General features: G+C 36.1%; 4 protein-coding genes and 1 long non-coding RNA gene across 10 annotated transcripts; 4 read left to right on the forward strand and 1 right to left on the reverse strand.

Annotated features, from left to right (window-relative positions):
• The first annotated feature begins 74,601 nt into the window (after positions 1–74,601).
• LOC149799040 (glutamate receptor ionotropic, kainate 2-like) lies at positions 74,602–403,511 on the forward strand. Of its 4 annotated transcripts, XM_089958002.1 has the most exons (19): positions 74,602–74,714; positions 131,139–131,227; positions 167,513–167,586; positions 196,456–196,670; positions 254,208–254,461; positions 357,606–357,761; positions 364,159–364,410; positions 365,511–365,692; positions 366,887–366,940; positions 370,201–370,368; positions 372,342–372,494; positions 373,260–373,361; positions 376,994–377,107; positions 377,760–377,966; positions 379,124–379,466; positions 380,199–380,416; positions 382,888–383,113; positions 384,899–385,161; positions 394,723–403,511. In XM_089958002.1, exons 5-19 carry the CDS (start codon positions 254,341–254,343, stop codon positions 394,900–394,902), a joined length of 2,739 nt encoding a protein of 912 aa, XP_089814128.1. In that variant the 5' UTR covers positions 74,602–74,714; positions 131,139–131,227; positions 167,513–167,586; positions 196,456–196,670; positions 254,208–254,340; the 3' UTR covers positions 394,903–403,511. The 4 variants fall into 4 exon arrangements, with proteins under 4 accessions (XP_089814128.1, XP_089814127.1, XP_089814129.1 ...); XM_089958001.1 differs by lacking the exons at positions 74,602–74,714; positions 131,139–131,227 and adding an exon at positions 156,112–156,217; XM_089958003.1 differs by lacking the exons at positions 74,602–74,714; positions 131,139–131,227; positions 167,513–167,586 and adding an exon at positions 156,112–156,217.
• On the forward strand, positions 241,362–243,986 carry LOC149799041 (uncharacterized). Its single transcript, XM_089958121.1, has one exon. The coding sequence runs from the start codon at positions 241,362–241,364 to the stop codon at positions 243,984–243,986; it is 2,625 nt and encodes an 874-aa protein (XP_089814247.1).
• On the reverse strand, positions 375,343–458,900 carry LOC149799042 (uncharacterized). Its single transcript, XR_016421075.1, has 3 exons — positions 458,810–458,900; positions 378,586–378,836; positions 375,343–376,917 (listed from the first exon to the last, which is right to left on the reverse strand). It is a non-coding gene; the product is annotated as an uncharacterized LOC149799042 (long non-coding RNA).
• Positions 407,643–461,981, forward strand: LOC149799043 (sialate O-acetylesterase-like). Its single transcript, XM_089958006.1, has 10 exons — positions 407,643–407,760; positions 425,849–426,180; positions 426,775–426,913; positions 429,964–430,132; positions 434,143–434,231; positions 436,872–437,005; positions 454,183–454,337; positions 455,971–456,169; positions 460,201–460,337; positions 461,753–461,981. Exons 1-10 carry the CDS (start codon positions 407,709–407,711, stop codon positions 461,856–461,858), a joined length of 1,512 nt encoding a protein of 503 aa, XP_089814132.1. The 5' UTR covers positions 407,643–407,708; the 3' UTR covers positions 461,859–461,981.
• Positions 461,982–496,261: 34,280 nt separating this feature from the next.
• On the forward strand, positions 496,262–503,744 carry LOC149799044 (uncharacterized). Of its 3 annotated transcripts, none has more exons than XM_089957020.1 (2): positions 496,262–496,389; positions 501,900–503,744. In XM_089957020.1, exon 2 carries the CDS (start codon positions 501,926–501,928, stop codon positions 502,976–502,978), a length of 1,053 nt encoding a protein of 350 aa, XP_089813146.1. In that variant the 5' UTR covers positions 496,262–496,389; positions 501,900–501,925; the 3' UTR covers positions 502,979–503,744. The 3 variants fall into 3 exon arrangements, with proteins under 3 accessions (XP_089813146.1, XP_089813147.1, XP_089813148.1); XM_089957021.1 differs by lacking the exon at positions 496,262–496,389 and adding an exon at positions 496,400–496,541; XM_089957022.1 differs by lacking the exon at positions 496,262–496,389 and adding an exon at positions 500,417–500,516.
• Positions 503,745–535,065: the final 31,321 nt, after the last annotated feature.

Consider the following 535,065-nt stretch of genomic DNA (forward strand, 5'->3'; position numbering starts at 1 on the left):
ATTAGTAAGTCTATATCTGGTTTTTGATAGGACATCAAAGCAGATGGAGGGAGGGAGAAGAAAAGTAAATGCAAATGGAGCGAGAGGAAACGGTGATGCAGAGAGAAAATGAAAGTGGAGAATACAGATGCAGAGAGAGAGAGAGAGAGAGAGAGAGAGAGAGAGAGAGAGAGAGAAGATGTACAGTAAAACTTTTAACTTGAGTTGCAGCTTGTGCATATTGCATAATTTTAAACAAATATCTACTCAGGGCTCGAAATTAGGATTTTTGTTTAACTAACCCACGTGATGATAAAAATACCGATTTTATTGATCCTGTCTAACTTTAGCCGATACTGTCAAACGGAGGCCAATTTAGGGTCATATTCAACATTCATTCTTCATTAGCATTACATTACAGAACGACAACAAGTGTATTTCTCACGTCACAGCCTCTGCTTGGTCATGCTTCAGCTATATATGTTCATTTTCCAGTAATTATGCTTCAATTTTACTCGATTTTCTTAAATATATTTGCGATCTAGCTCTCTATTGTCATAATCTAATGTCTACCGTTTCTGTGGCGGCTGTGCACCCTGCAGATGAATGCAGACGTTTACACGTATCAGCTTATAGTACACTGGATGGATGCCAAGCAATAGTTCAACACTTTGTTCAGCACAACTCTTATGATTCGTTGCGCCGGTGAAAGCGACCTCTTCCGGCTTGAGTGACACGGGGCAATTTCCACGTGCGCGAAGTCTGTTTTCATAATAATTACAGTAATTCTTGAGTGAATGAGTAGTTTAACACCTGCCCATCTACTCTGCGAACGTTTATTGTACTTGTAAAGTGAATGATATTGGTAGGTATTCTATTAACACAAGAAACAAATCAATTAACCATTGCCTACTGGCGACCAACTCTTAACTATTATAATAAATTTTTTAATTTAACATAATGTGTTTTCAAATACAAATGGCTTTTGATATAAATAAGAGCTTAAACTTTCACATTTCGAAACTACCCATCGCAAAACTTTTATGTTATGATTGCGGGAAGTTGTGCGTTCGAATCCCGACAGAGTCATATTAAAAACTTATAAAAATGGTACTAACAGCTGCTTCGCTAGGCGCTCAGCATTAAGAGGTTAGTGTTGGGACTGGTCGGCCTAGTGTCAGGATAATGTGACTGAGTTGGACATGATGCTACATGTGTGCGGCATGATGCCCCAGCGCTAGTCATCACCATAAACTGCCACACTGCAAACATCGTAGCGATATGAAGGCATTTTTTTCTAAAGCTACGTTACAAATCCAAAACACACACACACACACACACACACACACACACACACACACACACACACTATGATATGATTTATGATTGTTCCAGAACAATACTTCGTTTGCTACAATCCCTAGAAAACAGGAGCAGACGGCATTTGCACTACCGTCACTAGATCACAGAAATGCAAGGCATCTACTACCGTCACTTGATCAAAATAATTCAGGTTATTTTCATTACCGTCACTAGATTGCATTAAACACGGGTATTTACTACCGTCACTAGATTACAGGAAAACAAGGCATTCTCACTACCGTCATTAGATTACAGGAACAGACGGCTTTTACTACCGTGAATAGATGACAGGAACACAAGGGTGTTTTCACTACCGTTACTAGATTACAGGAACATACGGGTATTTTCACTACCGTCACTAGATTACAGGAACATACGGGTATTTTCTCTACCGTTAATAGATTACAGGAACATACGGATATTTTCATTACCGTCACTAGATTGCATTAAACACGGGTATTTACTACCGTCACTTGATTACAGGAAAACAAGGCATTTTCACTACCATCATTAGATTACAGGAACAGACGGCTTTAACTATCGTCAATAGATTACAGGAACACAAGGGTGTTTTCACTACCGTCACTAGATTACATGAACATACGAGTATTTTCACTATCGTCAGTAGATTGCAGGAACATACGGGTATTTTCATTGCCGTCACTAGATTACAGGAACATACGGGTATTTTCACTATCGTCACTAGATTACAGTAACACATGGGTATTTTCACTACCGTCACTAGATTACTGGATCATACGGGTATTTTCACTACCGTCACTAGATTACAGGAACATATGGGTATTTTCACTACCGTCACTATATTACAGAAACACGGTATTTAGCTGCATCACCGGATAACAGTACACCAAAATATCGACCCAGTGAATACATTTTAACAAGTCGGTTTTAGACATTTATTCCACGAGGGTATTGCTTTTGTTCCATCAATTGTTGTCTACATGTTCAGTCATATATTTAAACGCTATACATACACTTCGCCTCTTTAAATCATTGGGTTACATTTAAAATATAAGATTGGTAAATTTTTATATCTTGTTCCGTTTAAATCGTCAATTTAACTTTCTTGCTTGGAATAATTTTCATCCAAAAGTGACACAATTAAAGGATGCACGTAAATATTGGCTAGTAATATATGTAAAAACGGGAGTGAAGTGTATAATATTAGCATTGCACATATCTGGTAGAAAATAGCTTTAATTATTTGCTATAATAAATTACTTGTGCTTCATCCAACCGAAGAAAGGAAGAAATAAGAAACATTTAGGTATTTTAGTCAAATGATAACCAATAGAATTCAGTTTAAAATTATCCTGACATTGCCAATAATGTGATAAAAATACAGTTGAAGCAAACAAACACCTTTTCAGGTACGGTTTTTGTTTGTTCTTCACAATAAAGTATCTTAGACAAATTTTTGTGTACATTAAACGACTCCTCAATTATCTGGGGCTTTCTTTCATGTCGTCCTCTGTAGCGTACATGATGCTATATTTCCCTTTATAGTATTAACAGTGCATTACTTGTAATTTATACTGTGCACATGATGTTATAATAATAATAATAATAATAATAATAATAATAATGACTTTGTATAGCGCCTAATCTTTAGAAGCTCTAAGCGCTTTACAACATTAGACACCACCTATAACATAAAAAACATATAATGATACGATTACAAAAACAAACACCATGAAATCAGAAAACATAAAAAACATGCTGAAATATTTAAGGTAGGAAACGTTATTAGGTCTTTAAGGTTGTTCTTGCAGTCGAAATAAGTGAGTTTTAAAATCACTCTTGAATGGGATCACTGTGTCTTTGTGTCTAAGTTCAATGGGCAATTCATTCCACGTTGCTAAACCCTGGTATGTAAAAGAACGTTGTCCATATGACTTCGTTTTCATAGTGGGAATGATGAGTATACGATTGTCAGAAGAGGAGCGTATCTTGCTGGTGTGTAAACATGGGTGAGGTCGGATAGGTATGTTGGACTAGAGTCCGTCAGTGAAACGTCGCACAGAGAACAAATTTTGTGTTTGATTCTGGATCGAATGGATAGCCAGTGTAGGGTACAGAGCAGAGCGGAGGTGTGCTCTGATCGTGGTACTCTAAGTATGATCCGAGCAGCTGTGTTTTGAACTTTTTGAAGTTTCTGGAGTAGATATTGAGATGAACCAGACATAATTGAGTTACAATAGTCCAGTCTTGAAAGTACTAATGAACACACGGGTGTTTTAGTGGCATCAACTGAAAGATATTTGCGAATGGAGTTGATACGTCTCAACTCAAGATATGCAGCCTATCGTCTGTTCATGACATGTTGGTGCAATGTGAGAGTACTGTCCAGAGTAACACCTAGGTAGTGACTGTGAATTTAATGTTGGTGTTGCTGATATTTAATGTTTGAGGTAAAGGATGTGAATGAGAAAGTCATTGTGTTGTGATCAGAATGGCCTCAGTTTTATCATCATTCATGTGTAGCTCGTTACATGTCATCCATGATTTCACATCAGAAATGCACCTCTCTACACATTGAATGGTAGCATCAATTTCAGTTATGTGGCTAGATTTGTATATTTGGGTGTCATCAGCGTACAATTGGCGAGACACTGGATAATAATCTATGACAATTGAGAGCGGCTGAGTGTACAGAATGAAGAGAACAGGTCCAAGAACAGACCCCTGTGCAACACCACAACATAAATTCACTGGGCTGGAGTGTAATCCATTTGCAGACACAATTTGTAGGACTTGAAACACATTAAGGCTGTATCATGAATGCCAAATACATGCTGGAGAAAGTGAAGTAATATATTATGGTCTATTGTGTCAAATGCTGCAGACAAATCAAGGAGGATAAGGACTGTAATCTTTCCGCTATCCAAAGCAGAGAGAATATCATTAACTACTTTTAGAAGAGTAGTTTCAGTACTTTGGCAAGGGCGATATGCAGATTGAACATTGCTAAAACGACTGTTTGAATTTAGGATAGAACAACCTTTTCTAAGATTTTTTATATGAATGGGAGATTAGAAATTGGGCTGTAGTTCTTTAAATCGTTATGGTCTAGTGTTGGTTTCTTCAGCAGAGGCTATACAATGGCAGTTGTGAAAAATGATGTGAATTCCCTGGATGAGAGAGAGGTATTAATAACGTCAGTTAGTGAAGGCAATACTGGATCTAAGCACTCAAGCAGCAGTGATGTTGGAATTGGATCAAGTTCACATAACTTTGGTGCACTCTTCATCAGGATTGTACGTACGAAATCGATAGAGACAGATTCAAATGCTGCTAATAGTTGCCGCTTTATTTCCCTTTATATTATTAACAGTGTATTACTTGCAATTTATACTATGTACACGATGTTATATTTCCCTTTAGAGTATTATCATCGTATTACTTTAATTTATACGGTGTACACGATGTTATATATCCCTTTGTAGTCGTAACAGTGTATTACGTGCTCTTTTTACGGTGCACAGGATGTTATATTTCCCTTTCCAGTATTATCAGTGTATTTCGCGTTATTTATAATGTGTACATGATGTTATATTTTCCTTTCTAGTATTAACAGTGTGTTACGTGTTATTTATGCTGTGTACATGATGTTATATTTCCCATTGTAGTATTAACACTGTATTACTTGTAATTTATACTTTGGGTGAACTTCTAATCATTGAACTTATTGTATTTGTGTACATGTATGGTCATAAGCCCGTTGCCCTAGTTATTCTTCTTGGACGATGAACCTTCACTACATAAATTGAATATTCTTTCGTTAATCCTAGACCTTTGAAATAATCAACAAGAAAGATTGTTTTTATTTAAAAAAATATTATAATGTGAGGGAGATCTTGAGGTAACTAAGCTCTGAGATGGAAAACAAAAGCAAACAATCTTGGATTTTATATGTACGTTAAATATATTATTAGGTTGAAAAAATATTTTAATACAAATTATATTCAGTAGTGACAAAATATAAATATCAGCCAGAATCTAGTATCCTATTCAGTGTCATAGTTGGTAGTCCGTCATAAAATTTCTTTCTACTCTGGGCAAAGTTTAGAAAGCAATTTATGCTTCTTTATTGGGGATAATTCATTTTAATAAGCAAATAAAGTAGTGATCGCGTGTGCCAAACGATATAGATCTATAGTGTGCCAAGGTGTGGTGGTCGTTATACACAAAGAATGAGACAAGAGCATGTGTCTGGATTCAGTTCAGTTACAGGTATGGTAAAATGGAAGATGGAAGTGATTCAGACCACGGAGGACTTGTGTTCGTTCTTGCTTTTAATGATGGCTTTAATTTATACTTCTCTGCTGACGTGATTGTGGTCACTATGCATCCCCAATGTTTGGTGTACCTTGAAGTCTCATACATTTTAAACTAATTATAATTAAATATAATCTAACTAATTATAATTAAATATAATTAATTGGTCACTTATGATCCGAAAATGTTGAGATTAGAAACAGAAACATTACTACAAGTTTGATTTGAACTATTAATAAATTACATTACAGTATCCACTGGATTCCAAAGTTAGCGTCACGCATTAGGCGATTAGGATAAAATTTACTTTAAAAATGAGAATGCAGTAACTGGTTGTGAACGTCAGTACATATTGATTTGTGTAAAATCATACCCTCGAGTCTCAGTGCCAGCCATTATTGATTTTTAGTTTTATTGTAATACATTTAAGAGTGGCTTGGAATATTTTGCTACTATTTGAAGATGGTGTCTTCAGTACAGTGACTGGCAAATCAAGCAATAACGCCATCTAGTGTCATAATATACAGTGGTATAACCGAGGATTATACCTCAGGTATTTAATTTTTATGTAATGACAATAACGACCACAACAATAAGACAATTTCTATATTTACATACAAAAAACAGCGGCATCTTCATCTACAACTAGCTCGAAAGAAGATTAAATGAGATATGAATTCTTGTTTACTCGATGCTTTTAAATAACTAATACACATCAACCGCAAAAAGTAGCGTCTGCCGATACTATCTTTACTTTTTCTCTAAAACGCAACCAACAATGGAGCTTGTGGCACTAGATAAACAAAAACTAGGTAAACAAGAGACCTCTCGCTAGAAACCGTTTTCTGCGTATAAAGGAATGCCTCCAGAAACATAGAATCAGTCTAGAATTCCCAAAGCGCCATCGAGCGGCAAACAGAAGTGATAAGCGAACTCCATTAGGATGGAACAATATTTTCGACGAAAATCCTGCCTAGGATCTTAATGAAGCATTGTCATGACCAACGGGGGATTACTCCATTATATTGTGTCAAAAGGCATTCCATTTGCTTGCTTTCCAAGACTGAACATCTTCGTCCGAAGATATATGCATGTGTGTAAGCGCTCTATTTATTTGATTGAAAACATTCTTTTAATGGAACTCTTTGATGATGCACAGAAAAGGTTCTGAAATTCAGATAGATAGATAGATGAATGTTTTATCATAACTTCCGCCTAGTTCTTCGAAGTATTGTCGCAGTCTATTTTCTATATGTAGCTACAGTCTATGGAGATAAAACTGTATCAAATGTCGAGTGTCTCAAGAATGGATGCTTTAGTAAAACAAACGCACGTGATTACGCAAGGTTTTATCAGCCAAGGATTAACGGGTGGAGTTTTTGGGGCTCAAGCCTCGCCTAGTTATATATTTGCTAAAACAAATTACTTGGATCATACTCTTGTCGATGGCCCTTCCATTGAAACCATTCGTGATTTGGGCCTGGATCTATGAATGTTTTCTCTATTAATAAATCATGACACTCTGCGCTTTAGTTGTGCTACCGATTTGATGTTGTGTCGTATACGTCAATTTAGTAAAATGTCATTTTTATCACTCGGCACTTGGAATAGGATTATAGCGTACCTCATTTCGAAGATAAAATGTAAATAGCTAGTGTCCCTGATCAACCTTATTCTTAACACATAATCAGACAATAAAGCCAGCTGAAGTCACTGGATGCTTTTTATAAAGGAACTATTGATCTATTCACAGAGATAGAATGATTTGCTTCTCAAACTTTCGGTTACAATCTGTCGGAAGAATATGGTTATGTGTGCTCATGTCCATACTTTACTGGAACGGTCTAGATTTATTTTCTTTTCAGTAATTTTAGATCTAGCAGTGTTTTGCAAGACAATTAGAGCAATATATTGACTATTATATCTAGTATGTGTTTCGCGTGACGATTAATACAAAATACAATCTATTGTATCTAGCAAGTACAAATGAGTACAAGTGCAATTAGTACAAAATACATTCTATTTTATCTAGCAAGTACAAATTAGTACAAGTACAATTAGTACAAAATACAATCTATTGAATCTATTGTATCTAGCAAGTACAACTTCGTACAAGCACAATTATTACAAAATATACTCTAGTGTATATATTATATCTAGCAAGTACACATTAACACAATTACAATTAGTAGAAAATACAATCTACTGTATCTATTGCATCTATTGTATCTAGCGAGTACAAATTAGTGCAAGTACAATTAGTACAAAATACAGTATATTGTATTTAGCAAGTACAAATTAGTACAAACACAATTAGTACAAAATACAGTCTATTGTATATATTGTATATATTAAATCTAGCAAGTACAAATTAGTACAAGTACAATTAGTAGAAAATACAGTCTATAGTATCTAACACGTGATTCGCTTGACACTTAGTACAAAATGCTGTCTATTGAATCAACAATAAGGAGCTCTTGTGATATCAGCTGTTTTTGCAGACAGAAAACATTTTTTTAAAGCAAAACTACAAAGCGACAAAAGAATTATAGCTAAGTAGCTATTAAGTCTATGCATCCAGTAGCTATTAAAATCTATGCACTTGGACTTCGTTTAAAATAATATATTGAAAGACGAAACCTGCCAATAAGGGCTGAGGATATTGATTGACAATGTCAAAACGGCCCTAGGCGACTAGTTGACAATGTCCTTGTGTAATAAAATATGCTTTTGGAATTTATGGCATATATGAACTAAAAGAATCGCACTTACCAATGGTTCCAAGATAGTTGAATCAGTTGGCTTTTCATGAATAAAATATATGTTCTTATCTTTGATTATAATTAATAAAACGATCACTTACGTTTCTTCAAGATTCCTAAAGTCAGTCCTTGAGTGCACTAGTAACAAACGTAAAACCCGAATCTATAGCCTATTAAGTCTGTGTTTAATGACGTGATATAAAATATCGGCAGTAAATTTCTTGGAAACTACAAGATCTTCTTCAGAAAGTTCTCACAGTTTTTCTAAACTGTTGTCTCTAATTTTATTATCTCATAACGAATTAGCATTGTCTCATTATTTAGCCTTGTCTCAGTATTTAGCCATGTCTCATTATTTAGCCATGTTTCATTATTTATCCACGTCTAAATATTTAGCTTTGTCTCAGTATTTAGCCTTGTCTCATTATTTAGCCATGTCTCATTATTTAGCATTATTTCATTATTTAGCCTTGTCTCATTATGAAGCCATATCACATTATTTAGCTTTGTCTCAGTATTTAACCCTGTCTCATTATTTAGCCTTGTCTCATTATTTAGCATCGTCTCATTATTTAGATTTGTCTCAGTATTTAGCCTTGTCTCAGTATTGGGTTTTGTCTCTGGATTTAGCCACGTCTCAGTATTTAGCCTTGTCTCAGTATTTAGCCAGGTTCTCATTATTTAGCTTTGCCTCGATATTTAGTCACATCTCAGTATTTTCCTCTTTAAAATAGTTTATTTTATATGTGGCTTTCAATTTTTAACTAAAATTCTGACATTAAGTCCCAGATGACATCCATTTCTGAAAAAAAGAATAAAGAAATATGCATCCTTTAGATTTTGGTCAAAACATTAGTTATTTGAGACAATCCAGTAATTAAGATTGAATATGGGTACTAGATAAGCTTGTACAAATAACGCTTTAAATTGTGTATTTTGCCATGTTACTGACTGTATTCAAAGGAAAACGAAGAGATATTATTTTCATTACAACATTTCTTGCGCGGATTGATACGGTGTACATTGTTGGGGTGGATGTACTATATAATAGCACAGAGCGGTTGCATCTGACAGATTTCAGAGCACATCATCTTTAAACAGATTATTTCAGTTATTATTAATTTATTTGCATGAAATTTTCTTCTTTTGTTTGTTCATTTCTGAATTCGAAAATGAAGTTTTGGCCTTGGAAAGCGTGCACTCTAGTTCGGCAACAGATGCTGCACCCAAGTGTAATTGTCACTTAATTTCGGTTTGCAATAAACATTCATCAATGTCCGACTTCTCCATCACCTTCCAACACGAGCATGACTGTTGAGAGTTGGAGTCTCTACTTAAACGATTTTATTGGTTTATTTAATCAAGTAGTTTCCTAAAAACGTGCCCGTTTGTCATAGAGTGTAAAAAACACTGCATGGGTGACACATACTATTGAAAAGCGACAACTCATGTAGGCAGGGCATTCAACATTATTTCTGCTAAAAGCCAATGTAGCAACAACTCATGTAGGCAGGGCATTTTATATTATGGCTGCCTCGAGTAAAGTCTGTAAAACGTCCACGAGCAACGATAACCATATACACTCGCTTATAAATGTGATCCAATTGGAAACTTTACGATCCATATCTTCCGTCGCATAATTCCACAGTGGATCTAGGTCTATGAGGTTTGTTAGCAATAACCGGTAGAACAAATAACACAGACCATGTGTTGTGTTGTGTTGTGTTGTATTATCAGTAGAATATACAGTTTTGAGCTAGTTTATATCAGTAGAATACGCAGTGCTGAGTTAGTTTACAACAGTAGAATACGCGGTGTTGAGCTAGATTTTATCAGTAGAATACGCACTGAGAGTTAGTCTATATCAGTAGAATACGCACTGAGAGTTAGTCTATATCAGTAGAATACGCACTGAGAGTTAGTTTATATCAGTAGAATACGCACTGAGAATTAGTCTATATCAGTATAATACGCAATGTTGAGCTTGTTTATATCAGTAGAATACGCACTGAGAGTTAGTCTATATCAGTATAATACGCAATGTTGAGCTAGTCTATATCAGTATAATACGCAGTGTTGAGCTAGATTTTATCAGTAGAATACGCAGTGTTGAGCTAGATTTTACCAGTATAATACGCACTGAGAGTTAGTCTATATCAGTAGAATACGCACTGAGAGCTAGTTTATATCAGTAGAATAAGAAGTGTTGAGCTAGTGATAGTAGAATACAGTGTTGAGCTAATCTATATCAGTAGAATACGCAGTGGGAGCTGGTCTATTTCAGTATAATACGCAATGTAGAGCTAGTGTATATCAGTAGAATACGCACTGAGAGTTAGTCTATCAGTAGAATAATAATAATAATAATGAGGACTTTGTATAGCGCCTAATCTTTAGAAACTCTAAGCGCTTTACAACATTAGACAACACCTATAAGATAAAAAAAACATAGAATGATATGATTACAAACACAAATACCATGAAATTAGAAAGTATAGAAAAAAACCATGCTGAGAATATTTAAGGTAGGAAACATTATAAGGTCTTTAAGTTTGTTCTTGCAGTCGAAATAAGTGAGTTTTGAGAGCACTCTTGAATGTGATCACTGTGTCTTTGTGTCTGAATTCAGTGGGCAAGTTTATATCAGGAGAATACGCACCGAGAGTTTAGTCTATAACAGCAGAATGCGCAGTGAGAGCTAGTTCATATCAGTATAATACGCTTTGAGAGCTAGTTCATATCAGTAAAATACGCTGTGAGAGCTAGTTTATATCAGTAGAATACGCTGTGAGAGCTAGTTCGTATCAGTAGAATACGCAGTGAGAGCTAGTTCATATCAGTAAAATACGCTGTGAGAGCTAGTTCATATCAGTAAAATACGCTGTGAGAGCTAGTTCATATCAGTAAAATACGCTGTGAGAGCTAGTTTATATCAGTAAAATACGCTGTGAGAGCTAGTTTATATAAGTAGAATACGCAGTGGAGAGCTAGTTTTGTTGGAATATGTACATTTCATCTTAAAATCTAAATATAATTTCTCACTATTATCGCTGCATTACTCTTATAGTCGCTAATATAAATGTTAAAAATCAAAGTAAATGCTGCTACCACCATCACCACAATCTGGTGCACTTGAATTCTTGAAAGAATTATATCCCGTTATAAATCGCGCTGTCTTTAATATAATAATGGGCCTTTACACATGTACAATTCCTATAATACTGGGACTGCACACATATACAATTAATACAATACTGGACCTGCATGCATACACAATTCATAAAATACTTGGACTGCACAGATATGCAAAATTCGTATAATACTTGGACTGCACACATATATATAATTTATATTATACTGGGACTGTACACATTATGCAATTCGTATAATACTGAGACTGCACACATACAATTCATATACTGGGGCTGCACACATATACAATTTATATAATACTGGGACTGTACACATATACAATTAATTTAATACTGGGAATGCACACATATGCAATTAATATAACTGTAGTCTCACGATTAATAAGACTTTTTACGTGCACCTATGACAGTTGTCTGATTTTGACGAGAGTGTCAGTCATGCATCATCTATTTCTGCTGAAGAAGAAAGAAAAGAAACGCTGTTTGTATATTTAAGCGTACCATATAATAATCACAGGCAGTAATTACCCTGATCTGCTACTACTACTGCTACTACTACTACTAATACTACTATTACTGCTACTACTACTACTAATAATAATAATAATAATAATCTTATATTAAAGAGAAGACTTCGACACAATTGTTCATTGTTTTCTTCAAGCTGATTTGTCTCAAGTTTTAAAACCCTCCATTTTAATCGTGTTGTGTTACCGAAACAGTTCGGCATTCCTGCTTTCATGGTCGTAGGGATTACACAAAAAGGAAAACCACTAATAATATATTCCGTAATATTACTGCAACGTAATCTGCTTGGTCACGATAATCCAGGTCAGACAAAAACAAAACGCTAAGGGTTTATTCAAGAAGCGAAAAATGTATGAGAACCCTAACCCTATTTATTTAAAGACAAGGGGAGAATTTTGTTAATATAGTAGGGATTTGTCAAATAAATTAAAGTACGAGTAAGAAATAAAGTGCACAAGTTTTGTAAAACTAACGAAAGTTACTTCAAAGCTTTTCTTATCATCACTCCTACTCCTACTACTACTACTAATACTACCATCACCAGTACAGCCATAATTTTCATGACATACAACCCAGTCCATGAGTTTCGGCGAATAGTGAGCAAATTGTCCATTAAGTTTACATGTTGAACCACAGGCCTTTGATATGCTATCACTGTAGTAATAAATTGTCAGAATATCGGGGAGGGTGAAAATTATATGTCTATATTAATGGCATGGTTGGTGACGAATTCACTAGGTGGGTGAGAGTGCAAGATAAAAATTAGCCCTTTTTTAAAATATTTTAAAAACCATACCTTGAATAAAAGAATGAGTTTTAGTCATCCATTCACCATGGTGGCATGTATTTTAGTTCCATAGTAATCCAGAAGGAATCATTATTAAAACGACACAGAAAAGTCTGTGTGACTCCATCTTGAAAGACAAGGTAGTGTATAATGTGGTAAAGTCGACAAGTATTTTAATCCCAAAACAGCTTTATTTTAAAAATATGAACAGTCCAATCCTCATTTATTTACAAATCTGTCATCTTCGTAAACTTCAAGATTTCCACTAAACGAAGTAATAAACTAGAATTACACTGGTCAACAGTGAAATCATTACTGACTTGAAAAGGCCCTAATCTGTAGTATTTTGGTGTGCCGAACACGAATATAACCGTGAAAAATTTGTATTGGCTCTCGTTTTGAAGATATTCATATACCTCATTTTCTATGTTTCACTGTGTAAATTTCTCCAGTAGGACTGCAGCAACATCCGGAATAATGATGTAACATTGCATAATACCATCATGCTCACATCATCCACAGTTGATTGCATCATTTTCTGATGCAATGCAATACTAATGCCATGCGGCTGCTGAAGTAAGTTGACGTCAGCAGTGTACTATACATGTGTAGGCCTATTATACTAATGCCAGGCGGCTGCTGAAGCTGACGTAAGCAGTGTACTATATAAAGCCCAATCAGATAGGTTCAGCATTTAAAATATTTTAGACGTTGTGCGAGACAGTTCAATCTACTGTTACATAAAACTTATTATTTTATCCATTTACGTACAATAAAGAACAGTAATGCCTCGAAAGTGTGTTAATACCGCGGACAATTTTTGCTATATTTGTGGGGAAGTGACATTTGCCAACCAGAAGAAAAGTATCAATTCTCAAGTGAAGAAGGCATATCATCTTTACTTCGGATGCAAGGTTGGTGACCAAGACAAGCCTTGGGCTCCGCATATATGCTGTGCTACATGTACAACACAGCTTTCACAGTGGTTGAATTGCAAAAGGTCATCAATGCCGTTTGCAGTCCCAATGGTGTGGAGAGAGCCAAGCAACCACCTAAATGACTGTTACTTCTGCTTGGTTCCTCCTCTTTCCGGCGGAATAACGAAGCGAAAGAAGTCGAGAATAGTCTACCCAAACATTCCGTCTGCATTGAGACCAGTTCCACATGGTGAGGGACTTCCTTTTCCAGAACCTCCAGCAGAATATTCTCTTGATTCATCTGACGAAGACAAAGGTGAGTCGACCTGTTCTTCTCCTGGTCCATCAGCATGCAGTGATCCAGATTTTCACTGTGGTGCATCATCAACCCCACACAGAATAACACAGGAAGAACTAAATGACCTGATTCGTGATTTGGACTTATCAAAGAACAAGGCAGAATTGCTAGGATCAAGACTCCAACAATGGAATCTTCTAGAAGAAGATGTCACAATTACTGCATATCGAAAGCGCCACCAGCAATTGGAGCCTTTCTTCAGAAAGGAAAGTAATCTGATATTCTGTTCCGATATTGAGGGCCTCATGAATGCTTTAAAAATCACTCATGACCCACAAGAATGGAGACTATTTGTGGACTCTTCGAAACTGAGTCTCAAGGCTGTGCTTTTGCACAATGGAAACATTCTTCCATCTATTCCAGTAGCGTATGCTGTCCACATGAAAGAGACATACGATAACTTAAGGCAGCTACTGAATTCCATTGAGTATAACAAGTACAGCTGGCACCTCTGTGGTGATTTGAAGGTAGTTGCCCTTTTAATGGGACTGCAGCAAGGATATACAAAATACATGTGTTTCTTATGCGAGTGGGATAGCCGAGCAAGGGAAATGCACTACATGAGGAAGGAATGGACTCACAGGCAGAATGTAGCCATTGGAGAGAAGAATATCCAACACCCAGCTCTGGTTGAGGCTCAGAAAATCTTGCTACCACCCCTTCACATCAAACTAGGTTTGATGAAGAACTTCGTGAAAGCCATTGACCGGACTTTGCCAGCATTCCGATACCTGCATGAAAAATTACCTCGACTCAGCGAAGCAAAGATTAAAGAGGGAGTTTTTGTGGGTCCTCAGATTCGAGAGCTTTTCAAAGATGACCGGTTCAACAACTTGCTGGAAGGTGACGCGAAACAAGCATGGAATGCTTTTCGCCTAGTTTCTACAAACTTCCTCTGAAATGTTAGGGCAGAAAACTATAAGGAACTAGTAGAAGACATGTTGATGAAGTATAAGAAACTTGGCTGCAATATGTCTCTAAAGATTCACTTCCTTCATTCCCATTTGGATTTCTTTCCTAGCAACTGTGGTATTGTTAGTGATGAACACGGCGAACGTTTTCATCAAGATATCGCAACAATGGAACAAAGATACCAGGGAAAATGGTCCACTACAATGCTGGCTGACTACTGCTGGACACTCCTCAGAGATGCTCCCGAACAGCTGTACAAGAGACAGGCGAAGAAATCTAAGATGTAGTCAATGACTTGATTTTTTATAGGTAGGTTATTACAGTTGACCTTTTACTATTGGAATGCATTTCGTTATGTAAACATTAATTTCTTGCAGATTACAAAAAAACTAGAGCCAATTTTGCAATTTGACTGTCATATTCGTGTTCAGCACATAAAAATTGATAAGAATTGACTAATTTTATTTCAGTAACATGACTTTTGTAAAAATTTGTTGTCCAGTGTTATCTTACTTATGACAACGTTTATAATAATACCTGAAAACAAATAAACCAGCATTCATTCTATTTTGCTAAGAGTCACACGGTTGCAGCGTATTAAGAATATTACAACTATCAAGGATTTCATTGGCATATTTGAACCAATCAAATTTACAGAAAATGTATTTTTTAGCCTGTTGACGTAAAAATAAATAAACCACAAACACTGTATGCAAAGCACATCAACCATGTGATAACTGTACATCTTACACACGACAGACTGGAACGTCTTTTTTGTATTCCTTCTCTTGGAGTCAAGTGAAGACCAGACAAATACAAAGCAAGGACTAGCTTTAGATTTGAATAATCATTTGTGCAGTCGAAGTATTAGATCATCGGTCAGCCATAAAATGGAATGATTAATAATTTGAAGACCATGTAAAGGATTTTTTCTTCAAATCAAAAGTTAATAAAGGTAAATCATAACTTTAGCTACTTCCTGACTAATTCCAAGTGTCATATTTCTGACATATATTAATCAGTCGTCTGCATTTCATCTAAACTATATTTGTCATTTCTGTTTGTACACGGTCTTTTGTTAATTATGTTTATCGAAAGACGCAGTCTGGCTTTCCTTGATGTTGTCTATTCTTTGAAAGACGTACAGACGTATAACTTGTATTTTCATTGATTTTCTCTTGAAATAGAGCAAAATGTATTAACGTTGATGGAACCGACACACACTATTGATCAACTGCAGCCATGAAGAATTTATGGAATCCATTCTATTATATACTTCAAGCTTAATATAGAGTCTTCGAGTAATAACGTGCACTTGTGCAGATATACCTTGGTTTTGATACTCTCATGTTGGCATAAGAACATGCTATTGTTTTTTTTGGTGTATCTTCGAATACGATAGCAGCAACCAAGTCAGATGGGAATTCACTTCATTAAACTGTCAGCTGGATAAGCGATGCCGGTAGTTTCCTAAGGGTCGTCATGACCTGACTGGGAATTTAACATTATAGCCGAAGGACAATAGGTACAATTAGATTTTAGTGGTTTCTTCTTGGCTGTGAATTATTGGATTTATATTTAACCTGACAGTGAAGTAGAAATACTTTCAAGATACATTAAGGTAAATAGAAAAAATCAGAGACTCACTCGTAGATTCTACTAATTAGCAATTCGCACTTGTTTACTTTATCAGCTTCAGCTTCAATTAGGAGAGCTGAGAAAACTTCAAGAGGAACACTTAAACCTTAATGTGATTATTATGCCAGCTTGGGAGTTTGCCGTTAATTAAAGGAAAACTTTAATGTCGGTACACAATTAAAAATTTTGCCTAATATGATACTTGAGACAAAATGTATCATGTGAGAGAAAACGAAGACTGTTTATTAATGATTTTATCATTACATCATCAGTTTTCAAGGTAGTGAAGTCTTATTTTCTCTTGGTTTGAAAATATTGTTTATGAAATAATTTGATTCAAGCAAGTATTTATAGAGAAAACTGGGCATACCCAGTACGCATGCCAGAAGCAATGGAGTGCAGCCTTTTGCCAGCTACTGTTACGATTTGCGATGTTGAACATACGTTCTAGACGGTCGCAATAACTAGCTTCATCTGCTTTAAATAATTTGAATGTATTGATATTTGTTGACATCGGTACCATCTGTACTACCAACACCAGCATCTATGTCTTGTGAGGCTGACTACGAGATTAATTTCACAGAATGATCTTTACTGGCCTTGTATAAGACGTTTTTCAATTCGATTTAAAATAAAGGATTAACATGCCAAACATACTGTAATGTAACCTATACAAAATAATAATGACCCGACACTTTATCAACAGTGGGAACAATTTTTTAAATCACCATCTTCTGGCGATAATTATGATTTCCTTCAAGAGAACATATCTAGGTTGTCTGGGAGACCAAATTCTTAGGAATGAACTAGCCTATCGATTTTAGCGTCACAAAATTTTATTTATGGCTGCATTTCAAACTTTGCTGGAATATTTATAACCCCAGGACACGATGGAACTTATTATATATATATATAGTTTTATTGATGAAGCACACAGTACGTAAACTGAGAAAGCATATAAGCATATGTAGGAAAATTACATGCATGATATTTTAGAACTATTGAAGCCTTACTTGAGTCACAATTTAAAGATATATTAAATAAGGCTTTTGTGTTTTTTTTCCTGTAGCAATGAACATGACTATTCAGTCTTCGACACCTTAAAGTCATTATATTATCTGACAGCGATTCGGGTGAACGTTTAGCATTTATACAATTGTTTTCTCTGTACACAGTTGGAGAATCTGTTTGATGATTTCTTGCCATGCTTGGCATTATATTACAAATACCACAAATGTTGTGCATGTAATGTTTTCCCCATTCCTTGCACTACTTTGTCAGCCATGTCCTAGAAGGTTTTCTGCATTCCATTGTATACCATCGAAAACTGTATTATGACGCTGTCGCGTTCGAGCATTGTGGGATACTTCATCTTATCACACACCCAGACCGTTTTTCCTTTGGCTAATCATCAGCTGCACTCGTTGCCTAACATCTATACACAATTTTATCAAGGGCATTTAATTTAAGAGCTTATTTGATGAAGCCATGATTGAATATTTTGAGATATTTAATGATTAAAGAATATGTTATCACTGTGAATTTTGAATACTCAAAGTTTCTTTTTTATCCACCTGGTAATTATTAATATTATTATATATATTTTGTTATCACCATTTAGAGTTCTGTTCCCGCCGACATTAAGATTCATTATCTGATTCCATGTTTCACGGCCAATAAAATCTTTGCTATGACAGTCTTACACAATTTACCACATAGTCTCTTTTCCATTAATGCAGTGTCCCTAACATAATAATGTTAGTATTGTTTGATCGACATGCCGTGTACTGTTACCTAGCAACTTAAACTGTCAACCTTTCTCAGATACATTAGTTATATGTTCAGATGCACCATTCTGGTACACAGAAATCAAAACATTTTTGAACACGTATTCTGGACTGCAAGAATCTGATTTTCTGATAATGGAGATTACACTTTAGTAGTGATCTCCTCAGCAGAGAATGCAGCTGACTCTGCCAACTCCTTTTAGGTTTTGTAATGCCCAAATAAGACTGATACAAGGCAACATTACTTTTCTGTACCTACATATTGTAGACTTGCATGCTGCATTGTTCTCTTCGTAAACGCACTTAATTGATTAAATAAATTCGCAAGAGCAAGTGGAACAATCTCAGATACAGTTGATGGCAGTTATGAGTTTGACTTCTTATCCATACTCTTATGGACAAAGAAGTGGTTAGTACGCTTGCAATTCACTTTACCTTCGAATATATATTGATGGACTATTTTTACATTTCGTGTGAAGGCTTTTGTTGGCTGCGGTAAGGTATAAAGTCTGTCATTATTATGATTCTATAGCGAAAACCACCCTGCTTTGTAAAATTCAACAAATAATGTATTTCTCTTCAATACAAAGTGAAAATTAAAGAAGAACTTACAGTATTGTGACTTAAATCCCAAATAGTTCTAAAAGTTATATAAAAATCCAAATATATGAAGTTCAAATTGAATTAGAGTCATTTTCCAATTAAAATGCAGTATTGAACGTGCTAATGTCCCCGTAGATTGCAATGTGGCGATGTCTTAACAGTCATTTGATGCACTGTAATAATAAAATCCAATGTCTTTGACTGATAACACTGAAATTCCAAATTAATGTTTTAGTCCAAGAAAACGATTGAGCACTTTGCAATTCCTTTGAATACTACTTTGAATAAATACATAAACCCAAATTAAAAAATGAACACAGCTATAACACTGATTTTGCTTCAGATTTGAAGGTAAGAATGAATATGTGTTCAAGTAAACAAGATTATATGAAAAGCTAAGACACACTAATAGAGCCAGGATGTAGTCGAGACTCCTCTAAAAAAATTGTCAAGAAGTTTAGAAATTTCCTAGTTCAAAAATAATATTTTACATTCAGATACAATTAAACATATTCTGAATATATAAGCTGTACTCATAGTGAATATGTATTATGTTATCTACAAAACAATTCACTGGTGTTATACACCATTATATATATATATATATATATATATATATATATATATATATATATATATATATATATATATATATATATATATATATATATATATATATATACACACACACACACAAACAATACCAATTTAATAAAAATAAAATCATGTATGTAAACATGTTTCATTTATGAAGCTTTGCTGCTGACTAATTATTGCGATATTCGAACAGGATTAAAAATATGATCACCATTAGCATGTAGTTATGAATTTGGTAGCCTTCCGAATGACAATGGGCAAAGTGGCATTAGTTTCTAACTTCATAGATAGGGGGTATCTTCCCCATAGGATCTTCAGAAAGGTTCTTCTGCCTATGCAATAACAGCATGTCGCAGCATTACATACTGAGAGTTCATTGGCAGCTTATAAGTCTGGTACCATGGTTGGATGTACTGTATAGTAGCACATATATCTGTCGCAGCCAGGTGTTGGATTTGGTAATTAAATTAACAACCAAGGATCTTAGGCTTTGCTGAAAATAGTGGGGCAACAGTAATAGAAATACATCTGAGTCATCTCATAATACATAGGTTCAAACAGGATGTTCCACAACAGTACCCACCATTTGCTGTACAATGATTTTATCAGTTTCTTCATGACATGTGGATATATCGTACTTATCGATAACCACATCTCTCTTTGTTTCAGCTGTAGTATTTTGTCTAATAATGAAGACAAGTTTGTGATTAGGTTTGAGTCTTTCATAAAATTCTTGAATCTGAATGAATTCATAAAAAATGATAGTGAGAATTTATTTCTTGTGTTTAGTAACTAGCATGACTAACCTTTGAGGTGGAAGCACCAGTTATGAGTTATACTGAAGAACTCGGTTGGCCCCTGTTATCTGATTTGTCACAAGTCCCAGCTAAAAGAAGCACCATCGCTATCGTGTTCTGAATAACTTTGAAGAAACACTACGGCTAACGTGGTTTGAATAACTTTGTCACAAGTCCCTGCTAAAAGAAGGAATATGGCTAATGTGTTTTCAGTACCTTTGCCACGAGTCCCTGGTAAAAGAAGCACTATGGCTAACGTGGTATGAATAACTTTGTCGCAAGTCCCTGCTAAAAGAAGGAATATGGCTAAAGTGTTTTGAGTACCCTTGCCACGAGTCCCTGGTAAAAGACGCACGATGGCTAACGTGTTTTAAATACCTTTACCACGAGTCCCTTGTAAGAGAAGCACTATGGCTAACGTGTTTTGAATACCTTTGCCTGGTAATGCTAATCCTCTGCCAAAAAAGGCCAGAATGGATGCCACTGCTCAATATGGAAACAACGGGCCAATAAACTCTGTTTCTTTAATTGTGCACGTAAGCTTTAGATGAAAACCGGTTTTTTATATTTTGCTTTCATGATACATTTTATTTGCGTTTTTGTTAACTCAATTTGTCGCTCCTATGTAATTGAGAGAGTTCAAGCCCAAGTGCATCTTGCAAAGGTGGTCTTTTATTTGCAGACTCTGTTAACTTATCTTTTGATGTTGTGATAAAGTAAACCCAAATTCAATGTGTGGCATTTCATGTCATTAGTTTAAATTAAGCACAAATAGTTTTTTGAATGATACCTCATTTCTTCTTAACGACAGATTCAGCTGCAATTTTCCGGGTTGCCCATGTTCTCGTAAATCTTGGGGTTGTAAAATCTTTCCCTAATACAGGCAATGTCCTTGGCACACTTGATTTTATAAATGGTATGACCTCCTTGATTTATTAGTCATTGGTTATTTGGTGGTTTTGTAGGCTTGTATACAAAACGGTGCTGCTTTCTTTTTACTCCAAGGAATTTAGAAAGTTGATGACTATTCATAAAATAATTAATCTCTTTCATTAGAACACTGTCTCAGTTTTATTGTTATTTCTATCAGTTCATTTCTGGTATAAGATCTGACAAAACTGTTTATCGGATGCTGTGTTAATTGTAAACATGTGGATTTAATAATGATCTTATATCGCTATAGTATAATATTCTTCAAGCTAACTACATCATCTATTCTTATTTATATATCACTGAACACAACACCGTATACCCAGTCTGTTACTGCAGGAAACAAGAAATTGTATTCTGATTTCCATGTTATTTCTACATGTGTTATTAATTAATTGCTAGTTATATTTGATATGTTCAATGAAATAATGGGTACAATATTAACAAATCAGATATATTTATTGAATTTCCTGTGTTACTATCCTGATATTTACTCATTGCTTCTTGTAGCATCACTGTTTACATTCAAATTTTATCATTAAAATAATTTTTATGGTTCATTCAGGATATTGAACCGAATTTATTTTCATGAATTGTACATTGAATCAGCCCCAACCAAAACATCATATTATTTTATGCTTCAGCATTAGTTCTACCAGCTGCTTGAAAACTAACAAATATATAGCTTGGGAGTTTCTCGGCTGCTTTTGTTGTGGCTCTATGTTAGCGAGATCTCGTTTGCTTTATATTGTGTCTGTACACACGTATTTGCTCAAATTATAATTATTTTTGCATATCCAGATATAAATCGTAAATCTTTATCAGCTTGATTTTTATGCTGAGATCAACGTTGGGAATATGTTGAAGTTGATATTTACCATTATCAGCAATACTAGCATTCTTCAAAATAGATAAATGCATTAAGCTTTGATCGAGCTAGTGAATGCTTACCCCCTCTTGTTATTGTGTTTTCTACAATAACCAAAAACTGTGGATGCTGGTACAAGTATGCTTATTTGTTTCTCACTTGTTGGTAGAGATTGTCATTTTGCTAGAACGGTATTATACATAGAGCTCCCTTTGCTCACATCGAGAGATAAACGAAGCTTGCTTCTGTGACTTTTGCACCGTCGGCAACTTTTGCCCTTAAAATTAAAATTTGCACCAGTCTTAAACTCGGATTACCACCGCTATCTTTGAAACAAACATATTATTTGCACTTGGAGAATCATAATCATCTGAAAATGATACTAAATTCATTATCACATTTGCCTGTTTTAAAGATAATGATATATTTCTTGTAGAAATTGGTCTTGTAAACGATGTTGTGCAGATATAAAAAATGACCAACCATTATTAACTCGTGTTACCTTATATTTTACATTAAACTTCGTATTATCAAGTTTGTTAATATTTTTAACGTATCTCATGTATGGGTTTATGTGGTAAAAGAAAAAACATCGATATCTATAGTTTCTATAATAGGCTGATTGCTACCCATCACTTGGTACATAACATTTAAGGTTCCACATACTGTATTTGATTACCTCGTTGTCATCAGAATCATGCATACGTAAGTATTTCATATACCTAGGATGCAATTTATGTTTTTCGAATAGGTTTCATCAAACTTCAAACTACTTTTGATTTTAATGCAATAAAAGAGATTCCAGTTGCTATAGGTGTTATAGGAATAATTTTACATTTGTATTTTTAAGACAACTATTTTATCATTGTCATTTTAAGGATGAAATAAAGCAACATGACCAAGCATATATATCAACCTGGATTGGCCTTCCTTGGAACTGCTTAATTTGAACTGAGGTAAACTTATTTCACTATGCATTATCTTCTGTCATTTTTTATTAATTATTTACCACATCTTCATTTCTTCTTTCACGCTTTACAATCTGTACCAAACATTATTTTCGTTCAGGGTGTGTTTTCCTTAGTATCAAAACTAACAGTTGTTTCAATTAAACGTTTTCTCTTTATAGTAATCAGTTTTCTGTATCAGAAGATACGTTTATATCATCAGACCCTATACAGTTTAAATTTATAGGTATCGTTGCGGGGCTTTTGTGCAACATATGTTTTATCTATGATGGCTGCAGATTGATATTCATTGATTGTTGCTATCTAGTTTTCGTTAATGCTATTAATGTAGCCGCATTTGATTGTAGTGTTAAATCGGTGTTATCCTTTGATAAATAAGTTGAAATAAGTTTATTTATACATCATATATCACTCCCCTATTAATGTGTTACAATTTAATTCATTAATTAAATTAATTATCCACATTTGATTGTAGTGTTAAATCGGTGTTATCCTTTGATAAATAAGTTGAAATAAGTTTATTTATTACATCATATATCACTCCCCTATTAATGTGTTACAATTTTTCATTAAAATTTAAGTGTTTGAATATATGACTTCGTACTTAAATCTTGGTCAGCTGTTAGATTAGTCAGATTTGTTATATTTTTCACCCATGTTTACCACAGAGAGAGAGAGAGAGAGAGAGAGAGAGAGAGAGAGAGTGTCTTGCAGCATGATCCAAACCCATTTAATCTCTCTAGTCACCATTTGCTTTCATTACCAACCCATCAGAAGATAGAATATTAATACTTTTCATCATCATAACTAGAAAACGCGCATTTCATTACCAAGATTAACTATACATTTTTGCCAGGTCCAATATCAGAGCATACCATGTATCTAACAGTGTTTTTGAAAATATAAATATCAAAGTTTCCAGTCAGAACAGCACCTGTTTTTAACAAATAAATATGGTCCAATTTTTCTGTAATTGTCAATCTACTCTGAAACCTGTTGTCGCTGAAACTGGTTTAAAAAATGTTGACATTATTATCCACTCACACTGCATCGTTTGTGATAACAGGTTGACCCAAGTTTACAGTCTTATTGTTCAAACATGATTTTGCAACATTTCCGTAGAACCAGGCTTTAATCGTCATCCACGGAGAATGCATTCGTCAAATTCATTTTTGATATTTGTAACTCCATGTATTGTTACATATTTATTGGTATCCAGTTCCACAGCAACAGTGCTGTGTGTTAGTGCTCCAAAGCGTGCATCATTGCCCATTCATAAAGTTTGCACTTTATATCATACTATACAGAAGATTGTTTTTGTCGTGAATGCTATTGAAATTGGTATAAAAAGCCAGATTAGGACAATACAATAACATTATATATGCAAAAAGAGTACAAATGCAAAATACTTTTAACTGAGTAAAGGATAATACTGCTATTATGTTGATAATTCAATTTAGATTAAATATAATATTGATAGATTGCGCTTAGGTATACCACCATTCGAATAAAAGATTCTATAGTTCGTTTTTAATGGCATTACATAAGGAATTTAACTTTTCAGCATAGGATTAAATCGTCATGGTTGGTATTTATCGAAGTGTAAATTTTACCTAATCACTCACAAAGTAAATGAAGTCCGAAGGAGTTTTCGGTTAACTTTGTAACACTTTACACTTTGATAAATAACCCTACCATGATTATATTTAATCCTCATAATTGCATTTCATCCTTTCTGTATTCATATCGGAGGATTCATTAAGATAGTATTCAATTTTAGGTTACTCGTAATTTTCATTCATTAGCCTCTTCACTGCGCAAGATTACATAGTCCCATCTTCGATAGCAAAGAGTCATCGACTTTTTATAAAGTATCTTAGGGTAAAGTGTCAGAGCGAGTCACGCCATTGATGTAAGGAACTTGGTCGGGTTGATTTTTTTTTTTATTTGGTTCTTTTTTAAATCAAGTTATTCATTTTTATAAACATTTTGTTTGTGTATGGAGCGTGTCGTTTTGGCATTCGCTGTTCTTGCCTTCGATGCATTTAGGTCATTCAAAAGAAAATTGTGTCCAATTTAGTGGCAGAACATGCTGTCGAGGCAAAATTGAATAATTTCTGCTGACTGGCGTGTAAATCATGCGATATGTTTTCTTTGGGGAAATAGGTGGGCGCTGGAATGCAGGAAGGTCTGTGCGATTACACTGTTTTAACTTCTAAAAGTGTGATTTTAATATATGGATTGTACATTTTGATCGGAATTCATAAGGATGAGTAGGTGGTGTGGCTTTTTGTTAAATGTTGGGGATATAAAATTTCATGATTCCTTAAAAAATGTTTCTAAATATGAAAATTTCAATAATTAAATATAGTTTAATCTCCTGAGTCTAGAAAATAGATTATACCCACGCGAAATTTCTAAGGGAAAAAAAATGTAATATCAATATGATAACAATATTGCAAGATCTATCAGAAATAAGAACAAATACCATGATGCCAAACATACATGTAAGAAACGTTTACACATTTTAGTAGCGATGAAATTTTACGTGATATCGATTGTGAAGGAAGTGATTCAAACGGACAACGTATAGAAACTTAAAAAGAGAAAATATTTTAATGTTTAAAGATTATAAAAAGGAAATGAAAGTATCATGTATAAATATATACAGATATTAAAACAATAAATGAAAAGTCAATAAAGTGGAAAATACTAAAATAATTGTAAAAATGGCAATATCTATAAAGTTAAAATTACTGAACAAATTAATGAGCATCCCCCATGTAGATTTGTATATGTTGATGTTTTATGTGATGTTACCATAATGATCGGAGTATTATACCTCGGATATGATTGATGTTACATGTGATGTTACCATTATGATTTGAGTGTTATACCTCGGATGTGATTGATGTTTTATGTGATGTTACCATCATGATTTGAGTATTATACCTCGGATATGATTGATGCTACATGTGATGTTACCATAATGATCGGAGTATTATACCTCGGATATGACTGATGCTACATGTGATGTTACCAAAATGATCGGAGTATTATACCTCGGATATGATTGATGCTACATGTGATGTTACCAAAATGATCTGAGTATTATACCTCGGATATGACTGATGTTACATGTGATGTTACCATAATGATCGGAGTATTATACCTCACATATGACTGATATTACATGTGATGTTACCATAATGACCGGAGTAATATACATCGAATATGATTGATGTTACATGTGATGTTACCAAAATGATTTGAGTATTATACCTCGGATATGATTGATGTTATATGTGATGTTACCATAATGATTTAAGTATTATACCTCGAATATGATTGATGTTATATGTGATATTACCATACTGATCGGAGTATTATACCTCGAATATGATTGATGTTATATGTGATATTACCATACTGATCGGAGTATTATACCTCGAATATGATTGATGTTATATGTGATATTACCATAATGATCGGAGTATTATACCTCGGATATGATTGATGTTTTATGTGATGTTACCATAATGATCGGAGTATTATATCTCGGATATGATCGATGTTACATGTGATGTTATCATAATGATTTGAGTAATATACCTCGAATATGACTGATGTTACATGTGATGTTACCATAATGATCGGAGTATTATACTTCGGATATGAGTGATGTTTTATGTGATGTTACCATAATGATTTGAGTATTATACCTCGGATATGATTGATGTTACAGGTGATGTTACCATTATGATTTGAGTAATATACCTCGAATATGATTGATGTTACATGTGATATTACCATAATGATCGGAGTATTATACCTCGGATATGATTGATGCTACATGTGATGTTACCAAAATGATCTGAGTATTATACCTCGGATATGATTGATGTTATATGTGATATTACCATAATGATCGGAGTAACATACCTCGAGTAATATACATCTTAAATAATGTTGTTAAAAAATTCCGTCGTAGTTTAAATGATGATACGGAAGATCAGGTTTGTTTTAGAATATCACACAAATATGAACAACTGGAGACAATGATAAAAAAATAACTTAAAAATACAAATATTTGCCATATTTATAATAACAAATTATGTGATGATGATGATAATGTTGGGGATCATAGTCATGTAACTAGTAAATATAAAAGTGTTACCCATATCACTTGTACTCTACAACATAAAATATCCACTTAAAAGACTAAAGGCAGTGCGGTATTCCATAATTTAAGGGGATATGTTGGACAATTAAAACAGCATGCATGCCTAAAAATATGGAAATAATATGGCATTTGGAATTGGACAGATTTATCATATTATCTGCATAAAGTGGGTTTTAAGATAACAAGTGAATTTACTTATAAATATAAACTGGAGTTTTTAAGTAAAAAGGGCGTTAAGACATAAGATTATATTGATAGTTTTGAAAAATGCAAATAAACTAAATTACCAGACAATGACTCGGCTTATACATTGCCAAGTAATTCAGACGTATGTATATGTACATACGGTTTGGGATATCTGTAAATAATAAATAACTTTGATGAATATCATGATTTATATCTAACAACGGATGTTCTTGTACCTGCTGATAGAATGGTACATTTTAGAAATATGGTTTAGGTCCAGTAAATTATTCCAGTAAGACAGAAGGTGATGGCTTCATTACTGTAAATAACTAAATAACAAAAGATAAATTAGCTATTAACAGATTGTGATGTATATTTAATTTGTACTGTGTGGCTGACTTTGGTCAGTAAATGATGGAAAATGCCTAGCTGACTAGTCTCATCGTTTTGGTTGGTTTATTTGGGAAGCAACATATTTCATAGGTAATTCTTGAGTACGAGTTTAGATTATATTCTAAGATCATTAATACTGGGATGTAAACATGATTATAGATTTTGATTTTAAGATATAACTTCATTTAAAAATTAGGAATGATCTAGTAGCAATTAATTTACGAATAAGGTGAGAAAATGACCTTCATCGTGGTTTTCTGTGTGTTTTATCTTTTAATAGAAATGTTCTTTGCTTCAGAATTACTCATTCCATAACACAATATCAGTCTTAGTGTAAAAATCAAATTGTTTTTCAATCAATAATTGAGAGAAAATGTTTATTTTTGTTAATGAAATGCTCATTCATTTAGGACTAAACCATTATTTGGAACTATTTTACTAGTACATCAGCACATTAATGATTGGGGTTCATTCGGAACACCTCTGAAATTAGTTCAAAAAAGTTTTGGACATGTGATATAACTTTTAGGGTTATTTGAGATTTGATTCACAGTACTGTAAGTTTCTTTAAATTTTCACTTTGTATTCTAAGGAAATATTTCTTTTTTTAATTTTACAAAACTTATTGGTTTTTGATCTGTTCTGTTATTTAGTTTAAAACCATAGAGTCTAAACAAAATAGTGATTTGAATTTCTGTTTTTAGAAAAAGTATTAATAGGTAGCATTTCAATGGTATTGAAAATATATGCTAAGCTCATAATCCAAGTCTAATATTTGGATTATGTATTTAGATCATAATCACTTTTGTGAATGGGCAATGATGCAAGCTTTTATCTATGTTTGGATGTATACGAAATTGTGTGGATAAGTTACCAAATTCTAATTCTAGATGATTCTAAACATGTTATATATTGGAATATTGTTATATATTAGAAGATAATTTAGAGTACCCTGACAATCTACACGATACACATAGTTGTTACAAATTAGTACTGAAAATGTAAAAGTTAAAGAAGAATAGTTATGTAACTATCAAGTTAATTTAGGTTAAATTGCAATATATATATATATATATATATATATATATATATATATATATATATATATATATATATATATATATATATATATATATATATATATACATAAGAATATTGTAAAATCTACACAGTCTTTGATCCAATACTTATGAAAATCTATCTAAAACGGATAAAACCATCATTCTTTATACCACCCAAACTCTAAAATCCTTATTCCTTCGCTTTTAAAACACCCATATATATGCGTTCATTGTAAAATTTTCAGAAAGACCCTTTGACCGCTTGAGTGAGTAAAATGAACTACTCATTGGACAATGAGTAAAACGAACTACTCATTGGACAGAGAGTTAAATGAACTACTCATTGGACACCATGTAATGTAACAATTCACTGGGCAGTGAGTAAAATGAACCTACATTGGACAGTGAGTAACGTGTATCTGTTTCTGAGCTGTCGACTGGTTACATATACTTTTTCTTCCTGCGGAAAAAGTGCTAAATCATATAGATAAATTTTCATGAGAGGTCCAGTTATGGCTGTTTTCGTCACTGTAATAGATTTCTCGATTAGCACTAAGTCCGGTATAAAGTTATTTTAGGGTTGCTCTCCCAACTACAAGTTTCTCGATTAGGATTGAGTCCGAAAAGCGGTCCATTTATGGTTGCTTTCACCATTGCGATTGAGTTCTTGAATAGATTTAAGAATAAAAAGACAGTAAAATTGGCCAGAGTCTCCAATTTTAAATGTGTTAGAATGTATTCAATACAATTTCTTTCCCATCAGTATACAATCTTGAGTTGTAACCGTTTCATATAGAACCAGCCATACCGAGAGTACAGAGACGTGGAGACGACAGTCTAGAAATATACTCTCCTACAAAAAAGCAAAACTTTAAATTGGATTTAAAAAAAAATGTTTAATTCTCTTTCTTTAGATCAATTAGCTCAGTGAAAATCAATCCATTAAATGCATTCTATCGGTAACTTTTTCCCATGAACTATATTCTGACCATTTACTGTGATAACATGGTTGCTTGTTAAATCAATTACCTATCGATGGATATACTTAAGTAACAGTATAGGATTAATACTTTATATTCAAATGAATGTTTTACTTAGTGAATAGTCCGACATTATGCTGCATGGAGGCCATCTAGGAATTGATTGAAAGGTCTAGTTCCACCAGTATCTTGCTTCAGTGTTACTTAGAAAATATTCTTTATTAACTAATTGGCAGATTTGTGAATGCTTTTTCTTTCGTAGTCGCACTTTAGAACCATTTCATACTGCTCATGTGACGCTTACAAATATAATAAATGTGTTCCGATATATTCTTCAATCCCGTACGTCAGTTTTCTATATGATGTTCTACTGTCTATTATCGGGTATAAGTCAAATCCAACTGCCAATTTAATCCACCCAGATATGCCAAATATAATATGCCGGTAGATCTGGGTCAAAGCAGTTTGTTAGAACAAACAACGTAGACCCTACCCTGATCAGCCGGCCCATTATTTTACAGCGCGTTTGACTAGTCATGCAAAGGTCTAACCAGCGCGTGTCGGATGCCTTGTAAAAGGTACTTTGCTCCAAGTATAGTTATTAAAGTGTAAAATTGTTAAAGTCATTAATGGGTTTTAACCAACCAGCCAGGGGCGACCACATACTTATTTTCCGGGGGGAGGGGCAGACATGTTGTGATAAACTTTTAAGTTTTACGGATGTAGTCTAACACATGTTAAGAGGTGGAAATCCAGACCCAATGTGTAGGTGCCCAAGTAACACTTCATATTATCAGACATTCTCCTGTAGGATCGAGAATAGCAGGTCGGTGTATTCTTGTAACTTACTGTGTTAGCTTTTCTTTGGATATATTGTATCATTTTGAAGACTCCGCAATTAAAGTTCACAAGCGATTCATTTCAAACTCGCCTGCAAGATACAAAACGTACCCATGAAACATAGTAGAGCTGGGGTACCGTGAAAAGTCTGTACCGCTGTATTTCTGAACGTACCGCGAAACGTGCATCAATATACCAGGGACCAACAGCTCCATTCTTTGTGGCAGGGCCTGACACTTTAATTTCTGTTTGTCAATAGTTTGAAAAATATTTTGCTCTGATTCAAAGAAAAATAAAACCATATTATATCCATGATATTATTAATTATCTTGAGATAAATAGAAAAGTAAATATTTCAGCTCAAAGGAAAATCACGGTCCTACCCCACAATCGTACTCCGAAAATTAAACGGCCTAAATCTTATTGTAGATGAATATGCTAAGTGAATGTTAACTGAAATCGACAAGCTTTAGCTGTAGTGGGATGACTAGCTCGACAAGCTTTAACTGTAGTGGGATGATTAGCTCGACAAGCTTTAAGTGTAGTGGGATGATTAGCTCGACGAGCTTTAACTGTAGTGGGATGAATAGCTCGACAAGCTTTAACTGTTGTGGGATGACTAGCTCGACAAGCTTTAACTGTAGTGGGATGATTAGCTTACACTATGGTTGATACTGTTAAAGACATTGTGCCGACATTTAAGAACCTATTGTTAAAATTCGAAAGTGTTGATACTGAAGCCAACAATTTACCAGCCACACTGTTGGCTTAATAGGTAGAAAACTAAAAACACAAAATATGCTTACTCAACAAGCGAGAAAATATTTAGTGGACTTGAGAAAATACGTAATATTCAGACATGAACAAGTGCGCTCATGAAAATCATATGATGATTCGCAGTCTTACAAAGGAATACATATGCTTAACAGAATCACATAAGCTAGTAAACAACCATAACATGACACGCGTTTCTTTCTGTTTTTTTTTTAAATTTAAAAAATCCGATACTTAGATTTGGCTAGAATTATGTTTTGCAACATTCTATTTGGCTATCGGGTTGTCAAACATTGTAATTAAAGAGCATAACTATGTAAACAACACTGCGTATGTGTTTTGTTTCGAGAGGGCAAAAAGAAAGAGTCTGATGCAGTGTAGGAATCTGTTCCTACGCCATATCGAACGAATTGTTTCCTCGACTCGGAACAAAATACTGTTGTGGTTTTATATTGATTGTATATCTCCTTTTTAGTCACACATTCGTTTCGATTTTTGTAATGTATACATTTAAAATTATAAATTAGGCATTTATGAAAGATACTGTACACTCTCTGAAAATCCCCATGTGACGTACGTAACCATGGCTAGGCTTCGATTTATACTTTACAGTTGTGTCATCGATCTGTCTGCATTGCTGAGATGGTGAATTACTCCTTAGCTTTTAATATTTCAAAAATGTTGTATGGGGCGTATGAATTGACTTAAACTGCAATCATAGGCGAGTGGATGTTTTATTACTTTTCTAATGGAAAGGTTATGGACCAAACTAGATCCTTTCTTTATACACTATCCTTACTGAATACACACAATATACCTCCAAGCAAATTTCAGGACGAATGTCACGGAATACAGTGCTTAAATACAATAATTTTAATACAGAACAGGTCCGGCCCAGCAGCAGAGAGGGCGAACCGGCTCTAATTGGTTCACCTGTATTTCGCCAAAATACGCCTTCCTACGAGATCACAAAAATCGTTAAAAAAATGCGATATCCAGCGTAAGACAACTCCGTCAATGACAAATTGGCTTACCTGTTATCGCCGATATGTTTTTTTTTTCTTTGTTGCATCGAAGGAAAAAATGCTATCGTCGGTGACAAGCTGAGAGCATCGCCTTCCCTGCTGCTTGAATTAAAAATGTATGTTATTAATAATGGCAAATATTGGAGAAGCATATACTACTAAATTAGCTCGAGAGCGACTAGAAGCAATCAAAAACTTTTCTTCCTGTGAGAGATTCTGTAAGACAAAGATTACATGCGCGGCAACAAGCACAAGTTGAATATGCTACAGGTACAGAACAATTATTTAAACCCGTTACAACAGCTACTGAAAAAGCTGCGGCGGTCACTGAAAGAGCTTTATTGGGAGATATTGAGGACGAAGAAAGAAAAAAGGTATTCTTCCAATATTAAAACAGACCGCTGTGCAATCTGACAAAATTGAGAGGAGAACTAAACAAACAAAAAAGATTTTACGAGGCCTTTCGGCTGGCGCAGCTGCAGCTCAACCCGTCGGCGAAGATATTCGTACTGAAGTCGCCGAATTGAAAGAAGGGGAGCTTGCGCCTAAACCCAAACCAGCAAAAGAAAATGTTGAACTGATTGCAAGATTTAACAAGGGTGTTATTGATTATCTTAAACAAATACCCGAAGTGGATTTACCCGCTGTAACAGTAGCAAATCTAAGTCGAGAAAACAGAATTTTAAAACCAGAGTATGCTACCGTAAAAGATATTAATTTTACAAAATGGATATATCGTGTGTATTATGACAAAAAACAAGCTAGAGATGATGATCCAATATTTGATAGTCTTGTAAAAGAAACGAGACGACTTGATAGACTCGCATCACAATAGCCTCCCCCCATTCATCCACTGAGCCTTCCTATCAACTTTCTCCGCAACAAACAGAAGAATAACTTTACGATGCGCCTCCTCCAGAAGATGATACTCTCAATAAACTTAGCCTCAGTTCTACTGGCAAGGGTCTTGGAAGTGGTTTTATTGGTTTTATCCTAACAACATCCTCGACGACGTATCACGGTTAGAAGTTCTCATAGGAGGAGCACGGGCTGGAAATAATTCTCCGGAAATAATTAATGAAGCAGCTGACATCTGTCGGCGATTGTTTCAAGGTGGAATCATGGATATTAACGTTTATCGAGAACTTATTGATGAAATTGTTGATGGTTATCATAGTGATTAGTTGTTTTAGATAAATCAATAACTTATAAGATGATTATACATAATGCTCACCGCGGACCTATCCCGGCCAGATTGATAAATTCTCGATTACCAGTATATAAAGCAACATACGGAGATAGACTCGGTGATGTTGTTCAGGGTTTGTTTAGAAGAATGGCTCCTAAAGCAATACCGATCTCAAAACAATTATCAATGCGAGCTATTGACGCTCTTCGTGATAAAGCTTCTGGAGCTGTTGGTAGCGCTGCTGGTAAAGCATTCTCGGCAATCAAGGGTAGATTAGCACAATTAATACGGCGAAAACCACCACCACCAGTAAAATTACCAAGCACCATAGAGATGCTTGCATATGTTAGAAAGATAATTAATCAAGTCGCAAACCAAAATCTAGCGTTGTTGATTAATCAAACACCTGAACAAATAAGTACGAGTCTAATACCAGGAAGTGGTCTTCGTTTTAGAAGATAACAAATTATAATAAAATATTTAAAAGTATATCTGACCCAGCGTTCAACATTGATGCACCAGTACTCAAGGATGAGTCTGTGCATGATTATCAATATTATTCTTATGAAGCAATATCGCCAAATCAAACCGGAAGAATTGAATTACGAGTTCAGGATACAAGTAGATATTTCTTACCCGCTAAAGCATTTATTGAAGTCACAGGTGAAATTTTAAAAACAGATAATACACCATACGGAGCTGAAGTTAGAGTTGGTTTTGTTAATAATGGCATCATGGCGCTATTCAAAAATGCCGCCTATATGATTGATGGAAAAGAAATTGAGACAATCCAAGATCATGTTGACATTGCTACAACGATTGTAGGTCTATCAAGATATTCAGATGATTACACTAGATCGGCTGGTCCGACGATGATGTTTGTTAAGGATAATTCTAACCATCCTGATTACAGAAACGTGACCTTAGGTAATGTAAGAAACGCGGCTGGAGATGGTCCAACGCCCGTAGTAGCATCGATGAATCTAGATTACAATTTAGGTTTTGCTACACGTAAATTAATGTTAAAAGGTGAACGTAGAAGATTTTCATGTGTAATTCCACTATCCCATATCTTTGGATTTTGCAGAAATGTTAGAAAAGTTATTTTTGGAGCCAAACATACAATTGTTCTTCATCGAAAAGGTGATGATAATGATGCTATCTGGCGACAAGGTGGTGACGCTGGTAAAGTAGTATTATCTAAGCTCGCGTTATGGATGCCGGTAATGTCACCATCAATTGCTGAAGAACAGCGTCTACTTTTTTTTATGGATCAAGGCGGCAAATCAATGTTATCATGGTTAACAATAACTACCGCTAGTAATCAAAATCCTGTCAACGGTTTATTCACTTGGCATATATCATCACAGCAAGGCGTTTCTGCACCGAGACATGTCTTTGTTGCTCTTCAACTGGCTGGACGATCAAACAATCAAGAAAGAAATCCAATGGTATTTAACAATCTTAACGTCTCTGAAGTATCTTTAAGAATAAACGGACATCAAGAACCATCCGAGGATATAACGTTGAATTTTGAGAATAATGAAGTAGCACGTGTATGTCATCGCTTGATGACATTCAAGGGACGTGATCAAAACATAGATACTGGTTTACAAATATCACAGTTGGATTTTACAACGTTGTACCCGATTTATTACTTTTCGCTGGAACATCTTGATTTAGTTAAGCAATCTGTCGTTGACGTACACTTCAGAGCTATGGTAAATTCAGCTGATAATTACAGAGCAATCGCAGTTATACTTTCCGATAAATCAATGTTGCTTGAAGGTGTTGGCCGGCGAATGAGAGTCATCGACGCACCAGTGGAAAACATGTAGTTTTCGAAAACATGTAGTATTAAACGTAGTGTTATCAAAAAATGTATTTATCGTACATAGGATTACCAGTCAAATATTTTGCAATTCATAATTCGAGGCAACTCGGTCATAAATATCCAGTGTTGCAGCACATAATCAGCGATTATAGAAGTATATATGTTCCCATAAACGTTAAAAAAAATGGTAAAGTTACAACGAGAGTGCAAAATCGTATCTTTGAGGCAATTTTTGATAAAATAATAGTCGGCGAATACGAAAACACAATCGCGGATTATTTTACTTTTGATTGCATAGATGCATATTATGTAGACCGTGTCCTCCTCTACAGTCATCAAATATTGCAATTTATGGATAAGATTGTCCTTGTAATCACGCGTTAACGCAATTAGATCAATTTTATATAAATAAATGTCATACAATCATGTTAACGTCACTCTGACTCATGGTCAGGCGAATAAATTACAATCAAAACACTCGAGTGCATGTGGGGGCAAATATAACTTCGAAACAAGATCAGATTACGGGTGGTCCAAACAAGCTATCGTTGACTAAAACTCAACTTAACCATTTCAATAAAGCGAAGCAAGCAAAGACTGGTGTTCAACTTGATTTCACTCCAACAGCGGTCAAAAACATGATTAAATCAAGTGGAATATTTCCTCTCCTTGCCGAAATTTCAGCGTTGATTGCCGCCGCCGCTCCCGCAGTCGCTAAAGCTGCTGCGTTAGGAGCTGTTGGAGCAGCTGCTGGAATGGCATTAAAGAAAGCAACTGGAAAAGGATACAAAAAAAGGAGCGGGTCTAAGACTTCCAGGAACTCCCCCCTCATGGTATCCCAAACACCGTTGACACCGATGTCAAATGTTGATTTGCTCGATGCCGCTAAACAATTAAATATAAAAAAATTTCAGAGGCGTTTTCATGCGAGATCAGTTACCGAGACAACCGAATAATCCAGAAACTGGAATTATTAATCTCGATAATAGCGATGGTCCAGGAACTCACTGGGTTGCTTACGCGATACATCCACGTGGAATTATCTATTTCGATTCGTATGGGCTAGCACCGCCAGTTGAATTTCTAAAATACGTGCAAAGCACTCCCATTCCAGTTTGGTACTCAACGCTACCAACACAAACACTAACCGATCCACCAATATGTGGTCGTGAAGTATTAAATGTGCTTGACACGATATCAGCGTCGACTAAACCGCCTCACAAAGTTGTGCACGAGTATACCGCGGGTCGATTTAAACAATCCATAAAGAATAATGGTTGATATTTACGGAAGATCTCTCAGCGCAAGGACAAGAAAAAAACGCGGCGACGTAGATTTATCAAAATATGCGACCGAAGATGAAATCGACAAGCTTTTAACGTTATCCGGGATATACCCAGATGAGGTTGTTATTTTTCAGGACCGACACGGAAAACTAAAAACCAGCGATATCGAATGGCATGAAATAATTCGTAGGGTTATTGGAGCTACTCCGGGTAACATCCCTGTGTTCACTGACAGCGGGAAAATCAAGGATTTGCTGATATAAATTGCGGCGTTAAGAGATGATACGCAGAAAGCTGCAGGGGAACGCGTAAAAAAGACCGACGATACAATGACAAGTGAACAGCATGAACGGGAACAAAATAGTGGTTTTAAGAGATCCAACATCCGACGATGATGCCGCGACGAAAAAGTATGTTGACGTCGTTGACGGTAAATTATCCACGTTGCGGGCCGAGTATGACGTTCACGTAAACGCGTTTGCAAATCTCCGTAGAAACTTTAGAAAACTTAATGAAAACGCGGAGGAATTCTTTGGTACTCCGCCCACCGCTGATATGAAACTTTCTGATATCAAAACTAATATTGACACAATCAAACAAACACAGCAAGATATCGTAAGTGGAATTCATGAGATCGTTAACAAAACCAGTTTGATTAAAATCCCACCTGGAGTAACTGCCGGGCATATTACCAACATAGTATACACGGTATCATCTGGATTTGCAACATGGTCTAAACAAAATAACACTATCAAATACACCGCAACAATCACTGGAGTGTATAGACTGTCTGTGTTCAGTGCTGCAAAATTTGAGATTTTCACAACATATCTTTGGAGGCATTCAACTGATAGTTTTCCGGGGTTGTGACAATCATATTAAACAAGGGAACCGAAAAAACATTTATACTGGAATCAGCCGATGAGACATTAACCGCAACATCTTACTGGTGGTGTTTGGAATTCGTAGCTGAAACACCTCAATTGGTTACTGCGTAAAATAATAAATGGCGTCGTTAACAGAGTTAATGATGACAGCATCAACAACAACATTAGATGCGCAACAATATAGATACAAGCAAGTGCGTGAATGGCAGTCAGAGTTAAAAAATTCCATCAACGAGTATACGCTGAAAGTAAAAAATACAAACGGCGTGTAATCGTGTTGGATGCTATAGTATACTCGGTATCCGCGTTAGTTGCATCCACCGTAGTAGTATTATCAGCGCTAACGCCAGTAACAACTGCAATCGCAGTAACAATATGCTTTTCATCATCAGCGGCAATTGCAGGTGTTTTTAATATAATCGCGAAAAAATATCCACGTGCACGAGCACAAAATTGCACGATTATATCATACAACTAAACACAGCAGCAATCGCATAGTCAAAATTATCGTCGCTGATATCATCAAGCCTCGACGATACAACAATATCAGATTCCGAATTTGCTCTAATGGTTAAGATATACGAAGACTGTACCCGCCATTTAAAAACAACAAAGATAAATAATGACAGAATTACTTCATCGAGTTCTGCTCGACATAGTCGACAATACAGCCCCGATGAAAACTTCGATGATAACAGTAAGCTCGACTAAACCAGAATTTAGTATTAATTTTCCAACTGCAATTCCCGTGAATGAGATCGCGTTAGCACAATTACGAGTATATCACAGTTGGCCCAATATCAGATCAAAATCATTTGGCGGATTACCAGCAAATAATTCGTTTGTGTTTGCAAATAAAAATAAACAAGATGGCACTCCCAACTGGAATGTCATTGGGATACCAACCGTGTCTTATCAAATCGAAGAAATCAATGAGGAATTACAACGTCGAATAAAAAATATCACAACAAAGTAATCCAAGATAACAATAACAACTCATGACCCAACGCTGTCTTCTGCAATCGAGATAAACTCTCCTGACTACGCCGTGGACATATATCAGAGTTCGATCAGAACAGTGTTAGGATGGCCACCGGTACCACCGATACCACCTGAACCAAAAAAGTCTGATTATGTCACAGACGCACAGTCATGTCACGAAGTTGAACCATTGTACAAACAAAAGTTACTTGAAATAAAAAATGCAACGTTGGGTAGTTATTTTTCCTTCGTCGATAAGAACATTATTCGGTGGCATTTTGATTATAAACGAATTCCTGGAGGAGAAACTGATTTTATTATTTTTTACATAGCTGAAATTATTGAATATTTTAAAATTATTAATCAAGAACATAAAACACAATTAAAACGACTACGGCAGCGCTTCCACGAACATCTTTTTGATATAACAAGTTCACGCAGCGAAATCATCACGCGAATAGAAATATTAAATCAGCTCGTATCCGACATGGAATATTTTAATCAGTGAGCAATTCAGGCAATAAATGATTTCCCTGAAGACATATATGCAGATAAACAATTTTTTTAAACTGCATACTCGCTAACAGAAGCCGACCTACCATATTTTAAATTTCCCGGGTATAACGGAGCCGAGTTAAGAAAATCCACCAATATCACGTACTCGCAGAATGGAGAAAAACACTGCTACCGGCAACTATTCTCCGGCACAACAATGACCCAACGGGGACAGGTCGACATGTATCCCTGGAAGTCGTAAATATATCCGAGTTGCTCGCAGTCAATCTCGTGTGTGATGTAATCGATGGCAGCTACAGCACAAACACAACAGTATCAAATCAAGCCCAGCAAAGATTTGTTCTTTATTCATTAACCCCGAAAAAACCACCTGGATTTCTGATTGTGCAAGAGCCGATCAAACCGGTTTATCTGCGGTGTCATAATCCGCTGTTATCAAGAATAAATTTCAAACTGACACACCATTCAGGTCACTTGCTGGATTTACGAGGTGAAACACTAAGTATAAATCTATCAGTGAAATCGTAAAGATTTCTCAATTCGGAAAGGTGTGATAAAGATCAGATTCTAACTAGTCAAAATCATGCGAAAGCAAAAAGCAAAAATCTGCAAGAAATTTATTTTTACTGACAGACCCTGATTTCTAATGAATCAAGCGAGCATTATATAATGTACCAGCACGACAAGCAAGTACTTGAAAACTACATCAAAAAAATATTTACACAGTTTCTAGTCGGCCCAGTTGACTTGGTTATTGATGTGTACGGTAACGAGGATTTTTTATTAACACAATCTCAGCTGGATAAACTACAGCGAAAACGTATTTCTATGGTCACGTGTGATAAAGATCAGATTCTAAATCACGCGCATTCCTGCATTAAATCTGATCGGCTTAAGGAATTATTATCTTTATCAGATTGATGGAGGTAAAAAAATTTTTTTTTTTACTTTCGATTTCATTTCCCAATCACCTAACTTTCGATTGTTTCACAATCTGACATAATTTTTTTTAGTTGCCTTACGCGAGTACTAATTATTCTTTTTGATTCGTATTCTTGAGATAATGCTGATCTAAATTTTTCAATTGCACGAGACAACGAAACAAATTTATTTATTTGTGCTTCTTCTACTGCAGCCAGTGATTTATATAACTCCGTCTGGATTTTCTTTATAAATCTGTACTGAGCAGGCAAAATATATCGCCCTTCGCATTTAGCTTCATGTAGTGTTTCAAAATCAGTAATAATTTTTTCAGGATTTAATTCATCAGATATATTAATTCCATTTTCTTCTGATTTTTTAATAGCAGCAATTACATCATTGATATTTTCGTAATTCATTATATGATTATATATTTAAAAGAAAAATGTTTATTCATAATTGACTTTTACATAATCGTTGCGGAGTTATCTGCATCCACATAGGAAAACGAAATACAGCTATTAAACTTGTATGAAAACGATGATTTGATTATATTTTCTGCAACACGTTGAACTGACATCGGGTGAATACCGAAGTACTTGCCAGTCGCGGCCATTGACTGAAATACTTTCTCTTCACGGATACTTATGTTGAGAGATCTGACAGCTCTCATTGTAACGCTCTTAAATTTACCGGTATCTCCTCGTGCAGAATTCTCGCCCGGCGTGATAGCTTCTAGGTTAGATAATTTATTATTAAATTTATTTTTATCTATATGATCGATCACAAGACCGTCTTTGATCTTCCCAAAGAAACACTCGAACACGAACCTGTGATTATAATAATTTTTCCCGCAGCGGCAAATCTAAGATAACCAGAATTATTAACTACACCAACTGGTTTTTTCAACCTGCAATTTCCAACTATTCCATCATGAGACGCTTCGTAATTCTTGATGATAGGATGTGGGGCAAATACTTGATTCATTTATATAATAATGTCATTTGTCTAATTTATAATTTGTCTGAAAACTTTGTTATATAATCGCGCTCACATTTCAGCGCATCATTATTATTTTTTTTTTATCATAATATCGCTTAAGTTCACGATATCTTTTTCCGGCGTTACTTGCGCATAACTGTGTTTTACCCCTGACTCCAATACCACATCGCAGACACCGTATTGGTCCTAAACTCCCTTTTCGAATGCTTTGTGAATGTTCCCCGCAGAAATCTTTTCTGCAGGATTTGTTACAAGCAGTTACAGATCCCACTTTAAACCACTTGTACTGATTGGTTTGAGGCATTATATATATATATATATATATATATATATATATATATATATATATATATATATATATATATATATATATATATATATATATATATATATATATATATATATATATATATATATATATATAATATTTCTTATTTAAATGTTTGTCTTAAATATAATATGGATGAGTTTGAAAGATTATCTGCAATCAAACCCTGTAAAGCTTCTAGATTCGATCTTCACAGACTAACCCCTGACTCGCGGAGGCGAGCCCTGACTGATCTAATTGATATTATTAGAGATACCAAAATAGAATTTCGTGATGATGGAGCATCTCACGTATGGTCTACATTCAAAATTGTACGCCTTGACAGAGTCAAGGACTTCGTCAACGTCGACGAAGTTATTGATGCCACAATGAGCGATGCACGAGCGAAAACGATCATCGATTACCTCTTTGATATTCATCAAAGTGATCAAAAATATCATTTCAGAATAAAGTTTATTGTGCAAGCAGATTCCGGTACGTGGATTATCCGTGACAAACGTGACCCTGTCCTTGCTAATGGAAAAACCGCTCTGTTAAGTAAAGATTCCAAACCAGGAATGTTAACTGGGATTGATAAACCATATTACGCTCGATTGTATCCTGTGACCGCGGTCATTTATGGAATCTATCAGCTAAATGATAGACCCAACATTAATGATCTTGCCCCGATGCGATTTTCATCCTTGACTGTGTCAAGGCTGAATTGTGTAGCCGAGCGAGGAATGGAACATTTTAAAAATGCGAAGCGTGGAAACGGTTTAACTGATTTGCGACGTGAAACAATAAACAAATGGGCTGAATCGGTTAAGGATACAGGAGCGTCAATAAACGACGTCGCTGAGTTATCAAGTAAATTAAAATTTCCGGACACTGCAGTTAGAGTTGCAACGGATTCATTTTATATCGATAAAAGATATTCAGAATTACTGGCTCGTTTCACAAACAATGATGAATCATGGAGTTCGTGGAGAATAAAAAAGGAAATGTTACATTGTTATTGTGTATCCGCAGATGTTGCGGTTAAAGATAGTTATTGCAAATCAGAATTATCAGAATTGTCGTTGGCGCCGTCTGTGTATGATCCAGTATCCAGACACAAAACCGTTTATTTGGACGGGGCGGGTAATTCTGGTAAGACAACTCGAGTGATCGAATTATTTCGACAGAATTCAGATATAATTGTACTAACACCAACACACAGACTTGCCAGGGAGATGAAACAACGAGGAGTCAATTCTTGTACTTATCACAGCTTTTTGAAATACAGCGGTGGTGTGTGGACTCCTGACCGAATGGGAGAGAAATATATTCCAAAGATCATCATTTGGGATGAAGTGTGCACAGTGTCGTTGGAAATATTAGAAACATTTCTTGATTGGTTGTTATTGAAAAATACTGCAGTAGTTATATGCGGCGATCATGGCCAGCCACCACCTTTTGTTGGACCATCTCCATACGATTGGTTGAAGAATTTTGTTGATTATTACGAAGAAGTGGCTGATGATCACAGATCTCTTGATGCAGAATTAAGGGAATTTAAAACATTAATCAGACTACAACCGAATAAAATTCAATGTGAAATAATGCGCGAGGTGATTTCAGAGACTTCAATAAGCGACTTTTGGAAAACGGGGAGACCAAACGACTTGATAGTGGCAAGTAGAAAGATAGTCAGAGACACTTCAACAGCAGTTATTTCAATTACATAAGAAAAATTTTCCAACACTGCCAGTGCCATTGTGTTATAGACCAGCTGATTCGCGGTTACAGAATATTGACGTTGATATACCAGGACAGTCAATGAGGAAGCAGAATCTCGTATTAAATGATATTGTTGTAGTTGATGTCAATGTTGTTGAAGATGCACTGCGCGCCGATAAATCCCCGTGGACGCTAGGACACGCAATGACGATACATTCATCACAAGGACTGACTATCTCTGATACAGTTGTTTGGATCGTTGATGATCGAATCGAGTGGTCAAACTTAGTTTGCTTGGCTGTGTCCAGAGTCAGAAGAATATCTCAACTGCGGAGAATTGTCTTGGACGAGTCAGTGATCAATAATGATGATATTGACAACGATATAATAAGAAAAAAATTAACTGGTTAAAAACAAAGTGATAAAAAAAATAATCGCGACTTTGACCTTGATGTTGAATTTATCATGACACTGAAGCAACAGCAGAATAATCATTGTGCAAGCTGTAATTGTATAATGTTGTAGCAGTATTTGAGCAATGATCCAAGACAATTCACCGTAGATAGAAAAGATAATCGTCTTGGTCATACACGAGAGAATGTGATGCTGACCTGTCTTGAATGTAATCGACGTCGGGGTGCTAGTTAAGTGATCTGGGCGGTAATTGTGTGTCTTCGGGAATTACTTGTAATTGTTCACGTGTAAACCCACGTTGAGGAACAGTTGAATCCAGTCTGTAGATTGCTGGTCTACCAGTAGATCTAGTTATACCAGATATCTTGTGTGTGGTAATACTCCAAATAGGATCAGTCGCTCTTTTTTTTTTTACCCTTTTCAAGTTCACCTGGTTCGTATAAACATCTCACAGTGACATCGCCCAGTATTGGTTGTGCTGAAAAATCACGTCGCTGTGGTATATGGTTTTTGGTAATTCCGTTAATGGGTTTCATGTTGGTTGTTCGAGTAATCTCGTTATTTAATGCAGCTATCACACCTGGTAATCTTGCAACCCATTCGCGTGATGTCTTGTCCTGAATGAATTCCTTCGCGTATTGATATCCAAATAACCGCTCAGCAACTGTTCGATTAAATCCCTCAGCAATTGCCTGATCACGGTGAATTTCAGTATGTTCTCGTCGTATTTTGACATTATGTTGCTTCATCAGCGATGATACTGCACCCTGAACTTCTTTGCCAGGATCAACTTGTAACAACTATGGTCATCGCAGACCACCTTGTGGTCCAGGTCCTCGTTGATAAATTCGTTCAAAAGCAGAAACAACCTCAGATGCTGTTTTAGTCGTTAACGGTTCTGCATCTTTGTATCTACTTGCAACATCAACTACAGTTAGCGCGTATTTATATGTAATATGACGTCTTCGGATTTTAATAGTATCATGTAGCAGAAATAATATATCAGCCTGACGAACTTCATTAGGAACACTAACATCAAAATGTGCAAAGTGAATTTGTTTAGGCGGTGGTTGGTAAATTTGCCATATTGCCTGTTTGGATAACCAATTTTTAGCAGTAACGCGCGTAACTTTTGCTGCTTCAGCGAGTTTACTAATTGCTGCGCTACCCCTCCAGTATCCTCTTGGGGAACAATAAATCGACTCCATTATAATTAATTACCAGCACCTAGCGCTAATTTACCTTTCATCGCGGATTTTATTAACCAACTAGCTAACCTCTCCTTGAAAGATTTATCAGTGATGGAATTTAACGCGTGAATTAATTTCACATCCGCGAGATGCCTATCTTGTAGATTTTTACTTTTATAAGCTACATCATGAGCATGACACGCCTTATCAATAGCATTTATCGGATACTCACCTGGTTTTGGTTGATCTTGGTCATCAAGTCTGATATCAAGTCGGGTTCCAGGACCGCAGTAACTATATCCTGGGAGGTGTTTTTCTCCTGGATATTTTGCCCACGGAGCTCCTGGAAGTTTTATTAACTTAGCGGCAATATCACCTCCGTGTCGCTTTTTTTTTACTTGGCGCTATCTTTGGCTTTGGTTTATCACCGGAAATAAATTTAAACTTCTTCGTACCACACTGCAAACACTTGCCCGTAAGCGCTTGTCTATTATTTTTTGTTGTAACAGTTGTTACATCACCTGTTGGGGTAAGCGCCGTACATTTCACACAATATAGATCCATATTATTTTTATATTACTTTAATGGAAATCACTGACTTTTCTGCTACAAAACGACCAGAACCAGTTAAGCATCACGCAGCGCTAGCAAATTCTGTTGGTATGATTATAATTGGACCATCTGGGAGTGGTAAAACACAGTTGTTACTTAATTTAATAATGAAGTGGATGAAGTGGGACAAGTTGTATTTGGTAGCACCTTCAGTTGATGATCAACGATGCTACGAAGTGTTAAAAGATTTTAATGAAAGTGCAAAATCGTTAAATGAAAACGGTGATGATGTTGTTGAATTTATCACTGACATTGATGAGGCGCCATCTGTAGAAGATATTGACGGGAGTATTAACAATTTAGTCGTGTACGATGATGTAATGCTGGATAGACAATCAAATGCTGCCAGGCTATTTTCCAGAGGCAGACACAAAAACACTGACGTGATTTATGTAACCCAAAGATACACCCAAATTCCTAAGGTGATCAGAGATAATTCTAATATCCTTGCCGTGTTCAACGGAGTTGATACACACACACTAAGAAATATTAACCAAACTTGGTGTAGCGGCGATATGGACATAATTAAATTAAAAAAATTATTTAGTCGTGCTCAATCAACTCCACACGGATTTATAACAATAAATTTACATGATCCTCAAACACGGTATCGAATCGGGTTAGATAAAATTTTTGGATAATAGCAGCAGAGGGGGCGACGCTCTCAACTTGTCACCGACACGATCGTGTATTTTCCTTCGGGGTATCGCAAAAAACAAACAAACATCGGCGATTACAGGTAAGCCAATTTGTCATCGACGGAGTTGTCTTGCGCTGGATATCGCATTTTTTTTAACGATTTTTGTGATCTCGTAAGAAGGCGTATTTTGGCGAAATACAGGTGAACCAATTAGAGCCGGTTCGCCCTCTCTGCTGCTGGCCCTAGGATGTGCAGGGCCCAAGACAGCAAGCGATTAGCGGGGCCCGAAGCAAAAAAATTGCATTGCGGAGCTGATTTCCTGAAAGCGCGTGGCCCACGGCGGTTGCATCGTTCGCCTTGCCTAGGGCCGGGCCTGGTCCGGAAAGATCATTATTTTACAGTACTTTGACACCCACTATTTTTATGTTTTCGTTACGAGAAATTAGTCATAAATCAAAATTAAAGGTAATACTTTAAGCATGTAGTTTAAACAAAACAAAGATTCAGTCTCTTTCTAACATGTTGGACTTGACTTCTAGCAGGACACATCTAAATAATATTGTTCTGTACTTGAACAGTAGCAATAATTTAAAACGAAAACAAACATACAATTCCCAACGTGTGTCCAAATAATGTAAAAATCTCTACAACAAAATTGTAACAAGATGTAATTCTTGTAAATTTGTGGCATATTCCAAACAGCCGCTGCTCTCATTGATACTTATAACTTTGTCTTAAAATGCTGGTCAGTTTTATATTCAGACATAAACAAATTTGATTCCTCAGTACTATTGATATACAAATTGGAAGTTCCTCAACTTAAACTTATTCCACTATCAATCAGCCAATCAATCAATCAATCAATCAATCAATCAATCAATCAATCAATCAATCAATCAGTCAGTCAGTCTGTCTGTCTGTCTGTCTGTATGTATGTATGTATGTATGTATGTATGTATGTATGTATGTATGTATGTATGTATGTATGTATGTATGTATGCAGATTCAACAATAAACAAATTCAGCAGACCAAAATTTTGAAACTCTGAATCTGAAATGACCTTTAGATGGTTAGTTTTAAATGATTTACAATCTCTTTGTTGTCGGTGCTGCAGCTGGGAACAAAGCCAGACGATTGCATGGTTCAAACGTTCTTTCTCCCTCCAATTTCATAAGCCTTTTTGCTGAAGGTCGTTGCGGTCAGAGTTCAGATCCCATCAGAATATCAAATGATGCCGCATTAGTTACTCTTCCTTAACTATCTCTATCTCAATAAGCTAATTTATGCAGACAAACAAGTAGGTCTCTCTCTCTCTCTCTCTCTCTCTCTCCGGGTGCCTTGCCTAGTGGTTAGAGCGTCCGCCTCGGATGCGGGAGGTCGTGGGTTCGATCCCCGGCCGAGTCTTACCAAAGTCTTATAAAAATGGTACTAACAGCTGCCTCATATGGCGCTCAGCATTAAGAGGTTAGTGTTAGGACTGGTCGGCCTGGTGTCAGGATGATGTGACTAGATGGGACATGATGCTACATGTCTGCGGCATGATTCAGCAGTGCTAGACATCACTATAAACTGCTACACTGCAGACATCGTAGCGATATGATAAAAATCCAAATCACACACATAGTTGATCTCTCTCTCTCTCTCTCTCTCTCATATTTGATGTCACTTTGCACACCAGCTTCATCTGAAAACTCATTGTCAAACATTCTTTCATAGATATCGTGGTCCACCTCAACTAACTCAAATTTCCCGGCCTAGATACAGTGAAACGCATGTCAACTGTTTGTCGCTACTTACAATACTCTCTCATTATCGCTAGCGACATAAGCGGCCATTTTTGCCCAATATGACTGCAATAAATCATTCCGGATACTTTATAAGTGGATTATTATTTAATATTTTATGTTGTAATAGTTGTTCCAGGCTATGTGTGCGACACGGAAATTTTAGGTAAGCGATACGGAATCACAGACTGAACATCTGTATGGCATGCCAGATCAGCCATGTATGATTAAATGGGTATCTAATACAATTATATTTGTAATATTCGCCATTAATTTTGACAGCTATAACCACTTTGTAAAAAGAACATTAATTTGTTTCACTATTTTGTCATGAATAATAAAAACACGATGTTAATAGCATCTAAGTCGGTGTGTGTGTGTGTGTGTGTGTGATTTGGATTTTTAACGTAGCTTCAACAATTTTTCAGTCACATCGCTACGACGTCTGCAATGTGGCAGTTTATAGTGATGTCTAGCACTGGGGCATCATGCCGCAGACATGTAGCATGAATTCCCACCAAGTCACATTATCCTGACACCAGACCGACCAGTCCTAACACTAACCTCTTAATGCTCAGCGCAAGCGAGGCAGCTGTTAGTACCATCTTTGTAAGTCTTTGGTATGACTCGGCCAGGGATCGAACCCACAACCTCCCGCATCCGAGGCGGACGCCCTAACCACTAGGCCACCGGAGCGGTCCATTTAAGTCGGGAAAAGATTTGTCGGGAATTTGAGTACATTCCCAACTGACGGACACTACCGACGTACCAGTACAATAAAAAGTTCTGTGGTATGTATTACCGTTAAAAAAATATCGCGGTAGACCGATATACCGCAGTTTTAACCGATACCGAAAGCAATACACTTATCATAAACGACAGGGAAGAAAGAGGGATGAATCTAGAGATAATGTTATGATGTGTGGAAAATATAAGAGTATCACTGAAAAAATCTGAATGTAAAGCACCGTGTACTACTGTCGTCCTAAAATAATGATAACTTTTATAATGACGGTGCAAATATAACAATGGATGTAAAACAAAATAGCGATTTGTTCAGCGACATCTATATACGCTATATATCTCTCTGACTTCCAGTCGTAATATTATCGTCCATTTCCGTTAAAGAAATTTCAGCTGTAATTCGTCTCTTTTGGAAACTATATTTTGAACTACTTTCGTTCACATGGTTCAGTATGGTGGTGGAAGGAGCCAAAGTCACACTAGGAACTTTGCGGCCTTTTCTTTCCTAGCATATGTGGTGTGCTACGTTTAAGGTATTCACCAAAGCCAAAGAAATTGATGCGTATTCCTACGACCACTTCCAAGGTTATTTCTTTTCTTGACGGAAATGGCCGAGTGATGTTTGATCGTGAATCGGCATGCCTTGAACCTGTTACATAAAATAATGGGAAATATTAATACACATTGACAAACATTGATACACATTTGCAGACATTGTTACATATTTATTAAACATCATTCCAATTTTAAAACTTCCTCCAAAGCTATCAGCAGGACAAACTATGTACAGGAAGAGTGTATACACCAGTGCGCCATCCAAGTAATATTATTTGAAGATGTTTTATATGTAATAGCAAATATAAGAAAATTTGAATCTGGATAAATGACAGCAAATTTATCATTTTCTACATATTTATGATTCAGTCATAACAACAGGAGTAAGCATAGGGTGGTTACCCAAGTATGTAATCAACTGGTTTAATTAGGGACCCATCATTTCATTTTCGTGAGAGGGTGAGGAGCTGGGATTTTCTTTCGAGAGGCGACATTTTTGTTATCCTTTTGGCTGAAGATTATTATTTTCTTTTCAACTAATGGATATTATACGTTGGGGGGGGGGGCATAAATAAGTGCCCCCGTTCCCCATCACAAACCCACAACAGAAAAAACGAGAAAAAAACACTACAAAAGTACATTATCGGCAAATACATGCATAGGAGGAGGAAAGGAGATTGGAAATAAATGTATCGCTTCGGCATGGTAATTACTCCAAACACAAACTTCTAAAGGTAACCAAATCCAGACAACTTTAAAAAAAAAAAATGCTCAATACAGTCACCACCAATTACATGTCGTTCAGTGAACTAGCGTTCGAGTAGAAATGTATCAAACCCAGCTGTTATAATAGCACAATGAAATGTGTAGAATTTTAGTAAAATCAACTGTTATACTTCTACAACGGGAAGGATCAGATGGAAAGTGTAAGTCAACTAATAATCGATATACCTTGGCTTCTATCGAATGCATCCGGACAGATTGAGTATTCAGAGGCGAGGTAATTACAGCGTGGGCAAGACAATGTTGGTTAGGCACGAATGTCTATATTAAACTAAGAGCCATCGTTTTCGGAAATATACTTTGTCGACGCCATGGTCTTAAAAATAAGTAAAAGAAAAGAGTGAGAAGCAACATCTTTTGTAACATTTAAGAAATAATTTATTTCCCAACAATACGAAGTGACAATTTAGAAAAGGAACTTACGGTATTGCAAATTAAAGCCCAAATAATCATAGATTTCCAAACACAAGTTCTAATGATCAAAGTTCAGAATAAACGTAAGTGGAAATCCAAATTAAATCCAATGTTGGAAGCGTTGTTGTGGCTGTGGTGTCCTGTGTAGTGATGATGCGTTAACAGTCGTTAGCTGGAACACACTTACACAATCCAAGAATATATTCTTATTTGAAATTTCACTATAAATTCAAGTCTCTATGTCTAAAAATGTTATTTTTGATGAGCATTTTGTATTTCCAGTCAATAAATAATTGAAATAATAATAAAATTCCATCCTAATTAAACTACTTGACAAAACAATAATAGCGTTGGTTCTGCTCAGATCTTAAAGCATGAATAAATAATTTCTAGATTAGATTATACACTCATTTACTTAACCTGGGGTCACAATTAATATTTTCTAATAAAAACTTTTACCTAATGGAAAATAACCATATAGAAGGTTTCTAATGTTTACAAAATTAGTTATAATTATAAACGTTCGATGTCCTTGATTCAGACAAAAATAATAATTTTATAGTTAAACCCTACTCATACAAAAACTATTTAGCCATGTAGTAGTTGTTTACAGAATTCAGACCAGGTACAAAATGAACTTGATTTTGGACAAGGTCAAGTCCAGTATGTTATATTATCAGTAGCATATAATGAAATAAATTTTTTAAAAACTAACTTAAGCAATACAAATTAAATATACATAACACCTCCATTCATAAAGAAAAAAAAAGATTTATTCAATAAAGCTTTCTTTTTACTATTAATCAAATGTACCAATGAAAAAAGATTAAATACAATTACTTGTTATGCATGACACAAAATATATATCAAACAATATACTATTTATATACAAGTGAAAGTACATATGCTATTAGGTTGCCTTTTTTCCTTCATGTGCCCGAAGTCAATATTGTATTCCTGCGACATCAAACTCGACCTTAATAATCTCTAATTTTTGTTTTTCATCTTGCAAATAAAAGTGAGGTGGTTTTGATGACTGAACACAATACTCGGAGAAGGAGGTGAACTAATATAGACTTCAAAGACTTGCAAATCCAATATCCAAGCCAAACATTCCTTTTTTTTGTGGAAAAATTTCTCTGGTGCATGTTTAATTTCTTACAAATAATAGCACACTGGATGATCTACACCTTTTTGTCGTCTTGAATCAATACTGCACCAAACACTAACATCGCTTACATCAACAGACATTATAAATGACTAACTGAAATTTAGAGTTGAAAGAACTGGTGCACTCTTGAGCTTATGAAAGACCTCTTTGGGCATCTTCTGAATGGGTTTCCTAACATTTAACAAGTATGACAAGATCTACAGTAATTAAAAAACAACTTTTAATTTTTGACCAATAAAAGTGATTATAGGTCTTGTGATAAGTGTTAGTGATCCCTAAATAACCAGCCAAAGGAGTTTCATGGCCTGAACTAAGAATTTTCTGTCTATACGACTTTAAAACAAGACTTTTCTAGTTCACCGGCCACTCGTCACCAGCTGGTACCTAAGATGGTCTCCATTTTCTCATAAGAACCCCATTTTTAACATAATAACAAACAGGTACTGATGTAGTTTCAATTTCGCTAGTAGTCCTCTGAAACAAACAGGAGATCTCGATATCTTTTTCCTGTTCAAAAACAAGCGACTGTTGTTTGTCACCTGTTTAGAATAAAGAGAATAAGTAGTTAAAGGAGGGTCGCTGTGATCAATACATTTTGATATATCCAAACGAGGAGCAAAGGGATCTAATCAAATGACTGACGATCATATGTATTAAGTAAAGGGATAATTCCTGATCAATATCATTCTCAAGCGTTTATTTTGCCACAGCTCTAGTAACTACACAAGATGTTTATAAATCAGGGATTTCTTTTTCAGTTTGATTGTCTTTCTGATTCAAACAATGCTGTTCATTTACAAGTGGATTAACCATGTCACTGTTCCGGCTATAACAGGTCCTGAGAATAAGACAAATTTACACAATGAAGAAGAATATTAACAGGGCCGAGCTTTATTCACTGAATAAGAACACTTTCATTAAAAGAAGATTTCTAAGAAAAAAGAAAAGTAGCTGATAATAAAAGACTCAGAAGATCCTGTGTCTTTTAAAAGTTTGATAAGGATAGGTGTGTCAGAATCATTAATAATGAAAGTGATAAAGAACTCTTCGACATGAGTGGTTCATAATTCTCCATAGTAAAACGAGACTGCGGTTTGTTTGACCCAACTAATGTATTGCTTTCAATACATGGTCATGACCTTGACCTCTTAAAAATAAGAGCGTTTGGAATAGCTCTGCCTTGCCTTGATTCTGTTCCTTATATTTCAATTTGTAACAATCATAAATAACGTTCCCTTTCTTCATCCAGTTAGTACATGTAGGAAGAGATAAGGATTTCTGATCAGTTTTATCAGAACCAAGATTCCTTAAAGTTGTACCTGACTGAGATTTGCAAATGCTCTTATTAGACTGGCAGAGCTTTCTACCAGAAGACTGGTGAGTGGAAAACTTACTGACAAAAGAAACTTTGTGAGTTAATGAATAATCATCAGATGTATGAGCTGCATTTGCTAAAGTTTCGACCTTTTGCTCATCAAGGTAGGTCTTAATGTCCCTAATATGAGTTGTCTTAGGCTATCCTAGTCTTGACCAACCTTCTTGGCTGACCACTACCAAATAAATAATTTCTCCTTTTCTCTTGCAAATTCGACATGGGTTAGTCCAGTTTCTTTTTTATAGTTCCTAAACATTTGTCGATATGATTGATGTACCAACTCATAACCTATCAAGATACATTACCAACTCATAACCTATCAAGATACATTCCTTAATCAGATCATAATCAGCACTTTGCTGTACTGACTGGTAAATATAGAGGTCACCTGCTTTTCCAAAAACTGCACTTTGTAATAATAGAGTCCAATGCTCTCTTTACCATTTCAAAATTTCAGCAATTGTTTTCAAAACGAGGAAAATATTTATATATAAAATATTACCTGTCACTTAGAAAATTCCGAAACAAAGTGAACTGAAATTTAGAAACCAATATTTTCTGAAATAGTTTAGAGAAATTTGTTTTCTTTACGCGAGCCTCCAATTTTGTAATGACATCTATTTTGTCTTAAAATAAGTAACAGCAAAGACTGAAATGAAACAAGCTTTGTAAAATTCAACAAATAGTTATTATAAAAGAATACGAAATGTAAAAGACGAACTTACGGTATGGCGCATTGAATCCGAATAATCCTAGAATTACTAACACAAGTCCTATTGAATAACGTTCTGAATAATCTTAAGTAGTATTCCAAATAATTTCCAAAGTTGAAGGCGTTGATATGCCTATAGTGGCCAGTGGTATCTAATATACTAATGTACTAATGTACCAATAGCCTAAATTGTATTGATGTACCAACAGTCATTTGCTGAATCACAGTAATATAGTCCAAGGTTTCCTTTGGGTGAATTCACTATAATTCCCCGTTAATGTTTCTTTCCAAGAATATGATAGAGCACTTTGTGTTTGCAGACAATCATAAATAATTTCACCCAAATCAAAATCTGAATATAACAATAGCAATAAACTCTGCCCAGCTGTTATTGCATGAATCAATAATTTTTCCAGTATATAAGATTATGTATAAAACAAAGACACAAAAGACTAACCCGGATGAGGGCCACAAGTTCATTTCTAGAAAAATCTTAGTTGTAATTAGAAGGTCCGTAACTAAAATTATAATGGTGAACACAATGTTCTTGACTCAGACCATGCTAAATAGAGTTATTTGTATTGACAATCCTCCTAATATGAAACCTACACTCATAAAGAAAATCTTTTCTATCTTTTAGTTGTTTAAAGAATTTTAAAAACAACAAATCATTGATTCTGGGCAGGTGGACAATGAACTTAATACTGGACAAGGCCAACTACAAAATACAATTTTATATAACCCATGGCATATAACACATAAAAAGTAACACCCAAAAAACGCACATTAAATATACATATTATATAAGTGTGAAATGTTTTGTTGCACTTATACTTTTGAAAGCAATATTGGTGAAAAATGTTAGTTCCTTACGCATAGGTGAAATTATGACTAGATTTTCACACTTAGTAAATAATGTGTGCGCCTCTTCTTCGAGAATATGCTCTACCTGCCTCCCTCCCCCTTCTCTCTCTCACAGACACACACACACTTTTTCTCTCTCCCTCCGTTTTATTTTAAGTATATGCACGATATGAGTCAGTCAGATAATTCTCGAGATATGGTGACAGGCAGACCTTCTTTAGCAATACGACATAGGAATCGAACACTTCATTTTCAAAGGGCATGCTTGCGTCTCACGTGTTATGACGACTTGATTATATATAACTGTTATGCATATTGAATTTGCATTGTTAGTTAGTGTTTTTATTCATCATATGGTACTGATAATTGTAATTGGGACTTGACCTTGTCCAATATCAAGTTCATTTTCTACCTGACCTGAATAATTGATTTTTATTTTGTAATTCCCACACATTGAATATTATAATTTTATTAAAATACCTTCTAATTATAACTAATGTTTTATCTTGTAAACATTTGGGACCTTCCAGAATGAAATTTTCCATTAGTTAATAGGTTTTATTTTATAAAATGCTGATTGTGACCTGAGGTCAGGTAGAGGACTATATAATCTTGTTTATCAAGAAATTATTAGCCTCTGCTGTAAGCTCTGAGCATGGTCAGTTGTACCATTGTTGCGTCCAATATTTCATTCGGGCCGGGATTTATTTATTCAAATTATTTAATTCAAGGTATTCTTCTCTAGAAATACAAAGTGCTCAAAATAACATTATTGGGAATAGAGACTTGTCTTTGTAGTGAAATTAAAATTAGGATATATTTTTGGACTGTATTATTGTGATTCAACAAAACACTATTAGCACATCATTACAACGCAGGTCATCACATAAACACTTCTAACGTTGCAATATTTAATTTGAAATATCACTAAAGTAGTGCATTCCAATGGTCCAAGAGAAAGAATTTACCATTAAAATAAGCAATAGTTTAACCTCACAATACACTGTTATGTATATTTGATTTAATTTATATTTGATTTAAATTAATTGTTTGTAAGTTTTACAATCTTTTACTTTTAATTTCATTACATGTCAAAGTAATGTAACTTTGTTTTCTAGAAATTTGATATTTTCCAGAAATTAGTTTGACCTGACTGTTTAATGGTAAACACTGAACTTTGTATCTTTTGATGACCTAGTTCCTGGCCTTGATTGAGAATCAAGTAAACAACTTCTTCTTTTAAATTAATTTTTAATGTGTGAATGATATTAGTGAAATAGAAGCTGTACTGGAATACGTGACCTTATACGTGTAGATAACTCCTAAACCATTCTAAAATGTGACCACGTGACCCTCATACGGGAATCTTTTTGAGTCTCAAGTTACTGTATAACCTTTGTTTATAGAGAAATTAGTCAGTCTGACCTCTAAACACTGGGACGTAAAGGTGTTCCTTTTGTTGTGATCACTTTGAAGTTACATTTTAATTTTTATTCAGATTATTTGGATTCAAAGAGATTAAGTCTTTTTCCTGGAAATATTTGAGTGCTCATACATAATTCTTGGACAGAGAAATTCCTTTAAATTTTATTCGGAAATTCAAACACCGGAATATTGTTTGTGAACCGACAAAGAAATATAGACACATACACAATATAAAAGGCTACAGTATACGTCATCGCCTTCCATTTTGGATGTTTCGTCGAGACTCGAACTTGAATTTCTCAGAATATTTCATTACTAGGACTTCTAAAATTTAATTCGTGGATCATTCTTGGATTATTTTTGGATTTGATTCTTAAAACCGTACGTTCTTTTTTTATGTTTAGAGTGTTTTTCCAGGGAAATAAATTATTTGTTATATTTTCAAAAGCTTGTTGTTTTCACTCTTTCTTTTGTTACTGTTTATTAGAGCCTTAACACGTAACATAAGAACACCCATAATATTGATGATGTAGTAAGAAGACTAAAAGAGATTACTTAATTATTCTTTTGTCCACTTGTACAGCTTCAGCTAGAGCATTGAATTGCCTTCATAATAGAATGGTATACAACTATAGTATTTTCTGGGGTCATGTTATATTCCCTAACATGATTAAATAGAGAAACATGTTACTTTAACAAAGCTCGGAGGGCTGGCATAATTCATTTTTGTCTAAGTAAATTAAATAGAAACTATTGTATACTTTGACATTTGATACATGTATTGAGACATTTATTTAGCGAGGCCATGGTTAAAAAAAATGTATTTTTACAACACTGGAAACCGTACGAAGACAAAAATACGCAAATGGTACAATACAGTTTAACTAGTGCTTTGCATGTAACAAATTGTGTTAATCAGATTCAATCAACTCAGTTGGAAGAGGAGGAAGAAGGGGCTGGAGGCTTTGGACTCGACTTCGTGCCAGACATGCTTTGACACACCATTGCAGGCATACATTTTGACTTTCAATACATCGTGTCTGCAAGGTGTTCATACAATCAGCAAGCGAAGCACGAAATATTAACAGGGAATATTAACGATTTGTCACTGAGCGTATTATGTCCCTTTATCGCCTCCCTTTCATCTCCGGTTTCATTTTACCTTGTGAAAATGCAACTTCTATTAATCTTTCTTCAGAAGTATGGTTTAAGAAAACAAACATAGCCTCGTTTGAGACAGAACTAGAACCATAGTCCCAACTGTGAGAACATCCGTTTGAGACAGAACAAGAACCCTTGCGCTGACTGTCAAAACATCCATCCTACCAATGATAAGTGCCCCTCTACCTTCCTGGGTACTCGGCAGCAACTCCGTTTTATCCCTGACTGGATTATCATAAGAATCAAAAACTCTGTTTCATGCCTGATTGGATTAGAATAAGAATTAAAAACTTTTTATCATGCCTGACTGGATTATCATAAGAATCAAAAACTTTATATTATGCCTGACTGAATTATCACAATAATCCAAAAGCTGTATCATTCCTGATTGGATTATCACAAGAATCCAAAAGTCTGTATCATGCCTCACTGGATTATCATAAATATGTATCCTGCATGCCTGATTGGATTATCATAAGAATCCAAAGTCTGTATCATAAAAATTCAAAGTCTGTATCATAAAAATCCAAAGTCTGTATCATAAAAATCCAAAGTCTGTATCATAAAAATCCAAAATTCGGTATTAAACCTGATTGGATTATCATAAAAATCCCAAATTCTGTATAATGCCTGGTTGGATTATCATAAGAAATACAAATTTGTACATCAAAAATCAGTTTTGATATATAACCGTAAATATGGTACACTTTTTCCTTGAAATGATACACTTACAAATTTATTTATTTATTTATTTACTAAATGATTTGCATTATCATTTATATTTCCTATTAAAATGCAAACATCGATATTTAAGTCGCATACCTCTGCACTTTTCAATTTTTAAGTACAAAATGACACATGGATACATACAATTCATTGTGATTATGATTACAGGAATTAATGGTACCTGTTCTTTCAAGTGTAAATCGTTGACATGTCCAAAACAAGGAACTAAATAACACAGTGCTATTTAGTTCTCTATCCAATGTAACCTTTAAAGTTATGCTTGATTTCGTTATCGCAAATTCGCAAGAATAGAAAACAACAAACACGGAAGAACAATTTATTTTAGTGGGTCATCTATTTTATCTATCAAGGAAATCGGATAATATTATTAATAAGCTTTAATTTGGCAGAAATATACTAAACATTTATGTAGTATTTCATCTTTGAAGGTCATATTCACACATCTTGTAATTTTAATAAAATAAATGAACGCCTGTACATCGAAAATGGTTGTTGATAAGTTGATCAAATTTCAATGTGCTCTGTTGGCAATATCAACGCTGAGAGAGAGAGAGAGAGAGAGAGAGAGAGAGATTGGTACCCTAGGATGTGTTGACGGTAATTAAGGAGTAAAGCTATCTGGTAATCAGTTATAGTTAAACTTTTATGAGGCTTACTCAAGTCCCTAGGGCCACTTACTTGGTTGATTTAAGTTCTACGCTGAGCTAAATTGATTAGTGATAAAACAAAGCTGCGTGATAATTAACTTTAATAAATGTCCTGATAAAAACAAAGGAAAACGAAAATCCCAGGACTTTCCCAGTATCTTGGTTATTAAAGAGCAAAACACTTAATCTATTGTGACACTTCAATGATAAATATCGCGCAATATCTCTTATTATTCTCTATACGTTTTCACTTTCAAAGCTTGTACTGATTTTATGGATTGTCACATACTTGTATAAAACACACACACATACATACATTCATACATACATGCATACATACATACATACATACATACATACATACATACATACATACATACATACATGTATGGTGTTGGTTGACCATTGAGGCTCGATGAAGTCAATCCTGCGCTGCTCTTCGCTGATGGGTCCTCATGTTGATGATGAGTCCGATACGAAATGCGCTTGTCCTGGAGCAGTGTGTACACTGGAGGCATGGGCTGGTTCTTGACGTTGAGACCTTCCTACGTTCCCTGACGTAGGCGACTTTCGTTCTCCGGACATCCTCAAAGGGTTTTGCACCCATAATTAACAGCTGCACGCCAGCCAGGTCTATCCTTGGCGCAGGACTTGAGGTTTGTTACAGATAACGAGCAGCATCTCAGACTGTCCTTGATGGAGTCTTTGAATCTTTTCTTCGGGCGACAAATTTTTGCGTCCACTAGATAGAGATCCATGGAAAATCTGACGAGGCATTCGAGAGTCCTCCATACGGATGACATGACCCGTCCACCGGAGTTGGGCTGTCATGACCATCGCTTCGATACTCTTTAAGCCTGCTCTATCCAGCACTTCTATGTTCGTCACTCTGCCTTGCCATCTGACACCCATAATCCAGCGCAGGGCTCTAGTATGAAAGCGCTTACGTTGCTTGATGTGTTTCTTGTATGTTGCCCAGGTTTCACATCCATATAGTAGGCCTGTTAGAACAACTGCTTGATATACCTTTATCTTGGTGGACAGTGTGATATTCCTGTCACTCAAAATGCGAGAGCGGAGACGTCCTAGTGATTGACTGGCGCTGCTGATGCGTGCCGTTATCTCTTTGTCTAGCAATCCATCGGAAGATATGATGCTTCCAAGGTACTTGAATTGATCGACAGCTTTCAGCTGGGTGTCATCGATAGATACAATCGGGGGGAGGAGGCGAGCTATGCTGCCTGGGACAGGTTAGTGAAGTACCTCTGTCTTGTTCAGACTCATAGTGAGTTTCGAGGCTCGAGGCTTCCGCACAGCGAGTAACGATGATCTGGAGATATGTTTCCATGTGCCATGAATGCAGAGTCATCCGCGAAGAGTGCTTAAAGAATAAGTTTCTCCATTGTTTTGGACTAGGCATTCAGTCGGCGAAGGTCGAAGAGAGAGCCATCCAGTCTGTCCTTTATGTACACTCCTTTCTGGAGTTCACGTGTATCATGGTTCAGGACACATGTGAAGAATAGGTTGAATAATACTGGGGCAAGAACGTAACCCTCCTTCACGTCGTTAGAAACGTTGAATGACTTAGAGACATCCCCGTTGTAGATTCCCGTCATGCCGTCGTGGAAAAGTTGGGTCATCTTTATGAACTTTCTTGGGCAACCGAGTCGTGCTAAGATGACCCATAGTGCATCTCTGTTAACCGTTTCGAAAGCCTTTGTGAAGTCAGTGAAGATACCGTAGAAGATCACGTTTTGTTTTCAATGCACTTTTCATGTATTTGCCCAACTGTGAATATCATGTCGATCGTGCTCCGATCTGGCCTGAAGCCACTTTGGGCCTCCGGCAGTATGGCTTCTGAGACATTACCGACCAGACGGTTGAGAAGGACGCGCACCATAGTCTTGCCTGCAATCGACATGAGTGATATGTCTCTATAGTTTCTGCAGTCAGCTTTGTTCTTTTTGTTTTTGTATAAGGTGACAATCATTGCGTCTTTGAACACCGGTCGCATGGACACCTCCTTCCAAATGATGATCAGGATTCTGTGCAGTACCTCAAGTACCTTAGGGACAGCTGCTTTGAAGTGTTCAACAGGAATTCCATTCTAGCCTGGTGCCTTGCCAGAGCTGATCATTTTGATGGCTCACTCGACTTCCTCCGTGGTAGTGAGCAAGTCCAGGTCCGAGATAGTTGGCTTCGGGAGAAATGCGTCTAACTCTGCATATTCTACGGTAGAGGGCATGTTCTGTAAGTTGGAGAAGTGTTCCTTTCACCTTTCGATGATACTCTCTTTGTCCTTGAGCAGAGTGGTCCCGTCAGAAGAGATTAGCGGGGTGCTGCAGGCTTTCGACGGTCCATAGACATCTTTCAGGGACCTAAAAAATTCTTTCGAGTTGTTAGTGTCTGCATAATGCTGGACTTCATCTGCTTTGCGGCCCCACCAGCTAGTTTGCATAATGCAGAGTTTCTGGGCTTTGCTCTGCAGGTGTTTGAAGCGATCACGTTTTGAGACTGAGCCAAACTCGTTCTGCCATTCTATATAGGCCTCTCGCTTTTGTTGAAGGAGGATGCTTATCACTTCGTTATTTTCGTCAAACCAGTCGTTGTGGACTTTTCTTTTGGGTTCTAGCATGACCTTCGCAAACTCACTCAGCATGTCCTTGTGTTGATTCCATTTTGAGGTTGGGTCACCAATCAGAGGTCCGTGTGCACTCACTAGGTTTTCAATGTGAGCTTGATATTTCCCCTTTACCTGCGGATGGTTCAGCCTTGTAGCGTTGAACTTGATTCGGGTAATTGGGGTGGTTAATTGGATTTGGCTGGCGTTATCTAGAGGATGACCTCCCTCGATATTATAGTCCGGTGGGAGTGGACAATACAATTTCAACAGAGAACTGAGCAAGACTAATGGGAAGAAATAATGCAATACGAGCCCCCTTATTCAAGAAAGATAACACTTTTAATCAAAACAAATTAAAAGCGGCAATTCCAATTCAGACTACAGTATGTCAACAAAATTAAATAGCAGTGTCAAATTTCTTTCATCATACTAACGAGTGGTGAAAGGAGCGCAATGTCCACGACTGATTGCATCACCTTCTCCCGTGACCGTGTATCAACGTCTTCCTGTTTCATCGAGCCTTCCTATTCTCTATGCTTTACCCCTTCTGGACTTCCTAGTCCTTTGTACTGATCTCGTCACTCCTTTTTTCCGGACTTTCGTCTTCGGACTGTCCCGTCTCTCCCCAGAAAAATGTTCATTAAAGGACAAAATAACCCCTCAGTCTCTATATGTACCACTTTCTACATGTACATAACATTCCCTCACTTACGTTGCTCAGAAGCATACTAGTTATCCACACACTGCGTAAATTCTGAACTAATCTGATAGAACATCACCCTTGCTTCACAGCGATAGGCCGTAAGTAACAAATCAGCAGTGTATCTAACGTTACCGTATCTCTTTACATATGCTTCCACATGCTCGATTACTATTGCATAAAATTCACAAAATTCTAGCTCACAGCAAACCCTAACTTATTATTTAAACATTACAAAATCAGATATAAATATGCGATTATCGGTAACTCAAGATAATCAGTATCGCCCTAACAGACAAATGAAATTATTTCATATAACCCTATCAAATCCTACACATATGAAAAGTTGGATAGCATGCAGTCGTCAATTCTATCAATGAACAGATAACTGTAAAATTAAAGAGATAAATTGCATAACAACTCTATCATCAACATATTTTAATGAAATTGAATAAACTGTACATAATATGAATCCTAGTCATATCAAACACATTTGCATAAAACAAACAATCAAACATAGAACATTACGTGGAAAATTAAAATTGCGCACCTTAATGCTGTTCTGTTTCATAAATTGAGTGTCCTAGCACTAAACCCTGTATTTTCTTACAACACCTAGTCCCCTTTTCTTGTTTAACGAGGAAAGCGCTATTCTTTTTAGGCTTCCTCGGAGACACTCACTAGATTTTTAGACTAAAGAATTTCGACTAAGGTTGTCACTTCAGATTTACATTACTTCTAAGTGTGCGTCTTCATTTACTCTGGCCAATCGTAAGCAGCGTTTCCCAAAATTTTCCCAAGATAATAATTTCTTTCGTCAGTTTTAGACAGCATAGAATCTGTGAAGTATGGGCGTATCAATTTCCCTTTGAAAATGATAATCTAACATGGGTTCCTATCAAGCGATGCTGGTTGGTAGCTCAAATGTTTACTTTCTCAGGACAGCGTAGCAATGACCAGGTCAATCGCACAGAGTCATAAATTCTAGCCTTTCAATCTTTAACATTGACATGGGGGAGAAAAGAGGAAAGGTCTAAGTGACCCTTCACAAAGACTTTTCTGGCTTAAATGTGATAAAATTTTAATACTCAATGTAGTCAACTTTGAGGTTCAATACAAATCAAATTCGACACTTTACACATTTCCTGATTGTCTTTTTGCGTGTTCATTTATTAAAAGGTATACCTAAGAGTAATTATAGGTTACTGCATTTGTATGGGAAAATATGAACGAGTTTTGGCAAGGAATACTGCACGAACATGTTCGTGCAGTATATCCTTCCGACAAAACGAGTTCATATTTTCCCATACAAATGCAGTAACCTTTTTATTATATGCTCATTTTTTTTATTCTACCTAAGGTTTAATTATATAAACAAAATACACTACAAGAAACAACGTAAATGAATGAATGACGTATTCCAAACTAAATACACAAAAAGCGCAGATTTGACATTACAAAATGACATCATTATTAATGCGCACATAGCTCCGCCCAGTTAAATTTGAACTTAGTCGCGCGGTCGACATAACTTTCGAAAGAAAATGGCGTTTCTAGTTAAAATTGAAATTTGCAGTCATATTGTGAATGAATGCGCATTGCAACGACTTTTCCATTTGATCTGGAGTGAATATATTTTGGTATTTTGTTTCGATTCGACGAAAGTTTGTGATTTTGGACTGGATTAATCTGTGCAAATTATTCATGAAATACATGGGATTGAAGTGGCGCGGGAGAAGCGTGTTTACGTCTGCAAATGTGTTTCTGTTTCTGTCATTGAATGTTTGAAATCATAATGTCGGAAAAATATGAAGTCTTTCAATTGCAATTATCAAAAAGGCGCTATGGAATTTAATGTGTATTTCATTTTGAGTGCAGTAAGGAGGATGCAATTGCACTTATCATCGAAATTACAGCACACTTTCGAAATGTGTAATCCAGATTGAAAACCACCTATGACATGGCTCATGTAATTCGGATTTGCAGAATTAAGAAAAAACATTTTGAGGAAATTCAGGATGTAAAACTGTAAGTATATTTTATTTTGCCATTCTTATCAGCAGATAAAGAAGACAGTATATGCCTTGCCACTTGTATGTTATTTGTAAGAACATAATCGTCCGTCTTTTATATCATGTAGCTAGCCTAAATCCGTAACATTGTATCAACGCGGAATGTGCCAAAACAGTTGGGTTTTTTTTTTGCAGTCCACGAAACATGTTTTAGTTTATTCAGAAACAAATTTAAATAACCACAACGTAAAGAGCCTCTTACGCGAGTGTATATGATTTCTTTACAAATCAAAAGTGCTGGTGTCTGCGTCATTGTTTGTTTACAATAGAAAGTAGTTCCTTCATTCACGTGAATGCTATATGTGTATTGTCGCGCGCGTTCAGTATCGGGGAATATTGAACGATTCGGAAAATGTAAAGTTAACGGGGAAACAAATGAGCATATAATAATATAAGATACTATATGCATCATCTTACTTAAATTATACTTAATACAAGATAATATCCTGTGCATCACCTTATTTAAATTATACTTAAAATAAGATAATATATTGTGCATCACCTTGCTTATATTATACTTAATATAAGATAATATTCTGTGCATCACCTTACTTAAATTATGCTTAATACAAGATAATATCCTGTGCATCACCTTACTTAAATTATACTTAATACAAGATAATATATTGTGCATCACCTTGCTTATATTATACTTAATATAAGATAACATACTGTGCATCACGTTACTTAAATTATACTTAATACAAGATAATATACTGTGCATCACCTTACTTAAATTATACCTAATATAAGATAATATACTGTGCATCACCTTACTTAAATTATACTTAATACAACATAATATACTGTGCATCACCTTACTTAAATTATACTTAATACAAGATAATATACTGTGCATCACCTTACTTAAATTATACTTAATACAAGATAATATACTATGCATCATGTTACTTAAATTATACTTAATACAAGATAATATCCTGGGCATCACGTTACTTAAATTATACTTAATACAAGATAATATATTATGTTTCACCTTACTTAAATTATACTTAATACAAGATAATATACTGTGCATCACCTTACTTAAATTATGCTAAATATAAGATAATATGCTGTGCATCACCTTACTTATATTATACGTAACACAAGATAATATACTGTGCATCACCTTACTTAAATTATACTTAATACAAGATAATATACTGTGCATCACCTTACTTGAATTACACCTAATACAAGATAATATAGGGTGCATCACGTTTCTTAAATTATACATGATAAAAGATAATATGCTGTGTATCACCTTACATATATTATACTTAATGCAAGATAATATCATGTGCATCACCTTGCTTAAATTATACTTATTACAAGATAATATGCTGTGCATCACCTTACTTAAATTATACTTAATACAAGATAATATACTGTGCATCACGTTAGTTAAATCTTACTTCTGTACATCACGTTACTTAAGTTATACTTAATATAAGATAATATACTGTGCATCACTTTACTTAAATTATACTTAATACAAGATAATATGCTGTGCATCACGTTACTTAAATTATACTTCTGTGCATCACGTTACTTAAATTATACTTAATACAAGATAATATACTGTGCAGCACCTTACTTAAACTATACTTAATGCAAGACAATAAATTGTGCATCACCTTACTTAAACTATACTTAGTATAAGATAATATACTGTGCATCGCCTTACTTAAATTATACTTAATACAAGATAATATACTGTGCATCACGTTACTTAAATTATACTTAATACAAGATAATATACTGTGCATCACGTTGCTTAAATTATACTTAATGCAAGATAATATACTGTGCATCACCTTACTTAAACTATACTTAAAACAAGATAATATGCTGTGCATCACCTTACTTAAATTATACTTAATGCAAGATAATATACTGTGCATCACCTTACTTAAACTATACTTAATACAAGATAATATTCTGTGCATCACCTTACTTAAACTATACTTAATACAAGATAATATTCTGTGCATCACGTTACTTAAATTATACTTAATACAAGATAATATACTGTGCATCACGTTGCTTAAATTATACTTAATGCAAGATAATATACTGTGCATCACCTTACTTAAACTATACTTAAAACAAGATAATATGCTGTGCATCACCTTACTTAAATTATACTTAATGCAAGATAATATACTGTGCATCACCTTACTTAAACTATACTTAATACAAGATAATATTCTGTGCATCACCTTACTTAAACTATACTTAATACAAGATAATATTCTGTGCATCACCTTACTTAAATTGTACTTAATACAAGATAATATAATATGCATCATCTTACTTAAACTTAACTTAATGAGATTTTAAAAAAAAGAATTTCGATTACGATTACTATAGCTGGCGAGACGTAGAAACCGCCTTGAAACGGTAGGAAACGCTAGGCAATGGCACTCAACAACTCATGTGCGGACTGTCTACAAGAGGGTTATAATTTGTAGATATTCCCATGGGTATATGCGTGGGTGTCAAAGGTCAAAATTGCAATAACGACGAAAGTGTTTGTTTTTATTCACCACGTTTTGTATATGCATTCGTAGGTCAAAGTCTGAGAGTGGGAAGGAGACATATAAGAAAATGCGTGGGGATTTCCATGGTAAGTCATAGAAGCAGCTCAAATTAATCTTTGCTATATTGTATCATTTAAATTATTTAAAACATAATAAAGATTTATTGATCTCTGTGTCAAACATTGTTAACAGCTTTTCAAAAACGGTAAAACATGTACATGTGTACGTAAAATGTAAGTATTGTTTCTCTTTGCAACAACGTACATCCTGAAATGTAACATTAGAAGATACTGTATTTAATTGCACAAATAATTATTCCCATTATAGCCATTTATGACAGTTGTAACACAAATATAACTGCTTTCTTAGACATTGGTGTTGACGTATAGAGCAATAGATCATGTTTCCGCGCAACTCTTAAACAGATGCTCAGAATAATCTGATTAGGTTAGATAAGCCCCGATTCGTTAGAGTCTTCTTTTTAAATATCAAGCAAAAATGCAGCCATTATTGAAATCGTTATTAGAGATGCTGCTCAAGACACTTTTTGAATAAAACTATAGAATAGCTTCTTGATTACCTTCTTCCTCAGTACGCCTCCAAGCAGTCCAGATTTATTGGGTTCCTTTTAAGAAGACAGATATATTCATACAATCAAGTTGAACGATTTGCTTTTCAAAATGACATTTGTAATCAAAGCCCTTGTTTCGAAGAAGAGAATAATCATGCACAATTTTGTAACATTTCTGTATAGCAGATTGGATCCCGCTGTTTCCTGCTGAATATGTCATCTATCAGATCGATTATTTTGAGTCAAGAACGGTAATTTGATACTTTTTAATGCATAAAAAGCCTTGTATTCTGGAACCAGTCACAGTCTATCTATCTTAATCTTAGTCATCAAGTCTCCCCAACCAACAAAGACAAACTGACTGCGAGTCCCTTTTGTTTAGGTTTACCTTCCTTATAAAAGACAAATTAATCCTGTAAATTTCAGCTTAAAAACAACGTTAGATACTCCGGTGAATATTCTTCTGGTATGTTATAATTTATTTGAACGAAAAACAACCCCCAACACCGACACAAACAAGACCGACACCGTTATTACTTAATAGTAACAGCGCTACATGATAGGGTCTAACAAATCCTGTGCCGATGGCCTTCAATCTACCACTTGTCAGGGGTAGCAATATATCACATAGCGTACCAACCGAAATACCATACAATCTTAGTTGACAAATAACGGACAAGTACATCTCAGAGCATATTTTGTCATTTACTATCAGGAAACTGAGCATTTGCATTGCACGATTGTTGAGACCCAGTATAATGCACATACCTAACCGCTAGAGATCGGTCAGAGTTTTCACCCCTTTTTAGACACTGGGCCAGTTACGTTGTAGTGACTTGAGAAATAATACCTGAATATAAAACGGTGTTCTAAATGCAGGGCCCGATTTAAGCATTTGGGGGCCCTGGGCACAGCCAACATAAGGGGCCCATTGCTATCCTTCCTTGTCCATAGATTGGTTACAGTACTATTATCAACATTGCGTGTGAAATCAGACGACAATATACGGGGCCCCTTGAGCCTCGAGAGCCTTGGACACGTTTCCCACTTTGCCGTATGGATAATCCGGCCCTGTCTAAAAGGGCATAGCCTATTCCATATCCAAATCACAGAACACTGGTTAATAGAACATGAAATTTACTCAACTCTAACAGCAAACGTTATTCAACCTCCAAAGTATCGAATAGCATTGGTCCATCGTTTGTTTTTTACTCCCTACAATTCGAATATGGAACTTATTACTGCAGAAGTTCCGAAGTATTAAATAACACTGTATATGGAACTTGTTACTGTAGAAGTAAGAACCAATCCTTCATTGCTTAATTTCATAGCCTACCCGAATCGAGAAACAAAATCACTCCATGTTATTATTATGTTGCTGATGTCGCATGTTATGTATGTCAAGCTAGTAGTTCAAAGTATGATTTATATATGAATCATGTACCTAACTAAAAAAATTGCTTCTGTGATGAAATTGAGACCGCAAAAAATTTTGTTCTAGGCTATTCACAACGGTCTCAAAATGATTCACGTTATGATGTCATTTATTTTGTTCATGACGTTATTTAGTTAGAAACCAAACTGATTGTAAAGAGGCAAACAATGATCTGATTTCAGTCTGTTGAAGCAATAAGGCGAAACCGGTTATGTAGTTTACGTCTTTCTGGTGCAAAGGTAACATTGTCTGAGCAAATGAAAATCATAAAAGTTGACATTCTCTTTCTCTTAACCTCTCCAGTATAAAGCTCTTAAAGCCATGTATAGCTCTTAAAGCCATGTATAGCTCATAAAACCATGTATGCTTTTAAAGGCATATACAACTCATAAAGCCATTTTTAGAACTTAATGCCATGTATAGCTCTTATAACCATGTATTCATGAAGCCATGTATAGCTCTTAAAGCCATGTAAAGCTCTTAAAGCCATGCATAGCTCTTAAAACCATGTTTAGGTCTTAAAGCCATGTTTTGCCCTTAAAGTAATGTTTTGCTCTTAAAGCAATGTAAAACTCTTAAAGTCATGTAAAACTCTTAAGAGCCATGCATAGCTCTTAATGCCAAGTATAGACCTTAAAGCAATGTAAAGCTCTAAAAGCCATGTAAAGCTCTTAAGGCCATGTGTAGTTGTTAAAGCCACGTGTAGCTCATAAAACCATGTATGCTCTTACAAACATATACAGCTCATAAAACCGTGTTTAGAACTTAAAGCCATGTATAGTTCTTATAGCCATGTATAGCTCTTAATGCCATGCATAGATCTTAAAGCCAAGTATAGCTCTTAAAGATGTACATAGCTCTGAAAGCCATGTAAAACTCTTATAGACATGTATAGCTATTAAAGATGTATAGAGCACTTAAAGATGTATATAGCTCTTATAGCCATGTTTCGCTCTTAAAGCCATGTAGTTTTTTAAAGCCATGTAAAGCTCTTAAAGCCATGTACAGCTCTTAAAGATGTATACAGCTCTTAAATCCTTGTACTACCCTTAAAGCCATGTATAGCTCTTAAAGCCATGCATAACTCTTAAAGCCATGAAAAGATATTAAAGCCATGTAAAGCTCTTAAAGACATATATAGCTCTTAAAGCCATGTAAAGCTCTTAAAGCCTTGTATAGCTCTTAAAGCCATGTATAGCCCTTAAAACCAGGTATAACCCATAAAGGCATGTATAGTTCTTAAAACCATAAATAGGTCTGAAAGCCATGTATAGCTCTTTAAGCAATAAATAGCTCTTAAAGCCATATATAGCTCTTAAATCCATGTTTAGTTCTTAAAGCTTTGTATAGCTCTAAAAGCCATGTATAGCTCTCAAAGATGTACATAGCTCTGAAAGCCATGTAAAACTCTTAAAGCCATGTAAAGATCTTAGGTTCATGCATAGTCTTTATAGCCGTATATAGCTCTTAAAGCCATGCTTAGATCTCATAGCAGCGACGTATAGCTCTTAAAGCGATGTATAGCTCCTAAAGCCATGAATAGCTCTTAAAGCCATATATAGCTCTTGAAGCCATGTATAGCTCTTAAAGCCATGTAAAGCTCTTAAAGCCATGCATAGCTCTTAAAACCATGTTTAGGTCTTAAAGCCATGTTTTGCCCTTAAAGCAATGTTTTGCTCTTAAAGCAATGTAAAACTCTTAAAGTCATGTAAAACTCTTAAAGCCATGTAAAGATCTTAAGTCCATGCATAGTCCTTATAGCTCGTAAGGCCATACTTAGGTCTTATAACGATGTATAGCTCTTAAAGCGATGTATAGCTCCAAAAGCCATGAATAGCTCTTAAAGCCATATATATAGCTCTTGAAGCCATGTATAGGTCTTAAAGCCGTAATAGCTCCTAAAACCATGCATAGCTCTTAAAGCCATTTATAGCTCTTATGGTCAGGTGTAGCTCCTAAAGGCTTGTATAGCTCTTAAAGCCTTGTATAGGTCTCAAAAGTCTTAAAGACATATGTACCTCTTAAAAACATACATAGCTCTTCAAACTATGTATAGCTTTTATTGCGATGTATAGCTCTTAAAGCCATGTATAGCTCTTATAGCCATGTATAGCTCTTAAAGACATATATAGCTCTATAGATGTATACAGCTCTTAAAGACATATATAGCTCTTAAAGCCATGTCTTGCTCTTGAAGCCGTATATAGCTGCTAAAGCGATGTATAGATTTTAAAGCCATGTAAAGCGCTTAAAGCCTTGAATAGCACTTAAAGCCATGTATAGCCCTTACAGCCATGTATTGCCCTTGAAGCCGTATATAGCTGTTAAAGCGATGTATAGCTTTTAAAGCCATGTATAGCACTTAAAGCCTTGAATAGCACTTAAATCCATGTATATATCTTAAAGCCCTGTATAGCTAGAAAAGAAATATATAGCTCTGAAGTCCATCTATGGCTCTTAAAGCCATGAATCGATCTTAAAGCCATATATAGCTCTTAAAACATGTAAGGCATTTAAATACATGAACATCTCTTAAAGCCATGTATAGCTCGTAAAGTCATGCATAGCTCTTAAATCCATGTAAAGCTCTTAAAGATGTATACAGCTCTTAAAGACATATCTAGCTCTTAAAGATATGTATAGCTCTTAAAGCCATGCATAACTCTTAAAGCTACGTATAGCTCTTAAAGTGATGTAAAGTTCTTAACGCCATGTATATTTATTAAAGCCATGTATAGCTCTTGAAGCCATGTATATTTCTTAAAGCCATGTATTGCTCTTGAAACCATATATAACTGTTAAAGCCATGCATAACTCTTAATGCCATGTATAGCGCTAAAGGACATATACAGCTCTTAACGAAATATACAGCTCTTAACGCCTTTTTATAGCTTTTAAAGCCATGCATAGCTCCTAAACCTTGTATAGCTATAAAGATATATACACCATGTATAGCTCTTTAAGCCACGTATTGCTCTTAAAGCCATGTATCGCTCTTAAAGTCATGTATAGCACTAAAAGTGTATACAGCTCTTAAAGACATATGTAGCACTTAAAGACATGTATAGCTAATAAGGTATATATAGCTCTTAAAGCCATGTATAGCTCTTAAATCCATGTATACCTTTTAAGGACATATATAGTTCTTAACGCTATGTATCGATCTTAAAGCCATATCAAGCTCTTAAAACTATGTATATATTTTAAGTCCATGTATAGCTTTTAAGGATGTATATAGGCCTCAAAGCCATGTGAATCTCGTAAAGCCATGTATATTTCTTAAAGCGATGTATAGCTCTTAAAACCATGCATAGCACTCAAAGCGATGTACAGCTCTTAATGCCAGGTAAAGCACGTAAAGCCATGCATAGCTCTTAAAACCATGTACATCTCTTAAAGCGATGTATAGCTCTTAAAGTCATGCATTGCTCTTAATGCCAGGTAAAGCACGTGAAGCCATGTATAGCTCTTAAAGCGATGTAAAGCTCTTAAAGCCATGCAAAGCTCTTAAAGCTATGTAAAGCTCTTAAAGCAAAGTAAATGGACAATATTACTAAGAGTTTGGTATTTCAGCAACTAGCAAATCTAGTAGGTATTAACCTGTGTATCTTTGAAGGAGCGATGGTTTTTAAAATTTGAAACAAATCATGGACACACTTAAATGGAAATCCTACATTGCCATGAGCAGTATCAAGCTGCATCTGAAATCATTCAGGGCGAAATCGTGCTAAATGAGGTGCCACGACTATGTTAGCCCCGTAAAGGAATAACAACCAGTATAGGTGAATCATGTAATGTATGCCCCGTAAAGGAATAACAACCAGTATAGGTGAATCATCCAATGTATGCCCCGTAAAGGAATAACAACCAGTATAGTTGAATCATGCAATGTATGCCCCGTAAAGGAATAACAACCAGTATAGGTGAATCATGCAATGCATGCCCCGTAAAGGAATAACATCCAGTATAGGTGAATCATGCAATGCATGCCCCGTAAAGGAATAACAACCAGTATAGGTGAATCATGCAATGCATGCCCCGTAAAGGAATAACAACCAGTATAGGTGAATCATGCAATGCATGCCCTGTAAAGGAATAACAACCAGTATAGGTGAATCATGCAATGCATGCCCCGTAAAGGAATAACAACCAGTATAGGTGAATCATGCAATGCATGCCCCCTAAAGGAATAACAACCAGTATAGGTGAATCATGCATTGCATGCCCCCTAAAGGAATAACAACCAGTATAGTTGAATCATGCAATGCATGCCCCGTAAAGGAATAACAACCAGTATAGGTGAATCATGCATTGCATGCCCCGTAAAGGAATAACAACCAGTATAGGTGAATCATGCAATGCATGCTCCGTAAAGGAATAACAACCAGTATAGGTGAATCATGCAATACATGCCCCGTAAAGGAATAACAACCAGTATAGGTGAATCATGCAATGCATGCCCCGTAAAGGAATAACAACCAGTATAGGTGAATCATGCATTGCAATACAATGCATTGGTTATGACATGTACATGTTGATGGAAGTTGTTTTTAATTTTCTTTTCTCAGAAGGTTAGAACCATAATGAACACGTCAGTCAGGTAGTTATAAAATATTTTATATATGACGTTTTCGTCTTTACAATTAAATGTTCAGATACCTGTGCCTTGGGAAAGTTGTGTGAAGTTGCGGATTTTTATAACATGCATTGCCCATTGGACAGGAAATACTTCTTAACCATTTTTACCTGAGACCAATCATAGAAATAATCACGTTGCTATTGTGTAAATTCAATCGAAAGACTTCAAGTTTCAGACGGAACCCTCAGACACGATTATGATTGTGATGACAGTTAAAATCGCTAGTTAACAATTTTATTTTATTGGTAGTAAAGAGGTTTCTTAAAAATGTGTACCATTTGTCGTTGGATGTAACAGATACAAGACACTGTCTGGGTGACACAGAATATGGAACAGCAACGGGTCATGTAAGTTCAGTAACTAAGTATTTGCATGAATCATATGGAAGACTAATTTTAAATTAGGTAATACTTGAAGCATGTTTTGTTTTGTTTGGGGTTCATTTTTATGTATTCTTGATTTCGCCTTTTCATTGCTGAAACAAATGTATACTGGAGTAGGTTTACACATTGCAATAAGACTTAATCATTCTGATGTGGTGAGAGGGAGAAGAAGTGTGTGTGTGTGTGAGAGAGAGAGAGAGAGAGAGAGAGAGAGAGAGAGATGAAAAAATGAAATAGGCTTAAATATGGAAATGCAGGTCTGAAAACATACATAAGGGCAGATGTACTTTCTATATGGAAAAAGAAATTAGTTCCAAAAGTGATATCGCTACCGTGGCTATTAAAGTGATATCGCCACTGTGGCTATTAAAGAGGCATCGTCATTGTGGCTTTTAAAGTGATATCGCCACTGTGGCTGTTAAAGTGATATCGCCATTGTGGCTATTAAAGTGATATCGCCACTGTGGCTATTAAAGAGGCATCGTCATTGTGGCTTTTAAAGTGATATCGCCACTGTGGCTATTAAAGTGATATCGCCATTGTGGCTATTAAAGTGATATCGCCACTGTGGCTATTAAAGAGGCATCGTCATTGTGGCTATTAAAGTGATATCGCCACTGTGGCTATTAAAGAGGCATCGCCACAGTGGCTACATCATCTTTCTCCCACTGATACATTTCAAAATCTCATTCTGAAATGTATAATAAATACAGATATACCTCAAGCTACTGACGTATAATACGTGAAAATACGTGGATACACGAGTCGGACGTGACGCATTAATTAAGATTGAATATTTGCTACATTTGCTAAACAATTAAAAAAATGTTCGATAGGTAACTTAAGAATTTTTAAAATCTAATGCAGTTATATCGCGTACTCATATTTCTTGTTCATAATTATAGGAAATCGTTATACATTCTGCTGGCTAAACTAATTAATTTGAATACATTGGTACGTCACGCGCAGGGCCTTCGCAGATGCCACATGTAATATGATACATCAGAAATTTTGTACCAAATCTCATAAGTGGTTTATTATTTTGTTTTAAAAAGACATTTGTCGAAACAGAAAATTTTTATAGAAAGGTTTATTCTCCTTTGAATATACATTATTCTGCTTGATGATGAGAAGAAATCAACATTATATTCACTGACGGCAACAACTGATTTCAGGTAAGAAATACTGATGACAACGTGTATGCACATTATCTTGTGAGTTAGGTTTAGGATTCTGACTTTCATTGCATTGCAGAAACAAAAGTATAAATACCGCACTTCTCTTTCTTTTTTTGGGGGGTGGGGGGTTTGGGGTTGGGGAGAGAAGTTTGGGTATTGTTCCTCTTCAGTTTATGTCTTGTAGCAGACGGGTTTCTTTGGCATGTAAATGTTTGATGATTGCTTGATCTCCAGCGAGGTTACCTATTATTATTAATGTTTTGCTGACCACTTTCTGACGTTCCCATGGAAAATCATTATGTTTGTCAATACCCTTTATCTCTAGATGTAATCCATCTTGAGTTTTAATTGAACTGAGACTGCTGGAATATTTTGTTGATAAGCACGCTTGTACCAATATATAGTCAACACTAGGCATGTTTTAATTAAACTTTTACCCACGGGTACGGTTGACACATATTGTTACAGATAAAACGGGCCGTATATTGAATGTTAAAGACCCTATGGTATATGCTCGCAGATAAATCGGGTCCAAGTGCTAGCAACATAGACCCAGATATACCGTCGTATAATCCGACAACATGTCAGGGTGTGTATAGTTGAAGTTAGATACGTCGTAATGAGTAATATTACCTTCTGATATATGTGCCTTTTTTTCTTTATAAAAGAGGAACGTTTCGCTAAAGTAAATGTTTGGCTTGTTAGCGTCATTTTGATGTACAAATAACCTTAGCGTATTTATATCTAGTTACTCTAGTCCAGTATCCTACCGCGGACAGACAGACAGATAGACAACGTCATGCATCATTATTAGCATCTCTACAGTAGTGTTTCTTCCTCCTCCTTCTATTTTTGTATCGTTTTATTTCTATGCTGCTTACTAAATTCAAGCAATCTTTTCTGTCGCATTTAAGTACAGTTCGTGGAACTTGTTGTTTCCAAAGAGCTTCTAGACTTCGGTTTAAGAAATTATAACGTACCGGCCGGAGACAAGAACAACATTTTAGTGGCAGTGCCGCTTGTACAGCCATTGGACATTGCAAGTTTACCACAGTTTTGAATGTCTTATGAGGTGCCAGACAAATTAATTATTTACTAATAATACAGGATAATGTGACTGGGTGGGACATCATGCTACATGTCTGCCCCAGTGCTAGACATCGCTATTAACTAGAACACTGCAAACATCGTAGCAATATGACTGAATTTATTTTAACGTAGCGTTAAAAATCCAAAACACACACTGAGTTAGCATACCTAAAGGAAGTGGTATGACCATAAACATGACAAACATACATGTAATGAGTAGTGTTCTACGTAAAGGAAGTGTTACGGCCATTTAAATGGCGGATATACATGTACTGATTACTGTTCTACGTAAAGCAAGTGTTACGGCCGTTTACTTGACAGACATAAATGTACTGAGTAGTGTTCTATGTAAAGGAAGTGTTATGATTATTTACTTGACAGACATACATATACTGAGTAGTGTTCTACGTAAAGGAAGTGTTATGACCATTTACATGACAGACATATATATACCGAGTAGTGTTCTATGTAAAGGAAGTGTTATGGCCATTGCATGACAGACATACATGTACTGAGTAGTGTTCTACGTAAAGGAAGTGTTATGGCCATCTACATGACAGACATACATGTACTGAGTAGTGTTCTACGTAAAGGAAGTGTCATGATTATTTACTTGACAGACATACATATACTGAGTAGTGTTCTACGTAAAGGAAGTGTTATGGCAATTTACATGGTAGACATACATGTACTGAGTAGTCTTCTACGTAGAGGAAGTGTTATGGCCATCTACATGACAGACATACATGTACTGAGTAGTGTTCTATGTAAAGGAAGTGTTATGGCCATTTACATGTTAGACATACATGTACTGAGTAGTGTTCTACGTAAAGGAAGTGTTATGGCCATTTACATGACAGACATACATGTACTGAGTAGTGTTCTATGTAAAGGAAGTGTTATGGCCATTTACATGTTAGACATACATGTACTGAGTAGTGTTCTACGTAAAGGACGCGTTATGGCCATTTACATGTTAGACATACATGTACTGAGTAGTGTTCTACGTAAAGGAAGTGTTATGGCCATTTACATGGTAGACATACATGTACTGAGTAGTGTTCTACGTAAAGGAAGTGTTATGGCCATCTACATGACAGACATACATGTACTGAGTAGTGTTCTACGTAAAGGAAGTGTTATGGCCATTTACATGTTAGACATACATGTACTGAGTAGTGTTCTACGTAAAGGAAGTGTTATGGCCATTTACATGTTAGACATACATGTACTGAGTAGTGTTCTACGTAAAGGAAGTGTTATGGCCATCTACATGACAGACATACATGTACTGAGTAGTGTTCTATGTAAAGGAAGTGTTATGGCCATTTACATGTTAGTCATACATGTACTGAGTAGTGTTCTACGTAAAGGAAGTGTTATGGCCATTTACATGGTAGACATACATGTACTGAGTAGTGTTCTACGTAAAGGAAGTGTTATGGCCATTTACATGGTAGACATACATGTACTGAGTAGTGTTCTACGTAAAGGAAGTGTTATGGCCATTTACATGTTAGACATACATGTACTGAGTAGTGTTCTACGTAAAGGAAGTGTTATGGCCATCTACATGACAGACATACATGTACTGAGTAGTGTTCTACGCAAAGGAAGTGTTAAGGCCATTTACTGTTCACCGTAAAGGAAGTGTTATGGCTATTTGCATGACAGACATGTATGTACTGAGTAGTGTTCTACGTAAAGGAAGTGTTATGGCCATTTACATGGTAGACATACATGTACTGAGTAGTGTTCTACGTGAAGGAAGTGTTATGGCCATTTACATGGTAGACATACATGTACTGAGTAGTGTTCTACGTAAAGGAAGTGTTATGGCCATCTACATGACAGACATACATGTACTGAGTAGTGTTCTATGTAAAGGAAGTGTTATGGCCATTTACATGTTAGACATACATGTACTGAGTAGTGTTCTACGCAAAGGAAGTGTTAAGGCCATTTACTGTTCACCGTAAAGGAAGTGTTATGGCTATTTGCATGACAGACATGTATGTACTGAGTAGTGTTCTACGTAAAGGAAGTGTTATGGCCATTTACATGGTAGACATACATGTACTGAGTAGTGTTCTACGTGAAGGAAGTGTTATGGCCAATTACATGGTAGACATACATGTACTGAGTAGTGTTCTACGTAAAGGAAGTGTTATGGCCATCTACATGACAGACATACATGTACTGAGTAGTGTTCTATGTAAAGGAAGTGTTATGGCCATTTACATGTTAGACATACATGTACTGAGTAGTGTTCTACGTAAAGGAAGTGTTATGGCCATTTACATGGTAGACATACATGTACTGAGTAGTGTTCTACGTAAAGGAAGTGTTATGGCCATCTACATGACAGACATACATGTACTGAGTAGTGTTCTACGCAAAGGAAGTGTTAAGGCCATTTACTGTTCACCGTAAAGGAAGTGTTATGGCTATTTACATGACAGACATGTATGTACTGAGTAGTGTTCAACGTAAAGAAAGTGTTATGGCCATTTACATGACAGACATATATGTACTGAGTAGTGTTCAACGTAAAGGAAGTGTTATGGCCATTTACATGACAGACATATATATATACTGAGTACTGTTCTACGTAAAGGAAGTGTTACGGCCATTTACTGTTCAACGTAAAGGATGTGTTACGGCCATTTACATGATAGACCTATGTATACCTAGTAGTGTTCTATGTATAGGAAGTGTTATTGCCATTTGCATGACATACATACCTGTACTGAGTAGTGTTCTATGTAAAGGAAGGGTTACGGCCATTTACTTGACAGATATACATGTACTGCGCAGTGTTTTGCGTAAAGGAAGTGTTACGGTCATTTACATGACATACATACATATACTGAACAGTGTTCTACGTAAAGGAAGTGTTACGGCCATTTACTTGACAGACATACATGTACTGAGTAGTGTTCTACGTAAAGGAAGTGTTACGGCCATATACACGGCAGACATTCATTTACTGAGTTAGCAAATGAAGTGTTGTGGTTGTTTGCGTGGTAGACAAGTAAGTGTGAATCTGAAATCAATACTAACAGTATAAATATATCACCAAACACAGAATTTGAAATCAATACGAAAAGTATAAATATATCACTAAACACAGAATTTGAAATCAATACTAACAGTATAAATATATCACCAAACACAGAAATTGAAATCAATACTAATAGTATAGATATATCATCAAACACAGAAATTGAAATCAGTACTAATAGTATAGATATATAACCAAACAGATCTTGAAATCAATACTAACAGCATAGATATATCATCAAACACAGAATTTGAAATCAATACTAACAGTATAAATATATCACCAAACACAGACATTGAAATCAATACTAACAGTATAAATATATCACCAAACACAGAATTTGAAATCAATACGAAAAGTATAAATATATCACTAAACACAGAATTTGAAAGCAATACTAACAGTATAAATATATCACCAAACACAGAATTTGAAATCAATACTAACAGTATAAATATATCACCAAACACAGAATTTGAAATCAATACTAACAGTATAAATATATCATCAAACACAGAATTTGACATAAATACTAACAGTATAAATATATCATCAAACACAGAATTTGAAATCAATACTAACAGTATAAATATATCATCAAACACAGAACTTGAAATCAATACTAACAGTATAAATATATCACCAAACACAGAATTTGAAATCAATACTAACAGTGTAAATATATCATCAAACACAGAACTTGAAATCAATACTAACAGTATAAATATATCATCAAACACAGAATTTGAAAGCAATACTAATAGTATAAATATATCACCAAACACAGAACTTGAAATCAATACTAACAGTATAAATATATCATCAAACACAGGCATTGAAATCAATACTAATAGTATAAATATATCGTCAAACACAGAATTTGAAATCAATACTAATAGTATAGATATATCATCAAACACAGAAATTGAAATCAGTACTAATAGTATAGATATATCATCAGACACAGAAATTGAAATCAGTACTAATAATATAGATGTATAACCAAACACAGATCTTGAAATTAATACTAACAGTACAGATATATCATCAGATACAGAACTTGAAATCAATACTAACAGTATAAATATATCATCAAACACAGGCATTGAAATCAATACTAATAGTATAAATATATCATCAAACACAGAATTTGAAAGCAATACTAATAGTATAAATATATCACCAAACACAGAACTTGAAATCAATACTAACAGTATAAATATATCACCAAACACAGACATTGAAATCAATACTAATAGTATAAATATATCATCAAACACAGAATTTGAAAGCAATACTAATAGTATAAATATATCATCAAACACATAATTTGAAATCAATACTAACATTATAGATATATCATCAAACACAGACATTGAAATCAATACTAACAGTATAAATATATCACTAAACACAGAATTTGAAAGCAATACTAATAGTATAAATATATCATCAAACACAGAATTTGAAATCAATACTAATAGTATAGATATATCATCAAACACAGAAATTGAAATCAGTATTAATAATATAGATATATAACCAAACACAGAACTTGAATTCAATACTAATAGTATAAATATATCATCAAACACAGGCATTGAAATCAATACTAATAGTATAAATATATCATCAAACACATAATTTGAAATCAATACTAAGAGTATAGATATATAACCGAACACAGATCTTGAAATCGATACTAACAGCATAGATATATCATCAAACACAGAAATTGAAATCAATAATAATAGTATAAATATATCACCAAACAGAACTTGAAATCAATACTAACAGTATAAATATATCACCAAACACAGAATTTGAAATCAATACTAATAGTATTCATTTATCACCAAACATAACTTGAAATCAATACTAATAGTATAAATATACCAATGACACACAGGAAAGCATTCATACTGTCAGATTCTATTTGTTGCTTAGGTAATAAGTTATACTGTTCAGAATGAGTGATGTCTGTGATCTGTACAAGCATAACTGTTCAGACAGAGGTGAGATATCTGTTATCTGTACATGTTAAAAACTATCCAGACAGAAGTGAGCTATCTGTTATCTGTACAAGTTAAAATGTTTAGTGGAGGTGAGATGTCTTTGTACAAGTTAAATTGTCCAGACAGAGGTGAGATGTCTGTGATTTGTAAAGGTGAGCGGTTTAGATCACTCGGCCACCCGGGTCTCTACTTAATATGGAATTATAATGTAAATATGTATGTATGTATGTATGTATGTATGTATGTATGTATGTATGTTTTTGAGACCAATGTGCTTTTTGTGATGAAAGAAATTACATTTGGCCTTGTAACGTAATATTATGCATAAGTTTCATCATAAATTCAAATAGCTTACATTTTGATAAGTGTCAATTGTAAACTAAAACACGAAATTAGTTAGGATACTATTCAGCACAGAAGTTTCATTCACGTTCTTCCTTGAAATATTAACGTGCTTTCACTACAACGATTCTGGTTATTTATTAAGGGTATATGACCTCCCTCCCCCCTCTCTCTCTCTCACACAAACACACGCACACACAAACACACACATACAAACACACATACAAACACACACAAACACACACATATGATGATATTGACATACATAAAATGCTATAGATATCACTGACAGTGAGAGATCAGCTGATTCTTGTAAACATGCAAAATGACTTTGAAAGACATCGGGAAATTTTCCTGTTCACTTCCGATGAATTAATTGAATACACTACTAAAATCTGTAAAATAGGTGTTTTCCAGAAACTACGGAAGGACTGGGCAAATCTAGACCCTGAAAATTTATATCATTACCTCAATGTTACCATTAAAATCAAAGTGCCCGTCGAAACTAATTTGAACAAATGAATGCGTTTTACATGGAGAAAGATAGGTAGGCACAGACGCCAGATATGATTCTTGTCATTGTGTTATGATGTATTGCTATGTGACTTATTAACTCTCTCCCTCTCTCTCTCTCTCTCTCTCTCTCCATAACAGGTACCGATCTATGAAAGAATGCCCCTAACTGCCTACTCTTTAATTCTGTCTACCAATGATAAACTGGTCTAAAGTGCCTGAAAGAGTAAATCATACCTCATATTTAAAACGCGAGTTGCTTCTAGATTGAGCTGCGTTGTCAAGACATTCGTCAATGATACTTTTACATTTGAGATAATAATAAAGTAGTTGATCAGATATTGTACTTAGTAGTCTTCACAGAGGTCATAATTTAACATAACAAACTTATCTAATTTAGATTTATTCTCTATCCCCTTTCTCTGTCTACGATCGGAAAGATTTTTGTCCGACGGCTAGAACCGTTTCTTCAAAGTTGAGTGGTTTTTATTTTGTTTTGTTTGTTCTTACATGGGAGTGGTATATACGTTAGGGCACAAAAATTAGTGTAAAAGTACTGTTATATATCCCCAGAAAACGTGCAATTTTCCACGAGGAAAACAACACAACATTACAATTCAAGCGTTACAGAAAAAGAGTACAGAAAAAAGCCAAAATGAAACAAAATATATAAGTAAATGAAGCGAAAATACATCAAGTATATACAATAAAACATGCAATACTTCAGCTCAGTTCTGTTATTTCTTGTAGTTTCAGATAAGTTAATTCACATGCCTGTTTAAATCTTCTTTGATATAAATTACTCCGACTAGACTACTTTAAATGGATTAAATAAGATGCTGTTGATTCTGGTTATTACCATTTCAAGACATTTCCAAAGTGTGATCCATGTGTAAACTATAGCCTACATGTAAAATACAAGTGTACAGCAGGTTTAATGATGATTATCGATGAGCCTTTTATATATGAGAAAAGTTCCTTAGCAACTATCCACTTAGGGAACTAAAGCACCTAGCGATGGAAGCATCACAAAGGGCACCGCTTACAACATTGCAAAATTTCATCGCAAAGGCCTTAAACAGTGGAAGCTAGGAGACGAAAGACATTACAGAGCCATAGATTCTCTAAACTATGACTTGGAATGCCGGAATTTCCACTCTTCCAAGGTCTTGTCCGTATAAAGGTTTAAGCGAAAAATTTGATTTGAATCCAACAAAACTAGAGAAAGTCATGCTGCGAAAACCAAAGTCAAGAGGAAGGAAAATCAGAGCGGTAACTCTTGTTTGAACAAAAATTAAATAAGAAAGTGTTCTTCACCAATTATATGCTGCATGTGCATGCAATGAAAATGGCCAAGAGGAGATAGCAGTCTCGCTGTGGAAATGATGTTGTGTTAGGCTGGAAATCAAACTCATTTAAGGTTTCATTAGTTGCATTTTATATTTGGTTACAATCTAACAATCCTTGATAAATTTGGTTACAGTCTAACAATCCTTGGTAAATTTGGTTACAATCAAACAATCCTTGATAAATTTGGTTACAATCTAACAATCCTTGGTAAATTTGGTTACAATCTAACAATCCTTGGTAAATCTGGTTACAGTCTAACAATCCTTGGTAAATTTGGTTACATTCTAACAATTCATGTTAAATTTGGTTACAATCAAACACTCCTTGGTAAATTTGGTTTCAATCTAGCAATCATTGGTAAATTTGGTTACAATCTAACAATCACTGGTAAATTTGGTTACAATCTAACAATCCTTGGTGAATTTGGTTATAATCAAACAATTCTTGGTAAATGTGTGTATTGATATAATGATTTAAGTTAAATAACTAAATGGTGTGATATATCAAATAATTGTCATTTCATTCTCCGCTGAGCAGGTACGTTACATTGAGCAGCACACACATTAAATCATTCTTTTAATTTTTTCTCTTTATTTTAACCTTTCAGTAGGGATTGCCAAAATCGCAAAAGGCAATACATTTTTTAGATGTTACTATTTTCAGTAATAATAATGATGATAATAATAATAATAATAATAATAATAATACATTTAACGTTTCGCGGCTTTGGAGTGTCTACCACCGTGTATCGCCTTGGATCTAGGAACACCACCACAGACAGCAAGTGAAACGGATGAATTAATCATATTAGATTGTTTATTTGCAAAGAGTTATCATAATTACACATTTAGTATTTCATTCAATATTTATTACTTTTAAATTACGACAGAAGGAATAATTACATAATGCGCTAATGTGCAAAGACAAAAGTTAAATGAGATAAATATTGGAACGAAACTTTCCATAATATAGGCCTTGAAAGTATTTTTCTGGAGCAAAAAGTGTCAAAAACGATGGAAATTCAGGTCCTATATTGATAATTGGTATGTGCTTTTCAAGATTGGTTGTATCCCTTGGTGTCCCTTAAAAATGACCTATATTGGCAAGTTTCAGAGGTTAATATAATGCTAACAATTGTTTTTTCCCATTCCAGCATGTGCACTTCAATTCATGGATTGAACAATATTAGTTTAATGGCAGCACCACCATTGGGATAGGCTGAACAGTAATATTATCTTAGAACAGTTTTAACTAAAAAAACATAAATTTTGTTTTATGCCTTCATTTTATAGGCCTGCATCAGTTTGGAAATGACTTACTGCTTCATACCATCGATTTTCGTTGGCATTTGTTCCATTTCACATGTTTATTGAGAGTTTGTTTTCATTTCACTAGCTAAACAGTATAAAATTTACATCTCTGGCTGAGTTCCTTTGAAAGAAACGGGCATTGGAGACACGCAAATACAAAACTTGGCTCTTGGCGTGTTATGTTATTTCGAAAGGAAATCCAGACGCCAAAATTGAAAGGTGAAAATAAAATACGCCTGAGGCAGTCGTGCCTGCAGTTTGAAGTTTATGGTTTTAAAGAAGATAGCATGATCACAATAAATTTGTCCTTTGCTTATATGCTTATCTGACTGAGAAATTATGTCCATCAGTTCTCTGATAGACAATGGACATCCAATGAAACATATTGAAGAGGCATATGCAAGCAAGAAACAATAAAACATGTCGTAGCTCTCCGCGGGGTTTGTTGTAAAGAAGCATATCTTAAATCAATAACACATGTTGCATGTATTTGTACTCATTTATTTGATGAAATCTTTGATGAAATATTTTAAATATTTACCTTGAAAGTCATATTCCTCCAAACAAAAACAATTATTACATGTTGTTGCACTTTGATTAAGAATTCATCATTCACCATAGTGTGTCATAATAATATACAGTAAAATTTCAAGCACTGCAAGAGCGAAGGTTCGGTTCGAATTTTCGGTTATTCGAGGTTTCAAAGTGGAAGGACGAGATAATGCTTCAAACCAGGACCGAAGGAGATATTCGAGTTAATGGCAAATACTCTGTGGTTTGATGCTTGGTATATGGAAATGTGATGAAAGATCGTAGCTCAGTCTGTTTATGCAGAACATTTACAAGATTTTCAATAGTTATAAAACTAATAACGAACCTCAAGAAATAAATAATAGGACTATAATTTAACCTCTGTCACAGCGCATGAATACACAAATAGTTCCTTTCTTTTATGAGCTAATAACGTCTAATTTTATGAGCCACATGATATGGTTTTAACGAATCTAAATGCTTGTTTAAAAGGCTTGGTTAAGAATGCTGCATTTATGAAAAATAATGAACATTAGGCATTTATATTATAATAAAGCCTTGTGTACTTCTACATTAGCGGATGAGAAATTAATTGTTCGTGCCATTCGGTGACCGGTGCAGTGTCATCTTGTGAGTGGAATATCATCTTTTACCAGACATGTGGCAGTACCATGAACACGTCCACTCCAAGTCTTAGCATATGTAAAGCTTATATATATATATATATATATATATATATATATATATATATATATATATATATATATATATATATATATATATATATATATATATATATATATAAGCTCAGTTACGTGTCTTTATTTAATGCGAAAAAGAATAAGACAAACAGTTACCTAATTGTCCACCGATTGAATAAGATGTATTTACTTCGGCTTGATCCTGTGTGGGATGATTTCCGGCATTCGGAGTCCCCCTACCTTGAAGGTAGAAAAGCGAACGGCATACCCTCACCTTACCACATGGTCTTTTTTTATAAAACAACAGCAACTTGTTAACATAAATTATATATTATTTGTCGAAACATTGAAACAGATATCAGTGAAGCAATCACACATGATTATAAGAGCCACTTGATGATTGTACCCATATATGCGGCTACGATGATTCTTTATGTTGGATCCGCTGGCCGGTTAATAGGCTATTCGTATATATTATAATATCACCGAAGAAAAAAAAGTCAAATATAATTTGCTGTACAGGAGTTTACATTTAACTGTGGTACTCAGGTAAATCTCCATTTAGTAAACTGTGCATATGCTTCTTGACTGGTTTTATCCTTTATTACACGATAAAGCTCGCTTTGATTTATTGGGTATTAATCAATCAGTTTTAATGGCAGAGAGGAATGTCTGTGAGCTATCGCGAATCTGATCTTTGGGGCTTTAACTCGTGTTTACTTTCTTCTCTTTCTACAAAACTCAGCTCGCTGTAGCTTACTTATTCATAAATAAATTATCGTCAGGATTTGAGTGTGTTTGCTAATCATAAAATGTAAGATTATTTTTTAGAAATCTAATATTTGATCTTTTGAAAATGAAGCTATCCAGACGATACAACTTTTGCGGAAAACCATGCCTTATTTTTATGACATCTGATAATGATTAGAAATTAGTATTACATTATGTTATTCAGTCGGACATGAACTTAATCATCATTCAATTTTTAAACTTTTCTGAGTATTTAGTAACAATTTATTTAAAATCCTTTTAATAGCAACTTCTTATATGAAAATTCAGTTTCATGTACTATCACGAAGTCTTCAAATCAGGTTGGAGATTAAAGTGACGTAATTCAGACAGCATCGTCCCATTATCGTTGCATTAAAGTCACATAAAACACTTCATTTATGTTCTCTATACAAAAAGAAGCATCCAATGTACCAATGAGAACACTGACGTAAGGAATGCTACTTAACCAGGTTATGTTCATAATAGGCGTCATCGTCTGACAAAAATTGGACTTGCATGAAGAAAAGGCATTCAATCCAGCAAAGGAACTCAACATATGACAACATTTCGTCTTGAGGAATAAATTCTATATTTTATCTTGTGACCTTGATATTCATTATCGAAACAAAATCATTTAATAAAATCGTATATCACATTGTATACAAACTCTAAGCAGCGTCACATAGTAGAATCACCGACATTGTGATTAAAGGATTTCTAATCTTGACGCAATTCCTGGCATCTACTGTATATACTAGTTTAAAAGTAGAGTCCAATTGCAAATTGCGAAGACAAAGATCAACTGTCGCATAACGTGCATGTAGATCTGGATCCATGTAGTTTGTTAGGAGATTTTAGTAGAAATGACGTCAATAATCCTTATCTGCCGAAGTTTCATCATGCAAAATGGACCCGAAGATCGTCAAGACATTGTACACCTACCTATTAATGTTGCCAGTCATTCCCTTATACAGGGACGTAGTGCGCAATAAATATGTGGGTTATAAAAGTACTTTATAAATATCAAGTAATAAATATCAAGTAAGACGATGACTGACACTTTTTTAAACTCGAAATACGTGACCGTGATCAAAATTGGTAGCGTCTGTGATAGAATTGTTATGCTGGTTTCAGGACAGGTTTGATTTACAAAAACACACATTGTATAATCGCAGAGAAAGTCATTTTCATTGAACTTACTATCGTGTAGAAAATAAAAGTCTTACATTGCTTGTACTTGAAATAGCAATGCAGCTGATTTTCTCCCCCAAGTCTTTATTATTTCGCTTATAGGAATGGCGCCATAGTTACTTTTCAGAAAGAACTTCAACTCCAAGACCACAGCTTTTTTGCATGTCTCAGAGGCGCATTTCCTTTCAAAACAATCCCGTCAGAGAAATAAATTCAGACCATTTAGCCACTGGAACAGAAAAGCAAATTCTCTGCAAATAATTAGAATGGAATAAATGCCCTAGTAAATTGGTTTGAAACAATAAATCATTTCAAAGTAATGCAAAGCTATAAAAGGAAACCATGATAAAAAATGTATGGTGCCGTAGTTAATACGTTCTTTTATAGAAACGTTGCTCATTTTACCTATTTGGTGGTACTTCCATTAGACTGATATAGTTCGATGCATGAATTGAAACGCACATACGGGGAAAATAAATTTTATCGTTGAATTAATCTCAGAAACTTGCCAATATATGACTATTTGTAATAGAACGTAAGGGATATGACTCAAATTTCTGTGTGAACGAGATTGAAAATATCAGTTCATTAGGAACTAAACCCGACAGCAAACTGTGCTAAACTACAGGGTATACTGTACTAAACCATCGAGCAAACTGTCGTAAACCACAAGGCATGCTATACTAAACCATTGGGCATGCTGTACTAAATCATAGGGTATGCTGTACTAAATCATAGGGCATGCTGTACTAAACCATAGGGCATGCTGTACAAAACCATAGGGCATGCTGTACTAAATCATAGGGTATGCTATACTAAACCATAGGGCATGCTGTACTAAATCATAGGGCATGCTGTACTAAACCATAGGGCATGCTGTACTAAACCATAGGGCATGCTGTACTAAATCATAGGGTATGCTATACTAAACCATAGGGCATGCTATATTAAATCATTGGGCATGCTGTACAAAACCATAGGGCATGCTGTACTAAACCAAAGGGCATACTGTTCTAAACCATAGGACATGCTGTACTAAACCATGGACCATAGTGTATTTCGGCATTACCCTGTAATGTGATGGTTCCTGTCGATGGGCGACATTTGTCGTCTTTCCTTTTGGTGAGACAGACGACATACCTAAATATCAACATGCTACATGTAGGACTGGTATTAATTGATAATGTCGCCAAATGTACGTATTATTTATCGAACGCTTTATGCAGAGATAAAGAAGCAATCACACATGGTTTTAAGATATACTTGTTGGATTAACCAATATATTTAGATTTTATTATTCCTTTTGTTTCATTCTCTGGTCGGTCAATCGGCTGTCATACCTCGTAGAAAGGCATTTAAGGAAATCAAGACAATTATCTTTTCCGACAGCAGTGCTCAGTGTAGAAAGTCATTTAGGGAAATCAAGACACTCTCTTTTCCAACAGCAGTGATCAGTGTAGAAAATCATTTAGAGAAATCAGAACAACTATCTTTTCCAACAGTAGTACTGAGTGTAGAAAGTCATTTAGGGCAATCAAGACTGCTATCTTTTCCGACTGCAGTGCTCAGTGTAGAAAGTCATTTAGGGAAATCAAGACAACTATCTTTTCCGACTGCAGTGCTCAGTGTAGAAAGTCATTTAGGGCAATCAAGACAACTATCTTTTCCGACTGCAGTGCTCACTGTAAAAAGTCATTTAGAGAAATGAAGACAACTATCTTTTCCATCAGCAGTGCTCAGTATAATTTTGGTGTTAATGTACACTTCTGTTATCTTGCCCGCTCAAATTTATTAGATGAGTTTTACTGAAGATGACTGATTTTTTTTTGAGGAAGCTGAAACATCTGGTGTTATAGATGTCAGTTTTCAATAAATGGCTCTTAATTATAGCGAAGATGTTTTTGAGCTATTGTGAATTAGATCTCATGAGTTTTAACTCCCGGATATTTCTTCAAAACGCATTTCACCATTAGCTTACTGATTCGAGTTCAAATTGAGGTTTGAGTGTATTTATTGCTTTTGAAGTTAAAGGTTATGGATATAAGTCTGCTTGCCATTTTTCACACTATAAAGCCGAGGTAACCATGCCACTTTTGTACAAAACATTGCCTTATTTATATGTCAGATGTGGTAACAATACCACTTCTGTAGAAAACATTGCCTTATTTCTATGATGTCAGATAATGATTTGCAATTATTATTATCTGTTATTGAGTTGGATATGAACATAATCATCCGCAGTTCCATGCAATCACGACACAATGTATTAGCAATCACATCAGTGATCAAAGGTTTCCACACAAATTGTAGTAGTCGTTTCAAAATTCATTTTCTGAGATTTTAGTGTCATTTTACTTCTGAAACTTTTTATGGAAATTTCTTGCTTGAGAATCCAATTTCGAAATATATCTATAAAGTATTCAGTTCAGTTTGGGGATTATTATAACGTAAACTTCTTTCAAGTTACGTTATCCAACTGTCGCATCACCGAGGAAAGCCATGATAACTTTTTGCGGCTAGAAAAAGTATAAAGCACTTACATCTTTCCTCCATATAAAGAAGTGACGCATATTCTATAGTAACATGTTCTCAAGAGTGATAGATAATGTACATTTTATTACCTCATAAACAAACTTCAGAGAATATCATTGACCATATACATATATGGTTATAAGGTGATAATCATGATAATTATGAGCTAAGGGCATATCACCTACTCCAGGGGATTAAACAAGGGCCTGTGTTCAATGCACAAGTGCGAAAAGTAAGAAAATGTTCGAACGAATTGCTCGCAAATTTAGGAAGACAAACATTTCCAAATAAATGTAAACATTATGTGCATCAAGATAAAATATAAAAAGTAACGATGTTGAAATACGTCAAATGTATTTAAAATAACAGATAAAAGTAACACATGTTAAATCCTTAAATAAAATTTAAAAAATTTGTATAAACTACATTACATTAAAATTGGGTTTTTGGATTTTTTCGGGTTGAACGTCCACATTTAATTTCTTCAAGCAGTTCGCGTAAAAATATAGGGTGGATCTCAAAACACTTGATAAGACTGTGATTCATTGCCAGTGTACACTGGCTTACAAATCATTCCGATCGAGGTTCTTCCTTCAGTAGGGATACAAGAGTCAGGAATGTGTATCCGATAAGAGATCGGCACGATACCACCTCGTCTCCCCGATTTGTTGTATGGGACGGATTCCATCAGTCAATAATGGGCTTGATGTCCTTAAGTTTATATCCATATATGTAGCCAAGTATGACGAACATGACGTTTAAGCCAGTTTAAGCCAGTTTATACAATCTTCACATTCGGATATGTGTTTCGGAAATCACCGAGACAAAGATCAAGTCCCCGGATGAAGCATATGAAGATAAGTTTTACAAGCTGGTCCGAACACAGTCGAGCAATAGTCAGTTTCGATCCTTGGCAGTTCTATTATATTATGGTGTCAGACATATTTATGAAAATTTTGAAAGTACGAAACTTTAGGGTTCTTTCCCTGGTACGATATCAGTGAGTTCTTCAGTGTCCGTTCTTGTGGATTCTTTAATCCACTTTTCGTTTAGTTTAGAGCATCCATTACCGCTGGAACCTGCGATCTGCTACTCTGATGATGAACCACACTGAATCAATTTCTCGGTAGGCTAGTTGGGAATCTTATATGCTTACAGACATTTGTAGAAGGCTGCTTCTAATGTTTATCTGCACTTGTTTGGTATTTGCCAGTTGTGTTAAGTGTAGTTGTGACCTCCATAAATTCGCTGGCTCAGTAAAGTCGATGATTATTCCTGTTTCATTTGTTGCATCTCATTCCCTATTGTCAACACATTTTCTATGTCTCTATAGGATAAAATATGTTCGTACAAGAGAATTTCTCTAAAGAGGAATACCCAATGTTATCCTCCTGAGACAGAGTGGTTTCCGCTTGAAACCATCCTTTTGGTGGCCATCTTTGTGGCAGTTAAAACATGATAACTAAGAACCACTCTTTGATATATCTAGGTAAAGTCACGCAGTTGAACGCCAGTATGGAAGTGTTTGTGGGAACCAAATTGCAGTTAGAGATAAATGATGATTCCTTTCCCTTGTGAGGCTCTCTGATTGCTGCAATTGCAGAGCATCACATTCCCATTACAGCCATTTCAATATCTTGATCCAACAACACCTTTTGACTCGTTGAGATGTTTGCGTGGAAATATCTCAGTTGGTACCGCCAAAAACCGCTTTGAGGGAAGTAGTTTATCAGTGTGAGCATTGCACCTCAGAGAAGTACCTTCACCCAATTGAACCTTGATATTGCTTTCAGAGGCTATGTTCTTGTAAAGTTTGAATAGATCTCTTTGTTGGTTGATTCTTGAACTCCATATAATTCGGTTAAATTAAATGTCTTCAACTCGGCCCTTTGATGTGATTAGTTGAATGATCAGACACATCCAGGTGATGACAGTCCTTAAAGTTTGACGTGACTATCCAATGGATCAGACAGGGCCCTTCTGACCACACATCCAGCTGATGTCAGCTCTTGGAATTTGACTTGATTGTTCAGGCAGTGCCCTTCTGACCACACATCCACCTGATGTCAGCTCTTGGAATTTGACTTGATTGTTCAGACAGTGCCCTTCTGACCACACATCCAGCTGATGTCAGCTATTGGAATTTGACTTGATTGTTCAGACAGGTCCCTTCTGACCACACATCCAGCTGATGTCAGCTCTTGGAATTTGACTTGATTGTTCAGACAGTGCCCTTCTGACCACACATCCACCTGATGTCAGCTCTTGGAATTTGACTTGATTGTTCAGGCAGTGCCCTTCTGACCACACATCCAGCTGATGTCAGCTATTGGAATTTGACTTGATTGTTCAGACAGGTCCCTTCTGACCACACATCCAGCTGATGTCAGCTCTTGGAATTTGACTTCATTGTTCAGACAGGGTCCTTCTGGCCACACATCCAGCTGATGTGAGGCCAAACTTTTGTGTTGCATCAATGTGGCAACCTTTGGCCACGCTTTTATTCAACTATCAGGATCCTCTCCACCATCAACGCAGGAAGCAACTCACGAAAACCAGGTTGCCTCCACTCGGTCGCCTTTTACAACAAGTAGTGAGAACGCATCTGGCCTATTCTGCAACCCCAGACCCGGACGGGGATGGACAGGAAGACATACTCCCCAGATACGCTTTGAAATGCACTCTGATAAAAGTCATTAAGTCTCACGGGCTCTTTTAAATAGTATAACTATCACTGAAAATACCATCATCCATTAGAGAAAAATATTTGTTTGAAAAAGTTTATTCTCCATGAAACATATTGTTCTTTATATAAGAAGCACAGAATAAAAATTCACATTTTCTTTAACTTAACTTTATCAGTTATAATTGTGCACATTAACTCTAATGACAAGACTTTAATTTAATTTTCAATATTATTCTTACTTCTATTAATTTTTATGGTAACATAAGCTGCATAAACTCTGGGTAAAACATTATTTTCAAGCTGTTCTATTCATATCGTATTACAACTACTTTTAAAATGTTATTCATGAGGTATCTACATGAAGTGAATGAGAAAATAAAAAAAAACACATAATAAACAATGCATATTTTTCTGTTAAATTTTAAAATATACTGACTTTCTACTATTTTATATGCAAATATTCATCAAAAGAACCATTCTCCTCTTTCCAAGAACACACATTTGAATGTATTCTTAAAACAGACCCAGACTGGTTCAACGGAATGCACTGTACGTAGAGTACATGTAAAATAAAGGTACAAAATACATTCACCATCAGAGTAAGACTTCTGCTAATGTAAGCTAAGTTCACGATGAGTCTCAACAGACAAAAGAGATTTGAATCCTAATGTTTGAAAGTCACCACTAGGCTTATACCATGCTGGCTTGAATAGATCTGTTAAACAGTGGTACTTATGTGATGTGGCACTTCAAAAAGAAAAATGTTTAAAAAATCATTACGAATAAGGACTATAAAGCAAAACATATCATTAGAATGCCCTGCTGAATGAATGCAGTGCATGCAGTGTACATCGAAGAAATGTTGTGTAAAGCAATTTAATTGAAATGGAACAATACATTTTTACATTTCAATTATTTAGAATAATAATAATAATAATAATAATGCATGTTCTAAACAATGTTTTGTTATTCATTTAGGTATTGAAGACACCCATTATTTTTTTTTGTGTTCAAACTGTTTGCATTCTGAATTAGTATACATTAAATGATTGAAAAATACAACACTGTGCAGTATTAATGACTGCAGATCTGTTTGTCTATGTGTGTCTCTCTCGCTCTTTCTCCCCCCCCCCTTCTCTGCTATATATACATATAATCACAAACACACACGCACAAACAGAATCACACATACACCAAATTATTTCTGGCAAAGCAATTGTGTCAAGAATTATGTCTGATATTAAAAACAGTTGAAATTATTTCTTTCTTTTTATAGTCAAGAAAGAGAGAGAGAGAGAGGAGGGGAGAGATAATTATTTAAGAGTTATTTATTCCATTCCATATTAAGCAATATATTAATGACATTAGAAAGCAGTTTCTATTTATGCAGATAACATGTATGACTTGTTACGACCTATGAGCTTAAACTACGTAACAAGAAAGAGCGACAACCAATAAGTTTCGTATAAATGAAAATAAGAATTTATTTCCCTAAGTACAAAGTGAAAGAATTAGAAATAACTTAGAACATGGTAGGAATTCCTATTTCCTAAAATGTTGTATCAATTCCAATAGATCCGTACACGCTCCCCAGGTATTCAGAATGATAACGAGACTGTACTTATGTGTCAACATTACAGAAGAGGACACTGTTTTAATCCAAACATCCTTATTATTCCTTTGATACTTTGGTAAATATCATACTGTCCTTTGAATAAATTCACAATAATCCATTTCAGATATTAATATTTAAATATCTTTGAATAAATGTTCCAAATTACATAATTCCAAATAACGGTTGCAAATGAATAAATATCTTCAATATACTTTCAAGACTGAGGTCATCTTTAAGAACTAGTCATTCCGCTCTCTGCTTCGCTTATATTGAAATATGTATCAAGCCAACAACGCAATATCCAATGCTTTTCTAGAATGGGATTCCAGGCTTTCAGTCAATCGTTATTTTCTTCTAAAAACTAACATCAGTAAAGAAAATCACCTGTCTCCCCTTTAACCAATTAGGAACAAGGATAGTCTGACCTTTCTATGAGTAGAAATGTCCTCGTTGGATGACGCGATGCTATTTTGACCTCCATTCGCGTCACTCATGGCCTACTTGGACCACGTTATGTTTACTTCATTCATCGACCCTGGAAGGTATGAATGAAATCGACGAACACATTATATGACTAACAAATCATTCATAGGATCTTAGAATTTTATAGTGTCATCAACTAAACAAAAATAATATACATAATATAGATATTCAAAAGAGACATTAACATGCAATTGAAGGCTATACAATTTAAAATTAATGGCATTACATTTTACGACACCTTCTTGAAACTCCACCTGAATTTCCAAGAACGATCGCTATATCTATCATAACCGAACGCATATCTAGTCTCCGTCACTGACGTACATAAAACTGTAATTGCACTTTAAACATCGATAGAAAATTATGTATGAAAAGCGTGATCATTAATAACCTAGCAATTAACAATACAGTTTTGGATAGTATACCTACGTTGACAAGCTAAGCGAACACGTATGCATGTTAAGAGTAAAAAAGTAGTCCCAGCCACCAGACTTTGTCATCCAATATCACCATGGGGTTATCATGTTCTACGGTAACAGCCGCAATTGTTTAAGTAAATTTATTTGATTTAATTTATATTTGATTTAATTTAATTTTTTTATTGTTAGTTTTAATTTTTTTATTCCATTACATGTTATAGTAATGTAATTTTGCTTACTGGAATTTGACATTTTCCAGAAATTAGTTTGACAAGACTGTTTTTTCGTAAACATCTAATAATATAAATTTGTATCTAAACGTTGACCTAGTTGCTGATCTTAATACATAATTAGTAAGAGTTGAAGTAAACGACTTTTTTTCTTCATTCTTTGTGTGGATTTATAGGGTGGAATCGAGGCTGTACTGAGTGTATGTGACTTTACACATGTGAATAGCCTCTATTTCGAAATTATAGTTTTACTGGAATTGCGCAATAGTCAGATATAATAGGGATGTATTGAGGAATAATTTTAGTTGGGGTTTTAAACACTTCGACGTCAAGGGGGTGTTTTTTTCTGATGTGACCAGCTGGAATTCAATTTTATTTTTTCTTCAAATTATTTGGATTCTAAGAGATTAATTCTTTTCCCTGGGAATATTTAATTGCTCATACAGAATTCTTGGACAAAGACGTTTATTAAAATTGTATTCGGAATTCAATCACCGGAATATTATTTTCTGTGGTACAACAAAGAACGTTGACAAATCAATACTATACTGAATACAGTATACGTCGTCGCCTTCTATTTTCGATTTTCGTCGGGGCTCAAACTCAGATTAATTAGAACATTTTATAGAGACTTCACATTTTTAATTCTTTGATTATTCTTGGATTAATTTTGGATTTGATTCTTAAAACCTTAAGTTCTTTTCCTCATTTTACCAAATTTCACAAAGGTCGTTGTCCTCACTTTTTTCTTGTTGCTGTTTATGTTTTTCACGTCTAAAAATGAAGCTTTAGATAAGCTTTATCTAAGATCCTTGTCTCTTCCTACGTGTACCTATTTCAAGAAGAAAGGACACGTTATTTCTGATTGCTACAAATTGACAAATAGGCATCAGAATCAAGACAGACCTATTCCAAATGCGCTTATTTCTAAGAAGTCAAGGTCACGGTCATGTATTGAGAGCAATACATTTGTTGGGTCTAATAAACCCCAGTCTGATTGTATTATGGAGAATTATGAACCATTCATATCGAAGGGTTCTATATCACTCTTGGGTGATTCGGCCAATCATATCCCTCTTAAAATTTTAAGGAACACAGGAGCTTTTCAAAGTCTTTTATTGTCATGTACTTTGCCTTTTTCTGAGAAGTATTCTTCTAATGAGAGTGTTCTTATTCAGGGGGTAGAGTGAGGCATTATTAAAGTTCCTCTCCATTGTGAAAATTTGTCATGAGAAATAGTCTCAGGACCCGCGAGAGGCGGAACAGTCTCTGTTTTACCCGTTGAAGGCAATCATTTATTACTAGGCAACGACCTAACTGGATAAATGGTTGTGGCTAATCCACTTGTAACTGACAAGCCATATTTGCATCAGAAAGTCGATCCATTTGAAAAAAAATTCCCTGATATATTCCCAGCTTGTGCAGTTACCAGAGCTATGCAAAGAAAGTTCGTGCGAATGATGTTGATAAGGAGATTATTCTTTTATCTGAAACATGTATTGATCAGGCTTTTGATGATGTCACTTTCACTCCTTGTTTGGATCAACTCAAAGGTATTGATCATAGTGATCCTCTTTTAGCTACTCATTCTTTTTTATTCTAATCAGGGTGGTAAACGACAATCACTTGTCGTTGAACAGGAAAAAGATCACGAGAGCTCCTGTTTGTTTCAAGGGCCATTAGTGAAACTGAAGCCACTGAAATTCCTGTCTGTTATTTCGTTAAAATAGAATTCTTATTAGAAAATGGAGACCTCCCGAGATATCTGCTGGTGACGAGTGGTCAGTGGAATATCAAACTGTTGTTCAAAAATTTTACAGACAGGAAATACGTAATCTGGCCCATGAAACTCCGTTGGCTGGTCATTTAGGGATTAATAAGACTTTTCACAAGATCTTGAATCACTTATATTGCCCAAAAATCAAAAGTGATGTTTGTAAATACTTTAGATCTTGTCATAGTTGTCAAATGGTAGGAAACCCCAATGAGAAGATACCGTAGGGTCATCTGCAACCTATTCCTGCATTTGACGAACTAGTTAGTAGAATTATGGTAGATTGTGTCGGTCCCTTACCTGAGACCAAGTCAGGTAACCAATACTTGTTGACCATAATGTACGCGTCAATAAGATCCCCAGAGGCAATTCCTTTCATGAATATTAATTCTAAAACAATAGTAAAAGCTTTGATAAAGTCTTTTATACTCAATTTGGCCTTCTCAAATATGTCCAATCTGATCAAGGGTCAAATTGTATGTCTGGAATATTCCAGCAAGTTATGTACGAATTAGGATTCCAACAATTAAAATCTTTTGCCTATCACCCTGAGAGCCAAGGGCTTTAGAAAGATTTCACGAAACTTTGAAAAATATGATTCGGTTATATTGTTTCGATACAGGTAAAGTTTTTGATGAAGGCGTTCGTTTACTTTTGTTATGGAATCAATACAAGATGCCTTAAGATTTCACTCCCTTTGAACTAGGTTTTCGACATACTGTGCGTGAACCGTTTAAGTTGTTAAAAGAGAAACTTCTGTCTAATGAAGATACTGAGATTAATCTGCTTGATTATGTTCCAATTTTAAGTGTAAGTTGTCAAAGGCTTGTGAGGTAGCAAGAACCAATCTACTCAGTCAAAAATGAAATTAAGGTATGATAAAAATGCAAGTGAAAGGATTTTTCAGCTGGTGATAGAATTCTGGCTCTCTTGCCCATACAACATAATCCTCTTCGGACCAAGTATTATGGTCCTTACACAGTTGGCAAGAAAGTAAATGATCTAAATTATATAAAAAATACTCCTGGGAGGCGAAAACAAGAACAAATTTGCCACATAAATATGTTAAAGGAGTTTGTTGAGAGAGATAGCCAGGTTAATCATGCAGTTAACTTAGTTGTACCTGTCCCACTTAGTGAGTCTCCAAGAGAAGGAATGCAATCAGACTCTACTGATTTTGGAGTAACAAATCATCGGAATTCAGAAATTATGAATAATCTGGACCAGAACGCGATGTAAAAAAAAACATATAAGGATTGAAAAATATATAGAAGGCAAGTCAGAAGTAATGTTACCAGACTTCGGAAAGAGTTGAATTCAATAAGTGATTAATCGCTAATTGAAGTGTCTGAAGAAAAAATATTCACTTTATATTCAGAATCTAATAAAGAAGCATTATGTAAAACGTCTTGTATACGTAACGTACGTTTGAAGCTAAAATATTTTAAAATATTATATTAAAGATATTTAGTTTTCGCTCGATTTCGAGGTCTGTGAACCAAATAGAAGAGTGTTTGTTGAGATGGAAATGAAGTTTTCGTTAAGACAACGTATAAGATTTTGTCTTTGAACAGTGTGTTCGTACAAATGAAAATATATTAATACACACTTTCTGCTTCTGCCCCTTAGAAGGATTTTATTTGCATGGTAATAAACTTTCAAAATTTTAGGAATTCGCTTTACGTTTTGATATTAGCTGGTAAGGTATTCCATATGCGCATACAAGAATTAAGGATAAATTTATTTTTCTTATTTCAAGTATATGCTTTTAAATCTAGTGTCCGTTTGTCGATTCAGTTACTTTATTTCTTAGCTGTTTCTCCCATTAAAGATAGAAGCAGTTTTATTAAACTGTTTGGACAATCATTATATACAGTTTTTCTGGAAAAAACAGAGCTTGTGGGAATTTCTCCTTTCTGAGAGAAAGGACCAGCTACATGCATCATGCTGCGTGCTTGGAAACTTTTGGTTAGACATATAACTATCGTATCAACCTCTATCTGTAATCTCTCTTGTGTAATGTAATAATAATGCTTATTCCAAAGAAATGGGGAACCTTTTCCCCATTAAGAGATCATATGAAGCAACTCCATCAAAGACACATAACTACTTGTGCTGTACCCTTTAGAAGGTCGTAACTTATCGTATAAGAGCCCAAACCATTACAAGGTCGTGACTTATCGTATCAAGCCACACCTTTTAGAAGGTCGTAACTTATCGTATCAGAGCCACACCCTTTAGAAGGTCGTGACTTAACGTATCAGAGCCCCGACCTTTAGAAGGTCGTGACTTATCGTATCATAGCCACACCCTTTAGAAGATCTTGACTTATCGTATCAGAGCCACATCCATTAGAAGGTCGTGACTTATCGTATCAGAGTCTCACCCTTTAGAAGGTCGTGACTTATTGTATCAGAGCCCCAACCTTTAGAAGGTCGTGACTTATCGTATTATAGCCACGCCCTTTAGAAGATCGTGACTTATCGTATCAGACCCACACCCTTTAGAAGGTCGTGACTTAACGTACCAGAGCCACACCCTTTAGAAGATCGTGACTTATCGTATCATAGCCACGCCCTTTAGAAGGTCGTGACTTATCGTGTTAGAGCAACACCCTTTATTTAGAGGAAGTGCTCTTATAATGTATATAATTTCCTGCTAACTTATTACAAACCGAATTGTAAATTCCGAAACAGCTACATTATTATAGTTGATTTTAGAAACACATGAGCAAAACGAATTTAAAAACTCTGCTTTCTCTAAATCGGAGAATGTGGTGTTTAATATACGTCATACTACGTGAATAGGTGAATGGTAGCGGTGGTATGTCACAGGATAATCTTTCATGAACTAAGTGTGTGGAGAGTCTCCAAAAATCGTTTGAATTGGTTCTGGGGATGTCCAAAAATTCGTAACCATGAAAAATTCCTTTTTAATTTTATTATTATTATTATGTTATGTATATTTGATTTAATTATGTCTGATTTAATATATATTTATTTCAATTTAATTGTTTGTCAGTTTTTAAAAAATATTATTTTTCTTTACATGATATTGTAATGTAAATTTATTCACTAGAGATGATACTTTATTTAGAAAATAGTTTGACCTTGGCTGTTAGTTTATAAACCCCAGGTGTTGATATAAATCCTGACCTTGTTTCAGAATTTGTAGCAACCTTTGTAAACAAGTTCTATTTTATTTGAAAATAATTGGTTGTTTCCAATGTCACAATGGCCCTTTGTCTTTAGGATATAAACAATTTGTTTTACTTTTTATTTCTTAGAGTAAAAATGATTGGTTTTCGTCAGAGTCACTCTGAGTAAACGTAAGCTGTAACAAGTACTTTGCTTCTATAAACTTCCAGAAGTTTTCGTTTTGGAAAGACCATATAAGCCATGTTTTGGAGAATTAATCCCAGTAGAACTGGGCTGTTAAACTGTTACTTGTATGTTGTGCTGTTTGGAGTTCTTTCAAATTACTTGGTTTGGAGTTATTTCAAATTACTTGGATTCAAAAGGGTTAATTCTGTTAGTTTTCTGGAAAATACGTGTGCTCATGTAATATTGTGGAACAAAAACAGTGTTTTATATAAAAATTTATTCAGCTATCAGAAGCCGGAGTGATAAATCTTGTTTCTACAAGGAACTGTAGACTTCAACACTACAGATTGCAGCATACGTCATCGTCTTCCATCTTCGATTCTTCGTCGGGATTCGAACGTGAAATCAGTAGAACATTTTGTTACTAGGACTACTAAAATTTTATTCTTGGATTATTCTTGGATTAATTTTGGATTTGATTTTATAAAACCGTAAGTTCATATTTTTCGTTTTCACATAATTTTTCCAGGGAAAAAAATTATTGTATTTTTCAAACCTTGTTGTTTACACTCTTTCTTATGTTACTGTTTATTCGAGCCTAAACAAGTGACATAATTATTACTATTATTATTATTATTATTATTATTATTATTATTATTATTATTATTATTGTATACCTTATTTTGAAACTTGTTACATACTATTATAATCTGCAGTCAACAGAAGACATGACATTTTGATTATTTAAATTTGTTGTTTAATTTAAAATTCCTGTTGAAAATTTGGTCACCTTTGGTGTCTTTTAATGATCCTTAACAATAACAATAGCGTAGAATTATCTTTGAAGATTTTGGTGTCCTCCTACTTAGTCATAGCTAATCGTTATTGTGAGTTTGCGTGATTTACAGCATGAAATGATATGTCCCTTTATTTGCTAATAAATTAAGGATTCTATGCTGATTAATATATCAGGTGATATATTTACATATCTTTTATACAACCACACGTGCAGTCACTCGCAGTCACTCTTGGTGACGAATTGGCAAAATAGCAAAACAATTGCAATATTTGTTGCTTGGTTTGTCCTTTTTGTTGAGATAATGTCTGCACAGGACTATATTTTAATGAAATCAACTGTTTTTGCATGTATTTAAAAATATAATGTTAAAAACATTTGAAACAGAATTTGAAACAAACAGAAACATGTTGGATTGTGGGTAATTGTTCGGGTGCTGTATGAAATGGGTTTGCAGTGTAGCTATTTTCAGGAAGATGTTTTAAAAATGAATTATTTATGTAAAGCTTGTATATCCAGAGATGATTTCAACGTAATTACTTCTAAACAAAGTCACTTGAACGCTGTAAAGGATGTACGTCCCAATACGATTCCCCGTAATTACTTTAATGGCAAGTTCACTTGAACGTTTTAAAGTTTTTATATTCAAAGACTATTTCTCCGTAATTACTTCTCATGCAAAGTCACTTGAACACTTCAAAGCATTTATATTCCATGACGATTTCTGTAATTACTTCTCATTCAAAGTCACTTGAACACTTCAAAGAATTTATATTCAAAGACGATTTCTGTAATTACTTCTTTGACAAAGTCACTTCCTCAATATTAACCCGATTTCCTTTTGATTTTATGCATCTCCAATTTTCAAAATTTTGAATACAAAATCAGTAAATCACTATGGAAAATACAAATATTACTTGAACGCAAATTAGAGCTCTCAATCTCTCTGCTTGTTTATCACATTGTACCACATCTCAACATAAACCTAATTTCACAAATTGTAACCATTTGAATTAAATTATATCAGAAACATTTTATTTTGTTGCTCTAGTTTCGACTGCAGGATTTATTTTATGACCCAAAGTTCGACAAGAAAGGAGTCAGAAAGCCCATGACCTTTATCCACTGCAACAGTTGTACGTTGCCAACTGATTCACTTCTTAGTTTTTACAATAGACTAAACGACTTTACTGGATTTATTTAACAGGGTTACTTTTCTAGGGATGTCGAATGTAAAGTGTTGGTCTCTAAAGTAGACTCATTGATTTTGTTTTCACAAGGGTCGTTCATTTGTATAATATAACTCTGTTCTAAGACATAACAAGGTATGATTTACATTTCATGTCTCTTTCTTCGATTTACATATCGGAATATCATGTTTTAAGGCTACATCCATCGATTTTTTGCAGAGATGATATAAAGAACATAGCTTAATTCAATAGATAAAGGTTATTTCGACGATTTTATTACCAGATATAGTTTACCAAGTTGACTTTGAACAAAAATGATTGCAGTGTTCATTGTTCTTTCTAATACAATACCATTTTATCCAGTTAATACCTTTTATATTCGTTCTTTAGCGATGTTTTTATTTGAAATCTTACAGACAAAAATTGACGGTGACGATGCTTGTTCAAGACAACTTCAGTCAATTTCACAAAATGATCCAATATTTTGTGTGAGTAAAGTTATATTAGTTTGGACATTTTGACAACATCTCACAAACCTAAGACAGCAACCTCGCACAAAGAATATACGAATTCCAAGGTCAAAACGGTCCATATTTTTGGATACCTATGTTAAAACAAAGCATAAGAATATTATCCACTTGACCACAGAAGACAATGGCAGTTCTAGCAGAAGTTTATTCACCCCAACCCCAAATTTATATCTGCAATTTTCATGTCCAAAGGTTACTTTTGACACCATTTGATGCTCACATTGCAAACACAAGCCCTTTTCCTAGATGGCTGTTCTGCAAAACAGTGTGTACTAAACAGGCTGATGCAATTCAAAATAGTTGTCATCCAAGCCGTTTTTGAGATATTCTAATTGCCCCAAACCCATGTGTTACTGCTATGGGAGGCTAGCTCTTCTTCCTAGCCGACTATTGGTATTTCACTATCAACATACTGCAGAGTAACTATGGAAGATGTACATGCCTGACATCAGTTTCAAGAACAACACAAGCCCGAAACACCTAGTTCACAAATATATCCATATCTTTAAACAGTAAACAATAATAGCTGAAAATGTCACGCCATAGCCTTAAGTTGAGAAATTTGCAATGGGGCCAATTTACGAAACGACCCTGCCACCTAACCGCTATTCATGTTCACAGGCCAATAGTTAAGGTCTTACAGAATGATTTGAGACTAGCGATCAGGTACAAATTACGCAATTCTTTATTCTGTGTGCAAGCGACAGAAAATTGAACTCCTGAATTAATATAGCAATAGATGATTTTAATTTGTTTTTAATCATTCCGTTTTGCGTTGTTCTTATTTGTATTTAGTTTTAGGAGATGGAAGAGTCTAATGTACATTATCAGGTTCGCAGTCATTAAACGGACACAAGTGCAGGTAAAAGTAAAAGCCGGTACATATATACTGTATACAACGTGCTAGATAGATAACCTTATATCAGGTACAGTGAAAATAAGGTGAACAAAACTACAGTGACAAAATGTCCTGAATTATACAAATGTAATGCAATTAAAATACATACTGTTTAATCCATTTGTTTAATTATATGCCAAATATTCCAAAAATAATGTAGCCTGAATAGAAGTGATTTTATAATATTTCTTTTTAAAAAAATGTATAATGAAGTAGCATTTACAGTGATGTATGCTTTGACTTCGTATAAAAGAATACGTAATAAGATTGTAAAATAATGTCTGACTTTTTATCATAATTTTAAAATTACTACATTCAGTCGAATTTTGAGGTCAATAAATAATTTTAACGATAAAATATGTTTTTTTTTTATATCAGTTTTTCAAGCTTATTTTTAGGATTTATTTTGTATTTCTGACATGATAAATGACATCCAAAATATGCAATTGACATATTTTCAGGGTGAAGACACTTCTATTCGTACTAAATTATGGTGGAACATTAAGAATATAATACGAAAGGATAAAAAAACCTGTAGTCTACTTATGTGACATAATCGTGAATTAGATAATTTTGTCACTGTGGAGTTGTATCCACTTTATTTTAGCTATAGCCGTTAACGCGTGAGATGTCTTATGCACAGTATAAATGTACTGACCTTTTTTGTTTACCTGAGAGAACATCTGCGTCACAATCTTGCAGCTGATCATGTATAAAATGGCTGCCCCGTCTACTACAAACAGCATGGCTTTAATATTGTACTCACCGTTTACAACATTTCTTCCTAATTACAACATTTTGCGAGGACTGAGGAAGGTATGGTTTGGAAATCCGTAAGGTATGAAGGTGTCATATAATTCTCAGCGAGACTGTAATTCTGCCATGCTTACGCTGATAAAATATTGTTGCTAGTTGCTTTACCTGATATTCATTAAACATGACATCTATAAATAATCTTCTTCAATCTTACAATAGCTTCGTGACCCTTACATAGCTCTTCGGTTTAATTTATTTTTATCTCTTCAAGTTAAGAATGAGAAAAAGTTATCAGAGGTGTTAAAATCCTGCATCGAGTCTCTCCGGCATTGCTCTACAACCTTCAACTTCTCGTCTTCATGTCATCTCCCTGGCATCGCTCTACATACTCTTGTCTTCATGTCATCTCTCTGGCATTGCTCTACAACCTCTCGTCTTCATGTCATTTCTCTGTCATTGCTCTACAACCTTCAACTTCTTGTCTTCATGTCATCTCTCTGGCATTGCTCTACAACCTTCAATTTCTCGTCTTCATGTCATCTCTCTGGCATTGCTCTACAACCTCTCGTCTTCATGTCATCTCTCTGTCATTGCTCTACAACCTTCAATTTCTCGTCTTCATGTCATCTCTCTGGCATTGCTCTACAACCTCTCGTCTTAGTGTCATTTCTCCGGCATTGCTCTACAACCTTCAACTTCTCGTCTTCATGTCATCTCTCTGGCATTGCTCTACAACCTCTCGTCTTCATGTCATCTCTCTGGCATTGCTCTACAACCTTCAATTTCTCGTCTTCATGTCATCTCTCTGGCATTGCTCTACAACCTCTCGTCTTCATGTCATCTCTCTGTCATTGCTCTACAACCTTCAATTTCTCGTCTTCATGTCATCTCTCTGGCATTGCTCTACAACCTCTCGTCTTAGTGTCATTTCTCCGGCATTGCTCTACAACCTTCAACTTCTCGTCTTCATGTCATCTCTCTGGCATTGCTCTACAACCTTCAACTTCTTGTCTTCATATAATTGGCATTGCTTTAAAACTTTCAACTTCTCTTGATATAACCTTCCATGGAATCTCTACTACCTACTCTGGCATTGCTCATCAACCTTCAAGCTGTTATTCATTCCCATTGTAGTACCTAAGATGGTAGTTAATTATTTCCTTCGAATTTTCCTGCGTAGGATAAGAATGTATGTAAGTGTGATTCGGATGGTTCTTGAATGGTCAATTCCACTCAAATTTCCAAGTGTTTTATTAAAACTCAACTATTTTAGACCATGCAAAACACTATATGCCGAGTTTGTGAGATGCTGTATTCTGGTTACTGACCAACATAGGTAAGACAGTATTGGTACCGCTGAATTTGTAATTAGTGGTACACTGGTTTTCATGAAAAATGTAGAAATGGAGGGAAATATAAAAGTATATGAAATGGTGTACTAATACCTTGAAAAGCACAAATTAGGGAAATCCATGGTTTTGACATAACTATGATAATCAAGTAGCCTCGATTTATTAATAGCTAATTAGGATAGGCATGAAAGTGAACGAAGTAAATATGTGTGTGTGTGTGTGTGTGTGTGTGTGATTTAGATTTTTAACGTAGCTTCAAAGAAATGTCGGTCATATCACTACGATGTCTGCAGTGCGACAATTTATAATGATGTCTAGCACTGGGGGCAGGACCAACAAGAGGAGGGGGAAACCGGTGGTATATTCCCGGGGTCCGGGCCCGTAAGGGGGCCCAGGCCGAACAACATTTTTTAATTTTATAAAAGAAAAAATTGTTTAAACAAGAATTAGGAGAGGCCCGGGTATTTTTTTTACCCCATGGACCGTGATCGCTCTCTACGGGCCTGACATGTCTCATGATGTCCCACCCAGTCAACCCAGTCACATTATTCTGACAAAAGGCCGACCAGTCCTAAAACTAACCACTTAATGCTGAACGCTTAGCGAGGCAGCTGCGAGTACCATTTTTATGTCTTTGCAATGACACTGCCGGAGTTCGAATCTGCAACCTCCCGCATTCGAGGCGAACGCTCTAACCACTGCCATGCTGTAAAGGTATTGCATTTTCCTTTCTAAATGTTGCAAGTAACAGCTATATCCAATATTCCTTTCATACAACTGTACCTAATACACGCATGGATTAGTCACATATTTGCATAGCTTTGAAATGCAAGCAAAACATGATTACATAAATTGCTGATGTAATGTGTTTCTTTACACTTGAGGTAATGCAACAACGTGAATAGAACACGTGGCATGTAGTTCATTTATTCCAATTTGATGCAAATATGGTAATTTTGTCAGCCACTGACACAATAACTTTAGTAAAGCTTAGTCTGAATTGCCAATAATTATGAACTCAGACATTTGTTGACCATTATATATGGAAATGAGATTGCTTTGTCAGTTGAAGTTGGCACTGAGAGCTATACTATGATATTCACTTAGGCTACTGGACAGGCCTCTGGTCAGGTTACTGGTCTGGCTACTGGTCAGACTACTGGTCTATCTACTGGTCGGGCGACTTCTATAGCTACTGATCTGGCTACTTGTCAGGCAATATGTCTGGCTACTGGCCCGCCTACATATCTGGCTATTGATCTATCTTCTGATCAGGCTACTTGTCAGGCTTCTTGTCTAGCTACTTGTCTGGTTACTTACAAGACTGCTTCTAAGGCTACTTGCCAGGCTACTTGTCATACTACTTGAGAAGCTACTGGTCTGGCTACTTGTCCGGCTACTTGTCTGGCTATTTGTCTTGCTTTTGGTCTGGCTACTGGTCAGGTTACTTTTCTGTCTACTGGTTTGACTACTTGTCTGGCTACTGGTCTAGCTACTGGACTGACTACTGGTCAGACTACATTTCTTGCTACTAGTCGGACTACTTGTCAGGCTACTTTTCAGGCTACTTGTCTGGCTACTGGTCTGGCCATTTGTCTTTCTGCTGATCAGGCTACTGGTCTGACTACTGGACTGGCTACATGTCAAACTACTTGTCCGGCTACTGGTCTGACTACTGGACTGGCTACATGTCAAACTACTTGTCCGGCTACTGGTCTGACTACTGGACTGGCTACATGTCAAACTACTTGTCCGGCTACTGGTCTGACTACTGGACTGGCTACATGTCAAACTATTTGTCCGGCTACTGGTCTGACTACTGGACTGGCTACATGTCAAACTACTTGTCCGGTTACTGGCCAGGCTAATCTTGAGAAATATAAGTATTAGGCTCTGATGGCATCATATTCTAATATTCATTCTGTTCGGACAATTGGAAGTCGTCATTCAAATGAGTTTATGACACTCCTTTTGATTCCAATCGTATAAGGCCATGTTAAGGCAAGTAATAATTATGTAGTTTCTCATTTTCGGATAGAGACTGTGCATCTCAAAACCTGTTATATTTCAGACATATGATTTATTTATTGAGTAACTGCGTGTATTGTTTCAATCTTTTGGGGGCTATCTACGTTACTAAGCAACAACATGGTCCTAAATGGTGACAATTAAAATATTTGTTTTACAAATTAAATATTTAAAGAGTATTGTTTTAAGTAATCTTTACAAATGACACAATTATTTTCTTGTTAAATCGGATATAACTATCAATTAATCTTCATTCATTGATGAGTATAGTGGTTGAGTAAATGTGCTTGAACCTCACATTCTAACCTGTGGAATGACATTGCCCTTCACTCAGACTGATGTGAGATAAACTGAACTCTAGAGCAATCCGTTCTACAGAAAAGTCAATCACAGTTGGTCGTTATACTTGACTGATGTTACATATAAAGTAAAAACAAAATATACTGAATACGCTGAGTTTCTAAGTATGATTACACTAATTGTGAGAAATGATTGCATCATATTGTATTCCCTTCTAAAATCATTACTCTTTTTCTCTGATTGTTCCTGAACAGCCACAAGCCAATGAAGAATGTTTCTTACAATGAATACAAATGAACACTAAAGCCTAAACAGAAAATAAAATGCGTATGAACTTCATCCTCGACGTTTTTTGCATAGGGTGCCAAAGGAAGCATGTGTGATTTGACTGGTTCCATAAAGGTCATATCATTTTAGGAAAATGCAGTATTTTTCGAAAATGCATCATAACCTAGGCTGACTATATATACATACATGTATCGCAAGGCGATAAGTGCCGTTTAGTCGAGGACCCGTGTTCGATTTTCCATAGAGCACGAATTAATAATTGTTTAAGCTGTATTATGTTATTTATTTGTATTAATACAATTCTGTTTATATTATCAGGCATTCTCTTGTAGAATCATGGGATAGCACTTTCCGATCGGTTTGGTTTATATCTGTAATTCTCAATAATTAATTCTATATGCGTTGATTTCTGTCTTATAAATCCGGAATGACTGTGTATTTAGATGAGAATTAATTACTTGGTCGATATGCAAGGACTTTGTAGGATCATTTTTGGTAATGTGTGCATCATCGACATGGTATAGATGTTCGTGCAAGAAAGACGATAGGTGCTATTTATCCGAATCTTCGTAGAAAACTAATTGAAAATTTATAACGTGTACGATAATGTTATTTATTCGTATTTATAAAATTATGTTAATATTATCACTCATTCTCTTGAAGAATCCAGGGATATCACTTTCCGTTATGTTTGTTGTCTAATTGTAATTTTCTACCTGTGTGTTTGTCTATCTATCTATCTATCTATCTATCTATATATATATATATATATATATATATATATATATATATATATATATATATATATATATATATATATATATATACATATATATCAGTCTGTCTGTCTATCTATCTATCTCTCTCTCTCTTTATCTATATATATCTATATATATATATATATATATATATATATATATATATATATATATATATATATATATATATATATATATATATATATAAATCTATCTATCTACCTACCTATCTATCTATCTATCTATCTATCCATCCATCCATCCATCCATCCATCCATGGGGATTGAAAAGAATGAAATACACTGAAGCGATTGTAACTTTTTATTTACTACTAAAGCGCAGAAACTATGTTCATGTTATGAACAATACACGACTATTCTTGATTACCTTTTATGCGTAAACCTGCTTAGCTATTAAATCAATGTACTTATCTCAGAACCAGCTTATACTGCCTGTTTCTTTTAATTGTCCCACTTTCATGTAATAATACAGCAATTATAATGCAAAGGGAACCATTTCGCCGCGGCTTTATGTCTTCTGTATGCCGTGTGCACGAAGGGCTACTTATTAGGCAAGTAGCTTATTTTAAAGCTTTATTTTATTTTATTGTACATTTGCTTCTTCCCTCACATATATTTTTTAAGATTTAAATTCCTCTATACCTTCCGAAGTAAAAATGAACATAAATATGGAAGAATAGGAACAAAACATGAATGGCAAATCTTGCCTACACTCAGGTACATGATACTTGTTATTCCTTATGTATTTCTTTTCGAAATACTTACAGTTCATACGCAGTAATTCATGCAGCTTTTGTGCTGTGAATAAAGCGTTATCCAATTGTATTTACCTCTGAAACTGTATTTATCTTTTATAAGTCCATGTTTCCTTGGAAGGGTTTATCATTCTAAAGATTGTATCAACTGTTTAACATTTACATTCTTACAACCCCATCTTTACTCGGCACATTACAGTCTTGATTGTGCTGATGTGTAAAGGCTTTGCATAATACTTGATAGTATTTCTTGTTTGCATCAGAGGTGAAATGAAGTCTGATGACTAGTCACAAAAAGATGGTTATATTTTAAAGAAAACAAGTTCTTTCGATTTCAATGAAACACCCACCTCATAGGGATTTGTGTCTATTCATTTACGTTATAAGCAAAGAAAACTGATTTCAAAATAAACCTCGATTTGAATCAAGACCTTTGTCATTTCTTATACTCGGAAAATGGGGATTGGCGCCTTCGCGAATAAAAAACCCAATTTCATATCAATACTTTTGGAATTATCAAGGAAGAGATCGGAAATTAAAAAAAATTAAAAACTACCTTATCAAATTTACCAGACAGAGACCTACACACTCAGTTGATCCAATTACTTTACAGTAGACATTGCGCATTGTTTATGGATTATCAAAGGGACAAGAACAGCAAGGTCTACAGTGATATAGAACAGCAAATTCTACAGTGATATAGAACAGCAAGGTCTACAGTGATATAGAACAGCAAGGTCTATAGTGATATAGAACAGCAAGGTCTACAGTGATATAGAACAGCAAGGTCTACAGTGATATAGAACAGCAAGGTCTACAGTGATATAGAACAGCAAGGTCTACAGTGATATAGTTAACTTTCTATCCTTTTCATTCTTCCTTCAATAAATAGATGAACAGGGGTGTGTTTTTGGATCTTGTGGCCAGAAATATGGTCAGGCCCAAATATGGTCAGGCCAAAGTCATTATTCAGATATCTTAGCGACCTTAGTCCAGCTGAATTTTGAACATAAAACTATTTCTGTTGATGTTGGCCAAGGTGAGTAACGCCTCAGAACAGAAACAAAATTCTGGTCCGAGTGCTGAAAGACATTCCCAGGATTTATTTTCTGCTGTCGCATGTTCTATTGTTTATAGATTTGTCTATTATGTACATTTACTATAGAACTGGAATGAAAATGGAAAGAAACTACTAAGTTTCCCAGCAGTCTGTTTGAGAAACAGCTAAAATAAATACATTATACTGAGTTTGACTTGTCTAATAGAAATGGTGTATGTACTCTACCCGTTAATTTAGGTCAAGATGGCGTTCTAAAGCTTACAGAATGCGCCCATTGGTTCAGTAGAAAAAAAAGTTATTGCACGAAGAATTCGACTATTAATAACATCGACACGTGACATCTCTCACAGTTTTGATTGGTCATGAGCTTTGATAACTAATAAGCACAGTTCTCTATCTGGGCTTTAAAAGTAAGGTGCGAGGACGCTCATCTGTTCTTGAGCACGAACTTTTAACATCCGAGCAACGTGGATTTTCAGTTTGAGGAACATTTTCCGATTGTTTTCAATACGATTTTTTAATGATGGTGCTTTTATATCCACACAATTTTTTACCTAGTGTTGCTGATCGAGACCAAGAAAGTTGATGAAATATCTTTTTTTGCTTTTTTAAGGTTTCGAAATATTAGTTTCTCGTGTTGACCAGAACTATGCAAAACGTTCCTCTTGAAATTACATATTGAAATCCGTTTATAAACAAAGCTTGGGACGAGTACGATTTTTCCACTGAAACCGAATAAAGTCTTGTAGTGCAACAGAGTGTTGAGGTTAAAAATAAAATCTCGTAATTCGACACAGAGTATTGAGGATAATGGATACTGAATTTTAACTCTACTTTTTGTTTTCATTCTAACACGATGATGCAGAGATTCATCGAGATAGCCTAAAAACAGAATTCCCACAAAACAGACATCAAGAGCATGTACGTGTATCCTTTTTTAATAAAAAAAAACAGTCACATATATTGTATTGAATGACAAAAAGAGTCTTAAATTTGTCAGTTTTAAATCTATGTAATTTCATTACTAATTTTGGCAGATGCATAAAACATTCAATCAAGGAAAATGCTAATTTTGGCAGATGCATAAAGTATTCAATCAACGGAAATACTAATTTTGGCAGATGCATGACGTATTCAGTCAACGGAAATACTAATTTTGGCAAATCATAATGCATTCAGTCAATGAAAATACTAATTTTGGCAGGTGAATAACGTACTCAATGAACGGAAATACTAAAAAAAATTGGCAGGTGCATGACGTATTCAATCAACGAAAATACTAATTTTGGCAGATGAATAGCGTATTCAGTCAAGGAAAATACTAGTTTCGGCAGATGCATAATGCATTCAATCAATGAAAATACTAATGTTGGCAGATGAATAACGTATTCAATCAACGGAAATACTAATTTTGGCAAATGCATAATGTATTAAATCAACGAAAATACTAATTTCGACCCATGCATGACGTATTCAATCAACGGAAATACTAATTTTGGCAGATGCATAACGTATTCAATTAACGAAAATACTAATTTTGGTAGATGGATAACGTATTCAATCAACGGAAATACTAATTTTGGCAGATGAATAACGTATTCAATCAACGGAAATACTAATTCTGGCAGATGCATGACGTATTCAGTCAACGAAAATGCTAATTTCGATAGATGAATGCGTATTCAATCAAGGAAAATGTTAATTTTGGCAGATGGATAACGTATTCAATCAACGGAAATACTAATTTTGGCGGATGCATAAAGAATTCAGTCAACGGAAATACTCATTTTGGCAGATGCATGACGTATTCAATAAACGAAAATACTAATTTTGGCAGATGGATAACGTATTCAATCAACGAAAATACTAACTTTGGCGGATGTATAACGTATTCATTCAACGAAAATATTAATTTTAGCGGAGGCATAAAGTACTGAATGAACGAAAATATCCCGTGGTCCTGATGATGGCTAACAGCAAGTAAACAATTTTAGTAAATCGGCATGGTTTTGTTTAATTTAAAAGAAACGTGTCATGCACATTTATTTATTGACGGATTTGCTAGTCAGTAATATTTACTTTCTAAAACGTTGTAAATATACTTATAGGTTACTGCATTTGTATGGGAAAATGTGAACGAGTTTTTCGGATGTAATACTGCACAACCTTGGAGTACAGTATTTACATCCGACAAAACGAGTTCATATTTTCCCATACAAATGCAGTAACCTTTTTATTATATGCTCATTTTCTTATTCTACGTAAGGCTTAGTTATATAATCTAAATACACTACAAGAAACAAAGTAAATGAATGTATGCCGTATTCCAAACTAAATACACAATTGCAGATTCATCATTACATAACAACAAAACTATTAATGCGCATATAACTCGGCCCAGATAAATTTGAACTTAGTCGTGTGCTAGACATAAGTTTCGAAAGAAAATGGCGTTTTGGTCTACTTAAAATTGAAATTTGGAGTCATTTTGTGAATGAATGCGCATTGCAACACGTTTTCCATTTGATGTGAAATGAATATATTTTGGTATTTTTGTCGATTCTACGAAATTTCGTGATTATGGACTGGATTTATATGTGACAATTCCACATGAAATGCATCGGATTGAAGAAGCGAGGGAGAAGCGTGTTGACATCTGCAAATGTGTTTCTGTTTCTGTCATTGAATGTTTGAAATCATAATGTGGGAAAAATATGAAGTCTTTCAATTGCAATTATCAAAAAGACGCTATGGAATTTAATGCTTATTTCATTTTGAGTGCAGTAAGGATGATGTAATTGCAGTTATATTCGAAATTACAGTACAATTTCGAAATGTATAATCAAGATTGAGAACCTATGACATGGCTCATGTAATTCAGATTTGCAGAACTAAGAAAGTACATTTTGAGGAAATTCAGGATGTAAAACTGTGAGTATCTTTTATTGCCATTCTTATTACCAGCTAAAGAGGAGAGTTTATGCCTTGTCACTTGTATGTTATTTGTAAGGACCCTTTCTGGCGTCTACTGTATAGCTAGCCTAAATCCGAAACATTGTATCAAAAAAGTTAACGCGAAATGTGCAGCTGGTATGTGGCAGTCCACGAAAGAATTGGTTTACCTCATTCAGAAACAAATTACATCAACCAAAACATAAAGCGCCTACTACGCGAGTGTGCATGATTTGTTTACAAATCAAAAGTGCTGGCGTCTGCGTCCATTGTTTGTTTACAAAAGAAAGTAGTTCCTTTATGGACGTGAATGAAATATGAAGGTGTGCAATATCGTAAAATACTGAACGATTCTGACAATGTAAAGTTAACGGAGAAAAAAATGAGCATATAATAAAGTAACTTATTGGATGTGTCTGAGAGAGGTAATTAAAGGTTTGCATGGTACTAAGATATCCTAAACATGAGTGAATATGATACCTTTCAAAATGTTTGGTCAGTTAATATAATTCCATATATATTTGTTAGTAATCGAAAATGGCATTTTCCTTCATTAGTGTTAGAGTTCAATTATGGGTGCTTGTTTACAACACTATGGTGAACTAAACACTTGTTGCCTAATAAAATGCAACACATCACGCTCGCTTAGATTTATTGAATAGGTTTAAGGATGATCCCCGAAGTAACCAGAAACACATCATCACGCTCGCTTAGATTTATTGGATGGGTTTAAGGATGATCCCTGAAGCAACCCGAAGCACATTATCAAGCCAGCTTAGATTTGTTAAATAGGTTTAAGGATGATCCCTGAAGTACTCCGAAGCTAGATAAATTGCATAGATTTAAAAATGAAACCTGGCACACTGCTTTCAGTTCGCTAGGACTGATTGGATAGGGTTGTTGGATAATCGCTCATTAGATTCTGGAATATGAAATCTTTTTATGTAATATAAGAAAGGATATTTTTTGCATAGCTATAGATCCAAGGAGTCCAAAGTCACTAAAACTGTCATTTCTTACGTTATTCTCAGTTCAATATCTATCTTTAGGTAAGGTCATTATAAAAAACAAAGTACTGTAAAAAAAGGTACCGCTTCACTAATCGCCTTCACAATAGTAGCAGAATGAGTAATAATAATAATAATAATAATAATAAAGAAATTGTCAAATTTGAAACACTTGAAGATCGCAAACTTCTCTTAACAATTAAACACAGTAGATTGTATATTGGAGGGTGATTTTCAGTGTGACACATTTATTGAAACTGTAAATTGCTAACGATTTTCCATGGTTTCGTACACATTTCGCTGAGATCATTATTCTCGTTCAAAGGAGTGTTATTGCGATTATTGAAACTGTATCAAAAGATCCCTTCTTCATTAATTAATGCGAGACCGAAGTAGCGACCAATTGATTTTACAATCAGTCCCTTCTAAAGTTTACAGGCTACAATTCACTTATGTAAAAGCTGACTTCATATCGATCACGTCAAAATAGAACTATAACGTGATTTCTTCGTAGATTTTTACAAATGTGGACCGCCCGAATAGAAGCGGATTGGTTCATTCAAAAACACAACAATGATTTGCCGCTGAAAATGTCAGTTCCAATCGAAGGGTTTGTTTGTCAGAGCAAATGCACTATCGTCAAAAGTTCTCATAGGACTTCACCACAGTTGCTTTCTGCAAAATTAACCACTAGTATATTGCAAGCGTATCCATAGGCACTGAAATTGAATTTCGATGAATTTTTTGCTTTAAAAAAATGCTTGTCTAAAATTGGCATGCGTTAAAATGTTAATAAATAAATTGTTCTGCATATCTATTTTTTAACTCATGGTACATGATTTTATCTCTAACGTTTGTAATTTCTGTTCATGGTTGTAAGTTGTAGTGATTATTTACAGCTGGATTTCGTACGTGCAAAGGTCCTCTTCTAAGATATTACAGAAGGTAAAATTGCATATTATCTATAAATAAATCCTTACGTATGAGATGACCGTTACTATTAATAATAAAGTTATTAATAAGCATCTTTATTAGACTCAGTCTTTTTTCCAATTGGACAGATCGGTCAGGTGGTATTTTAGACGATTTAAGTTAATTCCTATTGGATGGGTAAGGTCACATAGATAAGTATTTTAAAATATTAGATTGAGTAGTAAGATCTCTCACGTGGTTTATATTTCGACGTATAGTAGCAATAGACTCTTGAAGGAGTATATAAGGAGAGAACTGAACAATCAGATTTCATTCCTACTTTGGGGTCATTCATATATCTTGTGTTCCTGTTGTAACACCAAGTCTGCAGACGTGTTTTATGTTGTACTTAGATATTATTTGAGAGGAAAAACATTTGCTTGGAATGTTTATTGGACTATCATATTATTTTTTTTGGACTATTTTGAATTATTCAAAGGAGTTCTGGACAACTCCATTTTGACAATGGCACGATTCTTGGCAGATCAGTACATTTCCGGTTCTGAAATTTATATGAACTTTGAATTCTTTTAGACTTTTAAAAGAAATTTTTCAGGATTGTTTTTGATTCACTTCATGATAAGATAAGTTCATCTCATATTTTCTTTTATAACTCTTTAAATTAAATTATGTGTTAAGCTTTGTAGAACTTCTTATTTTTGCTTCTTTGTATAACTTAGTTTATGACCATAGAGCTGTAACAAATATATAGAATGGAATTAAATAAGGGATATGTAATACGTTAACTAAAATGATCACTTGGTAACAATGTGTGTCTAATATGCTCAACGTTGAAGAGTATTGTCTGGAACAATAAAAAGATGAGTAGGATTGTTACACATGCGACTAACCCCACCAAACCACCCACCCCTGTCCTATTTGAATTGAATGTTTAGGACTGCATCCGCATCTGAACAGAATCTGCGATATTTTCCTCCGTCAAGCTGTTAACATGTTTCCAAAATCCTATATATGAGGCTTTAATCGTCTATATGAGGCTTTAATCGTCTATACGGGACCTTAATCGTCTATACGAGGCTTTCATCGTCTATACGAGACTTTAATCGTCTATACGAGGCTTTAATCGTCTATACAAGACTTTACGAAAATTTATAAATTCTATTATCGGTTTCTGATGAAAATATATGCGAAACGTCTTTTAAAATTCTATTTCTCATAACTTTTCCAACCACCCATATTCTCGTTTAACAGTTCCTGTTTAATCATGGACAGTACAAAACGGTCGAAACATGGATATTTTCTATTCCTATATTATTACATTTCAATTTACTACGCAAGATTTTCTAAATTAGGAATTGTTCTCAATCAAGGAAAAGTACAAAAAAACAAGACTTATTTATTTCCCTAACATGCATCATATCCAGGAGGTAATTCAGCTATGGAAATCTCGTCTCTACCAAGAGAATGTTGAAACAGTTATCACAATCCGATTCTGAATCACTAGCAGACGATCCATATTTTACCAACAACAAAACAAACCAATTTTGCTGCCTACACCGGAAAAGGAACGTTCGATTGCAAATATCCTATTTATATAACACGTGACTGAAAGGCATCCTGACAATGTCAAGCTCTTTTCTCAGCTTATGTAAAAATCAACTAAGAACAAAGAGCAAACATCAAGCTGAGAACAGGCGATTTTATTAATTTAGAGAGAAAATACCAAGCTTCAATTCAATTTATGTTTATCTTAGTTTAAGCATACCTGAATGTCATAGAAGTAGTAACTTCGCAAAAAGAATGGAAACCAGGTTCATAGGAATTTACAATTTCATTTCCAGTATGCCAAACAGAATCACAAGAGTAGAAGACGTGATAGAATATAATGAATAACATGAATTGAAATTCAGATATAGAATACATACAAAAAGAAAGAGAAAAGATAAGGGATGATGATGGGAAATGAATGTAAAGTGTGGGTTTTACCCCCGTTTTTTTTCAAGTTTAATATATGTCAGAAACTTTATATTCAGGAAAATCAACATGTAGACTCCACAGTGGTGAGTGTACAAAATAAACGGACGTCTAATAAAACCAGAACCACTCAATCTATCTATCTTTAACCACTCGACATATCATTTGGACAGACGAAATGAGGACAATGTGCAAAACAATCAATGTATCCTTAAATTGCCAACGACGGAAGGAATTACTTTTTAAAATGGAATATTCACATCGATTCCCTTAAAAATAATACTAGAATGTTTCTTACACATTCCGGCTGCAAACGTTACACACCGCTCTACCCCCGTGGTCACATTATCCTGGCATCAGGCCGACCAGTCCTAACTAACTTCTAACTGCTAAGCGCCTAGCGAGGCAGCTGTTAGTACCATTTTTATAAGTCTTTGGTATGACTATGTCGGAGTTCGAATCCTATGGGGACGCTCTAACCACTAGGCCACCGGAGTGGTCATGTGGTCACTTACAATTATGTAGGAATGAATTTGAATGAGACGTCCAGTTTTAGTAAAATCTATTTTTGATGCATTTTTTCGCGGTAAAACATGATACTGCACAATCGATGGCGCATTGATATCAGATAATCACCTTTTTCATCGCTATATGGAAATGATCAAAGAACAGATTTAATTCAAACACACTTCTTGAATTTTATGTAATATTAGCTGTTGATTTCCAAACAACACGTTCGTACTTTATATTTCTTGTTGAAGTCATTTATTATTATTGTCACTGGGGCGGTACTATACAATATAAGAGTATGATCAGGTATACCATTTGCGTAGACAAGAGTAATCAACCACTTGACCTTACTGTCAGGTGAATGAAGTCGTTTAATGTTAAGTTAACTATTAAACATTGAAAGCAACCAGGATGAAATATTTTATTAGTCACATAAGGGAGTTCATTCAGAAATATGTCTTGTTGAATTGCTTTTAAGGTGTTGTCGTCTTATATGTACAAGCTAACTTCACTTAGACATAATCGTCATCTCGAATTTTAAGGACACTAATAGAGACGGCCAATCACGCCTCTATGTATCGTACCTTTATGGACGTCAAATGTGAATATATTTTATTTTCTCCTTTATTTCTTTATGTTTTAATCAGATAGGCTAGGTTTTATATATGCCATCTTCACTTAAATCACAACGTCTGTTTCAGCATTTGCAGTAACTGTCAATAAGGAACACACACACACACACGCGCGCTAAAAGTGGGGTACATTTGAAGTCTGTATGTGTAAATCAAACGGTAGTGTGTGTGTGTGTGTGTGTGTGTGTGTGTGTGTGTGTGTGATTTGGATTTTTATGTAGCTTTTTAAAAAATTCAGTCATATCGCTACGATGTCTGCAGTGTGACAGTTTATAGTGATGTTTAACACCGGCGCATCATGCCACACACATGTAGCATGTAGCATCTTACACCAGGCCGTCTAGTCTTAACACTAACATCTTAATGCTGAGCGCGCCTAGGGAGGCAACCGTTAGTACCATTTTTATTAGTCTTTGGTATGACTCGGCCGGGGGTTCGCATCTGCGACCTCCCGCACCTAACTACTACGCCCCAGGAGCGGTCGATAGAGTGCAAGTGCATGTGTCAAGATTGGGTACATTGTCTGTGTAAATCAAAATATAGGGTACAATTGTACGTCTTAAGATAGGGTACAATGTTTGTGTAAGTCAAAATATAGGGTACAATAGTGATTCTTAAGATAGGAATCAACTGTTTGTGTAAATAAAAATATTTGGTACAATTGTGCTTCTCAATATAGTGAACAATATTTGTGTAAATCAAAATATAGGGTACAATTGTACGCCTTAAGATAAGAAACAGTGTTTGTGTAAATCAAAAGATAGAGTACAACTGTTGTAAATAAAATGATATTTGTTACACTTCTACGTATCAAGATAAGGTACAACCGTTTGTGTAAATCAAACGATACGGTAAAAGTGTAATCTTCAAGACAATGTAGAAGTCTTTGTGTAAATCAAAAGATCGGATACAGTTGAACATCATAAGAGAAGAGTACAACTATTTGTGTAACATAATCGATAGGGTACGATTTAACGTCTTCTACGGTAAAACTTTTTGTGTAAATCGAAAGATAGCGTACAACAGTTTGTGTATATCAAAATATAGGGTTTAAATGTATGTATCAACAAAGGGCATGCTGTTTATTCATTTTAACAGTTCGGGGGTATTAGATGTGTCGCATTAACCTCTAAAACACCAATCTAGCCAATACTGCCAAACTCTCCATATCCATAATCACTACACACACACACACACACACACACACACACATATATATATATATATATATATATATATATATATATATATATATATATATATATATATATATATATATATATATATATATATATATATATATATATATATATATATATATATATATATATATATATATATATATATATATATATATATATAATAGACAGACGGATATTCCTTCCGGAAAGAAGATTTGAACTGGTAAACAATGTTACATGGGCTACACTAGCTAATAAAAAATTTAGGTCGGCTTTCCCTTTTTTAAATAGAAAACCCGCGACCTCCATTCACATTACGTGATGTTAACCTGGGTTCAACATTTAAATTTATGAATTAATGTATGCACTATTAGAATGACTTACCCTACAACACGAGCATATTAATATAGAAAATCAGTGTTTAAAATATTAACTAAATAACCCTTACAAACTATCTTAACACACATTCTATAGATGTACATCACAGGAGGAAAATGACAAAAGTGAATGCAAAGGTTCACAAGGCAACGAAATACACATTCTATATCAGTTAAATACATACGCGAAGAAAATATATCGACTTCTGTGAGATCATACTCAAAAATGAAAACAAAGAAACACACAAGCAAAATGCTAACCCTTATGATGTAAGACAATACCTCATTGTCAAAGTTATTTTAATAGCTAAACGACTGATGGCCATATATATTTTGCTTGCCTTCGCCTCTTTGTCGCTCAAAACCGTGAAACTGTTTTGTATCCAAGAAAAGCACCATTTATACCTGAAGTCTATGTACAATGCAAGGGAGAATTAAACTAATATGGGAGATGATTATATCTGACGCTGGTTGAAGCTTGAATATTTGTAATTACACTTGATTATAGCATGGCAATCACCACACAGAGCTATATCAATTAACTGAATCAAGAACGTAAACGTTGTCCTTTCGCTTCCTATTGCTAAACATTGGGCTCAGTAATTTTTGCTAATCACGCCACAGAAATGATCACTTTTAGAACTTTTCTATGTAGAGACCATGTCCATCCGTTGTAACCTAATGAATCATCTGGACTAATTGTGACTTTTACTTTTAATTTTCCTTTATTGCACAGTGTGCACGGAATGGTATTGGTAATTTAGAAAAGCATCAGTGTGTGTGATTAGGATTTTTAACGTAGCTTTAACAATTTTTCAGTTATATCGCTACAATGTATGCAGTGTGGCAGTTTATAGTGATGTCTAGCCCTGGAAAATCATGCCGCAGATATGTAGCATGATGTCCCACCCAGTCACATTATCCTGAAAGGCCGATCAGTCCTAACACTAACCTCTTAATGCTGAGCGCGCCTAGCGAGGAAGCAGTTAGTACCATTTTTGTGAGTCTTTAGTATGACTCGGCCGGCATTCGAACCCACGACTTCCCGCTTCCGTGGCGGACGCTTTAACCACTAGGCCGTCGGAGCGGTGAAAAGCATCAGGACAGGACGCGAATAACCCTGCATGAAAAAGAGGTTTTACTGTCTTTCCATATATGAACTCGATCTAAATTAAAGACGCGTCTATTCTTTTATGTATATAATGCATACTAATGCAAAGGTCTGTACTAAGAATAAACCAGCTGATTTTTTTTATGATGTCTCTGCTGATTTGCTGGTATATGGTAGATGGTCCCACAATTTTAACATAGTTGCTTTAGCAAGAAAAGTAGGTAATTACAAAAAAGTCCAAAAATACTTGTAGGTAATATCTCACAGAGAGAGAGAGAGAGAGAGAGAGAGAGAGAGGCACTAAGTTGCAGATGGTTGCATGGTCCAGCGATGCATAAGATATGAGAGAATTACAGTGGCTGCCTCTTCGTACGATTGACCAGTAGAAGCTTACATTTGGATATTAGGCACACCGATCTGAGCAGAAAATATCACAGATACATGTCTCGTAAACATTACATACAAATATTGAGGAATGTGCGTAACACAGAAACATATAAGTGACTCGAGTACTACGTAAAAACTGTGGTTGTTGTTGTTGTGGGGTTTAACGCCATTTTTCAGCACACGATAGGAAGAACCACCGACCCACGAGAAGCTACTGGCAAGCTTTCCCACATAACCACATTGGCCGAATCCTAGACTCGAACTCACGCAGACCGAGGTGAGATGGCAGTGATCCGTAACGGAGAGCTCTTTAGACCACTCGGCCACTCGGGGCCCCTCAACACTGGTAATGAAGCAATAAGGTCGTATGTAAATGCATTCGGTGCTCAAATTGAAAATAGGAAACATGTGATTCAAATGTCTATGACAAGATTACATGAGTTAAAAAGAAAGAAAGATCATAACGGGTATATTTACAGACAGAAATAAATTTAGTTCGCGAACCATATTTTACATCATAAATATCCAACAGAAACAAGTTTTGAATATTAAGAATTCATGGAAGAAATAAAAACATTAATTCCATTTGGATTGACTAATAAATTATGCTCTTTGTGTAAAATAATGCATTAGTCATTTTTAGGAATCGAGAATAGACGAGGAAATAGTGCAAATATTACAAACTATTATTCGCGTAAATAAAAGATGATCTCAATATTTCATTGGTGAGACACTTACTGCGTCAATAAATCGGTAAAAACATTTTTTTAGTATCTTATTATCTTGTGATATATGTTATTGATCCTCTTTTGTTTCACTTAAATAAAATGTCATCTTATCAGATTAATCGTGTTTATAAAACAAATGACGTTTGATGGCTACCACGCTAAATGCCAATAAGAAATTTTCTCTTTTTTATACAGCGAATCATTACATTTTCAAATGGGAATCTTTATCAAAACGTCTGTCATTTCAATCACTAAATCAAATTGTTATCTTGGCGCATTGATTTTAGTATTCGTAGATACAAATGTCCTCGCGGCATTGTTGGACGCGGTGGATTAATGTGGTCGTATCCATACATGAACATCGTACTTTGCGCAGCACGAATGGTATCGTGTGATATTACACTTACCCATCTTCGAGAGTGCACCCAACGCTACTAACTGCGTGCATCGTATATGTGCTAAATAGCAGCAATCCTCATGCGTTTGCCAATTGCACAGAAGAGAAACATTTTCCGAGTAGAGAAATAAGACTCGTTCTCTACCCTATTCACTCAAAGCGATAGTGGTGGGGATGGGGGCTGTTTTACAGGAAGTAGTGTGCGTTCTCATTTGTATATCAAGCACAATAGAGTTTAGAATCTCTATCTATATTAGAATTATGCATCTACCTTCTAACCATTTGTTATTTGCTTTATTACTTAAATATCTATATTTATCAAAGATAACATATAGCGAACAATTCACGAAAGAGCTTATTTCTGAACAGATCTTGATTCGATCTGTCCTACAAGGTATACTGATCGTTTTACGGCAGCTGATCCGGAAACGGATTGAACAAAGTCAACGTACCGGACATGTGACTTCCCCTAGCAAACTTTAATTTGGAACTAAAAATTGAATTTGTTTTTTTTATATTTTTTGTTGTTGTTTTTATGTAAAAAATAACAGTCATACATTTGTTTTTGGTGTCCACGTTCGCCGAATCTCTCTCTGAAAAATTGTTAAAGCTACGTTAAAAATTCCAAATCACACACAAACACACATAATCTAACTCAACAAGAGTCCATAGTCTTTATAGTGTAACTAAACAGTTTTTAATATCTAAATCAACAAGAATCCATATTCTTTATACTCTATCTCAAAAGAGTCTTTATACTCTAACTCAAAAGAGTCTTTATACTTGAAGTCAACAGACTCGTTATACTCTAACTCAAAAGAGTCTTTATACTCTAACTCAAAAGAGTCTTTATACTTTAACTCAAAAGAGTCTTTATACTCTAACTCAAAAGAGTCTTTATACTCTAACTAAAAAGAGTCTTTATACTCTAACTCAAAAGAGTCTTTATAATTTAAGTCAACAGACTCGTTATACTCTAACTCAAGTCTTTATACTTTTACTTCGACAATTATATTCCTACTCAACAGATTCTTTTTACTCTTTATACTGTAACTCAACAGTATTTAAACTCTAATTCACTCGAATAAAGCAAACTGCATAAACTCAGATCTGCTTTAGTATACAGCGACGTCAGATCAGAGTCTATGTTGTGTACAGTTGAAGATGGAGTATAAGCGAGTACAAACGGTAATCACAAAATATCGATAGTTTGATATTTTATCCCGCTATCGGTACAAGTCTAATCTCAGCATACAGTTTCTAAAGTTGATTTGTACGTGCTTATGGTCAGACTTAAAAGATCAGCAGGGTAACATTACTATGAAACCACACGAGAATAATATACTTTGCATGTGCATAGTGACGTGCACTGTAGAACCGAATAAACGTTTGTTTATTAAAGTCATGTTTATCCTGGATATGCAGAATTCCGTTTCGTGACAGACAGCAACTTCAGCAATCGGAGGCAAGTAACGCATTCAACTACTCTTGTATGGATTAGAGAGCCGATAAAATGTGCCATAGGATCTACCAGATCGATAAATTCTATGATTTACCAAAATATTTTTTTTTGTTTTGCATCTTGCTGTGCTGTGAGACTATCCTACCCCTGCTTTAACCGGAATTTAGTCACATATAGCTTCCTTAGACATGATCAGGATAAAGCATAGCCGGTTTCAATTTTCGTTTCTTCCTTGGTCATCTTAATTCAAAACAATCGACATTAATCACCGTTACATTTTCAGATTGGTTTGATTGTAGGAGGCTGTTACATTCAAAGAACATTATTGATTTTTAATAAAGAAAAAAAAAACCAGTTGCAATCAAGTTTGGTACGTTATGATTACGTGTTTATAGGAAGCAATTTCTCCTGTACCCTGGGGCATTTTTGTTGTTGTAATTTATACTGAATTCGTTTTCTCGTGGTTCCATGAAGGACTTTAAGGATAAAACTATATCTGAAATGGCGATAGCTACTAGTTTGAACTATAACACGGGAAGGGGTCTTCGATGGAGGAAAGTGTATGCCACCTAAATGGGGCCCAGACTCTGATATTTATCCTTACTGACTTGGTCTGGAGATTATAAAACTGTTGACGTGAGCTTGAGATTAAATTCACCATCAGCCAATCAGAAACAGCCTTTCAATTGTAATGCCGTTTGTGATTGGTCGACATACGATCTCAAGCTCGAGACTTGATTGTTTACCTGGTCTGATACTTTAGTAGTAGGTCTTTGTTCTTATGTCCACGGTGGACTGTTTGCTTAAGCATTTTGCAGACATGATAGCTACACTCGTTTCCCTAAAAGGTCATTTTCTTCTTTTTGCTTCGGGACCCTTTTGAGAACCTAACCATTCAAGCCCGGGCCTAGGGAAAGGCGAACGAGGCAGCCGCCTTGGGCCCCACGCTTTCAGGAAATCAACTCAGCAATGTAATTTGTTTTTTGCTTGGGGGCCCGCTCATCGCCTGCTGCCTTGGGCCTTGCATGCTGCCTTGGGCCCCGCACATCATATGACCCGGCTTGTAAACGTTTTTATTTGTCCATGTAAGTTTAAAAGCAAACCCTACTGAATCATTTGCAAGTTTCATTAATAAGGGAATAATTTCAAACCTTTGCCAAGTTAAATGTATTAAATTTTACAGCACCCGTTGTTTAGATTTCATTTGTAATCCAAACATGCAATGTATTTTATTAAAAAGTTCTGAGTATTAGCGAACTGTAGAACAAAGGTCTTTATTGGTGAACAGTAAGTCAATACTGTTCCTCAAAGTATTTCACATACACCTCAAAGTATTTCACATACACCTCAAAGTACTTCACATACACCTCAAAGTACTTCACATACACCTCAAAGTATTTCATATGCACCTCAAAGTACTTCACATACACCTCAAAGTACTTCACATACACCTCAAAGTATTTCACATACACCTCAAAGTATTTCACATACACCTCAAAGTACTTCACATACACCTCAAAGTACTTCACATACACCTCAAAGTACTTCACATACACCTCAAAGTATTTCACATACACCTCAAAGTACTTCACATACACCTCAAAGTATTTCACATACACCTCAAAGTACTTCACATACACCTCAAAGTACTTCACATACACCTCAAAGTATTTCACATACACCTCAAAGTACTTCACATACACCTCAAAGTATTTCACATACACCTCAAAGTACTTCACATACACCTCAAAGTACTTCACATACACCTCAAAGTACTTCACATACACCTCAAAGTACTTCACATACACCTCAAAGTATTTCACATACACCTCAAAGTACTTCACATACACCTCAAAGTATTTCACATACACCTCAAAGTACTTCACATACACCTCAAAGTACTTCACATACACCTCAAAGTATTTCATATGCACCTCAAAGTACTTCACATACACCTCAAAGTACTTCACATACACCTCAAAGTATTTCACATACACCTCAAAGTACTTCACATACACCTCAAAGTACTTCACATACACCTCAAAGTACTTCACATACACCTCAAAGTACTTCACATACACCTCAAAGTATTTCACATACACCTCAAAGTATTTCACATACACCTCAAAGTACTTCACATACACCTCAAAGTACTTCACATACACCTCAAAGTACTTCACATACACCTCAAAGTATTTCACATACACCTCAAAGTACTTCACATACACCTCAAAGTATTTCACATACACCTCAAAGTACTTCACATACACCTCAAAGTATTTCACATACACCTCAAAGTACTTCACATACACCTCAAAGTACTTCACATACACCTCAAAGTATTTCACATACACCTCAAAGTATTTCACATGCACCTCAAAGTACTTCACATACACCTCAAAGTATTTCACATACACCTCAAAGTATTTCACATGCACCTCAAAGTACTTCACATACACCTCAAAGTATTTCACATACACCTCAAAGTACTTCACATACACCTCAAAGTATTTCACATACACCTCAAAGTACTTCACATACACCTCAAAGTATTTCACATACACCTCAAAGTACTTCACATACACCTCAAAGTACTTCACATACACCTCAAAGTATTTCACATACACCTCAAAGTATTTCATATGCACCTCAAAGTACTTCACATACACCTCAAAGTATTTCATATGCACCTCAAAGTACTTCACATACACCTCAAAGTACTTCACATACACCTCAAAGTACTTCACATACACCTCAAAGTATTTCACATACACCTCAAAGTATTTCACATACACCTCAAAGTACTTCACATACACCTCAAAGTACTTCACATACACCTCAAAGTATTTCACATACACCTCAAAGTATTTCACATACACCTCAAAGTATTTCACATACACCTCAAAGTACTTCACATACACCTCAAAGTACTTCACATACACCTCAAAGTATTTCATATGCACCTCAAAGTACTTCACATACACCTCAAAGTATTTCACATACACCTCAAAGTATTTCACATACACCTCAAAGTACTTCACATACACCTCAAAGTACTTCACATACACCTCAAAGTACTTCACATACACCTCAAAGTATTTCACATACACCTCAAAGTATTTCATATGCACCTCAAAGTACTTCACATACACCTGAAAGTATTTCACATACACCTCAAAATACCTTCTTCATATAACTATTATTAAATATAAATTTGTATTCACTTTGTATTTGTCGTTCATACGCTGGAAAACTGTATGTCCAAACCGCACGGCTTGTTTCAAATCGGTTGGCCCTTAGCAAATCTTCATTCGGCCAAAAATCACTTGGAACTAAATCAGGGCTGTGTGGATGCTGTGCTCACTCTGGGCGTCTGTCATTACGGCGGATTCATGCGCCGCAATGTTATAATGGAGTAAGTGAGTAGCTCCGATACTTGTGCGTGTGCGAGAAAACACAAGTTTCATCAGCTATGACAGTCTCATTCCATGTCTCTGGTCACTTTTTGCATATTTGGCTAGAAGTTTTTTTTTGGCAATTTCAACAAGAGCTTTTTTATCTGCTCTCAACCCATCTTGCACACACGTTTTTGAGTTTCACTTGGTTCTTTAGTATATTAAAAACAGTTGACCAATTAATGCCCGTGATAATCGAAATATCATCAACTGTGTATCGAGCATCTTAATCATTTGATTTCTTCACAGACAATGGTCTTTCAGCACGTGGGTCATCTTCCATGGATTTGCTGCCATTTTTAAAACATGAAACCACCTGAAAATGTAGGATATGACAGATAATGGCATCCGTAAATTTTATCAAGTCGACCTGGATGGATATCAGAGAGTACATAAAGAGCTATCTTATTTTACTACATGTATTTTGCACAGTAGCATAATTTTTCTTTTTCGGCATCACTGTCAATTACCTATTTTATGTCACATGCATATATCTGCTTGTGTCAGACATGTTGCACGTGCATCTGCAGATTATTTTAAAGAACGTTATTTTGTCCAACGGTCAGCATTAAAATTTGACAGATCTAAAATATTGTAACGAAATATTCAGAACTTTTCAAATGCCTCTCGTGTAATCACTCGTAAAGTCAGCTTAGATATCGCCTCATGGTGTTTTCAAATCGGTTGGATGTAATAGTTTTCTTGTATTACTCGAACGGATGGTAGACGATTGACTTTAGTAACACAAAAGCTATACGGATTTATTATACTAACACCTAAGCAGAAAAAGCACAGAAATTGTAAATATATTAAGAACATTATTTTTTGTGCCTGAAATATAAATGAATATGAACAAGAAGGGTCGTTGAGCAATAGTTTTGATGTATATCAATGCAAGTCTTAATATCAGGAAGGAGACCATGTTATATGAACTCTCATATAAGATTTAAACCATGGTGTATAAACTCTCATATAAGATTCAGCCCATGGTGTATAAACTCTCATAAAAATTCAAAATCGAGTTTAAATGCATCCCTCAGAAAACGTTTATTTGCTTACCTAAAGGAAATTATATGATTCTGGCATCTGGCGGTTTCAAGCGCTGTCCTTTACCGCTGTTTCATCTCTGTCTACGTTTTGTTTTTTTAGTCTGGGGCCCGGTATATGTGGATATGTGAGAAAGCTTGCCAATGGTTTCGGTCGTCCGTACCAGGGTTTTCCCGATTTTATTCCTTCACCAGTTTTACTGGCCGCCATGAATAGCCTATTTTGTGCGGAAAATGGTGTTCAACCCTACAACAACAACAACATATAAATTATTAACTGTTGCATTATTAACTTTTCCTTTTACATCCATAACTAACGAAACGAAAACCACCTGGTTTAATTAGAATATTTTGGACTAATCTTAGCAATTGTTATTGCAAATTTTGTGGACGCATTCACCCATCACAAGCGCACTGAATATCTACTTTTATTTCACCCGTTCATCAGAAAGTTGGTACAGATGATTAAGTATGGGTTGTCTTGTTTTAGTTGTACATCATGATAGGAAGGCACCTAGTAGCCCACGGCAGATGCGTACAAATCAAAAGCATCATCCAAGTTGTTTAACAACAGTCACCAAGTCTTGTCCTTTCAATCGTTCTTTCAGTTAATCCAATCTGTTGGCTCTGTTTTCAAAAACTTTTTTTTTATTGTCTACATAACCTCTCCATGTTTCCATCTCTTTCAAATTATCATCCTCAACAGTCTTATATAATTTTAGTTTAAAAGTCTCTGCACAAACCAAGAATTAGCTGCCTAACTTGCAACCACAGAATCAATGTAAAAATTTATCTTGGTTGTTGTTCTTGTTGCTGACGATATATATTGCGAAATAATACTTTCAAGTGGTGTTTAAACATTTAACATCAACACTTTGTTTGTTGTCCTCGCTTGCAATCGTTCCTTTGACTTTTTGATGTGCATCCCAAACTTGTAAAATATGCCTTGGGTTAAAACAAGGATGTATTCACATAATAAAATCTCTTATATAATAAGTATATGCAATACTATTAACGTGTTTAATTGTCAGCACTGTTGTTACAACTGACATTATTATTGTTGTTATTAGTTAATTCCGCAGCAGCAACACAAATGGATCTACTACTACTGCTACCACCGTTACTGCTGCTGCTGGTGATGATGATAATGCGTTGCTATTGTTGTAGCTGATGCCGATATTACGCTTTCTGCTTCCACTTCTAATTTTATCAATGCTGTTGTGACGACGGCAAAAGCTTCTAAAGTAATTTATTCCAATGGATAAATAGATAAATACAAAATGTATTACAACATCAAATTTCCTTTCAGCGCACAGGCTTTGGCGGAAATGAAGAAAACTAGATTTGTATAGTCTGAAACAATTAACCCCACAAATTGTAGCAATACTTTTTTGTCAACCGGCTTAGGATCTTTATAAAGTGCTCATTGAGCAATAGGGGATCGATCTTCAAATCTGATAAGCACTTCAATCATACAGCAAAAGGAAATTCATCTTCAAATTTGAATTCCACTTGTATCGCATTCACCACATACTGAACTTCTCTATTGGATGAAAGGATGGAAAAACGTTTTTTTCTTCTCTTTCTTTCGAATTCCAGATTTTCATGACTGTTGATTCTGCACGGCAATCGGACATGATGATTGATAATATCATTGAACTGGCAAGTGAGTTTCAAGTCTGAAAGAGGTAAGTCAATCAAAATCCTGTGGGGTACGACATAGCAAAAGAGAGAGAGAGAGAGAGAGAGAGAGAGAGAGAGAGAGAGAGAGAGGGAGAGAGAGCTGTTCTTTTTGTGTTCTAATTATTATTTTCTTTTCTAATGTGTTCATATCAACACAATAGCGTTTCTTTGTTGCTCCAGATCAGTATAAAATAACACAAGATGTCAATTCCGTACCAGGGATCACGTGTTCTTTCGAATTTATTGTTGTGAAAGGAATGTTAATTACTTTTAGTTGCGTCGACCAATTGCAACTTAAAATGAAAGATATTTTTATGTGGCTAAAATGTGTACATGCACAAATCGATGTTACTTTGTAGCTTGGAAATCGGTAAAAAATAATTGAATGTATCTAATGAAATCACGATATTGTTGCAAATTAATGCTTAATTTAAATATTCAACATGTTGTGTCTATTAATGAATACCCACTTTCTATGACAGTCTTAACTATAACATCTAAAAAAAATAATAATAATAATACATTTGCAAATGGATGCCATACATTATATTCAAATAGTAACCGATCAATACATGGTAATTTCACCTTAAAGAATCAAGACGAAGGCTAAAATCCATAAATATCCAATCCTAATGTAACATGGGCGTGACCTAGGTAGGTATATGCGGTTTTGTGTGTTTCTAGAAGAACATAATAATTTGGAACTAATAATGATTAGTAAAAACCAGTAGAGGGAGACAGAGAGACAGAGACAGACAGACAGACAGAGAGACAGACAGAGATAGACAGACAGACGGGCAGACAAACAAAATCTTCTAATGAGCATTTTTCTAAATAATATGCTAGCATCCATGAATTATATATTTTATAACACTTCAAAATACACACGTATGCCATACAATGACTAAGGAAAATATTCTCAAATAAAGTAACCCGATGCAATCTTGATGCCAAAAGAGGTAGAAACCGTTAAAATACTATGTTTGAAAATATTAAAATACTAATGTTTAAACAATTAAAATGCTATGTTCTAAAAAATGGTTCTTTAGATAAACATATCATAAGAGACAAGGCGTGTAGCTCGAGAAACTGCAGTTGCAATTATGGGTTTGATTTTTTAATGGTACTCTACATTGAAACCTAATAATCAGTAAGCAGTAATCTAGGTGTAATAATACTCCAGTTCAATATCTTTAAGAGCTTGATATGTCAGAAGTGAAGTGACAGACAATGTCCACATTTTATGATTTTCGTCTGGTCAGGCATCGTTACGACTGCTCAAGTTCACACGTATTTTCAAGACTATGCAGTTTTAATAATACATTGTCATGCTAAAGTAAAAATAACAGCGCATATTTATCTAAGTTTGTATTAAATTTCACACGAATAATGTAAGTAACTTGCATTTAAGCAATCTCAAATCCACCCTTTTCCGTACAGATTGATCCATTTTGGTCAAGTTTCCTTTATGGAGAGCTAAACACGGGTGACATGAAAATGAAGGTTGCTGATTGCTTAACTGAACTTTTTAGGTCATTACCCCAATTAGATTTCGACCAATCAACTGTATTCTCTGCCTTATAAATAGATTACAACTGCATACTTAGCGTGGAAATTGATGTAATGGGCTGAAAAATTAATATTTGGAAGAGGGTACTGGGGGACCAAAGGAAATTGGCATTAGTCCACAGGTTCAGATGCAGGAGGCTGTATGGGGACAAGAGGAAATCCTGTGTTAAATGGGTCCATAGGTTTAACATCCTATAGATACCTGAAGGAAAAATGATAATTATATAGGTCATGGGTTTTACATGGGAATGTTATTATGAAGACATAAGTGGTTATGAGGAGCAAATTTCTTTTAAGGGAACAAACAGGAATGGTAATGTTAAAATGGTGAAGGAAAAAGGGTTGACAGTTAATAGGGACAAAGGAGAATGTAATGTTAAATTTGTTTCTACTGTTCAAACACACTACATCTATAATCCAAACACACACCCTACCATCCAAGGAAAAAGGTGTAAGAGTTTATAGACATGCTTTTACACAAACGTATAAACCCACTATTACACAAAGGATAGTAGTGAGTGTTTATAGACACTCTATTATACCCTTAGATACCAACACAAAAGGAAGGGTAGGCTGTAGTGTTTGAAGGCAATGCAAATAATAAATACTTTTACACAAACATAAAACACATACTGTCACACAAACAATGGTAGGCTATGCTGATATACACACGTCACACACAAGCTCATAATATCACACACAAGTGTACTGTAGTATTTATAGGCACATTCCTGTACTCTTACTTACTAACAGTTTTTATCACAAGAGAAGGAGTAAAGGGGTTTACATTTTAGTTTGCCAGCAACATGCACATAGACAAAACACGAAACATTTATAGACACAAATGGCAATGAAGACTGATATCTCTCTATTACAGATATCTGGGTGGATTTGTTAACCAAAGGTAGTTAACACACCCCACAGCTTCACTGGTCTTCTCTTTAAACTTCTTCAGTGTAACCGTAGAGCAAGACCCTCTTCAGACACCCATACTTCTCCACATTAACTTCTCTATTCCATATCGACGTTCCCGTTATCTTTGTGACGGTCCACGATGCCTTCACATGGACTAGCTAGGTTTAACAGAATGAAGTTTGAAGAAAAATATCACTGAACAATAACTGAAGTCAACATTGTCGGAATCAGCGTGACAAGTAACAATTAACTTTGGCGTATGGGTTTAACCTTCATTTTGATGGTAATGACTGTTTTTGTTTTTTTTAAAAAAAATTATAATCCGCTTTGATAACGGTCTTACTGGTAGAGAGTCAATATTAATTTGGAGTTAAATAGAGAAAGTCATGGTGGATAAGAAACTGTGTGCCAATTGTAAAATAAGTGTCATAAAATTATTTTTTCCTGAAATAGTTATCAATCAAGGCTTAATAGAGAGAACTATTCCAACTTCAATGGGCGTGTTAAAGTTTCTGCGGTTAGATCAAGTTAATCCTGATTTGCTAAGCTAACTGGGGGTCTGTTTCTCAGATAAAATTCAATGTTTTAAGTAATTTCCCTCGCGAAATTAGTCAGTCCAATTTTTTCTGCGGAAAGGGAAGTTTCTGGAAGTTGAAAGGCACGGAAAAGAGAGATTCTGCTTCATAGGAAAGTAAGCGCGTCTGGGAAAACAAGGTTTTATTTCAATCGCATACAAGTGTTCATTGATAGAAGTTTGTGATTATTTGTTGCATCTATTCTTTTGAAATTTATGCTTCAGATTCTCATAAGATTGGAAATTAATTATTTGCATTCATTTTCCTTGAATGTTATATGACTTATGTATTAAAAGAATGTCATAATATTGTCTTGATATGAATTTGTCCGAACTTACTCGCTTGTAAGTATGAATTTCATGGTGAGAATATGTGAATCTATCGGTAATAAATGAGATGAATCATGTATCCTACGAATTGATTTTACTATATCTGGAAATGTTACGCCGATGAATTCCGAGCTAGCAAGTAATGTAGTTAAGGCAAAACGTGAGTTCCATTAATTCATTTGTGTAATTTAGTGTTAATTTTTTAAATCGAGAAATCGGCCGACGTAGTCCAGTTAGAGATTTATAGTGCACGGAGGCGTAGTCCTATTTACTATAGATTTCAAGTTAGGTCATGGTTCCATTGAGGAATGCGGCTATCCACTTGGGAAAGACAGGAATAGTTTGGTAAATAATATCCTGTGTATCAGTTGCGAACTGACCCATATTAGCCTTAGTTCTGTTGAGTTGCGATAAGGAGATATCTTATGTAACAAGAGTACGTATTATTGTTCGATCCCAGAAGAAGAAAAGCCTGACAAATATCTAGGTTGCCTGTTTCTGTATTTTTTTTTAAATGAGAAAAATAGTTCCGATGATTTCAGAAAGAGAGATAAAGAAGAATTATAGAGGATTTTGCATCGACATAAAGATGCAAAAGAATTTATTCAACGACAGTAAGAAGCTGAAGGATAAACACGAGAAAAAGAAGAGAATACGGGTACTTTAAAGAATAAGGGACATAAGTAAAGGAGTGACAACAAACCCTGTGTGCGTGCTAAATGACATTTTGACGAATTTAAAACATTTGTGACAAATACATCAGACTTCTTTAAACTAAACCAAGAGTAAAAGACTTTCACGTGCCAAGATTTCTTAGCCCTCCTTCACTATATCCACTCTCACTGCCAGTAGCAGCAGCAGCAGCAGTTACTACCACTATCAAATCATCAACAGCAACAGGAGGGGGCGAGGGTCTTTGCCGTGGAAAGTGATTGAGACAATTGAAGCTAATGATGTTGAGGTCTATAAATTTGTCCAAACTAACACCCAAATGTCCTTTTCAGGACAAGAGATACTTCTCAATGATTGCAAAATCAAATAATATTTAAATATATTTTCCCATGATTTAATAGCGTGCGTGTATGAGTGTGTGCTTAAATTACTTATCCTTAGTTTTAAAAAATAGATACGTTTTCTTTGATATATTTTCTTTTGAAACGCAATGAAAATTTCATACCACATCACAATAATCTATTTATTCTTTGGCTGGCTGTCTATTGCTTATTTTTATTTTATTCACTAACATGGGTTTTTCCTCCTTACTGTTTCCTAGCTGTCTTGATCTCTTGTATTTCTTGACGGGTATGGGTTCTTCTTTTGTTACTTGAAGAACTCTCCTCCTCTAGCCTCTCCTTCTACTTGCTGTTTTTTTTAGGACACTCTGCAGACTAACCTCATTTCTTCTGACAGTGATACCAGTTATCATTTCCTTTATCTATCTTTTCTCATGTCGTTCCTATGCTTTGACGTTGTGGATATTCTGGGACCCAATCTCTCGGCATATATAGCAGGTATCTTGACTTTTCCCCCGAGATGAGTAGTCCTTAGTCGTATACTTTCGAATGACTCTGTAAATCTCTGAAGAGAAGGTCGATCTGTTTTGTCTCTTCCATCTCCACAGTTTAAAAGCTGAATGAACAATTAAGACTCTGAAGCTATCCTATGTATAGGCAGTAAGTGTATTAAACTTAGTCAAATTATATTTTCGAATCAAGATGAAGCGATCACATTACTTCAGTGAGAAATCAGAAGAGAAATAAACCAAGTGGCGTGGTCGACAAATTCCCGTGTCTCTTCATACGCTAGCTGGATTGTTTGCCCGAGGCCATGAGAGTGATTTAGATGAGAACATGAGTGCTATTGAGCCAAAACGTCTGGTCAGCCATAAGACCAAGAGAGTCCAGATCCACTAAAAATGAAAGTCGTTCAGGAGGCTCAAAAAGATTATTTTCACTGGGCGAATTTTAAAGATTTCAAGTCTGAAGTGAAACATGACAAAACAGCAGGTTCGCAGCATAATTGTTTGATTCCTTGTTTGCGACATTGAAATGACAATGCAAAGTTAAAGAAAACGATTGTTTGAGACGCTTCATACTATTTGGATCGAGTTTAGAACACCGGCAGAATTAACACCGTCGGAAGTCATCGACAAAATTCAGGATGTTTATTATTCCAATAACAAGTATAACATGACCAATGGCAGAGCCACTCTTCATGCGACTCACTTTTTACCTCTTACCGACAATAGACCATGCATTGTTTTATTGGTGGACAACATTCGCTATATCAAACATAGTATCGTCGACATCGCCAACTTGAAAGACCAAATGTGCTGAGCCTGCGCCATCTCTGAAGATCAAACAGGTCAAATCTGTCTTATAATAGAGTATGAAGACTGCCCGTTGTTGATCGACTTAATTGACAGATGTTTTCAATGAAAATGTCAGGTGTGAATAGATGATTTAGCATTACCTTTCTGAACAAAGAAAGAAAAAATAAAAGAAATGGATACATGTGAACCTCATTGCCTTATGTCTCGCAGTTCGTACACATCTGCTTGGAATCCTACCGCGTGTGCAAAGATGAACGTCCACATCACAAACCTAAGGACCTTCAAGCCTATGCCATGGACAAAAATGACATATTACCGACCAGGAACCCATTGGGTAGCCGTCTACTTTCCCAACGATCACAGTATGGACTATTTTTTCCTGTGGACTACGTTCTCTGGAAGACGACATCATTGACTTTATGAAAAGAGTTGCTGTATTCTGCTTATTTTCTTCATCAAAACATTCTTTGTGACTTCTTTTGATGGTTAGTACTCTAGGAATTATTATATAATAGAAAGATGGTTTATGAGTATTGTTCTTATCTCTTTTCTTTAACATAGAATCTTAGCGTGCATCGATGGCAAAATCCCATTGTTTAAGATCATTGGAAGTCACGTTTGACTTTAACTCACCAACGTTCCCGATCTTATAAATACGTTCATGTTGAAAGGTATTTTTTGCTTGTTTGTTTTTTTATTTCTTTTACAGAAATTTCTTATGGAGTTGTCCTGGATTTTTATTGAATAAAAAGGGTATGCATATGTCTTTCACATTTCTTGCAATATATTTTTGTCATGTTTTCCTTCACTTCCACGATCCGAATCAAAAGGATGTTTTCCATCACGTCCGTGCTGCTATCGGTGCTTTCATCAGTCTGACCACCCATCGTTGACTCGTCAACTTCTACATTGATTAGAAATACGGCCGAAAAACTCAGACGAACTCCAGTACACCCACAATGGTTCAAGACGACCGCAATGCATTAAAAAATGTCAAATCAACTGATCCTCTCAGCAATCGAAGAAGGTGGTAATAGAAGACAAGAAGAAATGGGAAAATGACAAGACCATTGTAAGTACTCTAAAACCATCCCAGTTGAGAAAGAATGACGGTCCTTCAGACTAGAACCTGGGACATGGAACTAAGGCAGCAGCAACAATAAAAGTGACAGCAGCAGAAATAGAGATAACAACTGTAGCATCCAAAGCATCACCGACTACGGAGGCAGACATGTATAGTCCCCGCTCTCTATTAATCCTTGGTACAGAGATATATTCACTGAAAGATGTGCTGCCTGCACGTTTAACATTGCCATTCCCGTTTGTCCCCATAAACACTTTTATCAATAATACCATGCCCATGTTAATCCTTCGGTGTATATATAATTATCATTTTTACCCCAAGTAATGGACACTTTTAACATAGAATCCTGCTTGTCCCGGATAACGCCTCCCTCATTGTAACGTATGGACCCATTTAACATGCGATTTCCCCTTGTCCCCATACCACCTCCCGAATGTTAATCGATGTCCTATTGCTGATTCCCGTTTGTTCCCCAATACTCTCATACAACTACTAACACTTAAAATATTCATTTCGAATGTAAGTTAGCAACATTTTTTTCTAGTGAAAAAATACTTATTTGCTTACAGAAATAAATGCTGGCATCTTTCCTTTGACAGGACAGTCTGTCAATAAAGCTTGAAATAAAGATGACCTGGGACAACTGTAACAATGCCAGGCCAGACTAAAACATATTTACATTATCTTAACGTCTCAGAGTTCTAACTCATAAAGACGTTGAAAATGGAACATTATGCATGTTAAAATGGCGCCAAAATTCCTGAAAGTGTTGCTGTAAATGCAAATACCATTAAGAAATCAAGGGCTTAGTGTGAACTGCAACATAATATGTTCATGATAGTTGCCCAATTTGGTATCAAGTGTACATTCGATACCTGTGTTGAAAAAGAAGTTAATTTCTTTGCAACATGCAATATACTAGATATAGGTAATTTATCTCGTGCCAGATAGTCCGCGATATTGAATGTCTGGGCTTGTTAAGAGTTGAAAATGCAAACTGCATTCAGACTTATTCTCATGGAGTAATTCTGCATCTACTTGGCCAAGAGGCGATTACGTAGAGAAGTTTTAATCGGCCCAGCCAGTTTTTGGTACCGGTCAGGACGAGTGAATGAGTGATTTTCCTGAACCCTGCATGCGACGATGCCTAAATTAGATATACACTTGCTTACAGGTTTTCATATATAATGATCTGCAATTTTTTCGTTACGTACAGAAAGTCATAAAGTCTATTGATGCTGCACAGAAAGTCATAAAGTCTGTTGGTACTGAGCAGCAAGTCATAAAGTCTATTGGTACTGCGCAGCAAATCATAAAGTCTATGGGTACTGAGCAGCAAGTCATAAAGTCTATTGGTACTGAGCAGCAAGTCATAAAGTCTATTGGTACTGAGCAGCAAGTCATAAAGTATATTGGTACTGAGCAGCAAGTTATAAAGTCTATTGGTACTGCGCAGCAAGTCATAAAGTCTGTTGCTACTGCGCAGCAAGCCATCAAGTCGTTTGTTACTGTACAGCACTTTATCAAGTCTTTCGTTACCGCACATCAAGTCTTAAATTCTTTTGTTACCGTACTGCAAGGCTTCAAGTCTTTAGTCATTAAGTCTTTCATTACCATATATCAAGTCATCACGTCTATCGTTACCGTACAAGTCTTCAGGATTAAAAATGTTAAACCCTGGTCTAAAGCCCCTGGTGTCCTAATGGTCAAAGCGCTTACCTTTACCGATCACTGTCATCTGACCTCTGCCCGCGTGGATTCGAGTCTAGAGCTCAACCAGTGAGGTTATGTAGCTTCCCATGGATCCATCGGTGGTTCTTACCGGTTTTTTCCAGGGTTATTCCTCCACCTGTTATGCTGGCCGCCATGTTATGCCTAATTTGCGCTGAAAAATAACATTAACAACAACAACAACAACTTAAAGATTTCAAGAACAGTATCACTCAAACCATATAGCAATTAGGACATTCAAAGAAGAAGTGAAGAAAAAAGTTCAGCCGGACGAAGCAAAAGAAAATCTAATACATGATAACAAAAGACTGTCGTAATCTAAGAGGTTTCTGAGTCACGCAGATGACAGTAGAATACTGAATATTGTATATCGCTAGGTAAGAATAGTTTTATTATATTTTCCTATATATTCCTGGAAGGAATTATTGAAACTATCAACATACATTCAATCTGAGCACAATTTCTGATAAATATGTGAACTTATTAAAGAATAGGTCACATAAATGCAATGTATATTATAATGAATGAGTCCCTGAACGAATAATTTATGAACCTTTCCAAAATGTGTTCTAAATCTATCCACGTTCATTTCCAGAAGAAAACTTTTTTAAAAATCTATCAATAAAATACAAAATTTAAACTCTTTACACGAACTGGAAAGAAAGAAAAAAGTTCAAAATTTGAATGAAGAATTTTTTTCTTGATTTTATAGATATTTTATAGGTGAAATATATTTCCTATATTTTAGTCCATTTTGTGGGAATATTTTTCCTATATGTTGACCGATGATGTATATGATACAGATAACTATACCGGGCCCATGCTAAGAGTCATTGTATTTGCCTTAGGTAATTACTAATACCATGCCCATATTAAAGCCATGAAATTTGCCATAAGTAATTACTAAGAACAGGCCGATGTTAAATGTCATATTTGCCATAAGTAATTGAATAAGTATATGCTAATTCAGGTTGAATGACACGTCGGAAAAAGTTGATATTAGCAATTTCTGGTCTGACAAGAACCAACTTTCGTTAAATTGACAATATCACATGTGGTCTAAGTTGTCTTAACGCTGATGTGCATTTGGTAGAGTGTTCGAATCGTATTGCAAGGGCCAAGGGTTCGATACACTCAGGTTAGCCCGAGTTGTCTGCCTCTGTGTATCCTCAAGAAAGACATTTAGCTCCCATTTCGTCGGCATAATATATCCTATCAAGTGCTAAAATGTCCTTAAATCCCAAACAAAATCATAAGATTAGCCCGATACCTGAGAGTATTGACTGTAATTGACTTTGCCAGCTCTGTCAAAATGTAACAGATGTCAACTGAACTAACTCAGCGTTTTGACTCATAAAAGCGTTATAAAGTGAAATGTCTCTAAACCGGACACTACTGGGATAAATATAATTGTGTCGTTTCACAGAGGTGGCCAGTATACAGAGATATGATAAGTGTTATATTAGTCCTAACAAGCTTGTTGGGAAGCAAAAATATCACTTCTGTACATTGACCAAGCAGCTGTCATTGTAGTCCCCAAGAAAATCTTTGATATTTTTCTTTGATTTTCCTAGTGATTTGCCAAGCAGTGAAGAATCCTTCATGCATTATCTTGAAAGCAGTATTCAACTGTAAACAGAAAAATGAAATGTTTATTGAGTTTGCGTACGGTGTCAATGAAAACAAGTGATCCTGTTGCTTCTGGAAAGGTTGCATGCACTAAAATTTCCAGTGGAGTCATGCAAATGCAGTTATTTGTTAACGTTACCATAACCCTTGCTGACTTATTTATATGTTTGTGTCCAACAGGGTGCCTAACATAATAAATGAGTTATTTTTCGTGCATGTAATAATGTAATATATGTCATACAAAATATAGAAAAACGAAGGAAATATGTAACGAAATTGATTAGTGTAGTAATATGTTATACTATTGAAAGTCATTTACATGTATTGAGAAGAGTTATACAATATGCCAGATAATGACGTCACATTTAACTTCGGGCACAGTCGTGTGTTTTAAAACTCAGTCAATAACCAAAGTACACGCAGTTTCTACAGATGTACCGCAGTCAACGAATTCATATTAAAGTTTTGACACATCTGGCACAGGTTTCCATGTAATTAATTTGAGGCGCCCTGAATAAGACAAGTAGATATTGTCATAATTTTTACATTTATGAAAATTAATTTCGTATGCTATTTGTTTTTGTTTTAAGTTTCGCTTAAAAGAGTGATGTGTTTCTTTTGTGCGATTGGTATATATGTGCAAGAATTGTTTATGTCTTTTTACGAACTAAATGCATCTCAATGGATATTTGTGAAAATTTTGTTATTGAAATATATAATAAAGAGAGACATACAATTATTTCATATTGTTTTTTAAAATATTCTTTGGTGTTATCGTCATAAAAACACAACAATCGGAAAGATAGCATCACATAATTATTGATAAAGTTAATCAATTATTTCTTGAAGAACTCCTTTTAATTCTAGTACAAACGATGTGTGTTTAGCAACTGATTTCGTGACAGCAGAGTAAGGCGGTTGAGTGAGTTTTGGAGAACACAATAAACTAATATTGTAAACCTGAGAGCAATAATCAAGTGCGCCGAAAAAGATTTGCTGGATTGTTAAGTTATAAATCCATTCCTAAAGATTCTTTTTATCAGACTTCCTATTCGGTCAATAGGCTATCATATCTATTAGGAAGTCTATTCACGGAACCGGAGTCCAACAACAATTTCATCAACCAGTTTGAAAAATGATTGGGTCGTGCAATTGAGGATACGTCACTTCAAAATGTTAGTTTGTTCCTTGATTAGCTTCATTCGTCAATACGCTATTTAGGCCGCTACATTTACTAGATGAGTTTCATTGAAGCAAATTAGTCTGTTCGACTGAGAGGAGCGATTTCTTTCTCAAAATGTCACTTGCTATCATAAGGTTGGTATGTTATATGACTGTAAATTACTGTCAGGCTATTGGGACTGTTCGCTTGGGATTGGCTATTTTCCACTGTCTTCATCTCAATATAGAAGTTAGCGAGGACTCATTACTTTGCGTCGCCTAAAAAACCCAGCATTCTAGTAATTCCACTGACTTTGTTACTTCGTGTTATTCTGAAAGATCATGTCGGAATGACTAATCCAGTTTTCTTTTTTTAACACGGCCATTGCACTAGCTACTGGCAATAGAGTTGAATAATTTGAGATAGCAGAAAAAAATACACTCAACTGAGCCAGACTCTGAGTCAAGGGTTCTTTCATTTCAAGAGGAGTACGTCATAAAACAAATCTAGAACTTAGATCCATCTTGGCACGTCAGCTGAACATATGCGACATAATCTATATTCAATTCTTTCCTCGATTTTATATAATGTTTTCCCCAATAATTGTTTGGATTGCCTTTTGAAGCCTGGAGAAATTTCTTTCCACTCCAGGAATGGTAAAACCATATTTTTTTCTAATATATAGCAATAGTTTCACAGATTTCCTCTTGGCATCGGAAATTACCATTATCAAGACATATTCTGCAGTTGCACGCGACATCAATTTATGTGATTAAGTAGGAAAATTGGGTTTACGAATACAGTAGTCAACCAGAGAAGACTCGGAGATCTAAACTGGAACATATCCATACAACATAATTTTAACATATGACATCTGTATACGACACTGCGATTCACGTTTCCATAGTGATATTGATAAGAAATGGACACCATAAATAGCTTTGAATCAAAGCAATGTTAATAGTGTGTATGCTTGCAAATATAAAGCAGAGACAATCTGCAAATGGCAGCGTTGAAGAAAGTGATTAGAACTATTTATTCCAAAGCGATAATTATTCTTTGGGGACACAGACCATTATGCAATAAGTTTGACATCAATGTTTCATAATTCTTGCCATTCTTCTAATACACTCATATTAGAAAACAACAATAACCTAATTCAAAGTACAACACCATTTTCTTTCTAGAGACCTAGGTCGATATTTACCGAACGATTGATAATACAATCAATCGGACTTATCTTATTTAAATATAGTTCCAATGTAAGAAACGAAATATCAGTCACGTTTATTTTCAAGTTTGGGATTGAACAAACATGTACTGTCTCCATTATGGCTAGGACTGTTCAAGATAAAACGAGATGCATAAATTAACTAACTTTTCAGTAGTAACTTCTCCCCACCTCACCCCCACACCCCAAAAAAAGAAAAGTAAAAGAGCAAAATAATTATATTAAAAAATTCCTTTTCTTCTACGTATATTTTCTTATTATTGAATTTTCCTATCTAGTTCCCTGATAGGTAATTCTGTAAGATTACAATGTAAAAGACTTTTAATAAATTTGTTTGTTCTCAGTCAAAAGCATAAAAGAACAATGCCTACGTCTTGGTTGCTTTCTTTGTACTTATAATAAATTAGATGGTTATATTTAACTGAAACATTCCTTACGTCGTCCGTTGCAAAGCATGTGTATTCATAACAAATTGAAGAAATGAATGATTAAGAATGCATCAAACTGCTTACATCAGCTTTCAATTGCCTTGTATTGTTTTAAAAAGATGATCTGATAGTTGCTTGTCTAGTCTACCTAAGGCCGTCCAACTTTCCGTGTACAGATCTAGCCAATGTAGACTTCATATTGGACATGCTCTTCCTGGATATATATCCAAAACAAAATGTATGCACACAAAAAATTGCCCGGTCATATACATGCAACTCCTTTTCCTAATTCTTCTTTTCTCCAACTATCACCACAACATTGGCCTTAAAGTTTCCTCTTTTTCTTCCGTAAACTACGACTATAAACACGTATGCTTATTGCTTCTGCTAGTATCACTAAATCTTCTTATACAGATACTGCAATTACTGTTACTAATTTTGCTATTGCTATCTTACTCATGGTACTATTCCACTTCACCGCCACTAACGGTCCTGCCACTGCTGCAGCAGATAAGTCTATTCGCTGATGCTGTTACCCGACGATAATTTTAATTCAGATATTTCAAACAGATGGCAACCAAACAGTATGTATATAACAGAGCTTTAGACAATCTTGTTTATAAGGCATAAAACTGCGATTAGGCTATGCAACGATAGGATGTTTTGTTCTTTTTATAACAGAAGTCACTTTCAGGTCGATTGGCCTCCACGTGAGGTGGTCTTTACCCTTTGCACAGTCCGGTTGCCAAAACCTCCTACTCAACACTCTGCAGCAAACTATTGTAGTAGATATGATTTGTTGGAGTGAATATTCCCCAGTACATTTTGTTTTTGAAAACAGTTTTGGGGGAGAAGGGGCATAAGCCTCTTTGTGCGGCTTTTAGCTGCCCCCCACCCGCCTCCACCATCCCGTTTCAGCATTTAGAACCTTTTCTTATAGCTTCAACAGTTCCAGCCTTTCAGATGGTTCCATCTGTTCCAGCGTTCCCTCAGTTCCAGCAGGTTCGCATGCGATTCATACCGTCTGCAGTACTACCTGCTCCTCCAGATCCCCAAGCCGGTTGTAGCCGTCTAGCGCAACAGAAGCAGTGGAAATGCCCAAAGGAAGGAAGTGCTCAAATGATTGTGGATTGAATGGATATCTCCACAGAAGATAGGCTCCCAACGGAACTAGCGAAAGCTCTAAGTCGTTTCTCTGCTATACAAGCAGCAATTGCTGGTGCATGCCTTCCGTTGCACAGCTCTTGCATATATATCGGGGTCTACGCACGTTGAGGCGGCGGTGCATACCCGAAAGCCTGCAACACTTCGTATCAACGTGCGGGCATACCAGGACATGTAAATTGTGTAGTCGAGTGGCAGAGCAGCGTCAGGAACCTGTGTGAGTTCTTTGGTAAGGTTGTTCAATTGGCGGTACATTGGAAGCACAACTCAAAAGCCCGTATTTTTCGTAGAACCTTCTAGCGAAACGATGCCCAGCAAGTCCTGCACAACAACATTGATGCTATTTGTATGTAGTTCTCATACCAGGGCGACATGCGTTTAACGAAACATCTATTCTGGTGCAGCTACGAGCCTGGACGTCTGAGTGGATGCTCCTTTGGGCAGTCTGCACATTCCGCCAGTTGCCTTTCAAATCCCTCGCGTACCTCTCCCGCCTCGAATTTCGAATCTTCCTTGTCGTACAGTTTGCATCAGACCGTGTACCCGGCGGTTGTGGGGATGTAGGTGCACTTATTTATGTGTTTCTTTGATGTGTATAGCACTCCAAAGAAATAACGAGTGTTGTTGATAGAATACATGACATAGCCATACTGCAGTAGCTAACGTTCGAAATCAGGAACAAAGAAAACATCTACATTCTGCTTCAAAGCTGTCTTAGCCGGGTTATAGTTATAGGTTACTGCATTTGTATACGAAAATATTAACGAGTTTTAGGATGTCAATACTGCACGACCTTGGGAGTGCAGTATATCCATCCGACAAAACGAGTTAATATTTTCCCATACAAATGCAGTAACCTTTTCATGATATGCTCATTTTCTTATTCTACCTAATGCTTAATTATATTAGCAAAATACACTACAAGAAACATAGTAACTGAATGTATGCCGTATTCCAAACTAAATACACAAGCGCAGATTCATCATTAGACATCAACAACATTATTACTGCGCACATAACTTTCGAAAGAAAATAAAGTATCTAGTAAAAATTGAAATTTGGAGTCATATTATGAATGCTCATTGCAACAACTTTTCCATTTGATCTGGAATGAATATATTTTTTTATTATGGACTGGATTTATATGTGACAATTCCACACGAAATACATCAGATTGATGAAGCGAGAGAGAAGCGTGTTGACATCTGCAAATGTGTTGTTTCTGTTTCTGTCATTGAAAGTTTTAAATCATAATGTGGGGAAAATATGAAGTCTTTCAATCGCAATTATGAAAAAGACGCCATGGAAGTTAATGCTTATTTCATTTTGAGTGCAGTAAGGAGGATGTAATTGTACTTATGTTCGAAATTACAGTACAATTTCGAAATGTATAATCAAGATTGAGAACCTATGACTTGGCTCATGTAATTCGGATTTGCAGAACTAAGAAAATACATTTTGAGGAAATTCACGGTGTAAAACTGTAAGTATATTTTTTCCATTCTTATTACCAGCTAAAGAAGACAGTTTATGCCTTGTCACTTGTATGTTATTTGTAAAGACCCTTGCTTGCGTTTACTTTATAGCTAGCTAAATCAGAAACATTGTATCACAAAAGTTAACACGGAATGTGAAAAAGCAGCTGGTACGTGACAGTCCACGAAACATCTGCTTTATTCCATTCAGAAACAAATTTAATCAACCAAAACGTAAGCCGCCTACTACCCGAGTGTACATGGTTTGTGTACAAATCAAAAGTGCTGGCGTCTGCGTCCATTGTTTGTTTATAATAGAACGTAGTTCCTTTATGCACGTGAATGCAATATGAAGGTGTACAATATCGTAAAATACTGAACGATTTGACAATGTAAAGTTAACGGAGAAAAAATGAACATATAATAATCTTCATGTTTATACAGCCCTTTCCAGACATTCATTCCCTTGGGGTCGGTATCCTCCTCAGTGAGGTGCAGAGTAAAGCAAAGAACTAAGCCACCTTTTCTATCCACTGTTTTTTTGTTCTTCTTTTCTTCTGGTCTCCATCGGTTTCTAGCCAGGGACGTCAGTATCGCGTCTTGCTTATCCGACACTACCTGCTTGGCAGACCCTTTGTCTCTAGTGGTACACGTTCACGAGCCTGTCACGAAGACAACTTACTTGTTACGCAGATGTCCAATGATTTTTAGATATCGTGTAGATAGGTTGGAAAGGCAGATTGCGAGCAGAGATGCGTGCGACTTCGTGGCCAGCGAGGTAGATTACCTTAGGATGCTCTTGAAGGGATTTTTGCGTAATAAACGTTTGGTGGTGGCATTTTCTGTAGGAACCGCTTTATTAGTTTTAAGGTGTGGCTGAGTGAATAGGTAATATTTGAACGGTCAAAAACATTTACACGTATCATACTAAGAAAACAGCTGTCTGATATTAACAGAATTCATTGACTTGTGGTTCTTGGGCTAAAGTGAAATATTTGCAAAGGTAAAAATCCGTCATATGAACATGTATTCAAATTAGTGCACATTGTGTGAAACAGTTTCAAATGAGTTCGAGAGTCATTATCATAAGTATGTAATCTCAGCTACAATCGGATCTTTCCTGTCTCAAATCTGTTGACATAATCGCAGTCTAGCATTTTCCGGACTCTGACCGTATCATTGTCTCTACTCTTATCTTCGCCGAACGTACGCAAGGTAAACAAAAGCGGCTGATGATAATATACTTATTGGATTGGCAGGAAGAGCCAAATTACACATCGATTCAATACAGGACCCAAGGAATCGGTATTTGCTCAACGAAAAACCCAAATGCCTGCTGAACTATTTTAGTACCAATGATTTAGAGTTTCTGAGAACGTAATTGTTTTCGAAATAAGTTGTGTTTCTTCGCAAATCCAAAACAAGCAATGACAGTATTCAAAAAATAATGCATAAAAGCGTCTCGTTTCAGTGGTCATAACTGTTTGTGTCCGATATGAAGCAATTGCGTTGATTTACGTGTCTTTGGGTAACATGGAATAGTCGTTAAGGCTGTCATGTTGACTTTTTCCCCAATCAGTTTACACTGTGAACATTTGTTTTGAGTTCAGAACCAAATTCATTGAATATGTCAATATAATCACGTTGATTCATCTACTGTTCCAGACCTTTCCGATGTTCTCATCCCTCTTCTCAACCGTCTGTACAGTGTATTTGACACAAATAAAAGAATGATCTTTTACTTTTGATTAGATTTGAAATTAATGTTAGGCTTTGCGTGGTTTCAAGTCAATGCCTCGAGAAATTGGAGTTTTTCCCATGAGTATGTGGAAAACAATGTTTACGCAGATAGTTTGCTTAATTGGAATGGGATTTGACTTTCCCGTTATGCGTAAAGGAATTTTTAAGCATTAATCTCAGCAGATAATATAAAACTGTGAAGTTGAACTTGTTCTATCCAAGTTCATATATAAACATTCTCGCAACCGATGCTGTTGATTCTAGATCAATGATGAATTTCCGCACATTAATCATTAGGGACGTATGAAAATAAAGATAAAAAAGATTTATAATCTCCATTTTCTAAATGAATTTAATATGGAACACAATTTCATCGCAATCCTTTCTGCCCCCTCCCCTTCCCCCTGCATAGCAAACAAACTGCGCAGAAATCTGGAGTGAGAGAAAAAACACAATTTGCTCTGGATGAAAACCTTGAAATTGAACTTAACACCAAGTAACCTACAAGCTATATGATTTGTCTTAACGGTATGTGTGCACATTCCTTGGGATTTATATACAGTGTTTATATAATGAATGATACAAAGTTGCAAGCCTGTCAACATACAGTAATGTATTGAATGTTTTGCTGTTGTTCTTGTTGTCTAAACCTATTATAATGTTCTAAAAATCGAATATTATTAATTAAATATGAAAATGTCCAAATGCCGCCTTCTCGCCATCTCTTTCTGGACCATCGTAGCAAGGGGGGGGGGGAGAGGGAGAGTTTTAAAGTCAATCCGACCAAATGGAGAGAGAGAGAGAGAGTTTTATGGTCGGTAGTACTGTTATTAAAGCAAAATAATGACTGTGATTAACTGTACATATATTACAATATTTTAATTACCTCTTGATGGTTCGTCATTTCGTTTAGATTCTATTCCACATTAACTTCTATGCGCCGGTACGTCAATGGCTTAGCGTTCATATGAATGGCGTAGTTAACTATGTGTTTGTAATTCTCTACTCTTTTCATTAAAACCATATTTTCATTTTAAATCATAAGTGTTCATTATATTGATGTAATCAATGTGAAGAAATATAGAAACTCAGAAAAGGAAACAATCAACTTATCAATATGCAAAGGTGATTGTGAATAACCGAAATAGGCATAGAACTGCATTTTGTAGCGGACACACTCGGCAGTTATGTGATGAGTTCATTCACTCAGTTAATACACAGTTGCCAGTAGTAAATATTAACTCCGTTCAAACGGCAAATATATCTATTTGTATGTGATATAAATGCAATATATGTATAGTATCTACACTGTATCAAAGATATACCCCTCGTTGTATAAATGCTTCATTAAAAGTAAACTCGGCAAGCCTCGTTTCCTTTAAATGAAAAATGTATACCTCTCATGGTTCTAAATTGTACAAAATATCTTTTGTTATATTTTGCCTAAGTGACATGGATCTGTTAAGAGCGTAATACTAGATAGGATCTATAAATCGGTGATGAGTATGTGCTGACAATAACTTATAAAAATCTTGATAATAAGACTTATTGGCGTCTTTTGGCAGATGGGGTTTAGACGTTTCTAGAAGAATTCAATAACTTCCCATTTGTTGGGCTGGGTCATATGAATAGCACGTAAAATGTTGATGTGCCAACAGTCTTTTGTTGAATCACAGTAATTTAATTCCAGCATTGAATTCAGTATAAATTCTAGTGACTGTCTCTATCCAAGAATTGTATCAGAACGCTTTTGTATTTCCAGAGAAAATAATCAATTGTATTCAGTAATTTGAAGAAAATAGTTTTCAACATATAATACAACTTAACTCTGCAATGACTTAAGGCAGGAATGAAAAGTCCTCTCAGTTTCAAGATCATACAGTTCTCTACTTGACCTTAGGTCATAATTAGCAGTTTTCTTTTAAAACAACAATTACTTAATGGACATAACCTTTTAGAATGATTCTGAGTTTACAAAATAAAAATATTAATTATTATTAGAAACCAGAACCGGAACTATGTCAAATACACTAAAGAAATTCCAAAATCTGTACCTAGACCCAAATAAACATATTAATTTCTATCAATAATAAGTTTGATTTAAAACCTGTACACGCAGAGAATTATTTAGTTATGTATTAGTAAATACGTAAATATCAATCCAGTAGTGGTAAGTTTACCCAGTCCGTTAGTACCAGTAATGGTAAGTACCAATTCGTTAATACCAGTATAGCACTTGCATTCAGATCTAAAAGATATGTTAACACTAAATCTTTTAATATTAATGACAGACATAAGTACTATTGGAGAGTACCATTTAGTTTTCAAAGATCTTAATGTATAATGGTCATTGCGGGAAGAGGATTTAGTGATAATAGGCATGGAATCACTACTCGACAGACTTTTAAAATTACATATCTTACCGTGTATTGCACCTTTCCTCTACCTCTCTGTATGGACAGTAGTCTCGTGTCCATTACGAATCTTTTCTCGGCACTCGGCAACAAGTCAGTAATGTTTTAGAGGTGTTACTGGAGGTATTTTCTTCACAATAAGAGATTAATTAATTACAGTGACTAATTTTTGTCAAATCATGGCTCTAATACCGGCAAAGAAATAACTGTCCTTCGTAAAGGAGATAACAAACAACTTATTGCTTCATAAATCCACGTCTGTACAATTCAGTATTATTGTTAGTAGCCAGTTGACAAGAGAATATTTAGCGAAGTAACAAAATTTACAAATGTTTTTTCCAGAACAGTATAAAATTTTGTATTAAACAATAGTTTATTGCTACTATTTTATGTTGCTATTCATTCCAAGTTAAGTTTATTATACGTTGCAAATAAACATCAAAACAGACAAGAACGTGCTATCAGTGGATCACACAAGAAGAAACACATTATATATTTTGTTGAATTGCATGAAAAACTAATTGTCACACATGTTAAAGAATTATAACTCGTCTCCAAATTAGAATCCAGGTCCTTATTACAAAAGCAAAAGCGTATAAGCATAACACACAATGCAAACAAAGCATACAGGTACGCTAGAAAATATTTTTTTAAAAATTGAGAAACAAAATTCAGTTTGAAAAAATCATGGAGATGCTTCATGATTTAAAACAGATGGGGCACTAGAAAAGATTTTAAAAATGATGGCGATGTTTCTTGTTTAAAACAGAAAGGGGCGCTAGAAAAGATAACAAAAATCATGGCGATGTTCATGTTCAAAATAGAAAGGGGCACTAGAAAAGAGTTTTAAAATGTCATTGCAATGTTTCTTATTTAAAACAGAAAGGACGCTAAAAAAAGATATACAAAACTCATGGCGATGTTTAAGTTTTTAAATAGAAAGGGGCGCTAGAAAATAAAATAAATCATGGCGATGTTTTAGGTTTCAAAGACAAAGGGGCGCTAGAAAAGATCAAAACAAATGAAGCCGATGTTTCATGTTTAAAATAGAAAGGAGCACTAGAAAAGATTAAAAAAATCATGGCGATGTTTCATGTTTAAATTATAAAAGGGCGCTAGATAAGATAAAAAAATTCATGGCGATGTTTCATGATTAAATTATAAACGGGCGCTAGATAAGATAAAAAATCATGGCGATGTTTCATGATTAAATTATAAACGGGCGCTAGATAAGATTAAAAACACATGGCGATGTTTCATGATTAAAATAAAAAGGGGCGCTTGAAGAGAAAATAGATCATGGCGATGTTTTAGGTTTAAAAGACAAAGGTGCGCTAGAAAAGATAAAACAAATGAAGACGTTGTTTTATGTTTAAAAAAGAAATGGGCGCTAGAAAAGATTTTTGAAAAATTATAATATATTGGCGATGTTTCTTTTTCAAAATGGAAAGGGACGCTGGAAAAGATATACAAAAATCATGGCGATGTTTCATGTTTAAAATAGAAAGTGGGGCTCGATAAGAAAATAAACCATGGCGATGTTTTAGGTTTGAAAGACAAAGGGGTGTTAGAAAATGAAACAAATCATGGAGATATTATTTCATTCTTCAGCTAGAAAGGGGAGCAGGAAAAGATTTTTTTAAAAAATCATGGTGATGTTTCATGTTTAAAATAAAAACGCGCTAGAAATGATTTTAAAAAATCATGGCGATGTTTTATGTTTAAATTATAAAGGGGCGCTAGAAAAGATTTTAAAAACACCATGGCAAAGCTTCATGCTTAAAATAGAAAGGGGTGCTAGAAAAGACTTTAAAATATCAATACGATGTGTCAGGTTTAAAATAGAAAGGGGCGCTAGGAAAGATTTGTAAAAACTCATGGCGATGTTTCAAGTTTAATATAGAAAGGGGCGCTCGAAAAGATTTAAACAAATCATAGCGCTGTTTCATGTTTAAAATAAAAAGGGGCGCTAGAATGGCGATGTTTCATATTTAAAATAGAGAGGGGCGCTAGAAAAGAAAACAAATCTTGGTGATATTTCATGCTTAAAAGACAAAGAATAATGGCGATGTATCATTTTTAAAATAGAAAGGGGCGCTGAGATAGATATACGAAAATCAAGGCGATGTTTCATGCTTAAAATAGAAACGGGCCCTAGAAAAGAAAAAATCATGGCGATGTTTTAGGTCTAATAGAAAAAGGGAGGCTAGAAAAGATTTTAAAAAGTTATGGCGCTAGAAAAGGAATAAAAAATGATGGAGATGTTTCATGTTTGAGTTATTAATAGGATATTTGACAACTTTATTTTCTTGCCACATTTAGTTTCTGACAAATTACACGTTGTTTTTTATACATAGTAATATTGTTAACATACAAATAACACCTCCAACCATTAGCTGCTGAAAACAGTTGAAAGAAAAATCAAAAAGATTAACTATTTCTCCACAGTTTTACATTTTGCGTGATCACTGACATACTTTATAAATCGAGTCCAAATGGACCCTGATCTGCCGTCATATTGTGATCAGGGTATATGTTGTTTATTCTATTGATAACTCCTAGCAAACTGCATATACCCAGATCGACCGGCTCATTGTGCGAAAATAGATTTGGGTGTGTGCAGTTTGCAGTTAATCAGGGTTGTATCAGAGTAAATACTCTAGTATTCTCTTCGTACTTATCCGCTTTATCTATCTCAGCGAACTTACTAACATAAAAGCAATACTGATTTCGCTGACGAAATCTTAGACTTTATTTCAACACTAAATTCAACGATTTACAAAAATAATATCATATATTATTTATACTGTATTTGCAATAAAACGTGCATTCATCAACCGTAGACTCAGTGACATGTGTTATGTTCGATCCCAGTCAAAAACATAAATTTCAAACCAATAAATTCAAGAACAAATACACCCATCATCCGCATCTCAACAGCTGTCTAAGGGATATCACTATGATTTGTATCTCTTGCCTTACTTGTATGCATAATAACGGTTTATTTATCATTGGTCTCTAGAGACCATGCGAATAGCGTCCCTTGAGTGTCGTCTGTCTATGGGCTTTTGGCATCGTCTGCTGTGGCTGTGCAGGCATATGCGCGAGTGACAGTCCCTATTGCAGTTGGTGCAGGCATACTGGGAAGTCTGAGTTGCTGCGGTTGCTTCCTCGCTCTTCTTTCTCTCACGTTTCTCTGCCGCCAGCTTGCCTCTTTTCACATCAGCGACTGCTATGCCCTTGCGGACCGTCAGTCTCCAGGTGCCTCGATCCTAGGTCTTCACTTCGCATCCGTCGGGTGAAATGTCGCATGCCTTCATGTCCCTCTTGCACTCATCCTTGAAACAGAGTGAGGGGCGGCCGACTCTTCTGGTGACAGAGGCCAGCTGTCCATATAGGATGTCCTTTGGCAGCCTCCCATCCTCCATGCGTCGAACGTGTCCGAGCCACTGAAGGCGGCGTTTTCACAGGGAATACATGCTGGGTATACTTGCACGCTGCAGCATCTCGCTGTGTGGGACACGCTGTTGACATCTGATTTTCAGGATGCGTTTTAGGCATCGTATATGGAAGGTGATGAGCCGGCGCTCTTTCCTCATGTAGGTGCTCCAGGTCGCTACCTGGTGATTTGTCGTTTGGTAGGGAGTCAATTGCTTTGCTGAGCTCCTCTAAGGTAGGCACTTTGTCGAGCTCCTCCATGGTGGGCAGTTTCTGTATGCTGCTAAGGGCCGCATCGGTGACTGACGTTTCTCAGGAGTGTAGCTCTGAATAGTTCTCCACCCATCTGGCCAACAGTTTATTCCGGTCAAGTTATTCTTCTGTTTTCAAACATGCTTTCACAGATATGAACTAGAAATGCCAAGTGAAACAAAGCGAAAGATTTCATAAGTAGACAGTGAGTGCCATTTAAAGGGGAGTGAAGCATTTTCCACGTTAAACAAAGAAATGCATTTTTTCCCGTACATTTATAGCCTTTAAGTCTGACCATGAGTCATTTGAAGTGTTTATTGTATCATTGTGACTTATTCAATATCACGTTTAGACAATTACACCCCACGCCTCCAATAAAATGGAAACGAGATTGCTGTATACTGCATTCAACATTTAACTTCACAGAATTATCATAATTCTTCCCAACAGCTGTCAAAATTTTAAGTTTTAAGTTTTCTTTTTGTTCTGTAACGTGGACAATACTGCCTGCCAGTATAGCATTATCAAATTAAATTTATTAAGTTCCCACCATAAATTATTTTTCTGCAGATTGCGATATTTTTTAAACACATTAGACAATTCAAACATTGAAGCAACGGACGTTGCAATTTGAAAGAAGCTGTCAGTTAATTAAGGTAAAATACTGTTATATTAATGTCCTTATATTGCCTATTCCGTTTGTATATTCACATCTATGAAGAGAAGTTTGTACAATGCTGGAACATCCCATACATCGGTTTTAATTAATGTATATATATATAATGTATATAGAGATAGATAGATAGATAGATAGATAGACAGACAGACAGACAGACAGACAGATAGACAGACAGACAGACAGACAGACAGATAGATAGATAGATAGATAGATAGATAGATAGATAGATAGATATTCAAGACGATAGTTCCAACAGCGATTCTAATGCCATGTGCAAGTCGGTTGGAGTATTAAAAAAATGCGAAACATAGAAATACGGACTTTCCATCATTTGTCCTGCTGGTTTTCTTACCTTTTCGTCATGAGATTTCACCAGACTTTCATAACATATATATTTCTTTCAGCATATACACTGGTCAGCTGAATAAATACTGATAATACCATTAAAACATCGTTAAGTGTGAAGATCTCCCAAAAAGTATTTTTTTTTTTAACCTTTCACGACCTGAACGAAAACATCCCAATTAATAAGATGGTGTTAATTGAAAAAGCGTGGTGGGGAGAAAAGTGGTTGTTTGCAAGAAAATTTGTGGGTGATTAAGGCGTGACCTGGTGGTGCATCGTTACCATGACAACAAGTGTTATTGCGAAAGCGGTTTGTAAGTTAAGAAAGATGGGGCGGTATCAAATTTCACGCGCGCTGGTTTCTGGCATGCTCCGTCAGTACATATGGTGTCGGTAGTGCTTTGTGCCTGTGTAGAATCTTATCAGTTGAACGACAAATCAGTGTACAATTACCTTTGTGCAGACTATTGAGTTTTCCAGAGGATAGATATTCAGAATTAAAGGTAAGAGTTTATTGTTTTCTTGTATCTAACTCGAAAGCTTCTACTGGACGCAATTGTTTTTCAATCCTCTTGTAATAAATAACGTGCTTTGTGCATACAAGCCTCTTGCATGAGCGTAAACTTAAGGGAGTGACTTAAAGATATACTGGGCACCTGGCAGCTGTTCTTACAATGAATCAATGTGCCATTCGATTATCAAGTATGCATCATGATATCCTGTTTACCTTCAGCAAAATTTGCTTATAATATCCTTAATTTGTATCAGAGATTTTATCTGTGTGATTACACATATAGCGCTTTGTACTCAGATTCTATTTCATAATATATGGGTTTAACGAGACACTTTCTCTCGCATGCAAGAAGACCTGTTATGTTAATTATAGTTATATGATTTTCAAAACAAGTAACACAAAACGTGATTGATAATACTGACATTCCTGTACGAACTATTGTCACTTTTAACCAAGCTACAGCTCTCGTCGCCGCCCCACAGGTCATACGAAGATGTTTATAGCTATTAACAAACTCGGATGAGACAACCAAACCAACTGACCAATACAAATTGAGATCTTTTAGAAAGCAGAAATATTCTATGTATTGTAAATACATGGAAAGCATTTGAGCTATCGATGTAACATATTTCCAACATTCCAATCACAAATTAACGTTCTGTCAACACATTTGAAACATAGGTCTAAATCAGTACATATAATTTATCTTTGATATTCTAATATACATAAAGCTTCCAAAGACGTTTCAATACTTTATTTTCTCTGCATGCATACAAGGTACAAAAGCCCAAATAAATCTAGTATACTTGTCTAAATCCAACATAATGATAATTTAAATCCATGCATATTGCAATAATAAAAACGTTATGCCTCGTCTATGAAAACGGTCAACGATAAATGGTAAACACTTAAAGGCAACTTTTATACGCGTCTTAGCAGCTACTCTTTAGCATGGGCGTCCGCATTTATAAAACTTAGCAAAATCATCGTGCAGAGTATAAATATATCTCATTGGTCCCCCCCCCCCACCATCTCTGTGTAATTTCCGCGGACGCCAGTGCTCTTCAGTTCCGGAAAATAAATAAAACCCTCTCAGGTGCACACAATTGTATCAAAGTCTATAATATCACTCCCAAGTGCAATATAAATTAACAATAAACTTTAATATAAAAATTAACTTTTGTTGTCGCGAGTTTAACACTTTAAGCACTGATTATATAACCTAAACCTCGAGTATGAAACTTATAAAGAAAGTTTTGACAAGAAAAAGAAAGAATAAAAGAAGAAAATCAAGAAATAGCCAGTTGGCAAATAACGATATGAATTTATGTTTGTTCTATTGATTTATTACAAACAATGGTCACCAAAGATATATGCAAAATACAACAATCGTCGTAGGGACACCCTCTTTTTATTTTAGCATCTTCAAATTGCAAACTTTACAGTAAATAAAATCACAAATGATATTTACCTTCCCGCAAACCCAAAGGCAAAACAAAGAAATACAGTAATAAACGCTCGTGTTTTCATAAAATGCAACTTAATATGTGGTTTTGTGGAGATAAGTGTTAAGTAGAATCATCATTATGATCCATGTACTGTGCCACAAGTTTGTTTTCTTTCTATACGAATTCCATTGACGTCTACGTAATTGACACTTTTTGGAGAAGCTATAGAAATAATATGGTATAGCATATCTAATGTAATTATAAAACAAAACATTCTAGGCGTTTTTTCACTAGTAAGTTATAAGTGCAGTCAAGAAAAAAAAATATCCAAAGAAATACCAAGACCTACAATAGTTGATGGCAAAGTTTACAAATCTTGTCATCCTGGAGGATTATGGGAATTGGACTGTTGAAAATAAATTTTGTCATCATTGAGGTTTATGGGAATTGGACTGTTGAAAATAAATCTTGTCATCGTGGTGGATTATAGGAATTGGACTGTTGAAAATAAATCTTGTCATCATGGAGGTTGATGGGAATTGGACTGTTGAAAATAAATCTTGTCATCATGGTGGTTAATCGGAATTGGACTGTTGAAAATAAATCTTGTCATCATGGATGTTTATGGGAATTGGACTGTTGAAAATAAATCTTGTCATCATGGATGTTTATGGGAATTGGACTGTTGAAAATAAATCTTGTCATCGTGGTGGATTATAGGAATTGGACTGTTGAAAATAAATCTTGTCTTCATGGAGGTTTATGGGAATTGGACTGTTGAAAATAAATCTTGTCATCATGGCGGTTGATGGGAATTGGACTGTTGAAAATAAATCTTGTCATCATGGAGGTTAATGGGAATTGGACTGTTGAAAATAAATCTTGTCTTCATGGAGGTTTATGAGAATTGGACTGTTGAAAATAAATCTTGTCATCACGGAAGTTTATGAGAATTGGACTGTTGAAAATAAATCTTGTCATCACGGAAGTTTATGAGAATTGGACTGTTGAAAATAAATCTTGTCATCACGGAGGTTTATGGGAATTGGACTATTGAAAATAAATCTTGTCTTCATGGTGGTTAATGGGAATTGGACTGTTGAAAATAAATCTTGTCATCACGGGGGTTTATGGGAATTGGACTATTGAAAATAAATCTTGTCTTCATGGTGGTTAATGGGAATTGGACTGTTGAAAATAAATCTTGTCTTCATGGAGGTTTATGAGAATTGGACTGTTGAAAATAAATCTTGTGATCACGGAGGTTTATGGGAATTGGACTATTGAAAATAAATCTTGTCTTCATGGTGGTTAATGGGAATTGGACTGTTGAAAATAAATCTTGTCATCACGGAAGTTTATGAGAATTGGACTATTGAAAATAAATCTTGTCTTCATGGTGGTTAATGGGAATTGGACTATTGAAAATAAATCTTGTCTTCATGGTGGATTATAGGAATTGGACTGTTGAAAATAAATTTTGTCATCACGGGGGTTTATGGGAATTGGACTGTTGAAAATAAATCTTGTCTTCATGGAGGTTTATGGGAATTGGACTGTTGAAAATAAATCTTGTCATCACGGAAGTTTATGAGAATTGGACTGTTGAAAATAAATCTTGTCATCACGGAGGTTTATGGGAATTGGACTATTGAAAATAAATCTTGTCTTCATAGTGGTTAATGGGAATTGGACTGTTGAAAATAAATCTTGTCATCACGGAAGTTTATGAGAATTGGACTGTTGAAAATAAATCTTGTCATCATGGAGGTTTATGAGTATTATACAATAATTCTTTCTTACAACATTTTTACATTACTATCTGTAAATGTGAGGTCCTAAAATACAATGCAAAGTAATAACTAAGTCGTACAGTATTGTAAACATATATTGCTGTAACGGTCATCTTATGCATAATATGAGTTAGTGTGGCTGCACACATCGGGGTACGTTTTATACACCTACCAGTATTTCTCGCGGCTGTGGAACTACTGTCGGCTGAAGGGTTCTTTTGGTGACATGTGCACTGTCTTTCCGGAGCAAATACTATGTATGGTAAATTGTAAATCCACGTGGAATAACACAACCATCTGTCATTTGGCCATTTTGAATTTCGCGCTAGATATGGCTGTTACCAATTACCGGTATGTGTCTAAAGTGCACGCAGGATTGTTCCGGAATGATTTGCATGCAGCAAAATTGCACATTTTAATGAACAGGTGACATCAGGCCAACACATCGTCCATCAGTATCAACATATATTGGGGATCGGGTGATTTATCGGATTATACACAAATATCTGATCATAATAAATCTGTAGAACCGTTTATTATCCAATATTTTCACATAAAAATACACACAAACACGAACATAAACGATGAAACTAATTAAACATGCACAATTCAAAACTTTGTACCAGCTACCATTTTCCAGACAATTTTTGTGATAATACTACTATTCAGTATACATTCATTTGTTTATGTGGTATATTTACTTCATTATTTACTTAGTATACTTAGACCCTTCAATTCAAATTGCATTATGTTTGTTGAACAATTTAAATTGTCATGAACATGTGCGAAATGTATTTTGACGTGCCAAAATAGTACATTTTGCGATCTAGTTTAAATTATTCAAAGAATGAATAAGCTCTTTCTTAAAAAGTTTATTAACTTTAGGTCTCACCTGTTCTGTTCTTGTGGGAAACATGCGATGATAAATAATTGAGATCTCTGACTGGTATAATTCTTGTCAGAAACGTGCGATGATAAATAATATTTTAGGTTTTTGACTATTTCTGTTCTTGTGGGAAACATGCGATGATAAATAATTGAGGTCTCTGACTGGTATAATTCTTGTCGGAACCATGAAATGAAAAATAATTTAGGCGTCTGACTGGTATAATTCTTGTCGGAAACGTGCGATGATAAATAATTTAGGTCACTGACTGGTATAATTCTTGACGGAAACATACGATGATATATAATTTAGGTCTCTGACTGGTATTATTCTTGTCGGAAACATGCAAATATATGTCAGCTTATAATGATTAACTACTTTTGTCAGTGAAGACATACACACCAAGACAATGTTCGGACATTCATTATCTCGGGTTCAAGTTCAGACAGCTGATAAATTAATCCGTTGTTAATCACTGAGGAAGGTCAGAGGGTTAAGTATGCCATATTGTGGTGCCTCACGCCACGATTAATATATCGTCTGGTTTGAACCAAAACATACTGCCGGTTGTTTATTTTATTCTTTATAGATTTGTTCACAAGATAAAGTTCAAATTATAATATTTTGCATTAAACTAGGGTGTAAATTGAATGCATCACTGTGTGTTGTATGCACTGGGCTCGAATAATACCGGCTTTGTAATGTTCTAATTGATTTTACATTTGATTTGTTTTTTCTACACAAATTTTCATTTTTCAATCGCTGAAAATATTTGGACTTCAGGCGTGTTTGTGACAGTAGGTGCAACAGCTGGTGCAGCAAAAATCAGTGACTTTGATATTTTATAGGTAAATTTAATCAGTGACTTTGATATGTTATAGCTAAGTTATTCGCACGAGACCCTATTGACAATACAATGTTGATAAGTAGAGACATTATTTGGTGGATTGGTGATGCATGCAAATTTTGTGTGGATCTGTTGCAAATATCTTTTTGACCTTGTTCGTTGAAAGAAAAGCAAAACCGTTGGTGTTGTTTGTGGCGCTGTTCTTACCTCGAACAGGTATTCAACCCAGTTACTTAACCTGTGCGTCACCTTGTTGTTAGTCATGTGCGAAACGTGTTCAGAGTGTTAGGAAAGTAATGCTGGAAACATGAGTCTGGATATTCAGTGTCATAATTCTGAAGCAGGAGAAGAAATGAGTTACTCGTAATTAACACCGACAGAACAGTCACCTACAACAAGCATCACTTAGGCAATGATGTCTAATCAAGATTTATATGCAAGGTTTGACAATGAGTTAGCAGTGCGCTGCATTACTGGTATACCGGTTTAGCCTGGTATTTTCATTCCACTGGTAAGTATCACGGTACATTTTTACTGCACCAGTTCTTTAGTAGTTTCCGTCAGGAAGCAATGTGAAGAATTTCCCGAATACTCTTGTTACTAATGTAATGATATTAACATGTTTTAATTTTTCATGACAAAATAATTCCGAAAATTATTATTGTTTTTTTTTTTACAAACAGTTGTATTTGTCACAAATTGCTTTTGACTATTACAAATATAATTATATTTATGATACTCTTATTACATAGTTAACACGTGTCACGTGGTGGTTAAATGGAATGATGTGAAAGATAATAGGGTCAAATCCAACTCTCGGACTGAAATGTGCACTGCGATGACCATACTAGAGTAATGTATGTTCCTCTTGCTACCAAGGTGTCATCTAATACATGGCCGTATTGACGAGACACAATCGACACAGACAGTGGTGACAACATAGTTTTTGGTTTGAATCGCAGATTCTTTCACCTTATTATTTTAATAACTACGCAGATGGTCTTTCTTCGGGTTCATGAGGCTAAAGGTGTCGCTGCTACAGATGTAGGACTGTTTTTTGGTTGATATAGCATTTCGTATACAAATATGGGAACTAATAAATGCTTTTGAATAATTACCACTGAAGTGTATGCATGTTGCAATATTTTAGTTGCTTGCGATTATCTTTTTTCAAGTGTGATGTTTGGCGCTGAATCATTAAATAATCTTGGACAATTATTTACAACATTTTAAACTTTTGACGCCATGATGTTTCGAAGTAAAGTACTTAACAACAAAAAAATAGTTAATCTGTTGCTCTCATTGTAGTTAAATAAACTGCTTTCTTGCAGTCGTGTAAGTTTTAAATAATCAAACATATAAAATACTGTACATGAATGAAATACTTGGCAACTAAGTTTTCAGATTTATCCATGACGCGAGTTCTAATTGTTCTGAGATGTCGTCATGACCACCAAATAGCATAATCAGTATATTGTTATCTAACTGGTCATAGTAACACTTTGGTGAAATATATGATAGTAACAGTTTTTGCTTATCCATTTGAGTTGCCATTAAAACCATTACTAATCATGTGATCTTTGAGGGAAACCTGGTACTCTCAGGGTGAAATATCCATGTTCTTTCTCTCATTGCTTCCATGCACTGATATGTCGTGTTGAAGTCGAGTTCTGAGACATTCAAAGCAGATGGCACATAAAATTCCTTTCCAGACTGGTACAGTCGATTTCGCAGTGATTAAGGAGGGGTATCCATGCTTTGTACAAAGTACTTTGCACTGAGCATTACAAAATTAGAGGAGGACCAGTTATATTGGATCGTCTGTCTCGAAATTGAATCTTATAATTTGTATTCATTATCTATTTTTATGTGTACGTACAAAGAAGGATTCAAACCTTCGAAATGAGATGCTACCGCAAGATCTTGGGCATCTCATACATTGACCATATAATGAAGAAGTTCACAAATGGATCCAACGAACCATCTGATCCTATGAAGAGTCTTGACCACTGTAAAAAAGCGCTAACTAAAGTGGTACGGTCATGTCTCAAGATCATCTGGAGTGGCAAAAACAATCTTACAAGACACAGTGCGAGGGTACAGAAGAAGGGGCTGACAGAAAAAGAGGTGAGAAGATAACATTAAGAAGTGGACAGGCATGGGATTTGGAGATTCCCCAAGGGCAGTAGAGAAGATGTAAAGATGGAGAGAAATGGTTGTAAAGTCAACTGTGGTGCCCCAACTACCTCTTGGGATAATGGATTGATGCTGATGTTAATGATAATGATGATGACGATGATGATGATGTACCAGTTAATGACGATGTATGTTGGCTTAAATTGATCGCGCTTGACTACACCTTTGCTTGCATAGGTTAAAAAAGGGGCCATGTCTTATGTGTAGTGGATTTTAATGATGATGCTACTGCTATGAAATATAGGTGGCAGAAATTGAAAGCGCAGCATCTTTCATATTTTTTCGAACACGCTTGTAAAACCCATGAATTAATTGACTATGTGAACAAGACATTCCTACATTCTCGTTTAATGATTGACTGCATTATTGCACGCAAAGCTTCGGAATGTTGTATCGTGCCTGAAGATAATATTATTGCCACCTAGATAATTTGTCAATAATATTTAAAGAGAATGTTAAAGTCCTAGATATGAATCAAAATTATCTACTTGCTAAGTCTCAGACCTCCATGACAGCATCGCATAAAGTAACAAATGGTGTGATTGAAAATTATACAAGGGCTTTCCACTTCAAAGAAACAGATTATCTTGCAAAGTCTGATAATTTATATGACATTTTGATTTGGTCACTTTCAGATACCTCCACGTGTCAGTGCCAATTATTTCGTTTATCCTAGAACAAAAAGTATGTTAGAAAAGTGTCAAGATAGCATATGAAGATTAATATTTGCTTGGATCATTACAGTACGTAGAAGAAAGCACGCAACATCATTAGTTTGCATAATATGAAAATACATAATTTTTTGTAATACAAAGGGAAGATATCCTGAATTATCCAGAAATATATAGCGAATTAGATAAAGCGGACGAAAATTGCTCCATTCTCGGAGCTCAATAATGAGCCATGAATGTCATAGAAAGAAAATAAACATAGACAGCAGCAAACAACGAAGCTAATCGATTTGCAGCATTTTACAAAAATATTCTCTAATTCAAGTTGAAAAAAAATCTATCTTGTGTATGTCCACATCCTCAAGCCGGGTTCGTTATTTAATCATAAAAAATATATAAAATGTACATTTAAGCAGTTTTGACTTTGTCATTGAAATGGCAGATACGGTAGAGATGTTTCGAATGTTTTGCATGGCTTAGTTCGTTCCGGTGCAACCTACGGCTCTCAAACTGGTTTTATCTGCCTATATGCATCACAGTGTGGCTTGAACAAATTCGCTCATCCGGTCTACACCTTGGAGGAAGTTCAACCTGCCTGGTTTAAATCTAAAGAGATCAGCCGGCTGATATGGGGTATCAAAATGAGCACTTGAGTTATGCACGTGTGAAAATGACATTTTTTGAATTGTATTTTGAGAAGTGGACAATGGTAAAAGACCGTAAGGAGCGTGGATATGGGTTGCAATAGTTGCATCACGTGATGGAAAATCTACTCATGGCCAGCACAACACAGTTCAGTGAGGACAATAACATGGAATGTCCACGAGTTACAATAAAGGCTTTTAGAAGAAATTGGACTGCATTACTACTTTGTTCAATGTACACATGTTACAGGAAACCATTTTTCATTTAATGAGAAAGTATTTGCGTCATGTTTAGATATACATAATGTATTAGTATTGTCTTACAAGATGGCTTAATGCTAAAACGTTACGAGGCATGGAAAATATGGTGTATCATAAAGAATTACTAAGTAGATTTTGGCAATAATCTTAATTGTTGCACATTCAAGACTTTCTCCACGAAAAGAGGCGTGAGACAAGGGACGTACACACCAAAGTGGTACTACACACTGCCTTATAAGATCAGTCTATACAAAATGGTCGTACTTCACAGTGTCATATACCATCGGACAGTCTATACAAGAAGGTAGTACTTCACAATGCCTTATAACATTGGACAGTCTAAACAAGAAGGTGTTACTTCACAGTGTCAGATAGCATCGGACAGTCTATACAAGAAGGTAGTACTTTACAGTGCCGTATAACATCGGACAGTCTATACAAGAAGGTAGTACTACACGGTGCCTTATAACATCGGACAATCTATACAAGAAGGTAGTTACTACACAGTGCCTTATAACATCGGACAGTCTATACAAGAAGGTAGTAATTCACAGTTCCTTATAACCTCGACAGTCTATAACCAAGGTAGTACTACACAGTACCTTATAACATCAGACAGTCTATACAAGAAGGTCGTACTTTACAGTGTCATATAGCATCGGACAGGATACACATGAATGTATTACTTCATAGTGCCTTATAACATTGGACAGTCTATACAAGAAGGTAGTACTACACAGTACCTTATACAATTGGACAGTCTATACATAAATGTAGTACTTCGCAGTGCCGTATAGCATTGGACAGTCTATACAAGAAGGTTGTACTAAACAGCGCCTTATAACATTGGACAGTCTATAAAAGAAGGTAGTATTTCACATTGTCATGTAGCATAGGACTGTCTATACAAGAAGGTAGTACATCACAGTGCCTTATAACATTGACAGTCTATAGACCAAGGTAATACTACACAGGACCATCTCAGACAGTATATACAAGAAGGTAGTACATCACAGTGCCATATTTATAGGTTACTGCATTTGTATGGGAAAAAATGAACGAGGTTTTTGGATGTTGTTATATTCCCATCAACTTATTATGGCGAATAATCAATGATAAAAATTTTTTTTTTTAAAGTAAAACTATTTTCGGATGTGACGATTGAACACAGATTCAAACGTTTGAGGGTTTAAAAATCTGTACTGTCTAGTAGAAACAGATCTGGAAATTTACTTGGAATTCTTAAGAAATCAAACATGTACATTGCGCTATTACGAATATCAATCATTTCCTGGCAACCCCCCTCCCCCATAAAAATAATTAGAAAAACAATGTGTATCGCATTTATCAGTCGAATTATCATAATTTTTGAAGTACTGGATGTGTGTTATCTGTAACTATTCCAACACTATTTAAGTTTAATATGTTATCTGTAACTATTCCAGCACTTTTCTGACAAGAGATCCGTACATGGTCTCTCTTTATGTCCGATGTCTAATTGCTAGTGTGAGATCAAAATAGCGTATTATGTCTGGTGTCTAATTGATAGGTGTAAGACCAATATTGAATGTCTGGTATATATTTTATAGGTGTAAGACCAAGATTGACTGTCTGGTGTCTAATTGCTAGGTGTAAGACCAAGATTGAATGTCTGGTGTCTAACTGCTAGGTGTAAGACCAAGATTGAATGTCTGGTGTCTAACTGCTAGGTGTAAGACCAAGATTGAATGTCAAATGTCTAATTACTAGGTGCAAAACCAAGACTGAATGTATGGTGTATAATTGATAGGTGTAAGACCAAGATTGAATGTCTGGTGTCTAATTGCTAGGTGTAAGACCAAGATTGAATGTCTGGTGTCTAACTGCTAGGTGTAAGACCAAGATTGAATGTCAAATGTCAAATTACTAGGTGGAAAACCAAGACTGAATGTATGGTGTATAATTGATAGGTGTAAGACCAAGATTGAATGTCTGGTGTCTAATTGCTAGGTGTAAGACCAAGATTGAATGTCTGGTGTCTAATTGCTAGGTGTAAGACCAAGATTGAATGTCTGGTGTATAATTGCTATGTGTAAGATCGAAATATGGTATGTCCAATGACAATCAAGGTATTCTATACCTCTGTCCTTCACATTTTTAAAAATTATCCAGAGAGCTGTTAATAAGTACTACATAAAATTTAATGTTCGAATGTAACAAGCATATATAAACATATACAATAGTAAGATTCCAGACTTGAAACGAACGATTACTAAAAGTTTCACAAATATATCGAGGCGTGGAATTTATTTATGTTTATGTTAACATAATCTGAACATGGAATAATTAATATTTTCTTCTCTTTTTGTTTGCTTCCTCGCCGTGAGTCTGTTGAATTTGTGAGTTTAATTTCGCTGTGTGTGTGTGCGTGCGTGTGTGTGTGTGTGTGTGTGTGTGTAGTAGAGATTATGATGTTTTTGTTTGTCGTTGTATGAAAAAATGTTTGAAGACTTGAATTGTTTCCTTTTTTGTATTCCTCTTTTGTACTTTGTACTTTAGATCTCGCATAGAAGAAATCCAGATTATGACGATGATGACCGAAGTTGTTGGTATTTACAAACGTATGTGAGAAAGTGAGTGCATATAATTTTTATATCAATCATCAGCTACAACCTTTTATTATTGCCCCAACTTATTCATCTACAACTGCTGCTGCTGCTACTACTACTACTACTGCTACTACTACTACTACTACTGCTACTAATACTACATGATACCAATACTGTATCATCATCATCATCTTGTTCTTAATTTGTCTTTTCTATGTCGCCATTATCATCAATAGTGACAGTAGTTATAGTATAAGCAGGACAAAACGAAGAGGATGAATATACTTATACTCCTTTTGTACGAAGAGGAAGAACATGTGTATTCTCCTCTTGCATCAACAGGAGGAACATATATCGAGTTGTATGGTGAGGAGGAACATAGTTATACTACTGTTGCACCTGTAGGAGGAACATATTAATACTCCTGTTGTACGAAGAGGAGGAACATATTTATCCTCCTGTTGTACGAGTAGGAGGAACATATTTATACTCCTGTTGTACAAGGAGGAGGAACATATTTATCCTCCTGTTGTACGAGTAGGAGGAACATATTTATACTCCTGTTGTACAAGGAGGAGGAGGAACATATTTATACTCCTGTTGTATGAGGAGGAGGGGGAGCATACTAATAATCATGTTGTACGAGGAGGAGGAACATGTTTATACTCCTCTTGTACGAGGAGGAGGAACATATTTATACTCCTGTTGTACGAGGAGGAGGAGGAACATATTTATACTCCTGTTATATGAGGAGGAGGGGGAGCATACTAATAATCATGTTGTACGAGGAGGAACATGTTTATACTCCTCTTGTACGAGGAAGAGGAACATATTTATATTCCTGTTGTACGAGGAGCAGTAACATCCTTATAATTTTGTTGTAGTACTCTTTTTCTACAATGTGCGTTTGACTCGACCATATCGACAGATTATCTTGCTTTAAGATTAGTGTACTCGTATGCATGTAATTTATTTTAGATAAAAGTGTCCACTCTTTTAGATGTCAATGTGTATTTATTGTTTTGTAGGTAGGGTATTAGATTGGTTACAGGATGATTTGATAGGGGCCTGCAATGCGTTCCAGTTATGCTTAATCATGCCTCCTTAAGGGCATCAGGGGTACAAAATATATTTTTTAGTACTTTTGCAGGATAAAAGTAAAATTGTGTGCATTAAAATTATAGACTTCACTTTATAGAGGTATAGTAATATTTGAAAAATGTCCAAAGTGTTCAAATTTTGGATGTATATATTTTCCTATTTAGAAATACATACGCTTCATTAGCATCCTTTAGTAAGCGGTCATCTAAGGTTTGGTAGTATCATATAACAATTAAGCTGCAACGCGATCAATAACAAACGTACATAAAATTATACCTTGTATACATAGTCCATATAGTTAATAATACAAAGTATTTAAAGATAATAGTGATACCTGACGACCGATAAGTAAACTCATTGTACAGAGCCTGTTTGCTGAGTGTCTACCAAAAGACGTGTAATGTAGACTCATTATACACTTAAATAACAGTTCCAGACCAATTCAGAGTGCTTGATGGTTAGAGGTTATTCTTCGCCAAAAATAATTATGACTCTACAATCAATGAAAAATCTCCAGATGTCTAGAGACTTTTATTTTAGATCTTCAAAAACAGGAAAATGGTCCGTTTGATGTATTACGGACTCCGGCATTCTCTGACAAGATATATTGAATTTAACTATTATATGGGACAGTAATGCATCATTTCTTGTAGTCTATGGCCGCCAAATGAAAGCAAATATTTTGTCAGGATTTTTTTTCTCTCGAAAAAAAGAGTATGAAATAAAGTGTGTCTTGTTCAGTAAACATGATCTTTCAGAAGGGTATCTTGTATCTAAATTTTGATCTAGATATTTGTATGATCTGCCAGCCTTCATTCATTTTTGGGGCTTCACGTTAAATGTCAAAAATAGCATCTACTTAAGGAGGCTTTAGAGTCTATTTGCCGCCCAACATTTATATGTAAATTTCAGAAAAATAGATGTACGCCAAGTGTATGGGTTCGCTTATTTCTTTATTTCCTTTAATTTATTTTGCTTTGTTTCAAAAGAAGCGGGAGCAAAATATGATGATATCGTATGCAATGTTAAAGTCGTCATTGCTAAAACTAAAACAAGGAAATGTTACTATTGTGTTTGGAGAAAAATCATCCTTGAATATAAATTCTTTCAAAACAATTAAAAAGTAATTATTTATTTTGTACCATATTTATGCAAATTGTGCTTGTTCGTTGATCAAGATTACAAATGGATGTAGTCAGTCTTAAGGAATGTGTCAATTTGACTGCAGGAAAATTATGAACTGGCCACCATTGATAGATGCAACGATGTTCCCTCTTGGTAAAGAGGGGTGGTTAATTAGAATCTAGAGGATGACCTCCCTCGATTGTATTGCCCAGTGTGAGTGGATAGATAGAACATCAACAGAGAACTGAGCATAACTACTGAGAAGAAATAAGACAATACGAGCCCCTTTTAAACAAAGAGAAAAATAATTTAATCAATGACATAAACTAACAGGGTCAGATTCAACAAATTTATATTGCAGAATTTCAACATGACCGTATCATCATCGTATGTCTCGAGGCACTGTGCTGCTGAACATCTGACCAGTTCCCTCCACTTGTCTCGATCATGTGACAATGCCTGTGTCTCCGCAAAACTTTTCCTGGTCCATTCTGTGATGTTGTCAGTCCACTTTTTTCTCTGTCTACCTCTCCTTCTGCCACCCTGGACGCTGCCCTGCAGGACTGTTGTGGATAGACTGTTGGCTGTAGTGACATGGCCAGACCATTTCAGCTTTCTCTTTTTGACGGTGGTGAGGAGGTCCTCATATTGGCCTACTTCGCCTCTGATGGTGTTACGCACTTTCAACAGCAGTGTTCTATTATTGATTCATTTCATCATGATAACGAGAGTGGTGAAACGGGCACAATGTTCACGCCACAATGTCACCTAGCGTCGCTTTCTGTCTCCTGGTATGCCACGTCTTCCCACCTTCACGTGTATACGTTTTATCTTTCTTGATCCTTCTATCCTAACCGCTCGATCTCTTATCCGGACTTCCGTCTTTCGGACCGTCCCAATCTGTTCCAGAAAAATGTTTCCCTGAATGACAAGATTACCACTCAGTCTCTATTTGTATCACCTTCTATACGTATTCAAATTCTCTCACTTTCGACTGCTCCGGTGGCCTAATGGTTAGAGCCTCCGACTCGGATGCAGGATGTCGTGGGTTCGATCCCCGGCCGAGTCATACCAAAGACTTACAAAAATGGTACAAACAGCTGCCTCGCTTGGCGCTCAGCATTAAGAGGTTAGTGTTAGGACTGGTCGGCCTTGTGCCAGAATAATGTGACTGGGTGGGACATCATGCTATATGTCTGCGGCATGATGCCCCAGTTCTAGACATCACTATAAACTGATACACTGCAGACATCGTAGTGATATGACTGAAACATTGTTAAAGCTACGTTAAAATCCAAATCACACACAAACACACACACTTTCGTTTCTCAGAAAGCATTAAATAGCTATGTAAACACTACATAAATTCTGACATAAGGTGACCGTAACGCAATAGTATTTTGAGCAAGGTACAGTCGTTATCTCTAGTTACAAAGAATCCCTGTAATGTACATATAACTCTGACATAATTATATAGGTCAACACCCTCGCTTCACAGCAACTGACCATAAATTAATGCGTGAGCGGTGCATATAAACAAACATTCCCGTATCTCTCTGTATACGCTACTATATGACTCCTTAGACGTCCAGCCTAGTCAGTTCCACTCAATAAGATACATGCTATCGATTACTATTGCATAAGACTCATAACGTCTAGATCACGGCATCCCCTAACCTACAAGATTCTTTAAGCATTAAAAGATCAGTTATAAATATGCAATTATCGTTAATTCACGATAATCAGTATCGTCTTTGCAGACAAAGGAAATTTATTCATTTAACCCTATGAAACCATACATATCTGAAAATTTTGATCGCATGCAATAATTCAGTTTTATCAGTGAACTAGTAACTGTAAAATTAAAGAAATAAATTACATAAACAACTCAAACATATCAACAGATTTCCATAAAATCGAATAAACGATGCATATTATGATCCATGGCATATCAAACACTTTTGCATAAAAAAAATTAATAAAAAATAATAGAAAATTGCATAAAAAATTACAATTGTGTACCTTAATGCTGTCCTTTCCAAGCAAATGTGCGTCCTAGCACTAAAGGCCTGTCTTTGCCTACAAGACAGCCACCTGGTCCCCTTACTTGTCTTAACGACGAAGAACTACATTTCAGTTTTCCCCTGAGTCAAACGAGTCCTGCTCCTCTTGCAGGAACAATCTCGGACTCATTAAATTCGACCAAAGTCGTTACTTTAAATTCAACATTTCTTCCAAGGTGTACGCCTTTAGTCAAACTGACCAATCGTCATCGGTCATTCCTAATTGTTCCTCAAGATAAGTATTGCTTCCGTCAGAGTATGACAGCTTAGACTTTGAGAAATACGACACATACCAACTTCCTTTTGTTAAAAGAGTATTCGACATGGCGTTCCCATTAAGCGGATATGGTCGGCATCTTAATGTTTACTCTTCCAGGACAGCTTTGCGATGCCCAGGTTAATTCTAAATTAGCCGTAGATGCTGGACTCCCCCACTCACCCGCGAACTGTACCAATTGAGATGGGAAAGGTCGAAGTGACCCTTCACAGAAAACCTTGCTGGCTTGACTGTACAAAATTTTTAATGTTCAATGTATTCAATTTTAATGTTCAATACTTATTCAAAATTCGACACATTACAATAGGAAACGGACGAATTCATACATATCTTAAAGTAATCGGACTATCCAAGCATGAAAATTGTCAATTACGTGTGTTTGCTGAAGGGATTGAGACCAACACCCAAACGATATAAATAAAATCTGTTGAGGAAAATAACGTTAGACGTGGTACTCGTTACAAACATACTGTTCCAAGTGTCTTCTACCTTCTAACACGTTTCGCTGTGTAGACAGTGCGAACAAGACACGTATTTCTAACATGTTTCGCGGTGCAGACAGTGCGAATTAAGACGTGTTTCTAACATGCTCCGCTGTGTAGACAGTACGAACAAGACACATATTTTTAACACGTTTCGCTGTGTAGACAGTACGAACAAGACACGTATTTCTGGTTCGATGTTTTGGAGATTTTAAACTATAATTATATTCTGAACACTGCTAACTAATATTTGTATCGTTATTCATGTCAGATAACCTATGCTCTCAGGGTGCATAAAACTGACCAAATTTCATCTTGTATTATGTACACTGTTAAACGAAGAAGACAAAAAGCACAGTTACATTGTTTTCAGTTCCTTCGGTTAACAAATCAGCGTAAGGGTCTTACGAAAATTTGTTAACCAAGGGGACTGTTGACGATTGACGACGCTGACTTTCGTTTTCAAAGGTTATACATATGCCGTGCTATTGACTTGTTAGACAGATACCTGGCCTTACGTAAAAAGTAAAAAATGTATTGCGGCATTTATAGAGCCATGTCGATCATGCTTCACCTTTTCACATGTGCTACCTAATACATACAAACTTAAGTTCTCCATTCAATATAAGTTACCAGCGGAACCTACGAGCAGATTTCCTCTCAATGAATATGATCTAATATCTCATTATTATTAGGAATGCGGAAAGGCGAATTTCCATGATCCCAAAACTTTATTTCATTGGTCGTCTTTTATTCTCCGTCAGAGAAACCCTCAAAAGGAGTGGAATACTCCCAGTATCTGGTGATATGCTTATTCTTAACGGAAATGCCTAGGATCCAACTTTCCAGCTGATTTTCGATCAATAACGATATAAGTAATTTATCATGAACAGTTTCTATAGTTTTATAAGACGTTTTCTTTTCATTTGAATGAGCTAGTACTTATTAATGCAAAGAAAAGAAGTACAATTGAAAATTACGACACGGACCACATTAACAGATGATTACTAAAAGAAACCCACTGCTGCAAGGTTATACCAACTTTCGGTCACTCTTCTCGAGTGCCAAAAATGTATGTCTCACATGACAGTTATTTTGGTGAAATTTCAGCAGACGATGACACATTGTAGAAAGATGAGAATACAACTATATTAAAGATACAAATCAAAATCAACCCAAACATTTTTGCGAAACTTATCCTTATAAGATTTAGTTTCAGACGTTCACGTTAATACATTTTATAAGTGTTAGCTTTTACAGTATAGAAAGACTATACCAACCCGTCGTTTATACTGGTTAATTCCGACCATCAAGGGCTATTTTAAACATTCTTCTCTCACATGATGGCTCCAATAAATAAGATGGGCCCTATACACGATGAATATTCACTGTTATTTTAGCAAACTGATATGATGCTTTAATTAGCCCTCAACCATTTAGATTTTGAGATATTAGCACCGGTAGCGGACATAATACATAAAACCGTAAACTAAGATGGCCGTTCGTTTGAAGCCAGAGTTACGCATTCGATCTGCGCTAGTCTAACTGTTAAGCGTACTCACCAAACAAGCCAATCCAATTTCAGACACAGCTCAGAGTAAATATGAACTACATGTCTAGTTTATGGATGAATTTAAAACACGAAGTTCACACTTATTAGACTCGTTTCCTCTACCTTAAGAATGGTGTGTGGGGTGTGGGTGGAGTCAAAATACGAAACTATCTAATGAGATCTGACATTACGTTTCGGTTTGGGTACGTTTTGACTTGTTCCCCATTCTAGTCACCATCAAGGCTTTTGTAATCATTACAAAAGCATTGATGGTGATTAGAATGGGGAATAAGCCAAAACGTACCCAAACCGAAACGTATCCAAGTCAAAACGTACCCAGACCTAAACGTACCCAAGTCAAAACGTACTCAAGTTAAAACGTACCCAAATTTAAACATGACCCACATTCGCTTTAAGTAATGACATAATGTTAGTGTATTGTGCTTCATATGACAATGACCGGCCGGAGGAGCATTGGAAATCGACAGACACCATGGAATTATCTTAACTTATGATCTAGCTCCAACGCACATTAAGAAATACGCGTTTAAGTTAAGAAGCATCGTTTCAATGCATTTATCATGTGTTTTCCCGTGGAGAAAATTCTACCAGCTGATCTGAACCGTGATTGATGAGTGCTTCAATAACGTTTTTATTTGCGTTACTTTCCATTCTTCCATTTTGTATTTCGTTTTATTTCCAGTGCGTTCTATTCGTCCATTGCTTATTTTAGTCAAACCAGCATAAATCATCAGAAATACTTTAGTTCTTTTTGTTAAATACTAATGATTTTAAAGAGTATTACAAAACATTTAGCTGCATTAAAATTCGTTTATTCCTACACACTTTAAGGTTAATCAGATCAGCTTATCTTGAAAAACTCAACACCTGTAATCCACCCAAATCCAATGTAAAACCTGTAATCCACCCAAATCCAATTTAACGTTCGGCATAGATGCTAATTATCATTTTTTAAAAAGTTCACTTGCCGACAATTTTCTTGTATTATATGCTCTTGCATCTGTTTGCACGGTAGCCATATAAAATGCAATTATTACATTAATCAAATGTATTGCATACGGACAAGTAAACTGGAAATATGTGCTGACTCGCATGCAAAAATCACCTAAATCAAGTTAAATTTATGGTGCTTCCGTTCGGCATTTTTTTTATCATGAGCAGGTAATTGTCCCAGTAACCGAGTATTACTGGTCATTCAAGCTAGTAAAATTTGAAGACACAATATAAATTATGGAACGCAATGAAAATGTGAAATGCGAAATAAAATGCGAAATGGAATAAAGGAACGCAACGCAAATAAAGACGAAATGGAAATTATTTATGTGTTCTTATTTTCATTTTAATTATAAAAGTCAAAGTAATCTATTAGTCATCAGATGTATACATATCTGTTTCTATTGTGAAAAAGAAAATGGAATTAATTTTCAAAAGTGACCCTAATAATTGTATGAAACGTGTGCATTTGATTACTGGCTTAAACACACGAAGCAGTCATCAAGCATGGTTCAGATCTGTTGGTAGAATATTGTCCACGGGGATACACAACATAAAAATATGCAAGCGATACTTCGTAACTTAAAGACGGATTTCTTAATGTCATTTGAAGCTAGGTTATACAGTAAGATAGTTCCACTTGCGTCGGCCGGTTTCCATTTCACAATCAAGAAACACAGCACATTCAAATTCTGGCATTATTTAAAGCGAGTGTGGGTCACGTTTTAATTCGGGTATGTTTCGGTTTGGGTACGTTTTGACTGTACACCACTAGAATGCTGAACCCCTTGTACTAAGCGCACTCTTTATCGGTTTTGCAAAATCTTTTCAGAAATACCTTTACTAGTTTGTAGTGCTGCAAACATTTTGTACAGATAATTTCAAAGAACTTTTTATCGTGGTTGATGTGACACGCAAACATTAAGTTTGACGTATTTGTTAAACTCGCCATAAATTGTGGACTGTGATGGATATAATCTGCTCTGTTTGGGGCATGAATTGAATTTAATTACGACTCGCTCGGTTAAGGGTTAAAGACAGACTGAGTGCAATGTTAACGCAAGGTCGATGGCAGTAAATGTCAAGAATTGCGAGAAAATGTTAGGAAATCGTGGGCCATTTGAAACCGGTGTTATAAAACGATATTTTCAGAATAGTTATTAATAAAGGCAGACTAGAGAGGATTCTGCTGACTTTGATAGGAATGATAAAATTTGTGGCGGTTAGAGAAATAATCCTGATTGGCTACGCTAAACGAGGTGGCGTGTATTCCCAGACAGAATTCAAGGTTTTAAAATAATCTCCCTCGCCATATTGTCAGTCCGAGTTTTTCTGCCGTGGGGGAAAGTCTGAGTGACTCCAAGGAAACTTAACACGCAATTTCCCTCGTTAAATAAATCGTCCAAGGGGCGGGGGTCTGGAACTTTGAGAGACACGGAGCCAGAGAAGAGAAAGGGATTTCTCTGTGATAGGCGAGCTAGAGCTCGGGAAGGTACAAAGGTATTATCTCGATTGCATGCAATTTATGTTCATTGATGTAAGCTTGTAAATATTTGTTGCATTTATTCATATTAAATTCATACTTCAATCTTCCTTGAGTTCAGAAGTTAATTGCTTGCATGCATTTCGTCTCAAATGTGATATGACTCATGTATTATATGAATGAGTTCGGATTTAGTTGTTGGTATGTAACAGGGATCGTGTATCATAAGGATTGCTTTGCATAAGGCATGCTGAACATTGATTTTTCTATGTCCGAAAATGTATGGCAATGAAACGTTCATTAGCTAAGTAACATAGTTAGGACAGGAGTGAAGTCCGTTACCTGGTATGAAACTAAGTTGTGAATTCTCTTCAACCGAGAATCGAGGAGCGTGTGCCGAGTGGCAAAGTTCAACTGCATCAGCTTGACAGTAAGACATTAATTTATAGAAATAGTGGTTTGAGTGTGCATTAGGTTGCAAACTGAACATAGCCATTTACGCTTAGTTTCCATAGACGATATCTGACGCAAAAGCGTGGGAATATTGGTTCATCCCAGGAGTAGAAACATCTATATATATGTTGTCCAATGTATTTTTTATAAATAAGGGGGTTATACGGATGCCTATGGACCGTTCGATTACGAGTCTGACGCTATACCAACTGAGTCACCTCGGCTCCCCAGCTCAACCAAATATTACTGTGATTGCATATATGTAATATTACTGTCCTGAAAGGGATCAGTATGACTCTAAACACGTTAAAAGACGAAAATTTATCTGTCACTCATCTTTCTGCATTACAGATTCCTGCCACGAAGAATTACTTTAGTCGATGGCATGCCATTCATATTCTTACATGAATAATCCCTTCCACAAACACTGTCAATAATCGATGGATTATCGCATTCTTACATGAATAATCCTTGCCACGAACACTGTCAAAAGTTGACTGATTTTCTTTCATATTCTTACATAAATGATCCCTGCCGCCGAGCACTCCCAATAGTAGATAGATTGCCATATTCTTACATGAATAACCCTTGCTACTAACACTGTTAATAGTCGATTGATTGTCATATTATTACATGAATAATTCCTGCCACGAACAATGTCAATTTTAGATGGATTGTCATATTCTTACACGAGCAATCCCTGCCATAAATACTCTCCAATAGTTGATGGATTTCAATCACAATCTTCCAAAAATATTCCCTGCCACTAAGACGGCCAAAATTCGATCAATTGTCATATTCTTATATGAATAATCCATGCCACTAGTAATATCAATAGTCGGTGGATTGTCATTCATATTCTTACATGAATAATCTCTGCCACGAACAATGTCAATTTTCGATGGATTATCATATTCTTACAACCGCTCCGTTGGCCTAGTGGTTAGTGCGTCCGCCTCGGATGTGGGAGGTCGTGGGTTCGGTCCCCGGCCGAGTCATACCAAAGACTTATAAGAATGGTACTTACTGAGTTCAGTGTCTAGCTGTACGTAGAAATTAAGAATGTCTCATAAGCAAGTTTTTTTTACGACTTCATGGGAAAATTCCCCTCATCCTGATTCATTTATTGTGACTTAGCTGTTTTATATCAATGTTATTTACTTCAGAATTACTCATTCTGTTTTTGGTCGTCAGTCTTAGTGGAATCAGACTGTGTTCAGCTGAGATGATTTTATTTATTTATTTTAATTATTCATTGGAATTTCAAAGTGCTCTTTGGCTGATTAAATTATACTCCTGGAATTATTGTGAATTCATTCAAGATCATTTTGGATTATATTATTATGATGCATCAAAACTATTAACATGATTCGACATTACAGGCTAATAGAAAATCAGTACTTTCAATGTCAGAATTCATTGGGAACTCTATACATTTGAATTTGTGATAGAACTTTTGGGACTATTTGGAAATAGTTTAGTTCTTTTTTAAATTTCACTCTGTATTCAAGAGCAATAAATTATTTGTTGAATTTGTCAGAACTTGATGGTTTCAAGATATGTATATATATATATATATATATATATATATATATATATATATATATATATATATATATATATATATATATATATATATATATATATATATATATATAGTGGTTATTCCTTTTTCCTTCTCTTTTCTTTTGTTTTCCTTTTTTTCTTCTTCTCTTGTTGACATGTCATCAATATCCGATTGTTTTGGGGTTCATTTCTGTTTGCTTTCTTTTTCCATATTTGTGTTTTCAGACTCTTTCTGGTGGGGAACGTAGATGCTATTCTTATATGGTGTGATTTCACCTTTTTGATACATTTCTTTCTCTGTACCTCTGTGTTTGTAATTCGTTCTGTTTGGGAGGTACAGTCGCTGGTTGTAGTCACTCCTTTCTCTTGTATGGTAGAATTCCACTTATTTGTTCAATTTCATTTGCGGTGGTTATTTTTTCCATTTGTAGTGTTCCCTGTTGCTGACTTGCACGTTTTCTTCTCTATTCGATCGTCTTGCATTTTGGTTATTACTTGGTGCTTCTATGGACGTGCGTTTTCTGGGAACAGTGCCTGTTTGTTTCACATCAGTAACACTTTCTGTGAACAAATGCATCTCTTGTACCGTGTTATGACAAAGAATCCATGCATATAGACAAAGGTTTTTAAAATTCTTTGCATGTTCCTTCTCTATTTCTAGAATGTGCGTTCTTGTTTGTACTTCGTAACCTCGATATGTCTACATTCTTACCTCGAATACTTACATGTAAGAATTTTGCTGAAATCTCTTTACAGATGCTTCCATCGGGAGAGTTAGTGGGTGTACCCGTTATGTATATTTCCTCTAATGTTTCTGTTATTGTCTGTTTTATTGCGGGAGGCTCAACAATCTGAACCAATTTCGTTTTGATCCGTTTGAAACCATGTTGGAGAAGTGACTGGTGACCCTAAGGGCTATAGTATGTATATTCCTTTCATGTCACTACTATTCAAAGCTTGTGTCTTATCTTGGATCCTTCTGTTTCGCCAACCTGTCAATATGTCCGCCACTGTAGGTCGCTCTTCATGTGGTATTGCCATCATGTCAATTCCTCTTTGTCCCCTGTTCGATTCTGAGCTTGAAGGTCTTTGCCTCCCTCAGTACTTTCAAAGCTGTATTTAAATAATGATCTAGCACTGACATTGTCCATGGTATTTATTTCAGAAGTTATGGCAAAGTTCTTAACTTTGACTGTTGAATTTGGAAATTAGTTTGGTCAATCTCAGCTTTGTCCTTTAGGTATAGAGTTTTCAGTGAAACTTGATGCAATGTGAAACTGAAATAATAATGTTACAAACAAAACCGTGTTTTATAAATCTTGATAGAATAATGAAGGAAATGAATAAGCGACATATATCAATGTTAAATTTAGTACCTTTCAAAATTTTTAATCAAATTTAATATTTTAAAGGGATATCAATTAATTGATCTGGGTCTTAGGTAATAGCATTAAAAATTATCAGGTCAAGAAAAGCAGTTCGATCCAATTCAAATACTTTTGCCTATGTATACAACTCAAACTAGAATATTATTAAAAAATAATATGGATGTAAAGATATGTAAATAATAATAATGATAATAATAACAATAATAATAATAATAATGATAGCTAAATCAATATGAAAACTGGAATTCTTCTATTATAGTTCTAACCTATATATATGGAAACAAATTTCCCAAATTCTATGCAAATGTACAAGAGACTCTAAAATACAATGGTTACTCTATATTCACATGATATAACCTGCAAACACTTTTTAAGCAAGACAGGTATAATCCGAAATAATGTATGAAATTTTTGTAAATAAGAAGAAATCATTCAACATTGGTTTTGGGAATATAGTCATTTTAATGAGATCTTGTATTACGAGTGTATGCTCTTAAGAATTGTAAAAGAAAAGAGTGAAAAACATCAAGCTTTGTAAAATTTAACGAATAATTAATTTCCCTTGAATACAAAGTGAAAATGAGAAAAAAGAACTTACAGTATTGCGAATTAAATTCCAAAATAATCCAAGACTTATAGACACAAGACCTAATAACTTTAAGTCCTGAATAATAATAAAAAACTCAATACAAGTCCCGAAGAAATAACAAAAACTGAAGGAGATGACGTGCCTGTTATAGCTCTTACATGTTGATGTGTCAACAATGTTTTGTTGAATCCCAGCAATATAATTCCAGGTTGGAATTCAGTAGAAATCCCAGTGAATGTCTTTATCCAAGAATTTTATCAGATCACGTTTGTATTTAATAATTTGAAGCAAAAATGCATCCCACCTGGACACAACATAATAAAACTTGACACAACATAATAAAACTTGAAAGTGCTAGATGTTAAAGCACGAATGATCAAGTCCTCACAATTACAAGATGATATAGTTCTCTACTTCACCTGAGGTCACAATTAGCATTTTATATATATAAAAAATTACCCAATAGAAAATGACATTCTAGAATGATCCTGATGTTTACAAAATCCAAACCATAACCTGGATTACAGCCAGGAAATTCCAAAACTTAGACCCAAATAAACATATTTACTTCTATTAATAATCATCTTTATATTAAGCCCACACACAGAGAGAATAATTTGGCTATGTATTAGTTGTTTACACAAAGTAAAATAAAAAAGCCAAACAGGTCAAGTAGAAATGAACTCAGTTTTGGGCAAGGTCAAGTCCAGCATACAATGTTACATTACAATAGCATTATTGCAATGATAAAAATAACAAAGAATTAAATTAAATATACATAACACTGGCAAATCCTTTCCGAATGCGTAATGTAAAATAATGGATTAGCGGTTAATTTCTCATCTCAGCATATTATTCTTGGTGAAGCGTCGTAAAAATCCGAAGTTCTCCGAAGCACTAACGTGTATAGCTTTTACTACTTAGTATCATATATATATATATATATATATATATATATATATATATATATATATATATATATATATATATATATATATATATATATATACTGCCAGTAAAACAACAGATAAGTTGACTTATCTAGTCATGACTGAAATGATTGAAATGTGAAAAATGTAATATCTTTCTGAATCCTATATCGCACTCAAAAGAAGATAAATTAGTTTCAAAATTCTACACGAAAAGGGCAGAAGTGAGCAGACTCTCTCCCAACAATATAACTAATCAACAGGACAGCTGCTCTCCCCATTACTCTTCCCATTTCTTCACATTTTCGATAGAGAAAAAAATCAATCTTTTGTCGAACACATTTTCCTCATGTCTTTTTTCATTTTCATTGTCGTAGGTTTAGACCTTAGACAACAATGGATGTAAATTTGATGGACGGATTTTTATAATTTTGCAATCTGACAGAAGTGATTCGCCATATGCTGCTTTTGTCAACGGTGAGTTCACGGCTCTCCAACGTTGGCAACGTAAACGTCTGGGGTAAAACAATTTTATTAAATAAAAAAAGTTTACAAAAAGATGTGCAATTTGTGCTGAAAATATTTTAAATGTATAATTCCGACAAGTTTTGAGACTATATTCTAGAAAGAGAAATTTTATACGGGTGGAAGTAAGTTACGATAAAATAAGAAATTATTTGTATTGTTTGAGTGCTCAATAGAAAAAAAATCAACAAGTATTACAACCGCACTATCATATTGATTTTGACATGAACTACTAATAACATAAGCATGGATGATGCTAGGTTTCAATGACTTAAAAAAAAACATTACAAAACATCACATGTTGGTACTAGATCGTGGTACCGTCCTGAACGTCAACTGACCCATGACAGTACCATATTCAGACGCTCGATGTATCAGTTGACAACTTGAAACAATACCTACCTTACTTTCAGTTTATTTGGAATTTGGTTGGGAGATCATGATAATACAACCACAGGCTGACTTTCTATAAGTCTGCATTGTAATTTAGCCCCTGGAACATTATATTCTTTCAAAACGTTCTGTAAGGGTTAATACTCTGTCCACGCGGATTATTTTTAGGCATGATGTAATTACTTGTTGCGTCACAGTATCTTAAAATTAATTTCCAGTCCAACTAATGAACCGTAGGCCTACATTACTGTCTCTGTAGATTCCAACCAAACAGAGCAGCTGCACAAAAGCCATTATATGTGCCAGCTTACAATCGCTTGGGATATTTATCTATCGCACAGTCTGTTTTAGATCAAATCAGAGTGGGTGAGGAGTGGTGATCTGCAAAATGTCATCAACAAACGCTATTTATACATCGAGTCTGCATTATCACCATGGGGTATTACTTCCCGGTGGGACGCCTCCTGGAGAAACTTTTAGTACTTGTCCCTGATCTCTTTATGTGCTGAGCATATTCTGCCTCCGTGAAATTCTCTGTTTACAATGTATGCCAGCGTTTTGATAAGACTCTTGCTCCGATTTTGCCGTATGTGCTCGGCTACAATTCGACTACGATTTGATTGAGATCAAAGGTTATGTGGAAGAGACTGTTTTAGATGTATGTGTATATTATACACATATATATATTTTGGTTACCTAGTCGAAAGTGTTATAGTTCAACGTGTTACATGCGTCAACTCTTACAAGAAAAACTGCAGAAACATGTAATTGCATATAATACAGCCTTTAACCTTGTCGGCCAACACACACACACACACACACACACCGAGGACACCCACATCTGCAGTGCTTGCTAAGTTTTCGGGCCTTAGAGTGAGAAGGTGTATGAAAGGAATGTACATGTAACATGCGGTCAGGCGGAGGATATCAAAGGTTCAAACCTTCTGTGTGATACTGGGTTCAGTCCATGCATTGCCCTGAAATTGTATATGTACTTTACTGAAGAAATATAAATGATAAATTGTACCAAAATTTAAACTTTTGATATTTGTTTTAAAAAGTGAAAATTATGTAGTTCTGAGCTTCGAGGTGCAAGTTACACGTATCTACTGCTAGGCGATTTTCGTGTCTTAAATTAGACTTTTATAATAAATAGGCAAAACAAACGCATTTATTAGTAGCAGTAGTAGTAAAGATAAACATGAATGAATTCGTATTTTTCCTTTGCACAAGGGCTGTGAACTTTTAAACATGATCTAAAAGTGCTATAGAATTGCTGGAGGGATGTAGTGAGAGTTTGGACAACTGAAAATATCAACACAAATTGCTGCAGAGTTAGTGCGTGTTCTACCAAAATGTATTATAAGAACTGCACAATGTTCATGTGTTTGTAATAACAAAATGCATTAGATAAACTGCGCAATGTTCATTCGAAACACCCAGCGACGATAAGCAGATGCTTCTTGCTCTAAGGTTCTTAGTTAACGAGCATGCGATCAGAAGTCAATGTTACTAGACGCTTTGATTAACATCGTTCGTGAATATCATCAGCGGTTTAAATTATCGTGATTTTAGAAGCTTCATGGTGTTTGAATTTGTTGCTGTTTTAAATTGTACCATACATTTATCACGAACTATGCTGTAAATTGTATATTCAGTATACTTTTATTAGCTTCTTGCTTTTCTTGTTTTCCTCTGTGTTCTTGTTTGTATTGTTTGTTGGTCCAAAATGCAGACCTGTACTCGTAAGTAACGGAAGGTTTCTGTGACTACAACGATACGATGGAACCAGTGTTTTGGTTGACGACTTTGATCAGACAGCGAACAAAATGTACTGAAGCAAGCGGAGACCTTCAAGTATTTGGAAGGAGCGGTAAAAGCTAAGGGAGGATGCGAGGAGGATGTGGATTAAATATTCATGTTAACCTGTTAAAGATGAGCGGTAAAAGCGAAGGGAGGGTGCGAGGAGGATGTGGATTAAATATCCGTGTTAACATGTTAAAGATGAGCGGTAAAAGCGAAGGGAGGATGCGAGGAGGATGTGGATTAAATATTCATGTTAACATGTTAAAGATGCAGTCTTAATTGTGACCTTAGAAACTTCCAGAAAGGTAATTTCCCGTTAAGTTGACAGACTATTTCCAGAAAATGGTTATTGAGACCTAGGTCAAGAAGAGCAGTAGAGGGTATATAACCTTGTTTACCTAAGAATTATTCATTCTTGCCTTAACATCCGAAGCAGAATTAGTCTTTTTGTTGTGTTCAGTTTTTAAGTTTATTGGTTTTTTTTAATTTATTTATTCATATTATTATTAACTGGAATTTACAAGTGCTGAAGAAAATTCTTGGACTAAAACATTTATTAAAAGACTGTTAACTTATCACCACATTACAGGCCATTAACGCATTCAAACCTGCAGATACATCGACATTTTCAATAATGGAACTTATTCGGAACACCACTAGAATTCATGTGGAATATTATGTATTTTGGACTTGTGATAGAACTTAAGGACTATTTGGGGATTTAATTCACAATACTGACATTTCTTTTTAAATGTTCAATAATTTTTCTTGAGAAATAAATTATTTGTGGAATTTTACAAAACTGGTTGTAATTCTCTCTTTTTTGTTACTTTGTTTAGACCGTATTGTAAATCCTACACAGGCAGGGTTAGATTCCTTGAAAAAGGATGAATTGCTCCAGCTTGCCAGACAATATGATCTTTCTGAGGCGAAGCTTCTGTAACGATACAAAGAAATATTTTGGTCTAATATTTGTTAGAGAAAAATCTTTTGGATAAAAGTACTTTGAGTTTGATTGATAAGACTCTGTCTGGCCCTGAAAAAAGAATTGCAATTAAAGCACCAGACATAAATAAAGATATGTAAGCTTCAGCCTCAGAAAGAGGAAAGAAAGACAAATGCACTTAGAGAAACATGAAAGAGAGACAAATGCAAATGCAAGTGAAAAAGAACTGATGGAAATATAGATGCAGAGAGAAAGAGAAAAGAAGAAAGAGAAATGCAGTTTAGGCTAAAAGAATTAGAACTGGCAGGTGGATAACACCAGTCCCTTCACACATAAGTTCAGGTTTTGATATTACTACGAATATTAGGTTAGTACCCTCTTTTAAAGAAACTGAAGTAGATAACTAGTCTCATCATCTTGAACAAATTGCTGACAATTTGAAATGGCCAACAGAGCACTGGACTGTACTATTACAAAGTGTATTTATTGACAATTTTAAATGGCCAAGAGAGCACTGGACTGTACTATTACAAAGTGTATTTATTGACAGTTTGAAATGGCCAAGAGAGCACTGACTGTACTACTAGAAAGTGTAATTATTGACAAAGCTCGTGAAGTCTACACTTCACTGTCAGGACAGCAAAGTGCTGATTTCACTGTGATTAAGGAATCTTGAAGGATTATAAGTTGGTACCTTTGACATATCAACAAAAATTCAGGAACTGTAAGAAGGAAACTGACAGAGAGGATTCTAATTTGCAAGAGAAAAAGAACAATTATTTGACAGAGGGTGCTCAACCAGAAACGTTGCTCAGGACTACAACAACTTCAGATAACTCATTTTATTTGAAGGGTTAAAGAGTTGAGTTCATATTGACGTTAAGACGTTGATGACGTATTGACGTTAAGACGTTAATGACGTATTGACGTTAAGACCTTAATTAGCAAAGGGTCGAAACTTTAAAAAATGCTGCTTGTACAGCTGACGAGTATTACTTGACTCACAATGTTTATTTAGTCCATAAGTCTTCCTCTCTTTTGGTTAAAAAAAAAACACCCATCTCAGTCACATATGATCACTTCGAAATCTCATGCTGACACAGCTTTAGGAATCAGATGTCTGATACGACTGATCGGAAATCCGTATCTCATCGTACGTTCACCTATTGGAAGAAGAAAGTTTGCGTTATTTCTGATTGCTTCAAATTGATAAATAAGCAATAGAATCAAGACAGAGCTATTCCAAATGCTCTTATTTCTAAGAGTTCAGTATCACGGTAATGTATTGAAAGCAATACATTATTTGAGTCAAACAAACTCCAATTAAATTTATTATGGAGAATTATGAATCATTAATGAGCTAAAAGCTTTCTTATCCCGAATGACTAACCTATTGACAAGGGATATAAATCGTACGAACCCCCATCGGCCCCGGGTGGCCGAGCTGTCTGAGTAGTTTCTACTTGACAAATCACTTACATTTCACCTCAGTTCGTTTGGTTTCGAGTCTCGGGATCGGCCAACGTGGGCGTAAGAAAACAAATAACGTGGGTGTAAGAAAATAAATCAGTAGCTTCCCATGGGTAGGTGTTTCTTCCCACGTTCTTCTAATACCCATTATGCTGGCCGTCATGTGTAGCTATCATATGTAGAAAAATTGGCGTTTAACCCCATAACAACTACATCAACGACATGAACCCTCAGAGAAAGTACTGACTGGTCAATTTTATCCGTACTAATTATGCAGCAAATACAACCTTCGCATCCATTAAGCAAATACATCGTTCGTCTCTGATAATACACTCAACCAGAATGAGCGTTGTAGGTAAAATGCAATTAAGACAGGTGTGCTCTTTCATTCTAGCAAGTAATAAACACGTGTTGTCGTAATGCCGTATTGGAAATAAGATATGTGAGCATTGTGAACTGACCGGGGTTATCTTGCCGATGAAGCATGGTGCATGCCATCTTCAGGAGCCAATTCACTCCTCCATTATACCAGTATTACGGAATACAGAAAACAGTTTTACACTCCTGCTCAAACTGTACCGCAAGCACAGAACAACCAGAAGTCTGAATTTTGCATCAAGTTTGTGTGTGAGACTGATTTTGTAACCTTCGGGCAAAATATAAAAAAGTTGACAAAAATTCCACTTGTCTAGTCAGCCTGCCACTAGTTGTTAATGGCACGTAAAACTAGACCCGTACGGTAAAATTAGTTGCTTTTTTGCACCTTACGGCAAATTACTATGTTTTTTATGTTGTTGGTTTTATAATTAAGGTATTTATATAGTAAAAGAATTCCATCAGCTTGTGATATTTGTAGATAGATTTCTTTAGCAGTCTTACAGTGCTTGAAGTAGTTCGGGCTTGGAAAGAGTTTCAAATGCAATGATTGGTAACAATGATGGATTTTTCTTTAATTATTTAGTATTACATGTATTTCCAACATTGTGGTAACCCTCTTATACCCCCATCCCAAATGCATGCCACCCGTACTTCGTACCAGAAGCTGATCTTCCTTGGTCTTAATTACATAGATACGGAGTCTATTGAATATATTGATACAGAATAAAGATAAAATAAAAGCAGTTCCCGGATAAAGATAAAATAAAAGCAGTTCCCGGATAAAGATAAAATAAAAGCAGTTCCCGGATACCCATTTGGACAATACTAGTAATTAAGACTATAGTCAAGTCTCCAAGACTTTATCGAATGCTTTCTTAACGTCTACAAACACAAAAAGAAGTTTTTCATCATTGGCAATTATACAATACTCTAAAGTATATAAGATCATGTCAGTTTCCATGGTAACCGTTTCTAAAACCATCATTATCTCAGATAATTGATTATTATCTTTCAAAAACATTTATATTTTCTTATTTATTAAGGTTATAAATAATTTGCCAAAACAACTTAACAATAATAAAGTTACATCTGTACATGGTAGTCTGACATTCCAATGACATGTGATTTATGTGTTTACATAACTTTAGTTTCTTTCAAATATGCGTTGACAAATACACCAACTCCAAGGGAGACGTTGTGCATCTCAGCGAAAGAGAACACTAGCCAAATGTAAACGCTTCTCTATTTTTTGTCACAATAGAATTTGGATAAATTTTAAAAAAATTAGAAATTTTCCGATTTTTAAAAGTTATTAGACTTGAACCCCGTATCGAGTTATTGGAGATTTTATCGAGATCTATCTGGGGGAAAAACAATAGATAATTCAGCGTTGAACACAAATGTCTCATTTATGAAGTGTTAACGAGATCTGGTTTTATAACTTCAACGACAGGAATAGATGGGTAAGTTAGCACTTTGTGATTCCACTGGATACGAACTTTGATCAAATAGCATTTGTAAGATTCCGGATAACGCAGAGATATGCTTACATCACACATCTGCAGTCCATGGTTCAACCACTATTAAATGTTAGAATCACTGGTTCGTGGTTTCCTTCGGTTACCCCTATCTCAGACTTTCTATCGCGAACATATGATTAGTCGAGTGTGTTGTAAAGTTCGTAGATCATATTGTATAATGTCGTGGAAAAGCAAATTGGTCCTAATCTTGAATAGATGCAATGAATGGTATCTGTAAAAGGCCAATATGATTTAAACATTTTTGTTCAACGTAATCTTCATTCCAAAATATAAAAATCCTAGTTATAGGAGAACATCTGCGAAACATATGCCCTGAAAATATCACCAGTCTGTATGATATATGTTGTAACTTAAAATATGATACCAGTCTGTATGATAGATGTTGTCAATTAAAATTTGATACCAGTCTGTATGATAGATGTTGTCAATTAAAATTTGATACCAGTCTGTATGATAACTTTTGTAACTTAAACTTCCTTTTCTTCAAGTTCTTGTTCCTCTCGTTGTTGTTCTTCTTCAATGCCAATCCTGTTTTATGCAGGTCATTACAGAACGGCTTTGAATTTTATCGTGGCCGTGACCTTTTGTACTGATGATGAAAGCTGGCAATTGGCAAGGACAACAAACGTCCAGCTTCTCGTTTTATGTGTCCTGTACATACGTAAAAATATGTCTACTTCTGAATGATAGCATGTGCATCATGCGAATTATTGCATTTCTTGTTGCTGATTTAGTTCTAAGAGAAAATCGTCCTAATGTGTTGCAATGTTCAGTCGTGGTAGATCCAGTATAGAAGAGCATTGCATTACCTGCCAGGTGATAAACTCGTGCGATAATTCTAGTGCATAATCACAGAAGAGTCTTTCCACGAAAATCATTTTATTCTGTGAGTATGCGTGACTTGATACATATACAAAAAGGAAAGTATTGTTATATAGTAACAAGTAATGACAACTTGTATCTAATTTAGTGTAGTAAATTGAAGTATGTTACAAGTGTTGTATTTTTTTTTTTTCTTTTTCGTGTAGGTTGGTAGGTGGGTAGCGGCAAAATAACCGCCGTCGTAAATTTATTCGTCTTTATTTCCAGTGGGTCTATTTCTTTGCATTACCAGCAATCAAGACACTGTAGATTTTCTAAAGTGCCCCTTTACTGTATCTTGAAAGACATGAAAAGCTATTTTTCTTTGATATAAAATTATATGAAAAAAGACAATTTTCCAACAATCATGTTGTTGTTATCAATGAAAACCAGTCTTGGATGAACAAAAATAATTGCATATTTTGCAAAACGCAAAACAAATCAGAGAGAGTCTTAATCTGTCTGAAACAGAAACTCTGGAACCTGTAAAAGTATTCATAGTTGATGTAACTTTTGCACAGATTTTTCTATGTGAAAAAGAAATCTATGGACCCTTTGGTTGCGCAAATGATCCATTTACTTTAAGAAATATTTCTTTCAAGAAAAAGCCAGAACTAAGACACACAGTATGAAATTTTCAAAATATTAAGAGACATTAAGAATATTGTATGGGTCCAAAAACTTTTTTTTTGCAGTGGGTGAAAATGACTGACATATGCATTGATCAACTAGACCGTTTAATAAATACATTCAATGTAACTAAAATAACAGCAGCATTAAGAGCAACAAAACAACTTTTGGGGCAATTAACCAGGGCTATTTATAGATATGTCATAACTTATCGCTAATATCTATACTCTACGATCAGTTTTAGCATTTTTCACATACCCTCACCCCTTCCGGGTAGCTCCTGACATTATTTTGAAATATATGTCGTCAGACTGCGGTTGAATGAGAGAGTAATGATGGCTGTTAGTTAAAGACGTCAATATCTAGCTCATCCTAAAATTTGCTAGCATAACGTAATAAAGTTGTCATCCAATCAACTTGCTCTAAAAACTGTCTGCCCGTGCTAACATTCTATTTGTACATGCTTAGATCTTGAAACTGTTGCGTCTTTGACGACTATACCAAAGTTACACTGTGATATGAGGCATTTTATCGTAATGGTATTCATGATAAGATATTCTCGGTTTCTCGGAAGGATGGTCCTTCTGTTGCCACTTTGCAGTTTTCCAGTAATACATAATTAAACGCTCTCACAGCTTCTTTGGCAAATTCCTGGCAGACAGTTTTGACTTTTGAATGAGGAAACTTAACTACGTTCATACAATAAAAGTACGATTATAAACTTTTGAGAATGAGGTGATTGGCTGAGGATTTTGAGAAGAGAAGTGGTATAAAATGCAACAGAGAAGCACTGTTTGTACCAATATAATGATAGTAAGATTTCACAGTATAATTGTTACAATATAAGACGACTTCTGTCTACAGAAGGGACACTGGGTGGCAGAGTGGTCCAAGGCGCTCGCCTTTACAAATCACACACACACACACACACACACCTCTATCCGCGTGAGTTCGAGTCTCAGCTCGACCTGTGTGGGAATATGAGAAAGATTTCCAGTTTCCTGTAGGTCAGTGGATCTTCCTGCACTAAATACACTGGTCATGTATAGCCAATAATATGCTGAAATATGACATTAAACACCACAAAACCAACCAAACATGTCTACCGCAACTTGAAGAAAGTGATGTCTTACTGCCACTGACTGAGACTAACCATGGATGGTCGTATTCAAGATTTCAAAGGAAAATTAAAAAGCCATCTAAGAAAGTGCCTTGGCTCAGTGGTTATTGTTGCAGACTCGATATTAATGAATTGGGGTTTCGAATTCTTCCAATTGCAATCCCTGAGTAGGCTGCTGTAACGTGTCTCTGGGCATGGTACCTCACCCACATTGCCCAGACACTTAGCACTTTTTCATGTGCTGATGTGCCCATGAATTTCAATCAATAAGTTGTGTTCAGATAATGAATGATTTAAATGAGGAATCAGCTGGTGTGGTTTTAGCCCAAAAGCCTTCTGACTGCACCCATGGCTTGAGTTTCGTGAGTGAGTGGTTATTGTGCCAGGCTCGAAGGGAAGGTTATGAATTCGAATCTTGCTGTCAGATTAGCCCGGGTATGAGGTCGTGGTGTGTCTTTGGGCATTGTACCTTACTTCTACTGTATCGGCACTAAATTATATTCTTTCGTGTGCCAATGTTCCATTTTACACAAACATATTTAATTATACGGTCGATCCAACGTATCTTGCCTCAAAAATGCTTCTATTTATAAATGATTGTCTAGTTGGTTTGGGCTTATTGCAGGATCCCTCCCTTAGGATCCTTGGGATGAGTTGCAGTGCTTCAGTGGTTAGCGTGTCGGACGTACGAATCATTCTGTCGGATCAAATCCAGTTTTTTCACTTGAGCAAGTTCCCGAGCAAGACACTTTATTCGAATTGCTTTGGCACAATATCACTTTCGTCTGTTGAAGCAACAAATCCCGGATCCGTGACTGCCATCCATTCGAACCTCTATCTTTATGAGCAACAAATCCCGGATCCGTGACTGCCATCCATTCGAACCTCGATCTTCATGAGCAAATACTTTTGAGCTAACAGACAGTTCCTCTATTAGCCTTCGACACACCTTCTTAAATAATGAGCGCTATTTTCATGACTGTTCGAGATATAACACAATTAAGACCGGTGTGAGTTTCATCGAAACATGCAATAGATACACATTACCATTACCGGGAGTACGGGAATTATAAACAGACCCTCGCTTTCGCACTTTCTTACTGATCTGTAGGTTGTCTGTATAGGGAGTTTAGTCGATATAAGAATGTCTCATTAACCACTTTGTTGGAGACAATGGCAATTAAGTTTTAAAATGCGATTTGTTCGATACACCTGCATCTGTCTTTTAGTGGGTCGAAAATTGTATAAACTACGGTACGATATTAGTTTATTGTTTTACTTTCCAAAGTATTTACTGTTTTACAAGAATTATGTCAGTAAGTACTGTTTTTCGACAGATTTAGGTAAATCAAACACCCAATTAGGCATCTCTAATGTTTGTAGGAATATTTGTTGGAAAAGAAAAGCAAAGTGCTCCTGCGTAAAAACACTTGGATACATTCTTAATTACCTCAGTACCGTATGTCTAAGTTATTTTTTTCTGTTGATTATTTCTAACAAACTGTATAGACCCAGATCTGCTATCTATGCAGTTTGACCAGATTTATAAGCGAGTATCTACGGTTATTGAATGTGATAAACGTGCTTTCGGTAGAGAAAGATAGAAAAATTGATTATTTGTTTTTGTGGGTTAGCAATTTTCATGGTTACAACAAACCCTGGATTTCAATACTCCCCTTAAAGTAGTATTGTTGTCGTTGCTGTCATTAACACATTTATGAACTAAAATACCAATTAACGTTTGGTTGCAAAACCACCAAAAATGATTCGAGCGAATACGAATGACTCCACTGTCATTATCTAATCGTTCTTCTTTGACTCATGATTTACTGTACAATGTATTGTTTGAGCATGAATGCATCACTTTACTTTTGTATATGTCATCCAAAGTTTCTCCTGTTTTGCTGATATATTATGTAATCTATTTAGATTCCACATGCAGTCAGGTATTTTGCAGGATTGTAGCGTGCTTTTAGAATTTGATATCAATTGGTACATTTTGTCTTTAGTGTGCTGTTTTGATGTAATGCCTGTAGGAACCAAGTCTCCTCTTTACTTCCTCATCTGATTCCTCTTCAATTGTTAGCGTGCCGGACTTGTAACTAAAAGGGCAATCCTACCATCGGACCAGCCTGGGTAGGCTTCTGTAACGTGTCCATGGGCAAAGCTCTTCACTCCAGTTGCAAAGTCGTAAAAGAATCTACTTGTGTTGTTGTGCACTAAAACAAACCATATCTTCTCTTTCAAAACACCCACCTCGTACACAAATGTTAAAACCAAAGGTTTTGCATATTTGTACCAATTGTATACGGTATCACATAATTTGGACTACCAATTCTCAAGCGTACATTTCAGCAACTTTTTTTTGGTACGTGTACGATATTTGTATTATTTACTTTTTTTCTGATTTAAAAAGCAGCTATTAAGTACAATACATATTCTATTTATTTACTCGTTATTTTTTTATTTATAAAAGAGAGAAAATATCGCAAGTGCATAATAAAAGAAGCCTTTGCACAAAAATCTATATATTGTTATCTAATATGCCTGGCTACATAGATATTAAAAGGAATGTACCGCTGTATACCAGCATGTAATGGTAAGTTATGGACAATTGATCGCAGAAATAAACTTAATTAACGTACGGGTTTCGGTATGGAATTGCTTGTTGCGGTAGAGTAACTGTCGACCTAGAGACAGTCACGCTTTCAGCTCTTGGAAGACAGCTCAATTATTTTGCAAGATGATCTAAGAGTTCAGGACACAATAAACTTGAAGAAACTCTTGAAAAACGTAATAAGATGCTGCCCACTCCCACCCCGACCCCACCCCCATTTTACACCGATTTCCTTACAAGCAGATGTTCTTGGACGTGAACACAGATTTTAGAGGCAATCCAATTAAAATTAGATCTCCACTGCTCTACTTAAAGATCTGACAGCCACCGCTTAATGTAATTGCCATTTTATCGGCCAATCTTCTCGTTCGGAAGACGGAGCAGTATGACTGAAGAACATCACTGTGTGCCGAAGAACAGTATTCACTTTCAAATTTCCTACAGCTGCTTTTCCATTGGCTAATTCTAAGGTCACCATAGCATGACCCCTAAGCGGTCGATATCAGATCTTCACTTAAGACAGTGGAGATCTGAAGCCACTTATCTAAAGAAAATACTCTATTTATTTAGATACTTTAAAATGGTTAAAGAACCTAAATATAGTTTTAAAAAATTACATGCCTCTAGGAACTCGGTTGTCTATTATATTATTATATATAATTCCTTTCAAAGTTCAAAAGAATATGACCAAATTGTCTAACAGTTTAAGATGTTTCAATTTTTTTTTTTTTACAAACGATGCCGTTCCACCATCAAATATTGCCCCATAACTTAAACAGTACAACCTGCGATATGTAATCGCTCATTTTAATAAAATCTGACAAGGACATATAATAACGCAGATTATTATATGCTCATTTTTTTCCCTGTTAACTTTGCATTGTCAGAATCGTTCAATATTCCCCTATACTGAACGCGCGCGACAATACACATATAGCATTCACTTGAATAAAGAAACTACTTTCTATTGTAAACAAACAATGACGCAGACACCAGCACTTTTGATTTGTAAACAAATCATATACACTCACGTAAGAGGCTCTTTACGTTGTGGTTATTTAAATTTGTTTCTGAATGAACTAAAACATGTTTCGTGGACTGCAAAAAAAACCAAAAAAAAAAAAAACAGCTGTTTTGGCACATTCCGCGTTGATACAATGTTACGGATTTAGGCTAGCTACGTTATATAAAAGACGGACGATTATGTCCTTACAAATAGCATACAAGTGACAAGGCATATACCGTCTTCTTTATCTTGTGGTAAGAATGGCAAAATAAAATATACTTACAGTTTTACATCCTGAATTTCCTCAAAATGTTTTTTCTTAATTCTGCAAATCCGAATTACATGAGCCATGTCATAGGTTTTCAATCTGGATTACACATTTCGAAAGTGTGCTGTAATTTCGATGAGAAGTGCAATTGCATCCTCCTTACCGCATTCAAAATGAAATACACATTAAATTCCATAGCGTCCTTTTGAAAATTGCAGTTGAAAGACTTCATATTTTTACCACGTTATGATTTCAAACATTCAATGACAGAAACAGAAACACATTTGCAGACGTAAACACGCTTCTCCCGCGCCACTTCAATCCGATGTATTTCATGTATAATTTGCACAGATGAATCCAGTCCAAAATCACAAACTTTCGTCGAATCGAAACAACATACCAAAATATATTCACTCCAGATCAAATGGAAAAGTCGTTGCAATGCGCATTCATTCACAAAATGACTGCAAATTTCAATTTTAACTAGACACGCCATTTTCTTTCGAAAGTTATGTCGACCGCGCGACTAAGTTCAAATTTATCTGGGCGGAGCTATGTGCGCATTAATAATGATGTCATTTTGTAATGTCAAATCTGCGCTTGTGTATTCAGTTTGGAATACGGCATTCATTCATTTACGTTGTTTCTTGTAGTGTATTTTGTTTATATAATTAAACCTTAGGTAGAATAAAAAAAATGAGCATATAATAAAAAGGTTACTGCATTTGTATGGGAAAATATGAACTCGTTTTGTCTGAAGGATATACTGCACTCACAAGTTCGTACAGTATTCCATACGAAAATTCGTTAATATTTTCCCATACAAATGCAGTAACCTATAATATATGGTAAATTGGGCATCAATTCAATTCTTACAAAACTTCGATACTGAACACATTTCTTGCCTTCAGAATTAATTAATGAGCACAACTAAGAAAAAGCAAAAATAAAAACATTATCTCTCTCTCTCTCTCTCTCTCTCTCTCTCTCTCCTCTCTCTCTCTCTCTCTCTCTCTCTATATATATATATATATATATATATATATATATATATATATATATATATATATATATATATATACATACATACATACATACATACATAAATCCATGCATGCATGCATGCATACATACATACATACATACATACATACATACATACATAATTTGATCATGACGTTCAAGTTTGATAAAGATGCGATTATATCTACAGAGCGTATTGCTAGATTGTAGCGCGCTCTTATTCTAGCTCGTTATTAGCTTCTGTCATATCTACCATTTCTGTAATGAAAATGTATTTCTGTTTGTAGCTGCGATCGACGAAGGTGTGGTTGGCGCATTAAAGACTGCGATCAATCTGAAGCATAACTGTGGGGCTCAATAAATCGTTTAAACAAGACGGCAGAAGAGATAAATTGACTGGAGATTATCAAGTCTTCGGAACGAGAGACATTGGTGTTTGGACGTGATTCTCGGAACAACTTCGATAAGATAATAGAGAGGGCCACGACCTAGATTAGACTGGGTGAGTTGTTTTGCTTTAGTGTTCTCGTTAGAAAGTTTAATTTTCGTCTCTCGCAATTACAGAAAGTCTTCAACGATGGAGAAAGAATTTCGCATTAAGCAGCGATTATAATAATTGAAGAGATTCCGGCTTTATTTTTACATTTATAATAACTTGTTTGGGAACATGTTTTGGTATTTTGGTTGCTATGGATAGCTATTTTTTTATATTTATAGCTTTGTAATTTTTTAGGATTTTTTATATAGACATTTGTCATTAATAAAATAATGTTTTCTTTCAGTTTCAAAGACATTACTATGATTGAAAGTATCGTCAATTTTAAAGAAAACATGCCTCGATAACTATAGGCTTGAAGCACGAATCTTTCTCGGTTTTTTAATCCTTTATCAATATGCAGCAATTGAAATTCTCTAAGTTTAATTGCGAATTCATCTGAATATATAAAACAGAACAAAATGGTGAATATATAAGCTTTCAATAGAAAAAGGTCAATATCTACCCTTTTAATGGTAAGAAGGTAAATATATATGTATATATATATATATATATATATATATATATATATATATATATATATATATATATATATATATATATATATATATATATATATATATATATATATATATATATATATATATATATATATATATATATATATATATATATACTGTATGCTTTATTTTGGTCAAAGTTTCATATGGATCATTGCCAAACCTAAACAAAATAGATGTTTATCGTACCTTTATCATTGAGATTTTGGTCAGTCCTTAGCATATTTGAATTTTAGAATTTAAAACGTTTCAAGACTTATAGTTCTATTATTTCTCCGTGAGAGAGGATTGCGAAAAGCCATGTCAGTTTGAAATGAAATGGCTGAAAACTATTTTTTTCTTTCTGCATTGATATTATGTTTGAACTACTTGCACACCAAGCAGAATATTTTTCGCGTCATCCATTTAGTCTCTTCGTTAGTGTTTTTTCTGCTTACATGTTTTGAAGTCAGACATAAAGTAGGGATTTCACTTTATTTTGGTTTATTTCTCAACTGCAACTAAAATATATAAAAAATTGCGTTGAAGTCTAATATTTTCCTCGCTGAACAATAAAGTGAAGAATAACTCCACTTGTCCATTCGAAACTTCTCGTTCAATCCTACGGATCATATCCGGAATGGATGCCGATAGCTGTCATTCGGACCACCTCATCTATTTACAAAACAAGGAATGAATGAGAAGTTGCGAATGTATCGAACTATTTTATCATTCATAACTTCTCTCTCAACCTTGCAATCAATGCAGTTTAGGAATAGAATGCTGTTCCGAATAGACCGTAGTTAAATATTTCACGAAGAAATTTACAGCGAGCAATTTTTTTTTTGTTGCAAATAACTACGTCTTCCTACATCCTAGACACATTTTCGAAAGGGGCCCCGAGTGGCCGAGTAGTCTAAAGCGCTCACCGTTCCGGATCACTGCCATCTCACCACTGTCTGCGCGGGTTCGAGTCTCAGGCCCGGCTAGCGTGGGTATGTGAGAAAGCCTGCCAGTAGCTTCTCGTGTGTCGGTGGTTCTTCCCGGGGTTTTTCAGGGTTCTTCCTCCACCAGTTATACTGGCCGCCATCTATAGCCTATCTTGTGCTGAAAATGGCGTTAAACACTACAACAACAACAACATTTTCGGAAGAACTTAATTTTATTTCGTTCAAGGCCTTTGGCCCAAGTACAGGATTATACATTCAAGGAAATATATTGTTGAGGTTGAAACACTTAGGCATTTTCTAAGTGTATACTATCACAAATCATATATGTATACATACATGACAGAATATTTATTATTACATAATTTGTAATGTATTGTTCCTTATCGTCAAGGGAAAATATATACACTGTACTGTTTTTCTCATTATCTCATCAAATTTATTAGAAAGAGTAAATTGCAAAATATTTCATAACATGAGTATTTGTAAATAGTACTTTGGAAGAACATTATATCTTATTTCTGAGTATTTTTGGGTATTTTATTTTTTTAAAAAAATGAATTGATCTTCAATTTCACAGCTGTCACATAACAAGCACGATATACGTGCCCTACCGACATTTTTTGCCAGTCCGTAACTATATGCATAGGAAGGTCTCCTTATCCAAAGGTGTTCAACCATTTTATTTCGTTGTTTTCAGCAATATGTATAATTTTTTCACATTCTATAAAACGTGTATAATTCCTGTAATTCTTTAATGGGTTTGATCCATTTACTTCTTTGTGTCATTGCAATTCATTAGCCCTTGCATAAATTACACAATATATAAATAACAACAAATGGCTAATATCATGTGAGAGTCACACAAAATAAAACCCATATTTACAAAGTAGCCGTGTAATATAAGTTGCCAAAGTTATTCTCTCGCTATCATTGAGTATCATTACCATGATACAGCATTTCCTGAAAATGCTTTCCCGCTGTTTTAATTTCCCTCTCTCTTCTGTCTCTATTTATCTATCTATCTATCTATCTATCTATCTATCTATCTATCTATCTATCTATCTATCTATCTATCTGTCTGTCTGTCTGTCTGTCTGCCTTCCTGCCTATATGTCTATCTATAATCTATCTATCTCATTCATTATTGGTAAGATATCATTGAAAAACATGGAGTAAAATAGAGGTCATTATATACAACCTTGTCTTACTCCAGGCTGACAAATTATTTACTTAACTGATTTTGAAAATTCTTTGTATTTATATATATATATATATATATATATATATATATATATATATATATATATATATATATATATATATATATATATATATATATATATATATATATATATATATATATATATATATATATATATATATATATATATATATCCACTTGAAAGCATTAGTCTTAAAAAGTTTTAATCAGTTAACATTGTTATGGTCTCTTTACGATAAGTTTACCTTTCAAATTAGTTAAGTGTATCACCGTTTCTATACACAATGATATTTATGATAACCACGTTTACAGTAAGACCCCATTTTAAAGATAGCCAGCATCCTGCCATGCATACCACAATCTAATAACGCATACCACAAGCTCGCCCAGTCCATTGAATCGACATATAATCAACAGAATCTTCTTCTTTTCTTCCAAAGACATTTCTGTACTATAGGTTGCAACATACAAATATTATATCTACTGTCGAATAACAACGCCAGGTTCCCTCCTGCTTTTGGGATGTCTTGTACTTGATGGCCAACGTATTTGGTCTTTGATTTAAAATTGTAGTCTAGACTTTTTTGCAACTATCTAGTAAAGTTATTCCTGTAAAATTGTTTAGAATATAGGGGCTGCCTTTCTTAAAAGTGGTATAATTAAATCCTTTATCAGAATATAACCTTACAGAGAGGTGTTAAAGAACGTGCTAAAAGATCCTTTTTACAATTTAACAATTCACCATCAAGCACGTCTTCATCAGGTCCCCCATCTTCATCTAGCGATTTAAATTTAATGCTTCATTCTTGGATAATTCTGAGTTGAAAATCTTTGTTGCGTCAATGCATCTAGCACGTATATTATTGTCATGATTTTCTATAATAATACTAATAAATACTACGGATGGATTCAGTACGCGTACAGTCATACCCGAACCATTCCAGATTTTGCATGTTATTGTCGGCATTCATGTTAGGTACTCTAGTTTGCCTCATCACATGAATTCTCTAATTTGCTAACCAGAGTTTTGATCCATGGTTTTTCTTATTTCTGCTTACTTGTCCGTATTAATTTCTGAGTTTCAGAAACGTTTGATACAGTTCCCTTACACCTGGTTTCCAAAACTTGTTCAAAGGAGTGTATTTCCTCTTGTCAAATCCATGCATTCCACATGACATCGTACCAGAGCGAAATATGAATATTTGAATTCCTACAATCTCATTTACAACTATTTGGTGCAGTATAAAAATATTCTTTGGGACATGGCAAGTGCCTGTTCTATATCTTTTGTGTCAGTGGTTACATAATCATTAAAAAAATATAGGGAGAAGGTTAGTCTTTGCCTTCTCTGTCCAGATGAAAACATTAATAGGGTTTTGTACCTAAATATGTATCATCTTCAGCAGTATTATTTTCACATACTAATTTTATTGAAATTTCGATCCATAAATGATCCGATTCAGTTATCATTTGAACAGTGAGTTGTTCAAGATATTTAAATAAATATGACGATAGTATTGTAAAATCTACCAAGCTCCTTCCACCTTTGCAAGATATATAAAATCTCCATTTTCATCGCATATACTATACCCTTTAAAAATGAAACTTTGACCAAATTTTTTCTTCTCAATATCTTTGGATTGTTTAGGCATATCAAAGAAAGAGTTCAGTCTAATAATAAGTGCAAAATGGAGTGATGGGACGAACTTCAATTAATCTTTAATTATATAGTCATCTATACAATCAGTTCTACAATTAAAATCCCCAGTCAGTAACCAGTATATATCACCTTCGCAGTCATTGAAAATATCGATATTTATTTCTAAGACGTCATTGCCATTGGAGAACATGTCATCATATACAGATGTACCTCATATAGATACAAGCGAGTATGACGTCATGCTGAGCCTCAAACAATTGCTTATTCAGTAGTATGACGTCATGCTGAACCTCAAACAATTGCTTATTCAGTAATATGACGTCATGCTAAACCTCAAACAATTGCTTATTCAGTAATATGACGTCATGCTGAACCTCAAACAATTACTTATTCAATAAGATGAAAAATAAATCACTATACTCAATGTAAACATGGTTCGCGTGATTGAAAAACGTGTTTTACACGATTTTACATAGATTTTATTTTATTTATATTTGATTTAATTTCTGTTTAAGGTGATTTGATTGTTTGTGGGTTTTGGAATCTTTTTATTTTCTTTACTTGTCAATATAATGTAATTTTGTTTACAAGGAATTTGATATTATCCAGAAACTTCAGTTTGACCTGAATCGTTCCATAAATACCTAATAATAGAAACATTTGTTTCTATTTTTGACGTAGTTCCTGGCTTTGATTGAGGGTCAAGTAAACAACTTTTTCTTGGAGTAAAATGACTGGTTCTTATGAAGGACAATGGGGCTTCGTGATTTTTATATGTAAACATGATCGCCTGATCCTCTATTTCGCAATTAGGCATTTCCAAAATTGCGAAATACTTAATATTAATAGTGATGTTTAGAGAGAGATCTGAGAGTTTTGGGGTTTTTAAACACTTGATATCAAGTTATTTTCTTCTGTTGTGACTAGTTGAGTTTTTGAGTTATATGTTAATTTTTCTTTAGATTACTTGGACTCTAAAAGATTAATTCGTTTCTTGGAAGTATTATTGTATTCATACAGGATTCTTGAACAAAGACACTTCTTAAAAAATTTATTTGGATTTCCAAAACCGGAGGATTAATTATTGTGTTTCTACAAGGAGCTGTAGACTTCAGCACAATACAGGTTAGTATACGTCATCGCCTTCTATCTTTGATTATTCGTCAGGACTCGAACTTGAAATCATTTTAACATTTTATTATTAGGACTTTTTTTAATATTATTCGTGGGTTAATCTTGGATTATTTTTGGATTTGATTCTTTAAACCGTAAGTTCATATTTTTTTCTTTTTTCCTTTTTACAGTATTTGTCCATGGAAATAAATTATTATATTTTTAAAAGCTTGTTGTCTTCACTCTTTCTTGTGTTACTGTTTATTCGAGCCTAAACACGTAAGATAAGAACGAGCATTGCTACACCACCGCGATTGCAAAGCATATCTTACACAAGCACTGTTATCCCGCTGCGATTGAAAAGCGTGTTTTACACGAGCACTGCTACATCACCGCTGTTATCAGGAACACATGGTTTACTACACATGTATAGTCATGATAAAAAAGATATGATTATATATATATATATATATATATATATATATATATATATATATATATATATATATATATATATATATATATATATATATATATATATATATATATATATATATATAACGTTTCAATGCTTCAATAATTATAGATTACTGCATTTGTATGGGGAAATATGGACGAGTTATTCGGATGGAAATACTGCATGACCTTGGCAGTTGTGAGTGCAGTATATCCATCCGACAAAACGAGTTTATATTTTTCCATACCAATGCAGTAACCTTTTCATTATGTGCTTATTTTCTTATTCTACGTAAGGCTTAATTACGTATTTTAAAAAATACACTACAAGAAACGAAGTAACTGAATGCATGCCGTATTCCATACTAAATACACAAGCGCAGATTCATCATTACACAACAACAACATTATTAAAGCACACTTAACTCCACCCAAATAACTTTGAAGTTAGTCGCGCGCTAGACAAACTTTCGAAAGAAAATGGCGTTTTGGTCTACTTAAAATTGAAATTTGGAGTCATATTGTGAATGAATGTGCATTGCAACAACTTTTCCATTTCATCTGGAATGAATAGAATTTTGTATTTTTGTCGTTTCTACGAAATTTTGTGATTATGGACTGGATTTATCTGCCAATTCTACATGAAGTATATTGGATTTCATCGGCGACGGAGCAGCGTGTTGATATCTGCAAGTGTGTTTCTATTCTACCATTGGATGTTTGAAATCATAATGTGGGAACAATATGAAGTCATTCAATTTCAATTATCAAAAAGACGCTATGAAATATAATGTTTATTTCACTTTGAGTGGAGTAAGGAGTATGTAATTGCACTTGGAATATTGTCGAAATTACAGTACAATTTCGAAATGCGTGATCAAGCTTGAGAACCCATTCTTATTACCAACGAAAGAAGACAGTTTATGCCTTCTAGCTTGCATGTTATTTGTAGGTACCCACTTATTTAATGAAATCAGGCGTCTATCGCCAAAATCCGAATCACTGTATCCAAAAAGTTAATGTGGAATGTAGAAAAGTAGCTGGTATGTGGCAGTCCACGAAACATCTGATTTAGTTCATTCAGAAACAAATTTAATAAACCAAAACGTAAACCGTCTGCTACACGAGTGTACATGATTTGTCTACAAAGTAGTTCCTAATACACTATTGGGCACACGTGTCCTGCACGTGAGTGCAATATAAAGGTGTGCAATATCGTAAAATACTGAACGATTCTGACAATGTAAAGTCAACGGAGAATGTGTATGTGTGTGTGTGTGTGTGTGTGTGTGTGTGTGTGTGTGTGTGTGATTTGGATTTTTAACGTAGCTTTAACAATTTTTCAGTCATATCGCTACGATATCAGCAGTGTGGCAGTTTATAGTGATGTCTAGCACTGGGGCATCATGTCGCAGACATGTATCGTGATATCCCACCCAGTCACTATCCTGACACCAGACCGATCAGTCCTAACACTAACCTCGTAATGCTGAGCGCCAAGCGAGGAAGCTGTTAGTACTATTTTTGTAGTCTTTGGTATGACTCAGCCGGGGATCCCACGACATCAACGGAGTAAAGAATGAGGATATAATAAAGCAAATTATTTCACGGGATCTTAAAATGAAATGAAATCTAAATGATACAATGTTCTTTTTATGCCATGTTCAATCCAGGAAATTAGGTAGATACAGCAGTTATTTATTCTGAAGTTATATTTGGATTTAGTATTGTCGGAATAATTAACTATGTTGCTCATATTGATGAAATTACCTGAATTCTTATAATCAACAACATTCGACTGAAAATTAGCTTGACGGCTGTTTACGGATTTCTGATGATGACAACTTTCAATTTTGTGCTTGCCATGCTCCTTGTCTTTGGTACATTATACAATACGCTGTTGGGGAAGATCGTAGGTGAACACTTTCTCCTTAGCATAGACTTTGTCGAATCTCAAACTTCATATGCTACCGTCATTCTTAAAATCATCGAAGAACGTTTTTAACTCTTAACACTTGTCCCTTACCAGATGAGAAAAGTCCTCACTAATTCCAATTCACGTGCTCTTTAATTCGCACACTCTGGATATAACGAAATTTCTGTCGTTGTGTCGTAAAAATTTCACGATTATACCGTCACCTTTAACTCTATGTGCTCGTTCTGTGTCATTGTCCTCATGAATCTCACAATTGTCCTTGATCACTGCACGGACATTCGGTTCACACTGACCCGATGTCTCCTTCCCCTTTTCCTCACTTGATTCAAAGGAACCTTTAAGTTCTTCCTTCCGGACTGGTTCTCTAGGTTGTCAGCCTTATCTTCTAGAATACTCTGGCCTTTAAGGTGGAATTTGCATCCTCACGCTCCCTAAGTGATGATGACAGAACATGGCATTCATTGACCATATTCTTCGATCTAGCAAAACAAAAACGGTAAAAGCAAATGTTGCAATCGATGCTCTATACTGGACTACACTGGCATCCACGATCACTTATTGGGACTTCAATGCCAAAGAGTGTTGCTTGTTATCGAACAGAATACTCTTGAAATAACAGACATACCAGTGTGTTTATGCTTTCACTACTTTTAAAATCACATACATACCAGTATATTTATGTTTTGCTACACTGCTCAGAATACACTATTTAAATATCATAAATGAAATTTTTTCGTCACTATGCACACTTAAATATCAGCTACAAAATTTCACGTATGCACTCAACTTAATAAACACAAATTCTTCAAATTTCTTTACGTGAAATGACTTCCTTCCATATCTTTTGCCCTTAGTCTTTGATATTTTCACATTCATGTAATTTCCTGGTTTCTGCTATTACACGCTGCTACTTTCCATAAATGCTGCATTATTATTTCACTTAGATTCCTTTTTTTGCGATTCTGAATACGGCAAAGTCATTCTAAGGTCTATGTCAATCTACAGATCTCTTGATCAAATTTTAATGATTTACGACAGATAATGTCCTTGTAGATTTTGACATTTTGTGAAAAGGAAAATCAGGAACGATACGAAGATTAATGAAAGTATAAATTTAATTATGAAATATTTCCCGTTAGTACCAACTGCATTGTACATCATTTAGAATAGAACGTGGAACTTGAATACGTGAGCTGCAAACTAAAACCGGAAGTACATTCTGACTATAAGGTTGTCAAGATAAATTCGACACAACACACGTGCGTCTACTGCGGTCGCATGGATTTCTAATTGTAACTCGTACATGTCAAAATAAAACAAGAGGTAAGGATTATATTTCTTCTACATCTCTAAGACGAATGAATTTCTCTTGAAATTCTGCTTGCAGCTATAATATAGTATAAACGTAACACGAAGTCAGACTCTTATTTGTTTTCCTAATATATTTCTTGTTCGAAATTATTTATGTTTCTTACTAAATATCGGCCAGCCTTTATCAGTGGTAATTTGAACGTGGAAAACAAAGCACACGTACTATGTATAGGCCATCGTATATTGATGGTAGAACTAATTGTATCTATCAGACACTTTTATTTAATTATCGTCGAAGTTATGCAATATTAATATAATATGTAAATGACGTAACTTCCTTTTAAAAGGACCAATAGGCAATGTGGTACCACAATCGATTATGTTTAGTCTCATAGTGTTATCTTTATGATTTTGTAATAACAGAAATTAAAATTACGAACTTAAAACAAATGAATTTTTTCGCTTTAAAATAAAATGTAACTTCGCAGGATTTCAGAGTAGCCTTATTTTCTAACCAATCATTCTGTTTACGCCCCTATATTTAAAAAAGATCTCACATGCTATAACTGTATTAAAATTTATTGCAGACTCGTAGAAAGACAAATATGATGTGACCGCTTCGGTGGTCTAATGGCTAGAGCGTCCGAATTGGATGCGGATGGTCGTGGGTTCGAATCCCGGCCGATTCATACCAAAGACTTATAAAAATGATACTAACAGCTGCCTCGCTACAAGTCTGCGTTATGATCCCCAATGCTAGACATCACCATAAACTGCCACACTGCAGACATATTAGCAATATGACTGACAAATTGCTAAAGCTAACTAAAAAATCCAAATCACACACACACACACACACACACACACACAACTGGCGGCAACTGAACTGGTGAAGGAAGAACCCAGGACAGCGTCAAATAGGGGCATCCGGGATATCATGAAACCTCCATCAGGCTATATTAAAAAAACCACCAAACAAAATAACGTACACACAGAAATGTACAGCCACTTGTCACTTGAAATTGAACCATCGTTTTATTCTTCTGCACGTTTATTGGGTATTATGCACATTTGTGTACATAGACACAAACTTTTGCACTGGTGCCCTTTCGAGGAAAAAAGTCACTTGACCTGATCCGTCCCTACAGGAAAGCCCCGGTAAGAACCACCGACCTACCGTACGCTACTGGCAAGCTTACTCATATACCTACGGGGACAGAGGTAATATGGCAGTGATCGGTAAAGGCGAGCGCTTTAGACTACTCAAACACCAGCACCCCACCCCACCCCAAGTAGATGGACAACGAAACAGTCAGCCGACTATAAGACCAACAAAAAGAAGACGAAAAGAGTTATCGGGTAAATAAGGCATTCACTGCGTTATTGATTATAGAGCTGGCACGTTACTTCAATCGCTAGGTAATACGAAGATAAATAAGTAACCGGCGGTTTTTGTTGTTCCTTTTTTGGTGTGTGTATTTTTAAGAGAGAGAGAGAGAGAGAGAGAGAGAGGGAGACAGAGAGAAAGAGAGACAGAGAGGGGGGTCATACTCAGGTAACCCCAATACCTAAGTAAACCTTGAAACTGATTCAATGTCGATATGATTTAACACAGATGCAGATATACTTGTATCTTAGTAAAATGATACAAGTAAGCCATAAAACTCGTTCACAAGAGCATTTTAAATTAGTAAGTTTCAAAAGTGTTTTCTGTGTTCCCTCTTGACTGTAGTTCACATATATTCTTGTCAAACGTGGAATCAATTACATTAACTTCTAGCCTTTCGCACGTGCGTTCGAAAAGAGTAATAAATTTGAACTTAAATCCTACACTCGTGCTATTTGTAGCCATCTATCATAGGCTTAACGGTGTAAAGCTGTCAGTTCTAATTGTCCATTGATGAATTCGCAGCCCTACTTCCTATCGAGTCATCTACAGGTTGGAAGGCCGATAAACTGTTCCAAGAATAAATGAGTAACTACAACATTCATGCAAAGGGAAGTTGCGCGCTTATTTTCATTTGTTTAGTTGGTCATTTTAAAATTGTAATTCAGGGGGAAAATATCAAATATACAACATTTCTACATTAATTTTTTATTTGCAACCTGTTTTCACGGGAATTTTCTTTTTTCTTTTTGCTGTGTCTAGTCATTCCGTTGCAAAAGTAAAAACTGCGGAGGTTCTATGTCAATAAGTTAATAGAAAAAGAATCTCGTTCATGTGGTAAAAATGCAACAAAAATCCTTATGGTATATGAGAAAATTAGCCATTAATCATTATGTTCTGAAGCTCAGGAATATCCATGTGTAGCCATTTCCTGTATTCACCAGTAAGAATATAACATATGCAATACTATTTTGGTACACTCCAATTATAGAGCCTTACTTTCTATTAGACTGCGTTACACTTCCGATCCTGGTGAACCGCATATAAATTACATTCTTCTTTAGTGAAAGTACAGAATCTCAGAATTTTCCCCATGATGCATTGCGCCGATGGGAAGTTACCAACCAATCACTGCTGCAATCCGCACGATCGCCTCTGGCATCAGACGATTTATTATATACTTTATTGTATATTATTCCTTCGCCGACCAGCTTGGTATACGAGTGTGTTAAGAGGGTAGCAAATTAGTTTCAAACACTTGAACCCCTCACTTTGCTTTATTGCAATCATATATATAATATGAACAAAGCAAAAATCCTCATTAAAGTGAGTTAACACGTGGTCTTTGAAAAACGTAAAATGCCCATGATCATTGGAGCACTTACGTTGTCAAATCTTCAGTTTCGGAGGTGTGTGGCCTTTGCATGTTGTCCGCAAGCTCATAATGTCAAAATGGAAGTAATCAGTTTTGAAATACAGGAAAGCTTGTGAAGCTTGTCACTGCATTTTAGGGGATGTTTCCAACCTAGCTTTTATAGGAATGACATTACCGGTGTGTCAATGACGTCACTGACTAACGGATGCTTGATTATACCTCGTGAGTGATGACCTAATTTTAATTGTTTTTTGGGTTTGGTTATTTATGGATTTATTCTCAATACTTTCGATAATGTTATACACTTTAGGGCGTGAAATTATTTAAAGTTCTTGGCCACTATTAAACACTATATATTGCGAAGCGTACGAAAATACCTGCCACCAGTTTTATCTGAGCATCTTCTTGGAGAGCTTGGAGGAAATATACGACTACACTTTATTTTGACTGATCTATATTCACTTCATCTTTCGTGTCCAGATGTTGTCAGCTGATACAACTACTTTTGAATTGTGCTTTTCCGTGATGCTGCTTAGTAATTAGTGATTATTCTTATTTTTAAAAAAAGCGATGGCATGGGAAGAGATCATGGAATTATGATTAATTGATTTCAAGACACAAAGAATAAAGCTTTGAAAATTGTCAGGAAATGAACTGCAAATCGCTTCTTTTGGTTGATTGGCCGCTTGCTTTTTTTAATAGTTTGACTATTATCATTATAGATTAATGCGTTTCAGATCCATTACAAATGGAACATCATTCACCAGTATTACTAGAAATCATCCACATGAATGTTTGGCTCTAAAAGATATCGATCAGAAGAATATATGCTCAAAACGTATGACGCAGGAATAATTAGATGGTTACCGACCAGATCTCTGAGCCAAATACAAAAAGTACAGTTTCGTTAAGTTCTTCGAATGAATGTTTGATGCACCCTTACACACACACACACACACACACACACACACACACACACAGAGAAAATACCACTGTTGGTTATTACGGAATCTTAAATATTAAGGAAAAAAAAACAAATTTATTCCGAGACCATGTATAAATTCAAGTTCAAATTGTAGATGTTGTATTGTTTACACTAGCAAAATGTACATAGACTGGAACACGAGATTGTCGAACATTTTACTTTCTTTTGGCATGGTCCCTGCATAAAGAAGTATAAATTTTGCCAGTTTAAGTATTAACGACTCTATGATCTTAAACTAAATAATATAAAAGAACGAAAATCAACAAGTTTTGTAAAATTCAGCACATAATTTATATCCGCAGAACTTAAAGTATTGCCAATTAAATCCCCAAATAGTCCAAAAAGTTATATTATTGGTCCTAATGAATAAAGTTCGAAATAAGATTCAGCGCTAAGGGTGTTGATGTGGCTGTAGTTGTCTGTGATGTGACGACAGTCTTTTAACGAATCACAATCATATAATCAAAGATGTCTTTGTCTGAATTCACTATTATTCCAAGTTAATTGTCTCTGTCCAAGAATATAATTGAGCACATTGCAATTCTAGAGAATGAAAACTTGAATTATAATTCTAGCCCGAAAACAGCATTTTCCTCTTCCTCCCGACTTTTTCCAAATTGCTTCTCCTCCTCGACTTCTCTATATTTCTCCTCCTTCTCCACTTTCTCCTCCTCGACTCATTTTCTCCTCCTCCTCGACTCTCTCCCCCGACTAGACTTGTCGACTCCGACTGTTCTGCTAATCTCACTTCCCTCTCCTCAATTAGAGACTCGGGACTTAACTGAATCGGAAGTTCTGTCCCCAAAATATCTTCCTTATCGAAGCTTTGCCTTTTCTTAGAATTTCCTAAGTGTTACCGCCAAATTACGAGTGGCTTCCTTGGAGTAACCCTATATTGTTCAGCAATCTTCCTAGGCGAGACTAAATTTTTGCTTGCTAGTTAGAAGTTATAATTCGGATCGAAATTGTTATCACAATTCCGATTTGGTGTCACTTGACTCGATCAAATCAAACTTAGCGGACAATGTCCTTCTCGCTGTCTGTCCATGTGGTAACGGATTTCGAACACGCCCCGTTTCCCTCGCGGGTTCCTCTGATCTTAGCACTAGGATGTATCACATAGGTGGGAAGTCACTCGGTCTAACGCCTGTGCCGATTCAAGATGTTGGATCTTCTCTCTGGTCACGTTTAGACCTCAACCGTGGCTTGTAATAATACCTTAGTGTATACACGACTTACGAACTGTGGCTAAGCAAACGTGACAAAACCTATTATGTTTTTATCACAACTTGTTTATCAGCCTCACTGCTATTTATACAGCACCTAAAAATATCCAATCATTCGCGCTATAGCTATGTTATCTCACTGACACGTTACTAGCTATGACATTTATGTACTAATAACGTTAGATGACTAACAACTTGTCTTTTACATGGTGTTAATCGCTTCCACGCGAACATTTATTCTTTTATCTTGGTCATATTCCAATCCACACCTTGCTTTAGTGAATTTATCTAGCAGTATGGATATCAGAAACATCTTGAAGACGATATATTGTGTTTTATTTGCTTATCTGACTTTATTTGACGAGATCTTTGTGGCATCAAATATGACTGTTTTATTAGCTTATTTGACTTTATTTGGCAGAGTGCTGTATAGCATCAAAGATGATATATTGTGTTTTATTAGCTTATTTGGCTTTATTTGAAGCTGTACTTTGCGGTATGAAATATGTTTTTTTGTTTTTTTTTATCTTGTCGTACTTTATTTGACGGAGTACTGTGCACCACCAAAGCAAACGTTGTATGATTTGCATCTTATTTAACAGTAATATTAACTAGCTGAACGTAATAAAGTTTAAAGGTTGAATTCCTGTAGAAACAGCCATGCAAATGTTCGCAAACATAATCGTTTTCCTGTTTTATTTGTTTGTCTTGTCTATGTACTGTATTTGCATTTATAAAAGACTCATTCAAGAGTCTAAGGCGCTCAGTCCAGTTAGATACTAGTTTCGTAACGTTCGTTGTCAGTTTAATGCATATATATATATATATATATATATATATATATATATATATATATATATATATATATATATATATATATATATATATATATATATATATATATATATATATATATATATATATATATATATATATTGGTGTGCATATTGGTGTGCTTCTCTTCACTCCCTCCCCCCCATAAAATAAAATATTCACAAAACCCAGAAAGGAAGGAGAAGAAAACAAAAGAAAATCCATCTCAAGAATTAACTTCAATTTCTAAAGGATTTGTCATGTAGTGGTCATGTAAACGCATGTAATATAATTACATTAAAAAATATTTGTTGTTCTAAGTTATTATAATAAAATAATTTAGCTAACATCTATTCGATCTGATTGTTTAAAAGCTCTGTACTTTACATTGCATCCAAAAAAATTCAGAAGAACGTTTTTGATCATTATGGATTTTTAGAGTCGTAGCCAGGTACGAAACTTAGTCAAGACAAGAGGACGTAGGACCAATCGTAACATCTAACAGGGCAGTAAGTATTTGTTCTCAACACATGCTGCCTTCATTGTGACATCAATTTGCGAGACATTCAGTTTGGTTTGTGCTGGATCGCACATATGACCTCGTCCAAATATTTTCACGTAATTTGACATTGATTTTGCATAATGTACTTCTCGGGGCTCCTAAATAATGACATTCGAAAGAAATATGGATGTATGAAGATCCGAATTGCGATTATAAAGTATGTGTAATCAAATTATGAACCATTACACTCATTACTGAAATAGTGAAATAGTCGGTCTAAATGCCCATATGATCTTTAAGGCTTAGTCGATTTTAATGTCCATATGACCTGTAAGGGTTAGTAAGTCTGAATGCCCATCTGACCTGTAAGGCTTAGTCGGTCTGAATGCCCATATGATGTGTAAAGCTTAATCGGTCTGAATGCCCATATGACCTGTAAAGCTTAATCGGTCTGAATGCCCATATGACCTGTAAGGCTTAGTCGATCTCAATGCCCATATGACCTGTAAGGCGTAAAATGTCTGAATGCCCATATGACCTTTACGGCTTAGTCGGTGTGAATGCCCACATGACCTTTAAAGCTTAGTCGGTCTGAATGCCCATACGACCTGTAAGGGTTAGTCGGTCTGAATGCACGACCTGTAAGGCTTAGTCGATCTGAATGCCAACATGACCTGTAAAGCTTATTCGGTCTGAATGCCCATATGATCTGTAAGGCGTAAAATGTCAGAATGCCCACATGACCTGTTAGGCTTAGTTAGTCTGAATGCCCACATGACCTGTAAAGCTTAATCGGTCTGAATGCCCATATGACCTGTAAGGCTTAGTCGGTCTGAATGCCCATATGACCTGTAAGGCATAAAATGTCTGAATGCCCATATGACCAGTAAAGCTTAGTCGGTCTGAATGCCCATATGACCTGTACGGCTTAGTCGGTCTGAATGTCCCATATGACCTGTAAGGCTTAGTCAGTCTGAATGCCCACATCACCTGCAAGGCTTAGTCGGTCTGAATGCCCATAAGACCTGTAAGGCTTAGTCGGTCTGAATGCCCTTATGACCTGCAAGACTTAGTGGGTCTTGATGCCCTTATGACCTGTTAGGCTTTGTCGGTCTGAATGCCCACATGACCTGTTAAGCCTAGTCGGTCTGAATGCCCATATCACCTGTAAGGCGTAAAATGGCTGAATGCCCACATGACCTGTAAGGCGTAAAATGTCTGAATGCCCATATGACCTGTACGGCTTAGTCGGTCTGAATGCCCTTATGACCTGCAAGACTTAGTGGGTCTTGATGCCCTTATGACCTGTTAGGCTTTGTCGGTCTGAATGCCCACATGACCTGTTAAGCCTAGTCGGTCTGAATGCCCATATCACCTGTAAGGCGTAAAATGGCTGAATGCCCATATGACCTGTAAGGCTTAGTCGGTCTGAATGCCCATATGACCTGTAAAGCGTAAAATGTCTGAATGTCCATATGACCTGTTAGGCTTAGTCGGTCTGAATGCCCACATGACCTGTAAGGCGTAAAGTGTCTGAATGCCCCATATGACCTGTTAGGCTTAGTCGGTATGAATGCCCACATGACCTGTAAAGCTTAGTCGGTCTGAATGCCCATATGACCTGTAAAGCGTAAAATGTCTGAATGCCCATATGACATGTAATGCGCAAAACATCTGAATGCAAACATGACCTGGAAGGCGTAAAATGTCCGAATGCCCACATGACCTGTTAGGCTTGGTCAGTCTGAATCCCCATATGACATGTAAGGCTTAGTCAGTCTGAATGCCCATATGACCTGTAAGGCTTAGTCGGTCTGAATGCCCATATGACCTGTAAGGCTTAGTCGGTCTGAATGCCCACATGATTTGTAAGGCGTAAAATGTCTGAATGCCCATATGACCTGTTTGGCTTAGTCGGTCTGAATGCCCATATGACATGTTAGGCTTAGTCGGTCTGAATGCCCATATGACCTGTGAGGCTTAGTCGGTCTGAATGCCCATATGACCTGTAAGACTTTGTCGGTCTGAATGCCCATATGACCTGTAAGGCTTAGTCGGTCTAAATGCCCTTATGACCTGTAATGCGTAAAACCTCTGAATGCCGACATGAGCTGTAAGGCGTAAAATGTCTGAATGCCCATATGATCTGTTAGGCTTTAACTATAGCTCATCAATATTTGGCATAAACTACGTACTCCGACAAGTTCTAGAATATTTGCCCTGATAGTTGGGTCTAGTGTCTACATATTTATTTGCTAAATAGAACTTTGAACGCATTTTAGACTGCAGATTAACACGTTTTTGCGCTATGTAATATAAGCACATTCGGTTCCTTCTCTGGATGGTACAGTATCACAGACAGGAAGTGGACAAGATATCCCTACATTTACTAATTTTTTTATTGTATTGAAATAATGCTTCAGTATCTTAGTTTGGTATTATTGTAACAGATGTGCGATAGTTAACTCTGTTTTTAAATTTGTTTCCATTTTATCACCACCCATCAGATCTCCCGTATCTCTTTCCATATGGTGATAATGGTGTGAAGCCATTGCTCTCAGTCAGAGAATCCCTTACACAGCTCTGAAGATCTTCATCCCAGGGATTACGGTATTCACTGCTATGAGTGTTTTGTTAAGTCTCGGTCAGAACTGGGCGGGATTTTTGTACGATGATCAATCTTCTTGCACGCACGTAACATAATTGGAAAGACTTATCTGATCTTTGGGGGGAAATATTTTCTGCACTCCGACAGGATGTTTTTGTTTTTGTGTGCACTTGCTAAACATGTTTCCGTCAGGCTAGAGATACTGAATTTATCAGTGACGATTTAGAATCCTACACGAAAAGCTTGGAATCAGCTGGAGGTATTTTGGATTCAGCTGGAGGTATTCACAGCGTCTGCTAGTGTAAAACTGACAGTCATTAAATGAACAGCGCATATCCAGATTTGCAATTGCTTTATACTCTGGTCGATCTGGGACAACGTTGTTTGACTGACATTATTTGTCGAATGACACGGGTAGACTCAGACCTGCAAGCGAAATTTATCGGTCTGCTCTAGACTAGTCGCAGTTGTCTGAGTGTTATACACGACCATGCATAGTAGGATATATATATATATATATATATATATATATATATATATATATATATATATATATATATATATATATATATATATATATATATATATATATATATATATATATATATATATATATATATATGTATGTGTGTGTGTGTGTGTGTGTGTGTGTGTGTGTGTGTGTGTATTATCGTAACGTTAATCCTGATTATTTATTTTTCCATGAATTGACGCATACCGCGAGCGTGAACATCCGGGTCAGTGGTCAGATAATGTGACTGCAAATCCAGGCATACACTCTTTGCATGAAATAATTAGTAGACACGGAATTGCGGTCACATTATGCGACCACAGATCCATGTGTACTCTGTTCGTAGATGATGAGTGCGTGTCGTTAGAGACCAAAATGGCGAGGGTTCTAATCCTACCATAGGTTCACTTAAAGCCGGCTCCGTTGTGGATTAGCTACGGTGTCGTAGCCTCAACTTGATTTGTTGTGGTTGAAGCTACGAACTGATCCCATACCATGTAATGGAGCAAACAAACAAAAATCATCGCCAAGGTCAGAAAAACAAATAGTGTAGAAATCTAATGCATAAGTATATTCATGTTGTGAAAGAAGTTTGGCTTTTTTTAAAATTATTAAGCCCTTACACGATAAAATAAAGTGGCATGGTTATACTAACCTCACCGTGTCCGCCATGACAGATAACGCAAGACTCTCGCAGTGACCCCTTTTCTATATAAGGCTTGCCAAACCATATATGGCTATTCTACGCTATGTTATTATCAATCACGTGGCGAATAATGGCTTCTTGATGGAATTTCAAAGTTGCCGATAAACCGTATTTACTTTTAATGAGCAGAATTTCCGACTCAAACCGCGCCACATATTTACTACGATTTGTTTACGTTTCCAAATAAGGCCTCACTGTCCTTATATGGCACACAAACAAACGAGGCTGAGAACGGAAGGAATCATTATTTGAACTAATATGGCGGACGATCTAAACGAAAATATCGGATAAAAAAGGTAAACGAGATTTTACAACTATTTCTACAATGATTTGCGATACTTCCGGTATTAAATAAAAGGACTACTCAATTTATTGCATTATATGCAAGGAATATGTTCAAATTGTTGATATTAGACTAAAAGAGCGCCGTGAATCACACCCGGCCTGCTCCATTGACACATATATGTTCATGTTAGTACCCCATCCACGAGGTATGGGTAGGGTTTAATATTAGTACTACGTTGTGAATCAGTGTGTTATGTATTTCACTTGGCCGTAAATAAACTCCTTGCGTTGCTGTGCCGTAAACATTAAACCAAGCCAAAGCAAACCAAACCAAACAGCGGAGTCCTAATTCAAAAATATTATCGACGTTGTGTGAATTCGGTCTGTACTGCATGATCGTAACGAACAACTTACGTTGATTTCCGTAAGTCCAGCCACTTTTAAACATATTATGACGTACCCAACAACTATCGACTAAGTATTAGATTCGTCAATAAAATCTCTTCTGCCAACGCTCCGTCTGACCAAAATGAATTTTTGAGGGACATGCAACGATTATCAGGAAATAAATTCGGTCCCATGGTGTAAGAAATGAAAATTACTAAATAAGTCTACATGTATTATAGTAATTTTTATTTCTATATAGAGCTATTTTGACTGCTCTGCGTTCAAGTAAGTAGAATATTTATTTTATTTACACGTTCTATCACGGGAAAACCAGATTTTTCTACAATGAGATATTTTCTCAGACAGTAAAAGATGTTATTCATTTGTATCTTTTATTCGACCTTTTGAAACAACATCGCTGCTGTAGACTTCAAATATCCACAAGATTCCCCATTGTAGCTTTATTTTATATAATTGAATATTTATTGACTTCAATATAACGGTCTAGCTGTAACAGCATTACTCAGAATATATGTATGCTAGGCTAAGCTTTGAGGACTCAGCTAAAATAAATGTTTACAACTTTTGGAGTATCACTGTGACACATTGCAGACATCTGGCATTGCACAACTGCATATATTTGGGAACCAGGTAGCTTCTTTTATCTGCATTCAGCTACACCCGTGGTAATTGAAAACTACTCATTCTACTTTGTAGTGTGGTAACTGAAATCTTACCCTATGTAGCTAGGGGCGTGGTAATTGAAAATTACCCATCCTACCTAGAGATGTGGAATTTTAAAATGTCCCTATGCACATAGAGGTGTGATTTAAATATATGGTATTTTAAAATAAAGTGTGTTCAAAAATAAAGAGTGCACATCTCAAACGAGATTATGATTGCTGTAAACTTCGACATGGGGTTCAAATGGAACTCTCCGATATTTTACAGTTCACATCCACGCGCCACGCATGTATTTTGGTCTGTTTTGTCGATTTGCTTTGTTCTAAACCATCCAACCGTCAAAACATATAACCAGTCTAGAAATACGATAGTGTACCCCAGCCATCTAGCAACCGATAGCATTGACGGTGATTTCCGTTAAGCAAATGAACTAACATCAGAACATCATTGTGATGGACTCTACCATTACAGTCAGGATTCTTTCATTACAGCCAGGACTCTACCATTAGAGTCTGTTTCATTTGCTCATTTAATATTAGTAATATGTTAACTACATCCATTAAAAATTAGTATTTTAAGTGACATGCATATCTAGAGAGATCATTTGAAAAATAATTATTGTAATTTGTACAAAGTGTAATTATAGTTCAATGACTTTCAATAAACAAATAAATAAGGGTATGATTTAAACACCATCAGTGTAGGACACATTCTAAATATTAGATAAAGAAAGCTGAAAACAAACTATGCGTTTATCAGAGTCTGATAGTTTAAATATCAAGATCCTACTATGATAAAAATAAAGTATCAACAGTCTCATTACCATCAATTTTCACACACACACCCCACGCACCCCCTACCCCCCATGACCCTCTCAGGGTTTGCATTTAACTACAGCCAACCACAGCTACATTTCACATTTTCCAGATAGCGTACAATTTCGCAGAGAGTTGGTTTTGCAGACCTGATGTTTATCAAATTTTGTTAATGCAATCACCCAGCAAACTTCGCGAAAATAAATAACGCGAAAATATGTTTATAATACATTAGGATACATGTGTTCGCTTTCAAGAAAGAATGAATAAGACAAGAGTTTTTAAAATTGTTATGCTCTTTTATTCCCTCTCTCACACACACACACACACACACACACAAAAGGAAGAACATGAACCAATAAAACAAATGAACATCTTCCGGCACTGAGCACTTAACAAAGAAACGGGCTGTAAAACGTTTCGTCAGCAGAAATCATGAAAATGTTACGGGATTTGTGCTCTATTCTGAATAAATACCCTCAAAAATCTAAATCGAAATTTCTAAGATGAATTTAATAGAAGCTTTAACATAAAAAATGTATTTGCTGAGATATGTTAAGATGTTTTTATACGAAAGAATAAACGCAACAAGAAAGTATCCTTGTTTTTTTTTATACAAGTGATAAAACACAAGAAGGAAACAACTACAGCCATATTCATTTTTGTTGGGGCATAAATGGGATTCGTTTAAACTTAAACTTGCTTAAAACATTGTAATGATTCCGACATAATTGTAAATAATGACAGACACATTAAAACGTAAAGTCCTCTAACGGAAATGGAGTTATTTTTCATACAACAAAATTTAATTCGCATGATCAGGGAATTTTCATGAATTAATACTTCTTTTGTACATGCAACAAAACCAGACTTACTGACAGCTATATGTTCTCTTCCAGTGGGAATACAAATAAAACATATTAGCAAATTCGAGAATACAGGCACATCAACAATTCAGTCTTGGAATTTATTTGGAACACAACTGGATTTCAATTAGAACTCCATACATTTGGACTTGTGAATAAACCTTTTAAGACTATTTGGGATTTAATTCACAATACTGGAAAATCTATTTAAATTTTCACATTTTTATTCTAGGGAAATAAATTATTTATTGAATTTTACAAAACTTGTTGGTTTTCGATCTTTTCTGTTAATTAAATTTAAGACCACAGTGTCGTAACAGTATATGAATATGCATGTTAATCATGCGCATGAGGAAGTATATGTACCAAACAAAATATATAATAAATAAACATAGACAGATACCAGACTGTTCAAGATGAAGCTCTTGAAATTAATATATTTTCTAAGAGAATAATCTTGATAATTCACTGAAGTGAAGTACGTTAAATAATGTTTCACTTCCGTTTAATAAACGCTGATAACATTATGACCAAGAAATTTGGAAACTACTCGAAGACATTTTCGTCGTATAGTGGCAAATATGATCGCCTCGCATACACACGATCAATGTTTATATCCAACAATTTATAAGTACCTTTTTAATTACGTTATGTGCTGTTTACTTTGAATTGGGGAGGAGAATTATGTTACTACCTATAATTTCTATGTGAATGAATACAAATTACAGCAAAACATCGCAGACATCGCTTGGGATACAGTAGGAAATCTTTGGTTCAGTACGATATAGAAACTGGTAGCAATAACGTTTGAGCATAAATTAAATAGAAACTGGTAGCAATAACGTCTGAGCATAAATTAAATAGAAACTGGTAGCAATAACGTTTGAGCATAAATTAAATAGAAATTTGCTTTTTCCAACGTATTTCTAGTGGGTGAAAAACGTAAGAGCTGAGGTTTTCACCCACTCGATGAAATGCATTGGTATTTCACTTGGAACAACCAAATGACCTCACGATATTTTCGAACATTCAGTCGTCGGTGATACGGGAAAAGGAAATCTCACCTCTTCCTCCCCTTCTCTCTGTCTCTGTCTCTCTCTGTCTCTAGCTGTCTTTCTGTCTGTAGCTCTCTCTCTCTTTCTCTCTCTCTCTCTCTCTCTCTCTCTCTCACACACACACACAATGCATCGCTCTGATCAACTCATCCTTTGTTATGGATAAGAGTTCATATCGAAGTGAGAATAATATTAGGAAAATCTGTCGATGAGGAAGAAATACCATAGGCTTGATCATTCTTATCCTAAGATGTTTCTTTCTTTCTTTTTTCTCTTAATTTTAATGAGAAATCAGAGCAAATGATTTCTGATTTTGACGTGTCTTACATTATTTCGTTCTGGCTTAAATTTATTCTTCGTAGTAATATGAAGTGTTAATCTGTTTTCTATTTTGATATCCTCACAGTTTAGAGCACCCTCCAATACTATGTTGAGATCTGATTCAATGTTTAGGGCAAACGTCCAATGATATTGCGTTGGTTAATTCAAATGTTAGATAAACATCTAATAACATGGCGATGTTTAATTCAAAATTTAGGGCAAACGAGTAGTGAAGTGGGCCACTTTAGCGACAATGGGAATTAGCATTAAAAACACCCCTGGGCCACTTTGGCGACAATGGGAAATTTAACATTACGAAAACCCCTGGGCCACTTTAGCGACAAGGGGAATTAACATGGGAATAGATTTTGGGCTTGTCTAGGGACAAGGGAAATTTAACATGGGAGAAAAAAGCAATATTAGGGACAAGGGGAATTTAACATGGGATTTTTTTTTTTTTTTTTTAAAATTAAAAAAATATAAAAAATGGGGTAGGCAATGGAAAGTCATTCTCTTTTCGAGAAATATGGGTGGCCCTGAAAAGGGCCTTTGGGTTTTCTTCTTCTTCTTCTTCTAACTCCTTAACTTCTTCCACCATCCTCTTATTTTTTCCATCATTCCTTTCTTCTTCTTCGTTTCTGTTTCCGGCATCCAGTCCGGGTGACCCATGGCTCGGAACTTCTCTTGGATTTTCATCCAATTGTTGTTAATCCGCTCAAACTCTTCCTTTTTCTTTTTGTTTTCCACATCTTTTCTTTCTTCCCTCCATTTCTCTTTAATCTTCTCTACTTCTCCCTCCATTACTTTTCTCATCAGATCTTCCCCTTTCTTCACCTTGTCCAACCCCCATTTTACATTCCTCCACTCTGTCCAGTACAATATTTTTTCTAGGAAGCACCGGACTTTGATGACATGATCCAGTACTTCCTTCAAACTTCTCACTCTGAAGTAAGGTGGGTTAATGAAGCCTCTTGACTTATTGACTTCTTCTTCAATCATCCCTGCTATGATATCTCTTGCTGTCTTTAGGCCTTGAACTTGACTGGTTACAAAGTCTTTCATATCTCCATGCCTCCATTCCTCTTCTATTCTTCCTACAACATATTCTACATCCATTATCCAAAAATAGATGTCTCTCAATAGATTAAATAGAACTGATACTTGAGTCATTTTGTCTCAGTTATTCCTTAGAACAGTTCCAACATCAAACTTTGTGGGTTCTTATAGTGAAAGCGCGGACGTGATTGAAAACATCCCCCTAAAAACATAAAATTGATCTTACCTAGATCATGACCAAACAACGCGCGGACGTGAATGAAAACATCCCCCTACTTTCTCATTTCGTATAATAAAACCCAAACTATACTCTTCACATACCCTAAGAAACAATAAACAAACCCATAATCTACTATTCACACAAACTTACGTGAGCAGTTACAAACACAAACACAAACACAAACACACATACACTCACACTTTGAAAAAAGAGTCAGTGTTTATATTCACACTACTCTACCTACACACATTGGCAAATTGATGGTTATTTTTTTTCTAGAGTATTGGGTAGCCCTGAAAAGGGCTGTTGGTTTTTTTTGAACTCCAGATGCACCTATCTAATGATGGCACCTTCCTGGCCTGGCGCCACACACGCATCTTCTTCCCCAGTCTCCTTTCACCTTTCTTCTTGGGAGTGCAGAGGCGGGATGATTGGCTTCAGCACCCCAATCCTCTGTCTCTGGTATCTTGTAAGTCATCCTCTCTCCTATTTTCTTTTCCTCCTCTTCCCTCTCTCTTCTCTCCTCGTCTTCCTTCTTTATTCTTGCCTCTTCTACTATGGCTTCCGCGGATAGTTCATTTACTATGCGCCTGGCATATTCCAGGTGCATCTGGAGTTCTAGCAGTTTCACAATTCTGGTGTTCATTCTTCTGGTGGTGTTGATCAATCAACAAGGGTAGCTAGACTGCCGAGCGAGTTTCAATTTATACTGAAAGCGCGGACGTGAAGGAAAACATCCCCCTAAAAACATAAAAAAATTGATCTTACCTAGATCATGACCAAAAAACAACGCGCGGACCTAAAAGAAACACTCACTCACTTTTTTATGCTACCCATTCCTATTCTAAAAAATTTTTTCATTAACTACTTTAATAGACTATCAAAAGCAAAGCAATCCAACCCCAAATCTACTCTCCCCACACCTCAAACAGCCAAAAAACAAACATCATATTAATCTACTATCCACACCAACCTACTTGAGCGTTTACAAACACAAACATACAAACACATACACTCACACTATTAAAAAAAAGAGTTAGTGTTTATGTTCACACTACTCTACCTACACACATTGGCAAATTGATGGTTATTTCTTTTCTAGAGTATTGGGGTAGCCCTGAAAAGGGTTTTTTTTTTTTTTTTTTTTTTTTTTTTTTTTTTTTTTTTTTTTTTTTTTTTTTTGCTATGGCAATCTTTTAGTTTCTAAGAATGCGATGTCCTCTGAGGATAGACTTTCTGGCGATAGTTCTGCTTCTTCGGAAAGAGAAGAAGAACTCTTTGGTGTCGATACGACAATCGACAAAGCCTCTGTCAGGTTCAGGTTGCTGCTGCTGCTGTTGTTGTTGCTGTTGCTGCTGCTGTCTCTGAAGTCTGTACTTCTCTGTCCATTCTTCTTTCTCCCTGTTCACTTCTTCTCTGAAGAGCTCTTCTATCAGGTCTTCAGTGACTTTTAACATTCTCACATTCTCTATCTCTTCTGGCTTCGGTATCAGACTGTGTCTGACCCTATGCAAATTCACGTAGGCTTCGTTTAGCTTAGCTAGTTTGGAGCACATCTTCGTAGGAGGATGAGTCGACAATGGATGGTTAGACTGGAAACTGCCCCGGTTCTTAAAGTCAAAGCGCGGACGTGAAGGAAAACATCCCCCACACGGATTTCGAGTCGCAACGTTCAATGAGTGTCATGAGAGGGATAGTGAGAAATTAAAGAGCATGAATCAAATATTCTTATAGCTAAACAAAAGACAAAGGCATTTTTTTTCAAAACACAACATTTTTTATTCAAAAATCACTTAACACTAACCAACAACAACTCTAACATATTTTAGCAAGAATCCAACATTATAACATCAAACATTTTTTTCAAAAATTTCAAACGTTTTTTTCAATTCACAGTCTACTTTAAACAGGGCTGACAACGTTGTGAATGAAATTGTGATTTCCACTGTTAGAAGTCATTAGGCCATTGATGGACACTACGTTTCCTAGCTTGAGACAAAAGATAAGCATAATGGTCACAAAACCATCGATCTACTTTCACATCATTTCTAGAAGAAGAACGAGGATCAAAATGAGTCACTAAATGTTCTAAGGAATAGCCCAGGCTGCGATGATGCAGAAAATACACACAGTACTGTCCACACACCAAGGAATCTGTGCCTTGTAATTTCACATTATTGAATCGGGTGGTTTGAGCATTTCTTCTCATAAAGTCGATGATATCGTCTTCCAAAGGGGGCAATCCGTACGAATCGAAATATTCCACACATCCTTCTTGAGGAAAGTAGACGGCTACCCAGTGGGTTCCTGGGAGATGACTGTCGTCCGTGTTGATCACGTAAGCTAGATGGTCTTGAGGTTTGCGATGAGGGAGTTCATCTTTAGCACAGACGACAGGATTCCAAGAAGCCGTATACGAACTGTGGTTCAAAAGGTAATAAAGTTCCCAGGTATCCATTTGTGTGTTGTTTTTTTTTTCTTCTTCACAGGTAATAATACGTTGTCAATTCGATCCTGACCTTTTGCTTGAAAATGTCTGACAAATAACCGTTTCTTCGTACAGGGACAAGTACGACCTCAAATAATTCCCGTCACCAAATTTAGGTTCGAAAGGTCGGGTACACAAGGTCTTGCCATCACGACTGACTTCGATCTTGGACACGTTGAAGTGTTTAAAGTTGAAAGGATTTTTTTCGGCAGTTCCGTTGAAGGTTGCATTCTCGACCATACCAAGGATTAAACGTTTGAGTAGCTGTCCTTGGAACAGATGATCTTCGATCATGGATCGCTGTCCAGAAGGAATGGTGAAGGTTTTCACTTCCACGCGACGTATCGGATACTTGGCGGTCGTTCTGCTCAACGTCTGACTGACGTCGTTTCCCACTTTAGGTAACACTTCCATACGACGCACGTAAAGTCGGGCTTCTTGAATGATAGTTTTGTATTCGTTGGCATGGGCCATCAAATGGAAAGCGGCACTGCTACGATTCAGTCTCAGACGGATATCCACCCCGTTCAGCAAATACTTTTCTTGCAACCACATGTCCAAATGTAAACGATCCATCAGTTCTTAACTACGACTTAGTGCAATTTTCTTTCTTCGTTCTATAAATCCCGATAAATTTTGAGCATCCCCATCAATTGTAGTGCTGTTGAACTTTACACCTAATGCGTCAGGCTTCCATATCACGCAAGCATCCAGATGAGTGTTCTTGGCTTCTTTTCCGTACGTCAAGAGATTTTCCAGGTACGCTCGGTAAGGGTAAGTATCCATGCTGCTGCTGACCAGTTTGTTATTCAAACACAAGTCCACTCCACTGAACAAGGAATGCATGAAATTGTTGACGGGAGCTACTCTGGACGTATTAATGAGAGCGTCACCGTCCACTTCGGTTACTTTCACTTTCAAGTACAAGTAACTGCTATTCAGATCGATGTAATCTTCGGGCTGTCCTTTGATTTCAAACTCGATGGGAGCTGAATCGGTCAATGAGGAAACGGGATGAAATTCCACCCACTGGGATTCTTGCATGGTCATCATGGTGGGGGGCATGGCAAACATATCCAGTTCCGTCTTGGAACAAGCACATGACTCTCGGTGCATCATTTTTTTCTCTTTTTCTCAATAATCGAAAACGTCTAAGTCTCGAACGGTTCTTCTTTTCTTGGCCTTTCTAGCTTGAAGTCTGGTGAAAGGGTGTTTTCTTCGTCGTCTCTTTCTGCCTTGTCCTTGCTGAATGCCTGACTCGCTAGCGTGCAGGGCATTTATAGGTGTGTCTCGGCGGCCGAAAAGGTCTTTGCCCGTTTGCAGCAAGACATTTTTGCCTGCCCTCATGAAAGCTTCTTTAGGGTTTTGTTTGTCGACGATGACACTTTGGAGAAATTCTTTGCCTTGCCTCAGTGCCGCATCTTTCAAGGCGTGCAATCCGCGTGTCACCATCGGTTTCAACACCGGGGCCACCGAACGAAAGGCCGATTTTAACATATCTCCTAAACCGTGTCCTCGCTGTCGAACAACCCCTCGGTACACTGGATACATGACTTACGAGTCGTGAGAGAACCGTTTTCGAAAATGGAGTTTCACCGTGACTTTTCCTTTGGTGAATGGAATATTTTGTCCCAAATCTCCTTTTATACCAATGTTGACCGTGTCCAAATACGACTTGCTGACAGGCAGATAGTGAGGATGTACAAATTCGCGGTGGACGTGGTAAGTGTTTCCACCTTCCTCGTCATTGGTCGTGGTACTATCCACTTTGAAAGGAATGACACGCAGTAACGGTACGGAGGTGTGTCCCACCACGTTATACTCCACCACATCGGAATACACGAACATCAAATTCAGTCCTTGGTTCAGTTCTACCGGTTTTCCAAAAGCTCTGTAAAAATCCATATTACTGTTGATCTTGGGGCTCCAATTGTTTGCAAGCATTGTTGGATGTCCACCCAAAATTTCAAACAAACTAGCATTGAACCTGAAGGACAACGTTTGGGTATCCGGAAATTTCATCAGTAAACGACGAGCCACTTTATGGTAGTCCAGGGTGACACGTTTACTTTGTTTGTTCAGGGCTTTGCCAAAGGCTAACTCGAACCTGTCCGCAATAGTGTCCACCAAATGCTGGCCACTAAAATAAAACCCTGCCGCAATTTTCAAGGTGTGGATACTGAAGGCTGGATTGCTGGCTGGTCTTGTGTCCCCTGAAAACCCGATTTTGTTGATTTCTTCCTCCAACTGGGCATTCAGGATTTCCACCTCAAAAAAGTTTTGCTTTTCAGTGATTTTTTCATTTGTGTAGGGTAAATGATTTCTACTAAAGCCACTTCCCAATGGGCTTCGTGATCTAAGGGGATGGCTTGAGGTAATTTGGCCGTGTAACAGCACAACGTGTTGTGGGGAAACACCTCCATGGAACTGTCACTGGGTAAGGTTAAGTAAAATTGGTTTTGGTGACTCATAATTCCAGAGTTCTGTGGCTGTCCGAGGGGTTACTGGACGTCAGAGGCGTGTCTCCGCTCAAAATGGGGTTGTTGTTGTTATTACTGGAGTGGTGACTGACACTGGCACTGGACACAAGGTTCCCGTGGTTCCCGTTGGAGGAGAATTTCAGGGAGGGATTGGGAAGCAGGTAACTGATGCAACTGCTCAATAAAATGGTCCACAATTGTTTGTCTCCTTGTTGCAAACTCAAATTGGCAATAGCTGCCCCGATGACACAATACACCACGAAGATTTGGCAGAAAAAGACGATTTGCGTTTTAGGCACACGTTCTCCGCACCACACCCATAAGGGTTGTTTTTGTAAATCTTGCACAGAAGAGCTGGGTGAAGGAGGAGTGGTCGACGTAGCTGCGTCTGTGTGAAAGGGCATGATGGTCACTTCTTTTTATAGTCGATGACTTGCGAAGCGTCGATCCAAGAATCAAAACTGGGTGGATATCCTTTCCAACGTACTTTGACTTCTTTGACACGTCGTTTACCCACTTTACGGGTTCTGCGTTCGAGAATGCTTTCTATGTCGTACACATCGTCTTCTTTTTTGGTGACACGTTGTAACTCGGGCAAATAAAACGTTCCTTTGAGCACTTCTCCGTTCATGTCTTCCAATTTATAGACGGTAGGATGACGGCCATGCACTCGTCCAGTGACGCGAAACAATTCGGTCGTCTAGTTAGGTAAGTAACCTTTGTCAAAAGTGCGTTTGGTTTTGCCAATGCGCACCCAATCTCCTACGGCCAACTCTCCACTTTTCTTGGGGACAGCCCTCGTCGGGGACGTACCGAACAGGCGCTCAAACACCAGCACTTCGTTGTCGGGAGTCACGTCTTGTGGGGCACGTCCGATGCTTCGATGGTAAGATTGGTTGTACGCTTGCACTAGGTGTGGCAAGATGTCGATGTACTTCAGAGTGTGGTGATGCGTAAAATATTTCCACATGCGTTCTTTCAAAGTGCGTTGAAAACGTTCCACGATGCTGGCTTTGGTTTCGGGATTCTCGGTGGTAAAAAAAATGAATGTCACGTTTCTTTAATTCTTTTTGGAAAGCTTGGTTCAGAAATTCGGTGCCTTTGTCCGTTTGCCATCGAAGAGGGTGACGACCGCTTTGTTTCAACACCCGTTGCAGGGCTCGCACTAACTCGCTGCTCGATTTGGAAGTCAAGGGCACGACCCAGGCAAATTTGGAAAAGATGTCGATGACACAAAACAAATATTTGTAGCCACGATTGTAGCTGGCCAAATGAGAGACATCGGCTAAATCGGCTTGCCATTGATGATCGATGCCTTCCACTCGGGTGCGACTTCTGGCAAACTTGCGTCGAATGGGTTTGTGTAAAGTGTAGGTAGCTTGTTCTTGTAACCATCGTTGCACTTGAGGTAAACGGAGACTTTTCAGTCGCGTTTTGGCGGCACGATACAATTTTTGAACTCCTGCATAACCTGCAGGATGCGAGGGATCGTAGTAAATGCTGGCTAAGACTTTTTCCATTTTTTATTTTGTGTTGGTTGGTGTGTTAATAAGACACCCACTCTTGGAGGATGCTACTCTTTTTCTCTTGGGGTATTTTCTTGGATTGCAATGCTTTGCGTGTGCGACCGGCAATAGGTGTCGAAGAGGAGGATGTCTGAGCGGGGGATATCGGTTCTTGTTTCACTTCTGTCTTCACTTTCTTTTTCTCTTGTGATGAAGAAGGGGTGGCCATCATCTTTTTAATCCATCCAATTCTGGAGGTAGGTGGTGTTGTTAACTTGCGTACTTTTTCTGGTGGAGTTTGAAACCCTTCTTCTTCTTCTCCTTTTTCTGTCTTGGTCACTGGTACTGGTACTGGTACTGGTGATGGTGCTGGACTTTTCATCAAGGTCTTAAAATCTTTCAGAGTGGGTAGAGCTGTTTCGTCTAAAGCTTTCTGGTGAAAGAGTTGCAGTCGTTGCAAGAGTTGACCGTACTTTTGCGATTTTTCTGTTTCGGACAAATCTTGGCGATCCATCAAGGACTGCAATTCGTGTTGTAACTGGGACATCTCGCTCAAATTGGGATTGGGAGGTAAATGCGGGGTGCGTTGTTCTTGCCACCGATGGTATTCCATCCATCGTTTGTAAGGCACTAAAGCCAGTTTTCGTCCTTCCATGGGGTTGTCAGGGGTCGATTCTGAGATCTTGGGACTTCCGAGGGCCTTTTTATCTTGCTCCCACCAGTCCTCCCAACATGGTTCCCAAGACTCCTTTCAGTATGGGACCTAACAAGAGGGGTAAAATGCCTCCACGTTGGACCAACATCTTCTTCTTTTGACGAATGGGAATTTTCTTTTGAACCATTTGGCGAAGAACGTGACGATGTTTGCCTAAGCATTGTTTCTGGTGTTTGGACAAAGGGATCATGCCTTTCAAGACGTTCAAACAACATTCGCACACCGTATCGATGACCTCTTTGGAGGCCGATTGAATGAGTTTTTTTCGTAGAGGTGGAGAAGCTTTGGACAGGACAGATAACATGTCCCCATGTTTGACTAAACGTGGTGGTAGTCCTTTCCTTTTCTTTCCTTGGGGTTTTCTGGAGGGTGACATCTTTGAGTTCTTTTGGGGGTCATCATGGGAGAAGTTCTTGGTGTGATCAACGTCTCCAGGTACTCTTCAGTTCTTGGTGTCATCAACGGAGAAGTGGATGAACGTGAGGCTGCCGGAGACGCGGTCACCGCCGTGGCAGGTCGTGGTTTGCGAGTGTAAGGTTGCGTCCTGGCCGAAGAAGAAGTGCCTCTCTTGCGACTAGTTTTCTTCTGTGGACTTTTCTTTTTCTGGGGACTTTTTCTCTGTTTCTTTTTCTGGGGGCTTCTTTTCTTTTTCCAGGGTGGTGTCTGGTCAGAGGAGGGTCCCGCCACTGGAGAAGTTCTTCTTCTTGGGGACCTGGTCTTTTTCTTCTTCTTGGAGCTTCGTGGACTTTTTTCTTGGGTATAACTTTGGGGGCATTAGGATCCCATCTTAAGAGAGAGCGAATGATGACCCCTCCTAGAGTACCGCTCCCTCCAGGTTTCAAAATGATTTGTTTTTTGGTTTGAGTGTCGATGCGGCGATCGGCCAGTTGGACCAAAGCGACTTTGTTTCGATCGAAAAAGCGTTTGGTTTGATGAGGAATCTGAATGATTCCTTGGAGTATTTGACGTGCCGTCACCGTGAACCATCGTAAGACTTCTTTGAGACTAGCTTCTAAGACACGAGCTCGTATTTGTGGATTTTTTTCTCGATTGATGCCATACAAGGCACGAATCAATTTGACGGGAAGATGCGACTGAAGGGACGTCATGTTCACACTGTGTGGGACAGACGAAAAGGGTCTGAGGTTTTTATAGATTTTTTTATGTGGAGTGAAATGAAGTCGAGGACGGAGACGTGTACAGGACAGGCCCTCCGTCTTGGCCCCAATGGTGAAACAAGTGGGTACGAAATCGCAAATCATCGGGGGTCGTAGGTTTCAAATCGACGAGTAAATAGGCGTGTGGAGTTTGAGTGGCATCGTCGTACGCCTGAGTCAGCCAAGGCGTTCCTAACTGTTTGGCTAAGACTTGCACTTGCGATTTATCTCGAGGGCTTTTAAACAAGACCACGTAATGCGCATTGAGACTGATGGTACGATGGGCTTTACTTTGTTGAAACAAATTTTGGGTGATGTAAACGACACTGGCATTACGGTGATGCCCATTGCGCGTGAACCACAGTTTAATTTCTTCTTCGTCTTCTCCTAACATATCGTCGAAAATGACCAGATGGGTTTGACGGGAGTCAGAGACGATGCCGTCGTCTTCTTTAGGAATGCCTTCCACAAACACGATGGAATCGCCTTGACTTTCTCGCAAGAGGCTGTACGCCGATTGCCACTCTTTGTAACACCACACGATCCGTTGAGGGGGTCCATCGATCAAATGATGTTTATGTTCGATCAAACGTTTGACGAATTCGGTTTTGCCTGAACCGCTAGGTCCAGCAATGAGCATGTCAAAAGGATGGCGAAGATATAAAGCCTCCCAACTGGCACGATCTAAGTGTTCGTCGATGACTTTGACAGTAGAGGAAGAGGGAGCAGAGACAGTAGAGGTAGCCATAGTGTGAGAAATGTCACTTGTGACACGAAAACAAACAAGACAAGAGTTTATGTACTTTTTTCAGAACACGTTTAATGAATGTTTTTTCAAACATGAATACGAAAGACAAAAATACATAAAAGCCAAAGGCTTAAGTACAAGAATAAAAGGCACATGATAACCATTAACGTGGAATAAACACAAGCGTGCCTGATGTAATATCCACTCATAATCAGTCTTCTTATACTTTGGAACAAAGCATAATTTAAAAACGGTTGAATAACTTTGCGTTTGCGTTTCACTTGTATTTTGATCAGTTCTCGGTAAATGCGTTCTCTCAACTCCACAGGCAAAGCACGAATGTTCTCTATCAAAGTATCCATGAATAGGTCATACTAAATCCTCTTTGGTCTGACACAAGAAATGTACTCTTTGCACAAACATGGTTTTACTTCAGTGTCGAATTTAAATCGTTTAGTCACTAATCTACACATTACAATTCGTTCAGAAGTTTCCTCTTTCACTAAGTTGACATTTTGTTCAAGATGTTGGTAATTCGTTAACTCTTCCTCTGGAATTCGATGCAGTACGTTTACAATGATGTAGTAGATAGAATCGTCCATAACAAACCAATCCTTTTTAAAACCAGGGGATCGTTGATCAATGTCTGTCCAATGGAACACTTTCAATTGAATCAATCCTTGTATAGCCTTCAGGTACCAGTTGTTCAAACACCGGTGACGTAACGGATGCAATTGTTCTTTACGTTTCACTTGTATTTTGACCAGCTCTCGGTAAATGCGTTCTCTCAACTCCACAGGCAAAGCACGAATGTTCTCTTGTAAAGCATCCATGAACAGATTATGGTAAGTTACTTCAATGTCTCGGTCCCACTAAGGGTAAGTAATGACAATTCGGTGACCATCGAGCATGTTCTACGTAGGCCGAATCTTGCGGTTCCCAGTAATGAAGTGACACACCGCAACTGAAGCACTTGACTTTATCTCCTTCGCCCAAGTAGAAAAATCGGCTCTGGCTAATTCTTCGGGGGTCGGTCCTCCCAGATACTTAGGCCATTTTCCTTTGAACGATTGAAGACGATTTTCAAAGTCACAGTATTCCGACAAACGTACAGGAAACGAATATTCGTCTTTCACAGGTTCGTTTCGATGAGGGTTGAGTGACATGGGCAGGAGTTTGCTCAGGGCTGGATGACATCCGTAGGAGGGGGGGGTGGTAGACGTGAAGGTGAACATCCCCCTTTAAAACGAAGCCCAGTAAAATGTCCAAGAGGACGAGCGGCATCACTTTCGCATCCCTCAGGTTTGACACGCACAGCATCCCTTTCCATGATAGGGTTCGTGAGAACAAAATTCCCATGATGCTTTACGGCATCGCTAAGGTCACAACGTACAGCATCGTACCCATCGCAAGGCTCACAATCGCATTCCACTTCCGAAGCCTCACACTTGAATTGTGCCTTTCCAAACAACTTGTTCTGTGTTTCTCTGAAAGTATTCATCTTGTTCGCTCTGTCTTGGTAGTCACAATGAACTATCGATCTTGACCATAGCCCCTTTTTATACTAGTCGCAATGCAGTCTCCAGCTTGTACATCTTTCTTTTTTTATGTTTTTTATGTCTTGTTTTGGAAGGTACCGTCTCTAAGGTACCGTCAACATTGTACCGTAGTGTGATGGGTGGAAAGGCCATACAAAGGTAAGGGCAGTGCGGAGACCATAGAGTATGTTCCAGAATAGCTGAATCTTTATAGATACATAGATCCATTCGTAACTTCAGTCCGCAAGCGAAACACTGTACCTCGTATCCCAATCCTGACTCAGGTCCCAAGTAGACAAATCCTGTTCTAGCTAAAACATGCGAAGAAGGTAATCCTTCCCTATCTGTAGGCCATTTCTGAAACGTGTCCAATCGACGGGCACAATCACAATAGTCAGGTAAGAAGACTGGAAAATGGTAGGGTTTGAACTTGGAGTTCTCATCGGGTTTCTCACTCGATTCTTGCTGTGGCGAAGTCATCCTTCTAGCGTGTGACTATCCTCTTACAACCAATGTTTTATACCAACATGTCCATACGGTAAGGTGAAATGATTGGGAAGTCGAACTCGCTTCTGGTACACGATTTGATAGACTTTTTTCCAATGGCCGACTGACGATGTGGTGAGTGGGTAAACGTACAATCTTGTTGGGTTGATAGGTGGTCACTTTAAAGTTTCCATCTTCTCCCGATTGCAAGGCTTCTTTCAATACCCCAAAGTTGACCACTTGACTGGTACGATAATTCAGAGTCAGTCCTTTCACTTTGCACGTCGTGTGCACTTCTCCTTGTTTGTCCCGGTATTCGTAGCCGTAATTTTTAGGACCGCCACTGGCGAAACTTAGAATCTTGTCGTCGGGATGCTCGTCTGTCCAGGTTCCTAAACGGTCTCCTTCGATGTCAGGGTGCTGTTGACTCGGGTGATGGATGTAAATGCAACTGTCCGTGTCAAAGTACAGGACGCGTTCCCCTAACAGTTCTAAAGCTTCGTACAATTTTAAGCGAGCATGAGCTGTCACGTAAGCCGCAATGATGACATTTCCAAAAGGGTCGTCTTGTACAAAGTCCAGATCTTCTTCGTAATTGACCAAGATCAAATCCTCGCGAACGACGTCCACGTGTTTCATGTATTTGGTTTTGTCGTGAATCATCTGGAAGTAGCGGGAAGGTTCTGTCAAATATTCCGTCTTGGGTAAACACGGTCGTTGTGCCATTTTACCCCACAAGCAATTTAACATCACTTTGGCAAACGATCGCCTGCCTTCGTTTTTCTCGATGTGGTCTAAAGAGATACCTTCTTGTTCATAGTATTTCTCTTTGAATTGTATTTGGTCTTCGGGAGTGTGACACCAGGAAGGATAGCCGCTGGATTCTTGTTTCAGTTTCAAAAAGGCATCCACGTAGTCGGCGAAAATGCCTTTCTGACTGGGATCACCCTTGTGGTATTGTTGTGTCTTGGGAAAGTGGCAAATTTCGTACACTTCTAACAGTTGGTATCCCATGTCCAGAGCTTTGAACAATTCTACGCTGACCCCGGTTCCCGTCAAGGCACGTTCTTCCTGGGTGTGCTGACAAGGTTGGTCTTGGTTGCACGTTTCGGCACAAGTACGGCACAAAGGAAACATCAGTTTGCCTTGACAATGGTGAGGGAAGACGGGATGGTACAAGTCCGTGGGAGGCAAAACTTTACACTTGATCAAGCCTTCGTATTGTCGAATGTTTTTCAGGTCGATGTGTTCCGTCAACAATTGCGGGTGCCCTACAGGAAAGCGACAATATTTGCACACGTAGGGATACAGCGAACACACGTCCAAGTATGTGATTTCTTCTCCTTTCTCTTCGTCGGCTTGGTACAGCAAACAGGTGGCATTGGTCCTTCCTCCGTACAAACTATCCCTCGGGTTCAGCGGGTCCATGAACTGGTAACTTTCCACGAGGCGTTTAAACTCGGGATCGGTTTTCATACGGTGATCGTACTCGTGTTCCCACATTTCCACCACTTGGTATCCTTCCTGTTCTAACTTTAGGCGTCGCTGAGAAGTGGCCTGGTACAAGTCTTCCATGGTTCGTTGCAAAAACTGATTTTTAGTGCTACGATCAGGGTAACAGACGGGACATCCGTGAAATAAGCAACCGTTAAACTCGTACACGATCTTGGGGTTTTCTAAGTCCCAACCATCGACCGAATACGTTCCGATGGTCTTTTCACCCCCTCCGTTGCGGGCATGCTGAATCCACTTGTCTTCCTTGTCGCACAAGTAATGTAACCAACGTAGGGCTTTGACCGAGTACTGACGTTTGACAAAGTGGGTCGTTTGAGGACTGATCACAGCCACGGTGTTTTCAGGCATGAATCTTTGGCGGTACACTAAGGAACACGCTTTGGCAATGGTGCAAGCTTCTTTCAAAGGATCGACCCCTCCGTGTTCCATGAACAGTTCTCGAAATTTTCCACAGCAACGCCGTAAAATGTCCACGTCGGAACGACAATACTTTAGCATTTCTTCCTGAAAGTCGAAAGGGTCCGAGGCGTGAGCCTGGTACCAAGCGTAGAAAGCTTCTCGTTGTTCGGTACGCATGTTGTCGGGGTCGTAATAGTGAGCCTCAGGTAAATGGGGTAGAACGGCGTGTTGATTGGCTTCCGTATTGAAAAAGTGTGGAAAGTACCCTTTAGCCATTTCTGTCATTCCAAACGTTTTTGGCATTCGACTCAAAGGCATGGCCAAGTAACTCATCGAATCTTTAAACTGTACTTGGCCCACTTGCATGAAAATGATTTTGGCTCCGTTCAAAGTCACTTTAGGACGCTCGGTGCCTTGTTCCGTATAGTATCTCAAAAGAAACTGTCCATCGTATCCGGAGAAATTGTGAGCCATCACCGTGGCATGACGATGACAATCTCCGTAACGTTCAATGTCCTCTTGGCTCCACGTCTTGTCGACGGGGTCTAAGACCCATTGTGCAAAATCGGCTAACGTGTTCGGTCCCCGAAAGATTTTTTCACGTCCTCCGGGAATCTTGCTGCAGTGAGGGCAATGACTGAAGATAGGTTCTTGAATGCACTTCTCGCACGCTCGATGAGCCACGCAGAAATTAGGAATGTGAATGCCAGTCTCTTGCATGCATTCGAAATCGAGAAAGATGAAATTGCCTTTCTTCTTGTGACCGTCCTCTTTCTCTGGTAGGGGTTGGTATCTTTGCACGTAGCATTGGTGTTCCAAGTCCACGATGTGGTGAAAAATGTGACATTTTTTCTTTCCTCGACATACGTGTGCCTTGGCATTATTGGTAGGTATGCCTTGCCTACACGTAGGGCACCATCTCAGCAGTTGACAAGCACATTTCTTCTGTGAACCTTGTGTTTTCAAATGTTGTTGGTAACAGGTAGGGTTGACAAACGTGCGCAGACAAGTTGAACAAGGCACTGGTTCTTCGCTCAGACAGGGTGGAGAGGCCAAACATCCTGAGCATTTCAATCCACAATGCTTGTGTTGCTCTCGATTATTAAAACCATAATCACATTTCTCACAGTAATATCTGTATCCCAGGAATCCGGTGATAGTGGTAATGGTATCGAAATGGTCATCGTGATAATAAACATGAATGTATTTTCCGTCCTTAAAATCTTGGCCTCGAAACAACAGAGGTCCGCGCATTTCTTGAGGGTGCACTTTCAAGGTTTATCGTGGAGCTAGGGCATCTTGCAATTTTTGCATCTCAGGAATGCCACAGGGTATGTCTTTGGACAGGCCAGCTTGTTGTAACAGGAGTTCTGCTTCGTTTCGTTGTTTGGCTCGATCGGATCGTTGAATAGTTTTCCAGGCTCTTTTCCATTCTACCGTGTCGTTCTTGTTGGCATTGGTTCGTCCCACCACGATGGCACGGGCTAAACACATCTGGTCTTGAGGGTTGTTAATTTGGACGAGACTCTTTTTGGTGCTGCGAAGGTCGTCCACCAATAACATCTTTTTGCGTCCAGTCCCTTGAGGAGGAGAGACGTGGGTCATGTCCAGTGTGGCTTTTCCATCGGTGATGTCAAACTTGTCATTAGATTGTTGTACGTGTTGAATCTTGTCCATGACTTTGGAAGCGGTCAATTCTGCAGGGGTGCTAAACTCGATCCAAACAGGGGATTTCAAACCGTCGTGTTGTATGGAAAGTCTCAAGCGATCGTCTTCTTTGGGTTGACATTGTCGCTTGAGTGATTTGAGCAAAGAATCCCACACCCCGGTGATGAACACTTCTGCTTTCTCTAACGGTACTTCAGCCTTGAAATCTTTAAGCTTCACCGTGTATTTGTAAGCCGTGGTTCTAAATTTTCTAGAGGAGCGCTTTTCCGTCTCTCGAATGGAATAGTATTTTTCAGGGTTGACTAAGGGTGGTGAACTTGGTTTAGAGGGTTCTTTCTTCTCGAATGAATAGGATCGTTTCATCTTGAGTGAAAAACGTCAAATGACTCAAGTGTAAACACCATAGACTAATTTATAGTCATGGCAAACCAGCGTATATAAAAGGGTGTGTGTCTTGTTCTTTCACTATTCATTTCACTCTCAAGCCGAGCACAACGATGGAAGAGACTAGCCAAATCGAACGTTTCGTCAGAGCTTTGCGAGGGGTCATTAGAAAATTCTCTTCAGACCAGCCTACGGACTACTCTCCTTCCTTTCGAGATAAAAGTCAAGATACTTGCTATATCTGTCAGAAGAAAGGGCATTGGTCTTCAGAGTGTCCAGACCGTCAACAAAGAAAAAAAATAGGGGCTAAAAAAGACAAAAGTCAAGATACCTGTTATTATTGTCAAGAAAAAGGACATTGGTCTCCAGATTGCCCAAAAAAGAAATAAGAGGAGTCAGAAGAAAAGAGGAATTCTTCAGAAGAAGAGAGGGATTCTTCGGAAGAAGAGAGGGATTCTTCAGAGGAAGAAGAGGAAGAAAGAAGACAATTCTATTTACAAGAGGCATAGAAACAGGAGAAGAAAAGAAGAAGGGAAGAAAATGAGGAAAAGACGGTGAAGAAATTCAAAAAACAGAGAGACTAAACAAGGAGAAAGAAGAAGTCAATGAACTTTTAATTAAAGTGTTGTGTTGTGAATTGTGAATTGGATTGTAATAATGGATAAAAGAATAAATTAATGATAGAAGGTAAGTGTCTTTGAGTTTTGATTTTAAAATAAGAACGTACACTCACGCACTCATACAAAGAAAAGTACTATAGGGGGTAAAATGTTTTTTTTTTGTTTTTTTTGAGTTATTGGCAAATTGAAAGGCTATCTCTTTTCGAGAAATGTGGGTGGCCCTGAAAAGGGCCTTTTTTGGTGCAGGGGTGAGTTTAAGCAATCAACTTTAACTGCCTTAAGCCTTTGCCACGGCCAAGGCCTACTTCTGGACTTCGTAATGTTGATGATTGGGTTGAAATCACTAAGGGTGGTACGGTAGGCTTAGTCACAGTGTTGACGTGTTTAGCTCGGGAAGGTCGTATTCTCTTCGGTCGTAATAAAGAAGTCTGATACATTTGTTTCAGACTCCTTAACTCCGCTAAAATGTCCAACAGTACCGTGACCGTTTGATTTTCACCCTCTTGTTTCTTTGCTGCTACTTCTTCTTGCTGTTGTTGCTGTTGTTTTTTTCTTACCTCTTCTTCTTGCTGCTGTTGCTGTAGGAGAAAAGCTTGTTCCGCTTCCTTTTGTCGTTGTATAAATTTCTCCAATTCTTCTTTCTGTCTCTGTCTAAAATTCTCCACTTGCGGTAATGAAGAAGGTAACGAAGGTTCCGGAACAAATTCTTGCGAGGTAAGAAAATCCACAAAATCCCAATTTGCCTCTTCTGAAAGTAAGTCCGGGTTCCCTTGGGCGGTCTCCCCTGCTGGTGCACCCCAATGGATCGTTTTCTGAGTTTCCGTCATGTTGAATCACTGTCGCATAGATTGACTGCACACAAGCGCTAGCGAATCTATATAGACCACGTGACGTCACAGACTGCTCTCTTCGGATTGGATGCCGGCTGACTGAATTTTGTAACGCGTGTTCTGATTGGTGAATGAACTCAATCCGTTTCAATCCTTCCTCTACCTATAAATAAGCGCAGTTCACTGCATTGATTCACCTGTTCTCGTCGCTTCAAGATGTGGACCACATTCGAATCATCCACCCTTGTGTCTTCCATGATGTTTAGGACGGACATGCTCATGTATGTCCGGTCCAAGTGGACCGTTGTCGACAAGTCAGACACCAGTCTGTGGATACGAAGAGTGTACGTAGAAAGACAAGGTTGCCTCAAGAGGACACTGATTTATGGCCATCGAGTAAGACACAGCTTGAGGACAAGAAGATGCCGCAGATATGCCCTTTATGTTAATGGATACATTAACATAAACCCAAAGGCCCTTTTCAGGGCCACCCATATTTCTCGAAAAGAGAATGACTTTCCATTGCCTACCCCTTTTTTTATATTTTTTTTATTTTTAAAAAAAAAAAACAAACAAAAAATCCCATGTTAAATTCCCCTTGTCCCTAATATTTCTTTTTTCTCCCATGTTAAATTTCCCTTGTCCCTAGACAAGCCCAAAATCTATTCCCATGTTAATTCCCCTTGTCGCTAAAGTGGCCCAGGGGTTTTCGTAATGTTAAATTTCCCATTGTCGCCAAAGTGGCCCAGGGGTGTTTTTAATGCTAATTCCCATTGTCGCTAAAGTGGCCCACTTCACTACTCAAACGTCCAATGATAAGGCAATGTTGAATTTAAAGCTTAGGGCAAACGTCCAATGATATTGCGATGTTTAATTCAAAGTTTATGGCAAGCATCCAATGATATGGCGATGTTTAACTCAAAGCTTAGGGCAAACGTCCAATGATATGGCGACGTTTAATTCAAAGTTTAGGGCAAACATCCAGTAATATGGCAATGTTTAATTCAAAGTTTAGGGCAAACATCCAATAATATGACAATGTTGAATTTAAAGCTTAGGGCAAACGTCCAATGATAGAGCGATGTTTAATTAAAAGCTATGGGCAAACGTCCAATGATATGCGATGTTTAATCAAAGTTTAGGGCAAACGTCCAATGATATAGCGATGTTTAATTCAAAGGTTAGGGCAAACGTCCAATGATCCGGATATATTTAATTCAAAGCTTATAGCAAATATCCAATGATATGGCGATGTTTAATTCAAAGTTTAGGGCTAACATCCAATGATCTGGCGATATTAAATTCAATGTTTAGGGCAAACATCCAATAATATGGCGATATTTAATTCGAAGTTTAGGACAAACGTTCAATAATATAACGATGTTTAATTCAAAGATTAGGGCAAACGTCCAATGAAATGGCGACATTTAATTCAAAGCTTAGGTCAAACATCCAAAACTACATTCAGATTTAATTCAGTTTTTTTCTTCTATGTACAAGCTAATGACTACGTATCTTCCTTTCCATAGATTCCTGACTTTGCTACACAATCACGAAAACAAATCATATTTCCATAGTTTCCTGATCTTGCTACACAGTCACGAATATCGAGAATACAAATCATATTTCCATAGGTTCCTGAGCTTGCTACAAAGTCACGAATACAGATAATATTTTCACGATGTCATCTTACATATGCATATTATTCAATGTAACGGTGATTTCGCTTGACGTCTTACTTGTCACATGTGAGGTTTCTATATCGGCTGGTTCGGTATGTCATTTGGAAAAGCACTAAGCTCTCTTTTCCTCAGCATGACACAGAATCAATGTGCTAAAAGTGTAGCATGGTATCCATCCTTCCCACGATGCTCCGCACACGAGGCTAGGCACGCACCGTTGAATGACCGATACCGGTGGAGAAATTAAAGATGGCGGGAGTAACATAAAGATTATTTGGCAAAAAAGAAACAATATAAAATCAGTTATTTCCTGATGTGGCACGACAGGCTTTTACGCTGTATTAGTCACAAGTCTATCAATTAAAAAAGTACTGAGTGTTTACTTAAAGTGTTACTATCTAGTACTGCTGTTTTCACCCATTATGTAGGACGGGGAGGGTAAGGTGAGATATTTCAGAATTGTATGGCTTTGCTTTAAATTGTGTCAGAGATGCTTTATATGAATGAAAGTTTTATCGATTGAGTTTTTTGACGTTGTTTGCATTGAGTTTTACCGTTCATTTGTATTGTGTTTTACCGTTCATTTGCATTAAGTTTCAATATTTTCAAATAACACTGACTTTTCTGTCATGCAGCATACTTGTATTTTAAAATGCAATAATGGAACAATTAACCGGGTAAGGGTGGGTGAGAATAAGTTGGTAATGCATTAGATTCCTGTTTATGCAGTGCAATTTTTGAAACTTTAAAGTTTTGGTGTATCTATCTTGTTTTAAACAAATATTTTGCTAGTTACGATGTGCTAACCACGGCAGGAAATCTGGATATGTCAAGTATTAATATTAATACTACATGAATGCATGTTCAGTAACAGACGCTAAATCAGTGTATCCTAAATCAGTGATATATTTTGACACAGAATTTATTATATGTATGCAGCTTGTTGCCGTCATATTAATGCCTAACACTTCCCTCCAATTTATTTGTATAAATATTGATTATCATTAAGACAAGAGACAGTGGTGTACATGGTAGTGTTAGTTTAAAGGATTTTAAGCGGTCAGATATGGTAATGTTAGAAACAAATTCTACCTAGTTCACATCTGATACTGATAAAGATTCTGACCCATAGGAGTTGGAGTCTGCATTTGTCATCACTGTTGTTTTGATAAACTATTGCCCTGGTGTAAAACTAAAGAATTGTTCTCTGTAAAGAGCAGTCGTCTTGAGCCCTAGCTTGGGTGAACATTAAAAATTGGCTGGGAATATACTTTGTGTTGGATGTTATTGTTTGCAACTTTTGTACCCCGTAACAATTTTGGTGGCAGCGGCGGGAAAGCAAAGTTGTTGGAAATTTGACAGTAACATTGAAACAGCACAAATACCAAAGTTTTGTCTGAGTAGTGTAGCTGTAAATTGCTATTGGATATACTCTGTAACTTTGTGTGGGTGAGATTCCTGTTAAGCCAAGGATAAACAAAATAAGGATTGAAATGACAACCCAAGGTGGCGTTATAGATGAGGAAGTAGGAACGATTGTTGAAGAGCACAGCATTGCAAGGGATAGAACCAGACGGAAACAGCAAACAAATTTGATGCAATTCACAGATATTGAGGGAGACTTCAGTGGTGAAGAACCATATGACATGGAAATAGAGGAAGAGCAACCGGTAAGAAAACTAAAGAAAACACAGAGCAAACTAAAAACATCCAAAGACATCAAAAAGCAAACTGAACGTGACCGGTTACAGTTAGAGAGGGAATGTGCAACTGAGAGACAAAAATTAGACTTTGAAAGGGAGAAGTTGCGAATGGAGCACAGTCTTAAACTTAAAGAGCTGGAGTTAGAGATCGAGAGGGTGAAACATCAGAAAGACATAGATAAAAGGAATGAGAGCCTCCCATTCAAAGTCAAGCTTCAAACTTACAATCATCAAGCGAATGAAGACATTCTTACATTTCTCTCAGAATTTGACACCGTGGCTGATCACGCCAAATGGGGCGAAGAAATGAAAACCCTGCAACTGAGAACACTGTTAACAGGGGAGGCAAGAGAGGTAGCACAACAAACAAGTAAAAGCTATGTTGAGCTAAGAAAGGCCCTGATAAATAGGTTTGGGAAAAGACCTCATGAATATTTCAGCCAGTTAGTTAGCATAAGAAGGGATGCTAATGAAACATACAGAGGTCTGATGGCACGTATACAGCAGTATTTAACACGGTTCATTGATAGTCGTGATCCACACAGATGTTTAGCAGATGAATACTTCTTGAAGGCTCTCCCACCAGTGCAGGCCCAGTGGATAAGGCGCAATAAAGGCAATGGCTCTGTTGTCGATGCTGCTGAGGATTATGTTTTGCCCATCAGTGACAGCAAGTTCGACCATAAGCACAGCCGACAACAAGCAAATAACCAAGCATCAAGTTCACCTCAGTCCAAGAAAACTGGTTTGATAGAAAAATCCTATGGAGACAAAAAGTGCTATAAATGTCACCAGAAGGGTCATGTTTTGCGTGACTGTCCCAGCAGAAAACAAAATCAAGCAACCTACTTTGTCCAGAATACCATTGGTGAACGGTTAATAAATGTACCGGGAACAGTGAACAACAAGGAAGTATTATTTGTTAAAGATACAGGCGCAGAAATGACCTTGATGCGTGACGACCTTGTCGATAAGTCATGTATCCTTGAAGGACAGAACCTGACACTCTACACTGCCATTGGACACCCTTTTGAGGCGAAATTAGCCATAGTAGAATTAGACACGCCATACTACAAGGGTCATGTCCAGGTTGGACTGGTATCTGACTTGGCAGCACAAGCGCTGCTGGGTATGGACATTCTACGTAGGAAAAAAAGGACTATGGTAGTAACGAGGAACCAGGCAAGAGCACAGAAAGAGGACGCTGAAGAAAGTGAAAGGAAAATAAAAGAATGTGGAGTCCGATCCCATGAATTGGATGATGTGCATCTAGATAGGCTATTATCGGACGAAAATAGTGATCATGGTCTTGATGAGGATGAGGATGACATCCATTGTGAAGATGAGGTTGATGACAAGAACTTGTCACTTGATCAGCTGCACAATGTTAATGTGGAATTAATTTCTCAGTATCAAAAGAATGACAGCTCGTTGGCTGGAGTGAGAGAAAAGGCCCTGTCATCCGCAAGTGAAGTAGAAGGCATGGACAATGCATTTTTCTGGGAGCATGGAATTTTAAAACGGAAGTGGAAGTCGTCGGATGGAGAAAAATATGGGATCCAATTAGTTTTGCCAAAGCAGTTACATCAAGCAGTGATAGAGTTGGCACATGATAGACCGCTTGCTGGTCATCTAGGAAGGGAGAAAACGAAAGCAAGAATAACAACCGCATTTTATTGGCCAGGAATGTTTGGGGATATTCAGAGGCACTGTCAGGCCTGTGACATCTGTCAAAAGACAGCAAGGAGAACAGGGAAGGAGAAAGCTCCAATGGTGTGTCCAACAATTGTGTCTGACCCTTTTGTCAAGATTGCGATGGATATCGTTGGCCCACTACAGCTCACAAAGGCGGGGAACAAATATATACTAACCATAGTAGATGAAGCTACCAGGTATCCGGAAGCATTTCCTTTGAAGGACATTGATGCCAAAACAGTGGCCAACACCTTAATTGGCCTATTTAGTCGGGTTGGTATACCTAGGATTATCCTTACAGACCAAGGTACCAACTTCACAAGCACACTTCTGAAAGAACTCTACAACATGTTGAACATCAAGGGGATCACAACTTCTCCTTACAGGCCACAATCCAATGGAAAGGTCGAAAGATTGAATGGCACACTCAAAGCTGTCTTGAAGAAACTGTGTTCCACGAACGGTGAAGACTGGGATGTGATGCTGCCTTATGCACTGTTTTGCTATAGGGAGGTACCACATGAAGCAACTGGTTTTTCGCCGTTTGAGCTGCTGTATGGTTGGCCAGTAAGAGGGCCGATGGAGATTCTTAAGGATCTATTCACCGGTGAGGGTGAGACACATAAGTCAGTTGTTGAACATGTGCTTTTGATTCGCCAGAGATTGGTTGATGTAAGTGAGTTAGTGAAAGAAAATCTGACAGTGTCACAAGAAAGTTAAATCATGGTACGACAAAAATGCTACCAAACGGGAATTTAGGCCGGGAGATGAGGTCCTAGTTTTGTTGCCATCTGATGCATCAAAGATGAAAGCTCACTGGAAGGGACCTTATCGGGTCATTTGTAAGGTTAATGACGTTAATTACAAGATTAACATTGGTGGTAGGCGAGGACAAGTAACATACCATAGTAATCTATTACGTCAGTACAAGAGAGCTGTACTGTTATCAGCAACTGTGTGTGATGAATTTGATGGAGGAGGACGGGTTGACTTCCCACTCCCGACAACAAAGAAAGAGGTTCGATCCTTTCTAGGAATGGTGGGCTATTATAGAAAATTCATCAGGAATTTCGCTGAGCTCTCGGCTCCGCTTTGTATTTTGACAAGGAAGGGACAGCCAAATCGTGTTACATGGGATGAGACAGCTGTTAAGTCATTCAGTGACTTGAAGAATGCGCTTGTAAAGGCACCTATCTTGATCAATCCTGTTTTTGAACGCCCATTTGTACTGCAAACGGATGCAAGTGATGTGAGCGATGGAGCTGTTTTGAGCCAGTACAATGACAATAAGGACGAACATCCAATAGCGTATCTCAGCCGCAAACTATTGCCCAGGGAGCAGAATTATTCTACAATTGAGAAAGAATGCCTTGCGATAGTATGGGCGATAGAATCTCTTCACTATTACTTGTGTGGTGCTCCATTCAGTGTTGAAACTGATCATAACCCACTAACCTGGCTAAGCCAAAACAAAGGAAAAAATAAACCAACGGCTTCTGAGATGGTCCCTGTGTCTGCAACCATATGAGTTCACGATCAAACACCGTCGGAGAGCAGAGAATGCAAATGCTGATGGATTGTCACGTGCTGGAGTCTAAGACTATGTGTTTTAGTGTTCATTCTTGTTGGACTTATCTGAATTAAGACCCATATGATAATGTGTGTTATAGCTTGTGTACTAATTAAGTACTTTCGTAATGCACATCAATTTGATTTTAAGTGAATCCAAAATGTTTGTTTTAGATGTTGTGCTAAATGTTGTATTCGGAATATGGAAATATTTAGTGACTCATTGAATGCTTGCACTGTATGCTATTTGATAGAACTCTAATTGCCAGGGAGATGCTAGAACTTTTAAATTTCTTGAAGTAAGGTAATTGCATAGAACTGTATACAGCCAAATATTAACCCTTCGATCTTGCTTATCCGTCCTTTATAATTTTGTTCGAAAACTAGTTTTCTCTTAAGGGGGAAGGTGTTGCCGTCATATTAATGCCTAACACTTCCCTCCAATTTATTTGTATAAATATTGATTATCATTAAGACAAGAGACAGTGGTGTACATGGTAGTGTTAGTTTAAAGGATTTTAAGCGGTCAGATATGGTAATGTTAGAAACAAATTCTACCTAGTTCACATCTGATACTGATAAAGATTCTGACCCATAGGAGTTGGAGTCTGCATTTGTCATCACTGTTGTTTTGATAAACTATTGCCCTGGTGTAAAACTAAAGAATTGTTCTCTGTAAAGAGCAGTCGTCTTGAGCCCTAGCTTGGGTGAACATTAAAAATTGGCTGGGAATATACTTTGTGTTGGATGTTATTGTTTGCAACTTTTGTACCCCGTAACACAGCTATTAACTAGACAGTGTTAACATATTAAAATATGGTGTTCTGCTGTAAGGCAGATGCTTGGTTTACCAGGTCGCTGTAAGGCAGGTGTTTGGTTTACCGGGTCGCTGTAAGGCATATGCTTGGTTTACCGGGTCGCTCTAAGGCATATGCTTGGTTACCGGGTCGCTGTAAGGCAGATACTTGGTTTATTGAGTCGCTGTAAGGCAGATGCTTGGTTTACCGGGTCGCTGTAAGGCAGATGCTTGGTTTACCGGGTCGCTGTAAGGCAGATGCTTGGTTTACCGGGTCGCTGTAAGGCAGATGCTTCGTTTGCTAGGTCATTGTTAAATGTTGACGATCTTAAGAAATCTTTAAAAACAATAATTCAACGTGGAACTTAATAATATTTTTCTTTTTAATTTAGTCAGGTGTCGATGATAATTTGAGATCAGGATAGATATTACTTGATGTAAAGCAATATTAACAGTTTTAACCATCTTCTTACTTATAACTTGAAATGTATGACTGGCCAAATATGCATTACTGTTAGAGTTGTCTATGACCTACTGGAACTGCTTTTAAAGTGTGACAATACACTATTGCTCGTGTTACGTTGAAATTTTCAAAGACATGAAATTAATGTCTAACGCTCAGTTCACGATCATGTTGTTAAATATTAGTTTGTTTTTATGGAACTACTCCTAAATATATGTAAATAAAAGAAACACACTGATGGCTATCAGAGCATCATTCATACCAAATGCGGTATTTTATCTTCATGATGATATTGGATTTTCCATTTTAAAATTATTAAAATCAGGTTACGTGAATCACTTGCACAATTTTGCCATTGCAACAATTTAGCGATATATATGAATATATTCTAAAGTATGAAATTATATGAGTGCATCGAGGGAATAAACACACACACACACACACACACAGAGACACACACACACACACACACACACACACATATATATATATATATATATATATATATATATATATATATATATATATATATATATATATATATATATATATATATATATATATATATATATATATAGAGAGAGAGAGAGAGAGAGAGAGAGAGAGAGAGAGAGAGAATGCAAATCATATGGCGAATAACAATCCTTTCAAGTGCACTGGATCCAGCAAGGGATCAATCACGTATGGCAGGGATTGATTAAGATAAATGCAATAAACTGACAACGAACAGTGCGAAACTAGTATATAACTAGCCTGAGCGCTTTCGACTCTTTAATGAGTCTTTTTCGAAGAGAAATACAAAACATCGACAAGACAAACAAATAAAACAAAAAAAACAGTTGTGTTTGCAAACTTTTACATGACTGTTTCTACTGGAATTAAACCTTTTAACTTGATTGTGTTTCATCTAGTTTATTTCAGCTTGTTGCTGATACTGGAAAATATTTGTATTGAATTGACATTGGTGAGCCATAACGACATCTTTATTTATGTAAATTTATGTTAGCGCAAATTATCTATATTATATATATATATATATATTATATATATATATATATATATATATATATATATATATATATGATGCATAAAGTATAAACACATATACCCATATATGTCTGTGCTTCGGGTCTGTGGATTTAATTGAAAGCAACCGTATCCAATAAAAATTAAGTTGCTCAAATTTTAACACTGTTCCTACATAATCGAGACAAGGGGAACACACAACTTGAATGGACTGATAAATAAGAAATTTTTTAGTGGATGTCCGTCTTGCACAAATACTTTTTCACTCAAATACAACTGTAACGACTTCCCTCTGGTACATAGTCATACTTTCGATGTTAAACTCCAAAGTATCCTGTTTATGTCATTTGCCACCACTGTTTTCGGCCGATGTACAATGTATCACGCTATTGGTTAGTTGGCATTTCATACTAAGGGAGGCAACTTATGAAATCCAATAGATGTCGCTAGGACAAAGCACCAATATATATGTTCGATCCGCCAAGGTGTATATAGGATTATCATATCGGAACCTTGACTAGCTAAGTTTCGGGGCTCCTTCGAGTCATTTATTGCTCAACGACTCACAAAACGCATGCAGAAAGGTTTGATTTAAAAAAAAGAAAACAGGTGCATTTGAGTGGTGGTTCGTAAGAACAAAGTATAAAGGCTGCATTTTTTAAGTATATAACAGAATAGATATACATTTCAAGAACAGAGTATAATTTGCAGGAGATATAGGATGCACACACACACACACACACACTGAAAGGAAGGATTGGGAGGTGGTAGGTCCATACTAGATTTCTCTTATATCTTTGTAGTGTCTGATTTGCATATCATTCCACTCTTTATTGTTGTCATTTGAAATACGCATGCTTTTTCCGTACAGACGGACAGCGTTGTCCACACGGCGTGCATGTACGTATCCAGTCCATAGTAGTGCCGGATTAAGGCCTTCCAGGGCTCTAAACACTGAAAACATTATGGTGCCCCCCCCCCCATATAAAACAAAAAATTATATATTAAAAGATAAAAAGGTGGGAAAATAACATTGCTGCCATTCCATGCTATCACTCGTACATGCAGATCAAAGAGATCATATATAAGTCATTAAATTTTTATCATCAACAATTAATTTGACTTTTTTCTGGAGCCCTAAGCACGTGCTTAGTGTGCTTAATGGGTAATCCGGCACTGCTCCATAGTATTGCGAGGAAAACAAGAACTGTTTATTATTGTTTCTAGCATAATTATTGTTTTCTGTCATGCAATCACTTCATTTACGCATTTTTAATATCCTACCTTGCACATAATAGAGGAATGGGTATTAATGGTGACAGTACGAGTTTGTACCGTTAACTTCAGCTAAAGGACAATACAAATACAGTGGCGCTTCGTGTCACATCCGGATTTAAGTGACCCGTGTCCAAACAACGAGTTGCAAACCATAATGGAATGAAATAAGCACGACCTGTGCATACAGATTTTGTAATAAAATATTCTATACGATACCTGTCCCACATTAATGCCTTTTATTAAGCGCATGATTAAATTTCCTGGTGTATAAAGAACTAATACCACAGGAGTTGTTATTAATAATATTTGCAAAATGAAATAACAGTGTTTCAATGCATGTATCTATGTTACTTATGCTAGACAGCAAGTAGCTTTTTATTTAAGTCAGTCATATTACGGCGGAAATAAACTGCTTTGATTTATTTTCTGTCCGAAAAATGTCGCAAGAGTTTCACGAAGAGTACGTTTCATTTTTTTGAAGTACAATTTTCCACAGGTACCTACCTTGGAGTGTGGAGTAACTCCGTACTTGAAAACAATACATACTCCAAACTAAACCAAAAACTGCCAGCGTGGAAAGGGACGTTGGAGTAAGTAGACGTGACTTTTTGTGTATTTTTCTGTGTTGAAGTCACTTTATTGATAGATGACACGTGCGTCACACGTGCTCACTCCTAACAACCCCAGATCCGTATCATAGGCAATTAATGGTAAGATTTATATAAACATAAGATACATATTTTGAACAGGACAATGCATTTTCTTACATCACAGATTAAATCGTGTTTATGAGACAAAACAGTCGTCTAACTCATTCATTTTTGCACAAATTTGGTAAATCTAGTTGTGTTTTTTTTTGTGTGTGTTGCTTTTATAATATACAGATTTTATTTACCAATGATATCAGCTTAGAATATTTTTTTAAAACTGTTACATGTACTATCCTTATAGACGGTCTAGGCTATCGCCTAGGACGCTAGGCTTTAAAGGGCACCAAATTAGACGTATGGGAATATTTTCTTGTGTAGGGGTGCCAAAGCCATACATACATCGGTCGCCTAGGTCGCCCAAACCTTTGGTCAGGCCATAATTGAAAAAGTTATCACCGTTATCTAATTTATGATGTCATATTTAGGATATGCAAAGCCTCGTCTTAATTGGTTCAATTACGAAATTTCAAAAGTTCGATTTTGCTTCAAGCAGCATTAAACAGTCAGCATGTATTAATACTATTTATGTAAATATTCCCCAGTGCCGTCTGTTGACAGTACGGATCTGGAAAACATATTACGACAACAGTCTGGGCGGATGGGTATATGATTATAGTTAGTACAATCCAAAGGTGAAATTAGCTTAGAGAAGTCAGACTGTGCCAATTATAATCCATCACAACTGATTAGATCGCTATCAGTTATATCGATCTTTATATGATTTAAAACATAATTATCGGGGTAACCGACCGATTGTGAATATTTAGAGAGAGAGAGAGAGAGAGAGAGATTATTGATTTGGCGCAGCCTATATGTCTGGAGATAATTTCAGAATTGCACGTGCAAATACATCTCAAAATACTTATCAATTTAGACGAAATATTCAAAGATTATGGAGCTAAATTCCTTATTCCGCTTTAAATATAAATATAATCTATAACATATTGCCACGTGAAATCAATTTTATCTCACGGACACTACGTTAGATGAAAACGGAATAAAGCGTGTTCATTAAGACACAAAATGTCCAGATTCATGATCCGTTTTTAACACCGAAAAAAATTGCTTCCTTTATGGAGGTTAAATTATGTACTCTGCACGAGAAAAAAAAATCATTGGTATAAAAATCACAAGAGAAATTAGTCATTTAACACGTGTGAAGAGGTTGAACACTTCCAAAACTGGCGGTATACGTGAGGTAAATATGTCAGTATCTCTGTGGGGTTATTGGTGTCAAATCTAATGACAGTCACAAGATTATCACGATAGCAACAAATGTTGTCCCATATACATATGTAGCATGTACCACGCGACTGCTGACACATATTAGATATATACCCATAGAAAAAAAACTCAAAAATATATATTGCTAATATCATCACTAATCTTATTATCTATATTGCTAATATCATCACTAATCTTATTATCTATATTGCTAATATCATCACTAATCCTATTATCAGTCTCACTATGTATATATAACCAATTTTCATAGTCAATTATTTTTTCACACATTAATCAGATATTGAAATTTCATGTCCAATAAAGTACAAGTTGAAAACACGTAAAGAAAAAGCTTTTTTTCTGCATATCATAAGAAATTCCACTAAGTATACTTGTACAATGCTATATAGCCAGCAATCTTACCGAAAGATGATGCTATATTGACCAGTGAAGAAAGGCAGTTTGTCAAGAGGGCATAAGTCGGCGTTTAGCGAAAGAAAAACAGTTTCTTAATTGGGTAAAAGAGGGAATTCGATATAAATAAATACCTGTTCATCATCTATACAAAAATTACATCGCTGACAAATTAGTTGATGCAAACAAAAAATTCTTACGTCAACCAAGTTCAGTATTTAGATTATGAGAGCTGATTCATAAATTAACAAAACAGATAATTAGATCATGTAAGCCTTAGATTAACAAAAGTGATAAATTCTTTCCAGGAATTTCATTTGCCAATAAACTGTTTTACAATGAATATGAATATTTCGGTTTTCAGTAAGTTCGAAGATTGTCAAGACTGACATTGAAAATATTGATTTTCCAGAATTCTTCAAATGTTGACTTTTTAAGAGATTAAACAACAGCAAATTATCATAGTTATCGACATTGAATTTATTATTTCTTCCATATATATATATATATATATATATATATATATATATATATATATATATATATATACACACACACACACACACACACAACTAAATCCAATTTTACATTTTAAAAAACAGCTTAAATTTTATATCTAGTCCTGTATAATATATATAAATTTTCTAGCTTCATCTGCTTTGCTAACGAGATATTTTGTTTGCAATGTAGTACCTGATACCAAACGTCGACACTTGTTTATATAATACATATAGCTATAGAATACATACCACAACCAGCTCTCATCGCATTAATATTTGCAGTTATAGGAGGTTCAAGAACACACTCAAGAAATTTTAACTTGTTTGCTTTCTTTTGAAGGTGTATGTGGGGGGGGGGGGTATAAGGAAGGAGTCGCTATGCTTGTTTTTTTTTTAAATAAATTGTTTTGATTTTTTAATTAATAAATCTGAGGACAAAATTTTCCCACAATATACAATTATATGAGTATCGCGGAATCATACATCTTCAGGCGAAGTTGTACAATCATATTTCTGATGTAAAAGCTTTTTGATGCAAAATAACATTTAACGCTTTATAACACCGGTATTTTAACGCTTTATAGCACGGTATTTTAACGCTTTATAACATGGGTATTTTAACGCTTTATAGCACGGGTTTTTTAACGCTTGATAACATGGGTATTTTAACGCTTTATAACATAGGTTTGTACGCTTTATGTTATATGTATTGAAAAGCTTTGTAACAGTTATTTTAGCGATTTTAACACAGGTATTTTAATGCTTTACAACATAGATATTTTGACGCTTTATAAAAAGGTATTTTAACGCGTTACAATACCGGTATTTTAACGCTTTATAACACGTGTTTTACACTCAATGACACATACATTGTAACAATTTATAACATAGGCATTTTAACGCTTTATAACAGGTATTTAAACACTTTATAACACGGGTATTTTTTACTGTGTTTATTGTTTAAACATTAAATCCAAGTATGTTTAGTTATCATGTATGTTAACAAGTCATAATTAATATGGGAATTTTAACTCTTTGATAATGTTTCCAGCCTAATAAATAATAACGTTGTTTTTATTCAAATTTGCATTTAAATTCTATTTATTGTAAAAGTCATATAACTTGTTCAAACGAGATTGTAATACCGACGGAGGACTACATCAACAGCATCAAATAAACATGATAAATTAAAATCAGTCAGTTCAGTTAGATCACGGGAGTGATCAAAGTCATTAGCTAATACATTTACATATGTTGGAAACAAAGTGGGGCTCAAGATACAACCTTGTTTAACTCAAATCATTGTTTCACATCTGTTTTTTTTTTTATTCCGTTGTTTGTTTTGGCAGAACATAACTTTGCATACATAATTTAAAGAAGGTACCAATTTATGGGTGGTGCAGGGTAGGCCGGGGATAATTACAACGGTTGAATGATACCGTCTATAATAAGTCGAGATTATCTACAAAGTGTACAGTTGCCTAATGCGCCGGCAGATCTGGATCTACGCAGTTTATTAGGATTAATCAGTAGAACAAAACAGCATAGAACCTGATCTGCATTATGCTACGGCAGATCAGGAACGTTGTTGTTTGCAGTTTGACCTGATTTATAAGGGAGTACATACGGTATGTACTTTTTCATATATTCTCTTTTAATTTTACGACCGTTTAGTATTCTAATTACTTCCAAATCTTGCACAAGGCATTGCTGCGTTCCAGTACGAATAGGGTAGGGATTTGTAGGTATTATTTTCATCCGTCCGTCCGGTTAAGTTTTACATACGTATCAGTACTCATGCAGTGTAGAGGAGAATTCATTTTCCAGCAGCACAGTTCTAGTTTTATTTGTTACACCCCTGGCAATTAATTATTAAATTGAATTTTACCAATGTCTACATCAGAGAGTGGGTGGGTTGGGGGGGCATTCTAAGCATCCATTAAAGAGATAACTCCTAGGATCGCTGTGGCGTTTCTCTCAGTCTATAGGTAATGTCAGTTGAAAAGTACATATAATGTTCTCTTGGTGCCATTGTTTATTTACTCGGTATGTGATCCCGTACTTGGCATTAATTTAATGTTTGCCGTTTGACTCAGAAGTATATTTGCAATGAGACAAGATTTACTTATTCCTGTTAAGACAGATTATTCATTTACATTTATTCGAGGTATGATAATAGGTAATGTGGTACTAAACCGTTCTTGTATTGATATCGGTAATAAAATAAGTTACACGTCACTTTATGTATGTATCTTTATGCAACGTTGCTCTGCGTATATTAAATTGTCCAGAGAAATACACTCAGATGAATTTCTGGTTAAGCCAGTTGGACGAGAACCAGAACTGGTATTTGAATGTGCTTCATTACAGTCAGGTTAGTGATGTGCTTTGCATGGTTGGATGCTATAGTAAATAGTTTACTGTAGCCTAACATCCGTCGCGTCATACATATATATACATATATATATATATATATATATATATATATATATATATATATATATATATATATATATATATATATATATATATATATATATATATATATATGTGTGTGTGTGTGTGTGTGTGTGTGTGTGTGTGTGTGTGTGTGTGTGTAACTTTTCATTTATAATTGGTAGCTTGATTTTATTTTAGAAACTCAAATTGTCATTTGTAAACTGGAAGCCAGATGGGAGAAGATTTTTGACATATATACGATATCACAACATCTGGAAACTGCCAGAAGGAATTGGATAACTCCTCTCAGTCGCCTCATAAATGCTCATCTGTTGCCCTACTATCCTTGTATATCTATATCACAAACTGTTTCTTTTGATACACGAAGACGTATAAAAGCTCTTTAGTTATAACAATTTAACCATCTATTATCCACCTACTGGAAACAAGATGGTGATCTCCGATTAGCATTCGACAAAATGGTATTAATATACGACTGGCTTTTCTTTGTTTTCTTTGTAGAGAGTATTCAGCGTTGCCTGAAGGAATCATTCTAAGGGAGGATACATTGTAACAGCATGCTTCTGGTTTCATGGATTAAATAAGATAAAGTGCCACAAGCAAAGCAGCCTTACCAGTGTGATCAAGACCTTTGATGAAGTTACGTATAGAAAGAACAGGTTCAGTTATGTTTTCTGGCACTTCTTGTGTTGGAATTCTAATTCTTCTAATCTGTTATGGAACAATTAATGGATTACCTGATCCGTACAGAGTTGGTAAGTAGAACTTTTTATTTTCATTTCCTCAGTAATAGTGTTTGTTTGATGGCAGTTGTCTGATTGACTTAAGTCTTGAATAGTTCATATGCACGAGAAATAAATATTTAAGACAGTAACGATAAACGTGTTTCATAAAAAACGAGTATTTGTGTATTTTGATGACTTTCAGTGTATTATTTGAACCGCAACTATGAATTAAAATTGGAAAATGCTTTTGTATATTGTGCACATCTTTTAGCATGTTCATTTGTGATATTTAGAGAAAGGGAATATTGCATGTAATGCGCAATACGGTGTTAGAAAAAGGGAGCTCAGCCTGTAAGACACAATTCCTGCACATATCATATGTTTTAGAGAATGGGAATTTTGATTGTAAGACCCAGTGCATGTATATAAGTTTCAGAGAATGGAAATTATGTTCGTAAGACCCATTTCTTGTAAATGCCTATATATTAGTGTTAGAAAATGGGAACTTTACCTCTAAGACCCAATTCATGAACAGACGTGTTAGAGAATAGGACTTTTGCCAGTAAGACACAATGCGTGTACGTAACCATCGGAAAAAGGGAACTTTACCTGTAGTATCCATTTCCCGTATGTAAGCTTTAGAGAAAAGGGATTTGACCTGCAGTACCCAATGCCTGTATGTATGTATGTGTTAGAGGAAGGGAATTTTACTTGTAGTACCAAAATGAATGTATGCAAGCATTAGAGAAAGGGAATTTTGCAGCAAGTCACAATGCCTGTATATAAGTAATAAAAAGAGTGAATGTTACCTGTAGTACTGAATTCGAATATGTAAGTGTTAGAGATATGTATATAAGTAATAGAAAAAGGAAATTTTACCTGTAGTACTCAGTCCAGATATGTAAGTGTTAGAGATAAGGGATTTTTACCTGTTGTTCTCGATGCATATATGTACGTGTTCGAGATAGAGGATTTTTACCTGCTGTACACAGTGATTGTATGTGAGTGTTAGAGAAGGGGAATTTTACATGTATTACTCAATGATTGTATGGAAATGTTAGAGAAAGTGAATTTTACCTGTAGTACTCGGTAGTTGTATGTGAATGTTAGAGAAAGGGAATTTTACCTGTAGTACTCGGTGGTTGTATGTGAGTATTAGAGAAAGGGAATTTTACCTGTTATATTCAGTGATTGTATGTGAGTGTTGGAGATGGGGAATTTTACATGTATTACTCAATGTTTATATGTGAGTATTAGAGAAAGGGAATTTTACCTGTTATATTCAGTGATTGTATGTGAGTGTTGGAGATGGGGAATTTTACCTGTAATACTCAGTGTTTGCATACAAGTGTAGGATGTGTATGCATAAGGAGCCGAATCTTGCTCGTAATTCATCTGCATCAGAAACATCGGATTAGTAAGTACACGTGTGTGTAGGTGTGTTTATGGGAGACAGACAGACGTTTGTCTGGTCCAAAAATTTCCTAGATTAATGCCAGTATATGGCATTCACATATGCTAATATAATGGCCAAATTTGCAACAGATCTGTACTATTTTAGTCCTCCGTATTCGACTGGACTTAGGTAGAGTGCACGCGTCGTATGTGCTGTTATTTACATTCAGATTGAAAAGAGTACATACATACTTTAATGGTTTGAAATTGGACACAGGTGTCGCGTCATCACTCATCAATAGCAGTTACATTAACTGCAGTTAAGTTTGCAACCATATGATCTTGCAGAGAGTGCAAGAGTTTCTTGGATCAAAAATCGATTCTCAGGGCTTGAAGACTGTAACATTCATTTGAAAATGGTTTGTGTGTAAATAATATTTGACAACGTTCGTGATATAATACACAGATAAAGTTTCAAAAAAGTGCGCATGCGTTCACTGTAGAGTTACGCAAGAGTTGTTGTTCTTGAATTGCGAGTATAAAAAAAATTGTGTTAACGTGCTGTGAAGCTTTAACTGTAGGAAGTCAAGTCATATTTGATTAGGCAAATAAAAAAAAAATAATAATAAAATGTATTTTCAATTGGCGGAATGTCACTGTTTCTCATTGCCGACCCTCGACTTTTTGTTCAATGGCATAAAATTTGTTTTAAAAAAGATCACATTGCCGATATTGATTTGTGTATCTATAGTCTCAATAATAGTTTGTAAACCCGACCCCATTTCAATAACGAAAGCGTTTCATGTGAAAAAAAGTGCACAGAACTAAGTCATCTGAATCATTGATTTATATTTTCTAACCTGACTGTGATCAGAAAGGCACTAATACTGTCATCCCCTGCACCTTTCATGCTTAACGGACTTCCCAAACAAACGGGTTGGTATAGTCAGAATATAATTGAGCCGGTTTTGGCCAGTACTTTGAATTGCTGGAAATATTATTTGATTTATGGATAATGTTTATAATAAAAAATGACACCCCGCCACCATAACCTAATTATAAAATCAGTGAAATAGGAAACACACATCACAGCCTTTTTCAGTTAAAAACAATATTTTATTTCAGAAGCCATTTTTTAATACTAATTTATATTTAAATAGCTTTTCTTACTAGTATTTAAAACCGAAATAAAATTAATTTCATACATCACGAAGTTGTTTTGTTTTCATTTTGAACTAACTGCAAGATCACAAGTTAACTTCTTGTTTACTGGCATTTTATATAGAGCCCGGAAAGGTTGCTCTTACATCCGGGCTCTACTAAGCGAATGGCGGCACTGATGAAACTGTTTATCGGTGTATTATGACATCATATTTTTATTTTATCAAGTACAAAATATTCATATCAGACATTATACAAAAAAAGAGGTTAGGTTGTGACCAGAAATGAACGGAACCTTCATGTTGTCTAGTGTGATAAAATACAACGGAGAATTGTCTCGTTTGATTTCTACCCTATTTCCATGTGAAGTCTACCCTATCTTATTTTTATACCAGTATTACAACATAGAACTTTACATTCATTCCAAGAAGCATAATCTTCAGTTTACAAGACAAAAATAATGTGTATGTGTGATTTGGATTTTTAACGTAGCTTTAAGAATTTTTCAGTCATATCGCTATGATGTTTGCAGTGTGGCAGTTTATAGTGATGTCTAGCACTGGGGCATCATGCCGCAGACATGTTTCATGATGTCCCACCCAGTCACATTATCCTGACACCAGGCCAACCAGTCATAACACTAACCTCTTAATGCTGAGCGCCAAGCGAAGCAGCTGTTAGTACCATTTTTGTAAGTCTTTGGTATGACTCGGCCGGGGATCGAACCCATCAGAGGCGGACGCTCTAACCACTAGGCCACCAGAGCGGTCCAAAAATAATGTAAGATTAAGATTTATGTTCTAATCTTCTGTTCTGCATATAATAGTGTCACACACACACACACACACATACATACGCGCACAAAGCATGTATTTTGCAAATCAAAGTTTATGACATCGTTTTGGGGTTAAAAAATTTTGGAAAAGTAATTCGGATATCGAGGTATGAGGTTGCGGAGGTGACATGAAGTAACTTGCGGCGATGGGCATTAGTTTGTACCTATTAGATCTATGATGAACTTTAGTTTCCACCTATTATGTCCATGACGGTCTTTATTTTGTACCTATTATATCTATGATGGGTTTTAGTTTGTAGCTATTAGATCCGTGACCGGCTTTAGTTTGTACCTATTGGTTCTATGACAGCACTTTGGGCATAATATGAAAGTAAGAATACTTTATACTCCAGTGCTTTTTATGATTTGAAAGAGAGCAAAAATGCATGAATTACTTGCGATGAAAAGTTTGAGAAATCATGTTCAGAACACTTACATAAGATTTATAACTTTTTGTATTAACGATTTAAAGGCTTGACTTAAACAAATATAATTGCAATAAATTTTGGAGTATGCGCATTTGGTTATAGCGCCCCTTTTTAAGGAATTCTTAGATTTTTGTGATTATTTGTCTGATTATTGGAATTCGGTGCAATGGAAATATTCCTTAGCCCGAAATAATTAACCAATTACTAGGAGGAAACTTCACGGAGTGAAATGTTAGTGAGTTTCCATGATGCCATGGTTCACTTTTAGTGGATTCAGGTCAAAACCGCACGAGAGTGTCCATGGAGATGCCTATTAAAATCTAGTAGTGTATATTGGTGGTGTGACTGCAGTGGCAGTATTTACGGTAGGAAACCGTAAATTACACAATGGTATCAATAAGAAGGGACTCGGCAGATACCGTTTATGTCGCCATGGGGACAAAGGTGATGTAGTTGTACTAGCGAAATGTGCATTGAAACCATGAATTGGCTGGCCTAAGGTGGCGTTGTTAAAATAGTGCCCCGTGTTAAGGGATAGTTGTATAGTTTCTACGGCGTGAACTGCTGTCGGTACGGAAAGTTAATGAAGAGAAACCATGCAGATGTGCGATTGATATATATTTGGCAAGTTGTGAGATTTGTGGTCTTGCATTGATTAGAGTAAAATTGATGTAAAAAATGGACACGTCGGGCTTTATAATTTACAGATGAAGCTGGATAGAAGTCTCTGGAAATCTGTGGGTAAACTTGTGACTTCTAGCGGGAATTGCGCTAGGGCTTGACACCGCTCGGTCAAGTAAAGACTTCTAGATTGTAACATAATGAAGGAAACCAACATGAAATTGAAAAAATACTATATAATGATTTTGACTGGAACTACTAATGTTAATCGAGCACATTTTACACCGATTTCATTATTTTGATTGCTGTGTAAATATAATCGGTTGAATAGTTTTCATTAGTCACATAATTTAAGTCACGCTGTGATCGAGAAAGGTAAAAATATAGTTGTAAGCATTTTGGAGTACAAATCCGGTTGTTCTAGCCTTCCGTGCTCCCCCAACACCCCCCCCCCCTGCACACACACACACCCACACCCCCCCACACAGACGACTCCAAGGTGTGGTTGGTGATGGGTTGGTGCTGAGAAAATTTGGACATAAAGCTGAATGGATGCCGCTATATGAGTATCGGGAACACATTTTCGTCAGAAAAGTCATATATGAAAACTGTTCCAACAGCTGGCCAGAGTCTTTTCAATGCCAATCCGAGAGTCCAGAACTGAGTGCGCAATTTTGCGAGTTTCTGAGCTAGACCGAGATTATTGGCAAAGAATGTAAAAGTAAATATATGCTGTAAACATTTACATCGGGTCCACGATGTTATAGCCACCACATGAAGAAAACCCGTGAACACTAACACCGTTTTATTTTATGAAACTTTGCCAACTTGCACACCTGATAACTTCATTGTATGCTTTGTTGTAAAGCAGTCTACTGTGTATAATGAGAGATAGAACGTATCCTGTTTAGCATCGTGTGTTAAAGCCTATAGCTGATCTCAAAGAAGCATATGTATAAGTTCAGGACAACAAACGATTGCCACAGATCCGTGAAAACATATATAATATCCATGTGTTCGGATGAGTGTCAGTCACAAGCTTCTGTGATGCTAATGAACAACACGTGTTGCCGAATACGTTATAACTTCTTCAAGGCAAAGATGATTTTCACGTGAGTGGTGCAAATTAACTTGCAAGAGCTTTGATGTAATAAAGGGAGGCTGTACTTGTCGTCCTTTATATCAAGAACGTATGGCTTCTTTTCTCTTTATGGTCCGTGTATATAAAGTTTGTGTCAGTCAGTCGGAGTTTCCCTTTATTTTAGGAACAAACAAGGAAAATTGTTTTCATGGGCAGCATTGTTTTATCACTTACCATCCATGATCACATATTAGGTATAGTTCTCCTACAGTATGTGTAGTTTCCTTGATATTACCACACGTTAAAACATCACCTTATCATTATGTGATTCTGATTGGTTCAAATAATCCCTTGAAATTATATACTAATTTAATGCGATCGTGTGAAAAATATTTTAACCCCACCTTGTGGATTTTTTTTAATTATCATTTTGGGCCGCCATTTTTTTAATCGACTCGCAAAAGAGATTTGGGGGGAAATGGTCTCGTCTGTTTCAATATGGCTAATTTACCTCCGCAGGGGTTTGGTTATGTCATGTAACCACAAGACAAAAACAATAACAACAACAAACAAATAAAACTATTGATATTGAATGTGTGGGGTGAAGGATGAACGAGGAGGTATATATGTAGCATGGAATCCACCCTATATATAAGCTTGGTTTAAGTGTTAACTTACAGAAGTAAATAAACTCACCCCTGTTCACAGCAGAATGTGCACACAAACCGGTCTCCAAACTGACAGAAGTTTGTCTAACCACTGCATATTTATGCGGTAAAAGGGTGATTTATATCCAGTCAAATGAAATTTGTTTGCATATTCCGTAGCCTACTGTTCCAAATCAAACACTGCAAATATCCGGTCACAAATTCGTTACAGTAAATATTGGAAGTTCTGCACCTAGCAAACCTTCTTTCACGTGAATATCGCAATATCAATGTAATGTTTAGCTTTGACAGTGACACTTAAAGGTTACGTAAACATGGATCGTCATATGTACGGGTAGGCATCAAACAATATGGCATCACACATATTGGACATTCTGTGTTGAAAAATGATTTTGTCTGTGTAAAATATTATGTTTATTCGGAAGGATGATTGTTCTATGGCTTATAGTTTGTAAGAAAATTATAATATACTTTTCATCGTCAATACTATTTAAACTTTGGTTGAGACTATTTTTTAAGCTCGACAAATGAAAGGTGCAACGTCTGTCAGAATGAACGCAATTATTCGTTCTTCTTTCCATCTAAATAATTTCCACTGAAATAAAAAACTTTATAAAAAGAATCTCATATTAGTAATGATTTAATATTAAATCATTACCCATTTGAGATCCTCTATTTACGTAATTACGTCATTACCACCCATTACGTCAGCAACTCATAATAGATGTTACCCGCATATATCTGTATCAGTGTCTTCTTTATTTCACGAAAAAATATCGCTATACCACAATCCATTAAGGACTCACGGTACTAATGGTATGAAAGATGGGAACCAGTCTGGAAATGGACAAAATAGAGTGTATATGCGTTTGGATGGTCAGGATTGGTTGATGATGAAAGTTAGATTTTAGCAAAAAGAATCGTTCGAGTGCTTATCCTAGTTGTAAACAACGTTCCCTCTAAGCGAACGGTAGATGTGCGCTAAGCATTACGTTGACTTGAGCATTTTTTTTTTTTTAGATCTTCGTTGATTGCGATGCGCGGGGATATCTGAGCAGCTGCACAGTTTAGAGTGAACGTTTGTTGTAACTGAAAAAATAGAGACATTGTTTTATTGATGGAATTTCAGTCCTTTAACAGACTTGAGTTTGGAACACTCATTACTGAAATTAGCACCTGACTCTTGCGGAATTAAAAGCACATGTTTCAAACACACGTAGATCCAGAAAATGACGCGGCTCGTATGGTTTTCTCTACACAGAAGCTGATATCAACGATGCATCTATACTGATAAATATAGGTTTAACCACGTGCACTCTAATAACATGGTGCTTGCATAGTTTTACTGAATTCGTACCGTGAATCTTTAAGTCGGCACTGTCCACTGTACATTTACTTCACCCCATTTGTATTATAGCCTAGATCAACTTGACAGATTTGGCTGTCATCGCTATGCATTTGAAAGCCTAGCCTGGGCCACTCGGAAAACAAAATACGACTTACAACGAAAACGACAATTTTTAGGATAATAGACCACTAATGAGTGGCTATTTTTGAGGCCGGTATTTGTGTGACTTGTTCAACATACTAATTGCCAATATTAGTATTATCATGCGGATAAAACGTGAGCAAAGTGCCTTTCCATAGAACACACAGACGCAGCCAGCCGACTCGGGATAGCCTGGGCGGATGTAGAAAATGAGTTGATTACGAGTCAGACGCTCGTGTAACTGAGGTATCGCTGCTCCCCGCTGAGCGTCGACTAAGCTAAAACTAATAAGCTAACACTAAGTTTAAAAATGCAAACATTGTATGACAAACCACATGTTCAAGGTAAACAAAAGCAAACTTCATCCTTCAAGAAGCATGTTGCTTGTTTTGACATCGCGCATGTTAAGACGTATCATTCTGGATGATGTCAATACTTGTCTAAGGGATAAGATTAGAATCTATCCGCATGAGGTAAACAGTCGGAAAAACATGCGCAGTTTTCTACTATATTTTCTCCAGAGCAATAAAATTCTTCTTCAAGTATAGTCTGGGGAGGCCGTGACTTATTGTACTTTAATAAACGCATAAATATTCTGGTCGAAGTAACTTGTGAAAGCCATCGTAAAGACCGATGTACTACAAACCACTGAGACTGGAACAAAGGAATGCTGGCAACATGCACGTGCCACTTGTCCATGCTGATAGATACATTAAACGTAGCTCTGTTCTCAGCACGTCGCGATACAGTGTCTGCATATCCTTTCTTAATGAAAGCTTCCTTCTCACTGATACACGTCATGCGTAATTATTCTTTCCTGACACAGCTGTGCGATAACTATATATATATATATATATATATATATATATATATATATATATATATATATATATATATATATATATATATATATATGGTACATCAATTTCTAGGTCAATACAAATATTTTCCAGTATTAGCAACAAGCTGAAACAACCTAGTTGAAGCATAATAAAATTAGAAGATTTAATTCCTGTAGAAACGACCATGTATAGGTTCGCAAACGTGACCATTTTTCTGTTTTAATTGTTTGTCTTGTCTTTGTTTTGTATATGCCTTTGAAAATGACTCATGAAAGAGTCGAAAGCGCTCAGGCCAGTTAGATACTAGTTTCGCACTGTACGTTGTCAGTTTACTGCATTTATCTTAATCAATCCCTGACACACGTGATCCCTTGCTGGATCCAGTGCATATATAACATACCTTAAAAATAAATATTACAGGATCTGTCATATTGCTTTGGCGCTCGGGTATTACATGGCGTTTATGGGTGCAGCCATATATCTCATTATCTTCTTTTAGTCTCAGCAAATTAAATCAGGCGTGAGAGTCAACTATTTTTAATTCCTTGGCATTTTAGGATAGAGACGAGAACAAACATTTTTTACAATCTGCTTGATTTTTTTAAGTTTGAACATTTTAATGTCAGATCTTGATAAGTATACAATGATTTTGAAATACTGGTTATCTATTCTACCTCAACAATATGCACATCTTCTTCGCCAAATTAGTCTGGAAATAAATGTCAGAACACTTATCGACGCTCAAGAAACATAAGGTAATAATTCAGCTTCTATAGTAAACCTATGACAGAAGCATACGATTAACAATTCAATAACGCCCGTGATCAAACGTATATTTCTCCGCAGAGACCCATCCTTAACGCAAGCTTCTGTGTAGAGAAAAACATAAACCGGTGCACTTTTTTTATCTACATGTGTTTGAAATGTGTTTTCAATTCCTTGCCTCAAAAATCAGGTGCTTATTTCAGTAATGGGTTTTCCAAAGTCAAGTCTGTAAAAGACTGAAACTTCACCAATAATACATTGTCTCTCTTTTTCATAGTTACAAATAAATTAAGCTCTCAAAATATTCGTTTTACTAAAACTGTACTTTTCATTATCAACCAGTAATGCCTGGCCAGACTCAATAATGCTCTAATTTATCTTACCCATTTGTAAATTTTTTTCCCACTCTTTCATGTCATAAGACAGAAGCCTCCAGGACAGAAGCCCTCTTGTTAGGAGCAGGACAAAAGCCACTCAGGGAGAGGGTAAAAGCCCCTTGATCTTTCTTATTAACAGTATTATGTATTTTCCGTGTTCATTTTCTTAGTGAATTATTATGTGTTTGATTGAGAATTTATTTATTTATTTATTTATTTATATATTTATTTATTTACTGTAACTATATTTCCTATGATGTACAATGGTTTCCATTGTAGCCTTTAGTAATTTTTATAGATTGCAATGCAATACGTATCTTGTGCAAAGACTACTAAATAATTTATTAAAATATTGTATATTTTTTCTTTTAATGTAATACACGAATGATTTTCATAAATATATCAAGGAAAATAATGAAATTTATTGAACCCATCTGTGTACGCAGAATAATCCAACAGGCATAATACATCTGACACATTTGTATAATTATTTAAGACCTAATTAAACCCACAAAATCCTACCAATTAACAGTTATAAAGTGCACGTCATTGTTAAAAAACACAGTATGGTTTCAACAAATGTAGGTGTATATAGATAAAATAAAAGTGCAATTCTAGTTTGCTATTGACAGGTATTATTGGAACTCACATACTTACCTACCTCTAATTACTGTCACACTCAATTGCAGTTCATCACAACATACTTTTCTCAAACAAGGACAATTACCCACTTCAGCTTGTAAACTTGTGATTGTAAACAGTTAACTGTTTAAGAATGCCTAAGTGTAGAATTATATTAAAAAATATAAAGCAAAAAATGACAATTATATTACTCAGAAACAGTTAACCATTTTCTTATTTTAATCAAACACTCAGTGCGTGTTGAAATTACTGTGAATGCCCGTTAAAATTACTGCGCATGCGTACTAAAATTACTGTAATTTAAAACAACGAAAACTATAATACATTGATTTATTTCAAGAGCTTATACTGGGGTGGGTTGGGGTGGGGCTTTTGTCTTCCCACCGAGTGACTTTTGTCCTATGGGGCTTTTATTCTACTCCTGTCAGAGGGCTTTTGTCCCAGGTGGAGTTTGTCTGTACCCCATAAGGGGGCAGGAGCCAGTTTTTATGTACAAATTTAATACCGCAATCAGCGACCTAGTATAAAAAATCATAAAAAATCAAATACACAAGCGAGGTCGAAAAGGTCCATATTTTTAGATACCTATATTAAAACAAAGCATAAGAATAGTATTCACTTGACCAGAGAAGTCAATGGCAGTTCATAGCAGAAGAAGTTTATGCACCCCAACCCCTATTTTATACATGCATTTTTCACATCCAAAGGCCATTTTTGACAGCATGTGGTGCTCACAGTGCAAAAGCAAGCTCTTTCCCTGGATGAAAATTTTGAAAAACATTGTCTGCTAAATAGTTTGATGCAATTCAGAATAGTTGTCATCCAAGCCGTTTTTGAGATACTCTACTTGCCTTGAACCCACGTGTCTACTGCTATGGGAGGCTAGCTCTTCTTTCTAGCCGACTAATGGTATTTCACTATCAACATACTGCAGAGCAACTATGGAAAGTGTACATGCCTGACATCAGTTTCAAGAACAACACAAGCCCGAAACACCTAGTTCACAAATATATTTATATCTATAAATAGTAAACAATAATAGCTGAAAAAGTCACACCATAGCCTTAAGTTAAGAAATTTGCCAGGGGCCAATTTACGAAACTGGACCCTGCCACCTAAGTACTAGATACTTCATCTTCGCTAGCCAAGGTTCCGTTATGTTAACTGTCTACATGTGGATACATATCGGAACATCGACTAGCGAAGATGCATGTACATAGGATCAGATTTTTTTTTAATTGTAAAGTGAGATGATCATATTTTGTCCTGAATCTGTAAAAATTCATCGTTTTTAGTGTGATAAGTAACTTTTCAACACTTGGGGCATTTCTTACTAAACTTTGCGTAAAATTTCTCATGGATAAAGACTTGCGAGAAAGAAAAAACCTAAAAACTAGTGTTTCGATTAACACGGCTGTGCATCACGATCAGTTTCAATAGTAGATAAATTCAAATTTTAAAAATGTATTAGAAGTTTTATTACGAGTCAGTTATCACAAATACTGTCATCCTTTCTTTGCATTTTAATTATAAAACACGTGTGTGTATTTGTGTGTGTGACTTGGATTTTTAACGTAGCTTTTAACAATTTTTCAGTCATATCGCTACGATGTCTGCAGTGTGGCAGTTTATAGTGATGTCTAGCAGACATGTAGCATGATGTCCCCACCCAGTCACATTATTCTGACACCAGTCCGACCAGTCCTAACACTAACCTCTTAATGCTAAGCGCCAAGCGAGGCAGCTGTTAGTACCATTTTTCTAAATCTTTGATATGATTCGGCTGGGATCGAACCCACGACCTCCCGCATCCGAGGGGGACGCTCTAAGCACTATACCACCGGAGCAGTTCGGAAACACGTAGCCTCTGCTGGTGGCGATAAAACCGGGCCTCGAAACGTATTTAGAAACCTCGCAATTGATGTTGCACATTGTCGGAGTTGTACAGCTATTAACACGCGGAATACTCTAATCATTTAGATGCTGATTTATACAACTAATAACACGCCAAAGTATTGACTCATTTAGACGCCGAGTTATGCATCTATTAATACGCAAAAGTATTGACTCATTTAGACGCTGAGTTACACAGCTATTAACAATGAGAAAAACTGACTCCTTTAGGCGCGCATTTTCTTGATTCTGTTTCAAACCCTGTGGATGAACATAAAGGCGCATATGGGACGACTTATACGCATAAGTACATCTTCCTCTGACCACTGCTTGGCGTTGTCGACACATTCTGTACTTAATCATGGCGCTTCAAATCCAATTCCAGGCAATATATGTGATGTGCCTGAAGTGAAATTAGCTTCAGAATGTCATTTTTTAAACAGAAATACAAATGTTCAGTTCAAAATTTTGTTTTTTTTTTTAATAACCTTTTTAGTTCCGATAGTAAAGCTAACAAATAGTCCATCCCAAAAACGTTTGATTTTCTACATCCTTTACAAATTATTTGGAGATGTGGCCGACACAACTACTATTACTGTTATGCGCTAAATTATAATGGCAATGCGTTCAGTCATAATGTACCAACAATCAACAGTGTTGGAGTTTCAAAATAATGCTTCCAGTCGTAATGTACCGACAGTCAACAGTGTTGGGAATCCGATGCAGAATCGCGTGTTCGTATGGATAAGTCCAAACTCTGTGGAATTAAGTTTTATCAACAACGTCTTTCTGTCGCGATGTTGCTGTCATTCATAAAATGAGCCTGCGCTATGCGTCTCCAAATGTATTGAATTTGTAGAATCTTTTTAAAACCAATGAAACCCACAAAGACACTTTTGACAAATATAACTCAATAGACAAATTAATAAGAAATAATCAATATTTATAAAATTCAAACTTTATCAAAGTTAGCTAAAATGCTTTGTTTGCAGCACTTTATATATTTTCTGAAGAGAACTTAATATGTTTTTAGAAACTATGATTCTGAAGATAAAGACAAAACACAATAAAACCATTTACATTAAATATAACTCTTGGTAGAGAAGGTTCTACACAACTACTAATTACCTGGTAAAATATATATGGCTGTGATGGTTTTCATATGCCCGGTATAAGGTGAGCGTATTACGCTATGATGTTTTGAGTCCGTCCGTCTTCGTGTTATCAATTTTGTTTCCGCACAATAGTTCAAGTTCTCCACCACCTATTTTTATTAAACTTTGCGGTTGACTTGCTTTCGGGTAAAGAATGATCCTGTCAATTTTAGGATCAAAAGATCATCGGTCAACGTAACTAACGCAAAGAAGAAACGTTGTTTTGGGCAACTATTTCAGTTATCGAACATGTACCCTCGCCAATATTTGTGGATGACTTAGACGTCTGGCATCAAAGAAGCCAATTAAGTTTGGAGTGAAAATGTCAAAAGTCAAGGTCACTTTGATCGAAAAAGAAAAGAATGTTGTTTTTTTTTTTTGCAAACAAACTATACTACCTTGACTAACGTTTGTGGATGGCTTGCACTTAATGTTTGGAAAATGTATATCGAATTTGTGGTCATATGGTCAAAGGTCAAGGTCACTGTAGCAAAATAATGTTTCATTACCAAATTTTTGGGATGGCTTATACTTTAAGATAATAAAGAAACCGATTGATTATTGGTTATTCACGGTCATGATAAGTCTATCAAGAAAATAATATTTTCTGCACATTGCGTTTAGTTTAAGACCGCTTACCTTGGGCCTGGCCAAAGGTCGAGGTCACTTAGATGCCTTGGTCAGTAATCTCCCAAGTGAACCTTATCGTACAAGTGCCTACGTAGAGGACAATTAAGAACGGGGCGACGTATAATGTGCTGATCACGGTACGCTTGTTTGATCTAGATTTGACTTCACTCGTCCAAAAACACCACAAATAGATGGATAGATCTAATTAAGTAAAGCACACACACGTGTCAGTAAGGTACTGCTTATATAATGCAGACATGACGCGTTTCGAAATATGACACTTGTATCTGCTCCAAAATCATTCACATCTAACAATAATCGTTAAGATTGCGTCCGTCATAAATGTTTACTCAACATATCGAGTAACAAATATTACTCAAGAAGAATCGGTTATGTTACTCGACATGTGCAGATGCAATTGTTTGATTGGTCTGGCTATGTTTGAGCAAGGTTTTGATTCGAGTAAAGTAGTATGACGGCCATGTGCTGAAAGAAGGAGACAATAAATATGACGTTATTTGATTTTCCAGTGTTTAATATTCTGTAACTGTTTTCATATGTGTTTTATTGTTTCATTATGAGCTAAAAATAATGCCTCTTCATAATGTGGGACACAACAGAGGGTCTCGATATATACTTACAATATTACCATCCCATTATATCATGATAGCATTCTATGAAATATTATTATCATGGTAAGCTCGTTTGGTGCAAGACACGTGTCTTTCCAGTGCTTTTACATGCTACATCTGATACCAATAAACGGTGTCGCAATCATGTAATGGAACTAGCTCTCGACTATATAAATAAGCTTCCCTGGACTAAAACGCGTACACAGTTTTACATGCATGCTAAATACCAGCTAATTTGCGTGAAAAATGCTACTGTAATAAACAAATAATGTGACTCACTTACAGAAAACATTCGCATGTTACTGACTCGCAGTTTTTCGCGGAATAGGTCATTCATTTTTTTCTACTGCTGAAACAATATGTCCTTCAGTGTATCATGCTGCGCAAACAATAGGTTGCTCGGTGTATCATAATGCCCAAATAGGTCCTTTAGTGTGTCACACTGCCCAAACAATAGGTCCATCGATGTATCATACTGCCCAAACAATAGGTCCTTCAATGTATCACACTGTCCAAACAATAGGTCATTCAGTGCATTATACTTCCCAAACAATGGGTTCTTCGGTGTATCATACTGACCAAACAATAGGTCCCTCGGTGTATCATACTGACTAAACAACATGTCCTTCAATGTATCATACTGACCAAACAATAGGTCCCTCGGTGTATCATACTGACTAAACAACATGTCCTTCAATGTATCATACTGACCAAACAATAGGTCCCTCGGTGTATCATACTGACTAAACAACATGTCCTTCAGTGTATCATACTGACCAAACAATAGGTCCTTTACACTGCAAAAACAACAGAATACATTCATACTTTGCACAATTATGATAACAACCCGTCAATTTAAAACTCAAACTTTCATTTCAATTTCTTTCTATTTGATTTATTGGTGTAACCCGCGATTCAAGCAATGCTCCGAGGTTCAGTAACTCACCTAGTAACCCGCGATTCAAGCAATGCTCCGAGATTCAGTAACTCTTCAACACCTAGTAACCCGCGATTCAAGCAATGCTCCGAGGTTCAGTAACTCTTCAACACCTAGTAACCCGCGATTCAAGCAATGCTCCGAGATTCAGTAACTCTTCAACACCTAGTAACCCGCGATTCAAGCAATGCTCCGAGATTCAATAACTCTTTAACACCTAGTAACCCGCGATTCAAGCAATGCTCCGAGATTCAGTAACTCTTCAACACCTAGTAACCCGCGATTCAAGCAATGCTCCGAGATTCAGTAACTCTTCAACACCTGGTAACCCGCGATTCAAGCAATGCTCCGAGGTTCAGTAACTCTTTAACACCTAGTAACCCGCGATTCAAGCAATGCTCCGAGATTCAGTAACTCTTCAACACCTAGTAACCCGCGATTCAAGCAATGCTCCGAGATTCAGTAACTCTTCAACACCTGGTAACCCGCGATTCAAGCAATGCTCCGAGATTCAGTAACTCTTCAACACCTGACCGTGGGTACCCATAGTATCATCGTAGGACAGGCCCCAAAAATTTGGATAGTTTCTATCCAAGGTAATATGACACCCCAGCTGAATAGCCCTCTGCTATTAACATCCGAAGCCCATGCCTGTGTGAGCCTGATGAGTTCTTCCAGGCTGGTGTAAACTACTGTATGAACCCGGTTATTAGTTCACAGAACCTCCAAATATTGCAATTGAAGCAAGTGTTTGGACAATATAATGAGTGTCGTTTTATATGCATTTCATTACAGTACTATAAAGGCTTATTACTTCATATGATTTTTTTCTTCCAGCCACATAGAAACATTCTATATGGTTTTATGAATAGTCCATGTAAATTAATAAAGTCCAATGAACGAATCTGATATTTATTTTCCAAATGATGATATGTAAATTAAAAGTATTGTCAAAGTTTACAGAAACATTTCGTACATCCGAACCAGAACACATCAGAGGTAACATCTATGGTACGATATCAACTATGCGTCTATCCATGCTTATTACAAGATCCTAGAATTATTTGAGCATAGTATTTACAACTGTTCAAAATGCTGCCCTATGGGGTACACTGTCCACATTGTGTGTTATTTCCATTTCAAATGAATTCCTTTTTAAGGTATGAGTCGTTATCCTATCTGAATTGCACTGGACTTTAATGGCCATTCAATATTTTCATCATTCCTTTCTAAGTCCTGTAGTACATTATTTGTTGTGTTTTACAACGTCTGGTTGCTGATCGCTAGGAAAACTTCATCTTTCTGGAAAAGAACACAAATTCATCCAAGTACACTGCTGTATGGTAAACAATGAAACTTAGATTCAAAAATAGATCTTGATGGAATGCGATTTATGGGTTCCTCAAAACTGTATATATAGATGCACCACGGTAAGGTATATAAATCAGTTTAATACGGATAATTAACACATAGATGCATGCAAAGTTTTTGTCCCAAGAAGAATGTATCTACTGAGGAAAATAAGTACTGATGTTGATAAAATGTAAATTGATCTACAATTGGCCATTTGATATGTGACGTTTGACCAAAACAGTCCAGTACAAATTTTCCCCATATTTAGCGGCTAAGTTAACAGTTTTTCTTTCAAAGATGTTGCCAGGAAAAATGAGAAGCAGAAATCTATGAGAAGTAGCTATACATTTAAAATGGTCTAAAAATAATTTTGTTTATTTTATGAATAGCTATCTGATAAACTTACTGAAGCATTTTATGATCAAATAGAATAATTTAAACTGTGTATAACGGCAATGTACATGTATGCATGTGTGGTGTGCTTAATTACAATTCAAATTCAACTGCACAGCTTGTTCATAAAGAACCCAAAAAGAAAGAGAAAGAGAGAAAAAAGAAATTTGTTGAGTTAAAAATGTTTGTATGCTTACCTTGGAGTTGACATTAGAGGCTGTCGTTTTCTCGGATTCTGTTTGCATGGTGTATCATGCAAGGCACATTTCTTTGATGTTCGTACTCTAGTTTGTTTCGCACAATTAATTTTCTCCTGGAGTAGCTCCTCTGGTATTGATAATAATTGTTCTTTGTCAGATACATGAACATCATCTCCAAAACTATAATAAACTTCACCGTCTGGACACATGGAAATACAACAGTATCGAAGAAGATCTGGCAAAGCGGCCTCATGACACCATATAGTCAATAAATAATCTATCTGAACTTGAATAAGGCTTCCTAAATACCTCAGGGCACTTTCCGGGGGCATCCATGTTTGTGGATGTCGGAATTCTTTCCCAGGCATTTTGATTGTCATTTGCCTTACTTCTTCAAAGGACAATGCAGCTGCATTGTAGATCTTTGGACAGTACAAATCCTTTAAAAGGAAATGTATCTATCAATATTTAGCATTATGGATGAAATTGACTCATCTGTCTCATGTGAAAGAGTTTGAAAAGCTCAAGACCTTGATTGTCAATGGCTTTCATTAAAATCTTTTCGTGTGAAATTCCATAATGTCGTGGCAAAAAGTCATTTCCTCCCATGCACAAAATGATGGCAATCAGAGCCGCGGAATACTTCTTATTGAAGTATCTTTCAATACTTTCTATGATTTTGGAAATGTTGTACAGCTCAGGCTTTTGTTTCTGTAGCCAAACATAAACAGGGCGTGTAAAGGTTCCAGTTTGGTTTCTTTTCCAGTGGAGACTGATACCAAATAGGTGAATTAGGACTGTGTCGATATCAGCTGATGATACAAAGTTGACAACAGAATCTCCATCAGACAACTCAGCATCAAGCTCCTTCATCCAATCAAGTTGAGCCATTTCTGCTTCTCCCTTTCTCTGCCTGATGTTAGACAGCTTCTCATTACCAACAATTCCTGATTCGGAAGTAAATCGAACTCTCAGTGGTGTTGTGAAAGGACAACATGTGCAGGGGACCTCTTGGCAATGACATGCTGTCAGCAGAGCTTCACTGTCTATATCCAGTATAATATTTTGCTTAAGAAGAAGCTGATCAATGTGATTGCCTATATAGGAACTTACAAGTTTCTTGCCGGTCGCTGTTCCCACAACAGAGGGCTTGTGAAATTTATCTTCACTGATCACCTCTTTTTCTTCCTTCAAATGTAAGATAGATATTTTTCCTTTAGAATCCCGCATTTTTCTTGTATGTGCTTTTAGTGTGTCTGGCGTGAAGGAATATTTTTCCTCACATATAACAATGTGACGTAAATTTGGAAGGTGTCCTATCAACTTGTGAAGAATTGCCTTTGATACGTACTCTAAGTACTGGTCTCCAGTCGAAACTGATGTCTTGAACTTCACACCGGCAAATTCTACAGCTGAAGCTTTCGTTTGTTTCTTTATGGTCGGTGGAACAGCTTTGAAATCTGTTAGGATGAACTCATCTAAGTCTGGCAAATCGACCTTTTGCTCACTTGTAGCTCTGGTATCAGATATTTTCTTTATCAACTCGAGAAGAGCTCTTTTCACACCAGCTGATTTATTAGTGGATGATTTTGTCCCATCTGGCTTAAAGATTGACTGACAAGTATTCATGGAAGAGCTTAGACAGTCCACAATCGTTGTCATCTTCTTTACTGTCCTTTTTCTTTTCTCCTCGCTTTTTTCTTTCATGCTCTTACATGATGTATTTTTTGGTACGCCTTTAGTCCTCTTGATTGTTGACCCTTTTGATCTTTTTATTCTGTTAATGAGATGTTTGGGTCCGTTTATCAATTCAATGTTAGGACAATCATTAAGTGTCATACCCAATAGACACTCTCTTGCTGCATATCTGTGAATCATGAATGTTCCTATCTCTTCTGTGGTTGAATCTAACATCTCTTGCTGAACCTCTGGATTCTCCTTGTGATATACATTTCTTAGAATGGGATCAAAACTTGATGACATTCCCTTTCTTCGATGTATCAGACCAACTGTTCTTACAATATGGCCCAAGTCATTATCACTGGCTTTTCTTCCCATGTACCTTTCTGAAATTTTGGATGCTATCTCTTCATCTTTTTTCTCATCTTGCTTAATCTTTGAAGCATCCTCTCCTGAGATGACAGACTGGATTACTTTATGGACTTGTCTCTGCTCGTCTACTGTGGACATCCTTATCATTACATTGCTTAGTGTGGCCCCTGGTCGAATACATTTCTTTGCATCTCTGTGGTCAATCTCTCGAGCAGTGTCTAATCCAAACCTGACAATACTACCATTGTGAGAGGTACTGAATAGAGCATGTTTCATTTGTCTGTGAAAGTGACTTGATTTGTAATGTTCTATCAAAAGCCGTGTGCAAAATCCAGCATAACTGGAAGCTCCATTTAAGAATGAGAACGGAAGTGAAGACTTCACACCGGCCAGTAGTAAGTTGTATCCATCTTTTCCTACTAGTCTTTCAGCAACGGCGATGGCTACAATTTCGTCACAATGCCTCATTATATCAATATGCAGGGAAAACGTTTTATTCTCAGTGGATGTTTTCTTAATGAATTCCTTCAACATTTGTCCCCATCTCAATTCAAGCTGGCTGACGGATAACTCCTGATCACACAAATTTTTTTCCAGCTCCTCTGCATGTGAATGTGGTAGCGAGTTGATAAACGTGATGATAACCGAGATATGCAAAGCTGCTGACAATCGCCAAATATTTCGCGTGGCTGTCTCGATGTTCTCGATACTTACCAATTTACTGCAGTCTTTTTCAATATCATCATCTCTCATATATTTTAGTATATGAATGAGGCCTGATGTTTCATAAGCTGATATTAAATTCATGATTTTAGACTTTCTCAAGTGCAGTACTGAAATTCTGGAAGAAGTGTTGCATACTTTTTGTTCCCATCTATAAGCTTAAAAAGATTTCTGGCAATCTTGTAGTCAGGTGCAAACAGAACCTTATCATTTGTTTCATTCAGTTCAGCCTCTCCAAAAAATCATCAGAACCACTTTCAATGTGGTTATGTCGTCATCTCTACCACTGGAGGGTGGAGGATGGCGGCATAATAGTGGCTGTGATGGTGTGTTGTTTAGATCCTGATACTCTAGTATGCTACTATCAGTACTGCAGACAACAGTTTCATCTTTGTTTGTCATAAATGGTATCTGTATTTCTTCAAGGAGGGCTTGAACATCTTGGAGAATATCTTTATTAGCACCAACTTTTATCCTAATATTTGAATATTCTTCCTCCTCCTCTTCGTCTTCTTTTCCTCTTTTTTTATTCATTTTATCTTTATACATTGGATGTACATCCTCCTCATCTATATCACTGACATCAATATATGGTAACAAATCACAAGATACATTTGGATCATCCTGGATGTTTTTCATATCCTCGATTGTATCACGATTACTGTCAACTGATCTAATGGAGGTAATGGCTCCATTAATGCTCTCTATGTCTTCACTGGAGATGTTTGGTGGGAAGTTTTCAGTTCTATCATTATTACTAATTTTATCCATTTTCTCCAAATCATGAATGGCCAAGGATGAAAAGCTTTCATCTAGATCCATGTTTTCTTCCTGAAATTCTGAATTTTCCATCGAAGCCGCTTTGCCTAGAATGTTTGTGAAGGGCTGTAATGATGTAAGTCTTGTCCATATGTATTTCAGGCCCCATTTGGCTCGCTGCTGAAAACGTTCAAAAGCACACTCTTCATCAGAGGTCATCTTTAGTAGAACCCATTCTAGATCTTCTTTTTCCAGCGGTGGTGCTTCCTTGCATGCACAATCTTCTTTTTCTTCACACAGTGGAAGATGCCATGTTAATACATCGTTTGAATCTTTTGGAATGCCTTTGATTGTAATGGGCAGGGTGCATAGTTGATTTATTCTCCTTTCACCAGGTTGTGGGTCAGTTTTCATGGTGAGCTGGACCAGATTGTCCATGAAAAATATAAGATGACAGTCTCTGAGATAAACCAAATGTTCAGAAGATGAGACATCACTTGCTTTTATATAGCAAAGTGGATATGGTTTCAGCTACGTTTTAAAGTGACAAAGGTCTGGATCTGCAGCTTTCTTAAGACGTCTGTCTCCATTTCGCAGACTTTGACTCATACTGGTAGCTGATGTGATGGAAAAAACAGATGTGATGTTATAGTAGTGATGAACAACTCATCTGTGACAATATCTTGTATGAGACCACTGTAATTTCTGTTAAGTATGTTCAGTGATGAATCGAAATGGCAATATAAAGAGGATAGTTTTGATGTGTAGAAATCATCTGATGATCGACGCCTGAGGCTGTCTTTGTTCAGTAGTGTTTGTTCTAATAAACACTGGAATGGTAAAGGAACGTGCAAGCGCCATTCTCTCATTATTTGAAAGTGGTTCATATCTAAGGGATCAGCAAGCCAATGTTTCTCCTCTTTAAAACATTGAAAGCAAAAGGAGTCAAGAATTCTATATTCCTCTGGGCGATCTTGGTCATCCAAACAAGATGAAAGTGACACATAATGAGGTTGGAGTTTTCCAGATTTTAGATGACTTCTTGCAAGAAAACGCTCACCAGGCGGAAGGCAGCCTTTGGGAAAGAAGAGTATGACAGGCACATAAACATTGTGACTTTTCTTCAGAGAGGCACGAACTATCAGAGACATATCATCATACATTTCAACATTATGTTGCAATTCCTGCAATTCGATACCAATGTGTACTCCTGCTTTATGTGCACACACATTTGTGCACTGAAAACAAATAATATTTTGAAACTGAGGAGCAGGTATGTCTCTAAGAGCATTTTCTGTGTCGGTTTCTATTTTCTCAGGTCGATGGATACTTTCAAGATGAATAGTAATTCCATTTATTGCATCAGCAGCAAACTTTCGAGCAACATTCCGCTGACATACCTTCAAGCACAACTGATTGAGTTCTTGTTCTTTTTCTGCCAACTCTTTACATAATCTAAAGAATTCCCATTTACTTTCCTGCTCATCTTCATAGTCTGATGCTTCTTTCTTACAAAAGGAACTATAATGCCATTCGAACAATTGAATTTTATTCCATTCGCTGTCGGTGAACTGTGTTTTATAATCAATAATTAAAGATGGAATCTTCAGCCCTTCAAGTTGTAGCTTATTAATTGTTTCTTCATACAGACCCAAACTTAAAATTTCAACAGACGCTAGTTGTTCATAAAGGTTCCATGTTGATTTATTCCATTTGTTTGAAGATATAGACTGTGTTTGTTTTTCTAAGAGTTCATCACATACCACTTTGCAAACCTGGAAGTCATCATAGTGATGGAACATATATCGAAAGAAAGACGACAAAGAAACCAAATTCTTTTCTTCTCTCTGGATTATCCCAGTATCATGTCGCTGTAATTCTTGTACAATATTTTCTTTCTTCACAATTTTTTTCTTGTCATGAATCGAATGGTTAGATTTAAGGAACTTTACAAGATCATCTATGGCTATGAAAGTTCCATCTTCGATTTTATTGAAAGGTAGAGACTCGAGTGATGGTATACAGATGGAAACCTGTTGAAGAATGAAATTATTTAACTATCTGATGTCAACAATTCTGTCAAACTAGATAATAAAATATAAAGTTAGAATTTTGGTACTAGATTTTATGTATTGGAAGATAAAAGATTACAAGTATGATTGATCAGTGATATGAGAGATGGATAGAAATATAAACTACAAACACATATGACCATATATCAATTGCTTCAATTTGTTGCCTGAATGCTATTTACACAAGGCTGGTGTCAGTTATGCTCCAACGTATGATTAAAGGCTTCATACACTTCCATGATCATTTACAAACATATATGCTAATTACCATAGTCTCTATCTATGCTACTTATACATTAGGCAAAAAAGTGCTACTATCTAATAATGATACACTTCTAATTTACCGACATAGACAATGTTATGCCTTAATTACTTCTTGCTGCAATTAGACAAATAAATGACCAACATGAGAATTAAAGCGACATGAACTCTGGGTTTCTTGATTTTGTGGATTTTGGAGACTGAACTTAACTTATTATTATTGAACTGTCAATGAACTTAAACTGGATTGATACATTAATTCTATAAACTTTTGCAAATGACCGTGGTATAAGGCTATTATATTTCTACAATTCCATATATATATATATATATATATATATATATATATATATATATATATATATATATATATATATATATATATATATATATATATATATATATATAAAGTATCTCAAATAGAAACTCACAATAGAAAGTTTATGTATGTGATACACTAAGTGATAATACAAATTATTGAATGCAGGTAATATAGAATTCTTACCATTTCTTCCTCTTCAAATTCTTGATGATATTACATACTCCGTGTCTTCAAGATAAAACTGTAAGTATTCTTGTAAAAAGTCAAAAACTATTTAGACATTGTATTTGAAGCATCTGTCAATCAGATACATCACAACAACAGTCAGCTAATCTTATTTTGGTACAAAATATAGACCTACCATTTATTATGCCCAATACAATAAATATAGAAATCCCATATTTAAAGCTAGCTTTCAAACACAGGGAACTGAAATAGGGGCATTATAACTGGACAGTTAGCTGGGAGTCTAAAAGCAATTATATTTGACATGAGTGAAAGTCACACTTGCTGATAACAAGGTGATGACAGATAAAGCAAACACTGGCGGCAAGCAACAGAATCTAGAGATATTCAGACATGGGGCCTGTCCTAGGAGTACGTTATTCTTTGAAGATAAAAAAAACAACAGCTCGGCTCTGTCATGTAGTCTGGCATTTAGAATTCATCGTCGTCCTTTGAACAAAAAACTGGGCTGTCACGTAGTCAGGCATCTGGTATTCAGCGTCGTCCTTTGCAAAGAAACCGGCTATGTCACTTAGTCAGGCATTTTGGAATTTAATTTAATAGCACTAATCTATCACGTTTCGAGATCCTATGTGTAAAATCAATTTTGCTCTGTGCATGGTACGGAAAGCACTGATTACAAATGTTTAAAAGCTAAACTCAGTTCACAGTTGATTCTGTTCTCCTGCGCATTCTGAATTGGTTTGCTATTTCGTACATATACGCTCAGAACGTAAGTATACTTATTTTACTCGACTAGAACTTTGTTTTTCATACACCCCCCTCCCCCCGCAAAAAGGGAAAACAGACGCCTTTTATTGAAAAGCCGACGTTGTTTTGATTGCATTGAAACAAGATACTGACAAGCTTCAACACTTCCTCATTTCACTGTTGTAATTTGTGACCGGATATGTATGTTGTATGTCATAATAAATTAGAAGCCTGCCAAACACATTTCAAGTTTATTGGATGATATTATACGTGATTTAAACCGTGCGTATTGGGCGAATACTACTTTTTCAAATTTTCAAAAAGTTACAGAGAACATCTGCACAAACTATCTATTTGAAATCAGAAACGGGCGGGGGGACTTATCTCCTCTTTCTTGACAATGATGAGCATTTGCTTCTCAAAAAAGGTGCATGTGCGTGAGTATCAAGTTGTGCAGATTACTTTAACTGTAGGAGAAACCCTATTACATAAACAATAACGTAAAGATGAGAGACCATTGTTAGCAAAGAAACCGCGTAAATAAACGTTTACCGCATTATTATTATATCAATCGACTTGTACTGTCTTATCGTGATGGTGAAATGATTTCAGTGCAGGCATATACAATGAAACATTACTGTTTTCATGTCAGTCGCTTGCTATCTTTTTGATTCAATCTTTCTGACTCCAGGGCCTGTTATTCATAGAAGATACGCCCATTTCAGACGCTTTTGCATTTATTTACCAGTCTTTAAGTTTGTGACAAAACATAATCGGCATACGACTGACAGCTGTTATTCCCTTTATTCGTTCTGGAAGGATAATGCCTTTCTTATCAGATGAATGGAAATCGTATTGCTTTCCAGATGGATTCCTTTTATATTTCGGGTGGGGATGGGGTTATCTCCACTGTAAACAAGATTTTAGCAAGACTGTAATGGATATAATGCTCATCATACACGTACACTGTAATTGACGAAAGTGGAAAGATAGCTGTCACGAGTTCTAGTTCATTCATTTTATACAATAAAAGCCTTTTAAGCGAAATGCGGCATCTGATTATGGTCCGTCCGTCAACAATTCAATAATCCTTGTACATTAATATCGCTCTTGAAAAACTGTTTATGTCAGATAGTATATTTGAATGGTCTAAAATATTCCGATAAAAGCACTTTTTATTTAAAAAATGGTGATTAAATTGCATATAGAACTAGAGATTGACTATTATACATCCCCCCCATCCTTCCCCCTGCCCGTCTCTCTCTCTCTCTCTCTCTCTCTCTCTCTCTCTCTCAGAAAGATAACCAAGTTGCGTCTGTTTAATCTCACAATCAGTTGGAATATAGTTAATCAAGGAAATCGATTCAGTTTGACTATATCTGCATCACGTGTTGTTAGTCTTAAGAGAGGGCCATGACATCACTAACTGGTTTGGTTTTTGTGAGCACATGAGTGCCATATCAGGTTAGTTTGTGCTCTCTATTGATGATATCACTAACTGGTTTGGTTTTTGTGAGCACATGAGTGTCATATCAGGTTAGTTTGTGCTCTCTACTGTCTGGGCCACGGTGGACAATAGATGCCGCTTTACACATCATATGCAGGAACCTTAACTTAACGTCGCTATTCTGAGTAAACCTGAAACAAAAATGCTATAGTTAAACGAGATATTTTACAGCATGAAAACAAAAATAGTTCCTTGTTCAACAGAAATGTGTACATAGAGTACATATTTACAATGGAATAATAAACATATGCATATTACAATGCCATGTAGATCAAAAGGCGGTAATACAGTAAGTAACACGTAGATATCCATTCTTTTTTAATGTATTAACATATATAGCACATCACTTGAAATACCAGTTCCATTTGCGTCACTTTCAGTTTGGTCTTGTATAGTTAGCAGGTTCAATTAATTTCGTATTTCTATGGTAAAAGTTAAGTTTGTAAGCGCTCACAAGATGAATCATAGGAAATGTGTACAGTTTCTCAATCAACGAGTCGATGCTATGCTATTTTAGATCATATGGAACACGCATAGTGAATACGCGTTCATAGATGTTTACGTTACTATGATTTGATGGTAAATTTACATTTATGTATTTCATGACTGTTGCATGCTTTCTACAGTCACACACGCATTTGTGCTTGTGCAGTCTAATTATAGTACTAAATTTGAAATATTACTTTGGTAAAATCCAATAACTAAGCAGACTTCATGTTTTGGTGTAAGCTAAACCATTGTTGCTCATCTGTGATACACAGTAGTTCCACCAAAATGCTTTTTAAGTTACATTTTCTCGATTATCGCATTTGTTGGGAAAGTGGTACTATTGATCTCCTTGTGAAATATTTTCAAGAACAGTTTGTAAAAAAATAGACACATCACAGAGGTTAACGATTACGATAAAATTAAAAGGATCTTCCCGTCAGTTTAGACACATCACAGAGGTTAACGATTACGATAAAATTAAAAGGATCTTCCCGTAAGTTTAGACACATCACAGAGGTTAACGATTACGATAAAATTAAAAGGATCTTCACATCAGTTTAAGAAGATAATGACATGAAGAAGAAAACAAATTCTTAACAAATGATGCACCGAAGACTTAACTAAGTTGAAAAGTAATAAAAGTGTATAGTGACATGACAGTTAAAAACCTATTTAAACTACACGTTTAGAAGTCTGGAAATACCGACACAATTATATCAAGACATCAAGGGCAAATCCTTCCTTTCATCCTTTTGTGGCTCATACCCTAAAGAAAGAAAAGGAATACGAAGAAGAAAAAAAAGAAAACAAACTGCGCCCATTGAAATATATGAATTACTCATGCCTGTTGCTTGATGGCGTCAGCCTGTATGACTGCTTTCCTCGTGAGTAAAGGTTTCTAAAACAGAAAACCAAAATGTTGATACTTCACAAGTATTGGAAGGAGTAATTGTGTGTGGGTTCCATTCGTGGAAAACTTCAAAAGGACATCAACTGCTATTTTGGATTACTGTTAACAAAGAAAGTAAGGGACCATATACTAACAGACACGTCTGACAGTCCGACCAAACGAGTATGTACCAATCGACATTTAGTGGCCAGAAATATAATCTTCAGGAAAAAAGCAACTTCCATCGAATCAAATTGGAAGTACATTCTCAAGAGATTTTAATTTTGTTTATAATCATCTACCTTTTACTTTTAACATGAAAAGAAGACGCGGTATTAACTTATCTTCTATTGTCATTGCAAATGTTCTACTGGTGAAATAAAGAAAATGGTACCAAAAACATTCCCCACAACAAGTTGTTATTGTTGTTGTAGGGTTTAACGCCTTTTCAGCACAAGATAGGCTATACATAGGCCAGTATAAATGGTGGAGGAAAAACCCGGGAAAAATCCCGGAAAGAACCACCAACCCACAAGAAGCTACTGGCAAGCTTTCTCACATAACCACATTAGCCGAATCCGAGACTCGAACTCACTCAGACAGAGGTGAGATGGCAGTGATCCGTAACGGTGCGCCACAACAAGCTTCAGTTTAATACACTTTAATATTTTCTTTTTAAAAATGCATTTAACAAAAACTACATCGACATAAAAACTGGCACTAATTGAAATGCATTAATTCCAGATCTACAATCTGTACAGAATTAGCATCCAAAGCGAGTTAAAATCAAACGAACAACGTTTTATTTTATGCCATATACTACTAAGATTAATATATTTCATATTTGATAATATGACACATTTGTATGTTCCACATTGCGACAAGTGGCTTATCGTACTGAATAGGCCACTTAATCCAGATGAGAAACGGTCGTTGTCAATGTATTTATAATAATATTCTCAACATGTTTTGTTTGCATTTGGTTCAGCTAATGTTTAAGTATGAAGATACAAAGAAGACTACATTTGTTAATCTTATTTCAGAATTTTCGCTGCTTCTTAGATATCTGTAAACTATAGTGCCATTTATCCAGCAAGTTTCACTGTAGTCATTCCACGGATCGTGGACAGTATGAAGGATAGTGCCATTTATACAGCAAATTTCATTGTAGTCATTCCACGGAGCGTTGACAGTATCATGAATAGTGCTATTTATACAGCAAGTTTCACTGTAGTCATTCCACGGATCATTGACAATATCATGAATAGCGCTATTTATACAGCAAGTTTCACTGTCATTCCACGGAGCGTTGACAGTAGTCTTAGAATGGTTAGCCAGACAGATAGATAATGCACAAATGAAAGTGGGGAGTGTAGGAAGAAGGATGGATGTATGGGTTTATGAATGGTTCGATGGATGGATATATCAAAGATTGGCTTCATTGGTGAATGATTGGATGCTTGTAAACTTGTCAGTCAAGCGTACTCGAGGACATAAAGAAATTTCTTTCGTTTGACCTTCGTCATCTGCCCCCATCCAAGGAATCTTAGGAGCGGGAGCCAAAGGTAACACCCATCTCGCAGATGGTTTCCGCAGGGGAACATAATTTACAAAGTGATGTAAATTTCCACTTTGTGGTTCAGAATTTGCGATACTGAACTGACGGGTTTTCGGACGAGTTAATAGAAGGAACAACAATATCGACGACCCATGTTACAAGATATTGACTGGGAGATAAAACTAGCACAACAGTTTTACCAAGCAGAGACTGTAGCCCCTAAATCGACCCTTTGTTACCGTTTATTGGTAATCAATATTTAGTAAATCACTTTTAACATATTTATGAAACGATATCAGGCCAGTTTGACTTTTAACATTTTTGTCAGGTAATACTAACTTTCAACCTAAGAGATATAATGTAAAATGTCAACACTACGGTTGGAGAGAGAGAGAGAGAGAGAGAGAGAGAGAGAGTACTAACCGGGGGGATGGGGATGCGGGCGAACGAGACGGTTCGCCCGAGCGCCAGAAGTCTCACGGCGCCAAAACCACGGGCGCCAAAGATCTTGGGGCGCCAAATCCCTTTGGGCCTTCGTCGTCGCCCCGGTGACCCTCAGGACGCCACTGAGGCGGGGGGGGGAGCAAACGAGATGGTCGTCCCGGGCGCCAAACGTCTTCAGGCGCAAGACCCATTTGGGCCTTTATCATCGCCCCGGGCGCCATTTACCCTCAGCACGACACAAAGAGAGAGATTCCATAAAAACCAATTAAGGGCCTGTTGCTTTCTAAAATTAGGCACGATAATGGACTATATCGAATACGATACCAGTAGTTTAAGATACCAGATCTCGTTTGATCGCCACAATCGTTAATCATAATGAAATATATGGGCACAATCCCGATTAAAGAAAGCAGAATCATTCTTTATTGCTTTACTGTTCTGTGCATCATCAGGAAATCAATCATAAAAGTATCTCTGAAAGGTTTACAAACATCTTTTGCACACCAATATCTAGATTGTCATCCAATATCTAAATTCAGTATGTTCTAAAATAAGTTAGCAAGGAATGACAGCTTTTGACACAAAATAGTTTCTTGAATATAATACCTAAACCTCGCTTTATTTTAGGAAGTGTTATTCATCGAATTTTTCTATCTGAAAGGTTTCGAATGACTACTGCGAATGTGCATGAATTACCCCAGTGCAAGTTTACGCTTGCAATGTTTTAAATAAAATCTTTAGTTGCGAGTGATGAAAATATGGTGAAAACATTTGTTTGTGTTTGGGAAATCCCTTTTAAAAATAGTTATTGCAAAGGAATATACACATATTAATATTACTGTTGAAAAGAAAAGTTTGATTGTAATGTTTGAAAGTTGCCACTAATGAAGCAAATAAAAGGTGAAAAATTTCGTACTATCCAAAAAATGAATAACAGGGATTAATTTTGCATGTTTACGGATTTTAAATAATGAACAAATATTATCTTTCTTAAAATTATTGACATACTTCCAGACGCTTGACAGTTTGTTTATTGACTATGTAGATTGTAATCATTTTATTTATTTTAAGATAAATGGAACTGATAACGCTTTTCCAGTTAATGGGCGTTTTCAGGTATTGTTTGCCTTCCGTAAAATAACAAATAAATTGATAAAAATAATGTGATCCGATGTTATTATTATTGGTCGAAGTTAACCACCACTCCTACTGTCACAGACTTCAAGCAATTAAAAAAATTGCTCTGGTTTTCTCAAGACATCATGTGAAGAGATTATTATCATTAATCGATCATTCATTAGTTAGCATAAACTGATTATCGATCATTCATTAGTTAACATGAACTGATTATCGATCAGAAAATTCTATCAGAAATCAAACGGCATTAAATATAATTGTTTGCATTTTATGACAAGGTACCTTGAGAGTTTGACTCTGTTTTAGTCAGTAATTAAACAGTGTAAAATAATAATTAAACAGTGTAAAATAATAATTGAATAGTGTAAAATAATAATTAAATAGTGTAAAATAGTGTAAAATAATAATTAAATAGTGTAAAGTAATAATTAAACAGTGTAAAATAATAATTGAATAGTGTAAAATAATAATTAAATAGTGTAAAACCCTAAATACTGCAGGTGATATAAATTGTTTCTGAAAACTATTTTTCTTTCTCGATGATGATCTTAATTAGTTTAATAATAAATTTAAAACAAATACGACTTCTGGGTTACCTGAACTATCAAACCAGTTTAAGTCTGCACTACCGTCACTGGTAAAATATCTTCAATAAAAATAAAATCGAATGATAAGAAAAACCGTAGTCTCTTTCCTTCATATAAGCCGGTCAATGTACGCGTCTATCTCATTATTTTACGATAAAACTCAATCAACTTTAATAAATTTGAGATATTCCCCCCCCCCCCGAAAAACCTCTGTGTGATGTATAATGTTAATATCCTGTGTAATTCATACTGTTAATATACTTCTGTGTGATGTATAATGTTAATATATTTCTGTGTGATGTATACTGTTAATATATTCCTGTGTGATGTATAATGTTAATATATTCCTGTGTGATGTATATAATGTTAATATATTCCTGTGTGATGTACAATGTTAATATATTCCTGTGTGATGTACAATGTTAATATATTTCTGTGTGATGTATAATGTTAATATATTCCTGTGTGATGTATAATGTTGATATATTCCTGTGTGATGTATATAATGTTAATATATTCCTGTGGGATGTACAATGTTAATATATTCCTGTGTGATGTACAATGTTAATATATTCCTGTGTGATGTTAATATATTTCGATTATTAGTGAGTTTAAAGGTTAAGTTAAGGTTAGAGAGTTCTGAACTGCTAACTACTGGCGGACTAACCTAGTGGTTTATGGAAAACCTTTGGCATTTTCGTTGATAAACTTGCGAATATTGTTCCACAGCAAGATGACCAGAAAGCAATATAAAGAATGTTTTATTTGATATGTTGGTACATGGAATATGTTTGTTATTAGCAAAATTGGTTTTGTATCTGCTAGAATATTTTAGATAGGATACGAAAGGATCCATATCATATATTTTGGATTGTAACACGTGATTAACGAATAAATGACGCGATAGTCTAGTGCCTGATATAGCAATTGACAAACTTGGTTTCTGCGCCACGAAACTTGCTCTGTTTCAAGTATCATCATCTACTTCATCATCATCATCATCATCATCATCATCATCATCTTTCTCCATGAAGGTCCCTAGAATGACCGTCAGAGTGGGGTATGCTAGTTATTTATACTATTTATTTATGATGAATGACTATACATTTCCTTAGAAACGTATGTCCACTTTCTACATGTACCCAAAGCAGATCATCTGATATATAAAGCATTTAGTTACGAGATGGTGCAATAAGCGATTGGCGCACCATGTTGCCAGATCGTGACTACCAGAACATCAAATATTTGCTTATCAAAGAAAATTTAACCGTACTATGCCAACATAAACACTGCCGTCGACATTGTTTTTAGAATCCTGCCTTTGGTATAAAACCAAAATTCTTCAATAAGACAGTTTTTCGGTAAGTACGATGTCTTATCAAGAACTATAATCTGCATTACCCTCACACAGTATGTTATCTCTTATACGTTGCGTTACTCTCACACCGTATGTTATCTCATATACTCTGCGTTGCCTTTCCACCGCATGCTATCTCTGATATTCTTCGTTACCGTTACTCCATACGTTTATTATCAGCGAGTGCTTAATCTTATGGACACATATTTAAATATTTCAGTTTGTATAATTGGATATTTGACACCTTGATGATTATAGATATCTTTGGTTCAGTTTTCTCCATACATACTTTTGCTACATAAATATCAATGTTGAGCCTGCTGAATAGCAACTGATTTTAATACGAATCTCGAAATATCCGTCTTTGTGTCTCTCACCCGTAGACTTGCCTGTACAAATTTTCCTGGCATTATCTTGTAATTCAAAATAATTATCTCCTCAAGACTTTTAATCCTCAAGTTATTTTTTTTTTGTACTGATGATTATAAAAGATAAATAGTATATTTATAAACTTGTTAGCATTACATCACAGCTACATGTAGAAACGCATTAGTATAACACAACTATTTTTCAAACTGAAGAACGTCCTCTTGGATAATTTATACAGGGTAGAAAGGCAATCTACAACTGTATTTTTGGGTCTTTTGTATACTACATTGATATATGCACAATTCAGGCTGCAATAAATGTAGAGAGAGATCTCCCACTGTAACATTGCTCAAGGGAACCATACAAGTTTGTCGTGATATAAGCGAAGTCACCTACTACTTGGGCACGCAATACATTAGTATTGCTATTACATTACGTAACAGGATCGTACCATCGCCATAAAAAGGACGTGTTATAAAATGGACCGTGTTATACTGAGGAGACTTATAACGATGGAGTACTTTTGTTTTAAATTTAACTCTTGTAATGAAATTAATAAAAGTATAATGGCATTATGATGTATCACTCCACAATAGACCTAAAACATTCATTTTGGTTATCGGGTCCATTATTCTCAAAACTTTCATTGTAACTTATACAAAGCTCAAGCTTTGAACACCGAAAATAAAGTTTTATTCTTCGAAAAGAAAAACCCAACTAATTCGTTAGAAAGATGAGTCAATTAATGGATAAATGAAGGAAATCATAAATGTTCTTTGATTCTAACCTTGTTCTAACTGAAGCTACCAGCCATCATCTGATCATAATTTTCGGACTTTGAACTCAAGCTTGACATTTCTGTGCATTGTCTGAAATGATTTTATGGAGTAGGGTTGAGATATTCTTCTTTCTCTAGTACATGATGAAGAAAGTATAGTACATATAATCAAAAAGCGTATATTTCTTACAGTTATTGTGTATATTTGTTACAATTATTGCGTATATTTGTTGAACTTATAGTGTATATTTGTTACAATTATCGCGTATATTTGTTACAGTTATAGCGTATGTCTTACCGTGATGGTGAACATTTGTTACAGTTATCCCGTATATTTGTCGAAATCATCGCGTATATGTTTCAAAATTATCGCGCACATTTGTTACAATTATAGTGTATATTTGTTACACTATCCCGTATATTTGTCGGAATTATCGCTTATATTTTTCAAAATTATCGCGTATATTTGTTGCAATTATCGCGTATATTTGTTACAATTGTTACATATATTTGTCACAATTATCAATTATATTTGTTACAGTTACCGTGTATATTTGTCACAATTGCAGCTTATATCGCTTATACTTTTATTAGATATTGAGGCTGTTAAATGTAAGGCATCCTTCGTAAAGAATCTGATGACAGTCTCGATCCATGCAAAAACCATAAGTGGATGTCACTTTATACGGAATGTTTGTAAAATGTTGGAATAAAGAGATACATTCCTTTGCCCTGGATTAACTTTATTGAATGGCAACTTCATATTAATTGTATGTTGTTGTTAAATGGAGTTACACGATCTTTTTCTCGATGTACAAATGCATCCAAATCCCGTCGATTTGCAAGAATACTGTCACACAAAGACAACAAACATCGTTTTGGAAAAGGTAACCAATCCAAATGTGTCATGTGTGCGTTGCTCCATTGGCAACATAAATAAATGGCACATTCAAGTTAAATAATGTCTCCCCTTTACAAGATCATGACATTCGCCAACGTATACTGCAGGTAATAGGACATATTCGACAATTGCAGCTGAAAATGGACATACTCGACAATTACTGAGAAAAAAAGGACATATTCAATTACTCGGGGGGAAAATGACATTCGACAATCACTCCATGAACAAGTGCATATTCGACAGTTACTGGGGAAAAATGACATATTCACCAATTACTGTGCAGTAAAACGATAAATTTGACAATCACTCGCGATAAAGGACGTGTTCGACATGTTTTTTAAAAGTAATCTCTCGTCATGCATTTACTGATTGACAAGAGCTTCTGTAGTAGACATGATAACACCTACGTGTATTAAAGTTCTGTAAATTATTTAATCATGTTATTCCTAGCTCAACATGTCACTAATATGAAGCAAGTACAATTACTGTAAAATCATGGACGTTAGCTAATTTGTTTCTGTTACTCTTATGATTCGAGCAACATATAATTATCGATATAACAGTGCGTAGGAGCGTGTTCTTTCGGGTATACGTACAGTTCTTAGCGTGTATGATTTGTGTCTCCGGCGTACGCAGAGGAGTTGGGTCTTTCGGGATTACAAACAGTTCTTATCGCGGAGGAGTAGGTCTTATGGGCATACAAACAGTTCTTCGTAGAAAGGATAGACTTGCAAAAATGTGTTCGATGTTGTAATCGAGAACACTGGACAACAAATTTTTACAAAAGTCATGTTACTGAAATAAAATTAGTCAATTCTTATCAATTTTTATGTGCTGAACACGAATATGACAGTCAAATTGCAAAATTGGCTCTAGTTTTTTTGTAATCTGCAAGAAATTAATGTTTACATAACGAAATGCATTCCAATAGTAAAAGGTCAACTGTAATAGCCTACCTATAAAAAATCAAGTCATTGACTACATCTTAGATTTCTTCGCCTGTCTCTTGTACAGCTGTTCGGGAGCATCTCTGAGGAGTGTCCAGCAGTAGTCAGCCAGCATTGTAGTGGACCATTTTCCCTGGTATCTTTGTTCCATTGTTGCGATATCTTGATGAAAACGTTCGCCGTGTTCATCACTAACAATACCACAGTTGCTAGGAAAGAAATCCAAATGGGAATGAAGGAAGTGAATCTTTAGAGACATATTGCAGCCAAGTTTCTTATACTTCATCAACATGTCTTCTACTAGTTCCTTATAGTTTTCTGCCCTAACATTTCCGAGGAAGTTTGTAGAAACTAGGCGAAAAGCATTCCATGCTTGTTTCGCGTCACCTTCCAGCAAGTTGTTGAACCGGTCATCTTTGAAAAGCTCTCGAATCTGAGGACCCACAAAAACTCCCTCTTTAATCTTTGCTTCGCTGAGTCGAGGGAATTTTTCATGCAGGTATCGGAATGCTGGCAAAGTCCGGTCAATGGCTTTCACGAAGTTCTTCATCAAACCTAGTTTGATGTGAAGGGGTGGTAGCAAGATTTTCTGAGCCTCAACCAGAGCTGGGTGTTGGATATTCTTCTCTCCAATGGCTACATTCTGCCTGTGAGTCCATTCCTTCCTCATGTAGTGCATTTCCCTTGCTCGGCTATCCCACTCGCATAAGAAACACATGTATTTTGTATATCCTTGCTGCAGTCCCATTAAAAGGGCAACTACCTTCAAATCACCACAGAGGTGCCAGCTGTACTTGTTATACTCAATGGAATTCAGTAGCTGCCTTAAGTTATCGTATGTCTCTTTCATGTGGACAGCATACGCTACTGGAATAGATGGAAGAATGTTTCCATTGTGCAAAAGCACAGCCTTGAGACTCAGTTTCGAAGAGTCCACAAATAGTCTCCATTCTTGTGGGTCATGAGTGATTTTTAAAGCATTCATGAGGCCCTCAATATCAGAACAGAATATCAGATTACTTTCCTTTCTGAAGAAAGGCTCCAATTGCTGGTGGCGCTTTCGATATGCAGTAATTGTGACATCTTCTTCTAGAAGATTCCATTGTTGGAGTCTTGATCCTAGCAATTCTGCCTTGTTCTTTGATAAGTCCAAATCACGAATCAGGTCATTTAGTTCTTCCTGTGTTATTCTGTGTGGGGTTGATGATGCACCACAGTGAAAATCTGGATCACTGCATGCTGATGGACCAGGAGAAGAACAGGTCGACTCACCTTTGTCTTCGTCAGATGAATCAAGAGAATATTCTGCTGGAGGTTCTGGAATAGGAAGTCCCTCACCATGTGGAACTGGTCTCAATGCAGACGGAATGTTTGGGTAGACTATTCTCGACTTCTTTCGCTTCGTTATTCCGCCGGAAAGAGGAGGAACCAAGCAGAAGTAACAGTCATTTAGGTGGTTGCTTGGCTCTCTCCACACCATTGGGACTGCAAACGGCATTGATGACCTTTTGCAATTCAACCACTGTGAAAGATGTGTTGTACATGTAGCACAGCATATATGCGGAGCCCAAGGCTTGTCTTGGTCACCAACCTTGCATCCGAAGTAAAGATGATATGCCTTCTTCACTTGAGAATTGATACTTTTCTTCTGGTTGGCAAATGTCACTTCCCCACAAATATAGCAAAAATTGTCCGCGGTATTAACACACTTTCGAGGCATTACTGTTCTTTATTGTACGTAAATGGATAAAATAATAAGTTTTATGTAACAGTAGCTTGAACTGTCTCGCACAACGTCTAAAATATTTTAAATGCTGAACCTATCTGATTGGGCTTTATATAGTACACTGCTTACGTCAGCTTCAGCAGCCGCCTGGCATTAGTATAATAGGCCTACACATGTATAGTACACTGCTGACGTCAACTTACTTCAGCAGCCGCATGGCATTAGTATTGCATTGCATCAGAAAATGATGCAATCAACTGTGGATGATGTGAGCATGATGGTATTATGCAATGTTACATCATTATTCCGGATGTTGCTGCAGTCCTACTGGAGAAATTTACACAGTGAAACATAGAAAATGAGGTATATGAATATCTTCAAAACGAGAGCCAATACAAATTTTTCACGGTTATATTCGTGTTCGGCACACCAAAATACTACAGATTAGGGCCTTTTCAAGTCAGTAATGATTTCACTGTTGACCAGTGGAATCAGACATTCTTTATACAGTTATAGATACATGTTGCAAGGAACGGCGTATTTTATTATATTATAATACGTTGGTTGAAATACTGATTTTAGATCTACGGTTATAGATATATGTTGCAAGGAACTGTGTATTTTATTATATTGTATTGAGTGTTTGTAATTTTAACATTAGATCAGCAGTTATAGATATTTGTTTCCAAAGAACTGCGTATTTCATTTTATTGCACTGCGTGTTTGTAGTACTGATATTAGATATAATAGTTGTGGACCAGAAACACGTATGGTATTGCCGGTTGTCCATCGACCTTCGTCTGTCCGGTAATACACGTTTGTTATCGCTACTCTTCCTTTAACTACCTGTTTGACTGTCAGAAAACTATGACAATACATTACAGCCATATTGAAAATATCCTTATAGGTACATCAGTGCAGATGGTTCTATTGCCTGGGGTTTGGCACATCGAAAGTTTGTTCTAAAAAGAAATTAGAGCGGGTGAATGGCGGCATTCTTGCTAATCTTGTTATCGTTACTCATCTTCAAGGGATGGTCGTTTCTACACAAGTTTGCTCTAAAATGTTGTCGGTCCTAAATATAACAAACGTCAATGTGACCTTCCAAAATCTTCAAAATCCTGTAGCAGCTACTTATCCTAACTATATGATCATACCGACATAATAATAATAATAATAATAATAATAATAATAATAATCATAATAAGCTGTCTTGGAATATACAGTTATTCCGATATTACGTTCAACACGAAACCATCGTGGCTATCTTGAAGATATTGTTATCACTATTACTTTCGCATAACTGATAGGATTGGTGTATAAACTTTTGGCTGAGCACTTGCACATATGATCACTAACATATCCGCACTTTGTAAACAGAGTTTGAAAACCAGATCTAGTTGATACCGGGGATCTAGTCATACGTCATTACTTGCATTACCGTACATCACAGAGTTTATGTCACACAGCGAGTTGTGTTATATGAAAGCGAATTCTGTCTGGACTTTTTATTTAGTTGCATTAACGTGTTGATAGTCATCGCACTGGTGAAATGTCTTGACTTAGATATGTAGTTGCATTGGCTGGTGAGCATACACACAACAAGTTCGAAATGTTTTTTTATTACAGTTAGTTTGTTGATATCACTGTTTAATAATTTGAATGATGAAATGTATAGCTCATTTTTGGTCCCCCAGAATATTAATAATTGATTTAAACAAATTTAATATCTTGACATATCTTGATAGTGGCTTGGCCAAGTTCAGAATAATAAAAGGACAGAAGAAATCGAATTATCTTGGATTCCTGGACGTTCTTTTCAATCCGTAAAACGTCATTCCGTTCAATGAATTATTGTTCTCCAACAGGAACATAGATCTTGTAAAAATGTACGTTTATGTGAATGAAAAACTGGAATAATTTTAAAAATTTTAAATCTTTTTAAAGCAACGTTGATACGTTTGGTAAATAGAGTTTGACAGTCAATATTATTGCCATGTTAAAGTGTCTGTAACATTTGTTATTAATGTATTATCTCGCTTATTGTGCCTTACAGCATTTTATATATTTAGTCTCATTGCTCAAAAATTAATTTAAATTTATAATTTGTACTTTTAGCTTTAATAAACAAATACCCCACTTTGCTTTTCTGCTGGAACACTTCCAAATATAAGTACTAAGACTATATAAACAAGGGACTTGAAAAGTACGCGTGAATTATTATTTAAATCGATAAGAGAGGCACGTGACTTTATAGATCATAAATTATAGTTTCATTTGTAGATTTAACTTCTATCGAATATATAACCTTATTTGAATAATAAGACTTATTATTAGGACTCTGATCTTAGACTAAAGTAATAGAGAAGAGTAAAAACCAACAAGTTTTGTAAAATTCAATAAATTATTTATTTGCATAAAATAAAAAGTGAAAAATTAAAAATAACTTACGAAATCCTAAATAGTCCTAATAGTCCATCACAAGTCCAAAAGTATCGAACATTCCAAATGAGTTCCAATGGTTCTGAATGAAATTCAATCTATTCGATGATGTGTACATAACCTGGAATAGTTTGATGTGCTAACAGTCTTGATATATCAGAACGATATGATCCAAAATGCCTTTAAAGAAATTCACAGTAATTCCAAACCAGCTACTTAGTCCTAAAATATGAACACTTTGTTGTTTCAATTAATAATTGAAATAAATATTTAATCTTCTCAGCTGAATTGAACACAACTAAATGACTACGCTAACGCTGATGTTTACGTTAGGAATAACTAAATTTCATGTAAAATAGTCTGATATACAAAATAAGACGTAATTCCAGAACCGGAATAAGGGTCGATTATTTATTTCCAGAAAATTCTAACTTTTCAACAAGTTCAGGTACTTTATCAGCTAACTAATCATAATTAGGTTACGTTGTTTCCAAGGGAAAAAACAATGACCTGAACTCAAATCATGATTTGGAAATAATTCTAAATAGATTTCCTATTATAATAACTACAATCAGAATATCAGATTCATCATTCTAGTTGTTTGAAAAGGCACGTGCAAAATGTATGGATCATTGAAGCAAGATAGACCCTGTTGTTATTATATGATTAATATAAAGCTTAGATCTATACAATGTGCATTTTCAGTTACAACGATGGTTTTGAATATACATACGATATGAACTAATTTCCACCTGAGGTGTCTGGTGTGTTCAGGAACGCTAACTCTCGATCTAGACTATATATCGTGTATTTGAAAGAAAGGTTGTCGTGAAAGACAATGTACACTGAACCTGCTCCTCAACCCAAAACTAACTAAAGGAAAACGAATTTTATCTGCCACGTGTATTATAAAAGAAATACGTACCATGCTTCTCAATATTAGCTTTATAAATTTGATCAAATAGAATAAATAATAGTAACTATCATAAATTGTGTGTTCTTAAAGGTGAGCATTGTGACTAATGCTAACAAAAAACACCTCTAGAAAAAATCTCTGACAAAAGAAAACAAAAGCCACTCATATATAGCATAAATTTGTTGAATTTCACGGATAGAAGCATTGCATCAAGACCTGTAAAACTCGTACAAAATTACTTATCTCGGACATGGTCAGTGATTAGAATAGGTTCGATGCCGCGTGGATTGTATAGATCGTTGGCGGAGGAGAACATCATATTAGGTGAGCAGAGGACAGCTGGGTGGCTGCCACACCGATGGAATGCACTACTTTAGCGTCATCCTGATCAATCGGATGGTCATGCAAATTTCATGGGCTGTGTCAAAGACAGATTCCTTTTCCAAATAACTCCAAATGTGTTTTTCAGATTTATAAACATCTGATATATGAGGACGCAAGGAAAGATCAATCTAGGAAGGGTTCTGTGGAGTCTATGACTAGGGTATATCATCATGTGTAGGCCTGTCACGAAAACACAATCATCGTTAACATCTGTCTCTTCGTTGGGAGCAGAGCCGGACGTGGAGCGCTAGTGATCAAAGCTTGTCAAGGTATAAATCTCTTCATGAGACATCGTCAGACCAGAACGGTCTGTGTTATAAACAAAGGCTATCTGAACAACGCTGTTGAGACTCCGGATTAAGTACTTCCGAATATAAGACTATTACTTCTATGTCAGATATTCCTAATGCTGAAGCTAATATAGGGATTTATATTTTTATTCTATGCTCGGATCAAGCGTGATGTATATGTTGTCAACAGAGGAGTACCAACACTACTATCATCGTCTGTTTACTTTTACTTTGGTCACGAATATTTCACTCGAATAACCTTCTTAGCTTTTCTATATATAGCACATAAGTGAACACAAACATCTCTCTTGAAGCAACGAACCATTCGAAGATCCTTCGCTGCTTTTATATCATTCATTCATTTTACCTCTACAACATGGTGGTGCCAAACGCACGCTTGATGCGCAATATTTCCTAAAGTTTGAAACAAAATAGTTCCATAAATATGTTTTTTATATAATTATAATTTCATATCTATTTCCTGTATTTAGTACTTTATTTCTATGTTCTATATTTTGAACCTCATGTCTATTTTCCGTATTTAGAGGATCATATCGATTTCCAGAATTAAGAAAGTCCATTCTATTTCGGTAGCGTACTAAGGGGGGTGGGGGCGGGATGGGGCGGTTGCCATTGGCGCCAAAGATCTTGGGGCGCTAAAACCACGGACGACAGAGTTCTTGGGGCGCCAGACCCCCTTTAGGTCTGCATTGTTGCCCATGCGCCATGTACCATTAGTACGCCACTGGTCTAATTTACGTATTTAGGAATTAGAATGTCAAATAATAGAGAGTAAAGTTTTCATAAACTTTCCTTTCTATTGCTGCAGAGGCGTCGTCTGACTGAGTGATTTAGACGGTTGATTGCAGTTCATTTGCGATCATACAAAATTCTTCTGAGTCCCAAAATGTCATGCAAGGTTCCTTTAAATGTTAAATCTGCTGATGCTGAATATTAATATAAACATTTAACTCTCAGTAAACTACAAGACTTATCTTGGTCAAATCGATGACACTTCAGCAGCACCAGATGATATTCTCCATTAGCTTATGAAATACTTACCTGATGTAGGTATCAATACACTATTAAACATTTTCAATACCATGTAATGTAAAAAGATGAACATATGTAACTTGTGAGGGTCATAACGTACTTCTAGTTCCACAGCTCTCGTCGAATGGTAAAGGAGCCACCACTCATGATCCGCCCCTCCCAGTCTGCCGAAGGATCCTTCTGGAGTCTCCTTATTCTATATAGACCCATCAGTCCAGAAGATTTGGTCTCTCACTGCGAGCAAGCCAATTCCGTCCTCCAGGCCAACATCATCATCATGGCCAGTATACAGGTTGCACTAAATCCCTTCTCTGACTCTCCCAAACAAAACAGCTCCAGAGCTAAAATCTGCCTCCATAAAGTGGACAGCTTCCTGACAAAACTCCTTGTCTGGTGATAATACATTTATACCTTACTCAATAAGTACCTGGGTTATGATGAAATCCACGTCAAGAGAAAATGACGTAATCTGTTGCTCACTGCAGACACTTTGCTCGTGCAGCATTTGGGTGATCCGAGCTCTGTCTTGAAGTCGTTAAGTCGAAAATAAAGCACCCTGGGGTTACCCGAGTAGATGTCTTTCATATCAAACGGCTAATCTGTAAGTACACACAATTATGTTACTATAAGTATGGCTTCATACGGAACTGAAGCAAAATTGATCATCTAATTAAACTTGAAACATATCAGAGCGCCTTCGTTAACAAGAAACATACATTACCCGTCTTCACTGACTTGTAGAACAGTTATGACACCACATGGAAGTACGCCATACTGAATGACCCATCCAACCTAGGTCAAACGGCCGCCTACCTATTTTGATATAAAACGTTTTGAAAGAAGAAAAAAAATCATTAGGTACGTAACATTTCTGAGGAGAGCATCATGTTAAGTTTGGTCACCCTTTTCAACATTAAAATAACGTTATATTATAGCCAAATGCCTTAAACCAAGAACTGATAGCTCGTCATACGTCGATGTCATTTTGATCAGGCTCGTCATACGTCGACGTCATTTTGATCAGGCTCGTCATATGTCGACGTCATTTTGATCAGCTATCATATGCATCTTATCAACCATTAACTACATATAGGCCGTAACAGAGTTTGGAATGTTGAGAATAAAACAGTTTTTATTCTAACACTGTTTGCATGCACTTAATGTTAATTGCATAAAATCATAATGACTAACAAGTCTGTCTTGGCATAAAATCCTAATGATTAACAACTCTGTCTTGACATCACATCATAATGAATAACAACTCTGTCTTGACATAAAATCCTAATGATTAACAACTCTGTCTTGATATAAAGTCATAATGAATAATAATTCTGTCTTGACATCACATCATAATGAAAAACAACTGTCTTGACATAAGTCCTAATGATTAACAACTCTTTCTTGACATAAAGTCATAATGAATAACAACTCTGTCTTGATATAAAGTCATAATGAATAATAATTCTGTCTTGACATCACATCATAATGATTAACAACTCTGTCTTGGCATAAATTCATATTGAATAGCAACTCTGTCTTGACATAATATCATAATGATTAACAAGTCTGTCCTGACATAAAATCATAATGATTAACATCTCTGTCTTGACATAAAATCATAATGATTGACAGCTCTGTCTTGACATAAAATCATGATGAATAACAACTCTGTCTTGACATAAAATCATAATGATTAACAAGTCTGTCCTGACATAAAATCATAATGATTGACAGCTCTGTCTTGACATAAAGTCATGATGAATAACAACTCTGTCTTGACATAAAATCATAATGATTAACAACTCTGTGTTGACATAAATTCATATTGAATAACAACTCTGTCGTGACATAAAATCAAAATGATTAACAACTCTGCCCTGACATAAAGTCATAATGATTAACAATTGTCTTGACGCTTCTCGTTTCTCTGTTTTGGAGCAAACTCATTTTTATGACTTATTTTTTGCTGTAACTTTCCTTCCGCATATTATATGCTTTTGGGACTTGATTATAGATCAGAGGTCATACTGCACTTATATAGGACTTTACTGAGATCAAAACGTTACTCTGGTTTGATGGTGTGCAGATCATCTCGAAAGTCTTACATGCAGGTGCTGGTTCCACTATACAATAAAGAACTTAGACTTTCTCTGAGAGCATTCAGAATTTGGCCTTCAGAAAGCATATAGGTTGGGACAAAAGAACTATCACGTTATTTCAAGAATGTGTGTGTGTGTGTGTGTGTGTGTGTGTGTGTGTGTGTGAGAGAGAGAGAGAGAGAGAGAGAGAGAGAGAGAGATTTATTTGAATTTTTAACATAGCTTTAACAATTTTTCAGTCATATCGCTACGATGTCTGCAATGTGACAGTTTATAGTGATGTCTAGCTCTGGGGCATCATGCCGCAGACATGTAGCATGATGTCCCACCCAGTCACATTATCCTGACACCAGGCCGACCAGTCCTGACACTAACATCTTAATGCTGAGTGCCAAGCGAGGCAGCTGTTAGTACCATTTTTGTAAGTCTCTGATATGACTCGACCGGGGATCGAACCCACGACCTCCCGCATCATTCAGGAATATGAACATGGGTTTTAAGTATACTACCATACTATTATCCAATCTATCGAATCCCGCGTTTGATGTCGTCTTGAGGACAATTATTAAAGGTTGTACTCTCGATAACTAAATTTCATTCCTCGATTTGACATATGAATAATTTGTCCTCATCTTGAAGAAACAAAATTGAATACTGCCAATGCTGAAAAATTATCTATTCCCAAATTATTGTGTTTGTTATTAAAAAATTTTGAAATAATCTTTCATCTTTGCCATTACAATAAGTGACCCACACCTAACGATCCTTTCGTTTTTCAGTTTACTTCAGTGTAAGGCGTCATACTTCTCTGTGTACAACAGTGCGAAAGATGGAGACTAGGTTGCATTCTTTGCAACACGTTATGGCACCATCTCAAAACGTTGCCAGATAAAGCAGAAATTACAGACCTTCTGAAATCGTCGAACTAAACTGAAACTTTACAAAACAAATTTCATAGTGGCTTAGGATCCACTTTCCACATTGAAGCCTTACAAAACCCTAACTTTCACCCGTGGATATCTCCAATCCAATCCGACAGAAACATCGCTATGTCAACCATCGTAACAGCCATCTGAATCGTTGTCATATTTTGATGTCCAAGTTGTCGGACATCCTCATGCGATTACCTGGCCTACTGCTTTTGCATTTTGCTGTTAAACAGTTATCTAACTATGTGAATGTGCTAATCTAAGGTCCACTTTGGCATCTTGGCTAACTTCTTCATCAATGTCAAAACTTGTTTTGTACGGCTGTGCTGTGGTGAGAATAAATTCATATTTTCAAGAACGCCATATTATTTTTATTTTCCGAGTGTCCTTGCTCTCGTTTCTTTTGTTGCTTTACCGACAAGTGGGTCATTGGCACATCAAGGGATCCGTTGACCTACCAGCGGGGCGAGATCCGTACAAATAACAATGTACAATATGAAATGAATAAGATAAGTAGGATTGTTCATAATTTGTGTTACAGTGCTTGAATACTCGCTTTATGATATTGCTCTTCACCACCACCATCAGCTAATTAATACAAAAATCCTGATCGACTGTGTCTAGTATAAACTATTTTTAGAACCAACTTTCTCGTGTGATTTGGTGCTATAACTATGGTGTGAGTTCTGGCCATGGACAGACCATACAAATAGGAGCTAAACAAAAAATACTGTCGTTGGAAAAGAAAGAAAGATGGCGACATCTCCGCCATCTTGCTTCAAGTTCTTAATTTACCAATCGATATTTTCCGTCTGTTGTGTCCATCATACTTTGAAAGCACTTCACTTCGGATCATTGATGTCACACGAAGACCAATACAGTTACCCAAACAAATGAACAATAACCAAAGCGAGACATTCACAATCCGGCCAAAACACGGCTCTTTTCATGGCAAGGATAGTGGAGTTTTCGTTGCAGGAGCGTGTGGCATGCTCCCGCTGTGAAATATATTAACACGTAGGTCTAATCTCAGCACGCGGTGATACCACTTTTATATCATCTCGCCAACAAAACTTCTTTGCCATCCATAAATGTCATGATTGATCAGGAACTGGCTGACATACACGGTAATGAACGAATTAGAAACTCTATAATCGTTGCACAATTGACATGAAGCCGATAGGCCTACATACAGTTTAACGGAACGAGCCAATTATATGGCGAAAAAGGAGGGTAGACGGTGCAAAAATCTGCTGTGCTTTTCCTTGGAATCACATTTAATCATCGTTCATATTAAATTATTCCTGCTCAAAACTCCTGCCTTTATTTTGGAATATTTCAAGCAGCTAAGGTACCTCGCCCACAAGTTACTTTGCCAGATACCATATGTACTATCGACAATTTAATTCCCTGTTTTAGAAATTCTGCTTAAGCAGAGTAGAGACATATGATACACGGAGAGCCAGTCTAGAAATCTCAGAGAATAAAACTTCTAACCTCTTCAGATTCTAAAAGAAGTACAGCGTGTCTACAAAGGGGTGAAACATGGTGTTTTCCTAATCTTCTCTAAAAACACATTATTGAAATAGTTACTTCATGATGTCTGTGAGCCATGGATTGATTAAGATAAATGCAGCAAACTGACGACGAACAGTGCAAAATTAGTTTTTAACATGCACAAGCGCTTTACACTCTCACCGAGTCTTTGTCAATGGCAAACACAAAACAGACAAAAAGCAGAAAATATTCGCAGAAGATAACCATCAAATAATAAAAGTTTACCTGACCATATCTAATAAAAGTATTGTTTCTAAATGGTCGAAGTTGCGCCTAGATGGTTTGACCGAAGTTGCCATTTGTATGTTTTATCATCAGTCTTTGCTGTCTTCAGCGTTCTCTCAGTCAGTAATGGAAAACAGTGGCATTTAATTTCCAGAATATTGTATCCAAGATAAAAGCTTTCTTGCTTCTTCCTCAGCTTCCTGTTGGACCATGCATACCTTAAGCGTGATCAATTTTCAGTGTCAATTTCTACATTAGGTTAGAAGGAAACCGAAAATGATAGCCAACAAGAAGGAAACAAAACAATGAAGATGAAGATGATTTGTATATTGTATATATAATTCTTTCATACTGCTGTCTGAGATTTCCACTTTTCAGTTCCATCTAAGAAAATGAATCCACTGATGCTGAATCAGACAAAGTTATAAGTTCCAAGTCCAATGAAACTGTCAAAGCGTTTCCATTATATATAATGGCGGATTTTGAGTGTAAATTCACAAAACCGACAAAGATAATGAAGTGGCTTTGTAAGTAAAATGATAATATATATATATATATATATATATATATATATATATATATATATATATATATATATATATATATATATATATATATATATATATATATATATATATATAAGAAAATACAGTGTGGCTATTGAAAGACATCAAGGTCGTCATTTTTAATAGCTCCGTGTCAGTAGCACTGAGCAATACTGAAACAAAGTTTGCATCTGTGCATGAAGGAAGTCAAGTTTATTCTTGTTTGTACACATTTGGAAAGAAGCAATACAATAGTTCAGAAAAGTCTTCAATTGTGATTTGAAAAAGTTATTGCAAAATATACAGATATAAACCTTACATGTTAACATTCATCAAAATACTATCTTCAGTGACGGTGCGAGGGTTTGAGGAGGGTCGGAGAATGTTTTTTTAGAGGTACCCGTACCAAGGCGCCCTGGTGGCAATGTTCTATAGTTGCGCACCTACTATGACACAGATTTTATCAGTTGACAACTTCCCCTCTACACCTTACCCCGGGGCCCAAGTTGCCGAGTGGTTTAAAGTGCTCACCCTTACGGATCACTGCCATCTCACCTCTGTCTGCGCGAGCTCGAGTCTCAGGCTCGGCTAACGTTGATACGTGAGAAAACCTGCCAGTAGCTTCTCGTGGGTCGGGGGGTCTTCCCGGGTTTTTCCATGGTTCATCCTCCACCAATTATACTGGCCGCCATGTATAGCCTATCTTGTGCTGAAAAATGGCGTTAAACCCTACAACAACAACAACACCTTACCCCAGCAAAAAAAAAAAAAAAAAAAAGTTTTGTCAAGAATTACCCCTATTAAACTAAGGTGAGTTGGAATATTATGAACATTTCAACTAAAAAGAAGAGGCTCCCAACGACGCCCCGAATCCCCTCGCGCCGCCACTAAATGTGCACACAGATTGATTCCCAGATTAGCGAAATTTGTCAGAGCAAGTCGCTCATAGCCTTTTACTGGATGCCATTCATTACAATCTGTAATCTCCACATTCTTTAGAATATCTTCAACTTATTCGATATTTCCTTTGGACAATTTTATTATGGGAGTAGGGATAAACTGAGAATATTTTCCCCATAGGAAGCAGTATTGTAAGTATTTTGTAGGTTGATATTAGGATCTGATTCAATGTTCAGACGTGTAGGAGTGGTCTAAGTATACACGAATTGGAATTGTTTGGCAAAGTCGGAACACTCGAACCAATGAGTTGTGTACATTTTACCAACACATATCCCATTTAAAAATTACCTTTTAATTTTCATCTGTCTACTGCAGGTAATACAAGGACTGCTTCTAACTGCTTGAAAACTTATATCAGACAAGTTCCGATTTAGCTCTCGACAAGTATCCATAAAAATGTAGTTCCAGTAAATCGCTATCGGCCCCGATTGTTTAAGTTTGTAAGCCATTTGTGAATCGTCACGAAGTTATCTGTTGTGTTTTATGTTTGGTTCTTCTTTTTTTTTGTCGCACCTGTCTGCTTGGGAACGTGACAATTTGACAAATTTCACAAAGTTAATATTTTTCAATCATTATTATTATAACCTGATTATTTTCACCATTAAGTGAAATTTGATGCAATGTTTACTAATTGGCAATGTTGAATTATATCTGAAATTGGTTTTAAAAAATCATGACGAAATCTTTTATTGTCACACCTGTGACACTATGACAAATTTCACAAAGTTAATATTTTTCAATCTGTATTATTATAACCTGATTATTTTCACCAGTAAGTGAACTTTTGTTGCAGTTTTTACTAATTGGCAATGTTGATTTATATCTGAAATTGTTGAACAATTTAATGAGAAAATCTTGATTTTTATAAAGCCAATAAGTAAATGAATAATAGAAGCATAGTCGAAAGGTCGATTCGATTTAACTGATTAAGACTTTTCTGACTTGGAAAACGTATAATTAGCACATGTTTGCTTTTTGGGATTAGTACCTAACTGAAAATATACAATGCATTTTATGTTTTCTTTCTTGTCATTATTCACGTCACTACTAAGCAGATGGAAATTCATTTTTCGTGGCATCAATAGTACTGATGGACTAAATTTTTCATGGCATCAGTAGTGCTGATAGACATTATTTTTCATGGCATCGATAGTACTGATGGACTAAACTTTTAATGGCATCAGTAGTGCTGATAGACTTTATTTTTCATGGCATCGATAGTACTGATGGACTTCATTTTTCATGGCATCAGTATTACATCTGTTTTTTTTTTTTAAATTCTCATTATTCATTTTTCATGGCAACAGTAGTACTGATCAACTTCATTTTTTAATACGAGAAAAAATATTGCGTGCTTTTTGTTGCTTTTTATTTTGTTATGTTTCTTATTTGGAAAAAATACTACTGACACAGGTAATAGGAAAACATTGTTCGGACACTATAACAAAATAAAAAAAATTTATGCAGAGATAAATCATAGGTGTTATGCAATATTACACCTATTACGTAAGCTGTTTTCCCACTTGGACCAAATGCAGCGTTGTTCATGTTAATGCTAAAATATTAGTTTCAGATGAACCGCATGTGGTAATGATTACTTTATGGTTTCAAAAAATACGTACCTTTTTCATAATTTACGTTATTGACTTAATGTCTTTACCAGAGCAACAATCTAGAATAAGGTTCGTAAGGTTCCGGATTTACGTCAAAGTATATCCAGTAATATGAATATCAAATTCTTATTCCATTACAAAACATGCTGACAACTGATGTGCAACCCAAAATCACAAAGAAACACTTAATTCTATATATATAATTTTCTGTATAAAAAACAACAACAGATGTACCATATATTAACAGACTGCCATCCTTCTAAGTGCTGTTACTCTGTAACCAATCTTAATAATGTATGAGTTCTTAATTTATGGTTTGTTCAAAGAGATGGTTTTCCGATATAGTCCCATATGTGCAGAGGAGGTGACAATTTGTACATGTCTCATTGCGTCTTCTATGGTTTATGAACTGATCCAATCTTAATTTGAGTTGACTTATTCTATCAGCCACTGTATTTGCATAGTTTTTTTTCTTGTGTTAACTCGATAGTTAATCTATTTGGACGGGTCTGCCTCGAGTCATAACTGCCTGGGACGCTGGAATGTATAGTTCTGAGTAGCTCTTGAATCACTGCAGGTGGTATAAAAAAAAAACTGTTTCAATTAAAAAAACTATTTCAATTAAAAAAAACTATTTCAATTAAAAAATGCTATGCACCGTTTGAGATCCGACTTGATAAATAAAAGCCTACATACGCGTGGAATAGAGTTAGACCACGACAAAAATAGTTTATTTCAGGTCTTAGTTTTATGTCGAAATATCATTTTATGCTTTCGAATGTACAAGCAAGCTGTCCGAGATTGCTTGTGATATTACTACAGCTAAAGATTTATTTGATTTTTCCTTTTGACACGTGACAGATAGACCCGGAAAATCGTGAAAATATTTTATAATAGTATTGTCCGCCAAACGCAAATACTTTTGTGTTTCAATGTGGGAAGTTAAGTAACATACTGCAGGGGATACAAAAATTTCCACGTGAGGCACAAACGTCCATGTGAATTCAGAGTCAGAGTGTATTCAAAGTCCAAGTGAATTAATTTATAGTCCAAGTGTGTTCAAAATCTGTTTGGAGTCAGGGTCCAAGTGTATTCAAATGTTCAATAAAAACAGATTATATCTACTATTGTATATATGTCACACTCGGTTAATTTGATCTTTTTTATTCAATGCCCATGAAGACGCTATTTATATTTATATATATATATATATATATATATATATATATATATATATATATATATATATATATATATATATATATATATATATATATATCTCTCATAACATATTCAAGAGGGTTACTTATAACAGAAAGATAAACGGAAATTATAATTTTATTTTGAAAGGAGTCAATAACATAAATTACTTAAGAGTGGAGTGTATAAGTTTAAAAAAAACTAATGACTCTGACAATTAAATGCAGTGTTTACTTATTTGCAAAAATAAGTACTCATATGGTGTTAATTACTCAATGACATTCCAGCTCAGATGTCAGACACACAAGGTAATAATTTTGTATTTATTTTATACAACATAAATATCAGTAGGTTCGCTAAATGAGCATGCAAAATAAACATAACGTCATTAGTTAGTAAGAGTGAAGAAAGTAGACCGTTCTTGCGATAAATATTATTATAACAACACCATTAGTATTTTTTAGTACCTTAATCCAGAAAAAAGAAAACCTCTGTTTGTACATAAGTATCACTAAGTTTATTAGGCCTATCAGCTGTTACTGCATTTTCTTATAATCCAAAAGAAAACTTTTTTTCTTCTTCAGAACTTCGCTGTAGATTCAATAACCAGTGAAATGACGAAAGCAGCGTTAACGTCTAAGCAGAAAATAAAACATGTATAGAGTAAATCATATATATATATATATATATATATATATATATATATATATATATATATATATATATATATATATATATATGTATGTATGTATGTATGTATGTATGTATGTATGTGTATGTATGTATGTATGTATGTATGTATGTATGTATGTATGTATAGTGTCCATGTTAGTGACTCAAATAAGTAAGATAGTCTTACGTCTGAACTTACAACTGACGCACTGAATTTCATTAAAACATGTTGAAATGTATCAGATTTCAGGCCTGGCCCTAGGATATGCGGGGCCCAATGCAGCAATCGATGAACGCATGGCCCCAAACAAAACGTTGCATTGCCTGAAAGCGCGGGGCCCAAGGCGGTTGCCTCGTTCGCCTTGCCCTAGGGCCGTGCTTGTCAGATTTCGTCAAAATGTAGAAATGTATCAGATTTCATCAAAATGAAGAAATGCAGTAGATTTCATCAAAATATAGAAAAATGAAGAAAATATATACGGAAATTAGTATACTAATAGCTTGTAAACAGTTCGTTTTCTACATAGGCGGCTGTTCGAAACGTTGGAGAAATTATTGTTTTGAGGATGTAATTTATATTTGATCTGTGAGTTTTGTTTTTATATTTGTGAGCTTCATCGCCATTTTTTAGCACATGAACCACCGACCGGGTAGATGCATGCTCTTGCAAGCTTTATCCACATATCCATGTTTGTCGAGCCGAGACTCGAACTCACGACAGAGGTGAGATGTATGAGACCACTCGGCCACCCGGACCCACTCTGATCTAAAACAAGATATTTTGCAATCAAAATAACTCGTAAAACTTTGCTTTATTCGTGGAAATTGAGATCAGATTTTTTATAGTTCTGTTGATTCCAGAAGAGGTTATGTCTTCCGATTTATCGCCCACCCATTGTCTTAAGTTTATTACCGATAATCTCTTACGTTCTAAAAGGATTGCCATAAAACTTTACACCCATCCATGGTGTAGTTGGTCCTGAACGGAAATGGTGGTTATCTTGAAAATCTTATTACTGTAGCTCGTCCTGAGCGAATCGTCATCGTCATGGGGTTTTAAAAGACATTTTATGTTGTTGTTGTTTTTATAGTGTTTAACGCCATTTTTCAGCACAAGATAGGCCACACATGGCAGTCAGTATAAATGGCGGAGGAAGAAACAGAGAAAACTCTGGAAAGAACCAGCGACCCACGGGAAATTACCGACACATTTTCTCACGTACCCACATTGGCCGAGCCATTAGACTCGAACCCACGCAGACAGGAGTGAGATGGCAGTCATCCATAACGGTGAGCGCTTTAGACCACTCTGCCACTCATGGCCCCATTTTATGATGTCCGATTGGTCTTAAATGGAAATAGTGCCGATTTGACATCCAATAGTGTCGCTTCGGGATTTATCAAAACCCTTTCTGTGGATATATCTGAGGAATAGTTTGAATAATACTAATTCAATAACTTGTTATTTTCATCTTATCCCCAGTAATCAATATAGATCTAACCAAACGTAACATGCAGGTATATCTTGATAATTAACTACAACGACCTTCTGTCCGTGATGTCACTTCAAGGTCAAATGCAGTGACAAAACAATTTTTAAACTGCAGTTGCAGGTGTCATGTACACATTCTTAGCTCGAGAAAGTATGTGTAATGTAATGCGATATTATACTCTTATGTACATTTAACTTGTATGTTGTACTTGAATTTTGTCCGTAATTGAGGGAAGGAGTCTGAGTCGACCTGAATATCATTTTTTTTAAAAATATTTTTACTTTGATTTTAGTTCAGGATCTTTTTTTTTTTTTCCTCTCTTCGAAGTTCTATTGTCTATCTGATTTTCAGTATGGTGTTTACTTGAATTTAAGTTCAAGGTCTGACCTTCTTTACCAGTTTGGTATTTTAGGGAGGCGAATGTTTTGTTAATGAATTTGGTGGGAAAGTGACCTACATCCGGGTAATGTTATTGTATCTTAGGCTTTTGTATAAGGTTCTGGTAAACAAAATTATTTGTTCTTATTTTGACATTAATCTAGTTGAATCATATTTAGCTTTGTTCAGTTTGAATTTAAGAGGACTTATTTCTTTCTTTGGAATTACAAAGTGTTCATCAACTTTTGGACTAAGACATTGCTGTGGGATTATTTAGGACTCATTCAAAGACATACTGGATTATATCATTATAATATATCAATACTATTGATATATCATATATCAAAACTACTGGTACATCAACACATTCAAGATTCTTGGAATTCATTAGCAACATTTTATACTTTTGGACTTGAATATTAGGATTTTTAGGGATTTAATTCAGTTCCTATTAAATTTCGTTGCATACATTTGAGAACTGATTTGTTTGTTGATTTTAATAAACTTGTTGGTTTTGCTTCTTTCGGTTACTTAGTTTTAAGATCATAGATCAGTAACAAATCTTTCTGAAGAACATCACAGATGCTTTCAATGACATTAAATAAGCACAAACTCTATTCTTTAAGGAACACACTTTATAAACTTCTTTCTGGTCTTGCCATAGTACAAAAATATTGAGATACCTAACTTGGTTACCACCACCAGATTCCCATCTAGCAAACTTACATGTGTATCTTATGCACGTTTTAGTCTAATGTGTGCAGCGTAAGTATATTCCAAGATTAAATGACATTGCATTAGGTAGATCTAAATTTGTACATGTAAGTTGCATTTATATTTTTAGTATTCTATTATCGAGGACAACGTGTAAGATGGTTGATTATTTCAGGACCATACTCTCGTCCTCAGTTATTATTATTATTATTAAAAGATAATGACCATAATATTGATGCCACACTCCTACAAAAATATTAACTGTATTTATAAAAAAACACCAAAAAACACCAGTGTTTCTTGCCAGGAACAACATGATCTTGATTTTGGACAAAGTCAAATCCAAAAGTCAATTATGCATAATCAGGTAGAAAAACGAACAAATACAAATGTAATATACATAACAAAGTGTGCGACCATTCGCTATCGAGTGCATGTATTCTAATGTGGCGAACGTTCTCTAGTGATTGCATGTGCAATGATCAGATTTTTGTTGTTGTTGTAGGGTTTAACGCCAATTTTCAGCACAAGATAGGCTATACATTGCGGTGGAGGAAGAACCCGGGAAACCCCCGAAAAGAACCACCGATCCACGAGAAGCTACTGGCAAGCTTTCTCACATAACCACATTAGCCGAATCCGAGACTCGAACTCACTCTGACAGAGGTGAGATGGCAGTGATCAGTGACGGTGAGCGCTTTAGACCACTCGGCCACTCGGGGTCCCGCAACGATCGGAACGAATGTTATAATTGCAAGGCAAACATAAGATTTGTTTCTAAGTGGACAGGATGTGTGTATGGGGGGTGGGGTGTAGTGTGCATATCATACGATATATTACAGAACGTATGTCTGTATGTAGTAGAAAAGGTAGAAGGCGGAGTATGTATATGAAACGATTGATTACAGAAGAATTTTATTTATGACATTTAGAAAACGTTTATCTATGAAAACTTTATCTGCTTGGATGCATCACTCCTGATTAAAGTGCCTTTAACGGTTCTATATAGGCGTATTGGTAAAAATAATTATTCAACAGTAATTTTTATCAATTTTAAAAACAATTTCCAAATATGATACATAGTTTGTTTTCACATATTTAGATAAGCAACAGTTCTAGCCCTTTCCAAGTGTTTTTACGATCGTTTCCAGCAATCGTTATTATCTTTAAAAGTCAATGCAACATTTAGTAACACGGCTTGCTAAGGTACGTCTGATGCATTGGATCGTTTCATGCCTGCTATAAAATTGTTATATAATAACAGGAAATAGATGACGATTAGTTTTCATAGTTATTGGATATAACAGTGTGGATAAAGAAATGTTTAAATATAAACATTCAGGACTTAATATCAATCTGCTGTCGGACCAGCTTCCAAACCATATTGCTTTATTTTTGTTTCTATATCAATACTATGAACTGAGAATTGAGAATATTAATACAAACGATCCAAACCTGAATTCAATGAACCATCCAGAGTAAATGATTTATCGTCTGCATATTGAGAATTACCATACATTCTACGACCAATATTTGTCAATTTAATATTCCTATTATATTTTTCTCTTGTCAAATGAGTTACTATATTCGCACACAAATAGACATGGAGCAAGATGGTGGCCCTGACCACAGCCTTTTTCATTATGAAAACATTTAGAGCAAGAGGGTGGCCCTGACTACAGCCTCTTTCATTATGAAAACATTTAGAACAAGAGGGAGGCCCTGATTACAGCCTCTTTCATTATGAAAACATTTAGATGTTTATCCATAGGTGGCTATACATGATTCAATATTGCAATTAAAAAGAAAATCATTTTATAAACGATTCATCTAAATTTTAAAAAAATCTTTACTATATCTTTGAGCAACCACGCAACAAAATCAAATGTTTGTTTCATCAGATCATTTAAAAGGATCAGGAGAGGTTTAGGTTTTTGGGTGTAGACTATCCTCCAAAAAACCTAAGTCGTCATGTATTATTGTAAAGAGTACAGTTGTGATATTATTGGCTACACAAGCGGTAGTAATTATATATGTAGGGAGTACGTGGTAGTAATTATTTATGTCACATTTTGAAGTTAAATTAGTCACCAGTTTGAGATATATTGTTTAGGCCTGTGACCTTTTTGTATGCGTGCTGTAGGATCCTTTTTCTGTGTGAAAGATGGTCCCACATTTTCATCACCAAAATTGATTAATTTCTTTTTAAAAAAATATCCAATATTTTTCCACAAAATTAATAAAATTCTCCTCTTAAGCAATTAGATTATATGCCTTTACATTTTTTACTTTTGGGATACTTTTAGTGGCTTATAGGTAGGATACAGGGCGATCCACTGAGTCCCTCTAAATATTATTTAATATCATAGTAGATTTGTTAAAATCTGTATTTAAACTGAACTTTCCAGATTCAGTTCTATTCTTTGTTTTTAAAACATAAACTGTGATGATAATTAAACCAAGCAAATGGATAGATGAGTACTAATGATGAAAATTGAACAATTATGTTTTATTATTATTATTATTATTATTATTATTATTATTATTATTATTTTATGAAGACTTGTATCTTTAATTTTTGCAAAGATGTGAATCCTACAGCTGAATTGTTCATTTATATTAAATTGCTTGAACAGTTTACTTTCAAAGCGGTTACCCTTTACACTGGTTATCAGTCACGCCAAATGTAATACTTCCTTATTTTTATATTAAAGAGTTGTTAAAAATAGCATTGTCATTTCCAAGTATTTTTAGGAATTGTTTTAACCATGTTTGAGTTTGAAAAGACGCAATATGTTTGTTATTTTTAAAGCCAATGAAAAATTGTGCATTGAAATGTGTTTGTGTACATCTTGGTTTAGACTGGTATGGTTCACTGCAAATCATAAATACGTGCCTTTTATTATGTTGTGGGTAGTATTAGCAAGTATATATAGATAAAAAGACGGAGAATGTTATTGGCATTGTTACTTAGTGTTTCATTGTATATCTTGAAGTGGCGAGGAAGAGCGGGATCATTTCTGTTATAAAAGGTTGAATTGAAATTCAGAAATTCTCTTTCTCTAAAGTTATTAAAGCAAAGGAACAATAGCAAACTCACATCTATATTTCAAAATCGGTCGAATCATACGTTATTGCTAATCAGCTCCAAGAAGACAAAATCAAATGAATTTTGGTTTCATTCTTTGTTAATGCAGTGGCTCTTTTCATTTTGTATGTAGCGTCTTCCAATGACTGCCGTCAGATAGAGTACAAATGATGATAGTGACGAATTCTTTTCCAGCTGCTTTTAAACGCAGTAGGACCTATTGACCAACTTGGCACCGTGATCTATGGAAAGTTTGGCAATTCCTCAACAAACTTGCTCTGGTTTTCCCATCACATGGTATTCGCGAGATATAAAATAATTTTGGCAAAATGGAATGCTAAAGCGAGTGATAAGACTAATAGTCTGATTTACTGTTGTCTGAAGTTATTGCGTGTTTTATGAAGAAGAAAAAAGATTATTAGCAAGGTGATGTCCACAGGAACGCTAGCGACAGAATGTTTTGCGACATCTGCAGATTCTTGCGACATTTGTTTTCATTCAAAATAAAAATAATTTTAACCTTTTGAAATGAACGCCAATGCACGGAATAGTAAAATATGATATATATGTTCTTTATATGTAACACAATTTAACTCAGATAAAATATTTTTTTATATAAAATAAATATTTCTGAAACGGTCTGTGGTCTGTTCTTTGCTTTTATATAATCCATTGTTTTAAAAATAGTCATCATTACTAACTTTATGATAAGAAACAGAAGCAGGTCTGTGCAAGCAGAAGGAATGATTGTGAACAAACATACTACAGGCTTCCTCGTCTTCTGATTGATATATAAATCAGTAATAGGAAGGATTTTTGGATTAATTTATTAAATTAGAGACAGGATATCTGTCTGAGTCAATGACAGCGATAACTTCACTCGTGGATTCCCCAGACTCACTTAGAAAAGCTGACGTTTCTAAATTACATTTCATCAGAAATAATTTCTCCTCAAATGCACTACACTCTCCTCATTTTTGATATAACCTAAACATAGTTTCCAGGTTTGAAAACATCGCATACATCTAACTTACCAAGAAGGTAATGTACGGGGAGTGCGCTGAACGCACGTGTAATTTGTTGTGCAGACTTTAAAAAGTAACTATTTTTTTATCGCTATTTCACGTTTCGAAGGCAAAGAACGTCAACGCATTTTCATTATTATTCTTATTATTATTATTTTTATTATTCTTATTATTATTATTACTGTTGTTGTTGTATGTACACGCTTACATACATGCGCTTATACAATTTATTATGAAAAAATTATTTATAAAAGGCTAATGGTGGACGGAGCCTATCTCGTGTAATCTTGTCATGATGAATGCGTCGCTCTAAAAATGATGTATTACATTTCAATAAGCCCATGTTGGTATTATATCCACCATTATCACACATAGGGAATCCCACCATTATCACACCTAGGGAATTCTACTATTAGCACATATAGGGAATTCACTAACAGCTGGCTCGCTAGTCACTCAGCATAAAGAGGTTAGTGTTAGGACTGGTCGGCCTGGTGTCAGGATAATGTGACTAAGTGGGACATCGTGCTACATGTATGCGGCATGATGCCCCAGTGCTAGACATCACTATAAACTGCCACACTGCAGACATCATAGCTATATGACTGAATTTTTTGTAAAACTACGTTAAAAATCCTAATCACACACACACACACACACACACACACACACACACAGAGAGAGGGAATTCTACCATTAACACACATAGGAAATTCCACCATTATCACAATTGGGAATTCCACCATTATCGCGCATAAGGAATTTTTAAACTGAAGTACACACATACACATTGGTTTCAAAATACAATAATGTTTAGTTTCATATGATAAAATAAAAAAGCTCTTGGCATTTTCCATCACAAATCCATTGACTTTTTAACACGTACACAAGCTATCTAATCTGAAACAGGAACACTATCATCCCTTTTGTGAAGTCCCCCTCCCCCTTTCCTCTCGCAAAGTGACTCACAGGTCATAATCTTGCATTTATTATGGACCTTTTCCGATACGACTGCCTATATAATGCTAGTTTCCACAAAATGGTAAACTTCAATGTAAGGAATTTTTGGGGGTAACTTTCAACGCCTAACAAGGATCTCAGGATAATCCACTAATATATGACTTCTATCTAAAGAAGAGCATGGTTGCCAAATAACTGAGAATTACCAAGTTTGTTGGATTTCAACCCAGCGGTTGTGTTGAGGGATAGAGCAATCAACAGATGGAATGCTGGACAACCGGTGCACGGTACGATAAGGTATCACAAAACTTCGAATAGGACTGCATATTTGATAGTGTTAACAATGAAAATGTTAAGGAATTAGAATAGCTATAAAAGTCCTGCAAGTTTTGCTTTCAAATAGAACGAAACAAGACATCCCGTTATTATCTGATTTGCAGAACACATAACCATGAATGAAATAAATTTCCTGCCTTCGAAAATTAGTGTTAGAAATGCAATACAGAAAATTCGAGAATACTAATGCAATACAGAAAATTCGAGAATACTCATGTATGGCACTAGAGCTTGCTCTCGCTGCCGTAAATGTTGAAATTATAAAAGTAGGGGCATTGCTCTTTGTAATGGCAATAAAGACCTTCTTAGTTTCGTTGCAGATAACCCAAATCGATTTCAATCATGTCTCATGTGCTGAAACATTGGTTCGTATGCACGACAATTATCAACAGTTCGTCCCCGTACAAGTTAATCTGTTCCGAAACGAGTATCAATTTATTGCAACAGTAATGCTTGGGGATAGTAATTCTCCTTTTCTCCTTGAGCTGAAAGTGGAATCATATAAGCCGATCCAAAGTTGCGTGGGTCCATTAAGCGCAAGAATGCTTAATAAATAATGATTTTGTAAAGATTTGATATAATATCTGGTGATTCACAATGCCTAAACGGCAAGCTTAAAATCGATATATATATATATATATATATATATATATATATATATATATATATATATATATATATATATATATATATATATATATATATATATATATATATATTGCCACATTTTATAATTCACTATATTTTCAAATTCATTGCCGTAATAAGCTATTTAGAGAGTGACGGAGTTACTCCCTAATTTCACACAGAACCGAATTTCACCTAAATGTTTAATTTTCATTCCATAAACCTGTGCAATAAAAAGTGGAAGGAATTTTTAAATTCACACAATTTTTATTCCGTATTAATTTTTTTCGGTGTATACTGGCAAGCTGTTGCATTGATCAGCAGTTGTACATGATAAAAGCATGGAAGAAGTGAACATAATGATTTGTTTTATAACTCATCCAAAGTATGGTACACAGAATTGGCTGATTCGGCGTTGTGATACATAGCAACGCTGGCAGTTCCTCTGCAAACTTGCACGGGTCGACTCATTACAAGATATCAGAAAATGTGATGAATATTTGGCTTAATCAGAGAGTACAGAGAGTGGTAAGAAGACTGTTTAATTAGATATGCCTCGAAGTTCCTGCGAAAACATTTTTCCTCGCTGCTTTTAAGAGAACGCTGATAACATGAGAAAAAGCGATAGCGAAAGGAAAGCGATCCAACTAGTGATTTTATGACACATGCGCAGATAATCTGATCAATACTGTAAGCGAAATAACTGAGGATCACCATGCTATATGCCCCGGCTGAACGATAAACGTTGTACCAATTACCGTAACTAATATCCGTTGCAGATTTTTCCCTTAATTACGTCCTGTGAGAGGAATCCTACCGTAATCTTTCATTTGTTAGCACTTTCAGAATTAATGTACTACTGCTGGCGACACGTTTGCCTTTTCATCTGTGGTCATCCAGACACAGGATGACGCTAGTCAGTGTCTTAGTGCTTATGATTATCGACAGTATTGGAATGGTCCTATTACACCCCATAGAAGATAATGGCAGTCTTTCTCTATTATCCATCCACCCCCATAATGGCGCCTCTCATATCATTAAAGACTAGATAATTCATCCGAAGTGAAATGAAACATGAATGTTTTTATTTATACTGCATTATGCCAGATGATAAAATGAGCAATGTCGTTTGAGGATTCCAATGTACTCCCTATCTGATGATTCCGTTTTACTTTGGATATGTCTAAAACAGCAAGTGAGTTCTTTCTAAGTGCGATCATTATGTGAAACATTGTACACTGGATATACGGATATGTGTTTTGTTTAAAGAATTTTTTATTTATTGATTGGTATATATTTTGATACACATGAAACTCACGCAGATGTCAGGAAAAAATTATTGAAGCTATTCAATTTACAGGAACAAGGGAAGAAAAAAAGAAGAAAAAAAAAAACGTTTTCCGCGCAGTACTACATCTCTACCGTTTCTAGGTTTAGCCTACCACCATTCTGCCGGTAACCATGAATTGATATCCCCCTTCCATGTCAAGAAAGCGTGGATATAAGTTACCAATTAATTTCTTTCATTAAACAAGTGACATTGGCATGACTCTGCCTTTTTGTGTGTACACATTTCAGCAAGATGGTTTTGTAGGCCCTAGGAACAAGGCCTAATGTGTCTATTGGATAACACGGCCCAGTAGCGTGGTCGCTGAATAGTTGCCAAGTTACGGTCCAGGATCGAGTTCTTAAATAGCAGTGAAAAATCCAGGGGCAAATGCTATCTACGCAAGAGTTTTGGCATTTTCATGCCAAGAAAAAAGTATATATACGTTTATAGGATGGAAACCTAATTGGTTTCTTTATTTTGACACATAGGCTGGATCCCAGAGGTAAAGAATGAATGCAGGAACCAGTGCTGACTGTATCCGTTAAATTCGCTGGTTAAGCTAAGTATATGTATATTTAGGCTGGGCCTGTGGCCATTTTCAGTTATAAACCAAACACCACTCCCCAGGGAATGTCTCTTATACTGTCTGTGAACATTTTCACTTATAACTCAATGGCCTTAACCCAGTGAATGACACTTATATACTGTATCTGAACATTTTCACTTATAACCCAATGACTACACTCCCAGTGAATGACTCTTACACTGTCTGCAAAAAGAATTTGGCCTTTTTATGTTGCGAAAGGTTATATATTTTTATGGCGAGGGTCTCAGTAGTTTTCTGGTTATGAATAAGTGGCTAGGACCTTGGGATATTGACTGAGAGACCATGAACCAGGTACGATGATGTCCACCTTTATCATGCCCCACATATAAAACCATTGGTAGCTTTAGCGTTATGGGTTTAAAAGAGCAACCGGTAAACAAAAAATTCCATATAAATCCAAAGTGTAATTTACATTTTTTGCACAGCGCACTTGAAATGATATAAATATCATCATCAGCGCAAGGTAAAACTGGCAGAATAAAATATCCATCGCACATCTCACGCATAAAAACTCCACATCGTGACGAAAAATGAGCGGAAAATGTAGTTTATGGCTGCATTTATCTGCATATATTTCTATTGTTTGGGTCTGAAAACTGATTTGAAGTGGTTGCGTTAATGTTTTGTCTTTTCTCTCATGACAAAGCTTCGAGAGAAATTGCGTCTAGGCAGAAAAAAGTCGGCTTCTATCTGTAAATACTTCAATGTTACCGCAAAACTAGCACCTTTAGACATTTCAAAAACCTCACGTCCATTATTTTCTTTTGCATGTCTGAAACGAATGTAAAAGCTGTGTTTATACATTTCAAATTGCGTTACACTTTTTCCGCTTCTGCAAATATTTCTAGAATGCAATTTGATAAATATAAAGCTTCGTTTCCATATTTATGCTCAACTTCAATATACTAAGAAACATGGACATTGAAGAAAGTCACAATTATCGATAATAAACTGATATTTTTAAAGCATTGTACGCTGGTGAGACTCTGTCACGTTTTGAAAATATTGTACCCTGTAGTGATATGGTTTCAAAACTTTGTATGCTGGGGTGGCTCGGTCATGTTTAAAATATTGTACGCTGGGTGGTTCGGTAATGGTTTGAAAATATTGTACTCTGCAGTGGCTCGGTCATGCTCTTTTCAAAGTCGTGCTTAGATCATGTTATCTTCACTGGTACAGCTCTGTAACTAGTGTACAAGAATGAAAGGTTGAATGAAAATAGATTAGTTAAGATGGAACACCTGTGTCAACACATGTTTGTGATGTTTCGAAATCCTGAAACATGAAACATTATTTCATACCAGTGTAATTGCCATTAGTAAAAGACAACTGCTGTTGGTGTTCATACGGCGACCGTAACTCAGACGATGACGTTCTGGAAACTTCATCAGATCTAAACATAAATCTGGATAAAGTATTACATGCTATCAAGACGTTTATGAAATGCTTTTGTTGGCATGAATATAACATTTTTCTGCAATAATCAAATATTTTATAATCCCTGGCAATCAAACAATCGCAAATACATCAGGAAGCGTGTTTATTGGCCCCACACGGCTACAAAAACTTACCCGATATTGGCTGACTTTGTAGAATACGCAATGACTTTCATGTTAATGAAGTTAACCGCACTCTGCATTATGTATTTAAACTCCTACTTCTAAGTCAATTACAAAATAATTATGGATTATCATCAAAAAGCTGCACTCGCAGGCTAGCTGAGAAACAAATAATTTTCATCTCGCTCATAATATGCTTGCAGGTTAAGTTCAGTCATTTACAGTTTGAGTTTCTTTCTAGAGATTACTCGATGAGTTATGGTTACTGTGTGAATTATCTCCAACTTATAGTATTGTCTATTTTATAAATAGACAATACTCCAATGTTTAAACACAAGTTTCTCTTTAGAAAACGATTTTAAAACTTTCTACAAATGATCTCTGATTTTCTTTTGTAGGAAAGATTTAGTTTCATCAAAATCATGCACACACACACACACACACACACACACACACACTGATTATTGAATGCTATGCAACTTAACTGGCACCAACAAATTTTCAGACGAAAATTATATATCAGTATGGACTTTGACACTGGTGGCCATCTACTAAACTTGGGTCAAAATAAGTACGCGTCAGTTGAAATCATCACCATATATAGTCCGAGTTTCCTCTGACCCTTGCCACGCCATTTTTGATACTTGGACATTTATATTGGAGTGTATGGTCAGAGTCCATTCCCTATCAAAAAGTTGGAATTCGCCGACACCATCGGCATGGGGGTAGCCGTTTAGTAACCGGCCCAGCAAACTTTAACGACCTTTCATCGAGATATACCTGCATGAAATCGACAGGAATATGATTTATTTTCTCAAAAATCGTGAGCATAGCATTCGTCATGTCTTTAATCCGCTGACAGATGAGCCGAAATTACGTTGTTGCTGAAATTTGACCTGGATCTGGCCATTTGCATTCCGAGTCGCATGACTTTACAAATCTCGCAACCTACATGTCAGTGGCATCAGAGGTCATATACTCACGTGATATCGACAATAAACAAATTTCCAAAGTTGTTGTACATAGAATTTGGATATATTATATACGTCATTTAATAATTGTAAATAAATATAATGCGCACTTAATTCTCATATTTATTCTGAGAACAATGACAATAAACCTGTTGGTATCGCAGCAGGGCGGAGAAAAAACATTTTAAAGATGTACCGAGCACGTGTCAGCAATGTTTTTGTTGGTGTCACGTGACTACCACATTGACATGTGCTCTCTGCGTAGTGAATATGGTTTTCTTCAAATTGCTGCAACAGTTATATATTTTCAGTCGTTGTTTTCACAATAAATATTTTGAGTAGTTTTTGTTTTTTTTTCATTTTAATATAAAATTACATGACTTTCATTTATATGTTCGATTTGTTTTCCTACGGCAACAATAGAAATGATTTATTCTTGATATCACGTGACTGCATGATATTTGATGTCATTGACTTGTAAGTTGCAAGAGTTGTGTAGTCACGTGACTAGGAATGCAGATATCCAGATACAGGTCAAATTTTAGCAAAGAATTTACTTTTGTCTCGTCTGTTAGCGGATTAAAGACATAACGAATGCTATGATCGCAATTTCTGAGATAATAAACCATATTCCTATCGATTTCATGCAGATATATCTCGATGGAAGGTCGTTCCAGTTTGCTGGGCCGGCAAGTAAGCGGCTACCACATGCCGACATCAAATGGTTTCGGCGAATTCCAACTTTTCGATAGGATGTGATGTGATGTGATTTTGATTTTTAACATAGCTTTAAGAATTTTTCAGTCATATCGCAACGATGTCTGCAATGTGGCAGTTTATAGTGATGTCTAGCACTGGGGCATCATGCCGCAGACATGTAGCATGATGTCCCACCCAGTCACATTATCCTGACACCAGGCCGACCAGTCCTAACACTAACCTCTTAATGCTGAACGCCAAGCGAGGCAGCTGTTAGTACCATTTTTTAAGTCTCTGGTATGACTCGGCCGGGGATCGAACCCACGACCTCCCGCGTCCGAGGCGGACGCTCTAACCACTATGCCACCGGAGCGGTTTTTCGATAGGAATGGACTCTGACCCTACACCCCATCATAAATGCCCAAATATCAAAAATGGGGTGGCAAGGGTCAGAGGAAACTCGAACTACACCATATAGGGTAGTATATGAGGCACCGTAGCCTACAAAGCTGGTCCAGTGAGAAAGTTGCAGTTGAAATTTCGATGTCGTATGTCGAGAAATCCAATATCACATGTTGGATCAAATTGCATGGCCTTAAAGTTCCATTTTCTTGATCGAGATTTTATATTGTATATGTTGAATTATACAGTGGTAGTTTAAAGTTATATTTCCCATGTGGACGTTTTACAGCGTATATTTTGACAGCGGTGGTTGAAATTTCAATATCATACGTCGAGAATCCCTAATTCACACGTTGTTTGTAACTCTTTGTAATGAAAGTTCCATTTCACATGGTGAGAAGCAGCATCCTTGTTTAAAAATACGGCGGTGCGTCACGACAGCGACCTCTAGCGAAGAAATTAATAGTAATTCTCGACCTGTGAATAGTAACTTTCAAATTGCAAATGCGCGAAATGTAATGGCGCCTCATAATTGAATACACGAATGATGTATCTTAATCTCGATATTATTTTGAATTGTTAAAGTGGACATTGTTAAAGTGTACATTGTGTAATGCTACTTTTAAAGCCAATGCATCATTTCGCCATATAAAAAATAACAATTTTGACAAGCACAATAAAATATCCAACCACCGCTGTGTAATTCAAAAGATACAACCTAAAGACTCAACATACGAAATGGAACTTTCAGCACAATCAATGTGATTCAACATGTTAAATTGAAACTCTCGACATATGACATTAAAATTTCAACAACCGGCGTGTAATTCAGAAGATACAATCTATAAACTCGACATTGGACATCGAATTTTCAACCAGCTCTGTGTAATTCAGCAGATGAAATGTAAATACTCAACATGTGAAATGGAACTTTCAGCATAAACTCTTTTGAACCAATACGTAAATTAGGAATTCTCGACGTATGACATTGAACGTTCAACCACCGCCGTGTAATTCAAACGAAACAATCTAAAACATCGACATAGAAAATATAACTTTCATCCACTACTGTCTAATTCAACAGATACAATCTAAAATCTCGACATAGAAAATGGAACTTTAAGGACAAGCAATTTTGATCCAACACGTGAAATTGGAATTCTGGACATATGACATTAACATTTCAACGGCAATGTTCTGATTGGACCAGCTTTTGTCCACTATGGCGCCTCATAATCGTATGAATTTGTTTATCAATATGCGTAGCTTTCATTGTGACATCACAGCGCGCGACATTCAATCCCGATTATACTGGATCACACCTTTATGTTCATTTCGTCCAAAAATGTCTACTTACTTTAGCATTGGTTTCGCCTTTATGCACCTCACAGGGCGTCTAAATAATGACCTTCCAAGGGAATATGTATACAAATCCAAATAAAGTGAATACGTGCCACTTAAAGGTATGCATAATCAAATTCTAAAAAATTACACCCATTACTGAAATAGTCAGTTGTGAACGCCTACATGACCCGAGTGACTTGTCAATGTGCTCTCGTACTTGGACGATGGGCTAAGGGTTTAGGTGACCTAGGAATGAAAACAGTCTTACACCAATGGCATTTTCTAAGGGTGTATTAGATGGAAGGAGCTTTTTTCTGAGGTGGTTTTTGGTAGAAAATACTCGAGATGTTCAAATTGCATAACAGAAATGTTGTTTATGTTGTTCCGTTGCTTCCAGTGTTCTACATCATTGTATTTTCTAACATTCACAAGGTCAGTTGGCCTATTTGCAAATAAACATGGTTGATTCCCCGTACCGTTTTTTAGAACCAGGATCTTCATTCTATTTTAGATCAAGGTTTTGCACTAGTTTTAAATCTTTGAAACACGTCTGCTTCATCTGTAATTTCTTAACGAGCATCAATATAGCTAATAAAGATCTCTTGCAGCAAGCTATGTATTTAGATAATACTTCGCAGATGTTAAATATAAATTTATCAATGTCGAAAGAGCCTGAACTGTTGAAGAGTGATCGCCATTTCTTTTATGATGCCATAAATCATCTCCTTAGATAGCAGTCCCTGGAAATGTAACAGAATTTTGTTAACACTTATCGATTAAGCTTGACGTCTTTCTTGCTAGTATCATAATTTGTTTTCTGAGAACATTAAATACTACGGTGCAGGGACAACATACACTGACACGCCTGCTGTAATGATATTTAATTATATTATCACCATCAGTCTAGTATAGCTTGCATTGTAGTAAAATCAACCCTACGAAAATCATCGGAAATGCAGGAAAATTGATATTCTTCTCCTTATTGAATTAATCTCTCTCTCTCTCTCTCTCTCTCTCTCAGACACACACACACACACGCACACACGCCTGCTAAGAAAAAAAGTCTAAATGAGTATTTAAATTCAAGGGTGAAAGTTGCCAAATATTAGACTACAAACCACTCTGACACTAGAACAACCAATAACCATTGAGGCAAACATTAAACGTCTAATAGGATGATGTCCAATAAAATGGCATGCGTCTGATTGGCTGATGTCGCATTATTGACCAATAAAATGACAAACGTCTGATTGGCTTATGTCGAAATATTGACCAATAAAATGGCAAACGTCTGATTGGCTGATGTCGAATTATTGACCAATAAAATGGCAAATGTCTGATTGGCTCATGTCAAATATTGACCAATAAAATGGGAAACGTCTAATAGGCTGATGTGGAATTATTGACCAATAAAACGGCAAACTTCCGAGTTGAGCCAATGCTTGAAATGAACTTAATCTCAGATCCATATGCTATCAATGATACAATGTGTATTATCACTCAAAACGAGTTGTCTTGTGCTGACAATCGGGTATATTTTACCCACAACTCTCTGTATACATCAGTCAAAACGTGTTGTCTTGTGTTGACAGTCGGGTATATTTTACCCACAACGATGTATACATCAGTCAAAACGTCTTGTCTCTTGTTGACAAACGGGTATATTTTACCCATAACGATATATACATCAGTCAAAACGTGTTTTGTGTTGACAATCGGGTATATTTTACCCACGACGCTGTATACGTCAGTCAATACGTGTTGTATTGTGCTGACAATCGGGTATATTTTACCCACAACGCTGTATACATCAGTCAAAACGTGCTGTCTTGTGTTGACAATCGGGTATATATTAACCACTACACTATACAGTACTTCAGACGAAATAAGTTGTCTTGTGCTGAAAATTAGCTATATTTTACCCACAGTTAAAAGCGGAAAGCAGTTATATTGCAAGTTAGAATACCTTTTCTTATGGAAAAGAGCACCACGTAAACCGAAAGACAAAACAATAAAAACAATTATGAAAAGTGAAAATAAAGAAAGCTTCTCACTCTACACTATTTGTGTCTTCCAGCACATACAGAAGCTTTGTCTTTGATCGCGTTGCCTAATATTTGTATATTGGACAGATGACTAAAATTGATCGTTGGCTATGATCAGATGGACAGATGACTGAAAGTGATCGTTGGCTATGATCAGATGGACAGATGACTGAAAGTGATCGCTGGCTATGGTCAGATGGACAGATGACTGAAAGTGATCGTTGGCTATGATCAGATGGACAGATGACTGAAAGTGATCGTTGGCTATGATCAGATGGACAGATGACTGAAAGTGATCGCTGGCTATGATCAGATGGACAGATGACTGAAAGTGATCGCTGGCTATGATCAGATGGACAGATGACTGAAAATGATCGCTGGCTATGATCAGATGGACAGATGACTAAAAGTGATCGCTGGCTATGATCAGATGGACAGATAACTAAAAGTGATCGCTAACTATGATCAGATGGACAGATGACTGAAAGTGATCGCTGGTTGTAACTGACAGACCTACCGCATGATCCTGTCATTTATCCTGTATATTATACACGATAGTATTTCAGTGGTGTTTCAAAATGTGTAGGTATTATACACTTGCATAGAAATATGAATTCTTCCGCTTGCGGGTATAATCTTAAGAAAAATATTTGCAGTGGAAAGCTGTTTTCCTTGATCCAAAGTGATAATGATGTAAGAAAAGTGCATTCTTTAGCATAAACAACAGCACCTGTGCCTTATCTTTACATATATTCAACGCTTTAAGTGTTAACAAATCTGTAATCACTGTTAATATTCCGCGAGTGAAAACTTTATGCTTTCTCCAGAGGGATGAGTTTCTGATATGGTCCAACACGTGTTGATAGAGGAAGTATCATGCGTTTTTTGGGATATCCTGATTCCAGACAACTTTACTAACGGTACTGATTTATTGTGGTACCTTTTTTATTCTGTGTTTGCTGTTGTATCTTTTTATGATCACCATTATACCAGTCTATAGTCACTGTTATATCAGTGTATATTCACTGCTATATCAGTCTATATTCATTGCGAGGCGACCGCATAATTATTTTTGGGGTGTTGGCGGTGGGTGGGGTAGGGTGGGCAAACATGTAGCGGTCATTTATGAAGTTTCTGTATGTAGGCCAAAACATGTTTAGATGTGAAATCGGGGGCGGGGTGGTGGTGGAGCAAGTGCTTCATCCACCTTGCCCCTATATGCTGGTTCCCATGTATTCACTGTTAAATCAGTCTACTCAAGCCTTATAGCACGTTTTAAAGCTCTGTTTGAACGTTTTAGCGATAAAACACGAATGATTAGGAGGTTTCAGTTAATATGCAAAGTTGTCTTGTAATGCCATTAATTTACGTTTTGTTAAAGCATGAAAACGTGTATAATCGGTAAAAACAACGTATACTCGGTAAAGACCTGAAGACATGTACAATCGGTAAAGACCTGAAGACGTGTACAATCGGTAAAGACCTGAAGACATGTATAATCGGTAAAGACCTGAGGACAATAATTGGTAAAGACCTGAAGACGTGTACAATCGGTAAAGACCTGAAGACGTGTACAATCGGTAAAGACCTGAAGACGTGTACAATCGGTAAAGACCTGAGGACAATAATCGGTAAAGACCTGAAGACGTGTACAATCGGTAAAGACCTGAAGATATGTATAATCGGTAAAGACCTGAAGACGTGTACAATCGGTAAAGACCTGAAGATATGTATAATCGGTAAAGACCTGAAGACGTGTGCAATCGGTAAAGACCTGAAGACATGTATAATCGGTAAAGACCTGAAGACGTGTACAATCGGTAAAGGCCTGAAGATATGTATAATCGGTAAAGGTGTGAAGACGTCAATAATCGGTAATGCCATGAAGATGTGTAGAACTGGTAAAGGCCTGAAAACGTATATAATAGGTAAAAGAATGAAGACATGAATAATAAAGATATGAAGACGTGTTTAGTGGCAAAGTTTATAATACAATCTCTTAAGTACCATCATCATTTATTCTTTTCATGTAATATCGGTGTGTGTGTGTGTGTGTGTGTGTGTGTGTGCTTTAAATTCATATCGGGCCCGTGGCCTGGTTTTGTCCTTGAATTTACAGCATAAGGTGTGGATTTAAATCCAAATCACTTATCTGGTCCACTCCCTAGGGGAAGTTGTCCATGCCTGGTTTATATAATGCAAAATAATTTGGTTTAAGTAATGTTTAAGAAAAAGTCAACAAAAAAGTTACACCTACAGTGAAAATATGCATTCTGTTTCTTTTTTTTATTATAAAAATAGACATATCCACCATTTTTGTGTGGCATTTTTAGCCTTTATATTCTATCCCACAACTAAACTATGGAATCAAATGATGTTAATTTACATGTCTTTTTTTTAAAAAAGATCTTTGCGTTGTTTCAGAAAAGCTTATATGAGAAATATGTATGAAAGTAAGCTTCATTTGTTATTATATCGCACTCCTCTCTATGCATGATAAAGAACACGTGAGAATACCAAATGTTTCTTTGTACAGATCTAAAATTAAGCTTGCAAGCATATCTCAGGAAGAAGAAAACACTGCATACGAGTGCTTTTTTGTTGAGTCCACTTGTACACGTAGATTAACCTCAATAATAAATAATATCTGGTCCTTTTCTCAATTACAGATGGCCCTAGAGTCATGTTACTTTGTATGTAAATAAATCTTAATGCGTACAACACTAATTTATCAAACGTTCCGTGACTGGTGTGACATTTAGACCATGATAAGCTTGTTCTTCTTAAAGTTCACCTATTGCAGAAAGCGTACTTAAATCATTTCGTTTTGTCAGCTGAGTCCAGTCAACTTTGTGTTGCGCATTTATGTCTTTAAACTATTCTCTTAAAATTGATGTATAAAAAGTGTTTGTAGATCAAAATATACAAATGATATTAAACCCATATCAATTTCATTTGAAACTTAGGGATCGACCTTTTTAATCTTAGTGTTGGCGTGAGTCTGAGACTTTATTTTCCAACCAGGATAACATGTTTATCTCAACATTTATATTGTTTTCGACTTATATGCTCTTTAATGTTTTTTCAAAATCTAAGAACCAGATCAAGAGTATTTCTCAAAATATCTGTTGTGGGCCCATGCAATTTCTTGTTTCAAAAAATATATTTGTGGGCCCATGTAATTTCTTGTTTCAAAAAACGTACCAGTTCCTGGTCACCCCCAAGTCCAGAAAATGAAATTTCTATATCTTATGAAACAAGTGTTGGATAATATATATTATATTATATTATATTATATTATATTATATTATATTATATTATATTATATTATATTATATTATATTATATTATATTATATTATATCATATTATATTATATTATATTAAGCTATGTGCTTGTATTATTCAATGAATTTAATTTATTTTATGCTTAATGGAGTGGATTAGCGATTATATGTATAAAAAGAATTAAAAATAGCTATGGGTACTTTGTATTGCTACATTAATAGGAAACTTTGCTAAGTGTTTTGTCGCAGTATAAAGTGTGATTCTTGTGACTCAGTTTTGTAACGATATTAAATGAGAGTGTAATATGAGACATATGCATATTTTGACAACATTTATACAGAAAAGTTAAGTAATTAGATTATTTAGTGGTGTGGCACCTGCTGGACTCTATTAATGAATCTTGTGGAAAGTAGCACAGACACACACACACACACACACACACACACACACACAAACAACGTATGAATATGGAGCACGTATGCTATGCAAATTCTATCAACAGTCTATAGCTTATGTTAATGTAAACCAGGTGTTGACAATGCTTTTCTCGTGAAGTTTCCATAAGCTTGTTTGTTCCAGACATACCGTGCTGTTATCTCGTGTAATTATACTATTTTCGTCTGTGTCTTGTGTTAGACTGGTAATGTTACCGCTTCACACGAATAATGCTATCACTTTAGAACAGAACAAAGATGCCCAAGAAGTAAGTGCATGCTCCTATCATATTATATCACCTTTTCCATCCTGTTTTTCTAACGACGATGAATAGTTATTTTGAATGGGCAAGAATTCTTTGATACACTGGGGGGTGGAGAGAGAGAGAGAGAGAGAGAGAGAGAGAGAGAGAGAGAGAGAGAGAGAGAGAGAGATCATTTGCGTTGGTATGGAACTGAGAACTTCTATCTAAAATTCAGCATTTTTAGGTAGGAGAAAGACTACCTCGAGGGTGGAAATTTGCTATCGATTCTAAATCAACGTCTGTTATCTTACTCTCCTTCATTTTACTCTTCTTCCTATATCACACAATGTGGTTAAAATCATGTCTGTGGTTATCTCATGCAGGGTCAAAGGAATGGTGAATCAAACTATCTAACATTTTACAGGAAGGAGAAAAATAGATGTTTCAACAGATCTTTCTTGATTGTCTTTGATTTTAAACGGATATGTCTGTTTCGTGTCTAGTTCTGCTCAAGTGCTCAAGTGCTCCAGAGCTCTTGAAGTATGACATGATATTGGACATGAATCATTAGAACTGCCTTTATATTTCTTTGTGAATTATTTTACAAGTACTGACAATGCATACATACCGTATTTACTAGCTTATTAAAGGAATCCAACTGCGAACAATATAGACCCATGTCTGCCGTCGCACAATGCACTGGACGATCATGGTCTTATATCATTGTTCATTACTCCTTACAAAACTGTACACACCCAGATATGCCGATGCATCATGTGATCACAGATCTGGGTCTGTGCAGTTTGCAGTTGTATTCATTCTACGCGAGTATGTAGGGTAGTTTTGGGCTTTCTTTTATTTCTGAAACGGAAAAATGCTTTCTTTGCGATCCAAAGATTGGTAGGCGATTTCAATGTTTTAATGCCATTTCTGTGAACTCTTTTCAGAAGTATGTGAAGAAAATCATAAAAGCAGAAGTAGAATGTAAGAATATCGACCTAGTGACCTCTACTGAACAAAATTATTTTTTAAAAGTTGTAAAATGTATTCTTTGATATGCAGCACAGTCGTAGAAAATGTATAACTGGCAAATTCGTACAAAATTTATAACTGGCAAAGTCGTACAAAATTTATAACTGGCAAAGTCGTACAAAATTTATATATGGCACAGTCGTAGAAAATTTATATATGGCAAAAGTCGTAGAAAATTTATATATGGCAAAGTCGTAGAAAATTTATATATGCAAAGTCGTAGAAAATTTATATATGGCACAGTCGTAGAAACTTGCTCTCGAAGAAAGACCAGAAAAAAAAAGCGTAGTTCTCATTCCTATTTTTTTTTTGCTTTCTACTACCTCTCTAATTACTTCAAATGTTGCAGTGTTTTGGTAGTTGTTGTTCTTGATGATGATGATAATGATGATGATGATGATTATTATTATTATTATTGTTATTATTATTATTATATCAGTACGGTTTGTCACGTTACCTTCTGAGAACATTTATAAACTTTGCTAATCTTGGCTTAATATCTTTTAGGTCTCTATATACAATTTAGTTTATCAACATTTCCGTTCACTTTCTTTGCAGGTGTTGCTTATCATAAATGGGCTATGTGAACCCATTAAAGTAGTGTTATCACAGTGTGTGTAGACTCTGTGAACTCTCCAATGTGTCATTAAACTGTGTATAGACTCTGTGAACTCTCCAATGTGTCATTAAACTGTGTACAGACTCTGTGAACTCTCCAATGTGTCATTAAACTGTGTATAGACTCTGTGAACTCTCCAATGTGTCATTAAACTGTGTATAGACTCTGTAAACTCTCCAATGTGTCATTAAACTGTGTATAGACTCTGTGAACTCTCCAATGTGTCATTAAACTGTGTATAGACTCTGTGAACTCTCCAATGTGTCATTAAACTGTGTATAGACTGTGAACTCTCCAATGTGTCATTAAACTGTGTAGACTCTGTGAACTCTCCAGTGTGTCATTAAACTGTGTATAGACTCTGTGAACTCTCCAATGTGTCATTAAACTGTGTATAGACTCTGTGAATCCAGTCGAATGTTCTTTCAAACTGTTTGTTGAACTGGATTTACAACTACTCTTTTTTACTTGATCCAGAGGTAATCTAATTAAAGTTAAGTCACATTTTTGTCTTGGTTAAGTTTACTTTCCTCTTCTCAGAATGTTTTAGTTTACTAACCTGTTTTTAAGTACCCAGAAAGCGAACGTAATATTTACATAGCATGAAATGTATTAGCTATAGGTTCATTTGAAAAGCTATTAAAATCAGCTCTGTGTAAGCGGAGAAAACGGCCATTAAAACCCATTCATACGTTTTTTATGACAGAAATGTGTCAGTAAATTACTTCTGCTAGTGTAAACCTTCCCATGGAATCTGGTCTTAATTACGAAGTCATTCACGATTATAACTTCGATGCAGATATTATGAAAGCATACTTGAAGAAAATTTAGATTAAATTAAAACACGTGCTTGGTTTCAGATCACATCTAGTGTGATTGTTACCAGTTTAATCTATTTGCCTATTTGTTATCAATTGGTCAAGATTTGTTTAAAAGCCATTCTTTTAATATTTTTCATACAGCGTACAACATAACACGGCGATAAGAACGGAAATTGTTTTTACTGATTTTTTTGTGTGTTTTGTCTGTGTGTGTGTAAGAGAGTGAGGGGTGTGTGTGTGTGTGTGTGTGTGTGTGTGTGAGAGAGAGAGAGAGAGAGAGAGAGAGAGAGAGAGAGAGAGAGAGAGAGATGAACACTAGTGGTGAGATTAACATTTTATTCCCATCTCCAGGCGCTCGGCCCACCTATCTCCCTTTGTCGATTTATGTTTAGCATTCTCCTGACAAACATATCATTATGAATATTCATGAGTCATATACTTTCTATAGATTGAAAAACAAACATGATGGATTGGAGGCCTTCACTATGGAGATATTATGTGGTCATGCACTTGCACATAAAGTAATAGACAACAGTTTCTCGTTTTTACTGAGGTTAAATAGTTAATGTATATAAATAGACAACGGTTTCTAGTTTTGACTGAGGTTAGAGAGTCAATATAAATAGACAACAGTTTCTCGCTTTGACTGAGGTTAGATGGTCAGTATAAATAGACAACGGTTTCTCGCTTTGACTGAGGTTAGATGGTCAATATAAATAGTTTCTCGTTTTGACTGAGGTTAAATATATGAAATAAATAGACAACGGTTTCTAGTTTTGACTGAGGTTAGAGAGTCAATATAAATTAGACAACGGTTTCTCGTTTTGAATGAGGTTAGAGAGTCAATATAAATTAGACAACGGTTTCTCGTTTTGACTGAGGTTAGAGAGTCAATATAAATTAGACAACGGTTTCTTTTTTTTACTGAGGTCAAATAGTGTATGTAAATAAATAGACAACATTTTTCTAGTTTTGACTGAGGTTAAATAGTGTATGTAAATAAATAGACAACATTTTCTCGTTTTGACTGAGGTTAAATAGTGAATGTAAATAAATAGACAACGGTTTCTAGTTTTGACTGAGGTTAGAGAGTCAATATAAATTAGACAACAGTTTCTCGTTTTGACTGAGGTTAGAGAGTCAATATAAATTAGACAACGGTTTCTCGTTTTGACTGAGGTTAGAGAGTCAATATAAATTAGACAACGGTTTCTTTTTTTTACTGAGGTCAAATAGTGTATGTAAATAAATAGACAACATTTTTCTAGTTTTGACTGAGGTTAAATAGTGTATGTAAATAAATAGACAACATTTTCTCGTTTTGACTGAGGTTAGAGAGTCAATATAAATTAGACAACGGTTTCTAGTTTTGACTGAGGTTAGAGAGTCAATATAAATTAGACAACGGTTTCTCGTTTTGACTGAGGTTAGAGAGTCAATATAAATTAGACAACGGTTTCTCGTTTTGACTGAGGTTAGAGAGTCAATATAAATTAGACAACGGTTTCTCGTTTTGACTGAGGTTAGAGAGTCAATATAAATTAGACAACGGTTTCTTTTTTTTACTGAGGTCAAATAGTGTATGTAAATAAATAGACAACATTTTTCTAGTTTTGACTGAGGTTAAATAGTGTATGTAAATAAATAGACAACATTTTCTCGTTTTGACTGAGGTTAAATAGTGAATGTATATAAATAGACAACGGTTTCTAGTTTTGACTGAGGTTAGAGAGTCAATATAAATAGACAACAGTTTCTCGTTTTGACTGAGGTTAGATGGTCAGTATAAACAGACAACGGTTTCTCGCTTTGACTGAGGTTCATATAAATGGATAGATAACAGAGTATCGTTTTTTTTAATGAGGTTACATTTGTAAACATAATTAGTTAGACATCAGTATTTCATTTTAACTAAGGTTACTTAGTCAACATAACATGACAATAAATGGATGCCAGAAGCAACATCTGTATCAGATGTTGTTGGGTGAAGCAACTTATGGAAGAATCGAAGTTTTGTGTGAGATGAATGTTAACAAAGTCTGCAGAAATGCGTCTAAGATCATTTCAGAGATGTTTAGGCAGGTAACACCAATACGTCATCTAAATAACTTAAATACGGGTTATTTAAAACTAGTTTAGATTTAAAAAGATCTATTTCTCGTTACCAAAAGCATATCTTAAATCCTAATTCAGTTTAGAATTGCAAATCTCTGGTTTCCCGTTGAAAATGGTAGATAGGATAATGTTTGCTATAAGAAAAGATGCTGTACACTTTGTCGGTCGCAAGATATAGGTGACCAATATCACTGTCTTCACTTGTGTTCTTATTTTCATGATGAAAGGCAAAAACTGATACTTTTTTTTAGCAGAAATAACTAAGAAAGTACATTTGGATGGAATCCAAGATGCAAAATGGTTAGCATACTTTTGCCATTTTTATTAAAGAAGTCATGTTTATGGTATCACGGTACCAATTGTTTTTCCATATACCTCAATGCTAATGTTTTGTGAAATAAATATACTTTCTGTCCTACTTGGGCATGCATGTCACACGCTGTCATATAGAACAATGCTAGATTGTCAATTTGACAATGACATAACCAGGTACTCCATTGCATTTAAGAGAGATAACTCTACTGGAACTAGACAGGGGTAAGAGTTATCTAGTCACAACAAGCACATTTTCAGTCATGTGTACCATATTTTAAAAAAATCATAAAAAATACAAAATATGATCTAGATAGAAATTAACACAAACTCACATGTTGCCAAGAGGCTCAACTTTTTTTTAAGCCAAACAGAAAGTACAAGTCTTACATAATGCACCAATCACAGCTAGTTTTGTTGTTTAATTCTGAATACAATGTTCCATACACCTTAAGCTCCGCCCACCTGGACTTGCGCAATTGGTACCGTTATACCTTATGTTCTGTCACTTGCATGTTCTTTGTTGGAGGGACCCTAGCTATTTGCATGACCTGTATGACTTCTCTCATTACTTTAAATCCACAACAACAAAATGGGGAAAATTGCAAAGCAGCTGCAGGGTGACAGCCCATTTCGCCAGCAGAAATAAGACTTCCTCGCCGTCTTGGCTTATTAGATCTGAGGCTCTTATTTTTTAATACCAAAACCCTCCTTTTCAGTTGTATTTAATTGAATTTAGTGTTCGGGCTGACTTTTAAAATGGGTTGCCTCAGAGGGAGAGCAGATAGCCCTTAGACTTTGTATGCTTTTCTGTGCTGTTGTTTGACCATTGAGAGCACGGATTTGCGAATATTTATGAACAGTTAATCTAACTGTTTAAATTATCAGAACGGCAATTGTCTCGTGTGTGTTGTGGGGATTGCGGATATCTTGTTCATTCGTTTGTTTGGTTGAAAGTCAATGAACTTATCCACATTGTCACAATTCTGACAATGTAAAGTTAACGGAGAAAAATGAGCATATAATAATTATAGGTTACTGCATTTGTATGGGAAAATATGAACGAGTTTTTTGGACGTAAATGCTGCATGACCTTGGGAGTGCAGTATATCCATCCGACAAAACGAGTTCATATTTTCCAATGCAAATGCAATAACTTTTTTATTATATGTTCATTTTCTTATTCTACCTAATGCTTGATTATATAAACAAAATACACTACAAGAAACAATGAAACTGAATTTATGCCGTATTCAAAACTAAATACGCAAGCGCAGATTCATTATTACACAACAACAACATTATTACTGCGTACATAACTCCGCCCAGATAAATTTGAACTTAGTCGCGCGCTCGACATAACTTTCGAAAGAAAATGGCGTATCTAGTTGAAATTGAAATTTGGAGTCATATTGTGAATGAATGTGCTTTGCAACAACTTTTCCATTTGATCTAGAATGAATAGATTTTGTTATTTACTTTCGATTCCACGAAATGTCGTGATTATGGACTGGATTTATATGAAATACATCGGATTGAAGAAGCGAGGGAGAAGCGTGTTGACATCTGCAAATGTGGTTGTTTCTGTCATTGAATGTTTGAAATCATAATGTGGGAAAGATATGAAGTCTTTCAATTGCATTTATAAAAAAATACGCTATGAAATTTAATGCTTATTTCATTTTGAGTGCAGTTAGGAGGATGTAATTGAACTTACATTCGAAATTACAGTACAATTTCGAAATGTATAATCAAGATTGAGACCTTATGACATGGCTCATATAAATCGGATTTGCAGAACTAAGAAAGTACACTTTGAGGAAATTCAGGATGTAAAACTGTAAGTTTATTTATTTATTTATTTATTTTTATTGCCATTCTTATTACCAGCTAAAGAAGACAGTTTATCCTTTATCACTTGTATGTTATTTTGTAAGGACCCTTTCTGGTGTCAACTGTATAGCTAACCTAAATCCGAAACATTGTATCAAAAACGTTAACGGGGAATGTGCAGAGCAGCTGGAATGTGGCAGTCTACGAAACACCTGCTTTACTTCATTCAGAAACAAATTTAATCAACCAAAACGTAAAGCGCATACTACGCGAGTGCACATGATTTGTTTGCAAATCAAAAGTGCTGACGTCTGCGTCTGTTGTTTGTTTACAATTGAAAGCATTTCCTTTATGCACGTGAATGGAATATGAGGGTGTGCAATATCGTAAAATATTGAACGATTCTGACGATGCAAAGTTAACAGAGAATAAAATGAGCATATAATAATTCATTTTATGGCATGCACATTCTTCTGTAGCATAGCCATAACGTCGTTCACTTTTACCTAACGTCATAAGTTACGCCTTAGCGTCATGTACGTGAAAGGGTATTTTTTACAAAAACGAATGTATTTTTGTTTCTCTAAATCATTCAGTAAAACGATTACAGTCCTTTATTTCGATGAATATTACGTTTTAAAAACCAGTCAGCCTTTTACATCCACATCGCGTCGAACATTCTGAGGTTTACTGGATAATTAAACTGCATGTTGACTTCAACAAAGGTCTATACCTACACGATATAGAGGGCAACATTAGGCGTTTGGATTGTCCGAGGGACAAGGCCGTGACCACCGGGTTGAAATGCCCAACCTTATATGGGCTTAAGTCCGCGCTGCTACAATGTCCAGTTTGATGCACCATGCTATTTCTGCCTAGGAAAACACTGAATCAGGCAATACTTAATATTAATAGCATTTTCAAAGATTTAGATGCCGACGAGTTCCATGAAACTAATTCAATCAGTTTTTATATACCATCGTTATATTCGCAACTTAATTCTAAAACGGACCCTGAGGAAATAATTCGCATAGTAACGTTAAATTCAAGACTTTAATTCTAAAATTCACCCTGAGGAAATATTTTATATAGCAACATTAGATTCACAACTTTAATTCTAAAACCTACCCTGATTAAATAATTCCCATAGCAACGTTAAATTCAAGACTTTAATTCTAAAATTCACCCTGAGGAAATATTTTATATAGCAACATTAGTATCACAACTTTAATTCTAAAACCTACCCTGAGGAAATAAGTTTTAAAACAACGTTAATTTTTTTTCCTTTAATGTCGAAAACTTATCCTAACCGACTATTCTTCTCATCCAAACGAATTCTTCTTCTTGGATAACTGATATTTTATACCGCTTTTAACATAAAACATGATTCTTAATTGATGGCATATTTCAATCCGTAAGGGAAGATTTTTTTCCCTGGAAGATAAAACCCCCTTTTAACCTACAGAATTAGTGACAATCACTGAAATATTTAAATCCGTAAGGAAGAGATCTCTGTTTGGGTCAGTTGAAATTTAACACCAATTTCTACCAATCAAAAGAGATTGACTATCGGTGAAATACCATTCATCCTTATAACTATTCCAGAAAATGACAAAATGCTAATTCCGCTCAAGAGCGATCCGAATGGCATTTATCCACTTTCTCATCCTTGGCAAAATAACAATGCATATGGTACCACTCTATGGTTATTGAGTACTTCTGAGAGAGGGTCTGGAAATAGGTGGAGTTGTTTGCATTGGCAATATGCAAAGAGGAGAGAATGTTGGTATACCTCCATGCTATTTTCATGTACTGTGATTGAAATTTCTTTACACGTGGTAATTATGGAAAGTTTGCACTATACAAAGCAGGTGGTTGATAAAATGGCTGCTCCGTTGTGCTCCATAAATGAGTCAGAAATAGTCCAACGTACACTGACTTTAGCAGTTATTAAAAAGGGAAATGAATTTTGCCAGATTAGACAATACCAGCTCCTCAAAGAGCAATAAATGAGTTATAAAAGATTAAAATGTAACAAAAACTTATCAGCTCGTTTTCCTCAACTTATCCAAGAGGTGAAAAGGACCAAGTGGAGCTAGCAGTCTTTTGAGAGGTGTGCATCGGAAGTAAGGACAAGCTGTATATTCTATAATCCAAATTACACCCATCAATCATGCAACAGAATAAGGGAATTAACTTTTAATTTAACAGTACCTAAGATACTAAGATATGCGAGACCTGTTTCAAATAACCAGGATAACCAGTGAGGATAACCTGGAATGTTCTTGTTCATTAAATATCAAACCCCTTTGCCAACTGAAAGGCTGGAACTATATTTCAATGATTCAATGTGTTGTTGTTTTTTTCGGTGGGAACCCCTTTCTGAGTTTCTTTGAATTTTGCTTGAATTTGCAGATGAACAGAAAGATGAAAGTAGGTTGGACAATAATGTCATCTGAATGCAATTTCAGAGGCAAAAAAAAAAAATCCCCTAAATGGCTGACATGATGTGGTCATACAAGATCGTCAGTTCTTAAATAAAGTTTTGCAGATCCTCCCACTACAAGATCCTGGGCACATAATATGAAATACTTTTTAGCGATTTAAGGGAACACATCGTGTTAGGAAGGGTATTCTCATTAAACTTTGCACGGAGTATTTGTACTGACTAATATTTCTTATTAAATTGTGCAGTGAGTATTTGTACAGACTAATATTTCTTATTAAATTGTGCAGTGAGTATTTGTACAGACTCCTCTCTCATTAAACCGTGCAGGGTGTATTTTTTACAGACTCCTGTCTCATTAAACTGTGCAGTGAGTATTTGTACAGACTCCTGTCTCATTAAACTGTGCAAGGAGAATTCCAGGAATTTTGATAATTTCAGTAAGAAATGTGGACGGGAAAGTCTGGGGTTTAAGGTGTGAATTAAATAAATGGGAATGTCTAGATAATCAAACATACATGATGTTCAGACAGCCTCTGAGTTTAGACGAGGCTATGTTTTGATTATGTCATTCTTTTGAAGAAAGTGTCAAAGGTTAAAATGACATAGAAAATAAAGTGTTTCAAATTAAACAGACATGGAAACAAACTTCATAAGAAAAAGATAAACTTCATTTTCCTAGCCGGTGCCAAAGAACGAATACGTTGTAAGAAAACTGGTACATAAAAAGTATGATTCACATCATTCGGAGTGTATCTCGGTCTTCCTATTAATTTGTGTTACCGCTCGATGATAGTAGGCTCTGTGCTTCAACGTGTGTGATTCAATCTTGTATACACGACCATAAATCATACAATTATCTTCCTAATAAATAGCAATATACGAAATAAACAAGATGTAATCCTTCTTATTTCAGCCAAATTTTGCGTTGGCTCTTTTCTGAGTTACAAACGAATTTATGACTTTTACACAAATTTAAAATTTTTGTATTCATAAGTCTCTTTCTCGGGGATCCCCTATTTAAGAGGAGATAATCATTTGCATCAGTGACATAAAAAAAAAAAAAAACTTATGTTGCATGTAGGGAGAGAATAAAGTGTCCCGTTTGTATGGAATTTATAAAGGAACAGAAGTCATTGACATTGAATATCCCATTTGTATAGCATTTTTAATAGAACAAAAGTCAATGTCTGAAAAAAAATATCCCATTTGCATGGCATTTATAATAGAAAAAAGTCAGTACCAAAATTAAATGTCCCTGTTGCATGATATTTATAAGAAAACATAAGTCAATGCCATAATTTTTTTTTAGGAAGGTTGGCTAACTCATGCAATACATTTGTAGAAAACACAGATATTCGGAAGCCAGTTCTTCAAACTACTGGTTCAAATGTATGATCTTGACAAGTGATGTTGATTTATGGCCAGATGTAGACATATTTGATGTTCTTCTGATGCGTAATGCCCTCTGTGCATTGTATCCAGACATTATTCCAACATGGCATGTGCCTAATATAACATAAGCAAATTTAAATAATAGAATGGTTAGACGATCTCTAAAAGACTCGGCTGGCATAATCTGCGCCATGATTCAACCATGTCAGAATCTAAATCTTTAGCCAAAATTAAATATGGAGTCCATCTCCACCTACCCCACATAGCCTGTCCACATTATTACTCATAAAGTAAATGTGACTCTAGTTCAGTATGCAAGTCCACTAATTTGTATATAAATAGCTAATTTGCCCACACATCTCACTAATTTTTATATAAATAGCTAATTTGCCCACACATATCACTAATTTGTATATAAATAGCTAATTTGCTCACACATATCACTAATTTGTATATAAATAGCTAATTTGCCCACACATATCACTAATTTGTATATAAATAGCTAATTTGCCCACACATATCACTAATTTGTATATAAATAGCTAATTTGCTCACACATATCACTAATTTGCATATAAATAGCTAATTTGCCCACACATCTAACTATTTTGTATATAAATAGCTAATTTGTCCACACATATCACTAATTTGTATATAAATAGCTAATTTGCTAATTTGTCCACACATCAGGCTAATTTGTATATGAATATCTAATATGTCCACACATATCACTAATTTGTATATAAATAGCTAATTTGCTAATTTGTCCACACATCAGGCAAATTTGTATATAAATAGCTAATTTGTCCACACATCTCACTACTTTTATATAAATAGCTAATTTGTCCACACATTTCACTACTTTGTATATAAATAGCTAATTTGCCCACACATCATACTAATTTGTGCATAAATAGCTAATTTGTCCACAGATCTCGCTAATTTGTATATAAAAAGCTAATTTGTCCACACATCTCGCTAATTTGTATATAAATAGCTAATTTGCTAATTTGTCCACACATCACGCTAATTTGTATATAAATAACTAATTGGTCCACGCATCTCACTAATTTGTATATAAATAGCTAATTTGTCCACACATCTCACTAATTTATATATGATTAGCTAATTTGTCCACACATCTCACTACTTTGTATATAAATAGCTAATTTGTCCACACATCTCACTACTTTGTATATAAATAACTAATTTGTATACACATCTCACTACTTTGTATATAAATAAATAATTTGCTAATTTGTAAACACATCTCACTACTTTGTATATAAATAGCTAATTTGTCCACACATCTAACTACTTTGTATATACATAGCTAATTTGTCCACACATCTCACTAATTTTTATATAAATAGCTAATTTGTCCACACATCTCATTCACGTTGCCAAATGGCATCATTTTCTGAAACGGAATGTCGAGTGACAAATTATTGATTGTCAGCTTTATTGTTAATAAAAAATTAAAAGTCATCATTTTCTAAGATCTAATCATTTCCATTGTTCTTTCAAAGGTTTTTCAATGAAAAATTTACCGTTTATTAAAATGAAACCAATTTTCGGATGATATTCATATACATCTCCTTGCCGACCACGTGACTATTTAGGAATTGAAGTTCTTTTTTATCATAGTTATCAATAATATTTACTACTTCAGACTTGATTAATGTAATTATTCTAGTTACAGGTAATAACATTATAAATAATATAATATGACTTCAACTAGTCGATTATCTTTGTGGTACGTTCTTCATAACAATTCAATACGCTAATACTGTTAACTCAGAAATTATGAGTTCTGAAATAATTTCAGTCACGTTTTGTGGCAATATTCTTACTGAAAATTACAAACGTTACGGGATGTCGACAAGAAAATGCGAGTTTTAAGATGTGAATTACGCTATACCATGCTCCATTTAACCGTGTCGTAGTTTTGTAGTCGAATGAAAGCACATCAAGATTTGAGGTGAAGTAGTTGTTTCTACCTTGTGCATCCAGGTGTGCAAATAATTTGTTTTTGCTTGAGATAACCCAAGACACGCATGACTGAATTTTGACATAATATTTTACATAATATTCACTAGAGCTTATTTATCCTTTCCAAGTTACTAGCATATAGCACAAGTTAATAAAATTTAAAACTAAAATCAGACACCTGCGAATATCGACACGGACCTCCATGCTCCATTGCTTCCTATAATCTCGTCATCATTTGTAGCCAAATATTTAAAAGAAAATAATTTGTCTGAGTCAAATGTCTTTAATCCAAACAAGATTATAGATGTCATTAAAATCTATATTAACAATATCAAGTAGATTAATGCATGCCGTTCGTATTTCTTGCATGCAGCACAGACGACACTACAATAATTTCTTTGGACTGGACAGAGTAGTGTAGTAAGTAATGTTTAATACAAAATTATTTTTATAATATTTCCGGCTGAAATCTAAACCTGCGCAAAATGCCCATATTACTAGTCTCAGCATGCTTAGGGACGAAATTTATTAATTAAAGTTTTTCGTGAAACCACAACAGCCCCGGCATACGGTGTCTGATTGTATGATTTTATCCCATAATATGAATATTATTTATTGTTTGCAGATCAAAGACAATGACCTCTGACTGCACCCCGTATCATTGGGAGAGGGCAAAATAGACGTGATATTTGTCGGCAAACCAGAATTTGAAATATCGTTCAGTCTTAAACGTAATATACTAAAACAGAATACAAGGAGAATAATGGGCCCCGTTTGTAAAGCTTTTGTGAAAGCACGGAAAACATGTATCTATAAACAATATGTCCCTAAATCTAGTCACGCAAACCAACGGCCACAAATATGATCCTGAAATGTATATGCCAGATTATTGTAATGTGAATAGACAACTAATTCAATTCCCATAAAATATACGTGTTTGTTCCCAGTGATATACTTTGCTGATGAAACCAGACAAACACGTATATCATCCATATAAGTGCCCACTCGACGATTTAGGCCCGGTGAAAAATATCCCCGTTTACATCCAACCATACTTGTGCTGTTCAAGTTCTCCGTTGTATGTAATTTACCATACTTGGATTTATTCTGAAAAATAATAACGTTCTTTTTTTTTTCTTCGCTTATTATTGCAAGCGAATTTTTTTAAGTACAGTGTTTAATAGGCTTATTATGTGGCTCTTAAGAAAATTAGTTGCAGGTGACCCACTTTTTAAGTAAACATTGTGTCCCTATCGTAGTCGCAATCAGGCATTTAAAGTGTTGTACTTTTTCAAATTAATTGTAAGTGAATAATACTACAAGGACAAATATACGGCTTTGAAAATATCACTTATATACACCTTTGCTTTCATAATCGATACACTGACTTGTGCATGGGATTTATAATAAGCCCGATGATCTCACGTGCAGTTTTTGCCATGGGACGCGTCCAATGATGATGATGATGTTGGATCTTTGTCCTGCATGCCTTTTTGATACCTAAACTTACGTGGCGATATGCAGCCAGGGCTGTGCTGTTGCGAGGTCATGCACACACACACACGCACACACACACACACACACACACACACACACACACACACACACATACATACATACATACATACATTCTCAGTATAATATTTGAGCAACGACACAAATGTTTTCTGAATTCAAATACCGTTGGAAAGAATTGAGTACTTGCAACTGGCTGATATACACTGATTCTTAATACAGTTAATCAGACTAGTATCGTCAATGTTGTCCTTCATTAATCATTTGCACGATATTTACTTTTCTATTATCTAGTTTTATTGATTCGAAACCAAAGTTCAATAGATTTTTAAACGACGTTGTGCATTACAACGGAAACATGGAAGGTAGTTGTATATTACAACGGAAACCTGGAAGGTAGTTTTGTATTAAATGATGAAGGATCGAATTATTTCTTATGTAGTAGCTATGCTAAAGCAAAAGAGGTCGATAATCAGACTTCTGTGACGTTTGCATTAGGAAACATCTTTTTTAATCTAATGCAGTAAATGTTTACGTTTTTACAAGTTGAAATGTAACCAGATTTATTCATAATCGTATCATCATATTAACATTCGAGATGTAGGTTCTTGATCGTCATTCAGTGCAAATATCTACGGATGATTATTCCCCCCCCCCTTGCTTTCTAACATTTTAGGTTTATATAAAACAGGGGTGCACAACCCGTGGCCCGCGGGCCGAATCCAACCGCGACCGTGTTCTGTCCGGCCCTCGGGGCAAATTAAAACAAAACAGAAATCTGGTCTGTGAACAGCAATTATGTTAAAGAAATTAGTGTTTGCGGCCCTCGAGTGGTCTTAGAAAATGCAATCTGGCCCTTGGTCGAAAAAGGTTGGGCACCCCCAAAATAATCGAATCAAATTTATTCGATTCACAAATTATACTTGAATCAACATACCATCTATGCTCGCATATAGTGGAATCCAATTGCAAACAACATAGACCCGAATATGCCGGCGCGTAATGAAACCAGGGTCTATGTTGTTTGTTCTACTGTTTACCCCTAACAAACTGAATAGACTCAGATCTGCCGGTGCGTTATTCGACGGCGGATCTGGGTCTATGACGTTTGCAGTTAGATCCGACATATACGTGAGTATGGGCGGAAAATACATAATTTTCAAAGTGTAGGTTGATTATCTCGTGTTACAGGACATATTTCCTTCAGGATCACACGAGCAAGATCACATCATATCTGAAGCGACAATCCATAAAGCGTAATTTTCGCTATAAAGGGAGAATAAATCTTATCTTGCTTTGATTTGCATTAGACATCAGCCATAAAAGTATTTTTTAGTAGGCAGAGTTGTGCAGTAAACTGTTTAGTTACAAGAAACACATGGCCGTGAAGAAAAATTCAACCTTGCTAGATTTCGCCTTATGTTATGCAGAAGAACTGAGATAAAACACATTGGTCCAGCATATTGTGCCACGAGTTATGATTATATACAACATTCGTGTGCATCGTGTGCATCAACTAATCAACCTCATTATTCGCGAGGTTACTGTATAAAAACGATATTGGGCTATATCAGTAAGGTTCGTGGCATGACCTGCCCCTAGTAGATAAGTCAAACTATTTTAGCTTTAATTTCACTCCAGTATCGAGGGTAAACTCCTTCTAGCCATCGACAAAGCAATTTAAAGCGAGACTTTCAAAAGACATAACTGAGTTAAGACCAATTAGTAACCATAAGGCTGATTGTTTCTTCTAGACTGCTCGGTTCTTCAGTTTCATACGTATCCATAGGTATCGTGAGAAAGCTTGTCCGAAACCCCCACCCCATCCCCGGCAAGCTAGCTATTTGTTTAGCTGGGCCGGTGTTTCAATAAAATTCTCAATATTTCTCCCTAGATTTAGATCTGACATCATCTGCATATGATGCTTCAGGCAATATCAATATTTTTGTCAGCAGTAGAGAAAGGATGCAAAATCAAATCTTAGTTTCAGTGGCGCATTAACGGGGGTGGGGGTGGAGTGCGGGGGGGGGGGGGAGCGGTTGCACCAGGCTTCAAAGGTCTTGGTGCGCCAAAAATGCTCATAAAAATTAAATGCGGCTATCATCGTCGCCCCAGGCACCATTTACCCTTAGTAAGCCACTGCAAGGTTTTAAAATCGACCACATAAAAATAAAATGAGAAATTCTTAATATTTCCTCATTGATAAGGTTAAGACCGCTTTAAAGTATAATAAAGACTTTATGATTGTTGTTTAACCCTCCATGACAGCTGAATGTTTCGTAAAATAAATCATTGTTACCACCTAAGTATTAAGACAGATAATCAATGATATTAATTTGAATACAAATATTAAAATATTTTGTAAAACGTGGGCCATGTCTTTTAATTCGGAAGGTATAGTTCACATTAATAAGTTGTGAGAGTATCGGATCAGCCATGTGACCATTCAGAAAGTACCATTCAGGACATTTGTTACAATAGTTATCCTTTCAATTCGAATGGTACAATTCAGGCCAAATGTTGTCAGAACAGTCCACGCGGTACAGTAAAGATCACACGTTATTGGAACATTCCAAAATGGTACAATAAAGATAATACGTTGTTGGAACAGTCCAGATGGTACGATGAAGATAATTACTTGCTAGAACTGTCCAGATAAGATGTTGTTAGAATAGTCTAGACGATACCTTAAAGATAAGAAGTTGTTAGAAAAGTTCATATGGTGCAATAAAGATATCACGCTGTTTGAACAGTCTAGATGGTACAATAAAGATAAAAAGACGTTATTACATTCAGATGGTACAATACAGATAATAAGTTGTTAAAATGGTGACGATGGTACATTAAAGATAAAAGTCGTTAGAACAGTTCAGATGGTACAATACAGATTAAAGTCGTTAGAACAGTTCAGATGGTACAATACAGATAATAAATTGTTAAAATGGTCACGATGGTACAATACAGATAAAAGTCGTTAGAACAGTTCAGATGGTACAATACAGATTAAAGTCGTTATAAGAGTTCAGATGGTACAATACAGATTAAAGTCGTTAGAATAGTTCAGATGGTACAATACAAATAATAAATTGTTAAAACGGTCACGATGGTACAATACAGATAAAAGTCGTTAGAACAGTTCAGATGGTACAATTAAGATAATAAGCCGTTGGAATGATCAAGAAGGTACAATTAGGATAGTTTTCTGTTGTTATGGTAAAGATGGTACAATAAAGATAACAGAGTATTGGATTGGTCAAGGTGGTACAATAAAGATATTAAGCTGTTGGAACAGTTCAGCTGAAGATAAATATTGTATCACTGATAAGGGATGTAACACAAATCTTCCAAAGAATGATTTACATTAGAAAGGAAATAATCATATGAATGGGAAAATTGTATGGTTATTGAAGCAAGATGATAGGAAGCATAAGAATGCATGGACATAAAACCGTCGTTTACTTTATCACATGAGATTCATGGCTCCCGTTTGTAAATCTGTTTTGCTAGAATGGTAAGCATTACAATAAACCATGCAATAAACTGTTCAAGTCATGAGAGTTTATAACCTTGCCTCTTTAAACTTCGTTACACATATGATCCTAGCACATTGCACATTAAAGGATGTTGGCGAATTAAATTGATGATGTTCTTTCTGGAAACATAACGCTTTCTTATGTCGATGTAGGATTTAATGACTTTAGACCTGAAAACACACCGAGCTTCATAGCCTGATGTCCGATTTTATGACTTTGTACCTGATTGGATAATACTTTCTAGACTAGCATAGTGTCTCTTCTTAGCATTCCAAGTTGCATTATCCTCAAAGTGTGAAGACCATTTTTATATCATTCAAATGCACACCAATATCGACATGCAACCAGTCATCAGATGGTATATGTATTCTCTCCTTTTTCGTTTCTATGCTTCACAAGTCTCGATTAAGCTTCACAAGTCTCGATTAAGCTTCTCAGAAAGAGGCATAAAATATCGATACATTTTGTGATTAATTACAATTTGTTCTGTTAACCAGATATGATCGCTTTCGCTTTTTCTTACAAACATAATTCTCTGGAACTCAGAAGGGTTCTTCGACTGGAACCCAATAGTTAGTGTTTTCTCTGTACGTACAGCGATCGTCATATTGTGTCCAATATTATGATTTCAAACTCGTACAAGAATTGCACATAAATTCACGATGATTATGGTTAATTTAATGAGACGGCTTTTCCTTTGGGCATATTTAGACTATCTTTCAAGAGAGTTAATTCCTTTATTTTCAATACTGGTTCATCACTTTGGACAACAATCTCATTTCATACAGATAAACTAAAAAGAATAAAGATCGTTTGAAATAATATGCCAGATTTAACTGGACCTTAGGGACGCCTTATTGACTCGAGTTGTTTATCATCATGCTTTTCTCGGCACGATTTAGCCTCTCATAAAAACCGGAAACTAATCCTTATACTCGCGTAAAAGAGGATTCCAAAATACGCCAGCAGATCTGGGTCTGTGCAGTTTGTCAGGAGTGATCAGTAAAACAAATGACATAGACCCTGCTCCGCAGGCGTATTATCCTCCGGTAGGATCTCTGTTGTATGTAGTTTGACTCGACTTATAAGTGAATACATACGGTATTCCATAAACTTGGCGATTACTGATAGTTAAGTGTGTGGTAAGGATGCTGATTTTTTTACTTCTAACATCAATATCTGGAGTCTTCAGACTGACTGTGACTTCTAACATTAATATATGGAGCCTTCAGACTATGACTTCTGTAATTACTATTTAGAGTCTTCAGACTGATTGTGACTTCTCACATTAATATCTGGAGTCTTCAGACTGATTTTCTTTACTTCTAACATCAATATCTGGAGCCTTCAGACTGATTATGACTTCTAACATTAATATCTGGAGCCTTCAGACTGATTGGGACTTTATCAATATCTGGAGCCTTCTGACTGATTATGACTTCTATCACTAATATCTTTAGCCTGCAGACTGACTTTCGACTTCTAACATTAATATCTAGAGCCTTCAGACTGACTGGGACTTCTAACATCAGTATCTGGAGCCTTCGGACTCATTGGGGCTTCTAACATTAATACATGGAGCCTTCAGGCTGATTTGTGACTTCTAACATCAATATCTGGAGCCTTAAAAAACTGATTTGGACTTCTAACATCAATATCTGGAGCCTTTAGACTGATTATGACTTCTAACATCAGTATCTGGAGCCTTTCGGACTCATTGGGACTTCTAATAATATTAATATATGGAGCTTCAGACTGATTTGTGACTTCTAACATTAATATCTGGAGCCTTCAGACTGATTGCGACTTCTAACATCACTATCTGGAACCTTCAGACAGATTTGGACTTCTAACATTAATATATGGAGCTTCAGACTGAGTTGTGACTTCTAACATTAATATCTGGAGCCTTCAGACTGATTTGGACTTCTAACATCAATATCTGGAGCCTTCAGACTGATTAGGACTTCTAAAATTAATATTTGGAGCCTTAATGCTGATTTGTTTGCTTCAGCATATTTTCCAAAAATGTAGGTCGATTGCCGTCCTTCATGAACATTTCCTTATAGAACCCCGAAACCAGATGGTACAACACATGGAGCTGGACCGTGTCATAAAAATTAATGGTTTCCGTTTGTACTTCAGTAAATATCTCCCATACAAGCTAATCATCCGGTAACAGTGATCACAAAATATAGCAGGATGGGGTCCTAATCATCCCCTTTCTTGAACATTTAACACTTAAACCTAGCATACAGCACCTTGAATAATGTGTGTGTGTCTGTGTGTGTGTGTGTGTGTGTGCGCGCGCGTGTGTGTGCGTGTGTGAAGAGGATGTTTTCTCCGAAATCACAATGACATGTTAAAATGGCCACAGTTACTATAAATATAAATTCTTTCAATAACTTCTCACTAAGCAGAATACGACCTAACTTGACCAAAAGCATCTTGGCATGAACGGTTTTTACAAATAATTACTTTCTGCGATAAAATATGGCTACTGATGCTAAAAATAGGAAATTTTAATAGAGTTTTCTTAAAGACCGGTCTACAAAATTTGACCAAGCTTGACAGAAAATATCCTACTTTGAATGTCTTTCACAGCTATATGGCGGCCATGACGAGACAAAGAACAACATTTACCCATCTTTATTTAAAACACATGCACACGGACGCACGCGCACACAACAACAACAAACAAACAAATCCTAAAAAATCAAAAAGCTCAACAGAATTTTATCACCGTTGACAGAAAGCATCTTGGCATAGTTGCCTTTTTATACTTGGCAAATGATAAGGGATAATGATATGCCTTCAGATGTGGATAAATGTGTACAAACTTGAAAATTGATTTATTACAACAGTGATATTTACCGAGATAACGCATGTACAACCGAGCTGTTACTGTGTATCCAGTGCACAAAATCAATCCAAGTAAAAACGTCTGCCACGCTAACATTTATGCTAATCTGAAGGTATGTAAGAACAAACACATAGGATATTTGTTTGGAATGTTATATCTCGCGTGCTTCGTCGATACATGGTCCAACAACTTTGCATAGCCACTGTAGCAAGAAAAATAGGTAATTGTAACCCAAATTGACTTTTATAGGTGCTAACTTGAGTGGCAATGTCGAGATGCACAAATCTAGTTTCATAGCTATACATTTAAATATGTCCCAGAATTTATACTGGATATAAATTTAAAAAAATAAAACAATAAAACCATGGGGCATGAAAAGCACCAGTTCAAGTTCTTTTTCAGATTTTTCCAATCTAGTTTGAGAATTTTGGATCTTTAAGTTAGGGTAGGTTAGATGGCATTCCCTATGGAAAATAATGAATTCGCCGTAATCACGCAGAAGCGGCACAATGTTTTTCATTTAGAAAGAGGCTGGCAAAATTAAGCTACATTTTAATAACAAATCCCACCTGTCTGACATTGTAACAAATCCCACCTGTCTGACATTGTAACCAATCCCACCTGTCTGACATTGTGACAGATCTACCTGTCTGATTTTGACAGGTGGAATCTGTCAGTTTTCGTTTAAAATATGTAATAGGGATTTATCTCTTTAAACGCCAAACGCACGAACACGATCTTAAAATCGAGCTCTTCAAGAAACTGAATGCCAATAATTAATTTTTGCGCACAGAGAGAGAGAGAGAGAGAGAGAGAGAGATGTTTTCGGAAGATAGATAAATACCCTTCAAATAGCAGATGATGGAATAAAGCTCAGTTTTATATGGTGCACACAGTCAAATTAGTCACGAGTCAAATTAGTCACGAAAGTCTGTGATAACGAGGAAGGTTTCTAGATAGTGTGTCATCTGTACCTTCGCATGGAATTAGGTTACACTCACACGTATTTAGGCAAAACGCGTCCTTTATATCTCATATTATTTTGCAAACGTTCAGTGACTTTAGGTTAAAAGTGTGTTTTAGCTGAGATATTGCGAAACCCTCTCTCTGTCCGTCTGTCAATCTGTTTTCGTAAGTCCACTAATACATCTCATACACCGTTTCGTGAAAGTTCACGAAACTTTACAATTATGTTATACTCGTGGCAAACATTTGCAAGACTGGATCTCTATAAGAGGTTCAAATATCAGATGTTTGAATTATAATTGCATATTTTGTTACCAAACATTATAAATGTAGTAATAGCGGGAATAAACATCACATATGGGATAACGTTTACATTGTGACCCCTAAGTCACTGGCCAAACATCACATATGGGATAACGTTTACACTGTGACCCCTAAGTCATTGGCCAAACATCACATATGGGATAACGTTGACACTGTGACCCCTAAGTCATTGGCCGGGGTGGTAGCTACCTAGGGATGCGGTCTGTGTCTGCGCGGGTGTATTGAATGTACAGTAAAACGTGTGGAATTTGCGACGGTAATCTATTGCAGTTGCTGTAGTGTTCCGTTTAAAATACGAATTTAATTTTTGTTGGTGGATTATTTCAAGACTAAGTATGATCAACGTGCTAGAATGTTTTTTACTTGTTTATAATTATACTGTTCATATCAGACACATTTTGGAGGCCTTGTCCAAAACAAATTTTTAAAAAAATTAAAAGTGATTGATGAGTAAACGTTAGAGCCTAAAACCATGCAATCACGGAATTTCCATACTCTGTTGCTCAATTTGATAAATGGAAGGATTCCGCAACGATCTTTTGTGTTATTTGTCAAGGGCCAAAAAGTTTTATAAATCATAAATTGGATAATTGGCAATTGTATAAAATAAATGAGAGTTCTTGAAATGCTGGCAATAATATTTATTCCACGTCACAGGTCGTTTAATGGAAATCATATTATTGGCCTTCCTGAAGATGAGTACTATCAAACGTCCATCAAAACTGACAGATTTTTTATTAGTGTATGGATCACATGTTAGTGGCCGTAAAACATCAAACATCAGTATTGACGAAAACAATGACTGAAATATACTACACATATCAATGTTTTCCATTAAACTGATACTGTTATAATTTAATATGGTATGTCAATCTGTATCACACAGCCTATATTCTTCAACATTGATTTGTATGAGTACTGTCACTATTGCATTCCCTCATCATAATGTCGTCCATGCGAGCCACTGAGTATACTATTATACCGTCCTATATCGAGCCCATGTTATAGCGAAGTGCATTATACATATAATTGTGATAAAACTGGATCCATTACCACATATGTTATATAAAACGATAGTGTTATAATGAAATGCGTTATAGCGTGGGAGTATTATAAATCACATTGAATTGCCCTTAATTCATATTCGTTCCAACAAGTTTATAACACAAGGCTAAATCATCAATATTACTTTTGTACCGTTTTAGACCCAATCTGTTAAAAATGTGAGCTGAACATGCTCTTTCAAGATATAGTTGTAAAACCTATTGATACTGAAAAATGCTCCATGATATCCAATTTACATATATAAACTTAGAAAGATCTTAACAAAAATATGTATGCTTGCTTTGTTTGTACGCCTGATGAATTCTCAAATCCACTCTGTCACAGTGCGTTGTTTATCATGTATTTTCTATGACTAGTGTTTCTGTTATTGTTCAGAATCTAAATAATTTCACTTTGTGTTTGTGATGTGCTAAGATGGGATATACATTGGTATAACAGTTGTACCAGACGCTGACCCCATATAAATAAATAAATAAATAAATAAATAAATAAATAAAACAAAAGTTCATAAATTGTACGGTTAGTAGAAGGACGTGCGCTGTCGTCCTTATTGCACCGGAGATATTATATTTGGAAATCAAATAATTACTATCCCTGAAATGGAACTGTCATATCTGTCAATAAAGCCGGACAGCCTCATGGATCAGTTAACACTAGCATCAAAAACCAGGATGAAGGAATAAATAGAATCTTCACATGAATAGGCAAGACGTTCCATTCAATGGACAGTATAATATTTTGAATTGACATGTAATACCAACACAAAAAAACCACATAGATAAACATGTTCTGGCAGCTCTCCAAAAGTAATCTCCAATAGTCGCTTCAATATATCTTGCCGCTAGATTGTGCCCCTTGGTTAAATAAAATTCTAAAAATTAATAGTCTTCAGTATAACAAAATCGCTCATTTCAGATATGTATGGTTTGTTACTGAGTTATACATTGTAAAATGCATATAGTGTTACTGAGTTATACGCTGTCACATGTATATAGTGTGTTACATTTATACACGTCACATTCATGCAATGTTTTTGAGCTATACACTTTTTATAGTGTTACTGAGGTATACACTTTTACATGTATATAGTGTTACTGAGTTATACACTGTCACATTTATATAATGTGTTAGAGTGACACACTGTCACATGTATAAAGTGTTACTGGGTTATACACCTTCACATGTACGTAATTTTACTGAGTTATAGAGTTGAGCGTCCCTTGGTTAAATAGAACTCCAAAAATAAACAGTCTTCATTATAACAAAATCATCTATTTCAGATCTGTATGGTTTGTTACTGAGTTATACAGTGTCAACTTAATATAGTGTTACTGAGTAACATACAGGTACGCTTTAGAGAGAAAAATGAATTTTCTGTTGATGGCGTGAAGTACAAATAACATACAGGTACGCGTTAGAAAGAAAAATTGATTTTCTGTTGATGGTGTGAAGTACAAATAACATACAGGTACGCGTTAGAAAGAAAAATGGATGTTCTGTTGATGGTGTGAAGTACAAATAACATACAGGTACACTTTAGAGAGAAAAATGAATTTTCTGTTGATGGCGTGAAGTACAAATAACATATTGGTACGCTTTAGAGAGAAAAATGAATTTTCTGTTGATGGCGTGAAGTACAAATAACATACAGGTACGCGTTAGAAAGAAAAATTAATTTTCTGTTGATGGTGTGAATTACAGATAACATATCGGTACGCTTTAGAGAGAAAGATGAATTTTCTGTTGATGGTGTGAAGTACAAATAACATACAGGTACGCTTTAAAGAGAAAAATGAATTTTCTCTTGATGGCGTGAAGTACAAATAATATACAGGTACGCTAATGAGAGAAAAGTGGATTTTCTGTTGATGGCGTGAATTACAAATAACATACAGGTACGCTTTAGAGAGAAAAATGAATTTTCTGTTGATGGTGTGAAGTACAAATAACATATAGGTACGCTTTAGAGACAACAATGCAAGAATGATGCCTTAGGATACAATTTTAATACCAACCTTGTTCATACAAGATTTTAAAGCGTTTACATTCTCGGTAGCGGGGTATCATTTTCGCAACATTTAATGTTACTCAGTTTGGCTCTAAATTTAAAATACCAGTAAAAAAAAGTATCATAAAAAAAATGAATAATAATAATAATAAAAAGAAGAAGAAGAAGAAGAAGAAGAATTTTGGCACAGTAAAGAAACCAATTATATAGAAAATATAGTTCATGACAGATGATTTAGATGATTTTCCAAATGGGGGTGTGTGTGTGTGTGTGTGTGTGTGTGTGTGTGTGTGTGTGTTATTCTTCTGCCGATTTTGACGCTCAATGAAGAATTTCATATCAAATCTTGAATGTTAATAAGATGATTTAAGTGTGCATACTTTTGTTGAGATTTTAATATATACAGACGTATGTTGATTAAAATGGGATTCAAAATTAAAACTTTATATAAAGGTAAGAGCATTGACCTATTTTTGACATAAGTAAAGTTATCGAATAAGAAATAGGTAAGTCATACATGCATAAACACCCTTCCATATTTGCATCGTGATCCATAACCCCGACAAATTATCTCTTTAACCAACTCAGGTTTAAAAATCAATAAAGTTTGGCCAATAGATAAGTAAATATCTTGGAAATGATTAATGTAGACCTACATGGACCTTTTTCAGTCGATCAACTATATATTATGGATCAATGTGTATCAGCCATTTGCAAGTACGGAATTCTTTTCATTGGAATTTTAATTCAAAGACATTGGACGTTCATTTGTGTGACTAGATTGAAAATATATCCTGTATTAAGGATATTTTACATTTTACGACATGATTCTGTCATTTCAAAAGAATTATATATAGTGTTTTCTTTGCTTCATGATAGCAATGCAAACGATGCCCACGCATTTCATATCATAACGTTGTATTATGTTACGTTGAACAATTTTGGTTAATTGACCAACCAAACGTCGCTCTTGCGTTTGAAACGAGGTATTGGTGATAAAACGTGGTATTAGTCTTGAAACGTGGTATTGGTGTTGAAACGTGGTATTAGTGTTAAAAAAGTGGTATTAGTATTGAAACTTGGTATTAGTGTTGAAACATGGTATTAGTGTTGAAACGTGGTATTAGTTTTCAAAAAGTGGTATTTGTGTTGAAACGTGGTATTGGTGTTGAAACGTGGTATTAGTGTTGAAACGTGGTATTAGCGTTGAAACGTGGTATTAGTGTTGAAACGTTGTATTAGTGTTGAAAAAGTGGTATTTGTGTTGAAAAATTGGTATTTGTGTTGAAACGTGGTATTAGCGTTGAAACGTAGTATTAGTGTTGAAACGTGGTATTAGTGTTGAAAAAGTTGTATTTGTGTTAAAAAAGTGGTATTTGTGTTGAAACGTGGTATTAGCGTTGAAACGTAGTATTAGTGTTGAAACGTGGTATTAGCGCAGTCCAAGAGTCATGCCCTGGATATTCACATCTTAGGAAACAAACGAAATTTTTACATAAGTTTGAAATCGTTTTCACGGAGGATGAACTTACGGTTTAAATAAAATCTTTTTCTCTTATAAGCATAAAAGACCAAATGAAGTTTTGCCAAACTGAAAACACAGAAGACGCACTTATTTCACCCTAGATCAAGTAGTCAGACGCATACAAATACATTAGGTTATAGAAAGAAACTACCGATATAGGAATCACGATCTGATAAACCCAAATACAATACGAAATGGAGAATGAAAGGACCAAAATATAAATCATGTTGTAATGCACAATACGTATTGGAGAACTAATCTACCAACATAGTAATCATATTGTAAAACAACCAAATACATTATGTAATGGAGAACGAATCTACCAACATAGAAATCATATTGCAATACAACCAAATATATTATGTAATGGAGAATGAATCTACCAACAATGAAATCATGTTGTAATACAACCAAATAAAAAATGTGGTGGAGAATGAATCTACCAACATAGAAATCATGTTGTAATACACCTAAATACAACATGTATCGAAGAACTAATCTAATTTAGAAATCATGACGTAAGGCATCCAACTACATTATGTAATGGAGAACGAACCTACACATAGAAATCATGACGTAATGCATCCAACTACATTACGTAATGAAGAACGAATCTACACATATAGAAATCATCATGTAACACATACTAATGTATAATAATCAGCTGCATTCACAACATGTATCAGGACAGCGTAGAGACGATACGATTAATCGATATATCATGATATTAATCAAAATATCATAATATTAAACGATATATCAATTTGTCATACATTTACTGGTGCCTAATATTTAAATCGGTTTTATGCGTAGTAGTGATCAATTAACAAAAACACGTAAATTTATAGAAAAAGTAATTTAATTCAATATCAGTCAGGAAGGATGTAAGGAATTATTTAGTAATTTACAAGATTATGAAGAGAGTTAATGGCCATGTTTATGTCAGTCTCGTTTTACAAAGACAATACTTCAGTCAGCTGAAATATATAACATATCTGAACTAGTTTTAAAGTATTTATGTACATATCTAGTGCGATGGTCAGACCTCTTGACCTAAGCTTCTGAATTCAAGATTTAATTCTTATGTCAAAAGTTCTGACGTCAGCTTCAGCAAGTCTAACTCAGCGGCACTTTCAGTTAGAATTTTCTCTAATGACGTTACCTTCACACCAAGGCCTCCATTTTGTAGGCGAAACAATGACTTGCTTGTAGAATTGGAACAGAATTTTATGTAGCAAGACTTAGTGATATTGATGTCACATAAGATTCCCTCTTGGGTAGAATGCATGGTATGAAGATGATGAGTTTGAATCCCAGTATAGTCAGGCATATCTCTAAAAGAATTCTTAAAAACTCTCAGCTAACGCTTTTTGGCTCACAAGAAGAATATTTGCCTATAATAAAGTATGAGAAGTGTCACTGACCGTTTGAAAACGCAACAAATTGCAGAAATTGTATAGTCATTATCTCATTGCTCAAGCGCTGCGAATTACAATACATTTTAAATTATCCGACGTATGAAAGAAAACGAAGTCTCAAGTTTCTTTCCTAGAGACGAGTATTTTGTAAAAAGAGATTGGGTTGTCTCGAATGTCAAGATATAGAACCTTTCAAATTAGCACAATATGTGTTCGATGCATGTACAAAAATATGATGATAAAAAGATAAAGCAGAATTTGCCGAAAAGTATCAGGTAAATGAAGGTGTGTTGTACAGGAAAAGTATGTATACACTGCATTTGCCCAAAGATAAGATGTCATGTATATAAGAAACCGTAATTGTGAAAGGTTGCATTACTTTCTGATAAGAGATATCGGTATACCGAGAAAACGTGATCATAAAAACCTTCAGATCTGTTCATTTTAAGCTGGAGTGTAATACAAACAGTGAATCCAGCTTATAGCAGCGTAAGCGAGCTATTCCGTGTTATTATTATTATTATTATTATTATTATTAGTAGTAGTAGTAGTAGTAGTAGTAGTAGTAGTAGCACTAGTGTGTATGTGCGTGCATGTGAGTGGAGGTGCTTTTGTTGGTATTTTTTAAGCATGTATGGTAAATCGTAGGCCAAACTTTGCAAATTGTGAAAAGGAGGAAATCGGTTGAGTGTCGAGCATTTATTGAGTCGTGCACTTTACTTAATTTTCCTCATTTCTACTTCAATAACCAATGTAGTCGATGTTATAATTAAGTCTCATCCGAAAAAGAAAAATCTGGATATATCAATAACGATGCTCGCAATATCTATGACAAGGATTGAAGATTGACCTTTACAGAAATAAACTGAAATCTTTAGATCGGAAATCGATATGGAATTGACACAGTACTCGAGAGGTTAGTTTTACATCTTAAAGAATTGTTATTTACCTATCTTTAATGAGGTTCACTAAGCCCTTGGGGATCTTTGAATCTCCGCCAGCCTAATCAATACTGACATTTCTCATCTACTTATCCAGAACCAAAAATTGAATCTTCGGTACCATTTTGTAGGCTTTATCTTCCAAATGCTCTGTGGATTCTCTTGTCATCAGAGACGTTTGGAATCCTTAACTTAACCACGTCTTTTATTTGTAAAGATCAGTTCGGCTGCATGAGAAAAACATTAGAAACGATCGATTACGTGGTCAATTGAGTAATGTCTGCCATTGAAGATGCCATTATTTTGTCTCACCAAATTTGAGATATTTGAGTAAGTTATCTCATTTTATCGATCTCTGTCTCTCTCATTATTTATTCTTTCTCATAGGCCACTGTGAGTGTCGCCAATGTACAGTATGTTATAGTGTGCAATACAAATTAAAAATTCCACCTCGACAGATGGATGTAATTAAATCTGATTTAAACCCGAGGCATTATTAATCGTCCATCACTTTTTCGAAAAAGTGCATTAGGGTTTCGTTCTAAAAACCGCTAAAAGCTAAATAAAACGCAGTATTGACCGAACTGCAGTACATAGAGTGCATGCATTTTCTACTTGGTGTGTGTGTGAGAGAGAGAGAGAGAGGGGTATGTTCCATGAACCCTCACTGCCATGTTTAAGTCTTAAGTGATTTTACTTGATCTCCTTTTAGCCGGGCTATTTGAGGCGGAACATGAATCTCAAGAAAGAGCGTTCAAATATGCCATGGAGAAAATGAACCTGAGGAATGTTGTCGGTCCGAACAAGCTGCTCATCTACCACGTTGAACACATCACACCGCATGACAGCTTCGAGGCTTCAAAAGAGAGTGAGTTAAAAATGTATATTTTTTCCTTCTTTACCACTTACAACAACACCAACATCAACGCCATTAGTAATACTGTTGCTTGTTGACTTCAGACGACTCTGACGAAAACCACGACTCTATCAGTTAGAAAGTACTACTAGGGTAGCCTCCTTGTTAAAACCAACAGTTACCATTAAAATGTTACTACTGTCACTAACACTACACTACTGCTGTCACTATCATTACCTATGTCTGTTGCTACTGATACTAACGATATTGCCACTTTCCCAAACTTTACATCTAACTCCTCTACCGAAGCTGCTGCTGCAACCACCACCACCACCACCAATGGAGATGCTGTTGTACATAAGGATGACTTATTAATATTAATCCTAACATGACATAATTTGGTCATTTAAACACGAATCAAACTATTCTTTCAAAGTTAAGAGTTTGGATCATTTTACTTAATACGGTTACAACGTTGCCCTTCAGGGAATCTTCTGATCTTCGACTCGTTATAATTATTTGTTAGATGCGTGATACAGAACCCCATCCAGATGCACGTTGAGCCTTTACATGTGCTAGCTTTTCTTGGACGCATCGGGTTTATGCATCTGATATAACGATTGCTAAGAATCTATCGCACGGAGGGCCAAATTTTATCTGTACGTCTCCACAGATTAGTTGCATATTTGATAACACACGTAGGATAGATTCCTAGAAGTTTTACATCTGATTTCTAAGCGAGGTATTTTGACGGCTGGGAAATATGCCCACGTAGAGGCCATACTTTCTTACACCTTAACGAATGATTTTTCCACATCCAGAAAAAAACCAGATGTCAAAATTATTATACTCCTTTCAACTTTTTCTTTCTTATTTATTTAATCCACAAACCAAGTCACTCTATGAATAACTTGTTTCTCTCTTCTTTTCTTCAATATCCTTTTAATTAGGAGTCTTGATGTTGTGTTTTTGACACTGAAATTGTATTCTTGTGTATTTAGAATATAATTTGTGTGTGTGTACATTTAGTGTAATGTTGTCATAATTTTCTTGCAATATCTTGGACTACAAATAGGCACATAATCATGCTTTCCTGTTTTTAATATCTTACTTTTCTCGCTTAAAATGTGAGGAAAACATAGTTTAATAGGATGGACGCCAAAACACTCGAGAAATTGTAATCGTAGCTCTCTCCTATTTTCTTTCTCTCATTCTCAATATATGGGGTGTACCCTGTATCAATGATATGCCATGAGATGAATACATGTTTCAATAAAAGAAAACGAATATATGAAGACTACGTTTATTTACGTAAGTATACCTTAATTTTATAGATCTCATGCGTGTTGTAACATCCCATGACGTAATAACGTCAGGCATAGGAAAGGTCTAATAACCGACGTGTCCGAACATATTTCAATGTCAGTTAAATCGACAGTTGACTGCACTATTCTTCGTTTGATCCAATAAAATCAACAAATTTCCTAATGCAATAAATAAAATTTTACAATTGTTACCATTTCAAGTTAAATTTTACGAGCCAGGGCTCGTAAAATATATCAAACATTCATCTCGTTTCATAAAGTTCATTTGAAATCGACACTCAAGTAGGATCCTATGTATGCATGTATGTATGTATGTATGGATGTATGTATGGATGGATGGATGGATGCAAGCATGTATGTATGCATGTATGTATGTATGTATGTATGTATGTATGTATGTATGTATGTATGTATGTATGTATGTATGTATGCATGTATGTATAGTACGTTAAAAATCCAAATCACACACACACACACACACACACACGAGGGACATCCACGAGGTTATGATGCATCTGCTGGGTTGAGCTGTTGCTATTTTGGGTTTAACCCCATTTTTCTGCACATGATCGGCTATACACGGTGGTAGTATATTTGGTGGACGAAAAACCTGGGAGAACCCCGAGAAGACCCACCCACCGACATGAATCTACTGGCAAGTTTTCTCACATACACAGGCTGGTCGAGCCTGATAATTGAATCCACGGAAAAAGAGGTGAGATGTCAGTGATCTGAGAAAGTGAGCCCCTTAGATCACTCATCCATCTGGGTCCCCTATATCCAATACAGAGACCTTAGTTTTGATCGGAGTTTAATCATACTTGGAAAATATGCTTGTATCGCTGAATTCTCAAATGATTTTAATAATGAGCGAGATTCATGCATATTAATAAGGTACTCTTTTGTCTGGTCGACCTGAGCTTGTTACCAATTCATGCATATTAATGAGGTACCTTTTTGTCTGGTCGACCTGAGCTTGTTACCAATTCTAGAAGTATATATCCAGTATAAATTTGATAAAACTTGGAATATGATTTTATGTATAGTCAACATCTCGCACGAGTTCTACAACGATCGTGATCCATGCATATTAATGAGGTGGTCATGACCCTGGTTGGCTGAGCTATTACCGTAGTTTTGATCAACGTTATATCAACATTTGATATACATACTGTTACGACTGGTCTTAAACTATGTAAAAGAAAGATGCCAAACCACCAAGTTAAGTAAAATCAAGAAATAATTTAATTATCTAAGTTAAGAAGTGAAAATTTAAGAAGAACTTAAAATATTGTGAATTAAATCCCAGAGAATCATACTTGTTCTATCACAAGTCCGAAAGTATAGAATGTTCTGAATGAACCATTGATGTCTTGATGTACCATTAGTATTGATGTATTACAATTGTATAAGCCATAATGTTTTTGAATGAGTCCTGGATAATCCAAAAGTAGTGTTTTGGGCAAAATTGCAAAATGAACACTTTGTAACTCCTATAAATAAGTAAAATAAATCATTCCACTCAAAATTAGAACTGAACACAACGAAAAGCTCTGTTTATAGATTCTAAAATTGCTGATATTAAACAAGAATGAATAATTGTTTACCTGGTCTTCTTTATATACAGAGTGTCACCTGATCTATAGCTCAACAAAATACTCTGGATGTGGGTTATTACGAATGGAAGTAAACATCTTAAAACAAATGACAATAGTCAGGTTGGCAAAAACTCTACCTTCAATCACGGACAAAGGTCAAGCACACGATATAAATTAAATATACTTTACAATTTGTATGTCATCAAGATTTTTAATGTATTATTTTGTTATGATCGAGATTTACGCGTACTGAACGAATGGTCTTTCATTTGAATAGCCGACTTTCTACAACGGTATTTCTGGCCTGATTTTGATAAAACTTGGTTAACTGGCTAATATTCATAAAGATGCTGGATGTGTTTCGCATTGAGCGAGTCCTATGCATATTACTGAAATAATTGTTATATCGGATTGACTGAACGTGTTGCCACTCTAGAGACTGGTTTTAATTTGAAGGAAAAAAATAGGTTTTTCATCAAACATGGCAAATATACTTATATCATCAAAATCTCAGATGAGAATGAGATCTACCTTAGTAATGAAGTGATCCTGCATATAACTTACTGAGTTTGTCAAAACTCTTGCGATTCTGTTTCTGAACAGATCTTAACCAAACTCGTTAAATCGTCTTATATCTCCAAACGAGAGAGAGAGAGAGAGAGAGACTTTCAGTCAGAAGTTGCTTAAAGTTGGTAAATAAATTTATATCATAGACTTCGATAGGATCTATTCTAAGTGAGATCTCAGCATATTAATGAGATGATCTTTCATCTGACTCGCTGAGAAAGTTACTTCTCTAAAGATTACATTTCTTGTCCAACTTTGATAAAACTTGGTAACTAGGCTATGGCATCAATATTTCGGAATAGACCTTTACCGTTGGAAACGATTAAAAACAACAAAAATAGGTAATATCGACATCTTAGACAGTCTGGTATATAGTTTGCTATAGTTATCTTCCTACAATACTGCACGAGCTTGCTTAGTAAAATGGTCACTAGGTGAGTAGTATTATATCCTCTTGAGCCAAAAGCCCCACATTCGAATACTGGGTTTCGGAACGCCTCCATTGGTATCTTTGGCGGATAATAATGCTAAAAACTATGTGTCCGTCGGAATGGGACGTTAAATGGCACTGCCCTGTATAGGAAAGGTAACCTGTGCTAGTTAAAGATCTAACAGTGGTATTCGAAAAAGAGTAGGCGTCGCTGCCTCTGTATCCAGTATTGTGTATAAGCACATCTGCCCTTATTTCTTGTGCACGAGAGTGTGGCATAAATTTTGTTGATAGGTTAATGTCTCTTAACTCTAATTTGTATCCCATCCAGCTGTATTAAAATGAAACCAAACTATTAGATTAAAACGGATGGCGTGTCAATGGGGATCATCATTATCATCTCTCCCTCCCTCCCTCTATCTGTCTGTCTGTCTATCTGTCTCTCTCACTCTCTCGAGTAAAATGACAGGTTTTCATAATAGTCAATCATTACCCCCACCCCCAGTCCTGCACACTAAAGTCACAACTAATGGCAAATACTCTCAGTGAAATGAAATGTTTTAATCACTTTCTTTTTACTGAAAACTTCACTCCAAACTCTATAACGAGATCATATATCTATGTATTGTTTTAATCACTTTCTTTTTACTGAAAACTTCACTCCAAACTCTATAACGAGATCATATATCTATGAAATGTTTTAATCACTTTCTTTTTACTGAAAACTTCACTCCAAACTCTATAACTAGATCATATATCTATGAATTGTTTTAATCACTTTTTGTACTGAAAACTTCACTCCAAACTCTATAACGAGATCATATATCTATGAAATTTAACAGAGAAGATTAATTGCCCATGAAAATCAATGTTGGAAGTTGTTTCGAAAATCAATTTCTTGTTCAATATCATCATTAGTACAGGAAGTATTCATAGTCATTATTCCATTAAATTAATGTCATGGTTAGTTGCTGCTTTTAGAAAATTTAGGAAATGAAAAATTAAAAGTCTGTGTTTTATCAGTCTCATGTGTCAAATAAAGCAATTCGATTCCCGAATTTAATTCCAGAAACAAAATTCATCATCTATCATACTCCGGTTTCTGCTAAACCAAATGTAATGATGGTATCAAACAACGTTATGATGTATAGATGTTATCAGGAGGAGACCGATATTTTGTTATCTCCCCTCTGAATATTTTAGGCTTATGGATAAAGTTTCGTAATGAATATTGATTCCTAACTAAGTCTCCTGTTTATTTCGCGTTTATACGACAAAACGCAACTTTGATTTTATTAATATGTTTTAAAGAAATATTGCATAATCCCTACCTATCTTGAATTTCTTCAAATTAAGAATTTTCTGTGTATAGGAAAGCACAATATTAGATAGGTTTACGTGAAATAAAGACTTTTAGAAGAATATTTCCACATCATTTGCACGAGAGAGATAGAGACAGGGAGACGCATAGAGAGGGTGGATCTTCACGTTATCCTCATGACTCTTGAATTCTTGAATATTGTTTTCTTTTCTTCTATTAATAATTCTTTCATCTTGTTTATTATTATTGTTATCATTATTATTGTTATTATTATTGTTATTATTATTATTATTATTATTATTATTATTACACAAATCAGTCTGTACTTGTTTGTGTAAGGAATGACAATCGATGCACAGCTATTGGGTTCGAGTCGTGAAAGAGTTAATAGCTCTTTTCCTGCCAACAGTAGTTAGTGTACTTGATTCTGCAATAAAATTTCTAGTGGAACGCTCTTTAGACTGTCTTTTGAATTCTTCCATTTTCCTATATCATTATATTAGCCTATCCATTACTTTGGCATGCTATTTGTGTAAAATTGTCCCATTCGTCGTCCCCGGTGGCAATTTTGGTGACATAACTTAAAAAGCCACAACCCTCTCTCTCTCTCTCTGCACCAAAGATATCACACCATGTGTGTAAAACATAATTTTCAAATGGAATAACCCAATCTAAGCACTCCTTGAGAACGGGAATCCAATCGTGTCTTTTCTTAACTGAAAATGGTGATTTACCGATTTCTAAATCTGGTAAACCATTATCGAAATTATTTCTCTTTTCTTGCAAAGCATATGGAAGTTGTCTAAGCAGCTAATGTGTGAATTCTTTTATAGACGGTAGAACAGATTGAAAAAAATTACAAGTCACTTTGAACATCCGTCCTATTTTTGTGGTTGCAAATGGAAGTCTTAAAAGTTAGTTTATCATTTGATTTCTAATTGTTTTCACTGCTATAGGCAACTTTTTGGTCTGACCAATACTTGTAGAGAAGTACTTGAAATGTATAATGTAGTTTGTATCCGGGGTTTTGGACAGTTACGGAGCCGGGGTTTTGGACAGTTACGGAGCGGCAGCTCAGATATATAATCATAACTGGGAATTAAAGTGTGTGTGTGTGTGTGTGTGTGTGTTAGTATGGTTTAAACGATAGTTCATGTCTCATTTTCAGTTTGTAAACAGATCAAGGAAGGTATAGCAGCCGTGTTTGGTCCCATTACCAACATTCCCCGAGCGCACGTGCAGTCCATATGCAACGCATTCGAAATCCCTCACCTTCAGGCACAATGGGATCCTAGGGATCCGAGGGATTATTTTTCCATTAGTGTTTATCCTCACTACTCTAGCCTCAGTACTGCCTACAGTGACCTGATCAGATACTGGGATTGGAAAAGGTTTACGGTCATCTATGAAGATAACGAAGGTAAGTCCGCAGTCATCACTGTTCCATGAAAGACTTTCGTGTGGCAGAATATTTTTGAAGATCACTTGTGTAACGATTTAAAGGAGACTGCAACACCAAGTAGGACATGCGACCACATAGAGATCAGTAAGAGAGAAAGAAAGAATAAAGGAGTAATTAAATGAAAAGGAAGCCTCTTGACATTATTGAATTGGGCATGCATATAGAAAAATTTATTATACGAATGTCCTATAAAATACAAAAACACATTTTTGTTTGGGATTGTTTTAATTAATTAAATTAACTATTTGTAATCGTACAAACTTCATAGCAGCTGTGCTATCTTAAATTTGTTTTTACATAATTTCATTATTTCAACTATAAATTCCACGAACTTAAACATTCACTGCAACAAATCTGTCTATTATCCCATCAAAGAAGAATGAATCTATCTAGATTGGGATTTTCTTTTTCAACTGGTGCTATAGTGTCTCCTAAATTATTGTTAGTATTACCGACATAAAAAAAATTAAACTGGGTGCCAAACGAAAAATAATATCCACTTGTATTCGATGATAGAAAACAAAACCAGTCGATGCATATTTCGAATGGCATTTTGTCTGATCCACGTTCCTTTGCATTTAATTAAAACATGGTTTCTTTAAAACTCGAGTTTCTTCTGTGGAATTTAAACCGAGAGTGAAATTCAGTTGTTTAGATTTTAGGGATCAAACAATTTTATAAATAGAAAGTCATCATGTACGTCGTGCTGTAAACAAAATAGCAGATCAAGACGGTCCTGGAAAAGGGGAAACAACTCTTATGCCTATATTAGTCTTTTTAACAATTACAAAGTGAACAAACGTAGATGTTCGATACTTTAGTAAAAAGAAAAGTGATACGTATATGCTAATTATTAGCAAGTTTTCTTTATATCACTTCTCTTGTCGCTTATCCAGCGGCCTATCCCATTCATTCGTCATAGTCTATATGATGTCACATGCATACCATACGGCGTATATTCAACAAGTACAGAAAACTTGTTCCCGCCTTTTTGATTGTAGGCAGGCGTGTCTGTTAAAAAGACGAATATATTCACGATTCGTTGTCATCATTTCTAGGCTTGATTCGCCTTCAAGAGGTCTTGAAGGCCACAGAAGGAAAAGATGTCCAAGTTACGGTTAGGAAGCTCAATCCACTCACGAACAGCTACGTCAACATGTTTAAAGACATAAAGGAGACGGGCGAAAGCCACATCGTTGTCGACTGCGATGTGAAGAAGGTTAAGGACGTATTACATGAGGTAAAGTTTGTATTACACATTTTTTTTAAAAACAATTATTACAAAGTTATCGACTACAGGGAGAGATAGCGGCTGAGAAATGTACAGCTTTTTATATTGATAAAATTTAAAAAGAAAGGTACCGGGGACGTCATTTCAACTTTTGGTGGGGGGGGAGGGGGGAAAAACTTGACGGGCTTGTTAATTTTCGTATGTAGGCAACAGCAATTTTACATTTTACAGCACATGCAAATTCGTAGGGGGGGGGGGGCATTTGCCCCTCCCTGCCCCCCCCCCCCCCCCGACGTCCCTGAAAGGTACATATACAAATTTAAGTTTTCAGGCATTGCCCAGAAGAATTTCATATCAATCAAACGATCACCAGTTGATATCGATAAGGGCCTTCCTACACTAGTTAGATTCCTTATATACTTATTTTATTTGTTTAACTTTTTCTTGAATAAGAGTGCATTAACTATAAATTTATATGAACTATTATATATATATATATATATATATATATATATATATATATATATATATATATATATATATATATATATATATATATATATATATATATAAACCCTCATATGTTTTTTCTGTTTCTCTTGTAATATTTGGATTCGAATGAAAGTACTGGAACTAGCCAGATCACACCAGTTTTATAATATTTGGATTCGAATGAAAGTACTGGAACTAGCCAGATCACACCAATTTGTAATATTTGGTTTCGAATGAAAGTACTGGAACTAGCCAGATCACACCAGTTTGTAATATCTGGATTCGAATGAAAGTACTGGAACTAGCCAGATTAACATTTCATTTTCTGTTTTCTCAGAATGCAATAGCAGCCGTTTGGTTCCCTTAGTACTGCGATGTCTTCAAGTTCATGATTTTGTTAGCTGTTTTAAAAAGATGACTATACTTATAATTGCCTCTTTTTGTGCAGGTAAATCTAAGGTCTCCAGTAAATGGCGATGTAGTAGAACAAGCCATGAAAGACTGCTGACATATCTTATAAAACCAAATTTACTATAGAAAATGCAAATTAAATTTCAGATACCTTATTGCCTTGCTATACTTTCTCTCACTCATATATATATATATATATATATATATATATATATATATATATATATATATATATATATATATATAGTCATTTTAGTTATTTAAAGAGATTTTATTAAGAAATTTGTATTTTTGTTTCAGGCTTTAAAAGTCAACATGGTCTCAGAGTACTACCACTATCTGTTTATAACACTGGTAATCTTTTTCTCTCATTCTGTTGTCTGTTTGTTTCTCACTGTATCCTTTGTTACATCCATACGTGATACAGGACGGATATATGTGAGGCGCCGTAGAGGACAAAATATGGTGCAATGAGAACGTTGCAGTTGAAAGTTTAATGCCATATGCGGAGAATTCCAATTTAATGTGTTGAATCAAATTACTCGTCCTTAAAGTTCTATTTCATTATCCAGGTCGAGATTTTAGATTGTGTATTTTGAATTACACAGCAGCGGTTTGTGTTTAAAATTTCCATTGTATATGTCGAGTATTGAGATTTAATTTGTTCAATTACACAGCATTGTTTTGAAAATTCGATGCCCATTGTCGAGTTTTTATAGATTTTAGATTTTGTCTTTTGAATTACACAGCGGTTTTTTAAATGTTAAAGTCACATGTCGATAATTCCAATTTCACATGTTAAATCAAATTGCTTGTCCTTAAAGTTCCATCTTATTTTCTATATCGATATGTTAGATCGTATCTGTTGAATTACACAGTAATGGTTGAAAGTTACATTTACATTGTCGTGGTTTTAGATGGTGTCGTTTGAATTACACGACGGTAGTTGAAATTTCAAACTCAGATGTCGAGAATTCTTAATTCACGAGTTGAATTAAACTGTTTGTGTTGAAAGTTCCATTTCATATGTCGAGTAGTTAGCTTTCATCTGTTGAATTACACAGCATTTGTTGAAATTTCGATGTCCAAGTTCGATCTTTTAGATTGTATCTATTGAATTATACAGCGGTTGTTGAAATGTTATATTCAGATGTCGAAAATTTTAATTTGATTTCGATTCACATTCATTATGCTGAAAGTTACATTTCGTATATCGAGTTTTATGATTGTATCTGTTGAATTACACAATGGTGGTTGGACCTTTCATTGTGCTTGTCAGAATTGCTATTTGTATATAGTGAAATGGTATGTTTGTGTTCAGACATATATTACACGATGAGAATACCCCCTTTAACAATTTAAAATAATATCGAATAGGAGGATGTATCATTCGTGTATTCAGTTGTGAGACGCCATTACCTTTTATGCATTTACGGTTTGAAAGTTACCATTCACAGGTCGAGAAGCGCTATGAATTTCCTCACTAGAGGTCGCTCTTGTTAAACGGCGCGTATTATTTTTAAACAAGGAGGCTGCATATCGTTGTTGCTCGTTTTTTTTATCATGATGCTCGTAAATATGAACACACCTCTGCTGAAAGTATTGATCTTATTTTGACAAACAGTAGTAATGTGCTGCATGACTTAATTCTATCTATTTTTAATGACATTAACATTCTGGCATTTACGCTGATAAAATAACAAGGCGGGTTAGCTTAAACCCTAATTTCTGTGACATTCTAACGAATCTCGCAGCCGACACACGATCTGCAAGATGTAGAGCCGCAGGACCCTCCACGATCAAGGACGAAGTGAGGGGAATCTCGACCGTGACAACGAAATTTTAAGGAAAAACAGTTTGATTCAACATGTGAAATTTGATCCTCGACATACGACACTGCAATATCAACTGCAACGTTCTCATTGGACCAGTTTAAATAAAATCTTTAAAAAATCAGCATTTGATATCCAAGTTTCAAGCAACGCTGTGTAATTCAATAGCTGAAATCTAAATGCTTGACGTATCAAATGGAACTTTCACCACAAACAGTTAGATTCGACATGTGAACTTGGAATTCTAGACATAGGACATTGGAATTGCAACCACCGCTGCATAATTCAGCATATAAAATCTAAAATCTCGACCTAGACGATGGAACTTTAAGGATACGCAATTTGATTCAACGCGTGAAATTGGAATTCTCGACATACGACAAAAATTTCAACTGCAACGTTCTCATTGGACCAGCTATTGCCCGCTACGGCGCCTCAGTAGATATACACATACACTACCGTTTCGTATGTTCGGCGATAATGCATGCGTTGACTTCCTAAGATTGTGGTAGTGCTTTGATATATTAAAGTTCGTTTCAGAAATTAGTTAAAAGAAACTGCATAGCGAGTCTTACCATATGAAACTACAGTAAAAACATGAAAATCCTTTATTATTTACAATGAATCACGAGTTATAACTCCAGCATGCTTTTGTTGTTTTCTTTGTTTTGATGTGTCTTGTGTTAAAATTGTAAGCCAAATTAGAACATTTTTGTTCTTTCTTATCACTATTCTTAAATGATCAAGTATTTTGAGCACTGTAAACACATTAGTAAATGATGGAATTCATAATATAAATTACAGGCACAATACCGGCAGGCATTGGTCCATTTTGTTTCCAATATATGTTAATGCTATGACTCACCATAAGATCAACAACGTCCAGATTCATACTACTCTGATTCGACCAGACAGGCTATACAGACATGTATCTTAGCTGGCCTTGAGCAAAGGTCAGCGAACACCAAAATATCATCTCCTAGTAAACAAGTATATTTTACTGCGTTTGCAACTGCCAGGTGTAATGCATGGAATTAACCAAAGTACATTATATGGAAATTTTCTTACATCTTTAACAATTTCTCTGGCAGAAGTAACACTTTATATATAAAATTCCATGGTTGGGGAACTGCACAGCGATTGGGAGAGCTGGCCATCTGCGTCAGTGTAATGATTTGGATTTTGGCGTATGTTGAGGACATGACTGTAAAAAAAAACATAGAGTTTTAAATGTTAAGTCAGTAGCCGTTAACATCGGTGATTGATTACACTCGTCCACAAAAAGGTCGGCATTTTAACGTCAAGTTCCAATCGAGTAAAGTGAACTTATTTCGTAAATTTTGAATAAATTATCTCTGAATTTATTAAAAGGCTGCCAACAAAATGAGATCGAAAATTTGATTTTAACTTCAATGAATCATTAAAACGATATTTTGTTCCTTATTTTAACTTTCATTTATTACGGGTTTCCTGATTTTTAAAACGTAGAGCAAATGGAAGTGCTTCTGCAGTGTACTTGCCAAAGGGACTCTTAATAAAAACCCTTTGCTTGTGTTGGTTAAGCTTCAAGAATCAGGAATGTTTCCTGACTTGCAACGGTGATTCCACAGTAAAACAAAACCTCTCTGCACACAAAGTAACTTATGGAAAAACGTAAGTTATATAGTCTGGTTGTTGCTCGGTATTCAGAGAATCAAGTGTTTGTGTGTAATTACAGTTTTCAGGCACTGCGGTGAAGCATCAATATTCCATGAATACATCACCAAGTTGTTGTTTTTCTAGGACTTAGGCCTGGTTGATTTAGAAGACTATAAATATGGCGGAGCCAACATTACCGCCATGCGTCTGATTGATCCGAAACGCCGGCAGGTAATGGATGTTATCAGTGATTGGCTGCTGGAAGAAGCCCGGAGCGGAAAGTCACCGTTGATGGGTCAGAGGGAAATACAGGTGACCGTTCTTACTTAGAAATGTATCGGATATTTCTGGTATATTAACTGTAGTGTATCTTTTAATCTGAAAATGTCGTTTTGGGTTATGAATATTAATTAGCACAAAAAAGATACGAAGGCATCTTATCAACTTCAGACATAACAAATAACCAATACGACAATTCATTTAGAATTATATTTTACAGGGCATATTCTCAAAATCAGTGACAGTGCGAGGATTCGATGCGTCCTGGGGCAATGTTCTTTAGTGGTGCCTCGACTTTGCTACAGAGAACTGTTTTTATGTCAGTTATTCCCCACCCCACCTCGCTCCCAAATATAAATTTTGTAAGGAATTGTCCCCGTTACACTAAGGTGAAATACTATGAAAAATTCTGCTAAAAACAACTAAATTTCCAGATCGCTCGCCTCTTCATCTCGTGCCCGGGGGCGAGGGGGGGGGGGTAGGTAGAGGGTAACTGCTATCTGTCTCCGCCTCGAGCCGCCACTGCTCCAAAATATTCTAGCTTCCTATAACTTTGAAGTTTAATTGTGTCTATCTTTCTTTATTACAAGATATATTTAATTATAGAGAATACTGTGGATGATAATGCACTCGAGGTTAATGATACATAAAATACACTCGAGGTTAAAGATACTCGAAGTTCAAGATACAAAATTGTCTACGTTGGAATATCTATCTTTGGTTAAATGGCATTACATTCTGGAAGTTTCTTTGCATGAAAATTGCAAGCTCTATAAGTATCTCATCACTTAAAGTGGACGTAAAATTATTTTTATAAATGGTAAAATATAATTTGATGCGTGATCAGTATAAATTGCATTGTTGTGATATTTAAAACAGTACTTTCCTTTTTAATCATACGGCTGCATCATACTGTAAACTAAAGACCGTTTCTTTAATGCTCGCTTATGGATCCAGGGTGGTACAACCAACGAGACTAATACAATAATGGTATGATGTGCATTTTGTTCACTTAGTGTGTTGTGAGTTGTGCTACATGTAAAATGATTTATTGTCTCTGTTCTTATTAGGTATTCTTTGGAAACTTGTCCATTTCAAACGCTCGATTGGTATGAAAGAATTTGCATTGACTGTGAAGTCACGAGGCGGACCTTGTATGTGAAAAGTTCATTTAATATATTTGTACATGAGATAAACTCTCCCCCAAAAAATATATAGATGTGGCATCGATGTGCTCACCGATTTTAACATTGCATGGCCCTATCACTTTAGTTAAATTTCATTGTCAAAACTATCTTTATTTAGTATTTTATGTAATACATCAAGAACAAAAAATAACTACACTAAACTGCATTCCCATGATGCATTATATTGGATGTAATAGAACATTTCCATTAAGTTCCGAAGATAATGTTGGCTGTCTTTTTTATGTAAAAAAAGCATTTTGACTTAATATTACGGTGGTGTAACATGCTTTTATGTAATATTCTTTGCTTATTTGGTGAATCGTTACTGCGTGGCGTCCTTTCGTTAATCTACAATACTTTCATTTCAGAAGGAATTCACCAATACAACTCAATAATGATTTTTTTCTCCATCATTTGAGCGATTTTGTTTAGAAATCTAGCCACATTAATGAGAGCATTTACAGTGTGACTTAATTTTGGGCCGTGCCAAATATTAAACTTTCAGTCATAATGAATTAGAAACGGTAAAATCATTGACTTTGAGCTAGCAGTTATGAACGGCTGCATTATCTTTTTAAAATCGTGTTTTACACTGTACCCCCCCCCCACCTCTCTCTCTCTCTCTCTCTCTCTCAAAGATTCATAGCTCAAATCATCACCGAAGGGAATGGAGGTAATGGTCTAGAAGATGCGACTGTTTTTAGTTATGCATTACGTGCGTGTTATATAGTAATTTTGTAATGTATATAATGTTCCGTTCTTTGAGCTTTCAATAGACTTATTAGCATATGAAAAACAAAATGTACCTTTTCTTTACAGACCGAGACAGCTCTGATGTACGATGCTGTACACTTGTTCACGAAGGGACTGTCAGAACTTGCGCAGGCGCAAGTCGTCACAACAGAGCCTTTAAACTGCAACAAGAGACAAACGTGGACGAATGGAAATAGTTTGTTAAACTATATGAAATCTGTGAGTTCCGATTAATTTTTTCAAATACTGTTGGACCTCTATAATCTGAACTTAAGGGGGTGGGGCGACATACAAATGTATTGAATAATCGGGAGTTTGGATAACAGGAAAGTGTTAAAGTGAGTCAAACTAATATGGCTAATATAAAACTGTTTCGGGTAAAGTGATAATTCCTACAATCTGGTTCTGAATGATCAAAGCTGCCATGAAGGTCTACTGATAATATTGGATATATTGAAAATAAGAACATAATAATAATAAAACTTGACATTGTTTCTAACTACGTGTTACTCAACTCTTCATCTGATGAGTATACTACATTTCGATGTCTCCAGATATCAAACTACTCCACAGAAGTCCAGTTTCGTCACCGTTCGTTTGCTTGGGATTTTACGAAAGTGCATATTAATGTGCGGATTCGATGCTCATATAAAATCCACAAAATAAATAACACATAGAAAACGCGGTTGCATTAACTGACTTAAATGCATCAAGTCAAGGTGTTCGGTTGTATTTTTGCAAGTCTGTTCTTTTTGGATTACCACTAGAAGCTGTGTGATTACTTTTAGAACTTCAAATAGTAGGAAGATTATTTTTTGTATAGGTGTGTTTCTTGTAATTGTTTGTACTGTTTCTGACTTTACTAGGGTATTTTCAACATGCGAAATAATCATTTAGTGGATTTATTGAGCCATCTATAAAATAATTAGCAATAAACAGAATGATTTTGATTCACTTTTTATTTATGCATCCGTTCCTTTTTAGATGGATTTTGAGGGTCTGTCTGGAAGATTGAGGTTTGAAAATGGTAAAAGAACCGACTTTGAGCTGGATATTTTAGAACTCTCGACATCGGGATTACAGAAGGTACCAGCGCATTAAACGTTTCTAAATTATGTTTCCATCACATTGAATGACATATATACTCTCGCTTTTTTCTTATTTAAGAAAATATGCATCTCTATGAATGTGATCATGAATAGGTTCGTGCATATGGGGACGCTTTACAGATATTATGTACGTATGAGATAGTGACAGCCATAAGGTGAAGTTATTTTATTTGCAACATCCACAGTACAGAATATGTTGGCATACCTCTATGCTACTTTCATTTAGTGTGGCTGAAATTTCGTTACATATCGTACCTGTGGAAACTGTACATGGTCTAAGCACACGGCTAAACAAAATGGCTGCTCCCATGTGCTCAAAAAATCAGCCTGAATTAGTCTAAAGTACACTATAGTTAGCATTTATTAAATTAGGGAAACACATCTTACGAGATTAGGCAATACCAGCTTCTAAAGTGTAATGGATGAATTACAAAGTATAAAAAGTTAAAGATGTTACTGGCTCGTTTCCAGGAAGTGTAAATTACCAAACAGAGCTAGCACTTTTTTGTTAGGTTTACATCTGATATAAGGCCAAGCTGTAAACTCTATAACCCAAATTAAACCCATCAATCATACACCAAAATAAAGAGAATTAAAAGTTCTTTTAGCAATGCGTAAGATATACAAAGTCTTTTATAAAAAATTAGAATAACCAGTGAGGAAATCCTGGGAATTTTTTCTTTAAAATCTATTCCTAGGAAAAATACGAAACTGTATAATACCACCTAACCCGCTACAAACAGAATTTCGGTAGTTTGCTTCATTCAGACACTTACTTATCATCGCAATCATTAAATAATTACAATCATACCCTGAGGGTGTGAACATTTTAAATTTCAAAATCCATAAGATATGATATAAACTTTTCTACAGATGTTTAATGCGGTTTTATAATTCTAATGTATCTTCTTTCCTTGGTTTTGGTGGGGTTGGGTTGAGGAATTTGATTTGGGTAGAGTTAGCAGGACCATTGTAGTGGTGAGGAATCAGAGCTTGCAAAAAAAGTTTATTTTGCTGTAGCTCATAATTTCCATTAGTCTATTTCTATGCACTCGAGGCCTCTATTGGATCATTTGCCTTACTGCTCATAGGCTATAATAGCTTATGGGATGTTCTGTCGTCCGTCCATCCGTCCGTTGGCACAAGTTCGTTATCGCTATTCCTCATAAACTGTTTGTATGTTTTCGATGAAACTATGTAAACGCCTTCATCCTTTGGTTTGGCTGTGCATAACAAAAATGGCGCCTCTCTGACATTTATTAAAAATATTGCTATTGCTAATCATCTTTAATGGATGGTGATATAAACATGGGTTTTCACTTAAAGGCGTCTTATACTGTCTACTTAGTTCAAGAAAATGACGCCAATCTGATTGCAAGATAGCTGCCAAAGCAGCCATCTTGAAAAATAATTCATCGCTACTCCGCCTCAGTGAAAAATAATATTGCCATGAGGTTTTCACCAGAAGACTTCATTTGTCCTAAATGAATAATACGGCCAGCACATCCGTTATGTCCACAACAGGGGCCTTCTCGAAAATCATACTAAAGCTACACGTCCTGAATCGACGGTCATATCAATATTTATAGGTTACTGCTTTTGTATGGGAAAATATGAACCTTGGGAGTGCAGTACATCCATCCCAAAAAAACGAATTCATATTTTCCCATACAAATGCAGTAACCTTTTTTTCATTATATGCTCATTTTCTCGTTCTACATAAGGCTTAATTATATAAGCAAAAAAGCACTACAAGAAATAAAGTAAATGAATGGATGCCGTAATCCAAACTAAATAAACACACGCAGATTCATCATTACACAACAACATTATTATTAATGCGCACGTAACTCCGCCCATATAAATTTGAATTTAGTAGCGCGCTAGACATAAGTATCGAAAGAAAATGACGTTTTGGTCTACTTAAAATGGAAATTTGGAGTCATATTGTGAATGAATGCGCATTGCAACATTTTTTCCGTTTGATCTGGAATGAATTGATTTAGGTATTTTTGTCGATTTTACGAACTTTTGTGATTAAGGACTGGGTTTGTCAATACTAACTCTACATGAAGTACATCGGATTTCAGCGGCGACAGAGCAGCGTGTTGACATCTGCAAGTGTGTTTCTGTTCTGTCATTGAATATTTGAAATCATAATGTGGGGAAAATATGACGTCTTTCAATTGCAATTATCAAAAGGACGCTATGGAATATAATCTTTATTTCATTTTGAGTGCAGTAAGGAGGATGTAATTGCACTTGGAATATAGTCGAAATTACAGTACAATTTCGAAATGTGTAATCAAGCTTGAGAACCCATGACATGGCTCAAGTAATTCGGATTTGTAGACTAAGAAAATACATTTTGAGAAAATTCAGGATGTAAAACTGTAAGTATATTTTTTGCCATTCTTATTACCAGCTAAAGAAAATAGTTTATGCCTTGTCAGTTGCATGTTAGTTGTAGGAACCCAGCAATTTAATGAAATCTGGCGTCTATCGCCCGCCTAAAGCTAAAACATTGTATCAAAAATGTAAACGCGGAATGTGGCAAAGCAGCTGGTATGTGGCAGTCTACGAGACATCTGCTTTAGTTCATTCAGAAACAAATTTAATCAACCAAAACGAAAAGTGCCTACTACGTGGGTGTACATGATTTGTTTACAAAGTAGTTCTCCTAGAGCCATTGCTGCACATTTCTGATATCACGTTCAGTCGCCTGCTTCGTATAAATTTTTTTGGTTTTTTTTTTTTTTAATCTTATGAATTCATCCACATTGTCAACATTAGCATCCCTACTTTCAAAGGGCTCAAACTGTTGGTTTACATCAGCCACATACAAATAAAATCAAAAGTGCTGACGTCTGCATCCATTGTTTGTTTTACAAATAGAAAGTAGTTCCTTTTTTCACGTGAGTTCAATATGAAGTGAGCGCGAGTGCAATATCATAAAATATTGCACGATTCTGATAATGTAAAGTTAACGGAGTAAAGCATGAGAATATAATAAAGGGATAGTACTATACGACGTCTAGTTGTTTCTAACGAAAACGGTGCATCTCAGACATCCAGAATGACCGCCTCACAGTGCCCATTTGAACAATCTCACTACTTGTCCCATATGGCTGGTCATTTCGATATTTTACTTTCACGGAAAGAGTCCTTATGATGTATTGATGGTCCTAACCGGAAATTGGGCCAATGTGATATCCATTATGGCCACCATGGTAAGCTACTTGAAAATATCAACATGCGGTTTCTACCAGAAGTCTTCTTATGATGTCTTGTTGGTCCTAAATGAAAATGGTGCAAAGCTAACATCCAGTATGACCACTACAGCAGCTAATTCGGAAATATGGTTTTTTTTCGACACTCAGAGGATCAAAAGAAGAAATTATTTTATTTTTGAATTCCTGGAAACTTCATTCAGCCAGTAGAGCCTCGGTCACTGCATGAAAACTTTTGACACAAATTTAATGGACAAATGAAAAGATCAAAGCTTCATCTTTACATTTTTCTCATCTTGTTTTCTGAAAGTAAAAAGGTTTGTATGGGAATTTTCAAAATACTTTATATTTCAACGACATATCTTTACGTCTATTTCAGGTTGGAACATGGAATCCTAAAATGAAGGTCAACATAACAAAAACCTACCAAGAGAAAAAAAAAGAAATCAAGGAAAGTTTGAAGAACCAAACACTTAGAGTTGTTACTGTTGTAGTAAGTATTTTAAAAATGTTACACATTAGAAGATAAAGCACCAGCTTTAAATACAGCCACGCGCTTTTGACGATATGGCATACAACGATGCCGTAGACATTCCAAATGAAGACTACTGAAACCACAATTTGAAAAAGGAAATCAACTTCCTATTACATTTACTTTCAAGAGCAAATCATCATCGACAACTTCCTATCTTATAATATAACATAAAAAGATATTTGTATTTAAGGATACTTTAATGGTGGATAGAGACTTTCGCCATATCTAAAGTTGACTTTATTAAGATTTTACATTACTTGTGATTCTGTCAGTGTCTCACATACCTAGATTTTATCCTGATACCAGTGGCATGAAGTAGTTGACAGTCAATGATTCCATCCTAATGGAATACTTGTCCATCGCAGATTCACTTCTCCGACAGAATCTGTTGTACTACCAATATTGTCCCTGCTCCAGTCCTGACAGCAACGTTGATGTCCTTTAATGTAGACGGTCTTAATATGGATTTAAGCCGTATGCGTGATTTGTTTTTTTGAAAATCTTTGTTGCTGTTTTTGCGTATAGGTATGGTTACTGACAATTTATTATTATTATTATTATTATTATTATTATTATTATTATTATTATTATTATTGATTTCTGTTTCTAGGAAGCGCCATATGCGGTGTATTCTACAGAACCAGGTGGCCCCAGATTTGAAGGCTTTGTCATAGATCTTCTGGATCTCATTGCACACAAACTGGGGTTCAACTACACAGTCTATGTAGCTCCAGACGGAAAGTATGGAGCCAAGGTGGATGATAAAGGAAACTGGAACGGAATGGTCGGAGAGCTGATGGGAAATAAAGATGGACCAGTACGTATACACTTAACTGTCAGATGACAAGATCAAAATTAGTTTCACTTCTTCTTAGCATTGGGTTTCGTTAGAATTTATTTGTTTTAGTTTTTAAAAAATTTCCTCTTGAACAAACGCCGAAAAGTTGTGAAAATTGTGGGAAATGCTAAAGTTATAACAATTTAAACCCGTATTAATTGTACAGTGACAATCACCCTTGTGTAGGACTGTCGGAACCGAAATGACCGATAAGTATCACCCTTGTGTAGGACCGTCGGGACCGAAAAGTCGGATAAGTTTGCAGCATGGTTACTAATTAAACCCATTATGGCATTATAGTGAACAACCCCACCACCACCACAACCACCACCACCGCCACCACCCCAAAAAAAGCAAACAAACAAGCTATTGGAAATCGAAGTGCGTTAGAATGCGGACGAATGGTGAGCAGAGTTGGCGAGCCATCAGTTTTCTCAGCCCACTTATTTAAATGGCGTAGCATTTTCTACATAATTAAAGTTGTACGAAAACATGACGACTTTTAAAACACAAATCACAGACAATTCAACCTGTAATTTACATCACCATTAACATTATATAGTACGACAGATTAGTGATGCTAAGATTTTTCCATTACATTTATGACGTGATCCTTTCGGTTGTCTTTGTACATTGAGCTCCAGAAAAAGCAACACTTCACACTTTCTATACTGCTCATCTTTCTGGCATCTGTCGCTAGCTTTGCTTGACGATTTTGGAAAGTTTTTATTGCCTCTTTTAGTCATGATTTAATGTTTTACACCGTGTGAATACGCTTGCCTGATAACTTGAACGGTCCCATGTGAGCAAAGGGTCAACGGTTAAGTTACTGCGGATCTGTTTTCCTAGCTGCAAGGTGAAACAAATAAGTTCAGAATTTCGTTTAGTAATTTAAAAATGTCGTCAAGTAAGATTAAAGTTGGAACAGTACTCGTCGCAAGTGTAATACCAAATATGAAAATGGTTGATTATTATTTTTATTTTATTACCTCCTTATTTATTATTTTTAAAAGCCTATAAATACATTCTTCATAGGAGAGACATCACATTTATAGGATGGGTCAAAAGAGATCACAGGAAAGAGCGAATATTGTCAATTTATTTTGCTAAAGAATAATTTGCTTTTCTTTGTACAGAGAGCAGATTTGGCAGCAGCCGGAATGACCATTACATATGAGCGGGAGAAGGTCGTGGATTTCACAAAACCATTCCTTAACCTTGGCATCACGATACTTTACAGAAAACCAAAGAAGGCCCCTCCAGAATTGTTCTCCTTTTTGTCACCACTCTCCATAGACGTATGGGTGTATATGATGGCGGCATATTTGTGTGTTAGCTTCATGCTATTTGTTATAGCCAGGTTTAGTCCTTATGAATGGTGCAACGCACATCCGTGTAACGTGGACTCCGATGTAGTGGAAAACCAGTTTAGTATACTCAACAGTTTGTGGTTTACTATTGGATCTCTTATGCAACAAGGTAATAACAAAACGCTTGCTTTGTCAATCCTAATACATAGACTGAGTATTGTCACTTTGGAGACTATGTGTTGCCTTTTTCAGTTTTCTTTGGTTACCATAGCCACATAACACATCTGTCATACAATTAGAATTCGGAATCAGACTGTTAATAATTGTTTTGTGATTAGAGAGAAAATAACCAATATTTCAGAAGATGAAGAAATGTAAAATTTGTCATTTGGCAAGGGACTTGAAGTATAGTTTCTAATTTGGGGTTCACTAGTTTTCGTTTCCATTTGTGCTCACAAAACAATCTTCAGGACTACGGAGTTCATTGTCTAACATTGCAAAGATAATTTTCTGTGACCTGCATTATTTCTTTAAAATTGGTGTTGTTTTGGGGGAAGAAAAATCATGAGAGAAATGACACGATTTTCAAATTTATGCTCAACTATAATGAAAATTAAGCAAAAATGCCTATGTCTTAAGAATTTGAATATAATATATATATATATATATATATATATATATATATATATATATATATATATATATATATATATATATATATATATATATATATATATATATATATATATTACTACAGGCTTATAGACTTATCAACATTATGTGATAAATTATTACTATTGTACATTTGAAACTGATTTTAATGAGATATACATTACGATTAAAAGTCATATAAAAATGTCAGCTTAATATTCAGAAACATTTCAATAATCAACTTTTGTAGGTTGTGAAATATCTCCTAGAGCTGTATCTACCCGACTTGTGAGTACGATTTGGTGGTTTTTCACTCTCATCATGATATCGTCGTACACTGCAAATTTAGCCGCTTTCTTGACCGTTGAAAGAATGGAGTCCGCAATTGGAAGTGCACAGGATTTGGCAGAACAGACAAAGATTAAATATGGCACCCTCAATTCCGGGTCAACCAAGGCTTTTTTCCAGGTAAATAGCTGAGGGAATGTAATGATGCCTATATCGAAGGACACCACAAATTATAACCACTTAGAAATCAAAAACTTTCCAATAATAACCATATTCTTCGTTTTTTCCCGTAAATTAACGAAAATACAACTTGAACCCAGGTCACATTTAAATTCAAATCATATTTCTCCAGTCCAATTGATTAACTGGTATTTTTTGGTGGGGGGGAGGCATATACATGGATGCCTATTTGTTAATAATACTTCAGGTATCCTAAATGAGGATCCTCATTACTTGTCGGGAATCCCAAGATGTGGATCCTCATGTACCTGTGGGAAATCCAAATAAAGGATCATCGCATGCCTGTCAGGAATCCCAAATGTGGATTTTCATCTGCCAGTCGGGAATCTTAAATATCGATCTCCGTGTACCTGTCCTCCATAAAAAATAAAATAATTTCTCTCCTTTTGCTTATAAAATATATTGTATCATATCACCAGATGGTAACTGCAAAATTACATTTTCATTATGCATTCCGTTTTTCTCGTGACCTAATTTTTATTTTCCTATTTTGATAAGATATTTTGAAAACACTGTGTTACCATTAATTCTCGGTATTAAAAGGAGCACATGCTGTTCTAGATTTAAAAAACTACCGTATACGGCATGTGCGTTTTCGGAATTAGATAAAGATCAAGCCATTTGAGGAAAATTCATTCATAATGGACACCACCTATAAAGGACATATTCTCAGATGCACTGCATCTTCGCTAGCCAAAGTTCCGATATGTTAGCCCATCTGCGTCTTGGCGGATCGATTAGATATTTCAGCGGTTTTGGTCTGTTAATTTCATTGGATGCAGCTGCACGCCACTGCAGCCAAACAAAATCAAGTTGTTCAAATTTGAACACTGCTCCTACATGATGGAGACAAGGGGAGCACACGACTGGAATGGACTCATAAAGAAGCAATTTTTCAGTGCCGGCACGTGCTTGAACAAATACATCCTTTCCCTCAAATACACATGAAATGGCTTTTATCTGGTACGTTCTCATACTATCGATGTTAAATTGAAAAAAGTATTCTTCTGAAGTCAATTGCGGATACCATTTTTGGCCGAACCTCCAATGAGCAGCTGTTACACGCTATTCATTAGTTGGCATTACATACTAAAGGAGGCAACTCATGAAATCCAATAGATGTCGCTAGGACAAAGCACTGAAAAATCTGATCTATCCTCCAAGTTGTAGATATGTTAACGTATTGGAACCATGGCTAGCGAAGATGAATCCACTGAGTCTTCTCTAATGATATGTCTTTTTTATTACAAATTTATCGAATTAACTTTTCTTTTACGAAACCATGTTTCTTGGAATAATTTTCCCCAGAACTTGATTGTATGCATAATGAGGAACAGTGAAAATGGTTTTAAATCTTAACTTTGAGACTTTTATGAAAACAAGGATTTTTGTATGCTTTGAAACATCCGGGACCTATTAAATAAACGTTTTATTGTAGCGAGTTAAAACATACGGTTTGATCAACCATGTATTACTAAGCAAACAACTGTGAACAGAATGAGCCCAGAACCACAATATCTACGTTATTCCATTTAAATTTAAACCATATGTTAGACAAACAGTTAAGCTCTCGTATGGCTGGCTCATTCAACCATACAATTTATGTGTTTACGCAGTTTGCAGGTGGAAGAAAGTTGTTAGCAGAAAATATAATAAAAGCCATATATCATATAACTTCCTTGAATCAATATTGGTCTAATGTGTTCATAGGAACTAGGCTCTACTGTCATTCCCTCTATTCTATATTATTGGCAATGGATTTGTGTGTCAGTCAGTCTCTGCATCTTATATTAATGGCAATGGCTTTATGTGTCAGTCAATCGCGGCATCCTCTGCTGTTGGCAATGGTTTTATGTGTCAGTCAGTCTCAGCATCCTATATTATTGGCGATGACTTTATACGTCAGCTAATCTAAGCATCCTCTACTATTGGCAATGGCTTTATGTGTCAGTTAATCTCAGCATCCTATAGTATTGGCAATGACTGTATATGTCAGGTAATCTCATCATCCTCTTCTATTGGCAATGGCTTTATGTGTCATTCAGTTGCGGCATCCTCTGCTGTTGGCAATGGCGTTGTGTGCAAGTCTATATTATTAGCAATGACTTTATGTGTCAGTTAATCTCAGCATCCTATATTATTGGTAATGGTCTTATGAGTCAGTCAATGGGTGTAAGTGTTCGCCTTTATTTTTGCCATAAACAATGCTTTGTGAAAATTATGTAGTACAAAAGCACATGATTAGCAGTTATTAATCTCTCTTGATATTCTTGCCTGATTTTTTTTCGAACACTTCAACAAATTGTTTCAATGGGCTGAGATTTTAAGTTGACGTAGGAATTCCTGGGTGATCGAATTACCCGTGAGATAGAATTACTGGCTGTATTTAGGAGTCATTATTTTAACTTCAGGACTCAGACATACCTTTGTACAAGCGAATGTGGAGTTTCATGAACTCTGAGGAGCCCACAGTCTTTGTAAACTCAACGGAGGAAGCCATACAGAGAGTCAAGAGTGGAGATTATGCTTATATGGGAGAGTCATCTAGCATAGATTATGCTGTACAGAGGAATTGTGAGCTAATGGCAGTCGGTGGATTGCTGGATTCGAAAGGATATGGTATTGCAACACCAAGAGGTTAGTCTTTTATGTTCAATAAGACTACTGTGATATTCTTTACCATCTAAAGAAATGTTGATTTCTATCCTCTGCTCATTTGTCCGTTCTCTGTCCATGAAATCCTACCAATTTGCCTTTAGTCCATTTGACTGTCCATGAAATCCTACAAATTTGCATTAGTCCATATGACTGTCCATGAAATCCTACCAATTTGCCTTTAGTCCATTTGACTGTCCATGAAATCCTACCAATTTGTCTTTTGTCCATTTGACTGTCCATGAAATCCCTCCAATTTGCCTTTAATCCATTTGACTGTCCATGAAATCCTACCAATTTGCCTTTTGACAGTCCATTTGACTGTCTATGACATCCTACCTATTTTTATTTAGTCTATTTGACTGTCCATAAAATCCGACCTATTTATTTAGTCCACTTGACTCTCCACGAAATCCTATTTTCATATAGTCCATTTGACTGTCCATAAAATCCTACTTATTTTAATTTAGTCATTTTGATTGTACATGAAATCTTACCTACTTTCATTATTCACTGTACATGAAATCTTACTTATTTGCATTAGTCATTTTGACTGTACATCAAATCCTCCCTATTTTCATTAGTCCATTAGACTATCTCTGAAATTCTTTCGATTTTCATTTAGTCCTCTGATTGTCCATGAAATCCTACCTATTTTCATTATTCACTGTACATGAAATCCTACCTATTTTCATTATTCACTGTCCATGAAATCCTACCTATTTAGTCCTTCTGTCCATCCTAAAATTAGTTTCTTTACACTTTTGACTATTTCACTATTCCCCTCCGCATATATAAGTTTTATTTATGTTCATTTTTGAAGATAATGTCAGATTTCCACACATCTGCAAATTGACTGAGTGATGACTCTGTTTCTTATCATGTCTTTACAAAATAGTTACGCAAAAGCAATTACGATTCAAATATACATTGTTTTCAAGTAATGAATAATTTTGTTTGAAACCCCATCTTCAGTTGTACATGTGAACTTCAAGAGAGTGCTGTGTTGGAGCCCAAACGTTTGCGTTGTAAGTGTGGACTTCATGGTGGTGCGGAAGATATACACTTGACATTTTTACTAATGGATCTCGATTTACTAAACATAGACCTCGATATACTCATACAAGTTTTGGATTTACATATTCATGTAATGGTCAGGTATTTTCAGCACAGTATTGTTCTCAACCTCTAAGCTTAACAATTTATGACATAGACTTTGTTCCAAATCAGAATAAATACTTTCCATACATTTTTGTTTTCAGCATAAACATGAGTTTGAGAGCCATACAGTTTACCTCTATGCAAAATCCTTGTTCCGTTAGAAATTATAAAACTTGTTTTACTAGTTGCGTTCTTTAACTTTATTGTTAGACAGTGTAAAGGATTTAAGCATGTGCTATATTTTGCAGAGATTGTTCCAAGTACTGCGTATCTGCGATTTATTTCTTTACATTACATTTTTGCAATCCGAATAGGTTATACGATATATTTACCTGTCAGTCTTTTAAAGATTTATGCTTAGACATATATTTATTAATCGACAATCTATATCAATACAATTATGTAAATCCATGGAGGCATCATTCAAAATATAAATATCTAATATTAATTTAATGTATTATTGCTATTACAAACGTTGAATATCTATCTCATACTTGATACATTAATGCTATTTCAAGATCTGAATATCTTGTTATTACTGTGTATTATTGTTATTACAAAATCGGAATATATTTTTAATACGGGATATATTATTGTTATTTGCAGATTCCCCTTACACAGAGATAATTTCCAATGAAATCATCCACTTTCACGAAAATCAGGAAATTCAAAAACTCTATACAAAGTGGTGGGTTGAGAAAAGTGGGGGTAAATGTTTAGTAGATGACAAGAAGAAAGATGCCAGCGCCCTCGGCATCACAAATGTGGGTGGCGTTTTTGTAGTGCTCGTTGGAGGTCTTTGTTTTGGATTTCTGATAGCGATATGTGAATTCATTTGGAAAGCAAGGAAAAATGCAAGTGAAGATAGGGTAAGTTTATTTTTCTTCTATTATTATGAAATAACTAAATTCATAATATTGTTTGCTTTTTGTTTTTTTTAAGCATAATCACCCTAAACTGTATTCGTAATAAATAACAAGTCAGATCACAGAATATCACAAGAGTTTTAAAGATTTATCATGAGCAACCTGGATTATTTAACCGATTTACACCTTCTAAATAACTATTTACAGCCGTTCAAATAATATTATTCCGCATATTTTCATCGTTTTAGCTCTCAAGCTTCAAGCACTTTTCTCTGGTACCATATATTATCTATAAACATTCCATCTTTGCTTGTAGATAGCACGTATCTTCCGATATTGACATAAGTAATATGTAAAAAGCGGTTCCGAACACAAAATATGATATTTTATCATAATAGGCTTATTTTGACAATGATATCTCTTGTTCTCGCATCCGCCTTCCTTATTTCTCCGACTGTTGCTTTTGTTGCATTTTTTGAGGCAAAATGTCAGTTCCGAACACAAAATCATCTTCACTAGCCAAGGTTCCGATGTGATAACACTATTTACACCTTGGCGGATCGAAAATATATATTGGTGCTTTGTCCTAGCCACATCTATTGTATTTTATTAGTTGCCTCCTCGGCTAACCAATAGCGTGGTACATTGTACAGCGGCCGAAAATGGTTGGGGAAATTGACCTAAAAAGGATACCTTTGAAGTTTGACATCGAAAGTATGACTATATACCAGAGTGAAGCCATTACAGGTGCATTTGAGTATAAAGGTGTTTGTGCAACACAGACCTGCACTGGAAAATTGCTTATTTATCAGTCTATTTAAGTTCTGTTCTCCCCTTGTCTCAGTCATGTAGGAACGGTGTTCAAATTTGAATAACATAATTTCGATTGGATGCAGTAACTTGCCGCCGCATCCAATGGAATTAACAGACCCGAAGCACTGTAATATTTGCTCGATACGTCGAGGTGTAGATAGGTTAATCATATCGGAACCTTGGCTAGCGAAGATGAACACAAAATATAACATGTTTTTACTCCTGAGAGTAGTTTTTGAGATGGGTTCGGACCCAGAAGATAATGTTGATCGCCGGTTGGGTGTGTTGCCGGATCCGTCTCACCTTAAGTCGTGACTACAGCCTTTGTTTTATGGTTGAAATGAATGGTCCTGTTGCTAACGCCACGATCTGCTCTGACCAATCTGTTTTTCCTGCCCGGTGTTTAAATCAGTCCGAGATCACGTAGTAAAGTATCTTGAACGGCTTCTCCGCTATCTTTGTGTCAATAGGCTAAAGTGGTAATACCATCCTCCAGAACATGGCGCTTGTCATCGTAACAGGACAGACCCACTGTGTTGATGGAGTATGTAAATATATGATGACAGTGCGATCTGATCATGTTCTTGCATGAAAACATCTTAATTTCTTCAAGTGCTGCTACGTAATGATTTGGTATCAGCAATTTTTTTAACGATACTTTTTATTCCTTTATCGCGTTTTTTAACCTCAACACCTGCTAATTTGACTGAGTACATCTTACTTCGCAATCCGATACATTCTGCCATGGGCATCGAGTTCATTTCATCCTTAATTTTTTCGATGATTGAGGATAATCCGAAAAATCGAACAAATGCCTGTCCGAGAACATGTCCATGTATACATCCTCTGTTTTAATTTCATAGCACTGGCTGTCGGTATCAGTAAACAACAGTTTGGCGTTAATGCCGTAGCGGGATTTGATGTGTCCGTAATGAAAATCATACATGAGCATTTTGGATAGCTCTAACACACCAAACCCGATATAGATTGGCTTGCGCATAACTAGCTTTGTTTTTACCCGTGGATGGTTTCTAAATTGCCATCGAAGATTTTTATGCTGACGAACTTGGGATCTGTGACTGTTTTATTTATCCGTACCACATCGTTCGCCAGCTCGATATCTACTCACTTTCGAATATTTTCCATGGTTTTTCCGATCACCGAATTATTCATCAGTTTGAAGAAACCTTTATAGAAATCGCTTTTGGCCGGTACTCTTTTTGAGGTGTTAAAAGCTATGTAAGTTTCTAACCATTTGAGTTTATCAAATTTGAGCACACGATGAATTCTATACAGCTCCACACATAATGACAAGTACTGCCTGAGATTTTTGTAATGAATGACAAACCTAAGTTTTTACATCAGATGAGGAACTAATTTAGAGGTTTTTCCCTTACACTCCAGCTCGTGTCTTAGCCGCAGCGTATGAGGACTCATCATGTCCTCGGTGATCACTAAAGTTTCTGCCTCTGGTGGATAATCGTTGTGCAGCTCGTGTAGTTTATGAGGATAAAATAAATCGACCTTGAGAAAATAGCCTGTGTCGTTATTGCTGTGGAGCAACATTTCTGTAATTTTTTCCGGGTTCATATGAGAGAAATTTCCGACGGACATCGGTTGTGACATTGCCCAGCCAAAAAGATTGTTTAGTCAGATAAATAATGTGTACTTAGATTCCTGATCAGAATCCTAATCGGGCAAATATTTGTTGTTAGCTTTGGAATGTCTGTGAGTAATAACTTTATAAATAATGGACCTCTCCAGCTACTCTCCAGAGGAGGAATCGATGCTAAACCACTTTCTGTGAAGAAATACTAAAACGTTGGTGTCCTCACCCATTTCCCGATGCAGAACCGGGGCCGAACCCCACATGTGAAGAGATGTTAAAACATTTGGATGAGACTGTGACGATGCCGATTAAATATCTTAGTTACATTCCAGAGCTGATTTTCTTCTGATGAGCCTGAGCTAGATCCATGTCTAGATGGGTCTTACGCTGGTCATCAGCGCCCGGTGCAAAAATATAAGCTGAAGTATCATTTAAGAAATAAACTCAAACGTTTTAATTTGACAGCACCACAACGAGAGCAATTTTACATGTTGCTCAACTGCATCACACGCAACACCACCCCTTGCCCGACAGAATGAAATTCATTAAACAGGATTGTGTGTATAAACGTATTTTGTAAATCATGGGTTAACCGAATGTGCTGAGGTATGTCCGCAGTCTCATGCAAAAGCGTTTCAGTGGCTTATGATAAAATTATTTCTAAGGCGCTGACGCAATGTGCTTGCACATCATCGGCGTTATCGCTTGTGATTAAACAAATAACGGCAGCGTCTTCAACGCCGCTGTCGGAATCATCGAATTAAATTCAACAGGATAACTGAACTATCTGAGAAGTGATATTTTTCTTTGGTCGAAATGGATTTTTCTATCCTGAAAATGTCCTGGTTGTTTTGTTTTGCAGTTCCTGCTCGCGCGCGTGTGTGTGTGTGTGTGTGTGTGTGTGTGTGTGTTTTAGATTTTTACCGTAGCTTTGACAATGTTTCAGTCATTTTGCAACGATATCTGAGTGTGGCAGTTTATAGTGATATCAAGCACTGGGTCATCGTACCGTAGACATGTAGCATGATGTTCCACCCAGTCACATAATCATGAGACCAGGCCGAAAAGTCCTAGCACTAACCTCATAATGCTGAGCGCCAAGCAAGGCAGCTGCTAGTACCATTTTTATATGTTTTTGGTATGACTCGGCCCGGGTTCGAAGCCGCGATCTCCGCATCAGAGGCGGACGCTCCAACCACCAGGCCACCGGAAGTGTAAGGATCATGCTCGTAAAAAGAATGTTAATAGGTTCTCCTGTCGCATCTTTTAGTGAGTAGGTGACAGGTAATGTTCTCTGAACTTTATCTACCAAAAATAACTTCTTCGGTCCAGTAGAGGATACACCCTTCTTCAAACGTGCGTTTTTGTCAGCTGATTCTCACCCGGTCTCCTATGTTATACATATGTGGGACGCAACAAATAAAGCGTCTGTAACTTTTTCTTATTGCTAGTTTTGATGGGTTCTGTGGGAGTCATTCGATGCTGTGGTTTCTCGTGTGATTGTACTCGTCCACAATTTGTGGCAAAAAAATCTAAATATCGGTGAATGTTATCACTGGTGAACCTTTTCTTTTAACGGCCTATTAAAAGGCTCGATCACCTCATCTTTACTTTGGCTGTGCGTGGTGTACAAATTGATGAGACCTAATCATTTTCAGATTATTTTTGGTAGTCACGTCCACCTCCTCCAGGTTTCCCGTCCCCGTCCTGCACGTAAGCACCACGAACTATTACCGTTCATTCTTATACTATTAAGTTTCTTTCTATTATATTTAAAGTGGTTTCCGGAAACATTGACAGTAATGTGTCTACAAGACATATTCCGCTGTGACTCACTTTGGTGTGCTGAATGCAATACCACCCACAAGTATTATCATTGATACCCTGAATCTAAAATGAATTACACATGTCCCTTTTTGGGTGACCTGTTTTTACATATGGAATTATGTCATCTGGAAGAATTAAAGAAAATGAATCAAAATATTCTATTCTTTCTGAGCAAGATCATTGACTACCGCTACCCAATACGACCCATCCCCATCATAGTAATTTTGAATATGAATCACACAGCTTTCCTCCGTATGAATTAGACGCAGCGTGTTTAGTTAATTCAGCCACCTGACGAGCTTAACCGATACCGGTTTATTTTTATATTGCGATGCTGCGGCGATCCTTTTCTTTTGTGTCAAGGTTAATCCGATTTGAACATACGGTATTCTATTTTAACATGTGATATTATTTAGGTTTTTTACGTTTTTTTGGTTTATGATATCCCGTTGGTGATGCGATGATCATCTTCTCTTTTCTAAAAATAAATGCATTTCCACGTAAACCATTTCCCCGAAACATTACTCCGTTGCCTCACCGCTAGTTCTGTCGACCCAGAAGCCGCTCCTGCTGCTGAAGCTACACCATTCGGCATTAACACTGATGCTAAGATTTTAGGACCAAGAATCTTAATCCCATGAAAAACGGATGATGCCATAGACCAACCATGAGTGTGATCATTGTTGGGCCGGCTCTGTCTTTGTCCTGGCAAATGTTTTACAGAACAAATGAGATATTTTTGGTAATAGTTCATTTCCAGAAATGCCTTGTATTTCACACGTGCTCGTCTCTAAAAATGCATTGCAATTTAAACTATAATTGTCTCTAAAACTGACTTGAATTTTACACGATGTTCGTCTTTCAGACGATAACATTCATTTTTCCGTTGAGGATGTCCAACTTCTTGAACCGATCAGAAAAAATAACTAAAGCGTAACACTTAAATTCCCCACCAGGGGCAGCTGTCCACTGGATTTCAATATCCGCTGGGGAGTCTTTAAGTCGTTCGGTGTGTTTGGAGACGTCGAAAATGAAAAATGGGGTGTAACGCCGCAAAAATCTTCTAAAGAAATTTGAATAAATGCATTTGTGTCTTGGTATTATTGCAACGGTTCCATCAGCATCATATACGCTCGAGTGTAATTTCCATTAGCGATATCTAAATTACATTCGAGTTCTCGTTCGGAATATTGCCTCGAATAAACGGGGACGTGAATGCAGTTAACCCCGATGGGATCAAACACATGCTTGTTTCCGGTCTGATCCACACATCGTTCCGTCAGTTGAAAAACCACAAACACATGCCTGGAGAGCTCGCTGCCAGCATTTGTTGCTACTCGCCACGTGTTGGTGACGTGTGCCGCGGTAAATTGCTGCAGATAAATCCGATTTTGCTCACAATATATTTTTTTGGGGTAAATTTAGCTAACATCATTTCGAGTGCATACGTAATCGAGGGTGTGATTTTGGGCATCCACAACGATAAGCACCTCAGTACAAATTGATTGTTTTCAGCCGCTGCGGATTTATTCATGTACTGCGTTGGAGAAACCCGCTCGAGTGAGGGTTTGCCATCCGACTATCAGGGTTTCTGTGGTATAATGAAACAAGTTATATTTCTCGGTAATATTGCACAAAAATTATTGTTCCAAATTTTAAGTGGATTTCTGATCTAATTGTAGCAGCAGATTGTATAGCACGGTAGAACTCGCCGAGCGAGAATCAAATAACAACGTTGTATCGTCTAGCGATATTTTCTTTATTTAATAATTTGTATAACATTATCAGATTTATACTAAAATTTCAGCGGATTTATACAGAAATCAAGACCCTGTAGAATATTTGGTATTGATTGCGCGTCACAAATTTTTGGTCTAATAGATGGTTTAGAATTTCCACGATTTCTTTATCGAGATCTGCACTGGTATTACCCGCACTTTTTTTTTATAAGCAGTGAGCAATTGTAACCGTGAGACAATCTCAGCCGCTTGCTGATAGTAATGGATACGACACCCGTCACAAGTTTTAGATCCGTCACGGGTATTAGATCCCCCATGGACCCCCTTGCCGGTCTAAGTAATTTTTTGGTAGAGCTGATACCTTCATTACTTAATGTAGTGTTTACTTAGCTAGGTAATTTTAAAACAGGAACGGCGTAAGGCTTAAGGTAATGGCGTTTTTTTTTTAAAACCGTCTCGTGGTGCTCACGTATGTTTTAAATTTCCTCTCGTAAAAAATCGCCCTCTTTTGCAATAGCATCGGTGATCCTTGCAATGAGCTAAACCTGCTTGAGATCGGTGTCTGCACCGATTTCGGCTAATTTTGTCATGAGCTGATCTTGCTTGGCATCGATTGCTGTACCGACTTCGACTAATTTTGTCATGAACTGATCCTGCTTGGTATCGATTGCTGTACCGACTTTGACTAATTTTGCCATGAGCTGATCCTGCTTGGCATCGATTGCTGTACCGACTTCGACTAATTTTGCCATGAGCTGATCCTGCTTGGCATCGATTGCTGTACCGACTTCGACTAATTTTGCCATGAGCTGATCCTGCTTGGCATCGATTGCTGTACCGACTTTGACTAATTTTGCCATGAGCTGATCCTGCTTGGCATCGATTGCTGTACCGACTTCGACTAATTTTTGCCATGAGTTTGATCTATTTCACATCGTGTCCTGCCGCGGTACTGCCAAGCGCTTCGGTAATGGGTTTAAACAGTTCTTGCCTTAGATTCCGCTGATGTTATTGTTTACCCACATTATCTTTTAGCACATGCAAACGTAAATCCGTACGCTGCTCCACACATTCTCTCTGCACGTCGTCACGCTGGCGCTTGGATTTTATTCTCTCAATGACATGTTTTATACTGAGAGCGACACATAACAATTTACGGAGGAGGAATCAAAAAACCATTTCGATATCGCTCTAGCACAGTTTCAGTGTCACGATGAAACGTCATGACATCATATTTAGAGCTGGAGGTCGCTGCATGATAACAGTTTTTGAAAACTTTAGAAGTGATCCCACTGCAATGATCCCTCGCGATCGAATCGATATCATGGTTATCTAGACCGGAAAAAAGCACGCGCTGGATATATTCATGCACGTCATAATATGACTGGGTTAAATAAATGCTGTTACAATGTTTATTGCGCGATATCGTCAAATACTTGCAAATTTTAGTCATATTATCGCGCTCGATTTCAATATCGTCAATTACTTTAATTTTATGTTGGGCCTATCCCCAGAGAGTTCTACTGGGACCACTTTGTCATGACCGTAAATACAGGATCACCATCGCCGGTATTCAACAATAACGAATCGGTAAACTTAGATAACATTTGGTACTTATCCTGCTATGGTTTTAACGTGTAAAGAATCATCCGTTGGTAATTACGCATGTTTTTCAGTAATAAATTCAGTAGTAAATTCGTTTTACCGCGACCGGTAGGACCAATTATCATGTAATGACAATCCGGTAATACAAAATGATGTTTATGCTTCTCTTTATAGTGCATTACGAGAATCAAAATTAGTAATGTTCATTTCTTACAAAATATGTCTTTGTAACCTTAATAGAATCAGGAGGATCCTCAGGTGATTCTGAGCTTGATAAAAAAAAATACTGTTTGGCCACAACCGCAGTAAAACTTGACTTAACCTCTTCTGACGCATCATCATGGAGTCATGTCGAAGTGGGTTAGGCGGACAAACCTAATAAAACTGGTGGTACCATGACAGGATCGATCCCTATGAGTCACAATGCCACCATACTAGAATTACCGACCACCACACCGGGCTCGGACACCGTAGCGAGTTATGCTAACGTTAAAAATTATGCTGTCCGTAAAATAGGCGGTGATGTGCTTGCGGAAGAGTTCTTTATTGAAGGGATATTGATAATAATGGGGCGTTATTTATGTCTACTGGAACGAAATTGCTTGTGATCATCCTCTTGTCAAAATTAACCAAAGATGATAAAATATATAATTTGTGTTCGGGACCTCCTTTTACACACTACTGACATCACTTATCACAAATCTTGTTTTCTTTTTTATATATAAGACTGTAGGGAAAATAATTAAGTAAAGCTTGACGGTCCAAAATTGTATAAGGCCCATTGACTTGTTGATTCAATTTTTGCTTACTAATGTAAAGAATCTGAATCAATTCCAGCAAAATTTAAAATTGAAAGGGTTACCATTTATCAGTTCTCACTAAAATTGATATTCAATCATTACAAATTTGGCAGAAGTTTTAACTTAAAAAAAGTTGTTGACAGATTTATGTACCGTATATTCTCGCGTTTGACCGCAACCAACACAGAATTTAATACTAGTTTGTTGGCAGATCAGGCTTTACGTTGTTTGTTCTACTGATTACTCCTGACAAACCACACATACCCAGATCTTCCGGCGCATCATTGGTCGGCAGATCAAAGTCTATGTTGTTGAACACGACTTATTAACGAGTACATACGGTGATGGCATTATGAAATGTCCTCTTGTAACATACGATCGTTTTCTTCTGCCTAAATTTATAATGATCAATAAGTTGTAATTTATTGTCAATATTTGGTGGCGGCAGGGTCGTATTAAGACATTAGGGGACCCCGGGCACTTACAGTCTGGACTAGGGGCTTATATATTTACAAATGCACCCTTAAAGTAGTCCTTAAACTGTCTGTCTTATGTGTATAATTATCATGTCTATATTAGGCTAAGTATAAATATGGTTTATTTAAACATGTGTAGTTTTATCCACGGTGACCAGGGGGCCACATGACTGCGGTGGGTGGGCTGGGGCACGTGACTTTTGTGATACCCACACTACCATCACCAATCCGGTCTTGAGTATCAGTTAAACAGAAAGACAAATGAAGTGCGAAACGAAATTAGATGTTACCATACTTATATATAAAATATTTCACTAGCTGGCAGACAAGGCTGTCACTTGTATTATTTAGAATTACCATTAAGACCCGTCGAACTCGTAAAGATAACAACCAATCACTCTTGACTGTTCTTGGATCGTGTGGGTGTACTATAAGATTTCTTGGAAGATTCTCTTTTCCGAACGCTTGCTTGTACGATTATAATTTATAAAACAGTAGCCCTGACCACTTGCTGCACACAAACGCCATCTGCAGGATTATTGCATGAACGAGAATCAACTTTCTTTTTTGTTTCGTTACTATATAAGTCAGCGTATATTTTAGCTTTTTGGATTAAAAACTGCATTGACCGTATTCATGCTAAACCTCGAATAAAACACACACATTTATTGTCAATCCTAACTTTCCAATTTCAGCAATCCATTTGCTCTGAGATGGCAGAAGAGTTCCGATTTGCTATAAAATGTTTTGGCAGTTCCAAAAAATCCAGCAAAAGAAAGCCCAGTAAAGACATCACCGACAATGGTTTACAGTTCATGCCTTTGACACGAATACCTGCTGATGGACCAGTAGGACCAAGGGAACTTTATGCATGAACAAGTCTTAGTCAGGGTAGTTTTGGATGCCATAAGATTATAACGAATTTCCAGTATTGTACAATTCACAGGATTAAATTGTACCTATGTTTAACAAATTCTCATGTAACAAATCTGTATCAGCGACAAGGAATAATAAGACTCCTACCCATATTGGGACTGTGGAGATATTTAGACCATGTGTACATGATAGTTATATATATATATATATATATATATATATATATATATATATATATATATATATATATATATATATATATATATATATATATATATATATATATATATATATATATCCCTGGGTTCATAAAACATTTCAAGTAAGAAAAGTTGCTTCAGACTTGAAAATCTTAAAGCCTTGATTAGTCAGAAAATGTTTGAGTAAGATTTGGAGTTGACCATACGTTTTGTGATGGCTAGGCAAGCTGTTCAGAAAGCAAAGTTTTCTTTCACGATAGATACCATATGGATATTTGTACTTGGTTATATTCCAGACACGTGTACGCTGAAGTAATTATACGAGAGAGCAGTTCTCAGTGGAATTTGGAACTTTCCTTATAAAACTGATGGGTTGCTAATATTAACAGACATCTTTAAGAAACAGAAAGATTTGACTGGTAAATTTATATTTATGGCCACCATAATAAGTTTCGTTAAAAATCTATCTACTCCTAAAACAGTTAACACACTAACAGCAAAATGTTGTGATATGCAACCCATCTTTTTTGTTGGAGAAACCATTGAAAGCAATCGTGTGCATATACCCATTAAATTCGTATGTATATTTTGTCACTATGCATTATTTATGTTCTCCGGTTTTGAACACTGATTTAAATTGATAATAATTACTTCAGTCTCTCTTTTATTTTAGAAACAATATAACTGTTAGACAAAGACCATTTCTTGCGGGGAATTGATTCCATTTCAATCACCCTTCTGGTCAAATATTTTTCAAATAATTGCTCACTTTAATAGGCGACAAAGGTTTTTTATTGCTTTAATGCAAATCTTGACCCAAGCCTGACTCCAGAAAATAACAACGTTGTAATTTTATAACACAAAAGGAGATTTAAATTTAGGAGCAATTTAAGAATATGCAGCAACCCCCACCCCCCACAGACGTCTCGTTAGAGATTTTTAGATATATATAAATTTGTTTCTCCTGTTGTTGTTTTTTTTTTTTAATTATGTGCATTATTTCTACATATTTGTAACTAATTCTGTTTTTATTATCATTCAATAGACATTAAAATTATCCACAGCAATCTTACTGGCGAAAACGTAATGGTCTATTAGCTAGTTCTGCTTCAAAATGTCTTAATTTCTATGAACTGGGGCAGAAAAAAAAACTATGTATCCATAATTTTATCACTGACGATATCCGTGTAGTAAAGCAATCATAAAAGTTGATATTCATTAATTGATTCAACTTATAAATCGATCGGAAATCGATATTTATTTATTCTATGTTCTCCCTGTTCTAATCCAATCGGAAGTCGATATTTATCTATTTGATGTTATCCCTGTTAAATATCAGTATTTAATTTATATTGATGGATTTGAAGTTATCACTGTTAGAAACCAATCAGAAGTCGATATTGATGTGTTTGAAGTTATCCTCGTCATAGACCTATTTGAAATCAGTATTGATCTATTTGCAGTTATTACTCTTAGAAAACAATCAATAGTCTATATTTAATCACTTTTATCCCTCTTATATCCCAATCAGAGGTCGATATCGATCCATTCCAGGTGTTTTTACTCGGTACTTGTCGCTATATCTTGTCGAACTTCATTGATAATTATAATCATTAAGCATCTCTGGCAATTGATTTTGGAGAAATGTTCGTAATTTAAAGCATTGTTGCCAATTATTTCCCAAAGATATATATATATATATATATATATATATATATATATATATATATATATATATATATATATATATATATATATATATATATATATATATATATATATATATATATATATCAGACATCACATAATATTTTCCCAGAGGACCGTGGATAAGATACGTACCATAAACAGTGATTTGACCTGTTTGATAAAATTATGGATTTAAATTTTTTCTACTGACAATTAGCTCATTGATCTGATTTTATGGATTATTGTATTTAGAATTTATGGATGATTTTGGTGTTTATTCAAATGACAATGGTCTTTTTTTAAATCATACAACACCTTTGAATTAAACGATGCTAAAATTTCCAAGTGCCTTAACATTCACATTTTCATAGCGCTTATTTAAATGTATATACATGTATGTCTTTTTGCAATATTTTCGAGGTAGATTTTGTTGTAGGATTTCATACCATTTTCACAACTGTATATAATTTACATATTTCATTACTTCATGTTGTCTTCATAATTAATGTATTCCATCATAAATAATGAAGTTAATCATATATAATAAATACATAGAGGATATTTTCTTGTCCTACATTAATACCGGATATATTCGTCGTGTGGCACCATAAAACGCGATAATTAAATGGCGGCAAAGTCACGAGTTTAAATTTAAGGGAGGGGGGCGCACCATAAGATGAAATATAACTGGTACTTACGCAGGACAAGAAAATTTTCTTTTTATTATACACAGATCTTGCTTCATCATCAATGCTTTGAAGATTAATTTCATTCTTCAGTACACCCCCATCCCTACCCAATAAAACATGGTAACCCGATCAAGTTGCGATTATGCATTAATCCTATAGCTGTTAATGGAGCAATTAAATTACTTAATAATAATGTGGGTTTCTTCTTATAAAGCCTGAGCGTCTAAGATACCTTGTTCTGTTTGTGTTGTACTCATCCAATCAGATACTACTGTCAAAAATGTCGGCTTATTACGATTCGATTGTTTAGAGGGCACTTCATTTTGGTAAGACCTTACTTTGTTTTTAGGTGGAATAAACTGCGAAGACTTCAGTCTGTAGTCGTATGTGTGCATTGTTACAAACTTTTATCGAGCATTCTGGAAAAAATATTCGAGCGTGAAATCACACCAGGCTGCCACATTTATATCACCCTCAAATTTCAATCGCATTTATTGGCTGGTGATAAAAACGTATCAGACATTTGAGAGAATGGTAGGTGTGAGATGACCTAACCTTTTACGATAAATAAAATTAAATTTTGTTCATTTCTTAAATTATGTTACGCTCTTTCTCTGTAAAAACAAGTTTAACTGAGCAATGCACCATACCCAATTAATTGTCAACGTTGTTAAAGGGACATAACTTCATAAAGAAACAAACGATGGTGTGTGAAATATCGGCATTAAAAAAATGATTAGAATGCCTGAAAAGTAATACAGTTTCGATTAATTGTTAATCGAAATAATCGATTTTCTCGCTGCAAGTATAACTTCTATCGGCATACAAACTAAGTGCCGCATAGCATGATGGGATATCTTGTATTTTCACAAATTGAAAAATAAGGATATAGTTTTCACATTTAAAATTACAAGACTAAAAAAAATATTAAACTTATTTTTCCAGTAAGAGTATATACTTGACACCTAATTTGTGTGAAGATAAAAACTCACTGTTTGATTGGTAAAATTCTTCACTTTACCTCTTTGATAGATCAATGGGAAATATATATTAAAAAATTATCAGATTTTAGATGGATTGTTTTACATTGCTCTGATTCAATAGTAAGAGTGGTACAACGTATCTATGTTCTTTGATAGCTAAGGAAATGAATTGACAATAACTTACGATTTGGACCGTTTAGAATGGTATAAAATTATTTACTAAATAGTTCAATATGGTATGAATCAGTAGGCAGACCCAGTAATGAAGGAACAAGCTGCAAGGTTGCTGTCAAAGCTTTAGAAGGTTCTGCTAGTTTTAATAGAGAATATAATGGTTCGATTAACATTTTAAAGTTGAATTTAAGTAGAAAACAGAATTTCAATAACTTGAGGTGGCGAGATGTAGGGAAGCTATACTGCAAAGGTACGGTACGTTATGGGCAAGGAAACGATACGATAGGTATTTCAAGTGATCAGAAACGGTGTGGTACAGATATGTTTCACTAAAATGGTTGCAAAAGACGTTACATTTACTGTACCATGACTAGACGGTGTGTCACAGCAAAAACAAATGTTATTCTGTAACTTGTATCCTTGTCTGGAGAAAAAAATGTTTGCGCTATTGAAGATAACAAATTGAAATTGGGCACGTTTAAAAGGCATAGTTAGAAGGTGTGTAGTACACGTTATCAAGACCCCACGACCAAGGTCATTCCAAGGGGAAAATGTAATTCTGCGACTTACATCATCGTCCGGAATATAACTTTCGAGCAACTGAAGACATTTTAATAAAGCTGCAATCTGTTATACATCGTGATTTTACGGTATCTCGCCTGTTCACAGTTATACTCCTTGCCTCAAGGTCAAGATAACAACAAATGATAAAGACAGTGGCTTGTTTTTTGTATATCCAGGGTGTAGCCGTTTAACCCTTGCGTATATTTTGATGAAATTCTACCCATGCCCACACCTCTTCATACCATATTCAGGTCCCTATTTTAAACTTTAAAGTCATTAGTAAGGACAAGGTCACGTGACAGGCATATCATGGCGTAAACTGATCCGTTGGTAGTATTCTGTTACATTTTGCAGAACACAGGGAAACTATATCGAGCTTGAATAGCTAATGTTTGCCTCTTGTGGAAATTTACCGTATATGCTCGCTTGTAAGACGAGTCAACTTGCAAACGTCAAAGACCCTGATCTACCGTAGCATAATGTGCTGACAGATCAAGATCTATGTTGTTTGTTTCACTGATTGCTTCTCACAAATTTCACAGACCTATATCTGCCGGCGCATGATGCGACGGCAGATCTTTATTTGTGCAGTTTGCAGTTGGACTCGACTTATATGGAAATGGATATTGAAGTGACGAGTTTGTTGCAGTACCTGATAGTAAATTGGCGTTTGTAAGAGTGTGACCAGTGAATCATGCCAACATGTGTTGTATGTCTTGTATATGTTCAATTCTTTCATCAACAACTTCTTCCGTACTTCTTTATATTTATAATTGCAGACATGTTATGGATCAAACCGATACAAAATACATTACAGTTTTATCTATGATGTATTCTTAATATTTTACCGTGATGTTGATTTATATAATATTCATTCCGTTTATCATTTACTGACATCGTGCAAAGAGATGTAATCAAAATAATTATTTTGTATCATGATAATATTTTGGGTTCTAGCGTTATTGATTGTATTTCTTTTACTAAGGGCATCCATTAATGAAGGCTTTAGTATGTAACATATAAAATGTGACTAATCATCGTTACAGTAAATATCCGAGTATTCTGACGCCATGAATTGTTCTGCTGAGGTGAAAATTCTTGAGGCAAAATAAAGTTATACCCCGAGTATAAAATGTATTCTCTTTACGTGGAGACAAATTAGGTTTATACAATTATCTTTTCAGCAGAATCATAGGCGTAAGTTTCTAGATAATTGAATTATGACACGTGCTATGCTTTGTGTTTAATTAGTGCATGTGGGCAAATATCGGAGTCTCTCATCATTTTCCGGTACGGGAACTTCTATTGAGGTAAATGTCAGTGTTCAACAATAGTTATTTTAGGTCACGTTGAACAGCCCATGCTGACACAAGCAAATCCTGATCATTTTCGTATACTTAAAATTCAGCTTTAGTCAATGTTTTGTCATTCTTCTTCTTCTTCTTCTGCTTTTGTTATACAATATTTTATACTCCTTGCATACTGACCTTTACTGCTTTTATTATACAGTATTTTAGACTCCTTAAATACTGACTTTTACTGCTTTTGTTAAAATCTTAGCCTACTAACCTTTAACTTTGATACGACGGACGAAATTTCAGCTGTGTGACGTCTCTTCAAAATGGTTACTTATCTTGGACGATAACAAAATCGTTTAAAGGACAATTTGAAACAATGTCTGGTCTTTTGCGCTGACTTTACACTCACAAAGACTGAATAACAGATGATGGGTTTGATAGGATAAGGGGGTTGTAAATAGAGAAGTGTTATTTTGGAGTAACGTTTGATATTGTGCACATTTAGAAACGAGGGAACTCTATTTCTCTGCAGAACTAATGGTTGTGTGTAGTTATACGTTTCATGCTGGGATACACTACTTTGTTTAACGACGTTTGGGGTCTGAGTCAGACTTTTTTGCAGTATGATTCTCTATTATTTTGCCCCACCCCCGCCCACCGCCCAACTAAATACCGACAGCTTCCAAAGTTTTGTTTTTACTGGAAGATACATTTTTACCGACTTTTGATGTCTTGCTGTTAATTATTTGCTGTGATTATCTTATGTTTGTTTAGTGAATATGTGAACTGTTCACTCAGATGACTGATGATCCAAAATGTGTATATAAATGTACGCAGCATGTATGTTCGAAATACTGTTTTTTAGCTTTGTTAAACTAAAGATAATGTCCAGACTCCCACATTATACAGTCCTATTTTAAGACTGTAATCAGAGCTCATTTGTCCAAATACACCTGTAGTGGAAAACATGAAAGACTGTTGCGCATGTTTTATATAATTTTATGATATACGTTACTCCCTCTTTATATCGTTCTTCATTCTAACACGATCCATTCTATAAGTTGGATATGGGTAGGGATTCCATTTTATTATATTGAAGTGAAAGTATACGTATAATGCACTACATTATAAGGCGGTCTCGGTATTCTGCGGTATTTTATATGGCTCCAAGAGACAGCGTTATAATGAAGGAGTATTGTGCATACCTTATATGTACTTCATTCGCGTTGTAAAGCGTTCATTATTATTATGAAAGGTTCATTTTAGATGCTCACGGTATTGTATTAGATTCAGCTAAAAAGCTGTGATGAGTTTTATTTTCAATCAAAAACATTGTGTTGATTAATGCTGCATTACCCCCCCCCCCCTTCTTACCCGCTGTAGTACGAAATGCTTTACATTTGTATTATGCACAAAAACATTCCAGTTATAATCCTTCCTTCGGAATAGAAGCACAGTACAGTACATGGGCGCCCGCAGAATTATTTTTGGGGGTGGGGGTGGAGACCGTGGAGTGGGCAAACATTTATTGGTGAGCTATTAAGTTTTACTGATGTAGGCCAAAACATGTTTAGAGGTTCAATCTGCCCCTGTGTGCGGGCGTCCATGATACTGTATCGGTTCGATATTATCCGACATAGAGGCATTGTACCGTATTCATCTCCATGTCACAGAAATCAGTTTGTCAAGAACGCAGATATGTTTGGTTTAATTTGATTTTGTGGATTTGACGCCATTTTTCAGCACATGGTGGTCAGTATAGTTGGTGGAGGAAGATCTCTAGCTGATCATGTGCGTTATATGCGACTAAATGCTACTTTGTCGATCTGATGTAGAGTTGACATGTGGACTGGACAATTGTCCGCACGTTGGAAAAATTAATTTAGCCATATCAGTTCACATTCGAAAAGATATGTTGGGTGGGGGGGAATGGTTGGTACTGTATGGCTTGCAGAGACGTGACTTAAGACCTACATACACAATCAATATATCGCTCTGTCTGTGTTTATCTATACTGACCATATATATATATATATATATATATATATATATATATATATATATATATATATATATATATATATATATATATATATATATATATATATATATATATATAATACAAATAATACTATCATACAGGTTTTAAAAAAATAATTCGTACTCTACAGAGATTCGAAGCCAGGTCCGCGGATAAACGGACCCCATCGTCTTGCCTGCACACACGAGCACGAACTCCCTCACGACTAAGCACACGTTACCAAAAACTGATGCTACTCAGTCGGTGTTATATGCACTCGCGTGCAGCAGACACACTCGCATATATCTAACGTGGAGTCTACCATACTACTTCCGATTAATAGCCCAAGAAACCTATTGCTGATAGTCTTCCAATTTAAAACAATTTCATACTAGTTGAATACATTTCGCTGAAGACAAGCGTATGTTAGTTAAGCATTCTCCGATCCCACCCCAGCCCCCCACCCCAACATTTGTAAGATATATGGGCCTCGACAATCACTTGAGATCTTGATTTTGATTCTTGATATCGGCCTCATTAATGATATTCGATTCGGCCCTGACACTGTATTCGATGTCTGCCCCAGCATTGATATTTAATATTGGCCCGAAACATGCGTGCTGTCTGCATGCTTGATCATCCGTGAACTCTCTTTGTTCTGTTTACTATACATTTAATTTGTTATGTGACTGATGACATCATCTGTCACTTTTAAATGATCATTCGTAAATGTTGAATTATAATGTATTTTTCTGTGCTGTGTGAATCAAGAAAGGTTTAGGAAAATGATATTCGATTTCAAACCCAGCATCATTTTGTAGTTCATATTTTGAGAAATAATATTTTCACAATTCTGCATTATGCAACGAAGTATGAAACATGTACAGAATTTGCGTTTGTGAGAAATTTAGTAATATTAGTGGAGAATTAGTGGAGAACATGTCAACCAATCCGTAATATGTTCACAAGGAAATAAAAGATTTCATACAAAGATCTTATCTTTTTAATTAACATTTTGAAGACTATGGTCAATAAGAAGGTCTGAATTTGAAAATCAATAACAATGAATGTGTCTGAAGTCTCAGGTCAATAGCAAGGTCTGTATCTGAAGACTCAGGTCAATAGCAAGGTATGTATCTGAAGACTCAGCTTAATAGCAAGGTCTGTATTTAATGACTCAGGTCAATAACAATGAATGTATCTGAAGTCTCAGGTCAATAGCAAGGTATGTATCTGAAGACTCAGCTTAATAGCAAGGTCTGTATTTAATGACTCAGGTCAATAGCAAGGTCTGTATCTGAAGACTCAGGTCAATAGCAAGGTCTGTATCTGAAGACTCAGCTTAATAGCAAGGTCTGTATTTAATGACTCAGGTCAATAACAATGAATGTATCTGAAGTCTCAGGTCAATAGCAAGGTCTGTATCTGAAGACTCAGCTTAATAGCAAGGTCTGTATTTAATGACTCAGGTCAATAGCAAGGTCTGTATCTGAAGACTCAGGTCAATAGCAAGGTCTGTATCTGAAGACTCAGCTTAATAGCAAGGTCTGTATTTAATGACTCAGGTCAATAGCAAGGTCTGCATCTGAAGAATCAGGTCAATAGCAAGGTCTGTATCTGAAGACTCGGGTCAATAGCAAGGTCTGTATCTGAAGACCCGGGTCAAGAACAGGGTCTGTATCTGAAGACTCGGGTCAATAGCAAGGTCTGTATCTGAAGACTCGGGTCAATAGCAAGGTCTGTATCTGAAGACTCGGGTCAATAGCAAGGTCTGTATCTGAAGACTCGGGTCAATAGCAAGGTCTGTATCTGAAGACTCGGGTCAATAGCATGGTCTGTATCTGAAGACTCGGGTCAATAGCAAGGTCTGTATCTGAAGACTCGGGTCAATAGCAAGGTCTGTATCTGAAGACTCGGGTCAATAGCATGGTCTGTATCTGAAGACTCGGGTCAGTAGCAAGGTCTGTATCTGAAGACTCGGGTCAATAGCAAGGTCTGTATCTGAAGACTCGGGTCAATAGCAAGGTCTGTATCTGAAGACTCAGATCAATAGCAAGGTCTGTATTAGAAGACTCAGGTCACTAAGAAGATGTGTATTCCTTTAGAATAGTTTAGTTACATGTTGTTTTATTTCTTTCCTTGTTTTGGGAAGGGGAAAGGGGTTCGTCCAGTTGACTGGGGTAACTATAACTTTAGCTCACCAAACTCACCCCAATTCAGATGAAATCGTCGACAATAGGCTAGTGAAATAAATACAGGCACATTTGAAACATTTTTGATGGCAAGTCACTCAAAATAAACAACTTCATTAGTGTGAGCCAGGCCTCAGTTTATGTTGACGTTAGGTTAGCTAAAAATTATTAAACCCTTAAAGGACGGTGTGGGGACTGGATGTGCAACTCGTTTGCACCTCTGTTGATTTGATCTCAGGTCTCGACAAGTGCCAGCATAAATGGTCTCCCAAATAAATTGTCCGTGGTTTTCTTTGGGTGCACCAACATAAATCCATATTTCACCTTGAAATCCACGTCAGCAATCTGACCCTCTTATATCATGATCATTCGAATCAGTTTTGGCTTTCCTCCATTATCTTTAAATCTAAGCCGATTGTAGCAAGTTTTTCCAGAATGTTGGCATATATGACAGCCGTTCAGACAAGAAATCCTGTTGAGATACAACGTTTGTTATCACTTCTTCTCTTCAACCACTTGGAGGATTGCCATGAAACATTACATACACATTCACCCCATGGTCTAATTTGGTCATGAAAGCAAATGGGGCTGATCTGACCTCCAATATGGAAATCATAGCAGCAGTCATGACAATCTTTTCAAAGCGCACAACTCCGCCTGAATAGAAAGTCATATTGGTATGGCCTTTTCACCTGAAGACTTCTTATGATATCCAGTTGGTCTTAACTGAACATGGTTCCTGTAACATTATACATGTGTAACTGACCTATCAGAACCCTCTGTGAATGAGTCATAGTTCCATTGGGACTATCTACAGGCGTATGACTCTTTGTTAAGACCTCACAATAGTCGTTTTATATATTAAAGATATTGATAGTCGTTTGTAATAATTCCCCTCCCCCACGGCGTCTCATCTTATGCTTGAATGCAATAAAACAACAGTTCCGATCTGAGATCCAATATGGCCGCCACACAGTGGCCATCTTGAAAATTTTCTTATTGCAACTCTTCGTGAACGGATGGTCATATGAACTCGTGGTTTTGACTAAAATACGTCTTAGGCTGTCTAGTTGGCCTAAATAAAAATGGTGCCGATCTCACCTTTAATATGGATGCCACAGCAGCTATCTTGAAAAATCCTCTTATGACAATTCCTCCTGAATAGAAATCATATTGATATGGTGTTTGTATCAGAAAACTTCATGTGATGTTGAACTGCAATGAAATGGTGCCAACCCGATGTCCAATATGGCTGCCACAGTGGCCGGATTGAAAATCTTGTTATTTGCATCAATACTCCTTTTGAATGGACGGTTGTATCACCATGAGTTTGTCGCTGAAAGACTTCTTGTTATGTCGAGTTGGTTCGGCATGCGCATTGTGCTGATTTAACGTCCAATATGGTCACCACAACAGCCATCTTGAAAATCCTGCTGCTGGTACTCGTCATGAACAGAAATTCGTGTTGACATAGGGTTTTCACCGAAATACCTTTTTATGTCTAGTTGGGTCTAGCTGAAAATAATTCTGATCTGAGATCCAGTATGATCAGTTAAGCAAACATCTTGCAAACTGTATTATCCTTACTTCTCCTGGAAGGAAAGTGATACTGACATGGTGTCTGGTATAATATATAGTTCGTCCGAAATAAAATGTCACCAATCTGATTTCTAATAAAAAATGTTACAATGCCAAGCTTGAAAATCTTATTATCACTATTTCTCCTGAATGATTGCTCATATCAGCACATGATTTTCACTGAAAGACTTTTCAAATGTTTTGTTGATCGTAGATTTAACTGGTGCTGATCTGACATCCAATATGTGGCCGTATTGAAAATCTTGTCATCTTAAATGAAAAGTCATTTTAACATGGCATTTTCATCAGAATAGTTCTTATGGTCTCATATTGGTCATATTGGTCCTTACTGAAGATGACTAACCCTAAATATGGCCAAAACTGTATCACTACTCCCAAGTATATGGCTATATCAAAATGGAGATTTCACCAATAGACTTCTTATGATACCAAGTTGGTCCTAAATGAAAATGGTGCCAGTTGTACATCCAATATGGCTGCCTTGAAAATCGTGTTGTTACTACTTCCCCCGAATGTGTGATCAGTATGACATGAAGTTTTCACCAAAAGACTTATGATGTCTACTGTGTGCTAAATGAAAATGGCGCCATTCTGAAATCCACTGTGTGCACCACAGAAGCTAATTTGAAAATCTTGTTATCAGGAATGGTTTCAACACTTTATAGTTAAAAAGAAAAAAATGGTCTTATATTTTAGAAATTCTTTTCTGCCGGTGGAGCATCAGTTCCTTGGGGGAACTCTTGCTTTTCAAACGGTGATATTCAATTTCAAAGCAAGTTTCCTTATTGCATTATACTATTGCTGTAATTCAAACAGAAATTTGCTTATTTCAGTCAGGGTCAGTCAAAATGCACTTGGAAACTATAATTACACCAAATCGATATATATATATATATATATATATATATATATATATATATATATATATATATATATATATATATATATATATATCCGCCTGACTCTGTTTGTCTGTCAATCGAATGATGCGTTATTTGTGAAATATATACGAGACTGTTGTAACGACGTCAGCTCGAGCAGAGAACACATTCATGCGTCTTTAACGCTCACGCGCATACACACAACCAGCACTACACCACTATAATCGCCATCAACACTACCATCAGAATCAACTCATCTGCAACAGAAGACAAAATAAGCACCATCACATCACTGCCAACAACAACAATAGCTCTCTTGATATTTCTTCAGTTTTCAAATATCAAGTTAAGTTCCGTGACTTCCATATTACGCTGCAAGACTTTCATTCAGGTAGAAGCGTTACAAATACATTCACCGTGCCACTGCCTACATATTTCTATGTTTATATTTGCCTTATCATAAGGGGAAGGACGTCATGCCACGTCATGCCAATCTCTGGATGATTTCTGGCAGACATGGCACATACCGTTCTTATTTTCGTCGTCCTCTTAAACGTGCTATGTAAAGGTGAGTAGCTATTATGAAGCTCTGTTTTAAAAATAATGCAAACATTCAAAATTAAGAGCGCATGCACTAGTTTTTGAGACAAATGCAGATTATCAGAGATGCATGTCATTCGTACTGTCAAAGACAGTAATAGATCCATAAACTCATGTATTAGTGTTGTGTCCAAAAAAAAATTTCTTCAGTTTTAAATCTTTGGGGATTCAAAGTAGATTTAAATCTTTGGGGATGTTTTGTTCCGTCTTTTATATGTGTATACTATTCTTGGACAGATAAACATGCTATGGACATAGACAGCAATCGGCCTGTTCGTGTTTTTGTACGACGTAAGCCAGTGACTGTAAACATTTGGGGCAACCGGTCAAATATTTGGACGCCTTGATCAGTGATAGTATAAAGAAGCCGATATCTGCGGATTAAAGTATTTTCTTTCTGCAGCAAAAAGCCAGAATGTGCTGCATGTGGCCTTAAAAGATCTCACGGTTCCAAAGGCCTCCCATGTTCTGTGAACTCATATTTTGACCTTTCGGTCATTGATAAAATACAGTAAAACTTCATGAAGTTGGGATTCCGATACTACCGCATATCAGACGCTTCCCGTGTCATGTGCAATGTTACATGACGTCTTACCCACAGTAATCCTAAATTTTAATTTGAACGAGTTCCTTACGTTAAATGAAAAACAAACTAAAGATACGTGTAACGCAAAACTTAATTAAGGTTTGGCTTTCTGCCCGACACAAGATTAATCTATTCAGCCTGCTTATGAAATCTATTTTGTATGCGTAATTAATCATTAAAACACGACATGAAATTTATTTTGTATGCGTAATTAGTCATTTAAACACAACATGAAATTTATTTTGTATGCGTAATTAATCATTAAAACACAACATGAAATTTTTCAGTCAAACCTCAGTTCACTGCTTACGGCACGCTTTGTTACCTCCTTTTAGGATTTATATGTATTGTTTTGCTTACCCAAATTCCCGCATACTCACTATAAAAAACGTATCCTTCCTGATTCTAAATAAGTCACATTTTGCTAAATGCATAGATGACACTGCTATTTATGCTGTTGCTCAGTCACAGGGCCGGCGCTACCATATAGGCAATCTAGGCAGCCGCCTAGGGCGCTGATTTCAGGGGGCGCATTTAAAAAAAAAATATATTGTTTATAAATTTTGATATTGATATTTTCCGGGGGGGTGGGTGGGGGGGGTGGCGCCAGAGTCTAACCTTGCATAGGGCGCCAGATAGTCTGGCCGGGTCTGGCGCCGGCCCTGTGCTCAGATGTACCAATTTTGTGATTAAAAAGTTTAGAAAGTAAGTGGTGGTCTGTAAACTAAGTGTTGCTGCAGGTACAAGCAACCATTTTGTCCAAAGATTAAACAGAGTAAAACAATTATAATTATGCCAATTATTGGTTTATCCGAGGCGAAAGTATATCTTTCATTCTTCTGTGATAGACTTCACTGATAACTCAAATTATGGTAAGTTAAGTCTGATATCTTAAACCGACTTCTGTTTGTCAGACCGACTTTTTTTTTCCATAAGTCGCTATTAGGTGCGGAATCAGTTTATCGTTATGTAAGAAATAGTAAATTCAAAGGAATGCGTATATTTCAACAGATAAATGCCGTTGTTTATGATGGATATTCTTTATCTCTATGCGCTGTATAGGGAGACAAAACGGTGTCATATCAGAATTTAGAGGGTATTTTCTTTTCGTATGTTAATACCGTATATATTTTATCGTGTCGTACCAAAACATTATATTTTAAGGAGTGGTGAAGCCACGAGTTAAAATATATTGTTTTTGGTACTGTTACATATATTTGATTTAATTTATATGTGATTTAATTTGTGTTTGATCTGATTTGATTGTCTGTGGGTTTTGGAGTCTTTTTATTTTCTTTACATGTCAATGTAATGTAATTTTGTTTACTTGAAATTTAATATTTTCCAAAAAATTCAGTTTGACCTGAATGTTTCTATAAATACCTAATAACAGAAACAGTTGTTTCTATTTTTGACTTAGGTCCTGGCCTTGATTGAGGGTCAAGTAAACAACTTTTTGTATAAGTAATATGATTGGTTCTTATCATGGACATGCAGGAACTATGTGACTTTTACATGTAAACATGATCACGTCATCCTCTATTTCGCAATTAGGTATTTCCGAAATTGTGAAACACTTAGTATTAATAGTGATGTTTAGAGAGAGAGAGACTGAGGTCGCAGAGTCCGGGCTTTTAAACACTTGATGTCAAGTTGTTGCTTTTTTCCTGTTGTGACCAGTATTGAAGATTGAGCTTTTGAGTTATATGTTAATTTTTCTTCAGGTTTTTTTTTTTTTTACTCTAGAAGATAAATGCGTTTCTCTGGAAATATTATTTTATTCATACAGAATTCTTGAACAATGACTTTTCTTGAAAATTTTATTTGGATTTCCAAGACTGGAGGATTATGTTTCTACAAGGAACTGTAGACGTCAATACAGTACAGGTTACATCATACGTCATCGCCTTCCATCTTGGATTCTTCATCGGGTCTCGAACTTGGAGAACATTTCAATATTAGGACTTAAAAAAATTTATTCGGGGATTATTCTTGTATTATTTTTGGATTTGATTATGGAAACCATAAATTCCCATATTTCTTTCATTTTTAAAGTATTTTTCCAGGGAAATAAATTATTTATATTTTTCAAAGCTTGTTGTTTTCACTCTTTCTTATATAACTGTTTATTCGAGCCTAAACACGTAACATAAGAGTACCACAATATGAAATACAGTCAGTATTAACGTAGGAAAAGAAAATGTCCTTTTCAATATATACCAACTTGCTCCAGAATCGAAGTTTCGAACATTAAACTCACTCGTCGTCCGATTCAACAATGTGTCACATCAGATTATTCATTCTTGTCAAGGAAATAATAAGGGGACATAACTTCAGACTCAAACGGCGTCAGGTCAGAATTATCAAAGATTAATTTCTACGCCTGAAATGTTGTTGTCCTGGGGTTTAACGCCATTTTTCAGCACACGATAGGCTATGCATGGCGGCCAGTATTAATGGTGGAGGAAGAACCCGGGAAGAACCACCGACCCACGAGAAGCTACTGGCATGCTTTCTCACATATCCACATTTGCCGAATCCTGGACTCGAACCCACGCAGACAGAGGTGAGATGGCAGTGATCCGTAACGGAGAGCGCTTTAGACCACTCGGCCACTCGGGGCCCCCGTCTGAAATGTAAGGCAGTTTCTATTTATTTGTTTTTACTGCACAAAATACTTAGTTTTTTTTGGAGGGGGGGGGGTTTGCTGCAGGTACAGTTTTTGTGGGAATACACTCACGTGTCGCACGGCATGATGGGAAAGCTTATATTTTCACATGTGAAAGTATAAGGATATATCTTTGATATGTAAAAATATAGGAATGAAAAAAAAAATCTGAAAATTATTTCGCCAATCAGACAATATTTTACACTGAAATATAATGTAATAAGAAATACTTAAAAAGGCGGATTTCGTTTGAATGTTTAAATACAGGTTTCAATGTTGCAATTTTGTAATAATTCCCCTCCCCCACCCAACACTCCAGCGATATCGGGATATACAAAAATTCCAAATTGAAAAGTTTTATTTTGAAATAGGTGCCTCACTTGAAGTCATTAGATTCAAATATGAAAAATAAGCAAAATGTGGACCGTTTAGAAACTTTAGACCACTGTTTTCTGGTAAGATATTATAACAACTCGCTCAGCCATTGGATGTGCGCTCTTGTGATGACGTTACAATGAATAATTATAGGTTACTGCATTTGTATGGAAAAATATGAACGAGTTTTTGGATGGAATACTGCACGACCTTGGGAGTGCAGTATATCCTTCCGACAAAACGAGTTCATATTTTTCCATACAAATGCAGTAACCTTTTTATTATATGCTCATTTTTTTATTCTACCTAAGGTTTAATTATATAAACAAAATACACTACAAGAAACAACGTAAATGAATGTATGCCGCATTCCAAACTAAATACACAAGCGCATATTTATCATTACACAAATCAACATTATTACTGCGCACATAACTCCGCCCAGATAAATTTGAACTTAATCGCGCGCTCGACATAACTTTCGAAAGAAAATGGCGTGTCTAGTTAAAATTGAAATTTGGAGTCACATTGTGAACGAATGTGCGAAATTTCGTGATTATGGACTGGATTTGTATGAGAAAATTTCACATGAAATATATGAGATTCAAGAAGCTAGGGAGAAGCGTGTTGACATCTGCAAATGTGTTTCTGTATCTGTCATTGAATGTTTGAAATCATAATGTGGGGAAAATATGAAGTCTTTAAATTGCAATTATCAAAAAGACGCTATGGAATTTAATGTTTATTTCATTTTGAGTGCAGTTAGGAGGATGCAATTGCACTTATCATCGAAATTACAGCACAATTTCGAAATGTGTAATCCAGATTGAAAACATATGACATGGCTCATGTAATTCGGATTTGCAGAATTCAGAAAATACATTCTGAGGAAATTCAGGATGTAAAACTGTAAGTGTATTTTATTTTGCCATTCTTATCACCAGCTAAAGAAGAGAGTATATGACTTGTCACTTGTATGTTATTTGTAAGGACCTTATCTTTTGTCTGTTATATACTGTAGCTAGCCTAAATCCGTAACATTGTATCAACGCTGAATGTGCCAAAGCAGCTGGTATGTGGCAGTCCACGAAACATCTGTTTTAGTTCATTCAGAAACAAATTTAAACAACCACAACGTAAAGAGCCTCTTACGCGAGTGTACATGATTTGTGTACAAATCAAAAGTGCTGGCGTCTGCGTCTTTTGTTTGTTTGCAATAGAAAGTAGTTCCTTGTCGCGCCGATTCAATATCGGGTAATACTGCACGATTCTGACAATGTAAAGTTAACGGGGAAACAAAATGGGCATATAATAATGTCATGCTAAGCGTTATTGTTAATGACACGATACTCTAAAAGACGTATCTATTGTGCCTGGCAAATTCTCTTTTTCTGTAAACATTGTGAGCAAAGACGAAATGTCTCATTAGGATAAAAATCTTCGGCATTTATCCGAATAGTTTTGTTGACTATTTGGACGTTGGATTAATAAGTCTTTTAAATCGAGGATTTTTGATGGATAAAATGGCAGTTGTGTCATCCTGACTTCAACAATGTTATTATTATTATTATTATTATTATTATTATTATTATAAGCAACAAAACAAAAACATTAATAATAGAGAGAGAAGCTTGAGCGGGACTGTTTGGTCTCTAGATAATGCGAATTTAAGATCAGCCTACCGTTAAAGATCTCGAAGATTTATTGTCTTATTTTATCGTTCAATATCAACAATATGTATCATACAACTCAAAATCCTGATTACTTAAATTTCAAATGTGAACATAACGAAACGGGTCGCATTTTCACGAGGTTGCGAAACCGATCGCATTTTCACGAGGTTACGCGATATTAGTCAAAACACACACATGCCTAGCAAGCTTATCTAGCTACTTATTTCATAGCATAAAAATCAATCAGGAATGACGTGAAATACTTTTCATTCATAACCAACTATTTCAGCATCCTTTGTTGTATAATTATTTATTTATTTCGGCGGGGTAGGGATTAGGTATTATACAATGCCTACAATCCATTCTAGATAGCACACGACGGCACAAAGTAGTAGAATATAAGATATATGTGATATACCCTGCAGCCAGCTGAAATCTAGTGTGATCTTCGCCTTCGCTCTCGTAGTTCATTGTTCTAAAATCCTGATTATATTTTTCCTTAATTGATACAATTGTCTCCTAATATCATCAAAGATGACATTTTCCAGCATAAATCACGTGCTGATGATGAGTGAACCCAACACTAGTCACTTGGAGTTATGTGCCCTACTTGCAGGATAAAATTAATACTTTAGACATGTGATTCCAGGGAAATACGAATACTGCATAGGCACCTAAATACACATGCACAGGAGCCTAAATAAACGCATATGTCCTACCCATGATTATATACATGTTTATAGACTAATGTGTTGGGTTCACCTGTATAATTCAAGACAACTTCATATTTACTTCATCATTCTAAAATAGTCGCTTAGATATGATTACTTATTCCCTTTATACAGTATTTTACTGTGCAATCATTCAAGGCAGCCTTTGGATACACTGGACAACAAATTTTTACAAAAGTCATGTTACTGAAATAAAATTAGTCAATTCTTATCAATTTTTATGTGCTGAACACGAATATGACAGTCAAATTGCAAAATTGGCTCTAGTTTTTTTGTAATCTGCAAGAAATTAATGTTTACATAACGAAATGCATTCCAATAGTAAAAGGTCAACTGTAATAGCCTACCTATAAAAAATCAAGTCATTGACTACATCTTAGATTTCTTCGCCTGTCTCTTGTACAGCTGTTCGGGAGCATCTCTGAGGAGTGTCCAGCAGTAGTCAGCCAGCATTGTAGTGGACCATTTTCCCTGGTATCTTTGTTCCATTGTTGCGATATCTTGATGAAAACGTTCGCCGTGTTCATCACTAACAATACCACAGTTGCTAGGAAAGAAATCCAAATGGGAATGAAGGAAGTGAATCTTTAGAGACATATTGCAGCCAAGTTTCTTATACTTCATCAACATGTCTTCTACTAGTTCCTTATAGTTTTCTGCCCTAACATTTCCGAGGAAGTTTGTAGAAACTAGGCGAAAAGCATTCCATGCTTGTTTCGCGTCACCTTCCAGCAAGTTGTTGAACCGGCCATCTTTGAAAAGCTCTCGAATCTGAGGACCCACAAAAACTCCCTCTTTAATCTTTGCTTCGCTGAGTCGAGGGAATTTTTCATGCAGGTATCGGAATGCTGGCAAAGTCCGGTCAATGGCTTTCACGAAGTTCTTCATCAAACCTAGTTTGATGTGAAGGGGTGGTAGCAAGATTTTCTGAGTCTCAACCAGAGCTGGGTGTTGGATATTCTTCTCTCCAATGGCTACATTCTGCCTGTGAGTCCATTCCTTCCTCATGTAGTGCATTTCCCTTGCTCGGCTATCCCACTCGCATAAGAAACACATGTATTTTGTATATCCTTGCTGCAGTCCCATTAAAAGGGCAACTACCTTCAAATCACCACAGAGGTGCCAGCTGTACTTGTTATACTCAATGGAATTCAGTAGCTGCCTTAAGTTATCGTATGTCTCTTTCATGTGGACAGCATACGCTACTGGAATAGATGGAAGAATGTTTCCATTGTGCAAAAGCACAGCCTTGAGACTCAGTTTCGAAGAGTCCACAAATAGTCTCCATTCTTGTGGGTCATGAGTGATTTTTAAAGCATTCATGAGGCCCTCAATATCGGAACAGAATATCAGATTACTTTCCTTTCTGAAGAAAGGCTCCAATTGCTGGTGGCGCTTTCGATATGCAGTAATTGTGACATCTTCTTCTAGAAGATTCCATTGTTGGAGTCTTGATCCTAGCAATTCTGCCTTGTTCTTTGATAAGTCCAAATCACGAATCAGGTCATTTAGTTCTTCCTGTGTTATTCTGTGTGGGGTTGATGATGCACCACAGTGAAAATCTGGATCACTGCATGCTGATGGACCAGGAGAAGAACAGGTCGACTCACCTTTGTCTTCGTCAGATGAATCAAGAGAATATTCTGCTGGAGGTTCTGGAATAGGAAGTCCCTCACCATGTGGAACTGGTCTCAATGCAGACGGAATGTTTGGGTAGACTATTCTCGACTTCTTTCGCTTCGTTATTCCGCCGGAAAGAGGAGGAACCAAGCAGAAGTAACAGTCATTTAGGTGGTTGCTTGGCTCTCTCCACACCATTGGGACTGCAAACGGCATTGATGACCTTTTGCAATTCAACCACTGTGAAAGCTGTGTTGTACATGTAGCACAGCATATATGCGGAGCCCAAGGCTTGTCTTGGTCACCAACCTTGCATCCGAAGTAAAGATGATATGCCTTCTTCACTTGAGAATTGATACTTTTCTTCTGGTTGGCAAATGTCACTTCCCCACAAATATAGCAAAAATTGTCCGCGGTATTAACACACTTTCGAGGCATTACTGTTCTTTATTGTACGTAAATGGATAAAATAATAAGTTTTATGTAACAGTAGCTTGAACTGTCTCGCACAACGTCTAAAATATTTTAAATGCTGAACCTATCTGATTGGGCTTTATATAGTACACTGCTTACGTCAGCTTCAGCAGCCGCCTGGCATTAGTATAATAGGCCTACACATGTATAGTACACTGCTGACGTCAACTTACTTCAGCAGCCGCATGGCATTAGTATTGCATTGCATCAGAAAATGATGCAATCAACTGTGGATCATGTGAGCATGATGGTATTATGCAATGTTACATCATTATTCCGGATGTTGCTGCAGTCCTACTGGAGAAATTTACACAGTGAAACATAGAAAATGAGGTATATGAATATCTTCAAAACGAGAGCCAATACAAATTTTTCACGGTTATATTCGTGTTCGGCACACCAAAATACTACAGATTAGGGCCTTTTCAAGTCAGTAATGATTTCACTGTTGACCAGTGATATTTATACATTATTTACATGTGATTTCTCACGGGTTGTTTTGTGTGCGTGTCTTGTTTGACATGTATGTATCTGAAAATCTGGAGGAAATAAAGAAGGAATGAAGAAAAAATACTTTACACAGGTACCTCTTAACAGTTTCGTGCTTCGCACGGGTTTCGTTTCCTCAGGGATAATGCTAACTTTTGTTAAAAAGAGACTATGTATATCTTAAGCATTCTAAAAGAACTTTTATTAATTATTAGTTTAGTTTATGATTAATAGAGGTAATTTGGATTATAGAGCATGCAACTTGGACTTACCTCAGATGTGCATCTCTCTAACGTTTATTAGCTCCTCGTGCACACCTACCGGTCATCAAAGGTAATTCGGAAGGAAAAAATAGCCAATAACCTTTTTTAAGTATATTTTATAATTCATTATTATCTATCCTGGCAAAATTCATTTTCCTTATTTTACCAAATGCTACAGTTAGTATTCTTTTGGGCTTGATCATGTTCATTTCTCGAGCTAATGGAAGCAGCCATTTTGATCAGCTATCTGCTTAATACTACGCTATTTTCCTAATATCAAATAAAAATGAACTTCATTCACAGTCACGTGAACTTAACATAGATGTATGACAACATTCTATCCATTGCACGTGTTGCAAATGCACACAATTCACACAAATGCACACAACTTCATGTACACATGACCATTTTTCAGAAGTGCTTAATAACTGTGAGACGATACCACAGACTATATATATATATATATATATATATATATATATATATATATATATATATATATATATAATATCAAATGGGCAATGATTTAATATTGAATTTATTTAACGAGTTTCATAAATTTAATATTAAATCATTACCCATTTGAGATTATTTTACCAGGGCTTTTATTTCAGTAGAAATTATTTAGAGAGAGATAAAAACGAATATTTTCGTTCATTCTGCAGACGCTGTGCCTTTCATTTCTTGTGCGTAAAAAAATCCCAAACATAGTTGAAATAGTAAAAGTATACAAATTGCAAACTATAAATCAAAAAATAAGAGTCCATCCAAAAAATAAACAGAACATTTTACAAAAGACAAAAACTTTTTTCAAACACAAAATGTCCGATGCTTGTGATGTCACATTGTTTGATACGGTATACAGTACCAGTTTGAGTAGGCATGCTCTACACAGTTACAGTGTTTACCTTGAGATGTGACATCACAACTAAACATTACATTTTTGCGATATTTTTGTGAGAAGAAGATAACTGGATGCAGAAATACACGTATTTACTGTAATGTATTTGTGACCGGATATTTGCAGTATTTGATTTGGAAAATTAGACTGTACAGAAGACATAAACAAATCTCTTTTTGAGTCGGACTTGCATCGCATATTTACCGCGTAAATATGCTCTGGTTGGATCAAGTTCTGTCAGTTAGAGAGAACGGTTTATGTCTTCATTCTTCTGTGAACAAAGGTGAGTTTATTTACTTCTGTAAGTTCACATTTGAACCACGCTTGTATATAGGGTGGATTCCATGCTACATATATATACCGTCTCGCCACCCCCGCCCGCTATCAACTGAGCAAATCCTGTAGTTTTTCTGGTTTTTATTGCTCTTGTCTTAGGGGGTGTAGCCAATTTTTATGTTGTGATATGTTATACACACAAACAGTACGTAGTGCCCATTTTTGCACCAATACATTCTACTACCTCTGAAGTACATTTTAATTATATGTACCCCTTATTCATAAATGGACCTGACTGACTTTGGTACTGATATTTTATTTCAAGAGAGAAGAAACAAAGAAAGAAAATAAGGGAATATCTAGTACCCGGCCTTAATTGAAAAGTCAATATCAAAGGCCGGTAATTGGCTTTCGAGTGGTTTAGTGGTTGGTCAATGACGTCCTTCACACAAAAGTGGCGTCATTCACATAACAGCTAGTGTGGAATCACACACACACACACACACACACACCCCAAAAAAAAAAAAAACCTGTCGTGGTGCAACATGGGAAAACGCACAGAAATTCTTAACATCCACCAAAGCTGGAGAATGTTAGTTATCTGCCGTCTCGCGAGCACCGGAAGTCTGACAGTATTGTCAGCGAAAATGAGTGACTCCTATGGATACATTCAGCAATTAGTTGTCGCGTATATCTTATAGTCATGAGGGACTCTGGTTGAACAAAATTACAAAATTTCGCCTCTTTAATAATAATAATAATAATAATAATAATAATAATCACGAGACTCACACAATATTAAAAGATGACCATAATTAACGAATGCAGTAGCAGTTCAGAATAGCGGTAAATCAATTGTCAAGTCTACGAAACTTAAAATTTTACCAAACGTCGGGTATCGTGAACAAAATGATAATTAAAACAACAGACACTAATGTTATTATGATGCATTGAAATGTTCGTAACGCGTGTGGAATAAAGTACAACACAGGAACTTGACCTAGCATCCCATTAGAAAGCGAACATTTTCCATGACAGCTCCAAGAACAAAACCAACGACAAATAAGACGACTTAGCTGATATTAGGTGTGTTGAACACGGAACACCAAATGTATGCACTTATGTAAATTTTGTCGTATTTACCTTTATGCGATTTTCTTAAAGTCAGACTGTATTACAAAAGAAATAAGTTTCAGTGTTGACCAGAACGAGAAAGTAAAACGCGATAGTATTGCTCCTTATGTGCTAACAACTTTCAGACTGATGACTTCTGAGAATGAAACTATAGGGGCTCACGCTCTAATGGTCGAAAAATTATTACCAGGAATTTAATAAAAAGCTTTAACTTCTTTTTAACTGTTGTGAATTGACCCAATCCCTGATATCACTGGACAACAAATTTTTACAAAAGTCATGTTACTGAAATAAAATTAGTCAATTCTTATCAATTTTTATGTGCTGAACACGAATATGACAGTCAAATTGCAAAATTGGCTCTAGTTTTTTTGTAATCTGCAATAAATTAATGTTTACATAACGAAATGCATTCCAATAGTAAAAGGTCAACTGTAATAGCCTACCTATAAAAAATCAAGTCATTGACTACATCTTAGATTTCTTCGCCTGTCTCTTGTACAGCTGTTCGGGAGCATCTCTGAGGAGTGTCAAGCAGTAGTCAGCCAGCATTGTAGTGGACCATTTTCCCTGGTATCTTTGTTCCATTGTTGCGATATCTTGATGAAAACGTTCGCCATGTTCATCACTAACAATACCACAGTTGCTAGGAAAGAAATCCAAATGGGAATGAAGGAAGTGAATCTTTAGAGACATATTGCAGCCAAGTTTCTTATACTTCATCAACATGTCTTCTACTAGTTCCTTATAGTTTTCTGCCCTAACATTTCCGAGGAAGTTTGTAGAAACTAGGCGAAAAGCATTCCATGCTTGTTTCGCGTCACCTTCCAGCAAGTTGTTGAACCGGTCATCTTTGAAAAGCTCTCGAATCTGAGGACCCACAAAAACTCCCTCTTTAATCTTTGCTTCGCTGAGTGGAGGGAATTTTTCATGCAGGTATCGGAATGCTGGCAAAGTCCGGTCAATGGCTTTCACGAAGTTCTTCATCAAACCTAGTTTGATGTGAAGGGGTGGTAGCAAGATTTTCTGAGCCTCAACCAGAGCTGGGTGTTGGATATTCTTCTCTCCAATGGCTACATTCTGCCTGTGAGTCCATTCCTTCCTCATGTAGTGCATTTCCCTTGCTCGGCTATCCCACTCGCATAAGAAACACATGTATTTTGTATATCCTTGCTGCAGTCCCATTAAAAGGGCAACTACCTTCAAATCACCACAGAGGTGCCAGCTGTACTTGTTATACTCAATGGAATTCAGTAGCTGCCTTAAGTTATCGTATGTCTCTTTCATGTGGACAGCATACGCTACTGGAATAGATGGAAGAATGTTTCCATTGTGCAAAAGCACAGCCTTGAGACTCAGTGGGTCATGAGTGATTTTTAAAGCATTCATGAGGCCCTCAATATCGGAACAGAATATCAGATTACTTTCCTTTCTGAAGAAAGGCTCCAATTGCTGGTGGCGCTTTCGATATGCAGTAATTGTGACATCTTCTTCTAGAAGATTCCATTGTTGGAGTCTTGATCCTAGCAATTCTGCCTTGTTCTTTGATAAGTCCAAATCACGAATCAGGTCATTTAGTTCTTCCTGTGTTATTCTGTGTGGGGTTGATGATGCACCACAGTGAAAATCTGGATCACTGCATGCTGATGGACCAGGAGAAGAACAGGTCGACTCACCTTTGTCTTCGTCAGATGAATCAAGAGAATATTCTGCTGGAGGTTCTGGAATAGGAAGTCCCTCACCATGTGGAACTGGTCTCAATGCAGACGGAATGTTTGGGTAGACTATTCTCGACTTCTTTCGCTTCGTTATTCCGCCGGAAAGAGGAGGAACCAAGCAGAAGTAACAGTCATTTAGGTGGTTGCTTGGCTCTCTCCACACCATTGGGACTGCAAACGGCATTGATGACCTTTTGCAATTCAACCACTGTGAAAGCTGTGTTGTACATGTAGCACAGCATATATGCGGAGCCCAAGGCTTGTCTTGGTCACCAACCTTGCAGCCGAAGTAAAGATGATATGCCTTCTTCACTTGAGAATTGATACTTTTCTTCTGGTTGGCAAATGTCACTTCCCCACAAATATAGCAAAAATTGTCCGCGGTATTAACACACTTTCGAGGCATTACTGTTCTTTATTGTACGTAAATGGATAAAATAATAAGTTTTATGTAACAGTAGCTTGAACTGTCTCGCACAACGTCTAAAATATTTTAAATGCTGAACCTATCTGATTGGGCTTTATATAGTACACTGCTTACGTCAGCTTCAGCAGCCGCCTGGCATTAGTATAATAGGCCTACACATGTATAGTACACTGCTGACGTCAACTTACTTCAGCAGCCGCATGGCATTAGTATTGCATTGCATCAGAAAATGATGCAATCAACTGTGGATCATGTGAGCATGATGGTATTATGCAATGTTACATCATTATTCCGGATGTTGCTGCAGTCTTACTGGAGAAATTTACACAGTGAAACATAGAAAATGAGGTATATGAATATCTTCAAAACGAGAGCCAATACAAATTTTTCACGGTTATATTCGTGTTCGGCACACCAAAATACTACAGATTAGGGCCTTTTCAAGTCAGTAATGATTTCACTGTTGACCAGTGTATTCAGGAGCAATAGCTATGTTTTCAACATGTCTAAGGTTTCGAAAATATTTGATGTAAGATTGGCACCATTTTCAGTTAGGACAAACAAGGCATCGTAAGAAGTACTCGCTGAAAATCCTATGTCAATATAACCATTATTCCAGGAGGAGTATTGATGACAAGATCATGAAGATAGCCGTTTGGAGTCCATTTTCATTTCGGACTAAATAAAGTTCATGAAAAGCCTTCTGGTAAAAATCCATGTCGATATGATTTTACTTTCAGGAGAAACAGCGTTAACAAAATGTAATAGATGGCTGTCGTGTCGGGCATATTGCAGATCAGATTATCGCCATTATCATTTAGGGCAAACTAGACATAAGGCCGAGTATGTCATTGAAAACACCATGCCAAGATAAAAGAGTAACAATAACAAGAATTTCAAGGAACTCGGCAGCATTTTCATCTAAGATTAGCTAGACATCATAAAAAGTCTTGTGATGGAAATCCCACGTCCATATAAAGTCTTTGTTTTTGAGTTGGGAAAGAAGATTTTGAAGGTGGTTGCCATGGCAGCTATATTGTGTTTCAGACTGGCACCATTTTCATATAGAACCAACACTAATACATCATAAGATTTATTCTGATGAAAACCCTATGTTGATAAAACCTTCTGTTCGTGAGGAGCAGGAATCAGGTTGCGCTCAACAGTCTCGTATTTTACATATGGTTAGCTTTCTAAACAAAAGAAGTTCCCTGGGTTTTCTTCACTGGTTATACTGACTATTTTAAAAAGGCAACATAAAGACCACATAGCTGCTGTTTTTGAACGATTTAATTTTGGTTGTATTGCTGAAACATTTCATTGTCAAGCATTAAAACATTCCTTTTGCATAATTCTCATTTTCCCCCCATATAACAGAATTCATTGTTAGCAAAGTCCCACACAAGCCCAGCCCCCTCTCCCGATGAACAGTGAGTTATTTTAAAAATGCACATTGCATTTTCTCAACATAGCAACCAATGTTATGCTGAAAGATAGGAACGTGAAACTTGACACAATTATTCCTGAGATATTACTTCTAAATTTTATAGTATGAAAAAAGACTGAACAGATGAGGTTCATGGAGGTCAAAGATTAAAATGAATTTGCTTTGTCATCTCTTATTCTTAATTTCATTACAAATGAATGAAAAGAAACATTTTCACTATATATTTCTTTCACTTAATGCAACAGTTTTAAATTAAAGGTGACTTCATTCCTGTGTTCTAAGACTTCTAATTTACTAATAATTAAGATCACACACAAAGCAACCATAATGCATATCGTGTAAAGACCGCTCCGGTGGCCTAGTGAGTAGAGCGTCCGCCTCGGAATGGGAGGACGCGGGTTGGAAAATCAGCCGAGTAATGCCAAAGACTTATAAAAATGGTACTAGCAGCTGCCTCGCTAGGCGCTCATTATTAAGAGGTTAGTGTTAGGACTGGTCGGCCCGGTGTCAGAATAATGTAACTGGGTGAGACATCATGCTACATGTCTGCGGCATGATGCCACAGTACTAGACATCACTATAAACTGCCACACTGTAGACATCGTAGCGATATGACTGAAAAATTGTTAAAGCTACGTTTAAATTAAAATCTCTGTCTGTCTGTCTGTCTGTCTCTCTCTATCTCTCTCTCTCTCTCACGCACGCACACATATTGTGTAAGCAAGAGTAATATACACATACTTGAAAATAAGAAAAAATAATTTCCCAAATTCTTAATATTTTATTTAAGTTGGATTTCTATAGTTTCGTTTTTAACATTAAGATTTTTAAAGAAAAATAATTTCCCATGGCTTCCCCACTGATTATATTGGCTATATCTTAAGTCTCGTTCAAATAATTTTTTCCGCATTATTCTGCTGCATGATTGATTGGTGTAGTATGGGTTATAGAATATACAGCTTGACTTTACTTCAGATGAGAAGATTGAAAACAAACTGCTAGCTCCGCTTGGTCACTTTCACTTCCTGGGTGGGGGGACAGGGGCCAGTTTTTATGTACAAATTTAATTCCGCAATCAGCGACCTAGTATAAAAAAATCATAAAAAATCAAATACATAAGTGAGGTCAAAAAGGTCCATATTTTTGGATACCTATACCTTAAAACAAAGCATAAGAATATTATCCACTTGACAAATCAATGGCAGTTCATAGCAGAAGAAGTTTGTACACCCCAACCCCAAATTTATACTTGCAATCTTCATGTCCGAAGGTTATTTTTTACACCATGTGATGCGCACAGTGCAAATACAAGCCCTTTTTCTTGATGACAATTCTGCAAAACAGCGTTAACTAAAGAGGCTGATGCAATTGAAAATAGTTGTCATCCAAACCGTTTTTGAGATATTCTACTTGCCCCAAACCCATGTGTTTACTGCTAATTCTCTCCATTTTGCAACTTTACCTTATACTTGTCACTCTCAAAGACGTTCATAATATATGTAGCGCGCCTCAGTGGCAGTTTTTCAGGATGGCTCCCATATTGGATATCAAATCGGTGCCATTTTCAGTTAGGACATAGTAAGAATCATTTGAAGACTTTTAGTGAGATACCCATGTCAGTATGACCATCCAATCCTGAGTAGCGAAACAAACTGTCACTATTTATTTTTACGACCAACTAGACTTCATAAGACAACTTCTGGTGGAAATCCCAAGAGAGGAAAAACTTTTTCATTCAGGGAAAACAGGGATAGGAATATATTTAAGATGGGTCCCATTATGCCTATATCGGATGTCCTATCGGCACCATATTCCTGTAAAACCAGACGTGCATCGTAAAGATGGTTTTAGTGCAAACGAGATGTCGATATGACCAATAAGCCAAGAGAAGTAGCGATAACATAGTGGCTTTATTGTAGGCCGGGTCAGAATCATTTTCTTTTAAAGCCTAATAGGCTGCGGGACGTGTGTTTCCGTGACGTTCATGGTAATGCTCCACGTAGTTTATGAGGAGTGGCGATAAAACTCTACCGCTAACTGACGCAATGAGTACGTATAACATGTCATCCCATAAGGTCTTCTGGTCTCTTGCATCTGTTATGGTTTTTTCACACTTAGATCCTCAATGAAGCAATGATATTTATTGGTAAGAATAGTAGTGGATTTTGTAAAAACAATACTTTGTTTTATTTTCGAAACAGTCTGCACTGACGCCTGTCTTGTTTGTATTGCATGTTTCCTCTAAGACGCTGTTGCGTCAACGAGTCCTGTGTGCTTTTCCTGCGTCAACACAAATGTTACATTCTGAGCGTATCAGATTTTGTGCACTCTCGTCCGTCAACACAAATAAGACATTCTGAGCGTATCAGATTTTGTACATTTTCAAAACGTGTAGATAACTAAAGCAAGATTCACCAATCGATCACGGAGATGTGATATCTCAATAATTCCCGTGCCAAAGAGGGCCCGGATTCGAATACGACTATCGGATTGGCCTGTTTCGGATGCAGTAGCGAATCTTGGAGCAAGGCACTTCACCCAAATAACCTATGTATGTTTCTGTACTGTAAAGCACCAAAAGAAGCCTCATCCCCACACAAATCCCATCAAAAGAATATGACAAGTCCTCCAACGTAAATTATCATATTGATGTTATTTGTTTATAGAGCATGCTACACAGTTTCATGAAAAATTCAGTTGGTTATATGGTAATACTAGTTCATTTTGGCACGTCTTCTGTTAACAAAACAAATGATGAAATTTTTTCTCCTCCATTGCGTTACTTATGTTTTGTTCCGGCCTTGGCAACATTTATTTGTCAAACCGACATCAACACAATCAAAATAAGTATAGTTGGAGCTTAACTAGCATAGTTTTAATTTCTTACTGCATACCTCGCTCAATCAAGTGTTTTATATATCTACAGCAAGGAACAATTATGTGCCAGAAGAGAGAGTTTTTGACTGACACTTCCAACTGTTCTAAAATGTTAAAGAAAATCACGAATACACATCAACATTTACAAAAAAATAAATGCACTCGTTGAAGGATTTTGTGCGCTACGTACTTAAACTTGACCCTGACATTTTTTTGCAGCTTTCAACGTAAATTTCTGACTGCTTGTGCGTCTTCCAACCAGATTCTGGGTAAATTTCCTTTTCTCATTCTTTATTTCACCTTCCAAAGCGTTGCAAACTTCTCCGATGCATTCCTCTTTATACACGCTTTTAAATAAACTTTAAAATAAAAATAATTAAAAACCTTTGTTTTACAGAGGTAAATGGGAACCTCTCGTTTGCCTCCTATTTTCATGACCATATGGTTCTGCAAAGAGGTCCCAAAAGGGCAATTATATGGGGATATGCGGACACAATAGGGGCTAATGTAACTGCCAGAAAGAATGGGACAGAGGTTGGTACAGGGGTAGTGACAAATGGCGTCGGCGGAAGAGGTACGTGGAAGATCAAACTTCCGGCGGAAACAAATCCGGGCCCTTTCACAATCACAATTACTTCCAGAGACCAATCAGCATCATTATCGGACGTCATGTTTGGTGATGTATGGATATGTTCCGGCCAGAGTAATATGCAGTACTCACTCAACGCTGTAAGTTTATTTACCATAAATTACATATACATCTAAAACATTTAAGGGCATGGCTACTGTAATAGACACAGGAGTAAAACAGTGTCCTAAGTACACATAAAGTACTCACTCAATGCTGTAAGTTTATTTACCATAAATTACAAATACATCTAAAACATTTAAGGGCATGGCTAATGTAATAGACACAGGAGTTAAACAGTGCCCTAAGTACACATAAAGTACTCACTCAGTGCTGTAAGTTTATTTACTATATATTATATTTACATCTAAAACACGTAAGGGCAAAGCTACTGTCATAGACAAAACAACAGTGTCGTAAACACATAAAGTACTCAGTCAGTACTATAAGTCTATTTACAATATATTACATGTACATCTAAAACCTTTAAAGATATAGCTGCTGTAATAATAGACACAGGAGTAAAGCAGTGCTATAAGCAGACATATAGAGATAATCAAGGACCCTTTTTAACAGTCTGTCAAAAATTTCAGACTTTGTAAAAATAAATTATGAACAAATGATGATACTGATCACACAGGGTTGAATATACAATCGTTGCACCTATCTGTTATTCTCTTTGTGAACATGTTTAGGTATATACGGCTGCGCAGGAGCTAGCGTCCGCAGAGGATTTTCAGGACATACGGACACTTTTTGTTGAGTTGAAGGAGGCTAACACTGAGCAAGATGACTTCATTGCAATCAAGACAAACTGGGCAAGACCTAAGAGAGGTATATGAAACATATAATTGTTATTCAAACTTTCGTAAAAGTAATTAAATTTGTATGGTCATAAAATTTAAATTTTGTGGTCGCATTCCTTAAAGTTTTACTTACATGGTCGATGCTTTTATTGGTCGGTGCTTAAAAGTATAAAACAAATTTTCTAAAAGAATATAACCGATCTTAAATTATACTGTCTTTGCTCCCAATATGTATGGTCAATTCACAATTGTCTAAATTGTAATTATCAAAATGTTTAAATTGTATTCTTACCAACACATGTATTGCGTATGCCCAGATGTCCAAAATTTACGGTCGTTGTCTAACGGTCTCAAATTCATATTCGATTCCCAAATCTTTACTGTCCATGTCACATAGTGGATCAAAAGTCTAAACTTTATGGTTGATGCCAAAAAATGTAAAATGTATACTCGATGCCGAAATATTTATTCTAGATGTACACAAATCTGAAATTTACTGCAGATGCTCCAATATTTATTACAGATGCCTCAAAGTCCACAATGTACTGTCGACTCCCAAATTTGCATCGATGCCAAAAAGTTCACAATTTATGATGGCAGTCCATTTCCGTATTCTAGATTCCCAAATAAATTATGCGGGTACTAAAATAAGCATTGCAGATGCCAGAAATGTTTACTGCAGATTCCCAAAAGTGTTTTAATATATTGTCACTGCATGCATTTATCCCATTTGGTTCATTATTCTACTATGACCGTTGACATCTTTATTTAAACCTTGTGTAAAAGCGCATCTGCTCAGTTCTCTACGGCAACTATCTCTAAATCATATGCATAACCTTTAAACCTTGTAGGGACTCAAAAAAAACCAACTTCCATAACAAGAAAAAACTTTAAGTTATTATTTGACTTTAAAAAACCAAGTAATTCAGTTTAAGTTATTTTAAATTAATAATATGCAAAATCACCATAAATTTATATCATTGCACTTTTAAGGTCCAAATTTAAACAACCTAACTCGCAGATCATACAATGATCAAGGACATACTTAGAGTGTGCATTGTGCTATACGGCTGCATCACTATTCTATGTATAAGATACATGTTAGTGGTGGTAACGTCTAGAGCTGTGAGAAAACCGAACAAGTTCATGCAGAACAAGACAACGTGGTCGTGTGGGGTCATTTTATCATTTAAAATTATATGTTAAGTGTTGTTCTAAACTTTCATATGAATATGGTTTTGCCAAAGTCCATTTGATACTGTCTGCTGAATGATCCTGCACCTTAAATGTTAAAAAAAATCTTCCATACGAAAATTACTTATCATTATGGACTTTTACAGTCGTGGCCAGGTACTAAACTGGTTCAATACAAGAGGATTGTAGTCATAACAAATACGAATTTTACCCAACACGCACAAATTTCATTATGACACTGCAGCGCGTGACATTTAGTCCATGCGAACGAAAGTAATTCTGGATATAGTTTATACTAGATTACACATTTAAGTTGACCTGGTCCGAAAAGGTTGTTGTTGGTTTAACGCCATTTTTCAGTTCATAATAGGATATACATGTCGGTCAGTATTTCTAGAGGTAGAATAATCCAGGAAAACCCTAAGCTTTCTCACATACCCACGTTGGTCGAGCCCAAGACTCGAACCCATGAGGACACAGATGAGATGTCAGTAATCTGTAAAGGCGAGCATTTTAGACCATTCGGCAACCTGCGGTCCCTCGTCCAAAAATGTCCACGTACTTTAATATCAAATTCTAAAAATTGACATCAGTTACTGAAATAGTCGGTACTGAACGCCTACATGGCCTGAATGACTTGTACTTTACATGCAAAATGAACACCCGTGACTGAAGTAGTCGGTACCAAATGCCTGATGACCTGCATGAATTGTACTTTAGATGAAGAATATGCAACGTCAGCTCTAATCTGATTGCCATAGACACGTGGTCCTATCAGTAAAATCTGAAGCAGAGCGAAATAGTTGTCCACCAAACTATTGTCGGAGTAGACAAAGACAAGAATAAACGCCAACAAAATATCGAGTAAAAATTGTCATTATAAAACGGTAATGAACCTAAATCCAACATGGGGAAATGCTTGGAATGTCTACTTTACGGTGGTGTAAGTTGTGACCGACAAAATGTGCAGGTAGCGTGTGACAATGAGCACGAAGTCATCGAGGAGTCAGATTCCGAACTGCGAGAGTTACCGTAGCTTGTGTTGATTGTGAGTAGGAGACGATGTTTGGGGCGCTCTACATATATAACGAATTTCTGAGAGCGTGGAGGAGTGTAAGGTGAAGTCGTTTACATTTGCAAGATGCACAATGGAGAGAATGCTGGTGGACCCTTATGTTACTTTCCTGTATTGTGACTGAAATTTCTTTGAATGTTGTACTTGTGAAAATTGTACATTATCTAAGCACACAGCTAACTAAAACGACTGCACATGGGAATGTGCTTAAAAAAATCAGACTGAATTAGTCTAAATTACATTATCTTTAGCAGTTATTAAAATAGGGAAAACGAATTTTGCCAGACTAGGCAATACCATCTTCTAAAAGTGCAATGAAAGAATTAACATATATATTTAAATAATACGTTGTCGGCTAATTAAAAAGAATATTCATCTCTGAAGTCCAGGAAATGAAAATGACCAAGCGGAACTAGCGATTTTTTCTAAAGGTGTAATCTGAAGTAAGGCCAAGCTATATACTCTATTACGCATATTATACCCATCAATCAAACCGCGAAATAAAGGGATTTAAAAGTTCTTTGAACAGTACCTAAGATATACAAGGTCTTTTTTAAATTATCAGTCTAACCAGTGAGGAAACCCGGGGAATTTCTTTTTCTTTAAAAATCAAATGAAAAATACGAAACGGTAGAGTGCTACCCTTAACATGGATCCCCCTTCCTCTTTTATGATAGTATCACGTGCTTGTGCTACTTGCACAGGATACGACGCTAGATCTCGGTCAAGACTGAATTTGGACACGTCATACACACAATAACAAACGTATCTTTTATTTTGGCTTTCTTACCTGTGGCTTTTTTTTTCAGGAGTAATAGACATGTTCTCTGCCGTATGCTGGCTGTATGCTAAAGACCTGTATCCGCATCTGAAGCACCCTATAGGACTCATAGAATCTAACTGGGGTGGTACCCCAATCGAGACATGGTCATCCCCGGACGCAATGGCTAAATGTACAAACCATCCTCGGGGTGCAGCGTAAGTTGGTCGAATTAATACTACCGTATTGTGCAAATCTTTACGAACTTTAATCGGAAACGACTTGTGGAAGTCGGATATGATTTGATTGAACTAAACAAATATTTTACTTCAGCAACTTTGGTAGAAGTTTAAAATATAGTACGTAACATGAAAATTATAGCATTCGCACATCCTGCAGTTTGTTTGAACCCCTTCCCACCGAAATTAGAAATAAAATGCATCAGGAAAAAAAATGCACAAAACGTAGTCATTTCGTTCATTGTTTATAATTTCTAACTGACTGATGCCAACGAGTCTTAACACTGTATGCTTATTGTCGTTTCAATGCAATGGAAGTTCTTGTAAACAATCACAAAGATTACACGCTGTTCTTTTCTGGTTTATAGAACAGCCCATGTTTGCACAGACGGTGTCGTCTACGTACAATATTTGGAATGTCAAGTTTTATTATTTCTAAAACAAATTCAACAAATAAAAAGAGGAACTCTTGTATAACTGCTTTTAAACAGATGTAACTCTTAAATTGACGGAATTACTGGGATTATCATTGACGGTGAACTACGACACATCAGTTGCTTGACTTACCCATGTAAATATGGCGACTGTGTTCCTAAAGAGAGTCCCGCTTGATTCGAAACGACAACAAGTTGACAAAGTTTTGGATCCCCTGAATAAAATGACTAAGTTCTGTTTTTTATATCGGTAAAGGGATGGGGTACAAACAACTGGGAGTGTGTGCGAATACAATAATAAGATAGTTCTTAGAAAATTTGAAATATAATACAGTACATGGTAAATATTTTGATAGTTATTAAAACAATTGTGAAGGAAGACTCTTTGTCGTTGAGCTTTCAGCGCAATGTACAAATGAAATCTCGACCGGGAAAAAATAGAATAGTCGCTGTTATTTGTCTTTTTTCTAAAACGTACGCACCGCTCCGGTGGCCAAGTGGTTAGAGTGTCCGCCTTGGATGCAGGAGATCGTGGGTTCGAACCTCGACCAAATAGTACCAGAGACATAAAAATGGTACTAGAAAGTTAGCGTTAGGACTGGCTTGCGCGGTATCAAGATATGTGACCATGTGGGGCATGATGCCCCAGTGCTAGACATCACTATTAAATGTCACACTGCAGACATCATAGTGATATGACTGAATTTTTTTAAAGCTACGTTAAAAATTCACCCCCCCACACACACACACCCCACACACAGAGGCACACACACACATAAACGTGTGCTAATTAAGTAGGAATTTATTTGAGTAGTATTATAGCTTTGTCCGATAGAAGCTTGTTCCTCTGTCTAGATCTGACTAAAGATATGCACAATATTGCAAAAAAATAAGATGATAATTGTTCGATACTTCGACCAATTGTAAAATTTCAACGTATGAACCAGTCAGCGACTGAACCAGATGTTTGGTAAGGCTCATTTTCATTCGCAGCTTCAAGCCTCAAACGTGTGCTTATAGCTGCCATCAGCTGCCAATTGAATCACCCCAGTCATCTGACAAAAAATGAATGACCAAGAAGATGCGAATGCATCGAGCTCTTTTTATTCATTCGCAACTTCTAGATCAATCCTATTATCAATCCAGTATTAGAAATAACCGAGATGGTCCGAATATGTTTCGGTTTCTTTTGAGGGCGCTCGCCAGTTATTATGTACTTTGAGAAAGTGACGTAATGTAAGGTGAAGTTGTTTGCACTTGAAGAAACATGCACAGTGGAGTAAATGTTGGCATACCTCTATGCTACGTTGATGTAATGTGGCTGACATTTCTTTAGATATTTTACTTACGGAAATTGTACATGATCTAAGCAAACTGCTAACTAAAATGACTGCTCCCTTGTGCTAAAAAAATCACCTTAAATTAGTCTAAAGTACACTATCTTTAGCAAATATTAAAATTTGAAAAATGAATTTTGTCCAACTAGATAATACCAGCTTCTAAAAGTGCATTCGATCAATTACCAAATATATAAAATGTAAAAAAAGTTATCGGCTCCTTTTATACAATTTTCCTCTGAAGTTCAGAAAGTGAAAATGACTAAGTGGAGCTAGCACATTTTTGAAAGGTACACATCTGGAGTAAGGCCAAGCTGTATACTCTATAACCCAAATTACACCTGTCAATCATGCACTAGAATAAAGGGATTTAAAGGTTCTTTGAACAATACCTAAGATATACTAGGTCATTAGCCGTTATTAAAATACGGAAAACAAATTTTGCATACATTATATATATTTTGGTAATTCGTCCATTACATTTTCAGAAGCTAGTTATGTCAAGTTGGGAAAAATTATATTTCCCTGTTTTAATAGCTGCTAAAGATAATGTAATTTAGACTAATTCAAGCTGATTTTTTGAGAATATTCAGACTAACCATTTTGTTAGCTGTGTGCTTAGACCATGTGCAGTTTCCACAAGAACAATATCCAAAGAAATGTCTGCCATGGTACATGAAAATAACATAGAGGTATGACAACATTCTGTCTACTGTGTATTTTGCAAATACAGACAATTTCACCTTAGACCCGTCACTCAGATGTACAGAAAATCTGTAGAGCGCTGATTATGATTGCCATTCGGACTACTTCGGTTATATATGAAACAGCCTTTATTTACCCCTTTTCAGACTCAGCTAGCACACCAGCATGGATTTGGGTAAATCTCTAGTTCGCTCCGAATGATATCTGCGTATGTAGCTCTATCAGTTTTCAGGTTAGCGTCATTAAATGTAGCTAACAGTAACTAATTCGTTTCGCACACAGTTTATTTCAACACCGTTCGAATCGATCGTAATAAATCACATTAAATATATACTATAAAACTGGGTGGTCTCTTTACATCAGAGAGTCGATTTTTTATATATATTAAGGAATGGTCATCTTTCTATTCGGCCATAATGTAGTTGCCTCCTTTTGATTTATTTTCATTATCAAACATGGATTCTTCCATAACTCGGGGAAAAATGTGGCAGATTACATGTACACAGACCAGTCCGTTTCAGCATGTATCGAATGAGTTGTGTTACGATGTATGTCAATATAAAATTATGTTAACTCATTCTGTAGTTGTGACAGCTCCGGTGGCCTAGTAGTTAGAACGTCCGCCTCGGATGCAGAAGGTCGTGGGTTCGATCCCCGGCCGAGTCAAACCAAAGACTTATAAAAATGGTACTAACAGTTGCCTCGCTTGGCGCTCAGCTTTAAGAGGTTAGTGTTAGGACTGGTCGGCCTGGTGTCAGGATGATGTGACTGGTTGGGACATCATGCTACATGTCTGCGGCATGATGCCCCAGTGCTAGACATCACTATAAACTGCCACAATGTAACCATCGTAGCGATATGACTGAAAATTTGTTAAAGCTACGTTAAAAATCCAAATCACACACACGCACGTTCTGTAGCTGTAGAACTCTTATTTGCATCCTACTTTTTTAAAATAGAAATATTGAACTTTTATATAGTCAGTTATAGATAAGGATTCAAGCTACAAAGGGTCCCTAAGAAACATATGTCATTTTAGATGAACACTTTATGTTAGTTTAAAAACTGTCTCTACAAAGCCAACATGAATACCTATCTGTTTGACCTTTTATTGGCATTGTTATTTGGGCCCAGTCCTCATGAGCAATGGGTGTGATGGCGTGTTTACATAGTGGGAACTAGATGCGAACAAGAAACTTCTTCGTATCACGTTTACAAGAGGCATGCACTGCAATACCAGTTTTGCCGGTGAACGAGAGGCCCTGATGAATATTCATCTAAAAGGTTAAACGGACGGTCATTTTTGTCGGCCTATACAACGCAGCAAAGGCTGAAAGTTGGACATCTCTCTAGCGCATTATCTGCCTTCCTCTCGGTCTCTCTTTGCCTGGTTCCTTGACCTCTCTCCATAATGGAGTGGGGAGAGGTCAGGGAACCAGACTAGGTCTCTCTCTCTCTCTCTCACACACAACGAAACGAAGCTTATTTTTGTTTCATATTTACATCTGTCCAGGTCATGGCCAACAACGCCGTCCGTTCTTTGGAACGCTATGATTCATCCTCTGCTGAAAATGACCATCTATGGAGCCATCTGGTATCAAGGTAACAATACCATCTTCACCCGTGTATAATACTCATCAAATTACAAGCAATTAGACCAAGATCTTCCGGTGCATATGTGCTGTCAGATCAGATATAATTCCACTCATGTTACCATTAAATCAAAGCGGAGAGAGTGTGAACGACGGTCGGAGAACCACAGTACTTTTCATGCAAATCTTTTTACGTCCATGAATTGAACGTGACCCGTACTCGGGTGGGGTCATCTTGGCTAGCCAAGGTTCCAACAACCCTACCTACACCTTGGCAGATAGAACAACTATATTGGTGCTTTGTCCTAGTGACATCTATTGGATTTCATGTGTTGCCTCCCTTGGTATATAATACCAACTAACCAATAGCGTGGAGTTTTGTACATCCGCCGAAAACGGTGTTCGCAATTGACCTAAAAAGGACACTTTGTAAGTTTAACATCGAAAGTATGACTATGTACCAGAGGGAAGCTGTTACAGGTCTATTTGAGTGAAAGGTATTTATGCAAACACAGACCGGCACGGGAAAAGTGCTTATTTATCAGTCCATTCAAGTTGTGGGCTCCCCTTATCTCGATCACGAGGGAACGGTGTCTAAATTGGAACAACTTAATTTTGACTGGAAGCGCCATCGCATCCACTGAAGTTTACTGACCCGAAGCACAGAAATATCTGCTCGACATGCCAAGGTGTAGATAGGGTTATCGGAACCTTGACAAGCGAAGATGCGGTAGGGTGAAAACTCAACCCTTTATATTCATCTTAGAATAAATAAAACGTAAATTTTCTCACTGCTTACGTAGCTAATACATGTGTATTCTTGAATCTTTAAGTGTAAGTGTGCAGGACAACATAAACAATGGTTTGATTTTGACGTTCAAATTTGATAAGAACACATCGATAGACCCTGTTCAAACCGCATTGAAAATGACGACCTTTCATAACGAGATGCACACACACACACACACACACACACACGTAAAAACATACACAAATACATGCATACATACATACATACATACATACATACATACATACAGTTAGATATGTGATGTTGTTTGTTTTGAAACCAAGTTTCACCCACTGCAAACAAATGAGAATGGTTTAAGTTTGTTGTACTTAGAAATATAGAGAGCTATATTCCAATACTATTATGGCCGAGAGCTGCCAGACAAAACGTGATTAGTCTTAGAAGAATTCATACAGAATGATGGTGAATTCTTAATGTTGAATATCTGTTTAGTAGTTCCTGTTTGCACATTTAATTAAAATATTTTGAACTAGATCGTTTCGTACATATAATATTACATTGTCAAGCACAACTTTTAGCCTGACAAAACATTTTGGTAGATAACGCAAGAAATCTGCAATTGTACAACCAACAACCGTTGCCATTTTCGTTATAAGAGTACAGTCCGACCTTGACAAGGAAGCAAATCTTGTACATTATCGCATACATTGACCTTGACAAGGATGCAAATCTTGTACATTAACAAGTGCATGGACCTTGACAAGGAAGCAAATCTTGATCATTATCGAATACATCGATCTTGACAAGGAAGTTATCTTGTACATTATCAAATACATTGACCTTGACAAGGAAGCATATCTTGTACATTATCAAATACATTGACCTTGACAAGGAGGCAAATCTTGTACATTATCAAATACATCGACCTTGACAAGGAAGCAAATCTTGTACATTATCAAATACATGGACCTTGACAAAGAAGAAAATCTTATACATTATCAAATACACTGATCCTGCCGACAATATGACAGTGACGTGTGTCCTGCTTAATTTAAAAAGGCAGGGATCACGTCGTCCTGTCCGTCAGTGCATACGTACTTTCCTCGGTTGACAATGTAATTTACATCCTTCTACACGGTTGGTTAAAGATACAGACTGGAAACCATGGGATAGGGTAAATTTGCACAGGACGCTAACGGCCATCGTACATCAACATGAGTTGTAACATCAGTTACTTAAATGGTTGCATTTGAATATACCCTGGACCTGAAACCTTCGGTGTTATCCCATCCTAATAAAACAGCAAATACATTATTACTACTCTCTCAATCGGTGTAGACATAATTCATATTCAAAAGGATAACCAATTAACGGCGGATGCAACGACGGACACAAGGACGGATGCTGATGAACATGTGTGGATACCAAACAAAAAGAACTTCAAACCTTTACAAACTGCTGAACGACACCGTTACCGATCAGGTTCTCACGCTTTGTGCTGTTATTATTTATTACGATTGACACGCATGACAACTAGAGGGAAACAAACTCTTTATACTAACAGACCCATACGAAAGCTATGTAAAATAAATGCAGAATAGTGTACAGTCAATCTTCATAAGCAAAACTACTGATTTATATTGCTGAAAAGTGGTCTGCATGTTCAGGTGGACCAGTCATATGTGATTTTTCTTCGTACCAAAAATACCCATGAGAATAACCCTACGTCACATTCTTATCGCAAATAAGGTTACAGTGATAAAGTTAACAAAAACAAAAAATCTCTCTCTCTCTCTCTCTCTCTCTCTCTCTCACACACACACACACACACACACACACACACACACACACACATATGTAAACTCAGTGTAGGAGTGTCACAGATTTCATCTTTCACAGGCGAGTCTAATTCTGATGCCTATGCAGCGAATTACGCCTGTCAATTTCCCGCCATGATTACTGACTGGCGACAAAAGTTCCATAACGCATCAGACGGCGAGACTGACTCGATGTTCCCATTTGGCTTCGTACAGGTATTTAAACAATAATTCTGTAACATTTATTTCCACATTATTATTGTAACTGTATTTCAGATCAAAATGAAGACTGACATCATTCTACCTTCTCTTGCGTCTTTTCTTGTCCTTAAGAACGCGAGATAGCCAGGCTCGGGGTAGTGAAGTGTAGCCATGTGTTGTCGGCAAGGTCGTAGTCGCGCGTCGTTACTCGATCAAGATCGATCGATCGATTGAGAAAGAGAGAGAGAGAGAGAGAGAGAGAGAGAGGGGAACATTGCGAAATGATGAGAGAAGAGATATCTTCAGTTAAAATGTGTATTGTCGCAAGATTTCCGCGTTTCTTAGACGAGCCTTGTAGCTCACGTATCTTGGTCGACGAAATACCTTGTCCCTACTTTTTTTTTAAAATTCCCCGGTCTGGCCCTTTCCTCTTTTCCTGTCCGGCGAACTACAACCAACTGTTCTTGCTCCGGCGGGTGGTTATGCTTAATTTGCAAGGAGTCGTCTAACACTATATATATATATATATATATATATATATATATATATATATATATATATATATATATATATATATATCCAGGCGGAATTATGTGACCCAAAACCTAAGACGCTCTACGATGCAACAAAGCTAGCTAACATTTAGAATCAAACCTGCACTATAACGAAAGAAAATAAATTCGCTTAGCTGATACGAAACGAAAAATATTATCCATGGGTTTTTCTCATTACAATACTTATTTAGTTATTTATGTGAGTATTTAGAGCATTATCTTAAGGACAAACTTTAAAAAAAGAACATTTAAGGCAAGGTTTTAAATTACATTTATATTCCACAAATCATACAAAACTATACAAAACATCGGATATTGAGAATGAGAAGTATACATTTCCGTGAGGAATAACACTCGGATATTACATGCATGCATTGGTGCTTCCAGATTAAGTATCTTTCTTCCTGAGGAATAACACTCACGGATATTACATGCATGCATTTGGTGCTTCCAGATTAAGTATATTTCTTCCTGAGGAATAACACTCACAGATATTACATGCATGCATCGGTGCTTCCAGATTAAGTATCTTTCTTCCTGAGGAATAACACTCGGATATTACATGCATGCATTTGGTGCTTCCAGATTAAGTATTTTTCTCCCCAATGAAAACACTTACAGATATTACATGCATTCAATGGTGCTTCTAGATTAAGTATATATTTCCGTCAGGAATAACCCTCACGGATATTAGATGCAAGCAAAGGTACTTCCTGATATAAGTATATTTTTCCATGAGGAATGATGCTTACGGATATCAGATGCAAGCAATGGTGCTGCCAGATATAGGTACATTTTTCCGTGTGGAATAACACGTACGGATATTACATGTATGCAGTGGTGAGTCCCGATATTAGGCAGATCGAAAATATTTAATTTAATACAAATTTCAGAAAAAATAATAAAACGAGTCTGGAATTAGATGGACATACAATAGCATAAGAAGGTTTTCTCCACATATTATTTAAATTGTATGTTATTGACATTAGTCACGTGGTGTCATTTAGATTTAACATAATTACGATTACTTTGGCAATTCTTAAACACGTGTACGTATACATGTGTACTCTTTATTATGGACTATTGTTTGTTGATTGGTTTAGTGTAAGAGCACATCATTACTGTAAAGGCTATATCATACCAGTAGTTATATGGGGCGAATGGGGGTCAAACAGGGAATTAACATTAGTCTTCAATTTCATGTATTGATTGACACTTGGGTGTCAAACGGGAATTAACATGGGAAGGACACTTGATGGTCAAACGAGAAATTAACATGGGGGAGAAACTTGGAGGTCAAAAGTGTTTAGAGGGTCAAAGCGGTAACAGTGTTATAAGTGGCTGACCTCAATGGCCGTGACTTAGTAACAATGTTCGAGTTTACCTCAATTCGTGCCACTATAGGTAAGTATGGGCAATCCTATGTTAAATGAGCCCATCGGTTTAACATGGGGAAAAAAGTATAATTGCTTAAAATTTGTTTACGGGGTCAAAGGGGCACTCACCAGTTTTTATGTAATTTTGAGGGTGTGACGTATGTAAGGTGAAGTTGTTGGCATACCTCTATGCTACGTTGATGTAATGTGGCAAACATTTCGTTGGATATTGTACTTATGGAAACTGTACATGATCTAAGCACACTGCTAACTAATATGACTGATCCCTTGTGCTTAAAAACCAGCCTTAATTAGTCTGAAGTACACTATCTTTAGCACCTATTAAAATTGGGAAAATGAATTTTGCCCAGCTAGACAATACCAGCATCTGAAAGTGCATGGATGAATTACTACATATACAAAATGTAAAAAAAAAAGATTATGGGCTCTTTTTAAGTCCAGGAAATGAATATGACCAAGTGGAGCTAGCATTTTGTTTTTTTAAATTTGCAGATCTGGAGTAAGGCCAAGCTGTATGCTCTATAACCCATATTACACCCATCAATCACACACCAAAATAAAAAGGGAATTAAAGGTTCTTTGAACAATATCCAAAATGTACAACGTCTTTTTTAAATAGCCAGTATAACCAGTGAGAATACCACGGGAAAATTCTTTTTCTTTAAAATTCTAACCCTTATGAAAAATACGAAAATGTATAGCACCACCCAAACGGGAAGGGTAATGATAATTTGACAAACACATTCACACTACAATGGCAATGATAGAATAGTATGTCTCTTTTCTAGAGATCTGGTTGACCCTGTTGTGACTAAAAGTGATAGTAAAATTAAGAAATTGTCCCAGAATTTATCGGAGACTGAACAAAATAATCCCGGAACATTAGATTAAATTGGCTTGACTAAATATATTAATAAAATTATGAAAATATTACAGACACTAGCGGCAACTTAGAAAGGCCGGAACATTAATATTCAAATCGCCGAGACTAAAAGTAGCACTAAAAATCCCGAATTTGTACCGGACTTTAACGGAGACTGAAAATTATTCGGAATTTGTTTTGAAAAATATTAGCCAAGATTAAAACTAGCACTAAAATTCCGAAACTATACCTTGCAATAATGTCGACTGAAAAATAATTTTAGTATTACTTTTAGTGTAAGCCAATTTAATATTGATGATTGTATGAAAACTCCCCCATTAGCATGAATAAGTAACTTTAAATCTTACAACTTTACCCAATTAATTAACACCCTAGCTAGAGTAAGGGATAAAAATGTTACTATCATTGATCATGTTTATAGTAATAAACTGGACAACGTAAGTGAAATTGATATGCCAGTGTATGCATTGATTGACCACTATCCGGTCTGTATAACTAGACATGTTCCAAAATCTTCTAAAATAGTTGCAATATTGAAATACGATACACGGAATTTAAACAGATTGATAAGGAAATGTTCTCAAATGATTTAATTTGCAAACCCTTCCAGTCAGTCTGCAATACAGCTGATGTCAACACTGCCTGAGATAAATGATATCAGATGCTCAACGCAGCCTTAGACAAGCACGCCCCAATTAAAACAAAAACGGGTTAAACACCAAAATGCATCTAAGTGGATTACCCATGAGTTCTGTGAGGTTTGGCACCTAAGAGATGATTTCCACAAGAAAAAAGACGTGAAAAACTACAGAAAATGAAGGAATAAAGCTAAGCACCTTATAGACAAGGCACAAGAAGACGATTATAAACAGGCTATTGTTGAAATTAAGAGTACCACGACATTGTAGATGCATCTAAAAGAGCTGAACCCACCAAACAAGAGTTATTTTATATAGCAACATCGGTTCAAGACAGTGCTGAACTGTTTAATAATTTCTTCATAAGCATCTCCATTGACTGTATTCAGAACCAGACTAACATCCCATTTGAGCTTAATGCTCTTCTTTCATTCAAAATCCTGATGATAACTACTTTTCAATAGCTGATGATTCTGATATGCTCAATAAGTTGAGTAATGACAAATGTTCTGGTTTGGATGGTGCTGGTCCACAAATTCTTAAAATTGCCACGGCAGTAATAACAAAGTCATTAACACATATTACAATCTTGAGCATAATGAGTGGTAATTTTCCAGATACATTAAAATGTGAGTAGTAGAGTGAGATATTATAGGGCAATATGAATTTATGTAAAGAAACAAAGGGGGTTTCACTATATGGCGATATGGGATTTTAACACTGTGGGACACTTGGGGGCAATATGGATTTTAACATTGTGGGACACTTGGTGGAAATATGGGAATTTAACAAAAGGAATACATAGTGACAATCTATTGTGACTGAATAGGGACAGGAGGAATTGGAGAGGGGTAACGTCACGGTAATGGACACTGGGGAAACAATGGCAACACTGTTGCAAGGGACTGACCTCAATCGGGCGGAACCGTGTTGCAAGGGGCTGACCTGAATATGCGCTACTCTAGGGACAAATACACATAGACATAGAGACGTGGTTAGAGACAGAATTAGAGACATAGAACACGGGAGTCTGACGTTTTGTGAATAAAGTACTGTCAAATCTTTTACAACACGAAATCACCTTATCGGTATTATACATGAAAACAAGGAGTGCAAGCAAGACAAAAGAAGTGGTTTAGTATGCCAAAGATTTGTGTTAATGACTTCAAACGTTCAGTGAAGACAGTAACATTTAAACCCATGTTAACCGCATTGTCAGAAGAACCCGACACCGAGGAAAACCACTCCATTCAGGAAATGACCGTCATTGACATCCACATCACAGAAAGGTCATTCTTGGAGGACACCTGTGTGACCATGCTAAGTGGTGTAGAGACTTTAAGAACTTTACCCAGTGTCACTAGGAAACCATACCTTCGTCACAAAAATGTTGTACAGTAACTTGTTTATATTCCACTTTGATCGTTTTGATGTGCACTTTATCGATGTACTTAACCGTTTGGCTTTTTTGTTTTTTTGTCTTTCGTGTTAAATTTTGAGAATTTTCAAATAAACGTGTCCTGAAAAAGTATAAAAACTCTTGTATTTTCTGTGTTCGTTTCAAAAGTGACATCACCTTCACTATGGATACCTCTGCTATCTCTGCTCCTTCTTCCTCCACTTTTAAAGTCATCGACGAACACTTATATCGTGCCACTTGGGAGGCCGTATATCTTCGCCATCCCTTTAACATGTTAATTGCCAGACCCAGCAATTCAGGCAAAACCGAATTTGTCAATCATTTGATGGAACATAAAAATCATTTGATCGATCGTCCACCTCAACGTATCCTGTGGTGTTACAAAGAGTGGCAATCGGCGTACAGTCTCCTGCGAGAAAGTCAAGGAGAGTCCATCGTGTTTGTGGAAGGCTTTCCTGAAGAAGATGTCGGGAGCGTGTCTGACCCCAGTTAAACCCATCTGGTCATCTTCGACGACATGTTAAGAAAAGACGAAGAAGAAATTAAACGCGCAAAGTGGATCATCGTAATGCCAGTGTCATTTACATCACCCATAATTTGTTTAAAAAAGTAAAGCCCATCGCACCATCAGTCTCAGTGCTCATTATGTGGTCTTGTTTAAATGTCCTTGAGATAACTTCAAGTCTTAGCCAAATAGTTAGGAACTCCTTGGTTGACTCATGCGTACGATAATGCCACTTAAACTCCTCACGCATATTTACTCGTGGATTTAAAACCCACTTCCCCCCCCCCCCATCTGTTTCACTACTGGTGCCAAGACGGAGGGCCTGTTATGTACACGTCCCCGTCGACATAACAAGATCTATAAAAAAAACTCGGAGACTTTTAGTCTGTTTCAGGCATCGTCAGCATGACGTCCCTTCAGTCTCATCTTTCAGTCAAATTGATTCGTGCCTTGCATGGCATAATTCGCGAAAAAAGTCCACAAATTCGTGCTCCTGTCTTAGAAGTCAATCTCTTAGAAGTCTTACGATGGTTTACGGTGACAGCAAGGCAATTACTTCAAGGCATCATTCATATACCTAATCAAACCAAATGCTTTCTTGACAGAAACAAAGTAGCCTTGATGCAACTGGCAGATCCCCGAATCGACACTCAAACCAAAAAAACAAATTATTTTGGAGCCTAGAGATAGCGTTACTCAAGGAGGCGTCATCATTCTTTCCCTCTTAAAATGGGATCTCAATGCCCCAAAAGTGATACACAAGAAAAAACCCACTCCCCGTCCAAAACGTACTCAGAAGAAAACGACCAGTGGTATCAAGACCAGGCCACAGCCCCAGAATACGAAAGGTCTAAGAAAATACCCCAGAAATCAGCTTATACCCGCAAGAGAGGCACCGCGGCCAGGACTCAGCTTTTCATCATCAAGCCACGACCTGCAGCGACAGTGACCGCGTCTCCAGTAGCCTAGGGTTCTTCCACCTCTCCGTTGCTTGTTATGCCAGCCAAACCAGAATCTGACACACGTCTTTCCGAATTTTATTCAAAAAAATGGAAACCCGTGTCTCCAGGAACTTCTCCTCCGGCAGTGACACCCTCCTCCTCTTTAGCTGTTTCGGCAGCTGCTAACAAAGTACCTGCCCCCAAAATCAGAGTCCAAGGAAGATGCTACAGATTTTACTGGATTTATCCAAGCAAGAACTGTTCCGATTTAGTCCATTGTGAACCCCTCAACGTCGAGTGATGCCAGCCATGAAAATAATAAGACGGACCGACAATCAGTGGCGACGTATTCCACAACTATAAAAAAGACCGGTAGACGATGGGTATCAGTGTTTTTGTACTCTGAACCCATCGTTCTCCTGTCCAAAAAGGAAAAGGAAAAAGAAAAGGACAGTCTCATCGTTTGACCCACATCCGAAGAAACGCTTAGCCAAGCATCGACATCCACCCCAGAAAAGACACAATCGTCTAAACAAAAAGAGAAGCAGCCAGAGGGAGGGATTATATGATTCGATAGTCAAAGCGGTCGGCAAACACGCTGATCACACACCCTACCAGCTACTCCAAAAATACTACTTCACAACAAAAAAAAAAGATAAAAGGACGTGTGCCAAGTCATCGACGTCAGCGTATTTGTGTGTGTTCCGGAACAAACAAAGATGTCACCCCCAGAAGCCATCCCTCTGTTATCCCCAAGGGAAAGAAAAGGAAAGAACTGCCTCTTCGTTTAGCCAAACATTGGAACGTATTGTCCGTTCTGTCCAAATCCCCTCCACCCATGCGAAAACAATTCATTCAAACATCCTCGAAAGACGTCGTTGATACCGTGTGCGACTGTTGCATGAATGTCTTAAAAGACACGATACCTTTGTCTCAATGGTACGGTCAAGTATTGCAACTACTTCAACTCTTTCACCAGAAAGCTTTGACGAAACAGCTGGACAGACTCTGGAAGATTTTAAGACTCTGATGAAACGTCCATCATCAACACCACCCCCAGTAACCAAGAAAGACGCAACCCCACGGATGCTTAAGGAAGAAGAGGCACGAGAAGTCTTTCTAACACCATCGGCGGCTCCCATACCTAGTAGGATTTCAGCGTCCTTGTTGATCCCTTCCCCCTACACTCCAAAGAGAAGAACTCAAAGCTTGGGTTAAAAAGATATGTCCACACCTCCTGCGACAGAAGTGAAAAAGAAAGAAGGGAAACCAAAAGTGAAAAAAGAAAGCAAGACAAAATTCATCCCGTTACCACTACTATCCTCGGCTTCTACTCCCGTGGCACGTCGGACACGCAAAGCCGTTTCCAAACCACCACTTCAACCCAGCCAGAGTAACATCCGTGAACAGTGGGTGACTTGGAGAATTTGTTAGCCAGCATTTACTACGATCCAGCCCATTATGTGGGATACGGAGGAGTTCAGAAAACTGCTAAAACCCGACTAAAATGTCTCCGTTTACCTCAGGTGCAACGATAGTTACAAGAACAGGTCACGCACACCTTACACTACCATTCGACGAAAATTTTCCAGAAGTCGCACCTGAATGGAGGGCATCGATCATCAATGGCAAGCAGATTTAGCCGATGTATCTCATTTAATTTACACCTACCATCGTGGCTACAAATATTTGTTTTGTGTTATCAACGTCTTTTCCAAATTTGCATGGATCGTGCCATTGACTTCCAAATCGAGCAGTGAGTTAGTGCGAGCCCTAAAACTGATGTTGAAACAAAATATTCGTCATCCTCTTCAAAGGCAAACTGACAAAGACATCGAATTTCTAAACCAAGTTTTCCAAAAAGAATTAAAGAAACGAGACATTCATTTTTTCGCCACCGAGAATCCAGAAACCAAAGCCAGCAGAGTGGAATGTTTTGAACATACCTTGAAAGAACGCTTGTGGAAATATTTTGCGCACTAACACACTCTCAAATACCAAAGCATCCTTTGTGGGTGTGGTGTAGAGAACGCGTGCCTAAAACTCATATCATCTTTTTCTGCCAAATCTTTGTGGTGTATTGTGTCATCGATGCTGCCATTGCCAATTTGAGCTTGCAATAAGGACACAAACAATTATGGACCATTTTACTGAGCAGTTGCATCGGTTACCTTCTCCCCAATCCGTCCCTTAAATACTCTAACGGTAACAACGGGAGTCTTGCGACCAACGTCAGTACCCTCCCAACAGTGACCACCAAAACAACAATAACACTCTTTTGGACACTCCTCTGACATCGAGTTACCTATCGGACAGCATAACTCTGGAATTATGAATAACCAATTTTACTTAACTTTACCCAGTGACAGTTCCATGGATGTGTTTCCACACAATACTTTGTGCTGTTTCAAGGCCAAATTATCTCAGGCCATCCAACTGGATCACGAAGACTATTGGGAAGTGGCTTTGGTGGAAATGATTCACCTAATACAAATAAAAAAAATCGCTGAAAATCAAAACGCTTTTGAGGTCGAAGTTCTTAACAACCAAGTGCAACAACACTTGAATGAAAACGAAACTATAGATTCCTCTATGAAACGGCCAGTGTCACCCGATAATCCACGGTACATCTACCTGATGAAAATTCCTGCAGGCTATTATTTTAGCGGTCAACATCTGGTGGACACGATTGCTTCCAAATTCAATGCGTTGTTTCGCAAAGCCTTGGACAAAACTAAACGAAGTGTCACCATCAAGTACCTTAAAGTGGCTTATCGCCTGCTGATGAAAATGCCGGATGCAAACACGTTGTCCATTACGTTTTGTCCTAAATTGTTTGATATTTTGGGTGGAGACCTCAAGATGATCAAGGGTCCATTCATGCCACCCATCATAAACAACTTGAATTTTGCGATGGTTTTTTTGGTTACGTCGTAGAACTGAACCAAGGATTAAATTTGATCTTTGTGTACTCTGATGTGGTGAAGTCTAACGTGGTAGTACACAGATCCGCACCTTACTGCGAGTCATTCTTTTCAAAACGGATTCTGCCACGACCAGTGACGAGGAACGTGGAAACACCTATCACGTTCACCGCGAATTTGTATATCCTCACTATCTGACTGTCAATAAGTCGTATTTGGCAGTGTAAACATTGGTATAAAACGAGATCTGGAACAAAGTATTCCATTCTCCAAAGAGGAAATCACAGTGAAACTCATTTTCGAAAACGCTTCTCTAAAGACTTGTAGGTCATGTATCCTGTGTATCGAGGAGTAACTCGACAGAGAGGACATGGGTTAAGAGATATCTTTAGGTGGCCGCTGTTTTAAAACCGATGGTCAGACGAGGATTGCACGCCTTGAAACATGCCGCAAGGACGCAAGGTAAAGAATTTCTCCAAAATGTCATCATCGACAAACAAAACCCCAAAGGAAGTCTTCTCGAGAGCAGGCAAAAATGTTTTGCTTCAAGTTGGAAAATTTCATCTCCTCTCCTCTTTGATGGCCTCAGCCCCTATCGAACTTGAAATAAAATGGCAGCCCAAAGATTACATCGATCTGAATAGCAGTTCCTTGTACCTGTCAAAGCTACCAAACGGACGACACCGCTCCGGGAGCCAATGCTAGAGTAGCTCCCGTCAACAGTTTCATGCATTCCGTGTTCAGCAAAGTGGATTTGTACTTGAAAAACAAACTAGTCAGAAGCAGCATGGATACTTACCGAGCGTACCTCGAAAATATCTTGGCGTACGGAAAAGATGCCAAGAACACTCATCTGGAAGCTTGCGTAGTATGGAAACCTGACAAAGCAGGTGAGGACAAGTCCAACGACACAGTCATGACAGAAGCTGACGATCCTCACAATATGGGCTTTAACGGCCGTTGAAAGAAAATCCTGCAAGGACGAAGATTAGAACTGATGGATCGTTTGCATTTGCACACGTGGTTGCAAGAAAAGTATTTGCTGAACTGGGTGGATATCCGCCTGAGACTGAATTGCAGTAGTACCGTTTTCCATTTGATGGCACATGCCAACGAGTACAAAACCATCATCCAAGAAGCCAGACTTTACGTGCGACGCGTGGAAGTGTTACCTAAAGTGGGAAACGACATCAGCCACACTTTGAGAGGAATGACCGACAATTATCCGATACAACGCGTGGAAGTGAAACCTTCCCCATTACCGCTGGACTCAGATCCAATGACAGTTACCCAAACGTTTGATCGTTAGTATCGTCAGTAACGAATCCTCAACGAAGCCGTCACTGCAAATTCTTTCAAGTTTAAGCACTACAGAGTGTCCAAGATCAAAGTCAGTCGCGATGGCAAAACCTTGTGTACCAGACCCTTCGAACCTAAGTTTGCCGAGAAGAATTACTTGAGATCGTACTTGTCGCTGTACGAAGCCACGAAACAGTTAGGGACCAACCCCAGGCACGGTATTTCGTACGACGATTATGCGGGATGCTACGCTTTGTGTGCCTTTGATTTCATTGCAAACTAAGGCAGCGATGAGGGACATTTCCACCTTATAAAATCCGGTCAGCTGCATGTGGAAGTTCAGTTTGCAGAAGCTCTAACCGAAACGGTGAACGTCATCTTGTGTGCTGAATTTGGCAACACTCTAGAATTCAGCATTTTGAGAGAAGTCATTCTAGACTATTATAAACTCTGGAAGACTCTTATCCCTCTTTGAATGGAATGTGAGGATATTTTGGAAGCGGAACCAAAAGAAAAACACGAAGAGAACATGATAATGTTCAGATGGCCAGAACAAGAACGTTTAGTGTCCTGCTTTGCCAAACACCTGGCCGAAGCAATTACAGGATTGACGAAGAAAGATTGCTATAAATGTCTAAACGATCGTCCCAGTCAAATTCAACACGGTAAATATCTGATGACGAGCCAAGGAGAAACATTGAACGAGTATCTGGGATGATGCTTGGGGTCTCATCTCGGAAGAAGCAGTGTTGCATCAATGATAAAAAGACTTGCTTGATCATTACTATCCTCCATTCACTGCTCTAGAGACCCGTTGCATCGAATCTCTCTTGGCACATAGTACGGAGACAAAGCGAAGAGACATTTACTTGACAGAGATTTTCAAAACAAAATGGATACGTGGGAACTTTATTACCTTTTGAAAAACAATTCGTACGCCGCTTCTTGGAATCTTGTCGTGTGCGCTAAAGATGAACTTTATCATAGCGAACCTAAGGTTCATCAAGCTTATGTCATCAACACGGACGACAGTTATCTCCTATGAACCCACTGGGTAGCCGTCTACTTTCCCCAAGATGCCTGTGTGGAGTATTTTGATTCGTATGGATTACCGTCTTTGGAAGATGACATCATCGACTTTATGAGAAGAAACGCCCAGACGACACGATTCAGTTGTGTGAAATTACAAGGTACAGATTCCATGGTGTGTGGACAATGTTGTGTGTATTTTCTTCATCAACGCAGTCTTGTATAACCTTAGAAAATTTAGTGACTTTATTTGATTGTGACTCTTCTAGAAACGATGAAACAAAAGATAGATGGCTTTGTGACCATTATGGATGTCTCTTGTCTTCACCTAGGAAACGTAGAGTACATCAGTGGCCAAATGACCTCCATGAGAAGTCTAACTTAACTTCACAACGTTGTCAACCTTGTTAAAAATTTGTTATTTGAAATAAAAGTGTTGATGATATTTATTTGTTGGTTGTTTGTTGGTTCAACAAAAATGCTATCAAAAATTATTGTCTGTGGTTTGCTTTACAAATGTTATCAAAAACTATTGTCTCTGGTTTGTTTTAAAATTGTTTGTATTACTATATATGCTCATTCACTTCTCTGTATCCCTCTACATTAGATGGGCTATAGCGTTCCTACCAAAAAATTGTAGGGATGTTTTATATTGCGTCCGCGCTTGAGACACATAAAGCGGGGCAGTCTCCAGTCTGGCCATCCATTGTTGACTCGTCAACTCGTGAAGATGTCTTCAAAACTAGCTAAACTGAATCAAGCCCACGTCCATTTACGTCGTGTCAGGCAAAAGATGATGCCAAAGCCTGAAGAGATAGAAAATGTCAGGCTGTTGAAAGTGGCACAAGACCTGATAGAAGAGGTCTTTAGAGAAGAAATAAAAAAAGAGCAAGAAGAGTGGACCGAGAAGTACAGATTTTAGAAGCAGCAACAGCAGCAGCAACAACAACAACAACAGGAGCCAGAAAGAGGCTTTGTAGACATAGAGTGGAAACCAAGAGTTCTCCTTCCGAAGACGCAGGCCGTTTCCCGTGAAAATTCCTTCAGCCAGACGGGGCCGAAATCCCAGGCGTTGAAAGAGATTGCCCAAACTCTTAACAAACAAAACAGTCCTTTTCAGGGCTACCAATTTTTTTTAGAAAAGTCATACTTTTCTATTACCACAATTTGTCTGTATTTGTGTGCTGGTCTGTGAGTGTGATTTTTATGTCAAAAAATAGAAGTGTGCCAATAAATACTTCGTTTCCCTGGATTTTTAGGATAATGTGTGTGTGTTTGTGTGTATTTTAGGGTTGTATGTATGGTTGGTAATAAAGTGTGTTTGTAGGAAAAAAGTGAACGTGAGGGTTTCTTTTAGGTCTGCGAGTTCCATGTTTTGATTGTGGTGTGGGTATTGTTAGGTTTTGAGTAAGGGGTGTGTATTCCTTCACGGTCGTGCTTCCAGAATACAAAGCGGATCGTTCGTCAGTCTGGCTACATCAGCTCTCAAACACAACGAGAGACATCATCGTCTCGTGTTTAGGCTCGAATAAACAGTAACACAAGAAAGAGTGAAAACAGCAAGCTTTTACAAATACAATAAAAAAAATTTCCCTGGAAAAATTCTGCAAAAATGAAAAACACGAACTTACGGTTTTATAGAATCAAATCAAACAATAATCCAAGAATAATCCAAGAACAAAATTTTAGTAGTCCTAATAACAAAATGTTCTACTGATTTCACGTTCGAATCCAGACGAATAATCCAAGATGGAAGACGATGACGTATGCTGCAATCTGTAGTGTTGAAGTCTACAGTTCCTTTGTAGAAACAAGAATTATCACTCCGGTTTCTGATAGCTGAATAAATTGTTTATAATAAAAAAATGTTTTTGTTCCATAATATTACATGAGCACACGTATTTTCCAGAAGAAGAAACAAAAGAATTAATCTTTTGAATCCAAGTAATTTGAAATAACTCCAAACCAAGTAATTTGAAATAACTCCAAACAACATACAACTAACAGTTTAACAGCCCAGCTTCTTCTGAAATTAATTCTCCAAAACAGAGATTATATCGTTTCCAAAAACGTAAACACGGGTCACGTGATCATCTTCTGGAAGGTTATATAAGCAAGTATTTGTTACAGACCACGTTTACCCAATGCGACCCTGACGAAAACCAATCATTTTACTCTAAAAAATAAAAAATTAAACAAAATTGCTTACATCTTAAACACAAAGTCCCATCATGACCTCGAAAACAACCAATCATTTTAAAATAAAATAGAACTTGTTAATGATCGTTGCTACAAATTATCAAACAAGGTCAGGATATAGATCAACACCTGGTGCTTATAAACTAACAGTCAAGGTCAAACTATTCTCTGAAAAAAGCATCATCTCTAGTGAATAAATTTACAATACAATATCATGTAATACAAAATTTAAAACTGACAAACAACTCAATTGAATTAAATATATATTAAATCAGATACAAGTAAATCAAATATGCACAACAAGATGCAAGGTCTCATTCAGTAAGAGACTTGTTCCTAACCCACCCTCTGGAAACAAGATACATCAGCTTAGTATGGAACTAAATATTGATAGACTCTTGACAGAAGCCATCAAATACACAGATCCCACTCCTTGGACGTGCAAAAAAAAAAAAAAAAAAAAATTTTTATTTTCTAGCCTAACCCTTTGGCTCCAAACTAGACCGGCCGCGAATCTTAATCTTAATTGTTAATCTTAACAATAATTGACAACTCCTACAAAGACGATATCAAAATTTGATGGATCTAAAGAAAACAACCCAGACAAAACTGCTGCTACCCTCACTATCCCTGAAACAAATGAAGAACTTGGATCAAGACTCATCGATAATTGCTCTATTTACGTAGAACAATTATGTACTATATTAGAATCAATCAAATTGGCAAACAATCATAAGCTCCCAAAATCGCGAATAATTAGCGATTCGCTTAGTGTTTCATATTCCCTGGAAACCGGAAACACAGCAGGACGAGAAAATTTCTTTAAAAAAGCAAAATTGCTTCTAAAAAATATGCTGAATCAAGACCAAAGTGTAGAATTCATGTGAGTGCCATCCAATAATAACATACTAGGAAATGACAAAGCTGACTTGTCAGCAAATTTACAACTTAATGGACCGGACATTTATAACTAGCTGTGCGAGTGCGTGTGGGCCTTTTCCCCACTCACCACTTGTCCCGTGGGACCAAAATGTCCCGAAAACGGACACAATCTATCAGCACACGGTGTGTGCATTAAATCGTTGTGGAGCCTGGCACTATTCCCTTCCCCTCGAAAAAATCGATCAGCCCCTGTGGGGTTATTAACCGGTCGCGCATGCCCAAGTGGGAGAATGCTACCTTAATCCAACTAACGTAACGTAACAGTCTAGAGTAAAAGATGAAGACGAAGTGAAGAAAAAAATGGCCCTTTTCAAGGCCCCTCACCTATCTTGAAAAGATGCGTATTGTCTCTTGCCTAAAATTTATTTAGCCGATTGTATAGTTGTTTGTTTTATGTACATAAATCTATGTATGTCTGTGTCTCTAACCCTGTCTCTAACCATGTCTCTATATCTATGTCTCTATTCCCCCCCCCCAGAATAGTGCCTATTCAGGTCAGCCCCTTGCAACACTGTTCCGCCCGATTGAGGTCAGCCCCTTGCAACAGTGTTGTCATTGTTTCTCCAGTGTCAAGTACCGTGACGTCACTCCTCTCCAATTCCCCTTGTCCCCATTCAGTCCCAATACATTTTCACTATACATTCCGTTTGTTAAATTCCCATATTGCCCCCAAGTGTCCCACAATGTTAAAATCCCATATTGCCTTATAGTAAAACCCCTTTGTTTCCTTATATAACCTCATATTGCCCTATAGTATCCTACTCTACTACTAATGTGCAAAGGTTACACGTCTCTTTATGAAAGGAGAAAAGGAGGATCCAGGGTAGTACAGACCCATATCCATATATCAAAATTATTTTAAAAGCGAGTAGTTATGCAGGTCTGTGAGGTTTATGAAACTTACAGTCTATTTCATAAGGCACAATCAGGATTTAGAAAGTTCCACTCATGCCAAACAGAACTTACCAAATTAACTGATATTTGACTTCAAGAAATGGATAATGGTTCTATGAATGGGATTCTTCAACTTGAGTTCAAGAGAGCCTCTGATCTCGTTGATCACGAAATTCTGCAGCAAAAGCTGAACTGTTACAGGTTTGACAATCTTTTTTGTAAAAACTGGGTTAAATCATACCTAAACCAAAGGTCTCAATATTAAGCATTGGCAAATTCAGGGCTCCTCCAAAGCTCTGTTTTAAATCATCTCCTCTTTCTTATCTATGTAAACAATCTACCATTAAATAATAAATCCACAAATATAGATTTGTTTGCAGATGATACAACCTTATATACATCTAGTTCTGATACTGAAATCATCGGGAAAAAGATTAGACTTGGACCTTTTAGAGTTCAAAATTGGGCACAACACAATAGGATGGTAATTAAGGAAGGTAAGACAAAATTTATTAAATTGGGGACATCACAACATCTAAAGTTATGGAACTCAGAACTATCTCTTACAATAAATAATCGTCAGTTAGAAAGTGTCAAACATGAAAAGCTTGTAGGTGTGTCTGTGAATATTCATTTCCAATGGGATGACCACACTGGCGAGTTTTGTAAAACACTGTCTTCCAAAATTGCCCTAGTCAGCAGAATCAAGAAATATTTACCTACAGAAACTCGTAATCTATACACTCTTCCAACAGTGGATTACCGTTTGACTCTATGGGGAAACTGTGACAAATCTCAGCTTGTCCTGATTTATTAACTTCAAAAAAGGGCAGCATGCATAAGTTTAGACGCATCTATTGATCAGCCATCAAAAGCATTGTTTACAGAACTATTATGGTTCACAATATATTAAAGATAGATTTTCACAAGGCAGTTCTTGTGTATAAATGTCTACATGGAGCTGCACCAGAGTATCTTCAGGACTTATTCAGGCCTTTTTCAACACAGTACCAGTTGGGATTATCGTCACATAGAAACCGTCATGCACCAAAACCAAGAACATATCAATTTTCAAAAGAGCTTCCAATACTGTAGTACAGTTCTGTGGAACAAGCTCCCACCACATGTAAAATCAACTGAAACTATTACAGTATTTAAGAAGAGATATCATGAGCATGCATGTTTTCCTAATAGATAATGGAATTTAGTATTTTAATACTAAACATGTTAAAATAAACACTAATTATTGCTGTCTTCATATAATGAAAATTTTATACTCTTCTTAAGAGGGCCTCAACGGAAAATAGTCCTTGACTAAATGAGTTACTCTCAATAAATAAATACATTATTATTATTATTATTATTATTATTATTATTATTATTATTATAGAGCAAGGACAGTGCACCAGCCCTGCAACTAAATGTGGTTAATCTGTCATTGGTTAATGCCAAGGCGCGAAAATAAACACGCCTGACCTGGCCTGGTATCCACGTTGTGTTGTAATACCACTGTTGAATAATGGCAAGGAACAATCCATTACCTGAAACTGACTTTCTTTGTCTTCAGTTGGCTCCGTGGCGCGAGAATGAGGCATCTCTAGGATTCCCAATCGTTAGATGGGCCCAGACCGCCGGTTACGGATTTGCGCCAAACCCGAACATTCCGAAAACTTTCATGGCGGTTGCTGTGGATTTGCCAGATTTCCAGTCTCCGCAAGGCTCGTGAGTATCTGGACTATTTTTGACAGAGATTATGTCTGGATTAAACATATGTCTTGGATTTAAACAGACATTTTGAATCCAGCAATCTGAGTAAATAACACTTATGGCAGACTTTATATTACCAAATGTCTCAAAGCAGCAGTCATCGAAAACAAAATTGGTAAACTGAATTCGTGCATACAATGTGGCATTCAAATGAAAATATAAAGAAAACTGTTTACCTAAAATGCAACCCAGTGTGTGTGTGTGTGTGTGTGTGTGGTCGTACATTCGCGAAGATCAGATAACTTGTAGACCATTATGATTTCAAATACGATGGTCGCAATTATGCAAAGTCCAATAATAATCAATTTAGAGTTGGCAAATTAACTCTAGGGCTCGTGTAGAATTTGGGGAAAGTGAGTTTCGTTTTAAAATATCAAGCCAACGAGTATTATACTTACAGGCTTTGGTCCGCAACGCCGCGGTAAACCAACAACTAAACAAGCTTATTCGTACTATGTGGATTTGGAGTGAGTGAGATTTGGATTTTTAACGTAACTTTAAAACGTTTTCAGTCATAATGCTACGATGTCTACAGTGTGGTAGTTTATAGTGATGTCTAGCACTGGGGCATCATGCCGCAGACATGTAGCATGATGTCCCACCCAGTCACATTATCCTGACACCAGACCGACCAGTCCTAACACTATCCTCTTAATGCTGAGCGCCTAGCGAGGCAGCTGTTAGTACCATTTTTGTAAGTCTTTGGTATGACTCGGCCTAGGATCGAACCCACGACCCTCCACATTCGAGAAGGACGCTCTAACCACTTCGCCACCGGAGCGGTCTAAATTGTGGGTTTGGTGGTAAGATGATGGTGTTCTTGGTTTTAAACGCACTTTTAACACATTATCGGTTATATCAGGCGAGGAATTATGGGCTAAAAGCCGACCCGGGCAGACCTGGACGGCTATCGAACGTTCTATCAACTACTGAGCCACCGATGTTACTGATAATAAGACAATTGTCGTACACATCAAAACGATTATGGGTTGAAACGCATATTTAAATCTTTGCTAACATTTTAAGACATGATGACTTAACTGAGATCCTGTCTTGTTATTAATAAAACTAAAGTCCGTATTAGTTTCCTAATTAAGATATGGTTTATTATCAAATTTAATAAGGAACCTATTTATATATAGCTTACACAGAGAGAGAGACAGAGAGAGAGAGAGATTGCAACTAATCCGTTATCTTTGGATATCACTACATTTGATATTGTAAACGTCGCTCCTTGTTCTCATTATTAATTTAAAACAAGCATTATGTTTTTTTACTGTACATTAATTTTGTTTTCAAAATTCAAATTTATGTTTTGCATTTGCTGTACATGTGTGTACGTCTTCTAATTAACATTACTTTACCTTGAAACGCCCTGATCTATTGACACATTTTGGGACGGCAGGCCTGGAAATCATAAAACTTCTAAGATAGAGTTTGAAAAAAGGAAACAAAATCTACATTTGTAAAGATACATATGATTGGTCGAAACTCAATATAAGAGTTGTATGATCTCCATAGCAATATATATGATGTTGTCAGTTGGATGACAGTAATACATGAATAACAACATGTTTTTATGTCCTAGAATTCACCCCCGTTTTAAAGAAGACATTGCCTATAGACTCTCCCTGGCCGGACGAGCCGTGGCCTACAGTGAACAAGGGCTAGATTATCAGGGACCCTATCCATCGGCATTCCATCTAGACGAAAGGTCACACACACTTAATATCGAATTCAGCTACGGGACTGTCCCCATACAAGTACGGAGTAATGATAGCTTGGAGGTATGACTATCTTAACCTTAAAAAAGATGTTGAGAAAGACGAGGAGGAAAGGAAGAATCTTACAAATGAGACGTAGAAATTAGGATTATATGGGTTGCAATGGCTGCCTGATGCTTTCTACAAATTAAGAGCAACTTATGTCATGGCACAAGTGGCGGTGCGAGGGTTCGATGCGTCGTGAGGGAATGGCGCAATGTTCTTTAGTGTTGTCCCTTCTTTGCGACAGAGAACAGGTTTTATGTCAGTTGCCAACATGCCCCCACCCCCACGTCCAAATACAGGTTTATGAGGAATTGCCCCCATTGCATTAAGGCAGGCGTGTACAACCTATGATACACGATCTGGTTTTATCCGCCAATTGACATCATAGGATGTGGCTTTAAAAATCGCTTATTCGACCAGCGCCCTGGCGGAAGCTGCACATACATGCGCTAGGGCGAGGATGAAATAGCATAAAATTTTCATCTGCAAAAAGCCCCATCAAAAACCGCCACAACCCCTCCTTCGACTCCACCGTATGTCACTGTACAAAGAAGTTACTGTACAGTGATATGTACATTATGGGTTGTTATTGCACGAATCTGTGTTGAGTTGAAAAGCTCGTACGTGACGAATGTGATAGAACCCCATAACATACAAATCACGGTCTACTGGCAATTTTATTACATACTTAAATTTAATTTTATAATACAGCTTTATTTTCAAATCAAACATTATCACCTCTGATTTTCTAAAGGGTAATTTCGGTAATTTGTTTAAGTTTAGGTAATTTATCACTCCTGAGAACAATCGGGAACTTATAGATGTACATGTACAAGTCCCTAGTAAAACAGCTGTAAATAAAATACGTGTACGTGTTCAAGTCCCTGGTACAATAGTTTTAGAACAAACTTGTCTGTAAACAAAATATACGTGTACATATACAAGTCATTTTATACAATATCTTTAGAACAAACGTTTCTGTAAACAAAATGCGTGTGTATGTACAAGTCCCTGGTATAATAGGTTTAAAGCAAGCGTTACTGTAAACAATATATGTGTAAATGTACAAAGTCCCTGATACAATAGTTCTAGAACAAACTTGTATGTAAACAAGATACGTGTACTTCTACAAGCCCCTCGTGCAACAGTTTTAGAACAAATGTTATATATGCCTATATTTTGTGTAACCGTTGTTACATGACTGTGATATAGTGTTCTGTCTCTCTTGCCCATACCTGAAAATCGTCTTCGGGCTAAATGGCATGGTCTTCGTACAATGAAAAGAAAGAAAATTACTTAAATTACATAATTAGTACCCCTGGGAGGTGGAAATAGAAACAACTTCTTCAAATAAATATGTTGATAGAGATAACGCAGTTAATTTTTCAATCAATTTAGTTGTCCCTGTCCCCGTTAGTGAGGAAGAAAACGGTGGAATGCAATATTAATGCAGTGACTGGTTTCAACAATCTTCGGAATTCAGAAATGTTAAACAATCTGGACCAGAAATTTTCAAATCAAGAACCACAAGAAAAGAGTGAATTAAAAATCAATTATATGAATATAAGAATTGTTTCCTGATTATATGTGTTAATAGGAAATTAACATTAGGCAATCATCTTGGCAGGTTTATAGCGACAAGGGGGTATACTATACAAAACAGGGTAAATTAACTGTAGCCTTTAATGGAAATTTAATATTGGGGCGCCATGTTGATATGTACAGGCCCAAGATGTTATATTCAAAATTGGTTCATAGCTTCTGCGTCATGAGTCTCTCTGGCGGGAAATGGAGTCTGTATAAACTTTAATGGAGATATAAGTTTCCCACTAAAAAATGGCTACTTATATTACAGACAGTAAGTTTAGGTATAAAACGTGTTGCTATCTTTACTTTCACCCATATATAATCCAATGTTCGGTCAATTTTTTTTCTCATCAGTTTCTGAAGACCATTGGGGGGGGGATATATTTTCGAATGAATACAGACTTTATGCATTGTGCCAAATTTTGTTCTTATATCTTTTACAATTCTGTCAACTTACAAGAGCTTGATATTTCCTGATGGTTCTCCGTATACCAAATTTATTCTTAAAGTAGATACAAATTTGAGAGACCTTCCACTGACAGTACGCTTGGTTTACTGAATGCGTGGCTTGAAAACAACATTGTTTAAGCTATTAAACTATGTTACACGTCTGCCACACCTAGCTAGGACTGACATCTCTTTAATTTTCATAAGAGGTGTTAGCTGTCATTGTTTGACAAGGGCTATGTAAATTGTTTGGAAATGGCTATTTAAAGTTTTTGCAAATTAATTGGCAGCAAATTTTGCTTAAAGAAATATTCAAGTTAAGTGGTTGCACTTTTTGTGATTATACAGAGTAAGATTCAAAATAATGGGTATAAAATAGATTTCAAATCTCCTATAAACTTAAAATAAATCCCTATTTCCCAATAACTTCCCTACCCTCGTCTGAAAAACAAAACTTACATCCCCTACCACTGTTATAATTCTTGTAACCGCAAGTAGAAAATATAAAGAAGGAGAGAAAAAGGTTACAGTGTGTGTGTGTGTGTGTGTGTGTGTGTGAATCTCTCATCATAACTAAACAAAACCCGAACAAATAAAGACCTATAGCTACTTATAGACACTTACCATTTCGGATGTAGTTTTATGACCAAGAATCACAATGAAATTTCAAAATCACATCACACAATATCCGTTTTACTCTCTTACATTTTTCATTTTCTTTCTACTGCTAACTTGTTTCTTCTTTTCCTTCGATGCATTTTCAATTAGGAGTCAAGGGTGACGTAAATGAAGAAGATGCACCCTCTATTATCCACACACCAATCCAGTGCCTTGTAATAGCAATTACTGGATTGTCTGGGCACTATATTATATATACCAGGCGTAGCTGAAATGTTATTACTAAAATCCGACAATCTGCAGATAATTTTAATATGATTTCCGCTACGCTCGGTTTCGACTACACTATTTTCCAGCCACAGTAAACAAACATTACTGTCAGTTCTAGGGCTGGCGGCGGGCCAATTTGTGACAAATTAAGAAACAAATTTGGCATGCTCCAAATTATGAACCAAGGTCAAGATAATCTAGGCTGACCGAATTGTAAGAAATTTAAGAACCGAATTGGCACATGCCAAATATTCTGCGTCTTTCGAAAATGTAGCAAAATACCACTGGCCTTTAGAAACCGATGAATGAAATTATTTTCTTCTAAAAACACAACTAGCTTACCGTAATGCTATCAAGACGTTTATTTTCCCTAAATTTGCTGTCTGTAACATGCCATGATGTTAAAGTTCCATAAGAGTTCAAACAGACTCCACATGTTCATTTCTCGTCAGAGTCCCAACATGTTACACTGTTAGATTATCCCGCCAGACAGAGGCATTATGTGAAAAATATTAACCGTGTTTTTAAATTAGATATTGTCGTTATTGATTTCAACATGGCGGCCCTATGTTAACTTCCCTACAAAAGCATTCATCTTTGTACCGTGTTTAACATGGTATACCCCATTATGGCTATAAATCGACCAAAATGGTGGCCTAATGTTAATTTCCCATTGAAACCTATTATCTGCAGACCGTTTTCAAACGAAAATTTTATAGACTCCATGTTAAAGTCCTATTAGAGACCAAATAGACCCATACTATTACAATGTTACATTTCATCCCACACATTCCCATAATGCAAAATCCATGGACAAAGTTTTGACATTAAATCGTGCCTCTGTAATGTTAAATCCCCGTTTGGGCCTATGATCATTTTACCCTTTTTAACATAACATTCCCGTTTGGGTATAAATTGCCTACTGGTACAGAACCAGTCTCACCAGCTGCGATGACCGTTAGGAAGTGATAAGTAGCTGATCATATGCATATATATATATATATATATATATATATATATATATATATATATATATATATATATATATATATATATATATATATATATATAGTTACAAATATGAGTAAATACTGCCATTTTAACAATGCGTGTTTGATTTGTTACAGCTTTGCTGCTCCAGTGACGCCAGGTCTCAGTGTTCGGCGCAAAACGATAATTGGATTCCAGTAGTCATTTCCAGTCATACTGACTCCAGTATTACTATATCTACCACAGCCTGCAAACCACATGTAGCCGGGGTCAGGTAAGTTAGAAAGGTCAAAGGGTATCTTTTTTAAATAAAAAAAGGAGCGCTAACGTTCTCACTTCACACAACTGCTATCCGGATGACGAACACAAGAGCAGGTATTACAGAACCAGTGTTACGCTAAATTGGCATTTTACAACTGAAAATGGTACGGCGCTGTGGGTGAGGAAACATCTATGGGCTAAAATGTTCCTTCCGCTTTTAAAGATATTTTTTCACCCTGAGAGGAAAACACTCCATAACTTTTTTTAAAAAAGAATTCTCAAGTTTTTTTTTTTCTTCTCCCTGGAAGATGAAGGAGGAATGACTTGGAGAGAAAAATTATTCTGGAAAACATATTCATGCTCGAGCAAAGACCCTCCTAGATTAATGGCGTCCACTAAATGTTCACTTTCCCCCACCAGAAGTACCACTTCACCAACCTAAGCCATCCAAAGTATTTTCTCGGTTCAGTATTCTACTAAGCATGTGACACCCTCTCATCCCTATATACGCAACTACCTTCACACCTTTATTCGTCTTTATGTTCCAACGAATCTCGATAGCATGGCGAAAAATATAGACATCTGAAGGCGTCTACCAGCAGATTTAACATTATTTTATTTCTTTCTAAATCCACTTTTTATCACCATTCTAAGCAAAAGTTTCCTCCGTGTCAAACGACAAACAAGGCTGATCCAGGGATCATATGGGTTGTGCTAGCAGTGCCATTATTTATATACATCCAATTGAATCAGATTGTATGTTTAGCCGAGATGTACGAGTCGCTTTTCCGGCAGCAAAGGTATCAAATGTCTGCACACGTTACAACACGGAATAAGTCGCCACACCAAGCTTTATTCTAGACTCTCTGAACTCTGTTTTGAACTAACAGAATGAAGTATGAGACACTCTACTGGTTAGCGTTCTCAGCATCATAGTTTCTTTCTATATGTTAAAATTTGCGTTCATGTTTTTTTAATTAATTTTTTTTATTAACAAAAACTAAAATTCCCAAAATACACGCAACAAAAAATATAAAAAAAAATATTACCTGGAGTGGAGGCATACATTCGACACAAAAACAACAAATGAAACATTCACTGTAGTAGAGGTATACATTCGACACGACAGCATTTGATACTTAAAATACTAAGATAATACATTTTTCGTATCGAAGCATGTTCAGTCCACATACATACATACATACATACATACATACATACATACATACATACATACATACATACATACATACAACTTAAATAGGAGAAGTTTTAACAAAAACAAAAATATTGAAATTGGATGTTGTGATCTTATATATCATTCCGCGTAAAAATTCTATTTTGGATAAATTTGTCCTAAACTAGAAAACCAGTTGTGATTTCAGCATATAATTGCATTGGGAAGAGGAATTATTTTCTTTGCTGTAGGTATCTCTGGAGGGAGAGCCCGTGCCCCCTCAAAAAGTGTGCAGTCTATGGAAGGGACAATGATCTACCCACACCACCTTTCTGGAGGGCAGGAGGATTACAATGAAAGAAGAACATGGGAATTAATGTGGTCAATTGCTTTCTTCATTGCTGCTTGATTGTTTCTATTGTTGAATTTTATTTTAAAAAATTTAATTTGATTAAATTCTTAGGTAAAGGCGTTTGCATTTTTATTCGTTCAAATTTTGTTATTTATCCTTTGTTTGTTTGTTTGTTTTTATCTGCTAATAGATAATGATAGTTCACTTTTTCTAGCAACGTACTGTCTTCTTTTGAAATTGAATCTTTTAAGCATCACTTGTGCGCCACTAGATCGAACTAAGTCCTTCCGGATATTTATGGACTGAGGACTAATTACATGACAGTCTAGATAGGCAAACATTTTGGAATAAACTTGAAACATTTATTTATTTACATTTGATAGTGCTATAAAAAAACAACACGTTATACTAATAATTAGGACGGGTTATCTCCAACTACATTGAGACGATGATGGCCCAAAAGATTATGGCGCCCGAAGACCTCCGGCGCCTTTGGATTTGGTGCACCAAGACCTCTTACATGTCTTTCGTACGGCTCTTGAGGTACGGTTAGCTGAACGGTCCTTTCGGCAGTATGTCAGAATATTTTCTGATCAAATCTTTTGTTTGACAAATTGTAAATGCACAACAATAACACAACCCTACCTACGGTGGCCATTTAAATTTCGTGTTAATTTTGTACGAAACTGGGAATACGCCTTTTCTTGAGAAAGTGCGCTCAACAACATGGAAGTCCAGAATATTGCCGTCTTTTTCTAGAAATTGCATGGTGAGGTTTTCGGCGTGTTGCGAAGTCAACCTTGATTTGAAACATCTTTATGAGATTTTCGTCGGTGTACATTCATAATGTATGCCTTTCAGTTCTAACAGTATAAATGTATTGTATTAGACGCATTAAAATATTTTTATTTGTTCCTATTTGGGGAGGGGGATGCCAAATATGATGCAATCGTGTATCCTTTTCGATTTGAACTGTTGCATGACGCTGCATGCTAGTTTTAGGAAAGTACGCCTGAAAAGACTCTTATATTCAAAATAGTTTTTATTTATTTTTTTCTTTGTTTTTCTTTATGTGGTGGAAGTATTTTCATATTTCTGAAACTCGATTTTTTACTTTTTTTTAATCAATTTAGCGGAACAAAGATAATATGAAGGTAGAAAGGCGTATAGGAACTCTTATTATTGATATATGCAACCATATCTCATATAAAGTCCATTCTGAGTTGTTGATTCATGCATTTCATGTTATATATATATATATATATATATATATATATATATATATATATATATATATATATATATATATATATATATATATATATATATATATATATATATATATATATATGTATGTATGTATGTATGTATGTATGTATGTATGTATATATATATATATATATATATATATATATATATATATATATATATATATATATATATATATATATATATGTGTGTGTGTGTGTGTGTGTGTGTGTGTGTGAAGGGAATGATAAATAATGCCAAACAGTTCTCGCATTTTGACGTTAGAAATCAAACGAATTATGATATCATTATACATAAACAAGAAATTATAAATATAATAATTAGTCTTGCCCAAAACAAAGCCGCTGGACCCAATAAAATTAGTCATAAGCTGTTAAAAATGTAGATGGGAAACTTATCACGTGCCCTTGCAAATATTAACCAGTTGAAACAATTATGTTCACCGCACATGGAAGTTAACTCATGCCATGACGATTTACAAGAAAGGAGACAAACACTATCGACTAATTAGAGACCAGTTTCTCTACTAAGCTGTGTGTCCAAGGTTTTCAAAGAATTATATTCATGCATGTATATAACTGAATACATGAGAATTATTTCAGGTATTACTATCAATCTGGATTTCTTCTAAAACTTTCAACAACTCATGTACGAATTCAAATGTATCATACAATATGTTTCTCTTGATTCGAATGAAATCACATGTTTAATGGTTTTTTATGTCGTTAAAAATTTTGATAGATTATGGTTAGTAAATTAGTTTCAAAATATGTAATTGCCGGTAAGTTCCTATCGTAGATCGAAGATTACTTATCATACCGCTACCAGAGATTTTTCGATCGGACTCCAGTATCTTCAAAATGTCAAATAACTACTGGGGTTGCCAAAGGTTCCGTTCTAGGCCTTTACTATTACTTTCTTATGTCCGCGATATAGCAGACACCTTCAACTCGCATGCAATGCTATTTGCAACTTCCTCTAAAGGCCCTTCACAAGTACAAAGGATTATTAACAATGATATTGAATAACTTAATGCAAGAACAATCGATATGCTTGTTACTTTTAACACTTCGAAAACAGACAATTTATTAATCGCATACAGGCAGACAGACTTTTCCTATCCGACGTTCTCTTTTCATAATATGCATTACCTCCCTTCTAAAATTAATTGGACTAACGTTATCCTCAGGTGCTACATGTGATGATCATATTAGCATGATTATTCAGATACGTAAATATTTGTGTTGCGCGCAACTTGAAGCAATTTTCGCATGACAGCTTTGGTCAAAACTATATATACTATTGGTATGTCCAATTTTAGAATATATTTCTCAAGTCTGGAATAATTGCTCCATAAAAGTTTATGATAGTTTATGGGAAAAAATTAATTTGAAGATGCGGTCCCAATCTATTGCTCTAGAGAGCATTTGTATGCAGTAACTCGTTAGTAAAGATTTCACAAGGAAGGCGGAAAAGATTATGCATATTGCATTTGATTATAAATACACAAGTACCTAAATAAAGCAACCTTCTTCCGCAAAGGAGATATGAAACATCTCATTATTGTCTACGTAACTCTTAAAGCATCACGGCCATGTCATCCAGACTTCAGTTCAGCTCATTTGATGTTGTTGTTGTTGCTTTCTCAGACGTCCTTTCTTTGGGACTCTCCCAAAAGATATTCGAAACTTCCTAATCTTTATATCTTTGAAAAACATTTATCTGTTTCAACTAACGGACCTATCACCATATTATGATATTGTCAAAAGTCACCTTAATATCCAACATACTAAGCTTAGATACACACGTAGTCCCATCAACATCCGAACTTTACAGAGTGAAAATAAGTTAACTCTTTCGTGTGGTTATGAGAATAAAGGCGTTGTTTGTTCTATTGGTCGTTATTTAATACCCATAGATTTTATCTTGTAATAAACACGTTGTGTAACTCTGGATTCTGGATTTAGTATTAAAAGGTGAAGTCGAACTAAGAAAAGAAACCTATTCTGTCATGCTTCTGTTCAGAAAAATTTCCACGACACTGGAGTTATTTAATGCTTACAATTATATAAACGAGGTGGACAAAAGTGACTGTAACCAGCGCAATGCCATTTTTGTCATTAATTCATTATTTAATGTAATACATACCTATATGTTTATTATCTTTACCTTTGAAACGTAAATGTTAGAGCTTATGATGTTATATGAGTAAACCAAGTAACACTTTTGTTTACATGGTTGATTAATTTTGGGGTAACTCCATGATAAAGCTAATATTGGGCAGCTAAGTACGCGAAAAAGAATGCACATTCATACAACACGAAGAGTTACTTCTCTTAGAATATTTTTCACTTCCATCATAACATTGTATTTTGTGTACTTATTTCAATTTTCTCGAGACGTAGGCTTGGTTTGTTGTGAAACAAACGCGGAAACTAGGCCACAATGACCTTCTATTTCTTGCTCTAATGATTAATTTGCGCTTTTAGAGAAAACCTTATCTTAGCCCTAACAGACATTCTATTTCACAATTGTTCTGTCAGTAAAACGCTTTTAAAACTGTTTGTAGATTTGCATTTAAAATACATTTTGAGTAGTTTCTCAAAATGTAGTATGGAATTTTGATGGTGCTATTTTATTGTGGGGTTTTTTTTTTTGTCTGATCTGAAAAATGGTGATTTACAGCAATATGTGTGTTAATTTATATAGTCAAATTTGTCGATAAAAATGTTTGTTAGTTTATGTAGTCAAATTTGACGATAAAAATGTTTGTTAATTTATCTAGTTAAATTTGTCGATAAAAATGTTTGTTAACTGATATAGTCAAATTTGTCTATAAAATGTTTGTTAATTGATACAATCAATTTTGTCTATAAAAATGTTTGTTAATTTATGTAATCAAATCTGCTATTAAAAAAAATGTCTGTTCATTTAAATAGTCAAATTTACCTATAAAAAGGTTTGTTTCTTTTAATAGTCAAATTTGTCTATAAAAATGTTTGTTAATTTAAATAGTCAAATTTGTCGATAAAAATGTTTGTTACTAATTTTCTTTTCAATTTCAAATTTGTTGATTACAATATGTTTATTCTTGTTCTTTTTTAATGCATATACTTGAGAGAGAAAACTATATCTTCCTCACTTCACAAATGATTGAATATTCGAAAGAGACCAATACGTTGCTGTTCCTTTTAAAACGTTTGCCTAATGCCGTTAGAACTGTCGATGTAAAGACCTAATACAAATATTCTTTAGTTAACTTCAGTAAACTTTGAGACATTCAAATAAATCGCATGGAAGGTAGTCATGTTATATTGGAAACAAACGGTATTTGGTTCCTTCCAAAGGCCAACGTTTTATCTTCTGCCTGGACCCTATCATATATATAGGCAGCGTACTTGGTCCATTTTCACGAATCTGTCTTAGGTACGCCTCTTTCCCAAGAGGGTTTCGCTAAAGCTAAGAAAGTTTTATGATCTTCGCAATGTTACGGACGGTGTCTTATGACAGCGCTCAACATACCCGAAGCTTATGCATCAACAATCATTTAAAGTAAACTAAAATAATAAATGATAAAACTGTTAAAATAAGGACTTTTAAAGTTATAAACAGGATTTTTTTTAAAAAGTTGTAAACAGTACTTTTACAAGTTAAGAACAAGACCAAATCAAAACTTTATAGATATAAAAACAACACAGATTTAGGCGGTGGCTGTGTTTGTGATAGTGCTGCTGCTTCGCCAAATGTGATGACGACGATGACGATTGATATGAAGATAATGATAATAGTTGCCTGTACGCTCTAAGTAGATGATCTGGAGGACTGTAATATCCCATTCCACCTCCACCCCCATCAGCAAGTGAGAAGATTTTTTATAAAAAAAATACACAGACCATGTTTGCTTGCTATTTGTTCTGTAAATCCACCAATAAAAATCCCATCTTCATTTATTATAATGCAATAATCCCGCATGGAAATGTGCATATTAATTCTATATCCCCTCCTTTAGTGTTTTATAAACTTGTTTGACTGCAGTAGGAATCACTTTCATGTGTTATGTGTTCACGTATACAATCCCACGACATGGTTATTTGGAAATATGATCAGACATGGTTGTTCACATATATGTTCATACGGAATCCTTATTCACACATGTTATCCCACGACAGGTGGAATACACTATAATCCCACGACATGCTTATTCCCACAGATAATCCCACGAAATACTTTATTTATACATATAATCCCACAACATGCTTTTAAGTACGCACGCTGTATCATTGATATACCACGAGATGTACAAAGTTTTCATTAAAAGGTAACGAGGCTTGCCGAGTGATGGTGGGGTAGGGGAGAATTACCCTGAAGGCATTTGTTCAGAGCTCATTCCTATGTTTATTGTTCAGTTATTCTGCTATCTTACCAACTAACTCAGTGAGAAAACGGCTGGGTGGGTAAAGCGACCTTTTTAATTTTAAATAATCTGTTTTCAGACCCATACTGGTAGGTTTTGTACAATAGGAAGAAAGAAACAAAAACAAAACATTAAATTGATTACAGTATGTCTTCCTCACAACCAAAAATGTACCGTATAGTCTGGCTATTGGACGTCTACACATAAAGATTAGTCCCAGTACTAGACATCAATAATAAACTGCCAAACTGCAGATATCGTAATGATATGACTGAATTTTTTTAAAGCTACGTTAAAAATTAAAATCACACACACACACGCACGCACGCACACACATCATTATGTTTGTAATTGTCGATCTGTGTGTCAGTAATATCTCATCTATATATCACTGTGTTTGCAATTTCCTATCTCTGTGTCCGTAATAGTCCATCTGTCTCGTTTTTGTAATTGCCTATGTTTCTGTAATAATTAATCCACCTGTCTTTCTGTCTGATTTTTTTTGTTATATAACTGTAATTTTCATGCGCAACACATATCGTTATTTGTGTACAACAGAATCATGGACTAAAGAACATAACTCAAAGCTAATACACTCTATACCCGTAGATTTAATCATAATGTTTCTGATAGTCAATTCAGAGTGACGTGACAGAAGAAAAAAAAATCATTTTAAACGAAATATAATTGACTATGCTTGAGATAATAAATTAACCATTAGCAGCATTTGAACCTGTCTCTATGGATTTCGTACGTACAATCCTGATGAAGAGTGTACCAAAGTCATGTGAACTTGATCCAATTTCAACATCACTGCTGCTTGAGTGCTTAGATCCAGTATTGCCTTCACTAACTGATGTTATTAATACCTCTGTCTCATCCGGTGAATTCCCATCATTTTTCAAAACTGCCATTGTAAAGCCTCTGCTGAAGAAACCAACACTAGACCATGACTATTTAAAGATCTACCGCCCAGTTTCTAATCTCCCATTCATATCAAAAATCTTAGAAAAGGTTGTTATATCCCAGCTTGTATCTCATCTAACTTCAAACAATCTTTTTAGTAATGTATAATCTGCATATCGCCCTTGCCACAGTACTGAAACTACTCTTCTAAAAGTAGTTAATGACATTCTCTCTGCGTTGGATAGAGGAAAGATTACAGTCCTCACCCTCCCTGATTTGTCTGCAGCATTTGACACAATAGACCATGATATATTACTTCACCGCCTCCAGCATGTATTTTGCATTAACGATACAGCCTTACTGTGGTTCAAGTCCTACTTGGTCAACAGGACACAAATTGTATCTGCAAATGGAATACACTCCAGCCCAGTTGATCTATGTTGTGGTGTTCCACAGTGGTCTGTTCTTGGACCTGTTCTCTTCACTCTGTACACTCACTCGCTCCCAAGTGTCATAGATCATCATCCAGTGTCTCACCATTTGTACGTAGGTGACACCCAAATATACAAATCTAGCCACCCAACTGAAGTTGATGCTACCATCCAAGGTGTAGAGAGGTGCATTATGATGTGAAATCATGGATGACATGTAACAAGCTGCAGATGAATGATGATAAAACTGAGACCATTCTGATCACAACACAAAGACTTTCTCATTCACATCCTTTACCTCAAACAATAAATATCAGCAACACCAACATTAAATTCAAACAATCAGTACGAAACCTAGGTGTTACTCTGGACAGTACTCTCACATTGCACCAACATGTCAGGAACATATGCAAGGCTGCATATCTTGAACTGAGACTCATCAGCTCAATTCGCAAATATCTTTCAGTTGATGCCACTAAAATACTTGTGTGTTCATTAGTACTTTCAAGACTGGACTATTGTAACTCAATTCTGTCTGGTTCATCTCGATATCTGCTTCAGAAAGTTCAAAACACAGCTGCTCGGATCATACTTAGAGTACCACGATCAGAGCACACCTCCCCGCTGCTCTGTATCCTACACTGGCTATCCATTCGATCCAGAATCAAACAAAATTTTGTTCTCTGCGCTACGTTTCACTGTCGGACTCTAGTCCAACATACCTATCCTACCTCACCCATGTGTAAACACTAGCAAGATACTTACGCTCCTCTTCTGACAATCGTATACTCATTATTCCCACTATGAAAACAAAGTCATATGGACAGCGTTCTTTTGCATACCAGGGCCCAGCAACGTGGAATGAATTGCCCACTGAACTTATACACAAAGACACGGTGATCACATTCAAGACGGCTTTCAAAGCTCACTTATTTCGACTGCAAGAACAAACTTAAAGACCTAATGATGTTTCCTACCTTAAATATTCTCAGCATGTTTTTTTAATGTTTTCTAATTTCATGCTGTTTGTTTTTGTAATCGTATCAGTATATGTTTTTTTTTTATCTTATAGGTGTTGTTTAGGGGCCCCGAGTGGCCGAGTGGTCTAAAGCGCTCACCGTTCCGGATCACTACCATCTCACCTCTGTCTGCGTGGGTTCGAGTCCAAGATTCGGCTAGCGTGGGTACGTGGGAAAGCCTGCCAGTAGCTTCTCTTGGGTCGGTGGTTCTTCCCTGGGTTTTCCAGGGTTCTTCCTCCACCAGTTATACTGGCCGCCATGTATAGCCTATCTTGTGCTGAAAAATGGCGTTAAACCCTAGAACAACAACATCTTATAGGTGTTGTCTAATGTTGTAAAGCGCTTAGAGCTTCTAAAGATTAGGCGCTATACAAAGTCATCATTATTATTATTATTATTATTGTTATTATTATTATTATTATTATTATTATTATTATTATTATCAAAAAGGTATTCCAGCATCAATGTTGTAAAGTCAATTGAAATTACAATTATCAAGAAGAGAAAAAAGAGTAAAATAAAGCTTTATTGAATGCATTAAACACATATGTACCTAGATAATTTACAATTGTTAAATCTCCATTTTTAATTCTAAAAGATTACATATGCCTCGTATCTAACAGAGATAAGGATTAAAATAAGATTTTCTAAATGTGAGAGAGGACATTAAAAACGATATGGCATTCATCTTACGTATCATTATTTACACAAAGTTTATAATTCATTTCAGACCACTCCGGTGGCCTAGTGGTTAGAGCGTGCGTCTCGGAAGCGGGAGCTTGTGGGTTCGATCCCCGGCCGAGTCATACCAAAGACTTACAAAAATGGTCTTAACAGCTGCCTCGCTTGGCGCTCAGCATTAAGAGGTTAGTGTTAGGACTGGTCAGCCTGGTGGCAGGATAATGTGACTGGGTGATGCCCCAGTGCTGGACATCACTATAAACTGCCACACTGCAGACATCGTAGCGATATGACTGAAAAATTGTTAAAGCTGCGTTAAAAATCCTAATCACACACCTAATCACAATTCCTTTCATGCTCCTCGTTCCTACATTTTACCAGTCTCGATACTTAATGGAGGTGATGAAACAATTGATTTACTTAAAGGCTTTCTGTAGATAACTTTTATCTAAGACAGGAAGATATCTCTTATAGCTTTATAGGTATACGAAGTTTTCGAAGTAACTGCTGAACTCCAGTCAGAATGTCTTCAAGTCGTTGGTCACAGAGCGAAGAAATTGACGATTTCTGGACTGAATTAGGGTAATACCGGACTGAAATAGGATAATACCAGACCAATTACAGTAATACCGCACTGAATAAGGTAATACCAGACTGAATAAAAGTACTACCAGACTGAATTAAGGTAATATCAAACTGAATTAGGGTATTACTGGACTGAATTAGGGTACAAAGCCTGAGATGAGTGGTATCGTTCTCACATTAGAAACCCAGTTTTTAGAAGTTTTCCCTTCACAATCAGTAAACAGTATTTGATATATTTTTGAACTAATACAAGTTTTGGTGTTCAACAGTATAACAGGTACTTAATGGTGTATATGTATATATTCAAGTAAAGTGAATATCGGCCGAATTCTCTATATACAAATGTATTCATAGAAAGTTCAACCTCTAGTAACCATTTGCAATATTTCCATGTACCCGTTCTATATTGTCTGTTTTCAAATCTGCCCGAAGTTCTCAGCAATAAGACAAAATAGGGGATACAAAAGAATCAAAGAAATCACACACTGCCTTCACTGAACATGGTAGAATATTCGTATTATTCAGGAATACGTTAATTGCTTTGACACCGTTTCCTGCAATAGTCTCTGTAGCACAGCGAAACGAGCCTCAGCTGGTAAAACCAAGTCCGAAATAATTGAATTATCCACAATGTTTAATAATGCATCTCCTTATCTAAATAATAATTCTAGTCTTCTAACTCTTTTGTCAAAATCGTAACTTCTTATCGGTATTTATAAATATATTCCATCTTATACAGTGTGCATTGTAACTTATCTCAGGATACTTGTACACCATCTGCTGTTTTGGAAAATATCATTGTGTCATCAACAAGCAATAAAAGATGTACGGACATTTCTTCTAAAATGATATCAGCCTCAATATTCAAATGCAATGCATTTACCTGGATCATTAATTTGAAGTGAAAACAAAAAAGGTGAGAGGCTTTCTCCTTAAAAGAAAGGTTAAGTGAACAGTTCTTATGTTACGTGTTTAGGCTCGAATAAACAGTAACACAAGAAAGAGTGAAAACAACAAGCTTAAAACGTTTAACAAATTATTTATTTCCCTGGAAAAATACTGTAAAAATAAAAAAGTAAGAACTTACGGTTTTAATAATCAAATCCAAAAATAATCCAAGAATAATCCACGATCACAATTTTAGAAGTCCTAATAATTAAATGTTCTAATGATTTCAAGTTCTAGTTCCGACGAAGAATCCAATATGGAAGGCGATGACGTATGCTGTATCCTGTTCAATGTTGTTTCCTATAGTTCCTTGTAGAAACACAAGAAATAATCCTCCGGTTTTGGAAATCCAAAAGCTTTTTTTAAAGAAATGTCTTTGTTTAAGAATTCTGTATATGCACTCAAAAATATTTCCAGAGAAACGAATTAATCCTTTTGAATCCAAATAATTGAAATAAACATTAAAATGTAATTCCCCAAAATGACACAACAAAAGAAACATCTTTACGTCTCAGTGTTTAGATGCCTAACTGAGATTATTTCTCTAAAACGATGGTTTAAAATTTGAATTTTACACAAAACAGATGCCCGAATAAGGGTCACATGATCATGTTTACATATTTTAAACAAATTACGTAGCCCCTGTACGTCCTTGATAAGAACCAATCATTTTACTCCGAAAATAAAAGTTGTTTACTTCACTAAAAACTATTTACAAGTCGAGGGTCACGTATCCAACACAGCCTCGATCTCAACCTTATTATTCTCACAATACAAATAAATTGAAAAGAACTTGTTGACGTGACTGTTACTTATTTTGAATTAAGGTCGGGAACCAGGTCAGCCTTATGTGTTTACAAAAATGAACAGTCAAGGTCAAACTATTTTCTGGAAATAGTATCGAGTTCCTAATAAACAGAACTACATTATTTTGACATACAATGAAATTAAAAATTAAAAAAAACAAAAACAAAAAAGCTCACAAACAATTAAATTAGATATAAATTAAATCATATAAATAACACAATCGTAATAGTCTCAGTGTTAGTTTGAATGCTTTACACGTGACTGCACTGAGCTGTAAATAGATCTTATTATTTTTAACATTTTCACAGTCACTCTGCGTTGTACTACTTTATGCCTTAGGCATGCCCTTTCTACATAATTAAATGCTTCTTTGAGATCAATCAAGGCATGAAAGAGCGTTTTTCCCCTTTGAGTAGCTTTTGATTAAAAACAATATAAAAATAGCGTCAACTGACCTATTGTTCATTTTAAAATCAAATTGTGCGTCAAGAGTAATATCACGTTTAATGGCCTAAGAGGAGAGTCGCTGATTTAATTGAATATACTAGTGAAAACTATTCCTATACGGTTATGCAATGTCATCTCTCTACAACTATTTGCATCAGATAAAACACCTTTTTTAAATCGGGTATTATAAGGCCCTTGCTCCAATTTTTAGAATAAATACCGCTACTAAACATCATATCAAAAGGTTTCTGCATTGCTTAAAGTGGAAGCGTCTTCACTAGTGTATTTATTAAAATCCGTGTCAAGACTTTGTGGTTTATTAGTGTATTTATTCAAAACCGTGTCAAGACTTTGTGGTTTATTAGTGTATTTATTGAAAACCGTGTCAAGACTTTGTGGTTTATTAGTATTTAAATATTTTACAAGTGAGCTAAGTGCTTTAGCTATTTTTGGAGTACCAAACTCTGCAAAGATAAGTTCCCTTAAATAATCAGGTCTACCTTCGTCTTGTCTGTTTATACTCTGCTCTAATTGACCAGTATTAATTTGTGGTAAGATGTTGACTTAAATGTTCATAAAAATCACTGTAAATCTTTGAATAATTACCAGAACGTTTCAGACTTAAAAAGATTCCAAAACTAAAGTGGATGTCCTTACCGTAAACCATGCAATATTTGCCCACTTGATAAATTTTGGAGTAATGTACGCTTTCAGCAGAACTATTTTTTTATTATTTTTATTTATTTTATTTGCGTCAGTCTTGAAAGAATTGTAATTAATCAAAACACGTTCATATAGTTTTATTTCTTTTCTGTGCATTTATCATTAAACCCAAGAAATATTATCTTTAGTAGGAACATTAAATTTTCCATCCCGAAAATATGTCGTTTTTCAAAATATCATTTTGCAATTTTTGGTAATAAAGTGCGTCAATGCTTTAGCTCTTCTTTTTACCGTATTTTCTTTGGCCAATGAATCCAATAGTACTATTATTAAAGTGTTCTTGCAATTCCCCAATGTACCGTTGCATGTCATCAAGGAACGCCATTTTGAAAACAGGATTCCATTTATCTTGTAGTACTGTAAAATTAATTGAATTCTGCGACCATTTTTGTAACGACAATGAACTACGATTTTAAAATTCTGTGCAGCTGTGTGCTCTGAAGGAGAAATTATTCTCTGAAGGAGAAATTATTCTCAGTAGTCAAGATATGATCAGTTGTGTCTTCTCCATTTACTGTCCAACATGCACTGACCCTTACCAGCATCGTCACTTAATCTTCCATTTACAACTCGTATACCAGTGCTCTTACGCAAGTCGAATAAGTGATGTCCAAACTATTATCGTTTTGGGGTCATAATTAGCACGTGGAATTTGTGAAGTAGTACGGTCACAGACCAGGGAGAACCAATATGATGGACCCATTTTTCACTCGTTGCTCACTTCGATAAATTTATTCGTATTTAATGTATATACATGAAGCTATTTAACCAATCGTTGCTAGACCAAGTACAATTTTCTCGGCAAGTTGACGCAACAATACCTTTCATACTGTTTGAATGAGCTACCCAAAATTTGCCTTCTAAACATCGTCAATAATTGATGAATAAAATGGGTACACTTTTTCGTTTATGTGTAAAAACTTGTTTCATTGTGTTTTAAATTAATTATTTCTGTTTATTCATATTCATAATGAAAAAGGCGTGTAGTGTCTTGCGAAGGACGAGTGCCGTCGATGTGTCTGCAAAATTTCTACCCCCGTCATCTTGAAAAACAATAGAACTGAAGAGAACTTTTTGTAAAGATTTATGACAGTTTATACACGCTGAATCATGTCATCGCTTATGTAAGAACTCCCAATGCAAATATGGGGCCCATTAAATTCAATCTACACACTACTTTTGCTACAGTGGGTTTCTACGGTAACCTGAACTATACTGAATGAAGACATTGCTAAGTTTCAGTAGGCACAAATTCACAAGTGACTTGACACGTGTCCCAAGATTAGCTAAAAGACCTTAACTGTTTGAGTCCCATGATAAACTAAAAGACCATAACGGTTTGAGTTCTTACTGGTTTTGAGTTTTGCTCTGACAACTTAAATGTAGATAAATGCATAGGAGTATGAAGAGATTACTGGACCAAAACATTTACACGGGCCACTGGACCAAAACACTTACACAGATCACTGGACCAAAACATTCACACATACCGAAACGGAAGAATTATGAACAAAAACATTTACACATTTTGAAACGGAAGAATTGTAAATAATACAAGGCACATATACACTAATAACATAACAAATTTCATTGAGATATCTTATCTTTGGAGGATTTACACCGAAAAAAAAAATAAGAGATGGATGGACGGAAAGACAAATGATCAGAACATAGAATATATTAAACAATAAAACTGTGAATAGAAAATGTCACATCTCGACCGATATTTTAAAATATGTATGAGGTTTCAAAAAGATATCTCGAACGGATTTGGAGTTCTACTCTGGAAACGAAAGTCTGAATAATGGATGAATGAAACAAAATGGGTAAAAGTCACGTTATTGAAAGTGAAGAATCGTGAATAGCAGAATGTATTTCCACACTAATCTATGTACCAAATTTCACAGAGATATCTTAACATTTTTTTGGTAATGTATCAGAAACAAAAGTACGAATAACGTATGCATGGGTGGACAATAAAACGGATAAAACATTCAAAATATAATATTGAAAAATCAGAAATGTTAAAACACACTTCTGGATCTGGATCACTAGTAAAGGTGATTTTACCAAGTTTCATTTGAGACATCTTACCCAGTTTGAGAGTTATAATAGGGAAATGACAATCAATGGATATGGACAGACACACAAACATATCGTGTGTGGGGGGGGGGAGAATTATATAATTGCTGATTCTGTGAAAATTGTAAAGTTTGTTTGAAACACTGGACAATGGCATGTAACAAGAAGTCAGAGGAATAATATTCTGACATAACTGAAAAGCCTTGCAAAGTGTTTCACTGTCACTTCCTTTTGCCAGCGATGAGTTCTACCATCCCTGATAAATATGAGTGTTACCGTTCATGATAAATATTAGTTGTACCATCCATGATAAATATGAGTTGTACCATCCATAATAAATATAAGCTGTGCCATCCATGTCACATTTGAATTGTACCATCCATAATAAATGACTTGCACCATCCATGATAAACATGAGTTGTATCATCCATGATAAATATGACTTGTGCCATCCATGCTACATATGAGTTGCACCATCCATAATAAATATACGTTGTGCCATTCATGTTACATTCGAGTTGTACTGTCCATAATAAATATGAGTTGTACCATACATAATAAATATGAGTTGTGCCATCCATGTAACATATGAACGGTACCATCCATAATATATATAAGCTGTGCCATCCATGTCACATATGAATTGCACCATCCATAATAAATGACTTCTACCATCCATGATAAACATGAGTTGTATCATCCATGATAAATATGACTTGTGCCATCCATGTTACGTACGAGTTGCACCATCCATAATAAATTCAAGTTGTGCCATTCATGTTACATATGAGTTGTACTATCCATAATAAATGAGTTGTACCAGACATAATAAATATGAGTTGTACCATCCATACTAAATATGAGTTGTACCATCCATGTTACATATGAACAGTACCCTCCATAATATATATATAAGCTGTGCCATCCATGTCGCATATGACTTGTACCATCCATGATAAACATGAGTTGTGCCATCAATGTAACATATGAACGGAACCATCCATACTATATATAAGCTGTGCCATCCATGTCACATATGAATTACACCATCCATAATAAATGACTTCTACCATCCATGAAAAACATGAGTTGTATCATCCATGATAAATATGAGTTGTGCCATCCATGTTACATACGAGTTGCACAATCCATAATAAATGTAAGCTGTGCCATTCATGTTACATATGAATTGTACTATCCATAATAAATATGAGTTGTACCATACATAATAAATATGAGTTGTACCATCCATACTAAATATGAGTTGTGCCATCCATGTAACATATGAACGGCACCATCCATAATATATATAAGCTGTGCCATCCATGTCACATATGACTTGTACCATCCATGATAAATATACTAATCAAGTTTCAAGACGGTACATAAAACAGTGACTGGGTGGAGACAGTTTCAAAATTAGCCACATGCAACATTATAATGTAATCACTAGAGCCTGAAAAGTAGTCACTGTGACGTAATTTTGCCATGGTGATTAGTATCCTACAAAATAAAAACAGCCGCTATGTCGTATGATTTTAAATTCAACTGAGTAGAAAACAAAAACTTAACGTTAACGTCTACGATGAAACAAAAAATGTATACGTCTCGCCTAAGCTTCGCAGGCAAGACAAGAATGAGCAATACACTCAAGGCATATTCATTCCGAAAGTGATAATGTGATAGCGTTATTCAATGGTGATATGTAAATGTCATATTAATTCCGAAAGTGATAATGTGATAGTGTTATTCAAAGGTGATATGTAAATGTCATTTAAAATGAGTTTCCATATAACGAAAGGTTGGAAATACATCTAGATGAATAGGTGTGTTACCTGTTGGAACAGTGTTGGCAGAAGGTTAAACTGTATTCCTGTATTTATGTTATGCCTACATACGTAAAAGAACAGTACCAACCTTCACATTTAATCATAAGTTTTAAGACACACCCCCCCCCAATATAACATCCAATAATCAGAAAGAATAGGAAATGTCATGCGAAAAGGATATATCTTTGGTTGTTATTGGTTTCCACAGCTCTTTTAGCACAATATTGGTTATATCATGCAGCGGAAATGGCATGAGCAGCGATGGAGACTATATTTAGTTAGGAAATGACAGATGCTGGTATTATAAAACATGTTGACATACGTAGTACCAACATGTATACACCACCTCTAGTGTTACCTCATTTATGATAGTTAGCTTTGACTTATAGTGGAAGGTTTATGTTGCCACAAACACTCATATTTATACTATAGACCGTATTTAGGGACCGAGTACATTCATATTTATACTATAGACCGTATTTAGGGACCGAGTACATACATATTTATACTATAGACTGTATTTAGGGACCGAGTACATATATATTTATACTATAGACTGTATTTAGGGACCGAGTACATACATATTTATGCTATAGACCGTATTTAGGGACCGAGTACATACATATTTATACTATAGACCGTATTTAGGGACCGAGTACATACATATTTATACTATAGACCGTATTTAGGGACCGAGTACATACATATTTATACTATAGACCGTATTTAGGGACCGAGTACATACAAAATATTCGTTCCTGTACTTGTTGCCTGAGGCTACACATTCGATCATTGCTGTATTCAGTGTTAGAAAGAACGTGCGACGTGTTAAATCCTCCAGAATAACTGCAAAATGTGTAAGTATTTATTTCTTTATCGTGGTATACCAATTAATTACAACATTAATATAATTTTCAAAATTTTGCAATCGCATGAATATTAATTTGACTAAATATTTACACTGTATAATACAAATGATAAGTAAGGCAAAGTAGAGAATTATCAGATCAAACCTTGTAAAGAAAGTATTTCTTAGTTTTAAAGAATATTTTTGCATGCAAATTTCATTTTTAACAGTAGCTCAAATCAAGAAAATCTATGAAGAAAATTAACTCTGTTTATTAGGCTATTTGAGAGACACAGGTGTCCTTAATATAGGGATTGAAAAAGAAAATAAGTTCATAAATGTTATCCTTTCATGCATGTGTCCTTGAAATAGACGTATCTGTCAAGACAGGCTTCGAAGTATATGTACCGTAATTACTAATTAGCAATAACAAACTTAATGCAGCATTTTGATACACGAAGTCAGTCTGGCTTCCAGGAGTTTGTAAAATACCAAACATGAAGATGATACAGCTGGAAATCTCATTAGGATATTCATAACATCATTTAATAACGTTATATTATATATAATATTAAGTTTTAGGTAATAAAAATTCCATAATTATCTATACTCTTCCAAAAAATACTTTACCTAGCTCATTAAACAAAGTTTTAAAAAGATCTTGAAATAACACATGCAAAAGTTAGCATGGAACATACCGTAATTGCCACCATATTCCCTGATTAATTCGAAAAGTTAAAGGAAACATCTTAAATCAACTCGCCGTTATTTTTAGATTATAATCAATGTGGAAATCAATCGCACTGTGTAAGCAATCTCAAGTTACTTTGCACACTTATAATTTTCATTTCCAGATTACGTAAAGAATATGTTCAGGATAAGAAGATGGCTATATAAATGTATTTTGTTGCTTATTCCTGTTGCCGTTCTCATCATCGAAATACTCATAATATCTCCTTTATACGAAACCGAGAAAGAGGACAGATTCAAAGGCCGATTTTCACAAGTTCAAAATTCAGTCAAAGGTACGGATAAAGGCGATTTGGAAGCTGGAAGTTTTAACGTAAAGGGAGGTAACTATCTTACAACGAGATCCAGAAATGTTAACATATATGAATATGTGACAGGAATTCAAGAACAGGAGTCGTTGTGCTGTTCCAATCTTTTTTGCAAGAATAATGTTCCTCCAAATAAAAAAGATATTCAGATTTCAGGATCCGTTCATTTTTGTATACCTGCCGGTAATACTGGAGTAATACGGGAACTTGGTCCACTTGTTAAATCTATTTTACTCCACGCGAAGAGATCTGGTGTGTTTTTGCACCTATTAACAGGGGCTGGATCTGAAAATGAGATAAAAGATATGATGGAAAGAATTACTGAAACTGCAGTAGAATTCAATTATGAACTTGTCCCGTTGAATCTCCATTTTATTGTCAGTGAGTGCTCGAAAATAAAACTACGAATTTCGCATCACTCGGGAGTGTGGGGAATGTCAAAAGCCTTCATGTACAAAATATTTACAAATGTAGACAAGTGCATCATTCTTGACACCGATGTCGTATTCGGAACTGATCCAGCTTTTCTTTGGGACCTGTTTTTTTATCACGGAGATCAAGCTCTTATTACCATGAAAATCTCGAATGACATGACGAAGCAATCGTTATCTAATTCTGGAGTGATGTTGCACGATTTTGGACGGATGCGGAAAATAGATTTTGCTAAATTGTACCTGGCTGCTGTTCAGCTACAGTGTTCTGAATTGCCCAATAATTCCGGATTCAGGTCGGGATGCGGAGATCAGGCGCTATTCTTTGGTACATTTAGAAATAATAATTCTCATCTTTATAGATCACTTCCGTTATCATGGAATTTGGAAATGTGCTACAAAAACTTTACGTTTGTGCAACACTCTAATACAAGAGGCACCTTCTTTGGTATTGCGCACCTTGACTGTAACAAGGGACCTGAAAACCAGGCGTTTCTAAGCTTCATAAAGAAATATTATGTTAAAAATTTGACTGATTATGTGAAATATTTAATAAATACTCCGATTGACAAAGTTTGCTCGGTCTAGAAATTCATCAAATAATAAATGTGATCATGGATGGCTAGCAGTCTACCGTAGTTTACTCTTGCCTTAACAACCAATTGCGTAAGGGGATATGAGGGAGAATTATGGCCTGAAGTAACTAAGCAATTATCAGAAGGGAACATATGATAAAGCTGATAATCGGGAACCACTACCCATGTCGCCCAGACACCATCCTTAAATGCTAGAATCCTGGTGTTGTATAACTAACCTTAGAAGAACTGTTGTTTACGCGGTTAATTAAACTTTGGTAATTTTCAGATAAAACTCATAGTAGGCAGCTGCCTACACATTCTTACGACCTGAAGAGTTACTTCTCTTGAAATGAAAAGTTTAAAAATTTGTACGCTTCCACGATGACAATCAACCTGTGCAAGTAACTCGTTTTCCTTGAGATGATGGCTTCTTTTATTGTAAAACTTAATAAGCACATTGATATGCTAGATTGACACGAATAAACACGGAAAGTAGGTCACGGTGAAATACTTTCTTTTTGTACCTGCAGAGATATAATATTACACGAGAGTTCTGTCCTTATGGTTTTTACATAGCTGGCTGTAGCTTTGTTTTTAACACAAATGTTAAGAATAATATCTCAAAAATATAGTACATATCTTCGACTGTGCTGTTGTGTTTTTGTGTATGATCAGTAAATGTTGATTTACAGTGATATCTTTGTATCTAGTTACCTTTTAATAGTTATATTTGTTGATATTTTTTGGGAGGGGGAGGGGATACTCAACCTTAATATACATTACAATCAATCTGCTTTTGCTTCTCAAATGATCGAAAATTCAAAAGAGTCCAATAAATTGGTAGTGTTCCTTTAGAAACTGTTTTGCTATATTTTCTATTTTTCTTTAGAAAATTACAAGACGCATTGATATGACTTCCTAAAAAAGAAAACTATGAGTGGAACCATACATACCTAATGACAATACTCTTTAGCTTTCGCAACCAAGTCGAATACACCGCATGGAAGACAATCTGGTGGTAGTGATATCTAACGGTAATAGGCTGATTCAAAAGGCCAACGTCTCATATTGTACGTGGATTGGTTCCGATGATTCTAACGTACGAAACTTTCTTATTTGCAACTTACTGCGGCTTTTTTAACTGACGTATCATTGGAAGGGCTATTTGTTACTATTATTACCTGCCTTAGGAAGGGCTCTTTCCTACGAGTATTATATGTCTTAGGAAGGGCTCGTTAATACGAGTATTACCTATCTTTGAAAGGGATCATTTCCCACGAGTGTTGTCTGTCTTAGGAATGGCTCTTTTCGACGAGTATTACCTGTCTTTCGAAAGGCTCTGCATAACTTGATTTCTTTCATAGGAATCCGGAATGGCTGTGTAGATAGATGAGAATTAATTACTAGTTCGTCATGCGAGTGTGTCTGCTACACACGCGTGCATGTAACACCGATTAAGTAGCATCTTTTTTTGCTGACGTGTGCTTAGTCGTGTGGGAATATGGGCTCGTGTGTGCAGGCAAGGCGATGGGTGCCATTTACCCGCGTACCTGGGTTCTCTAACCTGTATGATAGTATTATATAAATGGCTCGACTGAAACAGGACAGCAACATTAAAACTTTTGAAACTGAAGAATTGTAATCAGCGAAATGTGTTATGGGTCTGGATCGCCAGTCTAAACTTTGTTTCTGGATCTTGGTCACCAGCTTTATTTTTGCTTCAAGTTTCAAAGAGACATCTTGCACGGTTTGGGGATGTCCCAATGAAACAACAACGTTTGTGGACTGACAGACAACTTACCGATAGACACGGGAACATAGAGATTATTTTCGTCTATCAAAACTGTAACGCATGTTAAAAATATGGTAATAATATATAACAAGAATTCATAGTATGCTCCGTTTTGCCTATTCCATCGTGGCATATTCTGTAAATTGTAAGGTCTCTAGATCAAGTAAAATGGGCCCCGAGTGGCCGAGTGGTCTAAAGCGCTCTCTGTTACGGATCACTGCCATCTCACCTCTGTCTGCGTGGGTTCGAGTCTCAGATTCGGCCAATGTGGGTATGTGAGAAAGCTTGCCAGTAGCTTCTCGTGGGTCGGTGGGTCTTTCCGGGGTTTTCTCGGGTTCTTTCTCCGCCATTAATACTGGCCGCCATGTATAGCCTATCGTGTGCTGAAAAATGGCTTTAAGCCCTACAACAGGGGTGTCCAAAGTCCGGCCCGCGAGCCAATCACGGCCCGTGGTAAGATTTCATACGGCCCGCAGCTTCTGTCATATAATGTGTTATTTATGGCCCGTTAGCACGCGAACTCTTCTCCGGTCATTTCTGCCATGGCGACTGATGCACACTTATGCACTTGGATTTATGGCACTTATTTTATTAAACTCTTGAATAAGATTTGGTTATAACTGTTAATGTTAAGTACCTGTATATGTGGCACAAACTATTATTTTCTGAAAGATCTTTTAAAAGACAAAAGCAGAATTTACTTGTTTTAAACTTTAATGATAACAGAAAATTTTGCATTAGTTATAACTCCTGTTTAAAATGACCATGAGGCAAAGATACTTATCTATCTCATGGAAATTTAAGGTATTACATACAGTCCAATGTTATCTGACTCTCCATATATGAATGAAAGGCAGAATTGAGTTTTTAGAGTTGTTCATGTCTGTCTGAGTGGCTTATATTTAGTCACATTGCCATTTGAAAAATAAAGAAAATTGTGACAATGAAAATTGTTTTATTTATTTATTGTTTATTTGTTTTTATTTATTGTTCTATAACAGTGTATATTTGCATGTAACTTTTGTGGTTAAAAAAACATCAGAAGGAACTATTGGCCCCCGGGCATCTTCACTTTATCAAATATGGCCCTCTTTGCAAAAAGTTTGGACACCCCTGCCCTACAACAACAACAACAACAACAACAACAAATCAAGTAAAATAAGTCACAGTGATTACTTCTGCCAGAGGTAAGTCGTACCCTCCAAGCTGAATATACACGTCTACCTTCAAGACAGCATTACTAACAGGGACAGTGTAAAGCAGTTTAAAAAAGAGCCAAATGTAACAACTTAATGTAATCGCTGGAGCATGAAAAATACTTAATTGTGGCCTACTTTAGCTGTATTGAGTAGTACCCTACAAAATAGAAACAACCGTCAAGTTTTATGATTGCAAATTCAACTTTGCTAAATGCAAAACCTTGGACCTAGACGTCTACGACAACGAACACTTCCGTACGTCTGCCTTTAGCGTCGCACCATGACATAAAATGATCAATACACTTAAAATAAATTTATTCGGAAAGTGCGAATGTGATTGGCAAGTGTCATTCAATCACGAGACATAAACGTGATTTAAAATGAGCTTACTTAAAATTAAAAGATTGTAAATAATATATAAACAAATGTAAAGCGTTCATCTAAAGGCTAAATTCATTTCCTGTTTTGTTTTCCGTTCATCCTCATGACGTATCAATACTCTACCTAATATGTGATTGGCTAGTGTCATTCATTTCACGATACATAAATGTCATTTAAATTTAGTTTCCTTAAAAATGAAGGTTGTAAATAATATATGGATTTGTAAGTTACCCGTAGGCAAGGTGTTCGTCAGAAGGTTAAACTCCTTTGCTGTTTTTCTTTACGTTCTGCCTACATATGTATGAAAAATATTCCTATTTAAATATTGAAGTACAAGTTTTATGTGATACATGTACAAGTGTATCTATACCTCTTTTCCCTTGCAAAAGTGACACCCCATATATAAAATCCGCCGGGCTGGCCATGGCAGGTATCGAACCGACGACCCTTGGAAAACGAGTTAGACACTCTACAAAATGAACAACTACAGCTCCAAAAGCAAGGGCTTAACCTTTCTTTATTAACCTTCCTTAGCAAGGGGCCATTTCTACTTGTCCTTTACGAAATAATGGGCAATTAAAAAGAATGGTATCAAAATCTTTATTTTTACACCCAGTGCGCTCTACAATCTTTCATAGAACTACATGCCTGTATGTGTTTAGTGCGTATAATATTACTGTGACGTTTGCGAGTAGAACACGACGTTGGTGGGCCTGCAGTTGGATTAGACAAAGTGAGTAAGATACAGAGACAGAGACAGAAACAGAGACAAGGAAAGAGTCCGAGACTAATCATAGATTGCAACGAAGACGTCTCAAAATTCCAAAGTGTTATGTATATTCGATTTAATTTATATCCGATTTAATTGTTTGTAAGTTTAAAATCTTTTTATTTTCATTATATGTCAAAGGTATGTAGCTCTGTTTACTAGGAACTCGAAAATATTTGACCTTGACGATTAATTATTGTAAACACATAAATCTGACCTAGTTCCCGACCTTAATTCAAAATTAGTAACAGTCACGTCAACAAGTTTTTTAATTATTTTTTGTGGGAATAATAAGAGTGAGATCGAGGCTCTACTGAATACAAGATTTTTTATTTTATTCTTTGAGTAAAATGATTGGTTCTTGTCGGGGTCATGCTGAAGGTACGTAATGTAAACATGATCACGTGACCCTTACGGGTGCATCTGTTTTGCGCGATATTCAAGTATTATTATCATTATTCCAAGTATGAAAACAAAGTCACATGAACAGCGTTCTTTTGCATACCAGGGCCCAGCAACGTGGAATGAATTGCCCACTGAACTTAGACACAAAGACACAGTGGTCACATTCAAGAGGGCTCTCAAAACTCACTTATTTCGACAGCAAAAACAAACTTAAAGACCTAATAAAGTTTCCTACGTGAAATATTCTCAGCATGTTTTTTTTTTTATTTTTTTAAATGTTTTTCTAATTTCATGTTGTTTGTTTTTGTAATAATATAATTACGTTTCTTATCTTACAGGTGTTGTCTAAAGTTGTAAAGCGCTTAGAGCTTCTAAAGATTAGACGCCAATCAAAGTCCTCATTATTATTATTGTTATTATTATTATAAACCATTGCTTAGAGAGAGGTCACTCAGTCGTGCTTCTAAACATTAAGACGTAAAAGTGTTTCTTTTGTTTCGTCATTTTGGGAATTACATTTTAATGTTTATTCGAATTATTTAGATTCTAAAGGATTAATTCGTTTCTCTGGAAATATTTTGAGCGCTCAGTCAGAATTCTTGAACAAAGAAATTTAATAAATTCAAACACCGGATTATTTCTTGTGTTTCTACAAGGAACTGTAGACTTCAACACAGTACAGGATACAGACACGTCATCGCCTTTCATCTTGCATACTTCGTCGGGACTCGAACTTGAAATTATTAAAACAATTTATTACTAGGACTTCTAAAATTTTATTCGCGATCTATTCTTGGATTGTTTTTGGATTTGATTCTTAAAACCATAAGTTCTTGTTTTTTAGCTTTACATTATTGCTCCAGGGAAATTAATTAGTTGTTAAATTTTTCAGTATTTGAGCCTAAACACATAACAAAAGTCTGGTAGGATTTGTGTTTACTTTGTGTCTTATTTAGTCAATATTCAGATACCTCGATTCTCATTTATAGAGCCAAGTATATTCTTATAATGTATATATGAATAGTGTATTTAGCAATCTTCCCAGACGTCACAAGTAGTATATTCTAATATGTATGAATAGTGTATACAGCAATCATCCCAGACGTCACAAGTATATTCTAATTATATATGCATGAACAGCAATCATCCCAGACGTTACTGCATTTGTATGGGAAAATATGAGTTTTTTGGATGGAATACTGCACGACCTTGGGAGTGAAGTATATCCATCCGACAAAATGAGTTCATATTTTCCCATACAAATGCAGTAACCTTTTTATTATATGCTCATTTTAATATTCTGCTTAAGGCTTAATTATATAAACAAAATACGCCACAAGAAACAACGTAAATGGATGTATGCCGTGTTCCAAACGAAATACACAAGCGCAGATTTATCATTACACAACATCATTATTAATGCGCACATAACTCCGCCCAGATAAATTTGAACTTAGTCGCGCGCTCATATTGTTAATGAATGCGCATTGCAACAACTTTTCCATTTGATCTGGAATGAATAGATTTTTGTATTTTGTTTCGATTCGACGAAAGTTTGTGATTTTCGACTGGATTCATCTGTGCAAATTATACATGAAATACATCGGATTGAAGCTGAGCGGGAGAAGCGTGTTTAAGTCTGCAAATGTGTTTCTGTTTCTGTCATTGAATGTTTGAAATCATAACGTGGGAAAAATATGAAGTCTTTCAATTGCAATTATCAAAAGGACGCTATGGAATTTGATGCTTATTTTTTCATTCATCTTTTTTCAAATATTTGTGAGCTTTTCAGCGTACTTTTTGAAAATACAAAAATGTAGTTACCTCTGTGTGTAACTTGTTTTTCTTTGCTTCTGTTCCGTTTTCCTCATTTGGTAAATAAAATGAATCTTTCCAGATCATCATATAGATATCTTAGAATTTTTGTATTTTGAATAAGAGTAAATCCTTCTACTTCAATTTCACGATGACAAAGGACTTTTCTAGCCCGAAAATATTAGGAAACCATATAATTTCCTGCTGTCCAATTTATGTTTGTCATACATACATACATACATACATACATACATACACACATACCTACCTACCTACCTACCTACCTACCTACCTACCTACCTACCTACCTACATACATACATACATACATATGGTATACATATGGTGGAAATACTAAACTGAGCATATTTTTTCTACCGGAGTCCTAATCAGATAATTAAAATAGCGATTCAATTCCCGATACTTGCTTTCTTTAACAAAGACTTCAAAGGCTTTGTTTTCGCTATTTAGCATGCAATTCAGGTGCAATAAACCAAAGAAGATGCCCTTTTTGTCCGTGTAATGCCGAAATGTAAAATTACTGAATTCGTGACAGTTTTCCAAATTCCATGAGTTTGGTAGAGTTCTATAGAAATAAGAATGATTCGCTTTGAACGTTCCGAAGTACAAAGCCTGGTCCCCACATTTAAACCGAAACCTGGGCTTAAGCGGTATCAAAGGGCATTGTTGCCTTGCTGCAATGGCATAATATTTTGAAAAATTTGTGTTCCGCATTTTCTCAAAATTTTGCAACATCACGCCAGCATTACATTGCCAAGATTCCGTCATACTGTGTGAAATCCTCATGGAGATAAGTTCTTGATTATTGTGATCTGAAAAATGATCCCACAAATAAGCTGGATCCGTTCCAAAGGCTGTATCTGCATCCAAGACAATGCACTTCTTCACATGTTTAAATATTTTATACATATAGGCTTTGGACATCCCCCATACTCCAGAGTGGTGAGAAATCGTGAGATTGATTTTTGAATTTTCCTGTCTGATATATGTTTGATTCAATAGCATCAGCTCATACATAAACTTGACGGTTGAGTTTTGAATATCCTTCATAAAAGTCTGAATTTTCTTCAGAGCTTCACCCCGCGTAAGCAGATGAAAAAACACATCGGCTCTTTTCGCGTGGAGAACAATAGATTTGACCAGTGGTCCAACTTCCCCAACCACTCCAACTTTACCAGCTGGAATACAAATATGAATTGGTCCTGGCAGTCTAGACATTGCTTTCGTTGGAGGTATGTTATCCAGGCAGAACCTGTCACTACAGCATGACAAAGTTTTCTCATGTTTGTCATTGTCAAAGTCAGCAAATAATGTCAACTTGGAATTTATTCCTTTTGTATCTGCTGATCCAGCTGCAAATCTACTGACAAACTCGGTTTCAGTTGTTTCTGAATTGTCAGATTCGGTTTCTAATCCTTTTGTATCGATATATCCAGTTTTAATTCCTTTTATTCCGACGAATCCGAGTTCGATACTGTTTGTATCAACGGCTCCAGTTTTCAGCATCACATTATGCATTACCTCCCTTTGAGTTCCACATGAAAGTTTGCAGCTATATCTTTCATTAAAAATTATTAGAGAGTTTCTGGTGGTAAGTATGAATGTGACAACAATCGACATGAATATTAGAAACAACAAAAAACGATGACGTCCAATAGCCAGTATACGTTTCTTAGTAATCTGAAATGTAAAAAAAAACCAACGTATTCTTTGAAATTATTTTGAATTGTATACATGTACAAGCTCAGACCCCAATATCACAATCATAGATCTTTAATTTAGGCCTAAACTTACAAGCTTGTATTGCTCGGTGTTAAGTCCCACATAATTTCAGCCGATCAGGTTTCTGGATTCTAGTCTGAAGTTTAAGTCCAGACTTCAATTGTTGATTTTGGCTGGTTAAATACGTGAATTTTATGATGCCAGTCCGTATTTGTATTTTCGTGTTTGAAATGTATGTGTGTGGTATACAATTTCAACATATTAATAATGTGTCATATAATAACTGCATCATTCAAGGTTTGGTGGATTAAAAGGTTTGCAGGAGCATTTGACATCGGGTTTGAACTCTTGGGGTCAAACTCGCCCTTATTGATCCAGGAAACAATTGTACACAGCAAAGCGAGTATGATACCTAAATAGTTCAACTGCTTAGATATTTCATTCTTTGTTCCCCAAGAGTTTCGACTGGCTGCTTGACCCTGACCTCCATGTGATTGTAGACTGTGTAGCTGTCGTTTCGCATCTTAAAAACACGCTCATAAAAGTTTTTGTAAAAAAGCCTGTGTGAAATGAATATGGTATATATCTAAACTAATATAAATCTGTCTTTGAATTAGTATAAAAGTCTGCATAGCTTGAGAAGCCTAAACAAAAATATTCATTTATTTTGGCATTAGTCTGGTGTCATCTAATCATCCATTCTGTCGTCCATTTAACATATATATTCAGAATAACGTAGATATCGTTCTATTCTTTTCATTCAAATTAATCCAGGAAAATAAAAACGCACAATATCAATACATTCATATTTGTTCAAACTTCAAACGTTCTCGAAAATAGCAATTAAGCATTCTTATCTTTGCAACTCGCGCACAGATGTAAAAACCTCGCCTCTTCGAAGTCTTTATACACTGGTATAGACCAGAGACGTCATGGGGGGAGGGGGTATAGATTAAGCTGTAACTACTGTTCATCAACAGGATTTATTCTTGATTCATGTGGTGAACATGGTGTAACAGATACACTACATGCCATGAAAAACCAAAGTACATTGTGAAAAAGAAGTTGAAGTAGTTCCAGTCATTTACATGTTTTGCCAGTAATCATAAACATTCTCATCAAATGCACAAAGTGAATGGAAAAATACCCAAAGGAAGAGAAGTTAATACTAAATGAAAGAACATACGACTCCAAGAATCATATCAATGACTTTCTATAAAAGAAAATTTAATGCAAGAGAGTGTAGTAAGTTTTTCTTCAGCTGTGAATATTTTCTATGCGACGGCAGATTCAAAATAAAAATAATATTCATCTAAATATTACTTACCCAGGACATTTTATTTCCATCTAAATCGATTCAAATACAACGTATGTTGTATTTATAAAAAGTAGATTTCGACCGCACTTCCTTGTTGACAGGAGTATCACCTTAGGATAATTATTATAGTATTTATTTCCGGTGTCAATAATCAGACTGCGATATGATTTTCCACCGCTATATATGTCATTTCACTTTGACGTTTCGAAATACGGTGTACTCAATAGGTGCAGATTATAAATGTACATTCTATTATTCAGTTATTAAATTATCGTCTTTTAAAACACTAAACACAACGGTAGGTACGGCGAAGCATGTTAAAATATAATAAATGTGTTGAAACAGATGAATCAACACTAGAACTACTCTTTCCTGATATTAAAGGTAAATTGCTATAATATTATATATTAATGGATAACTTCATATCTATAAGACACAAGTTAGGTTTGGTATCAGGTCAGTCATGCTTTAGATGAAGAAAAAAAATCACTTATTAATAAACCACTGGAATGAGTGCGATGCAAATACATGTATGCAATGTGTGACCTCATTGCATGTCACTCATACCAGGAGCGCCCGGAGAAATATTTTCGGAGGTGGGGGGGGGACATGTAGTGGTCAGCTATTAAGTTTTACGGATGTAGGCCAGAACATGTTTAGAGGTGAACAGTAGGTGGGGGAGCAAGTGCCTGCTTTACTCCTATGTGCGGGTGCCGATGACTCACGTACTTTGCAGTTCCTAGGTTTGAATCAGTCTATTTACCAAATGAATATACAAAATGGACTTCTCGACCATTGATGACACTTATTTTAGGCACTGCTGTTCATCTGTTTCAACACATTTGTTATATTTTAGCATGCTTCGCCGTACCTACCGTTGTCTTGAGTGTTTTAAAACACGATAATTTAATAACAAAATAATAGCATGTACATTTATAATCTGCACCTATTGAGTACACCGTCAAGTTCCATTAGTTATAGCAACAAAATTTGCACAATAATGAACGGGTATACATAGCAAAGAAGGAAAATAGTTATGGTTGGATGTCACACATGTCTTGCGTTAATCACGGGTATTTCAACGCTTTGTCTTTTGGAATAAAATAATAAACGCAGGTGGTAAGCTACTGAAATGACTCCTGTTTAACCAACTCCACCCGACTCATTAAATGACTCCTACAAAGCAATGGATGACAATGTAATGGTCTAAGATGGTACATTAATCCATCATCAAATGAGACCAATTACATATGCCTGCCAAGAGTCTGTGTGTCACACAAAACCCAGCTTTGAATGTGCAACTTTTAGTACTAGGACCATATGAATTGTTTACTCAAAACATGCATAAAGAGTTCCAGGAACCCTTGACGAACAAGTACATCTCCGCTCCTTTTTTTCTTCTTTTACATTACAGATAGCGGAGACCAACCGGACGGACTGTATTTCACATTTAAGTTTTCACCCTCCAATCATATCTGACTATCGGATGCTCGCTAGTAATTAATAAATTTATGTTGACCTTTGTATGCAGATGGTAAGTAAATTCTCTCTTCTTTTGACCCATGGCATTAAATCCTTCAGAACACTCACATTTTTTTATTAATCCCTGTCAGAACGGAACACCTGTGTCTAAATCTTTTAATGACCTTTCTTTTTTCTTTAAATTGCTGACTCATGCCTGGAAAGCAGCATCACTCCAAGGCAAGAACAAGTTTGGAAAACCTAGAGAGGACTATATCACTAGGAACTGACTAATGCGTGGGACGGAGCTGAGGTTAGGTCGGGCCGTCACGGTAGAATTTCGACTGACAGACAGACAGAGACAGACGTTGTCGGGAATTCAAGATAGAGAGAATGATACATTTTAAAAACATCAAAGCTGTATTGAGCTGTCAAAAATCTCTCAATACTACTACTACTACTAATAATAATAATAATAATAGTAATAATAATAATTTGTTATTATTAATGTTATCAATTGCAGTATTTTTAGCGATATTTAATATTTACAATGGTATTATTGAATAGTTGACATACGCACATACATAAAAAGCATATTTACATCCATACATGCATAATTACATACATACATGTTAGTAATAAACACAACCTCTAACTAGATCATTTTTAGTCTGAACATTATAAAATATTGCTTACAATGGTATTCATCAATACAAGAGAATACATATATGAAGACATAAATACATGAAGGTACATACATACATTCATACATAGATGCATGCATGCACGCAAGCACGCAGGCACGCACACACACACGCATACATACATACATACATACATACATACAGTCACTTCCCTCTTAAGACATCACATCATAAATTGACTTACGAATTTGCATTAAGTTTCTTCCTTTGGGATAATATATTTTATTTGCGATGTGTAAATGCCTGTGTTACTTATGATAGCTTTCCTTCGTTCTAAAGTTAAATTGTGAAGTGCTGAAAATCATGGGCCGATACAGTTTGAAATACCAATAGACCTAGATAATGGAAATTATAAACCGATACAGTTCGAATTTCCAATAGACCTAGATCATGGAAATTATTGACCGATGCAGTTCGAATTTCCAATAGACCTAGATCATGGAAATTATGGACAGATACAGTTCGAATTTCCAACAGACCTGGATCATGGAAATAATGGACCGATACAGTTCGAATTTCCAATAGACCTAGATCATGAAAATTGTAAACCGATACAATTTGAACAGCAAATTTTCAATACACTGTATACCTAGATCACGGAAATGATGGACCGATACAGTTTGAACAGCGAATTTCCAATAGACCTAGATCAATACAGAATGTAGAAACAATTTTCATCAAGGGGACATGTGTTGTTTCTTACGAACATGACAATTTTTAACTTTACATTTCATAAACATTTTAGATTGGAATTGCCAAGCTTTAATACACATGATAATTCAATTCATCATTATGTTTAATTTCTAAAAATATAAATTACCATATATGTTTGAGAATTCTGAAAACTGAACAAACATTGGGCAAATTAGTTCGATGGATCTGCTAATGCTCATTATTATGAAACCATCATGTATATTCGTATACTCCCCTTCAAATACCACCACAAGGCAATGGTAGAACATGAAGTATCAAAATCCATAACCACATAAATAAATACGTTGCGCATGAAAAGATACAAAAGCCATATTATACCATGGTTTACTATACTATCCGCATCATCCACCCAATAAAGTTCATCTATGTTGACTCTGATGTCAATCGGAGGGAGTACCTAAGAGCAGCTTGATTTTACTGTACGCTCCTGCGCAGTGGCAGAAATGTTCTCCTCCGACATTTTTACGTCACTGTCATTTACCTTGCTACAAAGATACATTTGCTGGTGTCCGGAATAATGGGGTTACAGCTCCAGATCATTTTACGGAATGCTTTTTGGTCATCGATCAGCATTAAATTTCCTGACAGGTTCAGAGAAACAAAAATGTTATAACAAAATATCCAGAACTTTTCAAATGCCGTCGTAAGTATTCTATCTATGGAGTTTGCTTTATTTCATCTATGTGCAACTTCATCAAGATCTAACACCGGAGAGCAAGCTTTAAATGGAGAAGTATGATGTAACCGTAAGCCGATAAAACCAGATCACGCAATGTCATTTTTTATTTCGTACGTATGTAAAATATGAGTACAGTTAACAAACCAGTTTAGGAGATATCAGCCTTTGGTTTTCCCAATTTTCCGAGACTGGAGGTTTGCCATATACCCGTTAGGGGGTGTTGTATTTGTTACGTATATCCTGCACTTCCTGTTACTTTTAAGTTAGCGCTGCTGATCTAACCAATTCTCCCAAATGTCGTACGTTTGCTCCACGGGGAGAGAGAGAGAGACAGAGAGAGAGACAGAGAGAGATCATTGATCATTCGGTTGACTGGGTTTGTAAATGCGATTGAACATCTGAGGCTTACTCACAACAATACAGCAAAATGATAATAATAATAATAATAATAATAATAAATAATGATAAGATGATGATGATGATGATGATGATGATGATGAAAACGACTACATAGCATAAATTGCATTTGTATATTTTTCATGCATACACCTTGATTATCTGATTAGCCATGACATTTTTATATAATAGAATAGAATTTATGTATTTTAACATCATTAAATATTACTGCTATTATATGTATCACTGTGTTATGAACCAGTTAAACGTATACGTAATATCTGGGAATGAAACTGTGAGATTCCCAGGAGTGACTAACATATACCCTGGGAATGTTTCCCCACCCCATTACCACTGGGTCAATACGTTGAAATTATTGATTACCCAAAGAATATCCAAATGCCGTTTCATTGCTGTGTATTATATTTCTGTATCACCGTTTTTACTCCAAATTCCCCAAACCCTCATGTTTGTAATCCCAACCACCCACCCAACTACAGCGGAAACAACACAGAAGAATCCCGCTGTCCATGTCTCGCTGTTATTAGTACATCTCTGCTTGGGGTGGAAAATCAGCAGATTATTCATGCCGTCTGTGTGTATAGCTTGTAGATGTACTCTACCAATATAATGAGATAAAATGCTGATTTGCAAAGGTCCATTGTACCTTTGCAAATGATGCGATTAAAACAGCTGATAACCACAAGGAGGAGTACACATTTAATGCGCAACTCTTTGTGTGTGGCTTACAAATGAGAACGGGTGGTGAGAAACAAAAGCAAATCAGTGATGTATGCCAGCAATCTATTCAGTATTATATTGGACTGGAATCAAGTTTGGAACACCGTATATGCTAAACAAAGTGTCTGTTGTTAAAAAAATTATCTTAGATACAGTAAATGCGGTTTGGTTGTTTGGTTGTTTTTGTTTTGTTTTGTTTTTTTTGTTTTTTTTTTGTTTTGTTTTTCTTTTTACAGCAGCCTTTTTAGTATAGAGCTGACCGAAATAAACTAAAAGCACTTGGAACGTATGGCTTGACGGACTTGAAACGTATAGGTTGCCGGACTTGAAACGTACGGGTTGACGCACTTGAAACGTATGGGTTGACGCACTTGAAACGTATGGGTTGACTTGAAATGCATGGATTGACGGAATAGTTTGCTCCTTTTTATTTTGGTCGAAAGTTGAAAATCAGTCTGTCTATGGAATATGAGACCATTTTGGATCTCTCGGGTACTTCATGGACCAAAAATACACCCCTAACGTATAAAAGAGGGCACCGTTCTTGAAGAATGGCAACATTCTATGAAGGCACCCAGCTGCGTATGCTTATGTACCGGTTTATTAGTCTAGGACTGCAGGAGGTTCTGAATAATTATTACTGTATGTAAGGATGACGATCTAACGAAAGCGAGGTTCGGGCGATGTGAACTGCATACAGATGGAGACAGGGCCGGCGCCAGACCCGGCCAGACTATCTGGCGCCCTAGGCAAGGTTAGATTCTGGCGACCCCCCCCCCCTTCCCCCCCCCCCCGGAAAATATCAATTTCAAAATTTATAAACAATATATTTTTTTTAAAATGCGCCCCCTGAAATCAGCGCCATAGGCGGCTGCCTAGATTGCCTATATGGTAGCGCCGGCCCTGGATGGAGAGGTCTAAATATCGACTAAAGGAGAATAAATAATGTTTCAGACGAACTCTTTTCAAAATTCTTATTTCTAAAAAGCGAAACATGTTTTTCAAAGAAGAGTTATTTTCTTCCATATTTAAAAATTTTGTTCTTTTTCTTCACTATTTCAACAACTGTGTAATATCTTAACTGAAGTAAAATTTCCGAAGTATTCTTTGAAATACATTTTATGTACGAGAGGGCATATTAGCCCGAGGACTTGGCAAGTGTATATTATTTCTGGTGAATACGGTACGATGACACGCGGATTCTGTCAAAAGTATCGATTCCGGCGCTCGTAACTGTATATTGACAACGTTGCGGGTTATTTAAGGTACCTACTCGATTTACAGTATTGTAACATTTTTGTTGTGAGCCCGTGTTTACCTCATTGTCGTAAACATGAGAAGAAAGAAGTTCTTATAATCTTAAAGGTAAGATTACATTAATCATCATATTTGTGAACTTATTACTCCATACATTTTATTGAATATGGACTTGTGTACATGTGTGACTTGCAAACTCTGTGTACCTGGTAGACTGCATGGTTAGGACGGAACAATTCCAACACCGGCAAATTTAACAGGTAAGTATTAATTATTAAGCTGTAATGTATTACTGAGTAATTATTAGTTCATTAGTTATTGACTTACACAACTTTGACTCTGCTAGAATTGCTAGATAGTCTTCCACTGTCCAAAAAAAGTTTTATTTGAACACAGGCAATAATTGAATATAAAAATTCGAACAGACATTTCTGGAATGACCAGCAAACACACATACACTTATCAAATGCTGGACTTATTCGACATTAATAACGCAAAACGAAAATTTTGTGTTGCAATTGTCAAAGATACTATTAAGAGGTTTTGCTCAGTTGAAATTGAAATTTTCCCTGTAATAAAGACATTTATTTCCCAATTCGAGGCAATAATTCTTTTCTTTTCTCTGATCTTTTCACACCATATAGTGTATATAAAAAATTAAGTAATACAGTTATAAACAATCCAATCAGGCAACTAGAATTTCGATGTATTTTCGTAGATTTGTAGCTTCCACTGAAGTCCTGAGTCATAAAGACAAAATATCTTTAGCTCTAAGATGTGTTAGGGATTGAAAATTGAGGTGTTGGGGTGAGGGGCGAGGGCTGGACATTGTTACTTATAATCCGGACTACAGTTACCGGTTTATCGGTCCGACATCGGAATGACATCGGCTTCATAATCGGTCTACAGCAGCGAACATATTCAGCAGTTTGAAAATTGCTTTTAGGACACACGATGATACAAGGAATGGGAACACCCTCTTTTCAACTATTTTAAAATCACCATGGACATAAATTGCAAATAAGCACAATGGTGAAAGCTCTTCTTTTCCACTATTAGAAATCTGCAATTAGTGGTCTTATCATCATGTCCATTGTCATGATCAGTACTACTTTAATTTCATTAACACTCATTACTAATCTACATCCCACTTTGCCTTTTACAGACTTATATGCACAGGAAGGGACAGACGAAATACATGTAATATATTAGGTTGAATCTTCTTCAGCAAACCGTCATTTGGAAATAAAAAATCACTTCCTATGACAGGTGTGCGCTACTTAAATGTTCATTTCTTCAATAATTTGTTTTCTTTATGGGTTGTTGACAGAGTTGTTGTAGGACAGTTGATTGCTTATTACAGGTAAGCTTTCGGAAATTGAGTTTCACTATAAACAAAAATAAATATTAAATACATCACCTCATCAAATATATTGATATTGTTAAAGTTAATTAATAACAGGTGAGAAACACGCACGCACGCATGCACACGCACGCACGCACACACGCACGCATACACACACACACACACAGCAACACTAACCACGCTGATGTTATCGTTAAACTGGTTTCGAAAAGGTACTACTGAAGACCATTTTGTTGAAGGATACAATAACGTGTGCTTCAATACTAATTTCACGTTAATGAGGTTATAAATAGGTGTGTATGATAGACGCGTGGGTTATAAAACTTGTATGTCTAAGATTAAGGTAAACAAAGGGATTTATCTTTATCTTAAACGATCACTGCTAGCTCTTGCAAATGTCAGGATAAGAAAATAGCTGTATCAACAGTGCTGGAGTGTCGTTCCATAGATAGTCACAGCGGCTTTTAACAATATTATTTCTGCTTGGAACAATATTCATCGTAAATGAATAATTTACATAGACTTTTTTGCGCCAAAAACCAGTTGGTCCTACGCATTTTAACAATGCAGTCAATTGAGATTTTAGAAATGGTTATCTTCAGATCTACTTAAGCTTGGGTAAAGAATGTGTGCAGTTTATCTCCTTAGCTTGATTCCATAAATTATCAAATGAGCATACATACATACATACATACATACATACATACATACATACATACATGCATACACATATATATATATATATATATATATATATATATATATATATATATATATATATATATATATATATATATAGAGAGAGAGAGAGAGAGAGAGAGAGAGAGAGAGAGAGAGGATACTCGTTACAAGTACATCATTTATTTACATACAAAATTGGCGTTATTACGACATTAGCATATTAACATGTTTTTAATACACTCGTCACTCAGAGCAATAATAAAAAAGAAGCATGAATAATGTCTTAGGAAGTTACAAATCAGTTTAATTTAATAACTGGCTGATTTCAAAATATAACACTATTACCACTCTAGGTCTTGAAATATGAAACAAATAAGTGCAACCAACAATTTAAGTCAAATCAACAAGCAATTTATTTCTCTACAATAAAAATGAAAACTCGAAAGACACTTTCAGTATTGTGAATACATTCACAAATAATTCCTAAATGTCCCATCACAAGTCCAAACATGTAGAATTATCCGAATGAATTCCACGAACATTTTAAATATGACTCTAACCTGCTCATACTCAATTAACCTACATCGTTATAGAATGTGAAGGTTTGTAACGGAAAAGCCTAGACTAACTGTAAAACAAGACTGACATTGAACTCAAAACTCTGTAAACATTTTGTTTACAACTGACGATCATGGACAAAAGTTAGCTATGCAAACATCCTGTTTACACCTTACAATATAATTTAAATATACATAGCAACACTTGAATTTTATTTTTGAAAGAGTTTTTAGAATTGCTCATATTGTTCAAATTAATGAGTGAAATGATTGTTTAGGCTTTTTCATCAAGACAACTATCATCTTGAATGTAATAACAGAAGTCCAAACTCTCAGATGAAAGCAGTGAATCATTTTTATATGAAAATTAAATGTGTGCAATTCCTTTTATGTGAGTGTTCATACCAAGGAATCTAGAGTTCGCAGGGGAAATTGAAATCTCCACATAAAGATATCAGTAGCGGAAATTATTAAAATTAAACTGAATTAAATTTCACTTTGAAAAAATAAATAAATGATAGAAGCAGTATTTTAATGTCTGGTGGGCTCGAGGTTTTACTCGTTTCAAGTTTTCCCGGGTCACAGAAATGAACATTTACGGTGTATTAAAATAGAAAATTCACGATCTATATACAGTTGAGTATACTTAGTGTGAAGTCAAAAACTAGGAAAGTCAAGTAGTGAAAATTTTAATTTACTGCACTTCAACGTTATTTAATTGCATGCATTTGGTGATTTTCGAGTGGTCATTATTTTAAATTGACTGTTAACGACTATTAAGTATCCTTATATATCACGCTGAGAGTAAGAAGTCATCCGTCTGAGACACTCAGTTTACACAATATTTTTGGGCCAAATCATTTGATACAAATATCGACAAAGGCATGATAAGCGCAATGCAAATCCCTTCCTTAGAAACAATGCCAATAAAAACACAAGCACAACGCCAACAACAACCACAAGCTATATTGTATGAATCATGCCTATTGAATTTACATTTCAAGCAAACGAGTTGCTAGGAAGACCCCCCCCCCCAAGAAAAAACAAACACCCACACTAGTATTGAAGACCGTTTTGAGACCATGTGCCGTTTTACGACCATATGCCGTTTCAAACAGTAGTTTTCTAATTATTCAGCAGCACATTCCATTTGCAAAATAACTGATATCAATTTTTTCAGGTCGGACAGACATACGGATATATATATTTCGTAATATAGAAAGTCCAAATTCAAACGTGCATAAAAGAAATTGTGAGATTGCTAAAATGGCCTGAAGTAATGACTTCATCTATGTATGTATAAAAATATACCTTTCAAATTTTAATATGTCCATCACGATTGTTTTTTATGTCGTGATAACCACCTCTTGGTCATAAAAGTGTAAATTCAGAAGTTATAAAATGTGTAAAAGAACATGTACACTTTTCTGTAATATCATGAAAAAAAAATGTATAGTTAATTTTATCAATATTTCATATGCTTACGATGGGTATTTTGGCGCAAACTTTTCTCTGGACAGACGGCGCAAGAACGACCGAACAGACGGATGCAGTGATCAAATCAAGGTTCTCCCGCTGCAAGCAGTCGATGCATACATAATTAATACCTTTGAGACACCGTGGATGCCACGGTTTGTGAAACAGCCTGCAATATTAGAACCAGATAACGTTGCGAACACGAGAAATTAAGTTAAGAAACAAAAGCGAAGTGTGGCACGGGTGGCACTGTACCGTGTCAGGACGAAGTACGGTCGAGCCACAGCACTGTGCTGTGTCAGAACGATGTAAGGTCGTGCCAGAGCACTACGCCGTGTCAGGACGAAGTAAGGTCGTGATAGAGCACTGTGCCGTGTCAGGTCAAAGGTCGTGCAAAAGCACTGTGCCGTGTCATGACGTAGTAAGGTCTTGCCATAGCACTGTTCCGTGTCAGGATGAAGTAAGGTCGTGCCAGAACAGTGTACAGTTTAAGATAGATGGGTTTAATAAGTATTAGGAAGGTAGGATAGACAGATAGAGTAATGGAGGTATAAATAGAAAAACAAATAGACGAATGTAGATTTATAAATGGACAGATACATGGGTAAGTGCAAACAGTAGTTTGAAATAGAGCTTTGAGGTTAGAACTCATTGCAAACCGTTTGTCACCTTGCCGCGGAGTGATAAATAACCGTTGCGAGTTGTAAAACCACCCTGTTATATTTCACGTTCAGTACCTAGAGACGCTCAACAACTTCTGAACGAAATACCTGTCGAACTACAGTCAGTTTTAAACTCAGGCGGCAGTAATTCAAGGATTATGTAGTATTACGTCATTTTGCACAGCGCGTTAATACGTTTCTATGAACCTATAATGTCATATTTGCTGGTATTTGCTGGGAGGAAATGCTGACATCGGCATAACATTCATTGATTCTACGAAAGAGTCCCGTGTTCGATCCTCAAACGTCTGTACTTATTGGATGAAAATAATGAACCCTTGTAATGAACATTTTTGCATGTGAAATTATTTTTGTTGCATGTTCAAATGATAACTTTTCATCTTTCAACTCTTGAACCATTTCTGAATACGTTCCTATACTGTATCCAAATATATTTAGTTGCTATTTCATGCACACAATTCTCTCTCCCCCTCCCCCTCTTTCTCTCTCCCTCTCTCCTGCACACACGATATCTTGTGCAATTAAGAAAGCTTTTGGTTTATACTAATAAAGGAATATATATTTATAACAACGCATAGTCTGACACTATACCACTATAAAAAGTAAATGAGTCGACTAGCACATCGGCTTTAAAAGGTTTGATTCGACACCTTGAACGAACCTAGATGTTGTTAGTAGTGCGGGACAGAACATAACTAATTATGATAATGTTGGGATATGTTTCCTGGTCGCACAATTCTGGCAAGCTTTGTTTCAGATCTACACAACTATTTGCTGTGTAAGTAACGTGAATGATCGCAGTGTGCACGAGTTCCCGCATTAATTTAGTAATGACAGTAACTTCTTTCATTACAGCTTTCCCAAGCCACCCCGCAGAGGCGATGAGTATAATAGAGAACTTACGCAAACGTGGCAAGAAAAAAAGCAAACTTGAGAAAATCCTTCGTCAAGATCATAGTGACATTCACTTCGAGAATGAACGCCTGAACGAAGAACTCAGCAAGAAAATTGACGCCATCCATAAAGAGAGACACAAACATGTAATGCAAAGAGATGCAGATATTAAGAAGCTTAGACGCGAAGTAGAGGAACTAGAGGTTATGCGTGTATCGAGTGCAAAAGAACTGCAAGATATCATAAAAGCATTCGAGATCAACGAAAATCTTGAAAGTAAACCAAAAAAGACCGCACGAAAACGTTCCAAACAAAGAAGAAGTGAAAAAAATAGTAAAAGTGGTTTTCATTCCGACGACTACGAGTCGTCGGATGCAGAAGACGCAGAATTGGAACACGTGTCAAGGCCGAAATTCAGATCTCATTCTCAGCTGGACAGGGCGAGAAGTATTAGCGGAGGTAAAGAATCTGACGAAGATTCACCAATAAAGATTGAACATTATCCTGAAGTCAAAATCGACCTAGCAAAGATACCTATAGAGTGGTTTACCTCTGTTCTACCAGCGTCAGACGCTGTGTTGCAGAAACTGCGGCGTGCGCGTTTGAAGTCTGCCCCGCCTACATTAAGATCACGTGACAAAATGTCTACGTCCAAGAATAAATCGGAGGAGAAAGGTTCACTGCGACGTGAGGTGACATTTGCTGAAGGTCTTTCTGAAAGTGATGATGAGGAAAGGAGAGTACAGCTCGTATGCAGTGAACCGGTGAAGCCTGTACTGGTGTCTCTTCGCAGACTAAGGGAGCTAACTAGTGCGGATAACATGGTTGAAAGAGGTCCCAGTAGAAATACTCAGAGAAAAGAATCAATCAAATTAATGAATCAAAAGCGAAATGAACGATTAGACATCAGAGTGAAAATGTTCTGTAAGGAACTGGAGGATCTGAAAGAAAGAGATATTCAAGAAGACAAAGAAAAGGAGGAGATTTGGAAAGCAACACTAATTCAGGAGGCTTACTTGAGATCGTTACCACCCCTTTGACTCTTCTGATAAAGCACAGACATGTTTTTTGAATGTATTTTCATTCTCCAGACACCCCATCATATGGGGTGCTCCAGAAGGGGTTACACTTTAATGTCTTCGTGACCTGTAATCGATGAACAGTAAGCTTTTTACACTGTTAATTTGCACAAATTTGAGTCTGCGTAATGAAAATGTGGTGATGGCAATTGAAATACCTATTTGGCAATTCTTCCTTACATATTTATCCTACATTTGAAGCTATTGAATAGAATGACACAAACTACTGTATCAAAAGGAGTTTTGATGCGCTTGTAATTTGTACTCATTTTTACAAGTTATGTCTTTCGGTAAAATTAAACATTTAAGCATTTAGATGTAATATTATTCATGGCTAATTGATCCCTTGACCCGTAAGAATCATGGCGTACATCATTAAATCATGTATATTTAATTCTGTTTGGTATTAATTCTACTTGGTAAACATTTACACCAGTAAAAATAACCCGTTAAACGGCAAGGCAAGATGTAACATATCTATAATTTTGTGTATCCTATACATTTAAAAAAAAATACAAACACCGGCATCTGCTTTCCTTTTTACTTATGCCAGAAAGCAAAGGGTATATTTTGTTTTGTGAGTCCTAACAGTAATTTACTTCGATTGCTACCCAAAATATAGGTGTACGCAACGTCTGGACGTGTATTTTTTATGATATTAGTTAGCTTGGTTACGGTGTTATTTTCTTGTTTTATAATATTCCAGAATAAAAATATTTTGAGTGTACATTGTAAATATGTTATTTGATAGGAGTGTACAAACAATATGATAGATTCCAGTGTGTGTGCGTGCGTATGTCTGTGTGAGTTTGGTTTCTCTCTTTGCAAATTAAATGATTTAAAGTATTCGACGACTTTAAAATCTTATATCAAAACTCGTAAATATTATTTGCTTTTTTCCGTTTGATACTCAAGTAGTCAATATATATATATATGCATCGTTGAACATTGTGGACATCACGTGGAAACGTATTGCGATTTCTATGCTAGAGTACGAAACAGAGAGAACGAGAGAGAGAGAGAGAGAGAGAGAGAGAGAGAGAGAGAGAGAGAGAGGGAGGGAGAGAGAGAGAGAGATTCTCCGTTACGCAAAATCGAAACTTTAACTTTCCGTGAATGAATTGGACAGTCACTTGGGCCATACCGAGAAGCATTTCTCGTTCTCGAGGCTTGAATGTCCGTGTTGAACAAATTGGAAAAGGAAGCCTGAATCTGTTGATTATGTATTTGAGAGAGCATACATGCTCTCAAATAATCCATCTCTAGAGGGCCAATCAAAGACAGATTGTTTTCATATAATTTCTCGCTTCAACGCGTGTTCGAATAAGTGATCGTATGATTCAAACAACATTTCCGACTGACTTTCTCAAAATCGCGAATTCATCTTTCGATTATGCGAATTTGAGTTTAGACAACGTGAAATAATTTTACACTATAAGCCTATTGGCCTGCCACGTGGTTCGATTACGCGAGGTGGAATTATATATTTTATGTAGAGAGCTCGACTACGTGCCTTACACATGGACATACATACACATATCTCTCGGACACAAAATATAACACCGTACAAAAGACAAAAAAATTTAGCGTATATTTTCTTTGTTTTTGGGGTTTTTTAAAAAAAAAATTATAACATTAAATATGTTTACACATTTTCCCATTTATCAAGTAAAACTGAAACAGATATACAGTACAAATGTATGATGTATGTGAGTGAAAACGATTTCCATGGAGACACTTATCTAAAAACGTCCGTCGTGTCAAAAGTCTAAAGGAATGGTCCCGCTACATATCCAAAAGGCCAGTGTTGAAGATTGCAATGAACCTTTCACTCCCAGAGAACCCCAAGAGTCACTTGATTGAGCGTATGTCACTTTAGCGGGACCATGAGTCTGAAACACTCACGTGACATATACACTGCTAAAGAGTTTCAATAAATCTGAGACACTCTTGGCGAGAGGTAACTGTGATACAAACACTAACTATCGTCCCATATCAGCAACAAGCTGGCAAAACAGAACTATTGAAATATGTAAAATGTCGATTTAGACACCAAAGAAGCACAAGAGATCATTTTATCAGACTAAAAACATGTATTAATGAGTTTTTCGTTAACAAAGAACACGTCGATTCCCTCTTTTTCGACTTGGAGAAAGTTTACTGACACCACACAGAGGTGCCACATAATGATTTATCTATTCAAACAAGGTCCAAGGGGCCGCCTATCTAACCTTATCCCTTGAAATATAGAAATTTTAAAGTTCAGGTAGGAACCCTCTCTGAAGCCTCTTCTCATGAGATGGATGTGCCTTAGGGCACCATATTTTCTGTCCTCCTATTCAACATCACAGTTAACAGAAAAGTGAATCTGTTTCAGATCAATGCGTATCTATCTCACTGAATGTCAACTACAAATTAACTTAGAGTTCAAAAATGTATCCTACTGAATGTCAACTATTGGATGTCTTCTAATCCGTCTAATCCCGCATAGGATCTTATCCTTAGACTCAAATACCAAAGTTTGCACACACAAATACCAAAGCTAGTACACTCAAATACCAAAGCTTGTACACACAAATACCAAAGCTTGTACACTCAAATACCAAAGCTTGCACACACAAATACCAAAGCCAGTACATTCAAATATCAAAGCTTGTACACTCAAATACCAAAGCTTGCACACACAAATATCAAAGCTTGCACACACAAATACCAAAGCTTGTACACTCAAATACCAAAGCTTGCACACACAAATACCAAAGCTAGTACACTCAAATATCAAAGCTTGTACACTCAAATACCAAAGCTTGCACACATAAATACCAAAGCTAGTACATTGAAATATCAAAGCTTGTACACTCAAATACCAAAGCTTGTGCACTCAAATACCTAAGCTTGTACACTCAAATATCAAAGCTAGTACACTCAAATAACAAAGCTTGTACACTCAAATATCAACGTTTGTACACTCAAATACCAAAGCTAGTAGACTAAAATACTAAAGTTTGTACACTCAACTGCAAAAGCTAGTACACGCAAATACCAAAGCTAGTACACTCAAAAACCAAATTTCATTCCACATTTGACATACGAATTCGTCCTCACCTAGAAGCAGCACAAATCGGTGTTGAAAATATTGCAAAATTGTGGATTCCCAAATCACCAATGTGGCTATCACCCCACCCCACCCCCACCCCCATAATATTTGACCTTTTGCAAATAGTTTTCAACCAAATCCTAACCTTCTGCAAATTCAAAATGTTCTCAGCATATCATATCCTTCTTCAGAGCTAATTCAGTGAAATCAGAGCCTTCTGATGTAGCCATAGGTCCCTGTATCCAGATGATTAGTAAGATGGAGAGAAAATTGGATCTACCACAACAGCATCCCATTGTATCTCGGACTGGCTACCGGATAAAGCTTTCAGACTATTACAGAAATTACGGTTATAATCAGATCTTTTTACGACATTGAAACCTCTCCAAAAAGAAAATCTTGTTGGATTTTATTTACTCGAAAGCCTTCTAAAACTTAGATGCAGATAACCCGTTAAAATTTCAGATATTACAGAAGCATGAAGTGCTCAACCAGTCTGGGAAACGTATTCTGTATTGCTGACTGCCTCATGAAACGGGTTTCAAAGGGTGATGAAAAGTCACCTAGCTCCCATTTCCAGTGGCGTCGCTTGGGGGGGGGGGTGCGGGTGGTGCGGACCGCACCGGGTGACACCATCTCAGAGGGGTGACACCAAAATGAAAAATTGCAAATTTTACAGAGCACACACTGCTCGGTCTAGTCAGATTTCATAAGCGGATAACCGATCATAGTTAAATACATGACTAGCAGGCACAGCAGTGGCGTCGCTAGGGGGATGCGGGGGGTGCGGACTGCACCGGGTGACACCATCAGAGGGGGTGACACCAAAATGACATTACTAAGGATTCTGTATGGTCTGTTACGGAAGGAGGACCATGGGGGCGACACCATGAGTTACCGCACTGGGTGACACCAACCTGAGTGACGCTAATGCCCATTTCATCGGGCATGATATAGCCAGTAATGTGTTAAAAGTACCATTAAAATCGAACAAACAAAACCGACAACCAACTAAGCATACGCCCTAACGGTAGATGGCACAAAAAGACAAAAATTTCGTATGCACAATTTGGTGACAACTTGGAGAAACTCGGCAACATTGATCGTTATACGCGTCAGCTGCTTTGTCAAATCTGTCTTTAAATTTACGTCATATAAGACATGCGCAATTAGGCGTATGTAAATTATTTACAGTCAAGTATTAACAAATATTTTTTTTAAAACGGCGATGCTTTGAAGTGTTTAATTCACGCTTAGTATTAGGGGTGAAACGATAGACATGTTCTGCGTATCGATACGATTCACGATTCATGATATGCAGTCTGCGATACGGTACATATCGATACACAGATGAATTTGGTGGTCTTTCCATCTTTGGAAGGTATGTGGTGCCTTTCCATTTAGACATTCTGGTAGATATCATATATATATATATGCAATTCTCATTGATAAGAAGATATCAACAATACTTTCAAACAGACTACCTGTTGGTTGGAGTGAGTTTTATCCAACGTTTTAGGCCATTTAATGGTGGATTCATTTAACTCCCTGTGTTTTGTACAACATGAATGATTTTAAAACATATTACCAATCTCTCGTGTCTCAGTTATACATGAAAAACATTACAATGTTATTTTCAAAACAGAAGAAATAATGAAATTTCCTCGTGCAAAGAAAATCTTATCTAGAACAAATCCGGGCATTGCTAATAAGGTTGAATACCAACAAAATCTTTCACATTTTATATGCAGCACATGCAAAAACAGTTACTTGCATTTGTTAGTTAAGAAAACTACTGACTACACCCAGTCTTATTCTACAATTTTCTTTTAATTTACACAAGGTGATAAACTTGAGCAGTTTGAAATCTGCCCCATCGCTCATTCGATGCTAATTTCATTTATTCCATCCGCACTTTCATTCACTGGTTAAATATCTCTGCATAAAATGAGAAATTCAAAATTTGTTTCCCATGTACAATATAAGGAGAGATGATGAGAGGATTTTATCTTAAGGGAGACCTCCACCTTTACCAAAGGAAAAAGGAGAGGAGAGAGAAATAGTCCTAGGTAAATATTTATCTAAACTTCAATATCTCTCTACTGAAATCAACATCTTTGACAGAGGTCACCTCTAGTTGTATAAGCATTGATCTGTTAATTAATTCTGAGAATACTCTCCTCATTTTGTTTGTATCAATATGGTTCTGTGCTTCTTTCTGAAGGGACATATACATATCGAGTTTTGTTAGATTGAATATGTTGGGAAACTAATCTTTGTGACTGTTATGTACAATTTTCAAGACATCACAGATATTATCTGCTCCAAAATAGGATTTTTCACTAACATAAACTTCCTTTGTTAAATCAGTAGTGTCCTGACTACTATGCAAAATGTCGTATCTGTTCCATAATGTTCTATTAGGGTATTAAGATATTCAACGCTTGTTCAGACAAGTATTGAAATAAATATCTTTTCTTCTTAATTGCATTTTTTAACCCTTATTTTATTCAATTTATCTTAACCATGATATGGATACATGTATGTGGTTTTGTAGCATTTGATCCACAGGGCGAATTCGATTAATTAAAAAAATTCAAATTGCATTATACTTCTAAATTGTCTGTATTTTAATTAGGCTCAGTACTCTTCCCTTTGTACATATTTAATTTCGAAATATCACTGAAAGGGTCATGCCGTCTATATTTTTGTCCATCCAGCAGGTATTTAACATCATTTCTTGCTCAAAATCACTCACTGTGTATCTATTAACACTTTCCCAGCTCCAATAATCTGATATACTTCATAACTGTAAAAATTATGGCCATCATCACTACAGTGAGCAAGTATTTGCCGAATGAAATCGTAATAAACCACGCCGGAATCAGACATTTTGGGTTTTCTAGGTAGCCCGTATTTTAAACACGCATTTGTCAAACTTTTGTTCATGAATATTTCCAACCTCACAAAAAAAATTATTCATGGGCACGTTGTTTTATCAAATTTAATTTCACAACCACTCATATCGTGCTTGAAGTACACAGAAATATAACAGTTGCTACCCGAAAAAACAGATATCTCGACAAAAACGGTTAAATAAAAATTGTATACTTCGTCGAGCACATTTTCATGTGTGGGGCGTTCAAAGAATTTGCGGGAGTTTTCGCGTTTCCTTGTTCTCCAAGCGCGCGAATTCGTACAAATTTTGCACGCTTCGCGCAGTGGCACACCCTGACAGAATCTCTGCTTAAGTACTTGATATATCTAATGACTTTCCTGCGAAGTCTCTCTGTAACTCTGTCCATACTTCCTGTTTGTCACGCAGAAAATAAATTACATTGATTTCTGATTGGTGGTTATTAATGTTATGTATATTTATGCTTTGTGTAACTCCTGGTACATGCTTTTTATATCTAATTCTTGTAATTTTAATTCATGGCTGTAAATTGCATAGAATATTTTTATTTAGATTTTGCTTACGTGACCCGAGTCTGTTAAGAGCTTAAAAGTACATAGGATCTATGAATATATTTTTGCGTATGTGTTGACAATTACTAATAATAATCTCAATAATAAAACTTAATTATGTTTTTGGATTAATTTCTCATTGGCTGATGGAGTGGAGAGTGGACGCTTCTAGAAGAATTCAATAATTTCCGATTGGTTCGGCTAGGTCACATGAATAATCAGTTTTTGAAATAGAGTATTGTGATCTGTCAAGTGGGGTATATTATGACATATACTCGTAATACAAGGTGTATACGAGTAGTGAACTGAGCAGATTCATTCCTATTTTGGAGCTATCCTCATTTCTTGTTTTCCTGTTGTAAATCTGCAGACGTGTTTCATGTAGTACTTATATATTATTCAAAAGTAAAAACATTTGATTGCACTGTCCGGTGGAAATAGAAAGTGCTCATTATTTGAACTATATTATTTTCCTGGGACTATTGTGAATTTTTTAAAGTAGTTCTGGTCGACGCCATTTTGACAACGTCATGATTATTGGCGGACCATCACATTTCCGGTTTTGAAATTTGAATGGAAGTTTTCATTCATTTGGCCTTTCGTAGAACCTTATCAGGATTATCTTGGATTCACTTCATATTACTGTAAATTTCTCTCACATTGCCATTTAAAACTTTCATAATTAAACTGTTAAATTTAAACGGTTTTCACTTTTTTCTGTTACTTAGTTTGCGACCATGGGGTCGTAACAAACACAAAGAGGAAATGTGATCGCAACCTAATCGTAGTTTTCCTTGACCTAGAAAAAGACTATGAACTAATCTGAACAAAAGGTTTAATTGAGAAGTTAAACCATTATGGGTTAATTCGTCGCATGTTTAAACAGATAACCAATTTCATGACCGATCAGCAATCAGAACCAAAGTAGGCGATCATCTTTCAGAATTTCATTATCTTGAAAACGGAACATGACAAGGTAGTGCACTGAGCCAACTCTGTTCAATATAATGATAAACGACTTCGAACAGTCGATAGTCCGGTCCCGTTTGAAATTATCACAGTTCGCCGACGACAACGGAATCTCGAAAGCGGGGAATCTATCCAGTGGAAGCTGTGGTGAGTGAGCTGCAGTCCGGACTGCATAGGATTGGTAGATGGTCCCGTACATGGGACTTCAAACTAGCACACGGTAAGACTATATATGCACTATTTACCCCAAGAAACAAAACCGTAGGGAATCACCGATCATATACCTAAATAACACTAAATTCCTATGGATATTTTTGAGCAGCATCTAACATGGGGTAAACATATAAATGAAGTATTGAGATGCGGGCAGGACCTAAACCTCTTGAGGAACCTTAAGGGAACTGATTGAGTAGCGGATCAGACCACGCTTCTTGCATAAAATAGATTACTAAATAGAACTTGGGTGCCAGGCATACGCCAAAGCTCACCCCAACCTAGTAAAAAGAAAACTATACCGAATTCACAATAAAGCTCTTGCTATCAGCACCAGTGCATTCAGTAAACTATACCGAATTCAGTATGAAGCTCTTGCTATCAGCAACGGTGCATTCAGTAAACTATACCGAATTGACTATGAAGCTCCTGCTATCAGCACCGATGCATTCAGTAAACTATACCAAACTGACTATGAAACTCTCACTATCAGCACCGATGGATTCAGTAAACTATACCGAATTGACCATGAAGCTCTTGCTATCAGCACCGATGCATTCGGTAAACTATACAGAATTCATTATGAAGCTCTTGCTATCAGCACCGGTGCATTCAGTAAACTATATCGAATTCAGTATGAAGCTCTTGCTATCAGCACCCGTGCATTCGGTAAACTATACCGAATTCACTATGAAGCTCTTGCTATCAGCACCGATGCATTCGGTAAACTATACCGAATTCAGTATGAAGCTCTTGCTATCAGCACCGGTGTATTCGGTAAACTATACCGAATTCACTATGAAGCTCTTGTTATCAGCACCGGTGCATTCGGTAAATTATACCGAATTCAGTATGAAGCTCTTGCTATCAGCACCGATGCATTCGGTAAACTATACCGAATTCAGTATGAAGCTCTTGCTATCAGCACCGGTGCATTCAGTAAACTATACCGAATTTAGTATGAAGCTCTTGCTATCAGCACCGATGCATTCAGTAAACTATACCGAATTCAGTATGAAGCTCTTGCTATCAGCACCGGTGCATTTGGTAAACTATACCGAATTCAGTATGAAGCTCTTGCTATCAGCACCGATGCATTCAGTAAACTATACCGAATTCAGTATGAAGCTCTTGCTATCAGCACCGGTGCATTCAGTAAACTATACCAATTCAGTATGAAGCTCTTGCTATCAGCACCGGTGCAGTCGGTAAACTATACCGAATTCAGTATGAAGCTCTTGCTATCAGCACCAGTGCATTCAGTAAACTATCCCGAATTGACTATGAAGCTCTTGCTATCAACACCGGTGGATTCAGTAAACCATATCTAATTGACTATGAAGCTCTTGCTATCAGCACCGATGCATTCAGTAAACTATACCGAATTCAGTATGAAGCTCTTGCTATCAGCACCGGTGCATTCAGTAAACTATACCGAATTCAGTATGAAGCTCTTGCTATCAGCACCGGTGCATTCGGTAAACTATACCGAATTCAGTATGAAGCTCTTGCTATCATGCTATCAGCACCGGTGCATTCAGTAAACTATACCGAATTCAGAATGAAGCTCTTGCTATCACCACCGGTGCATTCAGTAAACTATACCGAATTCAGTATGAAGCTCTTGCTATCAGCACCGATGCATTCAGTAAACTATACCGAATTCAGTATGATGCTCTTGCTATCAGCACCGATGCATTCGGTAAACTATACCGAATTCAGTATGAAGCTCCTGCTATCATCACCGATGCATTCGGTAAACTATACCGAATTCAGTATGAAGCTCTTGCTATCAGCACCGGTGCATTCAGTAAACTATACCGAATTCAGAATGAAGCTCTTGCTATCACCACCGGTGCATTCAGTAAACTATACCGAATTCAGTATGAAGCTCTTGCTATCAGCACCGATGCATTCAGTAAACTATACCGAATTCAGTATGATGCTCTTGCTATCAGCACCGATGCATTCGGTAAACTATACCGAATTCAGTATGAAGCTCCTGCTATCATCACCGATGCATTCGGTAAACTATACCGAATTCAGTATGAAGCTCTTGCTATCAGCACCGGTGCATTCAGTAAACTATACCGAATTCAGTATGAAGTTCTTGCTATCAGCACCGGTGCATTCAGTAAACTATACCGAATTCAGTATGAAGCTCTTGCTATCAGCACCGGTGCATTCAGTAAACTATACCGAATTCAGTATGAAGCTCTTGCTATCAGCACCGGTGCATTCGGTAAACTATGCCAAATTCAGTATGAAGCTCTTGCTATCAGCACCGGTGCATTCAGTAAACTATACCGAATTGACTATGAAGCTCTTGCTATCAACACCGGTGGATTCAGTAAACTATATCTAATTGACTATGAAGCTCTTGCTATCAGCATCGATGCATTCAGTAAACTATACCGAATTGACTATGAAGCTCTTGCTATCAGCACCGATGCATTCGGTAAACTATACCGAATTGACTATGAAGCTCTTGCTATCAGCACCGGTGCATTCGGTAAACTATACCGAATTCAGTATGAAGCTCTTGCTATCAGCAACGGTGCATTCAGTAAACTATACCGAATTCAGTATGAAGCTCTTGCTATCAGCACCGGTGCATTCAGTAAACTATACCGAATTCAGTATGAAGCTCTTACTATCAGCACCGATGCATTCGGTAAACTATACCGAATTCAGTATGAAGCTCTTGCTATCAGCACCGGTGCATTCGGTAAACTATACCGAATTCAGTATGAAGCTCTTGCTATCAGCACCGATACATTCAGTAAACTATACCGAATTCATTATGAAGCTCTTGCTATCAGCACAGATGCATTCGATAAACTATACCGAATTCAGTATGAAGCTCTTGCTATCAGCACCGATACATTCAGTAAACTATACCGAATTCATTATGAAGCTCTTGCTATCAGCACAGATGCATTCGATAAACTATACCGAATTCAGTATGAAGCTCTTGCTATCAGCACCGATGCATTCGGTAAACTATACCGAATTCAGTATGAAGCTCTTGCTATTAGCACCGATGCATTCGGTAAACTATATCGAATTCAGTATGAAGCTCTTGCTATCAGCACCGGTGCAGTCGGTAAACTATACCGAATTCAATATGAAGCTCTTGCTATCAGCACCGATGCATTCGGTAAACTATACCGAATTCAGTATGAAGCTCTTGCTATCAGCACCGGTGCATTCAGTAAACTATACCGAATTGACTATGAAGCTCTTGCTATCAACACTGGTGCATTCAGTGAACTACATCTAATTGACTATGAAGCTCTTGCTATCAGCACCGGTGCATTCAGTAAACTATACCGAATTGACTATGAAGCTCTTGCTATCAGCACCGATGCATTCAGTAAACTATACCGAATTCAGTATGAAGTATGAAGCTCTTGCTATCAACACCGGTGGATTCAGTAAACTATATCTAATTGACTATGAAGCTCTTGCTATCAGCACCGGTGCATTCGGTAAACTATACGGAATTCAGTATGAAGCTCTTGCTATGAGCACCGATGCATTCGGTAAACTATACCGAATTCAGTATGAAGCTCTTGCTATCAGCACCGGTGCATTCGGTAAACTATACCGAATTCAGTATGAAGCTCTTGCTATCAGCACCGATGCATTCGGTAAACTATACCGAATTCAGTATGAAGCTCTTGCTATCAGCACCGATACATTCAGTAAACTATACCGAATTCATTATGAAGCTCTTGCTATCAGCACAGATGCATTCGATAAACTATACCGAATTCAGTATGAAGCTCTTGCTATCAGCACCGATGCATTCGGTAAACTATACCGAATTCAGTATGAAGCTCTTGCTATCAGCACCGATGCATTCGGTAAACTATATCGAATTCAGTATGAAGCTCTTGCTATCAGCACCGGTGCAGTCGGTAAACTATACCGAATTCAATATGAAGCTCTTGCTATCAGCACCGATGCATTCGGTAAACTATACCGAATTCAGTATGAAGCTCTTGCTATCAGCACCGGTGCATTCAGTAAACTATACCGAATTGACTATGAAGCTCTTGCTATCAACACCGGTGCATTCAGTGAACTACATCTAATTGACTATGAAGCTCTTGCTATCAGCACCGGTGCATTCAGTAAACTATACCGAATTGACTATGAAGCTCTTGCTATCAGCACCGATGCATTCAGTAAACTATACCGAATTCAGTATGAAGTATGAAGCTCTTGCTATCAACACCGGTGGATTCAGTAAACTATATCTAATTGACTATGAAGCTCTTGCTATCAGCACCGGTGCATTCGGTAAACTATACGGAATTCAGTATGAAGCTCTTGCTATGAGCACCGATGCATTCGGTAAACTATACCGAATTCAGTATGAAGCTCTTGCTATCAGCACCGGTGCATTCGGTAAACTATACCGAATTCAGTATGAAGCTCTTGCTATCAGCACCGATGCATTCGGTAAACTATACCGAATTCAGTATGAAGCTCTTGCTATCAGCACCGATACATTCAGTAAACTATACCGAATTCATTATGAAGCTCTTGCTATCAGCACAGATGCATTCGATAAACTATACCGAATTCAGTATGAAGCTCTTGCTATCAGCACCGATGCATTCGGTAAACTATACCGAATTCAGTATGAAGCTCTTGCTATTAGCACCGATGCATTCGGTAAACTATATCGAATTCAGTATGAAGCTCTTGCTATCAGCACCGGTGCAGTCGGTAAACTATACCGAATTCAATATGAAGCTCTTGCTATCAGCACCGATGCATTCGGTAAACTATACCGAATTCAGTATGAAGCTCTTGCTATCAGCACCGGTGCATTCAGTAAACTATACCGAATTGACTATGAAGCTCTTGCTATCAACACCGGTGCATTCAGTGAACTACATCTAATTGACTATGAAGCTCTTGCTATCAGCACCGGTGCATTCAGTAAACTATACCGAATTGACTATGAAGCTCTTGCTATCAGCACCGATGCATTCAGTAAACTATACCGAATTCAGTATGAAGTATGAAGCTCTTGCTATCAACACCGGTGGATTCAGTAAACTATATCTAATTGACTATGAAGCTCTTGCTATCAGCACCGGTGCATTCGGTAAACTATACGGAATTCAGTATGAAGCTCTTGCTATGAGCACCGATGCATTCGGTAAACTATACCGAATTCAGTATGAAGCTCTTGCTATCAGCACCGGTGCATTCGGTAAACTATACCGAATTCAGTATGAAGCTCTTGCTATCAGCACCGATGCATTCGGTAAACTATACCGAATTCAGTATGAAGCTCTTGCTATCAGCAACGGTGCATCCGGTAAACTATACCGAATTCAGTATGAAGCTCTTGCTATCAGCACCGGTGCATTCAGTAAACTATACCGAATTGACTATGAAGCTCTTGCTATCAGCACCGATGCATTCAGTAAACTATACCGAATTGACTATGAAGCTCTTGCTATCAGCACCGATGCATTCAGTAAACTATACCGAATTGACTATGAAGCTCTTGCTATCAGCACCGTTGCATTCAGTAAACTATGCCGAATTGACTATGAAGCTCTTGCTAACGGCACCGATGCATTCAGTAAACTATACCGAATTGACTATGAAGCTCTTGCTATCAGCACCGGTGCATGCAGTAAACTATATCGAATTCAGTATGAAGCTCTTGCTATTAGCACCGATGCATTCAGTGAACTATACCGAATTGACTATGAAGCTCTTGCTATCAGCACCGATGCATTCAGTAAATTATACCGAATTGACTATGAAGCTTTTGCTATCAGCACCGATGCATTCAGTAAACTATACCGAATTGACTATGAAGCTCTTGCTACCGAATTGACTATGAAGCTCTTGCTATCAGCACCGATGCATTCAGTAAACTATACCGAATTGACTGTGAAACTCTTGCTATCAGCATCGATGCATTCAGTAAACTATACCGAATTCAGTATGAAACTCTTGCTATCAGCACCGATGCATTCAGTAAACTATTCCGAATTCAGTATGAAGCTCTTGCTATCAGCACCGATGCATTCAGTAAACTATACCGAATTCACTATAAAGCTCTTGCTATCAGCACCGATGCATTCGGTAAACTATACCGAATTGACTATGAAGCTCTTGCTATCAGCACCGATGCATTCAGTAGCACCTCTGGAGATGAGCTACAAAATCTACGACTCACCAATTAAACTCAGACGAACTGAACTGCTCCTGAGGTATAAGACAAAGATCTCAATCCAGTACAAGTCGCACCGTACCAAGAATGTCATCGAAAGATGCAACAAGCCACTTAGGCATAAACTGATCCAGAACCTTAACGGAGGGTGGGAGGAGTACCATTCGTTACACATAGAACTAAAGATCCCTAATATCCAGTCAGAACAGACTAAATACCCCAATCCTACCCCATAAATATGCAAACCCCCGAAAATAAGCCACAATGCGCTCACATCCAGGACAAAACAAGAAAGACTGACCGAAATAAGGACCAAAATCCTCCCGGACATAGACAAAAGATATCAGGGATTATGCAGACGGTTCAAAATCATCAGACCCAGGGCGAACTGCAGCAGCATTGGTGGTCCATTGCAATGAATTCAAAACATCCAGCCAACGAAAGCGGTTTTCATCAGCGTCTACATCAGCGTTCAGTCTTCCATGGAGTCAGATAATACCTCCAGCAAAGAGAAACAGTTAAGAGGAGTAAACTTGACATTCAAAATTCACAGACATACCTTTAAACGAAGGGGCTAATAAAATTAAGCTTAGAACAAACTGTGCAAGCCCAGTATCCACCAACTAGATTACAGAGTCCAGGAAATATACAATACAAGTAGACAAAATATTCTTAACAAATGGCAAGGAAAATGGGACCACAGTCCAAGGGGACGTATCCTGTACAAGCTACAAAAACAAGTACGCAAAAACGTCAGCGCCCTAAACCTGGTGAATCGTCATGACAAGATTAAAAACTGCAAATGTCTTATACCCAGCAGCGTTTGGAATGATTTTGACGAATAATAGAGCAGTTGGCATCAAATGTCCACATAGTCCCGTTCTAGTGTAAAGGTCTCGTAGACTACCTTAGGTTGGGGTGGGGTTCTCCCAGTATTAGCTTTAATTATTACAGAAGACCCACCCTGGCTTGTTTTTGTTAGAAATTGTAGTAGTGATAGAGATGCAAAGCTCCGAGCCCCCAGTCAGCGATGCCGACAGTTAAATTACGGAATACACAAAAGGTGGAATTCAAATAAACAACAAATTTAATGCCATTCAATAACAGATAGTCCTTCCTCAAATGGAATTCAATATTCAAAACCCTATCACTCGTCTTTCACTCGACCAAGTGACGGCCTATTTCATCAGCTGACTAAATGTGATAGATTTTCCTCCTGTCCTGTGTTTCTACTCATCTGTAGTATTTCTTGACTGGTACCCAGTACCCCTTCAGTCCAACAACCACGTCCTTCACCCTTCCACCACTTCAGTTCTCTCCTTTTCTTGTCTCCCAAAGACTCGGGACCAACTGTAACAGGGTATTTCCCTTCTCTGTCTCGTACAGCTCCTCCGGTCCCTAAAAGCTTCCTGTTCGAACACAAACAAGGACATTAGTATGTTCCTCTAGCTATCTAGTCTCACACTAAACAACAATCTATCATCAGATAAGCCATTACCTTCTTTGGTCACGCATTCGTGCACATCGAAATACCTATACTTTCTGGTATGGTATACACGGTATCAACTGCTTATAATGCATATATCAACAGATTTCATCACATCGGTATATATAGATTCTCAATCTTATTATACAGAACAATATCATATAATCAGACGCATTTCTGTACATTACACTTCTACAAAGTGTACACAGATATCCATATATCCATGCGCTGATATATCCTTATACATTATACTCCTACAAAGTATACACAAATAGTCAAATACCCCTATTAACTAATGTTGCACACAGCAATCATTATACAAAGTTATAATTCAATTCAACATTTGCAGATCTAGAATATCACATGAATAAATGCCCGAGGTTACTACGAATTAACCAAATAGCGAATTACAATATTAATTCTTTACATGAACATTGCTCATATTTCAAAATATGCATGTAGATCAAACACTACAAATGAATCAAACCCTACAAATGGTAATTCTACGTACTAACCATTCTAGTAATGAAGTATACATGCTACACATAATTAAAGTACAATTACCTTGCCGTAATAGATTGCGACAATCGAGCATATGAGTCACTGACCTGTCCGAAACTCCTTTGTAATTCCCAGAATAACAATGTTTCCCGCCAATTTCGAATGACGTCGGAGTAGCTTATAACTTCCTTATGTAATTTCCGCAAGATGGTTTAGCGACTACTGACGTTTAGTTTCAAGACATAGATTTAACTTGCGATTCCAATGGTGGTCACGCCTTGCTCAATTCCGAGTGGATGTCGATTCACCCATGGTCTACATAATTATCAGACATTATCCCCTCCCCGGCAGTCTGTCAAGGGTGGATTTACGACCCCACTTGATGTTCCTGTGAGCCCAACACCGGCGATTCATGCCACTTACATGTGAATCGCACGCAACCAAATAAGGCGCCAGTAACAAGTTACTATGGCCCTGTTATATACAACTGGCTTCCCACCGGTCCTTTTGATGTCGGCTTACACTATCGTAACATAAGCCGGCCGGCCAGCTGGGTACACAACGCTCTGACACTCATTGTTCGCAAGGCTGACACTCGCAACATTTATGAAGCGAATAATTAAACTCAGGGTCGTTGTCTTAGATTCAAGTTGTGTGTGACCATTCAGCCATGTGGGACTGGTTAATGTACCCACTGCGTGTACTATTTAATTTCGCGTCGATTGGTAATTTATCCAGCCTCTGTCGATGCTTTAATCTATGCACCGCGTATTTTCTAATTTACATGTATAGATGAATCCAGTAAGAGAAGGGTCGACGAGATCCACACGCCACCGCCGCAGTAAGACTTCCGTTGTTCCCTGGTTAGCTTTTTCCAAACGTCTGTGTCTTGCACTTGATTTTTTAAAATACAAAATTCAGGATCTGTGCTTCTGGCGGATGTGTAGTATAGTTTAGAGAAGAGGAAAGGGTAACATTGATTGTTGGGTCATGCACAGGATTAAAGCACATATTTAAGTTTTAGTAAGCATTTACACCTTTTATTTGAGTCGTAGTATAGATTTTAATTTAGTTCAATCAGTGACACCTTGTGTGGCTGGACCCGGTGTTTTGGCGTTTCTGACCGCCTTAAACTGTCTAATATTTGGGGTGCTTTAGTCATGTGTACTTGTTGGTACCCTTGCTTACCAATATTTTCTAAAGTTATTTTATAATCGGCTACTGCATTGTGCGGATGAACCTGGTGATCTGGCTTTTTACCACATTATACTCGAACTAATTTGTTGTTAGGTTACTGGACGCTACGGTTATTTCCCTTTTAGTTAATCAACTAGTGCCACGTTCTGTAGCGGGGCCAGAGGGTCTGAGCTTAGGACGACATTATATCCTTAATCCTTTAGGGTCAGCTTAGCAGTTCCTATAATTGTATTGTCATAAGTGAACCAATCGTTTGCCACATTGTGTAGCGGTGGCTGATGGCCTGGGCTTAGGACAATATTTTATGTAATAACTGTTGGTTAGGGTGAAATTTTCATCGTTTGTTTTCCTGAGAATTCTCCGATATTCCAATACATATGTCATGTTAAGGAATAGAGAAAGAAGGATATTTTCAGCGGTTACATGCGATTTTAGTGTATCTTTAACGGTGTTATTGAGAGAACAGTGATAGAGATATACAGAGTGATTTGGAGTGTTTCGGTCATATTTATTTTTTATTTGTTGACGTCAAGTGTTAAGTGGTTGAGTTGTTCTGCATTGTCAATTCGTTGATTATGTTGTGATTTAGTTTTATATGTATAATTAATTATTGTATAGAGTGCCCGTTTTAGTCAATCTTAATGTGTGTGGCTGTTTTTTATATGCTGTTTTCTGGAATGATTTTCTCTCTTTGTGGTATTTGAGTCGCTTATTGATGACAAGATGAATTATTTATGAGATGGGACAAAGTGGCAGTCGATGGTCTCTGTGTTGATACTTGGAAGAAACATCCCGGTTTTTAGTCTTATGATGACTTTAGTGTCAGGTTATTTCTCCATTATTGGAGCGCTGACATTTCTTTATATTTCTTTTGCAAGTGATACAACCCGCGTCCGTTTGAGTGTTGTCCCAGCACTAGCATACGGCGTCCAGTAAATCTATAGTGTGTATCAGCAAGAGAAATTGATGAAAAGTGTCAAATCGAAAACTGTGTTGATAAATAAAATACACATAATAATGTCCAAACCTCATGGAATCTGATCCTTGTAATCAAGTCGATACAGGATATTTTCTCATAAAGTCAATGATATCGTCTTCTAATGGAGGTATTCCACATATTTCAAAATATTCCACATGATCGTCCGGAAAGTTTACGGCTACCAATGAGTTCCTGGAACACGATTGTTGTCTGTGTTGATGGCATAGGTTTGACCATCTTCCATGATGAAGTTTATGTTTAGTACACACCACAGGATTCACAGAAGCTGCGTTCAAACTGTGAGTCAGAAAGCAATGAAGTTCCCAGGTATCCATTCTTTCATTATCTGTTGTATCACTGGTAATAACAAATCATCAGTCCACACATCATTTTTCTCTTGAAAAGTTCTGTCAAGTTAGCCTTTTGCAAGAAAGCTTGATGATTGATTTAACATCTATAACAATGTTCTCTGATTTGACCTGTAATTCTTTGAGCCAAATCCCGAGCAAAGCAGGAGACTAAATGTTTTTCTTGTCTTTTACATCTTGTTCAGGATCAGAAATATCCCATCGCCAATATCTGCGAGTCCTTCGTGTTCCATCTTTTCTAATAGTCTATGATCACTTCTTTCAAACTGTTGACTTCCAGAGTAAATTCTGTATATATGATGACGTTCATTGTGTTGGCCAGAACTACTAAAAACTGAATTCCAAGCAAAGTTGGCCCGATTTCATAGGGTGGAAATGTCCTTCGTCGCTGCCTTGATCGTGAGTGAAATGAAGGCCCCACAAATCATATCATCTCGCACAATCAGCGTACGAAATCTAAGCTATCTAATTGTCATGTGTCTTCAGTGTTAGGAAAGGACTCAAGTAATTTTTCTGAGCAAAGTTAGGTTCAAAGTTCTTGTACACAACGTATGGTCATCTCGACTGACTTCTCTCTATGACGCACTGTAGTGTTGGAACTCGAAAGGATTGTGATGCATGACTCCGTTAAAGGCCGCATTACTGATGATGCCCGTGAGTAAATGTTTGGGTAACTATCCTTGGAAAACATGTTCTTCGATCTTGGATTGGAGTCAAGTCGCAATGGTGAAGGTTTTCACGTCCACTCGTCGTAAAGATAATTAGCTGTCGTTTTGCTCAGGGTTTGACTAATATCGTTTCCACTTTAGGTAAACATTCCACACGACGCACGTAAAGACTGACTTTTTCGATTATGGTTTCATACTCGTTAGCATCGGCCATCGAATAAAATAACGGTACTACTTCGATTTAGTCTCAAGCGTACATCCACTCCATGTAACAGATACCTGTCTTGCAACCTCATGTCCATACGCAAATGATCAATCCGTTCTAAACTGCGTTCATATTTAAATTTAAAATGACGGTCTTTAAATATAACGTTGTGATGATCACCATTTTCTGTCAATTCTTTGTTGTTGAAGACATCCAAAGTGTCTTGTTGCCACACCATTGAATCATCCAGATGTATATTCTTGACTTCTTTTCCATACGTCAAGTGATTTTCCAAGTACATTCGGTGAGAGTAAGTATCCGTGCTGCTGCGGACCAGTTTGCTATTCAAGTGGAAATCTACTTCGCTTTACAACGAATGCATGGGATTGTTGACTGAGGCTACTCAGTCGGTGGCGTCTGGATTTCGTGTTTTCCGGTTTGACAAATTTGAATTTCAGGTACTAGTGACTATTATGAGTTCGATGGAATCTTGTATTTATCCTTTCCTTTCATATTCGAGAGGGGCTGAGATAGCCTAAGACGACACAAGATGAAATCCTACCTGTTGGGATTCTTGCATCGACACAAGATGACATCCTACCTGCTGAGATTCTTGTATCGTCATCATAGTGAGAGGCATAGTGACACACATAGTTATTCTTTATTTTAATTAGTAAATAAACACATCAAGTTCACTGGCAGCTATCGTTCTTCTTCTTTGCAAATTTTGTTTCCTGAACATGTTTATTAGATCTGACGGGATTAAGACGTATCTTTCTGCCGTGTCCCGGCATAGAAGAAAAAATAATAAATATTTCGTCTGGTTCTTTCTGTCGTTGCAAACATTTCTACATATCTTCCTTCTGTTCCTTTCTGAAATTAACTTGTTCTTATCCCTATTGCCAAGAACACACACGCGACCAGTCTATCCTTAAAGGTCAAATATAGATGCTTCTGTTTGCTCTTATTTTTTAAATCATTGCCAGCTAGGCAACCATAAGATCATTGTCCTTTTTAAATTATTTTGTTTTGTTCCCGAAATTTTGCGATCCAAAATATTACTTTCTATGGACTTCATAACTTGGGATATACATATTTGTGAATGGTCAACGGATTTGGACTTTTCACCAGTCTCAAGGGGGTCAATCTAAGGGGATGTGAAAGTAGCCTCTTATATATATAAAACGGTTTTTGGCCGTTGCGTACTTTATTTCTCTATCACTTTTTGAAACGACAGCCCTAGCCACTACTGACACTTTCTTTGCAGAAGACACCTTATGCAATAAATTTGATTAAAAGCATGACAGAGTCCGACGTTTGTAAGCATACTAACATATTTATTCAAGATGAAAGTTTCACATACATTATACAGTAATAAACTTAATATTCAGCAATCACCTAGATTCCCAAAAATCGCGTCGCAGTGATGAAAATGAAAACTTTGGCATCAGGTCTAGACTTCGGGTATCCTTCTCACACGGTTGACTTTTATCCTTGCTTGCATTCACTGATATATAGGGGGAAATATTGCCAGCTTTCTGTATCTGTGTGACTTGACTCCTACTCAGCTTATTATTGCTTACTGGCTGTGAAAAAGGGGGGAGAGGTTACTATTGAGAAGATTGTCTTTATTCATATAATACACAATATTGGGCTGAAAAAGACCTTTATCACGTAGGATTCGACTAGATAATGTTGACTTGAATTAACAGGACTGCAGTAGACAAAGAGAGACAACTTGTCCGATGACTGTCTTAACAGAAAGGAGTTGTTTCCCTTAGACGGCGTCTGCACTGACGAATATTTGAAGTTGGATGTGGTGGTGGTGAGGGGGGTATGTTTGCCCGACAAACGCATATAAGTTCATCAAATTGCAAGTTTCAGTCTAGGAAAGTGTGATATTTCAAGATAAATAAATGCATTCAATGATCACACATGCATTTATAGAATTGAATAGGTGTGATATGAGGAGATAATTATTTTCATCCTATAGTCACACAAATTGATATATACTTGTAAAAGCGTAGTATGTGAAGAGAAAATAATCTCATTCAATGACCACGCACAATTAATATTAGCAAAAGTATGGTATGTGAAGAGAAATTGGATTCATTCAATAACAACACACGACTAATTAGGACGGGGCGAAATGTGTTGAGAAAACGTCACCAATGATCTCCCAAACGATGTTTTCTAGCTGCAATGTCTAGGCGAACTCTTTTACATTTATACAACTGGGATTTACAAACAAATCTTCTCAAAGAACAGGAACTAACTGCCACATATATAAATATTTCAAAGTCATGAATATAGACCCTAGATGAAATATTAGAAGTGAAGAAACTGTCATTTTAGAATAATAAGAGAAATTTAAGTTCTACTTCAAATACTGAAATTACAGCATTAGCTATGTGTATCTTAAAAGTCTTTAACTAACGATATTGTTACTGCATTAAATATAATTGCAAAATAAATATTAAATAAATTATACAAGTAACTAAAATAAATTAAAGTGGACACCCGTGTCTTGCTATATTGACTCTTAAACCTGACTGTTACATGCTACTGTACATACCCAACGAATTTGGGCTTTGGATGGTCGTTCTGGCTGCCGATTCAAAATTGCCCGGACCTTAAATACCGTATAGTTGGAAAATTGATGGAAAACCGTTGAAAGTTGGAATACTGTAGGAAAAATGTTGGATGTTTGAGAAAGTGGAAAATTATTGGAAAATCCCAACTAGTCTTGAGACTATACATCTATACAAAAATAATGATCATTTATAAACAAAAGGATCCATTTGTTGAAATTATCATTAAAAAAATACTTTATTGAAAAGTTATCCAAAATCCATCGCTCTCCGTACGGGTGTACTATACTGGACTCATCTTGCGCATACTCAGTGAATTATAAACAGCAATGGCAGCGACCTACGAAAGCTACATGTGATGGATCAAATGAAGCCCAGTATTTTACAAAAGGATCGATGACATCTATTAAATATCATCTCCTGTAATATATACGCATATAAAAATTCAATCAGCACTGGGACAGTGAAATTGCATATTCATTAGAAAAACACTTAAATTTAAAATTATGATCGAATTATTATTGCTGAAAAATTTGAAATGGTCACAGAATGTTTCTTGCATGTTCAGCTCATATATCGGCAATGGATTGATACTGATTTCTTCAGTGGATATAAAATAATGATTCCATTGACCCTATTATAGAACGGTTTTCCCTGACCGGTTCATTTTTATAGTAATCATTACGTGTCAGATGCCTTTTGATAACATGTAACTGTTCATTTTTATAGTAATCATCACGTGTCAGATGCCTTTTGATAACATGTAACTGTTCATTTTTATAGTAATCATCACGTGTCAGATGCCTTTTGATAACATGTAACTATGAATGTGGAAGTCTTATTATTTGTTAACATTTTACTATAGTGCATGTATCCAAAGACGACCTGCAATATGGAGGGTTGGAAAAAAGGGCAACTCCATGCTTCAAAACCTGAAGGTCACGCTGTTGGTATTTAAATTCGCAATACTTACATGATGACATGCTGGATCGTTGAGCAACTTTTGCTGTGTGAACTTTTCATTACCCTTGTTTTCACATTTTTATCTAAACATATAGGAATGTTGGGATATTTGTACATTGGTATCAGTCTGGAGAGAATCCGAGGGACAAATCATTTTAGTTTGGCTTAAATTCTCTGTATTAAAAACCTGTTTCAGGTATTACGACTCAATGGTCTGAAAATAAGTAACAGCAAAGAGTGAGAAGAAACAGAAAATGAATTTGATTTTGAACAAGGTCAAGTCCAATATACAAATATCCAATGATAATGAAAATTAACACACACAAAAAATCAAACTAACCTAACAAAAGAACAATGCAAATCAAATATTCTTCAACAGGTCAGTTGTTCCAAGAAGCAAAGATTCTTTAGAAAAAATGTAATCTTAAAACAAGATTACGTCATCGTATTAAAGCCTAATGAATATTCTCTTTATGATGACATCATTGTCTCATCTAATATGAAATCAGGCCTAAGTCACAACTTTAACTACTCGGACTCTGTGTCTCCCATTGGTTTAGTACACTTTAACTACTCGGCCACTGCGTCTCCCATTGGTTTTGTACACTTTAAGTGTATCACATGTTTCTTACAACAGAGATTGTAAAATGCCTTGAAGGTAAATTGTAATTTGGAATAGATTCACAAGTTTTGTTAAATTACTTATCAATTGTCATTTCAACGTCTTTTGAAATATCAGACTAAATTGAACTGAGGCATATCACATTATGGAAATGATGTGGCAAAGGAGGTATTGCCACATTGAACACATGTAATTAGGAGTAACTGAAAAGTGGAGGTTACGTTTTAGTAACAGCATGCATGTTCAGATTTAAGATGGAAATCCAGTTAGCAGTCATTCGTCTTTTGTCGAAGATAAAACTCATGTTAAACTCATTAATTACATCTGCCAATATTACTCATAATACTGTTGTAATAAGCAGCAAGAAATTTGGATTGTGTTCTTGAATAATCATTGAAAATGTTATGAAATCTGTGAGCACAGCACTATTATTGATTGAACAGGTGCTGACCAATGTTTATCCTAACTAGTTTGAACTAGCAAAAATTAATTAAGCTAACTAAATTTCTTTAACATGATTCTGTATTTTACTTTTATATTTTTGATAAGCACAAGAATTTCCGAGTGGGCACGTATTCCTCTATGCAGCTGTAATGAAATTATTTTGTCGACACCATCGGAGCCATCGGCTATCACCGATATTGCTCAGACAGCAACTCCGATTGGTGCGCCTGTGATAGTAGCCGTAGTCGAAATTTCCGCTACTCCGCAAAATGCATCCACAACAACACAAACGCGTTTGTATTATTTGCGCAGAAAGGTTGTTGTTCTGCTTTGGTCATTTCTTCACGTCAGTAACTTTCAGGATCCATTACAGTTCTTCTGTTAATAACGTCACCGTGGAAATTAATTGCCCAGCAAGCTAGTGTTGTTCGGGTATAACATGCACATGTACTTGTAACCAAGCAATCGTTTTACTGGTACAACTACCATGCAATCATAGAAAATATCTTCCCCGGGTAATATTTATATTTTCGGCGATTGTGCGTTCCGGACCCTTACCGGATTATGCCTTTTATTTTTGTTTTCAGCAGTTCTCATTTTCGCACAAGAACTATTGTGCGTCTTTGATGAATATCAATCAAATAGGCCCTTCTTTTTCTGGCAGAGACAGTATTGGTGGTTCAATATAATGGATGGAGAATTTTATCGTGGTTGATTTGTCGGTGAACTCGACTTCATCGCTTTAATAACAATCTCAGGGTGCTTTCACATTCGACAGTGACTTGGTCAGAGCCTGGCGTTTTCACGGGTTGGTATTGGTACATCAGGGTGGTCCTAAGGTCGATTTCTATTTGGCACTTGGCAAGATTATATTTCAGTCTGTGCAATGGTTGGTTAATACCACTCTGACGAAGATATTCATCGACATTTAACACAAAATCTCCATCGATGTTTTCACACTCTCCCAGCTGATCCAACACCGTGTCGGTAAATTCCGTGGCATCATTATTGCTGGGCTGTTCGAAATCCATTACGTATATGTAAATGTGATGTTGTACACACACCGTCAGAGTTGGTTAAGTACCATTTTGGACAGGCGACGAGTCCTTCAGACTTACTGTCATCTCCGGCTGGTAATGATCACGATACTGTATATATGAAACTTTCGTAAACATAGTCGTCTGTGATGATGCACGTTAGATGTTGTCTTTTATGATGGTAATCATTTCTCAATATTGGCATTGTACCTCAGCTGCGGTAGCGATAAACAAGAACTATCCAGACGCGTGCACCTTGAATATGAAGCATTTGGGCTTATCAGTACCAGCCACGACAAACAGTCCATTGCTATGTCATCTTTTTATCTCCTGTCTTTTATTGGTTAATATTATGCTAAATACACCGGCTGAATTTACTTCGTTTTTCTGGGGGTAAAGTTGATGGCGCCTACGCGGCCTTTATTGTTTCGTCACAGAATCAGCGTCGTCGATATAATCTCGCTCTGTGATTGCATCATCCAGTTACAACTGATGCAGATTTTATCAAAACACGGGAGTTTTCATTTACTATCTCAACAATGCTGGTGGTCTTGAAAGTTATCAAACACAACATTGCTGATTCGGGTCCAACTTTCGGAGAACAAAGTTTTCTCTAACAAGCAGGAGACTACCCAGTGTAGACTAGAGAAATGTGAAATGTTGATGCTGTAAGTTCAGTTTGATGCTGTAAAATCTCATTGATGGATACGTGGCAAGCATAATCTTTTAATCTTATCTGAAACTGATATGGACTGCACACGCTTGTTTTACCATAAAATTCCACATAAAACGGGTTACAATTAGTTGCGTGCCAATAATTTCAAAGAACAAAATGAAAAGGCTTGGACAGAGAAATCTCATTTTATAATAAAGAATTAATGTGGTATATTATGGCAAAACATCAGTTTGATTCTGAAAATATTTTGAAGGAATTTACCGACGTATTTAGAAATCTCATTAAACTACGATATGACTGGGATATAAAGCATGATGCAGAAAGCTTTAATTTCTGTCTTGTTTGAATGCCTCACACAGATTTATCAAAGAAGCTCAAAAGCTGTTATATACGTTTTCATAGACATGTGCGCAACACATTAATCCATTGATTACCTTGTGAGTGACATAGAAATGTAACGGAATAGACTAGGCCAGGCTTGTGAACAGAAAAAAAGTATAAAGAAATTACACAATAAAGTGCAAAATAATGGATTCGCTAAAGATGAGTAAATCGTCCGCTACGTCTGAAGCGTCTGTAATAACGTCCGAATCGTGCGAAGATTTTAGCGAATGTTCGAATGGTGAAGATATCAAAAAGTAAATCAATTAAACAATGTTGTTGGGTATTAATATAGGGATAGTATCTGCTCAATAGAAATTTACGAAATGATATATATTAGTGCAGAAAATAAGAAACTCAAGCACAAGAGGTATTTAGCAATGACTCTTGTCGAACATAAACAACTCAGAAAGTATTCATGAAATTTACATGACGTTTCACATTACTGAGTACGTAACTCAGTCTGACAAAACTCATGTTGGTATTGTACTTATTGATGGGTAATTTGAGGTTTTATCTGAGGACACTTCTCTGAAAGATGTTTTATCTAGCTCTGAAAAGAGATTTTGCTATGAGGACCCTAAAATAGATATCCTTAAATATTTGGCAAAGACTGATTTGCAATTTTGTGTTGCTGCTGACAGACTTTGTGGTTGTTTGTATAAAATACCACTGGAGGTTTATAACGAGATGGAACATTGGCAACTGGAAGAAACAATGGCATCCACTCACACATACTAGGGATTGTATTATCCATTTTAAGTCCAGAGAAGCCAAAACCATGTCTGAGATATACAAACGATCCAGCACGGTTGGAATCGTTGGATGTGAGGTTCTAAAGTTAGTTTGCGGGTCGGTGCAATACTCAACTCAACCAGGGATCAATTGAGCGTAGTTGGGGTGAAACTTCCTTAAGACACATTCTCCCTGAGTTTATGGATTTATTTGTTAAGGATTATTCAGATAACGCGCCGGTTTATTTACAAATCCATCTTTTTGTATTTCAGAACATATAGCTTCGAAAGGTCGTCGCTGATCCGGTATTTGCATCGATACAGATCTTGTTGGACTTATTAAAGTTCGTTGTTGTTTGTGGCTAAAAGAAAATTAAAAACGAAAAATGTAATTGTACGCGAAATGTATTAGAGACCGTTCTGAATTCGTCCACATGGCAAATACGATACGTATCAAAAACATCGCATGTACCAAGATACGTTTGTCACCACTTGATACCAAGCGATGGATACTCCCCAATGGAATCACCACTTACGCGTTTGGTAATCATACTGTTGTGAATCAACGTACTACTGACACAGGTCAAAGTTATGCACTGGTGCATCAAAACAGATCTTAGTGGTAGTTTCGTATTTGCTGGAACAACTTACAATTGCCTCCAGTGGACGACGTGCACCCTGTACTAGTCCCAGTAGCTAACGTGTTGGTTATCTCGGAGAATTAATCCGTTCCGAAATCATAAATCGACGGACCATACTGGGTCAGTTGCATGACCTTGTTTACCTTCGAACTCTCCAGGTGCATGCAGATACCGCACAAACATGTTGTTGAAACAGTACCTGCATTTTAAATAATTTTCTGAGTAAAAGTGATAGACTTTTGATGAATTGCATTAGCTACTTATAGTTCGATCGTGCATGTAACTTCATTTTTTATTTTGCTGTTATGACTAATGGACAATGTGCTATCATTTCGAGAGATCGCACGAAAATGTTAGCACATTGGGTCAGAGGTAGAGTGCTAGCACTGCGAGACCTCATCAACACTTCCTGCTCGTACTAATGTCGAGTTAGAGCGCAAGTACCCGATACCTGAGCAACAAATCCCTTTGACACTATCATGTAGTAGATAAAAAAGATCAGCCTGATGGACCTCATGAGGTGTTTGGACATCAAACCCCATTCCCACGTGAAATATTTATTGGTACTGGTAGATACAATTGCCACATCGCTTGTTTGGCCAACCGTGTTGAAGCAAACTCATGAATGATCTTTTCCGCCTAGAAAACTTTCCACAACGGCTTCACCTTTCCAATACCGATTCGGACTGTATAAAATCTTTGACAGTTTCCGGCTTTTTGTGACCAAGTACACTCTTTGCATTGATACCGCATTTGATGATTCATCTTGCGATTAGTTCTCAGAGTGTTGAATTTATTGCATTCAAGTAATCAATCAAATCCACTTCAGCGCGTTGACGTGCACGGATATCGTTGATGCTTTATGAGCATGGTCATGTCGCTAACACGTAGAATCAACACGATTGACTGGTGTTTCACCGGCCTTTGTTTTTTTTTTTAAACATGTCGTATATCAAGCCATGTACGAGGCCCGCAGTAATTATATCCAGGGATGTGCTTTTCACCAGGTATTTACTCCATGGTATTCCAGGTGATTTTGTTAATGCAACAGCGGTATCACCACCGATATTTTAAGGAACTTGAACTTCTTTGATCCACTTCATGCGCAAGTTCCAGTAATCGCTGCTCGTCCATTACTTGTTATAACTTCATCGTACATAATATGAAGACATGATTGTATTATATGCTGTATTATTTAATGCCATCACAAAAGAAGAAACGGTGTGAACATTTAATAACCTGCACGTTGAAACAAAAATCAAAGACTTCACCGTCATTGACGTTTCCGCGCAGGCAGCACCTAAAGTATCCAAGCTTGGTGGAATATTTCCAAACCCAGTTTGTGCATCGATCATTGATCCTGCTGAGTCAGGAAAAACTCAACCGTTATTGAAGATGATTTTACGAAGATTGGCGTGAGATCGGTTGTACGCGATTGGTTCGTCGGCTGATGATCAGTCGTGTTATGGTGTTCTCTTGAACACTTGCCATGGGCGATTGGGGAAGTCCAAGAAGTCGTTGGTGAAATTGGAGATGCCGTTGGTATACTTGCAAAAAGCACCTGTGTACTTGATAAAGAAGTTAGACAGGTCGTTAAAAGCCATTTGTGCAACTCGAATAGCAGTCAGAGATGCAATCACCAGTTCAATAATTTAAAGAAGCAGCACACCAGGCAATCTTCACAAATCTTACAGATTTTGCTCTCAACAGACCTACCAGCTAGAATGACTACATCGTAATGTCTTCAAAGACACTTGATAAGCACATAAAAGCTGAATGGCCTAAATGTCATTTTGGGATTTTACGGGAAACCGGTGATCTGTGGCGTCATTTTGTACAAACGCTTAATGCAATTATTAGCGGAGACACTGAGAAAAGTGAAACGCTATGGGCAGAATATATGCAGAGATGGGACACACCTCAACCAATGATGCAATCTGAACAAAGACAACTTCCTGAAGACCCAGACCTAGACGTTAAATATGTTTCAGAGGAAGCTCTGCAACGTATGCAAGAGGAAGACTGTGCATATCAGGATCGAGCAAAACACGCTGCAAGTGTACTCCAAACATCCACACCTGCACAGCCAAAACATGTATCACCACCGACAAAAGCACAAGAAGAAAAAAGACGTGAAAAAGAACGAAAACAATTTAAAATGTAGTTAACACTACAACCTACATCGAATGTCATACATGGGGGGATCGATCTCACTGGATAACATAACCAATAAAAGGGTATCAACGACAACCAAAACAATGACCTGATGCACCCACACCGGAGCAACAACTTAAACAAGCAAAAGGTTTCAGTGGACTGTGTACCCATTGGCGGATCGATTGAAAACACTTGCAGATCAGTTCTGCGGATGACAACGTGCCTAAGCTCATCAATGAAGCTACATCGATTTATCAGCGATTGCTCAATAATTACATCATTAACAAAAATAGACCGTGCACTGATGCATGAGTTTGTTGAAGATATCAATGATTTATACGACGATCAAAGATGGTACACCGCTCATGAGTTCTGAATATCCGATCACGAATGTTTGATGGTCTGCCCGCAAAAAAACTCGTTTGTGTTTTCAACAGACACTGTCGCCACCAGGCATAATATTGAACTTCCCTCGGGGTGCGTACGACATAGACTCAGTCAATAAAGAAATTCGACAAAGAATCAAATTAGTTAGTAGCAGAAACTCTACAATTTATGTATATGCTAATAAACCTACACTTGATTCTGTCATCGCAATAAAATCTCAAATGATTGCGGCTGAAATTAAACAGTCATCAAAAAGATCAGTTCAGATGATAAACGATTTTTACAAATGGGATATCATATCGCACCTGACATTGTGAGAATTTCCTCAACAATGTAGATCAATTTAACATGTGACACTCTTAAGATAACATATCTGAAATAACGGGGTTATACTGCTTGGATTTTTACCAATCTTGGAACCAGGTGATTTTATATTGATTACTCTGGCAGTACCTGTATATCTTCCATGTCATAATAATCTGTTGACACATATTATTTTTATCCTTGTTGATCAAGTCGGGCACGCTTTTGATCTGCGCACTGTAATTTAATGATCTAACTGTACATTATAGATCGACCTGAATTTAATATAACGACAATCGTAAGTGGACGTGTAAAAAATGTGGTGTTACCAAATGGAGATCATAGTCCAGACAATAGTAAGATATTTGTCACCTTAGGAGTGATTGAAAGTTCTTCGCGGTTAAACAGGTATCATGAACCTTCTGAAGAAATTAGGCTACACTATGCAGAAGCCACTCCTCATGTTGCACTTGCATATCACAATTTATGGTTGTACATGGTCCGGCATCAAAACATCGACACTGGAATGCAGATGTCCCAATAAGACGTTCGCATATTGTACCTGATTTATTGCTTTTCAATAGAACACTTGCATTTGTTAACAGTCTATCCTTGATATGTACTTGTATGCACGTGTAGCTCCTGTTGGTGGTATTAATTACAGATGTTATGCTGTTATACTTTTTAACAAGAATTTATTGTTGGTGGGTGCGGTTGGCTGAATGAGGGCCCTCGATACACCTGTGGGAAAATCAATACTTAAACCTGATAATCATTTAAATAATGTCCTATCACGAACTGAAGGTCGGCCTTAATGAAATTCAGCTGGGAAAAAAGCACAATTAAAAATGATTCTTCAACAAAATTGACCGGAAATTCAGCTATTCCAGCATTGCTGTGAGCATCGGCTCCAGCAGTTTCAAAAGCTACCGGAACTGAAAACGTCTGTTTGCGGTCGAATTAAAAAAGGAAAAAAGCCCGTCGAATACCAGGAACAAGTCGCCGAATATCATCGGGTAGGTGTCTTCGATTACTCAATACAACACACAGAAGATCACGAAGATGACCAATCTTGATTTACTCGCGACTGAAAAATCAGTCGAGCATTTTCGTGGTGTCCTTATGCGAAACGAACTTGCATCAACTGGTGCAATGCATGCGTGAAACCTGTATTGTCAACCTGGATTTAAAGACATTACCTGACACTCACTGGGTCGCATACGTGGTAACACTTCAACATCGTTTATACTTTGACTCGTAAGGACATTCACTACCACTGAAGTTGTTAATTCTTCAACGAAGGGCATTATACGCTACACGGACAACAATCGTTGTTTCGTTCAACTATACCAGTACAAACACGGTTGGATGGACCAGTATGTGGTCTTCTTGTTGAAGTATTGCATTCACTTTGGCGTTCACCAACCTGCAAACACTTATTCATTTCACATTGAAGTGCGTTTAATATATAACATTATAATGTTTTTTAACATTTACGGACGTTACCCAGCTCGACGACACGGTGCTGATGTGGATCTGAGCCAATTTACCACCAAAGCGGCTTTGACCCGGGTAACCTTGTGATTTTTGAAAATCACACTGGCAAATTTAGCACGTCTAACGTGGACATTCAAGATATGATTGTCAGATTACAAGGCGTTGTCGTAAAGAACCTGACTGATGTCACTGAAAATGGTGGAATCAGAGATGCTGATATTTTGGTTGCTTACATCAAGGAGCATGTTGATGA

The sequence above is a fragment of the Sinohyriopsis cumingii genome, chromosome 5 (assembly GCF_028554795.1).
Source record: "Sinohyriopsis cumingii isolate HCF-2022 chromosome 5, ASM2855479v2, whole genome shotgun sequence".
NCBI lineage: Eukaryota > Metazoa > Mollusca > Bivalvia > Unionida > Unionidae > Sinohyriopsis > Sinohyriopsis cumingii.

Excerpts from the sequence above, each read along its gene's own strand:
- LOC149799041 (XM_089958121.1), top strand. The coding sequence starts at position 241,362 with ATGACAACCCAAGGTGGCGTTATAGATGAGGAAGTAGGAACGATTGTT.
- LOC149799044 (XM_089957020.1), top strand. The coding sequence starts at position 501,926 with ATGAGTATAATAGAGAACTTACGCAAACGTGGCAAGAAAAAAAGCAAA.
- LOC149799043 (XM_089958006.1), top strand. The coding sequence starts at position 407,709 with ATGGCACATACCGTTCTTATTTTCGTCGTCCTCTTAAACGTGCTATGT. Across the intron at positions 407,761-425,848 it reads CTTAAACGTGCTATGTAAAG|AGGTAAATGGGAACCTCTCG; the intron begins GTGAGTAGCTAT and ends TTTGTTTTACAG. Across the intron at positions 434,232-436,871 it reads TGGAGCCATCTGGTATCAAG|GCGAGTCTAATTCTGATGCC; the intron begins GTAACAATACCA and ends CATCTTTCACAG.
- LOC149799040 (XM_089958002.1), top strand. The coding sequence starts at position 254,341 with ATGAAGTTACGTATAGAAAGAACAGGTTCAGTTATGTTTTCTGGCACT. Across the intron at positions 365,693-366,886 it reads TTAAGGACGTATTACATGAG|GCTTTAAAAGTCAACATGGT; the intron begins GTAAAGTTTGTA and ends TTTTTGTTTCAG. Across the intron at positions 373,362-376,993 it reads CGACATCGGGATTACAGAAG|GTTGGAACATGGAATCCTAA; the intron begins GTACCAGCGCAT and ends CGTCTATTTCAG.